Source organism: Leptinotarsa decemlineata, unplaced genomic scaffold, assembly GCF_025532065.1.
Source record: "Leptinotarsa decemlineata unplaced genomic scaffold, Ldec_3_MD MMD2_tig00026307_RagTag_RagTag, whole genome shotgun sequence".
NCBI lineage: Eukaryota > Metazoa > Arthropoda > Insecta > Coleoptera > Chrysomelidae > Leptinotarsa > Leptinotarsa decemlineata.
In genome coordinates this window covers 8836408-9268046 of record NW_027412681.1, presented here as the reverse complement: position 1 = coordinate 9268046, position 431639 = coordinate 8836408, and the positions used below count along the sequence as shown (strand labels likewise).

General features: G+C 35.4%; 5 protein-coding genes, 2 long non-coding RNA genes and 1 pseudogene across 11 annotated transcripts; 3 read left to right on the top strand and 5 right to left on the bottom strand.

Moving 5' to 3' along the window:
- Positions 1–5254: 5254 nt before the first annotated feature.
- Positions 5255–5746, bottom strand: LOC141485132 (uncharacterized). Its single transcript, XR_012467025.1, has 2 exons — positions 5639–5746; positions 5255–5451 (listed from the first exon to the last, which is right to left on the bottom strand). It is a non-coding gene; the product is annotated as an uncharacterized lncRNA (long non-coding RNA).
- Positions 5747–9075: 3329 nt separating this feature from the next.
- Positions 9076–304870, bottom strand: Wnt2 (Wnt oncogene analog 2). Its single transcript, XM_074180839.1, is given in 6 exon segments — positions 9076–13779; positions 17044–17401; positions 28877–29073; positions 29076–29147; positions 123511–123746; positions 304195–304870. Coding segments are annotated over 6 exon segments (1086 nt in total). The 5' UTR covers positions 304266–304870; the 3' UTR covers positions 9076–13627.
- Positions 145245–146486, bottom strand: LOC141485025 (uncharacterized). Its single transcript, XM_074180883.1, has 2 exons — positions 146173–146486; positions 145245–146107 (listed from the first exon to the last, which is right to left on the bottom strand). The coding sequence occupies exon 2, from the start codon at positions 146104–146106 to the stop codon at positions 145399–145401; it is 708 nt and encodes a 235-aa protein (XP_074036984.1). The 5' UTR covers position 146107; positions 146173–146486; the 3' UTR covers positions 145245–145398.
- On the top strand, positions 174034–175596 carry LOC141485050 (uncharacterized). Its single transcript, XM_074180980.1, has 2 exons — positions 174034–174670; positions 174734–175596. Exons 1-2 carry the CDS (start codon positions 174519–174521, stop codon positions 175443–175445), a joined length of 864 nt encoding a protein of 287 aa, XP_074037081.1. The 5' UTR covers positions 174034–174518; the 3' UTR covers positions 175446–175596.
- Positions 247193–248082, top strand: LOC111515110 (small ribosomal subunit protein uS5 pseudogene; annotated as a pseudogene).
- Positions 304871–374902: 70032 nt separating the features above from the next.
- Positions 374903–379182, bottom strand: LOC111507928 (ataxin-10). The gene is made up of 4 exons (XM_023163315.2): positions 378892–379182; positions 377865–378834; positions 377694–377757; positions 374903–375140 (listed from the first exon to the last, which is right to left on the bottom strand). The coding sequence occupies exons 1-4, from the start codon at positions 379074–379076 to the stop codon at positions 374950–374952; spliced, it is 1410 nt and encodes a 469-aa protein (XP_023019083.2). The 5' UTR covers positions 379077–379182; the 3' UTR covers positions 374903–374949.
- A 3033-nt stretch (positions 379183–382215) lies between these two features.
- Prosalpha5 (Proteasome alpha5 subunit) lies at positions 382216–409880 on the top strand. Of its 2 annotated transcripts, XM_023163316.2 has the most exons (5): positions 382216–382354; positions 382473–382744; positions 383529–383734; positions 387711–387940; positions 409643–409880. In XM_023163316.2, exons 2-5 carry the CDS (start codon positions 382473–382475, stop codon positions 409736–409738), a joined length of 804 nt encoding a protein of 267 aa, XP_023019084.1. In that variant the 5' UTR covers positions 382216–382354; the 3' UTR covers positions 409739–409880. The 2 variants fall into 2 exon arrangements, with proteins under 2 accessions (XP_023019084.1, XP_023019085.1); XM_023163317.2 differs by lacking the exon at positions 409643–409880 and having other exon boundaries at positions 387711–388082.
- Positions 388800–398028, bottom strand: LOC141485019 (uncharacterized). 4 transcript variants are annotated; one of them, XR_012466959.1, is made up of 3 exons: positions 397581–398028; positions 389400–389621; positions 388800–389344 (listed from the first exon to the last, which is right to left on the bottom strand). It is a non-coding gene; the product is annotated as an uncharacterized lncRNA (long non-coding RNA). The 4 variants fall into 4 exon arrangements; XR_012466956.1 differs by lacking the exon at positions 397581–398028 and adding an exon at positions 393363–393666; XR_012466957.1 differs by lacking the exon at positions 397581–398028 and adding an exon at positions 393367–393665.
- Positions 409881–431639: the final 21759 nt, after the last annotated feature.

The following is a 431639-nucleotide window of genomic DNA, read 5'->3' as shown; positions in this document are numbered from 1 at the left end:
ATGGAAAATGTTAACAGAGCCCTGTAGTGAGTCTGCTATAAGTAAAACAAGAGTTTAAGAGCGGTTCTAGAGTTTTCAAGATGGCCGTGAAGACGTTGAAGATGAGGATAGCTCCGGACTCCCCAGGTAATAGGTAAAATTTATGAAATCAATGAAATTATATGCAAATGATATATAGGATATAAGATGATATAAAACTTTTTTGTGATGATGAAACAGAAATTGGAAATCGCAAAAACAATGAAAGATCTCCTTTTCTATACATTCCTTTGAAAAAGGGTTTTTTACAACAACCAGTTGATTGAATATAGTGATACAACTGAATTCCTTGTCCTAATTAAAGATGGAAGTTGACATAGAAGCCAATTTGAAAGAATAATAAATAATTTTGGATTTATTTGGTTTTTTCTGTATATCTCCAGAACCAAAAGAATCAAAAGAGCTATATTCAATTCTTTCACATTGAATAGGTCTCTAAAATACGCAACTTTGCCACAATTTAACCGACACTCTATCTCTTATCGTTTACGAGATCCCCATGTACAGAAACCAATTTGAATAGCCCTGTATATTTCAAAAACTATACATCTCAAATTGAAAAAATATAAAACTAGACTTCTTCAGGCTGTAGGCGGAGAAAAAATCTATAAATTCAGTAGGAACTATTTTTCCACACAAAATAAAATCTTTTGAAAACTTTTTTTTTTCGATGTCACGAAACTTAGTTTCATGAAAAACTGTTTTTCATAATATTAGGTATTTAGTTTTGATGTTGAACTTGAAAATTGACTCATGAAAATAATAATTTCGTAGAAATAGAAATTTTTTCAAAACCAGCATTGATATTTTTTCACTAAAGCATATTCTAGGTGGTGTACAAAGAATAATTTGCCAGAAACGTTTTCTGATGAATATTACTTTGTTATGATACTTTTCTGTCACACCATTCGAAAGTGAATAATTCAACAACGAAATAGAACTAACTCTATTAACTAAAAAAAAAAAACGGTTTCTAGAACATAGAGTTCTCAGACTGAAAATGAATTATTTTTGGGTTTTAATCAAAATTGAATGTTATACTGAATAATTCAATAAAAAAAAAACAGAATAATTAAAATACAAAAAGGTGAGTGGAAAATATTGTGAAAAACAATTGATTTTTGTGGAAGAAAAAATTAGGATTCTTTACATTTTTCTCGAAAGATTTGTTATGTCAGAAAATTGTTTATGGAGAAGTTGTAGAACTTCCTTATTCTTAATGTAACACCCTGTATATTTTCACTTTTTTTAATACCTGGCACAACAATGTGGATTAATGCGTTTCACTGTGAACCAAAAATGAACCGTTCTTGAGATAAAACTTGTCAAAACTAGAAAGAGACTTGAGAATTCTCTCTCTCTCTCCCTCTCTCTCCCTCTCTCTATCCCCCTATCTCTCCCTCTCTGTCTCTCTCCCTCTCTGTCTCTCTCCCTCCCTGTCCCCCCCCTCTCTCTCTCTCTCTCTCTTTTCACATCATATACTTTTTTCAGCGATTGAAACGCAAGATGTCAAAAAATCAGTTGATGTGATACATCTTTATACTATGGTGATACCCGAAAAAAATAAGATCAGGTTGAACTTGTCGAAAAATACAGAATAAACTGGACTGACTGATCAATGAATCTGTATCGTCTGTGGAGTTGGAGTATCAAACGCAACGCTCACAGGACTCCCACGCAACCAGTAGCGTAGGAAGGTGGTTAAATCAACTTCCCCGCTGGCAATAGAGAAGAGGAAAATTCCATTGAGAATACAAAACATACAACATTACATTTCACTGCAATGAAATGTGGGAGCATTTATAAACATAAAGTGGAGCTGATGAGTCAAAATCAATTAATACTGCCATCAGCAAGGTCTCTGGATGAAGACTTGCACAGCTGTTTCAACACGAGAATTTCAATTTGTTTTACTAATATTTGAATATTGCTCATTTCATGCTTAAAATTATTCAGAGAATTATGCTACTTTGTTGTATTATTATGTTTCGGGTAAATTCAAATGATGAATTCAATCACCGAGTTGGATAATATTGAGAGTGAAACGGTGAATGTAAATAGTATAAAGGATGTTTCCTAACTACGGTACGGAACTTCAGAGGGTGATTCATCAGATTGTTTTGAGAAAGGACGTTCTCATGAGCATATGTCCGGAGTTGCTTCGTTTCTGAGATACAGGGGAGTAAATAATCTTGAAAAACGACACAAATTCCATTGTGTCGTTCTTGATAATTTTCAAACATGCATTTCGAGTATAAAAATATGAACTTACCATCTTGTGTCGTTTTTTACGGCATTGCGACGATCACTTTCTAGAAATGCTCGGCCTCGACTAATTTGTGTCGCCTTTCTTGCTAACATTATAGGTGGTTCCCACGAAATGAAAAACGACAAAACTGCTATCTAGCGTACAAAAATTACACTACCGCTTGTGACATTTTTCCAGCTAAATTCAGTGAGTCTTCTTAATCGTCAGGTGTTGATAAGTCTTGAAGGTCATAACTTTTGATATTTTTCAGATATCAAAGATATTTTTATGAAACATAATACCTATCCTTTATGCATCAAAAAACATTTTGCAAAATTTTCTTGCTACCGGTGTCCGTGTGACATTTGCACTTAATAATTCCAAAAAGAAAAATGTTGCACCACTGATTTTTGGAAACTCGTTATTGAGCAAATCTAATTACTCTTGATTTTTTTCGTGCGACATACAGTTTTTGCATAAAATATTACGCTGTTTCAAATCATCACAGCAAAGTTCTATTTTGAGTAAATCTACCAAATGTACCCCGAAAATTGCAATAGTAGCAGCCGATCCTGCTTCACGAAGACGCTCGTCCGCACTTCTCACCAATCATCGTTAGATAATCATTCAAATTGAGCGGCGAAGTTCTGCCTCACCCACCAGACTCTCCAGACCTCTCGCCAACCGACTACCATCTTTCAAAGCACTTTGATAACTTTCTCATCGGTAAAACCTTCGCCAATCAGAATCAGGCAGCAACGGCCTTCACCGACTTCATCATATCCCGAACTTATGGATGCTGATGAAATTATTCGACATTCATCGGAATTAGCTATAGCACAACCCCAAACTTCATGAATTTTTTCACACATTGTATCGTGCACAATGAATTTAACCCTTTCATGGACATGAGCGATCAGACGAAATTACGCTGTTACTGTTTATGTTATACTGTTTGGGATATTTTTAGGAATGCGAAACGGTAAAAATAATTTTCAAAAAACACACCCCCTACTTTTTTCAGAAGGTGGGAAGTATGTTTCCCACTGCCTAAATAAGTAATGTTGAAAACGAATGAATGCTTTTTTAAATTTATTGAAAGAAATACATTTTACTTTTCATGAAATGTTTTGAAGCATGGTTGTACACATAAAGGCACTTGGCACTTTGAACAAACGTATCTGGTGCGTTTTTCGTTTTCTCTAGAACTACATACCCTACATCTTCTATAATTATTTTCTTGATTGGGAAAATGTGTTCCAACTTTGGTAAGCCTCTCTTCTTCTGAAACAATTTTCTTGTTAGATAAGAAAGGAATTGGTTTCATTCTTCTTTTTCTTGAAGAGAACCCGCCTATCAATTGCCTGGCCAAGTTTAGTCTGTAAGACAACTGATCCACTTTTCTCTTCTTATCAATATTCATGAGAATATAGGAATTGACCATAGCCATATCCAACACATAGTAAACAATTCGATGCCACCATTTCGTAGATCTCCGTCCAATGTTATAACGTTCATGTAATTGGTCAAATTTATCGACACCGCCCATTCGGCGATTATATTCGTCTATAGCGACAGGACAGAAAAGTTGCTCTGTGGATCCATCTTTATTTTTTCTACTTATCTCACATGTGTCTTCTGCAGAAAAATGATTACTTATGACATAAACTGGCTTACTATCCATCCAAACTACGGCCGAGATTTCTCCTTTATTCTGGAACATTTTCTAGTAAAACAACGATAAAAATAAAATAAAAACAACAATAAAAATTAATTGGCGCTCCGGGGCGACTTCCTTGATTCCAGTGGCGCATTTGCTTTTTCAGCTGCAGGAAAACCCGGAAAAACCTGCAGCACCACATCATCTGAAGATCTTGATCTAACAATGTCCTCTCTCTGGAACATAAACTATCCCCTTCTCAAAATTTCATTGAGTTTTTTATTCTTGAATAGTTCTGAAAGGTTTTTTCTATCTGGACGTACTGTACCAACTGCATATATTCCATCTCCCAGTAGTTTTTCCATGAGAGCTACTGATGTAAAGCAACCAAGCAGTTTTAATTTTTCAGTTCAGCCGTGAAGCTGGTAACAACTTTTTCTCCCAGAAGATCTGTGGCTTGACCAGTATCTGATTTGCCTGTATAGATTTGTAGCCCGTAGTTGCATCTGCCAAACACCATACTTTGTATCCCCTTTTTACGGGTTTCATAGGTAAATACTGCTTCAGTGATGATCTTCCTTTGAAGGCGATCATTGATTCATCCACGGAAAGGAATGAAGAATGTTGGTGTGATCTAGAAAATGAAGAATTCAAATTGTTACAAAGTTGTCTTACTTTATGTAGCTTATCATGACCAAGCATACCCCTTCCTACTGCTATTGAATTATCATTTATATGAATATTTTCGATAAGTTTCTTGAATCTCTTCGAAGACATTACTTGCGATATTACGATATTACAGGAACACTTAATATAGGATCACTCGACCAATAATTTGCCAACGTGGGTAAAGAGTGAATTCCCATCAGTATTAGCATTCCGAAAAGGGCTTTCATATCTTCCGAGCTTTGGATGGTCCTGGTTGGTTATCACGTTTTCTAATCAAGTTTTGTTTTGCATACAAGTTCGTTTGATGTACTATGGACTTCATGATATTTTCATCAAAAACTCTCATAAAATAATATTTTTCTCTAAAGTACTTCGAAGATTCGGATGCAACTCAAGGATTCTCAGAAATTATTTTAGAATCAGTCACACGTTCTTTCTTATTTTCGTCAAGGTTAAGTGTTTTATGCATCCAAGGAGATTGATCTTTTTTTTGTTTTTATTTTATTTTTGTTGTTGTCAGCTTCATCTTGTTTTAATACACTTTGTACATCAGATTGTTTTATCTCACATTGTGGTACTTCGGGTAATTCAACCTCATTCTTTGGGGGTGGAATGGAGATCAAATCATATTCAGGAAATGTAAACGAATCTTCTCTATTTTCGGTTGTATCAAAATTACATACTGACAGAGAAGTATTTGTACAGCCAAGTATCTCCATTTCTTCTCGCGCTCCTTCGTCATACTCTTGTTCGGAGTCGTACTCATCATCAGGAAGACCATATAGATAATTCAGAGCCGCCTATGCTTGTGCTGGATCGTTCAGATCCCAAGAGTCTAGAAAAAAGTATATGAAACCGAGGGAAATATACTTCCCACCCCACAAATATTGAAAAACGCAGAGTGGGCAATGGGAAGTATATTTCCCACCTAACAAACTTGTTTTCATACGTTACCAAATGATCGAATCACCTAATATTGAAGTATTCTCATGAAAATTACTATATAATGTCTTAGCTCTTACCTGCCATTATATTTATTGGAAAAAAAACGACGAAAATCACTTTTACACGTCCCAAAACACCTATTAAATTGATCACAGTTACATTGGAATGTCGACTGTACACTAATTGTGGAGACTACTGAGTCAACTAAAATGTACGCTTATGCTATTGTGCGATAGATGGCACTTCTTTATTTGTTCAATAATATCATTGTATATAGACTATACAAAGATAATGTTTAGCGATTTCCCTTTATAATGTACTTTTGATGGTGAGAAAATACTTCCCTTTGCCGATGAAAGAGTTAAACAAACAGCTTTCTTCTGACGCAGTGGACTGCGGCATCTCTACAAAATTTGTTGAATTTCGATTTACAGATTTCCGTACGTGCACAAAGATTCACTTCACTTCTCAGTAAAATATGTTGAGGTTCAACGAAATTTATTCGATGAAGATACTCTCTCTCTCACTATGACGAAATAAAAAAATCGTAACGAATATCACTAATTCTAAAAATAAAAAGTAAAATATGAGTAGATTTCTGTAAATGCACAAATGTTTACTTTCGCTTATGGGTAAAAGATGGCGGTACAATTCAAATTTGTAAAATCATCTGTGAAAACAATAATAAACAAATACAAATATTATGTCATAAAGATGAAAAAATTCAGAGAAATGAATATCATTAATGATCTCAAATGAAATTGTCAAAAATTAGATCAGTTATGATACACACAGTGGGTTTATCTAGAGTCTTCCAACTCCTACTTTGAATCATTTCTTATGATATAAAAATATTCAAACTAGGTACATCTGCTAGTAACGTTTCAAACTAGAAGGATGTTTATGGAATATTCCTTCAGAAGTGTCTCTTAGTTCTTTCTATGTTTTTATACCACTTGTATGTGTAACTGATGTTAGGTATTGCAGTTTCGTCCTACAAGGGATCTTTCAAACGAAACTGCAGTAACGTTAGTTACAGATACAAGTGCTATAAAAACCTATGACGTTTCAATTCTCATTTTTCATGATGATCTCACACCACTTTCTAACGGTTACAACCATGTAGTATTGGGAAACCTCCTTCAATAGGTCTCTCAATTATCTATCCAATAGTGGTTTACTATTGGATATAGATCAGCCTCTCCAAATGGATCAGCCTTTTGAAAGAGTCTGCAAACTAATGCTGAATATCATAATTTCATTCAGTTCATCTCTCCAGTTCATCTCTACAAATGTCCAATATATGCGTTCTGAAAATGAAGTCTGTTTACGAATCATTTCTTGTATTGTGAAATATGTGTGACAGAATATCATTGATAACACCTCTTGTTCTACATACGACTTCTAAAACGTACACTCTAGATTCCATGTATCCCCTCAAGAAGGCGTTATATCAGGTAATCTAGCGGGCCAAGTTGGATCATTAACAAACCCATAAAAAAAATTCAGGACTGTGAGAGATTGCCAAATGACTTTGATTCATTTGCAGAAATCTGTGGCGATAGCTAGCTGTACCTACATTACGAGAAATGCCTCAAAATATCTTGTACCAGAAATACAAATCTCATTAATAGGAAATCATACAACTAAAACAATGAATGCAGTACGCAATTTAGGAGTGATAATGGATTCCATAATGATTTTTAAATCTTACGAAAAGAAAATCGTCAACATGTGTATCTAATTTTTTGAATGGATCCATTATTAGAAATACAATTCATTTCAGAAACGCAAAAACTCTGCTGGATCTATATTACTATTATATCTATAGTCCTCTGAACTTTGCATGTGTTATTTGTAGTCTGCAATTTACGATTTATCAACAGAAAATATTCTGTGTTATCTTTCATAGATGGAAGAAAAATGTCAGATATTTTAATGTTGTTCAAAATACTTAACAATCGTGTCCATTGTCCAAAGTTGATAACAAAAATGTCATTGAATATACCTTGCAGAGACCTGCGAAACCGATTCAGGTAAGAACCCTCCTTTATGCAGAGATTCAAAAACAATGTGGAATCTTTTTTTATCAATCTTTCATATTTGTTACTAGTGTAATATACTTGGCATTTATATATTGTTTACCCACTATCTTTCATATGTCAAATGAGAATATTTTTTTTATTTATTCTCTTTGTATCCCCAGTCGTACAATAAATAAATAAAAAATATGGTTTTACGTTTCAGTATAATATGGTTCGAGTGTGTGATTCGTAAAATCAGAATTAGGTATATGCATTTGAGAACTCATAGATAGGATACAACTATTGAAATTATGATGAGTATATTCAAAATGGTTGGATCACTTTCAATCACTAGACAATAAATACATTCATCTGTATTATTTTATAAGCACCTAGTCTGCATAAGAACTTCCCATATCAAGCAATTTTTCAAAAATGGTTATGCATATGACATTACGATTCTCCTGGATAGGAAGACTTAACAGATTGTCTCTGGCAATGAGGCTGCTGATTCTCTTGCAAAGGAGAATGCTGCAAGCAGCTTCATTGGACCAGAACCTGCCATTGGCATCGCTTTAGGCTTTGCCAAACAAAGATTGAACACCTTGATGGCAAGATGATTTATGGACTTCTGGCAGAATTTTCCAGGATTGGCTCACTCCAAGGCGTTTATTCACCCTTCGAAGCTTGATACTAAATAGTTATTGGACTACAGTAGTGATGAACTAAGATGTCTAACAGGCATTCCTACAGGTCACTGTCATTTGAATTATTATATGCAGAGACTCGGACTGTCGGAAGACAGTGTGTCGCCTCTGTTTGAAAAATGATGGAACAGCAGAGTACATTCTTTGTGCCTGCCCCGCTGGCGACCGAATCAGGTTTTTAGAGTTCGGCAGGGCCGTACTCTTACTATCTGACATGAAAGACCACTCATCATAGAAACGTATCGTCTTCGTTAAGAAGCTGAGTTCGGTCGATAGTCAAGCGGTTCGGCGTGGGTGCTTTGTTCACTCACTCGAATTGACTGCCGTGTTGGTCGGTGGTTCAAGCCCTAGTCTGAAAGATCGATCTTCACTTGCTATCGTCCAACCCGTGTTAAGAATCACTCGTTAATCCTTAGCTCGCACAAGTTTCGTCTTCTGAGGGTTGTCGTTCGTAAGGGTGCAACAGCTGGTTAATGGAAAAACAGATTTTTTAAACAGATTTGGTCGAGTGTGAATAGGTGTGAGCCACAATAAACCCTTGCGGGTTGCGGTGGAGGGTCGAATAGACCCACTCACTTTGCTTGGAGCAGTTTGATCTATTCATTCGTTGGATTTGTTTCGACCCAGAAGGAGGTCTGCTATTTATTACATTTTTCGGATTTTCAAATATTGTCAAAATTTGATTAGAAATTTTGGTGAATTTTGTTCTGAAAATCCACCAATGAGAGTGCTGTAAATGACAAGTAACATCAAGAATTACATAGATAAATAAAAATTTCACACTCTTCCTGATACAAAATTTTATTGCTATCATTACATACAATTTGATAATTCTATAACCTATATTAAAAGAGGAATAAATTACTTACATACTAATTTGTTAAGTATCTATGAAACAATGGGATGTGAGAGAGTATATAAAATGAAATTTCCAGTTTCACTGAAAACCAGATGAAGATTCTGATAAATCAATATGTTAAGACAGTTTTGACCCAGTTAGACATGCTTCTATTACGAATACTCTGGATACGGACACAGCATAATGTAACAGTGGGTTTTAGTGAAACATTCGAAAACTTGCTTTCGAAAAATAATAATAATTCTCGAGTTGATTTTATTCGGAAAAACGAAAATATTTGATAGTATCTATTCATGTGTCTGTTGATATTTCTTCGCTCTCCCAAAGTGAAGGGGTATCATATTGTCTTTTTGAATATTTCAACATTTAAAATTTTCGAAATGAAGTTATTGTCTCAATTATATTGTTACTGATGCACCCATATTCATCAATGGAAAAAGTATTCACTCATCGTCATTCCAGATGATTCTAGAGAAAGTAAAGCAGTTCTATATGCTTTTATCTGTACCCGTATCGAGAATTAAACTAATCACAACTCATCCAAAAAGTGTAACTCTGAAAAGTATGAAAATTGTAATAGAGAACTTTAAACACGTGTATTTAAAGTTTATATTTGAAGATTATTACAAAGACTCATTGATTGATAAATACTTACTCTACTGAAAAGTTGGACAAAAAAATCCAATATACTTCCAAAACCATTCTAATCATATGTAAATCGTGATCCGTGTGAACACAAAAATATTCTCAGGGTGTTTTGATAACAGTTAACTGGAGGTTTAATCCAAAAAATTCATTTCAGTTCAAAAATTCATATGATTCAATATTGAACTTATTGAAGTGATATGAAATAAGCTGTCTCACACTCTTCGGAGTTACAATAGGGAAGTATAACAGTTCAATTAACCATACTTTGAAAGTAACACAGAAATAATTTTTTGAAATCATTCATGCGAAACATTGTGCAGTATTTACAATAAATTTATTATTTCGATTACTGTACATATTTAACAAAATCCCGAAACACGTCAAATTTGAATTATAATTTGAAATAGTTCAACGGACAAAGGCTACCCCTACCTTCAACCCCCGTCGAATGACATTTTTTTTTAAAATAGGAAGTATAGGCTTGTGATATATCTTTTGAAAGGTATCTTCATTCTTAATTCAGAAATAATATCTTTTTTAAGTTTATTGCAAAAATTTTGAAATGAAATGGATTAAAATCATGTGGTTATAGAGATTCGATAAAATACACTCAAAACGTATTGCAATATAATCAAAACTTATTTCATGTTGAGTAAGAAAGTAACCAAAAACAATAGCAATGTTCTCTTTAGAGAACCGTGTCAGTATTTCAATTCAAGTTTAAAGTTCGTTAACTTCCAGTCTGACAAATGACTAGATTAACGGAAATGCAAAAAATTACAGTTTTCTAGATGATGGGTTACGGAGATAAAACCTGAACACAACAGGAAGTACCTTGCCTATTTCATGAGAAATTTCCCAATTTACCGCCCATATCTCAAAGAATGATAAGCAATATAGGGCAGCAGTTTCGCGAGCTTAGTCTATGGGGCAGATAAAAAAAACAGCTGCCAATGCGATTGAGTAATGAACTCAAATTAGTCCAGTAGACTAATCGAGTAGACAGGCATTCAATATATTCAATGTTAGCCATACATCGATAGTAAACATATTAAAATAAAATAAAATGCATCCCTATAAAATAGTACCTACTCCGGAGCTCATGGAAGACGATTTTGATGAAAGAACTTATTTTTGTGAGCAAATGATTGATATGTTGGATAACAATATCATCCAATCAGAAGACGTTATGTTTTCTGATGAGTGTACTTTGTCTCTTAACGGTCATGCAAGTCGGCAAAATTGCCGCTACTGGTTTACGGAAAATCCTCAACATATGAGAGAAGAACACACGCAATACCCTCCAAAGGTTAATGTTTGGGCAGGGATTATAGAAAACCGTATCATTGGTCACTTTACCATTGAGGGCAACTTGAGTTGCGATAATTATTTGGCACTTCTTCAAAATAGTATGTCATTCTAAGTTTAACAAATTTATATACTGATCCAGGAAACCCTCACTGAATACGATATGAATTCAGCAGGATGGAGCACCACCACATCACCAAGTTAATGTCCGGCAATACCTCGATACAACATTTCCCAATCGGTGGAAAGGGAGGCGACGATCGATTGAATGGCCAGCGCGATCACCTGATCTTTCATCATTAGATTTATTTTTATGTGGAAATGTGAAGAGCAATGTTTACAAAACTGAACCCCTAGATTCGAATTAATTGAAATAACGAATTACGCTTGCGATTAGGTCGGTCATGTCTGATATGTTAAGGCCGCCATACACTGCAATGTTGCCCGACAATTTTAACCGTGGCGAGTGAAATTGTGCGTGCAAAATTGTAGGGACGAAGCGTTCATATATTGTCAGGTCAAAAAGCCAGTTCGCAGGTAGTTTGGACAGCGACACGATGAAACGAACACATAAACTGGCAGTGGCAGCGGCATTAGTGATAAAAAGGCAAAATAGAAAAAAACGTCGCAGGTGGTCCAAAGATTGGCTGCTAAAAAGACAGCAATTTTCACATATTCATTTGTTAACTTTATTAAAGTTACAAAAAGACGTAATTTAGTTATTCTATTTTCAACATGTCGTTTAATTATTTCAGCAGTTTTCATTTTCAGCACTTCATTATTTCACAGTAATTTAATTTCATCTGTTTTAGCATAGAATTCATGCCTTTCCATTTTGGACAATGGAAGTCCTGAACATTTCTTCTTATACAGAAACATTGTCAAGCACCTTCAAACAATCTTAGTTTCAACGTTACCACATTGTTTAGCTTCGCTCTTTGTCTACAAAAACAATTCTGTCATTATACTTCTTTGAAATCACCTTATTTTCAGTTTACCATTTCAAATGTGCAACAATTTTACCGAGTACGGGTTGAAAATCTGAAAAAAGAAGTTAACACAGTTAACTTCTCCTGAGTGTAATTTTATAACATAAATATTAATATATTTTTTTTTTATCTCCAACATGTTCAAACTGTGAAAACCCAAATAACTGTTCAATTTGTTGGTATTACAATTAACAAATGAATATTTGGTTTCTTTCCAAAAAAATGAACAATTCCTTACATAACCAGAGAAAATACCCCATATATTTTTATTATCACCTGTTGTAAATGTTCCTATTCTGCTAGTTCCTGATCACTTTCAATATTGGATTGGCTCTGACGCGGAACTTCTTGGTCCTCTAAAAACTGGAAATGTGTAAAATATCACAAATGTGGCTCATATACTGCGTCACTTCCTACGCCGAATTTTTTTATATCTATTACTTTCTTCCTTTCTTTTTTTACTGATCCTCTCATGAAATCTATTTTTTTTTTAACAGTCTCCTTCGTCGAATCAAGGTCTACCTGCTGTACTTTCGTCACTAATTCCTGGTACGCTTTGTTTTTCATTATTTTGTACCTATATTCTTTGCAGTTTACATTCCACAAACAAGGGTGACTTCTATATAACTCAATAAACTCTATTACAAAATCTTTGCTCCAAGTTCTTGTATCCATGTTTTTGCAAGAAACACACTTTTTTTAAACGAGTTTTCGCCGTCGATGAATGACGGTTAAGATTGCTATGCCCACACACACGTCGACTTGCACGAACCTGTTGACACGTACGTGTAAAATTATGGTGGCGACCGTAATTCAAATTGCTGAATAAGATTGTCAGTACTACGCCACACACTGCAATTTTGCACGCACAATTTTACTCGCCACGGGTAAAATTGTCGGGCAACATTGCAGTGTATGGCGGCCTTTAAACAATGTTAGAAGACAGTTTTATTTGAGATAAGTATGTTGCCAAGACGTTCGCGGTGAACATTTTGAACATCTACGTCATTAACATCCATAGTTCTTTTTCGTATTCTACATTTCATTACGTTTTGCATCAGATACATTTTAGTTTTTGAGTGTATTTTATCGAATTTCGTTAACCACATTATTTTAATTTATTTTATCTTAATTTTTGCAATAAATTTGAAAGCGATAACATTTTTGAATAGAGAATGAAGAGGCCTTTCAAACGATATATCACAATTCTATACTTCCCATTTAAAAAATGGGAGGTTGTACCTGTCATTCGAAGGGAGTTGACGGTAGGGAAGGCTTTTTTGCGTTGAAGAATATCAAATTATATTTTACATTTGACGTATTTCGTTTTTTTTAATATGTACAATAACCGAAATAATGAATTTACTCCATTTGGCTTTTACACACTGTATATCTCAACTCTCTCGAAGTGTTCACGACAAAGGCAAACATTTTCTGAAAACTATGAATACTAGTGTTCTAATTGTTGGTGATAATCTGCGTCGAACTACCATCAGTAGAATTATTATTTTGTTATTGATTATTCCAGTTTTTATTTACACGTATATTCTTCAGTTCTTTCACTACAAGTATCGCAGTCAACTCGACAACACCAAAGGAATTTACAATTACATTGGAATGTTCTGGTGAACTGATGCGTGTTGTATCCCCTGCCGCAGCACATCAGGTCACAACCGTCCGTTCCTGCAACAAAAAGGAATGTTATCTGTATAAAAAAAACTAGTGTGACAAATAATTTCATGAATATCGCCGTTCAATGAGTATGTATATGCATAAAGGGGTCTGTTAAAAAATAAGGTGAATTTTAATTTTTCCCAAAACATATTTATTTTTATTTATTCATCAATTTTCATTTTCTCCTCTTCAGAGTAGTCCCTCTCAGATATAAAACATATAATACACTCGTGTCAGCGTATTTTTCAATCCTCAAAACAGTTCTGGCATGCACTTTTTGGTATGTACTTGAGGTATCTGAGCGATTCGCTTTTTATCTCCTCAACCGTCGCAGAACGCCGTCCTTTCATGGGTCTCTTCAATCTTGGGAACAGGAAGAAGGTCGCTGGGTGGCAAATCTGGTGAATACGGTGGATGCGTGATTACGGTGTTGTTTTCGTCCAAAAATTTCGAAACAGCAATGACGAGTAAGCAGGTGCATTATCGTGATGGTCTTGGCTCCTCCCGCTCTTCCACTGAGACGATTGGAGTTATGACCCTTTTATGCAAATCTGGATCGCCTTTGACATCATTCAACAATTTCTGAGTTAAGCTCATGCGACAGTTTCCTTGGTCAAAATTCCACAATATTGGAACTAACTTCGCTGCCACACGTTTCATGGCCAGAATTTCCGAAAAAATAGCAAGAGATAAGCCAACCAATATGCCGATATCCTCAGCAACTTTTCTAATAGTGATTTGACAATTTTCCATGACAATTTAATTTACTTTCTCAACATTTTCATTGGTTGTTGATGTGCAAGGGTGTTCAGGACTAGGGTCATTCACATTTTCTCGACCTTCTGTGAAAGTACCACTTGTAAACATTTTTCTGGCTCAAAGTACAATCACTGTATGTCACTGTCAACATTCCGAGTGTTTATGAGCATCGCATTCCATTTTTTACGAAAAAACTTATACAAATTCTTTGATTCAATTTTTTCCATAGCAGAAAATCTTCAAACACGCGAAACAAATCTAACTTTTATGCCTCCCACTAATAAACTGAACATACTGAACAGTTGCTGAAACTGTGAACCTATATTCGAGACGAGTGAACCATGCAAAATAAAGAAAAAAAAATCGCTAATACAATCTACTTAGCCTGCGAAATTTGAAGAGATCTTTTATATTCTATTGCATCATTTTGTTAATTATACAGGCAGATATTATGAAACATATACAAAAAATTACTTTTTGAACAATCAAATTCCATAAAATTTTCCGCAATTTTCTTCGCATGGATTTCAGTTCACGGATTTTCTGATAGCAAAAATTCCTCACGTATTTGCCCATCTTCGAATTACAAAAAATTCAAAAACTAAACCAAAGGTTCAGCCGATTGAACTGAACAGAACAGAATTTTATAGTATTTTTTTCAACAAAAACTTGACGTGATTTATTAAATTGGCATAACTTTTTGTATTTATGAACCTATTGTAATAATTCAACCCCTAAATGTTAAGTGAAGCTTACCACAATACTTTGATGAAAACTGCAGCTAAATTGGTAAAGCCGTTTCTGAAATTATCTCTTAGACAAAGTGATAAATGGACGGCAATTTCAGAAACCATTGTTTCGAGACCAATTGAGAAATAACCCCAATAATTCAATCGAATAACATTTCGTGAGTTTTCCACTGGACGGTTTACAAAACCGCTACACGTGTTTCATTACACGAGAGATAACTCAGACGTGCTCATATGCGCATAAGCACACCTATTGTAAAGTGAAAGACGTATTGTTTCGTGAACTGTTCAGTGAAAATCTCTCAAATCTCTTCCTAGATTTGACAAGATGAAAGTGTCGTAGGGCGTCCCACTTCAGAGTCGGTTTTCTGGGAAAGGCACCACCCACTATTCCTACATTAGAATCCACAATACCGCAAATCTGCCAAGTTTATTATAGAACAGTCGCTTTGCTATCAGTGATATCAAAAATCATGAAGAAAGTTGTAAACCACCATATCCTCAAATATTTGGAAGGCTTCAACATCTTGAGCGATCATCAATATGGCTTTCGGAAACAAAGATCAACAGGCAGCTTCTATCATATGTCACTCATATTTGGAATAACGGAATCAAGAAAGATGGAGAATCAAGAGCTGTTACGCTTGATATTTTTGAGGTCTTTGACCGTGTGTGGCATGAGAGTTTGCTGACCAAATTTCGATGCTATGGCTTGTTGAATCATTTCTGTGTATGGCTCCCCAGCGTCCTGAAAGAATCTTTCCTGCAAGTGGCTGTCGATGGATATCTCTCGAATACACATCGAAGGCACATCTTCACCGGCAACAGGGGGTGAAAGTAACCAGGTTCAATTCAACGTCACAAAAACCGAGGCATCGGTTTTCTCCAAGAAGATAAATGTCTCCGAACCCGATATAATAATGTCAAGTCAGACCAATTCAGTTTTCTGCTTCGATAAGTTTGTTGGAGGTTAATATGGACACCAATGTGTCTTGGCAAAATCATGTCGCTGGAACTGCAAAGGCTGCTTTCCAATAGCTTGAAACACTGTTCTCAACCAGAAAAATATACACACCTCAGTTACTGATGCTTCATAAAGCTCAGATCAGAACTGCTTTGGAGTATTGTTCTCATGTATGGAGCTCTGCCTCCAAACATACCCGGAAGCTGCTGGATTCCATCCAGAAAGAGCCAACCGCTTGATTGGCGACGCAAACCATGTGCAACTTTAATAGCCTGGAACACCGAAGAAAGGTTAGAGATTTGTCTCTCTTCTATAGATACTTTCTTGGGAGGTGTTCAAGTGATTTGGTACATTTTATTTCACGAAGAGCACTACATATCAGAAATACGCGATTGTGTCTGCTCATCGTTTTGAGGTTCTACTCAGCACACCACGAACTTCACTGTTTAAGAACTGTTTCATCTGGAGAACTGCGTTTATGTGGAATGAACTTCCTGAGAACGTTTTTCCAAAAGGATTCAATCTACAGCGATTCAAATCCAACGTGAATCGCTACTTTCGCACAGGCACCGCTCCAAGAGCGCCATAAGAATTTTTCTGTAGTGCTTGAGTTTTGTCCTGATAGTGTATCTGATAAAGAAAATACTAAGGAAAGGGTTAATCCTATCCTAACAGGGATTCTATGCTTTTTTTTTTTCGAACAAATTTCTGAAGAGATCTATTATTCATCCATAAAAATCTACCAATTCAAAAGAAGAAGTAGAAACATCACTGAAAGCTCAAAATTTTCTGGCTACTCACCCCTGGAAGTTCTATTACACTGTCTGCCAACAGTGCCCAACGACCCCGCAGAGAGGTCTTTTTCACAGTAGTTCGGCGACATCTGCAAATACACCAACTCTGACTTCTTTGGTAGCTTCTTCATGGGAACCTTTCCCTTGGTGAGTACCAGATGTTGCTTCTTCACTCTCCGGTGGTTCTCCAGAGCTCTGGGGAGCTGAGAGGTACTCGCCGCCACCGGCCTAGCTCTGTAGTATTTTTTCATCAAGCTGTCGCCTACTTGCCGAAATGTTGGGAGGGTTTTCCAGCAGGTTTTCATGGTGCAGCTCCCTGAGACGCCATGGCATTTACACTCGACTATGAGATTTGATTTGATAGCCTGGAAGAGGAGGAATTATTAATTGTCTGAAAACACTATCAGGATTGAAATATGTAATAAAGGAAGTATCGTTTCGGATTCGATTAATTTTCTGAAGATTTTTTTTGAATGCTGGATATTCCTGACTATGAAAAGTCAAATAATCGATGAACGAAAGAAGCACAAACATGTAGAGTAAAATGGGGATATTTTTCAGAAGAGATCAGTTTTTGGAAAAAAATTGCAAACTGAAAGAAAAAGCCACTTTCAAACATATGGCCATTGAGTTACACCATTTGTACGTCTAATATTCATTATCATAATTTATACTCATAATAGTAATGAAATTCTGAAGAGATGAAACTGTAAAGCTGTCAATAATGAAATGAGTGATTGAACTGAGAAAGTGATTTTTTGATATGGAAGATGATGATGGAAATGAAGAAACGTATAGGTATATGAATTGAATTTGTTTCAATAGTATGTTATGGTAGACCTAATATGTTATGGTAGTATACAAGATTTTCATTCAATTTAATTTTTCTTTCACGTGAAGAGATTTTACTACTCAAAATTATTCAACTTTCAAGGATACGAGTATAATCCGGATCATAAGATTTGTTTTGCATGTGCATATTTGCGTTTTCTCAAATATTCATTTGAATTTCTTATAATTTTAATGTTACCACGTGAATTTTTTTATCTTTCATCTACAGGGTGTTCCTTAAACACATGCTAATATTCAAGGAGGTAATTCTTAGACCCATTTTAGGAGAAAAACTTCCTATGGACGTATGTCCTAAACGCCTTAACTTTTGAGATACAGGGTGGCAAAGTTTTCAAAAATAATCAGTTTTTTGATAATAACTGAGATAATTTTGTAGACATCTTTGACATATTTGGTACATATGTTCCATGCCTCAAGGCGCATTTTCTGATGTACACAAATTTGTATTTTTTCAAACAGTGGCATCCCTACGGGTTTCGCATTGGATATTTTTGGGGAAAAAGTACTACGCCAATGCTTTCGTTTCAAAATAAAATAATTTTTAAAATCCTCATTTATTTTTGAGAAAATTTGATCACGTGGTATTTCTTTGTCCGACGCATGATTTTCACTCAAAAAAATAAAAATCGACAGAAAGAAAATTAAGAAATTAGATCAATTCTAAAATGAATGAGAATCTGAAAATTGCTTCATAACGCATTACCAATTCCCTAATAATATTTGAAAACATAATCTGCAAAAAAATACATTTTTCACAAAAACGAGTTTTATTTTATTTTGTGACCGTAAGTCTAAACGAATAGCACAAATTTGTTAATTAGTAATAATACCAAAACTGATTATAAAAATTGTTGGAAGTGGTCACCTGCACTTAGTATGCATGCTTCAGCCCTTCTACGCATGGAATTACGCACCCGTTCAAATATTCCCGGCGTATTTCGTATAGTTTCACACGAGGCAACTATTCGCTCTCTTAATCTTCTAAAGTATCAACAAGAGTTTTATACACAAGAGTTTTAAGGTGACCCCATAAAAAAATCTAAACTGTTGAGATCGGGGGATCTTGCTGGCCATTGCTGAGGTCCTCCGCGACCTATCCAACGATTAGGATAAACTGTATTTAAATAGTTTCGGACAATTACACTGAAATGAGCAGGGGCGCCATCGTGCATGTACCATATTCGATTCCTTAACGCAAGTGGCACATCTTCCAATAACCCAGGTAAGTCTTCTTCGAGAAAGTGTGAATAACAACGACCATCAAGCCGTCCTGGTAGAAAAAATGGGCCTATTAGATGATCACCTACAATTCCTGCCCATACATTAACCGAAAACTGGTGTTGGAAATGGGTTTCGGTTATTGCATGGGGATTTTCTTCAGCCCACACATGATTGTTATGGAAATTTTGAATAGCATTCCGAGAAAAATCTGCTTCGTCTATGAACAAAATTTGTATCTCAAACTGCGGATTTAGTGCTTTACTTTGTAGATACCACTGACTGAAGTTCACACGATGTGGAAAATCTCTGGGGATTAATGCCTGCACTCTTGAAATATGGTATGGGTATAACAAAAAATCAACCAAAATACGCCAAACAATTTGATGACAAATATCTAGAGTTCTAGCGATCTTCCTCGTACTCCTCTCAGGATGTTCCTCAATTTCTTGCAGCACCGCTTCCTCAATTTCAGGAGTTCTTACTACACGAGGTCTATCTTCCGGAGTCCCTTTCTTGAAACTACCAGTTTCCCCAAGTCGTCGATGAATATTTGAAAAGGTTCGGCTATCTGGTAAGGCACGATTAGGATATCTTTCCTGATAAAGGCGCCTGGCTTCTGTTGCATTACCATCGGCAAGGCCATATACGTATTGCATTTGCGCCATTTCCGCATTCTTATAATTTACCATATTTACTGATATTGCATTTGCGCCATTTCCGCATTCTTATAATTTACCATATTTACTGATATTCAGAAAAACAGCGGACTACCAAAATAACTTCAATAACACTTCAAAATCAATCAAAATGCGCTGTGATAGTTTTTAACACCAACACCTCACTTTGAACCAACATGAATATTAGCTACTGACGTTTGTAAATACAGAGAATTCGTTTTTTATTTGAAATTTAGTTGTTTCTGTAGTAAAAACCAAATGGATATTTTTTATTGGAATATTATAAACATCATTAATGAACATCAGTTACTATCAATAGATATGTCAAAAATCTTAGTTCATTCACCATAGGTGAATATAATTATTTAGAGAAATATTTACTTTACTATCTGTCCAAGGTAAGTGGTTTTTCCACCAACGATGCAAAGTTGATTGAATCAGAGCTCATTCAAATGAGGTTTGGCCTCTACTTCTCCATCTTTAGACAAAATTTGTGTGAAACTTTCCAAAGAAGAAAACACCAAAAAACTCTTCACAAAGGTATATGTAAACAGAGCATAGAAGTTGCATTTTTCAGGAAGATGAAGAAAACCTTTTTTCCGCTAAAACTAATCTCTCTAAAAAATGTATCACATTCAAATCAGAGATTTCAAAAAACTTAAAAGTTCGATTGGTTGTAGAGATATTCGAAATGAACCAAAATTCGACAATGATCAGAGAATACCGCGTTTCGATTACCAAGTCAGCATCAACAGAATGCATCATATAGTGCTAACTTGCTTAGCTTAGCGAGACAGTTCTATTCGATGGATCAGCAAATTTTACTTTTTTCAGCAAACAGTCCATTTTTTCAGTTCAACTGCAAATAATTGAACAAACAACCTAATATTTTTCTTTATATTCTTTGTTGAATAATCCCATTTTTTGAGTTGAAAAAAAATATTTCTCTCATTCGGCAGGTAATTAGGAGCATTAATAAAGAAGAATTTACTTTCTCTGGCTGATTTGTGAGATTTCCAACTCTGATCAAGTCATTTACTGATCTTACTGATCGGTTTATTATCACTATATTTGCATAAATGAATGCTCATATCTCAGGTGTCACTTTGGTCGATATTCTTCTAGATATGGTACCAATTTCAAAAGTGTTCCAATTGTAAAATTCAACTAAGAACTGAAAATTATTATTTTAGTTAGCAATGGAGTTATCCTATATTATTCAAGTACTCCTTTCAAGCTTCCTGAATGACTTGTTTTCGAATCATGAAACTTTCAATTTCATCTATAATGTGATATACAGGGTGGTTCATCGCGAACATTCCTAGCAAGGTTTTCCGTTTTGCATGTGAAAATGAGAAAATTCATAAACCTGTATACTTTTATTTTCTGAATGACATATTCACAAATTGATTTCTTTGATCAGTACTTACGTATTATCTTATTAAATGTTGGAATTTCCGTCATGCATCTTCATACAATAGTACAGCAAATCTGTTTGAAAAAAATCTATTTTTCCGTTAACCAGCTGTCGCACCCCTACGAACGACAACCCTCAGAAGTCAAAACTTGTGCGAGCTAAGGATTTACGAGGTCTTTTAATGTATGATTACTAACAAGACTTTTCGAAAAATATCAGAAAAAAAGTAAAAATGCCAGAAATAACATATTATTCTCATCTACTATTTAACTGAACATAAAATCTAATTGACGACTGATATTTGTTAGTTTAAAAACCGTTTTCTAATCTGAAACGTATGTATGCTCACACAAAAAGAAATAAACCAATCTGTATTGTTTTTGCTGGACCAGTCTGTATATCAACCACTTAGGAGTCCAAGGATTCGCACATACCATTTTGAAAATAATACATTCTCCATCGTGATGACAGGCTTACCCGAATAGAAAATAAATATCTGACAAGAAAAAGAACAACACCCAGGATCTATGACTCATGCATGATTCCTATAAAATTACGATCTGCTAAATTATGATCAACAATTCATCTTGGTAGTTCGAAAACAAAGCAAAAACGGTCGAAAACCTGGAGGCGACTTCAGTGTACGAGTACATAATCATTCTCGTTCGTAAAGTGCGTAATGATCTTTGATTCATATAATCAAACGGTGCTTCGCATACCTTATCCGAGAAATTACCTGTCGTTAATGATTAGTTCAGACGAACATGCTATATGCTTAGGGTGTTTCTTGAATTTGTAATGGCGAGTCAAATTATGGCTTTGTTGGAGGTTTCTCCTCGGAATATTTACGCAATTGATTAGGGTATTAACATTGAGTCTGTAAGAAATCATTCAAAAACGAAGACGATTCCCAGATAGACTTTTACTCAGAACTCATTTTCTGTTTCTTACAGCATTAGTCACATTGTCATAGAGTGTGGTAAAATCAAATGGAATATGGAACAAAAATCATTTTCCGAGAAAGACCTTCTTCAAGGACCTTTTTTGGGAGTTTCACCATTCATAAACTGATGAAAATCTAAATTGTAATTGAAAGCTGTATTGGTATAGAAAGAGCAAAGTTACTGCGTAAATTCGAAGTATGTTCCATTTATCAGTAACCTGTTGTATTTAATAATTTTGCTCCTAGGAAGAGATGAAAACTTATACTTATCTCAACATTTCGAAAGCTAAAATCTGCCTTCGTCTTCAGAATCGGAAAGAACTTTGACTGACCGGGAAGTCATCAAAAAAGTATTTCCAGCACCAGCAATTGGATGGACGTTTGAATCATCCCATCTAACAAAATATTCTGTAGAGGATGACATATTCCCAGCTCCAACAAAAAAAGTAATGAACAATATTTCACCCCTTCTCATAGTTTGGCGTGGGAAGACATCCTACACAACTTGTCGAAATATCCATATCTAGTTGGAAGTCTTTCTTAGCGGAAAAACTTGAAAGGTTATTGAATAGACCTATCAGACGCATTGTCTTTTGCTCATCCCCCCAAATAATCGACCAATCAGAATGCTAATCAAACTGGCGAATAGGTGAGTTTGGCATTACTTAATTATCTAGTGGAGAGAATCACGATAAGGAGATTTTGGTAGATATATTTACTGACACTCAATCAAGACGTATTTCTCGAAGCACTACTCAGATCTCGTCTGAAAAGGATATAGAATTCACCATAATAGCTGGATTTACGACATTTTCATAAACAGAACCACTACTACGGTTCTTTAAGATGAAGTCACCAGGTTCAAGGTCACTAATGCTTGCCTTTAGTCTGTCTGTAATCACTGCTGGTGACAATTTGTCGGAGGTCTTTGATAGCAGCTTACGCACACAACATGCATCTGTAGCTGGTGCCAGAGGAGCAAATGTCTGTCAACTCCGTAAAAATTGTAATAGTTTTCCGTACCACGAGTAAAAATTTGGATAATTCGTCTCCACTTTTCTTCAATGGTAGTGTTATTCCAAATACAATGAAAATGAAATATCTATGTATTATTCTTGAAGAAAAACCAACCTGGAGTACTCAAATATCATTCAATAAAAAGATTCCTGGATAACCAAGAGGTTTTGGCAAACTTGGCTCTTACCGAGCAATGTTTGAGTTGGTAGTACCACTCTGCCAAAAAAGATTATTTGCAATTCTCGAATTATTTCTGGTATTGATTCTTGGTCACTCTGGAGATATTGAAGCCATAAATTTTCTTGCAAGGAAGGACACCACATGCGGTTTTTTGGACCAGTACTTGCCACTGACATCGCTTCACACTCATCCATGTGAACACCTAATTGCCCATTTCAACACACATTTGGACATCATTCGAAGTAAACAATTGTTAGATTACAGCAGATATTTCTCACAATATCTTATCGGCTGAATCTCTGTTCAAAAGATGATGAAACATCAATTGAATATACTTTGGGCCTATCCCGCCGCAGACCAAATCACGTTTTCAGACTTTGGCAGATTTTCACTCTTGCCATTTGATGTGAAAAATGATTCAGCAAATGAATTAATTTGTTTCGTTGAGAAGCTGACTTCATTTGGTCGAGTTTTAATAGAAGTGACCCATAATAAACCATCGTGGGTCGTAGTGGAGGGTCGAATATATTTACCCAATTTGAATCTTCCTAGCTCACATCGTCAGGAATTCGTTTATTGAAATTACATGAAATTCATCATGAAACATTGTTAATTTCTGATACTTCTGAAAGCAAATATCATAATTTATGAAGGTTATAAAAGTGATTTATTGCTAGTAGTTTTTATGAACACAAATTATTTCCAAGTGTATAGTGAAATACCCTGTATACGATCATCCTCCCACCATCCTCAGTTGCGAATTCACACGACTTTTTCGTGACCGATGAGCATATAACCCGTCCGCGAAATCATTCCCCATTGTATCAGCCAGATGAGTGCATTTAAATCGTTATCAATGAGATTCGGCTAACAATCGCAGGAGGCTGGTCCATCATTCAGATCCTGTCAATTAGTGCCACGCACACTGAGAAAAAACCCATGGGAAACTGTGAACTGCTTTTGTTCCAGCGGTTTTGCGTATTTCATTTATATAGCCCAGGAAAATATTAGACGTATACAGGGTCGCCACCATCGCCGTGATTGTGTTCATATACCTACCCCTGCCGCTAGAGAAGATTATATCACTTGATCAGAAACACATAGTCATCTCATAATTAGGGTTCGGGGTTACAAATAATATAGATATAGATTTTTTTTAATGCAAAGATCATTACATTCATTGTATTTTATATTGTCTGTACCATAAGGAAGAGGAAGAGAAAAAACTTTGTTCAATACTGTACTTCGAACAGTGATAGAAGTGTTTTTCGGTTCTCCTACAACATTGCCTTTTTCTGTGGTAAACCCTGCCCAAAAATTTTAATTTTTTTTGTCAGGGACTAGTTATTTTGCGGAGGCAGAATCAAGTATAGTGTTCACCTGCCATCTAATATTCCAGTGCATTCAATCATAATTGAAAATTAATATTCGAGAAATTAAAACTCAAGAGACAATACAGAGACATAAAAAGTTTCAAGTGATAAAAATTAATCTTCGTGGACTGACCGTTAGTCGGCGAGCTGAAACATGATCTGTAACACCTGTACCTCGTCGATAACAACTAAAACGCCCGGTTTAATGTGTGGCGGCAGTCTACATCATTACCATGAAAAATGTGTTGGATTAACTAAGCAGATGCTTCATAACTTCCGCTTGCCGGGCGCGGTATGGATCTGTCCTTACTGCCGATCCTCAGCTGATCCTGGAAAACTCGTCTATAATTCCAAATGAAGAAGAACAGGAGGCATCACGAGCAAAAGATCCTTCACTCAGGTTGAAAATACTTCAGAACATACAACCCGAGATGCAAGATATAAAGAAACAACATGAAGATGTCATGATAGCCGTTCAGTTCTGCAGTGATCACATTTCGGATTTTGAAAGAATTATCAAACAGATAAATAGCAGAAGGGACAGCATGAAAAAATTGCTAAGGAAAACGCCTGCTTGAAAACAAATCCAGACACTGAGTAGCCGGGTAGAAGCCTTAGAGCAACAAAAGCCTGTTCTAAAAATTTGAAAATCCAAAGCGTTCCAGAAAAAACCGGCGAAAATTTACTGAGTATTGTTAGAAGAATCACTCACTCAGACATCGACCATATTTTCAGAGCAAACACACGTATACCAAACAAAATCAAACCTATCATCTTACAACTAGCACACAAAAAGAAAAAAGACGACATTTTAACAGCCATTACAAAAAACCGAGCGCAGCTTCGCTCGTCCGGTAACTCAGCCCCAGGACTAAAGATAGATAACATCTCCAACCAGTTATTCATCAACGAGCATTCAACAAACCACACCAAAACACTGTTGAAGAAATGCAAAGACGCGGCAAAAAATTTAATTTCAAATATGTCTGGGTACGAGAAGGACATATTCTTGTCAGAAAAAACGATACTAGCAGAGCTAGGGAAATTTATGATAGAGACGATATAAGGAAAATAAACTAGTCTCTAAATTAATCAAATGGTATTTACTATTTACTTTTCTTCTCTTGCTGAACTTATTCATTTTCCACCAGAACGTACGTGGCTTGAAATCAAAATTATCAGTTACTTTCAAAAATTCATTAAATCTCGAATATGACATAATATGTCTAACAGAGACGTGGTTGAATAGTTCTATCAACTCCTCCGAGGTATTATGTATACGTATAACGTTTTTGACGTGATAGGGAAGACATTGTGATGCATACTGCTTGTGACGGCGGCGGCGTGCTGATAGAAATGAATAGGAATGAATGACCCATGTGGAAGACCTATGGATCACGGTTAATCATACAAAAGCTAATACTAGTAAATTGAACCTGTGCAGTGTTTATATTCCTCCAGGTCCTAACTTCTCCGAATCACTAACTATTTTCTGCGCTAAGTTTGCTGACATTGTCAGTAATAAAGCCAATGACATTTTCGTTATTTGTGGGGATTTTAACCTTACGAATATCCCATGGCATCCCGACAATGTGAACAAAAATTGTATCCTTTTGAACGTTACTGATGTGAATTCTAACCTTTTCATTGACTCAGTATGTTATAATGGTCTTTCTCAATTCAGTTTCTATGTGAATTCGTCCAATAATATACTTATGATGCACTACTTGGAACCTTTGGTGTGGTAATGAATATTACTGGAGTTTTTTCCCAACACCAAATCGTTATTATCAACACCTCAACACGTGTTTCGATCACCAAGTGATCTTCTTCAAAGAGGAAGATTAAAATACAATTTTAATCTAACACAGTTTTAATCTGTTAAAAATAACGATTTGGTGTTGGGAAAAAACTCCAGTAATATTCGTCCAATAATACTCTAGATTCAGTTCTAAATAATAATTTTGCAATTAATAACCTGACTTCCTCCACTCGCCCCTGAGGATGAGAGACATGGGGCATTTGATAGGGATCGTGAATTATTTCGCCTAAACACTGAGGACAGTATTTCTAAAATATACTCTATCATAGATATAATTATAACATTCAAGCATAACCAGTTATGCTTGAAGAAGCTATTGTATAGCGAAACACGTGTCGCGGTTTTTGTAAAACCCTTATAGTGAAAATCATACAATAAATTCTATTGATTAGTTTTTTAATATGGATTTTCCAAATAACTACCGCCATATCTAGGCCAGGTACTTGTTATTTGTGAAATACTTTTTCATGTCAACTATTTTTTTCAAAAATTCACCCGAAGGGAAATTGTTGCGATTCTTTATGAAAAATGTGGGAACTAAAGTTCTTTCGTTATTCATAGCAATTTTGAGTTCTAACAATCTCGGAATTGTCAAAAGAAGAAACTAAATATATGAGGAATGCTGTTGACAATCTCATCTGAATTTTATTCATACTCACAAAACTTCCTGGATTTCATCTTTGGTCATTAAAATATTTCAAAATTCTCACTATACATTTTTTTGTGTTTCCTTCCAGGTACTAAGTTTTCAATAAATCTGTAAGTGGAACAACTCTGACATCACCTGAGGTCCTTAGATTACTTTAAGTACTACCGATCATGGCCACATATAATGCAACATCATTAAATCAAATTAAAACATGAAAATTTTACACTATGTTCCAGAATTGTCTCGGAAATTCGAGAATGTTGCAAAATACAGGATGTTGTTTTTAAAATTCAAAATCGAAGCTATATTCCGTGCAACCGAAAATTAAATTAAAAAAAAGATTCAATGACAAAAAAATTTAAATATTTTATGATTCTCACGATACATTTTTCTGCGTTTCATTACAGGTTTTGAATTTTCAATAAATGTGTAACCTATGAAGTGGAATATTTCTGACATCAGATAAGGTCCTTATATTAATTTACGACCGATCATGACCATAATTGTATCAGAAATTGAATAATGTTCAATTATACATGGTGTTGTACTTGAAATTCAAAAAATTACGTTCTGAAAAAGATAAAAAATTAATAGCAATATTTTATAAATGAGAGAGTAGGAGACAAAGTATAAATGAATATTTTCAATTATTGGGATGAAAAAATGAAGAACAAAATAGAACCGAAATCAAATATTTTTTTCATTTAGACATTTTATAAAAACTCGTATCTAATGAAAAAGGGTAATTTATCCATAATACTGATTTTGATTTCCATCAAAGTTCTGATAACAGTATGTAATAGAAATAGTTTTTTTCATCCAATGAGTGACAAATATTGTTATCATCCTTGAAAATGAAGTTTGTCGACTGCCGAAAGCGAGCATTTCCCAGGAGTAAAATACTTTTTTATTTTTTTATAACATATCGAAATATTTCAAAAATAGATTCATTTGAGAATAATATTATTTAAGAAGCAACTTGAAAAAGCATTCGAAAAATGTTTCCAATTTTGATTATTTCGAAAATTGAGTGAGTGGTTGAAAACCATTAAAAATTGCAGTTGATACGATTTGAACTGGGACCATTGATTTACAAACCCGGAGTTGAACAAACTCTAACTTTGCTAATGAGTGACAAAGTTTTGAAAAATACTGATTTTTACGCAATATTATGAATTTCCACTGGGGTACACTGTTTTTTCAAATTCATGTTTTCATTCTTGTTTCATTAGAAACTTAGTTTTTCGAAAGAAAATGTCAACTCAATTATCGAGTAGGTTATCACAGAAGAAATTAAAAGTAGGTGAATTTTACAGGCTCACAGGCTTGTGAATGTTGATCATTCAAATTCAACTGTAAAATAATGAAATTGCTTCAAAAGTAATTCTGTTCAAATGTATTTGTTACAAAAGTGTTGCGAAATGCAATAAATCATCGCATACTTGAAGAGCAAAAAACGGTCATATAATTGACGTCATAAAAAAATGAGGTTTATTCAACCTCTATGAAAAGTCACGAATGAAGCTTCAAAATGTTTGCTTCAAGTTTCAACACCCTACTTATAGGGCCACTTCAATAAAAATCAGTTGAGGTTCAAACAAATATTTTAGATATATCCTACTAACTGCGCCATGTTATGAAGTTTGAATTGACAACTGAATCACAAGCAAACCGTAAATAATACCTCACCTTCCGCCCAGCCTTATTATTATGCAAATTCATCAGACTCCTCTCATCTCCCTCCAACTCCCTGGCGTCCAGAAACTTTCTGGCGAATTTGACGCCGAAGTTGACGTCGACACTGCAACCACCCCACTTCCACCCGGAAGGCGCCGGTTCCCTCGGCCTGGGACCGGGATCGCAACCACATGCAGAAATATTCCCCGGGCGCACGCCGCTGTTACCGAATAGGCCACTCCGGCACTGCTAATGGCGTAAGTGAAAGCTGCTTCGCGGGAACCTGCAATTGAAATTAGGAAGAATTACAAGGATGTATTAAAAAATTATTACTCATATTACATTCACTTCTGAATTCAGAAGTATTTGCCCAATTAAATTGCATGAACTTTAAAGCGAGGCGTCCGAGACCCTAATGCACTTGCTATCAGCATGTCAAGCATATGCGGTTTTGGCCTTATCAATCGACATAACGCGGCCCTTAGAGTGCTAAATTACCATCTACGGCACTCTTACGGTATTGACGAGACACCGGTGTTACCCTACGCTCCGGGAAATATTGAATCAGTTGTGGGAAACGAAAAGTGCCGAATTTATTGGAACTATTCGTTCCCCACCCTCAGGCTCATACAAGCTAATAAGCCTGATGTAGCTCTTCTCGACCACCAGAGCAAAACGATATTGGTCGTGGAGTTTTCAGCTCTTGGCGAGACGAATATCGTCCGAAAAGAGGAGGAAAAACGGATAAAATATCGAGATCTCCTCTTCGAACTCCGCAGACTCTATCCAGACCACTCTGTCGAAATGGTTGTTGTGATTATTGAAGTCCTTGGTGGAATGATGTCCTCTTTACTCTCTAATCTTAAAATCATACCGGCTTGCCGCATTAAAGTAGAAATCTTAGCTGGACAGATGCAGATGCAGTCATTCTCGGTTAACTGCGCTTGCTGAAGGCACGTGATTATTGGGCCCAATGATCACTTACTGCACGGTGTGAGGAGTGGTCATTGGTTGATAATGCTGACGCGCCCTCCCGAATGTATCGGGGCTTCGGGGGATAGGGCCTGACCAGCGCACACTACGGTGAATAAAAAAAAAATAATAATAATAACTTTATTCGTCTTTTCGATCATATACATGATATAAGACATGTCATAAATGAAAATATGAAAATTATATAAAACAATAATAACGGTCCACAATATAACATAGATCTGACACTTGAAACAGGTACTTAACTATACAGAAATAAAAAGACAATCAACAGTGATGGTACCACGAAATAAGAAACATAAATAAAAATAATAATTTGTGAATCCCCCCTGAAGAGAGTTGATAAATAATCAAATTGAATTGATCTGTTGTTTATTAATTTATTCAGTGATCAAAAGTTGACATTACTGACTATCATAGATACAATTTTTATATTTGTATTTGAATTTCTTGATATTGAATTGCTCGGGCAATAAATTTAAGAGTTTTACAGCACCAAAAAAAAAGATCTCTGAAACTGTGCAGTGCGATGGCATAGTTAATTTGTTTTTATATCTAATGTTTTTTGAGTGAATATATTCACGCAGAATTGGTTTTTGTATTAAAAGGGGAGAATGGGGAAGGGTTTTCAATTTATAAACAAATCAAAGATGAATCATACGGTTATTCATATTCAGTCAGAGAGAGTTTTTAAAGGCTTAAGAAATTGAATCATACTTACGAAGTTCATAAAATAAGCGGCAACAAGAATTTTGTAGCCTTTGTTTTGTTTTTTTAATCTGAATCATATAACTATGGCCCATATATGAAGCCCCAGTAGTTGAAATGGCTTAGCACCAAACTATCACAGATCATTCTTTTTAGAGGTTGGCTCAAAATAAAACGATTAAAATATAACAGTTTTAATGACATATAAGCTTGTTTCATTGAATTTTTGAGATGAATAGTGAATCTAATATCAGTGTCAAGCATCACCCCTAAGTTTCTAGCTGTATTGACAGGAGTCAAGATAGTATGACCTAGTTCTAAATGGAAATTATTTTCTGCAAATTTACGATTCCCTTGCGATCCAAAATGCATCATCATTGTTTCATTAGGATTAATTTTCAAATCATGTTCACTTGATAGCCCATTGATCAAATGAAGATCAGTGTTGAAGAGATTTTGTGCCTCAGCATACTTATCGATTTCAAAGTGCATGTAAAATTTTATGTCAACAGCATACGCCTGTATTTTACATTTCTTGATGGACGGGATAATGTCAGTAGTATAAATGATGAACAATAAAGTGTAATAAACTCACTTCAGGTTCATTTATAAGGAACGGAATGAAACGACTTCGTAGAAAAACTTCCTCTATTCAGAATAACTCAAATTGATCTACCTTGTTTCAATTACATGATCCTCGTCGTAATCCTTCCCTATCTCAATGTTACATAATGTTTTAATAACATAAGATCGGCATACATCGAAAAGAGCTGTCCTGGCACGTATTAGGTGTTCTAATTAGAATATTGTTTATTTCTCAATTTGTTATTGTTCCACATTATTTGCTATACCAGTACAAAAGGTCCCAAAATGTAACCTTGTGGTACTCCTGATAGAATATCAAGAGGTAAGGAGTGATGACCATCAATAACAACTTTTTGAGATCGACCAAGTAAATAAGACCAAATGAGAAGGTAGCACTATCAAAACCATAATATTTGAGTTTCATGCAAAGCAGCTCATGATTCATGGTATCGTATGCTTTTGAAAAATCTAGTAGAAACAGAGTGCTAATATTTCCCTTATCTTCAACGTATTCTTATGGTTACTAAACTGTGGTATGTCTAATTGTATTTTCAGTTCAACGAATTCACACATGTTCCACAGTTTTTATTATACTGCAAAGTTCGCATCGCATATATATTTCAGGTTTCTAATTGATTTGTTAATTTCCATGGTTTTCAACAAGGAAGACGTGGAAGCCATGGAAATTAACTAATCAATTGAAAACCCGAAATATATACCCAACATGGAAGCCATGAAAGATCAACAAATCAAATGAAAATTCGAAATATATAACCCTAAACGAGCAACTCGATTTATGTAGTTCTCCACTCTTAAATTCATAAGTTTAACAACTGCTATAAACTTCAGTGTTGAATTTTATAGGGCACCCTTGTTTATTCAACTACCTCTCCTTCTAGCTTACCTAAAAACTCCCGATATATTCGAGTTTTCAGATTTGACATGTTAGTTTAATATTTGATAAGAGGGTGAAACCCGAAACCGGTTGTAAAAATAAAATAACTACTGGAAATTAGACAATAGTGTAATCCATGGTAACTATGGGTGAGCCACGTTATTACTTTTCATCTCAGAGCTAGTCTCCAATACACTTCCTATCTCAAATGAATCAATTATTTCAAAAATTTCTTCATGTCATCCGATGTAGCAGCTATTATTTCATATCAATTGACTTCTGAATTATTCCAGAACCATGTACTCCTATGTTTATAGATCGTATATTATCTGTTCCAAAAACTACACCTCACGATTTGATCTCCACAAACTTCATTTGAAAAATATATCATATGTTTCGTCAGCACAGTAGCCTTTTCAAGTGAACTGGTTTCCAGTTCAGATATTTTTCACAGATTTTTCAGACGATAATTTTATATATTTCAAACTTATTTCGTTTTTCAGGTGAATTCAAATTGATTTGGGCCCAACACTGTACCTTGAGGAATACAAAAATGATAGTCTTCCACTACTCAGTAGGCTGTTGATTGTGCTGTATGATATCCTGTATAGTATCACCTTCTTGAGACTTCCAAAGAGCAGGTAGGTGGGAAAAACATGAACACAGATCGTGATGAGTGAATGTGGGTACATAAAGTCACGCAACCACAGATTAATTGGCGATCTCCGTGCGATTTGAGTGACGGCTCGAGATTGTGGGAGGCGCTAAATCATTAGCGCCGGCTGATTTATTCTTATTCCGATCGCTGATAGATAACGATCTATCGATTATATAGGTTTCCTCGGGCGGTATTCCAAAATATATGGTGTTCATCATGTCTACAGCAATATAACTATACAACTCGGATTTTTTCAAACCTGTATCGAACAAGAAGTTTAAATGGTTGAGTGTAGAAAAAAAAATCGGGTTCTATCTCGAGAATTCATCAAAATAGCAGAAATGATGTTTTCCGAAGATAAGATTGAATATTAAAAAAAATAAAAAGCCCATAATGAGAAGTAAGTAGATATTATAAGGTGAGTTAAATGAAAGCAGGTGAGAAAAAAATCAGAGATAAATATGAAATAAAAACATGAAAATTATAATTATTGATGATATCATGAAGCAGAATAGTTGCAAGTTATACTAACATGAGATGAAGTACAAGAAATAGTGAAAAAGTAATAGTCTCGACTTCACACCCCGTATTTTGAGTTTCAATTAAAATAATTTTCATGTGATTCTTCTGAAATCCAAAATGAAAACGAAAGTTCCGAAAGGAGCTGTCAAGCCGACCAAGAGTGAACTTACTTTATTCTCAGAAACTCGTTGATTTGAAAATTCAGAAATGTGTATCGTTTTTTGTTTTCCTCTGCGAACTGTTGCGAGAAATGTCGCGCAGAAAAATGTTTCTCAGAATCTGAAATACTATGCCTAGTTCTTCTCTGATCGAGTTCTGTCAAATGAAAGTTTCTGGAACCATGGAGACACGGATCTGGACGACTTTTTGCAGCACCTTAACAACATAACATTTCTAATAACATTCACATTGAAGAAAGAAGTCACTGAATACAATTTTTTTACGTATTGGTGAAGAGCAACGACAACAATCGGAAAACATGTATGTACAAGCAACCACCAGCTTACACAAGACATTTCCTGAAATACGAATCCAACCACCACCAATCTACCAAGAGAGGAATTGTTGAAACTTCAACTGGCCGTGCATCAATCTCTGTAACACAAAATGGTTACTTCAAAAACCTGATAGGATAGACCGTGGCCATACGAACACAAGGAACCTGTGAGAAAGAGTAACCGCCACAAGTAGAGTCATCGCACTTCAAGTATATCATTTGTAGCAGCCTCACAAGAACCAAGTCATCAAATAGGTACAGACGAAAAACTTCAATACAGAATACCAAGAGGAAGCGGCAAGTCATATATTATATTGGTGAAACAAAGAGGCAATTGAAAGTCTGAATTGGAAAGCACAAGAAAAACATCACCGAGAATAAACCAGTGAATCGGAAAAAACACTTCATATTTCGATCATCCATAGGGCGAAACATCGGTTGGAAAACAAATTCGAAAGCTGTGTATATATTGAAAAACAATGCAGTCAGCCAAGCTAGTGTAAAGAGAATAAAAGTATGAAAAACTTGTGGTATGAAAAGTTCCTGACCTCACAAAGATAAAAGATTTTTTTCATTATCCAACATATTCTCCTTTCAACTCTACACACTTCTCCAATCTATGTAACCCAAATAGTACTCGAAGTTTTTCTCTGCAAAATAATTGTTCACAATAATTGTGATTACCTTTTCATTTGACGAACATATATGTCCTCCGAGTGCAGTTTTCAGATGAGGGAATAAAAAATCGCTTGGGAATAGATCTGGTGAGTAAGGCGGATGGTCAAGCAGTTCAAACCGTAATTTGTGGATTTTTGCACTGGCACCCGCTGACAAATAATCCAACTCATCTTTGTTTCACGTAGACTTATTGCCTTTCAAAAACAAATATTTAATGATATCTCGACACTCGATTTTGTCCATTTTCATAAAATCATTCACATCAACTCACTTAAAAGACTGTTATATAACAACTGCGCGTTCAAAATGGCCGAAACTCTGGTAAGTAACTGTCAACAGATGAAAATGAAATTCACTAGCCTTTATTTACTAGTGCTGCATTCTTGAGGTCGTAAATTTTTGGTACCACACTCTATGGTGCACTGAACCGAAAAAATGAAAGGAGAAAAGAAAGGGAAGTACCAGGACTAGGTGAGTTATCAACGAAAATGATAGTGGATACTATCAATTGAAAATTCGTGAAATAACTCAGTTTTCAAACCTTTTTCTTACTTTTCTCATTCTCGTCATCATTTATCTCTATTTCATTATATTTTTTTACATATAATCACTGGTTTATTTTATTCACTATTTGAGGGTGAAACTGATGATGAGAAGGTCGGAGATCATTATAAAGTCTTTCAATTCAACCCGACTTTTTGGTTCATCATTGAGTCACAATAATGAATGCATTTATAATCAGTTTGTAGATATGAAAATTTTACAATTGACGAGTTAAAATCTCAAAATTTAGCGTTTGAGTAATCCTTAAACCTGTAAAATTTCTGATGGACGTTAACTTAGTTCATTCTAGCTTTTATGAAAGATAACATATTCCCATCATTGATAGCCCAGAAGTCAGATTAATAAAGGGTAGATATCATTGAATTGAAATATATTTATGAGAAATGCTCGATTTGATACCCCAGTGACATGCATTCAGATTCTCTATGCCAAATCTGTCATCCACACTACAGCTACCCCTTTTTTATTCCTATCATTTCACGTGCAGTACTTAAGATTGAATTATCGGACAGAACTACTGTTATTTTACAAATCTAATTAATATTCCTCCTCAGAGCCATAATCCGATGATGACGTTTTGTTTCTCTTCAATTGCAAATTAATTGATACTGTACCTCTTTGGTGTTCGACAATTCGTCTCTTGAGATCACGTTTTGTTTGCGCTATGTACGTTGCATCACAATCCTGACATGATGTATCAGATTGCAATTCTGATGGAGTGACGGTTTTGAGGTTGGAAGTTACTTTCTGGATGGTGTTTTCATTTCCAAAAGTTATTTGTGTGTTTTCGTCTTCAGAAATATGGGCTTGTCTTTCCCACAGACGATTTATGTACGAGGTTTTGAATATTTTTTTTGATTTCCCTATCCATTGATTCAGTTATTGTCATTGTTTAATGTGTGTTCATTCAATTCGACAAATTTCGTTCTGACGTTTGACTGAATATCCGTTACGATACATTTATTTTTTGATGAAGTTTCTATTTTCGCCCCAATGTTTGGAGTCTGATAACAATATAACACTGATGGTCATGTTGGTAATGATCCTTATTTATTATATAATTGGACATCTCTGTATCTGTAGAGTAGGGAGAGGAAGTGTAGGCCCACAGCACTTAGGCCACATGTGACCCATTGTACATTCTCCCAAGGAGTTGTCCTCCTAGGTCATCGTCCATCCTGTCTTTTTCAGGAAGGTAGACAGGTATCTGGGAGACATCTCCTGTAGGCTAAGACTCACCGAACACACACTCTCTTATTGACGATAACTCCGGACATTCGCATAGGACATGCCTGACAGTTTCATCTTCCTGTTCACACATCCTGCATAGAGGTGTGTCCACTAGCCCCATATTGTGGAGGTGTTTCCTTAATTGACAATGGCCAGTCAGAAACCCCACAGTTGAGCGTAAATTTTTCCTGGTCATCGCCAGATATTTCTTCGGCGCCATCTTCCCAGGGTCGCCAAGAGTGATCCTGGCGAGATTGCATGCTTTGATTTCATCACATCTTTGTGATTGAGCATGGGTGTAACGTTTGGCTGGTTCCGCAATTGTAGAAGTCATCAGTCCGTAGATGCCACTGGGTCCTGAAATTCTCAGTCCAGCCGCTTCCTTGGCTAAAGTGTCGGCAATGCGATTACCTTTACTCTTGCCCTTTAATCCTCTTGCCCTTTTATCTACCGAGAATTTGGCTGAATCTTAGTTGGTGGCACTCCAGTACTAGCCCTGAAGTCCTGAAGTAACACGTTGTCTGTTCAAGACTAATGGGGCTTGTCTGCTATCAGTGCAGATTGTTATGTTTTTGCCAGAAATTCCTTTCCTGGTTATTTCTTTTGTGGCGATTGCGATACTAGCCAGTTCTGTTTGAACCACACTGGTATTTTTTCCCATTCCCCACTCAATTTTTAGGCTTAGTGATCTGGAGTACACTGCAGATCCTAAGCCTTCTTTGGTTTTTGAACCGTCTACATAAATGCGTATTGCATTTGTAGCACCTCACCTGCCTCTGTATTCTGTTTTATTTGTATTTTGTACGGTTTATTAAACACAAACCTGGGTTCAATTGCATCCCTGGTTGCCTGCAGCAGAGATTGAGCAGTAAGCGCTTCTCGCCATAGGCTCAGCCTCAATTGACCCATTCCTACTTCGAGGTTCACACCAGCCGTGTGCAATCGTAACATGGCCATTAACGCAACCTCTTAAACGTACATGTCCAGAGGGGTCAGACCAGTAATTGATTCCATTGCCAAGGTTGATGTTGTTCTCATGGCTCCTGTGGTGTTTAAACAAGCCAATCGCTGAATTTAATATAATTTTTGGATGGCCGTTGCTTGTAGAACTTTCGGTCCCCCATGTAATGGCTCCGTACGTTAACTGTCCTCCAACATTGCTCATAAGCCACATATGCTATGTCGAAGATAGTACCAAGGTATTTTACCTCTTCAGTTTAGTTTGCTTTTGAAGATTTCGGGAGGTTTTGAGCCCGATAAACTTCTTTTCCTGGTGAAAAACACCATCTCTGTCTTCTTGGGATTCATAATTGGACATTCACAGGTACAAGTACCGAAAAGGTACCTGTATCAGTATGTAGCTTTTTGGTTTATTTCTAACCCTATCTCCAACAGTGTTATCTTTGGAAATATAGAATTGAGTCATCAAAAACACTCAACAATTCGATTAAGTGTTCATTTTACAAATCAATTTATTTCCATTTCAGGTCACAACATCTTTATTTCCTCACAAACCAATGTTTTTGTACTTCTACAGTACAGACGCATTGTTCATTTCTTTGAATCTCATAATATCATTGCCTTTTTCACTATTGATTCATCCTAATATTTTTCTCTTATCAGTTCGACCATTTCATTCATCATTTTTTGAGGCAACGGAATACCGAACCGTCACCATTCTATAAAGAGTTCCTACTGCGAACAGAATTTTCAAACCGATCCTCGTAATTGAATATTGAAAAGTCCCAGCAATGTATCATATATAGAACCAGTTTGAATGAAAAAATCCTTCATAATGAATTCCCCTGTAGAGCTAGTGGCCTATAACCTTTCTTTTATATCGATTCAATTATGTATTATTGTAGACGGCAACTTTCTTAAACCCAGCTCGATGTCGATAATCTTGTTCTCAAAGGAGACATAATCAGCTCGACAAAATTTTACATGTCATTCTGATTGATACAAATGAGCTCATTAGCGAGATCATTATCCACTTCTTTACCTTGGATGAATACGTGATAATTAGACAGAATCCGAAGTGGTTGGTTATATTGTGCGAATAATCCTTACCTTTTGAGGTGTCCTATGAACTTCTAAAAGAGGATTTTCCAAGGATGGAATGGAACTGATGGATATACAGGAAATGAAGTATTACAGAAATATTTGGCTTGCTGGTTTCCATCAGTGCAGTGCAGAAAATTCGAAAGAATGCACAGTACTTAAACATTTCAAGAATAATAATTTGCAGCTATATCTGCATTATCTAGAATCTTCTCCAAAAAACTTCCCACTGAAGCCCCAAATATATGACTAGCCACTTTCAGTATTGTTCTGTAAATTTGCTTGCACCACCAATGATATTGAGAAAGTTTGAGAATTTTCAATGATCTGTAACGTTTCTTGCCTATCATTCGATCAAAAAAAAAACTTCTGCTTGAATTATGAGAAACTGGAAAAATAGCCGAATGATTTTCTTTGTGTACGGAATTTTTTTCACAGCAACATCGCTGTAAAGATAACTCACAAATGTGTTACTACCATTCTAAAAGTTGCGACAAAAACCATTCATTTTGTAGGTGACTCATCAAAGGGAGTCCCGCAGGAATAAATGTATACTACAAAGTTGCAGCTCTATGCAGCTACTGTGTTAAGCTATTTTTTCAGCACTTCTACCGAATATATCCATGAAACTCGATGAAAACACTCAATATGGACCAAATATAAGGTTGCTTTGATATGCACCATCAAAAAGTCTATATCTCATTATTAAATACTTTGGGAGCACTCAAAAAACAAACAAATTTCTAGGCGGTTTGGAATAGTATTCCAAGCTTTTGAGAAGCAGTCTTCGCAATTCCAGTGACATAATTGTGCCAAGACATATTGGTGTCCATTTCAACCCCCAACAAACTCACCGAAGCAGAAACCGGAATTGTCGGTCCTAACATTTTTATATCCGGCATCGGATGCCTGCTTCCACGCATCCCCGCTAGATACGGGAATGACAGAATCACTTGTGGTTCTGTTATTCCCTAACTAAATGGCTCAATCCTAAGTTGTGTGTATCCGTGCCAAGAGGATGAATGACACTGAATGTATCAGCTGTCTCTACGGAACCTTCGAGATACCGGCCGTCCTCTCGTAGAATCACCTTGTCACGGTAATGCGGGGCTTTGCCGTGATCGACCTTCTTTCCCTAGCTACTCGTGGGACTTTTATGGACAGAGTTAACTCAAAAACTCTCTCTGACGCTGAGTCTATAGAGGAGATGGATGTCGAGCTTACGACTCCAACAGACCTCCCTGTAAATTTAGATCACGAGCGAGTCTACAGAGGAGATGGATGTTGAGTTTACGACTCCAACTGACCTCCCCGTAAATTTAGTTCAGAAGCGAGAGCTTCTCAACTCCCCAACTCCTGATCCAATAAGTGAACCTAAAAAATAGGTTTGGTGGTGCAGTGGAATCTGTCTCAGGTGGAGGAACAAACCCCCCATGAGCAGGTTAGCAAACGTTTGCGCTCAAGTGATGATTCACCAAAGCCAGAGGCGAAAGATACCTGCACTGTTCAATCTAAGGCATCGTCAGGTGTAACTGATGTGCAAAAACCCTCATATGGAAAGGTTGTCGAGGGTATCAAGGTGGGAATCTTGCACCTTGACTATCCGCCTACCTGATTAACGATGAAAGAGCAGAGCATATACTTTGTGCCTGCCCCGCTGGGGACCCAATCAGGTTTTTAGAGTTCGACAGAACCGTACTCTTACCATCTGACCTGAAAGACCACTCGCCATACAAACTAATCGTCATCGTTAAGAAGCTGGGTTTATTTGGTCGAGTATCAATAGGTGTGAGCCACAATAAACCCTTGCGGGTTGCGGTGGAGGGTCGAATAGACCAACTCGCTTTGTACCTAACCGGTTCAAAAATATTCGTCTTTTTGTTGAAAACCGATGCCTGGTTGACAAATATTCATGCAAACGTGCTGTAATCTATAATTCAGAGTGAAGATGTTATAAGAAATGCTTAGGTCTGAGAAATCTAGGCGGTTGATATGTATTTTCAGAAATACTCATGAGATTCACTAAACAATCTGAATAGAGTTTGGCCAAGAGCCTATTTTATGTAGTTTGAACTGTGGTCAATACAAAAAAATGCAAGTGACTTTTCCTGAAGGCAGGAAATTTGGAGGTAGATATGTGCAGTAGTTTTATCAGTCTGGAAATGGATGATAGACATAAATTAATTTGCCCAAAATGTGTTACACGAATCTGTGATTTACTGAAAATCTTCGAAATAAAAACTGTCCTCATTTTGCAATGAAAATTCACGAGAAAACTTGAAACTCATATGATCTATTCACAGTACTAATTGAATATTGCATACTTCCATTCGTAAATGTTCTCTTCTTACATACAAAGAGGTTCTTGGAGGTTTTCCTGAACAACTTTTTTTTTTTGTTATTATCTTCAATTTGATAATTAACTTTGTTGAAGGGGTACGAATTGGAGTTCATACAAAGTAATAAAGTAGATACACAGTTGAAAGAATCCAATCGATCTACCTGAATGATTTTCCGTGTAGGAGAGTGGAAGTTCTAGATAATGTCAAGCCATGCAGTGATGTATTTACAACATGATTTGTGAGTGAAATGTAATAAAAGATGATACATTCTTCAAGTATCGCAAACTAATAAACCAAGTCAATAAAATCCAATACGCCCACATACTTTATCAGATCAACAATTGACAAATAAAGAAACAAAGGTGTGGTTCTGCTACGCAATCGTGAAAGATAAAGAATAATATGAACACCAGTTGGATTTTGAGTGTTTTTTGTTTTAAAAAAAATCAAAAAAAGGGTGAGAACACAGTGTACCATCACTTTCACAAATTCAAAAATAGAATTGAAACCTTCTCCATTTTTCCACACCAGAACAAAAATACTGACTCTCAAAGTGCGTTTCACTAAACAAGTTAACATCATCAGGAGATGCGGGCTATTGTAGTCCGCTACAAAGTCATTTCATTTGCTGGTCTTACATGCTTTCATAACGCCTACTGTTTTTACAAGATGCACGAGGAAAAGAGAAGAGTAAGTCCACTTACCACGAACTTGGATCCCATATGCAGATGATGCTTTTGCTATTGTCGACACGAATGGAAGTAAGGTATGGGAGTCTTGTCTCAAAAACAGATCCCTAAATATGAAGTTCACTTTGGAAATTGAAAATAACGAAGAGTCATCACTTCCAGATAGTCTTGTTTTGATTAAATGGCCAAGAATTTGAAATATGGGGTTTACTGTAAAAATATTAGCACTTTTAGATATATCGCTAACAGTTTCGACCATTGTTCACAACAGTTAAAATAAGTAATTACATTTTTTTATGTTGAATGGTTGCATTGAATAATGTACTGAAAACTAATAAATCATTCGGGAGGTCCTATGTAGCAGTCATCATACCACTCTCCCAAGCAATCTAAGGTTATCATTAGTTGAAAATATAATAAAATCGTTGGACGGAGCGTGACCTGAGTGAATATGTGAATACTACAATAACACAATGAGTTGGAAAGTATTCTTGATTGAATATATTGATTTGTCAAAATATATATAAAAATATCAACACAATCGTGAGATTAACTTACTTGGTTAGCAAAATGTGGTTTGATAGACAGAATTTCTATTTCAATGTGTTTTCAATAGACTAAAAATGATTATAAATGTAATTTTCCTTGGTACTGATTGAAATTCATAAAGATTTCTTAATAATATACCGGTAATGTTCATAGGAACTGAACAAAACTAGTCGAACTGATTCCAGATAGGTATCCTCTCATACATCCATGGAAAATAGGCTTTCACGACTGGAGTCATGATTGAAGAGAAAGAAATCTGGACAGATAAGCCGTAGTCAAATGGAACCTGAATGTTTCGTCAGCTACTGTGGCAGACATCATCAGAGGTATGTCCATTGACTATAAGGACGAAAGTTATATCTCGAAGTCTCAGTATTTTTCAAACAATATTTCAGAAAGTTTCCAGGCTCAGAACGAGGTATAGGAATATATGAAATCGTCGACATCTTAGACAGAACTATTGAATTATTCGAAATTAGTATGTAGCCAATAAAACAGTGTCTTGTAAAAAAAAGGTTATGGCTTTCTACCCCTACATTTTCGAACAAAGAAAGGTTTGAGTCAGAAAGTTACTCCTTTGCAGAAATATCACATCTATGTATAGAGTTTATTTTGAAATTGTCTACATTCTTCTTTCCATTGAAAAATTTACACATTTTTATGTATGAATATGGAGAAGTAGAAAACCAAAACCTTTCTTTCCTAATAATTAACAAAATTCCTATGCCTGGGATTGAATCAAATAAGTGAATGAATGTCAATACGTACTGTCATGACATGAGTAAATTTAACTCATTCATGACATGAAGTCATAATTTCATCAATAAGTTGTGTGCTTCGTCTTGTAATATTATCCAGATTGGTGCTAAAACGGCAATAAGATAAGTGTCTTACTTCGAAAGACCCCCTATCCACCATTGAGGATGACAGTGTTTCATTTAAGTGAAATTTTACCTCTTTCATATACTATATTGTGTAGCAATTCTGTGAATGATATCTGTTTTAATCCCATGACGGATGTTTGGAGTACAAATTGAATAGGAAAAACTGTTCTTCGTATAATCCAATGTTCATATGAGGGTAGTTGTTTCAAAAGTGTGTAATTCGATGTTTATATGAAAGTAGTTGTTTGAAGAGGGACTTTTTTTCACAGTTTTTATCTGGAATTAACTTATTTACATGAACTACACATATTATTATAGAGTTCATTCAAAAATTAATTGTTTTCTTTTTTTTTCTGTAAGATTCCCATATTTTTCGTATGAATATGGAGAAGTGAGAGTCAAAATATTTTATTTCTGAAAATAAACTCTTCTTAATATTTACCCCATCCAATTTGATATCAGGTGCTATTTAAAACATTCGAAGAATGACCATAGAATAAATGAAGAACACCTTGAAGACCGGCCATTGAATAAAGAAAAAAAGTTCTTTCTGAAAATCATTTTGATTATTTCCGAACTTTTTCGAACTTCTCACAATTTTTCACAAAATTTTCCCATATTTTTCATCACATAAGTTTTGTTTCTATGAGAATCTTTTCATTTAATTTGTATATATTTGATATTTTTTTTGCTCGTGTATTTTCGGAATCTTGTTGTGTTCTCCAAAGGAGTCTATTTTTTATGCAGACAGATATTTTCAGTCCATGTGTTATCCATTCATGTTTCACAAATGGTGATTTAGTCACTGTATCTAGCTTTGGATTGAATAATTTCTAGCAATAATTAAAGCGAAAGAATCCAATATTGAATAATTGATAAATTTCTTAAGCCTTCTATATATTAATAAAATATCTTCATCGTCAATAAATAATATCAAGGTGAGGTAGGTGGTTATATTTTTATTTGCTATAATTTGAATGAATTTATTATTCATGTTTCATTGTATTTTTGAGTAAATAAATTATTATTATATTTGTTAAATTAATATTTTTCATTTCCAATAACACCAGATGTTGCTAATGAAGTTGATTCAATTATAATAATCTGTTCAGCCGGACTGGTAAAAATATTTCTCTCTGCTCCATTACAACTGCTAATCAATTCATCGATTTTGTTTATGAGTTTCAACTCAGTCATCCATATAAATAACATTAAGAGCATCGATGAGAGATATACTTTTCCACTTGAATTCATTTAAGCTGTTCTGAGGGACGAGGTTTATAATTGATAGAGATGAGATTGCATCGGAACTGAAATTTGAATTGCTTTTAAAAGCACATGACTAGGTGAACGGTGTAAGAATATTTTTTATATCAGCGAAGAAGAAAAATCCGCACCATCAATGAAAAAGACAGGGAGGTGCAGCTAGTTTTTATGATAAGTACTCATTTTGTTTTTTCATAAACTACACTTCACGATTTGATACCCACAACCATTATGTTTGTCTCTTGCAATCGCATTGATGATGGACTCTGATTTGAAAATACGTTTTAATTAGTCGCGTTTTCAAATGCTTCGCTGAATCATTTAGAAAAGTGTCCATTATTCGATTTCATTATCTGGATTTGATTTCGACTCTGATATTCATAATGCTGTACGCAAAATTAATTTGACTTTTGAAAACATGGCTAAGTTTTTGAACATAAACAAACTGAAACTGAATACCACTAAAACGAAAGCTATGATATTGACAACACTATATAAATATAACAATTTTGATATCAACTTCATCAATATTGAGATCTACGGTGAAACTATTGAAATTGTGGAAGAATTCAAATACCTGGGCTTCATCGTTTAAAACAATTTGAACTTAAAAAACACTTCCAGTATATGTGTAATAAAATTTCTAAAAAACTGTTTTCCTTCACTAGAATTAGCAGACAACTAACATTTCAATATAATTTGACTATTTATAAAACAATAGTCCTACCACACTTTGATAACTGTGCTACTATTATTATAGAATTACCGTCTACATTACTAGACGGTAATTCTATCTCTACTCTACAAAAATTACAAAACAGAAAAATGCGCTTGTTATTAAAATGCCATAAATATACTCCTATATTATCAATGATTAATATTCTGAATTGGATGACAGTAAAAGATAGATTACAATATTTTTATATGACATTCATATCTAAAATACTCACTGAAAAAGCACCACATTACTTCAATGAGTTCATTACATATAACCATCAGATACACAAATACGATACAACAGGAAGAGATGACTTGGTTGTTCCACGAACTAACCTTGCAAGAACAATGAATTCTTTATTTCAAAGAGGACTCTTGGACTATAACAAAGTCCCTAATGAAATTAAACAAAGTAACACCTTCCAACTATTCAAACGCTCCTTATCGCAATATTCACGGGCACAATATTATTCCAATTGAGTTGTTCATCATTCTTCTCTCTATTAATCTCGTCATCATTCACTGCTGCTTTTTTTTACAGACTATATTCTATATAAGTCTTATATATTTCAGTTTTTTGTATTTTACTAAATAGTAACTGATATATTTGTATAAGATTTATGTATATTGGGATATATATTTCAAATAAATCTATTTCTATTCGAATATGGTAGATACTGGTGAAAGACATATTTTCGAACTTCTGAAACTCAAAAAAAAAATGTTGCGACTTCACGCAATGATTCATTTTGTTTGAATTTGCAGATTATATTCTATGGGTATTGGCGATTTTGAAAAATGCAAAGCAACTGACTTCCAAAAGTATCCACGAGGTAGAATAAGTATCTTGTTTCGTATCCTTACCCGAAGGTTAAAATGATTTCATTTTCTTTGAACACGGTATCTACTATCAGAAATTACTTCATGAATATGTTCAATACATGTTTTTTCCGTTAACCAGCTTTCGCACCCTTATCTTTTAACGTGTGATTCCTAACACTGGTAGGACGATAGCAAGTGGAAATCGAGCGTTCAGCCTGGGGCTTGAATGCTTCTCTTTCCGCATTCGTCCAATATTTATCGTTCGAACCACTGCGTATTGTGCCGATATTTATGATTGCTTTGTGATGCCTTCAGATGAACACGGACGCAGTATCCTGCTCAAGTTATGCATTCCATATAAACCATCTCTCGGTGAGCCTGGGAAAGCATACCACTTCTAAATCATCTGATGGGTATACTGGGTGACTGTAAGATTTGAACCTCAAGTTTTCCACACACCAGAACTGTGATAACACTTTTCTCGACATACTTATCAGATTATGATCTTCAATTTCTTTGATTCAACGTTCGCGCTAGAAGCAGGAGAGGATTATTTTCTACGGTCTTGGATCCGATATGTAGACGATGTATTTGCGATTTTTTCGACACAAAAAAATCTCAGATATTGTTTCAACCCTCAACAAGAGATACTCGGATAATAAGTCAGCATAGGACATTAAACACAAAAAAGAATCACCATTCTTGAATGCATTATTGATTCCAAATACCCAAAGCAACTGTATTCTTTGGAACGAAATATCTTGGTAATCCTCAACTCGCACAGGTTTCTACTGTTCTTTGGGAAGGAGGGGGGGAGGAAATCTGGGTAACGAAAAATATGTAATAGATAGGTTGGGAAACGTGAATTTGAGGAAAATCTTCATAAATCTTCGATTTTTCAAAAGACATGCATTCAAAGTTCATTGTAATCGTAAAAACAACATGTTGGGAAAGTCGGAGATATATGAAATGAACTGTGGGGACTGACAAAAAATACATATTGGTCAGACTGACAGAGCCATTGACACTCGTTTCAAAGAACACGTGTGTATCACAAGCCTATACTTCTCATTCAAAAAATTGGGGATTGTACCTATCATTCGACAAGGGGTTGAAGGTAGGAGTAGGCTTTTTCCGTTGAAGTATGTCAAATTTTAATTTGAATTTGACGTGTTTCGGGATTTTGTTAAAATATGTACAGTAACCAAAATAATGAATTTATTCCATTTGGCTTCTACACACTGTATACTCCTTTCATATTCCCTTTCTACGATGGTTTAGAAATACTTTGGTCTACGAAAATTATATTAATTATTTTTTGCGAATGCTGTGTTGATTTAGGTGCCCATCATTACATGCTATACATGCAATAAATGTTTTTCAGTTGAAGTATCACGTTTCCTCACAGAAAATTGAAATAACAACTTATATCATCGCCACTACCCAACAATTAGTGTTGCCATAAAAACCTCAATACTGCTCTGCTTCGTGAAACAAGTGACGAATGGCAGACTGATTGCCACATTACACATGTCCACCTTTAATTAGCCACCTCAGATTTATGGCTGATGGATCGATACGCCTGATTGAAGAACAATGGTAGACGAAGATTTTGAAGAACGTTCCGATCTCACGGTGTGTGACGAGAATGCGAAATGCGACTTTTGTGTCTCGTAGATATTCTAGGAAATATCAAATTGGTTGTCTTGGATGATGTAGTTTATTGCCCATTCATCCAATCCGCAGCCTTGATTTTCGTCTGGATGAAACGTTAGAAGAAACACCTTCATTTATCTCAAAAGAAAGTGGATATTGATTTGATAACTTGAATCTCTACTTTACTATATTTCACAAATTGTATTAATTGTGGTACACCTTTGGACCTCTATGAATCCCAGCCTTCAACTATCATTTTTTGTTTCATTCTGTGAGACCATTTTCAATAGAAATATAAGGTTACACTCTGGGTTTGGGTTTTTTATTATTTTTTCAACGTTCAAAGTTTTGAATGCTTAATAATCGCGAGATCTAAATTCAGGACCCTTAGTCAGCTGAGGTAAATTAAAAATAAATGAATGAAAAAAAATGGAACAAAATTATGGATCAGTTGAAAGAGATCAATAATAAAAAACATTAGGTATATCGTTTGAAAGGTCTCTTCATTCTCTATTCAAAAATGTTATTGCTTTCAAGTTTATTGCTACAATTGAAATAAAATGAATTAAAATCATGTGATTACCGAAATAAAATACACTCAAAACTTATTACAATATACTCAAAACTTATTTCATGTTGAGATATTGATAAGAAAGTAAGCAAAAACCATAGAAAAGTTCTTCTTACATGGTATTCTTTAAAAAACTGTAAATAATTTCCGTATGAACGTTAGTTTAAAATGCTTAGTCAACTTGTTTTGTATGTTACAACATTAGTTGTTGGTATTTTAATTTAAGTTTGAAGTTAGTTAACTTCAAGAAGCAAAATTCTTTTAAACTGTTTGTTCACTTTTAGACTCCTTTTTCAAGAGGAATTGATTCAATATTTAAATTCAAAAAGGTTTATCATTTATTTCATTTCATTTGGCAAACAAATGCTCTAGCATCATGTAGTATGGATTTTTTTCCAAAATTCGAACTTGATCTGGTAGCGAAATTTTTTTTATATTGTCTACTGGATGTATTCTTGAGTATTCAATTACATATTGGATTTTTTTTAATATTTCTAATGGAACTGAATAATATAATTTCAAGTAGATAAGCAATGAATATGTTCTTTAAATATCTTGATGAAATATAATCACGCATTCTATGAAATATTCCAATCAATGAAGAAATTTTTTCCCCGATTTATTCAAGTAGGTTTTCCATCGACAAGTAGGCCAAGAAATATTATGCTTCCTTATATTCAATTAGATTGTCATCGAGGAAATCATTCATAGAACATTCAATACCAATTGAATTTTCTGCAGAATAGATCACTGCTGTACCATTCGTTTTGAAATACATCCAGTTCTAATCATGAACAATGAATCTATTTGAATCAAAAACAACACAGGGCTCAGAATGGATTCTTGTTAATTTATTTATTCATTATCCACACAAGCTATTACAGCCTAATTACATGGTTGAAAAAAAATAAAGTTCATATAATCCTTGGAATACTTATGAATGTATAAAAATAATAAAATATGTACCAGAACTGCTTAAATACGTGAATTTAACATATTTTCCAAAATTTTTTTGCGGAATACTGATTGGGAAAGTGTCCAGTCGAAAACTATTGATATATTGAAACGATTAACTAACTTTAAAGTAAAGTAAAGATATTGGTGGTGCTTTCGTTGCGGTACTTACGGTTGGAATATTGAACATGAGCGAAAATCGGGTGGTACGAGGGGTACGTGAAATGGTAACATACTGCGAATTTCTGAAGAATCAATGTTGTTATTCAAGAGTTTGTGCATGAATATCATTGCTGATAATTGGCGTCGTTGTTTTAAAGATAATATTTTAAATTCATGTCGTAGATCCAAAGACCTTGTTGAGTTATAGTTTGGCCACCTGTGATACCGCCTAAAAAATAAATACCTAAAGAATTTGTTCTCTAATTCTTCTTTCATATAGGTTTGGTACTCCGCAAACCAAATAATGGAAGCACACTCCAATTTCGGTCTTACCAACGAAAAATAAAATAATTAATAATGTCTATACAGGTTGTAACTGAATTAGTGTAAAACATTTAAGGAGGTGATTCCTCATCGAAAAAAAGATAGGACTGAAAAAGTTACAATGTCGAAATTAACCTGACGTTTTGTACTACCAAAAAGACACTTAGCCAGTAATTTATTTGGTTTACCCCATGGTTGTAAGGGGTGAAAAACGCAACCCCTAAAATTTATTTCCAATGTAACTTTTTGTCTTATTATTTGTTTACCATTTATTTCCGACAGCCTGTTTCATTCTAAACAAAAAATGTGTCTTGGGTTTTTTGCCTAAAATAAACCAGTTCGCAGCAAAAAATCATTTTACGAACAACTACAGAGGATACATCATCATAAATACGAACTGGATTTATTGTTATTTTGTAGTTAGTACCTGCATTGAACGATCAAAGGGTAATAAACAAAACTAATTTATTGATAACAAAACACACAACATGTAGGAATCATAGTAAATGTTCAATATGTCTACCTTCAAACATTACGCATGCGTCTAGACGTCGGCGCATTGAGTCACGTATTCGTTCAAATATTCCTGGAGACTCTCTGATTACCTTGCACGCATCGATGATGCGGTTTCTTAAGTCTTCTACATCGCGAACAGGAGTATGATTAACCAAATGCTGTAAATGGCTCCAAATAGAAAAATCGAGAGGATTGAGATCCGGGGATCGAGCGGACCAGTTCTGTGGTCCTCTTCGACCTATCCACTGATTTGCATATGTTTTAGTTTTATGCTGACGTGCTACTCAACTAAAATGGGCATGAGCCCCATCATGCATAAAAAACATATCCCTTCTGACGCCCAAAGGAACTTCCTCCAGCAGTACTGGATGCACTCCTCTTAAAAATTCAACGTATGCCTCACCATTCAATCGAGGAGGTAGAAAATGAGGCCCAATTAAATCATCGGAAAGTCTCGCCTGTACTCGTTGTAGATGGTAAGGGTATAAAAGTTGTTCCTTCAAAATTCAAAATACCGTCATATGATCAACATTTAGGTGGAAAGCAATCTTTCTAGTACTGGTAGTAGTTTGTTCTTCAATCAAATTAAGAACTGCTTCCTTAAGCTGTGGTGTTCGTACTTCTCGATGGCGACCACAATCCTGCGTTCTTTTATCGAATGAAGCATATTCTCGTAATCGTTGATGAAGTCGAGCGAATATTCTATGTGAAGGATGCTGCCGTTGAGGATGAATTTCAGCATATCTTATTCTAGAAGCTTCTAACCCATTCCCTTGCGACAGACCGTAAACATAATGCATATCAGCCATTTCTTCATTTGTGTATGCCATTTTACTAACAAGTGAATTATTAAATATAGAACAGGACAACAAATTAGTATTAATTGAATTTCGAAAATTCACAAACTGAAAGCGTCATACCAATTTAAATGTCACTATCGCTAATAGCGACCTACTAAATAGATTAGTTTCGTATTTTCGCATTTATGACGATGTATCTCTCTAAAATGATTATTTGCTTAACTGGTTTATTTTGAGCAAAAAATCCAAGAGACATTTTTTGTTTAGAATAAAACAGGCTATCGAAAATAAATTTTTAAATGGTAAACAAATAATAAAACAAAAAGTTACATCGAAGATAAATTTTAGGGGTTGCGTTTTCCACCCCTTACAACCATGGGGTGAACCAAATGAATTTCTGGCTAAGTGTCTTTTTGGTAGTACAAAACGTCAGGTCAATTTCAATATTGTAACTTTTTCAGTGCTTGTGAAAAAAATTGTTATACAAATTTCATGTACCCCCTTTGAGGGGCTGTATCTTAACAAGGGATGCTCCAATGGAGTTTCTTCATATGAAAGATCCTATCTTTTTTTCGATGGGGAATCACCTCCTTGAATTTTTTACACTTATTTAGTTACACCTTGTATTAGAGGATACCAGATTTCATAATATCTCGTATATGATCAACAAATGAGAATTGTGTATTATACCTCAATCCAAGATATTTGGTATAAGTTTTTCTTTCAAGAACCACACCATCAATCTCATAACTGAATATGATTGTCTCCTTTATGCGAGTTATTGAGATGACTGAACATTTATTAAGATTGAAGTATAATTTATTCTTCAAACTCCAATCTGAGATGTTATTTATATCAATTTGCAGATATGTACAGTCTCGGACTGTTTGGAGTTATTTAAAGAGTTTCAAATCACCAGCAAAAAGAAGACAGTCCGAATATTTCAAAGTTGATGATAAATCATTGATGAAAATTAGTGGACCTACATTTGATCCTTGTGGTACACCTTTCCTAGCTGAAAATTCATCCGAAATTTTTCCATTATGTTTGACAATGAAAAACCGATTTTGAAGATAATTTTTCGTTAGTTCTAAAAAGTTTCTGGAAAATCCATGTTTACTAAGCATTTCCATCAGAATATCATGATGAACCTGATCAAAAGCTTTACGAAAATCAGTAAAAGCAAAGTCTAATTGAGTTTTATTATTCAAAACTTCGAAAGCTTTATTACTGAATTCAAATGAACATTTCCACTGAAGCATTTCTGATATCATTACATTGAAGAGTTGTTTGAAGAATGCACAGAAGTTCATTTGTTTTCATTTTTCACAAAACTCATCACAAAATATAACAAAGTCCAATGGATCAGTAGATAACTTGAAGTGAGTCGCTCTGTAAAAAATGTCAATCCAGGAGAAATTTGCACTGACCGATAACCTCTTTATATATTTGTACAAGAAAATTGAATTCCAACGCGACTGATAATAGCAACTATTGAAAATTTCACACAAAATGGTTGAGTATCTAGGCTAGATAGATAGATATTTATTGGCTACGTTATATACATGAAATATTTGTAGCAAGTCAAATAGGAACATATTCACACTCGTGTTCTTGAAAAATTCATATAAATATACCCACACACACATATATACACATATATACACATATACATACACATATACACACATATATACATGTATATAGAAACATACACTGTCGTAAAACAACTAAAACTAATACTTAAAAAATATACAAGTCATTTCAAAAGTTCAGTAGTTGGCGTACTCATATATTCGTCAATCGAATAAAAACAGTTTTGTATTAATAAATTTTTTATTGTCGCTTTAAAGTTTGCTGGTCCTACTTTCTTAATTTTCGCTGGTAGTTTATTATATATATCCAAATCGAGCGATTTTTTTTTTGATATTCCTAGTCTAAACCTCCTATTCAATAGAGAATCGCCATGCCTTGTGTTATAATTATGGTTTGAACTATTTGTGGAAAAAGTGTGGCAATTTTTATGGATCTCTAATAAACATTGAAATATAAATATAGAGGGAACTGTCATAATTCCTAATCTTATAAAATGAGATTTGCATGAATCTCTAGGACCCAATTCTACAATGATTCTGACCGCACGTTTCTGCATCACAAAAATCCTGGAAGTATGGATAGAGTTACCCCAAAGTAAAATTCGATAAGTCAGGTGGCTATGGACAAGAGAAAAGTAGGAAATCATGAGTATATCTGTGCTGACAGATCTTTTCAGTCTTCTCATGAGAAAGAGTTGACAAGCCAGCTTCTTCAATATGATGGGACCATTTAAGTGACTGGTCTAAAGTAATACCTAATAGCTTCACAGATTGATTACTGTTAGATGAAAAATTGGAAGAAAAAATCAATTTCTGTGTTTTTGATTGGTTTTGTGTCAGACCATTCGGTATTAACCATTCATCGATCTTTTCAATCAAGGTTTCATCCTTCTGTTTCAAATTGACAAGATTCGAGTCCGAGAAATAAAATGTAGCATCATCTGCATATAAAAGCCCCTTCACAAACTTAAGGTGATCAAATATATCATTGATATAAATAATGAACAGAAGTGGTCCTAGAACCGATCCTTGAGGTACACCACAAGTGATATCCCGAAATGAAGAGGGTACAGAGTTCAGATGAACTGTTTGACTACGCCCTGTGAGGTAAGATTTGAAAAATGTGTTTGTGACTCCTCTTACACCATAGTATTCAAGTTTGTCAAGTAAAACTTGATGTGATACGCAATCAAATGCCTTGCTCAAGTCACAAAAAGTAGATGCCGTGAATTTCCTTTCTTCAAAAGCATCCACAACATCATTCACCAATCTCGACACAGCATGTATAGTTGAGCGGTTTTTCCTAAATCCATATTGATGTTCATTCAAGTATTTGAATTTTTCAAAGTAGTCAGTTAATCTTTTCTTAGCTATGATTTCAATCACCTTGCCAATAATGGGAATAATCGATATTGGACGATAATTTTCCAACATGTCAATATCACCTTTTTTGAAAATTGGAATAAGTTTCGTTTTTTTGAAAATATCAAGAAAAAATCCTTGACTGAAACACAAATTGCACAGTATAGCAATGGGTTCAGAGATAATATACACTATTTCTTTCAACATCACACTATTCAGCTCATAAATATCGAAACAATTCGATTTTTTCATGTCATGCTAGCGCTTGTCATTTGAAGAAGTGAGAAACTAAATCAATATCAACTCTTAATTTTCATATAGAAATGTAGGATATTATCTTTGTAACAAACATAAAATTGTAAACTATAACAAACAATATCAACGAAAAATCTCCTGATAATCTACTCCTGTCAATGAATTTTTCCCAACATATAACGTCTATTTATAAAGCTAATCATAAAATTTCATTTGTCCTGGAATTGCAAATACTCGAAGAAATTGAAGAAATAACAAATGCCAAAAAAAAACGAAACGGGACCTCCCAGTTAGCCCAGAAGATCTGATTTTCAGACTGATTATCTATTCGACAAAGTCTCTACACCTACCGGTATCATAAAACACATTTTAGATCCAGGGGATAGTCTGCGAATAATGAGTATTCAAATGATGTGATAATCGTAGTCAAATTATAATAATGACTTCAATATTGTCAATTAAAGAGTTAGCACGTGGGCACCGAAGTTATTTGGGATTTTAGGTGGGTGTATAACTTGGATGGTGAAAAACAGTAGTACAGAAAACGAATGTTCTTAGCTTCAAGATGATTTCGTTTAGTCTATGAGAAAATACAAACTGCATTTTGAACTGATTATCAAATTTTCTCATTGACTTGGCCATTACTTGATGACAATCCATAGTAATTTATCGAACTACACCTAACGATTTGATCTTCACACACTTTATTTTCAAAAACATCACGAAAAAGCCAAGTTTGTGAACATCAAATCGTTAGTTGTAGTTTGTGATAATTGAAGTATGAACAATCTTTCGGAAACAACTTTCCCAGACCAGAACAGAAAACTGTCCTCAACGAGTGTTTCTCTACCCAAATTAGCATCGTCATCAAAACAGGTTTACTCTTCCCCTGATGATGTTAACTTGGTTAGTGAGCCGCGCGTCGAGGGACAGTATTTTCGCTCTGGCGTGAAAAAAATGTTTTCAATAATTTGTAGCTCCAAATCTACCTATACAAATGACTTTGACCGTGATATCCGGTTGGAGTACTGGGTTCGGCGCATCCTTAGGGAAAATGATAACGACGTGATCCGTCAAGCTTCGGAGGAAAAACTGAGGGGGTATATTAGGGCCTCCAATAAGGCTACGGGTGTTGATTCAATGAACAATTGGTTGTTGAAACAGCTCCCCAAAAAAATTCATCAGATATCTGTTGGATATAATTAACAGTTGAAGGAACCCTGTCTCCTGTCAGGGAAATCCGAGCTGGGGTGCTTCAGGGAGCTGTACTGTGGGCGTCTACATGCAAGGCACATTGGATGATCTCGAACGCTGGTACCTCGACTGAAAAATTCGGGTGAACCCAGAAAAAACTTAGGAGATAGATTTAGGGAGACGTAACGTTTCTCCAGACACAAGGGTCACGATCTCAGGCAGGGAGATCGAATGACAACCGCGAGTCAAGTACCTAGGTCTTTGGATAGATCGTCGACTCACCTGGGCAGATCACATTGATTACATCAAGAGCAAATTTCAGTTGAGGAGTGTTAACCTCTATCCTCTGGTCAACAGACACTCAAAGCTCAATCTTAGAAATAAGATTCTATTATACAACACGATGTTCAAGCCTGTCATCATATATGCTTCAGGTGCTTGGGTACAAACCGCCCCGTCAAATCTTTCCATTCTGGAATTATTACAAAACAAACTTCTCAGGATGCTGGTGAATGCTCCATGGTTCGTGCGGAATGAAGCCATCCGTCAGCGCGGTGCTGATGAGGCCAATAGCCAAAAACACGTGTCTGCGATTTGCCTCCATTTTTTGAGTGTTCTGTCCACAAATTTTCCCTTTTGCTTTATATCATACACACTCAATAACGTCTTCATTTCTCTATTTATATCCTGGACCCGGAAGTCACGCAAGTAGCTATAGCTGCCTACGTGGTGATGTTAGATGATGCCTAGGAATGCTAGGTCTTCTAATTGAAATCACAAATGTGCGGTTAGCTCCTGTTGGTGACACCGTGCATGTGTGAAGTTTTTAATTTTTGGTGACCAGTTGTTGTTCATCTTTGCAATTGGCTGCACCGCGCTGATGAGGCTAATAGCCAGAAACACGTGTCCGCGGTTTGCCTCCATTTGAGTGTTCTGTCCACAAATTTCCCCTTTTGATTTATATCATACACACTCAATAACATCTTATATATACATATATATATATATATATATATATATATATATATATATATATATATATATATATATAATTTATTGAGTTGTTGTTTTTTTTGCCATCGAAAAACATTACAATTCATACTTACAGTGAAAATGAGTTAAAAACAATAAATTGAACATATAAACTGACGGAGAAGGTTGAACAGGTATAAGATTATTTTAGTTTGACAAATGTCATTTAACTCATTTTTACTGTAAGTATGAATTGTAATGTTTTTCGATGGCAAAAAAAAAAAATAACAAAATAAGATTTCGTAGCGATGTACACATTCTAAATTTGAGGTTTAAAGGGTCACTTTCTCCTCCGCCCCATCAAACCACTCCGTATTAACGATCCTTCAGTTATAATATATATAGTTTGCGTAAATGAACTTGCACAAGTGTTTTGTCTGTGTGTGTATATATGTGTATGTATGTGTATATATGTGTGCATAATGTGTATATATTTGCGTGTATGCATGTGTATATGTGTACCTATATATAGTTTGTTTTTCTTTTTTTGGCCTAAGATGAAAAACAGAGGTTGCATCGAAAGATGCAACTGATCTTCAGCCTTTCCCGTTTCAGTAAATGTTCACATTTATTTATTGTCATTCTGGGAATAAAGATCTATTATTATTATTATTATTATTATAATGGGAAAACTTGTTATACAGGGTGTTTCTTAACAACGGTATGAAACTTCTTAGGGTGACTCGTTGAGTCGTTTTGAGAAAAAAGTTTCCGGAGTTGCTTCGTTTCTAAGATATAGGGCGTTGAATTTTAAATAAAAAAAGACGGTATTTATAAAATATCATAAATATCCTTGCACCAATTTGGTTGAAATTTGCTAGTTATTTAAAGTATTGAGGAGCTTATTCAACCCGAACTAGATTGAAATCATCAGGCCCAGTGGCATCGAGAAAAGAAGAAGAACGCCACTGACTTTTTGTGGTTTTTTTCAGATTGAGCAACTAAAAATACAATTTTTTCGTCGCCTGTGTTTTCTTCATATCAAGCTTCGTTTTCGAGAAAAAAATCACTTGTTAAAACTATCCATAGACAACATAAAATAAAAACCAAAAATAAATAATGAACAATTTCGACCTTGAAGTGAATAAGCAAAATGTCCACCTCCTGATGAAATACACGACTGCAATCGATTTGCCATTGATTGTCTGACAAGTTCAAAATACTTGGAGTATTCTTTATGACATTGCAATTGTCAATGATTCGACTCCTCAAGTTATTCACATCTAGTACAGGAGTTTCATGAAAAAGAGCCTTCAGATGACCACATTGATAGAAATCTAAAGGATTCATATCAGAAATGCGAGCTGGCAATGCGAAATGGTCTTTGTGAAAGTTCATTATAGCATCACATGAAAAATTTGCTCATTCCGTAAATACAATATTTGATAAAATATTATTAATTTGTGCCATCGTATGAATCAACCACCTGCCAAACATTAATCTTGGGTGGACATCTCGAGGCAGCAGAGCTTGGACCCGCTTTATGTGATATAGGTATAGAAGGTTCCTTTTCAGAACTGTCAATTCTGTTTTTGGGCTGACTTTCAGCTGAAGGATCTCATTTTATCGCATCAAGTATAGCTTCTTCTAGTACAGGCGTTGTTAAGGTTTTTGGTCTTTCACTACCTGCATTTCAATTAAAATTTCCAATTCCACAATATGTTGCATGTAGCGTTCTGAATGTTTTATCACATGGAATTACTCATTTGAGATATCTGTCCTGGTGAATTTTCCATGCTTCTTCTACATTTATAATTGCTAATCCATAGGTAAAGTGCATGTCAACCATTTCAGCGTTAAAAAAAGTATTCATGATGAAATCATTGTTAATTGACTACTCTGACTTTCGGTGATATGACAACACTATCACAGTCAGCTGGTTTCCAAAGCAGGTGTTCATAACATGCAAAGTGGCTTAAATTTTTTATCTGGAAAACAAAGATAGATATGAAGAAAACACAAGCAACGAAAAAGTTGTATTTCCAGTGAGAAACGAAACCAGCTAGTCAGTGGCGTACTTTTGTTTTTCCAATATTACTGGCTGTATTGCCCACTGAGACTCCGCTGGACCCAATAATTTCAATCTAGTGAGGGATAAATAAGCGCCTTATTACTTCAAATAACTATCAAATTTCAACCAAAACGGTGTGAGGATATTTATGATATTTTATAAATAACGTTTTTTTAAACTTCAACGTCCTGTATCTCAGAAATGAAGCAATACCGGCTAGTCTTAGGTCCTATGACACCCCATTCATTGAAAAAAATCGACTTTCAGAAATATAAATCGACTCATCGACAGGAATTTTCAGACAAGCACATCAGTTGAAAAATAATAAAGTTGTCTCGTAATTCAGTCGCTCACTGTGAAGGTTCTCAATGTTGAAGTGTATTTTTTCACCGAAGTGTTATAATCACTCCACTGAATATAATTGCAATTATTGAAGAGGATGAAGATGTCCGAGATAAATTACGAAATTTTCGAACTCGTAAAGAAGCCGTTGAAGCCCTAATGAAGTTGTTATCTGGGTACTTACTGCCAGTGAGCTCGTATGATAATTGTTGCAACTTAAATCACAAATCTCTTATCTCAATCGTATGGTAATTTAAACGATATGATAATTCAGACTATATATCGAATAGGAACGCCTCCTACTCGAATGCGGTGATGCATTTGTATTCATCGGATTAACGGATCAATTTTTATAGCATATAGATTTTTTAAGTTTATCTTAATTTTTTTGACGTAATGGGAGAATTATTAAGAAAACTGAACCGATAACGAGAATTTACAAAATTGATGGTCTGCTTTTTCAAAATACCTTCAGGGCAGCAAGTCATACAACGAAAAGGACGTTTGGGTTACAAAATTATTATTCAGAAGGTATTTATACGTTTATTTTTCATATTCAATCCCACAGAATTACTTATATAATTTATCAAAACCATACATGGTGGGATAATATGACAAAGATGGGAAAGAAAGTTTTTGGCTTTCTACTACTCCATCTTTATACAAAAAAGGATGAGGGAATTTCCCAAAAATAATCACTTCCAAAAATATAACCCCTTCAATTCAAATGACAAAGATAAAATGTCTGTCCACAAATCAAAACACAAAGTATTCATCTACTTTGACATTTCTACATGTATAATTATAACTCAACCCGAACTATAGATTCTACAGAGATGAAAAAGAGAAGTTGTGTAGACAGAAGGAGGGAATGTATGAGAACATTTATTTACAAGAGCAAAATGATAGGAAAATAGAAGAGGAGAAGACGAGAAGAAACGAATCTGAGTAACAACAATGTGAGAAGAGTGTAGAAGAGAAGAATGTCATCTGTTCTTGAAGAAAATAGCGAGTAACGATAGCGTGAAACGAAAAATAAAAATATGTTTCAATTTCCATTAATTAAAATGTAATCACTCCTAAAAATATAACCCCTTCAATTCAAATGAGATTCCTCTTGGCTGGGACTAAATCAAACAGGTGAATGAATGACATTACGATGTCATCGATGACATAAGCAGATCGAGCTTATTCCGTGACATTAAAAATCGTAATAATTCATGAATGAACTGTGTGTATTTTCTATAACGTTATCCAGTTTGGTACTGAAGAGCCTTGTGGCAAGTGTCTTAAGGCGAAACATCAGTGTATACCAGTGAGGGTGACAGTGTTCCATGTAAGTGCAATTTATTACCATTCATTTAAAGTAGAACTCATGTGAATGATATCCACAACGAATGTTTGAAATACAAACTGAGTAGAGAAAAGTATCTTCTGTATAATTCAGTGTTCATATAGAAGTATTTGTTTCGAAAGAATTTTTTCTTTCGTGTAATTCAATGTTTATATGAAAGTAGCTGTTTCAGGAGGACTTTCTTTCAGTTTGTGTCTGAAAGTTACTTCTTTGCATGATCTACACATCCATATATAGAGTTACTTATTTCAAAATTGATTACTTCCTTCCGTTCCTTGGAAGATTCCCTCATCCTTGTTTTTTGTATCAAGCTGGAGTAGTAGAAAGCCAAACACTTTTCTTCCCATTTTTTTCATGTTTTCATACAACTTGTTTTTTTTCCCAATCTACCGCTTGGAATGAGGCTGGACATAGCAGATCACCTCCAACAGCGAAAGCACTTCCTGTGGCGGGCGCAAGAGCTCCGCCTTGAATGAAGGGAAGCACCCGGCTGCCCCTGCGGGAAAGCTCCCTCACTTGTGCACCTCCACGGAGGGAACCCCAAGAAGGTTGAAGAAGCCGCGCAACGATAGTAATATCGCTGCACCTCCCAAAACCTTTGCGGAGGCCACCGTGAGACACCTCAAGGTTGCCAAAGAGACTGTGTGTTCGGCGAGTTTTGGCCTACACCTGCCAATATAAAATAGATGTCTCCTAGTGACCTGTTCACCTTCCTGGAAAGGACAGGATGGACGATGACCTAGGAGGACAACTCCTCGGGAAGATGTACAATGGGTCACATGTGGTCTGAGTGCTCAGGGTCTACTCCCTACTCTACAGATGCAGATATAGAGGATAAAGAAGAAAGATCAGGTGATCGCGCTGGCCATTTTTCCTATCCACGGATTCAGAAATGTTGTATCAAGGTATTTCCGGATATTAACTTGGTAATGTGGTGGTGTTCCATTCTGCTGAAACCATATCGTATTCACTGAAACTCAAGCGTTTCCTGGATCAGGATAAAAATTTGCTAAACTTGGAATGACATTATTTTGAAGTAGTGTCAAATAATTATCGCCATTTAAGTTGCCTCAATGAAAAAGAGACTAATGATGTCCAAACATTAACTTCTTGAGGGTATTGCGTATGTTGTTCTCTCATTCAGTGAGGATTTTCTGTTGACTAGTAGCGGCAATTTTGCCGATTAGCATGACTGTTAAGAGATAAAGTACACTCATCAGAAAACATAACGTCTTTTAATTGGATGATATTGTTATCCAACATGTCCATCATTTGCTCACAAAAACAAGTTCTATCAAAATCGTCTTTCTTGAGCTCTCGAGTATCTTTTATAGGGATATATTTTATTTTCTTTTAATATATTTACTATCGATGTATGGCTGACATTGAATGTAGTGGATGCATGTATACTCGATGTATTTGGGTTTTCCACAAACTCAAGCATCACATCTAATTTGAATTCATCACCCATTGCATTGGAAGCTGCTTTTTTCATTTGCCCCCACATGATCATAGTCGCAAAACTGCTTCTCTATTTTGCTTATTGTTCTCTGAGATATGGGCGGTAAACAAGGAAATTTCTTATGAAATAGGCGAGCTATTTTTATCTCCGTAATCAATCATTTGTAAAACTTTCAATTTATGCATTTTCGTTAATCTAACCATTTGTCAGACTTGAAGTTAACGAATTTTAAACTTTGATAAAATACTGACAACTAATGTTGACAAGGCGTTTCAAAATAACGTTGCCACGGAAATTATTTACAGTTTTTTAAAGGACACCATCTAAAAAGAACACTGCTATGGTTTTTGCTTACTTTCTTATCATCAATACGTCAACATGAAATACGTTTTGAGTATATTGCAATAAGGTTTCAGTGTATTTCATGAAATTTCGGTAACAACATGATTTTAATTCATTTTATTTTAATTTTTGCAATAAACTTGAAAACAATAACATTTTTCAATAGAGAAGGAAGAGATATTTCAAACAATATATGACAAGCTTATACTTCCTATTTAAAAAATTCGGGGTTGTACCTGTCATTCGACGGGAGTTGAAGGTAGGGGTAGCATTTTTTCGTTGAAGTATGTCAAATTATAATTTGAATTTGACGTGTTTCGTGATTTTGTTGAAATATGTGCCGCAATCGAAATAATGAATTTATTCCATTTGGCTTTTACACACTGTATACATAAGTTCCAGATACATAACGATGTTTTACGTGTTGCATATTTCCATTATATGAACTTTAGGATTTGATTTGTCGCATGCTGCTGTGACGCAGAAGCCACGACATTGTGTTATCCGCAGGCGGATTATATGTAAAAGTGACGTCACGACCAGTCCATATTACTGTATCTATGGTGGTAAACGGTAGATACTTGCTGAATCAGCTGCTGGATGAATTTGAAATCGTTCACAAAAGCACTTCATGCTGTATTCACTATAGCGCATTTTGCTGTTTCGTCATAGAAGCCAGCAATGTTGACGAATTTGATCCTTACACTTTCCACCGACAGATGTAGAAAATGGGGTTATTTTTTCAATACCGTCGAGAACAAAATGAAAATGAAACGGTGAAAACACCTCGGTTTTTTTGTATCTTGTTTTATTGTAACATCCATCTCGCTCACTTATCATGTGAACCAAAAATCTTATATCCCTCAATAACGCCCCCTGAAAAATGATGCTCCACCCAACATCCACGTCAAATGACTCAGAGGCAGATTTATTTGAGGCGTTTTCCCAATAATTGTGTTACCAATTGTACCCACGCCGCGCCGAATAAACGAGTTGAATGCAAATCGAAGACAACCGAGAAGAGAGCTAGCTCAGTTGCTTGAAAGAAGATACCGTCGGTTACCATTATCTTCCTCGAGTAATAACTCTGACCAATTATATTGTAGGCCCTTGGATTGCATGCAAATTTCCTACAGCAACATAAATTAGTCTCATTACCCACCGTATTTATTACATATGTCTTGTGAGATATTATTGTAACGTGTACCAGCCGACTGGGTATATGCTTATTATTTTCCGGGGCTGCGGTTGGTTGATAATTGACTGTTTCATGATGAAGGATTTGTGTTTAATATTGCCTGTCTTTCACTGAAAATAAAAGATCATAATGGACATATAAATTGGGAGGTTGAGTGGCATATGAGTATCACTTCAATTCTGAAATTTAATAATTTGAAAATAATTATAGAATCTATCATATGACGGAATTGGCTGATGAAAATTGATGACATATTCAAATTAGACTTCATCGTGGGATTTTCACTGAACAGTTTACAAAACCGCAACCTGTGTTTCACAAGATAATAGCTTCCCAAGGATGAATACACCTGAGGAAACTATTATGAGAAAATCTCACAATGAAATATCACTTGAATACGGAATCTAGTAGCGTATGCTCAGAAGTAGAAGTTCATATAAGCAATATTCCATCAAAATTGAATTCAAACTCTGTGAACCATTAAAAGTAACTAGGTTTTTAAAGCTTTCTGATTGAAAACAGTATTGAAATTTCTAAGAATCTGATTCAGCTATTTCATTTACTTGACGATGACCATTTTGGAAACCATTTAGGTCTGTTGAAAAATCAAGTACACTTACGCCACGACTACTTTCGATTTGCGAAGAAAAAACAAATGCTCATATCTGCGTCACATCGTGTGAGAGCAAATCGAAATGACGTCAGGAACGAGGTGTTATTAGGTTTTTACAAAAGTTCTATTCGTTATAATGTCATGTGTTTATGTAACTTCATATCTCAATACGAACACGAACTGAGAGAGGTTTATATCCACCATATTTCAAAATGTGTGTTGCTGAAACTTCAGCTGAAGTGGTTGTTGCAACTGCGGCAGAAAATATTCAAATATAGTTCTAAAGATTATCTAATCAGAATGAAAATCATGTCAGACACATTTTAAAACCTCATGACGTGAACACAACCGAAGATGATGATGAAATAAATCTCTGTCAGGGCTCTGTCTGAGTTGCTTTCGGAAAGCGGTTCCATGCAAGTTAACTAATAAGACAGTAGCAGCTTTCAGATATGCTCCAAAGGGGAATTTTCGAAGCTTCGCCGAGTTTTTTTCATTTGAACCAAGTCCGAAGTAGTGCAGTGTTCACAGACATTCCTGAAGAAAGCCAAGGCTGCTGACAACATAATTATAGAGTCTGTGAGTGATGAAGGTGAGGAAGGAGTTTAATAACGGTAAAAGCGATCTTTCATAGTATCCATTTTCGTTCCTCGATGTCATATACTTTCCAAAAAAACAGCTCAGCCAAGTAATCTAGTGCAAGATCTAAATTTCTAAACGAAGATCCTGCTAATCTGACTCTGGGATGAAGGTGTCAATACAGGTGTTCAGGTTCTGAACTATGAACATTGAACCAATACAGCTATAGCAAGGTGGATGCTTTCCTATTAATACTTTCGTATTTTTGGAACGGACGATTCATGGGATACTGTGGAGAACAGGATATACAGTATAGTGGCACACAAAAAAATACAGTCAAGAGTTATCATCAAGCAAAATGAAGTTCAGCTTCAATTGAAAAGTATGATAATGTCAGAATTGTAAAATCATGGTTTGAACGGAGTCTTTTGAGAACCATGATAGTTTGTTGCGCAGTGGGCGTAGAGTCGAATTTTCCCCGTACTTCGTAGACAATATATTACTTGCTGAATCTGATGGACCAGATAGATGATTGAAGCCTCTGAAGTAAGTCATTGGAAAACGACAATGGTTGAGGAGAAGGAGTCATTGATGACAACAATACTTGCAGTTTGTCGGAATGAAAACAATATTAGGAGTAGTCCAACAATTACTGCGATAGGTCAATTTTTGATAAAGTGATGAAATTTTCAAAATAACGCATTCTCCTGTTGATGTTTTGTTTTGTTATGGTTTTGTAGCATTGTCAATGCCTACAAATTTTCTACTATAATGCCTGTATTGAGCAATTACCAATAACAATCGTTGGGAAATATGCAGCGGGTGAAATTGAAACCACTATAAAAAAATAAGTTCTCCTACATTTCTGCAATGAACTGCTATATTTCAATAACTCAACTATAAACCCAAAAATAGTTTTCTTTGATTCGATTCTGATAGAAATTCATGATTTTTTTTGTGATTGCATGTATTGATTAGGGGCATGTATAATCATACATTTCTGGAGTCATCTTGGACTATTTAAAAAATGCTAAATATTTAATCAATTCGACGTTTGCAGTTGATAGTTGCATTATTAATGTGCAGAATTCCAATTTCATTCATTATAATTGTTCGATGATTGCGGGTTTATTAGCCGTGAACAGCAGATTTTCATCCCTGACGTTTCGTCTGCTACTGCGGCAGACATTATCAAAGGCGATGCGGCAAAGATCTCTATAACACAAAGAATATCACAATACTTGAAGAAGGGTCGGACCACACAGGTACAAGATCAGTCGCATTGCAGCAAGGTAGATAACTCCGATCGTTACCGCATCGCTTTTGATAATGTATGCCGCAGTAGCAGACGAAACGTCAGGTTCAAAAACCTGCAGCACACGGCTATTAAACCTGGATACATCGAACAGTTTGTTAGATATCGGCAATGAAAGCTTTTATACTAGACTATCAGTCTAATTTCGTTATAAAAATTAATTATTGTTAACTTCATCTCCTGACTGAATTTCATCAGTTCGGACTTCTATTGTCTGATATTATATAAAATGATTAGAAATCCCTGAAAGAGTAAAAAAATAAGAATTGAAAATGAATAGCTGAAAAAACAGTTATATTGAACAAAAAAAACCTGAAATGAAATAATAGAGATAAAAAATACAAGTAAAAGTAAAACAAATGAACGAAAATATAATAAAAAAGTTAGGAGATTCCAAGCTAAGTTACTTCACGACGTTTGGATTGTTAGTATTCACAATCGTTTTTGGGTGATGACTGGACTCATTCCTCCGACAGATGACTATGGGCCATTCGAGTACTTTCACTTATCTCCGCTTTCCTTTTTCCGCTTCACTGGTTTAGTGGGAAATGAACGGCTTTCAGATCTTTCAGGAGCTGAAAGAACGAATTTACCTGTAGAAGTAATTATGAAATTACTAGAATGCTGTGTATGAAACCGTTATTTCCAACTGAAGGACGAATTTTTCACACAAGATGAGGGACTGCCAATATGATCGCCACTTTCACCAGTCATAACCAATATATATATGGAGTGGTTTGAAACTCTGGCCATTGAAGAAGTCTACAAGAAACCTAGTGCCTGGTTGAGATTCGTTGACTACACCATAATAATATGGAATCATGGGAATACTGAGCTAGACGCCTTCCTGAAACACATTAAGAGCCACCTTCCATGACTTTCACAATGGAGGAGGAAGTCCACAACGAACTGCCATTCTTAGATGTATTGGTGAAGAGGACCGACAGTAAGTGAGAAACATGTGTATACCAAAAACCCCCTCACACGGGACAGTATCTGATCCACGAATTCAACCACCATCAATCGACTTGAAAGAGGAATTATCCAGACGCTATTAGACCGTGCTTTCGAACTCTGTAAGACGAAGGAACTAGACATCATCAAAAATGATCTTCAACGGAATGGTTACTCCAAAGCGATAGTAGAACAGACATTGGCTAAAAGATAGAGTCTCGCAGGGAAGAGATGCCGTCAGAACCAGTGCTTGCACTTCCCTACATCAGAGGGTAATCGGAAAGGATAAGAAGAATTGGTTCCAAGTACAACATCAGAACCTGCTTCAGATCCGGGAACACTATCCGTAGCAGCCTCACAAAAACCATTCCACCAAACGCGGACTGCGATCCAAGAATTACATTTACCGGATACCCTGCGGAAAATCCTATATCGGTGAAATTAAGAGGTCATTGAATGTTCGCATTGCTGAGCACGAGAAACACACAGCGAAGGGAACCAGCAAATTAGAAATAGCAGATCATGTTCAGACCTATCAACATAACATATATTGGTTTAGGAGGAAATTCAAAGACGCCGCACATATGTTGTCCAACAATGTATTCAGCCAAGCTATCGTAGAGATACGCAACATATGGAAATCTATAATCAAGCGAAAAATGGCCAGCTCCCGCCAAACGGTCATCTCCCACTAAACCAGTGGAGCAGGAAAAGGAAAGCAGAGATAAGTGAAAGTACTCGAATGGCCCATAAATAGTCATTTCTCGGAGGAATTAGTCCAGTTATCACCAGAAGACGATTGCGTATACTAACAATCGAAACGTTGTGAAGTAACTTGACTTGGAATCTCTTGAACTATTTTATTTTATATTTGTTCAATTGTTCCATTTTTACTTGTATTTTATTTCACTATCATTTCATATCATGTTTTTTTTGCTCAATATAACTGTTTTTTCAGCTATTCATTTTTAGTTCATCTTTTTTAGTTCTTTCTGGGATTTCAAATCATTTTATATAGTATCAGACAAAGGAAGTCCAAACTAATGAAATTCATCATGAAACATTGTCAATCACCTTCAAACAAATCAGTTGCTAGCTAATAGACGAGATTTACTTAAAATTTGTTAATTTCAAAATTCTGGTGAACTATCTGACTCACCAGCGTTCATATCGCTTTCAAATCAATGAACGTTTTGACAGGTGAGTTAGATCAATATTGTTAAATTGTGAAGCATGAAGTCGAGCCTTAATATGACGGCCAGTGTTGTTAAATAATTTTCATGCCCAGTAGATTATTTTGTAGATTGCTACGAAAATATATTTCCTAAATACATAGTACATCATATACGGCAACTCACACTATCAACTGTAATTCAATATTCATTATAGAAATTAAACAGTAGCTTGAGGTCTAAAACAGGATATCTACTACAAAAGCAGTAGACATGGCAACAACGAACACGGCGCTTCTCTCATGTGGTTTCTTCTTCATCTGCATTGGACTGAATTGCAATATTTCGCAGTCTGATTGCATTACAAACTCATTGTGGAAGATTCAATCTTCTCGCTCGCGGTATTGTAAATATAATTATGATAGATACTGCTGATGTTGCTTCTATCATGACATAACAATTATTCATGTGCGCACAATTGCAATTGTTACAACCTTGATTGTCTTCGTGCACACCTCAACTGAGACAAAATCCGGTCAGTAGGTCATGGTCATATGGAACGTCACTTCGAAATATAATTTTCGTCCTCTCAGTAAACGCACATACCAGTGATGATGTCTGTCGCAATAGCAGACGAAACGTTTGGTACTTTAGGTTCCATTCGACCATGGCTCTGTATTCGTGACTCCTGCAGCGAAGACCAATGTTTTCATATAGTTCATATAGGAGACGAATCCAGCAGATGAAAAATTGGGAAAATTTCTGCAGAGAATTTGCAACTGTTTGAGTTTTTTGCTATCTGGAATTTTCTTGAATAATCTAGAGACAAGAAGATTTTGCTTATTTTCGTTTCACTGAAATCGTGATCATAAATATAGGTGTTTGAATCATCAGCTGGGATTTTTTAGCCGACAGGGACAAAAAATTTCCATAGTTTTCTATGAATACTTCCAAATATTATACAGTGTGTATATTTCACAGCGCAATTATAAATTTTCCATGATATAATGTTTATATGATCAAGATTATATTCGAAATGACTTTAATTCAACTGGTTCTGATGGAAATGAAAACTTATGAAGCTCTCAATAAGTAGAAGAATTAAGAACGAAGAAGAGTGAAAGGAGAAAAAATCAGAATATTTTTCTCTCGATATCATAATTACAAAATTATTTAAATTGAAAGGGATATATTTTTATGAGAGATTAATTTTTGGCATTCTACTTCTCTCCATCTTCATATAAACAAATGTGGAAATCTTCCATCTTTGTATAGAGTTGATTTATTGAAATTATTTGCTTCCTTTCTTTCTTGGTTTCTTGGGAAAATTCCTGCATTTTTTTGTGTAAAAATGGAGTAGAAGAAGCAAAAACTTTTTTCCCAAATATTAATCTCTTCTAAAAATATACACCTATCAATTTGAACAAGATTCTATAGCTGCGATTCAATCAAATGAATGAATGAATGTCATAACGTACTGTCAACGTAATGTCGTAATGTTATGAATGAATTGATAGCTTCTTCTCATAATGCTATCCGGATTTGGTGCTGAAGATGGCAATAAGGCAAGTGTCTTACGCCGAAACTTCGGATGTCCACCAGTGAGGATGACAGTGTTCCATGTAAGTGAAATTTTGCCTTTTTCATTCACTATTGTGTACCAATCTTCAGAATGATATCTGATTCAATTCCATAATGAATGTTTGGGATACAAACTGAATAGAGAAAAGTGTATATAATTCAGTATTCATATAGAAGTATTTGGTTTGAAATAATTTGTCTTTTGTGTAATTCAATGTTTATATGAAAGTAGCTTTCTCTTCCAGTTTATGTCTGAATGTTACTTCTTTGCATAATCTACACATCTTTGTATAAAGTTAATTTTTTGAAACTGATTGGTTCCTTCCTATCTTCAGAAGAGTCCCACATTTTTGTATAAAGATGGAGAAGTAAAAATCCAAAACCAATCTTTCCCAAATATTTAATTATAATAATCTCACGGCGTCTCTGACATGCAAACCCAAGCGATGATTCAAATCGTGTAAATCCGTGGGTTGTTGAGGGATGCTAATATATTATTTAATTATTCTTCTCTTTCAGTAATGCCGCTGTCGCCAAAAGGTATCGCCTTGCCCCGCTTTTTATTTATATTTATTATTTTATTACAGCACGTTCATTCACACCTTGAAATAAAGGCTCACGTATCGCGACTATTTTTTATTTTCATTATGTGCATATCAAACCTGCGGACAGATAGCGAATTCAATCGGAGTAGTCACGCCCTCTAGGTTGGTCTAAATTATGAGTGCGGTGTTACGATTTTTTTCGGTGTAGAGTGCTTTGAACGTTCGATAAACAATAAAGCTTTTATATTCAATAGCAAATTTTTTATGGAATAAGCAAATTTTTCAATGAATGTCACTGACTTCTGGTTGAATGTTGACGGTTCAGACGTCCATTTTTTGAAAAAAGTGAATTTAGAAATATCAAACATGAGTTGATAAATGGTTATTGCTTAATTCAGCACTGAAACCGAGAGAACTGATATATTATTGGAATGAATTGTCTTAGAGAAGAGAAACGAAAGGAATCGAATGAAAATATTTTTTTTCAACACTGATGAAACAAAGTCCGTCGTGATTTACTTCTCATTTTTTCATTTTCTATCTACTCGAGACCTAATATTCTGAAATTTTAAACTTCTGAGAAACAGTTCCTAGTAAAAATTATATTATTATATTATAAGATCATCGGCGTGTAGCAGTTTTTGTTTGTTTATCATTTTAGTTGTCATTAATGAAAATTAAGAACAAAAGAGGTCCAAAATTCGAGCCTTGAGGCACCCCGGAACTGAAGGTATATGAAGCAGATTTGAAGCCTCCATACTCTACATACTGTTTTCTATCAACCAAATTTTGATAGACGCTTGAAAAGAATGAAGAAAACTATTTGATAAAAAACTCTTCGCATGAAATAATGCAACCTTAAATTTTCCATCATGAGCTTCAGAGACACATTGTGAAAGGCACGCAAGATGGGTTATGCACGACTTGTTTTGTACAAACCCAGGCTGATCATTTGATATGATATTTCGTAGACTGTCATTTTCAAGAAATCTGTAGTTTCCCCATTGCAAAATGGTGGTCTCAATCATGCCTATTCCACCCCTATATGTCTCATTCCTATTCTAGCCAAGCTGATAGAGAAACTGATAATAAGATTAACAATATTTTCTTTTTCCCGTGGGTTTACCAAGAATTGACTACACTAACAATAATCAAACTCAACTTTATTTCACTGTTAATGGAACAAAACATTTTAACTAAAACTCAGAACTGTAAGGTAGACACTCAACGAACAGTGTCACATGATATATTCAACATAAGAGAGTGTTCAGTTTTCTTTTTTCACAGGATATATTTGCCTGTCTTTGATCTATAATTTTATTTCAATACCGGCTCGTTTGATTCAATCCACACATTCAAAACGTCTCCTCCTACTATTCAAAACTCAGAATTTGTAATTTCCTCTTCAATATGTCTCTGGTTTCTAATTATTTTTTATTTGATTGCGCACACATCAAGAGCACCTGATTTTTTCTTGCTAGGGACCTTTGAACTGTCAAAAAGACTCGTAAATATATGTCCTCGGAGCTTTCGAAACAACTTGACGAAGTTGAGATATAGCTCGATACTTGATAGTGTCTTTTGATTATTTGACCTTCAGTTTTTTTTTGTTCCACGTCTAATTATTTCACTGAATGATCTGAATCTTTTCTTTTTGTAGAACCAATTTTTCTCCCAACGGATGATCTCAGCTTCGCAATATTTCATGTTGATTCACTTTGAAGGAAGAGGTTCTTTACTACTTCTTGTTTCATCTCAGTGAACGTTCATCTTGTATTGTTCTATCAAGGCATACAATGTAGTAATTTTTTCTGATCTACAATTTGTTGGGTGTTTAAATGAACTAGTAGACACTTTTTTGGTCAGCTTTCCAGAAACTGCGTTGCAGATCGAGGTTTACCCCAATAGATATTTGGAATGTTCATTCCGCATCAATATGCTGAATGCAATTTGGTTGTCTATGAGAAAAGAGCTGCTCACTTCATTGGAGTCATTACCATCATCTGACCAGCATAAATCATCTCATCTTTCGATTTTTTTTAGAATTGGCTTCTGAAGTATTTTCGGATCAGATCAGATCTGGTATCAATTTGAAATATTGAAGTTTCTTTCTTTTCACCTCGGAATTCAAGAGGACATATTCCGTATTGCTTTCTTCCCTCAGTGACTTACAATAGTCAATGTGGATTGGTATACGTTGACAGTATTTTTTTGGATCTACCGTTTTAAGGTTGCTGCATGAAATGTTTCACTACATTGATTTATTTGTCATGAATGACCATCTTGTCTGCATCATAGTACAGTTCATTATAGCCCAGAAAACATAGTAACTCGTCCATTACGAATTTCTCTAACAGAGTCGAATAGTTTTTCTGAACGCCAGTCTCAATACCTTGCCCTAATTGTGACCGCTTTTTCCAGGTTACAGAAATAAGGTGGTTCTAATCAGTCTTCATATTTTGAATATTTTTTCCGGAGCCAAACTTGCATTGAGGATTATCCACAATTTCTATAGTACTGGTTCTTTTCCTCTGTTATATTACTAATGCTTGAATGATGATTTCAAATAATTTCTCTCAAACTAATTATATAGAATATTCAGAGGGGGTGCGATCAAAAAAATCGAAGGCTCCACTTATTTCGTTGCTTATATAAGTTCTTCCAACAAATCACCATTAACGAATATAGCATTGAACAACATGTACCAATAATAAAATTCTTTTATCAAAATGGGTGTTGTATTCGGGCGACATAGATAGATAGATAGATAGATTTATTAAAGCTTTCAATTTAAACAATCAATAAAACTCAAGTCATAAAAATGATTACATTAACATTACAAATGTCACTCGATATTAATATAAATAAAAGCACGTGGGATTGGTATATACAATAGGTATATAAAAATGGCAGGAACAAATAAGTAAATATCACAGATAAAGATTGATGACTAGAATGTAATATGTAGTTACTAAGAAGCTTGAATTTGATACAGACTGAAAATGGTTATTTGTCCATGAATTCTTGTATTGAGTATGGCTCAATACAAGAATTCATTCAGTATTTTTGAAATTTTTCTTGTCCGATCTTCTTTGATACTCAAGGGTAAATGGTTGTAGAATTTAATTGATTCGTAATGCGGCCCATGCTCTGTCGGGTGGAATAATCATGTCTATATTTGTCATCTTCAAAATTCGATTTGTTTTCGTTTACAAAAAGTGCACAAACATGAATATATATATATATATATATATATATATATATATATATATATATATATATATATATATATATAGCATATACAGTAAGCATTTTGTTACCTTTGAAGGTACCACGACAAGTGTCTCTGTAATTTATATTGAACATTGTTTTCAATATACGTTTCTGTATTATTAAAATACGTTACAGTTGTGAACTCCCTCCCCATACTAATTTCAGCAGAGGATAAACAGTCCCATAATATGTCGTTTTCAGTGCATCGATTTTCAAGTGACGTCTCAACACTCGAATTGCATAACACTTATTTGCTAGTTTTTTTGCAACATAGTCAATATGTACCTCATAATTCAATTGATCATCTATATACATTCCTAACAGTTTTGTACTCGTTGAAATATCTAGTCTTTCACTACTGAGATGAAAATACTCCGGAATAGAAATATTTATGTGAACAGTTTTGAACAAAATGCAGTCTGTTTTAAATGTGTTTAACAATAACTTGTTGGTATTGAAATATGTGGATGCTATAGAAATGCTATTCGAAATTGATTTTTCCAAGTTAAGGTTCCTCAGCTTTTCGTAGACACGAATTTCGCGTCGTGACTTGAGCCTAAACTTTTACAAAATTCAACGAACCCAGGAACTGAAAGTAAGCGACCATAGACAACGACGTGTGTTCGCTAAATGGGCTCTGGAACAATTGGTGAGTGACTGTAATTTTGTGAATGAATGGGTACGTGTCCAGTGTATCCCGATAGTGTCACCGTTTCATGTATGAAAACGACATTGGCCAGGCCATCTTTGTCAACGGCGAGCTCTATAGGTCGATAATTACCAACTTCTTTTGGTCTGAATTGGATGATAGGTACACCAACGACATGTGGTTTCAACAGGACGGCGCTACATGTCACAGCTCATGCCACATTGGATATTCTACACGATCGATTTGAGCAGCGCCCGATCTAGGGGGGGCAAATCGGGCAACCCGGGCGGCAAAATTGAGGGAGGCGCGGCGTCGGCGGCGAAAATTTGAAAGATGGTTAAACAAAAAAAACACACCCTACACAAAAGTTATTAGAATATATTATATCACTATTGACATCACTGAAATTTCACATCATATTTTAGTAAATAACAAAAAAATGTGGTCACACTGCGTCCTTCAAGCTGTGCTGATGCTGGATTCGAATAAATATCTTGAAACGAAACTTATTTTGTGTCATTAATATCGACAGAAAAAAAATTGTCTTTCTATAGATTAAAATTACACCATCTATGGAATAACGCATTGGCGAAAGGCGGCAAATATTATCTTGCCCGGAGCGGCGAAATAGCTGGATCGGGCGCTGGATTTGTGCTGAACCACCGAGAGATTTGATCCTCAAAACTTTCGGTCAATTTCAGCTCTAATCTCCAACCTTTCTTCAATGTTTCAGACTATCAAGGTTGCAAGTAATGTTCGCGTCTCCAATCAGGCGGATGACTCTTTTCTGGATGGAATAGTAAGTATATACAGGGTGTAACTGAATAAGTGTAAAACATTTGAGGAGATGATTCCTCATCGAAAAAAAGATAGGATCTTTCATATAAAGAAACTTCATTGGAGCCTTCCTTGTTGAGATACAGCCCCTTGAAGGGGGTACATAAAATTTGTATAACAATTTTTTTCACGAGCACTGAAAAAGTTACAATATTGAAATTAACCTGACATTTCGTACTACCAAAAAGACACTCAGCCGGTAATGTCTTTGGTTCACTCCATGGTTGTAAGGGGTGGAAAACGCAACTCCTAAAATTCATTTTCAATGTAACTTTTTGTCTTATTATTTGTTTACCATTTTAAAATACATTTCCGATAGCCCGTTTCATTCTAAACAAAAATTGTCGATTGGATTTTTTGCCTAAAATAAACCAGTTCGCAGCAAAAAATTATTTTACGAACAACTACAGAGATACATCATCATAAATGCGAACTGGATTTATTGTTATTTTGTGGTTAATACCTGCATTAAACGATTAAAGGGTAATAAACAAAACTAATTTATCAATAACAAAACACACAACATGTAGGAATCATAGTAAATGTTCAATATGTCTATCTTCAGACATTACGCATGCGTCTAGATGTCGGCGCATTGAGCCACATATTCGCTCAAATATTCCTGGGGTCTCTCTGATTACCCTGCACGCATCGATGATGCGGTTTCTTAAGTCATCTACATCGCGAACGGGAGTAAGATAAACCAAATGCTGTAAATGGCCCCAAATAGAGAAATCGATAGGATTGACATCCGGGGATCGATCGGGCCAGTTCTGTGGTCCTCCTCGACCTATCCACTGATTTGCATATGTTTCAGTTGAATGCTGACGTGCTACTTGACTAAAATGGGCGGGAGCCCATCATGCATAAAAAACATATCCCTTCTGACGTCCAAGGGAACTTCCTCCAGCAGTACTGGATGCACTTCTCTTAAAAATTGAACGTATGCCTCACCATTTAATCGAGGAGGTAGAAAATGAGGCCCAATTAAATCATTCCCAATAACTCCGAGCCACACATTAAGAGAAAACTGTTCTTGATGGTTAGTTTCGACAATAGCGTGAGGGTTTTCATCAGCCCATATGTGGTAATTATGAAAATTAATAATCTTGTCCCGAGAAAAACTACATTCGTCTGTGAATTCTATCGTCTTCAGAAAGTCACAATTTCTTCTAATCATTTCCAGAATCCAATTGCAAAATTCAAGACGGTTCGGAAAGTCTCGCGGTAACAGTGCCTGTACTCGTTGCAGATGGTAGTGATATTAGAGTTGTTCCTTGAAAATTCGAAATACCATCATATGATCAACATTTAGCTGGAAAGCAATCTTTCTAGTACTGGTAGTAGGTTGTTCTTCAATCAAATTAAGTACTGCTTCCTCAAGCTGTGGTGTTCGTACTAGATGGCGGCCACAATCCTGCGTTCTTTTATCGAATGAACCATATTCTCGTAATCGTTGATGAAGTCGAGCAAATATTTTATGTGAAGGATGCTGCCGTTGAGGATACATTTCAGTATATATTCTAGAAGCTTCCAACCCATTCCCCTGCGACAGACCGTAAACGTAATGCATATCAGCCATTTCCTCATTTGTGTAGACACTTTTGCTAAGAATGAAACAGGCTATCGGAAATAAAATTAAAAATGGTAAACAAATGATAAGATAAAAAGTTACATTGGAAATAAATTTTAGGGGTTGCATTTTCCACCCCTTACAACCATTGGGTAAACCAAATACATTACCGGCTAAGTGTCTTTTTGTTAGTACAAAACGTCAGGTTGATTTCAATATTGTAACTTCCTTAGTGCTTGTGAAAAAATTGTTATACAAATTTTATGTACCCCCTTTAAGGGGCTGTATCTTAACAAGGGATGCTCCAATGAAAGTTCCTTATATGGAAGATCCTATCTTTTTTTCGATGAGGAATCACCTCCTCAAATGTTTTACACTCATTTAGTTACTTCCTGTATAGTATGGACTCCAGCATCTTCAGGTTATGCATAGGCTTCATGCATAAGAACAATACTCCAAAGAAAGTCTGACCTCAGCTTTATGAAGCATGAAAAGTTGCTGAGGTGTGTACAGTTTTCTAGTTCGGAACAGTGTTCCAAACTTTTGAGAAGCAGCCTTTGTTATTCCAGTAGCATGATCATGCCAAGTCATATTGGTGTCCATTTTAACCCCCAATAAACTTATCCAAGCAGAAAGCGGAATTGTCTGTCCTGATATTATTTAATATATACGGTTTTGTGACATTAAATTGAACATGGCTACTTTCACCCCAATTCGAAACCACTTCCAGATTCTCATTAACATATGCAACCTCCTACTGCCTGTGAAGATGTGTATATGCAGCCGATGTCCTGGAATCAATATGGACTTACGACATAAGTGTGCTGTCGTCAGCTGTGGTTTTTTAGTGAGTTAAATAAAGATAGGAAGCGCTAATTAAAATTCATTATATATCTCTTGGAATCCGTTTTGTTATGGAGCTCTAGGCAAATTGCACCCGCTGGTGATTTATCTTCCCTATAATAGTTACTTACCAAAGTTGCAATATATGCAGCTCAAAGTAAATACACAGGATGATTTAGTGGATCTTTTGAAACCGGACGATGATTTACCTTTCCCTATCCGGGAGATGTTCGCCTGATCGTAAATTAAATACTCGTATTAATTAATTATCTTTTATTGCTTATTACAAATGGCGAGTGTGGGTGAATTTACCATTTGCAGCTACCATTATTTACGAGGATAAATGCAATAAATCTCTATATTCATTAATCGGGGATTTTATTTTTATTACGTGCTCGCAAGAGTGCACTGGTGTGTTAATACAACTTGTTTCGTTACAAATAATTAATGTAATGCGTCGGATGATGTCTGAGAATCATACAGGGTGAATTATAAAGTAACCGGCCCTGTTTGTCGAATATGAAGTGTAGCTGTCAGCTTGCACGATACATTTGAAAAATTATTTTTTCGTGACTTCCAAGGACTTCCAAACTTCCAAGGACTTTTCGTATGTAGGGCCTAATAGGATTCCACTTATATACGGGGGTAATTTTAATATAGGTTCGACGTGGGTGCTTTGTTCACTCACTCGAATTGACTGTTGTGTTGGTCGGTGGTTCAAGCTCTAGTCTGAACGATCGATTTTCACTTGATTTCGTCCAACCCGTGTTAGGAATCACACGTTAAAAGGTAAAACCTTGTTAATCCTCAGCTCGCACAAGTTTCGACTTCTGATGATTGTCGTTCGTGGGGGTGGGACAGCTGGTTAACGGAAAAACAGATTTCAAACAGATTTTAAACATATTTTATTATAAAATATTCAGGAAACACTATATTTCTAGGACTTCATATTGATTAAATTTGAGCAAAATTCCGTATGGACTAAGGGTGGTTCACAAATGACACAACAAAGAATCGGTAAAAGTTTTATATTTTTCCAATTTTGAGTCTGTAGCTAGATATAGAATCATATTTTGGAAAAGCAATAGTAATATAAATGAAATATTTATAATTCAGAAAAAAGCAATCAGAAATAATGTGTAATTTGATGTTTAATCTATCGTGTAGATATATCTTCAAGAATAATGGGATAATGACGATATATGCTCTTTATATTTATGAATGCTCAATATTTGTATTAAAAAATAGGCATCTGTTCTTCAATAGTATTAATCAATATTCCTATGGAATAAGAAGAAATGATTTCGTGCTCCCTATAGATAACCATAACAGAAAAAACTCCTCATTACATGTCAATGAAGCTGTACAACAAATTATCTATTCGAATAAATGATTTGAGGAGCATACAGAAATCTGAGAAATAAATTTAAAAAAATTCAATAGGTTTAGAACCATATAGTATTAGGGACTATTTAAACCAAACTGGATTATAGAAATGTACACACATCGGAAAAGTCTAGGGATATTTTTATAACATACTGAATATCATAAAAATAAATGCATGAGGTCGTTTAATTTCGATTAAATTGGTACACTCGACCACCCTGTAGATTTCTATGGGTTGAACAAAGCCTGCAAAAACGGTAACTAATCTTTTATCAAGTTTTTCACAATCTGTAGGTTTTCGGCTAAAATGAATAATCTGAAAGTGTCGAGTTTGTACATTCTATGCAGTTCTTGCTCAACAATTAAACTGGAAATATTGTGCTTTAACATGGAACGCCATCACTTACCATTGGCTGAGATGAATAGAGCTGTAGGGCTTCTTCAAGGTGGCATGCGAAAAAATGATGTAGCTCTTCGTTTGGGGGTCTCCAAAAGTGTTATCAGTCGATTGTGGCGGCGTTTCCGTGAAACTGGCAGTTCAGCCGAACAACATCCAGGGCGAGGACGCGCTACAACTGCAGTTCAAGACCGATTTTTGGTCTTAACCGCAAGAAGACAACCGACAATCACAGTACCTGAGTTGGTTAACGTGTTGCAGCAGACGCACCAGGTAACCATTGGTCGTGATACTGTCAGAAATCGACTGCATGAAGCAGATCTCCACAACAGAAGGCCACTTAGATGTCCACCTTTGTCGAGAGGCAATTGCGGTAGAAGATTAGAGTGGTGTCAAGAACATCAAAACTGGGATGCAAATGATTGGGCCACAGTTTTCTTTACAGACGAATCCAGATTTGGATTTCATCCAGATTCTCGTCGAGTAAGACTGTGGAGATGACCTGGAAATAATGAACGTTCGAGACATGTCCAGGAAGTCCACACATACAGAGGTGGTACAGTAATGCTATGGGGCGGAATCATGATCGGCAGCAGAACCGATCTCGTTTTTTCAAATCGCTCCCTCACAGCTCGACAGTACCTCGACACCATTCTTCTACCTATCGTCCGTCCGTTTGCTGGTGCTGTTGGTGAAAACTTCCGCCTAATGCACGATAATGCTCGTCCACATGTCGCGCGTCTAGTGACTGACTGGCTCACCAACGAAGGAGTTGTTGTATTGCCATGGCCAGCACAATCACCGGACCTGAATCCCATCGAGCATGTGTGGGACATGCTTCAACGAAGAATTACTCTGCATATGGGGAACATTCACACAACGTTTCAATTGAGAGAGCTTTCAATCGCTGAATGGGCAAATGTACCTCAACAAGACATTGACAATCTCATTTTGTTGATGCACGATAGATGTAGGGCCGTAATAAACCAGCATGGAGGCCATACTTTGTACTGATTCCAATTTTTTTTGTATTATGATTTTTTTTTCGGGGTGCTAAAGAAGAGCCATATTTTTTTTTAGTTTTGTTTATATGCGCACTCAGTATTTTTGACCATTAAATAAATTTTGTTGTAAGTTACATTCGTTTAATAATCACCCGTCAACTTTTTTTCCCTAAAGCGATCTAAAAAAAAATTATTGCCATTTTTAAAATTATCCCTAGATTTTTCCGATGTGTGTATATATTTATGAGTATACGTAGTCTTTTTCTTTTTTTTTTTTGTTAACATTATCTTTCTATATGAAGGAGGAATAGTTCCAAGGAACGAAGCAGCATAGCCACGTTGAATAGCAATACTAATTATTTCTATCAAAACAGAGGCAGAACGGTGATCTTTCGTTGCTTGGCCTATTCTCCTTCCGAGTTTATGAACGAATAACAGACTCCGGGCCATAAACACCAAAAGTTTCAACCGCTATTGGATGGAACAGATAGTTGTTACCAAGATTTAGGTATTTCTTTTTTTTTCAATTTCTCGCCAGACCATGCTGCAGTTCCAGCAAACTTCGAACTTCCGGCTACATGGGAAGCCGCGACCGTGTCAACGCAAATGAAGTCCCATACCTCAGGTTTACCGTATTTCCATGGTATGAGAGACATACATCTGGTCGTTCACCATCATCTCGACTGATACGTAAGGGTTCCAGAATTGCAGGAACATCAACTGACAACATAGCTCTTTTCAATATGTCGTTCACTTGGTGATGTCGAGATGTACGTCCTGCACTTCTCCTACAACTCAAACCATGTGTACCTTTCGCATCAACTATACTACCGCAAACACAAGTATGAAGAACACAAATAGATGAACCCATACTAAGTCCTACTGCTATTCTGAAAGAATCATCGTCTAATAGTGTTCCAAGAGATGCAACAGGTAAAGCATTCAGCCAAGCACCCGATTCCTTGATCATTACAGATAGTTGTTACCAAGATTTAGGTATTTCTTTTTTTTTCAATTTCTCGCCAGATAATGCTGCAGTTCCAGCAAACTTCGAACTTCCGGCTGGATGGGAAGCCACGACCGTGTCAACGCAAATGAAGTCCCATACCACAGGTTTACCGTATTTCCTTGGTATGAAAGACATACATCTGGTCGTTCACCATCATCTCGACTTATACGTAAGGGTTCCAGAATTGCAGGAACATCAACTGACAACATAGCTCTTTTCAATATGTCGTTCACTTGGTGATGTCGAGATGTACGTCCTGCACTTCTCCTACAACTCAAACCATGTGTACCTTTCGCATCAACTATACTACCGCAAACACAAGTATGAAGAACACAAATAGATGAACCCATACTAAGTCCTACTGCTATTCTGAAAGAATCATCGTCTAATAGTGTTCCAAGAGATGCAACAGGTAAAGCATTCAGCCAAGCACCCGATTGCTTGATCATTACTGCTTTCAGACGAGCCTTATCGAATACACTTGTTAATTTCAGAAGTTTATCAGTTATATCATCAGTTATATATCATCATATTATATTATATTATATTAAATTATATTATATTAAATTATATTATATTATATTATATTATATTATATTATATTATATTATATTATATTATATTATATTATATTATATTATATTATATTATATTATATTATATTATATTATATTATATTATATTATATTATATTATATTTATATTATATCATATCATAAATTCTCAATGAAATTACATTTCTGGATTGCAGCTGTCCGAATCCGGGTTGGTTCGCTGGTAAAAATTATATAGGTCAGAAAAGTTGAACTTTGAAATCGAAAATAACAAAATACAAAAGTGAATGTAGGTTATTCAAACGTTTTTCTCCACCGAATCTACCGTATTTCATTTGAGATGATGGGAAATTGTCACATTCACATTCTGTGAATGATTCGATTTCTCGAGTGTTTTCAAAACTCCGCCGAAGAGAAGCAAATACCATAAAAAAAGAGAAGAAATAATGGTACTAGGTTCTATGTGAATAATAAATTGAGATTATCTCACACTTGCTCAACTGAGTAATACCCAATTCCAATAATTCACCATATTCCGCAATTCTCTCTAAGCATTTCCCTCATTTTCTCGGTAAATTTATTACCACGAACTACAATAAATATTTGCTGGATGTGTTAATTCGACCCTCCAATGATTTATTCTCTTATCTAAATCGAAGCCTTTCGTTTATTTCTCTGCAAATAAATAAATGTTCAATTGACTGCAAATTAAGATAAGCTTTAAATATGGCTTGTCAACTGTTTACGGAGAACACGAAATCTGTCCGTTCCCCATATACATGGGTATGAGCTGAATCCACAACTCTGAATCATGCGGCACAGATAAGTCTTAAGGAATTGAATTTTTTGAACTTTTCTGAAGTTCTACAATGGATACTAATTAGTACGTTATTAATATAATGGAAGTATCAAAATTTATTCTTCCACAAATTTCGTCTACAGCTAATTCGCAACACATGATAACAATGAAAGTGGACAAGTGGTTCAACTCTAATGCATTTTTTGCTGAAAAACATACCAAAGGTTTGAGAATTTCTGCCTGGCCAATACATACTCAGAAAAGATGATGGACTATGGAAAAACATTGTCAGTCAACCCAAAATGATAATCTATGTAATCAAATATGCACTAAATATGCAACAGAATGAGAAAAATTTTCATTGTTACTTTAAGAACCCTCATTACAATTTCGTCAGTACTATGTGTAGATATATGTTTCAACTCCAATAAATTTCTTGCTGTATCAACATTTTTGAAATTTCTGACTGGCTAATACGTTCCCAAAAAAACTGGAAGAACATGAAAGACATTTTTCAGTCACCCCAAAATAACAATTCATGAAATCAAAATACTAAATAAACACCAGAATGAAGAAAAACTTCGATAGTCACCTGCTCCTTCACCAATTATTCAAATCCAGTCATAATGTTTAGCTGAATGCCCGAATATTTATAAAATCCTGTACATTATACAGTTTCAATGGCTTCTATATTGAAGTTTTTTCATAATGCTTCTTGTTGAATCGCTGAAAGTGACATTACCGATGGCATTATACATTCATATGATGAGAATGGAGTAACTCTTTCAGTTTCACTTGACTATAGGAAAAAATTTGATACTATGACCCATGCTTTACTATGTGCAAAACTCAATTACTACGGATTCGATGAAAAAAGTCAATCTTTTTCAAACTTTTTCTGAGTAATAGAACACAGCGTGTTATTATCAATAATAACATATCATCAGAACTAAAAGTAATACATGATGCACTTCAGGGCTCTATATAACTGCACCTCTCCTATCTATTATTCACACCTCCGATTTTTTCAATGCACTGAATAATTTTTGAATGCATACCTATGCTGATGACACCAATCTAATTTTTTTCGCAAAAATTGATGATTTTTTATCCGTTGAACATTTTTTTAATTAGGATATGGATGACTTATTGAAAATATCAAGAAATCACTATTTGAATATCACCCCAAATAAATCATCAGCCATAATTTTTGGTAATAAGAGGGACCGGGATAGGGCCACAGATAATTTGTCAATTTTTGTCAATAATCTGAAACTAGAATATGGTGACAAAATAAAATGCTTGGGGTTAACAATAGATTGAAATTTGAGGTTCATTAGCAATATAAACTCTCTGATACCCAGAGCATATGGTCTACTCTCACAAACCTGCGTCCGATTGATATTTTCGCTGAAACGAAGAGATCATGTAACAACAATTTTGAACAATCTTGAGTTGCTGAACATGTTAAATAGAAGGAAACATCACCTTGTATGATTCTTTCACAAATTATTGAGGAACCAATGTCCAGATTACGGCTACTCCAAAATGAATCCACGTCAACAGCATTACTCTAGAAACCTTCGTATCTCATATCCTGACGAAAGTCATCCTCTTCGTTGAACATTGAATCTGCCTGAATTGAATTGAATTAAATCAAATCTAATTAAATTATTCAATAAATTTCACTTCATGATTTCATTATAATTATTTCATTCACATGTGCTTTTATTTCGTGATGTTAAAACCTACATGTCCAATTTTGAAGTTATGTTAGTATGCACACATGTATAAAAATATTGTTAGTTGACTGGTAGAATAGCGTTAGCTAAACTCCGCCAATATAAAAATGAAGACCATTTAATATTATTATCATTATTAAGTGACGCAAATTCTTTGATCCATTGTTTTCGATAGTAGAAAATCGACGAACACGGAAAACACGTCTAACTTTTATGACTCACACCAAGAAACTAAACATACTGAACAGCTGCTGAAACTGTGAACATATGTTCGAGACAAGTGAACCAACATAAAAAAACTGAAAATCTCTAAGCGGCTATACGTAGACCGCGGAATTTGAATATTCACCTTCGTTTTTGATCAGTCTACTAATATTTATTTGGCTTATGGCAAGGTACATTTTTCTTCACACTCAATAACAAGATCCTCCCGTAAAAAGTCATAATTTAGTCTTGTTTCTAACAGAGTTTATCGCTTCCATGTACGCATATCATTCGAATCTATTTTTGACATTCATAATTTTCATCACATAAAATCTGATAGATTTCCACAATGGTAATAAAGACATTAAGAACTGCCGTGGGAGGATCTATGCAGGCTGAACTGAATGCAAATGTTCGCAAACGTCAATAATAAATCCTTTGATTGTACATTGTGGGTTTTTGTAATTCTAAACCGAGTTTGAGAGTTACATCAATCTGACGCCTTCGTTCAGCTTTACCTCCAACTTGTACTTGCGAATATTATGAAGAAAAATATATGTGATCGCCTTTGTGGGTGGTCTGATGGAAAACCATCCAGGTTGTTCAGAAAGTCACAGGTATTGAAGGTAGTGATGCGATGAGATTGCGAGTTTTTTCTACAAACTGAAATCGTTATGGCAATTGTAACATAGAGTAAATAGATTATATTCTGTAATGGATTTTATAAACTCAAACACAGAAAACAACGAATAATCACTCGGTTGTGATCAAATGAACTTATGATTAAGACGTACCAAGTTTCTCGTCTTGGTTATTTTAATTTCAACTTCTTAAGTAGATAATACTGTTGCAAACTAGTATAGGATGGAAGAGTATTAGGAGAAGTTGAAAGAAACGTCAATAACAATTTACAATTTCCAATAAGTACTAACATTCAACTGGATAGTTGTTGGTTCACAGATGGATCAGAAAACCCTTCCGGTTCTGGTGCAGGTGTTTTCAGTCGCAGACCCAGGACAGAAATATCAACCTGCCTAGGAACCTATTCGACTGTATTTCAAGCGGAAATTTACTCTATTGAATTGTGTGCTGAGAGATCGGAAGAAACGAACCTCATACACAAGTCAATAAAAATATTTTCATCAAACGACGTTGGAAGCTCTTGGCTCTTACCGAGCAACGTCTAACTTCTAGCAAATGGTCAAAAACGACTCTCCTCGATAGAAACACTTAATCCTCCGTTAATGTGCCCAAATAATATAACACAGTAAGTGTACTGGGGTATGTCGTACCCCAAAGGAATGTCGACTCTGAATTACTAAAATATCAGAATTTGGTCATTTTGAAAACTGGGCATGTTTCTATCCGTATTTGAAAGTGTGTTGAAGCAAAAAGTCAGTTGAATATTACTTTCTGAAATATATAAACCACCATTTACAAAATATATATTTATTTTAACCTCAAAAAACACAGTCGAACTATATTCAACATAAAAAATTCCAATTGTGACATTGCATATAGAACCAAAAAAAAATTTCTAGAAAAATGTTTCACAAACAACACAACACAAAACTGGAAGTAATTACTTGACAAATAAAAGAGTTATGGGCCCTCGATATTGACACAATTTTCGCATGTCATCATTGCATGCTCCATACAAATTGGACTCTCACATCGTATAGATACATAGAATGTCTTTCTGTCCTTGTTTCTTGGACAGACAGAACATCTGCTGCTTGTCCGCCATCGCTTCGGTCCAGGTTCATGACGTTCAAACTCTTGGTTTTGCCGAAGTCCTCGGCGTAGACAGGGGTTTTTCCTACGTTGATTCCGAAATTCAGATATCAGTTGCATACCCAGTTCTTTCAAAAAATGTCGTCTCTTCAAATTGTGTTTCTGCGTATTTGCTTTGAATATAATTTGAGCATTTACTCCAGCGGAATTCATGAACGAAAAAAAAGTGTCAAAGGCCAACGGCGGCTGTTTCTCGAAACACTATAATTAGCAGATAACTCATCCAATGTGTCTACACCGCCCTTGGTGGAATTATAAAAGTGGATGATTTCAGGTAATTTTTTGTCACCAGATTCATCAATTATAGCATCATCATGATGTAATGTAGAGAAGAGGACGACTTTTTTGGCACATATGACACAGCTGTGATATTTTCCCCGAATGCAAATACAGAACTGCGAGGTTCTCTGGTTCTTATATTCAGAAAAACAGATGATATTTGTCGTTTGTTCTTTCTAACAGTTCCAACTGATGTAAGCTTATGCCTTTCGAGCAGATTCATCATGAGAGGGTAGCTGGTAAACCAGTTATCGAAAGTAATATTTCGTTTAGTTCCAGACACTGGTTCAATCAAACGTTCGACTATATCTTCCGGACTATTGCTTTGCCTGTAAGGCCCATCTGGCTGCGTGCCAACGTAAACCTCCATGTTCAAGCAATAATAAGGTTTTGCATCCACAAGTGCAAAAACTTTCAAACCATATTTTGCAGGTTTCTTAGGCATATACTGAAGGAATGACACTCGTCCCCTGAATGGCTCCAACTTCTCATCAACTGTTAGATATTCACTGGGTGAATAGTGTATTTTGCAGTTATCAACAAATTTTTCAAAAATTCCTCTGATGGGTGCCAATTTGTCAATTTCTTTTCGCTGTTCTCTATTATGTATATTGTCAAATCGCAAAGACTGCAACAGGATATAGAATCTTTGAAGGGACATTGTCGTTCGAAACAACTCAATACCACTTCCATCAGTATTCCAGAGATCTGACATGTTTTGTCGGTGTGCTTTATATAACCCTGTCAAATAAAGCAACCCCATAACTGCTTTTATTTCCATTTCGTCGGTCTCTTTTACCAAATACTGATGGCTCGTATTATATTTAGTTGCTTTATTTCCTAACTTGACGTTCGTATATCGAACTATGTCATCAAGCATATCTTCAGTAAAAAATAAAAGCCAACAGTCGATAGCGGTCTTTTTTTGTCGTGCAATTCCTTTCACGCCAGGTATATGAATGACGATGTTTTCAGATCTAGTTCTAACGTTTCTCCTGGTCGGAAACTTTGCCCATTTCGACTTGTTTTTATACAAAAAATACCTATTACCATCTCTATTTGAATCTGCACCATTTCGTGAATCATCTGTAGATGACTCCCTTTCTCTTTCTCCATATTCCGTATCCGAATCAGAAATAGCATTTTCCAATTCTTCTTCTGCATGTACTGTTCCTTCTTCAGCATATTCTGTTTCTTCTATTGGGTGTTCTCCACCTCTTCCAGCGATTCCGACTTCTTCTTGCATTCCATCCTCACCTTCAGAATTACTGCCAATGAATAAATCATCATCATCATCAGAACTGGCGCCAAACTCTTCCCATAAATGTTTGAGTCGTTTTTGTTCCTCTTCGTAAGACATTTTACAATAATTGATACTTCTGAAAAACTATTTACGAAAATTACCAATTATACTGTGCACACAATTATGGAATTTACCACAAATAGTTACACCAAAAGTGTTCCGGGTATAACGTACCCGAACTTCACTTGAAGAAGTCTCACGTATAACTGAGAATTCGGAGAGAGCTGGAAATGTGTCATCCCTGGAAGAATATGTTTCAACTACAGCTACTGAGCACTAGAGGTCTGCCATTTGGTTAGTTTTTGCTGAGGAGCTGTGATTTGTGGTTCTGGGGTATGACATACCCCTGAACACTAATGGAGGGTTAACAGATTGTCTCTGGTCTGGATTTCTGGCCATACTGGCATGGAAGGCAATGAGGCTGCTGACCCCCTTGTAAAGGGGGAGGCAGCTTCAACGGGCCAGAACCTGTCATTGGCATCGCTTTAGGCTTTGCCAAACAAACACTGAACATCTGGATGCCAATTAGATTTATGGACTTCTGGCAGAATCTTTCAGGATTGGCTCACTCCAAGGCATTTATTCACCCATCGAAGCTTGATACCAAACAGTTGTTGAACTACAGTGGGGATGAAGTACGATGTCTAACAGGCCTTTTTACAGGTCACTGTCATTTGAATCATCATATGCAGAGACTTGGACTGTCGGAAGACAGTGTGTTTCGCCTCTGTTTGGAAAATAATGAAACACCAGAGCACATACTCTGTGTTTGCCCCGCTGGCGAACGAATCAGATTTTTAGAGTTCAGCAGAGCCGTTCTCTTACCATCTGACTTGAAAGACCACTCACCATGCAAACTAATCGGCTTCGATAAAAAGCTGGCTTTATTTGGTCGAGTGTGAATCGGTGTGAGCCACAATAAACCCTTGCGGGTTGCGGTGCAGGGTCGAATAGACCAACTCACTGTGGACCTAACCCAACTTAATATTCAACTGCGTTAATTTATCTTCCAAACCCACATCGGTGTTGTCAAAACTGAATTTTATTTTTCCGTAATGAGTAAGTTTTCAAACATGATGTTTTAAACCACATCAAAAAGTCAAAAAGGTGCTGAAAATGTTTATTTTTCGTGATTAGCGGACAACAAGACATTTTTGTCTGATGCTCGCTTGAGCTGAAATAAACAATAATATCTAATAAAATATTATGTTTTATTTTATGACATTCTACGCTTTGTTCTGAATATAAAAATGACAATGAAAAGGTATTTTCATATGAATTATTTATTAAAATTCATTTAGGAACCGGATTCAATGAAAAAACGTTCATTCACTCCCCATCTCTAACGACATCACCCTATAGAGCGACAATTCCTCAACGGGGGGTGAAATATCGAAACATTCATTTTGCCCTCCTCGTTCCACCTTCATAAATAGTGTGAATTGTAAAGACAACTGTACCTACAGACATTATTATTATGTAAATAACTGGTAGTACATTTTCCGTTGCGAGTTATGTTCGAAATGAGTGAGTTTATGGTGAATTAAAGCATGCTTGTTACAATAGAGAGACTCTCAGATACGGCTTCTCAATAGTAGTAGTGATATTTATTACGCTCTCGAACAGACCCGTGGCTTTTCTCCATTAACGAGTCTACTGCGATGATATGTTAATAAATTTAAAAACTTCGGAGCGTGGAGCCAGTGTACAGGGTGGTGGCGTGTAACTCTGACATTTTATTCATTGGAATAGCATATCTGACTTTTACCCAAAGTAGTATAAAAAATAACAGAATACAGATACAAACAAAGTACCTTACTGTATCTCAAATCATAATTGCTATTGACTACTCGTTAAGGTATTGAGGTTTTCCTGGTTTCTCTTGTATTTGTTACAAGAGATAATGAACAATGGGTTATTTAGTATACTAGTTTCATCAACAGCTGGATATTTTTCGATCTCTGAACTTTGAGAGACATCAAGAGGCAGTTGTCAGAGAATCAGGAATGAACTGCTCGCCAATTCCAACGGATTTAGATCCTTCTGGTCGGTAGCTGAAGCTGTTGATTGAAACAAAATTCATAATTCCACCACTCAAAAAGTGTACTCAAAAAGTGCGCAAATGAACTTGCACCGGCCTTTTGCAGACTTTTCAACTGTCTCACAAGAATGGGGTTTTTCCTTCTGATTGGGAGATTGCTCGCGTTCAGCCTATTCCCAAAAAGAGACAGAAAAATCTTCTAAAACAAATATATACCAGACGTAATATCAAAAGTTATAGAGAAAGACGTAAACCACCATATCCTTAAATATTTGGAAGGCTTCAACATCTTGAGCGATCATCAATGTGACTTTCGGAAACAAAGATCAGAAGGCGACCTTCTATTGTATGTCATCTATATGTGGAATAATGTAATCCGAGAAACATGGCGAGTCAAGAGCTAGCGCCTTTGACCATGTGTAGCATGAGGGTTTGCTGACCATAATTCGATGATATGGCTTTTTGGATCATTTTTGTGTATGGATCTCCAGTTTTCTGAAAGAACGTTCCCTGGAAGTGGCCGTCCATGGATACCTCTTGAATACCCAGACATCGGTTTTTTCCAAAAAGATGTGTGCGAACCGGAAACACCAATATGACTTGGCACAATCACGTCGCTCAAATTGCAAAGGCTGGTTTTTAAAAGCTTGAAACGCTATTCCGAACCAGAAAACTGTACACACCCCAGCAACTTTCAATGCATTGGAAAGCTCAGATCAGACCTTCTTTGGAGTATTGTTTTCATGTATATGACGCTCCGCTCCTAAGCAAACCCTGCAGCGGCTGGATTCCATCCAGAAAAAAGCCATTCGCCCGATTGGAGACACGAACATCACTGGCAACCTTGATAGTCTGGAATATCGAAGAAATGTTGAAGATTTGTCTCTTTCTTACAGATACTTTCACGGGAGGTGTTCAAGTGACTTGGCACATTTGATTTTACCAAGAGCGGTACATATCAGAAATACACGACGAACTGTGGCTGCTCAAGAATTCTTCCATTTGTAGAACTGCGTTTATGTAAAATAAACTTCCTGAGAACGTTTTTCCAAATGAATTTAATCTCCAGCGGTTCAAATTCATCGTGACACCGTACAGACACCGCTCTTAAAGCGCCTTAAGGATTTCGATGTAGTGTAGTGTAGTGTAAAAAAAGCGGTACTTTCCTATAAACATTTCCTAAGGCATGTTCAGCGACTTGTTTTGTCTACAAAATCCAATATGTGTTCCATCATACGAGTTATTATACTTTGCTAAGTTGCACCAATATAATTTCCGACTCATTCCTCACAGCTTGTTTTGTAAATTCGCAAAATACCCTTTGAGCAGTTTTGAAAGCCATTAATGTTTCATTTTTCGAAAATTTGAACTAATCCATTGTCGTATTCGGGTTCAAATTCAAAAACTTCTTTGTCTTCCTGAAAAGATGTGAATTCACGAATAATTTTAATGTTTCTTGATGTCGTCTCTTCCTTTGCTTAGAGGTTATTTGACCAGCCGATGGACAGGAAAGTCCCGTTATTTTTTTTGCACAATAGCTATCAGGGGTATACATTATTCTTACTTCTCCCAATATACATAAAATGCTGAACAGTCTTTGGCTAGCACATCTAGGAATGATAGCTCTTCAATTTCATAAGTAAACATTATATTTCACATTGTTCTCTTTATGAATTGAAAATAAACACAAAATTTACTTTATCACCCCTATTCGAAAAAAAAATGAGCGAAAGTTTCATCGACGTATCTAATCCAAATCATTCATTTCAGATCTGTTTATGATCAATCATGATGCCATGAGGGAAAAGAGCAAATTTTCCATTGCCGTTACTTGAAGCAGTTGTTGAACTGGAAGCCATGTCATTCTATGCAAATTAGTTCGAGTTTGATGTACTTTTTGCTCTGCCCTCAACGCCCTGGTGAATGTTAAAATACCCCGGCCGGTTGAAGTGTCTTCCTTGAAGCTCCTGAATGATCCGTGCTGACATGATGTCTCTGAGCCTACTCAGTATCACTAACGAACTCTTTTAGATACCTGGCGTCCTTTCATCGCATAAAGCCCTGTCACCATAACTCGGACCTCGGCTCTGATGAAACTTTTTCCTTTACTCGCTCGTGAGACCTTCAAGTAATCAAAAATTCCACCCTGTGTCTACAGACAAGATAGGCTGACTGACCCAGTATGTTCCCCTTATAACCTCAAATCAAGAACAAGAGCTTCTTAGTTCTCCAAGTCTCAAACAAATCTAGGAAAATAGGTGGTGCATCTGGAAAGCAATTTATCACTTATTCAGAAGCGGAATACCTAACAAATCTGCCGCGTATCAAATACTTGAGCAGCCGAAGCAGTATATGCAAGGAGAGGATATTGGTATGAGCCACCAAGAATATATCTATTGTAAGTACTGGTAATTTTCCATTAGATTCTAGATCCTGGTTCCTTCTAATCACTGAGACATCCAAGAATGGATGTTGGATGTCGTTGATTTCAATTCCATATGTAAACTATACGTAAAGTCTGTTGTTGAGAGTTAAAACAAAGTACTCAGCCTTTGATTTCATACTGTGAAAAGTTGCAAATACATCGTTCAGATATCGATTCCAAGTCTGTGGAAAGTTATCTAACCCCTCTTCTGCTTCCCATTCAAATGTGCTGTACAACAGATACGATATAAAGGGAGATATCGGGTTTCCCATTGCCATTCTTCATCAACTTCAACAACTGCTTCATCTATCGAAGCAGTTGTTGAACTGGAAGTAATTCTGTTCCATGCCTTTCAAATTTAGAAATTACTCCACTTCATTTCCCGAAGACGTCAACGTCGTTGGTAAAAAGCGCGTCAAGTAGGGTATTGTATTTCTGGTGTTTAGGAAAAATGCTTGTTTTGGGTGTATTTCTGGCAAAAGTGCCAGAATCACCTTCCATTCAAAAGTATGATGGTATTTTCACCCAAAATCTTCCACCTGTTTCTTATGGAATAATCATAAGTCGTCAAAATAAATAACACCTCTTCACTCATTGAAATTACTGAAATACATATACACTTGCTCGTAAAATGTACTACAAAAAGGATAAACTTGATCGTTCATCAGCAGTGACTAATCACCATAAGAGGTATCGCTGCCTATTTCCGAGAATCGTCACGAACTCTGAGTGTGTTTTCATGTAAACCATCAAAAATTCTGAAAACGTTCGCGGGAAGCACCTTGTTTGGCGAATTTAATGACATGGACCTGACGGTAGCGACCGAGGGCGCTTATCTCGAAAGATCGGTAGCCGTGTTCTTGGTTCCCACATCCCACGCGATGCTCAAATATAAATATCTAAGCCTTTCCAATTTCGTGTTATGGTGTTAGTAAAAAATTATTGAAATGTAGGAACATTCGAATCATTGGCGTCGACATCACGAGGCTGAAAAATGTAAATAGTTCCGAAATGACTGGGTCTATCCGACACTATACTACGAGGGTTTATTGTGGCCTACACCTTTAACTCTAATGCATAAATTCATCTTCTCAACGAATTCGATTACTTTATTCAGCAAGTGATCTTTCAGGTCAGCTGGCAAGAGTAGGACTATGCCAAACACTGAAAACTTGATCCAGTCTTCGGAAGGGCAAGCGCAACTATGTGACTTACTAGCAGAGCCTCAGTTTTCATGTGGAGAATAATCCGCTACTAACTCAACAGACCATGGTACAATCTAATCAATACAGTGAAGAGCTGATTGGTGCTCAGTCTTTGACTACCTCAGTTAGATAGGCAGGCAATACAAACATATCAGGAAGTGGGTCTTCTATGACAGATTTCAGAGAGACGACTTTTCAGTATTCTAAGTGCATACACCAGTCAGGAAACTCCTTTCTGGTCCTCACAGGTAACTTGTAGCCATTCAAGCCTATATCTTCCATTGAGCACTTTCTACCTTCAAATTTAAATAAAACAAAGTGTGTGTAAGATATCATCAAAATTTTATATACGTTTGAAAGGCCTATTGATGCCATTATGTGTGGAATATAACATCATTCAAATGTCTGCAACGGCTTCTCCGGCAGAGGCGCATCTGAACCTTCCAATTTTCCATGACTCTAGCGCATAAATCAGCCTGAATTTGATCGATGGCGTGGGCTATATTGGTTTTGGGGACCGCTGTGGTTTGTAGCTGATTCGCATGCACTCAAATCGCTCGTGCAGAATATCCAATGTGGCATGAGCTGTGTGGCACCTAGCGCCTTTCTGTTGATATCACATGTCGTTGGTGTCCAGATAATCTAATTTAGGAAAAAAAAGTTGGTAATCATCGATCTACAGTGCTCGCCGTTGACAGTGATGGCCTTGCCAAATATGGACCGTTGACGCCGCTAGCTCAAAGTCCACACCAAATAATGACATTTTCGGGATGCATTGGATCTCATGTGAATAAGTTATCGTTTAAAATCCGACAAATTTGTTTGTTTACATACCTATTCTTCCAGAATGCCGAACTGCCCCAGAGCTCATTCAGCGAACACACGTCATTGTCTGTGGTCGTTTACCTTCAGTTCCTGGGTAAGTAACTCTATACAATAATTACTCCTAAAAATATAACCCCTTCAATTCCTCTTGGCTGGGATTAAATCAAACAGGTGAATGAATGTCATTACGATGTCATCGATGACATGAGCAGATCAAGCTTATTCCGTGACTATAAAAATCGTAATTCATGAATGAATTTGGGTGGAGACCCAAATCACGACGCAAAATTCGCTTTTCTCCCCTACATCCATGGAGTTAATGACAAAGTGAGCCGAATTCTGAAGAAACATAACGTAAAGACAGTATCCACAGCTAACAACAAAATCTCCACTATTTTAAGAACACTCAAGGACACGATACGCAATGAAGCACAGAACATATACGAAATACCGTGTTCTAAATGAGTGTTCGAACTGTCCCAGAGCTCACATCGGCCAGACCAACAGAAGAATTCCCAACAGAGCCTATCAACATGAACTGACTGTTCGCAACTCAGACCCAGCATAATCTCTCTACAAAACACCAACAGGAAACAGGCCACACGAAAACACCCAGACCATTGCTACGGAAAAAATCTTCAGGCTAGGATAATTCATGAAGCAATCGAAATTGGAAGACGTCCCATCTGCCTCAACAAACGAGATGATTCGCAGAGACTACCATGAGCATGGAGGTCATTGTTGTCACGCAAGATACCTGTAAATAACATAGGTACCCGGTCCGGCAGACCGGACACTTGTCCAGGAAACACCTGCAGGAAACACCTCACGGAGTTTCCTGCTTTCGGCAAACAAGTGTTACCCAACTTCACACTTGGCTGGACAGCACTGATGAGGCCAATAGCCAGAAACACGTGTCCGCGGTTTGCCCCCCATTTTGGAGTGTTATGTCCACTATTTGTTACATTTTTTATTTGTATCATACACACTCGATAAAATCTCTCTCTCTCTCTCTATATGGTGTATCTTCATCCCCGATGGGTATGAATTTCGCAACATTTCGACAAAATTACATTTGTCATCATCTGTGATTTGTCATTGCTGAGCACAGCAAGCATAGAGCTAGGAACGAGACTATATATACCGAAAGCTTGACATACAACAAAGAGTTTTCTTTGTAACAGCCCAGCTATTGACTGCAACCTCACGAACGAATCGAATATATATAAATATATATATATATATATATATATATATATATATATATATATATATATATATATATATATATATATATATATATATATATATATATATATACGCAACGGCTCTATGGTTATTACAAAAATTATAGGTAATACCGGCCTGTTGGCTTCGAACAGGTAGCAGATTATACAGTGTGTAAAAGCCAAATGGAATGATTTCATTATTTTGGTTGTGGTACATATTCCAACAAAATCCCGAATTACGTCAAATCTAAATTATAATTTGACATACTTCAACGGAAAAATTCTACCCCTACCTTCAACATCCACTGAATGACAGGTACAACTCCTAATTTTTCAATATATATGCTTATATGTATATTGTTTGGAAGGTCTCTTCATTTCCTCATTCAATAATGTTATCGCTTTCAAGTTCATTGCAACAGTTGAGATAAAATAAATTGAAATCATGTGATTACCGAACTTAGATAAAATACACTCCAAACTCATGGAAATAAAATAAAAACTTATTTCATGTTGAGGTATTGATTATAAGAAACTAAGCCAAAACAATGGCAATGTTCTTTTCAGTAGGTATTCAGTAGGTTCCGTGGCAACGTTAGTTAAAACGCCTAGTCAGTCAACTTGTTTTGTATGTTACAACATTAGTTGTCTGTATTTCAATTTAAGTTTGAAGTTCGTTAACTTCAAGTCTGACAAATGGTTAGATCACCGGAAAGGCATAAAATAACAGGAAATAGCTCTTCTATTTGATGAGAAATTTCCTAATTCACCGCCCACATCTCAAAGAACAATGAGCAAAATAGAGAATCAGTTTCGCGAGCTTGATCATGTGGAGCAGATAAAAAAAAGCAGCTGCCAATGCAATGAGACAGACATCCACTACATTCATTAGTGATAGTAATAATGTTTACTATCAAAAATAGAATAATACAGAAAGAAAAAAGGCTCTCCAACTGTGAAAATATACATGAAACATCGCTGAAGCTTTCAATGTTAGACATACATCGATAGTGAATATATTTGAAGAAAATAAAATGCATTCCGATAAAATGATACCTACTCAGGAGCTCATAGAAGATGATTTTGATAGAAAAACTTATTTTTGTGAGCAAATGATGGACGTGTTGGATAACAATATCTTCCAATTAGAAGACTTTATGTTATTTGATGAGTGTATTTTGTCTCTTAACGGTCATGCTAATCGGCAAAATTGCCGCTACTGGTCAACTGAAAATACTCACTGGATGAAACAAGAACACACGCAATACCCTCAAAAGGTTAATGTTTGGACAGGGTTTGTAGAAAACCATATCATTGGCCCCTTTTTCATTGAGGGCAACTTAAATGGCGATAATTATTTGGCACTACTCCAAAATTATGTCTTTCCAAGTTTAGCAAATTTATATCCTGATCAAGGAAACCCTTGAGTTCCAGTGAATACGACATGGTTTCAGCAAGATGGAGCACTACCACATTACCAAGGTGAAGTCCGGCAATACCTCGATACATTTCCCAATCGGTGGATAGGGAGGTGAGGATCGATTGAATGGCCAGCGCGATCACCTGATCTTTCATCAAATGATTTCTTTTTATGGGGATATGTGAAGAGCAATGTGTACAAAACTGAACCTTCAGATTTAAATGACTTAAAAGAACGAAGAACGCTTGCGATTAGGTCGGTCACGCCTGATATGTTAAATAATGGTTAATAATGTAAGACAATTTTATTTGAGATTAGGATGTTGCCAAGTCGTTCGCGTTGAACATTTTGAACATATGTTGCATTGAAAGCGTACTTCATATGTAAGAAAAGTTACACGACATTTTCATAATTATATAGATGTTTGTATTGAAAGTTGATCTTGCTAGACATCTGAAACAGTCCTCACCTTGAATGTACTCACATCAAAAGTAAAAGGGAAATATTGAAATATCAAAGCTTCTATCAAGAATTATTGAATAATGCAAATAATATAAGTCTAGGATCAGACTTTTATGAAACACTGAAATATGTAAAATGTTCCATTGATTGGTTCAAAATGAAAAATGTTAAAGCAATAATCTCAGTAAGAAATTCATTTCTTAAATCATTCCAAGAAGCTTATGTTAGTGGGTCGAAGTTTTCCATTACACGAAATTAATGATTTCAAGTGATCATTGGAAACATTTCTTCATGTACAATCAACTGAAACAGCATCCAATTACTGGCGAAAACCCTGGAAACAGAAATGCTTAACCACAAACCCACACTTAAATGTCGAGAACAAATCTTTAAGACGACTTCAATGGCCATATAATTGGTCAGCTGTCCGCAAATGACATGAATCAAAACAACTTAATAAAATGCAAATTTCTCAAGAATGAATAAGTTGAATTTTGTCAGAGACAGCGTTTGATTTTTTTCTCTCACCTATATGGTGCATATTGAAGTATTTCAAGAACATAAAAATTATCTTATGACTTTCATCATTTTGACAATGATGAAGAAATACTGAATATTGTTTTGAATATTTCATAACTGCTTTAGGAATAATTTTGATACTAGTTTTTCAGCGACACCGCAATGATGCTAATACAAAAATTGAAAACATTTGTCGAATGAAATATTTGCCAGTCGACATTTATAAAAAAGTGGGTGCCTCAGGCCGTCCGGTAAAAGTGATAACTTAAACTAATCTAAGTTGAACTATTAATATTGACATTGTTTAACGTGAGACAAGCTCAGGTTATTACTTAGATTTTATTTATGACAATGCAAGAAAAGGTTATTCAGTAATAAAATATTTTATTGATTATATTATGTATGAAAATATATTATAGTTTGCGTAAGTTGATTGTTACTTTTGTAGGATTAAGTAATGATACTGATAATGTACTTAAACAAAATTAGTATGACATTCTGAAAGAATATTACGTGTTGTTTTTCCGGGTGTTCATCCGTTGTGTACTATTCGATAGTCGACGTTTCGCCATCATCTCAGATGGCATTATCAAGACGAGTTACTGCTTCGCTTCGAGAGGTGTAACTGATGTTAGGTTCTTCTTGTGGTGTTTTTATCGAAGCGAAGCAGTAACTCGTCTTGATAATGCCATCTGAGATGATGGCGAAACGTTGACTATCGAATAGTGCACAACGGATGAACACCCGGAAAAACAACACATCATATTCTACCATCCGTGAAAACCTACATTGTAATATGTATATATATATATATATATATATATATATATATATATATATAATATATATCCACCGATTGGGAAATGTATCGAGGTATTGCCGGACATCATCATGGTAATGTGGTAGTGCTCCATCCTGCTGAAACCATATCGTAATCACTGGAACTCAAGGGTTTCCTGGATCAGGATATAAATTTACTGAACTTAGAATGACATCATTTTGAATTAGTGCCATTCAAGTTGCCCTAAATGAAAAAGGAACCAATGATATGGTTTACTACAAACCCTGCCCAAACATTAACCTTTTGAGGGTATTGCGTGTGTTGTTCTCTCATTCAGTGAGGATTTTCTGTTGACTAGTAGCGGCAATGTTGTCGATTAGCATGACCATTAAGAGACAAAATACACTCATCAAATAAAAAGAGAAACGATAATTTCTATGTTTTTTACCACTTTTATTTGTAACTACAGTAACGTTAGTTACAAATAAAAGTGGTAAAAAAACATAGAAATTTTCATTTCTCTCCTCATCATGATCTCCATTGGCGGATGCTTTTTTTATCTGCTCCGCATGACCAAGCTTGCGAAACTGCTTCTCTATCTTGTTTATTGTTCCTTGAGATATGGGCGGTAAATTAAGAAATTTCTTATCAAATAGAAAAGCGGCTTCCTGTTATTTTATGCATTTCCAGTGATCTAACCATTTGTCAGACTTAAAGTTAACGAACTTCAAACTTAAATTGAAATACAGACAACTAATGTTGTAATACACAAAACAAATTGACTAGGCGTTTTAAACTCACGTTGCCACAAAAATTATTCACAGGTTTTTTTAAGGATAGATCTGAAAAGAACATCGCCATGGTTTTTGCTTGGTTTCTTATAATCAATACCTCAACATGAAATGAGTTTTTAGTATATTGCAATACGTTTGGAGTGTATTTTATCTAATTTCGGTAACCACATGATTTCAATTTATTTTATCTCACTTGTTGCAATAAACTTGAAAGCGATAACATTTTTGAATGAGGAAACGAAGAGACCTTTCGAACAATATACAAGCATATACTTTCCATTTGAAAAATTAGGAGTTGTACCTGTCATTTAATGGGGGTTGAAGGTAAGGTTATAAATTTTCCGTGGAAGTATGTCAAATTATAATTTAAATTTGACGTAATTCGGGATTTTGTTAGAATATGTACCGCAACCAAAATAATGAATTCATTCCAGTTGGCTTTTACACACTGTATAATCTGCTACCTGTTCGAAGCCAACAGGTCATTATTACCTATAATTTCGACAATTCTATAACTATAATTCGAAAATGATTCATGTCACGTCATATCCTAGAAATACGAATCATAGTTTATGAATCGAAGAATTCTGAACGAGCGATGCAGTAAATTATAATTAATCATCTGTTGATGGCCACAAGCAACTGACTTGAACCAATTATATTGTCCCGGGAATTCTCATTAAACTCAACCACAATTCAATTAATTTATTGTATTTCTAAACGCCTAATCTAGCGGAAATACCCATATCGAAAAAATCATTCACAGAAATCGATTTCAGAATTGTTCTTTTGGTATTTTCCAATTAGGATGCTTTCAAAAAGATACGAGGTATCTACCAAAGTCATGTTTTGATATTTTGAATATTTAAAGCATACGTGATCGTCGAAAACTAACCATATGATCGTAATATTATCAACTGGTATTCACTTTTTCGAGTGAAAAATAACATATGTTCTTGTTTTTTGGCATGCTCAATTGTAAAATATAGCTGCTAATTGAATGGCTTATATAAGGTCTTCCAACAGGGACTGCCGAACTTAAACAGTTGTTGAAGCTACATCTGTAGAAGTAGTTTTGTTTAAAGGTGGTTGATAATGTTTCATAGTGCATTTCATTAGTTTAGACTTACATTGTTCTAATATGATATAAATTGATATGAAACCCCTGAAAGAATCAATAAAATTTAAAAAAATATGTTTTTTCGGTAACCAGCTGTCGCACTCCTACGAACGATAACCCTCAGAAGTCGAAACTTGTGCGAGCTAAGAATTAACGAGGTCTTACCTTTTAACGTGTAATTCCTAACACGGATTGGAGGATAGCAAGTGAAAATCGATCGTTCAGGCTAGGGCTTGAACCACCGACCAACACGGTAGTCAGTTCGAGTGAGTGAACAAAGCACCCACGTCGAACCGCCTGGCTACCGACTAACTAAAAAATAACAATTATAGTAAGCAAAAAAACAATGATATAAAATACAAGCAACAATTGAAAATTGAACAATCAACAAGAAATAAAAATTAAAAGATTTCACGACGTTTCGATTGTTAGTATTCACAATCATCTTCAGGTGACGACAGTAATCATATAATTGTTATTTTCCAGCTAATCTTTTTCATTTTTTTTATTTTTTCAGGGGTTTCGAATCATTTCATATCATATTTGACAATGGAAATTCGAAATAATGAAATGTCAAATTAGTTGTTATTTATTCAGTCTGTGTAGACAAATCACCATGGACGTATATAGCAATCAACAACACGTGCAAATGATAAAATTATTTTATCAAAATAGGTGGCCACGGTATATATCCAAAACAAAATAGACATTACCTACAAGGAATCCTGTCCGATGAGGATGGTTCAAACAGATGGCACAACCAATACATGGTGGTCCTCTTAACTGGAACACCTCAGGAAGACAGCGAGAACGACCTTTAACAAGGCAAAACGTACAAGACTCGAAGATGCCTGAAGTATATATCAAGCCAACCTCAAAGAGTTCAAAAAAGTCTGCAGACCAAAACAAAGAGAAGCCTGGAGAGCCTACTGTGAGGCAGTCGAAGACTTCCCCCACTAGCTTCTAGGCTACAGAAGGCACTCTCAAATGACCACCATAAGAGTATCGGGATCCTGACAAGGAAAAATGGTGACAAAGACGTCAACCTCCAAGAGAGTGTTGATATTCTTATGGAAACTCACTTCCCAGATTCTGTCTTTCCTGGAACGACAAACTGGATAGAAGTACCAACAACACCCTCACAATTCGACTGGCAATCTGCTAGTGCAGTAATTGATGAGGACAAGATAAGATGGACCATATCGGGCTATTCCCCCTTCAAGTCACCTGGACCTGACGATATAAGACCAGCTCTACTTCAATGGGGATTGGCTATTCTTATGCCGCACCTGGTTCAGAGCCTCTCTAGCTCTAAGGTATATTCACAGTAAGTGAAGAGAAGTACGAGTAGTATTTATACCCAAACCAGGTAGGATGGACTACATCTTACCAAAAGCATTCCGACCAATTAATCTCACATCGTTCTTTCTAAAAGGATATGGAGAGGATATGTGAGCGGTACATAAGAGATGAAGTACTATTTCATAACCCCTCTCCAACCAAATCAGCTTGCATATACTTCAGGAAGGTCTACCAATTCGGCGCTTCACCATGTGGTCGGCAGAATCGAAAGATCATTGGATCAACAAATTCAAACAATAAAATGATTTTTTTCCTGTCCATACGTCGTTCTCATCAACATCATGTTACTAGAAAGTTTGCCATATGATGTGATTTCAATTGTATAGTCTTTATCAGAAGTATTTTTTTATGTTTCAATCAGGTGTTTTTTATAATAAAGTGGACCTGATTGTGGCTCATTCAATCAACTTGAACAACCTCTACATATTTTATACTTCAACAAAGGTAGTAGATCAAAGGAAGTATAGAATTTATGAACAATCCAAACAATCAACTCAACAATGAATTGTTATTCCAAAATTATGAGTTCAGTGACTTGGTTGTCTAATAGTCAATTGTTTAGGTTGATGGTTATAAGAATGTAATTCGATATAAAATCACTATATTTCGTTCCTCACGTGAGTTCCCATGAAACCTCGCCATATAAGATAATTGTTTTGATTGATATGAAACATTCATATGTTCATTTATATCATTCATTAGATCCAATCCAAAAAAAGGATCGTTTCAGTTGCGCAAAAGCGAAGAAGAACAGACTCTGAAAGGTATCAATTTCTGTTGATCTTTCAAATCGTGAGGCACCTACTTTTAGAGCTCTTTCACCTTTCCAATATGATTCAAACCATCAAAACCCGCATGGGAGCAGTCGCCCAGTTCTTCCACCATCCCACGCACCCTTCGTCGTGAGTCAGTCTCCAACAGGGTTCTCAAATCCTCGTCTGTCCTAGATTACTCTAGGTAGACCAATTCGGTCCTCATTTTTGAGGTAAAAATCTCTAGAATGAAAATTCACAAACCAACGCCAAACAGTGCGTTCATTAACACGATCATTGCCAAATGCCTGGTTGATTTTTCGGGCTGTTTTGGCAGCGCTTTCGTTCAATTCTAATTTGTAGAGGAAAACTGGTCAAAAATCGCTTGGCGACATCATATAGTGATAACACGGTAAAAATCAACCAGTAAGTCCACTCCCACTATTTTCATTCATAAATTCACAAAGTTCTCGGTGACCTCGAAATGAAGTGCGGAGCCAATTTCGTTCTTTTACCATATAAAAACGAAGTTAAAGATGTTATAGAAGATTTTGTGGTAAGCTACTTTTAACCAACTACAGAACTAAAAACAATAATAACAACAGCGAATAAATTGAACACAATATTAGTTTCCGACAGTTTTTTATAACTAATCCGATGCTCTTGGGACCGTCGAATCCTTTGATACTACAGCACTCAACGCGTTGGACGAGAGTCTCATTCTAAGAGCGGTTGAAGGTCCCCGACAACTCGGGCGGATCATGTGGTAAGAGAATTTACTGGTTGAATCATTTTACTGTGGTAATACATTCAAATAAGGCAGATAAAATTAATTTGGAAAAAACTATAACAGCATTATCAGAATATACCACAACACAGTAAAATAAATATTTAGATATGGAGGTACAAATATACATAACAATAAAACTGACAGAATTTTTGAAACAACTCAATATATTCAGAAATAATAGGACTGAGGGCGAAAGAGAGCATTTTGAATTTCAAATCATTATGTTATGTTGACTTCGACATAAAATCAATATTGTAATAGCCCATAATGATCAATTTCACTTTCGGTTTTACTACGTTATTCAAAACACCTTCAGAATCCTGTAAAACTATGTCGGTTTGTTTACTATAATCAAGTCTATAGGGTTGAATTTCATTGAATTTTCGAGGAAAATTGCAGTGCCGAATCATTTGCCTATGCACCCAATAAGAAACAGTCATATAATTGACATTGTTTTGAAAACTCATAGAAAACATAATAGATTTTTGTCTCAGGATATATTTCCATGAAACAAAGTAGTTCTTAGTTAGAAAACTCTGCCTTAGGAAATTTCATCAACAATCAAGAAGTTAAGTCCAAATTATTCCAATTGAATTAAAGTGATCATGAGTTTTCACAAAATCAACAAGTCATCAATCACACATATCTTCAAAATTACTAATGTTGACATTGAGAAATGGTGATCTCAGAGCATTTTCAAATCTCAATTTGTCTTCCAAGAACATTATTCATTCTTAACAAATCACCCCCTCGAACCCTTTTACCGAAAGAACCAAAGAAATCATAGTGGCAAAAAAATCTCAGTATAAATAAAACATATCTCATGACTTAGTTGACAAAATGTCACATTTAAATAACATATATCAACTTCAAAACACAAACGCATTCTTAGAAATAATCCTGACACATTAAAATTCGAGATGTATGAATTATCGCTCTGGTGGATGATACAAACGGCGTCAAAGTTGAGGATTATCATGTTATCCTGCTTAATCCTGGACAGGCCATAAAGTACGGTATTAACCATCATAAACAAGACGGCTATGGTCGAAGCGCTCTTATAGTCCGGGTTGAAGGAAATTGTTTTTTTTTTTCAAAGGAACTCACACGAAATAATGACAAGAAGGTGAATGAATATTTGGAAAAGTTGTTTTTGTATGACTGGTGAAGTTTGCATCATGTAGGATTTTTTTATCAAAGCTTCATTTGAAACTTAACCTAACAAATCTAGACACGTGATTATCTGTATGTGATGGATCTCGTCAAAATGAACAATTTTTTCCTATAAAATGTTTATCGAAAAATCATTCGTTTTCGAAATACAAATAACTAAAATTGCAAAAAACTAATGACAAAAGCCAACCATGTTTTGAAAAATTTCAAGTATTTTGAAATGGTTGAAATGGTTGAATGGTTTTTCGATAAAAATAATATGCATCGATATAGAAAATTGTAATCATCTCGAAAACGATCACCTCCAGCGTTGTTGAAAAAGTGAACTTTTTGAACTTGGAAAAAGGTGTGTAAATTAGGTTTTTCCATGAAAAGTACCAAAAGTTCACTGTCAAAAAAGTTAAGGCGATTTGAAATAAATAATGAGAGCGTATGCATCGAAATTGTGGAAAAAAAATCTCGGGTACCAAGTTTAATTCAAATAGCAAATTTTTTTGCAAAAGTTATTTTGAAAAACCGAACAAAAAATATTCAATTTCAACACCCTATATCTCCGAAACAAAGCATTTCCGGACACAAGTTTATTAAGACTTTTTTTTTTTAATTGGCTCAGGAATACGTCAATTGAATATTTTCAAGTAGATATTTATGTTACCCCCTGTATAAAATTTGTATTGACTTCCACCCTGATATTCGAATAACCGCCTAGGTGAAAACTACATGTATAACAATTTCATTGTCAGTAGTTTCTTCAAAATCTTCCTACATTTTTCCTGTTCTTGCTGTGCATGCTATATTGGCAACTTATTTTTGTGGTCGATTTGATGACAAGTTGTGAAATTGAGAAGTATTTCATATTACGAAATGAAGACTATATATTTGGAATTTTGGGTAGTACTTATTGAATAGTTATGTCGTAGGACAATAGAAGTCACAGAGCAAGATCAACTAATCAGTGTCAAGTGTCAACGTGTAAAGCCTCTACACCAACGTTCCTGTCGAAGAAGCACTTCTAATCATACAGAGGAAGCTATCCGAAGATGGGGACCTGAAAGATAGAACAAACTTACCTATATAAGTAATCATGGAATTACTAGGATGCTTTGTACGAAACTGTTACTTCCAACTGAAGGACGAATTCTTTACGCAAGTTGAGATACTGCCAAAGTGATCGCCAATTTCACCGGTTATAGCCAACATATATATGGAGAAACCCTGCCAATGAAGAAGCCCACAAGAAGCCACGAGTCTAGTTGAGATATATTGACCACCCTTCCATAATATGGAACCATGAGAATGCAGAACTAGACACCTTCCTGAGGCACATCAACAACGTAAGTCCTTCCATCACTTCCACAATGGAGAAGGAAGTCCACAACGAATTGCCTTTCTTAGAAGTATTGGTGAAGAGGACCGACACTAAATGGGAAACATTTCTATTCTGTACCAAAAACTCACTCATACGAGAGAGTATCTGAACTAGGCATCATCAAAAATTACCTTCAACGAAATGGTTATTCCAAAGTAATGGTGGAACAGACTTTGGCTAGAATAAAACAAGAGCCTCACATGGAAGAGAAGCCGCCACAACCAGTACTTGTACTTTCCTGCATTAGAGGATTGTCGAAAAGGATAAGAAGAATAAGGTCCAAATATAACATCAAAACCTGCTTCAGATCTGGAAACACTATCCGTAGCAGCCTCACTGAAACCAGGCCAAGAAATGCATTAACCGGATACCCTGCAAGTGCGGAGAAATGTACATCGGTGAAACTGAGAGGCTATTGAAAGGCCACATCGCAGAGAACAAGAAACACACACAGCGAAGAGAAACCAGCAAATCAGGAATAGCATAGCATGTTTGGACTCATCAACATAACCTCAAGTGGTCTCAAGCTGAAATCATCCACAAGGAGAAAATTCAAAGAAGCCGCAAATATGTTGTCGAACAACGCATTTAGCCAAGCTAGTGTAGAGAAACGCAACATACCTATGGAAACCTATCAAGCGGAACACGATCAACTGCTGCCAAACGGTCAACTCCCGCTAAAACCGATGAAGCGAAGAGAGGGAAGATGGGATACGGAAAGCACTCGGATGGCCTATAAATAGTCCAGTCCAGACATCATTTTGGTAATAATTTTTAATTTTCAGCTCAAACATCGTGGCGTATTGAGGTATTGGAGAAATTTAGGTGTTACTTCCTGATGTATGAACCATTCTCGTAGAACTAACGAATAATATTGATTTCATCATTATTTTCCAAAAAGTTTGAAGATATCTGTCATCGCTGTATGACAATGACTTTATATTAGAAAATTCTGAAAGGAACCTTTGAATTGTATGAGTTTTGCTGTAATACATTTTTGAAAAATATAAATATTTTCGAAAACCATCTGAAAATCAAAGAGAAGGGGACTAGATTTACATGACAACTCCCGATCTCTGAAAGACATCAGGAGAAATATGTTTCAATGCCTGACTGTTGACTTTTCTCATCATATCATTGTGTTATAAGCTGTAAAAATATATAACTGAATATATTTTAAAAAACTGAATGGGAAAGTTGTGAACTGGTAAACTATACTAGTAAGTTCAACGGTAATAAATAAAATAAAGAGAAAAGTTGGATGTGTGGCAACAAACCATTTAATGAACCAAGGCCATAGTCACGCTTCAGAAATTAATCTAGAAAACATCTGATCTACGTGCCTGGCCTATTCCACATCTCAGCGGTGCTTTAACCTTTACCACCGTTGTTCATAAAATGTTGATTATTTCCATTAGTGTAGATGATTCGATTCAAAAAAGAATGAGGAGCTTTTCGTCCCTGATGATTTAATTGACTTCTTATTAAGAGTTTGGTCCCAGAGGAAGACGAAGTTCTATAAATAATGCTAGAGGCGTAGTGAAGAAAACCGATCGATATATGGAGGTTGGAATTTATTACGAAACAGTAATTATTGGTATAAAAAGTACGCCTGTTTTTTAAACATTCAATTAACTGAACACTAACAAGAAGCTGGTTACATATCGGTTACATAAACTTCTGATAAAGAAATTGTAAATGGAATTTTGACTCGATTACATTCACAATAATTGATTAATTGGTTATTAGTATTATCTCTCTTGCAACATATTCTATTTTCCCTAGCATGCATATGTATAGTGTCGTTCAAAGTGACGAATGAATTTATGAAATAACACTATTTGACAGTAAAATTTCATCACCACGATGTGATAGGCTTCTCTTCAAAAGTTTAGTGAAAGGAAGAAGAATTGTGTAATACTTCATCTTATCCATTTGGTCACATGATTGTGTTTTCAGTTCAGTTTATTATTCTTTGGAGAAAAAATGTTTTCTGGAAGTAAGTTCAGTTCTTCTCGAATTGATTGACTCCTGTAATCCAATCATCTGGTTCCTTTGTTACATTGTCTGCACTGTTTAGGTATAGCTTTGATTTCAGATAATTCCATAAAAATAATAGAGAGAAATCAAATTGAAAGAACCAGTTAAAACAAACAGTCTCTCTGATATTCTCAAGCTTTTATACCACAGTTCAATTAAGTCAGTAATTTCCTATGGTCTTGAACAGAGGGGCTTATCAGCTAAAGCTGATGAAATTTTTGTTATTCAGAAAAAATTCCTGAGCGATACTCATGCGACGGATTTTTTGGTAAAAATTGAACAATTTTGGAACGAACTTTGTTTCCTCACGCTCCATGACCAAAATTTAAGGAAAAATTATATGGCATGAGCCAATCGATATGTCGACATACTCAGCAACTTCTCTAATAGTGATTAGACGATTCCCCATGGAAATTTTCTTCATTTTCTCAGCATTTTCTTCGGTTGTTGATGTGATGGGACGTCCAGGACGATCGTCGTTATTCACATCTTCTCGACCTTCTGTGAAAAGCTTGTACCACTTGTAAACAGTTTTCTGACTCGGAGTACAATCACCATATGCCACTGTCAATATTTTGAGTACCGTATTCTATTTTTCAGAAAAAATATGAAGCAAATTCTACGACCCACTTTTTTCGATAACAGAAAATCGCCAGTCATCTACAAAATGAAGATGCTAAACAGCTGGAAAAGCCAATCGAATTGGAAATTGGAACATTCACCTTATTTTTTGAACAGACCTCGTATATACATATGTTAGTGATAGTAAATTACAATATTATGATAATGATTCAACTCCAGAATCACATTTCAATTGATCTTTGTGTACGTGTATTTTGTGTATTTTGAAGAAATAAGTATGGGACCCCTTTAAAAATCACTTGCAGATTTGTACGAAATGATTTGACGCATCTATACTCTATACTCGCTTCGAAAATATTTTGGTATTCACATTTCTAGTGGATTTCACTAGTTCGGACTTTCATTATCTAATATATAAAATAATTTCAAATCCCTGAAACTTTTTCACTTTGTTGTGAATGTTCAAGAGGTAGCGAAAACTTACGTGATTTTCTGAAACTTCATCTAGCTTTTCCTAATATGACTAATAACCAGTCCGTGCAAAGCTTATCGTCAATTCATCTGAAAATGGAATTTTTAACAGGTGATGATCGACTGTATTGCCAAACATGCGGCAAACTACCTGACTGTTATAAGGAATCAAGTATAGCTGAGGCACCAGTCAATTTAATAATAACACTGATGATCTTCAACAAGACTCAACCTCTGACGGAAGCATGAAACTCTTTGGAAGTTTCGAAATAGATGAACATTTCAATCTAGCAGACGAAACGGACTGGTTTGACGATAGTCGTGTCGTGAAGTGTTCTGGCGATGCATTGAATCTATTGGAGCCTCTGGAGACACTCTACATTTTGTTTTATAAGAAAGAGGATATTGGTAAATCAAGATCTTCAGATGATGTGGTGCTGCAGGTTTTTCCGGGTTTTCCTGCTGCTGAAAAAGCAAATGCGCCACCGGAATCAAGAAAGTCGCCCCGGAGCGCCAATACATTTTTATTCTCTTTCTCTTCTCTTTTATACTCTTTCAGTTGAATTGCCAATTGCATATGCAGGACATTTTCTGTGAAAATTCCTGCACTGACGCCTGTCGGATATAATCCAACGCCCTTCGTGGTATTAGCCAGAGGAGTAGTTGTTTTCTGATACGTGTCAGTCCATTAAACCTACTGTGTAGGTATATAGAGACTGGCTGGAACGTTTGAAGTTCCATTTACTTTAGATTTGTTTACGGCCAGTCTTCAAGCATAGCCCACTGACTAATAAGAAAGTACATTTTTATTGTTGTTTTCATTTTTAACGTTGTTTTAATAATTAATGGCTAACTAGAAAAGAAGAATCAAAAATAAATAGCTGTAAATAACAATTATATTAAGCAAATAAAAACTGAAATGGAATAATGGTGAAATAAAATACAAGTAAAAATAAAACAATTGAACAAGAAATAGAAATGAAGAAATACAAAATGGAAAAAAAGATGAAAATAAAAATAAGAAAGTTGAGAGATTTCAAGCCAAGTTAGTTCACGACGTTTCGATTGTTAGTACCCACAATCGTCTTCGGGTGATGACTGGACTGATTCCTCCAAGAGATGACTATTTATGGGTCGGAGGAATCTCTCTCTGGAGGAATCAGTCCACTCATCACCCGAAGACGATTGTGGATATTAACAATCGAAACGTCGTGAACTAACTTGGCTTGAAATCTCTTAATTTTTTTATTTTTATCTTTATTTCCATTTTGAATTCCTTTATTTTTATTTTTCGTTCAACTGTTTCATTTTTACTTGTATTTTATTTCACTATTATTTCATTTCAGTTTTTTGCCTAATATAATTGTTATTTACAGCTATTTATTTTTAATTCTTCTTTTTTAGTTGTTTCGGGGATTTCAAATCATTTTATATATTAGAAAATGGAAGTCCGAACTTGTGAAATTCATCATGAAACATTGTCAATCACCTTCAAACATACATTTATAGTGGTTCGATTTTCGCCGAATACTTAGAAGCTGTAGGGCTCTAAATATTTGATTTTTGAACTTGATTTCATATGAAAATATACTTGGACTATATAATTGAATATAGTTGAGACAATTTTCCATTCCTTCCATTAAATATTTAAAATCTTCAATATTCCCTGAAATAAAGGTCAAAACGAGTTTATGTTTCATTTAAAAAAATCATCACTTCTAATGGGATTTGGAAACGTCATTCGAATTTTCCGTAATTGCATAACAGAGATATATGGAATGGACTGTGAAAGACTGTGTCGAAAGTATATTGGCCAGACTGAAGTAGCTGTTGAAACTCTTTTCAAAGAACAGCCTGCACATATTCAACTCCAGAAACCAGACAAGTCTAGTTTGAAAACACGGAGAATGGACGTATAATGGATAACACTACATAATTGACATTATATACTTGTGGATGCTGTGAAATGTCCGAAAATAGCAGAATATCGCATGAGAACTATGGACAGTGACAAAGACCATCTTCTGAACGACACACTGTTCACTTTCACAAGAATCGCTCTGTTGAAAATCAGCAGAAAATTTCCAAAAAATTATTGTGTATGAATAAAAGTGAAAATATGGCACCATTCGATTCGTGCGTTGAGAAAATGCTGTTCTGATTTTTGAGAACAGTGTTTGTTTTGAAATAATTCCATGAGCCAATGAGGTTACTTGAGAAAGTGTTCGTCCCAACAAAACATTTCCTTCACTCATTGCTGAAGATATTGAAAAAGAAACTGACAACTATCAATTAATTATATCTCTAATCAGGATAATATAATAAATAATTCAAAATCAACGGCAGTATATATTTGAAAAATTTCAAATAAAAATAATTCATCAAAACTATCGTTGTCATTATACTTTTAACGCCATTAGCAAATCAGCATTTCATTTATTCAAGGCAGATAAATAATTGTCAATTAACATTATGGTAATTCGTCTGGAGGATATTAGTTAGACATGAAAAAGTGGACGTGATTTATTTCTATGCGATTAATTCAGCGTGACATAATGCGATCTTAATTTATGTTAAATTCTTAATGCGAACAGTAAAAACTCCAAATTGTTTCTGATTTGATTTAATTATAACTTTTTTGATGTTTGAACAAAATTTTAAGATGCGGAGGCAATATTTGTCTTTCGGGGGCGTATTATAAAACATTTATGTGTGAAAAGAGAAAAAAAACTCACTTCAAACCGCAGCTCAAAGTGAATCGCCTCTAGCGATTCTCTTGCTCTTGGAAGGCACCAATATTTATAAAATTTGTAACTACAGAATATCAGTTGAGTTGACATGTACAAATATGGATTAACATTTAAAAACATTTTTTTCCCTGACTTTATAAATTGAGTTTCTGTTTTTATGAGTCTATTCAAAACTTCAATACCTCAGTGAATATGTATTAATATTAATTAATTTCATTAGCATATAAAATTTGTTCTTGGGATTCGATGAAGTCGACGAAAGACGTTTTCGTCTGGTCCTGAGTGGCAAAGTTACTCGAGAAGTCTGAGGAATATCCTAGGTGCGGCATAATTTTGACGCCTAATTCGTTTAATATTCACTTTAATTTCATATCTTCATGGCGTTGGTAAAAGATCAAACGCGAGATCAAATTCATGATCTGAGACGGATGGCCTTTAAAAAAATTACCGAAACTGGATGAAAATCCATTAAATCATATTCAGAGATACTTCAATGTGAGATTTCCACTGAACAATTTACAAAATCGCAACTCTCTATAATGAAACATGTGTTAAGGTTTCGTAAAGTGTTGTGTGGAAATATTATTATATTGAAGTATTTTTGAATACGGTTGCTTATTGTGAACTGTATCACATCCAAATAAAAAAATTGTAATTATTACTGTGTTGTTACTAATGTGCAATAAATGAATTATTATCATTAATAAGGAATATATTCAAGAAATACCTCATTGTGAGATGATCACTAAACAGTTTTAAAAAAACGCAACTCGTCTTTTGCTATACAATTTTAGATGAGTATACTAGAGTATATACACGCCTGAAGAAGCTGTTGTATAGCGAAACACGTGTTGGGTTTTTGTAAGAGTCTCTATACTATAGTACAGACACGCCTGAAGAAACTACTGTCCAGCTAAACACGTGTTGTGAGGAGTGTTTGTACTCGAGTAAACTTCTCTATACTCAAGTATAAACACGCCAGAAGAACCCCATACAATAGATTCTTCAGGCGTGTATATACTCTGGTATTGACACGCGTAGATCTTCACTGAATAGTTCTACAAAAAAAACAAATCGTGTTTCGCTTAACAGTAGCTTTTTCAGGCGTGTCTATACTAGGGTATGAACCTGCCTGAAGAAACTATTGTATAGCGAAACACGTGTTACTATTTTGTAAGGCTGCCTATACTCTAGCATAGACACGCACAGCTGAACACGTGTTGCGTTTTTGTGAGGAGTGTCTATATCCGAGACTACTTCTTCAAGCGTGTCTATAATCAAGTATGAATACGCCTGAAGAACCTGTATACTCTAGTATAGACATGCCTGGGTATTTAAGAAACAGTTTTACAAAAACGCAACATGTGTTTCGCTATACAATACTTTTTTCAGGAGTGTTTATACCAGAGTATGGACATGCCAGAAGAAGCTGTTGTATAGCTGAACACGTGTTGCGTTTTGTTAAGGCTATCTATACTCTAGTACAGAAATGCCTGAAGGAGCTATTGTACAGCTGAACACGTGTTGCGTTTTTGTAAGGCTGTCTATACTTTAGTATAGAAACGCCCGAGGAAGATATTGTACAGACAGTGTTGCGTTTTTATAAAACTGTTTGATGAAAATATAGGCATGTCTGTACTAGAGTATAGACACGTTTGAAGGAACTGTTATATAGCGAAACACGTGTTGCGTTTTTGTAAGGCGAGTCTGAAAAACCCAATACAATAACTTTTTCAAGCGTGTCCATATTCTAGTATAGACACGACTGAAGAAGTTATAGTGCAACGCGTGTTGCGTTTTTGTAAAGCGTGACTATACTCCAGTATAGTTCATTGACTGATTGAGATGATAATCGAAGGGGGTTACTGTAGATACGATTTGAGCAACAATTCACCTGTCATATGTGTCGGCGTCCACATCACTAGCATTCCATCAAATCTTATAATCTTGCACACTTTGTAATAAAAAGTGATAACGATGTTTCTGAATTTGCAAACTTTTTCAAAAAACCAATTTTTCACGGTTTTTATCTTTAATTTTATGTCCGATTCCTTTCTACATTAATTTTCAGGAATTTTTAGGAAGCTAATGGTTATTAATGAAATTATCTATATATATTCAATATGATTTTTCAGTGGATATTCAAATTACCCCATCCTCTTCCATCACTGGCGTGAAGAACCCCAAGAAAAGGTGTATCCCGGCGTGAGTAATGTAAATGGCTCCATATCCATCATCCTTCCTGGTACTTACACCCACGCTGGTGTATATCACAGCGCACTAAGATGATCATTGGTAGTGAGAATCCACAGGTGTGTAGAAGCCACCTACGCGATCATGTTACGGACAGAAGAACAACGATGTAAACACAGTGACATAAGGCATTATGAGCATTTGCCAACGAACAGACTTAATGTTTTGTTTTGGGCGATTTATTCCGGTGCTTATCATTTTTTGCGTGTTTCGCGTCAACTTTTATTAAATTATAGAGGCAGATCGTTATCTTCGGGGATTTATTAATGTTTGAGATAATTTACAGCCGAAATGCATATCATATTATTTCATGTTTTTGACTTGCAGTACTCTGTCAACGCAAAAACCGAGTGGTATATACAAACCAAAATGTAGAAATGCAAAATTGGATCCTCTGGCCTAGAATGTATCCAACAAAACAATAGGACTGTTACATAATTTTTAAATCCCTCTGTGTCATAGAAATGTCCGTTATAAGGATATGATCTGGAATTGGAATTGGCCGCGGTGGTAGTGCGCCCGACTCACGATCGGAAGGCCGTGGGTTCGATTCCCGCCTCGACCAGATATTTTTTTCGAGAGAATTTATCTGGTTGAGGCACAAGTTTCTCAACTACTGAGGGTTGTCGTTCGTATGGTAGCGACAGCTGATTAACGGAAAAACAGATTTTAAACAGATTTTTAAACAGATCTGAACTGACACACTCAACACTGACCTGTAATATCATTTTCAGTTTCAGTGCTACAAATTCACAGGAAACTTTTCCATTATTTATTAGGTTGTTTCAAAAGTTTTGTCCGTTTACATTAGTCTACTTTGAACTGTAATATCTCACTGAATACTTATTCAATTCAATCGATATAAACACATTCAAATCACTGTACTTTTCCCAATGTAACACAAGTAAATTATTTCCGTCAGCATATGAAATATGTGCTTGGGATTCGATGAAGTCGACTGAGGCCGTTTTCACCTGGTCCTGATCGGCGAAGGTTTTACTTGTGAGAAAGTTATCGATGTGCTTGGAAAGACGGTAGTCGGTTGGCGAGAGGTCTGGGAAGTATGATGGGTGGAGCAGAATTTCGACCAAATCGTTCGATTTTCAGACGGTGATTTATGAAACGTGCAGACGTGCGTTGTCATGGAGCAGGATCGGACTGAGTGCTGACGCAATTTTTGGTACAAATCATTGATTTTTTGGTTCATTAGTATCTCCTGTTGTGGAAGAGGATCCACTTTTCCTCACACGGGACGATCCTATCCAAAAAAAGATTGTTTGGTTTCGCAAAAGATAAGAATCATTAACCTCAAAACGTGACAATTTCTGTCGATAGTTCAAATCGCGTGATACCCACTTTTCGAGATTTTTGACGTTTCCAATACGCTTTAAACCATCAAAAACTGAATTTGAGCTGCATCAATGTATAGAGTACAAAATTCTCTGTCTGTAGGTATATCTGTTCTGTTTTAAAATCTGTTTTAAAATCTGTTTTTCCGTTAACCAGCTGTCGCACCCCTACGAACGACAACCCTCAGAAGTCTAAACTTGTGCGAGCTAAGGATTAACGAGGTCTTACTTTTTAACGTGTGATTCCTAACACGGGTTGGACGGTAGCAAGTGAAGATCGATCGTTCAGACTAGGGCTTGAACCACCGACCAACACGGCAGTCAATTCGAGTGAGTGAACAAAGCACCCACGCCGAACCGCTTGGCTACCGACTGACCACGATACAGTGGAATAAATATTTATTGAGTTATGGAGCTACAAAAACACATGACATTGAAAAACATAACACTTTTAGAACAACCTAGCACATAACAAAAGTTCATGGAATCCTGAACAATGATTGTTTGCAATGGGAGCTTTGTCGTTGTTCATAGTTTCTATGACTCACTTCAACTCTCGACTTCATCCAGAATTTGTATCACAAGTTTTTGGCCCAACAATTTCGGGTATATTTTGTAATTCTAAGAAATTCTGATGCGACCTACTGGACATTATCTTCTACAACTAGTCATAATAATGAATTCATTGACATATCAAAATTACAATTTAAATCACGAATTATCCTGAAAACGAAGGTTTCTCTCGATAAGTGATCTAAACATAAACATAAATACCTGAAAATTGTCATTTGAAGTGCATTGAATCAAGCATACTAAATTCAGTTACAACTATAGACGATAAACATTTGTATATAGGAGTCGACATTTGAGAGGAAAAACTAAACCTAAATCTCAACCTGGAATATACGATGAAATCGGCCGATATTTGATGAAAATCCATAACTAACGTATTCTAAAAATACTTTATTGTGTGATTTTCACTAGACAGTTTTACAAAAACGCAACACGTGTTTCGCCATACAATGGCTTCCTCGGGCGTGTCTTAATGACACGCCCGACACGCTCAACCTGGAACATAATATGAAAACATTTTTCAGGTAGTAATAGTTTTACCAAAATCCCTTCATGAATTTGATGGACCAGAAATTACCTCAAAGTCTTTTTCAAAAGTTCTGCGAGAAATACGATTTCATTTTTCTAAGTGACTTCAGCGGACTCTATATTTGATGCGAATTGAACACCTACAGTTATTGAAATTCTAGATGCAAGTTTCTAGTACGAATAAACTATACAAAAAATCTATGGAAAATTCAGGAGAAGGGAAGTGAACAATTCAGTTTCAGATTAATTATTTACAAAGGTGTATAGACCATGCAAAGAAATTTCTTTCAGTTACAAACTGAACAAAAAATCCCATTGAAAACAACTGATTTCAGATATATAAACGCAGAATTATACAAAATTCATGTCTTCATATTCAGTTTGTAGTTCAAACATTTATTTTGGAATTGAAACAGATCATTCACAGGAACGCTACACAAAATAATATATGAAAGAGCATTGATATAAACTTCCACTTACATAGAAATTGTTTCTATATTCATAGTTCATAATGAAACTTGAAATATGTTTTGTTTATTGCTATTCGGTCGAAGAAAATCGTGTTAAAAATACTTTAACACGGTACTTTATAAACATCGTCTAATAATACTCATGACAACCATTAAAAATGTCACTTTCAATGATAGTTGTGTGTAATTCAATGTTCATATGTTGAAAAGTAATTGATTCGAACAGGCTTTTTCTTTCAAACTGATGAACTTCTGTATTTTTTGTATAAAGATACAGGAATAGAAATTTGGAAAGCTTTTTTCCCAAAAATATTTTTTCTAGAGAGATATCCTTCTCAATTCAAATACATGAACTAGTCTATTTTTTTAAACTATTGGACTATTTGAGAGAGATTCTCTCGCTATAGTTCAATATTTGTTAAATAATGTGTTCCTGAGCAATGAACACATCATTCAAGTTGCAAGTCAAACTCCTGGAGCAAATTCCATATCTTGGCTGATATAGGATCATAGGATCATAGGTGTTAGGAATAACACGTTAAAAGGTAAGACCTCGTTAGTCCTCAGCTCGCACAAATTTCTCAACTTCTGAGAGTGGTCGTTCGTATGGGGGCGACAGCTGATTAAAGTAAAAACAGATTTCAAACAGAGTTTTTCAAATAGGTAATCGGTTTTTATTCTACCGATCTATGTGTTTTTCATTATGAATTTGGGTAAATACAGTTGATGCTATGTTAAGACAAAGAAATCTAACGTGATATCTTGTTGGTTTCAGTCCATTCCTCAACTTATAAGAAACCCCATACATTATGCCTCAGACTCATCTGAAAATTTCTAGGGGTTGGGTTCGAGAATAAAATATGGTCCATCAATCATGACCAGAGAATTATTGTTTGCGTGAAAATAAAGTGTACTCATCTAAATCATTCATATAGATGGCTAAAAGTATTGGGCCCAGAATAGAACCCTGTGGCACATCTACATATTGAATAACAAAGACTTGACATATTGACGAAAATTGTTTCTATCAGTATTGATGTGGCTCCTATCGAACTCATGGAACACTTTTTTATCTTGCACTGTATCCGAAATGATGAAGTAAATCATTCTCTTCAATGATGAAGAACTTCAACAAAATATGTCGAAGTCTCCCACGCTTATGTTTTTCAGATTCGAGAACAACGTTGTAAACACATAAGACATTATGACCATTTGCCAACAAACTGACTTAATGACTTGTTTTCGAAGATTAATTTGGATACTTATCATTTTTTGCATGTTCTCAGTCACGACTTGTGGAGGCGGATTTTTATCTTCGGAAAATTTATTAATGCAGATGATAATTTACAAGCAAAAGAAGTAAGGGATCATTTGTAACGTTCAAGTGTGTTGGTTGATTTCAAAGGAATAACTTTCTGTTACAAGTATAACCGTTTATATAATAATTGTAGATCCATTACTCATCTTGTAATTTGAAAAATTAAAGTCTTGGCAGATATTTTGATGAAGAAAATTGATATAAATGTTGCACTGACAATATGTAATATAACTTCAATAACGCCCTATGCAGTTCATAATATCATTTTATTCAACTGTCAATTGTTCTCTGGATTTTTTTTTGGCACGACTGTTTTCTCAAACTCCCTTATGCAATATAGAAAACCTCTCATGACATAAAAGCAATATTCCTTGTAGATTATTTATTATTTCTATGGAAAATAGCAGTGTGCGTGCTTAGTTGAAAGACAACAGAACAGAACTTTCTGTTATACATATCCCAGCCTATAGACTATAGATAGTATAGCGAACAGATGCAACATTTTCACGAGGAATTGTCGATACGAACACCGAAAATTCAGAACACTGACTCATTCCATCGACTTTCTATCTATTCTCACCAGATAGTTTACTAAAAATTTCTTTTCCATTGGGAATTAAATCATAGAAAACCGTTTCTACTTCAAAAACGACTCATTTCAATCAAACTACTGTACTTATTATTCATTCCAATCGAAACTGAAAGACTGAATTCGTCACACTCCTTGTGTGTCTCTTTATAGGAAGAATGTTCATTCGTGAACGAACGATATTGTCGATAGCTTAAGAAAAATTATATCGGGAAAAAAATTAACAGGGGTCCAAGAATAAATCTCTGAGGAACTCCGTAGCTGATTTCAAATGCTGCACTCACGTCAGTGCTTGAGTAGATTATTGTCTATTACTTTCTTTAAGGTTGAATCTCTACCAAATACAACTGTATTTTTTAATATTATCTAATAGCACAGAATCACTAGATAGTGATTGAGTTGAGTTTTTAATTTGGATGGAAAACATCAGGAAATTCAAAAGAAAATTATCATTTTCCCATCAGCAGTTTGGGAGTTATTTGAATTCGACTGTGAAACAAGTGAAAAAGAAAATTCCACACTCGTTAAGAGTATGTTTCATTCAAAATTACAGACATTTCTATGAATGATGTGTGCTGGTTTGAACTGGATGTGGAGAAAAATCGAATAATTTGTAATAAAACTATGAACGAAAAACTTTGAAGTAACGAAGTGCTCATTTTTCCATCAATCACTTTCTTCGAAGCAGTTAAAAATCTTACTTTGGAATATTCTTGAGAAAGCTTCAACGGATTTGTTATTGATATGTTATTCAAAGAGGTTATCAAAAATTCATATTTTGTTTATGAAAACATGGAAAAATGTGTAACTTATGAGTTGTTTCTCCTCAAATAACATTTAAACAATTTTTCATTTGTTACCTATAGAAAAGTACAATAAGGGCACGAAATAATGTCACATATATAGTATATGGTCTACTCACATACGTAGGCTTGAATTTCAATCAGTAGCATACCCAAATATAATAGTAATAATATAATAGTAAAAAATTTAAAAAATTGGTTTGGTTGTACAGAGAAACAATGAGTTTTCTATAACTAAGTAAGGTACGATTGTAGCGGAATATAATATATTTTGAAAGAAAAAATCAACGAAGTTATTTATGAAACTACCTCTGACATTTTTCACTTCGAATAGAGAAAATCGATTTTCAAGGAAGATATGTCTTTGCAAATGTATGAAACGGTAATCTAATGACAATTTTGGACGAAAATGTCTCGGAAAAATATGAAAATTACAGGAAACTAGCTATAAATTTGGCCACTATGTTTGGTTCGACATACGTATGAAAAAAAATCAGTATAAAATCTGTTTTTCCGTTAATCAGCTGTCGCCCCCATACGAACGACAACTCTCAGAAGTTGAGAAACTTGTGCGAGCTGAGGACTAACGAGGTCTCACCTTTCAACATGTAATTCCTAACACGGATGTTAAACATCTTTCTCAAAGATGAATTTTTTGAAAAATATATATCGTTATTGATTAACGGACGCCCAATTGAAGACCCACTTCGAATTTGCTGTTCCTCTCGAGAACCAAAATGGCTGAAGACCGTCGGTGTAGTTTCTCACATTAATTTTAGGTCTTGTGTTCTATAATTCAGAATTTGATTTGATACCAAAATAATACCTCATTGTTATCATTTGTTTTTTTTTCCTGTACCTCATTGTATCCGGACCCCACCTAAAACTACTTACCTACCCCTGATCTAGATGGTGGTTACGTCAGCATTTTAGGTTTTGTGTCAATCCTGCTTGTGTGTACTCGTCAGCGAAAAGCTCATTTCGAGATTCCCCAAAACATCTGATATTTTAGCTACCTGACTGAATAACTACTCAAATAATAAATTAAACCAATTAGAAATAAACTCATTGAACTAGATACAGAATATATACAAAAACCAAATTTCTCAAAATAATTTCGCTATAAGATGTTGAATTTCTTCGAATAAGCAATACATTCGCATGAATAACAATGAAGAAACATAAATACATTCAAAAACATATAAATATCAATATTTGCGAGAGCACAGGAAGGGATGAGTTTTGCTTACTTTGGCTGTGAAGTGATATTTTAATGACCACTAAATGAATAACAAGAAAATGAGTCGAATAATTTTTCCAAAAATGGAAATTTCATCAGTTATTGATGTATTTCTCAAGAAAATGATTTCATCTGAGCATCCCTCAACTTGTAAGATAATATCTTTCTCACAAGGCATCATTCAGGAACTCAAGCATTACTTTGCTGAAATTAGAAAAACAACAATGCGAGTATCTTCAAGTTTTTCAAAGAATTGAAAAAGGGAACGGTGATTGTTTCCCTAATATAATCCAATGGAGGTATATATTCATATAAAAATCCTATTTCAGTTGAAAAAAATTATGAATATTGAAAATATTTATACATCTTTTCAGCATAATTATATATTAAAGTGCGCACCATATGGGAAACTTTTTTTTCGGAAAGTTTCAATGAATTAATGAATCGAAGAGGTTTTGTATTGAAGTGTATAATATTTTAAAATTCTTGCAAAGCGCTTTCGACTTTCGCAAGAATTTTAAAATATTATACACTTTAATACAAAACCTCTTCGATTCATTAATTCAAATAAGTGTATTCAGCTTTTCCAAATCCTTTTAGTTTCAATGAAGTTTAACTTCGGCACTTGTTTGTGCTTTAAATTTAACCTAAAATGATGCGGCCAACTGCGGCCCACTGACGTTCAGTGTTTGTCAAATTCAACTTTTTTTTTGAAAAAAATTGAAAAAGTGCATTTCTAGATCGAATTTATTAAAAAGTTACTTGAAAAAGTTGTGTCTACGGCAATTTTATATCCATATGCCAAATTTTATGCAACTAGGATAAAGTTAACGTTTTGCTTATTTTTGACAGATATCCCCTTTATTTCAAAAAACAAGTTCGGTTAATTGTCATCAATTCATGTGTACATAATAAACTCATCATGGAGTTTGACTTTTCTAATACATTTTTACTTATACGGACATTTTTACAGAGAAATTAAAAATTTGCTATAAACATTTTAACATGACTGGTGCAAAGTTTCAATCACTTGGCAATTTTCTTAAAAAAACCATTCATTTCGAAAAAGCAGAGGCAAATGAAAAATAATTTCGATAGAACTATTATTATTATTATGAATTTTAAACAACAATAATATTATAGAAAATACAAATGGGTACAAAAAATTATTTATTGATCTAAATGAGGTTGTCAAACACTTATAGCCTACATTTCAGTATGTCGTTCTCCACGTTCAATACAAATTATGGTCCTTCTACTGACATCTGTAACTGCATTTCTAATGAATCGGGGATTTATATTTGCACAGCACTCGCGAATGGTATTTTCCAGATGTTGTATGTCAGTAAATGGTCTACTTCGGTACACTTTTTGTTTCAGGTAACTCCACAAGAAAAAGTCTGAAGGCGTCAAGTCGGGTGATCTAGGTGGCCAATAATGTTCCCAGTTGCGTCCAATAACTCTTAACCTCTGAACATTTGTTGGAGGGACTGTCTTACAGCAACCGTGTGATGTATTGGTGCGCCTTCAAGCTGATAACATAGGTCGTATTCAATATTTAAAGGCATATTATCTAAAACTTCACTAACCTCGTTATTTAAAAGGTTGAGAAAACCGACGGATGATAAATTTTCCCTAAAGAAAAATGGTCCAATTATTTGTTTGTCAAGTATCCCACACCATACATTAGTTTTGAAGGAATAATGATCACCACATTCAACTGCGAAATTGGGATTTTCTTGGGCCCACCTTCGGCAATTTTGAGAACTAACCGTTCCATTTGAAGAGAACGTTGCCTCCCTCATCTGTCCATAAAATTTTGTACGGAAACTTTACATTTTCTTCTCTCTCTCTTTGAAACCAGAATGAAAACCCCAAACGGACATCAAAATCTCGTTCTTTTAATGTGTTGATAAATTTTGGCTTGTAAGGCCAAAATTTATTCTTTAATAAAGTTTTTCTAACACTTTCTCTCTTGTAATCGGTATTTTTTATAATATCGGTTATGCTAGTTTGCCCGTGTTCAATAACTTTTAAACAAATGTTAAGTTGGGCCTCCTCATCATATTCACTTGGAGTGTGCTTTTTCTTAAATTGATTTGCTAAGGATCCTGTTTCTCTGAATTTCGACATTATCCTTGACACAGTAGTATGTTGAACATTTTTTCCTGGATGCCGTTCATTAAAAATGTTAGCTATTTGCCGGTATGGTGTATTCTCACCACATATTGAAACTATTTCTATTCTCTCCTGAAGAGACAACATTATTGCAACAATAACTGTTAAAAAATTTGACAAGTAAATCAACAATTTGACACTACCATAGCATGCAATTTGTTTGTCAAGACCTACTTAAAAAGTTGATTCAACGTGATTGAGCATCCTTACCGTCCTAGTTAGTGTTTATAAATAATCTGTAAATACTGAATATTGGAATTTTAATGTAATTTCAACTCTAGTAATTTTATTAATACTTATTGCAATTTTTGGAGTTGTGTGTGATTGAAGTGATTGAAACTTTGCACCAGTCATGTTAAAATTTTTATAGCACATTTTTAATTTCTCTCTATATGTCCGTATGAGTAAAAATTTATCAGAAAAGTTAAACCCCATGATGAGTTTGTTATGTATACATGAATTGATGACAATTAACCGAACTAGTTTTTCAAAAAAGGGGATATCTCTCAAAAATGAGCAAAACGTTAACTTTATTCTAGTTGCATAAAATTTGGCATATGGATATGAAATTGCCGTAGACACAACTTTTTCAAGTAACTTATTGTTAAATTCGATCTAGAAATGCACTTTTTCAATATTTTTTTTTTAAGTTGAATTCGACAAACACTGAACGTCAGTGCGTCGTAGTTGGCCGCATCATTTTGAGTTAAATTAAAAGCACAAATAGGTGCCGAAGTTAAACTTCATTGAAACTTTTCGAAAGAAAAGTTTCCCATATGGTGCGCACTTTAATGGTGACACTGTATCACAATCAACATGCAATCTATACGTTATCAAAATGTTTGATGGATCAATTTGTTTTACTAATCTCTTCATATCAATTTCCATTTTTTTTTGTCCGCAAGGGGAAGGTAATTAACCAAAAATAATATTCAAATACCACATTCTATAAGCAATGTAGACAATAAGAAACTAGACATCGAATATTGAAAATTTCATTCTGCTACCCATGAACATATTACAAATACCAAAGTAACTTACCAACAACAACAACGTGTCCAAACGAAGAAGGATTCTCTATTCCTGAACAGTTCCACCTGTGATGTCTGAACTGGTATCGACATTCTTCGGTGGCTAGACGTATACCATCTCCAACAGCTACCATGGCATCTGGTGATGACCGACACATCTCTCTTTGGCGGTGGATCAATCCAGGACTCTTGGCGCAAACCACTTCTGCTCCAAAATCGATCACACTGATCACACCATATGCTACCCTGAAACGAAAAATCAAAATCAGAGTTGATGGATCTCCTTCGCTAGAAACGATTTCAAAATCACTGCTCATTATATAGTTTCCTGATCCGAATACTTTTGGAATCACCTGGATGGACAAGAACCTATAGTGAAGATCACAATAAAAATTAATTTAGATGGTCAACATATTTCCCTTGATGTTATTTTCCTCGATGTTATTTTCATCATCAAACCATATGTTCATCAAAAGAAAACGCATAGTGACATACACCCCCTTTATATGTCAAAAAATCATGCACGTATTGAAAATGACTAATGAACTGTCTCTGTGACAGAACAAAAGTGTTTTGCAATGAAGCGAAAAATGTTGATAAAGAAGTGTCATTGAAGGAGAATGCATGTCCAAATCCAGTTCGTAAACTATACAAACAGTCTGATACCAACCAGATGACTCTACAAACAGCAATACCAATCCAACATCCACCAACACAACCATCATTTCTTCACGAACCGTCACCTTTCATGTCATGTCATGTCATGTCAAATGTCATATCTCATGTTCCAGGACTATCTGAAAAAATTAAAAGAGTTGTGAATAAATACTTACTTTGTTCTTGTGAAAGAAGTTATATTCGTGAAAATTCAAGACCATCAAAGGGGCATGAAAATGAGCATCAAGACTATACATTGACAATATACAATTAACATGGTAAACATTGCTCGAACACGTGTCGAAATTCGTGATGATTACTGTAGCATCAGGAGTTCTTGGTCAATAGTCGTACGGTCAATAAAGGATATTATATTGAGTTCTGCATCTGTTTACGCGTCATTGCTTGTTAGTTAGTTTTCAGTCAAAAACAACACCTCAGTCACCGTATTCACCAGATTTGGACCTCTGCGACATCTCCATGTTCCCAAGTTTGAAGTGACCCATAAAGACACGGCGTTTTGCGACGACTGAGGATATGAAAACCGAATTGCTGAAAAAGATCAAGAACATACCAAAAAGTGCATATCATAACTAGTTCGAGGATTGGAAGAAACGCTGGCACAAGTGCATTTTGTCTGAATATTTTGAAGGGGACAAAATTGAGAAAAATTAAAATGCTCCTTATTTGTTGAACAGGCAGCTCACACCAAAAAATACTTCCCAAAAGCGTTCACACTCTCTTGTTCATCTATTGATACACGGTCACTATCTTTCAATATACCGGGGATTCAACTGGATCCTTTTCTATTACAAATAAAGCTCCTAAACTGATTCGGATCATCATTTTGATAGTTTCATAAGAGAAACATATTTTAAAAATGTACGAAAGTTTTGTCCTCAATTGTCCTGAATTAACAACAGCGCTAGTGAACCGTTGACGTAGAATACATCCAGTGCTGGTTTTCAGCAGCTCTACTGACATCGGTACAGTTTATTCCATACCATTCACAAACGTAATTGTGATATGAGCAAAAATCTGCTTTCCTAAAGTTGTGAGTGAGCCTGTTGAAATTGCAACCAAAATTAGGAATTTTTTTATTGTTACACAAAATAAAAGTTGCCATTTGAAGGTGGCGACGTTCATCAACGAAAGGGGCATAGTATAGGTTAGGTTAGGTCCAAAGTGAGTGGGTCTATTCGACCTTCCACCGCAACCCGCAAGGGTTTATTGTGGGCCACACCTATTCACACTCGATCAAATAAACCCAGCTTCTCAACGAAGTCGATTAGTTTGTATAGTGAGTGGTCTTTCAGGTCAGATGGTAAGAGTACGGCTCTGCCGAACTCTAAGAACCTGATTCAGTCCCCAGCGGGGCAGGCACAAAGTATGTGCTCCCCTGTTTCATCATTTTCCAAACAGAGGCGACACACACTGTCTTCCGTCAGTCCGAGTCTCTGCATATGATGATTCAAATGACAGTGACCTGTAAGAAGGCCTGTTAGACATCGTAGTTCATCCCTAATGTAGTCCAACAACTGTTTAGTATCAATCTTCGAAGGGTGAATAAACGTCTTGGAGTGAGCCAATCCTGGAATATTCTGCCAGAAGTCCATAAATTTCCTTGCCATCCAGATGTTCAATATTTGTTTGGCAAAGCCTCAAGCGATGCCAATGACAGGTTCTGGTCCGATGAAGCTGCTTGCAACACCCTCCTTTGCAAGTGAGTGAGGCCATACTGGCCTGGAGTCCAGGCCAGTATGGCCAGAGACAATTTGTTAAGTCTTCCTATCGAGGAGAGTCGTTCTTGGCAATTTTCTACCAATTTAGACGTTGCTCGGTAAGAGCCAAAAGCTTTCAATACCAGTTGACTGTCTAAGAATATTTTTATTGATTTTTGTATGAGGTTGGATTCTTCCAATCTCTCCGCACACAATTCAATAGCGTAAATTTTCGCTTGAAATACAGTCGCATAGGTTCCCAAGCAGACTGATATCTCTGTCCTGGGTCTGCGACTGAACACACCTGCAGCAGAACCGGAAGGTGTTTTCGATCCATCTGTGAACCAACAACAATCTGCTCTTTATTTCCTTCTCCGGAGGATCCAGTCCTCTACTCGGGAAGAGTACTTTAAAAGTTAGTTCGTAGTCGACAGTTGGACGCATAAAGTCAGAGGTCATTTCCAGAAAGCTGTGAGGCATATATAGAAATCTATTGTCACTGTCTTTATATTATGGATTTGCTTGAAGTCTAGTACTTTCATCGAAGTTTTGCAACATTTTACATTTACTGTCAATATCATCAACAACATCAACAACAAAACATTAAAATCACCTATTACAATCACATGTTTGTTATGTTAAGTAATAAAAAAAAGTACATTATCAAAGAAGATTTCAAAATCACATATGTTTATAGAAAGGGTAATTTGAAACAGCACATATGTATGCAATGCAAGAAGTTGCAAAAAAAATTCGTAATTGCCTTTCTCACTTTTTTTACACACTGTATATACCATCTAATGAACTAACTCTTGATATAGGTACACATGTTATGTATGAATAGATCTTATTTTGTCGATAGTAATAAGAAAAAATGGATATTGCTCTACCCCTGTATGGAGGCGTCACCCTGTAAAATCTGCATGGCAACAACAGGAATTCTGGTCAGCAACTCTATATAAAACTGATTTTCCCAGCATACAGATGCCATTCGCTAAGACTTACGATTTAATACAAAACAAGAATATCAGCTGAAGCTTTTATTATTCTTCTTCTTGTTCTGCTTTGTGCAGTTAGTAGGCATGCATTAATTGACATGAGATATCTGTTACTAATAAGACCGACTATTTCAAAGACCTGGCTGATTATCTTATTTATATTTCAACCATTAAAACCACCTACTTGCCGTGGCCAGAGGAATAAACATTTCGTTCAATGAAATAACAAGTAACAGTAAATTCGATGGCTGGATGGAATTTACCTTCGATTTCATTGCTGGGTTTTAATTGATGGCGGTTTTATTAGTTCCACCGTGACACTCAAATCGAGTGAGGTGATTTAAAACTACATTATCGATAAAAAAATATGGACAGTTAGATGCTATCAACGTAAATTGTGAACAAGTGGTATCAACTTAATGAACTTGAAAATATGCTCAATAATGTATGAATGAAGTTCAAATAAACGTTGCAATGAAGTTGGAAACACTTCATAATTATGAAAAAATGAGTCAGATCAAGTTTCATGCTGAAAAAAGAGGAATTACTGACACCAAATTCACCTGCGACATTTTGAATGGTTTGACCAATACCATCTCTATCAACAAATACAAATTACTTAATGAATTCCCCTCTGCATTTTAGTCTATCTATCAAATATTGAGGACATTGATATTTTTCCTAATCGCTTGGCCACCTTTGTATTCAAACTGAAGTAACTTCTTTTTTCCCTTTTCATTTCGGATGTGTAATTTGTGCCGTACTTTTACTATTATTTGCAATATTTATTTTTGTTCTCCAGAATAGCATTTGTAATAAATATCTGAGTAATGTATTTGGGTTCGTCCGTTCATATCCCTATAAAACTTAATAAATAAATGACTAAGTAAATATTAGATTCAATTTCGTTGTTTCGTTTGTTAGAACAACAAGCTGAGTTCTGGGTGCTCAAAAACTCCATAGATTCAATTATTGTGGTGATGCCTATGGATGGTGTATATTATATTTCGTACTTTTGAAATTGATTCAATTGATAACATTTCTGAAAAAATTACTGTCAATACTATATGGAAGCTCAGAAGGGCCATTTATTTTCATTATTTTTTTCTAGGAAATTAGGACTTTCAAACTTGAAATTTCGACTTTGATTTCGAAATCTGACCGTTGAACTCAACTCAAGTCGAAATTTTGATTAAAGGTCGAAATTTCGAAATGAAAGTCGAAATTTCAAGAGAAAAGTCAAAATTTCAAGATGAAAGTCAAGATTGAAGTCGAAAATTGTAATTTCAAATTCTAAGTTTCGAATTTGAAGTCGAAAATTTCTTTATTGAAGTGGTACCTTCGAAATTAAGGTCGAAATTTTTAAGTTTTGAAGTCGTAATTCCCATAAAACGAACAATAAAAATATGTGGCCCTTCTGTTCAGTATCTTACACCATAGAAAAAGGACGCAGTTTTGTTCAGCTGCAGAGTTTTCTAGCATTTTCTCCTAAATTAGAATAACTGAAAATAAACTGTGACAAATAACTTCTTTGCATTTTGTGTCTTGGTAGCATATAAATTTCTACCTATATGCTAATTTCAGAACGTCAACATCATCCTCTATCACCAAATTGATTTTTAGAAGTTTTACAAGTTTCCTTCTATCTACTCAATGTACTCGAGTCGAACCCTGATTTAACGGAAGTTCCGTTAATCATGGTTATTGACTGACGACTGAATAACATTTTCAGAAAATGTCATTGCTCTGTAGTTGTCAATATTCAGTACTTTCTTTGGAAGGCTATTGCGCAAGCTATCGATTGTTTTATAGGTAACTCTTTCCTTCAGTCTTGAAAAAGCTTCAATAATACCGCTTGATAAAAAAGAGGATTCTAGCAATATCAACTACCGACCATTTTTTTTTTCGCAATAATACGAAATTTTGTTGCAACGAGAGTGAAAGTTTATTTGGAACCATTCAATGAGATGAAGACAGTTGACCTGGCTCCACAAGCGGATTCTTGTTTTGTGGTTCGGTGACGGTTTTTTTTTACTTAACAAAGGCATTCGAAACACAGAAAAACTAGGTGATTTTGTGAAACTTTTGGCTTAGAATAAATCCAAAACAAGCACTTCCAAACACAAGAACTGCATCATCGACGTACGTTCTACCAACCAAGTCTAAGTAAGCAAGATGTGTAAACAAACATGATTGGTTGCTTTGGTTGTTCGGACGGCAGCTGGTTTGTTAGCAAGCGTGGTTTGTTTTTCCATCCAATTCGGGCTAAGTGAACTTTTGTTGAAATGCTCGCACAAGTTTCGACTACTGAGGGTCTCTTCGAAAATCTAGAAGACTAATAATGACGTTTTCCTTGAAATGTCCCCAGTTTCATTTATTCCAGTATCATCCTTATCAGCTTTCTCAGTTACTCCAGTATTCATGGATCTCCAATACATTCATCTTTTTTTTTGTGTCGAAGATATTTTTGAAGTCCATAAAAATTATAATAATGATAATAATAATAATAATAGGGGCGGACCGTTCTTATCCCCAAAAACGGAGATTTGTCGGTTCCTAAGAATTACAGACCGATAACATGCTTGAATTCGTGTTATAAGTTGTTTACAAGCATCTTATACACACGAATACTCACCGCAGTTGACCGAGTGTTCGAACGGATATATGAGCAGAGAGGGTCGAAGAGGGGAGTCGCTGGATGTGAAGAGAACCTGCTCATCGATAGATGTGTAACGCAGGACTCGATACAATATAAGCGTAACCTCTCTATGGCCTGGATCGATTACCGTAAGGCATTTGATACAATTTCGCATGAGCTCATCTTGCATTTGCTCAGATGCCTTGCGGTACCCGATAACATAGTGAGATGCATTGAACAACTGATACCACTTTGGCGAACTCGCTTCACCATAACATCTGGTCAAGCAAGAGTCCAAACAGGGTGGGTCACTTTCAGAAGGGGTGTATTTCAGGGTGATTCCCTCAGTCCCCTTCTCTTCTGCATCTCACTATTGCCATTATCCGTTGCGCTCAGAAATACTCGAGGGTATAACTGTGGCACCCCCGGAAACCGAAGGCACAAGGTCACCCATCTGTTTTATATGGATGATCTTAAACTTTATGCCTCTGGAGAGAAGGATCTCCATCAGTCCTTGAGGGTGGTGGAAGAGTACACGCATGCTATCGGTATGAAATTCGGGATAGACAAATGTGCAATGGTTCATGTCAAGAGAGGACGATGCGGGGACTACGGAGAGGATGTGCAGCTCGTAGATGGAAGCATCCTACATCATCTGGATGCCGGAGAGACGTATACTTACCTCGGGGTGGAACAACGCCTCTCACAAGAGATAACTGCAGTGAAAAACTCTCTCCGCGGCAAGTATCAGCACAAACTTCGACAGATCTGGTCATCGGAACTGTCGGGGAAGAACAAAGTAGCTGCAACAAATATGCTTGCCGTTCCAATCTTACTCTACTCGTTTGGAGTAGTGAAGTGGACTCGGGAGGAGCTGTATCAACTCGACGTAAGGACCCGAAAAATGATGCATCTCTATAGGAGTTTGCATCCCAAATCGTCCGTACCACGGTTGTACTTCCCCCGACAACAGGGAGGTCGTGGACTTTTGAGTTTGGAGTGTCTACATGACAGAATGGTACTGGATACAGCCTGTAAAGTCGTCAGGAGTTCGGATCCCCTTCTCTGCATGGTCCGTGACCATGAGAGAGCAGGAATTGGAGCATTTCTCCTTAGGGCAGCTGCTCGAGCAGCTGATGAACTCGGTATAGTATTCGATTCTGAACGAGGTGACTACAACTCTGTCACCGAGTTGGAACCCGTTCAGCAAAAAGCTCAGATAAAAGCCGCAGAGATCACCTTACTTCTGCGGAGACAGAAGGCCGCGAGGCGCCCGAGACCCTAATGCACTTGCTATCAGCATGTCCAGCATATGCGGTCTCGGCCTATATACATCGACATAACGCGGCCCTAAGAGTGCTATATTACCATCTACGGCACTCTTACGGTATTGACGAGACACCGGTGTTGCCCTACGCTCCGGGGGATATTGAATCCGTTGTGGGGAACGAGAAGTGCCGAATTTATTGGAACTATTCGTTCCCCACCCTCAGGCTCAAACAAGCTAATAAGCCTGATGTAGTCCTTCTCGACCACCAGACCAAAACGATATTTCTCGTGGAGTTTTCAGCTCCTGAAATAAAATATCGAGATTTTCTCTTCGAACTCCGCAGACTCTATCCAGATCACTCTGTCAAGATGGTCGTTCTGATTATTGGAGTCCTTGGTGGAATGATGTCTTCTCTACTCTCGAATCTCAAAATCATACCGGCTTGCCTCACTAAAGCAGAAATCTTAGCCGCACAGATGCAGAAGGTTGTCATTCTTGGCTCACTGCGTTTGCTCAGGGCACATGATTCTCGGACCCAATGATCACTTACCCCACGCGCCGTCCCGAATGTATCGGGGCTTCGGGGGATAGGGCCTGACCAGCGCACACTACGGATAATAATAATAAATGCTTTTATTGAAAGGTTACTCAGTACAAGAGATACTAATCTAACCTAACAAATGGCAGAATTCAACGTCTGCACATGACAAATCAAGGCAAAAATTGCTCTTCCATCCAACCAGTAAGAGATAACTTAGATTAATACACATTATTTGCTTGATGAAAAATAGAAAAAAATAGAAAAGAAGGGAGAGGAGCAGAAGAGAAAAAAAAAGAGAGGCAAAAAACGAATACATGATAATTTGATGTTTTATATGTGAAAAATCATGTCACAAACATAATGAACTAACTAACTATGAATATCTAGTGACCACTTGAGTAGTTGTTTACAGCTGATTCTCGGCCTCCCCCCACCACTATGACGTATTAATTGCTTTTTTTATTGGTTGTTGTTTGGTGAAGTTTTTTTGTTGTGCAGTGAAGTCAAGGCATTGTGACCTTGAAGTGTCTGGTGCATGGATCGTTCAGATTTTTTTTTTCATATGAGATTTTGTGTGTTTATGTGTGTGTGTAGGAGAATGCACGGTACAGGGTTTCATCATGTGCTTGTTTGTCTATGTACAAACATACGTCTGCATACTTCGAAGATCCTCCAAGTAATAAATGCTCCATCGGTGTTAGGGCACCAAGTTAGTAGTGGAGTGACGTCACAGCAATAACCGTTCAACGGCTAGAGAGCGACATGTTCACTCCACGACGTGTGGCAGAGTAATGCGTATTCTTCGGTCTGCCCTCACCTCTCCTGAAGCGATGAAGGTTCGCTCTAGCCCCGCTATCGATGGTGACACAACGGCAGCCGAGGACTGTTTGTCTAGCGTCTACCCTCTCCGAGACCGCAACGACCACTGCTTGCTCGTACCGGCAACTGTTATCGCATCAAGTTGGGAGATGGGCTTGGCTGTGACGTCAGGCATCTCTAGTGGATAGCAACTAGCAATGTGAATCTTTCACGGTTTCATGGTGGGGGTGACTCACACTGTTTAATATAAAAGAAATGCCTGGCACACTATGAAATCAGTAGACGAATATATCTGCAGCAGTTAGCAATTGGTAGAGTGTTATTCAGTTCGTAATAGAAGGAAGACGGTGAGTGTATTTGTCTGTTGGAAATTGTTTATATTTTCATATATATTTTCATCATGTCCGTTTCAAAAGTAGACTTGAATAAAATTAATAATTTGATTGTACAGGAGGTTGAAATACTAGAGCAAAAGGCCTTATCATCATTGCCAATTGATGAAGTGTACATAATTAAAAATATGTCAACTTATTCTACACGATTTGGTAAATCAATTTTATTAACTTTGCAAGATGTGAGCAATGATAAATTATTTAAAACATGGCTACCAAAACGTATTTCGTTGCAATTCAGTGATGACGATATATCTTGTATCAACTCATCAGGTGGTAAATATACGATGATGTATTTAGGACAGAGCCAACAAAGTTTTGCTGGCATGAAAACGCGATCTCTAGTCAAATTCAATATGATTGAATAATAGTAATAATTTATAGTGAATTTCTTTAGGTCATAGCTTACAAAGTTTTTTTTGGTGTGAAAACGATAACTCTAGTCAAATTCAATATGATTGAATAATAATAGTAATTATAATGAATTTCTTATTGTTTTATTAATATTCATATATTAGATGATAATTATATGGAAATATAAACATTACTAACTTAGTTGAATACACTCACTTTGTAACTACAAGTAAAATGGGAATGTGAGTATTATATCACTGAAAAATTGGAGGTTGCTTATTGTTTTTTTTTTGTTCGATTTCAGTTCCACCATTTAAAGATGTGGATGCAGTACGCAAGTCAAGATTGGGTCGATATTGTAGATCTCAAATCATCGGTTCAACATTTGTCGTCTAAATTGAAGGTGTTGGGTGATGGAGCCGAACATGCAAGCGTTTATGATATGAGTGTATGCTATGATGAAAAACAAATCGAATTATGCCTTCGTGATGCTGAGAACTATTGGAGTGGTGCAGAAGTTTGCAACAAATTTTTGGATAATGAATTGGAATTGTGGCAACTTTGTGAGGTTATGATTGAACTGAACCTAAGAAGATTCCTGTATAGCCTCCAACCATACTTGCCAGAATGGATTATTCATCACTTTGAATTGAATGATGAAAATCGAGAGGAAATTGAAGATGGTCGCGAAAATGATGATTATGAGGAAGAAGTTATTTTAGATAGTCTGTATGTTCCTGTGAATCATAAATAATGTCAAATAAAAAACTTTGTATTATTTTCATGTTTTATTTATTTAAATCTGATGAAATACAATAGAAAATGATTACAAAACAATAAATATGATATAAAATACAATACATGATATAAGTCAGTTACAAATAAAAAAAAAAGATCATAAAACAGTACATGATAGAGTGAAAAAAAAAGTGTCAATATCTGCTATGAACTGAACCATCCAATGCATTGTATGTTAAAACTGTATCATGCAAAATTAATGCATATACTTTAGTGTTGTCTGGAAACTTGGTCTTCCTCGTCTCAAACTCAATCTTTATATCAATAGTTGATGATTTTGTTGCATTCGGTTGATGGGAACAATCGATGACGAATAGTGGATTCTCTCTAAATTGTCCAATGTCCATCAGAGGTTCACTCATATCTTTATCATAATAACTTCGCTGGAAACTCTCAAAAGCATAATAAGCAGGAGCATCAAGTTTTTTATCGAAATTCAAATTCCAACGCTCATATGGATAAACTTCAGAATTCAAGTATACTCGAATACTATTGATATCAGCAGTTGTGAATTTTGTAATATCTTGTGTTCTATCTTCAGATGTGGTAGTACTTTGGAATGCGATGATGACAAAACGAGGAGTTTCCAATGCGTTAGTTGTTTTGATGGCCCATATGTCTGAAGAAGTCCCACGTAATGATGGTAGTTCATAGAGGTCCCACATACGATACGCCAACTTGATTTTGGCATTCAGACCGCTTTTGTTTATTCTACTCAAAAGTTTGAGCTTGTGTTTATCATCTGGTACAATATGCCTTATTTTCCATTCGATTTTATTTATTTCCAAATCAGCATCAACCTCACCTATATATGAGTTTTTGAATGATCGAGCGATAATCAAAATCAATTCCTGTTTGGCATTCAAGATACTTTTGTTGTAATCTTCAGCAAAACCCATCAAATATTTCAGTGGTAGTTTTCCACTAAAAACATGACTGTTTGTATCCAAGATATCTTGCTTCAATTGTGAAAGTCCCCAACCAGATGTCAATAATGTGTTAGCATGAGATTGTCCAAATGATATCATGGTTTTCATTGTAGATGTTATCCCAGGTTTTCTAACAACAGCCACTTGTTCACCTCCCATTTCATAACGAATTTCGTCAAAGAGAAATGCAATTGCATTATTCGAGAGATAGCATGTTTTCGCTACATCTTTGGGGGTGAATTTACCTTCTATGTAAATGAAGCTCTCGGCAATATCTAGTATAACATCTTGATTATTGATTGCAATTCTGATTTCATCCGAATTCCTGAATAGCGGTGATCCATAGGGCTTATATGTGTGCTCATGTAAACTTATGAGAGAATGATCGAGCACTGGTTCATTGAATATATTCAACTTTTCATTGTTTGTTTCGAGCACCATTGTTATTTTCTCACTTTCAATCCAATCGATTTCAAAAATTTAAGATCACTCACAGACAGAGCGTTATGTGCTAACTGTTTAGCATACACTTGTGGAATGAGCTTCTTTTTATGCACACCTTTCTTTTTGATAGTGCAACTCGTTTGGGATTGTTCAATGCGATTTTGTCTATTATAAATGAAACCCATAACAACAGTTATTCGATTTTCTTCAATTCCAAAATAATGAAAATCTCTTCTTCACTTCCAAAATCGATAAGGTTATTTTTTTCATCCAAAATACGCACTGTAATGTTGTGAATCAATTGACGACCTTCTGGACTGACAGGCATATATATAATACTGTGTGGTTCTTTAGTGAGATTGTAGCCAGGTTCAACATCAATATCGAATGAGAAAAGAATGTGGGATTCTTCACCATTTATATATGAACCAGATATTATATTGCAATCTAAGCGGATAAGTCTCACAGTTGTAATGTTTATTGGTAATGATGATTCATGTATCTGATTTGGTGGAAATATTTCATGAGCGAACCCCATCATTTCTGCTATTGAATTTGGATGTGTCAGATCAATTTCATATTTGGATCGCATTTCACATTTGAATGTATTATTATTGGCGTGTAGATAGAAAATATCATCTGCAACGACATCATTTGGTTTTTTATCATGAAACAATCTGAACATGATATGTTTCTGTATGACGGCATTGATCTCTTCTATTTCATAAGCACCACATGGAATTTCAATTGTCAACTTTTGGGGTATCGATGAGTTGTCATTACTGATTCTAAAACTAACTAAGTTATTAGCTTCAGTTATATTATTGATTGTATTGCACCCATAGAATCCCAAAAGTCCTAATCCATAACGACTGTTCCTATCCAATTCAATTGGTGGAAAAAAATCCGCACTCAAGACACTTGTCCCGACAGCTTGTAGCTCGAACTTTCGTGACATGACTGATGAATATTTTGAAACACATTTCAATTTATTATTGTACACAGCAACAGCACATTTGAGACAATTTACACTTTTTGGAAGGTGTTGTATTGTAATAAGTATCATTTTTATTGATACCAATATTCACATCCTCTATATTACAAATACAACACATAGATTTCCGAGGTATAGGACCGTCATTAACATCCGATTCTGAATTTTGATCGTGGTGGTGGTGCTCATAACAATATCTATGTTTCATTATATCGATGTCATCTTGCAGATGCTTAGGCAACTTTTCCCAAACATATGCAATCTCATGTGCAACACATGCAAGTATCACTTCCTTAGGCATATTTGCAAGCATCACTTTATCCATTTTTTTCAAGGTACCATATTTTGAAAACATTCTAAGTGAAAACCCCATTCCCTTGATAGCCTCCCGATCCAGTTTTGGTGTTGAATCCATTTTTATTTGGAAAATTATTTAGAGAGAAACTGCAAGCACAAGTGACCACAGAGAACTGTATTAAATTTCTGTTGTCGATCATAGTTATATTTGATTTTTACATTCGAACATTTTCGAAAGAATCGAGTCAATTCCAATGGTGGGGGTAGATCTCCAAAACTATCGAAATATGTGACTTCTTTCCCACATTTTTTATATGCCACCCAATGTGTTCCTGGTCCACTTATTCCATCTAAATTAACAATAGCTGTCTCGTTTTGTTTTGGACCTGAAGATGGTAATCTATCACGCATAAAAACACCACGAAAATGTGGAATTTTCATTTTTTGTGCATAATAACTGAGATCGAGATCAGTAAGAGGCCTCTGAGGTAGGGGTTCAATTAGTTTTTTGTTTTGTTTGTGGCTTTGTATGGTTTTAAATATAGTCCTAAACCTTTACGGTATGGTTTGAGATATATTCCACTTCCGCGTTTGCCTAATGCTACAGCCTCCATGGTTTTATTGTGACGATTGGCTTCCATTAAAGCCGCTCTGCTGGCTTTTGCCGAATTCACGGCCTTGGTAATACCAGCAGCAGCTCCCGCCAAACTTCCTAGTGCGGATAGTCCAGCAAAAATTGGTATCAATGGTAAAAGTCCACCGATCTTGGGAACAGGAATTATGCGTGGTGTGCGGATTTTCTTCTTTCCACCGGCAGCTTTAAGGTATTTACGTGCCGCCTGCAATGCCACAGTGATAGCTTTTTTGCTATTATTCGTCACAAATTGATTCCCACCAGCTTTCTTCAATACATTTCGCACTTTATGGACTATCCCAGCACCAAATGCAACTTTTTTAATTTTATTTTTCTTCGTTTGTTTCCTCTTACATTTTTTCTTATTGGTACTACAACCCATGCCCATATGTCTTTTCGCTTTCATAATGTTGGTGACAAGTAATGCAGCTGCTCTTTCCCCAATACTCGCGTCCTTCGATTTAACCCTATCCCAAGCGCTGTATTCAAGTTCTTTGTCGGCTAAATGTCTTGCTGCAAGATCGGATGGATGCTTAGAATATTGAATATCGTGTTTTTTGCATTCAATATCTAATTTATTGATTCCAGGGTCGTTACGAGCTAAACGTTGTTTCAATTTTGTACCCGGTCCACAGTATTGATAACCTCCGGTAGATGTAATTCGAAAGGAAGTTTGTTTATTAAATCATTAACAAAACCACAACCTCTTTTAATTTTACGATCACTTTCAATACGTCCGTATCGTTTGATGGTACACATTGAAATGAATAAGCTAATAACATTTATATAGTCTCCAACCACGGCACGATGCGCATTGTAAAACAGAAAGAAAAGTTTGCTGTAGATAATCTAGATGAGAAATTTGGTTGTGGATTGAATGGACAAAGGGTATTCAGACATGGTCCACTACTTCCATCATCAGTTCGAGGACTCATTATAGGACCTTCAAATTGTGGAAAGACGAATGCAATGATATCACTATTAACACATCCACAAGGACTGAGATTTAGAAATGTGTATCTCTATTCGAAATCACTCAATCAACCTAAATATCAGTACTTGCGAAGTGTTTTGGAACCTATAAAAGGATTAGGTTTTTATACATTCAGCAATAATGCAGAAATAGTGGAACCCTCCGACGCTAAGCCTAATTCTGTTTTCATTTTCGATGATGTGATATGTGAAAAGCAAGATATTATTAGATCATATTTCTGTATGGGACGTCATAAGGATGTTGATTGTTTTTATCTAGCACAGACATATTCACGGGTACCCAAACAGTTAGTGCGTGACAATACCAATTTCATTATAATGTTCAAACAAGATGAGACGAATTTACATCACATTTATTCAGATCATGTTTCACCCGATGTAACATTCAAACAATTCCAATTGATGTGTGTTAAATGCTGGGAGGACCAATATGGATTTCTAGTCATTGATAAGGATAGAAAAATAGATGAAGGTAGATATCGCAAAGGATTCGATAGTTTTATATACCCATGATCTTGTTTTTGGAACTTATTCGATCACTGAATATTGTAGTGGTCACTTCACCAACGAATTAAGCTTTAATTCAAAAAAAAGGGCATTATGAATACAAAAAAAGATCCTGAAAATAAAAACAATGAAATAAATTTGAAACGTCAACTAGTAGAGACAACAGAAGCTGTCAGGCAGAAATTCAACTCTATCAAGAATGATAATATTGAAAATCGTACGACACTTGAAAGATTGTATGAGCCCATAATGAAACCATTGAATGTTTTATCATCAAACGCTACTTCTAAATCACCAGTGTTATCACCAAATCATGGAACTGTTCAATCTACTTCAAATTATCCCATGAGTACTCCAATAGGAAGAAAACAATCTTTTGGTAGTGTATCATCTGTGAATAGTGACACGAGCACACTTCAAGACGATATGAGAACAACTCTATTCGAAACACCATCATCGTCCCACATCGATTCCTCGGATCCTGACATCTCACCTGTTATGAATGAAAGTGGTGAAGATGTTTTGATGAAACATTTGAATAATATAAAATCTAGAAATCCAGCATATGATGGAACATTTGGCGTACGTATGGATCCAATTACACAAAAGCTGAAAATGGGAAGTCTAGTGGTAAATTTCAAAGATGGAAACATTTCATTTTGGGATGCTAATAAAGTGAAAAAATATGAATGCGCAGGTAGTCCAGAATTGTATGATATGATTTTTTTGAAGAATCCACAAGATGTTGATAATGAAGAAACTCGTCAAGTATATTCCAAAATATTGAAAATAACGAATGCTCCATATAAACAATATCATCTGAAGAATGGTTTTAAAAATACAAATTCTAAAAAATTTCGTGAAGTTATCAAACCTCTATTAGACTCACGACAATATCCAATAAGAAGTAGAAGTAAAATTGGTGGAGCACTCAAACGAGTGAAAATGGAGAAAATATATAATTCTAAACCTGTGAATTATGTGTACTGGAATTCACCGAAAGAGTTAGTTGCTCGCCTACGACTATTGGTAGCTTCAAAGTCAGCCGGACATACCGGACATGATAATGAAATAATTTCAATAATTGAAGAATTACGTGAAGAAGGTATAATATATTAACATATTCACATGTAATGATCACTGTCACATCATCATTCAATGCAGTAACATTATCACCTTTTCTCTTTAATCATATTGAAATAGAATGACTAATGAAATAAGTGATGTCAAACGACAAGTTGTTAATGAATTACATAAACCTGCAAGACGTAATTTTCGTAGAAGAATAACCACCATCAAAGGTTTTGCAGATCTATGGCAAATAGATTTAGCTGAACTGCAACCTTATGCAAAAAGTAATGAAGGATACCGATATATACTTGTAGTGATAGATTGTTACTCCAAATATCTGTGGACTGTAGCAGTTAAAGATAAAACAGGTAGTACAGTAACTAATGCAATGAAACATGTACTGAAAGAAGCCAAATACTCCCCCAAACACATACAAAGCGATCAAGGGAAAGAATTTTTCAATAAAAGCTTCTCATCTCTCATGCGAGAATATAATATCAATCATTATTCAACATTTAGCACAAAGAAGGCAGCTATAGCAGAAAGAGTGATTCGTACAATAAAGGCATGGCTCTACAAGGAATTTTCGATGAGAGGTCACCACAAATGGCTTGATATTCTTCCAATTATAACTAGTAGATATAATAATAAAGTTCATCGTACAATAGGTATGGCACCCATCAATGTTGATTCAACAACAAAATTAAAATTCAAGGGTATCAATGGAATTGGAGGAAGACAAAGTAAACCCAAATTCCAATTAAATGATATTGTACGTATAAGTAAATACAAACATATTTTTGAAAAGTCTTACACTGCGAATTTTACCACGGAGCTATTCAAGATTGTTAAAATTAATAAAACCATCCCAACGACTTATAATCTTGAAGATATGAATGAACAGCCGATTAGAGGATGTTTTTACGAAGAAGAGTTATTACGAACCGAGAATCCTGACGTATATCTGATTGAGAAGGTGTTGAAGAGAAGAAAAAATAAAGTATATGTAAAGTGGTTAGGCCTTCCTAGCGAACAAAATTCTTGGATTGATGAATCAAATATGGTTTAAATGTATATAATAGTGACTTTTATGAATAAAGTAATATTAAAGTTCATTATTGTTTTCATTTCAATTATAAGTATGTGAACTGAAAAATATTGCAGCGGTAAACATTGCCCCAGCCATTCGCAATGTTCTGTGTATACCAAACCAAATTAATTGTATACTCCATTCCCGCTTATATTTTTCAACTCACGATATTGAAAACACATTATCATTCCCAAAACTAATCGCCGTCACTTTGAAATGCAGTATCCAACTCTTTTTGCCAATTATCTCTCACTGATAATGCTGTCTCATAAAGCTTAGTCGACTCCTCAAGCTCAGCCTGAGCTTGCATTCTCGAACGTTGATGGAATTGCTTATCTTTACCAATTTTTGAACGGAGTTCATCAGCATCTTTAGACATTCTAGCCAATTCAACCTTCGCTAATGCAATCTTGGCATCTAATGCTTCAAGAGTTTCATTATTAGCATTAATAGCTCGCTCACTCTTTTCAAGTTCAGCAATAGTCATCTGTGCCTTTACAAGACGGCATTTTGCTTTCCTTTTCATTTCCCCAAACCGATGGAGGGGGCTGAAAGAAGATAGCGGTTCAGCTTTCAAATCACTCTTCATTTCTTTAGGAGTACCTTTTGGCTTCCTCTTCGATCTGTCACTTTTCGTTGCGGGTTTTTTCTGTCGCACAACACTTTTGGATTCTTTCTTTTCTTTAAAGTCAGTGACAATCGATGAAGATGCCTTAGTAACCTTCCTCTTGATTGTTCTAGATTTCTTATCAACACCAAGAGGAAGGGTAGATGAAGAGTGTTTGAGTGATGATAATTGCGAAACGATCGGATTTTCAATAATAATTTGCTCATTTGGTTCTGGCACATCTGCAAAGTTAACGAAGTCGTTAATATCAAAATCATTTATCGAATCTTGACTCGATAAATGTAATACTGGAATATTTTCAAAATCAGTCTGATCGATATCAACAAGTGGTGAACCATCTTCAGCAATCAATAGCGGCATAGAGCTCATGATTATTAAGGTCTGAGGAATGATATGTGATAGCAATAGAATGTGGATAGGAAAGGTGATGATGTTACTGAGACCTCACCATTTATAGAAGAAAATAAACTAGCGCATGCGCTCTTTCATCAACTGGCACATGCGCTCTCTCACTAAACTATTCACGCATGTAACAATCTTTGTCATTTAAGAGGAAAACTTTGTGTTGCATGCATGTATTTTTAAATGTTAGAAAATAATACAAATAAATTCAAAATATATATATTTATTAATAATAGAGGACAATAACGATAATAAAAAATGAAAAATGTTAATATGTCTCTGTGGATGTGGAACGTTCTTTGACTCTATTCCTCAATAGTTGTTGCTCGTGCGTCAAACACCAACATTGAAAAAAATGGATTCTCCTATTGGGGTAGAGTTGACCAACCTTCTCACACAGATCCCAAGTACTTCTACATGCATTGCATACATGATTCCAACAATTCATGGAATATGTATCACAACGCAAACAACGTTGCAGTGGAGTTGGAACGGCAGCACAGGTACCACAAATATTTCTACAGATACCTATATTGTTAAATATTATAGGTTCGGAACACTTCAGACACTGTAACTGTTGTTGACGATAATCCGATTTTGTTCGCTTCGGTGGATGAGAAGGAGGCGATAGTTGAATCCGCAACACGCAATCACTACACATACCAGTACATGGATTGATTGAATCCTTAGGTCTACTTATTTGACAAAAGTAGCACACAATAGCCCCTGCAATCATCATTGGGTAGACACACACTTTTGGTTTTTCATTCCACTCTTTTGGAAACGGCATTTTACTAATTCGATTAGAAATATTAAGAGATGACTTACAGAAACTCTGAATGCTCTCTCCTATACCTACGATCTCTATTTATACGAATCAACATCATGTGGAAGTATAGTGGGATAACTTCTCCTACTATTCCACTCTAAACGAGTCAAGTGGGAGTCGCATCACCTCCTATATAAGTTGACTTGCAAACCTAGAGTTCATTCATTCACTCTCTACAACTGTGAGCAAACAACAACAAGATGAATTCTGCAAAAATAAATGCTGCATTAAATAGAATAGCTGCTGTTGATGAAAACAATTGGATAGACGAATCAGATGATGAGGATGTCAATGTTCCGCTAGAGGAAGTGATAGTTGAAGCAGAAGATGTTGGAGTCGATGAAGATGAGATAGACGAAGTTGAAAACGAGGCCAACCAAAGCGACGAAGATGATGACGTGATGGAGTTTGAGAGGGTCATGGATGAAGAAGGAGATGATGAAGGGATAGAAGCTGACACAACTGAAGGTGATGGTGCTATGAGGATCGGTATGCGAACACTCAATGTCAGTGAGACACTGGAAGATCCCTTGGATTTGTATTGTGCATTGGATGCATACGTATTGATCAGCACAATAGATGGAGAGAACAAAAAACTATGTTGGTGCTGCTTTCGGTTTTATTCGCATAGAAACAATAATGGAGGGTGGTATGCCCATGTCAACACCCACAACACTGTCTCAATTATGGAAATGGGACAGAATTGGTGTGAAGCTTGCGAGAGGCCACTAACAAACTTCACCCGAGTATCTACATGTATTATATGTAATAATGTCCAACCTGTGGCACAATAACCGTGGACCTACTGGTCAAAAAAAAAACAACAGCCCTTTTCAGGGCTACATTATTCACACAAACAGTAGTTAGTTGTATTAGTATTCATAGATTATGTGACAAATGAATACTTTGACTAATAAAAGTCTAAGTTGGAAATTTGTTAGTCTTTGAATATCTATACATTATATGACAAATAAATTACTACTTTGACTGAAAAGTCGAAATTTGGAATTTGATAGTCATTGAATATCTATGCATATGATGAGTACTACTTTAAATGAAAGTTGAAGTTGGCATTTGTCAATCATTCATATGCATATAATGATGAATACTTTCACATACATATATTTCGTTTGAGATTATAATGTTAACATAATGTTAACAATGGTATGAATCTGTTTCTGTTTGAAAGTATAATGGTAGCTCTGAAAAGAGCTATTTTTTTTATTGTTTCAGTCTTTAATTGTAGCCCTGAAAAGGGCTGTTATTTTTTTATTAATCCATGCAATGATATGGACTAACGCTCCTCATCATCAGAAACAATAATTATGGTATCGTCATCTGAATCAGATGATATACTAATGATATCATCCTCATAGTAGTCATCTGAATCAGATGATATACTCATGATGTCGTCGTCGTCATAATCATCTGAATCAGATGATATACTAATCACATCATCCGCATTATTATCGTCAACAGCATCTATGTCGTCCTGAATACCTTGTTCCACTCGTTCTGCGAAATCATCAGGAAGATCATAGATTCGCTGCAGAAATTGAGCGAAGGTTGTACTCAAATGATCAGACGTTGAATCTATTTCATGTACTTGGATGGGTCCTGTACTCGACATTGTGGAAGAATGATATAGAACTGGGATTGTTGCTATATTTATATTGGAAGAAATGAAATGGAGGGGGTGAAATGTAGAACAGTGTTTGAGATTCGAAAACATCAAGAATGAAACTCTGAGCGATTATTAGGAGAAATTCTTAGCGATTATTATGGAAAAAAAACTAATAAGAGGGGGAGGAAGGGAGAGGAAGGGAGGAAGACACTGCCCCAGCCTCGCAGTGCCTCGTGTACACCAACCAAAAAGTGTGTACTCCGTGGAAGGAAAGGAAAGGAAATGATGGACGAGTAGATGATTATATGTCATCATCGGAATTGAGGACATCATCATCGATCAGGATTGGGGATGGCGGAGGACTATCCTCGATGAGGATAGGGGATGGTGGAGGACGTCTAACGTCAAGCTCGTCATCAGCATCATCGCCAGAGTCGTCGTCGTCATCATCGTCGTCGTCGCTGCTCATTGGGACAATGTCATCATAAGCAGGGTCCCACCATCCGTCAGGATCTGGATATTCCGAATCGTCCAAGTGTCCTTCGTCACTGCCAGTGACATGTTGAACTTGCATCCTGATGTCGTGATCCTGGTATTCATATGGCGGACTGTGGGGTTCCGTGGTGGAAGAGACTACCTGTACCTGGCTGTTATCCCAGTAATTGAAGTTGTACCCCTGATCCGGGCAGCTATAGGGTTCGGAGGTTGAATCGGGTTCCATCTCGATGCTAGCTGATCAACTGAATGTTTCATCAGATGATTTCTACTTTTATACTTTCGAGAGGGAGTGGGAGAGGAGTGGGACATTGAGTAGGGGTAAATTGCAGTGAGACATAAGACATATTCAATGAGTAGGGGTAAATTGCAAAGTGACATAAGACATATTCAATGAAAGAGATACTTGAATGGATAAAATACAAATGAAATATACTTGTCGATTTCACTATGAAACATGTCTATTTTTTTATTTTTTAAATTTTCTTCACATGGAATTATTTACAAGTGATTAGAGAACACAAAAATTGATGTGAGGTATTTGTCTAGAAGAACTTGGAATTGAAATAAAAAAATAATAATAATAAGAGGAAGTGAAGAAAAATGCTCCAACCATCGCATTGTTCAATGTGTACCAAACCAAAAAACAGTGTACACCCTTTATTTCACTTCCTTTTCCTTTATTCAATATAAACTTAACAAATATAAACTTAAAACTACCATAATTAAATATTCCTAACTAACCTAAAACTAATCTTATATTTATACTTAATCTACAAAAAAGGGTCCATAGCTGTCCATAACCTTTTGTGTAGCTCTATCGAAGAGGTTGCCGCTTCACACCTTTCCTCCAGAGATGCAATGTCACGATCTAGTTCGGCCATTTCTTTCTCTATTTCCCTACGTCGCTTAACCTTTTCACCCTTTAGGCGGTTCATGTTAGTCAACGCGGCCTCACTAGATCGGGCAGCATGTTCTATTTCTTTGCATCTCTGTAGAAAAGTATTCATCTTTTCACTCACCTCTCCGATAGGCTGTCGCACTTGTGGCACCAACACCTCAGGATCCGCCGGTGTCGCTGGCAGCGGTGGTAGTCGCGTCACCAACGGCGACAATATCACCAACTCCGGAGAAGGACTCCTCGGAATTTCCACTGCTGCTGGTGCTGCTGCTGGTATGGAGGCCCTCTTACGAGAGGTCGAAAAACTACCTGCATAAGGATTAGTCCTATTGCAAGTAGCTCGGTACTTTGAAATAGGACCAACCCTTGCTGCAGGTCGTTGGCAAACCTTCTTCACAGCCCTGACTTCCTCCTCCTCCTCGAATAAGTCAGGGCTAGAAGATCTACACCTAACTCGCGAACGCGAAGTGGTTGCCTGGTCACCCGTCACCGCTCTCGAAGATGCTGCCTCCTCCTGGTCAGCGGACACCGGCAGAATAGACGCCACAGCATTATTCACCTCCTGTGTATTGGTTGCCATTCTGAAAAAGAAGAAATAATACAAAGTTAGTTGATATAAAAAAAATAACATTCTTAATTTACTTACTCAAATGTCAAGTTAGTCGTCGGAAGCTACTGCCTTGAAGTGGAGTGGACTGCTCTCGATGAGATGACTTCTCGAACTGAATGTTGTGTAGTGCTCTCCGGAGGGTATCGACTTCGATGCGTGAGTGGTGGGAAAATGGTGGGAGCGCACATGCGCGTTGAGGGTAGGGGTGTACATGCGCAAATGTTGGGAGTCGGGGGGGGCGGGGCTTCGGGGAGGGGAGGGGCGGGGCTTCGGAAAGGGGGCGGGGCTTCGAGAAGGGGCAAAAAACGCGCCCCGGATGCAAGTGGTGGATGTTGAGCGCTAAAATTCGGCCGCTCCGCGGCCGAGCGACCGCAAGCGACCGCTCGACCGCGGAGCGGCCGAATTTCAGCGCTCAACATCCACCACTTACATCCGGGCCGGATGCAAGTGGCGGATGTTGAGCGCCCCAGGCCGCGAAGCGGCCTGCTGAGCGATCGCTTCATGATCGCGAAGCGATCGCTTCGCGATCGCCTATTAACCTAATGTAAGTATGCAGCTAACCTAACGTAACTGTTAACCTAACCTAACGAGGGAATACTAACCTAACACCTAACCTAACGTAAGTATGCAGCTAACCTAACGTAGCTATTAACCTAACCTAACGAGGGAATACATTCACCATGTTGGTTCCATTAATACATCATCAGTTGGTTTTGGTTTTGGTTGTATTATTCTATGATTTGGATTAATGTTCAGTCCTGGATATCCCAGTCCACCTGATGATGATGGCCTGACTTTATAGTTTCTCTCCAAAACTTCTTTATGGTTTTTCTCCAATACTTCAACTCTCTGTTCCAGTACATCATACTTTTTCATTGTAGTCCCTGTTATGTTTGACATAGCATCAAATTTTTTATTTGTAGACGCTGTTATGTCAGACATTTTTATGTCTACATCACTTGTAAGTTTGTCAAATTTACGAGTGAAAGTTATCCGAGCCTCTGCAATTTTATCGTCAAATGCTTGCCGGGCGTCCCGAGCAATATTGCCTATTGTGGATTGTATTGCAGCTTGTAGGGCTAGAAGTATAACTTCCTTTGCTCCATTAATTTCCCCCTCAAGATATGATACAGTTACACAATCACTCTTGTCAATTGGTTCACTTGTATTTTTCAATATTTTCCTTTGCATGTCATAATGACCATCTTTTGTTAATTTAAAACCATTCCCAGGAGGACCTCGAATGACATTACCACCCCATTTTCTTTTTCTACCAAACTTATCGATTGTTTTAGACATTGTGCACTCTACGATGATTCTCTTCAAACTGATATTTCTGTCATTTACATTATACTATATATTGCAGTAATTGATTAGGGAAATAGAAATAATACAAATAAAATTTTAATCATTTTATATTCATTACAGTAATACATATACATACATACATAATACATTAATATCACATTACTTCTATCATATATTATTAATTATAAATGGCTACATAAATATCAATATTGAATTTTCCGGTTTTGAAGATATTGAATGATATTTCAATCATTGATCTCGGCAGATAATAAATTAATCAATTGATCCAATGGAGTCTCCTGAGATTGTGATTGTTGAATAATATTACTTATCCAACGAATGTTCTCATTTGGATCGTTTTCATAAAATTCAATATCATTATGACCCCAAGGAAGAGTGTGGGTAGTATTCGGAATGATAAATCGTTTATCATCGTGATATGATAATGCAACTTTATTTTTTAATTCAGTATACATATCATGTAACACGCTTCTAAATGAATTCATCTTTCTGAATATCATACCACCTTGTTCGACGATTTTTTGATAATCTTCGCATGTCAATTCATTCTTTATTACAGATCGTTTAACCCCTTTGGCTTTCTTAAATTCACCATCAACAGATTTCACATAATATGCTTTAGCACCTGTACCATAAAAACTCATGATTGGATCATTTGGAAATTCATCTTTGAAGTTACCCAAGACTGAACTTGTTACTGGAATATTGAATTGGTTAACTATACTGTAATTGGATGTATCAAATCTACTTATGTTAGTTTTTATGAATTCATAAAAATTTTCTGTGTTTACTTTAAGAATGAGCGAGTCGGTATCTGTGTAAAGTAAAGAGACATTTTCATCAAAGTGTTGTTTGATGCATCCATAGAAAAAGTCATACATGACTGTTTTAGATAATTCTAATATGGAAAATCCCAAATATAATGGTTTATCGTAATGAACCTTCACTCTACCCAATTGAATGGCAACGAAATTATCAGTGAAAATTGAACAATTTTTGAAATTTGGTTTGGCTATGAGAGTGCTGGCACCTATATTTTTCTTTATATTTTCCCAATGTGTAACGAGTCTAACATCAATTCGATTATCTACATTCTCCATTGTCTTTCCATACACCGCATTATTCATTAGTTTATAGAAATCTTTAACAGATTTGTTGTTAGACCTATTACGCATTTCAGTATTAAGATCTATATAGGGTTTCATCCAGCATGATTGTTTGAATTTCAATACTCTATGTGTATTCATTACAATCAATCCATTTTTGACAGCTTGCTGTAGATTCCTATAATGAACAATATATTTTCTTTTATCATTCAAATTTGGAATTAATTTGGGAATTTTCGATTGTGTACGAGGTGGTATTATTTTTTCGACTAAAAATGGAAGGTCAGAATGTTTATCATGCAACTCTTGTGGATAATGAATGTCCACTTCAAATACATACCCATACGGACTATCAGTACTCACATCCATCACATCAAGATTAAGAATTTCATTTGGTGTCAACCATGTAAATTCACTTGTTGGTAGAGGTTGTGACATACTGTGACCGTATAGATTGGTTGCATCTAAATATGTAATGAATGTGGAAGGTTCATTGGGATTATAATTGGGTAAAAATCTATTATTTGCTATATGTTTCCTCTCGCTACATTGACTAATTCCACCTCGTATACCTTTTTGAAAAAAGTGAATCATATCAATGTCAGTTAGTAATTCCAATTCAACATTAGTGAACTTCAACATGGCATCCCATGATAATCCAGGTGCAGTGTAATATTGTGCCGGATCTAAGTTATATATCTCTAAACTTGTGGTGCGGAAATTTTCAAAAATATCACATAGTAGCAATACATCCGACTTCAAATACAAATCAGAGTATTCCCCCAAATTCTGACACTCGAATAAATTCCAAACATTTCTAGCCCTATCATAATCAGTTTCCGATATATGTTCACAATTGAGTGTGTCATAAAACTGATTTTTTGTCGGAAGTAATGGATAATTCAATTTGTCAATGTCATCAACAAAACTATATGGAAATACACCTTTCTGTCTCATCAAATTGAATTTCTCAATTTGTGGGAAATGTTTGTGCATCTCCAAACATTGATCGGAGGTCAAGTTTGCACCCAACTTCTCCAACGAATTAGTCATAAATTTATAACTATCGATAAATCTCATTTTGAGATAATTCTTCCTAACCACACCATCTTTATCGGTATAGCTGTGTGTAAAGAGATGCTTCGTGAAAGATATATATTTCTCTTTAGTTTGCGGGATAACATCAACTTTCTCTTTATTCCTATACAATTCTTTTATGAATAAATGACAATCATAACCACTTAAATTATGAAAAATGATAGGTATGAAGTTTGGTATTTTGAAATTTAAATTACATTTCGAGTGAGCGGCATGTGATCTTTTCTTTCCTGTGACATGACAATGATCTCTTACTTTGACGTCACCATCAGTAAATGCTTTATTACATATACCACAAGTTCTGGCTGCAGCAAACTGTTCTTCTTCTTCGACAGTTTGTGTATCCATTGGTTTAGGGTTTCTGAGATGATTTTCATGTATCTCTTTCAAATCATCTTCAATGCTACTCACAAATTTCTGAGCTGCATCTACACCCCTATATGTAACAAATTTTGTCAAATCATCATTATATGAACACTTTATCAAATAAGCAAATGAATATGGGGCATGTTTGAATGTTTTAATCGTGTATGAACTTCCAGGATTTGGCTCATTCACATGAATCGGTTTAAGCACTGATTCAAAATCAGCATACACTACAAATGGCACCCTCATTTGCCTCTCAAAGTTTTCAAACATTAGTTTATTTTCCGCAACCATTCTACCATATTTATTGATCTTTAAATTAGTAGTTGGTGTTGTGGTACTAATGTGATTACAATCATACATATTATGACGTAAAAGCAATCTCTCATCAGAAAAATATATCAAACATCCGTCACAAAAATATTTTTTCTGTCTATGAGCTGATAGTTGATTAGAAACTAATCTTGAAAGATCTTTGATCCAACAATAGTGACCATTACCGGAGTCATCAGTTATAAACAACAAATTGACATGTCTCCGGAGTCTTCTCTGTGAGTATCGCAATGGACCAATCACTTCATACTTCATTTTACCCTTCTCAAATGTACTCTCTAAACCGTAAACATTAATTGAAATATCATTCCTATCTTCGAATATTTCGATACTCTTATTATTAACTTTAACCGGAAAATCCATACCTGTGACATCTAAAACAGTGGAAAAATGTGGATATGACGTAAGTTCGGACACTCGACTATCTGCAGGATATAATGCTGATGTTATAGCCCAAGCAAAACAATATTGATCTTCATTACGAACATTCACAACAGCTTTCTTCCATTGAATACATTGAGGCAGCTTCACATATGAACGTCCTTCCAGTGGACTGTATTTATTAATGTTGACCTCGAGAAACAATATTTTTTCACAAGTCCAACCTGAATTATAAAAAAAAAAATATTACTATTCAATCTTATTGAAATTTTTAAAAAATAAATACCTGAGTCACGATCCTGGAACTCAGTCGTTTGAGCCACAATTACATCACGGAATCCATCAAAAACAGCATTCAAATCTGATGATTGGTCCACTATTTTATTTTGGGAATTAAATGACTTCGTGTCCCTCGAATCATCAGTCTGAAGAATATAATTCCCAAAAACTTCCATATTCACCTTGATGCTTTTATGGATCCTGATGGCTGATTCCAGTAATTCAATGACCTTCTGCCTAATCTTATTGAAAAATGACATGTAGTCACTGGTTACAATCGAACTCTCCACCCTGTATGTAGCAATGCGGCAATTGAATGCATTCGTTATAATTTGAACACCGTCAGACAATTGAACACATGCATTATTTTTATGACTCATGGTTCTTCGGTGAGAATTCACTTGGCTCATAGGAATTGTCACATTACAACAATTGCACGTATACATAGGTGTTGCATTATCCACTCTCACCCGTTTCACTGCAGGCCCTCCTTGGCAACTCTGGAGCTGATGCCGACGAAGATTATCACTACGAGTGAAAGATTTACCACAGTCACAGGAATACATTTTATATAATAGTTCTCACTAACTCACTTGATGTAAACTGACATAGCCAACACTCGTACGCTTCTTAAATACACTCTGATAGGACCCGTCAAGACGTCATAGCCAACCCCACTTCTCAACTACATGCGCCAAGATTACCTCCCAACTGAATGCGATAACAGATGTCGATATACGAGCAAGCAGTGGTCGTTGCGGTCTCGGAGAGGGTAGACGCTAGGCAAACAGTCCTCGGCTGCCGTTGTGTCACCATCGATAGCGGGGCTAGAGCGAACCTTCATCGCTTCAGGAGAGGTGAGGGCAGACCGATGAATACGCATTACTCTGCCACACGTCGTGGAGTGAACATGTCGCTCTCTAGCCGTTGAACGGTTATTGCTGTGACGTCACTCCACTACTAACTTGGTGCCCTAACACCGATGGAGCATTTATTACTTGGAGGATCTTCGAAGTATGCAGACGTATGTTTGTACATAGACAAACAAGCACATGATGAAACCCTGTACCGTGCATTCTCCTACACACACACACACACACACACACACACACACACACACACACACATAAACACACAAAATCTCATATGAAAAAAAAATCTGAACGATCCATGCACCAGACACTTCAAGGTCACAACGCCTTGACTTCACTGCACAACAAAAAAACTTCACCAAACAACAACCAATAAAAAAAGCAATTAATACGTCATAGTGGTGGGGGGAGGCCGAGAATCAGCTGTAAACAACTACTCACTTGATCAGCACTTTATTTTTTTTTAATGTCTATGTATTAGTTCACGAGTATCTCAAGACATTATTGCATATTGTTAATTTTTTTTTTCTCAAATCAGGTATCTTGATTTTTTTTCGCTTATTCGCGGTCGTTTTCATCTTAATTTCTTGCAAGCACCTAGTTAGCACTTTATTACCACGCTTAGTTTATACCTGATAGAGCATTCGTCCTCGTTTTCGAGAGACCTGATTCATAGATCTGTTGTTTAGCGAAATAGGAAGCTTTTGTTTATTGATTAGAAAATTCTACGCTCCTCACCGTTTAGCACTCAATTAGCACCTAATAGTGTTCCCTTAATATTCATTATTTTATTATTATTTTCATTGCGTTGCATCAAATAATGCTAGCAACGCAACTTTGAGTATTGAATTGCGGTGTAAGTTACAGAGCACCTAATTTTTGACTCCGGTACCTAAAAAGCACCTAAAATGTACCTAATTTTGCCATTTTCTAAATGCGATTTCCGTACTTCGCGTTGCTGGCGTAACAGAGCTAGGCCCACCACTGATGATATCACCATGTAACGGTCTGTTTCTGCATTTAATTTTCTGTAGGATCTTTTTGTATCTGTGCTACACAAACCGTGGCAGCGAGGTTCAAAAGGATTTTCTTGACACCGTATTAGCCATAAGATCAAATACTACACATTCTTCTCGATACAATCCGAACCTGAACAGGAGTTGAAATCAAAATCGAAACTATTTGCGTCCACAATCACTGGCAATAAATGCGTTTATTTACTGGTAATAAATGGATTTATTTACTCTAGAACCGCATATTTCAATGAATAAGCAGTTTACGCATCCTGCGAGGCTTTATCTAAATGAAATCAGTAGCTGATGTGTTGAAAGGTGCAGTAATAAACCAAAAAGTTACACGGTCCAACAGCGTAGTGGAACCCACTCATTCCTCGCATCAGATAATTGAATCGAAGAGAGTGACTCGTGCATTCTCACTTTCAGAATGTGTTACAATGGAGTTCTTATCGTGTCATCATCGTCTAAGCTCATGTTGGCCCACTGTGGAAGGAATGCGTTTGATAACAGACTAATAACTCTCAGCCAATCCAGTTGGGAGTCTCATACAGTGAGAATTAAATTATTGCGCGTGATATGAATTTAAATCGAGTTTAGATGCTACGCCGTCTGTAATTTTCGAAGTTGTCATAGTTGGCTAGGTCGGAGATGATATATAGTCGAAAGAAATACACCATTCAAAACTTATCTTTGTTCATCATGAAATATGTGAATGAAACAGAAAAGGGTGTACGAGTAGTAGTTGTAGTCATACTATCATCATTGATACGTCAGGACAGTGGAGACACACTGGTCAAGGAAATGCTGTGGATATTTTTGTCAAGGTTTTTATGCAGCTGGGAAGCTGAAAAGTTATCTGTGGAAAGATATAAGTGGAAAATATTGTTATATTTACAATTTTTGTCTTATTTTGTTTCTTATATGTATTTTCGAATAGTCCTTTCTCCTCAACAAACGATTCACCAACAAATATAACGTCATCATCTAATGGACTAAACTAAACTGTCTCTCAGCTCATTCAAATCATGAAAAATGAGAAATGAAACTTTCTATGTTTTCATACCACTTGTATTTGTAACTATCGTTACTGCAGTTTTGTTTTATAAGGACATTTTCAAAGGAATAATATTGTTTTCGTTTGGAGCAGCGGTACCAGGTGGGACATCCATATGATGGCTTATTACTTTTGAAAGGAAGACTGTGAGAAAGTATGTCACACCCGAAAATCTTGCACTTTTCTTCAATTCTTCGTATATACGAATTATCATGAACTATGTGGACTGTTAAAAAAATAAGATGATTGTTCAAATTTCGCCGGCTACTCACATTCGATTAGCGATTATTTCATTTTTTTATGTTGGTTCACTTGTCTCGAACCCATGGTCATAGTTTCAGCTGTTTAGCATGTTCAGCTTGTTAATGAGAGGCATAAAAGTTAGAATATTTTTTTATTCACAAAATACCCGTATCTACCTTCAAGGTTATTAGCGGTTTGACATTATACAAAAGTTATTTACAATTGATATAATATCTTTATGTCGGTTGAAAATGAGATGAGTGGTTGTGTATAACAACTTTCCCCTGAGATGTCCTTGAGATTTTCGGCTAAATTATGCTCTAGCCTTTCCGCATAGTACATTGGACACTCTACTAATGTGTGTTTTGCTGAGAGGTCTGTCCCGCATATACAGGGTGTAACTGAATAAGTGTAAAATATTCAAGGAGGTGATTCCTCATCGAAAAAAAGATAGGATCTTTCATATAAAGAAACTTCATTGGTGCATCCCTTGTTAAGATACAGCCCCTTAAAACGGGTACATAAAATTTGTATAACAATTTTTTTCACAAGCACTGAGAAAGTTACAATATTGAAATTGACCTGACGTTTTGTACTGCCAAAAAGACACTTAGCCAGTAATTTATTTGATCCACCCCATGGTTGTAAGGGGTGGAAAACGCAACCCCTAAAATTCATTTCCAATGTAACTTTTTGTCTTATCATTTGTTTACTATTTAAAACTTTATTTCCGATAGCCTGTTTCATTCTGAACAAAAAATGTCTATTGGGTTGTTTGCCCAGAATAAACCAGTTCGCAGCAAAAAAATATTTTACGAACAACTACAGAGATAAATCGTCATAAATGCAAAAATACGAAACTAATCTATCTAGTAGGTCGCTGTTAGCGATCGTGACAATTAAATTGGTATGACGTTGTCAATTTGTCAATTTTCGAAATTGAATTAATACTGTGTGTTGTTGTTCTATTCTTAAGTTGTTACTTCAATAATTCACTTGTTATTAAAATGGCATACACAAATGAGGAAATGGCTGGTATGTATTACGTTTCTAGAAGATATGCTGAAATGTATCCTCAACGGCAGCATCCTCCACATAGAATATTTGCTTGACTTCATCCACGATTACGAGAATAAGGTTCATTCGACAAAAGAACGCAGGATTGTGATTGTCATCGAGAAGTACGAACACCACAGCTTGAGGAAGCAGTACTTAATTTGATTCAAGAACAACCTACTACCAGTACTGGAAAGATTGCTTTCCAGCTAAATGTTGATCATATGAGAGTATTTCGAATTTTATAGAAATAACTCTTATACCCTTACCATCTGCAACGAGTACAGGCACTGTTACCGCGATATTTTCCGAACTGTCTTGCGCAAACGTCTAGACGTCGGCGCATTGAGCCACGTATTCGCTCAAATATTCCTGGAGTCTCTCTGATTACCCTACCCGCATCGATGATGCGGTTTCTCAAGTCCTCTACATCGCAAAAAGGAGTACGATAAACCAAATGCTGTAAATGGCTCCAAATAGAGAAATCGAGAAGATTGAGCTCCGGGGATCAAGCGGGCCAGTTCTGTGGTCCTCCTCGACCTATCCACTGATTTGCACTTCTCTTAAAAATTGAACGTATGCCTCACCATTTAATCGAGGAGGTAGAAAATGAAGCCCAATTAAATCATTCCCAATAACTCCGAGCCACACGTTGAGAGAATAATGTTCTTGATGGTTAGTTTCGACAATAGCGTGAGGGTTTTCATCAGCCCATATGTGGTAATTATGAAAATTAATAATCTTGTCCCGAGAAAATCTACATTTGTCTGTGAATTATATCGTCTTCAGAAAGTCAGAATCTCTTCTAATCATTTCCAGCATCCACGGTTCGGAAAGTCTCGCGGTAACAGTGTCTGTACTCGTTGCAGATGATACGGGTATGAGAGTTGTTCCTTTAAAATTCGAGATACCGTCAGATGATCAACATTTAGCTGGAAAGCAATCTTTCTAGTACTGGTAGTAGGTTGATCTTCAATAAAATTAAGTACTGCTTCCTCAAGCTGTGGTGTTCGTACTTCTCGATGGTGACCACAATCCTGCGTTCTTTTGTCGAATGAACCATATTCTCGAAATCGTTGATGAAGTCGAGCAACTATTCAATATGAAGGATGCTGCCGTTGAGGATACATTTCAGCATATCTTCTAGAAGCTTCTAACCCATTCCCCCACGACAGACTGTAAATGTAATGCATATCAGCCATTTCCTCATTTGTGTATGCCATTTTAATAACAAGTGAATTATTGAAGTAACAAATTAAGAACAGAACAACAACACACAATTAGTATTAATTCAATTTAGAAAATTCACAAACTGACAGCGTCATACCAATTCTATTGTCACTATCGCTAATACCGACCTACTAGATAGATTAGTTTCGTATTTTCGCATTTATGACAATGTATATCTGTAGTTGTTCCTAAAATAATTTTTTGCTGCGAACTGGTCTATTGTGGGCAAAAAACCCAAGAGACATTTTTTGTTTAGAATGAAACAGTCTATCGGAAATACATTTTTAAATGGTGAACAATTGATAAGACAAAAAGTTTCATTGGAAATAAATTTTCGGGGTTGCGTTTTCCACCCCTTAAAACCATGAGGTAAACAAAATAAATTTCTGGCTGAGTATCTTTTTGGTAGTACAGAACGTCAGGTCAATTTCAATATTGTAACTTTTTTAGTGCTTGTGAAAAAAATTGTTATACAAATTTTATGTACCCGTTTCAAGGGGCTGTATCTTAACAAGGGATGCTCCAATGAAATTCCTCTACATGAAAGATCTTATCTTGTTTTCGATGAGGAATCACCTCCTTGAATGTTTTACACTCATTTAGTTACACCCTGTATTGCATGATGGTTTTTGTTTTCCAGTTATTAGATATTCATGAGGGAGCCTTGTATGGCCGAGGCGAAGTCTGGTGATAGCTATTTGATGGCTTCTGACTTTAGTTAAAGTTTTGTAAGGTGTTAAAATGATCTGTTTTATTTCAGCTAGTTTGGAGGATTGTTAGGACCATACGTGTTGCCACGTATCAAGCACTTTGTTTTCAATTAACACTATGAGGTCGCTGGGTGTTGTTCTTGTTTCTGCCATGGCATCTGCTTGTAGCGCAGCTTTTTTCGCATTTAGATCGGCTTTTTCGGTCCCACTAATGCCGATATGGGATGGAACCCATACTATAGCTACCTGCTTTTGTATTTGTTGTACTCGAAAGAGCTCACATTTGATAAGTTTAACGATGGGGTTATGGGTATATATTTTCCGTATGGACTGGATGAAGCTCAGAGAATCGGTTATTATAACGTATTTCGGGTAATCTGTTTGTTTCATATGAGTAAGAGCTTGAAGAATAGAATAAAGTTATCCAGTAAACACGCTTCAAATACTGGGGAGTTTATATTTCATGGACTGATGTTCTGATTCTTCATTCATTTTCGAAGAGTCGGTATATATTTATATTGTATATATGGATATTTTTCCATGATTACGGAAAAGTGTTTTTCAATCACAATGTTGTTTATTCCTGCTTTTTTGTTTGATGTGAGGTCACTGTTTATTGAAACGGATTGGCTTGTCATGAGAAAGATAATTTGGATTTGTTGTGGTTTATGATTCAGTTGGCATGAAATGAGGTTTCTTTAAGGGATGAAATATGTACAGCGTATGATAAACTCAATATCTTCCTTCCTGTTGTTAGCTAAGACCCTCCAGTTTCTGCGAGAAGACTCTGGATAGGGTTGTTATATATGCACCTGTGATTATGCGTAGGGCTCGTTATGGATGCTGTCAAGTGAAGAAAGTTAGAATTGTTCCGCGTGTTTGGCCATTTTCTGATATCAAAAAAAATGGATTGAAGAATTTGCATCAAATTTCGTGTGAAAATGGAGTTAAGAGCCCAAAAACACTTGAAATGATGACAGTGGCATACAGTGATGTTCACAAGTGGTTTCATACTTTCCACAGAAGGTCGAGAAGTTGTGAATAATGATGCACACCCCAGCACATCAACAATCGAAGAAAATGTGAGAGAGTATAGAAAATTGTTACGGAGAATCGTTAAATCACTATAAGAGCAGTTTCTGAGGATATCGGTATATTTTTTGGCTTATACCGTGCCATTTTTTCGCAAATTTTGGGCATGAAGCGTGTGGCAGCGAAACTCGTTCCAAAATTGCTGAATTTCGCCCAAAAACTCTCAGGAAATGTTGAATGACGTCAAGGGTAATAACTGGTGACGAATTATGAGTATATGATTATGACATCGAAACCAAAGTCCAATCGTCCCAATGGAAGAGCCCAGAAGAGCCAAGACCAAAAAAGTACGCCAAATTTGAGGTGTTGCTTACTATTTTCTTCCATTAACGTGGCGAAGTGCATCAGGAGTTCTTGCTACATGATCATACAGTCAATGGGGAGTAATATATTGAAGTTATGCACCTCTTGCGAGAAGTGAAATTAAGAAAATGTCCAGCATATCAGAAATAAAAAACAAAAAAATTGCAGGCTTTGATGAACTATCAATTGTAACAATCAAGAAAATAATACCTTCTATTATCGTACCTTCAACATACTCAATAAATCAATTTTTTATTCAAGGATACTTTCCAAAAGTTCTGAAAAAAACACTCGTTATATACCTGTACATAAAAAAGGAAATCTCACAGAAAGGGACAACTATAGGCAAATATCTTTGCTTTTCTCGATATCAAAATCATTTGAAATACATAGGCTGCTATGTATGTCTCAGCATGGTTTCAGGAAAAATAAATATATAGAGACAGCTTCCTATCATCTTCTGAATTGTATTCAAACAGAGATTGATAGGAAAAAATATGTGATCCCACTATTTTTCGACTTATCAAAAGCGTTTAATACAGTGTGCGCGGAATTTCTCATCAAAAAACTGTGATTGCTCGGGTTTTCACGATATATAATGAATTGGATACAATTCTATATGACAAACAGAGAAATGGTTGTAATCTGCAATGGAGGGACATCTAAGTCAAAGACGGTAAAACTCGGGGTGCCACAGGGCTCTGTTCTGGGACCTCTACTGTTTCTTCTCTATCTCAATGATCTTCCTCAACATATAAAAGGGGGCTTAATCACAATGTTTGCTGATGATACAACTCATCAGGGAGCTATCTAGACGCCAATCTGAATTGGGACAGGCAGGTGGACTATATACCGGGTGTCAACGAATCTATTAGACAAGTCATAATTTCTAGACTATTAGGAGAATTGAAATGAGATTTGGTATAGTTGAATGGTATGTGGAGAGGAATGTTTTCACATATTTTTCACTTTCCGGTCACTTCCGGTTTCAGCGGAAATGGCTCCGGTTCTGAATTTTTAAATGAAACACCCTGTATATTGTAACATTTTTGGATTTCTGAGACAATTCTGGATCAGAAACTGACATTTTCGGAAGTTTTTCAGCCTACTTGATTTTTTCAGAGTCACTTTCAAAATTACATCTAGGTGGCCATGATCGGACGTAAACTAATCTATGGACCTCAGGTGATATCAGAAAATTGCAATAGCGGAGTTTTACTGACTAGTGTGTTGAATATGAATGAGACAAGTTTACAAAATAACATTTTCGTGTCTAACTATTATTTTTCAAATGGCGACCATTTTTTGACAAGCAATTTCCGAAAAAAGGATTTTTTGACGAATCTAACGTTACTAATTTATTTGCGATTGGATCAACAAATTTAACAAATTTAACTAATAATTTCAGCGATGCACTTAGATTTTTTGCAATATCCTAAGTTCTTGAAAATTCCACTATAGTAAATTTTCAAAGTGCATCCCTCCTTGTTCAAGACACATTTCAGCTCGTTCAATTGTTTCTCTCAACACGTTTTGTAACATTTGAGGCGATATACTTCTAAATGCCTGTTGAATCCTTTCTTCTAAGGTTTCGAGAGTGGCTGGGGCTGTTGCATAGTAGACCCTTTTTTTACATATCCCCAAATGAAGAAATCTAACACAGTCAGATCCGGTGAGCGGGCAGACCACCGTACTGGACCGTTGGTTGCAATAACTCTATTATTGAAATGCTCTATTAAAAAATCAAGTACGTCTCTGCTATTATGGGGTGGTGCTTCATCTTGCTGGAAGTAAATTTGCCGTAAAACTTCTAAAGGCATATCATTAAGATGATCCTCGATTTCATTTTGAAGAAAACCCAAGTATCTAACCCCTGTTAACTGGCCTTGAAACAATATTGGACCAATTATTCTGTTTCCAACGATACCAGCCCAGACATTGATGCCAAACCTTTCTTGAAAATTGCCCTCTCTCATTGCATGTTGATTTTGTTGGGCCCAGTACCGACAATTCTGCTTATTAAACATGCCATTATTTGTAAACCGTGATTCGTCGGAAAATAGAATGAAGTTGATAAAATTTGGGTTAACTCTATGATTTTGAAGCAACCAATTACAAAATACTACTCTTCTATTGCCGTCGTCAGCATACAAATGTTGATGTAACTGATATTTAAATGCTCGATATCCGTGCTTTTTCAGTATTTTTCATGCTGATTCGTGACTTATCTGCATTTCTCTATTGATTTCTCTTAAAGAAACCGTTTTGTCAACTTCTACCATAGCAAGAACGTTAATCTCAGTCTCCTCATTTATGACAAACCTCTGTTCTGCGTCTCGATTTCCCTCTTGCCTAAAACGACTCTCAACATAGGGAAAATACTGATGAGATGCGTGTTGCCGATTGGGATATCTCTGAGCATACAACTCAGCAGCTTTCCTTGAATTTCTGTGGCATTCTCCAAACAATAACAACATATCCACTTTTTCACTTTGAGTATACATTATTTCGACGAAAAATTGAACTAAAATTAACGAAAATCAAGAGAAACTTCTACTTTCTGCTCATAAAGCTTATGTCACTGTCATAACCTAGGTGAGCGTTTTGTTCTCCAAAGTGGACTTGATGGAAATAACCGCAAAATATTATGCATCATTCCTATCCATGGCACCCTTGACAAAAGTAAATGAATTTGTATCGAGTATTTTCCTCAGTAATATTTAATTTATGTTCTTATTTGTAATCCAATCGCAAATAAATTAGTATCGTTAGATTTGTCAAAAAATCCTTTTTTCGGAAAGTGCTTGTCAAAAAATGGTCGCCATTTGAAAAATAATAGTTAGACACGAAAATGTTATTTTGTAAACTTGTCTCATTCATATTCAACACACTAGTCACTAAAACTCCGCTATTGCAATTTTCTGATATCACCTGAGGTCCATTGATTAGTTTACGTCCGATCATGGCCACCTAGATGCAATTTTAAAAGTGACTCTGAAAAAATCAAGTAGGCTGAAAAACTTCCGGAAATATCAGTTTCTGATCCAGAATTGTCTCAGAAATCCAAAAATGTTACAATATACAGGGTGTTCCATTTGAAAATTCAGAACCGGAGCCATTTCCGCTGAAACCGGAAGTGACCGGAAAGTGAAAAATATGTGAAAACTCTCCTCTCCACATACCATTTATCTGTACCAAATCTCGTTTTGATACACCTAATAGTCTAGAAGTTATGACTTGTCTAATAGATTCGTTGACACCCGGTATGTGCTAAGTTAAATAGATCATTCTATGCCATAAAAGGCATCATAAAGCTAATCTTCAATATGGATTTCCGGGATAGCTGCCGGTCCGTTTTTATAGACAAAAAAATATTGACAACCCTCTCCATCTTCATTCTTAAATGTATTTTATTTTTTAGGAAAAATTATATGATAAGACTGCTTCAGAACACAGTCATAATACAAGAAACGGTGATCTTCTGAAAATCCCACAGAATCTCATGATAAGTTATAAAAAATTCCCTCAGTATAATGACATTACGTGCTTCAATAAGCTGCCAAATGTAGTTGAAAAAATAAATCTTTTAGAAATATGCTATTACAGTTACCAAGATTTTTTAATTGACAATCTCACAAACAATAAAATTCACAGTGGACGTAATTTCATTTAGATTGAATTATGTGAATGGTGTGAAACGTTCACTTAATTTGTGGGCATATATGCTCATTTGTATATGTGTGTATATGTATATGTGAATATATGTGTATATATATATATATATATGAAGTAAATCTGTGCACAAACTCCTTCTCTTTTCATCTTTACTATCTTGTAGTACAACTGACTTACCTTATATACCCAAGTGTATCAAAAATGGTGAATAAATATTATTATTATTATTATTTTCATGCCGATAATGCACCTGCTCACTCGTCATTGCTTGTTCGTAATTTTTGGCCAAAAACAATACCGTAATCATTCCTCAGCCACCGTATTCACCAGATTCAACCACATGTGACTCTTTCCTGTTTCCGAAATTGAAGAGCCATGGAAGGACGTCGTTTCGCGATTGAGGAGGTCAAAACCGAATCGCTGAGAGAGTCAAGCACATACTAATAAGTGCATATCAATTTTTTTTCTATTGAAGTATATTGACTTTATTCAGCTTCAGAAAAAATATAATGGAATCGTACGAAGATCCACACATCCTTACAGATTCAGTTACACTTTACGTAGTTAATGAGTTACCATTCCTCAAACAACTTTTCCTCTTGTAATTTTTCACTCTTCAAATGGAAACACAACCCAAAGGATTACGTCAATCGTGAATATGCTGTGCTGAACTATTTCAATACACAGAATAAATCGTCGACACCCATAAGGCAGCAAGTCGCTTTTCTATTGGAAAAACGCATGTAATAAATGCAAATCCGCTACAATTATACCGTCCATTCTGCCTCGGATTAATGTCCACGCCTATAAAATTTATTTACGAGGATTTAATGCGACTCTGCGTGCTTGGTCAAGTGAAAATCACGAGGGCCACTAAGGAAATGCGTGCACGTTGTTGCCAATAAGGCACAAAATACTCATAATCTGCGTATTATTAGCTTTTTGTGCATGGGTGACGCTTTCTCGTTCTTGTGGATTTTTATACGCATTTTACACCCTGTAATTCTGTGTCAGCCAGGATTGAAAATCGCATAAGAAAATTGACCAAAAATTGTAGTCTGATCAAACTTTATATCTGTAATTTTCAAAAATCATTTTATGGTTTTCATTCGGATAATTTTGACCTTGACCGAAAAAAGTTATACCTACCTTTATCGTCATGATAATAATTTTCGAGTACTATTTTTTGAATCAGAAATACAAATTAGTTGAATTTTCTCCACGATCTATTTCAAGACTGCAGTGGTAGTTTGAGAAGATTTTTATTAACTATCAGCAACAGAACTTTTTTTTCGAAATGCATTATGAATTTTCGTGTAATTTGAGGAATAGGAGGTTTCTCCAAGATTCTTACCACACATTTTTTCATGAATTTATGTTTCACAGTATTTGGCCTGATTTTGCGAATTTATGACATTGATCTCACGTAAAACGATTTCATTAGAGTGGCAACACTGTGTGTGTGAGTTCACATTCCATTTTCCGATCCACGGGTATGTGGTTCTATCGTAAATAGCGTTACTTCTCATTCGTTTTTGTGGTCAATATAATAAATTCATAGAAATCTGGTGAATGCGCTTTGTAATGGCGAAATCAAGCAGGCGAGACGACTGCCGTGCCTTCTTGATAATAAAATTAACATTCAGTTTGCATCCAAGTTACTAGATGTTCATTCAGGTATAGGACAACTTTGGTATGTGACAGTTCTGAACATCTCGAGGGCGATACACTTAATTTTGAAAAATTTTGAAACGGAAAATTATTCAGGAAACTTTTGAAGCAGTCCTGTGAAAAATCGAGTGTGTTTAAAAAAACGTTCAGTGTACTATGACGTGTAAATTACGATTCTGAAAGAGACAATCAGCGCTCTCCCTTATTTCTATAATAACATCCCTTATTTCACCTTCTTTGGCACCTTTAAGTTTAACGATCAACATGTTTTCCATTAGAAACACCGTATAACAATGTATTCGTTTTCTGGTGACATCCCATCATTCTCAATGTTTTATGCCTACTAGTGACATTTCGGAAAAAGCGGTTGGTTACTGAAAATCAACTCCATGAATTCAAAATTTTTTTTCGTAGGAAACATGTTGATTATTGTACTGAAAAAATTCAGAGAAGGTGAAATGAGGTATGAAGGAATGAATGATTTTTGGGAAAAAAGTTTCTGACTTTCTACTACTCAATCTTGATAAAAAAAATGTGGGAATCTTCCAAAGAAAGTAAGGAAGTAATGAATTTTAAAATAAGCTACTCTATATATGGATATGTCGGTCGGTAGCCAAGCGGTTCGGCGTGGGTGCTTTGTTCACTCACTCGAATTGACTGCCGTGTTGGTCGGTGGTTCAAGCCCTAGTCTAAACGATCGATCTTCACTTGCTATCGTCCAACCCTTGTTAGAAATCACACGTTAAAAGGTAAGACCTCGTTAATCCTTAGCTCGCACAAGTTTCGACTTCTGAGAGTTGTCGTTCGTAGGGGTGCGACAACTGGTTAACGAAAAATCAGATTTTAAACAGATATGTGGCTCATGCAAAGAAGTAACTTTCAGACACAAACTGAAAAAAAAGCCTTCCCGAAACAGCTACTTTCACAAAGTCATTGAATTACACGAAAGATTTTTTTTCTTATAATGTTATCCATATTGGTACTGAAGAGCCTTAAGGCAAGTGTCTTACGGCGAAACATCGATGTCTACCAGTGAGAATAGCAGTGTTCCATGTAAGTGCAATTTTTTTACCATTCATCAAGTGTAGAATGATATCTGATTGTATTTCATAACGAATGTTTGGAATACAAACTGAGTAGAGAATAGTGTCTTCTGTATAATTATGTGTTCATATAAAAGTATTTGTTTCGAAAGAATTTTTCTTTCGTGCAATTCAATGTTTATGGTAGTTGTTTCAGGAGGACTCTTTCTACCAGTTTGTATCTGAAAGTTACTTTAATTGAAGGTAGTTGACAATGTTTCGTGGTGTATTTCATCAGTTCAGACTTCCATTGTCTAATATAAAAACTCCCTGTAAAAAAAATTTAAAAAGATTAACCGAAAATATAACGATTTTATTGAACAAAAAAATAAAATCACGAAGGAATAACATACAAGCAACAACAAAAAAAATTCAAATATTATTATAAGCTGAAAACTAAAAATTAAAAATTTTATAAACAAAGAATGAAAAATAAAAATTAAAAGATTAGATACCAAGTTACGTCACGACGTTTCGATTGTTAATATCCACAATCGTCTTCGAGTGATAACTGGACTTAATTCTTCGAGATCTGACTATTTGTAAGTCATTCTAGTGCTTTCACCTATCCCGTCTTCCCTCTCTACTCGTCATTGGTTTTAGCAATAGATGACCGTTTGGCAGGAGTTGGTCGTTTTTTGCTTGATTAGAGGTTTCCATATGTTTCGTATCTCTACACTAGCTTGGCTAAATACGTTGTTGAACAACATATACGCGGCTTCATTGAATTATCTTCTGAACCAGTGTTCCCCCTTGTGGATGATTTCAGCTTGAGCCCACTTGATATTATGTTGAGTCAAAACATGTTCTGCCATTCTGGATTTGCTGATTTCTCCTCGTTGTAGGAGTCCTGATGTTATACTTGGACCCAATCCTTCATATCCTTTCCGATAATCCTCTGATGTAGGGAAATACAAGTAGTGGTTGTGGCGGCTTCTTTTCCTTGTGCGAGCTTTTGCTGTCTTCTAGCTGAAGCCTTCTACCATCACTCTGGAGTAACTATTTCGTTGAAGGTCATTTTTAATGATGCCTGGTTCAGATACTGTTCTGTGTGAGATTCTTTCAGGGATTTCAAATCAATTTATATTATATTAGACAATGAAAGTCCGAACTGATGAAATGAAAGTTACTTCTTTGCATGATCTACAAATCCATGTATAGAGTTACTTACTTTAAAATTGATTACTTCGTTCCTTTCTTTGGAAGATTCCCACATTTTCTGTATAAAGATGGAATAGTAGAAAGCCAAAAACTCTCTTTCCCATATAATTGTACTTTACTATAGTTTGTAGTATGCAAAAAAGGCTGAAAAGTTGCAATTTTCGAAACTGTGGAAGGCTATTACTCTAAAAATGAGGGAAGCATAGATTTCTTCAGGATTTGTAATCTGCACGTCAAAATGGGGAAGTACATTAATTTTTTTCAAATTTGAAAGATACAACGTATTTGAAATTATATCTCAATGTTATTTAGGGTTATGGGCTGGACGTTTTGACTCCAACTGCATCATACATCGATGCGACAATGGTGAAATTCTTTTGACTTGTATAAAAGTTGATTAAAACGATCACAGGTTAAGGCAAGGTTTTCATAGTGAGTACAGGTTCATACAAGTATCGTAATTGAATTTTTTTTAAATGATCTTTCAATTAGTAGGCAAAATGTATGAATACGACAAGTTACTGACTAATTAGACTTTCCAGTAGTTTATATTATGCAGTAATTTTTCGAGTTGAACTTTTCAGTTTGCCCTTTACTATACTTAAGCAGATTCTCTATTGATTTATTTTTTATTCTTTCAGGTTATGGAATGTTATAAACCCAAAAAACAGTATGAAATATTGACTTCTCCACAAAAAGTATCGTTTGAAGAATATGAATATGAAGTGTTTAATGATAATAATGTGCTCCAAATCAGAAAAATGTAACAAAACATCAACATCCATTTCAGATTATCATCTCGACATTTTTAGGTGCAAATACAGGGTGTAACTGAATAAGTGTAAAACATTTAAGGATGTGATTCCTCATGGAAAAAAGATAGGATTTTTCATATAAAGAAATTTAACTGGAGCATCCCTTGTTAAGATACAGCCCCTTAAAAGGGGTACATAAAATTAGTATAACAATTTTTTTCACAAGCACTGAAAAAGTTACAATATTGAAATTAACCTGACGTTTTGTAATACCAAAATGACACTTAGTCAGTAATTTATTTGGTTTACTCCATGGTTGTATGGGGTGGAAAACGCAACCCCTAAAATGTATTTCCAATGTGACTTTTGTCACATTGGAAATACATATATATATATATATATATATATATATATATATATATATATATATATATATATATATATATATATATATATATATATATATATATATATATATATAATGTGGATCATCTATATTATATATATAGGCTCAGCCTCTATTGACGCATTCCTACTTTGAGGTTTACACCAGCCGTTCGCAATCGTAACATGGCCGTTAATGCAAATTTCTTAACGTACAGGTCCAGAGAGGTCAGACCAACAAAGTATGGCTTATTTATGTAGTGTTTGATTGTATCAATTATTGATTTCATTTTGTTTTGATTCGCCGATTTTCGCAAGTGTATTCAACAAAATTCATCCCCGAAGTAAAATAGTTCTTGAGATGTGTAGTTCGAGGTGTAATGAGTTGAACCCCAAAACAATAGACAGCTATAGTCCAAATCCCTCAAGTGCCTTCATATCATCTCTGATATCAGTAAGTGATGGGAATATCGATAGAGCAGTGATCAAAATAAATGATGTGCTGAAAAATATGGATAAATATTTGAAAATTAATAAATTGAAGTTAAATGTAAGTAAAAGTAAGGCAATGATAATTACTACAGCTTATAAATATAAACAAATGAATAGTAGTAACATTAACATAGAAATAAACAATGGAAAAATTTAAATTGTAAAGGAATTTAAATATCTGGGATTTATGTTGGATAATCATTTATTATTTAGTAGCCACTTTGAATATATCCAAAAAAAAATCTTGAAGAAACTGTATTTCTTTTCTAGAGTATCCCAAAACTTAAGTCTGAATTCCAGAATAACTGTGTAAAAGACTATAATTCAACCTCATTTTGAATATTGCTCTACATTACTATACTGCTTTGATCTGAAAATTATATCCCAATTACAAAAGCTACAAAATCGAGCAATGAGAATAGTATTGCGATGTAGTAGGCCAACTCTTATATCATTGATGCTGGAAACTTTACACTTATTTGCTGTGGAGCGAAACTGACTCACTTAACTATGATCTATATCTATAAAATGATACATGAACTGACTCCAACATACATGGGTGACTTTATTATGACTGTAAACCTAAGTAGTTGTTTACAGCTGATTCTCGGCCTCCCCCCACCACTATGACGTATTAATTGCTTTTTTTATTGGTTGTTGTTTGGTGAAGTTTTTTTTGTTGTGCAGTGAAGTCAAGGCGTTGTGACCTTGAAGTGTCTGGTGCATGGATCGTTCAGATTTTTTTTTCATATGAGATTTTGTGTGTTTATGTGTGTGTGTAGGAGAATGCACGGTACAGGGTTTCATCATGTGCTTGTTTGTCTATGTACAAACATACGTCTGCATACTTCGAAGATCCTCCAAGTAATAAATGCTCCATCGGTGTTAGGGCACCAAGTTAGTAGTGGAGTGACGTCACAGCAATAACCGTTCAACGGCTAGAGAGCGACATGTTCACTCCACGACGTGTGGCAGAGTAATGCGTATTCATCGGTCTGCCCTCACCTCTCCTGAAGCGATGAAGGTTCGCTCTAGCCCCGCTATCGATGGTGACACAACGGCAGCCGAGGACTGTTTGCCTAGCGTCTACCCTCTCCGAGACCGCAACGACCACTGCTTGCTCGTATATCGACATCTGTTATCGCATTCAGTTGGGAGGTAATCTTGGCGCATGTAGTTGAGAAGTGGGGTTGGCTATGACGTCTTGACGGGTCCTATCAGAGTGTATTTAAGAAGCGTACGAGTGTTGGCTATGTCAGTTTACATCAAGTGAGTTAGTGAGAACTATTATATAAAATGTATTCCTGTGACTGTGGTAAATCTTTCACTCGTAGTGATAATCTTCGTCGGCATCAGCTCCAGAGTTGCCAAGGAGGGCCTGCAGTGAAACGGGTGAGAGTGGATAATGCAACACCTATGTATACGTGCAATTGTTGTAATGTGACAATTCCTATGAGCCAAGTGAATTCTCACCGAAGAACCATGAGTCATAAAAATAATGCATGTGTTCAATTGTCTGACGGTGTTCAAATTATAACGAATGCATTCAATTGCCGCATTGCTACATACAGGGTGGAGAGTTCGATTGTAACCAGTGACTACATTTCATTTTTCAATAAGATTAGGCAGAAGGTCATTGAATTACTGGAATCAGCCATCAGGATCCATAAAAGCATCAAGGTGAATATGGAAGTTTTTGGGAATTATATTCTTCAGACTGATGATTCGAGGGACACGAAGTCATTTAATTCCCAAAATAAAATAGTGGACCAATCTTCAGATTTGAATGCTGTTTTTGATGGATTCCGTGATGTAATTGTGGCACAAACGACTGAGTTCCAGGATCGTGACTCAGGTATTTATTTTTTAAAAATTTCAATAAGATTGAATAGTAATATTTTTTTTTTTTATAATTCAGGTTGGACTTGTGAAAAAATATTGTTTCTCGAGGTCAACATTAATAAATACAGTCCACTGGAAGGACGTTCATATGTGAAGCTGCCTCAATGTATTCAATGGAAGAAAGCTGTTGTGAATGTTCGTAATGAAGATCAATATTGTTTTGCTTGGGCTATAACATCAGCATTATATCCTGCAGATAGTCGAGTGTCCGAACTTACGTCATATCCACATTTTTCCACTGTTTTAGATGTCACAGGTATGGATTTTCCGGTTAAAGTTAATAATAAGAGTATCGAAATATTCGAAGATAGGAATGATATTTCAATTAATGTTTACGGTTTAGAGAGTACATTTGAGAAGGGTAAAATGAAGTATGAAGTGATTGGTCCATTGCGATACTCACAGAGAAGACTCCGGAGACATGTCAATTTGTTGTTTATAACTGATGACTCCGGTAATGGTCACTATTGTTGGATCAAAGATCTTTCAAGATTAGTTTCTAATCAACTATCAGCTCATAGACAGAAAAAATATTTTTGTGACGGATGTTTGATATATTTTTCTGATGAGAGATTGCTTTTTACGTCATAATATGTATGATTGTAATCACATTAGTACCACAACACCAACTACTAATTTAAAGATCAATAAATATGGTAGAATGGTTGCGGAAAATAAACTAATGTTTGAAAACTTTGAGAGGCAAATGAGGGTGCCATTTGTAGTGTATGCTGATTTTGAATCAGTGCTTAAACCGATTCATGTGAATGAGCCAAATCCTGGAAGTTCATACACGATTAAAACATTCAAACATGCCCCATATTCATTTGCTTATTTGATAAAGTGTTCATATAATGATGATTTGACAAAATTTGTTACATATAGGGGTGTAGATGCAGCTCAGAAATTTGTGAGTAGCATTGAAGATGATTTGAAAGAGATACATGAAAATCATCTCAGAAACCCTAAACCAATGGATACACAAACTGTCGAAGAAGAAGAACAGTTTGTTGCAGCCAGAACTTGTGGTATATGTAATAAAGCATTTACTGATGGTGACGTCAAAGTAAGAGATCATTGTCATGTCACAGGAAAGAAAAGATCACATGCCGCTCACTCGAAATGTAATTTAAATTTCAAAATACCAAACTTCATACCTATCATTTTTCATAATTTAAGTGGTTATGATTGTCATTTATTCATAAAAGAATTGTATAGGAATAAAGAGAAAGTTGATGTTATCCCGCAAACTAAAGAGAAATATATATCTTTCACGAAGCATCTCTTTACACACAGCTATACCGATAAAGATGGTGTGGTTAGGAAGAATTATCTCAAAATGAGATTTATCGATAGTTATAAATTTATGACTAATTCGTTGGAGAAGTTGGGTGCAAACTTGACCTCCGATCAATGTTTGGAGATGCACAAACATTTCCCACAAATTGAGAAATTCAATTTGATGAGACAGAAAGGTGTATTTCCATATAGTTTTGTTGATGACATTGACAAATTGAATTATCCATTACTTCCGACAAAAAATCAGTTTTATGACACACTCAATTGTGAACATATATCGGAAACTGATTATGATAGGGCTAGAAAAGTTTGGAATTTATTCGAGTGTCAGAATTTGGGGAATACTCTGATTTGTATTTGAAGTCGGATGTATTGCTACTATGTGATATTTTTGAAAACTTCCGCACCACAAGTTTAGAGATATATAACTTAGATCCGGCACAATATTACACTGCACCTGGATTATCATGGGATGCCATGTTGAAGTTCACTAATGTTGAATTGGAATTACTAACTGACATTGATATGATTCACTTTTTTCAAAAAGGTATACGAGGTGGAATTAGTCAATGTAGCGAGAGGAAACATATAGCAAATAATAGATTTTTACCCAATTATAATCCCAACGAACCTTCCACATTCATTACATATTTAGATGCAACAAATCTATACGGTCACAGTATGTCACAACCTCTACCAACAAGTGAATTTACATGGTTGACACCAAATGAAATTCTTAATCTCGATGTGATGGATGTGAGTACTGATAGTCCGTATGGGTATGTATTTGAAGTGGACATTCATTATCCACAAGAGTTGCATGATAAACATTCTGACCTTCCATTTTTAGTCGAAAAAATAATACCACCTCGTACACAATCGAAAATTCCCAAATTAATTCCAAATTTGAATGATAAAAGAAAATATATTGTTCATTATAGGAATCTACAGCAAGCTGTCAAAAATGGATTGATTGTAATGAATACACATAGAGTATTGAAATTCAAACAATCATGCTGGATGAAACCCTATATAGATCTTAATACTGAAATGCGTAATAGGTCTAACAACAAATCTGTTAAAGATTTCTATAAACTAATGAATAATGCGGTGTATGGAAAGACAATGGAGAATGTAGATAATCGAATTGATGTTAGACTCGTTACACATTGGGAAAATATAAAGAAAAATATAGGTGCCAGCACTCTCATAGCCAAACCAAATTTCAAAAATTGTTCAATTTTCACTGATAATTTCGTTGCCATTCAATTGGGTAGAGTGAAGGTTCATTACGATAAACCATTATATTTGGGATTTTCCATATTAGAATTATCTAAAACAGTCATGTATGACTTTTTCTATGGATGCATCAAACAACACTTTGATGAAAATGTCTCTTTACTTTACACAGATACCGACTCGCTCATTCTTAAAGTAAACACAGAAAATTTTTATGAATTCATAAAAACTAACATAAGTAGATTTGATACATCCAATTACAGTATAGTTAACCAATTCAATATTCCAGTAACAAGTTCAGTCTTGGGTAACTTCAAAGATGAATTTCCAAATGATCCAATCATGAGTTTTTATGGTACAGGTGCTAAAGCATATTATGTGAAATCTGTTGATGGTGAATTTAAGAAAGCCAAAGGGGTTAAACGATCTGTAATAAAGAATGAATTGACATGCGAAGATTATCAAAAAATCGTCGAACAAGGTGGTATGATATTCAGAAAGATGAATTCATTTAGAAGCGTGTTACATGATATGTATACTGAATTAAAAAATAAAGTTGCATTATCATATCACGATGATAAACGATTTATCATTCCGAATACTACCCACACTCTTCCTTGGGGTCATAATGATATTGAATTTTATGAAAACGATCCAAATGAGAACATTCGTTGGATAAGTAATATTATTCAACAATCACAATCTCAGGAGACTCCATTGGATCAATTGATTAATTTATTATCTGCCGAGATCAATGATTGAAATATCATTCAATATCTTCAAAACCGGAAAATTCAATATTGATATTTATGTAGCCATTTATAATTAATAATATATGATAGAAGTAATGTGATATTAATGTATTATGTATGTATGTATATGTATTACTGTAATGAATATAAAATGATTAAAATTTTATTTGTATTATTTCTATTTCCCTAATCAATTACTGCAATATATAGTATAATGTAAATGACAGAAATATCAGTTTGAAGAGAATCATCGTAGAGTGCACAATGTCTAAAACAATCGATAAGTTTGGTAGAAAAAGAAAATGGGGTGGTAATGTCATTCGAGGTCCTCCTGGGAATGGTTTTAAATTAACAAAAGATGGTCATTATGACATGCAAAGGAAAATATTGAAAAATACAAGTGAACCAATTGACAAGAGTGATTGTGTAACTGTATCATATCTTGAGGGGGAAATTAATGGAGCAAAGGAAGTTATACTTCTAGCCCTACAAGCTGCAATACAATCCACAATAGGCAATATTGCTCGGGACGCCCGGCAAGCATTTAACGATAAAATTGCAGAGGCTCGGATAACTTTCACTCGTAAATTTGACAAACTTACAAGTGATGTAGACATAAAAATGTCTGACATAACAGCGTCTACAAATAAAAAATTTGATGCTATGTCAAACATAACAGGGACTACAATGAAAAAGTATGATGTACTGGAACAGAGAGTTGAAGTATTGGAGAAAAACCATAAAGAAGTTTTGGAGAGAAACTATAAAGTCAGGCCATCATCATCAGGTGGACTGGGATATCCAGGACTGAACATTAATCCAAATCATAGAATAATACAACCAAAACCAAAACCAACTGATGATGTATTAATGGAACCAACATGGTGAATGTATTCCCTCGTTAGGTTAGGTTAATAGCTACGTTAGGTTAGCTGCATACTTACGTTAGGTTAGGTGTTAGGTTAGTATTCCCTCGTTAGGTTAGGTTAATAGTTACTGTAGGTTAGTTAGGTTAGGTTAGGTTAGGTTAGGTTAGGTTAGGTTAGGTTAGGTGTTCGGTTGCATAGCGGTAGGTTAGCGTACTAGGTTAGGTTACGTTAATACATACGATAGGTTAGGTGTTCGGTTGCATAGCGGTAGGTTAGCGTACTAGGTTAGGTTACGTTAATACGTTAATACGTTAGGTTAGGTGTTCGGTTGCATATTATGTTACGAACGCGCGCGCGAAGAGGGCGTAGATGTCTCTCCAGATGTCCCGCCTACCTGGGGCCGGAGGCCCCACCCACCTGGGCGGAGCCCAGGCAGTGGGCGGGGCCCGTTAGGGCCACGCCCCCCCCCCCCCCCCCCCCCCCCCCCCCCCCCCCCGTCGCCACCAACTTTTCGGATACCCCGCCCCTTTCCGAAGCCCCGCCCCCTTTCCGAAGCCCCGCCCCTCCCCTCCCCGAAGCCCCGCCCCCCCGACTCCCAACATTTGCGCATGTACACCCCTACCCTCATCGCGCATGTGCGCTCCCACCATTTTCCCACCGCTCACGCATCGAAGTCGATACCCTCCGGAGAGCACTCCACAACATTCAGTTCGAGAAGTCATCTCATCGAGAGCAGTCCACTCCACAACAAGGCAGTACGTTCCAACGACCAACTTGATATTTGAGTAAGTAAATTAGGAATGTTATTTTTTATATCAACTAACTTTGTATTATTTCTTCTTTTTCAGAATGGCAACCAATACACAGGAGGTGAATAATGCTGTGGCGTCTATTCTGCCGGTGTCCGCTGACCAGGAGGAGGCAGCATCTTCGAGAGCGGTGACGGTTGACCAGCCAACCACTTCGCGTTCGCGAGTTAGGTGCAGATCTTCTAGCCCTGACTTATTCGAGGAGGAGGAGGAAGTCAGGGCTGTGAAGAAGGTTTGCCAACGACCTGCAGCAAAGGTTGGTCCTATTTCAAAGTACCGAGCTACTTGCAATAGGACTAATCCTTATGCAGGTAGTTTTTCGACCTCTCGTAAGAGGGCCTCCACACCAGCAGCAGCACCAGCAGCAGTGGAAATTCCGAGGAGTCCTTCTCCGGAGTTGGTGATATTGTCGCCGTTGGTGACGCGACTACCACCGCTGCCAGCGACACCGGCGGATCCTGAGGTGTTGGTGCCACAGCCTATCGGAGAGGTTAGTGAAAAGATGAGTGTTTTTCTGCAGAGATGCAAGAAAGCAGAACGAGCTGCCCGATCTAGCGAGGCCGAGTTGGTTACCATGAAGCGACAAATGGCTGAAATGGATAACCGACGGAGGGAACTCCAAAAGGAAATGGCCGAAATAGATCGGAATTATGCATCTCTGCAGGAAAGGTGTAAAGCAAAGACCTCTTCGATAGAGCTGTACAAAAAAGTAGTGACAGTTATGGACACTCTTTTTGTAGATGAAGTGTAAATGTAAGATTAGTTTTAGGTTAGTTAGGAGTATTTAATTATGGTAGTTTTAAGTTTATATTTGTTAAGTTTATATTGAATAAAGGAAAAGGAAGTGAAATAAAGGGTGTACACTGTTTTTTGGTTTGGTACACATTGAACAATGCGATGGTTGGAGCATTTTTCTTCACTTCCTCTTATTATCATTATTATTTTTTTATTTCAATTCCAAGTTCTTCTAGACAAATACCTCACATCAATTTTTGTGTTCTCTAATCACTTGTAAATAATTTCATGTGAAGAAAATTTAAAAAATAAAAAAATAGACATGTTTCATAGTGAAATCGACAAGTATATTTCATTTGTATTTTATCCATTCAAGTATCTCTTTCATTGAATATGTCTTATGTCACTTTGCAATTTACCCCTACTCATTGAATATGTCTTATGTCACACTACAATTTACCCCTACTCAATGTTCCACTCCTCTCCCACTCCCTCTCGAAAGTATAAAAGTAGAAATCATCTGATGAAACATTCAGTTGATCAGCTAGCATCGAGATGGAACCCGATTCAACCTCCGAACCCTATAGCTGCCCGGATCAGGGGTACAACTTCAATTACTGGGATAACAGCCAGGTACAGGTTGTCTCTTCCACCACGGAACCCCACAGTCCGCCATACGAATACCGGGATCACGACATCAGGATGCAAGTTCAGCATGTCACTGGCAGTGACGAAGGACACTTGGATGACTCGGAATATCCAGATCCTGACGGATGGTGGGACCCTGCTTATGATGACATTGTCCCAATGAGTAGCGACGACGACGATGATGACGACGACGACTCTGGTGATGATGCTGATGACGAGCTTGACGTTAGACGTCCTCCACCATCCCCTATCCTCATCGAGGATAGTCCTCCGCCATCCCCAATCCTAATCGATGATGATGTCCTCAATTCCGATGATGACATATAATCATCTACTCGTCCATCATTTCCTTTCCTTTCCTTCCACGGAGTACACACTTTTTGGTTGGTGTACACGAGGCACTGCGAGGCTGGGGCAGTGTCTTCCTCCCTTCCTCTCCCTCTTATTAGTTTTTTTTCCATAATAATCACTAGAATTTCTCCTAATAATCGCTCAGAGTTTCATTCTTGATGTTTTCGAATCTCAAACACTGTTCTACATTTCACCCCCTCCATTTCATTTCTTCCAATATAAATATAGCAACAATCCCAGTTCTATATCATTCTTCCACAATGTCGAGTACAGGACCCATCCAAGTACATGAAATAGATTCAACGTCTGATCATTTGAGTACAACCTTCGCTCAATTTCTGCAGCGAATCTATGATCTTCCTGATGATTTCGCAGAACGAGTGGAACAAGGTATTCAGGACGACATAGATGCTGTTGACGATAATAATGCGGATGATGTGATTAGTATATCATCTGATTCAGCTGATTATGACGACGACGACATCATGAGTATATCATCTGATTCAGATGACTACTATGAGGATGATATCATTAGTATATCATCTGATTCAGATGACGATACCATAATTATTGTTTCTGATGATGAGGAGCGTTAGTCCATATCATTGCATGGATTAATAAAAAAATAACAGCCCTTTTCAGGGCTACAATTAAAGACTGAAACAATAAAAAAAATAGCTCTTTTCAGAGCTACCATTATACTTTCAAACAGAAACAGATTCATACCATTGTTAACATTATGTTAACATTATAATCTCAAACGAAATATATGTATGTGAAAGTATTCATCATTATATGCATATGAATGATTGACAAATGCCAACTTCAACTTTCATTTAAAGTAGTACTCATCATATGCATAGATATTCAATGACTATCAAATTCCAAATTTCGACTTTTCAGTCAAAGTAGTAATTTATTTGTCATATAATGTATAGATATTCAAAGACTAACAAATTTCCAACTTAGACTTTTATTAATCAAAGTATTCATTTGTCACATAATCTATGAATACTAATACAACTAACTACTGTTTGTGTGAATAATGTAGCCCTGAAAAGGGCTGTTGTTTTTTTTTTGACCAGTAGGTCCACGGTTATTGTGCCACAGGTTGGACATTATTACATATAATACATGTAGATACTCGGGTGAAGTTTGTTAGTGGCCTCTCGCAAGCTTCACACCAATTCTGTCCCATTTCCATAATTGAGACAGTGTTGTGGGTGTTGACATGGGCATACCACCCTCCATTATTGTTTCTATGCGAATAAAACCGAAAGCAGCACCAACATAGTTTTTTGTTCTCTCCATCTATTGTGCTGATCAATACGTATGCATCCAATGCACAATACAAATCCAAGGGATCTTCCAGTGTCTCACTGACATTGAGTGTTCGCATACCGATCCTCATAGCACCATCACCTTCAGTTGTGTCAGCTTCTATCCCTTCATCATCTCCTTCTTCATCCATGACCCTCTCAAACTCCATCACGTCATCATCTTCGTCGCTTTGGTTGGCCTCGTTTTCAACTTCGTCTATCTCATCTTCATCGACTCCAACATCTTCTGCTTCAACTATTACTTCCTCTAGCGGAACATTGACATCCTCATCATCTGATTCGTCTATCCAATTGTTTTCATCAACAGCAGCTATTCTATTTAATGCAGCATTTATTTTTGCAGAATTCATCTTGTTGTTGTTTGCTCACAGTTGTAGAGAGTGAATGAATGAACTCTAGGTTTGCAAGTCAACTTATATAGGAGGTGATGCGACTCCCACTTGACTCGTTTAGAGTGGAATAGTAGGAGAAGTTATCCCACTATACTTCCACATGATGTTGATTTGTATAAATAGAGATCGTAGGTATAGGAGAGAGCATTCAGAGTTTCTGTAAGTCATCTCTTTATATTTCTAATCGAATTAGTAAAATGCCGTTTCCAAAAGAGTGGAATGAAAAACCAAAAGTGTGTGTCTACCCAATGATGATTGCAGGGGCTATTGTGTGCTACTTTTGTCAAATAAGTAGACCTAAGGATTCAATCAATCCATGTACTGGTATGTGTAGTGATTGCGTGTTGCGGATTCAACTATCGCCTCCTTCTCATCCACCGAAGCGAACAAAATCGGATTATCGTCAACAACAGTTACAGTGTCTGAAGTGTTCCGAACCTATAATATTTAACAATATAGGTATCTGTAGAAATATTTGTGGTATCTGTGCTGCCGTTCCAACTCCACTGCAACGTTGTTTGCGTTGTGATACATATTCCATGAATTGTTGGAATCATGTATGCAATGCATGTAGAAGTACTTGGGATCTGTGTGAGAAGGTTGGTCAACTCTACCCCAATAGGAGAATCCATTTTTTTCAATGTTGGTGTTTGACGCACGAGCAACAACTATTGAGGAATAGAGTCAAAGAACGTTCCACATCCACAGAGACATATTAACATTTTTCATTTTTTATTATCGTTATTGTCCTCTATTATTAATAAATATATATATATTTTGAATTTATTTGTATTATTTTCTAACATTTAAAAATACATGCATGCAACACAAAGTTTTCCTCTTAAATGACAAAGATTGTTACATGCGTGAATAGTTTAGTGAGAGAGCGCATGTGCCAGTTGATGAAAGAGCGCATGCGCTAGTTTATTTTCTTCTATAAATGGTGAGGTCTCAGTAACATCATCACCTTTCCTATCCACATTCTATTGCTATCACATATCATTCCTCAGACCTTAATAATCATGAGCTCTATGCCGCTATTGATTGCTGAAGATGGTTCACCACTTGTTGATATCGATCAGACTGATTTTGAAAATATTCCAGTATTACATTTATCGAGTCAAGATTCGATAAATGATTTTGATATTAACGACTTCGTTAACTTTGCAGATGTGCCAGAACCAAATGAGCAAATTATTATTGAAAATCCGATCGTTTCGCAATTATCATCACTCAAACACTCTTCATCTACCCTTCCTCTTGGTGTTGATAAGAAATCTAGAACAATCAAGAGGAAGGTTACTAAGGCATCTTCATCGATTGTCACTGACTTTAAAGAAAAGAAAGAATCCAAAAGTGTTGTGCGACAGAAAAAACCCGCAACGAAAAGTGACAGATCGAAGAGGAAGCCAAAAGGTACTCCTAAAGAAATGAAGAGTGATTTGAAAGCTGAACCGCTATCTTCTTTCAGCCCCCTCCATCGGTTTGGGGAAATGAAAAGGAAAGCAAAATGCCGTCTTGTAAAGGCACAGATGACTATTGCTGAACTTGAAAAGAGTGAGCGAGCTATTAATGCTAATAATGAAACTCTTGAAGCATTAGATGCCAAGATTGCATTAGCGAAGGTTGAATTGGCTAGAATGTCTAAAGATGCTGATGAACTCCGTTCAAAAATTGGTAAAGATAAGCAATTCCATCAACGTTCGAGAATGCAAGCTCAGGCTGAGCTTGAGGAGTCGACTAAGCTTTATGAGACAGCATTATCAGTGAGAGATAATTGGCAAAAAGAGTTGGATACTGCATTTCAAAGTGACGGCGATTAGTTTTGGGAATGATAATGTGTTTTCAATATCGTGAGTTGAAAAATATAAGCGGGAATGGAGTATACAATTAATTTGGTTTGGTATACACAGAACATTGCGAATGGCTGGGGCAATGTTTACCGCTGCAATATTTTTCAGTTCACATACTTATAATTGAAATGAAAACAATAATGAACTTTAATATTACTTTATTCATAAAAGTCACTATTATATACATTTAAACCATATTTGATTCATCAATCCAAGAATTTTGTTCGCTAGGAAGGCCTAACCACTTTACATATACTTTATTTTTTCTTCTCTTCAACACCTTCTCAATCAGATATACGTCAGGATTCTCGGTTCGTAATAACTCTTCTTCGTAAAAACATCCTCTAATCGGCTGTTCATTCATATCTTCAAGATTATAAGTCGTTGGGATGGTTTTATTAATTTTAACAATCTTGAATAGCTCCGTGGTAAAATTCGCAGTGTAAGACTTTTCAAAAATATGTTTGTATTTACTTATACGTACAATATCATTTAATTGGAATTTGGGTTTACTTTGTCTTCCTCCAATTCCATTGATACCCTTGAATTTTAATTTTGTTGTTGAATCAACATTGATGGGTGCCATACCTATTGTACGATGAACTTTATTATTATATCTACTAGTTATAATTGGAAGAATATCAAGCCATTTGTGGTGACCTCTCATCGAAAATTCCTTGTAGAGCCATGCCTTTATTGTACGAATCACTCTTTCTGCTATAGCTGCCTTCTTTGTGCTAAATGTTGAATAATGATTGATATTATATTCTCGCATGAGAGATGAGAAGCTTTTATTGAAAAATTCTTTCCCTTGATCGCTTTGTATGTGTTTGGGGGAGTATTTGGCTTCTTTCAGTACATGTTTCATTGCATTAGTTACTGTACTACCTGTTTTATCTTTAACTGCTACAGTCCACAGATATTTGGAGTAACAATCTATCACTACAAGTATATATCGGTATCCTTCATTACTTTTTGCATAAGGTTGCAGTTCAGCTAAATCTATTTGCCATAGATCTGCAAAACCTTTGATGGTGGTTATTCTTCTACGAAAATTACGTCTTGCAGGTTTATGTAATTCATTAACAACTTGTCGTTTGACATCACTTATTTCATTAGTCATTCTATTTCAATATGATTAAAGAGAAAAGGTGATAATGTTACTGCATTGAATGATGATGTGACAGTGATCATTACATGTGAATATGTTAATATATTATACCTTCTTCACGTAATTCTTCAATTATTGAAATTATTTCATTATCATGTCCGGTATGTCCGGCTGACTTTGAAGCTACCAATAGTCGTAGGCGAGCAACTAACTCTTTCGGTGAATTCCAGTACACATAATTCACAGGTTTAGAATTATATATTTTCTCCATTTTCACTCGTTTGAGTGCTCCACCAATTTTACTTCTACTTCTTATTGGATATTGTCGTGAGTCTAATAGAGGTTTGATAACTTCACGAAATTTTTTAGAATTTGTATTTTTAAAACCATTCTTCAGATGATATTGTTTATATGGAGCATTCGTTATTTTCAATATTTTGGAATATACTTGACGAGTTTCTTCATTATCAACATCTTGTGGATTCTTCAAAAAAATCATATCATACAATTCTGGACTACCTGCGCATTCATATTTTTTCACTTTATTAGCATCCCAAAATGAAATGTTTCCATCTTTGAAATTTACCACTAGACTTCCCATTTTCAGCTTTTGTGTAATTGGATCCATACGTACGCCAAATGTTCCATCATATGCTGGATTTCTAGATTTTATATTATTCAAATGTTTCATCAAAACATCTTCACCACTTTCATTCATAACAGGTGAGATGTCAGGATCCGAGGAATCGATGTGGGACGATGATGGTGTTTCGAATAGAGTTGTTCTCATATCGTCTTGAAGTGTGCTCGTGTCACTATTCACAGATGATACACTACCAAAAGATTGTTTTCTTCCTATTGGAGTACTCATGGGATAATTTGAAGTAGATTGAACAGTTCCATGATTTGGTGATAACACTGGTGATTTAGAAGTAGCGTTTGATGATAAAACATTCAATGGTTTCATTATGGGCTCATACAATCTTTCAAGTGTCGTACGATTTTCAATATTATCATTCTTGATAGAGTTGAATTTCTGCCTGACAGCTTCTGTTGTCTCTACTAGTTGACGTTTCAAATTTATTTCATTGTTTTTATTTTCAGGATCTTTTTTTGTATTCATAATGCCCTTTTTTTTGAATTAAAGCTTAATTCGTTGGTGAAGTGACCACTACAATATTCAGTGATCGAATAAGTTCCAAAAACAAGATCATGGGTATATAAAACTATCGAATCCTTTGCGATATCTACCTTCATCTATTTTTCTATCCTTATCAATGACTAGAAATCCATATTGGTCCTCCCAGCATTTAACACACATCAATTGGAATTGTTTGAATGTTACATCGGGTGAAACATGATCTGAATAAATGTGATGTAAATTCGTCTCATCTTGTTTGAACATTATAATGAAATTGGTATTGTCACGCACTAACTGTTTGGGTACCCGTGAATATGTCTGTGCTAGATAAAAACAATCAACATCCTTATGACGTCCCATACAGAAATATGATCTAATAATATCTTGCTTTTCACATATTACATCATCGAAAATGAAAACAGAATTAGGCTTAGCGTCGGAGGGTTCCACTATTTCTGCATTATTGCTGAATGTATAAAAACCTAATCCTTTTATAGGTTCCAAAACACTTCGCAAGTACTGATATTTAGGTTGATTGAGTGATTTCGAATAGAGATACACATTTCTAAATCTCAGTCCTTGTGGATGTGTTAATAGTGATATCATTGCATTCGTCTTTCCACAATTTGAAGGTCCTATAATGAGTCCTCGAACTGATGATGGAAGTAGTGGACCATGTCTGAATACCCTTTGTCCATTCAATCCACAACCAAATTTCTCATCTAGATTATCTACAGCAAACTTTTCTTTCTGTTTTACAATGCGCATCGTGCCGTGGTTGGAGACTATATAAATGTTATTAGCTTATTCATTTCAATGTGTACCATCAAACGATACGGACGTATTGAAAGTGATCGTAAAATTAAAAGAGGTTGTGGTTTTGTTAATGATTTAATAAACAAACTTCCTTTCGAATTACATCTACCGGAGGTTATCAATACTGTGGACCGGGTACAAAATTGAAACAACGTTTAGCTCGTAACGACCCTGGAATCAATAAATTAGATATTGAATGCAAAAAACACGATATTCAATATTCTAAGCATCCATCCGATCTTGCAGCAAGACATTTAGCCGACAAAGAACTTGAATACAGCGCTTGGGATAGGGTTAAATCGAAGGACGCGAGTATTGGGGAAAGAGCAGCTGCATTACTTGTCACCAACATTATGAAAGCGAAAAGACATATGGGCATGGGTTGTAGTACCAATAAGAAAAAATGTAAGAGGAAACAAACGAAGAAAAATAAAATTAAAAAAGTTGCATTTGGTGCTGGGATAGTCCATAAAGTGCGAAATGTATTGAAGAAAGCTGGTGGGAATCAATTTGTGACGAATAATAGCAAAAAAGCTATCACTGTGGCATTGCAGGCGGCACGTAAATACCTTAAAGCTGCCGGTGGAAAGAAGAAAATCCGCACACCACGCATAATTCCTGTTCCCAAGATCGGTGGACTTTTACCATTGATACCAATTTTTGCTGGACTATCCGCACTAGGAAGTTTGGCGGGAGCTGCTGCTGGTATTACCAAGGCCGTGAATTCGGCAAAAGCCAGCAGAGCGGCTTTAATGGAAGCCAATCGTCACAATAAAACCATGGAGGCTGTAGCATTAGGCAAACGCGGAAGTGGAATATATCTCAAACCATACCGTAAAGGTTTAGGACTATATTTAAAACCATACAAAGCCACAAACAAAACAAAAAACTAATTGAACCCCTACCTCAGAGGCCTCTTACTGATCTCGATCTCAGTTATTATGCACAAAAAATGAAAATTCCACATTTTCGTGGTGTTTTTATGCGTGATAGATTACCATCTTCAGGTCCAAAACAAAACGAGACAGCTATTGTTAATTTAGATGGAATAAGTGGACCAGGAACACATTGGGTGGCATATAAAAAATGTGGGAAAGAAGTCACATATTTCGATAGTTTTGGAGATCTACCCCCACCATTGGAATTGACTCGATTCTTTCGAAAATGTTCGAATGTAAAAATCAAATATAACTATGATCGACAACAGAAATTTAATACAGTTCTCTGTGGTCACTTGTGCTTGCAGTTTCTCTCTAAATAATTTTCCAAATAAAAATGGATTCAACACCAAAACTGGATCGGGAGGCTATCAAGGGAATGGGGTTTTCACTTAGAATGTTTTCAAAATATGGTACCTTGAAAAAAATGGATAAAGTGATGCTTGCAAATATGCCTAAGGAAGTGATACTTGCATGTGTTGCACATGAGATTGCATATGTTTGGGAAAAGTTGCCTAAGCATCTGCAAGATGACATCGATATAATGAAACATAGATATTGTTATGAGCACCACCACCACGATCAAAATTCAGAATCGGATGTTAATGACGGTCCTATACCTCGGAAATCTATGTGTTGTATTTGTAATATAGAGGATGTGAATATTGGTATCAATAAAAATGATACTTATTACAATACAACACCTTCCAAAAAGTGTAAATTGTCTCAAATGTGCTGTTGCTGTGTACAATAATAAATTGAAATGTGTTTCAAAATATTCATCAGTCATGTCACGAAAGTTCGAGCTACAAGCTGTCGGGACAAGTGTCTTGAGTGCGGATTTTTTTCCACCAATTGAATTGGATAGGAACAGTCGTTATGGAACACCTAACCTAACGTAAGTATGCAGCTAACCTAACGTAGCTATTAACCTAACCTAACGAGGGAATACATTCACCATGTTGGTTCCATTAATACATCATCAGTTGGTTTTGGTTTTGGTTGTATTATTCTATGATTTGGATTAATGTTCAGTCCTGGATATCCCAGTCCACCTGATGATGATGGCCTGACTTTATAGTTTCTCTCCAAAACTTCTTTATGGTTTTTCTCCAATACTTCAACTCTCTGTTCCAGTACATCATACTTTTTCATTGTAGTCCCTGTTATGTTTGACATAGCATCAAATTTTTTATTTGTAGACGCTGTTATGTCAGACATTTTTATGTCTACATCACTTGTAAGTTTGTCAAATTTACGAGTGAAAGTTATCCGAGCCTCTGCAATTTTATCGTTAAATGCTTGCCGGGCGTCCCGAGCAATATTGCCTATTGTGGATTGTATTGCAGCTTGTAGGGCTAGAAGTATAACTTCCTTTGCTCCATTAATTTCCCCCTCAAGATATGATACAGTTACACAATCACTCTTGTCAATTGGTTCACTTGTATTTTTCAATATTTTCCTTTGCATGTCATAATGACCATCTTTTGTTAATTTAAAACCATTCCCAGGAGGACCTCGAATGACATTACCACCCCATTTTCTTTTTCTACCAAACTTATCGATTGTTTTAGACATTGTGCACTCTACGATGATTCTCTTCAAACTGATATTTCTGTCATTTACATTATACTATATATTGCAGTAATTGATTAGGGAAATAGAAATAATACAAATAAAATTTTAATCATTTTATATTCATTACAGTAATACATATACATACATACATAATACATTAATATCACATTACTTCTATCATATATTATTAATTATAAATGGCTACATAAATATCAATATTGAATTTTCCGGTTTTGAAGATATTGAATGATATTTCAATCATTGATCTCGGCAGATAATAAATTAATCAATTGATCCAATGGAGTCTCCTGAGATTGTGATTGTTGAATAATATTACTTATCCAACGAATGTTCTCATTTGGATCGTTTTCATAAAATTCAATATCATTATGACCCCAAGGAAGAGTGTGGGTAGTATTCGGAATGATAAATCGTTTATCATCGTGATATGATAATGCAACTTTATTTTTTAATTCAGTATACATATCATGTAACACGCTTCTAAATGAATTCATCTTTCTGAATATCATACCACCTTGTTCGACGATTTTTTGATAATCTTCGCATGTCAATTCATTCTTTATTACAGATCGTTTAACCCCTTTGGCTTTCTTAAATTCACCATCAACAGATTTCACATAATATGCTTTAGCACCTGTACCATAAAAACTCATGATTGGATCATTTGGAAATTCATCTTTGAAGTTACCCAAGACTGAACTTGTTACTGGAATATTGAATTGGTTAACTATACTGTAATTGGATGTATCAAATCTACTTATGTTAGTTTTTATGAATTCATAAAAATTTTCTGTGTTTACTTTAAGAATGAGCGAGTCGGTATCTGTGTAAAGTAAAGAGACATTTTCATCAAAGTGTTGTTTGATGCATCCATAGAAAAAGTCATACATGACTGTTTTAGATAATTCTAATATGGAAAATCCCAAATATAATGGTTTATCGTAATGAACCTTCACTCTACCCAATTGAATGGCAACGAAATTATCAGTGAAAATTGAACAATTTTTGAAATTTGGTTTGGCTATGAGAGTGCTGGCACCTATATTTTTCTTTATATTTTCCCAATGTGTAACGAGTCTAACATCAATTCGATTATCTACATTCTCCATTGTCTTTCCATACACCGCATTATTCATTAGTTTATAGAAATCTTTAACAGATTTGTTGTTAGACCTATTACGCATTTCAGTATTAAGATCTATATAGGGTTTCATCCAGCATGATTGTTTGAATTTCAATACTCTATGTGTATTCATTACAATCAATCCATTTTTGACAGCTTGCTGTAGATTCCTATAATGAACAATATATTTTCTTTTATCATTCAAATTTGGAATTAATTTGGGAATTTTCGATTGTGTACGAGGTGGTATTATTTTTTCGACTAAAAATGGAAGGTCAGAATGTTTATCATGCAACTCTTGTGGATAATGAATGTCCACTTCAAATACATACCCATACGGACTATCAGTACTCACATCCATCACATCGAGATTAAGAATTTCATTTGGTGTCAACCATGTAAATTCACTTGTTGGTAGAGGTTGTGACATACTGTGACCGTATAGATTTGTTGCATCTAAATATGTAATGAATGTGGAAGGTTCGTTGGGATTATAATTGGGTAAAAATCTATTATTTGCTATATGTTTCCTCTCGCTACATTGACTAATTCCACCTCGTATACCTTTTTGAAAAAAGTGAATCATATCAATGTCAGTTAGTAATTCCAATTCAACATTAGTGAACTTCAACATGGCATCCCATGATAATCCAGGTGCAGTGTAATATTGTGCCGGATCTAAGTTATATATCTCTAAACTTGTGGTGCGGAAGTTTTCAAAAATATCACATAGTAGCAATACATCCGACTTCAAATACAAATCAGAGTATTCCCCCAAATTCTGACACTCGAATAAATTCCAAACTTTTCTAGCCCTATCATAATCAGTTTCCGATATATGTTCACAATTGAGTGTGTCATAAAACTGATTTTTTGTCGGAAGTAATGGATAATTCAATTTGTCAATGTCATCAACAAAACTATATGGAAATACACCTTTCTGTCTCATCAAATTGAATTTCTCAATTTGTGGGAAATGTTTGTGCATCTCCAAACATTGATCGGAGGTCAAGTTTGCACCCAACTTCTCCAACGAATTAGTCATAAATTTATAACTATCGATAAATCTCATTTTGAGATAATTCTTCCTAACCACACCATCTTTATCGGTATAGCTGTGTGTAAAGAGATGCTTCGTGAAAGATATATATTTCTCTTTAGTTTGCGGGATAACATCAACTTTCTCTTTATTCCTATACAATTCTTTTATGAATAAATGACAATCATAACCACTTAAATTATGAAAAATGATAGGTATGAAGTTTGGTATTTTGAAATTTAAATTACATTTCGAGTGAGCGGCATGTGATCTTTTCTTTCCTGTGACATGACAATGATCTCTTACTTTGACGTCACCATCAGTAAATGCTTTATTACATATACCACAAGTTCTGGCTGCAACAAACTGTTCTTCTTCTTCGACAGTTTGTGTATCCATTGGTTTAGGGTTTCTGAGATGATTTTCATGTATCTCTTTCAAATCATCTTCAATGCTACTCACAAATTTCTGAGCTGCATCTACACCCCTATATGTAACAAATTTTGTCAAATCATCATTATATGAACACTTTATCAAATAAGCAAATGAATATGGGGCATGTTTGAATGTTTTAATCGTGTATGAACTTCCAGGATTTGGCTCATTCACATGAATCGGTTTAAGCACTGATTCAAAATCAGCATACACTACAAATGGCACCCTCATTTGCCTCTCAAAGTTTTCAAACATTAGTTTATTTTCCGCAACCATTCTACCATATTTATTGATCTTTAAATTAGTAGTTGGTGTTGTGGTACTAATGTGATTACAATCATACATATTATGACGTAAAAGCAATCTCTCATCAGAAAAATATATCAAACATCCGTCACAAAAATATTTTTTCTGTCTATGAGCTGATAGTTGATTAGAAACTAATCTTGAAAGATCTTTGATCCAACAATAGTGACCATTACCGGAGTCATCAGTTATAAACAACAAATTGACATGTCTCCGGAGTCTTCTCTGTGAGTATCGCAATGGACCAATCACTTCATACTTCATTTTACCCTTCTCAAATGTACTCTCTAAACCGTAAACATTAATTGAAATATCATTCCTATCTTCGAATATTTCGATACTCTTATTATTAACTTTAACCGGAAAATCCATACCTGTGACATCTAAAACAGTGGAAAAATGTGGATATGACGTAAGTTCGGACACTCGACTATCTGCAGGATATAATGCTGATGTTATAGCCCAAGCAAAACAATATTGATCTTCATTACGAACATTCACAACAGCTTTCTTCCATTGAATACATTGAGGCAGCTTCACATATGAACGTCCTTCCAGTGGACTGTATTTATTAATGTTGACCTCGAGAAACAATATTTTTTCACAAGTCCAACCTGAATTATAAAAAAAAAAAAATATTACTATTCAATCTTATTGAAATTTTTAAAAAATAAATACCTGAGTCACGATCCTGGAACTCAGTCGTTTGTGCCACAATTACATCACGGAATCCATCAAAAACAGCATTCAAATCTGAAGATTGGTCCACTATTTTATTTTGGGAATTAAATGACTTCGTGTCCCTCGAATCATCAGTCTGAAGAATATAATTCCCAAAAACTTCCATATTCACCTTGATGCTTTTATGGATCCTGATGGCTGATTCCAGTAATTCAATGACCTTCTGCCTAATCTTATTGAAAAATGAAATGTAGTCACTGGTTACAATCGAACTCTCCACCCTGTATGTAGCAATGCGGCAATTGAATGCATTCGTTATAATTTGAACACCGTCAGACAATTGAACACATGCATTATTTTTATGACTCATGGTTCTTCGGTGAGAATTCACTTGGCTCATAGGAATTGTCACATTACAACAATTGCACGTATACATAGGTGTTGCATTATCCACTCTCACCCGTTTCACTGCAGGCCCTCCTTGGCAACTCTGGAGCTGATGCCGACGAAGATTATCACTACGAGTGAAAGATTTACCACAGTCACAGGAATACATTTTATATAATAGTTCTCACTAACTCACTTGATGTAAACTGACATAGCCAACACTCGTACGCTTCTTAAATACACTCTGATAGGACCCGTCAAGACGTCATAGCCAACCCCACTTCTCAACTACATGCGCCAAGATTACCTCCCAACTGAATGCGATAACAGATGTCGATATACGAGCAAGCAGTGGTCGTTGCGGTCTCGGAGAGGGTAGACGCTAGGCAAACAGTCCTCGGCTGCCGTTGTGTCACCATCGATAGCGGGGCTAGAGCGAACCTTCATCGCTTCAGGAGAGGTGAGGGCAGACCGATGAATACGCATTACTCTGCCACACGTCGTGGAGTGAACATGTCGCTCTCTAGCCGTTGAACGGTTATTGCTGTGACGTCACTCCACTACTAACTTGGTGCCCTAACACCGATGGAGCATTTATTACTTGGAGGATCTTCGAAGTATGCAGACGTATGTTTGTACATAGACAAACAAGCACATGATGAAACCCTGTACCGTGCATTCTCCTACACACACACATAAACACACAAAATCTCATATGAAAAAAAAATCTGAACGATCCATGCACCAGACACTTCAAGGTCACAACGCCTTGACTTCACTGCACAACAAAAAAAACTTCACCAAACAACAACCAATAAAAAAAGCAATTAATACGTCATAGTGGTGGGGGGAGGCCGAGAATCAGCTGTAAACAACTACTAACCTAATCCACACATACAATACTAGAGGCCAGAATCATTCATATTTAAACACCTCATATAATGTAAAACGTTTATTTTTTAAAGGATTCATTCAATACTTTATATGTATATGTGTATGCATATTTGTATGTATATATATATATATATATATATATATATATATATATATATATATATATATATATATATATATATATGTGTATATGTGTATATGTGTATTGATACTCAAATTTATTACATATCTTTATACTTACATTTATTATAAGTTATATTTATTGTAAAACAAGTATGTTCACTATTTTATTTTTTGTAAATTAGGATTGTCCTACTTGAATGAATAAATCAGTAAATCAGTAAATTCATGGAATTGGCCGCGGTGGTAGTGCGCCCGACCCACGATCCGAAGGCCGTGGGTTCGATTCCCGCCTCGACCAGATATTTTTCTCGAAAGAATTCATCTGGTTGTAGTTGGAATCGTTCTGCAACCGTGTCAGGAATCACACGTTAAAAGGTAAGACCTCAGAAGTTTCAACTTCTCAGAGTTGTCGTTCGTATGGGGGCGACAGCTGATTAACGGAAAAACATATTTCAAACAGATTTTTGAACAGATACCACTTTGATTCCATATGTTTCCAGAAAAATCCAATGTTAGCCTGTCGCACGTGAGCAGTATATTTTTGTTGATCGAAATGCGTATGATTGAAAAGTTGCAAATATAGTTATCTGCTATAAATAATACTGTCTACAGCAGGCCTATTATAAAACAAGGTCATCAAGAGAACTTTCAGTACTTGTCAGAGAATTACATATTTTAGTATTTATTTGAATCTGGTTAACGTGAACTGAAATGTGAAAAAACTCTAACCGGATGCAAATTGCTGTCGAGAGTGTCAATTAAAGACATTTTTTATTTAACAATAATTGTGATTAATGTTTTCTACAAGAAAATAAGACAGATTACAAAGTGTAATAGGTACTGGGAATACATTTATGTGAAATTGTACATTTCATGTTCATTCTAATTATATGAAATGTTTTTATTTACGTTCCATTTCATTGATTTCATTAGTCCTTCCAAAATGTGTTTTTCCAATTTCTCAAAATGAAAGTGAGTTTCAAGGAAGAAATGTATTGACTTTCTACTTCTCCATCCAAAATACTGTGGAAATCTTCTAAAGAAAGGAAGAAAGAAATCAACTTCAAAAATGTGAAAGATTCCCACATTTTTTTTAAATGAAGATGGAGAAATAGAAAGCCAAAACCTTTCTTTCCTGAATAACTCTTTCAAAAATATACCTCCTTTGATTTGAAATCAAGTTATTATTTATGTAAAAAAACATATCTTATTGAATATTTTGAAATGTCTGTTACCTGATGGACTACTTGATAACTTAAGGGAACATATAACGTTTTTTTTTTCATACCAATATGGATTTCTACCTGGCAAATCAACAGAAAATACAATTCACCATTTCCTAAGATTGTAGTAGATGAGAATGCTAGAGAAAGATTATCAACTGTTATATATTTTCGTCTAACGGGGACCTTTGATTCACGTCATTATAAAGTTGGCTGGGAGTACTCATCAGATTTTTCTGAGATTCGAAACAGATGGTCATATCAAGGATTCCTACTCGCGTAATAGGAATAATAACTCAGGTTTCCCCCAAGGATATATCATTGTAACCTCGTTATTTATATTATAAAATGATCGTCTGGAAATCGGACAGCAACAGTTCCCTTCCAATTTGCGGTTGATTCATATTGTCTCGAGGTTTGATAAAAACGGCATTCACTTGAATATTTGTGCAATACTAAAATCATATAAGAAATCATAGTAATCTGTACATTTTGCCACAAATTGTTGGTTAGGGAAGCTATGGATTATGCTGTAGACACCCTTCTCGATATAGAAGGCACCGTTAAAAGATGAACAATCATCCATCTCACCCCAGTCTTGTAGGGGTACATCGTGAAGGGCGGCACTGATGCCTGAGAACATTTATGTTGCCATCCCATCAGTCATGACCCATTTGTCCCTCTGACAAACATCAGTTGAAAGGGTAAGGGAGCCAGGCTCCAACCTGAACGAAACCAAGACGACTTTCCACTTTGCCACAAATATCTACTAAGTTCTTGGTAATGTGAATTATTGCCCGTTTATCTTCTCGAAATCAGGGTTCTAGAGCAGTTAATGAATTCATTGATATAAGCTGAGCTTTGTGCAAATTGAATGGTTCTGTTGATTTCGAAGTACTCGAAGTATTTCATTTCTCAGTCCATTTTAGTTCACTTCTCCAGTCAACCCAGTCCAGTCCAGTCAAACAGTTCAGAGAGGATTTCTCGGTAGCAAATAGAGTTTCTTGACATGAAAATGTATTGTGATGCAGTAACGTGCTGGCATTCGTGCAGTAACGTGCTGGCAACCCTGGAAAATAACAATTTGCCAGCATGGTCCTAGCTGAAGAATTGTTATATGACGATCCAGATCAAGATCCTAATTGCCTTATAAGAGTAGGGTCATAACTGGTGACGAATCATGGGTATATGGTCCAATTGAGCCTAGGAGATCTCAGAAAAAAAACAGATCAAGTTTGGTCAAATGTCAACGTCGTGCTCACTATTTTCTTAGATAAGAATTCTTGCCACATGGTCGTACAGTCAATGAGGAAGTTATGCGCCGCTTGCAAGGAACAATACGGAGAAAATGACAAGTATTGTGGAAAAACAAGTCATGGCTTTTGGATCACCATAATGCACTTGCTCACTCGTGCACTCGTGTTCGTGGTTTTTCGGTCACAAATAACACCGTAATCATACATCAGTCACCGTATTTACCAGACTTACCCCTCTGTGACTTTTTCCTGTTCTCAAGATTGAAGAGACCCATGAAAGGATGGCAGTTCGCGACGATTGAGGAGATAAAAACCGAATCAAGGACATACCAAAAATGCATATCAGGATTGGTCAAGGATTGGGAGAAACTCTGGCACAAGTGTATTATATCTTGAGGGACTACTTTGAAGAGGACAAAATGTTTTGAACAGACAGCGTACTCTCTTATTTCGGTGATCAGAACTGGCCCCCTTGATCGTGTGATTTAGCACCTTCAGATTTCTTTATATGAGCTTTCATGAAGTCAATGGTGTTTGTTAACAAGCCCTGCATCAGCTGGAAATGCAACGCTACGTCAACGAAATTCAACCACATTCATTCAAAGTATTCATGGAAAATTTCGACAAAAGAATGAGTATGTGCTAACGAAGGTGTTGGGACGATTTGCCCAATGTGTTAATTCATAAACAACATAATTCAATAAAAATAACAATGAAAATACTAAAAATTGTGTTTTCTTTTCCAATGAAATCTTGCTTTGATTCTGGGACACCATTTATTTAGAATGCCTAATAATAAAACAAAATTGGAAACAGTCATAGAACAATGCGCTCTTCAAACAAACTGAGAATGAGAATGGATCCATTTGAAGGGGGAACCGAATATAAAGCAGGCAAAGTATACAACTATCTACAAGACTATCATGAATTTTTCGGGAATGTCAGCTCAATTCATCTCAGAGAGTATTAATTGGAAAACGTTTTTATTGCATGGATGAATACATACAGCTCGAAATTGTATTTTTTACTATCGGGACTGGCGAAAGGTGAATTATTATTCAGCGTACTTAACGATAAAATTCATTAACGCAATACACAATGGCAACTGCAGGGTAACCTCAAGGAACTAAGGCGAAGTCTTTTCTGGAAGAGCGAGGACACTGTAGAGCGGGTTTGGTTTACGTCGGAAACCCCTGAATGAGCAATAGTTGCCCTCCGAAATCTCAGAACAGAATGAATGCCTTGGCTGAGAAATGTATTTCGAAATAACTTTTCCACTGACAAAAAATCGAGTCATAAATTAAGTCACAAAGGATCAACCACTTGGGCCCTCGTCTTGACTTATAAAAGTGTTAACAATGAGTACCTTCTCTAAATATCCCAAGTGACTTCGTTCTAAATATCCATATGTTTTTCGGTAATAAACGTTCGGTTCAAGAGACGAGAGCCTTTCAATGATATGCGATGAAAAAATACAAAAATTCTGAGTAAAAATTAAAATAAAAGAATTAACATAAAAAACCCAAGCAGATGGATATTTTGTACGACTGCTCGATAATAGAGTTATGAAAAGGTAATTTCCTAACAGGAATTTATAATACAAAAATAAAAATCAATAACGAAATGAAATGTTTCTAATCTAAATAGTTGTAGGAGAAACCCTACATTTACCTTCTATCTTTTTCCATTTTACTAAGTTTCTCTCCCAAACGTGCTGTGTGATGAGTAATCTGTAGTTTGTTATCAATTTTCATGTATGTTTGTAAACTGAACCCACTTGTATTCAAAGTCAATAAACATAATTAGTATTCACTCGTTAGCAATCTTATATTTTTGTCGCATGTGTACGACTCATAATGCTTCCAAAAAAAAACCATTTCTTCATTATTACGTTCATCTTCATTGACAAAAGGAATTTTATCACCAGGAAATAGTTGCACTTCTTTCACAATAACAAAGGAAGACCTTTTTCGAGACCACAAGTCTAAAACGGGACAAGGTGTGGATAAGTCCTTCAAAATTGTACAAAGAGGTGTTAAGTTGTGAGTGATACCTCTCCATTCAAGCACTGACTAAATGGCCATTGAATTGACTACAATATCTGTTGCAACAATGCCCAACCGATAGCCGACCCTTATTACCTAAAGATTTCAATAGTTTTTGTATGTTTTTGTGAGTTGGTAAACTTGGGTTATTATTTCGCACTGAAGTTAGGTTCTCACAGATATTCATTTCAAATTATTATGGAATGTTATCCCCGGAGAAATTGAAATAGTCATAATGTTCTTAAGATTTTTTTATTGCGAATTTGGAGGTTTTTAATGGTGTTTTTGATATTTATTTATTTCATTTTATTTATTTCATACAATATTCTACAGGATGAACCCAATTACAGAATAGGGAGTAACAGTGCCATTTACAAATATATACTTGGATATATAGATTTGTGAATCTATATCAAAAATTGTGAAAAATACTTTGATTTTTACGCAGTAACTTATCGGGGTAAACTTAAAAGTTTGCCCTTCTACCCTTGTATAAAGTTCTCCATTATAATTTTTATATTTTTCAGATTGTGGAAGGTAACAAATACCCAAAAAAGGTCAATGAAAAACTGATTTTTTCCTCCACAAAAAATGACTTTCGTTGAATATTCGATGATCTGTTACATCATTTTTTCACAATGCAGTTCTCTTCTCAGAATCACCCTCCTTGTTTATTTCAAAAAAATCAAAAGGCAAAAAATACCGTAAAATCTGCATTTTTTCTGTCATAAAGTGGTGATTTCACGTCCATTCACTGCGTACCTTAGATATATTATCCGCAGGTGTACTTTTATTTACTTTGCGGACCAGCATTATGCTAATACAGTAAGACAGGGTAATTTTCCAATTATGAATAATGCGTAAGTAGGCAATAAATTTTGCAAAACATGTAATTATGAAGTGATGATATCATCTATAATCTTGATACAAATCCTGAATTAACATGTGTTCAACCGCACACTGTTGTTATCATTCTATATTTCACTATTATCTTCCTACGCAATTCTGTGATGGGTTCCTATTGTTCCATAATTGCTACAATTCGCAACACTTGCTGACTGGAATGCTGTAGACCAACATCATATTGATAGGAGAGTATAATTTTTAATTTTTCTCAAATATCATGCTTGAATTTTTGTTGCTATGACATCCAAAAGCAACGTTTTTTTTTCGAGTCGACTTTTTTCACAACTGAGGTCAGCAGTTCTTTTTCTATTGGGCGAATTATTACTTTATATTTTTTGGTATATTTGTGGAATTATTGTTTGACTCTTCTTCTGGATTTTTTCACATTTTACAATCCGGAAAATATAACAATTGTAATTGAGAATTTCATATACTACCTGGGCTACCTGGCGCTAGTTTTATTGCATTCATCGCATTTTTAGTTAGTACTAACCTTCGAAAGGAATGGGGTGAAATTTCATGGTTTTCTACTCATAAGGTTGTGAGTTAATGTGCTAAGAGTGACACTACTTTTGTTATTTTCAGAACAATAGATCGAAAACAATTTCGTGTTTTAATTTTACACTACTTCTTGATGGGGAAAATACCTTTCATGGGAAGCAATGGCTTGAATAGTGTTATCAGGACTCTGCTGCATCAGAAATAACATTTGGTTTCCTGACTTCAAACATGGTTGTAGAGAACCGATTATGCAGAACGCAGTGGACGTTCAAATGGGACAGTTAGTTACACCAGAAAACATAAAAAGAATCCACAAAATCGCTTTGGATGGTCGAAACGTGAAGTTGCGTTAGTTAGCTGACATTTTGAAGATATCAAAGGAACGTGTTGGCTTTATATTGCATGAGCCTTTGACTATGAGAAAGCTCTGTTCAAAGTGAGTGTCGCGCTAGCTCACTATTGACCAAAAACAAGAACGTCTTGATGATTCTGAGCATTGTTTGACCATGTTTAAACAAAACAAAACGGAATTTTTCGTCGATATATGACAATGGATGAAAAATGGTTCCATCACTTGACTTCGCAATGAAAACGATCGTCATCTGAGTGAAGAGCAACTGGTAAACTTCGTCCGAAGCGCCCAAAACCACAACAATCGGCTGGAAAGGTTATGACCTTGGTATTTAGCGTGACGAATATTAAATAGCGTTATTGGAGCGTTTGAAGGCCGAAATTGTAAAGAACAAGTCGTTCCAAACAATGGCAAAACTACATGAATTGAACTTCGAATTGCTCATACATCCGCCGTATTCGCCAGATTTGGCCCCCAGCGACTACTGGCTGTACGCAGACCTTAAAAAATGCTCATCGGTAAGAAGCTTGCTGAAACTGACGCCTATTTTGAGGCAAAAGATAAATGGATTCAGGAAATTGGTATTGAAATGTTGAAGCGGTGCTGAAATGATTGTGTAACTCTTGATGGAGATTACGTTGATGAATTAAGTCAATGTTGAACAAATAAAAACGTGTTTTTTTCCTTAGGCCCAGTACTTTTCAGACCATGTGTGGCGTAGAAATGGCAAACTTTTTATTTCACCCCGATAAGTTTAACTCTGTAAATTCAAAGTATTTTCGCAAAGAAACATTTCCTTGTTATCAGTAACTTGCCGTATTCAATAAGTTTGGCTCTAACAAAAAGATTAGAAAATATACATATATTGAGTTAAATATTGCTTCCTTTCGAAAAATTATCAGGGCCGAAATGAGAAATTATAATTAACTCGATGATCATCAGATTCAGCTAAACAACAGGTCCATATTCAAATCTTCCAAGTTGACAACATCCTTTATAAAAATTCTATGATTATTGAAAGTTTATATAGCGGAGTATAAACATATTTCGAATATTTCTGCAGATAAAAATGATCTAAAAACAATATATTTTCGAAATTTACAGTTCCTCTCGTATATCTTGGAACCATAGAAAGCTGGAGCCGACATTTTGGTGAGACTTGAAACACTCTGAATAAGGTACCTCTGCTGAAATTTGACCTTCTCTCTATCTCTCCTCGTATTCATTCCAATGCATAGATTCGAATTTGAGGAGCCTTCTCCTGATATCTGGTATATGCGCAGTTCTAGGAGCATGTTGAATGCCAATTTTCTACATATACACATTGCGTGGCCACATTGCGTGGCGAATAACCAGTAACAAGAAGAACTTTGACATATTATATTACATTTTTTCCACTCAGAGGTAACGATCACTTTTCATTTTCTACTAATCAAAGTTTTCGAAAAGCTATTTTTCAAATATAATTTTCAGCAGAATTGGCGCAGTCAGTAGGATCATTTCAACCCCTTTGGAGCCTTAAGTAGCCTTACCAGCAGTGACAGTTTTGTTTTTTGCAAAAAAGTTACGAATATAACGAGTGAGCAGGTGTATTATCGTGATGCAAAAGCTATGAATTGTTTTTTCACAATACCGGACGTTATCTCCGTTTTGCTTTCCGCATGCGGCGCATAACTTCAAAAGAATACTCCTTATTGACCGTACTACTTTGAGGCAACTACTTCTGATGAACTACGCCACGGTAACATTTTTTTTGCTCTCCTTGGCTCTTCTATTGGGACAATTGAACTTTGGTTTGTTTGTCACGACCATACACCCATGCTTCTCAACCACTTTTGACCCTTTCAAGCGAATCTGGACTGCATTTGACGTCATTCAACAATTCCTGAGCTGAGCTCATGCGACGGACGGTTTTATTGGTCGAAAGTACGCAATATTGGAACCAACTTTACTGCCACACGCTTCAAGCCCAAAATTTCCGGAAACATTGCATGGTATGAGTCAACCTATATGCCGATATTCTCAGCAACTTTTCCAATAGTGATTCGACAATTCTCCATAACAATTTTCTTCACTTTTTTAACATTTTCATCGGTTGTTGATGTGCTGGGGCGTTCAGGCCGAGCGTGTTCGCGACCTTCTGTGAAAAGCTTAATAACACTTGTAAACATTTTTATGACTCAGAGTACAATCCCCGTATGCTACTGTCAACATATTGAATGTTTTTGAGCACTTAATTTCATTTTTCACAAAAATATGATGCAAATTATTTGATCCGAACTCGCAAAACTCTTCTGACTCTCATCAACAAACTGAACATGCTGAACAGCTGAATTTATGAACATGTTTTCGAGACGAGTGTACCGACATAAAGAAATCGCTAATCGAAAGTACGTAGCCCGCGAAATTTGAAAATTCACTTTTTATTTTTTGAACAGACCTCGTACACGTCTTGAATGGCGAAATATGGTTAGATACGAATAACCAGAAAGAAGTAAAACTGACATATTATACTCGTTTCGTATTTTTATAACTCAGAGGTAACTATCGTTTCTTATTTTTGAGTAATTAGAGTTTTCAGAAAATTATTTTTCGAAAGTGAATCATGACATGCCTATCTTTATAATACAAAATAGTAAAAATCACTATAACTAAAGTATGCTAAATTTATCTAGGATTTTGTACTTTCATCATGAAAAGTGTGGGCCACTTTTTTATCGCATAAGAAATCTGTTCTTATTCTTGTCCTCGTCAGAGCAAATACCATATCCTCGAGTATGTCCCGCTTGATTCGAGAACCGCCCAACGGCCTGCATACGAAAACATGCAAATCACCCCATTTAATAAACGTCGATACGAACTGATAACAAATGCGAACGCTGACGGCTCAATTACCATCACCGGCCACCTGATCTATCTGTTTGCTAATAATCGTAGCCACAGGGGTTCCGCAAGGTCCGGCGACGGGGGGCGAAAAGGGTGCCTTATTGCCGGACCACCCAGAATGGCTGTCAACGGGACGTTTTATGGAGATAGTTGCATTTGTTGCAGTTGTCATGCTCACAAAAGATGTCTTTGTTTCGCTTATTTTGTTTCTTTCAGAGCGCATGGTGATTGATTCCGATGATGATATAAATAAATGTCCGGAATGAATATCTCAGACAGGTACAAAGGAATTTGTGACTTCCTACGCGATGTTACGTTGTTTTTTACGGTTTCAAAGTCAGATCTTGAAAGATGACAGAGTATTTCTTAATCGAATTTATTCATAACTGCAAATCCACAATGTCTCTAAGCCTTCAAAAAATAATCTTACTCTGCCAGCTAGGCCATCACAACATCAAATATCTACTTCATTGGAATAAAAGTCATGACCTTTCAGACTTTTTTCCAATTGGGGAAATATGTGATAGTCAAACGCACCCAAAGCTGGTGAATGAAGGAAGTGTTCAGGTGATTTCTACGTCTTTTCTCTAAACTTTTTTCTTATAAAGAAGTCAGTAATGTCGAATGATAATTTGAACTACCCTTTTTCATACCTGAATGTCTACATTTCATAGTCCATTGATTTCTTTCTGGGTCGTAGAAATTCCCACACGTTTCAATCACAATAACAGCATAGTTAAGAACCCGCTTTCAGTCAACATTCAGCCATTTAGAGATCCATTTAGCAGAAACTCTTCTCATGTTCGACATGTACTGAATAAGGAACGTATCATGACGTAGACAAAAATTGATCTTCACAAATTGAGTGGGCATACTTGGAGACTGACTGTTAATCAAATTACCTATCTAAAAGAACAATTCGTTCAGGCTAGTATCAAATCACTACACTGTAGGTAAATGGACTGACACCTTTCAGAAAATAAATACTCTCCTCGCTAATACCACCGAGTGCGTTGGACTATATCAGACAGATGTCAGTGCAGAATTCTTCACTGAAGTTATTCCTGCATACCTATGCTACGTATACGAGGAATTGGGCAAATTTCGAACATGTGGTTGGTTACCTCGTTCACAGGCAGAGGGGGTGATGGCAAACTTGTTGTTTGTCGTTCACTTCAGCCTCGTTCGAAGAGTGATACTCTGAAGGAAATAGATTTCCAATTATCGGAAATCATCGTTTTTATATTGATAATACCTTGCACTGAAGAGTGGCCAAACAGCCCGAAACCGGTTTGCAAGTGTGTTTCAATAATTGAAAATCTATTGCGGCAGTTGTATCGCCAACAGCATATGCAAGAATAACTTCAGTGAAGAACCCTGCACTGACACCTGTTGGATTCAATCCAACGTCCTTCGTGGTATTTGCCAGGAGAGTAGTAGTTTTTTAATGGGTGTCAGTCCATTAATCTACAGTGTAGGTTATTTGAGACTGGCCTAAACGAATTGTTCTTTTAGATAATTTGAAAAATTGATCTTTCTGATTGGTCATCTCTAATGGAAAATTAACCTCTTTATGCTTACTATCCAAATGTTTATGGTCCAAAAAGAATATATTTGTAATTCTGCTTATCTTTACCCCTTTAAAATACCGAAACTTGATAATTATCCAAATTTTCAATTTTCATTGATTTCCAATCTGCATTGGATTTAGGTTCTACTTACCTTGTACTTCAAAGTTGACCCTTTGATCCTTTGTATAGGTACGGGGTTACTTTTACTCTGGGTGTGGATGCCAATATGAGCTTGTATAGGTGAATATATAGCAGTTAGGCCATGTTATATATTATAGATGTTAGTCTTTTTCTTTTCCATTATACTCTTTTCAATCTGAATGAGGCTAATATGGCTATGATCAAATCAAACAAGCAAATGAATGTCTTCACGCATTGCCATCGTGACTTGAATAGATTTTTCACATCCGTGACATGTTATGAATGAAATGAATGCTTCATTTTGTAGTGCCATCCATATGACAGGGTTACATGTATATATTTACTACATTTTGTAGCTTCCTTATGGATGATATCTGATTCAATTCTACAACGGAGGTTTGGTGTAATTCAATCTTCATATAAAAGTAATTGTATTGAGAGTACATTTTCTTTCGTAGAATGCTCATATGAAAGTATTCATTTTGACAGTACTTTTTCTTCCACTTTGTATCTGAAAATAACGTCCCATAATTTTTTGTATAACGAAGGGGAAGTTAAAGCACAAACGCTTCTTTACAAAGATCAAAACCACCTAAAAATACCTTTTTTTCGAGATTATATTCCGAGTGAACCAAGTTCAATCGGTGTATACAATCATAGTGTTCGAAATCTAAATGACATGAATGTTCAATAACTTGATTCAATCTCAAGACCTCAGGTTGAGCGATTTCATTTTGAATTTTTATATCTGTAGAGTAGGGAGGGTGAGTGTAAGCCCACGCACTTAGGCCACATGTGACCCATTGTACATCCTCCCGAGGAGTTGTCCTCCTAGGTCGTCGTCCATCCTGTCCTTTCCAGGAAGGTGGACAGGTCGCTGGGGGACATCTCCTTTATATCGGCAGGTGTAGGCCAAGACTCGCCGAACACACACTCTCTTATTGACGATAACTCCGGGCACTCGCACAGGACATGCCTGACAATCTCATCTTTCTGTTCACACATCCTGCATAGAGGTATGTCCACTAGCCCCATATTATGTAGGTGTTTCCTTAGCTGACAATGGCCAGTCACAAATCCTACTGTAAGGCGTAGATTTTTCCTGGTCATCGCCAGATATTTCTTCGGCGCCAGCTTCCCAGAGTCGCCCAAGGTGATCCTGGCAAGATAACATCCTTTGATTTCATCCCATCTTTTTAAAGATTGAGCATGGGTGTAACATTTGACTAGTTCCGCAATTGTCGAAGTCATCAGGCCGTGGGTGCCACTGGGTCCTAAAATTCGTAGTCCAGCCGCTTCCTTGGCTAAAGAGTCGGCAATGCGATTACCTTTACTCCTGTCGTGCCCTTTAACCCACCTCAGGATAATGTTATTATCTACCGAGGCTTTGGCTAAATCTTGGTGGCACTCTAGTGCTAGCCCTGAAGTAACACGCTGTCTGTTCAAGGCTAATAGTGCTTGTCTGCTATCAGTGCAGATTATTATGTTTTTGCCAGAAATTCTTTTCTTGGTTATTTTTTTTGTGGCGATTGAGATACCAGCCAGTTCTGTTTGTACCACGCTGGTATTTCTTCCCATTCCCCACTTAATCCTTAGGCTGTGATCTGGAGTACACTCCACATCCTGAGCCTTCTTTGGTTTTTGAGCCATCTGTATAAATCCGTATTGCATTTGTAGCATCTGACTCTGTGTTCTGCTCAATTTGTATTTTGTAGGGTTTATTAAACACAAACCTGGGTTCAATTGCATCACTTGTTGCCTGCAGCAGAGGTTGCGCAGTAAGCGCAAAGACATTTTTTTCAAAGAAAAATCATGAAATTGTAAGGTTGCTGCAATCCTGTCGGTTGATTCAATTTGGTGTGCGAGAGATGTATTAGGTTGTTTGAGAAGTTTTGTCCGTTTCAATGTCATGCGTTTTTGTAGCTTCATATTCAACAAATATTTATTGTACTGTGTCGTAGTGTATACTGATCGATAGAGAATTTTGTACAATTTTACTCTACGAATTCAAATTGAACCAAAGCGCTGCCGCAAGAAATCCCAAAAAATTAATCAGACATTCCGTTCCGGAGCTTTTAGTCTCGAAGGTGAGACCCGATGTGGTCAACCTACAGTTATCCAGTACGTGGATTTGAGGTCTCTGGTGGAGACTGACCCATCACGAATGGTGCTTGGGATCGCGGAGGAACTGGGCTTCAGCTCCCATGATGGTTTGAAATGTATTGGAAAGGTCCGGAAAGCTCGAAAAGTGGGTATCCCACTCAAACGATCGACAGAGGTGTGTGTGATGAAAAGTGGATCCTTTACGACAACAGGAAACGTTCAGGACAGTGGTTGGACACGGATGAGTCCAGAGAAAGACCCTGGTTACGGTATGGTGGTCAGCGGCCGGTACGATTCAATCTAATTTTCTGCAACCAGACCAAACCATCACTTTATATTTGATTGTAAGGAATTCGACTGAATGTACCAAAAATTGCGTCAGCAGTAGCCGGCATTGGTCAACAGAAGAGGTCTGATCCTGCTACATGACAACTCCCGTCCGCATGTTTCACAAATCACTGTCCAAAAATCGAACGATTTGAGCGTTGAAGTTCTGCCTCAACCAAAATAGTCTTCAAATCTCTCGCCAACTGGCCACCATCTTCTCAAGCATTTTGATAACTTTCTCATCGGTAGAAACTTCGCCAATCAGGACCAGGCAAAAACGGCCTTCGTCGTCTTCAACGAATCCTGATCCCACAATTTTTATGCTGATGGAATTGATCGACTTGTGTCGCTTATTTTGGTTGAATTGAATAAGTATTCTTATACATTACAGTTAGAAGTAAACTCAAAAGCAAAAAACTCCGTTTGAAAATACAAATAATAGGATTAACGTGATATTTCTCGAAATTACTGAATTTCTTAAACTCCAATTTCCTACTTGTCAAAAGTGCTGATGTTTTCAGCTTTTATCATGAGCACCTATTTAAGTTCATTTCAGTCTGTTAAACAGTCTGTGTGTTCAATCGCTGTTAAACTTTGTTGAAACAAACTAGTCTTCAACTGTCCATTGTTTTTATGCATTGAAGGAAATAATCAGGACACCATCTAAAAAACATAAAAACCGTTCGAGCTACACGTTTCCTTGCAAACATCAGAAAATTCATCAGAAAATATTTTAACCTCCTCCTCTTTTATGCGCAATATTTTTCCCACTTTTCGCTATATTTTTACAAAACCGGCATTTTCAATATTTCGTGAAAAATTTTTCCTCATATAAGAAAGCTTCAACTTCTGTACAAAATGATTCATGAACAAATATCAACTGATCACGATAGTGAATAGCGGAATCATATCAAGCCATTGCGTGGTAAGTGGAACGGCACATTAACGATATGCACAATATCAGTACCTCATTTTTCAGATTATCCTACGATAATGAAGACAATGAATGTCTGTATTAATATTGCAATGACCCAGATATGAATACGTAATGAGATATGATTAATTAATGTCGAACGTGTTGTGCATACAAGCATAGTCATGAATATCAAGATATCGGTTCCAGATTTCGATTGAAAGGTTTGCAATGGTAGAAATAAATAGCTACAGTTACTCTAAGTCAATACAACACTTGAAAGAGAATCATTAAATAAAACTTTCACTCATCCATGAATGCCCATTTCAAAAATATATAATTTTGAATGGAAAATTTATTGAGAGTTTATTGAGACTGACAATTGAATCTAACAATTGGCACTTTGAATATTTGAAATAATGTTTGAATTTAGAAGTAAATATTTTTCAGAAGTTAATTTGATGAAGTAAAGCTTTTTGGCTTTCAACTTTTCTATCGCTACTCAAAATATGTGAAAAATTTCTAAAGGAAAGGAGAGAGAGAAGAAATACCTGTAGATCATTCACATAAGTTTATTTCAAATGAAAATAGAAAAAAAGTTCATTCGAAACAAATACTTTGTAACATATTTTTTCAAGAACAAAACACAAGCACTACAGAAAAATCTTCGAGATGCGGATGGATCTTTTCTGAATCGAATCCAGCAGCTTCATGGTAGGTTTGAGGGTGGAGCCACATACATGAGAACAAAATTCCAAACAAGATCTGATCTGAGCTTCTTGAAGCATCAAAATTTGCTGAAATGTGTACAGTTTTCTGGTTCGGAACAGTGTTCCAAACTTTTGAGAAGCAGTCTCTGCAATTCCAGCGACATGATTGTTCCAAGACATATTGGTGTCTATTTTAACACCCTACAAACCTATCGAAGCAGAAAGCGGAGTTGTCAGTCCTGACATTATTATATCTGGTTCTTAGACTTTTATCTTGTCGAAGAAAATATGTGAACTTTGAATCACATGAAAATTACTTCTTCCAATTCAATTTGTTGTCTAAACATTCATAAGAATATTCATATTCATATTCATTTCTGGTATAGATATGTAGACGATATTCTCGCCTGTTTCAGAGGTACTACACGACAGCTGAACCAATTCATGACATTCATGAATAATCTCAATAGCAACATTCAGTTCCCACTCGAAACAGATATAGAGAAACAGATAAATTTCTTAGACCTGACCATTGCACCCAATCAGAATAAATTTGAGTTCAATGTTTTCGGAAAACCTAGCTATACAAACATTACCATGCCAAGCGATTCTTTCCATCCAGACAGTCATAAATTAGCAGCCTACCTGTTGCACAGATTATTCTCACTGCCTTTGTCTGCTAACAATCTAGCTAGGGAAATTGATATAATTACACAGATATGTTTTAATAATGGTTTCAACACAGATACTATCCAAAAGTTAGTCAGGAAACAAAGCCGGAAATTTACTTACATATTCATATACCCTCAGGTCAAACAAGTCAAACAACAATGGGTAACTCTAACATATTTTGGAAAAATAACAGAATTAATTGCGGGTTTCTTCAGAAAAAACAATGTGGAAGTGACTTTCAGACCGCATGCCAGGTTATCTCATTCCCTTTTCAATGCCAAAGATAAGGTGGACAAGTTGGAGAAATCTGGAGTTTGGAGTGTGATAGTGTTTATTTGGGACGTTTTCAAACCATTTCTTGGCATGCAACCACAAGTTTCCGAATCTAAACGATACGGAAATTGGCACATCCGCATTGTAAACTGTAAATTCAGGTACTCAATCAAGCCAAGTACCTCTGTTAGTACCTACAGGGGTGGTATATAAGGGCTAATGTAATGAACCATTGTTAGTTTGATGTATAAGTTTGAAAATTTCCGTATAGGACGAAACTGCAGTAACGTTAGTTACAAATTAAAGTGGTAAGAAACATAGAAAGTTTCATTTCTCTTTTCTTCATTATGATTTCCTACCACGTAGTAACGGCTACATCTATCAATTTATTGAAACAAGTATCATTCACAGAAAGGCTGCACTTTAGTATTTGGGATAACGCCCACCAGGAGGAGTGGCATATCAATCGAAAGGGGACGATTGACCTAACCTAACCTAACCTAACCCAACCCAACCTGACCTAACCTAACCTAATCTAACCTAACCTGACCTAACCCAAAGGACGGTTCGTCGATCAACAAACCGGTGCACACACTCAGACAATAGAAGGAAGTTGGAAATGGTTGAAACACGATTTGGAAGAGCGTGGTTACAGTGGTGATGACCTGGCCATGCACATGTGCGAATATCTCTGGCGTCGGGAAGTCCGTCACAATAAGTTGGATCCCTCCTTAGAACTCATTAAATGTATAAAAAGTCAGTTCAAACCAAAATATCTGTAATAGAATAATATGAATAAAAAATATTTTTTGTCATTTCCTCGCGATGAAACCCATACCATTGTGTTCCTCTCATCATCCCCTTTCGATTGATATGCCACTCCCCCTGGTGGGCGTTATCACAAATACTAAAGTCCTGCCCACAGAAACAATATTATGTATGGAAGACCATTAATAGAAAATTCAAGAATCCCCAGACAGACCTCGCAACAATAAAAGTAGAACTGCAGTTTGATTGGTTTGGAAAATAATATAAAAGTTCTGCGTTTTGCGTTTATGTATATTTCAAATATAACTGAAATGATCCAGGTTATGATTTATCAGTTCATTATTCAGTTATTGTCGTTTTTAAATAATCTTTGCACTATAACAGTTTGATTTGATGCATATAATCAAGAGGTGATTGCTCCTTACAAAATCTTCTTCTGCTTCGTCTCTTTCTTCGTAATAAACAATACCACATGAAACTCCAGTACACCTCGGTCTCTATTTGGTGTTTCATTCCAGATTGGTTATATTTTTAGTCCAGGAAATATCCAAATAATTGCATACAAACTGAATTATTGCCTCGAAAACAGTCGGAATCATTACGAAAAGAAGATAATGATGCTGATAAAATCATGACTTCTATAGTATAACACTAAATTTTCATGTTATGTTACAACTAGAATACAATTGTTTCTGTCTTTGTAGGATCATCAATATTTCCTAACTAGTCTTGAATGATGGAATTGTATTTTGTCAACTAAGACACTAGAATGAGTTGGACGGGAATACGACAACAATGAGTCACCCTTCAGCACAATAGTGTAACTAATGCATTGACTTATTCAATGAAATCACCAACTGAATAAACTGGTATCATCCGTTTCCTATATCAATCATAAAAGACCTTTCTGTCACCTCGAGAAATGTATTCCATGCTTTAATTATATCACTGGTAAAGGATTTCGAGTGCAAAGCAATCAAAGTAGCCATTTAGTGAACAGTAAGATTGACCATTTTGACTTCAGATCGCAGTTGGAAGCAATGTTCCTTTCAATGATGAACTTCTTTCAAAAAATTTCTGTTTTAGAGCCAGTCTCTTGGATCCCACACCTAGATAGAGCTTAAAAAATGTGACCCACCTTTACTGTCTTTCGAGTAATGGTAACAACCGGTGAGTCTGTTACAGAAATGCACACGTTATTACGTTATCAAACTACTCAACTCAAATGACTAAATAAACTGCAATAAATTATGCGGGTAATCCCTCTTGTGTCGCATCTCAAAGATCAAACGGATGAGGAAATCGTGGGCAATTAGAAAGTATTACTCATGCGTGATTATTATCATAAAATATTACATCCTCCGTTTGACGGAACTATATAGGTGTAATATTCAAAGGTGTTTTTGATTTGTGATCGATTAGATTACGTTGAAAAAGCGAGTAATCATGAAATTTAATGCTTTTTTTGTGCATAACTAAGAGGGTGTATTGAAATTTTTTTTGGCGTTTATGAAAAATGATATTTCACTTTATTATTTAAAATACTCTCCTCATCTTCTAAAGACGCTATCTAATGACGCTAATTTGGTTATCAAAACACTTTTGGAGATACAGAGCTTTAGTTAGTTTGTATCGTTTCCTTACTCATTTCTTGATCTATGATCTAGGCCAAGACAGCGGTACCTGTGGCCAGTATGAATGACTAGCTTGATTTGCAGAGGTAATGAGGAAGGTCGATTCATGACTTTTTATTTAAATTCAAGGGTTATCAGATTTGAAGCTCCTATTCGGATGCCATATACAGAAATTTTCCCTTTTCAATACTGTAGAACAAATTCATATCAATGAAACAGGTAATGCAATTTTCTTGAGAGTTTCAATAAGCTATTTCATCCTCAACGTGAAGATGAATGAAGAAATGAAAAATATCAGATAATCAGTATTGACTGTAAACTGTGACAACATAAAATCAGAGTGTCATTGTTCTAAAATTCTCTACTCTTTCCACTACTTCTCATTTGAATCCTTCATCCAGAAACCATGAAGAAAACTGAAGACTTTTGTTCACACTTCTCCAGCTATACTCCTCTGATTCTTGATATCCGGTACTCCAGCAGTCTTCAGCAGTAGCCACTTCGGACCATTGTATTACAATCCAGGAAGACACATCAAAGACGACCTCTTTCCCACATATAATCGATCCTCTGAATGTTCAATGTATCCCAAGTTCGTCGATTTTCCAATTCATTCTTGTTTTCATGTTTTCAATCGTTTTTATACTTTTGTTTGTTTTCAAACTTGTACGCTTTAATACTTTTACCTAGCCGAACTATAATACAAAAAAACTGTTGTGAAAAAACGTTGGAATTTATTCCCATGGATTAGGCGAATCCAAGGCACAGAAAGGCTCTCTGTAAAATGTTTCCTTCACACACATAATCGACATTGGTTCGAAGTGCAGGCAATACTATCACCTGTTATGACCATCCGTTCATACAGATTCTAGATATGACAATACCAAAAGTAGATATCTATGTCTGTATCTCTCTTCTCCCTCCACTTTGATTACTATAAAAAACAACTCTATGACTGAACAAAAAAAGAAGAGTACTTGCTGAATTATATTTGTATACCTGACAGTAAAAGTATTGAATTTCATTAGTTCGGACTTCCATTGTCTGATATTATAAATGATTTGAAATCCCTAAAAGAACTAAAAAAGAAGAAATCAAAAATTAAAGAAGAAAAATCAAAAAGAATAGCTGTGAAGAAAAAACAATTATATCAAGCAAAAAACTTGAAATGAAATAATGGTGAGAAAAAATACAAGTAAAAATGGAACAAATTGTGAATTAACTTGGCTTGGAATCTCTTAACTTTTTATTTTATTTTATTTATTTTTTGTTCAATTTGTTCCATTTTTACTCGCATTTTATTTCACTATCATTTCTTTCAGGTTTTTTGCTTAATATAATTGGTTTTTTTCCCAGCTATTCTTTCTTCTTCTTCTTCTTTAATTTTTAATTTCTCCATTTTTAGTTCTTTCGGAGATTTCAAATCATTTTATATAATATCAGACAATGGAAGTACGAACTAATGAAATTCATCATGAAACATTGTCAATCACCTTCAAACAAATGTAAAATTATCAATTCCATCAAAATAAACAATATGGACTGTGGACAGGTGTCAGCATTCTGATTGTGATATATTGGGAGAGGAATCCCAGATCTGTGAAAAGAGAAATTAGGAATTTTAAATAATTAATAATAATTATAATAATAACAGGTCTTTATTCATCGTAATAAAAATAAACAGTAGAAAGATATGATGAAACATAATATGATGAATGGGCGAGGTTCAGCTATTATAGCTGCTTTCAAACCTAACCTTTCAAACTAAAAAAAGAATGCATGGTATCGTAAATAAATAATAAATTATTATAAAATAAAATAACTATAAAAAAACACAAAATGATAAAATCGCGATATGGTAAAACAACATCTGGGAAATCGAAACCTATTTGATAAGCATGAGGACAGTATTGTGGTAACTTATTGACTCGTTGACATTAGAGCTTTGAGTCTTTTTTTAAAGTTCTTGAAAGGTAACTGTTTGAAGTCTACAGGTATGGCGTTATACAATTTAGCTGCCATGTATGAGAAACTACGTGTAAAAATAGCCAAATTATGATTGGATATAAACAAGAGGTGTTGATTGCGACTGTTATTGTTGAAAGATAGTGAAATGAGTTTATCACGCAGATAGGGTGGAGTTCCGGTTTGCAATATTTTATGAGTGAACGTGAGAAGGAGTTCTCTCAGGGCATTAAGTTTCAGCCAACCTGAATTCTCAAAGGATGAGCTTATGTGATCGTATTTACGGATAATTGGTATGTTACAATCCATAATTCAAAATTGGCAAAAGGGGTTTCTTTGTGTTCAGATTGTCTCATAAACAGTATGAGATTAGTAGTGAAAAAACGGAGTATTATGTAGAAAGGAATTCGTTTTTATCAGACTGTGTTATTCATATTACGGATAAATCATTAGTATGACTCAAGATCTACTATCATATAGAAATGTAGGCTTTTAAGGCTGGAGTTCAATGTTTTGGTTGATATCCAGGTTTTGCCGTGGTTTCCTTTGGTTAAAATTTTGAAACGTTTCAACTGCAACTGCGGCATTCATCTTCAGTGGTGTGGTCGAAGTAATCTTCTCGACGTTATCAACTGAAACTGTTGTTGATTCGAACCCATGTATAAGTCTAGTGTGTTTATAGAGATTCTGTGGTAAGTGATGCAGTCAAGTGTAATTAATGATCTCCTCGTTCCCAGAGGCTTGTAACGATGATTACGGCTATATTGAAAAGACAGAATAATTCAAATCCCAAAACACTTATGATGCACTGTTTGGAACCTTTGGTGTAGTAATTAATATTACTGGAGTTTTTTCCCAACACCAAATCGTTATTTCTAACACCTCGACACTTGTTTCGATCACCAAGTGGTCATCTTCAAGAGGAATATTAAACTCCTTTTGAAGATGATCACTTGGTGATCGAAACACGTGTCGAGGTGTTAAATATAATGATTTGGTGTTGGGAAAAAACTCCAGTAATACCAAAAACACTTAACAGAGTATTTCTTTCTCTTCTCAATAATAAGAAAACTCTTATATTCACCTCCTAATAACGTATACGGCAAATCCATCCAAGATGTGAGCACAACTCCCAAATTCAGCTCTGGCCATGTGCCTTGATGATAAAAAAAAGGATATCCTCCTTTCGAATTTATGTCAACTTGTCATTTGCCATCTAGTCATTTTTACTTCTCAATCCCATGAAATGGGTTCATTGTTACGGTTGTCTGGTCGTCATCTGCACTGACGTCACAGATGGTCTGTTTGGAGTAAAATAATCTCCAATGACATCACAGGTGAACCCTTTTGATCAAACCTTTCGATGATATACAATCAAGAAGTTCCACAGATTGCCAATATAACTCAACAGTGATCTAAAGTTTTACTTTGAAGAACTGAATATTGGAATGTTAGGTTATTTATTTCTCGTATTTGTATTTCACATGTATCTCAGAGAACATTTGAAGCACCAATGAATTACAAACAATAACTGATTGATGGTAAGTGATTGAATGATATCTAAATGAAACTTATAAGGAGCGTATTATTTTCAGGGTACCAAAACCTAGCACTATTTCGCACATGCCATTTATTTCCTTTTCCTATATTTTGATATAATAATAAATAACCAATAAATGAATAAACATCAATGTTGTATATGATTTTTATAGGTAATTTAACGAATATCATAAAAAGTAAATTAGGAATCACACGTTCAAAGGTAAGACCTCGTTAATCCTTAGCTCGCACAAGTGTCTTCTTCTGAAGGTTGTCGTTCATATGGATGCGATAGCTGGTTAACGGGAAAAACATATTTTAAACACTTTTTTTAAACACGTAACATGTCCTTGAGCAACAATCCTGAGTTAGCTAAGTTGATGAGATTTCCCCTCACGAAGACGCCATCTATAGGATCGACTGAGAACTAATACTCGAATATTAAAGATAAACTAGGCGTACCAGAGTGGACAGTTGCAAAGTAGAAAAGAACACTTTCAAAAGTTCAGTTATCGAGTGCAAATAGAAAAACGTATCAATTGACAATGTTGAATGATGTCTATTAGAGTGACTTAATATCGACATCTAGTTCGAGTTATAAATTATTGTTTCTTTCAATAAGCACATTAGCAACATAATAAATTAAATTCATTAATTTCAGATACTTCGTTTGCATTTGCTCTGACATATTAAGATTATGAATGCGCAAAGCTATTTATCATGAAAGGTAAGTGATTGATAAATTTGAGTGCACTTCGAATGTGAATAAATAACATTTTTAATTACTGGATTGAAATAATGAAATGTTCCATGTGGGAGGTTTTCCGTTTCAAGAAATTGATTCAAAATGGCTGATTTCATATGAAAAACAAACAAACAACTCTGTAGTGTTCTTGTGACGCGTCAAATTTGTAGAAAACAACTCTCTAAATGTATTTCCATTTCCATGATCACGAATACGGAATATCACTTTATGGTTTCAAAGCGGTAGGATAGGTGGAATAAGAAACTTGAGAAAGCGTTACTGAAATGTCTTCAATATTTCCACTTTCAAGCATAATTGAAATTCGAAATGTTGTGGAATATTCTCCAAATATTTCTCTTTAAAATAGTTTTTATATCGAAGTGAAGAAAGAATTCAAACCTGATTGAAAGAAAAATTTCAGCCATGAACACGTGGTCATGTGGAAATGTTCATATACTTTTGGATAAAGAGATGTTTCCATTTCTGCAGACAGAAAATCGTAAGTTTGCTACAGCTTTGAACAAGTAAAATTTGAAAATTAAAGAAAGTAAATAATCAGATAATTGAAAATGTGGTGCTTGACAGTTTCCAGGGTTCTTAATCTTTTTGATCAACGGCTGAAGCCGTTATTAAAAATCTCACCAAGTAATATATACCATTCTTTGTCGCATGATACATCTGGTATTATGATTGATGTGAATATTTCAGTGTATATGAATTCACTGTTGCTTTGAAAAAGCTGAAAGTACAACCACCAAACATTGGCGAAAACGGGATTTTTGTATTGTCCACCTCCTGCTATATCTACACAAAATTTCACGTTATTGACAAGAGAACAGAACACATCTAATGATAGCTGAGATTAATATTACTGAAGTTTGATCCCAACACCATACCGTTATTTTTTACACCTCGACACGTGTTTCAATCACCAAGTGATCATCCTCAAGAGGAGGATTAAACTAAATTGCATATAATATCTTCGTTATTTATACCCTAGATACCTTTGCTAGGCACCTGCGGCTTAATTGTTTCAAATTAATTTTACAAGTTGCCTTATTTACTAGTCTTGAATGAATTTCATAATATTGCCTTATCCAACAGTCAGAAAAATCTGATAATAAAATATTATTTCAACAAGCCATATAGTATGGCATTAGGTATTGGTCCACTATCGTTATTCATAATATTATTATGTTTACTTATTTCTACGTTCTCATAGGCATCTAGATGCCTATTGTTAACTTGTCTAACTAATATTACTGAACTAAAGTCTATGGGATACTTTTTCTGATATTTCATATTTTAGGTGAGCTAAGTGTTCCTTATATCTGATTTTGATAGATCTTTTAGTCTGTCCATGATATTTTGCATCACAGTCCATACATACAATTTCATAAATTCCAGACTTTTCCGAATTCCCGACTTTGTCCTTTGGATTTCCTTGTATGACTTGTTTTAAATACCACTTTCATACCCAGTTCCTGGAAAATCTTTCCAAAGTTTTTCGTATATTGGTGATATAGAACTGAGATATATTTGCTTTGATTTTCATCTTTTTTGAAAGTCGAGATAAGTTAAAAAATGAGGGACAAATTCCATGGAGAGTCAAGAGCTTTTATGCTTGATATTTCTGAGGCTTTTGACCCTGTGTGGCGTGAGGGTTTGCTGGCTAAACTCCGATGCTATGGCTTTTCGGATCACTTTCGTGGATGGCTCTTCCCGAATGAACGTTCCCTCCAAGTAGCCATCAATGGATACCTCTAAAAAACTTTCACCATCAATGCTGGTGTTCTCCAGGGATCCATATTGTCTCCAACCCTCTTTATATTGTATATCAACGACTTATTGGAAAAAAACAAAAATCCAATATATTGCTTTGCTGATGACAGCACACTTGTCTCGTCATTACATTTGGATTCTAGGACATCGGATATAAACTCCAGATTTCTCCAACTTGTTCACTTCATCTTTGGCATGAAAAGGAAATCGGAAAACCTGGCATGTGGTCTGAACGCCACTTCCACATTATTATTTTTTTCTGAAGAAACCCGCAGTTATCTCTGTTCTTTCACCAAAATATGTTAGAGTTAAATGATCAAATCGATTTAGTTCACTCACCGGTTTTCAAATTAGCATATCCAGATTGTCACTAGTAAACAAAATTCAGGTACTGAATCAAGCCGAGTACCTATATTATTACCTACAGTGGTGTTATATAAGGGCTAATGTAATCAATCATTGTTAGTTTAATTTATGAGTTTGAAAATGACTTTATAAGACGAAACTGCAGTAACGTTAGTTACAAATAAAAGTGGCAAAAAACATAAAAAGTTTAAATTCTCTTTTTTTCACCTGAAAATGTCATCAAAAATGTTGCATGAAGTCTTGAAGCTATCAGTTTGAATATAAATTTTCCAAACTCTCTAGTTTCATGAAAAACTCATGTCATAAATTATAAAGGCTCATTTTATTGTTATACCTACTTGATAAATTGTTCCACCCGAGTGTTTTGGGTTTTCATAGTCCAATACCGTATAGTAATTTTTGGAAAATGCGCGCTACGTTCACTAGTTTCATTTTGAATTTTTCAGTAATAATAATTTTCTATCGACCTTTTTTATATAAATTTACATTTGATACAAAACAAATAGATAATAATTTTGAATGAAACAAAAGTAAACATCATCCTTGCCTTGACCCAGTTCAAGCTCGACTAAGGCAAAGTTCATCATTGCCTTCATCTACAGAATCATCAATATGCCATAGTTTGAATTTCAACAAAAAAATTCTTGCTCGTCACAATCTAAAACGTGATTAATCAAAATTTATACGAAAGATTGCTCGGTATTTTTCAGCTCCCTTGCAGTAACTAGCAATCAACTATTTCATCGTCAAAATATTCCCGCTATTGAGGGAATCCATGAATGCGTTCATAATATATTGACCGAGATAGCATCATTACGCCTAAGAAAGTCTCAGATAATGAAATATGCCCCGTGGTAGGTCTGTTCTAATGGAATAAATTTCAATGTGACTCCTCGAAGACAGAAACGCATATAAATATCGAGCATAACCTAGAGGTGAAATTATTGAGGCAGCCCGAGTTGAACTATACATTTTATGTTTGCAAATAACTTCGGTGCTGGTTTTTATCTTGCACTAGATCTCTAGTCGCGGACGCGGATGGAAGAAAAGTGGTCTGCAGGAAATGCACAGTCGGCAGAGGAATTTATAATCCCTTTCCAATTGTTTTCACTTCAATTTCTTCGAAACTTTTTCCTTATTGAAATTTTGAATGTATACAAAAAGTCTTCTGTTCTTGTTGATCTACAGAGAGGGATATTGGAAACATACCGCAGAACTGCGAAGGAGAAAACAGTTGCCAAAAATATAGAACACAGAAGTTTGGTAGCAAGACAGTTGATCTAAAATTCCTTGCGAATCCTTCTAATCACTAAAGTATCATCCTCTAATTTTCTATTTCCCAACTACTCCAGAAAATGCGGAATTCCAATCGACTTTAAATGAGAGCTTATCGTATTTATATACATTTTGGAGACTAATTGCTTCAGAACAAATTCTAGTTTTGCTCGTTTTGAGTTTTTGTTTGTCAAAAATCAAGATAGACAAACATGTCTTCTAAACTGTGGTGAAATAATTTGAAATCCATCAAACTACCCAATTCCAGAAAGGATAGAAATGATTGAATTTCATTTTGTAAGTACCAGGTCTCAGAAGTGGCCATTAGAAGGCCTGAACTGGAGATGGCGGTAGTTGAAAAATATCACGGTGTTAGAAACTAAACAATGCATAAAGCGTAAGTTTCAAGTTTGAAGACGCTGCGTTGTTTAGTATTTGTTTGGCAGCTTATGTATTACAATATTTTCATTTGAAAGGCTTCCTCCCTACCAATATAAGAGCTGAACTGGACTCCACTTTGGGTGAGTCTGATCCTTCGTTTACAATAGTAAACTATTGGGTAGCAGATTTTGAACAAATGAGGTGGCGACTCCAGAAACGATGAAAAAAATCTTCAAAGCGGTATTGAATGATCGTCGACTGAAAGTGCGGGAGCCAGCAGACTTACTTTTTGGGAAAACTGCTTGCGAATTGGCAGTAAAATTTAACGGAAAGGTATTGAGTGAAAATGAGAAGAAGGTTTTCAAAAATCCAGAACTCGGCAAGTTTTCATCATGCGCGAGATCTCCAGTCGCAGACACGGATGGAAAAAATGGTCTGCAGGAAATGCACAATTGCTAGAGACATTGATTCTCCCATTTTTATTGTTTTCACTACGATTTCCGAAATTATTTTCCATTGAAATTATAAATGTACACAATTTCTCTACAGTTCCATGATTAATATGCAGAGTGAGATATTTCGCAGAACTGCCAAGGAAATAACCGTCGCCAAAAATATAAAAAACACGTGAAGTTTGTGAACACGACAGTTTGAAATCTTTGCAATCCCTCAAAACCACTAAAATATTCTCGCCGAATTGCCTATTTCTTCTCCAATGCTACAAAAGTTAAATCGATTTTGGATGAAAACCTATCGTTCTAACCTAAACGTTTCCTTTAAAATCAGAATTGTTCGAAAATGAAAATGAATGAAATACTGTAACAAATTACAATGCTAAGTATTATTGTTTGATGGTAGATTTAGAAAACCGCGACACGTGTTTCTCAAGCAAAACCGTACATTACTCCTGAATTTATAACAATCTTATTCTATCACCTACAATTCTATAAGATGATCAACTCTGGGCTGAATGCAACTTCTTGAAACGAGCGGATACAATACTCAATTCGAACGAAACGAATCCAACAACAGGGAGCTATTCAATGTTCAATAGATATGGGGAACTTTTGAAATTATCCATTTCCATACTTTTCAGAAGGTTGACTTATGAACCTTCCTAGTGGAAATGGTGAGTTTTGAATTCATAACTGAACACTATCAGGAGGGATGTTCTTTCGGGTGTGGTTCAAATGTCCTTTCAGTTTGGCCTATGTTTATCATCAAACATGAACCACTCTTTGTAATTTTCAATATGCATGCTGAAATTATTATTGTTTCAAACGCCACATTCACACCTTTATTTTTCAAAAGATTAGAATTCCTCATACTACATTGGCCAAAAAAAGTTAACGTTCTCTCATGCTTCTTCTTGACTCTTAGAATCGGAAACATTCCTGATGATGAATGATATTATCTGAGTATATCTGTTGGTTTAAGAAAAATAGTCCTGGTGGAGACTGACCATCACAAACGGTGCGTGGGATGGTGCTGCGTCAGCAGCGGAAGGGCACTGGTCAACAGAAAAGCTTAGATATTGCTACACGACAACGCCCGTCCGCACATTTCACAAATCACCGTCCAAAAATTAAACGAACGTCGAAGTTCTGCCTCATCCACCGTACTCTTCAGACCTCTCACCTCTCACTATAAAGTCGACGAAGGTATTACATATGTAGGGATCCATAAGTAATCCCTAACATACAATTTTAATGCTGACGAATTGTGTTACGTTGGTTAAAGTAAACTGATTCAAATGACGCTTTTATCGATTGAATTGAATGAGTGTACAGTGAGATATTAGGTACAGTTCAAAGTAGAATCATAAAAACGGAAAAAAAATTTGAAATAGTCAAATACATCACAAAAATTTGAAATGAAAATACATGAAAAATCTCAACTTTCTTCAGAGAACAGATCCCAGAATATTCTAATTTGAACAAATGTGTATACATGTTCTTGCCGCCATGTCCAATATTGATTGAAGTTCCAGTTACTTCCATGTAAGAAAAATCAAAGAATTCAATGTATTCGAAAACTGAATAGGCAATAAATTTCATTGATACTCAGATATGCTAATGGATTTCAAGAGTTATTCGAGAAAGGGATCTTTTTATACCATTATAATAAGCAATTATAAAGATTGGTATGCCGTCTTGTACTTTTCTTATAAATAAGATAATGGAAGTGTGTATGAACATAAAATTCAGTTGGTTTTCACATGCCGGGTACAAGGGTGTGAAAGCGATAAATTCAACAAAGTAATTTTCTAATTATCACTCGATATTTTATTACTATTTATTGATTTTCCTTATTTGTTTTGAAATCAGTTTTAATGGCTCCAACTTTGTCCAGTGGAATGAAATAACAAATTCTTTACACACTGTTTAAACATTTAGCATAAGGCTAAGCATAAGGAAGGTTTCAAATTTCCTTTCGATTATCAGTCAAGAAACTGAAACTTTCTTCGATAATTATACTAATGGGATCATTGTTTAATAAGTTTAGGTGCAATTATATCGTTTCCATATGTTCATCTTCATGTGTATGTAATATGTATATGATTGTTTCGTTACTGTTAGATTATAAATATATCTAGTATACTCCAAATTTGAAAAAAGTCAATGATTCAGCACTAGTATCTTCCATTCTGTCATTAAAAATCATTATCGATATTTAAAATTAAAGTGACTTTGATTTCATCAATATGAACAAATTCCATAAATCATTTCAAAAATAATGATGAAAATGATGAAATCAAAAAATAATATGGAAAAATGAATTCCACAATAATCTTGAAAGTTATATGAAAATCATCATAAGAAAAAATTACCTATAACTTAAAAAGCCATACCAGTAAAGAGAAAAGTATATTGATATTTTGATATTATTATCTAGGTTTACATGATTTTTTTCAGTTGTTGATTCACACAAAATGTAACAGAAATAATAATTAATTATAAAACAACTCAGTTTTTCAATCATTTTCGGCATCTTTTCAATATCAAAATTGATTCCCACGAGATTATAAATAAAAGATGAATGTATTTCATCTATCTGCTTGGGCAAAGGTCTATATTATTGATTTTTTGAAGAAGGTTGTTGCTGGTTTATGAAAAAGGGGTATCCTGAACGAATTATTACTTAGGGAAAATTTTCTTTTTCCATTTCTCCAACAGTACGCTATAAAAACTATTTGATAAAATATGCAGACAATCCATAGATGTCTCTTTCAGACACTGAAGAAGTTTACTTGAACATTTATCCTATCCGTATATTGAATTATACAGTGTGTAACAACGAAAACTTAACAGAGCCGTTTTTGAATATAAAAATCAAGATTTTTGAAAAAAGCTCGGACACGTCGATTTCTAATTAAAGGGGGACACCTTTCAGACTAATCAGATTTTTTGTAGTACGCACCCCTTCGGAGGGGTGCTTTTTATGACAACCTGCTAATACGTGTTCATTTGATTTCGTAAAAAAGTAAGAATTATTTGTTAATTACGAGGAGATTTTTTCGGGGGATGGGGTTGGTTACCACCCTTACATTTTAGGTAAATAAGGTGGCACTTCCTTATGAAGGTTGCCTTTTGACATGGATATTTTATACTTCTGAAAAAGTGAATCATACTAAAAACTTACCTACACAACGAATACAACCTGCTGATTTCCTTGAATGCTGATGACACAGAAAAGTTTAAAAAACTGTTTTAGGGTTAATAAATCCCAATAATTGTTTTCAAAGCACACACAAAAAAAGTAACACCTAATAAGGGTAACTCACATAGGAAATTTAGAGTAAATGTTCGAAATGTGCGCAATTTTGCTCCATGCAACAATAAAACTTTTGTTCGAATTTTGCTCTTACATTATTCAACATCTCAGGAGTTATAGCTCGTCATTCATCAATAACTCTACGACGTAATTCATCCAAATTGGCTGGATGTGTAGCATAAACTCTAGACTTTAAATATCACCACAAAAAATAGTCCAGTGGTGTTAAATCTGGTGATCGTGCTGGTCATTCAATTGAACCTCTTCTGCCAATCCATTGTCCTTCAAAATGATCATTCAAAAAATTTTGAACCTGCTGGGCATAATGGGGTGGTGCACCGTCTTGTTGAAAATGGATAAATTCATCTTGACATCTTGGATCCTGTTCAATTACTTCAACTATGATACGAAGTTGTATTGCCTCTTCAAGAAGTTGTAAATAAGAATCACCGGTTATTTTTCCATCAATGAAAAATGGACCTATAATATGATTGCCTATTATTCCGGCCCAAACATTCAACTTTTGGGAATGTTGGGTATGTATTTCTGCGTATTATCTTGGGTTTTCATCCGACCAATAACGGCAATTGTGACGGTTCACGCAACCATTTAAATAAAATGAGCTTTCTTCCGAAAAACAGATGTTATAAAGCAGCTCGGGATTTTGCATTAATCTCTCACTCATGCCCTCACAAAACTCCTGTCTGCGGTCAAAATCATCCTCATTGAGTTCATGAACAAGTTTAATTTTGTAAGGATGGAATTTGTGGTTTTTAAGGATTCTCCATGCGCTCATATGGCTTATTCCGGCTATTGCTGATAAACCTCTGGTACTTAACCTGGGATTGGCGATGACTTGATCAATCACCCCAATCGCATCATCGTCATTCACAACCCTTCTCTGAACATTTCTTTTCTTATTTAAAACCGAACCTGTCTCCCTGAATTTTGTGACCAAATCCAGAACGTGATTTCTGCTTAGGTGTTTACCAGGGTTTTGCTCGTTAAATAAAATTGATGTTCTATTAGCATTTTGGTCGTTGCCAAAAAATAAAGCAATAAATGAAACCCTTTCAGCAGTAGTATAAGGCATTTTTAAACAAATAACAATACACGACCCGTTTAAACAAAACAATCGAACGATGTACTAATGAAAACTGGAAGAAGAGGAGTGGGTAATGATTTTAAAAAAGGAATTTTATTTACCAAAAAACTGATAAGAAGAACTGCTCGAAATTTTTTTTATTTAGGCATAGGTACAAGTTACCGAGTGATCTGTCTAATGTATTATCAACATGGCAATTTTAACTTCAAATTATCTCAAAAACTAATCGTTACAAAAAATTTCTTTCAACAGAGTTGTAAAGGTATTCGAAAGACCTTTAAAACAAGGTGCCACTCGACCTACTTTCCCTATCTAAATAAGGGTCATCGGACGCACCCCTCCGAGGGGGTGCGTACTACAAAAAATCTGATTAGTCTGAAACGTGTCCCCCTTCAATTAGAAATCGACGTGTCCGAGCTTTTTTTAAAAATCTCACTTTTTATATTCAAAAACGGTTCTGTTAAGTTTTCGTTGTTACACACTGTATAGTAATCAGTAAGACTTTGGGTCCAATCAAAAGCTGTTGCGGTTGATATTTCTAAAGCTTTTGATCGTGTGTGGCGTAAGGGTTTGCTGGGCAAACTTCCGTGCTATGGCTTACCGGATAATTTTTGTGTATAGTTCTTCAGCTTCCTGAAAGAACATTATCTGCAAGCGGCTGTCGATGGATATTTCTCGAATACTTTCATCATCAACGCTGGTGTTTCCCAGGGATTCATATTGTCTCCAACCCTCTTTTTATTGTATATCAACGACTTTTGGAAAAAAACAAGAATCTAATATATTGCTTTGCTGACGACAGCACACTTGTTTCGTCATTCCCTTCGGATTCTAGGACATCGGCTACGGAGACACATCATCACCGGCAGCGGGAAGTTGCATATCTTAATGAGGATCTGGAAGTGATTTCGAATTGGGGTGAAAGTAACCAGGTTCAATTCAATAGCACAAAAACCCAGGCATCGGTTTTCTCCAAGAAGATAAATGTCTCCGAACTGGATATAATAATGTCAGGTCACACAATTCCGTTTTCGGGTACATTAATGTCGCTGGAATTGCAAAGACTACTTCTCAAAAGTTTGGGACACTGTTCTGAACCAGAACACTGTACGCACTTCAGCATCTTTTGATGCTTTATGAAGCTCAGATCAGACTTTCTTTGGAGTATTGTTCTTATATATGGAGCTCTGACCCCAAATATACCCTGAAGTTGCTGGATTCCATCCAGAAAAGAGCCATCCGTCTGATTGGAGACGCGAACATCACGTGCAACCTTGATAGCCTGGAATATCGAAGAAAGGTTGGAGATTTTTCTCTCTTCTGTAAATACTTTTACGGAAAATGTTCAAGTGACTTGGCACATTTGATTCCACCAAGAGCGGTACATATCATAAGTACGCGACGGGCTGTGGCTGCTCATCGTTTTGAGTTTCAACCCAGTACACCTCGAACTTGACTGTTTAAGAACTCTTTTATCTGGAGAACTGCGTCTATGTAAAATAAACTTCTTGAGAACGTTTTTTCAAATGGATTTAATCTTCAGCGATTCAAATCCAATGTGAATCGCTACCTTCGCATAGTCACCGCTCTAGGAGCGCCTTAAAGATTTTCCTGTAGTGCTTGTGTTTTGTTCTTGAAATATCTATCTATCTACGGCATTTTCGTGGGGAGAGATGCCATTGCCTTTACTTAGCCGGAGTGACCCTCTAAGGAGAGTTGAGCGCATCAATGAAGTCGTGATTCAACTCGACTGATGAACGCAAGAACCTAATTCATAACACTAATTGATTAAGATAAGAATCATTCACTTCATATACCAATTCAATGCAATCCTTAACATTCATCCATGAATAAACGAGGTTGAGCTCCAAATATTCTGTGAGAACTACACCCACATCATTCACTTTTCAGTAATTATCGCCTAATCCTAATGAATTGGCAGATCGGTTATTTCTAAAAATAACTGTGTTTTAATTTACTTTAATTGCCTCGTTTTTTTAATCGAAACTACTTACATTTCAATAATGAAAACTAATAATTTTTCGACAAAGTGTGGGCCACCAAAGAATCATCGTCGGACTTATATGGAAAGTTAACGATGTATTTAATTTTGATAATGCGACATCGAATGGCATTCAATTGAAATTTATGATTTGGTAACTAATGCAAGCCCGGTACCACTCTTTCATTAAATAGCTTCTATATGCAGGCTTCACTTGAATTATTTTTGAATGCTTCAGGTATTTTCGAATGGATGTGAAAATTTTATGGAGATGAAAATGCTCAACTGCAGTCGTTTCAGTATTGTTTCATTCAAAGAAATTAGGCTTTTAAATTTCATCCAATCAATATGGATAAAATCAACATGATGGTTTTTTCCATAAAACAAATGCTACTGGATCAGATAAGATATCAATCAAAATGATCAAAACCTGTATTCTTCCGCTAACTCCAGTTCTTACATATTTAGTCAACAAATGTCTAGAAACTAGTGTCTTTCGCTGAACTATGAAAACAATCTATTATGTTTTCTATAAACAAAATTTCCAAACCTCTCAAGGGAACTTGAGAATGGTTCAGTAAACCGAAACCGGCCGTCAAAAATAAAAATCTTGGTGAAAATTAAAAGAACGTTATTTTCTCTATTCTGTATTTGATACTAGGTCATCAATCGAATGAGAGACTAACTTGTACTACTCCGATGAAGTAAATTATCTTGTGGTTCACGAAACATTGCTTGATATTGTTATAAAAAATCTTGTCTAGATTTCCCAGCAACATTGTCTTAACCTCAATCCTAGTGAATCTTTAATGATTTTCTGGAAAGCCGAAGATGATGGAAAGGCCATAGATAATATCAATTTGCATATTGATGGAAATTCTGTGGAAATGATTAACAAAATAAAATTCTTAGGACTGCATATAGACTACAACCTCAAATTTGTTCATCAAGTTATTGCTTTCATTCAAAGGTCGTACGGTATACTATAACATCTGTATTCAAACAGGTCGCTTAAAATCACCATTTCAGACATACTGATTCTATTTTTGCTGAATTATTGCGATATCATCTATGGCCCTTGTCCAGATTCCACAACTTTTGCAATAATTTAAAAAGTACAAAATGCCTGCACTAGACTAATATTCACCCAGAGTTACAAATATCTTGTGACCTCTTCAATCAGTCATATTAATCAATTGAAAATGCAGAACAAGAGAATTGAATTTCGCTTATTCCATTCATAAACTGATACAAAAACAACTCATTTCAGTGAGTTGAACTTCTTCCCGAACATCAAATACATCCATGAAACCTCAGATGTGTTAATGATTTTGATATTTCGAATCACAACTGTACTGTCATAAAGCACGATCCCTCAAGTATCGTGCTGCAACAATGTAAAATTCTTTCAGTGGCCCTCTGGAAAATCATCATTACCGATTTTCAAAAGTAAACTAAAAACTAAATTGCTCAGTCAACAGTGATCTGAATATTACTGCAGTTTTTTCCCAACACCAAACCGTTATTTCAACACCTCGACACGTGTTTCGATCACCAAGTGATCATCTTCAAGAGGTAGATCAAACTTCTTTTCCATTATTACTGTTTTTATTGAATGAAGTTCGTCCAGGTTCAGGTCATCAAGCTGGATCCCTATTGATTTGGGTGGCTCTGGCTTCCCTTCATCCAAGTTTGGTAAGATGATTGGTTCACTATTGGTAACTTGGTGATCGTTGGTTATGATTTGGTTGTCACAGAATAACTGGCATCCAATTGGAATGTTGAATAGATAACTTGCAGGTAGTAGGTTCTCGATTTCGTTCTGGTACTGGTACTTGAGTTTGGTAGTTTGTTGAGCCAGTAGGAGGAAAACCCATTTGTTTCAGTTGTCTAGTTGTCTGATGGCTGGTCTCGATAAATGTATGACTGTCTCCTTACAAGTGGAATTGTTCTGGACATTGAGTAGCTGGATGTCGCATGGATTGTCTTCTGTCAGCTCTCTAATGTTAGTAGACGGGCAGATAGGTTCGATGGGAGATTTCCAAACAAGGATCGCTCAAGAATGCATATAATTTTTCGTTCCGTGACAAATATTTGTTTTGAGGTATAACAGCCTTAAACGGACCCTTAGTTGAAATCGGAATAGAAAATAGGTGATCGAAAAATAGTAATCGAAATTTGAGGAATAGGTTATTGGAATATGCAAGATATAGGTTATTCTGGAATTTGATATATAGCTTTTAAGGCTTATGATTTTTTCATGAAGCAAAGTATTCTCGAAACTTATTTCCATTGGTAGTTGATCTTTCTCAACAATTTTATTCAATTTTTGCAGTTCCTTGAGCAAATCTTTTGTTTTCATTATACTAGGATGAAAAATGTTCAGTTTGGAAAATTGTATTGAGTTTTCAACATCTTGCAAAATCGAATTTATGATTTCAAATGTGTTAATTATCTGATTCACGATGTCTTTGATGAACATAGAGTTTTCTTTATACGTTTGATTTTCAACAATTTTTGCTATTTGATTTACTTTTGATTCCAAAAGCCTTTCGTTATGTTTCACTTGCTGAACTGTACTATTGAACTGATCAATTATTGAGATTGAGAGTGAGTTTTGCTTCCTGACGTTCGTTACTAGATTATTTTGAAAATCTTGTGATTCTTTGATCAGACGGTCATATTTTTCACCATCGCTGGAATTTAAATTTCCTGTGATTAACTTGAAAATAGATCCAACGCCATTTATGAGACCGCGTTCTGTTCTGAGTGGATGTGGTAAAATATTGTTGAGTGTGTCAGTCACCGCTTTTTCCGAATTTCCTAAAATTGTGATACTTTTAAATAGTTAGATGTGTCGCATGAGTAGTCTTTGTGACCGCCTACAAATGTCCTTACATTTTTTGAGTGAGATTTCAGTTTATTTACCTCCATGATTATTGGATTTAAATCATAATAATGAATAAGTGTATATGCGTGCATTCGACTTTGGCTGTTCCAAGTTTGAGAGGAATAAGTCCTGGATTGTTCTTTAGGTTATGTTTAGATATATTTTCCTGGAGTCCGAGAGTTCCAGATAACATCAAGCATCCTTTATGAGGTAGACGACTGGTTCCTCGATTTTCGATTTCCAGAAAGACTTCCTTGCGAGACTGGACGATTCTGTTCCACTCCTCGATAATCTGCCTGTTGAGGGTAGCTAAAGGTTCACGATGGATTGGGTTTATTGAAGTTTGAAGAGCCACTGCTTCACAAACACCTCCACAAGACAAAACAACGAGTTCGATACCCGATGAATCGTTGGAACGAAAACTGCACATTCGATACGTTCAATTTCGAGTATCCTACCGACTGCGCCAAATATAACTTTCGGATGTCAAAGTCCTTTTTTTACAATTAAATTTTATCAACAAAAATGGGTGTTAACAGTGTGAGAGCAAAATTATGACTGAATTATAAAAGTATTCTTCCCATGAAGAAGAGATTGCTTGCACATCAGTTTCCCAGAATCGCGGGATTCTGCTTCAGCATGTTCAGCGGTTCACTTGGGAACGGGCGATATATTTCACGTAAACTTTTTTTATCAAAACGACCTAACGATTCACCCTCTGAAATTTGGTATCTTTGATACAAAACACCCTCTAGAGGGTGGTACCTTTTCAAATAGGCACACTGCATAACTATCGTACCAAAAAAACATGTATACAATGGTGAGATGAAGTCGCATATTATACTATCTAAAATGAGACCAAATTCAGGATCAGCTATTATTTCTGTAACTTCAGTTAAAGAATGCATAGTGCCCAATGTTAATGTAGTGTAGGTATAAGTAAAAGACGTTAACGACAGAGTTCCCAACATCGTCATTAATCTTTTCAACGAACTCGACGAACAGAAAAAAAGACGAGCAGACGACCACAGCAAAAACCAAACTGCGAAAACACTTGTCTGTTACGTATCGAAACAAATGAGACACCGGACGTGAAATAATCTAGATGGCTTCTTTAGCAGATTGTTAATATTGTATTATGATTTATAACTATCCCTGAGGCGCATTCAATTTACTAAACTGGCTCGTTTTTTACCTGGAAAGTTCATTAAAATGCCAGGCTAATTGTAAACCCTGCAGGTCGTTTACATTCATTGGCACTCGAAGTGAGCTCAAACGTTTCATCCGTTTTCAACTATTTAATATCATCATAATGTTCCAGTAGGGAATGCATCTCGATTACTAGTCACAGATTCAATTGACGCTCAGAGTTCTGTTGTGTTTCAGTTCAATATAATATTATACATTATTCACACAATTATAATCGAATATTACCGAAAAATTTCGAAACGTAAAATTTAATTTAATTTCTCAGTATGAAGTGAACGTCTACGAGCCAAAAACTACAACAAAAACTACAGGTCCGTATTTAAAAATTCAAAGATGGGGTGGCCCAAGTCAGATGACACCCTGTATAAAAGATTCATGGGTATATTCTGAGAGCCCAAAGCCAAAGGAGAGTGCCAAAATCAAAATGTGGACAGATTTTCAATATGTCTGCGTATAAAGAAGATATAGGCAAAAAATAGTTGTAGATTTTTTGGTTTTTCCTGTATATCTCCAGAACCAAAAGAGCTATATCCGATTTCTTTACATCATTGAATATGTCTCTAAAATACGCAACTTTGCCATAATTCAATCGACACTCTATATCTTATCGTTTATGAGAAATCCCCATGTACAGAAACGAGTTTGAATAGCCCTGTATAAGCAATTGTAAATATTTGTTCAATTAATCGAAAGAACTGGCCGATGATTGATGAAAATAAATGATAAAACTCATAAATACAGTTCATAAAGGGTTTTACAAAAACCGCAACACGTGTTTCGCTATACAATAGCTTTCTCTAGCATGAATTTGAACTGAAAGTTACTTCTAAATTACATCCATTTTACACTCTAAGCTATTACCTACACGTGAATGAATCTACCTGTAAAGGCAGGTATGAATTCATTAACTATATCATACATTTTTCCAAAGTACCGTAAATATACCTAACTATTTTTACCTGCAAATGAACAAATTCAATAAAACAGAATTATTCAATTCTCTCCCAATATCTTATGAACGATCAAACTGAATTGAATAATTCAGTTTGTTCAGAGTAATATAGTAAAAATCATACAATAAACTGTATTATTTTTTTTTTCAATTGCCTAGATCTAAGCCAATAGTAGCTGTATCTGTAGAGTAGACAGATACAGCTACTATTGGCCCACAGCACTCAGGCCACATGTGACCCATTGTCAGTGTACAATGGGTCGCTGGAAGACATCTCCTTCATATCGGCAGGTGTAGGCCAAGACTCGCCGAACACACACTCTCTTATTGAAGATAACTTCGGGCACTCGCATAGGATATGCCTGTCAGTCTCATCTTGCTGTTCACACATCCTGCATAGAGGTGTGTCCACTAGCCCCATATTATGAAGGTGTTTCCTCAGTTGACAGTGGCCAGTCAGAAATCCTACTGGTAAACGTAGATTTCTCCCGGTCATCGCCAGATATTTCTTCGGCGCCAGCTTCTGAGGGTCGCCCAGAGTGATCCTGGCAAGATTGCATCCTTTGATTCCATCCCATCTCTTTAGGGATTCAGCATGGGTGTAACATTTGGCTAGTTCCGCAATTGTCGTAGTCATCTGGCCGTAGGTGCCCTTGGGACCTAAAATTCTTAGTCCAGCCGCTTCCTTGTCTGAAGGGTCGGCAATGCGATTACCTTCACTCCTGTCGTGCCCTTTAACCCACCTCAGGATAATGTTATTATCTACCGAGGCTTTGGCTAAATCTTGGTGGCACTCTAGTACTAGCCTTGAGATAATACGTTGTCTATTCAAGGCTAATGCGGCTTGTCTGCTGTCAGTGCAGATTGTTATGATTTTGCCAGAAATTCCTTTTCTGGTTATTTCTTTTGTGGCGATTGAGATACCAGCCAGTTCTGTTTGGACCAGGCTAGTATTTTTTCCCATTCCCCACTTAATTCTTAGGCTTAGTGATCTGGAGTACACTCCACATCCTGAGCCTTCTTTCGTTTTTGAGCCGTCTGTATATATGCGTATTGCATTTGTAGTGTCACCTCACAAACCGCAAGAGGAGACTAAATCATCTGTCGGTAACAAATAAGACAGATGGGTATCCGCGGCTAAGCTAAACAGTGGAGACGGGAGTGGGTTAAACAACTTAGCAAATTTCAAATAGATCTTAATGGGCGCCAGGTAAATTTAATCCTCCAGACACCCTAAGTAACTCACAACATCAATAACTTACCAATTAATATTGGAAATAAAAGATAAAGATCCCCAATATGATTTATTCAGTAATCCTAACTTACATGGATTAACCAACAACGCTTCTGAGACAACAATGGGATATTCACACTACTACGCGATGTTCAAATGTCAATATAAGAACGCGATGTATATAACCACGAATTCAATCAGCCATAAATTACGGTAGTAACGACTCTCAAAAGAAAACTACAATACGTCGAGTGAAACTACCACGAAAATTGAGTAGGTGAAATCGTAAATACTAGTATTGGAAGGTGAGACAAACTCGTTTGCGTCGCGTGAGCTCAGGCGTAAGCGCATCGGTGTCAACAGGCAATCGTGAAAGGAAGAAAATACCTCAATTTCCGTTTCACAAATGCATCACTATATCAATCAGGTATAAATAAACAAACACTATATTAAACAGGTATCAATAAACATAAGGGCAAACAATTATTTAAATCACTCAGTATGTCACCAATATTCAAATAAATCAATTATAACTTGCGTGCTCCTTTTGGGCCACCCGGTATATGGTGTTAGGCTACCCCGTGGTCCGACGGAAGTGGATCACCCTGTAGCACCACCTAGATAGATCACCCTGTAGCACCACCAAGATAGATCACCCTGTAGGGCACAACAAGCTGGACCAGTAATGGATCACCAAATAAGATCCAGAAAGATAAATAAAAGAAGGAAAGAAGAAAAAAACCCTACGGAAGAAAATTCTCAATCAGAATCAGATAAAAACAAGGTGAGATTCAACCCCCATTCAATAGGGACTATTTGACTAATCAATACCCCTGGTATATTTTCATTAAGCAAAGTAGCAAGATAACAAGAGTATATTTTTGGGTGCCCTGTATAACCATATGACCCGTAAAAATCAAGACAATTGAATGAGTGTTGAAACCTCTCTTCAAAACTAATATTCACTTGAATGACAACGCTGGGAGCAAATAATACTAAAATCATTTAAAACACATTTAATGGTAAAATTCTTACCCTGGCCAAGGGGTTTTCTATACGTTTCTTCGTGTGCGGTGCTCAGCACGGAAGTCCTACTGGGACTTGATGAGTGACTGAGGGCCTTCTGTTTCTTATGAATCTAGAGACGAGAAACGAAGGTTGTAGAATTGAAGAGGTGATATCATAGCTAAGACCACATGAGAGATGCGACAGTGATTCAGACATACCTAATTTCAGAAATCCTTCCACCTGGCACGAGTTCGGTAACCACCACAAATCCTCAAAAGAGCTTAAGTTTCAGACTGCAAATATCCACACCAAAATGACCAATCAGTCTTCCACTATACAATCCTGACTTGTAGAAATAATCCCCGTGAAGGATGGCACAAATACAACCATATATATCCTACAATCAGTCTGATGGTACCCTTAAACTCCGAACCAAGCTTATCGAAGGCCAACTTCCGAATACTAAGACACTGCCACATCTGACAGCTAACCAGTTGTTGCCACAGTGCGTCCAATCTACACTACAAGCACCAAGGGGGCGCTGTGCACAACATCATACATATATCAATTCCTCCACAGCCACTTGAGACAATATCAACAAGTCCATGACCCATCAAAACTCCTTCTCAAAGCAATGCAACCCTAAAACAACCCTTGACAACTTGAGTAACCAATCAATCCTCCACCCGTGAACAACTGTAGAACTAGTTCGGTGTAGTTCGTCGGAACGACACTACGAAAGTTCGGCGGATGTCAACCAACAGCTGTCTGTTAACCTCGTATTAGAATTTTTACAAAAATATTGTTCCAACCTATTTTCAACTATTTACCAATCCTTATTTATGCGATGGAATAGAAACATATAAGGTAAGTCGCCACATCCTCCCCTTTCAGTATAAATATTTGAGCATTCATATTATGCAGAATATTTACCGAAAATATCAAACAGTATTCAGAAACCCAGAGCTAACTAATATTGTTTTTCAGGCGATATGGCTCTAATATGTAGTAACCCTTCTGGAAGTGATGAATAACAATTTATGCAAGAAATATTCTTGGAAAGGTATAGGGAATAAGGCAGACAACGGCTAAAAAAAATGATAGGTGAAGAAAACCGAGAAACAAACAATAACAACTATTTCAACCTAGGAATTTCGGATCTCCAACGTCGATTGGCAATAGGAGAATGCGTAAGTACTGGTCAAGCAGTTAGTCAGGGAGCATACATTTATTCTTGTACATTTCAGGTATGGTTTTCTATGGAACGGAAGATTCCCATTACTATGCTGTTAATTGAATAAAATCAACTTGTAACTGAATTACATTGTTAATATCCTTTGAATAAAAATTTTAAAAGGTAAGGTAGTGTTTTGAAAGGTCACATAGGAGCAGTATTGATCTAGTGCTAAATTGAAACGTAACAGTAGCATCTGACTCTGTGTTCTGTTTTATTTATATTTTATAGGGTTTATTAAACACACACCTGAGTTCAATTGCATCATTGGTTGCCTGCAGCAGAGGTTGCGCAGTAAGCGCTTCCCTTCATAGGCTCAGCCTGAATTGACCCATTCTTACTTCGAGGTGTACACCAGCCGTGCGCAATCGTAACATGGCCATTAACGCAACCTCCTTAACGTACAAAGTCGTACAAAGTAAAAAGAGGAAAATAAAAATATCTCGTGGTAACCTCACAAGATTGAGTCAATGATCAGAGTATCGACGTGTTTCAGTTTCAGAATATTCTCATCGAAGCTAATATCATCAATAGAAACGATTAGTTTGATTTTCTAAGTCTAAGCTTATATTATAATGAAGAACGCAGGACATACTTCTCGATTACTTCACATATATTGAGTCAACGATCAGATTTCTGTAGTGTTTCAGTTTGAAAATACTTTCATCTAATTTGGTATCATCAAGAGGAAATATTTGTTCATTTTTTGTATCTAAGATGATTGGGAAAGTAGAAAATACCTCGCGGTTACCTCACAGAGATTGAGTTAATGATCAGAGTTTCATCATATTTTTGTTTTAAAATATTTTCATCTAATTTAATATTATCAAGAAGAAAGATTTTTTCAATTTCTAATTCCAAACTAACATTATAGAGAGGAAAGTTGAAAATGCGTCTCTATTACTGCACACAGATTGAGTCAGGTTTTAGTATCAGAGTATTTCCATCTAAACTAATATCAACAAGTAAGATTTGTTCAATTGCATAAATCCTAATTGATATTATAAACCGGAAATTGTTGTTTCTTGGTTTGTTCGTAATGGATGAATTCAAATAGTACTGAACCGATTTAGAAAAGTTTGCACCAGAGTAAACTACATTATCAGCAAGTAACATAGGCCATATTTTCTTTTCCTAAATATTGCGAAAATCTACCCCCTTCGCTCGCGTGTTATTCGAACATCACGCTGTCACTCTGTTCCGTGTGAAGGGAGCGTAACAGAGGTGAATTTTCGTGTGAGCTTCAGAACGGAGGTCAGGTAGCGGAGGCGTAGATAGAAGTGTTGGGCTCCGCGAAAACTGAGGTGCAGGTGGGGGAGTGAAGAAAAACTGGAAAAGGATCGATAAATAACCATTTATTGAATAAAAAATACTAGTTGGTTATCTAAATTATTGACATTTTTGAAATTTGTACAACCTAAAAAATTGATGAATCAAGATTCTAGATTATAAAGAGCAAATCAAAAAGTTACAGCGCAAAATGAATTATATAACTAGTCGAATATCATAGGAGTTATTGAAATTAGCTGAGATACGCCTTTAGTACATAACATGCTACAAAAGTTGCTCATGTGAATGATATCTCAATAACGTTCGTCAAGAAATACCATAGAAGACACAGAAGTTTCACCCCTATAAACTGAAGATATTACATGAAATAAGTGAGGATGACCCCGACAGAAAAATGCAGTTTTCAGACTCCAGGAAATCGGTTGGTGGGAAAGATGATACATTGTTTCGAAACTGCAACTGCATGAACAATTGTTTGAGTTTAGTGGATAAGTAGGAAACACTCTCGTCCCCGTTCATCGTTAAAACCTCGTTCTTGAAATTCTTCGTCATGAACAACACTTGTGAAATGCTATTCATGTAACAAGTGTTTTCTAAATTATTCAATCCAATTTTTTTTCTCTAGACTTTCAGGAAAACTGTCTGCTGATCCGTAAGGAAGAACATGTTTCACAGAATCTGTATCAGAACCATTTCTCAAGCTGCAATTGATCCTTCCAAGTGATGAAAGGTTTCGTAGAGGGATCGATTCGGATCTTGCTTCAGGCAGTTCTTCCACTGGAAGGTAACCAGAATCACAAGGACTGCAGCTCATATTTGGGGGGGGGCAAGAATGACCTAAGTATATTGACCGCACACATATTTTGACTTGTGTCGAAGAGATTTCAGTTCCATAATGAAATAAAGACAATGCATGATCTCATCAAAATTATGTGAAGGAGGAATAGTTCCACGGACTTAAGCAGCATTACCACATTGAATACCAATACTGATTCTTTGTAACAAAAAAGAAGTAGAACGGTAATCTTTCATTGCTTGACCTATTCCCCCCCCTTCCTTCATAAAAATTCTTCGTTTTTTCAAAAGTTTCAAACGACTTTGAAATCTTGATCTGTTTGAAAGTTGAGAGAAGACTATTCACTGTATGTATGATTCTTTTTTCTATTGTTGATACTGTACTTCCTACAGTTCACCCTGTTCCTTTTAATTTTTTGTAACATATTATTATTTTATATATTTTGCAGGCTTGTCGAAAAAAAATAGCACTCCACCCAGTATAATCTGGTTGTGTACCTGAGGAACACCCATGAACCGGTAATAATTATTGTAAATATGGCGACGACATCAAAACAATCTTCTTGTTGCTATAAATTATGGGGGTACTCCCCTTTACTACTATTCGCAACTCGAAACAATCTAGGAGAACGTATAATCAGCTCTAACAGTGTAATTTCGATTTTTTTGTGCATAAATGTAGGTATTTGCATGGCATTAGTTTCTCTTTGCCTGTAGCTTTAACGACTATTATATGTTATGTCTGTTTCTCGTTCGCAGGGAATTTATTTCACAGATTAGGATTGAACGGTTTCTCAGCATAGCACGTGGATCCATTACTTCTAGGAGATAATTATGTTTGCTAACTGATTCCAAGCGTATAACCCACTTCATGGATGGAACTAAATTCTTCCTGATAGAAGAAGATTTTTCAACCGCTTCAAACTCTGCATTTTATTGGGGTTTCATAATTATAATTGTAAAAAATTGTGAGTTGTCACGGGACGCCTGGTAGATGTGAAACATCAATAATATTTTGTAACCACCTATGATGATTGTTGGGTACTGAAATAAAAAAAAATAAGTAATCTCGTATTATGACCTACGGAATAATTGCCTGGGGTGGTGCATATGAAAATTCATTAAAATATGTCAAGTCTATTCATAAATATGCAATAAATATAATTTTCAAAACATCTTTCAGATTTCCATCAAAAGTTTTATTCAGAAAATATTTCATTTTGAATCTCATACAAACATTCCATAAAATAATTATCATCTATATAAAAAACATTTTGCAAATACTGACATAATACAATATCAGTGTAATACAAAATTAAAGACTAATAAATGCTCTCAAATTGATGAGTGTAGTCTACATTTAATACAACAACACTGCATATGTATCGGTTTTAAAAAAATTACAATATAATTCCACTAGAAATTAAAAATTTGATAACAACAGCATTAAAGAAAATTACACAATCGGATATTAGATAATAGTGAAAAAATTGAAAATGTACTGACATTGAAATAATTCAGTTCAACAGATGGTTTATTTCACCCTCATTCATGATAAACTATTGTTGATACATTTTTTCATTTCAATTTATTTTTTCATGAAAAATATTTATTAACAGTTAACATAATCTTTACTTTTAAACTAACCCAATCAAACACAAGTGTTTACACTCAGCAGACTGTGATAAAATATTATGCATGTAGGTACTAACAATTTTTTAATATTTATAGACATTCATTTGATATTGTACATTTGTTAATGAATTTGATTTTTTTTAAAAATATACTTATAAATGTGAAAGACAATCACTCAACACTGACCCATTCATTTCTTCGATTGACGACTTTATTTCTTTATTGTTGACCGGTTTCGGCTATTACACCATTTTCAAAACTAACTGATCACATTTAAATCTGAGTAATTTATACCTATGTTGCTTATTCTATCATAAATGATTTGATATACCTGATATACCTGATACCCGGTACCTGCGTTTCATATACCTGTAAAATCCATGAACATAACAAAGCTTTCAATTTAATGTAGCTTTTGGGATCTGGATTATAGGTTCAGGAGAGGACTATTATTCAAATCAAGTTGTTCGTTGAGGACAATAGAATTGGGATTTTTCTTTGACCTGTTTATTTCCATAGATTCAAACAGATTCATCATTTTCCCTTTTTCGCATGTGTATAGGATCTTTAAATTATCTTTATCTATTTTATGTTTCGAATTTTGAATTAATCATTAATTATTAATGTACGAACATCTTCAAAATTCGAAACATAAAATAGATAAAGATAATTTGAAGATCCTACACACATGGAAAGAGGGAAAATAATGAATCTGTTGGAATCTATGGAAATAAACAGGTCAAAGAAAAATCCCAATTCTACTGTCCTCAACGAACAACTTGATTTAAATAATAGTCCTCTCCTGAACCTATAATCCAGATTCCAAAACCTACATTATATTGAAAGCTTTGTTATGTTCATGGATTTTACAGGTATATGAAACGCAGGTACCGGGTATCAGGTATATCAGGTATATCAAATCATTTATGATAGAATAAGCAACATAGGTATAAATTACTCAGATTTAAATGTAATCAGTTAGTTTTGAAAATGGTGTAATAGCCGAAACCGGTCAACAATAAAGAAATATAGTGGAAAATAGACAAAAGTGTGTTTTTAGTGTATCCTCAGTGACTCATTCATCTCTGTTTCTCGGTATTTTTGAGTTATATCTAGCTGATATTTGATACACAAGTACTTCTTAGGTCTTAGATGCGCTATAAGGAAAAAATTTCAAATATTCCAAATGGGGATCCCCTTCGGGGTAAAAGGGATGCGTTAACATATGAAAATTACTTTTTCATCACTATTTCTCGTACCACCATATTTTCGGAGGCTGAAATTTTCTATGTAGGTTCGTTTTATGTTGTAGTGTGCAACAAGAAAGAATTTTTAAATTTTCCAACTTGGGCGCCCCCCTAGAAATAAAAGGAGAGTATTTACATGTGAAAATTATATCTTCATCACTGTTTCTTCGTACCAACATATTTTCGGAGGCTAAAATTTTCTATGTAGTTTCATTTTACGTTATAGATGTGCAATAAGAAAGGATTTTTGAATATTTCAACTGCAGCGCTCCACTAAGAATAAGAGGAGAGTATTTACATATGGAAACTACATCTTTATCACTGTTTCTCCCTACCAAAATATTTTTGGAGACTGAAATTTTCTATGTAAGTTCGTTTTATGTTGCAGATGTGCAATAAGGAAGGATTTTTAAATTTTACAACTTGGGCGCCCCCCCTAGGAATAAAAGAGGAGTATTTACATATGAAAATTACATCTTTATCACTGTTTCTCCGTACCAACATATTTTCCGAGGCTGAAATTTTCTATATAGGTTCGTTTTATGTTGTAGATATGCAATAAAGAAGGATTTTTGAATATTCCAAATGGGGCGCCCCCCTAGGAATAAAAGGGGAGTATTTACATATGAAAATTAGATTTTCATCAATGTTTCTCCGTACCGCTATATTTGCGGAGGCTGAAATTTTCTATATAGGTTCGTTTCATGTGGTAGATGTGCAATAACAAAAGATTTTTGAATATTCCAACTGGGGCGCCATCCAGGAATAAAAAGGGAGTATATACATATGAAAATTATATCTTTATCCCTGTTTCTCCGTACCAACATATTTTCGAAGGCTGAAATTTTCTATATAGGTTTGTTTTATGTTATATATGTGCATTAAGAAAGAATTTCTGAATATTCCAACTGGAAAGCATGGCATCCGTGAGGAACCGGGGCGGGCCGCTATTTAAAATATACATGAAAAAATTTTAATGTGACTGTAATATTTTAGTAAATTCAAAAATCTCAGCTAGTTCTTGCAATATATTACTGAAGATCTTAAATTAGTAATATTGATGATGAATGTTTCAATTTAAATTTCACCATCATTAGAACATCAATTGATTGATCATTTTTTTATCAGCTGATTTTGAAATACAGTTTTGTCAGTTTTTATGAAATTATTTCTTCAAGCAAGTGTTTCGGTGCATTATATTTCATGAGAATGAAATCAAAATTAAAGAATAATCAATATGAAAATATTATAAACCGTGAAAACTGGGTAAATTTCAATCTATCAAGAGAGTAGATTTCACATTTACTGACCCTTGAGACAGACCAACTATACGCGGGTTTAATGCACCTATAAATGCACACTTTTAATAAAAAATATAAAATATAATTGATCCTACTGATGATTCGATAATCTGTCGTAGTGTGATTTTGTTGTTTCTGCAGGAGGCTGCCTACTTTCTAAATGTTCACTATCAGACATATTTTATTTTTAATTATTTTTAAAAATCATTTATTTAGTGAAACACACATTATGTATACTGTAGTTATCTGGTATATATAGGTATCTGAGCTGAATGTGGCGGGAGAAATGGCGTAACGCTGATCCAGTGGAAAAAGATTCGCACAGTCGCTTGCGCATTGCAACTCATCACCACGGCATGTGAGGACGACCTGCTTATCGATAATGAATGATGTAAGAAGTAATGGGTTATCTAGGACTCAATACCGTCAAAATGTTACTGACTAATTGAACTTTTCTGTAATTTATGCTACGCAGTAACTTTTCGAGTTGAACTTTTCGTTTTGCACTTCATCGGATTCTCTATTGATTCAGCTTTGTTTATTTTTCAAATTTTAGAAGGTTACATACACAAAAAAAATGAGAAGTATTTAAAAAAAAAAAAAATTTTTAAGTTTCATTTCAGTAGATCGAATATACTCGTACTTTCCATCACGTATGATCAGACTTCAATCATCCTATCTGGATTTTGTAAAAAACACACATTTAATATGGCGCTATATCGAAGGGATAAAACGTGTAGCCTATACATTATCTTATTTTGTAACAATATTGTAATTTGATAAAATAAGTATAAAAAATTATGTTGAAAAATGAAGACAATAATGATGTTGATAATGTACCGAAAACTGAAAAATAATTCAAAAGATGCTAGGTAGCAGTCAACACTAGACTCTCCTCAGCAATCTATGGTATTAATCAGATAAAGAAATCGTTTGTGGCAGTGTAACTTGAGTCAATATGTAAATACTACGCCCAACGATTTTATTATTTTTTATCTGATCAATACCGTTTATTGCTGAGGAGAGCGGTGTGATGACTACTACCAACGACTTTCCGAATTATTTTTTTGGGTTAAGTACATTATCTACATCATTATTATCTTTTTCTTCAATAAAACCTTTTAACATAAAAAAATATTTCATTTTCAAGTTATCAGTTTCTGATTTTGTTACTAAATTCTTCTCATTGTTATTTTTAATCTAGCTGAATGATATCTATGGTTGTGGTTTCATGAACCTTTTTACAGACGGCACTTTGTTATCAATTTCAGGAGAAAATATAGATACACTAGCTGATCAAATGAATAATGAAGTAAGAAATGTTTTCAAGTACATGAATAGCCTATACATTATCTTATTTTGTAACAATATTGTAATTTGATAAAATAAGTATAAAAATTATGTTGTAAAATGAAGACAATAATGATGTTGATAATATACCGAAAACTGAAAAATAATTCAAAAGATGCTAGGTAGCAGTCAACACAAGCTTATTCCGTGACATTCAAAATCGTAATCCATGAATGAAATGTGTGTATTTTCTATAATGTTATCCAATTTGGTACTGAAGAGCCTTAGGGCAAGTGTCTTAAGGCGAAACATCGGTGTATACCAGTGAGGCTGACAGTGTTCTATGTGAGTACAATTTATTACCATTTATTCAAAGTAGAACTCATGTGAATGATATCTGATTCTTATTTCACAACAAATGTTTGGAATACAAACTGAGTAGAGAAAAGTATCTTCTGTATAATTCAGTGTTCATATAGAAGTATTTGTTTCGAAAGAATTATTTTCTTTCGTGTAATTCAATGTTTATATGAAAGTAGCTGTTTCAGGAGGACTTTCTTTCAGTTTGTATCTGAAAGTTACTTCTTTGCATGATCTATACATTCATGTATAGAGTTTCAAATTGATTATTTCCTTGCTTTCTTTGGAAGATTCTCTCATCCCTTTTTTTGTATCAGATGGAGTAGTAGAAAGCCAAAAACTTTCTTTCCAAAAAAAAAATGAATAGCAATAAACTAAAACTCAACACCTTCAGAACAAAATATATGATCTTATCGACTGGTTATAAGCTATCACTCATCAACAAACACAACATAAGATTACAAATTGCAGGTGATGTAATAGAGTTCGTAAATGAATTAAAATACTTAGGTTTCAAGGTGGATAATCGTTTATCCCTTCATGCTCATTTTGATTATATATACAAAATAGTTACTAAAAAAATATATTTTTTCTTATTTGACGAAAATGAAGTACCTATCGGCTTTACAAAAATTACAGAATCGTGGAATGAGGACTATTTTACAAGTAAATAGGTATACTAGTACATACTAGCCGTGTTAGGAATCACACGTTAGGTAAGACCTCGTTAAGACACGAGGTAAGACCTCGTTAGTCCTTAGCTTGCACAAGTTTCTCAACTTCTGAGAGTTGTCGTTCTTATGGGGGCGACAGCTGATTAACGGAAAAACAGATTTTAAAACAGAAACAGAACAGATGAAACATGTTAAGTACATTGCAGTGGATGACTGTTTCCCAGAGATTGTATGAGTTAGCAATGATATTCATTTTCAAACTAACACATAACTTGCTTTCAACTTATTTTGAAGAATTCAGTATATATGAAGATCAAATCCATAACCGCTTAAAAAGAGCGAGTAGCTCCCAAAAATTCCACCTTCCTTGAACTAATTTGACTAGTACGATATAGTATTTATTTTATAACGGTTCAAATGAGTATAACAAACTCCCACTTTCGTTGAAAGATTCAATAAATGTTTTCAAATTAAAAAAAAACAAATGAACTATAAAAAATATCATCCCTGATTTTCTTTTTTCTGTTTTGTAATATATTTGTTATGTATATCCTTATGTTGAAACCATTCTGGAATCATTGAAAAATGCGTTTCTTTTTCTTCTTCTATCATTCATCATTTTTGTTATTTATATATTATTTATTTATATATTTTTAAAATAATGTATTTATATTAGGATGTCCTAAAGAAATCAATAAATATTATTATTATTTAGTGCCTCAGTATTACAAGGTAATATGTAATAAGCCATTTTGTAGCTTCGATCATCTTCAATTTGCATCTTTATCAAAGTGTACTACTATTCTACTAGTTAAGTCCTGTCACTTGTTACCCATGTTGAGGTAGTTGTGGCAAAATATATAATCTGTCATTTTGTAGCTGGGGTCATCTTGGATTTACAATGATATAAAATTCATTAAATTGTATTGTCATCAAAATTAAATGTATGTATCAAATATCAGATAAATCTGTCAACAGGAAGGGGGCCAAACTTCATTTACTAAATTAGACACAAACAAACAGGGCAAGCTGAATGAAACCGTTTAAAAATATCCAAAATCACCTCGTGGAGCAGAAATCATTCATATGGGTTAGAAATTGCATTTATAATTTTTTTTATATTTCAATATTTTGAATATTACCTCAATTACGATGCTTTATTGTAAAAAATTAGTTACTTATTTCATTTTTGATTTCAATTTGAAATTTGAGGAATAATGCAAATCACTTCACTACTATTTTTCCGTTATTTTTCATCTCGATCGAAGTTAAGGTCAAGCTAGAAATGAAAAAATTTCATGTGATGCCGACTTTTCTTCTCTCACTGTATTAAAAATCTCACAAATTTCTGCACATCTGTTTGTCTTCTCACAGAACGAATCAATTTTTCTCTTATTCCAAATCATCATTTTAGACATTTCGAAATTACAAAGTAACACTCCATCAGTATCTGAAAAAAACGCTTCGAAAGCACCATCAAGTGGTCTCCGATAAATCTACTTTCATAAAATTATGACTCGATCACAATACCTGAATTTTATTTTCAGGGGAATAAATATGTGAAACGAAAGCATTCTGTCCTGCTGTCTCGCTTGAGAACCAGTTGTGTTGAGTCCGAGTTGACTTTTTGTTGGAGATTCTTTGACATCTTTGAATATATTCATTCTAGAAACGTATTGAAAGAAATGTACTATGGACGTTGGCACGACAAGCATAAAAAACTGAAATCATTATATTTGTGAGGCAGAATACATGATATAGTACAGTCAATTTAGTGCAGCTAGACGAGTTATTGTTTGTTTTTAATTTTTACCCAAATGTGATTTTGAGGTATCACGAAACATCAATTTGTGATGGCCATTCCCCAGGTCTTGTCATGAGTTCTGTCTAAGATTTCAATCTGTCTACTCCTTAGATTGATGGGAGCCGAAACGTCGAATACAAAACTACAGACACGATTCAACCCAAACTCACAGTCACAGTTGCCATACCCCTCGGAAATAGCTAGGCCGATTTTCATAAAATTTTATAGGTATATTCGGTAGGTCTGAGAATAGATTTTATTCTACTTTCCATACCCCTGAGTTATAAGGGTGTTCAACCCCATTTTTTTTTACAAACTGTTTTGATTTTATTATTTTATGATGTGACATTAAAAAATACATATACATCTCAATTTTCACCCTTCTATCACTAACTCCTATTTTTTTAAAGCAATTTTAGTAATTTAATCATTTTTAATCCTGATCCTAGATCACTTATTCCCGCCAGGGGTCTATCGATGTCACTTCTCACTCAGCACGGAGTCGGGATGGGAAAGAAGCCGGTCTCAATAAGCATTCCCTCACTTCCTACACAGTTTTCGGCCACTATCATTATTTATTCATCGAGCGTAGACAAAGCTGTCAAATATCTAACAGTGTTTTTGAACTCATTGAATTTGCTAGGCATGCCACAACATACAACTTAAGGTTGGATCGCTTCGTAAATTGAATCCACCACGGCTGTGCAACAACACGCGATTAGTCATTGGAAAATTGATGATGAACGTTGTCAAAGCCAGCATTTTGAATGGCAAGTTCCGAGGTGGAAATATATTAATACCACGAATCCCTATTATATCCTATTATGCTAATTCATTTCAAACGTGAGCAATTTCTAATTGAGTTGGCATTTGAAATGACTAATAATGAGTCCCAAGGCCAAGCAATGCCTGTTTGTGGGTTGGATACGGGCACACAAATAATTATACGTGGCGTGCTCTAGAGTGGGCAAACCATCCAATTTGTTCGTGTTACCTGAACATGGACTAACAGAAATACTCACCCTATAGCATCAAAGGATTAACATTATTTGTGACTGTTATTGTTCTGATAGAATTGCCGATTACGTTATTATCGATGCTACGAATTCAATTGAATGGGCAAACTAGTAGAATTTTAATGGCCTTCTCCATGCCGAAAACAAACAAAAATCGAAAGTGTCGTTTTCAAAATATTTCATAAAAAAATATTTAAAACACTTCCAAAATACAAATCGTGAAATTATTTATTCCAGTGGCGCATTTGCTTTTTCAGCTGCAAGAAAACCCGTAAAAACCTGCAGCACCACATCATCTGAAGATCTTGATCTGCCAATGTCCTCTCTCTCATGAAACAAAATGTAGGGTGTCTCCAGAGGCTCCAATAAATTCAATACTTCGCCAGAGCACTTAGTGACACGACTATCATCAAACTTAAACCAGTCCATTTCGTTTTTGACCAAGGCGTAATAATGACCAGATTCAACGTCAGAATCACAGTGAACAATGACTGCATGAAGATTATAACTGTGGTCTGCTGAACTGAAGCGTTCATCTACTTCGAACCTTCGTAACATTTTGGTGCTTCCATCAGAGGTTGAGTCATATTTGAAGATCATCAGTGTTATTTTTAGATTGACTCGTGCCTCAGCTATAGTTGCTTTCTTATAACAGTCAGTTTGGCGCATGTTTGGCAATACAGTCGATCATCACCTGTTAAAAGTCCCATTTTGAGATGACTTAACAATTAGCTTTGCTCGGACTGGTTATTAGTCATATTAGGAAACGCTAGTTGAAGTTCCAGAAATTCACATACGTATTTGCTACTTCTTGAACATTTACTGCAAAGTAAACAAGTGAGGAATTTTCCAGCAAAAGATTCACAAACACAAGACGAAATAGACTGTACGGAATTATTCAGTCCAGAGCGATCAGGAATATTGATTCTGCTATTCTTTTGCTCACGAAGAGTATTCAACAAGAACCCCAATAATTCGGAGCAATCCTCTTGTTGTCCTAACTAATATTTAGTGGACTTCAAGGACTCCAGGAAATCGGTTGGAGGGAAAGATGATACATACTTACGAAACTGCAGCTGCATGAACAGGTGTTTGCGTTTGATGATATTTTTTAAATAGAACACCCTATATTTTATTATGCATTTAGATTTGTAAAAACATTCTCAACAACAAAGCTCATATCACTTTTTTATCAGTAATTCATTTTGAGAAATTTTGTTGATGATCCTGTCATCGTGAAAATGGTTTAATAAATATCTCTTCTTGATCACATCCAATTGCGTTCTGACGTCATTAACGATGAATCTTCCAAATTCTCATCATGATTCGGTGATTATTTAGTTGAGAAGTTCTAGAGTCGAATGTGGTCTGAACAATTTGAAAAAACTTTATGTTCATGTCCGTCGATTTAATCCCTGAATAATGTTGAATACCTTCCCAAATAATCATGTTGTAAAACCAGTATATGTTACGAATATTGGTGCTCAAGCTTAGTCGATGTGACACTTTATGAATATCATCACAATTCGTCGTTTTATTTCAATACATCATTCTCAGTCATTAATGAGAGAGAAAATATTATTTCTAATCAATTTATAGAGTTCAGTAGTCGAGTAAACCCAATCTTTTCAGCGATTTTTCTCTTCTTTTAATGGTATATTCGAGATATATTCAAATTTTTCACAAAGGATAAATAAAATTTTTTTCGACTTTGAAGGGGCCTGTTTTGAGATCATCTATTCGTTATCGAATTTAAAGCCAGCATTAGGCTCAGAAAAAGTAAATGCTATAAATTTATCTGTCTACAAAGTGGGCATAATTTTTTGAAATGAGGATGGAGGTCGAATAACATCTCATTCAAAAATAGTATATTATGCAACGATCATGTAATGATGGTTATTAAGACACGAGCATTAACCGGGATACGAAACAAGCCGAAGGCGAGTTTTGTATGGTATATGCGAGTGTATTAATAACCATTACATGAGAGTTGCATACGCTATTTTTTCTAAACCCGATAAATAATGAAAAACTATAAATATTATATTTGTATTGAACACATTTACAGTAATTAACTCATATTTAAAAAAAAACACAAACTTAATGGTATTATCATGGATATATGAAAACTATAAAGATTCTAATTATATTTATATTGAATATAACAACTGTAATTAATCTGATCTTTTAAAAATATTGGAGTTGAAGGTATTCCTTCTATATCTCTGTTTTCAGACATTTTGATAATATAGGTAGGTAATATGAAAACTGATTTTGACAAATAAAGCAATCAGTTACTTAGGTTAGAATCTAAGACAAACAAAGGAACAGGATTCTTGATTGAAAAATTATGGGTTTCTATTGGTTGATAATCTGTATCGTTATGAAAAATCTGTATCATAATGGATATCATTATGAAACGGATTATGGTCATATAAGTGTATTGTTAGAGTACGGGTGTAGAAAAAAATATTTTTCGTTTATTGCTGCTTTCTTTGTGGAAATCGATCTACTTGTTGAGAAGATATGAAGCTTCAAGATGCCAATAATACTGTCATATTCCATTTCTCCACTTCTCATTTTATACTGTTTGCGAGACAAGTTGGATACAAAAATATTTTTGCCAATTTTCAATTGTAGATTGTAACATACCAATCATTTCAGTTTTTTATTTTCACATATCTGGGATTCTTTCGAGCAGTTTGCAGTAGTACTCCAAATAAATCATAATCAGAATGATGATACCATGTAATGTCATACTAAGAATCGGTTTGTATGTCTGAAGGGATTAATAGATGTAGCAGGAGATAGCACTGCCTGAACTTTGAACTGATACCGATTCAATGTGTGAAGGATGAAATTTTGGAAGGGTTTTTTCTGTGTCTGGCTTCAGATAGAGCACACGTAGTGGTGATTTAGGTTGAATTTTTTGAGAATCATCTAAAAGAATATATCACATGTTTTGAGTTATGCCAGGCAAAATAATAGAAAGAAAAATTATAGAAAGAAAAGCGTAGAAAATCATCAAAAGAGTACAAAGTCATAAAAAGCATCCGAACTCAAAAATAAAATATCGAAGTATACGATGGCATGAAAACTGGAATATATTGGACATAACGAGCAGATTATTGTTTCGGAGGTGTCTGGCACTGTAAAACATAAGTCTAAGGTGGCTACTGCTGGAGACTGCTAGAATAGGAAATAGGATTCCGATCAGAAGTTGTGAGGTTTAGTGCACTAAACCCTAGGGTGAGATCCCAAAGTTTGTTATATTTCCTTTTGAAGTCACAATTAAAAAGAGTAGAACCTTGACACTCTGATTTTCTCATCCAGTGACAATTTATGTTCGAGAGGATTAATTCAGTGTTTCAATTTATTCATTTCAAAGATTGGAGATGCAAAACCCTATTCGTTCGACAGCAGTGTTGGACAATGGCGGAGGCAGCTTCCGCCGGTGGTCGTGGCAGTTTCCATGGTGGATTCGGTGGTGGCGGTAGAGGACGTGGCCGAGGGAGCCCCAGAATGAAGGCCGTGGTCTCGGAAAGAAAGACCGAAGAATGGGTGCCTGTATCTGAGTTAGGACGATTGGAGAATATCTTTGGAGAAGATCTACCTGTTTTCTTTGCCAATCAAGGAGTTAGAAATCCTCGATTCCTCCATTGGGTCAGAAGTAAATGATGAGGTTTTGAAGATCATGCCTGTTCAGAAACTGTCTCGCGCTGGTCAACGTACTCGTTTCAAGGCTATCGGTGATAGCAAAGGTCACATCAGTTTGGGAGTGAAGTGCAGCAAACAAGTTGCTACTGCTATCCGTGGAGCCATCATCCTAGCCAAGCTTTCTGTCGTACCAGTCCGTAGATATTACTGGGGTAACAAAATTGGTCAACCACACACAATGCCTTGCAAAGTCACCGAAAAATGCGGGTCTCTAACTGTACGTCTCATCCCCGTGGTACTGCTATCGTTTCTGCCCCTGTTCCTAAGGAACTACTGCAGATGGCAGATATTGAAGACTGCTATACAACAGTCATGGCTCCACTGGTACGCTGAGTAATTTCGCCAAGGCAACTTATGCAGCAATTGTCAAGACTTATGCATACCTAACGCCAGATTTGTGGAAGAAGATGCCTCTTACCAAGACACCCTACCAGGAGTTTGCGGATTCCCTTCACAAAAATCACCGCAATGAATCTGCCGCAGCACGCACTGAAACCGCTCAGCTCGTGTTTAACAGCAATATTGAAATGAAAGCATTACATTCCCAAGTAAACCGTATTCCTGGTTTTATTGGTATGCTTGAAATGAATCCAATCCCAGTATAACTCAGTTGGTCCACAGTGAGAGGTGTTGAAAAAGAGTAGCGCATTTCTAGGAACTTCTGTAGGTTAGAATTTGGTAACCTTTTTCAGCTCATAGTTGAATTTCGATGAAAAATTAAGAACGGAATAGCGCCCTTGCCTCCGAAAATCATGAGCCAGTCTTTCCAACTGTGCACATATACCGCTTTCCTGCTCCAGATCAAGAAACGAGTAGGGAAATGGAAAATTCAAGAACCAATTGTACCTTTTTCTTGTGATGCACTGTTTGGGACCTTTGGTGTAATAATGAAAATTACTGGAGTTTTTTCCCAACACCAAACCGTTATTTTAACACCTCGACACGTGTTTCGATAATCAAGTGATCATCTTCAAGAGGAGTTTGATCTTCCTCTTGAAGATGATCACTTGGTGATCGAAACACGTGTCGCGATGTTGAAATAACGGTTTGGTGTTGGGAAAAAAGTCCAGCAATATACCTTTTTCTCATAAAACTTGCTGAAAATGTTGTTTACCACGTACCATACAATTACTAAAAATATAACTTTTTTCGGTAATTTCATACAACCTTAATATTTTGTCCTGTTCAAAAGTCGAGAGAGAAGTTACTTTTCACATTTGCACTATATAATTCGTTTTTTTGTTAGTTGTCGCCACTGTCATGTAAAAAACAAGATGGTACTCTTACAGGTATGTCAAAACTAACAAACTGAAACTTCCAGGCAATAATAATCAACTTGGTCAACAAAATATCTAAGTGAAACAATGAATAATGAATAAATATCACAAATTCTTCAACTTCTCAATCCACAAATGATAACAATGAGAAATCAGTGAGTTCCACGATGTTATCGATTTTGTAATCAATCACAACGATTCATTACCTTTTCAAATTTGAAACAATCTGTATTGATTCAAAACACCTAATAACATTCAACAAGCATGGAAATAACCGCATCAGCTTATTTCCTCAATACATTTTTCATAAATTTTAGATTACGGGTATATAGTCATTCATATCATCATATACACTCTTGAGATAACATGTTAATTCTAAACCGATCAATTTCGAAATTGATGACAATAGAACAATTTGAGTTTCCAACGCTAGTTATTTGATAATGGCAGGACAGAACAAAAAACAGAACCATTCATCTAGATGCGAACCAATCGTTAAAAACAACAGATTTCTTGGTTGTTTTACGAGAGGCCACTGTCAAATACGATTGTCTTTTTTATTTCCAAATCCTTATCAGTTGGATAACGATAAGTGCCTGATGAGGTTTAACACCCTTAAAGCTATAAATTAGTGAAAAGGGACAACCGCCGCTGAGATCGATAGAACACCCCTTTCTTCTACGAACTCTACATGGATTTTTATTCCACAACGACATTTTGGACTGATTTTAACTTTATATTTGTATTCAAATCAGTATTCAAACACTGAATGAAAATTTAAAAATGAAAATATCACTTCTCCGTCTTTCATTTTTCGATCTTCATTAAAAAACATTGTGAAAAACTTTAGAAGGAAAGAAGAAAGCTATTCAAAAATGCCTATATCATGCATGGAAGTTACTCGAAGTAGAAGCATTTTGAAATAACCACTTTCGAACATTGAATTAGGTACACGAAAGAAAAAACTTTCGAAACAAATGGAGATTGAGTTATATAGAAATCACTTTTTCCTTTTCAGTTTGTATGAAATTTGTTATGAACTGAAACATATATTCTCTATGGGAACGCTACACAATATAATAATACATTTATGAATGAGTTACGATATAAAATTTGACTAAGTCGGTTTCTACGTAATTATGAATGGAAAATCTTGGAACAATTTTTTATATGGAAATACACTTTCTCAATGAAAATCATTCAACTGCCCAAGTATAATCCGTCTCCAAAGAACTGTATTCTAAAAACACTTTATTGTGAGTTTTCCACTGAACAATTTTACAAAAACGCAACACGTGTCTCGCCATACAATGGCTTCTTCGGGGGTGTCTTCACTAACTAATTCAACACATTCAATGCTATATATAACTCATTCTACAATTTGAAGTACCTACATTTCAAGTACCTGATTTTTACCTAAGTTTGTAATGAATTAAATTAACTGAGCTTTTGTCCCATTTTCCAGATTTGAAAAAATATACAGCAACGGAGAGTTATTCAATTCTAATTGATCATTCAGTAAATCACCCGAATTCCTGAAGCTATTTATTTCTAAACATTCTAGAAGATTGAGTTTCAAACTCTTCTCTTCTGAATGTAACACCTCGTATTCATGATTGAACTCATTTCCTTCTGCTAAAAGGTGGTTTACAAAACTACTTCTATGTTCTTTAATTCTTTGGGAAAATGTTCTCCCTGTTTGGCCAATATACAGTTTTGGACAAGACCCACAAGTCAGTTTATATACTTCTGATCTATTCGACACCGAAGTTTTGTCTTTATCGTTTTTAATACATTCACTTAGATTATTATTCATTCTGTAAGCTATACGTTTACGCATTCTTTCTTCAAAAAACGAGCAATATCATTGGGTGGTTCACCCAAATATGGCAATGTCCTATAACTGACGTTATCATATCTTGAATTTGGGTATACCAGGTCCATGGCTTGATTTTGTAGTTATAGCCTATAATATATACCTTATAACCGTTGTTAACCGCGATTTGTTTGATCACAAAAATGTTAAATTATTAAAATGTTTCCTTAATTTAATCACGTTTGTATTGCAATTCAGAACTAAATAGGTAAAGAAAGGTTTTGGCTCTGTATCTCCCCAAAACCTTTCAAACTGAGATAGGTAAATACAACATATTCAAAAAAACATAAATTTGTGTGGTGGAATTAATGCAGATCAATTATATTTTCTTTTTCAGAGTTCATTCTGGAAATGAGGTAATAAGAAACAAAAATAATTCTGAAAACATGTACGTGTACACAGAAGGTACTAGATCAGACAGTCAGTCATAAAAAAATGACTCACTGAGAAAACATAAAAATTATATCTACGAACACTTATGAGAGAAACGTTAAAGAAGTACTGTCTGCTTCAACTGAGCACGGATTGACTCAGAGCAATTACAGCCCTCCAGGACTACTCATTAGGAAGACACTTGAAGAAAACATGGCTGTACTACTGACACATGAGCTGCAGATGGCAATATTGACGAAATGGGTAGCCCATGACAGCACTCATTGTGCGTATTGCAGTCACAAGAAGAAAAAAAATGTATGTATTCCAAAAATGATTCCAATGAATTGATGGAAAGTAGTTTTTTTTATTTTCACACACTAAACAATTTTTTGAAAAAGTGGTCATATTCGTGGCACTAGTTCAATTAAAACTTAATGATTGAATTTATTTACTGTGAAGGAGAATAATTATTGGAATATTGTTTCTTCAATATGGTGAAATATTTAAAGAATCTATTATTGCGCGGTATTTTTCTACAAAGTGATACTTCACATATATCCAGAACAATTAGAGGTAATCAGATCCATTACTCATTACAGTCCACTTTTATCTGAGGGAAATCTGTTGTTTCAGTAATATTATCAATAGATACGGTGGCGATGTGATTTTCAACAAGGATCAACATTTTAGCAAAATATTCATTCGTCGCATTTGTAAAAATGAAGTACCTACTTCAATCGTGTAGCTGATTCCTGCTGATAACTCCGCATATTTTTGCAACAAAGTAAGAACTAGAATCAGTTCGAGCTGGTAATTGCTATATAGATGACAAGATATATAAAATGATTTCCACAGATTGTAATTACAGCCATTGAATTTTGCTTCTTAATTAAGAACTGATTCTACCGTCATTAATTTTTTTGAATTGGGAATTACGTGTCTTTGTAACATTTTCATGGAAACATACATTGTAAAATTATATGTGGAATTTGGATAATTCGCATCAGGTGATTGATTTTCATGTTAACTGAATAACATGTGATTGTTATTTCCACGTTATAATTGGTCTGTTATTATACAGGAATTCCAGATTGGAATTTCATCCAATTATGACACATCATCATCTTAATAATTTGCTTCACTAACAATTGTATTTTCACTCACCTTCGAAATGAATCATAGACATCAGCTCATTTTTTATTTGTATAAGAAATTCGCACTGAGTTTTGTGATACTCATGTCTCAAACTCAAACCTGAATGAAAAAATGTTGGGTATTTTCAAAATTTTTGCCAAGGCAAAAAATCTAGATATTTTGTACACAAAAAGTATCCTTATGATTTGTGATTATGATATTTCTAAAAGAAACTTTTGTGAAAAAATCATCAATTGAAACAGATCAGCAATTCAAAATTCTGTAACGGAAAGAGTATTTATTTTCTTTTACCTTTCCTGAAAGGTTTTAAATCATCTGCATGCTTTCTTCATCGTTATCTCCCTCTTATACGAGATGAAAGCATTTAAAATTCTAAAAATTTCAATGATGAATTCATTTGAAAAAACAGTCAGACAATTTTCATTGTTGGTCAATTAAGTATTTTATCATAATTTTTTTAACCTGGTCGGGCCCTATTCCCTGAAGCCACGATACATTCATGAAGGCGCGCCAGCATTATATTATCAACCAGTGGGGTAAGTGATAATTGCGTGTTATTATCACTATTATTATTATTATTTTCAACCTAAGTTTGCGTTGGTCAGGCCCCATCCCCCGAAGCCCCGATTCATTCAGGAGGGCGCGCCAGCATTATCAACCAACGACCACTCCCCACACCGTGGGGTAAGTGATCATTGGGTCCGAGAATCATGTGCCCTGAGCAAGCGCAGTGAGCCAAGAATGACGGCCTTCTGTCTTGATGCGGCAAGCCTCCAATAATCTAAATAATCATCCTGAAAGGGTCGTCTAGATAAAGTCTGCGGAGTTCAAAGAAAAAATCTAAATAAATAGCGTTCTGCTCTGGTGGTCGAGAAGGTCTACATCAGGCTTATTAGCTCGTATGAGTCTGAGGATGGGAAACGAATAGTTCAAATAAATTCAGCATTTCACGTTCCCCACAACGAATTCAATATCCCGGAGCGTAGGGCAATACCGGTGTCTCGTCAATACCGTAGAAGTGCCGGATTATTATATTTGTCATTATCATTTTCTGTTTTCATCACATGAAATGCATACGACTTCAAAATTGAATGAAATCATCGATTTATGACATTTTAAGAATCATTTCCTTTGGTGGTGAAAGCCTACGTTCTTATATTATTCTTGGAAAACATTGAATTGGGACTTCATAATGTCAACATTTCTTCCAAATGGCAATTCTGACTTTAAATTCGAAATTTGGCCATGTAGATCGTCTAGGAAAATACTTTTTATAATAACAAACATATTTTGGAGCTTGACTTTGTTTTATTTTCCTTCAGTAATAAGGAAGGTGAATTTAGAATATTCGTTATATTCGTAAATTAAGGTTTATTTTTATATTTTTTTTTATAGGTAAAAGAAGAATGGATAAGTTGAAAATTTTGACAGAAACATGCAATATTTGTATTTGATTGTCAACATCTGTCATTTATTATTATTAGGGTAATGATAACTGAAAAGCCCTATCTAATTCATCTAATTCATTATTAAGAGATGCATCAATAATTATAACTTGGCAAAGTGAGAGTCCCGAAAGTTTTGGAAAAATGATTAATTCCAAAGTTTGTCCATATCAGTTTTCAGCTTTTGAATAACTAGATAGACTAAATATTCATGGAAATAAAATATGAATTGTGTGGTGTTTTGATTTTCAGAGACCTTTAAATATATTATTGAAGATCTATGATACTCATTGAATATTGCTGAATTCCTGTGATCAGGATCATCTTTTGGGTGAGGTAAATTTTGTAAAGAAAAAGTTTGTTGCTTTGAACAGTATTGTAATCATCGTATGACTCACATTGTTATTTCGTCCGATTTTTTTTTGGAGAAGTGGGACTTTTTGATGTAAAACATCTATAACCGCACGTAAAACCGATTGCTAGAGGGGCAACGCATGTAGTGAAGATGAGTTGCCATGCGCAAGAAACTATGCGATTCTCTTTCCACTGGTTCGGCGTTTCGCCACACTGAGCTCGGCTACTAAAGTGTATGAAATATTGTTTACCACAGTATAAATAACCTGTGTTTTATGAAACAAATTTTTGAAAATAATCAAAAATAAAATATGTCTGACAGTGACAATTTAGAAAGTGAAATTGAGTAGTCTCCTGCAAAGAAAGCAAAATCACACTGAGACGCACAATCAAGCCATCAGTAAGTTAATTATACAGTGTGTAAAAGCAAAATGGAATACATACATTCTTTCGGTTATGATACACATTTCAACATAATCCCGAAACACGAATTATATCGCCCGTTCCCATGTGAACCGCTGACCATGCTGAAGCAGAATCTCGCGATTCTGGGAAACTGATGTGCAAGCATTCTTATCTTCATGGGAAGAATACTTTTGTAATTCAGTTATAATTATGCTCTCATACTGTTAACATCAATTTTTGTTAATAAAATTAATTTTTAAAAAGGGACTTTGACATCCGAAAGTTATATTTGGCGCAGTCGGTAGGATACTCGAAATTGAACGTATCGAACGTGCAGTTTTCGTTTCAACGATTTATCGGGTATCGAACTTGTTGTTTTGCCTTGTGGAGGTGTTTGTGAAGGAGTGGCTCTTCAAACCTCAAGAAACCCAATCCATCGTGGACCTTTAGCTACCCTCAACAGGCAGATCATCGGGGAGTGGAACAGAATCGTCCAGTCTCGCAAGGAAGTCTTTCTGGAAATCAAAAATCGAGGAACCAGTCGTCTACCTTATAAAGGATGCTCAAAGTTCTTACAATTTTAATGTAAGTCGTAATTTTTAAATGTCTATTGATAACTTATCTCAAATTCTTGGAAAGTTAAATTTGAATAACGAAAACCCTTCAGCTGACTCTTCAGTTTCTTTGCCTAATTCTTCTAGTAGTTCAAATATAATAATGGCTAATCAATTCAACTCAGAATACCTTAGGTGTGTGCCCGAATTCGACGGCAACCCTAATGATTTAAATAGATATCTAGCAGTTTGTGATTCAATAATTAATACTTTTTATAATGTGGCTGAGCCGACAAGCTTTCAAAATGTTTATTTGCTGAACTGTCTCATTTCAAAATTATCAGGCAATGCTAAAGTAGTAGCCAATATACAGAATGTTTCAAATTGGAGAGAACTCAAAGATACATTAACCAGAAACTTTGCCGATCAAAGGGATGAAACTTGCCTAAACAGAGACATGGTTATGCTTAGGCAATCCCCTAATGAAAAGCCTCAACAGTTCTATGATAGGTGTTTAAATATATTGAACCTATTGTGCAATTATATCGACGTTCACGAAATCACACAAGAATCTAAAAGGTGTAAAAGAGATTTATATAGCAATTTGGCATTGAAAACCTTTCTTTCTGGGCTCAAGGAACCCTTGGGTACTACAATACGTTGTATGCAACCCAAATCTCTCAGTGAAGCATTGCAGTTTGTTTTACAGGAAGACAATGTACATTACTTCCAAAATTTCTCAAATAAGAATACATTTAGACCAAACTTTCAACCTTCTAGAACACCAATTCAGATCAGACAGCCAAATTCTTCTCCTGTCAATAATTATAGTACACCAAATAACTTTTTCAGACAGCAAAATCAATTTCCTTCACAACCAATACCAATTCAGCCACGAGCACCAAGCCAACCCCAAAAATTCTTTACCAACGCGCAAGTTTTTAGACAACCATTTCAAAACAGAAATGTTTTCAGGCCCAATCAGAATCAGAACTTCACAAAACCTACACCCATGAGTGTATCCACCAGAAATACATATCAAACAAATAAACCAGTACCAATGAGTGTTTCGACAAGAAACGCCCCTAATTATCGATCAGGTCCCTCAAACTCATTTCAAAACCAACCCCAAAGAAATTTTATATCAGAGGAATTATTTAATACGGTAGTTAGTGACACTCAAAATGAACCAAATTATAGCGAACACGAATATTACGCTGAAGAAGATTATAACGAACATTATGACGAATTTCTATACTGCGAAAATGAAAATCAGGAAAGTAACTTTGACAATTCCGAGGTAAATTTTCAGGAAATGCCAACCACGAACAATCAAACCTAGTTCCGCAAATCATTTCTTTCAATAATTCTAGTTCTAGCGAATTATCATATATAACATTTCCGGAATATGACGCAAAATTTCTCATTGATTCAGGCTCCACGAAATCTTTTATAGATCCAGAAATTGCTCAAAAACTGTTTCCAAATCTAATTAAATACGACCCGTTTATTGTTTCCACAGTTTTCCAAAAATCAGCTCATAAATATAGCGCATCTATGCCCGCTTCAAAATTATTCAATTTGCCACAACAAAAACATTTAAAATTTTTCCTTTTCAAATTTCATGACATTTTCAAAGGATTAATTGGTCTTGACAATTTAAAACTTTTACAAGCTAACCTAGATTTTGGTAATGGCTATCTTATCACTCCTTATGCGAAAATAAAACTGAAGTTTCAAAAAACAAAAAGCGATCTCAATTTAATTACGATTGCTCCAAGATCTGAGCAAGTGATACAGGTCAAAACATCAATTCAGAATGGTGAAATAATAATACCTCACCAACGCTTTCATAATTGTGAATTGCCAGAGTGTCTTACTGTTGCAAATAAAGGTAGAGCTCTCACTACTATCTTGAACAACACCACCAAACCAGTAACCCTGAATTTTTCAGAACCAATCGCTGTTGAAAAGTTTGATAAGAACGAAATTCAAAAAATCGATTTTCACAATTTTGATGATTCCCCTAAGCAAAATTTAGATTTTTCAAAAATTCGATGTGACCATTTGAATGACGAGGAAAGATCTAAGATACTTTCGCTGTGCAAAGAATTCTCTGACATATTTTATTATGAAAATACCCCGCTGACTTTTACGAGCCGTGTAAAGCACCAAATTAGAACATCTGATGAAATACCGGTGTATACAAAATCATACCGGTACCCATTCATACACAAGCAAGAAGTCGAAAATCAGATCAAAAAAATGCTCGACCAGAAAATTATTCGGCCAAGCAATTCTCCTTGGTCATCGCCTATTTGGGTGGTACCTAAAAAGGTCGATGCTTCTGGGAAGCAAAAATGGAGGGTTGTTGTTGACTATCGCAAGCTCAATGAGAAAACGATAGATGACAAATACCCTTTACCTAACATCACAGATCTTCTGGACAAACTGGGAAAATGCCAGTATTTCACAACACTCGACCTGGCCAGTGGCTTCCATCAAATTGAAATGGAAGAGGACGATATTGAAAAAACAGCTTTCAATACGGAACATGGCCATTATGAGTACCTGAGAATGCCATTTGGTTTGAAAAACGCGCCAGCTACCTTTCAGCGCGTAATGGATAATATCCTTCGTGGTATCCAGAACGAAAAGTGCTTGGTATACCTCGACGATATTATTATCTTCTCGACTTCCCTCCAAGAACACCTTGAGAGCCTTAAATCTGTCTTCAACAGGCTGAGAAGCTCAAACTTCAAAATTCAGCTGGATAAATCGGAATTCCTACGAAAGGAAGTAGCCTATCTGGGACACGTCGTGACTCCCGAAGGTGTCAAGCCGAATCCAGATAAAATCACAGCCATCAAAAATTTCCCCGTCCCAAAAACCACCAAACAGATCAAAGGATTCTTGGGTTTGTTAGGTTACTATCGACGCTTTATCAATAATTTCGCTAGACTAACGAAACCATTAACCAAATGCCTGAAGAAAGGCGCAAAAATTGAACATAATGCAGAGTTTTTGGAATGTTTCAATACCTGCAAAAATCTGTTAATCAATGATCCGATTTTACAGTACCCCGACTTTTCTAAACCTTTTAATCTCACCACGGACGCAAGTAAATTCGCCCTAGGAGCTGTCCTTTCTCAAGGCCCTATAGGCCAAGACCTTCCAGTTGCATACGCATCTCGGACCCTGAATGACTCTGAGCAAAATTACTCAGTCATTGAGAAAGAGCTTCTCGCGATCGTATGGGCTACCAAATACTTCCGCCCATATCTCTTTGGACGAAAGTTCAATATAGTCACTGACCACAAACCCCTTCAGTGGTTATTCTCTCTGAAGGACCCCAACTCAAAATTGCTGAGATGGCGGATCAAACTAGAGGAATACGATTATACCATAATCTACAAAAAAGGCAAGTTGAACACCAACGCCGATGCTTTATCCCGTGTCGAAATCCACACTAAGGACACCAAAACCTTTTGGGAGGAATTGGATGACATACTAGACGAATCACAACGTCTAACAAATCAAGGTGTCACTTTCAGTGGTCAAGGAAACCCAGTAAGTCGTTGCCTTGAAACCCCGGATTATCAACCCTCTTCCGATATTTTGATGATTGGAGAACCCAATCTGGACACTGAATATTCCCCCATCATGATTCCTCCTAACGAAATGCATGTAAACAATACGAACAACGAGTTACCTCCGAAAAGTCACACAGAAAATGACAATCTTTCTTTACAAGTTCAACCTGATACCGAACGTACAGGAGATGAACCCCTACCAGAACCCAGAATACACGAAGACAATGGATTACCTTCCACAGGTAATGGAAGAAATGACATTTCTTCACCATTGCAACCTAATATCGAACAAATAGAAGATGAACCCCTACCAGAACGCGAAAACCTTGAAGATGACACCATTCACTCAAATGCTGAACAGAACCCTGTTGTAACAATTCCAATAGCGCAGTGTGCCGTGAACCTAGGGCTCAATCAGTTGATTATAAGCTCAGTTCTCCATTCTCCGGCCAAACCTAAAACTACCATTCTGTTCGAGAAAAAGATGAGAATTCATGTACAAATATCGCAAAATAATACAGAAAACGATATTTTGAATTTTATCAAAGAATATGTCGCCCCAGGAGTGCAGTACCATGTCTATTTTGAAAACCCCGAACTTTATGAACCATTTTCGGCAACAATTCAAAAATATTTCAAGTGGCCCTCTATAAAATTCAAAAGGTGTACCAAAAAGCTTCTGGACGTTACAAAAAAAGAAGACGTTCAAGAAATTATCAAAAACCACCATGAAGGTAAGTCAAACCACCGCGGTGTTGACGAAACTTTCGCAAGAATTAAGGAAAAACATTACTGGCCGAACATAAAAGAAACCATTCAAACATATATTAATCAATGCCTTATTTGCCAACAAAGCAAATATGAGCGAAACCCCATCAAAATGAAGCTCAACATCACCCCTACAGCAACCAAACCTTTCGAAATCGTACATATGGATACATTCACTATCGAAAGTAGAAAATTCCTCACAATCATAGACAGTTTTTCAAAGTACGCACAGGCATACCTAGTCAACTCCTTGACAGGTACGGAAATAGCCGACAACCTCATTCAATTTTTTTCTCATCATGGTATCCCCAAACGAATTATCGTTGACAACGGTACCGAATTCAATAACTTTCTCATTTCGGAACTCCTGGCTTTACACAAAGTCGAAGTTCATTTCACATCACCACACCATCCTCAATCCAATGGAATGATAGAACGGTTCCATTCTACCATTCTAGAACACATTCGTCTACTCAACACTAGAGGATTTTTGAAAACCCCTCCAAAAATGAAAATGTTGTACGCAATTTTGGCATACAACCACTCTATACATTCGGTCACAAAACTCAAGCCAATTGACATCATAAGTGGTCACATTTCAACCAATGATCCTTTCAATATTGATATTGATCGGAAATTACTAAATGATTACACCAATGATCACAAGGAACGATCGAAACTCCTCTATTCCAAAATAAACTCGGATCTAATAAAGCAAAAGGAAAAGATAGTAGAACGAGAAAATAAAAAACGCGATGATCCCATTGTATTCAAAACCAAACAAAAAGTTTACGTAAAAAAACATATTAGGCAGAAGGATGCAAATAAATTTCAAAAACCAACTCAAATCAAAACGGTCGATCATACAATGAAAACAGTTTCTACAGAAAACCAACAAAAAATTCACATGGACAATTTAAAACGTCCCCTCAAAAAATACCCATCTCCCATTAAAAATTGATTAATTTTTCAGATTATCTGGAACTCTCGGACTCCAGGAAAATATATCTAAACAAAACCTAAAGAACAATCCAGGACTTATTCCTCTCAAACTTGGAACAGCCAAAGTCGAAACGCACGCATATTCACTTATTCATTTTTATGATTTAAATCCAATAATCGTGGAGGTAAATAAACTGAAATTCCATTCAAAAAATGTAAGGACACTTGTAGGCAGTCACAAAGACTACTCATGGGACACATCTAACTATTTAAAAATATTAGAATTTTCGGAAAAGGAGGTGACTGACAGACTCAACAATATTTTACCACATCCACTTAGAACAAAGCGCGGTCTTATAAACGGAATTGGATCCATTTTCAAGTCGATCACAGGAAATTTAGATTCCAACGATGGTGAAAAATATGACCGCCTGATCAAAGAATTACAAGATAATCAAAATAATCTAGTAACGAATATCAAGAAGCAAAACTCACTCTCAATCTCATTAATTGATCAGTTCAATAGTACAGTTCAGCAAGTGAAACATAACGAAAGGCTTTTGGAATCAAAAATCAATCAAATAGCAAAAATTGTTGAAAATCAAACGTATAAAGAAAACTCTATGTTTATTAAAGACATCTTGAATCAGATAATCAATACATTTGAAATCATAAATTCAATTTTGCAAGATGTTGAAAACTCAATACAATTTTCTAGACTGAACATTCTTCATCCTAGTATTATAAAAACAAAAGATTTGTTCAAAGAACTGCAAAAATTGAATAAAATTGTTGAGAAAGACCAACTACCAATTGAAATAAGTTTCGAGAATACTTTGCTTTATGAAAAAATTATTAGCCTCAAAAGCTATATATCAAATTTCAGAATAACCTATATCTTGCATATTCCAATTACCCATCCATCAAATTTCGATTACTATCACCTATTTTCTATTCCGATATTAACTAAGGGTCAGTTTAAGGCTGTTATACCTCAAAACAAATATTTGTCAAAAAACGAAAAATTGTATGCATTCTTGAGCGATCCTTGTTTGGAGATCTCCCATCGAACCTATATCTGCCCATCCACCAACATCAGAGAGCTGACAGAAGACAATCCATGCGAAATCCAGCTACTCAATGTCCAGAACACCTCCACTTGTAAGCAGACTGTCATACATTTATCGAGACCAGCCATTAGACAACTAGACAACTCAAACAAATGGGTTGTCCTCCTACCGGCTCAACAAACTACCAAACTCAAGTGCCAGAACCAGAACGAAATCGAGAACCTACTACCTGGAAGTTATCTATTCGACATTCCAATTGGATGCCAGTTATCCTGTGGCAACCAAATCATAACCAACGATCACCAAGTTACCAATAGTGAACCAATCATCTTACCAGACTTGGAAGAAGGGAAGCCAGAGCCACCCAAATCAATAGGGATCCAACTTGATGACCTGAACCTGGACGAACTTCATTCAATAAAAACCGCAATAATGGAAAACGAACCGATTATATCTTTCAAAGACGTAGCACATATCCCAAGTTTTTGGACGATGTTTATCTACTTGGTCCTAGTATCAATCTGTTTGTACCTACTGCACAAGAAGATTGGCTTCAGAGGGTGCAAAACCAATGGACCATCCAAACCAAGTCAAGATATCGAGATGTCTAGGGTTCAACTTCCTCGCTGACCCTCCTACGTTGAATCTTCGGGGGGAGGAATTATATCGCCCGTTCCCATGTGAACCGCTGACCATGCTGAAGCAGAATCTCGCGATTCTGGGAAACTGATGTGCAAGCATTCTTATCTTCATGGGAAGAATACTTTTGTAATTCAGTTATAATTATGCTCTCATACTGTTAACATCAATTTTTGTTAATAAAATTAATTTTTAAAAAGGGACTTTGACATCCGAAAGTTATATTTCACGTCAAATTTAAATTATAATTTGACATACTTCAACGGAAAAATGCTACCCCTACTTTCCGTAAACCTATTTCATGTTGAGGTATTGATGATAAGAAAGTAAGCAAAAACCATAGCAATGTTCTTTTTAGATGGTATCTTTTGAAACACTGTAAATAATTTCCGTGGCAACGTTAGTTTAAAACGCATTTTCAATTTGTTTTGTATGTTACAACATTAGTTGTCAGTATTTTAATTTAGGTTCAAAATGCGTTAACTTCAAGTCTGACAAATGGTTAGATTAACGGAAATACATAAAATAACAGTTTTATAAATGATTGGTTACGGAGATAAAACCCGAAAACAACAGAAAGTAGATCGCCTATTTCATGAGAAATTTCCTAATTTACCACTCATATCTCAAGGAACAATGAGCAAAATAGAGAAGCAGTTTCGCGAGCTCGGTCATGTGGTCATGTGGTCATGTGGCATGTGGTCATGTGGGTCAGATAAAAAAGCAGCTGCCAATGCAATGAGTGATGAACTTGAATAAGAAGTGATGCTTGAGTTTGAGGAAAACCCACATACATCGAGAAGACTGGCATCCACTACATTCAATGTTAGCCATACATCGATAGTAAACCTATTAAAAGAAAATAAAATGCATCCCTTTAAGATGATACCTAATCAGGAGCTCATGGAAGACGATTTTGATGGAAGAACTTATTTTTGTGAGCAAATGATGGACATGGACATAACGAAGTAGATGTTTGAACATCTACTTCGTTATGTCCATGTAGAAGTAGATGTTTGGACATCTACTTCGTTAACAGCCATAGTCTTTAATCGTATTCTACATTTCATTACGTTTTGTATTACATTTTAGTTTTTGAGTGAGTTTCATCGAATTTTGATAACCACATGATTTTAATTTATTTTATCCTAATTGTTGCAATAAATTTGAAAGCGAAAATATTTTTAAACAGAGAATGAAGAGACCTTTCAAACGAGATATCATAAACCTATTCTTCCCATTTAAAGAATTGGGAGTTGTACCTATCATTCAGAGGGGGTTGAAGGTAGGGATGACATTTTTACGTTGAAGAATGTCAAATTATAATTTACATTTGACGTGTTTCAGGATTTTTTTAAAGTATGTACAGTTACCGAAATAATGAATTTATTCCATTTGGCTTTTACACGCTATATTTTTATATTTCATAATTGAAGTGTGCATTTATCTGTGCATTAAGCCCTCGTATTTCTGGTCTGTTTCAAGGGTCAGGAAATATAAAATCTACTCTTTTGGCAGATTAATATTTACACAATTTTCATAGCACTTTCATATCTTTCATTTGGAGAACTGTGTTTATATGGAATAAACTTTCTGGGAAGGTGTTTCCAAATGGATTCAATCTCCAGCAATTCAAATACAATGTGAATCGCGGACAAACACCGCTCTCAGAACACTTTAAGGATCTTTTTGGAAGTACTTGTTTTTGTCCTTAAAAAAATAGTACATAATATTTTCAAATTGATTATTAATTGATTTTAATTTCATTCTTATGAAAAATACTGCACTAAAATGTTTGCTTGAAAACTAAATTTCATGAAGAAATTATTTTTCAAAATCAGCTGATAATGAATAGCGCATGATTATTTTTCTTATTTATTATTAACAGGAACATCGAACAATCAAATTATCGATTAATTTTCGAGTGATGGTGAAATTCATTTAGAAACATTGCAATAACTAGCTAAGATTCTTAAATCTATCAGTATATTAAAGACACATTGAAATGTTTTTATATATATTTCAATTATAAATTTTTTATAAACATTTCAGTTCCGAACAATCATCACGGGGGTCACAAAATACTATTATTGATGTTTCAATTTTGCCCGTTGCTCCGTGACGGCTCACTTTTTTTTCTAAAACAATGCGTTTAATTAAATATTTTTGTCCAGAAAAATACGTTTTCCTGGAGAAATATTATACATGACCTGATTCACGAAATTATTTTTTGATTTTACTTACCATCCCTTGTGAAATAAAATGAGTTCCAAGATACTCTCAACAAAACAAATCAACAACATCTGCCTGTGTTTCAGTCTCATCTACCTGTCCGAGAATTTTTTATAATATATTTTTCATGGAGTAACGGATTCTATTCCATTATAGAATTCCACTCTGTATATCAAATTGATCATATTGGATTTCTTGAAAGAGCAAATCAGTTGCAATTAAACAATACACACCCAATGCAGACAACATAAACAATTTTTTTAACTCTCTCACAGAGAAAGCACAACCATTTCGAGAACAAATCTTCTATTAACTATCTTAGCAGGTAGTGCTCTCAGCAATATCATAAATAGCCTTAATTGCCTTATCTCTGAAGAAGGCACTTAGACAAACCAGTATCCAACGTTCGAATGCATTGCGGGGGTGGTTGTTCGCCACTGACCCAGACAAGAGACGTAAATAAAGAATGATATTGATACATTGAAAAATTGCTTAATATCTCTCGAGATTAAAATAAACAAAATTTGTATAATGAACACAGCGTCGTGGCGTATGAAAGGGGTTTAAGATGCACTGAGATGAAGGTGAATGAGAACTGAGTTACATACTGGATATTATTAACTCCATTATTTCCAAACCAACCAAAATTTCATCCAACTTCAAGGAACGATTGAGCATTATAGAATAATGCCTCACTTCAGTGAACCCACCAACAATATTGCGGTTTGAAAAAAAGAAAGACTTAGGCTCGTAGATCAAACAATAATTCAAAAAATTTTATTGAAAATGGTAAAAATTAAACTTCTGTTTCAGATAGATTAAAATTATACAGTGCACTTCTTTAATGTCCCCCCTTTAATTTTTTGAACGGGTCAACTCGAAAAACTGAAATTTGAGATAATGAAATATTATTATTTTGAAGAAATTATATTATTTTGAAGTGGCGCCATCTGCCCCTTTGCATTTAATTTCAGCCTGCGGCTTGAACCATCGACTCACACATCGGCCGATTGACTAAGTGAACCGACGTCGAACCGCCCGGCTACCGACCGACCGCTACTGATCATAAAGTAGTCACGAAACCTTGTGATTCGTTTTTTTTCCAGGATATACTTAACTCATGGGGAATCACATTTTCATGTAACATGAGATTACTTGTCATGTAAATTATAACGTTAATGAATAACTCACCTAGGGCCACACTTCTCCTTTGTATTGTCATGTAATTGTTATTATGGGTAATGATTATTTTTTTTGTTATATCGGAAATTCAGAATGGTCTTCACCGAATGGAAAACACATGTCATGTTAATTATAACGTTAATGAATACCTCACCTAGGGCCACACTTTTCTTTAGTATTGCCATGTAATTATGATTCTTGGGTTATGATTATTTTTTTATAATATAGGAAATTCAGAATGCTCTTCACCGAATTGAAAATACATTATTCTTCTCATGTTACGAGCTTGTTTGTCCTTTTCTTCGTATGAGTCACAGAATCAGAAAATGTATTTTATTTTTTGTTTGAAGGTGGTTGACAATGTTTCGTGGTGTATTTCATCAGTACGGACTTCCATTGTCTAATATAATATAAATTGATTTGAAATCACTGAAAAAAACAAACGATTAACCGAAAATAACAATTCTATTAAAACAAAAAACTGAAATTACAAGGAAATAACATACAAACAACCAGAAAAAAAATAAATATTAATAAAAGCTGAAAATTAAAAAAATATTATTAACAAAAATGAACAATAAAAATTAAAAGATTCCAAACCAAGTTACGTCACTTGATTTGGAACCTTTCAATTTTTATTTTTATTTTTCATTTTTGTTGATAATATTTTTCAATTTTAAGCTTTTATTATTATTTCAATTTTTCATTTTCTGGTTGTAGCTTGTATGTTATTTTCTTGTAATTTAAGTTTTTTGTTTTGATAAAATTGTTATTTTCGGTTAATCTTTTATTTTTTTCAGGGATTTCAAATCAATTTATATTATATTAGACAATGGAAGTCCGAACTGATGAAATACATTTTATTTGTTGTCCAGATAATTCCCATAACTTTGCATATTAGTCATGAAGGGCAAGTCCAATTCTGAATTTGAACTCTTTATATAAAGTGAAAACATTTATGCTAGTGTATGGAAAATTTCGATTACCTTTACACACATCTGGAGACAAAATGGATATTCAAAATTATAGAGGTATATCAATTATGTCTTCACTAGTGAATTTATTCGAACAAATGATTTCCAATAAACTCAGTAAATACATCAACAAATATGTAGTACCTTAACAGCTTAGTAAATATAGAATTTCAAAAACTTTTTGAAACTGTCATTGTTGAAAAATTTCAGAGATAGTTTCAACTAGGTCCGGTGTACCACAAGGATCGAATTTAGAACCACATCTGTACATCATTTTCGTCTATGATCCACCGTGTGGTTCTTGGTTTGGAATATAATGCACAATTTTCATTTCTTATTCATATACGAGATAATATGGAATCTTGTAATCGAATGTTGGGTTTTGTAACCAAACATTCTTTTTCTCTAATATTAATATTATTATTTTGGGAAAGGAAGTTTTTGGCTTTCTACTACTCCATCTGATACAAAAAAATGGATGAGAGAATCTTCCCAAAAAATTAATCACTCCTAAAAATATAACCCTTTCAAATCTAATATTATTATATAACCCAACTTTTGTTAGTGAGTCATCATCAATGTCAAAGAATTGAAGAAAATTAAAAAAGAATTGTTGAGATATTCATTCATTATAGTTTGGTCATTACAAGTGACCAAACTATAACTCAACAAGATCTTTGAATCTACGATATGATTTCACATTATGTTCAGAACATCGATGCCAATCATTTTCAAAGATATTCATGCATAAACTCTTGAAAAACAATATTAGTTCCTCAGAAAATCTTAGTATGTTACCCATCCTGGTACCTCCTCGACGAATCCGATTTTCGCTCATGTTCACTATTCCAACCATTCGTTCCGCAACAAAAGCACTACTAATATCTTTATGCAAATTAGTCATTGAATACATTTATATATCTTGACTAGACACTGTCCCTATCAGTTTTCTGCAGATGAATTTTGTAGCATAAGTTTGATTTAACTACTTGAGTAATTTATCTGAATTTCAAATTTTTTATCCATGTAATTAGGATGTAATAGGAGGTTCAGATGAAAAATAAATGAATAAACACGTGGACTTAAGGCTTGGATTTTCCCAGATTTTGAACCACTTCTGTATGAATCGTTACAGAACTGTTTCAACCAACCAAATAATTGAAGACAAAAAATCACGCCTTGTAATTCGTGCAACCCAATCTTTACTGAGATTTCGAAATGTTACCTTCGGCCTCACAGTCAACTAATACACTACTGAAGATGTCTGTCACAATAATAAGACGAAATGTTCGGTACTGCAAGAATCATTTGCCAGAACAGTATGTATACATACGATGACAGTACGTATACATATCCACAGATGGATCAAAAACACCTTCCGGTTCTGGTGCATGTGTTTTCAGTCGCAGACCCAGGACAGAGATATCAACCTGCCTAGGAACCAATGCGATTTTATTTCAAGCGAAAATTTAAGCTACTGAATTGTGTGCGGAGAGATTGGAAGAATCCAACCTCATATACAAGTGAATAAAAATATTATCGGATAGTGAAGCGGCGTTGAAAGCTCTTAGCTCCTACCGAGCAACGTCTATATTGGTAGCGAATTGCCAAAAACGACTCTACTCGATAGGAAAACTTAACAGATTGTCTATGGTCTGGATTCCTGGCCATACTAGCCTGGAAGGCAATAAGGCTGCCGACTCCCTTGCAAAAGAGGGTGCTGCAAGCAGCTTTATCGGACCAGAACATGTCATTGGCATCGCTTTAGGATTTTCCAAACAAAGATTGAACACATGGATGGCAAAAAGATCAATGGACTTCTGGCAGAATCTTCCAGGATTGGCTCACTCTGAAGCGTTTATTCATCCTTCGAAGCTTGATACCGAACAGTTATTGGACTACAGTAGGGATGAACTATGATGTCGAACAGGCCTTCTTACAGGTCACTGTCACTTTAATCATCATATGCAAAGACTCGGACTATCGGAAGACAGTGTGTCGCCTCTGTTTGGAAAATGATCAAACAGCAGAACACATACTTTGTGTCTACCCCGCTGGGGACCGAATTAGGTTTTTAGAGTTAGGCAGAGCCTTACTCTTTTCATCTGACCACAAAGACCACTCACCATACAAACTAATTGGCTTCGTTAAGAAGCTGAGTTTATTTGGTCGAGTGTGAATAGGTATGAGCCACAATAAATTCTTGCGAGTTGTGGTGAACGTCGAATAGACCCACTCACATACAGTTAACGTATTCAAGAAACACTTTGGGCGTGTCTTACACGCCTGAAGTGTTTTTGTATGGCGAAACAAGTGTTGCGTTTTTGTAAAATTGTTTAGTGAAAATCTCACAATGAACTGTTTTTTGAATACGTTATTTATGGATTTTCATCAAGTATCGGCAAATTCCATCATATTTCATATAGTTAGCCATTGGAATTTTATTTGAATTGAAAAAGGAGAGATCAGTATTTTGGTGACAAGAGCCTCTTTTGATGACATGAAGTCGTAATTGTATGAAACGAATGAGTACTTCGTCTTTCAATGTTTTCCAAACCGGAGCTGACGAGAGGTCTTGTCCGGGAACATCGAAGTGTTCCATGTTTTTTTTTTCAAGAGTTTAAATTGACCGCGTGTCTGTTGACCAATTTTTTTTCACTATAAAGAACCTCTTCATTTATCTATATAATAAATATAATAATATATATGTGGTCGGTCGGTAGCCAAGCGGTTCGGCGTGGGTGCTTTGTTCACTCACTCGAATTGACTGCCGTGTTGGTCGGTGGTTCAAGCCCTAGTCTGAACGATCAATCTTCACTTGCTATCGTCCAACCCGTGTTAGGAATCACACGTTAAAAGATAAGACCTCGTTGATCCTTAGCTCGCACAAGTTTCGACTTCTGAGGGTTGTCTTTCGTAGGGGTGTGACAGCTGGTTAACGGAAAAAAACAGATTTTGAACCGATTTTAAACTACATAGTATAAATATGTCCTATATCTTTTTGAAAATCTATCTATGCAATTAGACTCTATCATGAACCACCTACTTCTTCTAAGTGTTAACAAACCCTGTTGAATCTTATGTTATTGACATTTTTTATCAATACTTTTCTATATATCACATTGTGTAGCGTTCTTATCTGTGATTTCTGTTGCAGTTCCATAACGATTTTTGTAGTACTCGTATCAGTAAACTGAATGAGAAAAAGTGATTTTCGTAAAATTTAATGTTCATAAAGAAATAGTTGTTTTCAAAGGGCCTTCACTTTCAGTTTATATCTCAAATGTATTGTATTGTATGTAGTTATTTTTTTATTTCTTCCTGTGGAAGTTTCGCCAATTTTTTATTTAATACCGGAGACGTAAAAACCAACTTTCCAAAAAAACTGATTAATTAAAAATTACCCCTCATATATTATGTTATAGAAAACGTTTGATCATCACAACGGAACTTGATATTTACAAACTCTCCATTAAAATAGAAGAAACTACGAAAAAGTTTGCATTTTTCAGAATCCATTAAAATTTTTTTAGGGATAAAACACAAGGAATACAAGAAAATCCTGAAGGCTCTCTCAGAGCGGTGCCTGTGCGAAAGTAGTGATTCAAATTGGATTTGAATGGCTGAAAAACGTTCTCAGGAAGTTTATGTCGCATAAACGCAGTTCCCCAGATGAAAGAGTTCTCAAACAGTGAAGTTCGAGGGGTACTGAGTTGAACCTCAAAACGATGAGCAGCCCCAAGCCGTCGCGTATTTTTGACATGTACCGCTCTTGGTGGAATAGAATGTGCCAAGTCACTTGAACACCTCCCGTGGAAGTATCTATAGAAGAGAGACGACAAATCTCCAACCTTTCTTCGATAGCTAGCAAGGTTGCACGTGATGTTTGCGTCTCCAATCGGGCGGATGGCTCTTTTCTGGATGGAATCCAGCAACTTCAGGGTAAGTTTGGGTGCAGAGCTCCATACATGAGAACAATACTCCAAAGAAGATCTGATCAAAAGCATCAAAAGTTGCTGAGGTGTGTACAGTTTTCTGGTTCGGAACAGTGTTTCAAGCTTTTGAGAAACAGCCTTTGCAATTATAGCGACATGACTGTGCCAAGACATATTGGTGTCCATTTTAACTCCCAACAAACTTATCGAAGCAAAAGGCGGAATTGACTGACTTGACATTATTATATCTAGTTCGGAGACATTTATCTTTTTGGAGAAAACTGAAACCTGGGTTTTTGTGGCATTGAATTGAGCCTGGTTACTTTCACCCCAATTCGAAATTACTTCTAGATTCTCATAAAGACATGCAACCTCCTACTGCCGGTGAAGATGTGCCTCCGTAGCCGATATCCTGGAATACAAATGTAATGACGAGACAAGTGTGCTGTCGTCAGCAAAGAAATATATTGGATTCTTAGTTTTTTCCAATAAGTCGTTGATATACAATAAAAAGAAGGTTGGGAACAATATAGATCCCTGGGGAACACCAGCGTTGATGGTGAAAGTAATTAAGAGATATCCATCGACGGCTACTTGCAGGAAACGTTCTTACAGGAAGCTGATGAGACATACACAGAAATGTTTCGACAAGCCATAGCATCGAAGTTTGGCCAGTAAACCCTCATGTCACACACGGTCAAAGGCCATATTGCCAACATGAATTAAAAAATAGACGTACTCAAAATTTTAAAGTCGGAAGACATCCTGTATGAAAGTTTCATGAGCATATTTTGTTAGTTTTCGAATGTTCTAATGGCACGTGCAAATATATTCTCAAAGTCTCTCAGAATGAATAAGAAGTAGGCAGAAATTTAATTTCGAATTTTCAGAAAAACTGGATTTCATTTCATTGGTATTGTTAAATTAAATACTCAGAAATATATAACTATTAATTTGAATGAAGTATAAACATGTGGATGACGAAATACATTTTTTCTGAATCACCAACAAAAGCTCAAGTTTAAAATTAATGATTGAATAATTATAGAGGCAAAAAATATAATCACTGATTCAGAAGTCAAGATGAAAATCCCATTCCAATTTTCGAGGATTCGTAAGGAGTTCCATTCCATTTCATTCATGTTTATTGAAACATGCACAAACTTTTTTTTTATTATTCGGTGGTAATTTGTCTGGATTAAAAAGATATAAACTGAATGTGTTCGCGCCAAGTTGGGAGAGTTGTTGATTATGTTTTCCAAAATCTGACATTTATTATTTGGTTATTATTTTTAATGGCATGATTTAGCAAATCGAATTATCATATTTTTGATACGAGTTGACTTGTGCGGGAGTATGTATTATTCATGAACATAAAATTATTGAAAAATATATTGCGGGTATCATAAATATCATAAAAGGAAGGTCATGGAAAAGAGAGGATGTTTCTTCGAGAATAGGATTGATAACTTGAGGTGGATCTGAATAAAACCAATCGGTTGGGTATACTAGCAAAACAATTGGCAGATGAATAATATGCCTTACTTTATTTTATTTGTGATTGAAGCTTTTACAAAATAACATCATATACGCAGCTCATTGTAATGTGCATAGTGTAATATTACAAATTCTTCAACTTGACCATGTGAATTTTGATTCATTTAACAGAAAAAATAATGAACTGTGCAGATGGTTCTTCATCTATCAATGGATAACTGAAATAAACAGAATTCACCAAGAGCACCTTCTTCATTCAAAAATACAGAATCTACTGAGATTCTGTCCAAATCATTGTAGTCTATATGTCAATTATGAAGGTAAACAATGGGATATAGTTTTCGTACAGTCAGGGGTTCCCCAAGGATCTAATTTGGGGCCGCTGTTATTTTTACTACCTATAGAAAACATATGCGCTTTGATACAATCAACAAAGCTGATTTTGCTGATGATTTGAAGCTTTGAAAAGAAATACGTCATTCATCTGATTGTATGCTGCTCCAGAGGGATTTGAACTCACTGCAAAGGAGGTGTAGTGAAAACAAACTTTTTCTCAGGTTGGAAAATGTGAAATTATGACTTAGGGTCGAATATCAAATCTGTACCAGTTCAATTATACAATTGATAAAATTGACTTCTGAGTCAACGGGATTTGTTATAAGAAATCGCAGAGTTTTGATTATTTGAATGTATTCTGTCGGTTCACTACAGTTTGGTACGCAGTAAACTAGAGTATTGCAGTTCTATCTGAAATCCCTCAAGTTTGCGTATCATAAGAAACATAAAAACTATCCGGTTCAAAATTATGAATACATTTGTTTCTGAATGGAAATAATTTTGTAACATTGCGAAAAAAAACAAGAAACTGCAGGTATAATTTTCATCTATAAACTGGCCAATGGTCCATGGACTCACCAACTCTATTGCCCCAAATCAATTATAATATCCCTCGATATACGTCCAGATCAAATATCTCATTTCGCATTAATGTATACACTTTTTAGCACAATTTTGACAGTTCAGTAACTTCTATGTGCCGAAGTTTCAATAAATACTCTATTGATTTTTTTTCCTACCTTTAATCAGTTCAGAAATAGTTTGTATTGATTATACAGGGTGTAAGTTTGAAAACTTCCCACTCATAATTTCCTCCTTCCAGTAAACAATATGAGGGATCGAAAAAATAGGTCAACTTTACTGTGAATAGGGACACTTACAAGGACTATTTGTAGCCCTTGTGGTTCAACCCCCTAGGAGGGGAAGATATTACCCTTAGAATTTTAAGTAGGAAGGAGGGCCAAGTGGCATATCACTGTGATTGGCGTTCAATTCTGCTTTCAATTGTAACTAGACCTTTTTTTTATGAGCATTTTCCGAAAAATAGCGTTCTCAACTAACAGAAGTGATTATCGGTACGCCTATACTGAGATGCATGGTTTGACCAGAATTGATGAAAATATTAGGTGGTACCGTTCAAACCCTTTATTAGGGGTAACATTAGCCATTAGCTCCAATTATTTCACATCAAAAAGTAGTCGAATTGTAAAACGTAGATGGTAGTAAACTTGAGTTCAGTAAATTCTGAATATTTACAGTACAGATAGCTGTCCTTTTTTGTTACTTCTGCTACTTCTGTCTTTTTAACGAAAGATATCCAAATTTTTTGGGAAAGAAAGTTTTTATCTTTCTACTACTCCATCTGATACAAAGAAAAAAAAAGGGATGAGAGAATCTTCCAAAGAAAGGAAGGAAGTAATCAATTTGAAACTCTATACAGGAGGACTTTCTTTCAGTTTGTATGTGAAAGTTACTTCTTTGCATGATCAACACATTCATGTATAGAGTTTCAAATTGATTACTTCCTTCCTTTCTTTGGAAGATTCTCTCATCCCTTTTTTTTGTATCAGATGGAGTAGTAGAAAGCCAAAAACTTTCTTTCCCAAAAAATAATCACTCCTAAAAATATAACCCCTTCAATTCAAATAAGATTCCTCTTGGCTGGGATTAAATCAAATAGGTGAATGAATGTCATTACGATGTCATCGATGACATAAGCAGATCAAGCTTATTCCGTGATATTCAAAATCGTATTTCATGAATGAAGTGTTTGTATTTTCTATAATGTTATCCAATTTGGTACTGAAGAGCCTTAGGGCAAGTGTCTTAAGGCGAAACATCGGTGTATACCAGTGAGGGTGACAGTGTTCTATGTGAGTACAATTTATTACCATTCATTCAAAGTAGAACTCATGTGAATGATATCTGATTCTTATTCCACAACAAATGTTTGAAATACAAACTGAGTAGAGAAAAGTATCTTCTGTATAATTCAGTTTTCATATGGAAGTATTTGTTTCGAAAGAATTATTTTTCTTTCGTGTAATTCAATGTTTATATGAAAGTAGCTGTTTCAGGAGGACTTTCTTTCAGTTTGTATGTGAAAGTTACTTCTTTGCATGATCTACACATTCATGTATAGAGTTTCAAATTGATTACTTCCTTCCTTTCTTTGGAAGATTCTCTCATCCCTTTTTTTTGTATCAGATGGAGTCTGTACAATCTGTACTTTGAAACGCTTGAAGAGACTAACGATCCTCCTATAACTCAATAACTAAAAACTCCAATGGATGCAAAAGGTTATGAACTTTGGCAGGATGATCTGTTGCATGTCCAGCAGGACGGTGTTCCACCTCATTATTTACTTCCCGTCCGACAATGGTTAAACGAGGGATAGATGAATTGGCAGAATGGGAGCAGTTGAATGACCTCCAAGATCACCGGATTTAACATCCTTAGATTTCTTTCTTTGGGAGCATTATTAATCCGTTGTTTATAAAACACAACCTTCCAATATTGAAGAATTCAAAAGACGAATTACAGCAGCATGCCAGTCAATTCCTAGTGAAGGTCTCCGTAATGTTAGATAGGAGTTCAAAAACAGACTTTATTACTATTTCGAGCAGAATGGGCGACATTTCAAACAGTGTATAAGACAAGCGTAAGTAGATTTTATGTTTGAAATTAAATTCCATAACTAATAACCAACAAATAAAAAATCCCACATTTATTCCTGCTATTCCAGGATTGGAACGATGTCACCTATACTTGTCTAACTATTAAAAGTAACCAATACAATAATGCATCTCAGAACAGGCGAATTATATTTACATGTGTAAGTTTAGAACGCTATTTTTCGGAAAATGCTCGTCAAAAAATAATTAGTCACGATACCATTGAACGCCAATCAAAATAATATGCCACTTGACCTCCCTTCCCATTTTAAATTCTAAGAGTAACCTCTGCACCTCCAAATAGTCCTTGAGAGTGTCCTCCTTGACACTGGATACTTGGTACTGGAAGGAAGATATTAAGGGTGGGAAGTTTTCAAATTGACACCCAGTATAGTTCTTGTGATATACTGTTTGGAACCTTTGGTGTAGTAATGAATATTACTGGAGTTTTCTCCCAACACCAAATCGTTATTTTTACACCTCGACACGTGTTTCGATCACCAAGTGTTCATCTTCAAGAGGAAGATGAAACTCTTCCTCTTGAAGGTGATCACTTGGTGATCGAAACACGTGTCGAGGTGTAAAAATAACGATTTGGTGTTGGGAAAAAACTCCAGTAATACCAAGTATAGTTCTTAACTGATGAATATCAAAATGTTCACTTATACTTCCATTTATCTGGAAATAGTTACCTGCTCTATTAATGTATACTCCTTTCAATGGGACTAAGCCTTATAATAATAAATGGATGAGTGAAATTCTGAACAACTACATTTGATCTGAAAGATTTTCTGGATCATATTAGGATTCACTTTCACCAATATGTAAAATCTCCTCTACTCTAATGATGAGTCACACGGTGTCAAAACCAAACATCACTATTAAATCCCTCCCAATTACCTTCGATTTATATGCAGCATTCAAAACCATCAATTCTCATTACCGTCATCTTGAACATAAATCAAAAATTGAATCATCAAGCAGGCGATCAACGCATATGCCACTTATGTTTGTAAATAAACACTCGTAATGTGTGTACTCTGTTCGGATTTGGCTGAAAACCATTCATTGAATATTTATGAGAGGTGAAATTCGATATTGAGATATACTCGTACTGCGTTTGGAAAATAAATATTCACGGTTGAATTTGGAGAATCACAACTTTGTAACTGTTTGTTTTGGATTAAGCGTGGCTTATCAATTCCGCTTCTGTGGAGGCCTACTGTCGAAATCTCTAAATAACTGTTAATCGAAAAATCCGAAAAGAATTTATCATTTCTGTACGCCCCAAGTTGTTAGGTATAAGAAAAAGTAGGTACCTACACCAAACAAGACTAATGAAATCTAATATATAAAAATGGATGTTTGTTGGTTGGTTGGTTGGTAAGTGATAAACTTCTTAATCGTTCAATCGATCATGATGAAACTTGACATGTGTAAGTAATTTTTCATAGAGAAGGTTTTTAGGCTATCAATTTTTCTGTAACTCACCACTAGAGGGCGCTGTAGAACATTTTTTTGAAAGCACTGATCTATAACGCAGCGCACTCGTAAGTTCGTTGATTTTGATTCTGATTCTGGAACAGCAGCGATACAGCAACATAATACCCAATAGTACTAGAACTACCAAATTTCACGCGGGCAAAGCCGCGGGCAATAACTAGTAGTTTATAAAGGCCTAATACAGTGAAACAGATATGACTCAAAAACATTGTTTGTACCTGTTGTTTTACAGGCCAGCAGTGACTATGCAACATCCCAGCATAATTTTTATAGATGGTAAATACTTCGAATCCTTAGGTATAGTATGTGTGAATTTAATAACAATTTCAACAAATAAATCAACCATAATTGGCTTATAATTCTCATCTTTTCCAAAACGTCTTCACGAAATTTTCAGAAAAAATTCATGAATTGTCTCAATTGACATTTATTTATTAACAATATTCTGTTGGATTGTTGTTGGGATTCTTCATATTGAATTGAAAGAAATATGCTGCTCTGAGTCTTTTATACTTCAAGTCATTTCCAAGTGGATTTTTCAGCCAAAAAAATGAAATCATTTTCCAAATCTGGTGCAATTAAGTCTTAATCCAAAAAAAAAATGAGTGCATTTTTGTTGTTATTGCCTCATTTAGGTGTTCCACAAACGATGTATTCTTTGACCTTTGGTCCCTTTGATAATTTTAGTTTAGAGCTGAAAAATCGCTAGTCAAAACGTGAATGTTCAAAGAGGTAACAAAAACGTATTAATTTTTGTTATTGATTTATAATATCATGATTTGTATTACTTTCTTCTTCACTATCATAGTAAACGACATAATGGACGACTAGATAGCAAATAACTGAATGGTCTTTCAACAGGGACTTCCGAAATTTCACAATTGATAACGGTCATCTTCTTGAAACTATACCTATCTGTCAAATTAGTTGTCATTTATTCAGCCTGTTTAGCTGAATCACCACGTGCGAATAATAAAGTTGATTTATCAAAATGGGTGTTCTTTTTCGTGCAACGTATCGCGCGCTTCTTCCATTTTACATTCGCCAAAATCGTTCCACCGAGAGAACTATAAGCAATGTGGTGGATAAATTTATTTGAGTTCACTGATTCAGTAAACGATCGACCAACACCCGTACTTCAACGAAACGCAAGATCTGACGAAAACATCGCCGAGTATGCAAGAGATTCCGAGGCAGTTGATTTCGCGTAGCTCACAAGAACTCAGTCTTATGCAGACCACAACTTGGCGAATTTGGCATCGTGATTTAGGCCTGCACTCATACAAAATTCAATCGACCCAGGAACTGAAGGCAAACGACCAAAGACAACGACGTGTGTCCGCTGAATGGGTTCTAAAGCAGTTGGTTACTGACCCTAATTTTGATCGAAAAATCATCTTCAGCATTGAGGCCCATTTCTGAATAGATGGGTACGTCACTATACAATATTGTCGAATTTTCAACGAAATGCATCCCCAAAAAGTCGCTGATTGGTGTGGATTTTGAGCTGCCGGTGGCATCGGTCCATATTTCTTTGAGAATGACGTTGGCCAGGCCGTCATTGTCAATGGCGAGCACTATAGGTAGATGACTACCAACTTCTTTTGGCATGAATTGAATGATCGGTACACCAACGATATGTGGTTTCAACATGACGACGCTACGTGCTACCCAGATCACGCCACATTGGATACTCTACACGGGCGATTTGAGGGCATTATCATCTGACGTGGAGGTGCTGTGAATTGGCCCACGAGATCGTGCGATTTGACTCCGTTTGACTTTTTCTAAAAGTAAGCCATGAACCATAGCGGTCCTCAAAGTCAACATAACCCATGCTGTTGGTCAAATTCAGCTTGATTCATGCTCCATAGTCATGGAAAATTGGACGTTTCGGATGCGAGTGCGCTCCACCCAAAGAAGCCGTGGCGGACAGTTGAACGATGTTATATTCCACACATCAGTAGGTCTTTCATATCTCACACAAATCTTGTTTTATTTAAATTTAAGATTTTCATTTTCAGATGATCATGTTCCAAAATTTGTGAACTTTTTGTAATTTTATCAGTTTTTTCAAGTTGGTACAAACTTTCTCATTATCTCATTGTCATAATTTTTCATTTCTGAATGGGGACAAATTTCGTAGATACACAATTTAACGTTTCAGAAACCAAAATCTGCCACCGTCTTCAGAATCTCTTACCTCATTTTCAATATTACTAATGCACCTCAAATGCCTAAAAAATTAATTGAATCCAAAAAACAAGGCATCGAGATGATCTAGAAGTTTCCTCTTTCCATATCTGTATAAAATACTTTGAAATTTTCACTTATTTCTTTTTGTAATCGATAGTGGCAATTCCCTAAATGGTTGAAAATGCACTCCCAATTTCTTCACAAAATATGACTGTAATGTTGTTGAGCATGCTATATGTTATTTCAATTCGACATGTAACTATGTATATAATGGTATTAGATTTACATAATCACATCGCCATCCAGACTCCCTATACCATCAATAGTTTCATCACCAGTAGTAGCAACATCAACAACAGCAATGTTGCAATCTAAATACGCAACCGTATATAGAGTTCCACCATAATTCAGTGTTCCATATCGAACTTCAAAAACACTACAAGAATCTATGTTTGATAATAATATTGGGTTGATGGAATCAGTACCAATCGAAGTCACAAATGACCGCTTAATATCCAATTCTTTATACCTATAGAAACAGTTGTACAGTTTATACCTAAAGAAACAGTTCTACAGAAAATAATGATATGAACGAACCAATATCATTACTAACTTTACTAACTTCAAGCGCCTTCAACTGGATTTTAGAGGAGGATAAAAGCGATAACGAGAGAATGAAAGAAATAATTATTATAATGACTAATAGAAGATCGTGTGAATTTTTTTTATGTTTTCTGGTGTTACAGTGCATTCTGCATCATCGGTGTCTCTACGACCACGTTTGATGTCAGCAAACCAACGTTTAATTGTTGTTTCTGATAGAGCGGAGTCCTTATAACACTTTTCAAGCCATTGCTTCACTTGAACGGTATTTTTCTCATCAAGAAGTAATGTACGAATCAAACACGATATTTTTTTTGATCCATTGTTTTGAAAATAACAAAAGTAGTGTCATTCTTAGAGTAGAATATGAGTAGAATATCATGAAATTTCAACAGATTTCCATTGAAGGTTGGTAGTAACAGAAAAAGCAGTGAATCCAGCCCAGGTAGTATGAAATATGTGCTGACGTGAAAATCAAAATGAAGCAATATATTTGTGATATTTATGTTCAGTCAAAATGAATTTTTTTTCTATGCTTTTTAGTCATGAGATTGAAATTGTGATAGCTCCAAATAGAATAAAATGTAACTTTATTCTTCTATTGTAATTAGATTAGAATTAGAATTATTGATGATAGTTAGATAAATGAATATTGAGAAGCCACTAACAATTTTGTTTCATCTGAATTATATGTCGAACTGCTTTTTTGAGCTATTCGATCAACATACAAGTAATCACAACCTTACCATATTTCCGCTGGTTACTGTGAACCTCTCAAAAATACTGTGGAGCTTGAAAGTTATAGAAGTGACTAACTTCTCGAAGATCGCCATTGTTTTCATTTCGGAAATCCATAGATGTGTTCAGATTTTCTATTTTAACTTTCAATATAGATTGAAAATCAGAAACCTAATACAATCTATAACAATCTTTCATTCTATTTCATCATTCCCACGGTGTACCGAAACAAGTTTATTCATCATCATCATTAACTATTGATGATATTATGCAAATTGTAAAACATCAATTTTGGGCGTTTTTATGAGCACCAATTTGCAATAATTCAAATCAAATTGTTGTTATTAATGGTACAACGTTCGTTCTGTCATCACCAAAATAAAAACCCAAATAACAGATTGCTAATTTATTTAAACATGAGAAACTTACAAGTTCTATTTATAAAAATCACGATTTTGCAAACTGGTCTTCTTCTCTCGATAAGAGCATTAGCAGAGAACGAATCAGCCACATCTCATAGGCGTGACAGAGCGGTCCAAAAATATGCTCATATAGGGAAGAAGACTAACGACGAAAACTGATTGGACGAAAAATGATAACATACTGACCCGTATAGTGCATAGTTTCGTTGGGATATTTCGATTTCATCATGTATTTGCACCACAGAGATTCTAGTGAATAGTTCCTCAAATATCCCTAGGGCATTAAAACAGTGTTCCTGTAGTTTTACAGGACAACCTACATTACTTATTTCCACCTCGGACCAAGAAAGATGCCAATTACACATCTTCGAGAATTGCCCGTGTATTCTTCGAGATAATACGCAGCACCAGAGTAAATCTATTGAACTTGAATACGCATTTAAAATAACTTGACAGTGATGTTTTGAAAATATAGTGAATTATTTTGCTTCAGCAATCCATTTTGAATCACCAGAAATCAATATCAATTTGCAAAATAATATCACTGACCAAGAACTTTAAAAAATTTCTTTCATGAAACCCAGAATATCTCAGGTATATTCTAATCATAAATAGACAACTGATTCCATGTGTGTAAATTCATAACAAACTGCTTCAAATCGACAGTTATTTTGATTTGATTTGATTCTACTTTCAGAAGTCAAGACGTCATTGAATACTAAACTCAACGAAAACAAGTCTGTACTGTGCTAGAGAACAATATCCACCACACCACACCGAAACGAGATGATTGGTATCTCTTTCCAAGTCACAATAAAATCGTTAAAGCGTAATCAGATATTGAAGAAATAATGATGTGAATTAAAGAATATCTTGAGGACATGGTCATGTGTCCCCATTTTATCCTTAATCGCATTCACGGGATATCATGCATGTACAGCTAAAATGATCTCAGGCATCATCTAATGAAATCCATGTTTTGTCGTTTTGACTAGTACTAAAAAATGTTCTCAAGCTTTCACAAATCGACCCCTAAAATATTTCTGATAGCTCTCGTAGTATTTTGATAACATTCACAGGACACTGTTGCACTGATACCCTGCAATTGATTCCAAAATGGCCTTCGTGCTATCTGAGGATCAATAGGTCGAATGTAAGAGGTGATGGAAATGTTTTAGATACCACGGTATTGATATAAATGATAATTTTATCTACAAAAGATGACAGCAAAAAAGGTTTGTCCTGTTCCTTGTTGAATGTAACATATGAGTATTGGAACTCGTAGTGTTTACGAACGAAAGTATCCAACATTTATTGTTGAAATTACAAAGATATCCGGTCAGAAAGTCAAGATCTTCTCCATTTCCATTTCGAAAAATTGGTATTGCTGATTATCATCGTCATCAATGTCAGTCGAAACGTTTAGTAAAACTTGAAAATCTCACCATTTCTTTACAATTTTCGGATGGTTCGTCTCGTGTTAGTTCTCTGGGAATATTTTTTGAGTCTCAGAATTTAAATTATGGTGATGCAGAGACCAATGTTTTGAATAAACGGAAAGTTGCTGATATAGATCATCAATTCGTGTTCAATCTTGATCCAACGTATCTTCGAAGTATTCATGCCATGAAACAGCACTGTCTGGTATTGAATGCTATTTTTTGAGGTCTGGTTTCATCTAATTGCTTTGCAGTGAAAGTTGCAGAGAATGATAAAACTATTTGTCGTATGGCGGTCAATGTCAATGTACGGCTTTGCAACAGATCATCGTAAAGACACTCTTTCAAGTTGGACGAATGAAGTTCAAGGTTTCGTCAGCCTCATAGATTGACGTCTTTGCCTTGCAGCGGAAAGTGGCGTTAAGATTCCTCCTACCTCCTACATGACAGATCTGCCTTGCATCAGGAGAGCAAACAAACTCTTTCTGAGCAGATCAGCCAACCAGAGGCCTTAAAACACTGTATGGCTAAATCTCATGTATCTTCAAGTATAGCTGAATCACAGATACCCTCATTGGGAAGGTTGTCATGGTAATTAGCATTGCACCTTGCACCCTGAATATCCAACAACTTCAATATCCACCAATGACTGAAATATCTTCAGTACGCCATTATGTATGTCGTAGAGGATATTTCAGAAGACGGTCCACAGGTACGATTCCAGAGCTGCATAGTCTATCCTATATGGCTACAGGTTTTCTGGCTGGTGGATCCAATTATTACTCTGCAGCCATGGGACGGTATCTCCCTGAAATTCATCACAGGATACCTGCTTCCCAACCTGACGCAGACTGGCTGCCGATTAGATTCTCACAAGGTTGAAGAAGATGAATCATAGCATGTTAACCTCATCGCAAGCTGCAGTATTTTGCAGTGTCTCATTCTTATAAACAGACCTGAAACATCAGTTACCAACTAAAATAAAATGTATAGTCCAACTACCTATACTCAAATTTGTACTTCAATAGCAGTGGTTCAGTCTAGTACAACTGACGGGAAATAAGATTGGTTAAAACAATGCTGTTCGGTGTTGGATCAAAAGAATTTGTTTTTGGGCACCTTGAAGGAATATCATGAGATCCAGCTTGGACTCATCCATGTGGTATGTATCAGTGGTGATCATTATGATTCTGGACAGAATGTCGAACAGACAAATTGTCAATTGTAAACCAGAATTGTTTCTGTTCTGAAAGTTTTGAGGGCAACATGGTGGAACAAATAATTTTCATCAAGTGTCGAATATTTAAAACAATTTTTGCGTGTCAATCGTAGTAGTGGTAGCGAACGCAGATGATTTAAAATAGCTACAAGTGGAATCCCATATCGCATTACAAAACCACTATATTAGGGCACCTGTCGCCGGCCTTACACATAACATGAAGTTCAGAAATAATGGAGAGGTCATAGCACATACAATTGTTGTCTTACAGTAGTTTTTCTACAACAATAAGTAATTGAAAATCTGACTGCAAATCTTACTGGTACTCTCAACACACAACAACACACAACAAACACAGAAAGGTCGGAGATTTACGAAATCAGTTGTCAAGATTACAACAGCAAATGCATCGGCCAGAGCCGACGAGCGATTAAAACCCGCTTCAAGGAGCATTGTGTACACATGAAATACGGAAGGATAAAAAAATCCAGTGTCGCCCAACACGCTCTAGACAAGGACCACAGAATTGGTGAAAACAATATGAAACTGATTAAGCATGTGCATGACACCAGGCTACTCGATGCATGTGAGAGTCTAGAAAAAGCAAAATGTAAGAACAGCATGAATGGCGATAAGGGACCCATCCCGTTTAGCACGCTTTTTAATCTTCTGTTAGGAAGAGAATAATTACTAAAAACTTGCAGGTAGTTAATTACCGAGAAATTCCATATTGGACTTCAGGTATACAACCACAGGTGACAAATTTTAGTATATAAGGCTTAACCAGACTAGACTAGGTATCAATTTTCTTCTCCTGAGGATGCTAACTTTGTTGGCGAAACGCGCGTCGAGTGCAAAAATATCAGTTTGGTGTTAGGGCAATTATACACAAAAACCAATATTTGCATATCCAAATATAATACAATTTATTACCGAATGTGGATGAGTCCCGATATTATCTGTTAAAAAAAACCACTTATGAAAACGTTGTCGACTATTTGAATTCAAATCCAACCGTTTAGTTATACAGAATACTATTTTCTCTCAAAAAGTCAGATTCGTTATTTAATTGGCTATCATTCAATCTCATCCTCAACTATTTCATTATCTTATGACACATCTGAGGATTTTTCCTCATTCAATTTATTCGAACACTCACTAACAGAAAATCTTCTGAATAATTCAAATTCTGCGACAAGAAACTGCTGGCTGGTATCATAAATCTTCTTGATAGATTACTTGCATAATCGATTGATAATCTAGCCATGCTTGAAATATTCGTATTTCCGTCAGAAATCTGAATAATGTTTTTGCTGTGAGCGAAGAAATATTGACATTTTCTATCATTGCCTGATTAGTCCTGATAATTCGTATTTCAAGTATTTTTGAAGGATAAATATAATTGGAAATCAATGGTTATATTTCGAATGTATCAAGATCAATCGGTTGAAATATGAACAATTCCATGATCTTTGAAACTGCGCTAAACAAATTCATAATAGTTTGGCAAAATCTCATGACTGTAGGTCGTATTTTAATCAATTGAATTTGGAATACGGAGTATATATGTTGTATATATTTCCAGAAAAAAAACGATAATATAAACTCAGGAACTAAGTTCAAGAAAACAAATTCTTGCGATTTATGTCGAATATCTCGAAATTATCAAGTTCTGAACAGTTTCATCACCTACTAATGTAAACTTACCACCAATATTTGTCTCAAAAACGAGTTTGTTGGTATAGTTTCTTTGAATGACACATTATGTAGTGGTTCCGACAGAATTCCATCATCTTTCCTGAAAATATGCTTATATTCATTGTCTAGCGGCAGACAAGACGATATAAAAATTATCGGTATGTTATTGTATCACCTGTACTTCACTACATAATTTGGAGAGCCATAAGTCAAGTTCCTTCGATACCTTGTGTCTGGCAAAGGCACGCAACCCCTTCCAAAGGAGATAGTTTCTAGTAGGATTAACTTTACAGACGTTTCATGCGTAGGACTGCTAGGACCCAGGCGTCCCTCAACGACCTCCTCTAGGGTAACATCAAGGAGAAGAAGCCAATTACATGGAACGACAACACGGAAGCTGCTTTCACTGCCTGCAAGGACACCCTCGCCAACGCAACACTCCTTGCCCATCCAAAGCTCGACGCCAAGCTCTCCTTGGTCTGTAACGCGTCGAACCTCACTGTTGGAGAAGCCCTAGCTAGTAAACAATGAATCGAAACCTCTGCCAAATACTCTGTCTACGACCGAGAACTTCTGGCCATCTACAAGGCCGTCAAGTACTTCCGACACATGGTTGAAGGACGCCACTTCACCGTCCTGACCGACCTTAAGCCGCTGACCTCCGCTTTCCGCCAGAAGGCTGACCAGTGTTCTTCGCGCCAGTTCCGCCATCTTGATTTCATCGGACAATTCACTACCGATATCCAGCACATCTCTGGTGAGAATAATATTGTCGCGGATGCTCTCTTCCGAGTCAATGCCATCACTACGCCACTCGACTTCGAGGCCTTCGCAGCGTCTCAACAACAGGACCAGCAGCTCCAGGAACTCCGTCAAAAAAAATGAGTTGGCCTAATCCTGCGCCAAGTGACCATTCCTGGATCCAACGCTGCCATCTTTTGCGACGTCTTCACGACGACGGCGTGGCCCTTCCTGACACCGTCTTCCGGAGACCAGCTTTCGATGCCATCCACGGACTGTCGCCTCCTGGTGCCAGAGTGACCATCAAGCTCGTCAGACAGCCTTACGTCTGGCCCTCCATCGACGGAGATTGTCGCGCTTGGACCCGCGCCTGCATCCAGTGCCAGCAGTCCAAGGTCTCATACATGTATCAACACCCATTAGCAACTTTTCAGCACCTTCTAGACGGTTCAAGACCTCTCCAAGAGCAGAAAGCCGAGACCGTTGCCAGGGCGTTCTATTCCACCTGGGTCGCACGTTACGGCGGTCCACTCCGCCTGACCAAAGACCACTTGTTCCGTTGCCTCAAAAAGCTAATGTTTAGTTCAATTTTCGTCTTGAAGATGATCACTTGGTGATCGAAACACGTCTCGAGGTGTTGAACTAATGGTTTGGTGTTGGGAAAAATTTCCAGTATTGAATTAAACTTAACTGTTTACTTTAATCTTCCTCTTGAAGATGATCACTTGGTGATCGAAACACTTGTTGAGGTGTAAAAATAACGGTTTGGTGTTGGAAAAAAACTCCAGTAATATTCGAGAAATAACGGCTTATTCATAAAGCGAATTTAGGTAATACAGCGTTGAACTCATCATATTAGGTAGCTTCAATACATTGTGTATTTAATATAGATCATTAGCGCCCTCTACAGCATGTAATTTAAATGAATATTTTCGAAGAGCGGTTGCGGCGGTAACGGCCGGGGATCTGACGGGGCATGCCACTTTATGATTAGCAGCGATCGCACGCTTTTATATGTATATTTTACATCAGCATTGCACACGTGAGGAGCCGGGGCTGGTCAATAGTTCTCAGTTATTTTAAAATCTTCTAATTCTATATCTTTCATAGTCTTTGAAAAATATCATCACAATATCATACAATACAATACAATTAATACAATTTATTCACCAAATATACAAGTAGAGTTTGAATACGACTATTACTAACAGTAAATGGTGGTAAATAAATACGAAGCGCCCAAAAGATGGTTTCCCTTGTGCATGGGGGAAAGTATTTTAGGTTGATGAGTAGTTTATAGCATTATAGGATTATAGAATATATGCATAGATATTACAAGAAGATAGATAGAAAAGATAACAAAAAAATAGCATAACATCAACAGCTTGATTTTGTCATTGGAAGATCAACAGCAACAAATCTTTCACTCTATCAAAATCACATACCTATGGCAATTGGAGAAAGGCTTCAAGTGGTCTTAGTCTACACTAACCTCAGTAACGCCTTAGACAGAGAGTATCGCGTGCTCCAGTTGATAAGCTTTCATCTTTAGGGTTTCCTCCATGAATACAAACAGCTCACAGATAGGGCACAACTTGTTTAAATGAAAAATCACAAATCTGTTTTCAAATCAGGTTACTTCAGGAGTCCTCCACGGATCTCACTTAGGTCCACTTCTATTCAACCTATTCATCAATGACACTGGTCATAACTTCTATTATTTTGATTTTCTGCGGATCTGAAAATCTCTCTTGAGATGTAAAGTGAATCTGGCTGCGAAAAACTTAGTGTGCTATTTAATAACTTGACTTTCATTGATCACATTCAGTCAGTTATAAGTGAAAAATCGCAAATGCTTGATTTTTTTTAGGTGTTCTGAGGTGTATTGCACAAAATGAGTTTCTAATGCGTACTTATGTCTTTAAAGATAGGGTTTTTTATGGTGAATACACATATGATCGCATACTAAATGAGCTAGCTACAACTGAACACACTGGAGGTGAACAGAATGATTGCAATCTATTGAAAACACTCTCCCAATAGATCCATTTTACGTCAGACGTTCCAAATACTGACTATCAAGAAAAATTGCAAATCTGATTATTTTGTTCAATTCAATAAATATTGTTATAAACTGTTCAAATTTCAAAATATATAGTATCCAGACACGAAATATTGATCTGTTTCTAACATCATCACGGTATACATAGATAGCACACTCCTTTAACCGGACTAGGCAATGAAATTATTGAATGTGATAGATGCCTAATGTGATAGATGCCTAATGGGATAGATGCCTAACCAGTGTGAATTGGAATCTTTCAAACAATCACTGCTTTATACCTTAAAGTATGGTTTCTTTACTTTCTTTACTATTTGTCATTCAATCTGCCTATATATCTACTGTTTTTACACCTAAATTCTGCCAGTTTCAGAAGTATTTTCCCGTGTAGTGAATTAAAAATTAACACACTTTTTGACAGTGCATGTCACGAATATTAACTACCCGATTCAGGTTCATTTAATTTTCATGACTAAATGAAAGATGGATTTTTTTATTCACATCTTTGGTATGAATAGCATCCAGGTTTCTCATTGAATTGTTTGCCTAATAATATTTGGGCTGACAAGTTCGTAGGCTAACAAAGAGATTTTTATTCGATATAGTTCGATTTTATTATCCAATAGAAATCACACGTTGAAAGGTAAGACCTCTTTAGTCCTCAGCTCGCACAAGTTTCTCAACTTCTGAGAGTTATCGTTCGTATGGGGGCGACATCTGATCAACGGAAAAACAGATTTAACCAGAGAATATACTTGCTTTCGAGGGTGATACACAAATTATACCAGTCATACAATTTTTTGATACCATTTTTATTGTACGATTTGTCTGTAGTTCAAAATAGGCTGCTTCAGTTTCGACAATAACCTCTTCATAGGCGCTGAATTTTTTCCAGCGAGCACTCTCTTGGAATCTAAGAAAAACTCGCTGGGGGCCAAATCTGGAGAATACGGTGGATGCGAAAGCAATTCGAAGTCCATTCCATGCAATTTCGCCATTGTTTTCATCGATTTGAGACATGGGGCATTGTCTTGATGAAACAGCAGTTTCTTTAACTTCAAATGAAGCCGTTTCTCCGCGATTTTGTTCTGCAAACGCTCCAATAAAGCTATGTAATAGTCTCTGCTGATGGTTTTCTATTTTCAAGATAACTGATGAATATTATACCATGCGTATCCCAAAACGAATACCATAACCTTGCTAGCAGACTGTTGCATCTATAGGCACTTTGGAGTCGGTTAACCACGTGCAGTCCACTCAGATGACGATTGTTTTGATTCTGGGGTGAAATGATGTAGTCATGTTTCATCCATTGTCACATATCGATGCATGAATTCGAGTTTTTTGGAGTGAAACAGCTTCAAACGCTGCTCAGAATCATCAACTCGTTGTTGTTTCTGGTCGATTGTGAGCTCGCGCAGCACTCACTTTGAAAAGAGCTTTCGCACACCCAAATATTCATATGCGATATTTCCAATATGTTTCTTTGATATGTTAATAACTTAAGCTATCTCCATCAACTTCACTTTACGGTCATCCAAAACTAATAGTCCGACTGATTAGGTCAGGGTTAATTGATAATCATATGAATTCAATACTAGTAGCGCCATCTGTGTGTTGTCATACAAACCTTTCAGCCCATCTAGTACAGTCCAAAGTAAAGTGATAACTCAATAATCTCCTTTCAGAACCATACTTGATAATAGTTCCTCCATTGATATCTTCTCATTGTCGTCATTGAGAAGTATAGTATTTCAATACCTGGAACTCAAGACAGTAACAGCCCTTAGTTGAGTTATTTTCTCGATTGAAAAAATTACACTTTTGTTACTAGTGGAATAATATCTAATTCCATGGAAAAAAAAGTTTTTTGCTTTCTACTTCTTCATCTTGATAAAAAAGTGGGAATTTCCCAAAGAAAGAAAGGAAGCAATAAATTTCAATAATTAACTCTATACAAATATGTGTAGATCATGCAAAGAGATAACTTTCAGATACAAACTGAAAGAAATACCCCCTCGAAACAGCTTCTTTCATCCAAACATTGAATTACTTGACAGTAAAATCCTTGCGAAACACATACGCTGAGTTATGCAAAAAACACTTTATTATTATTATTACATATAAAGGCTGAGGACAAAGTCCTATGTAAGCCTAAAAACGAAGAATATCAAGTTAATACAATGCATGCAAAAAGAAAAGAAAAATAATTATTATATGCATAGAGGCGATTAAGCAAATAAGCAAATGTCTATTTTGTTTTTGAAACTGTTCACTGAGTCAGAATTCATAACATCGTTGGGTAAGTTATTCCATGTTTCGAAAATACGATTCCCAAAAAAATATTGTCTCTGCCTCGTTGCGAATTTTTCCTTTTTTAATTTGGATGTGTGATCACGTAACCGCGAATCATTGTTGAAAACAAACAGTTCTTTCTGATTAGCATAGTTATACTTAGCTATACGGAAAGATATGATGAGGTCCCAATGGAGTTGACATTGGTCAAAAGCTAGCAGTTGTGCCATCCTCAGTCTTTCAGGATAGGTTGGACGCACTTCACCAAACGTCATACGTGTGACTCGACGCTGTACATTTTCCAACGAGTCCCTATCGCGCACCAGAACAGGACACCACACTGGACCTGCATACTCCATGATTGGACGAACGTAGGTTTTGTGGAGTTTTATGGAACTTGAATATGATAGATGGAGGAACGTTTTGCGGATGATGTAAAACAGTGTGTTTGCGCGTTTGCATGTGGATATTATATGTTCGGACCAAGTTAAGTCAGTATTAATAGTCACTCCCAAGTCTACATTTTTATTCCAAACATTCGTGTCATCATCACTGCTAGACATCCGAATCAATAATACCCAATACTGATTTCCTCCACAAAAAGTTGCATTATCATAATTATTCAGCAAATTGGAGCATGGAACAACAAAGTAACATCTCGACATACTAGAAAAACCAACTTCTAAAAGTCTATACTGTATTGTTCATGAACTAAGCTAAACTCATTTCAGATAAAAACGACCCCACATTTCTAATTGACAGCACATCAAACTTTTTCTGATAGATCTATTGGCAACCGGTGACTTGCAAATTACAGCTACGCTTCGTACACACGATTATCGACCTCACCCATTGTTTTATATCGACAGTTCATTGATTTATCTGCGGTCATAACCATTACCCAAGAAGAGGAGTCTTTCACTTTCAGACGTTTTCTCATTGTTAGCTCCGTCCAAGTCATGTTATTACATAAGAACAAAGTTTCTATCTGGATGGCACATGAAACAATGAATGAGTAGGAGTATAAACTGAGGAATACTCAAGGGCTTATGCCCCAATAATTTTATTCGCAATAAGAAAACTGAGGACTTCACGAATTTCGACAATTCAATATTGTGGTGTGGCAACATCATAACATATGGTACGTACACAGCTTTTTCTCCGTTATCATATTGCATCCACTATTTTTCATCACACACTAGTAAGTTTTGGTAAGTTTTTGGTAAGTTTTTACCAGATTTTTTAAAAAGTTTTCGAATAAAAATTACTTTTTCGAACAACTAATCACAACTGGAGGCCCCTTCTGCGTATTTCATATCATTCTGATTCACAATCTACTGGTAAAACAACTACTGCTAGAAAAATATGATCACAATACAGGATGTAACTGAATAAGTGTAAAACATTCAAGGAGGTAATTCCTCATCGAAAATAAGATAGGATCTTTCATAAAAAGAAATTTCATTGGAGCATCCTTGTTAAGATACAGCCCCTTAAAAGGGGTACATAAAATTTGTATAACAATTTTTTTCACAAGCACTAAAGAAGTTGCAATATTGAAATTACCCTGACGTTTTGTACTACCAAAAAGACACTTAGCCAGAAATTTATTTGGTTTACCCCATGGTTATAAGGGGTGGAAAATGCAACCCCTAAAATGTACTTTTTGTCTTATTATTTGTTTACCATTTAAAAATGCATTTTCAATAGCCTGTTTCATTTTAAACAAAAAATGTCTCTTGGGTTTTTTGCCCAAAATGAACCAATTCGCCGCAAAAAATTATTTTAGGAACAACTATAGAGATACATCGTCATAAATGCGAAAATACGAAACTAATCTATCTAGTAGGTCGCTATTAGCGATAGTGACAATTAAATTGGTATGACGCTGTCAGTTTGTGAATTTTCGAAATTGAATTAATACTAATTGTGTGTTGTTGTTCTGTTCTTAACTTGTTACTTTAATATTTCACTTGTTATTAAAATGGCATACACAAATGAGGAAATAGCTGATATGCATTAAGTTTACGGTCTGTCGCAGGGGAATGGGTTAGAAGCTTCTAGAAGATATGCTGAAATGTATCCTCGACGGCAGCATCCTTCACATAGAATATTTGCTCGACTTCATCAACGATCACGAGAATATGGTTCATTCGACAAAAGAACGCAGGATTGTGGTCGCCATCGAGAAGTACGAACACCACAGCTTGAGGAAGCAGAAATTAATTTAATTGAAGAATAACCTACTACCAGAACTAGAAAGATTGCTTTCCAGCTAAATGTTGATCATATGACGGTATTTCGAATTTTAAAGGACAACTCTTGTACCCTTACCATCTGCAACGAATACAGGCACTGCTACCGCGAGACTTTCCGAACCGTCTTGAATTTTGCAATTGGATGCTGGAAATGATTAGAAGAAATTGTGACTTTCTGAAGACGATAGAATTTACAGACGAATGTAGTTTTTCTCTGGACAAGATTATTAATTTTCATAATTACCACATATGGGCTGATGAAAACCCTCACGCTATTGTCGAACCTAACCATCAAGAACAGTTTTCTCCTAACGTGTGGCTCGGAGTTATTGGGGATGAATTAATTGGGCCTCATTTTCTACCTCCTCGATTTCTCTATTTGGGGTAATTTACAGCGTTTGGTTTATCGTTTTCCTGTTCGCGATGTAGAGTACTTAAGAAACCGCATCATCGATGTGTGCAGGGTAATCAGAGAGACTCCAGGAATATTTGAGCGAATACGTGGCTCAATGCGCCGACGTCTAGACGCATGCGTAATGTCTGAAGGTAGACATATTGAACATTTACTATGATTTCTACATGTTGTGTGTTTTGCAGGTAGTAAACAAATAATAAGACAAAAAATTACATTGTAAATACATTTTAGGTGTTGCGTTTTCCACCCCTTACAACCATGGGGTAAACCAAATAAATTACTAGCTAGATGTCTTTTTGGTAGTACAAAACGTCAGGTTAATTTCAATATTGTAACTTCTTCAGTGCTTGTGAAAAAAATTGTTATTCAAATTTTATGTACCCCCTTTAGGGGGCTGTACGGGATGCTCCAATGAAGTTTCTTTATATGAAAGATCCTATCTTTTTTTCGATGAGGAATCACCTCCTTAAATGTTTTACACTTATTCAGTTACACCCTGTATATTAGTGTGAATACAATAAAAAGGAGAGTAATAGCTAATCACTTCATAGATTATTTTTTCAAAATTGAAGAGAATTTGACAGGAAACAAATTGAATCATTATCTCAATTCGTTTTATATGGAAGAAACAAATAAATTCGAAGTAGTACATGTTATCGTTAATTTGATGAATGTATATGATGAAATAACTTCTGGAGTTGTGAGATTGTTCGAAGATCTCACATGAGAACATTCAGTTAATTAAATAAATATGATTTTTCATACTGAAATATACCCTGACCTCTGTGCTCAAATATGCAATCAATACAATATTATCCAGAGTTTTATACTTGATAATGGGATCAAACTCGAAACCGGTCGTTTAAATAAAATCTACCACTGGTATTTAGAAAAAAGTGGTTTTATTCTTTTAATTTAAGTGATCATGAATTTCCATAAAGTAAACAAGTCATCAATCATCACGTATTAGCTCAAAGTATAATATGGAGGATGAAGGGAAATTGAAAAGAGAGCTGAAGAAAATGAAGATGGGTTATGAAGGAATAACCAAAATTGATGAAAAATGAAGAATTTCATTAGTTTGGACTTTCATTGTCTGATATGATATAAATTGATTTGAAATTCGTGAAAGAATCTATAGAAAATAAAAAAAAAATTGCTGAGAACTAACAATTTTTTTGAGGAAAAAACTGAAATTACAATGAAATAACATACAAGCAACAATAAAAAAAAATTTACGATTACCACGAGCGGAAGTTAAAAAAGTTATAATAACAAGAAATTAAAATTGAGAATTTAAAGATTCCAAACCAAGTTACTTCACGACGTTTCAATTGTTGGTATCCACAATCGTCTTCGGGTGATAACTGTTGTTGGTTGTTGCTTGTCTATTATTTCATTGTAATTTCAGTTTTTTCCTCAATGAAATTGTTATTTTTACAGATTCTTTCAAATCAATTTATATTATATTAGACAATGGAAGTCCGAACTAATGAAAGGCTCCACAAAACATTGTAAATCACCTTCAAACAAAAAAATGAAGACTCATATGCTAAATAGATATGGTATACTATTGATAGGAGGTGAAATGTATGAATGTTTCTACATATGAAAGAACGAAAAGACAATTCATATTAATATTACCGAAGAGCAACCACAAAATTAAATTGTCATATGTGAAAATGAAATCAAAATACTAGTAGGGGAGCCCAAGAGGGGATTTTAGGATTTACTAGAGGATTTACTACAGATAAACATAGAAGGGGATACCGTGCATTCTGATGAAGCCATTTACCACATATGAACCCTCAATTGAGAGCCGGGCAAGTAGGGCAGCCCTTCAGATTTATGAAAAATGCCTCATCAGAAATATTCCAATGCGTCAGATTAAGGTATAGTGGTTTAATTTCGAGGTAAAAAAAGGACATTTATCAAAATCTGACGATTTGTGCATGACGTAGAGGAGTAGAGGAGTGGTGGCTCAATTTCAAGGTAAACAGAGTACATTTTCCAAAATCTGACGATTTGAGCATGACGTAGGGTTGCGTTTTCCCTGAATATCAACCAGTTATATATCATGTATTCAATTTCACACACCACGTATCATTAAGTTTCGTTACAGCTCATTTTTTTCAAGAAACTCATGACCTTGACTCCGAAATAATACCCTTCACATCACAATTTTTGTAAAAGAAATCGTGCTTCGAAATTATGGTCTTGGTCAAGGTCATTCTCATCTAATTATATTTATCACGCAAACTTTTAATACCAAGCCGTTTATTGGGAGATTTATAGACTACGACAGTGAAGTTCTTGCTATTACAAAACAGCAGGGGTGTTTGTTTTCAATTTTACTGGACTCGAGAAACAATTAACTAATCCAATTACAGTTGATTGATCTAGATGAATTTGGATTATACAAATCATTGGAATATTTGGACTCGTTTCCTTGGCACAAAGGAGACAAAAAATCAGGAAAGCTTCTGATGGCCATTGCTTCTTGTGTTCATTGTTGAAGAGTCTTGCAATGGAAAAATTACACATATCCTTCAAACCATAAATGATGAGCCAGGCTATGAATACTTTATCTTCTCAGGCCAGGGTAAATATAGGGTATTTCACTGGCTTTGAGGACCGCTGTGATTTGTGGCTCATTCGCATACACCTGCGACCTAACAAGACCCCGCAATGAAAAGTCTAACAGGGTCGGTTATGTCCTGGCCAATCCACAGTAAATAATGACTTTTTCGGGATCCATTGGACGCTCTGGGATTTCACGTGGATAAGTTCAAAATCCAACAAATTTGTTTGTTCACGTACCCATTCATCCGTAAATGGGCTTCATCGCTGAAGATGATTTTTTGATGGAAATTAGGGTCAATTGCCATTCAGCGAACAGACGTGGTTGTGGTCGTTTATCTTCAGTTCCTGGGTCAGCTGTACAGGTGCAGGCCCAAGTCACGACACAAAATTCGACAAGTTTTGGTCTGAGAAAGGCCAAGTTCTTGTGAGCGACTGCCTCGGATACTCCTGCATACTCTCACAGACAGCGGCGATGTTTTCTGCAGATTGGTCGATCGTTTACTAAACCAGTGAGTCGTGAATTTTCAGTAGAACCATATGGAAAACATAATTCCTTATGAATGAAAACTTTGTTATTTGCTCAAAAATATTAATATTTATTTTTAATTGAAAAAAGTCAAGTTCCAGTCGTTTGTACTCTTTCATTGTGAATTTTCTTCTCTTTCCGATTTTTTTATCTCTTACGTATCAATAGTTTTTGAGTTATCAATTTCTCATTACACGTCATTCTGAAACTAACTTTCAGAAGCCATATGAACACGAATTTCAAATTGTGCTGTCCCTGTACAGCAAATATAGTATCAGGTGTGTTGCATATAGATGGCTTGCATCTTTTTGTAAAATCAGAAATGATATGTGTTGATTATTTCAACCACTGTAAATGATTTCAAACAAGTCTCCTCTGACAAGTCTGTCGGTGACAATGGGACTACCGCAGGGTTCCTTTTCGAGATCAGTAATATCAATTATGTATATCAATGCTCTCAGTTCATTTTTCGAAAAAACCGAGCGTGCTTATTTTCGCTTATATTTCTCAGCTTATATCTGACACAAATCAACAAGTTCTCATGGCAACGTGTTCTTAAACATTATCTAACAATTTATTTTTTCTTTATATTTCAGATCTGGACTTGAATACAACCAAAATCAAAATAATTAGATTTCATAACTCCCAAAATACAAATACGTCAGGTTTTTCATTCAAATCCAGTTAAATTTTCGGGCCCATATATTGATGAGTCAACGAATTTCAGGAATCACTGCGGAACGTACACTTCAAAATTATACAGTTTTGGAAATATTTTCAAGAATATGGGGCAGGTGTTACAGAAGCATCAAAAGATTAAAGTATATCATGCTCAAGTTGTTGGTCGCTTAAGACGTGACATATGTTTCAACGGCAGTCCATTCAGTTTTTATTGCAAAAAAACATTTTTTTTTCGAAATATATGATATTTTAACCTTCAATAGTCTATTTATACGAATGCAGACTTGATTCAAAAAATATAACAAGAGCTCTGAACAATTCGCTGTCAGAAGTCAAATAGGTATTTTGAGATTTTTTTTTATTAACTGCTAGTGGGTACAAACGAACTTAATATGAAAGCCCGAAAATTTCATTTGAAAAATTTGAACGGGACGCCAAAAAAGTTTTTCGTATAAAATTTCAGGAATTATAATCCATTTAGTATACAGCCGCCTGGTCAAATATGTTTACACTGACTCCAATACAAACTCACAATGCATATTTTTTTGCCTAGTTTCTAGACGTCAGTGAAATTTTCCGCTTTCTCGTTTAGCACTAATTAATTATTCTTTAGTGCTCGTTCCAATTCGGCCATAAACATAAAAATTGTTTTAAACCTTTAAATATTATGTACATATTTGAGAATCTCCGTGTTTGTTCAATATTACATCAAATGAAAGATAAATATTTGTCTAATTTTGTTTAACAAATTGAAAAGTATTCTGATTTTACAAATTTACAGTTCCTGCATTGAATAAACTCAAGTAATTGTGCAAGGTTTTCCCGTTTCAAGGCTAAAATTTAAGTTGAAATGAACCATAATAACGATCGATGTACTTTTGTTCGATCTACGCTGGAATATGCATCTGTTGTTAGGAGTCCCAACTATCAGGTTCATAATAATCAACTAGAAACCCTACAGAGGCGTAAATATTATTCATCTAAGGTCATTAACAATATCATTTCCTGCTCTCAATTGTTACATAATGTTGAATTTTTGGGTTACTAGACGATCATCTAGAAATCTTCCATTTATACAATGTGTGATACCTCTAATTCTGTTAGTCATGTCCTAGACATATTCAACTGCCAGATTATACAAATCAAAAGACATTTCTTAGCTAACTGACAGTTCTTTTTTTAATCTTTTTTATATAAATTCACAAATTATATCATGTAAGTATATATTTGTAAATGCCACTATTTCTCCCTATTCTGTAATTGGGTTCATTCTGTAAAATAGTGTATGAAATAAATTTAAAAAAATAAATTTTGGAAGAAACTTTGAAAGTTTTTCGAAATACATGTTTTCACATAGTAGCCATAATTCGGGCTCCCCAAAATGCACCGCGAATTTTTAAGTCTAACTGGACCTTCAAATGCTCTGGGTGAAAGGGTTTATCGAAAGATCTCAAAATCTTATCAACAAATTTTAATTTTTGAAAAAACTTTGTCATTCAACAATGCCATAAAAAAAGCCAGCTGGATGCTAGTTTGTGATAGTGCTCAAAAATAACAAAGTTTGAATTTGAAAAATTAACATTTATCCAAAGAAGTTTTCGAATCACCTGAGTAACGAGAAATTTCAACAAAAAAATTTTTTTTTTGAAAGTGCAATTATTATAGATACAATAATCGAATATATGAACATAGTACGTAAATGAATGAACTTGTGTTTTCCAACAACGGGATTTCATTGTTAATATTTATCGTGCCTTGACATGGGACCGCAGAGCCGGTACCCGAGTCACCGGATTGACTTGGCGCGGCTTAATGCATTAAGTGTCCGTCGCGTATTTTTTTCGATTTCAATATAACTGTAAGTACTCTAACCCGTTCTTTGATGAAAATCAATAACCACATCCATGATAATAATCACAGAATTTTCACAATAAATTTCATTCAAAACACGTTTTGCTACACGGTAGCTATCTATAATGATTCCGAGATATTTCGTTTAATTTTTTTCTACTATCGCCGTATCTTTGTCTATTTCCAAAGATCCTAGATCAGGTAAGTGGTTGGAGTAAATTGTGAACGGTAAGTGATAAATGTTTTCGCCATTTAATGTGAGTTTGTTATATTTAAACCAATAACATTATTTTGAAAGTCAATTTGGGCCTCAATTTTCAGGTCGGATCAGGATTCCCCCTTGGGGACAGAATGACTGTATCATCCGCAAAACTGAAGAGAGTTCCCGTCGATCGGATTTTCATCAAGGTATTCAAATAAACGGTAAATTGAACTGGTCCTAGAACAGTACCCTGCGGCACTCCATATGTCACGACTCTCGAGTGGCTAGAAACCCCGTCAATACTCACCATTTGTTTCCGATCATTCACAAGATTGATTTCTCTGTTTTCAAAAAACTTTTGATATATCCAAGTACCAACTATCGTTTCTTTATAATAACTTCGTTATATTATATCTCATTTCACTCTGCTACAAAAATTAATGTTCCAAACATGAATTATATATAAATGTAACTTTATATACGGCGATAATAACAAATTTCAATCTAATGCTGTCCGGAATGTTCAATATTTGTAGTTCGTTACGTGACAACTGCAGTAATAATTAGAGATTCCACAAATGAATTTTGGTATGTGTTCTCCTTACAAACGGTTCCAGTAATATACTGACAGGTTTTCAAAAAATCTTCAACTTTATACATCCGCATACTTGAAAATTGATTTACAATATACCGAGAAATATATTCATAGAGACTAAAAAAATATTCCATAATCATCAATCTATTATTTGCCTTCATAGTTTAAGCTTCGAAACGGTAACCTGAAAAAAATATATTCTTTTTGAAGGACATGAAACTGATAATTCAACAATTACTGGAGCGATTTTGAAAAGTGAACCCCCATTCCAAGTTCGTACTCTACACTTACATGAATCCAGGTTTCTGGATTGCTCTTCAATTGAAAATTCCAACACTGTTACAGAATAGAAGGGATATTCAATTTGATTTTGAGAAAAGATGGTTTATGCAATTCAATATTCGATAAAAAAGTAGTTTCTGTAGTTTCTTTTTCATCTGTTACGCAATAGGAAGGTTTTTACTGATATCCGTTATATTTTCTTATTCTTTATATGAAAACAAAAATTTAAAATATCAAAAAACTACAATCACTACCACTACATAGTATAAAACAAAGTCGCTTTCCGTTGTCTGTCCCTATGTATGCTTAGATCTTCAAAACTACGCAACCGATTATGATGCGGGTGTTTCAATAGGTAGAATGTTTCAAGAGGAAGGTTAATATGTATATAACATGCCTAATATACACTAATAATTTTAGAGGTTTCTAATGTGATGTTGTAAATTAACCCACAATAACCATTTTCATCCTCGAGGATTTTAAGCAATAGGTACAGCATTAATCCTTATTCAATTAAGTACCTAAAATACATAGTGCATTCAATATAGATCAATATGTCCGTTTTGAATGTAATTCAAATTAATATTTTCAAGGGTTGCGGCGGTACCGGCCAGGGGGCCGGCGGCGCGTGCCTATAAATTGCGCGTCGAAGGTCGCGCTTCGCCTTATAGCACTTCATGATTTACAGCGATCGCACGCGTTTATTAATTAATAATAATAATATTAATGGTTTTTATTGATGGTTCCATACAATTACAACCAATCAAATGGCAGGATTCAATATCTGCGGATGATAAATCATTACAGAGATTGCCCTTACAGACAACCGTAAGAACAACAGAGTGCAACAGTATATACAACGGAATTGAAATACATATATTTTTCTGAACTTGGATTAGTTGAATCTATTTATTGTAAGAAGATATTTTTTATCTTTCGTTTGAAGATTTCTAATGGCAGAGGTTTATATTTAATGGGTATCCGATTATATGAGTAGGCAATATGGTAAGAGAAAGATCTGCGAAATAGAGAAGTTTTGTGGTATTGTTAAATGTGTCCTGAATCTCTGGGATTTTTTGTTTTGAGGAGTTTTCGAAAAAATGTTGCAGAATGAAATGTTCGTCTGGATTCCATATTCAACCAACCGAAAACCCCGAACAGATGTGAAATTATTCTCGTTTCCTCGTACCCGTAATGAGCCTAATGCATGCATTCTGGAGCTTTTGGATTCTAAAACTATCACTCTTCAAAATTCCCGAACCATACACCACGTAATAACATATCGAGATCTGTATTAATTTGCCATAGGGCCTCGTTAATTGAATTCTCGTCGAATTCCATGTACAGCTGAGTACCGTCGGCATAACAATGCATGGTTGCATATTGCAGTGACCTATAAAATTGAGATGTGTATAAAACTAACAAGGGAAGGCCCAATTTTAAACCTTGAGGAACACCGTTTTTAATTTGTATCGAATCAGATTTCTCGTTATTATACACAACTCTTTGATAACGACTGTAACTTTTCAGTAGGGCTACAGCATGTATTGAAAGCCCTAGGTAGCCCAAAATAGCAAAGAGGAGTTCATGGTGTATGCGATCGAACGCCTTAGTCCAATAATATCAGAAGCCAGAGTTCGTTAGCGAGTCGCTAGTAGAAAATAAACCAAGATCTGAACAAGTTTATATTTTTACATTTCTCGTCTGCATGTTATCACAGTAATTTCATAGTTTAGTTGATTTCAACTGCCATTTTTCACCTGTTGAAGAACTCAGTTGATTCTTCTGAGTGAATGATATAAAATAATGAGCCATTCAATAAACCTACAAATGGGCCCCAATTCGAAACATTCACGGGTGGTAGCCATTAGTAGTGGAATTACAGTACAATATAAACATTATTAATTTTATTGGTTTAGCCTCAGAGTACTTTCCTCTATAAAATTATTACGATAAGTATATCTATAAAATCAGAATTTATGTGTCGATACGGCAACATTTACAACCTAATATCATAACAGTAACCGTTTATTCTGTTTGAAATGATACAAGATGATCGTTCTGCTAATTATTCGTGAAAAGTTTTCTGCCAAAATGGAAATATTGCAGGAAATATCCTCCAAATGTTATTGGAAGGGTTCTTGAAAGTTTTCATATCAAAATATTGAAGGTAATTTTTCGAATTTGTTCAGAAAAGTTACTTTTATTGAATGAGATACAGAAATACAAAAATTATTTCTTCGTATATGCTACTTTTTTTTTCAAGGACTAAACACAAGCACTACAAGAAAATCCTTAAGGCGCTCTCAGAGCGGTGCCGGTGCCTGTGCGAAAGTAGCGATTCGCATTGGATTTGAATCGCTGGAGATTAAATCCATTTGGAAAAACATTGTCAGGAAGTTTATTCCAGATGAACGCAGTTTTCCAGATGGAAAAGATTTTAAACAGTGAAGTCCAAGGTGTACTGAGTTGAACCTAAAACGATAAGCAGCCACAGTCCTTCGCGTATTTCTGATATGTACCACTCTTGGCGAAATCGGATGTGCCAAGTCACTTGAACACCTCCCGTGAAAGTATCTACAGAAGGAAAAAAAATTTCCAATCTTCTTTGGATGTTCCAGGCTATCAAGGTTGCACGTTATGTTATTGTCTCCAATCTAGCGGATGGAATCCAGCAACTTCAGGGTATGTTTGGGGGCAGAGCTCTATACATGGGAACAATACTACAAAGAAGGTCTGGCATGAGCTTTATAAAGTATCAAAAGTTGATGACGTGTGTACAGTATTCTAGTTCGGAACAGTGTTCCAAGCTTTTGAAAAGCAGCCTTTGCAATTTCAGCGACATGATTGTTCCAAGACATATTGGTGTCCATTTTAACTCCCAACAAACTTATTGAAGCAGAAAGCGGAATTGTCTGACCTGACATTATTATATCCGATTCGGAGACATTTATCTTCTTGGAAAAAACCAATGCCTGGGTTTTTGTGGCATTGAATTGAACCTGGATACTTTCACCCCAATTCGAAATCACTTCTAGATCCCTATTAAGATATGCTACCTCCTGCTGCCGGTGAATATGTGCTTTCGTAGCCGATGTCCTGGAATCCAAATGGAATGACGAGACAAGTGTGCTGTTGGCAGCAAAGCAATATATTGGATTCTTGGTTTTTTCCAATAAGTCGTTGATATACAATAAAAAGAGGGTTGGAGACAATATGGATCCCTGTGAAACACCGGCGTTGATAGTGAAAGTATTTGATAGATAGGTATCCATCGACGACCACTTGCAGGGAACCGTCATGCCACACACGGTCGAAGGCCTTAGAAATATCAAGCGCAGAAGCTATTGATTCTCCATGTTTCTCGATTGCGTTATTCCAAATATGGGTGACATACGATAGGAAGTCGCTTGTTGAAGATGTTGAAGCCTTCCAAATGTTTGGGGATATTTCCGAATTCAATAATCTTTAAAACTTTAATTTTCTCAGTTTCAGTATGTTACATCTCTGTTTCATTTCTCAAGTCGTTACCAAGTGTGACACTGAACCCTAAATTGTCTTTGACATAAATGACACAAAAGTATCGAGTATCTTCTGAACTGACCTCAAGCTTATCACCTCATATTATGTAGTTGAATATCAATGTATCTAGGCAATTATTAAAAGCTCCGCCATTTTGTAGTAGTTGAAGATATGACCATTATATTCTAGGGTTGTAAAGTGTTCGTCAGGATCTTTGAAATGATGACGCCTAATCGCCATCTTGGAAGTTTCAACTGTCAATTTCACTTCAAAATGAAGTATTCATGCATTAATTTCATTATCCCAAATTTAAGTTTTTTGAGTCGATCCGTTCAAAAACTAAAAGGGGGGCATTAAAGAAATGCACTGTATACTAAGTCACATAGTCATATATAATTTTCCGTTATATCCGCACAATCATAAAGAAGTAGTATTCTAGTATTTTATTGAAAATTCCATATTCATAGTAATTTTTAATGAGAATTCAAGAATTGAGAATTGAGTTTAATGAAGCAAATTGCTATCGGCAATGGTTGCACTCTAAATATGATTGTGTTCAATGTACCTAACTTAAAGCTTAAAAAATATATGTCAATGTCATATAACAGTAACCTTCTCCAACGCTACTAGAAAGTAACCTATTATAATCCAAAATAATGATAATAAAATCAGTTTCAGATATATTAAAATTAAAAAGAATGACTTTTTGGGAAAACATTTTTTGGCTTTCTAATTCTTCCTCATCAATCTGATAACGTGGAATTCATTCAAAGGAAAGGAGAAAGAAGGAAGTGTCCCACATTTTCACGTTAGAAGGTAAGACCTCGTTAGTCCTTAGCTCGAACAAGTTTCTCAACTTCTGAGAGTTGTCGTTCGTATGGGGGCGACAGCTGATTACCGGAAAAACAGATTTTATGTGAGATGATGGAGAAGTAGAAATCCAAACTTTTTTCCCAAAAACTAATATCTAATAAAAAAATAATCCCTTTTCAATTTATAGTTTGACTCGTTCCAACTGTTATGTTTACCAAACTTTTGGAACTATTTTGAAAAAAGTTAAAGAGCATCAAAGTGGTTTTTCAAATGAGGACACCAATTGAACATTTGCGAATAATCTTTTGATGTAGGTACTTGATGTACTTGAGCTCAATCTTGACTTTGATGCTTCACATTGAGGAGAAAAAGGTGTCCTTAGAATTATTTAAATTATTTCCAAAAGTACCTCAGAATTTTGTTCTTGAATTATTTATTAAAATCAATATTTGAAGTGAAAATCATTATAATTCCAGATATTCCTTGTAAGCAGCACTATGTTTAGAGCAGTATTAGACGTGCCTGAAGAAACTTTTGTATAGTGAAACACGTGAGAACTATTATGTGGAAAATCTCACAAGAACGCGTTAGTAATTAGGTATATTTTATGGATTTTCCTCAAATATCGGCAAACTGTAACAGAAGCCACTTATTTTCATTAGAGATACTGAAAAAATAGTGACTATGGAGTAGTTGAAAAAAAATATCGGTAAAGTTGAAAACAAGACTTTTTTCCATTTCGGATGTAAGGAATGAAAATTCATATAAAAAATGAAAATTATCAGTTACCTGACACAGCACAGAGCCAAAATCCACACCAGAAGCGCAAACCTCCCCCTGCTGAATCGGCTAAGGTACATGCTGATCGCTCAGCCAAAATTTGATACCGGATTCACAAAACATCACTAAAAACACCGCGTGAAAAAAATCAGTAAAATCCTCGACACGACGAACTTTCAGTGTCTTCACACACCTTTTCCACGAGAAGTCCTCACATTTCAAACAATTATGACGGTAAAACACTCTTATTTGAAATGCCATAAACCATTGTTTGACTTGGTAATAACTCTTCTAGAAGAACGATAAATATACCCATAACAGTTTATAAATATTTCGAGTGTAACAAAAATAAACGCCGATCGATGTCTTTATTGAAGACTAATCGATTTTTGGGCGAAGTATTTCGCGATGACGAAGATGCACGCGAAGGTAGAATACCCATGGACCGATCCGTGGTCAATGATGCTGTGTTTTGATGTCTGTCTCACCTGCTTACCATACCTGAGATGTGGGCCAATCGAGGCACGAGAAACCCCTCCCCGTCGTCGATATGTAGGTGATAATTGCGGCAACTGATCTATTATAATAGACAGAGTCAATCATAGTTGGCTATTTCGCCGGCCAGGACTGATGGTCAGACAGGTAATGACAGAGATACCGATCAGACTGACGTTGACGCTGTTGCATTTTAATTCTGTTTGAATGTGGTGCTTGTTAGTAGTTTGTTTTGCTTATCAGATTTTTGACGCGGTTTGTGCAAACGTGCACGTGAAATTTTATCGAAATTAGAGCAAGGATTTTTTTAGGTGTACGAGAATCTGGTAGCTGTCGATTTCCTTTTGGGTTCGAAGAAGAGTATGAAAAATGACGAAAAATAGTTTTCCAAACGTTCTCTCATTTCGTTCAATTGATACATGATGGATCAATGAAAATTAAGCAATAGTTTTCCAATTTCTCATGAGACTTTGAATAAAAATCACTTAGATACAAGCCTCATTTGAAAGGTTATGGATTTTTGTAAATTTGATGCAGCCTAGATATTGAAAAAAATAGTTGTGAAGAAATTATATCAAAAAGAAAACATTAGGTTTTTTTTTAATTTTAAGACAACATTTCCATAATGTGGTGTTTAATATTTTCATTGCCAATTGGTTTCCTTCCTTGTTTATAACTCAGCACTTGATATCAAATCAATAATCGTAATGGAAACAAAATAAACGTAGTTTTTGCTATTGAAACCACCAGTGGCGTAACTACAGGGTGGCAAGTCGGCAAAATGCCTCGGGCCCCCAGCCGGAAGGGGCCCAGGTCAGAGGAGAATCTCAACCCAAATGCGGTTTATGTCCAATGTACTGCTCATAATTTGAATTTGGCATTAAATGATGCAGTAAAAGAGGTCATAGAAATACAAACATCATTCGAAACTGTGCAACAAATTTATAATTTTTTGGGCCATAGTGTTAAACGATGGAATGTATTATCTAGTTTTATATCTAATAATAAAGAAGAGACCGTGGTATCATCAATCTCAGTAACATTAAAAACAATGGATCCATCTAGATGAGCAGGATGCTTTGATGCCATGTTTGCTTTAAAAGTTCGGTTTGTTGATGTTCAAAAATTGCTTACAAAAACTGTTTTATTAAATTCCAAAACATTTTTATTATGTTGTTGGGTTTCCATTGCAAAGTCTTACAAACTATAGACGCGGCTTCTAAAGCACTTCAGTTTAAGCCATTGATCTTTCAAATGCTTCAAAGTTTTTGCAAATCTGTCTAGAACATCTTGAGAAGTATCGACATGAATTTGAAGACTTAAAAAATGGAAGCAAATAGTATTGCAGTGAAGTGTTCTATAAATCCTGAATTTCCTTAAACTCGTCAGAGGAAAGGGAAACGTCATCTTGATGAAATTTGTGAGGATGAACCTCTCCAAGATCCTGAAAGCTTGTTTGAAGTGAACGTACTCTATCGTATATGAGACATAATCATTAATCAACTGAAATCGCGTTTCCTTGAAATGAATGAAATTGTTTTCAATTTCAGTGTCTTGCAACCTGCCACTTTGCAAAATTTGAACTATACTGATTTATTGGAAAAGGCTTTAGCATTTGTCCATCTATATGAAGAAGATATATCCATCTCGTTTTCCAAGGAAATTCTCAGTTTTCGATTCACTTTTAGACATGAAATAGAAACTTCATCTTCTATAACTTGCTGACTTATTGATAATAAAAAATCATTCTATGTCTTCAAGCTTTCCTGAAGTGTGCACTATATTTCTATTATTCCTCACCATTCCTGTGACTACGGCTAATGCCGAGCGATTATTTTCAAAACTGAAATTGATAAAAACTTATTTGAGAAATTCTATGGGACAAGACAGGTTAAGCAACTTGGCTATTCTATCCATCGAAAATTCTACTGATGTCATTACCACTTTTGCTGAACAGAAAGTCGGAAGGAAGGAATTTTAATCATCATATTGTTGTAAGCACCTTGTGTGCGTATATTGAATTGCTTTTTTGTTTTTCAAATCATTCTGACTACTCTATGTGCCCATATCAATTGAACGCTGACTGTAATTTAAATTACTTCGTAATTATACCTAAGTATAATTACGAAGTTTGTATGTACCTACTTGACGTAGTGATTTATAAATGTACTCTTACAAGTAAAAGTGTATAAATAAGTATTATAAAATAAAAAATTAGTATTATTGTTGGTTCAGCTTCTTTATGTTGGGGGAAGGGGGCCCATCCGATGAATTTGCCACGGGCCTCGAACGGTATAGTTACGCCACTGGAAACCACTAACACGAAATGGATCTAATATGTGAGTGAATTCATGAGAAGTGGACTGTATTTATGAAATATATAAGCATATATTTCGCAAATAAAAATATTCACCTATGCTCACCTTGGTGGTTGACTTCCATGTTTGCTGGCGAAAATCTGTAAGCTAGAACTGAAGCACTATTTCGCATCGGTGTTCCGCTAACCATGTTAGCATTATCAGAAGGTGACTAAAGTGATAAGAAGTCTTAACTCAGTTGAGAGAAATTACGATGGCTAATCGTTCATACAAATGTGCCTATATGAAAGTCTTTCACTAATGTGTTATGATTCAGATTTAGTAATTTCTTGATAATGCAAACTTGGTGAACAAAATGTACTTTGAAAGAGTTTTTGTTAATTTTCGATGAGTAGATGTGAATAGTTTATATTCCATTCACCTACATTTAGAAGTTTATAGTATTTTGACCGAGAATAATTGTTTTGACTCACAATGACTTATCAACTACATAACGAGTATTTATAATTGAACTTCATTATGAAAATGGTATGTGCCCTAGTATTACAGCACTGTTGCCTAATGGAAAAAATCTGAATAGGCATGGTAATGGAAAAGATGTTAAAAATATGATAGGACTGATCGATCGACCCGATGAAAATCCTTTATAACTTATTCAAAAAAAACACAGTATTGTAATGCTGTGGTATAGCGAAATGAGTGTTGCGGTTTCGTAAATCTCACATTGAAGTGTGTTTTTTGAATGCACCGAAAACATCTTACCGAAAGTGTTACCAAATTAAAGTAGACAAAATCGTTGGCAAACAAAAAAATTATTTTTCCAAACAGAAAATAGGAAAAAAAAGCTCCAGAAAATGCTGTTTTGAACCACATTTGTATCAAATCTTATACAATAGTAACCACTTTGTTAAATATTAGTACAATTTTAAAAAAATTTTGAAATAAATAATTCATTGAGAAAAAAATTCAAATTTATACCTTTTTTTCTGAATGACTACATTGTGCTAATGCTATTCTTTCTCTCTCTCTATCTCTCTCTCTCTCTATAGATTTTCTTGTGCTTTTCTTTCGAAAGCTGATTTTGGTTATGTTAAACTGGGTTGCTCCAACATCAAAAAATTGCTTCTATGCTCCTTCATTTTTTTGAAGAAGGTCTACAGGTTCAGATTGACAGCAGTTGGCAATAAGATACCAAAAGGCTACTGATATATTCGACGTTTAAGTTTTGTCTTCATTATGATCAATGACTCTGTTCAAATTATTTTCGTCAATGGGTCGATATATTATGTCGTTTGCCTCGGATAAACCTAGTTAATAGCTTTTTTTCTGTTGTTATCTAGAAATAATAAACTAAATTATATTTCCATAATAACGGTGGTTGATATCACTCTGTTTTATGAATATTGGAAACATGAAAAACCTAATGATACTGGAGTTTTTTCCAATACCAAGCCGTTATTTCAACACCTCGATACGTGTTTCGATCACCAAGTGATCATCTTCAAGAGGAAGATTAAACTACATCTATAAAGTTCAGGTTAAGAATGGAAGAAATCTCGACTTTTAAAAACGACTGAAACCAAGATGAATATATCTCAGTTCCATACCACCAATACACGAAGAACTTTGAAAATGTTAGAAAAGTTACTAGGTATGATTGTGGTTTTTGTAACAAGTCATTCACTACAGATCCTTTTAGAAAATTCAAAAGACGAAGGCGAGAATTCGGAAAAGTCTGGAATTTACGAAATTAAATAAGGACTGCGTTGCAAAATATTATGGACAGACAAAAAGATCTCATCAAATAAGATATAAGGAATACTTAGAACTAAAATATGGAAGATCAGCAAAATCAGCAGTCGTTCGTCATATTTTGCAGCAAACTCATTCCCTTGACTTTAGTTCATTAAGATTAGTTAGACATATTAACAACAACAGGTATCTAGATGCCCATGAGACTATTCAAATGAGTGAACATAATAATATTATGAATAACGATGGTGAATCAATACCTAACAGTATACTATATAGCTCGTTGAAATAATATTTTAATTATTAGTTTTACCTGACTATTACATAACGACAATTCAATTTGAGACAAATTAATTTAAGACTGGTAGATAAGTCAATATTGTGAAGGTAATTTAAGACACGCAGGTACTTAGAAGAGGTATATATCTATGATATATATATAAGTATATTTAGTTTAATGTTTCTCTTGAAGATGGTCACTTGGTGATGGAAACACATGTCGAGATGTTATAATAACGATTTGGTGTTGGGGAAAAACTCCAGTAATGTTCATTACTACACCAAAGGTTCCAAACAGTGCATCACAAAAGAAAAACCTTGATTTTTCAAACTTGGAATCTACGATATTCTCATGACAAAACAACATTCATTTGACGTTTGTGTACTTTTTGGGGTGAATCTTCGAAATTGCCCTCATTTGCACTTGCGCAGAATTTTTGTTGTAGATTTATTTTATTTTAAAATCGTGATAACTTCAAAAAAAGTCTGTATTCGACCAAATTTCATTGCTCTTTCGTAAAAACACGATGTCTAGAAGGTTGGATATATTCAATATTATGTATCAACTCCCATTTCAGTTTTAGAAGATTCACCCAAAGTTGTTAAAAAGGCGAAGGAAATGGTGCCAGTTAGATGAAAATTAAGTAGGCCTGTTAAAAAAATCTGCTATATTTAGTTTCGATTCTCTCGTTTCCAGATATTACAGAGAAGAAACTCAATTTTTCAACGCACTTTACTATGGCAATGGAGAGCATCAGAATAGCTGAGCAAATGTATGATACCTACTCATATACTCAATGTGATAATTATTCCAGTACATAGAGAAATTACACTTATTCTGCAATGGAAGTTTTAGGTTATTCTATCTTCCATTCTCTTTCATCACATATCCCTTCGAATGAGATGTTCAAATAATTTTGAATGTATGCATGCATGTATAATGATAATTTGAAAATATTTAGATCAGAAGTGAATTCTGCGCAACAAAAAGTTGAGTAAATATAAGTCATACATTGAAAGGAAAAATTGAACCATCGTGGGGATAAACGCTTTTGTGTTTGTCCGCCACTACTTTGAAATTATTGTGAAAATGAGTTGGGAACAATAGAATTTTTAATATTTATTTGCTCTTTGCGACATTTATTATTTGTTTTCAAGTTTTATTAGGCGTTAACTCTAGCGCTGATTTCCTAATGTTGAATCAACTGAAGTTTCGATTTCCATTTGTTTGTAAATCGTTAACGGAACACTTGATATAAGTGTGAAACATCTACCTGATGTGCTCAGAAGCAAACAAAAATGTGCTAAAACTTACGTTGGGTATCCAAACAACAGTCACGTATTCAATATGTTTCCTGTAACACTGTAATAAGGGTAGGGAAACATGGTAATCAGGGAACGGGAGAGAAAAACTTCTTTGGCAGTGCAGAATATACTTTTTGAATTGATCGAAATCAAAAACGTACGGAGAGGGATTACCTATTCAGTTTTTTACTCCATACATTTGTTTTGGAATTGAATCAGATATCATTCACAGGATTGCTCCACAATATAGTACATGAAAAATTTCACTTATCTGTAATATTGTCACCCTTAATGGCTGACATCCGATGTTTTGGAATAAGGCACTTGCTTTTTTGCCTCTTCAGCACCAATTTGAATAATATTACATGATGTAGCACTCAATTCTTTCATTAAATTACGACTTTATGTCACGAATGAGATGAATCTAGTCATCGCATCGCATTCTTTAATTTGTTTTTCAAAAGATTCACCACTATGCAAGTCTTCGATATTTTGAGGTAATGTATTGAATAGTATTGTACTATCATATGCAAGAGATACTTTGAATGTCACAGTTTTATGTTTTGGAATAGTTGATAAATACTTCCTTCCTTCGAGAGGAAGATTATTCTTTCTCTTGAAGATGGTCACTTGGTGATCGAAACACATGTCGAGGTGTTAAAATAACGATTTGGTGTTGGGAAAAACTTCAATAATATTCATTAGTTGATAAATTTTTGCCTCGTGTCGTGTCTTCGAATGTCAATGTTTTATTTTTTGGAATAGTTGTTAGATGTTTACCTCGTGTTGCATAGTTATGAACAATTCATTGATGGCTTAAATTAGGTACATTATATTCAACATGGTCAACATATATGAGTATAAATATATAGTCACAAGATGAGTTAATTTTTGGGAAAGAAAGTTTTTGGCTTTCTACTACTCCATCTTGATACAAAAAAAAATGTGGGAATCTTCCAAAGAAAGGAAGGAAGTAATCAATCTGAAAATAAGTAACTAGGTCATGCAAAGAAGCAACTTTCAGACACAAACTGGAAGAAAGACCTCCTGAAACAGCTACTTCCATATAAACATTGAATTACACGAAAGAAAAAAATTCTTTCGAAACAAATTCTTTCAGTTTGTGTCTGAAAGTTGCTTCTTTCTACACATCCATATATAGTTACTTATTTTCAAATTGATTACTTCCTTTCTTTCTTTGGAAGATACCCACAGTTTTTTTGTATCAAGATGGAGTAGTAGAAAGCCAAAAACTTTCTTTCCCAAAAATGAATCACTCCTAAAAATATAACCCCTTCATTCCGAATGAAATTAATATTTTGTTGTCACACAAAGCAGGTCTACCGCCATACCTGTAAATGAAATATCTCGGCGTTATGGGATTCCTTCCAGAACTTTAAGAAGACGATTTGAAAAACAAGATACGCAAAAAATAACATTAGGTACTTACTTACTAAGTAATTTTTATAATTGTAAATTGAATATAGGTTATATTTAACATATAGTATGTAACGGGAATTAAAGCGAATCATGCATTTCATTACCTTATTTTTGCTTGACGTTTCTTTTTATTTTTAGGAAAACACCCAATTTTGGATTTCGCGACAATGAAAAGCGGCTCGTCACTCACATTCGAAAGTTAGAGGCAGCGGGGTTTCCAGTAACTCGTGATATGTTACGAAGACTAGCTTTTGAATTTGCTGAAAAACTTGGCATTAAACATCATTTTGACCAAGAAAGTCGCAGAGCTGGACATCATTGACTACGCTCTTTTATGGAACGGCACACAGGACTAAGCGTTCGACAAGCTGAAGGCTTATCCCTTGCTCGAGCTCAGGGACTCAATCGTGAAGAAGTAAACAAGATGTTTGAGCTTCTGCTCCATATTTTGACAGAACGTATATTTAATATAGACGAGACTGGTGTCCAGTTAAATAATAACCCTGGAAAAGTCATTGCTACAAAAGGTGCAAAATCAGTTCACTCTGTAACGTTTGGAGAAAAGGGTGAAACGATGTCGGTAATAGCTTATTGTAATGCCGCTGGAAATTTCCTTTCTCCGGTTGTTATTATAATAGGAGTAATTAGAAAGCCAGAATTCCAAGATGGACTTCCTCCTGGATCAGATGTTTATATGAACAAAAAGTCTGCTTATGTTAACGCGGAGTTATTCCAGAAATGGCTGATGCATCATTTTGTTCCTCGAAAGCCTCAAGGTAAAGTCCTTTTGCTTCTAGGTGGACATTCTTCTCACACAAATTCTGCAGATATGTTAGAGACTGCAGACAAGAATGATATAATTCTTTTTTGTTTGCCAAGTCACAGTACACAAGCCTTACAGCCTTTGGACCGCAGCTTTTTCAGACCCTTCAAAACATTTTTCGCAGCAGAGACTCGAAACTGGATGCTTGCAAATAAAGACAGAAAAATAAATCGTGCAGTTGCTGGTAAACTGATTGGTAATGCATGGATACGAGCGGCAACACCCTCTAATGCTGTTTCTGGGCTGTTCCAGACAGCTTCTTTGCGATCTCTGATTTGTCTTCAAATTCCCAACCCCATAATGATCAGGAAAATGATTCCACTGTTGGGCGTGCCATATTACAATTACCTGGTCCTTCATATAGTAATCAAGCTTTGCCTGCTCTCTCACGTACTAGTGAGCCTTTGCATGTTCTCTCATGTAGTAATCAGCCTTCGGCATGTTTGGATGACGAAATTCGTATGAGCCCAACATTGTCTCAAATGCGAAGTTCTCCGCCACCAGATCAAGTTATAAATAATGAGACTACTGTTAGCCTGACAGAGAATCAAGATCCTACCAATTCGCCATCTTTGCTTGATCAAATGTCTAGCGCAGAGTTACATATGGAGACGCCAAGCAAGTTTTTACAAGAATTTTCTCCCGTGCCTATAATTCCGGTACCTTTATACAAAAGAGGAAAGCAATCAGCTGCAGTATTGACTACCAAGGAGAATATTATTTCTAAAAAAAGTAAAATTCAAGCTTCTCCTAATATCCCACGCAAAATCATCAAACCACCTAAAAAATTGTCAAAAAAGAGGACTAGAACAGATTCAGAAGACACAGAGGGCAGTTTGACCTGTGCTTGGAGAAGAAAAAGAAACTGATCCTATTAACAAAAAAACTAAAGGAAAAGCTACTCCAAACATACCATGCAAAAGTAGCACAAAAACTAGGCAATGATATATACAGAAGTTTGGATGATTCAGTCAAAGAAAATGAGCCTAATGTTGACCAAAGAGCTGAAATAAATAGAAATAAAGAGAGAGATCAGACTAAGAGGAGTAGCAGAACTCCTGTCCTGTTAGCAAAGCTCAAAAACAAATTTTTAAAGATTTCAACACGAGCAGTCTTGCATCAGATTCTTCTTCGGATGAGTCAAATGAATGTGGAATGTGGAGTGTTTTGAAGATTTCAAGAAGACAAAGTCAAAGGTAGACTGGATACAGTGTGTCATGTGTTGCACGAAACCTGCACCATGTACGGAGATTATTGTAATCAATGTCAGCGTTTGAAATTGCAACATGAAAAAAAAAATTTAATAAACAATAAGTATTTTTGGTAGCTCGAAGTGCTGAGGAAAACATTCAACACGCTCAAAGATGAAAAAATAATATTTTTAAAGTTTTAATACCTGAAACGATCGTACCATTGATTAAAATTAAAGGAATGTAGAATTATTATACTCAAAGAACACATTTTAATTTAGTACTTACCAAAGATGATTGTGCCATTTGATTGAAATCGATTAAAGTTTTAAAAAATAAATTATACTTTCATTACTCCCTTAGGGCAACTATCTCCCAGGCCATATTCTCGTTTCGGCATCTAACCCACACATTAGGCATCTATCCTCATTCATGAGACTTTTTTTCTTCATTACAAAACCAATAAAGAAGATAATATGAAATAATCTCATTTATTTTTTTCATCTATAAATACACTAAACATAACAATAGTACTATATTTTTAAATAGTTATCTATTTTGCTCAACAAGCACATTTGTAGAGGTTGGGCATCTATCCCACATTTACCCTAATAGTTGTACATGTTTAATTACATTTACAATTGAATATGTTCGTAGTCGAATACCTTTATATTCATTCTATGTTTCTGTTTAACTACTTCAATGTATCTATGTATGTATATGCCCATTCACACCGAATTTGTATCTCGAAACAAGTATTCACTAACTTATCGAGCATCTCGTTATTTATTTGAACTTTCAATTTATACTTCTCATTTGTATTTGTATTTGGATCTTAAATAAATAACATATATTATTTTTATTATTAATACGAAGCCAACACGTTCTTTTGATATCTTTACAATATCAGCTGACTCACCCAACTCCACTTTTTGATCATTCAAAACAATTTTGTGTTTTTTTTTAATGTTTTCTGGTGTTACTGCCTCATTTGGACGTCCACTGCGTTCTGCCTCATCGGTGTCTCCACGACCACGTTTAAAGTCAGCAAACCAACGTTCAATTGTTGTTTCTGATGAAGCGGAGTTCTAATAACACTTTTTCAAGGCATTGCTTCGTTTGAACAGTATTTTTCCCATCAAGAAGCAGTGTAAAATTGAAACATGAAATTGTTTCTGGTCCATTGTTTTAAAAATAACAAAAGTAGTGTCACTCTTAGCACAATAACTCACGAATTTATGAGTAGAATATCATGAAATTTCAAAAACTTTTTTTTGAAAGTTAGTACTAACTGAAAAATCGGTGAAGGCAATAAGACTAGCGCCATCTATCTGTTAGACCCATTACTTTTCAGCCCATGTAGTAATTATGTATGACTATTTCTTGTATAAATAATTCTCTGTATAAACCATTGTAATTTCTTGAGAAATGAATGAATTAATGAATAATCTATAAATATACCAAAAAAGTTAGCTGTTTCAGATAGTTGGGTGTTATTGAGTTCTACTGTCTTCCTCAACGAGAAGCATAAATGCACCGTTTGTTATTTTACATTTTTTTGAAAAGTTCTTTCTCTGACAATTATACTTTACGATATGTTCACTCTGTATATTATTTTCAACATCAAACTGTTTGCATAACCATTCTTACAATATATTTTCCTGTCAGTGAAAATCAATATTGAAATCCATTGTTGATTAGTATATTCCTTCTCAGTAGGTAGTTACTCACTATCAATATTTTGACAGGCAAGTTATGCTAATGAATCGTCTAACGTAGAAACATTAATCAAGCTAATGACTGTCTATTTCTCCCGATTTTGCGTAAAATTAAAATATGTTATGTTATTACTGACGGAACATAAATCGAAACTAATTTATTACACTCTATAAATATCCCTTTTGTTGCGTTTCTTACTTTGTGAATACACCATTAGCAATTCCATTGAAGATGAAGATACGATATATTCGAGATTTTATGAAGTTTCTTTCAATATGAACGGTCAAACAGGACCGGCTTCAACCTTCCAGTAATCAAGCCCAGAAGTACAGAATCGGTGAAACTCAATTCTTGGAAATTTCAGCGCTATTGACTCATGATTGCATACAGAGGAAAAATTTGTAATATAAATAGTAATGAAGGAAATAAAATGATGCGCTCATTTCGGAAAACTTTAAATATGATCCAATGTACGAAGAATGAAATGAAATGAATTTTGGGAGTGGAAACAGTTTGTCATGATTTCCTCTGAAACTAAACCTTTCATTGGAGAAGTTGAATACAAAAGTCGTAGAAAATATAAAGGTCTACAACTTTTGTTCAAGTCACTTTTCCACATAACCTGATTTTTTTTTAGAAAAGTTGAAAAAATCAGACTTTCATTGATTTTGATCATTCCACAGTATTTCGTGGAACCTTTTGTGTTCATATCATGCTATAATTTTTTTAGGTGAAATTAAAAAAGTGATGATGCGATAGGATCACGACGTTTCGATTGTTAGTATCCACAATCGTCTTCGGGTGATAACTGGACTTATTCCTCCGAGAACTGACTATTTATAGGTCATTCGAGTGCTTTCACTTATCCCCTCTCCACTCTTTCCCCTTCATTGGTTTTATCGGGAGATGACCGTTTGGCGGGAATTGGTCGTTTTTCGCTTGATTAGAGGTTTCCAAATGTTCCGTATCTCTATGCTAGCTTGACTAAATGCGTTGTTGGACAACATATACGCGGCTTCTTTGAATTTTCTCCTAAACCAGTGTTCCTCTTTGTGGATTATTTCAGCTTGAGCCCACTTGATGTTATGGTGATGAGTCCAAACATGCTCTGCTATTCCGGATTTGCTGGTTTATCCTCGCTGTGTGTGTTTTTTGTGCCCAGTAATGCAAACTTTCAAAGACCTCTTAGTTTCACCGATGTATGATTCTCCGCACTCGCAGGGTATCCGGTAAATGCAATTCTTGGAATCGCAGTCCGCGTTTGGTGGCCTGGTTTTTGTGAGGCTGCTACGGATAGTGTTCCCAGAACTGACTGAATCAAATTGATTACTTCCTTCCTTTCTTTGGAAGATTCTCACATTTTTTTTGTATCAAGATGGAGTAGTAGAAAGCCAAAAACTTTCTTTCCCAAAAGTTAACTTCATCTGGTAACTATACAGGGTGTTCCTTAAACACATGCTAATATTTAAGTAGGTATTTCTTAGACCCATTTTAAGGAAAAAACGTCCTATGGACATATATCCTAAACGCCTTAACTTTTGAGATACAGGGTGGCAAAGTTTTCAAAAATAATCAGTTTTTTAATAATAACTGAGATAATTTTGTAGACATCTTTGACATATTTGGTACATATGTTCCATGCCTCAAGGCGCATTTTCTGATGTACAATTTTCTTAATTTTCTCTGCCAGTGGCGTACGTACGAGTTTTGAAATGTATATTTTTGGCGAAAAAAATACTACGCCACTGCTTTATCTTGAATTAAAAATTATTTTTAAAATCTCCATACATTTTTGAGCACATTTGATTTGCTGGGTTTTCTTTGTCCGACGCATGGTTTTCGCTCAAAAATTAAAAATCGCTTTACTTAAGGATACATTCCTTAAAAATCTGATGTGGTATCGTGCATCGACTGAAAGCAAACTAAGAGATCAGATTTGTTGCAGAATAATTGAGGATCTGAAAGGTATTTGTTTGAATTTCACTAGTTCGGACTTCCATTGTCTACTATATAAAATGATTTGAAATCCCTGAAACGAGTAAAAAAGAATAATTGAAAAAGAATAGTTGAAAATAACAATTATATTAAGCAACAATAAACCTGAAATGAAATGATAGTGAAATAACCTACAAGTAAAAATATAATAATTGAATAAATAAAAATTAAAGGAATGAAAAAAAAAATAATAAAAAAATAAAAAGTGTAGAGATTCCAAGTCACGTTAGTTCACGACGTTTCGATTGTTGGTATCTACAATCGTCTTCGGGTGATGACTGGACTGAATCCTCCGAGAGATGACTATTTTATAGGTCGTTGAATTACTTTCACTTTCTCTACTTTCCATTTTCCGCTTCACTGATTCCGTGAGAGATGACCCAAACCCCCCAGGCCCAGACTTAAGGAACCTAACATTTTACATATTTACAAAAATTTTAACTTGACATACTTGAAAGGTGAAAAATGTAATAACACATCATTGAATGAAGTGATGACAAATTATTGTAGTATATACAATTCCACAAGAATCATGCGAACATCATCTGTTTTTTAGTATTGAATATTATTGAAATAAGACTGCAATATTTTTCGAAAGTGATTCCACAAGACCTCAAAATTTTATCGATATGTATACTAGAGTGCCACCAAGATTTACCCAAACCCTCGTTAGATAATAACATTATCCTTAGGTGGGTTAAAAGCCACGACAGGAGTAAAGGTAATCGCATTGCCGACCCTTTATCCAAGGAAATGGTTGGACTAAGAATTTTAGGACCCAGTAACACCTTCGGCCTGATGACTTCGTCAATTGCGGAACCAGCCAAATTTTACACTCATGCTCAATCCCTAAAGAGGTTGATCCTGGCAAGATTGCCGGGACCCTGTGTGACCCTGAGAAGCTAACGCCGAAGAAATATCTGGCGATGACCAGGAAAAATCTACGCATAACAGTAGGATTTCTGAAACAAAATATCAATTCTCGAAATGAATCAATTTCAACATCTGAATAATAAGAAGTTTCAACAACACAATATTTGAATGCATCAACAAATGACGTATCTAATTAAACTCGTATTTTTCAACAATCAATAAGATGTCTTTCATTGTTGAAATCTATTGTATTTTGACATGAGACCGCAGAGCCGGTACCCGAGTCACCCGACTTATTTGATGTGGCTAGATGCATTAACTGTATGTCACGTATTTTTTTCGATTTCAATGAAATAACTTATGTTCAGAAAATGTTTCGAGTCAAATCAAGAGTGTCTTAGTTCACCAATAAGTTCCATATATGAAAATATATCATATATGAATGTATAGTTATAAATGCGATGGTCACTCACCTAACACTCACTCATTCATCTCTGTTTCTCCGTACTGTTAAGTGATAGAAAGCTAAAATTTGGTATATAGGACATATGTGCTCGGATCTTAGATGCGCACTAAGAAAGTGCTTTCAAATATTCCAACTGGGTAGTCCCCCGTGGGGGTAAAACGGGCGTTTTCACATATGAAATATAAAATATATATAAATAAAGTTAACTTTTCATTACTGTCTCTCCATACCGGTAAATTTCGGAGGCTGAAATTTTGTATGTGGGTAGGTTCCTTTAATATAGCATATGTGCAATAAGAAAGGATTTTTGAATACCGACAAAAGTCGCTTCCATAAAACAAAATCACTTATTTGTCACTGTTTCTCCATACCTGCATATTTTTGAAGGCTGAAATTTTGTAGGTAGGTTCGTTTTATGTTCCAGATGTGCAAAAAAAAGGATTTTCAAATATTCCAAGTCAGACACTAGCCGCGGAAAAGAAATCAGCATTGCACCCGTGCGGAGCTAGACGAGTCGTCAATTGTTGCTATTCATTGTATTTGATATTTTGATTTTGATATTCTCCAGCTCTTTTATTATAATATTATCATCCATTATCATAAGAACAGAAATTTCGCTCTACCGCCTCACTTGCACAACACCAGCAGAAAAAGTGATCATGTTAATACTCAGACACAAAAATCAATTTTCCAACACTCTTATACTTACCTGGCTCTGAAACTGTATAATACTACGCCTGAGGAGATTCGTTATTTCCGAATAATTCACTTGTTTAAAAAAAATAAGACTATTCATTTTTTCTCAACCTAGGATAGTAGTTTTCGATTTTGTTGACAGAAAAAATACTTCAAAGCAATGTACATGATTAGGTTCTATCATTTCAATTAGGAAACTACACACTACATCGTTTTATTTATATTAGGTATATATTTTATTGTGTTCCAATTATTCTGCCATTTTCTTTCACTAATATATAGGTATGTATTATTCTTTCCATTATTTAAAAGTTTTACTTTTATTTACATTGTATAACTGAAATGACCACGAACGATAGTTATATCTTGAACTCTTATATGTCCTTTTTACTATCATTGATGTTTTAGGTTTAACTTTATATCTATATATTATATCTGTGTTTTAATAAATTCTTGAAATTGTATTTTACCTTTTATACAAAGCAAATGCTTTTGCACAATTCGTCATTTTTCTTTATTCAACCATTACTATTATTACTATATTGAGTGAAACCTTTCACATTAGTCTACTTGAGATGTCTTAGTAGAGTTTGGGTCCAGTTACTGTCATAAACATAATATCAATGTTTTAATATTTACTCACAATCATATCTGAATATTTGATTTCAGTAGTTCAATTTGTGGGAATGATGCATAGCTAGGATTCTCCTCTTTTTATCTAAGGAATAGTATCTCAAAACTAAAACATCTCACATAAAAAAAACATAGAACAAACCGGTAGACTCCAAAAAGACAGAATCACAGCACAAAAAATTGATTTGAAAAAATGAGTATAGTTTTGAAAATTATTCTGTAACAAATCTAATGTTTTTTACAATGTTTTCAACATTTTTCAACAACCTTCAGCAATTACAAAAATTCAACCTCAACCTTCCAGAAGAAGAGCCAATAAAGTCCTGAAAGCTTAAACAGAAAAAATAGTTCTCATTTTCTTGTCACAGTCACAATAAACCTCATCGTAGAGTGGCTTGATTTCAAATATTTTTTCAATAATTTCCCTCATGTTTTTTTCATCTTCGTTAGACAAATAAGGGCTTACAAATATTGCATAGCGCCGTATTTCAAAAGTATCACCATGTCGATGCCACAAAGTGCAGTATGATATACCTACAAAAGATTTTGAAGCAACACGACGTAATTTCAAAAAGTAATCAGTTGGTTCATTACAGAAAATCATTTCAATGCAGATAGGATTTATGATAATTATGTAACAAGTAAAAACAAATCCATTCCTGTCAGTCACAGAGGACACTGAGTTATTCATTTACACTAGAAAAATTAAGTTGTATCGAATAACAATGCTGGTGTGCATCATATACGAACTTGTGTCAACCAATCAGAAACGTTTGGATGTGACATGAAATTCAAATTGATTAACGAGTAGGATTTTATACTAAAGCAGATTTTCTTTAGAAGAAACAATTGCGAGACCTATTGAAAAAACTACGAGATTCCAAAAACATAGAATGGATCTCATCAGTGGTACCAGGCTAAACCACGAATGAATTTCTGGTCTCCACTTTCATGAAGGTACAAGCCTGAGAATGTAGAGGCAATAGAATATCTCCTTATACCAGTATGAGATCAACAATCCACGAATATTAAAGATAAACGCAGTATTATGTATCAAAAATCATCCGGTTCTGGTTCAGGATTTTTTCGGTTCTACATTCTTCACTAACCATCGTCTTCTCCACCAAAAGCATTTTTTTCACCATTTTACTACTAGATCAATGCTGAATACATTTCGTGTATCAAAATCATTTCCACTATTTGCTTCCCCACCAACTCTACTGTTGATTTCAGTCCAATATTTTTTACTATTTCTTTTCAGTTTCAAACCAGTATGATTCAAATAGATATATGATGGAATCGGCCGATACTTGATGAAAATCCATAACTAACGTATTCCAAAAACACTTTATTGTGAGATTTTCACTAAATTGTTTTACAAAAACGCAACACGTGTTTCGCCATACAATGGCTTCATCTGGGGTGTCTTTCACGCGTGTCTTTCAACTGAGTTGAAAGACACGCCAGATGAAGCCATTGTATGGCGAAACACGTGTTGCGTTTTTGTAAAACAATTCAGTGAAAATCTCACAATAAAGTGTTTTTGGAATACGTTGATTCAAATAGAAAAATTAACAGCTGAAATCCCAAAGATACGAAATTGCAAACAGTAACAGTATTTTTCTTCCTCACATTTCCAAATGTGACTGAAGGCGATAACATCCCTTACGAAAATGTCGGCTATTGGATAGATAGAACACTCAACACGCGAATATACGAATTTCAAAGATAAAGAAAGCTCCCCAAGACGGTCAGTTAGAAAGCCAAACTTTTACAACGTCCACCGGATGACATGCCTCTCCTGCATTTCTCTGCAGCTTTCATTACTTTCATTTTCCGTTTTGAATATTACCTTTATATGGCGTCATATGAATATTATCTTTATATAACAATTATTTTCAAGATTCATTGTATTTCTCCTACATATCCAGGAAGAACTATAAACACTCAAACACAAGTAATACGCCATCTGGTGTTTTGAATCAGGATACAGATTTATGACACAACTCTTTTATGTATAATCAATATATCCCACTTTCCCCGTGTTCTCTCTTATTTAATTGGCATTAAATCACTTCCAAACAATGCTACAACAACAGATGATTGATTTTAACCTACGCAAATGAAAAAATAAATAAAATTGACAAATTTCTCCTACATTCATAAGTTTGTCCAAAGAACAAATATTGTAAACCTGATTTTATTCAGTTCAAAAACGATATATTTCACGTAATCGTTGTGATTTCTCGAATTTTACATACAGTGTGTAACAACCAAATGGAATAAATTCATTATTTCGGTTACTGTACATATTTGTCGGTTACTGTACATATTTGAAAAATTCGAAACATGTCGGATGTAAATTATAATTTGAATTTTCTCAACTTTAAAATGCCACCCCTGCCTTCAAACTCTTTCTAATGACAGGTACAACCCCTAATTTTTCAAATGAGAAGTATAGGTTTGTGATATATCGTTTGAAAGGTCTCTTCATTCTCTGTTCAAAAATGTTATCGCTTTCAAGTTTATTGCAAAAATAAAATAAATTAAAATCATGTGGTTACCGAAATTCGATAAAACACACTCAAAAACTAAAATGTAATGCAAAACGTAATGAAATGTAGAATACAAAACCTATGGATGATAACGAAGTAGATGTTCAAAATGTTCACCGCGAACATCTTGGCAACATCTTAATCTCAACTAACATTATTTAACATATCAGGCGTGACGGACCTAATCGCAAACGTTATTCGTTGTTTCAAGTCATTGAAATCTGAATATTTGATTTTGTACACATTGCTCTTTATATATCCTCATAAGAATAAATCTGATGATGAAAGATCAGGTGATCGCGCTGGCCATTCAATCGATCCTCGCCTCCCTATCCACCGATTGGGAAATGTTATATCAAGGTATTGCCGGACATTGACTTGGTTGTGTGGTGGTGGTCCATCCTGCTGAAACCATATCTTATTCACTGGAATTCGAGGGTTTCCTGGATCAGGATATAAATTTGCTAAACTTTTTGACTTTCTTCTTTTCCATCTTGTTACAAAAAATGTGGGAACCTTCCAAAGAAAGGAAGGAAGCAATCAATTTCAAGAGTCAACTCTATACAAAGATGTTCAGATCATGGATAGCAGTAACTTCAAGACACAAAATTATCTTGTTCTGGAATGTTTCACAATGACCTGGAATGTTCCAGTTTATACCCAAATATTCGAGAAAGGTTCTCCTAATGATTTCAAATGTTCTAGACTGTTCTAGAAATATATGGAAGGCAAAACTCCATGCTCTTTCATATTCAAAAGAATATTCAAAAACCATATTCTAGGACTAGCGATAGGGGGCTAAACACAGCATATAACTTCCTGGTTCTTCTACAATGATATTGGTTGTTCAGGGGATGTTCTGGAAAGTTGTGGAATGTTCGAGAATTCATTCGTTTGCTCTGGACTGCTGGACCTTATATCTTCAATAGCACACCTTTCAGGTAATACGAGAATATTTTTCATGGATGTGAGATAGAAGGCTACCATAGTTGATAGTTCCTCAATGGTCAGGTATGTTTTGATTATTAGCAAAAAATCCACTACATTTTCTAATGGTCCAGGATGCTCTAAAATTTCAAACGTCGAGGAATAGGTACTGTCAAACGCTCACATGTTCTAAACTATTCTAGTATTTTCTATAGAGGGAACTTCTAGACTCTATATCTCCAAAACCATTCCTTTCAGGTGAAAATTGGAACCATCTTCATGGGCAAACTAATGCAACACTATTAGAGAAAAATAAAAATAGGCTACCCGTGCGAAACCAAGTCGAGTAGCCAGTATAAAATAAATTGTATGAAGTTGTATATAATTATTGAATGATTTATTTTAATAAATAAGATTTTATTGAAACAACCATAAAAATAAAATAAAAACTACATTAAAAATTAATTGGCGCTCCGGGGCGACTTCGTTGATTCCAGTGGCGCATTTGCTTTTTCAGCTGCAGGAAAACCCAAAAAAACCTACAGCACCATATCATCTGAAGATCTTGATCTAACAATGGCCTCTCTCTTATAAAACAAAATGTAGGGTGTCTCCAGAGGCTCCAATAAATTCAATTATTTCAATTAATTTATTTAGGGCATATAAATGAAAATTTGTATTTTAAAATGGTTTTCATTATTCACTTATTTTTTAGTTAGTGCTAGATATGTTCCTTAGTTTGTTCATTTCATTTGTTTCTCAATCGGTGGCATATTCAGGTTGCCATAGTAGCTTTGGAGAAAATGTTATTCATGTAGTTATTTCAGGTCAGTTTTTGGTCCGAAATTATTCCTATTGGAAAAGATAAACTGAGCTCCACTTGGAGTTGGAGCTTCGTCTCCTTGTAAATGGATCTAGTACCGTTTCGACAAGAGTGAGTACGATCTTTGTACTTCCGTCGTGTATCAAATTGAGGTTAGTTAGCAACAGTTCTGAGAGGATCCCAAATAGTTGTATTGCCTATCACCCGAAACTAGCTGATATAAATTTGCTTCTCGGCATAGACTTTATCAAGCTTTATACTAACGATCAATCGACTGATTTGTTAAAGTTTCTTCAAAATCCCCCTCTTCATCAATTCATGAATTCTTCTGTCGATGTCGGGTCTTTTCAATACCTTCCGAGAAATACTGTGATCGTTAATTGAAACCAAAAACTATAAACAAAGCATTCATAATTCAACACCAGATAGCACTGTCCGACCCGCTATAAGCTTCATCAGAGGTGCTAGGCTAAGTCATGAATACATTGTTGAACTCTACCCACGAATATCAATGATAAATTGGGCAGTCTGTTGTGATTCCAAGCTTTGATATTGACTATTATTTTACTTTATCTGCTGCTTCAACTGCAAGACTACTAGTTGAAACCAGATCCCAAAAACAAAACATTCGTGATCCAACAGTATATGTCTCATTGATGATGTTTCTTTTTTTTAAGAACAAAACACAAGCACTACAGGAAAATCCTCAAGGCGCTCTGAGATCGGTGCAGGTGCGAAAGTTGCGATTCACAATGGATTTGAATTGCTGGAGACCAAATCTATTTGGAAAAACGTTCTCAGGAAGTTCATTCCACATGACCGCATTTTTCCAAATGAAAGAGTTCTTGAACAGTGAAGTTCGTGGTGTAGTGAGTTGAACCTAAAAACTATGAGCAACCAAAATCCGTCGCGTATTTCTGATATGTACCAAACTATCAAGGTTGCAAGTGATGTTCGTGTCTCTAATCAGGCGAATGTCACGAATTACTCTCACCTGGTTTTTTCACGAACTTTCTCCAAGGGGTTCTGGACAACTCTGACATTAGCTTGCATACACTAAAATCAGATAGGAATATCGAAATCGCAACGCAAGGAGAACTCTTGTGTGAGCTTCGGCAGGAAACGAGAACATAGACGGAGGCTGAAGTGAGCTGAAGATAGCCAACCGCCAACACCAACAGCAGCCGGGGCGTCTCCCACTGTCCAATCGTGGGACTGTGTGGTGGTGTGTCTTGCTTCCTGGGCATAGCAGTATAGTCATCGTCCTGTCAATATTTATATGCCTATCCTCCTCCCCTGATTCCCTGATTCCCGTATGGGAGTGAATGTTTCTGTATATATCGTAAATAGATTTCACTAGTGGCATAAGAAAACTAGGAAATGAAGAGATTTTGATTTTGAATCAGGCGAATGGCTCTTTTCTGGGTATGCTTCAGGGTATGCTTAAAGGCGGTTCTCCATAAATGAGAACAATACTCCAAAAAAGATCTGATCTGTGCTTCATAAAGCATCAAAAGTTGCCATGGTGTGTTCAGTTTTCTGTTTTGAAACACTGTTCCAAGTTTTTGAGAAACAGTCTTTACAATTCCAGCGACATGATTGTGCCAAAACACATTGTTGTCCATTTTAATCCACAACAAACTTATCTGACCTGACATTATTATTTCCGGTTCGCCGACATTTATCTTCCTGGAGGAAACCGATGCCTGGGTTTTTGTGGCATTGAGTTGAACCTGGATACCCTCACCCCAATTTGAAATCACCTCTAGATCCCCATGAAGATGCAACCTCCTGCTGCCGGTGAAGACGTGCATCCGTAGTCGATGCCCTGGAATCTAAATGGAATGACGACACAACTGTGTTGTCATCAGCAAAGCAAAATATTGCATTCTTGATTTTTTTACCAATGAGTCGTTGATGTACAATAATGAAAGGGATGGCTGAAACAAAATTATTGTTGAACGAAACGATTATGACCCTCACGAAGACTTCACTTATGGGGTCAACAGAAAACTCAAGCTTGGCTTTACAGTGGACCGCCTTGAGGAGCCTCGTTCATTCAATTGAGTCTTCTACCAATTACATAGATGGCATGCTCCTAGGAAGAGCTACTTTACTTCAATAAGAGAAACTGATTCCATTCTATTTCAGAACCCTCCAGGGGAGTAATTCTAGCTTAGAGCTTATGTTGTTTAGATAGAAATAACGCTCAATTTCACGGTAGAAATTCCATTCTTTTGTTTTCGCTAATAACGTAGTGATTACTTTCTTTGAAAATTAATTTGGTGTAGGACCATTTATTTTGCATACTGTGTAATTGCAACAATCTCCACCAAAAAAAGTCTACCACACAATTCAGCAGACAGCGTTTATTGTAATCAGTCTATTTGAATATGTCCATGATAAATTATAAAGGAATTCATTCGAATGAGAAGAGATGGGCCGCAGTTCCGTTGTTTTGTGATCCATCGGAAGTAGTAGTACTAATTATTTTTTATTGCGTTGTCCTTTCAGTTCTATTCATGAAACGTTCAATGTCTGTTCTCAAATCGACATTGTTTGTAGTTCAAAATCATCAAATATTACACTTTTTGAAATACTACATTACTACATCATTTGCAGTATAATTGTCGGGAAAGAAAGGTTTTGGAAGGTCCGTTGAATAAGAATATTTGAAAATTCACTGGATGCAATTTTTTCAGCAGATGATGCAAATTCAAATCCAAGATAGAGTGGATGTAAACATTGACATGCCCTACGCACGTGATATTGAAAATCCCAAGAATTGGCCAGGGTCGTATTCAGAACCAACATCTTGTTGATCGCAAATGCTATATCATACTTAGAAAAACTTTTTTATAATAACGAGTGGATTGCACAAGTTTTGCAGTTTAACGGGAAAAATACAGATAATATGTGTAATATAAAAAGATTTTCATTGGATTTTTCACAGCGCACTCAAGCATTATATGAAAAGAGACGTAATTATTTCTTTATTGATAATTTTTATTTTATGTAAAATCAAAAGGAATATAATTCAAAATTATTCAACTGGATGAATTTGTCTCTTTATCAGTAGTGTCATCTCCACCAATCTGAATTATCAGTGGCTCGATTTGTGCCTCTATTATGTTATCAAGCTTCTACATATTTGTCTCGACTTCCGATATCACATGCCGAACACACTTCTCCCATTTCTCCGCTGTGACTCTTTTCAAAGCCTCATCAGAATGTACTTTGAGATCTGCAAATTTGAACGTGGTGTTATGGCTGAGCTACAAAATTCTTCACATCCGCCCATATTAACTCGATGGGATTGAGCTCGCAGTGGTATGAAGGCAGGCGAAGGACAACTTTGTTTTGGCCTGCTGCCATCTCATCAATTATATATTTTTGGTATTCAAGCTTGTGCTCCTTGACAATTTTTAGTAGCTGTACTCTTAGCATTGAGTCTTCAAAGCTGATATTCTTTGATCGCAGCCAATTTTGGAATTCAACCTTCTTTGAAAACGTAGTCGGAATCTCCTCTAACCGTCGCGAATGATAAGGTGCATTGTCCATTAAAATCACAGCATTATCCTCCAGATGGGGTAGAACTTTGGAAAACCACTGTTCGAAAGATTCACCGTTCATTTCTTCGTAATAATCTCCAGTTTTCTTCGACTCGAAACACCACAGCCCTTCAGCAACAAACCCATTCTCATTGCCGATGTCACAAATAATAAGCCGTTTTCCTTTACCTAAAATTATGAAGAGGTATGTAAGTAAATAAAACAAATACGAGGGTTACTTTTTATATATTGAGATTGAGGCAGGTCTTGAAATAAATATAAGTTTATCTGATGGATTTGTTAATCCGGTGGATAGTCCATCTAGAAAGGCCCTCCTAGATGAGGTCACACTTTCATCGACCCATACTTTAGGGGTAGTATGACCAGCATTAACCCAGGTTTCATCCATATGATAAATTGTTCTCTGTTGTTCCCTATAATATTTAATTTTGATCAAATACTCTCTCCTCCATAACACAATTTCCTCTCTATCCAATAATAAACTATTGCGCCCTCGTTTTTTCCATACAAAATTCAAATGTTCCAATACTTTATGGAATGTTGGCCGCTTAAAACTTTGCATTCATATCTGTGAGTACTTTGTCGTGGGTATTTCATTTCTGAAAAAGTACTCATGCACTTTCCTCCTGATTGCATGTTTATCAGCATCATCTATTGATTTTATAATAGTTTGACGATTCTGATTTGTATTCGGTTTGGAAAATGTATGATTTTGTTTATATTCCCGTAAAACATTGTAAATCGAAGCGCAACACACTCCAATTTTATCGGAAACTTTCGATACGACTTCGTCGACAGTCGATGTCTCAATTTCTTCCATCTCTTACTTGAACACATTTAAAATCACTTCCTTCATATCAACACCCAAATGTCTTTTTTTGGATCGTTTCCTGGCTGGACTCAGAGGATAGCTCACAGAGTCATCAGCAGTGTGTGTACTGGACATCTTGGAAAACAATTTTAAACAATATACTATAACGCACGCCACACAAACACGCAAACGACTGATGACAACCCTGTGCTGGTACCGAACTCGTACCAAGAAGGCGAATTCACCAATGAACGCTGCCCTTTCCATCTGACACTGGGCGATCACGTGAACATTATACTTCGGTTTTGTTTTGTTTTACTCTATCTTGGATTTGGATAGACTTTAGTTCTGTGATGACATGGTTTCGTTTCATGTAGTGGAACTTTTCATTCTTCACCATTTCTGAATATCCATCCCTACACTGGTATTGTTTATTTCTCTCAAAGTGAAACAAATGTCAATTTTTACTTCCATTAAGTTACAACAATAACAAGAAATTTGAAAAAATATTGGATTCTACTTTCACATCCATTCGTACGCTAACAAAACAGCTTTTCACTAATCATTAAAACATTTTCGATGTTAATCACTCTTCAGTTTACATCTCTCAATTGAACTATGGACAACTGCTTTAATTTATTTTCGTTGGACGTATTTCACATCGGTGAAGGATCAATACGAACTGTTCTACTGATTCAGTGAATATGATGATGCAATGCTTGACGAAACGTTCACTTTGAAGTGCTAATCTGGTTTTTCTCGAACCACCTAGATATGAACCTATATATTTTCTTTTCTGCAGAAAAGTCAGAGTATTTCAAAACCACTGCTAAGCTGCCAAGGAGAATGTACAAAAATGTAAGAAATAGGCCCCAAACAAAAAATTAAATATGGTTCATCGACCTGATACCACCGAAGGAGATTTGCTTACTGTATTTCATAAGTTGTGTCCTGAAAGTTATGTCAGTTCATCTATTTTGTCTTCAAATTTTTATTATTGAATCGAATTAAATCATAATGGAATTTTTTAATAACGGTACCTAATGTCTTGTTCGGATTAATTTAGCCACAGCGAAAATCTATCGAATGTGGAAAGAATTTGACATTCTATGAAAATTCGATTTCGAATTAATTCTTTTGAATAAAAATTTTCGCAAACTGAAGTTTTTAATAAATATTTCATAAATTTTTCGAGATTGAAAGTGATTTTTCTTTCGTACACCTGCAAGAGAATGAACCTATGATGGTAGCTGCTTTCAGAAGGGTCCAAAGAAGTTCATAAAAATAGTAACAAACATTATAAGAATGACAAAATATCACAATACTGCTTTCAGAAATTATAGTGACAAGGAAATCATTGTACACAGCGCCATTCAGTTGTTTGAAAGACAAAAATTCAAAATTTTAAAGAAAGATATAGATATTCAAAACTGATATTTCTAACATTGAAAATCTTTCTCGGTTTAAACGGAAATGAACCCAAGTCAGGAATTTTGAAAAGAATTCGGTATATTTTTATCAAAACATTTGATGGGACTTATTTTATCAATAATGGCGAGGGAGCTATTTTCTCAACATTCAATATGGCAACAAACACTAATGTTATATAGGAAAATATCGTCAAACAACTTGATGTAGGGCGAAACAAAAGAAGAAGTTTACTTGCTTTAAAAAAAAAGATTTGAATTTTGCTCCAATTCTATTTTGAAATACCGTTATGCACATCATCCAACTTGAAAATCTCAATAGAAAGTGGTATTTGTCATGGGTCATTTGTGACAGTGAAAAAATAAAGTTCTGAAACTGCTCTATCTTAATGTGAGGTAATAACTGCAGGGTCTTCCAACAGGGACACCCGAACTTTGACAATTGATAACGGCCATCTTATTGAAGCTGCTTCTGTCAAATTTGTTGTCATTTATTCAGTCTATTTTGCCAAATCACCATAGACGGATATAGCATTCAACAATACTTGCAAATAATAAAATTATCTTATCAGAATGGGCGTTCTGTTCGAACAACGTACCGCGCGCTTCGCCCATTTTATAGTCAACATAACCGTCCTACCGAAAGGACTATTTCCAATGTGGTGGATGAATGTGAGTCCACTGGTTGAGTAAAGGATCGATCAACACTTGTGCGTCAACGAAAGGCAAGTTTTGCCGAAAACATCAACGCTGTCTGTGAGAGTGTGCAGGAGAATCCGAGGCAGTCGATTTCGCGTCGCTCACATGAACTCGGCGTTTCGTAGACCACAACTTCGCATATTTTGCGTCGCGACTTAGGCCTGCACCCGTACAAAATTTAAGTGATCCACGAACTGAAGATAAACGACCATGGACGACGACGACATGTGTTCACTGGATGGGCTCTGGAGTAATTGGCAACTGACGCTAATTTTCATCGAAAAACAATCTTCAATGATGCAGGCCACTTCTGGATGAATGGGTAGGTGAACAAACAAAATCGTTGAATTTGGGACCATATCAATCCACATGAGATCCAAGAGTGTCCAATGCATTCCAAAAAGTCACTGTTCTGTATGGATTTCGGGCTGACGGCGTCATCGATCCATATTTTTTGAGAATAACATTGTCCAGTCGAGCACTATAGGTCGATGATTACCAACTTCTTTTGGCCTGAATTGGAGGATCTGCACCAACGACATGTTGTTTCAACTGCACGAGCGATTTGAGGGCATGGCCATCTCACGTGGAGGTGATGTGAACTCGCCTCCGAGATTGTGCGATTTGACCCCGTTAGACTTTTTCTTGTGTGGTTTTCACAGGTGTATGCGAATGAGCCACGAACCACAGCGGTCTTCAAAGGCAAAATAACCCGTGGACGTTCCGGACGCGCTCCACCCAGAGAAACCGTGGCGGACATTTGAACATAATAGCATCAATAAGCCTTTCAAATGAATGAAAAATTGCGATGATATCTTATACACATTTTGTTTTATTTGAAACAAAGTGTACTTCTAACTATTTCATAGTCACAGAAAAATGAACCGCATAGTATTTTTGATATTGTTGTAGCAAAAGAAAGTACACTTTGATGTTGAAGTTCGAAACATATCACTTTCTATTAAGTTTTTCGAGATGAATGAAGTACAAAATAGTATTGAAATAATAAATGAAAACTACGTGAATTAGTGTCACAATTCAGTTCTTGAATTTTTTCTCAAAAACTAAGTCTCTTGTTTCTCACTAAATCAATTTGTTCGACGATATTTCCATAAATGAGGTCATATTGCCGCTAAATTGAGTTTAAAGAAATGGCTCGAATTTGAAAAAAATGCAATATCCTATCAAATGGTCTAAAAATATACAGACTTCTAAGAATGTGAGATGACTGTGTCAAAACAATTTTCCAGTTTCCTTAGCCGTGGTCCGCAGGTTTTCATGTCTGACGTTTCATCTACTACTGCGGTAGACATTATCAAAGGCGATGAGGTAACAGTCGTTACGCTCGAGTTGGTGTTCGAGTTGTTGTTCCCGTTATTCTCAACGCAGAAACTACAATGTTCCCCCCATGTCCCCGGGGTTGACTGCCCTGAGATAGAATCTTCCCCACACGGTTACTGTGTCCAGAAGCTAGAATCTCATCCATCCACTTCACTAATTCCTGGGTGGACCTCAACCTGCTGATGGGCACTTCAACAAAATTGAAATCTGACCTCCAGCCGTCGAAAGTCAGCCTTTAGGTGCCTTCTCTCTCGTGGTCTGTTGATTTTGGTTTGTCGTGATTTTACTGTATGTAATGTTTGCATAGGGATCTCCTCAACCAAAGCGGAGACAAGTGTCTGTTGATCGAGAACTAAGTATGTGTGTGAGTGTGTATCTTTAAGAAAGTATCCCCCATATACCCCCGGGGCTGAGTGCCTTGATATAGAATCTTCTCCACACGGTGACTGTGTGCAGAAGCTGGAATCTCGTCCATCTACCCCGTTAATTCCTGGGTAGACCTCAACCTGCTGATGGGCACTTCAGCAAGATTGACATCTAACCTCCTGCGGTCGAAAGTCAGCCTTTAGGTGCTTTCACTCTCGCGGTCTGTTGATTTTGTTTTGGCTTGATTTTGCTGTTTACAATGTTTGCATTTAGGTCCCCTCAACCAAACCGGAGACAAGTGTCTGTTGATAGAAAACTAAGTGTGTGTGAGTGTGTATCTGTAAGAAAGTATCCCCCATATACCCCTGGGGTTGAGTGCCCTGAGATAGAATCTTCTCTACACGGTGACTGTGTGCAGAAGCTGGAATCTCGTCCATCTATTACGCTCATTCCTGGGTTGACTTCAACCTGCTGATGGGCACTTCAGCAAGATTGACATCTGACCTCCTGCGGTCGAAAGTCAGCCTTTAGGTGCTTTGACTCTCGCGGTCTGTTGATTTTGGTTTGGCTTGATTTTGTTGCATATAATGTTTGCATAGAGGTCCCCTCAACCAAACCGGAGACAAGTGTCTGGAGATCGAAAAATAAGTGTGTGTGAGTGTGTAAGAGAGTATCCCCCATATACCCCCGCGGTTGAGTGCTCTGATATAGAATCTTCTCCACATGGTGACTGTGTGCAGAAGCTGGAATCTCGTCCATTCACCCCACTCATTCCTGGGTAGACCCCAACCTGCTGATGAGCATTTCAGTAAATATGACATCTGACCTTCTGCCTTCGAAAGTCAGCCTTTAGGTGCTGTGCTCTCGTTGTCTGTTGATATTGATTTGTCGTGATTTTACTGTATGTAATGTTTGCATGGAGGTCCCCTTAAGCTAACCGAAGACAAGTGTCTGTTGATCGCGAACTGAGTGTGTGTGTGTGTCTGTGAGAAAGTGTCCCTCATGCACCCCCGGGGTTGAGTACCCTGATATAGAATCTTCCCCACACGATCACTGTGTGCAGAAGCTGGAATCTCGTCCATTGACCCCACTTATTCCTGGGTGGACCTCAACCTGTTGATGAGCACTTCAGCAAGATTGGCATCTGACCTCCTGCGGTCGAAAGTCAGCCTTTAGGTGCTTTCACTCTCACGGTCTGTTGATTTTGGTTTGGCTTGATTTTGCTGTTTATAATGTTTGCATTGGGGTCCCCTCAACCAAACCGGAGACAAGTGTCTGTTGATAGAAAACTATGTGTGTGTGAGTGTGTATCTGTAAGAAAGTATCCCCCATATACCCCTGGGGTTGAGTACCCTGATATAGAATCTTCCCCACACGATCACTGTGTGCAGAAGCTGGAATCTCGTCCATTGACCCCACTTATTCCTGGGTGGACCTCAACCTGCTGATGAGCACTTCAGCAAGATTGACATCTGACCTCCTGCGGTCGAAAGTATGTATGTGTATCTGTAAGAAAATGTGCATTAGTAACCTAATACATAAAAATGGACGTCTGTTGGTTGGTTGGTTCGTTGGTTGGTTGGTTGGTAAGTGATAAACTTCTACATCGCTCAACCGATCGTGATGAAACTTGACATGTATAAGTAATTTTTCATGGAGAAGGTTTTCAGGCTATCAATTTTTCTGTAACTCGCCATTAGATGTCTCCGGTTTTATATAATCATAAGTGAGCGTGACTTGGTTTCTCTTAATTGGATTACCTGTCCTTGCTCGTGTGTAATGAAGGATAGGTAGCCATATTTTATCAACGTTCATTGCCTCTTCTTTTCTATTGAAATTATCCCGGTGTTTTTGAATTTTTTTTGGCCCTCTATATACTATTGGATAGTAATTTTGAGTTTCCTTGGGTATTACTGTATCTTCAGATGAGATAAAATGTGAGTGCTTCCTTTTCTGGTGGCATACTGGGCTACATCTGATCTTTCGGTTTGTCCGAGGCGACAATTTCGACCGTTACCTCATCGCCTTTGATAATGTCTACCGCAGTAGTAGAAAAAACGTCAGGCAAAAAACAGTAGAACAATCGGCTTCAATGAACTCTACTTCCGTTCTTACTCCCCAAACAACTGAATGGCGGTGTATAAAATGAATTCTTTGTCACCCGATATATGCACTATTTATTGCAAAGATTAAGTGTCATTAATGGCATTGATATGTGAGAATATCTAAAACTCATTCCTCATCTGAAGAAAAATCGCCTTTACAGGCCTAAAAACTCAAAACCATTTCACAAACAGTGAATTATTCGATTTCTGTCTGAAGATACTGATAAAAACATGATGAACTATAAAATGCAAGTGAAGGATATTAATCATTCAAGAGCTGCGTTATTAGTACATGTCACAAATACGAAAACGAGAAGACCAATATTGTTTACTGCCACAGGCGATGATTATTTATTTAGTCCTTTACTGGAAGTTTATTACTTCTTCACCCTCCCAATATGGCTGAAACAAGATTTTTTTTTGAATACTTGAATGGAAGCTGCCTTAAATAAGTTGTAGGAATTGAAAAACTAGCATCTACTGCAAAAAAAGACACTCATTTAAACTTACCGGATACAAAAGCCTGCAATGACCTCCATCTAAGGAGGATATCAGTTACATTACTTGTGAGTGCCAGGACTGATTTAACGGCCTGACTTAACGGTATGATTTAACAGTCTGAAAAATGTACGGAGGATGGCAGTCGTCTACTGTAGCTAAAAGCTACATAGACAACTCAGTCAGCAATGAGTCAGAAACGTCTTATAGATCTCTCATCTTGATACATCAAGTAGTAAAGGTTGGCGTGAATAGTTCATTTCACTCATTCAATCATTCAACATGTGAATATTGGTTCGAGTTCAAATGTAAGGTTTTGGATCATCACTGCTTACCCGTGCTAGGAATCGTACGTTGAAAGGCGAGACCTCGTTGATCCCTATATCCCACAAGTTTCGATTTGTAGGCGCTGTATATCGCAAGAAAGTGCGAGCTGGTTGATGGAAAAACATTTCAAACGATTTTCCAGCAAATATCCAAACTGATAGGTTGTTGAAAACGATCCTATAAAGTTCAACAGTAGCTGTGGATATGTCTACATTGGAACCATGTAAAGAAATAATAAGAACGTAAGTCGCTGAACTTAAAGGACCTTGTCACCTGGAACATACCGATAAATCAACAGTAACGAAACATGCATAAACAGTTTATGCTTGAGGGAGCTATTGTATAGCGAAACATGTGTCGCGGTTTTTTTAAAACCCTTTTTGTAGTGAAAATCATACAATAAACTGTATTGATTAGTTTTTAATATGGATTTTCAAGTATCGGCCAGCTCTATTCAAATATATGCTGTTCTTTAAATTTGTTGCTGTAACTCTCTGACACATGGTGATAGATTGGATGCCTCAAACGATGTAACTTGTTTCTTGAAAGACTCCATGTCATCTACCACTCCGTAATGTCTTTCAAATATCCGAACTCTCGCTTCAGTCTTGAGACTTTGGATAACTTATTTTTAGTTGTTCCATATATACGGCACACAAATTCTTCGATTATTGGTGCAGTGTCGGCAACCAAAGAAGGATTCGCCAAGTCTGCAAAAGGTTTTTCAAACTTTTCATTGCCCATTAAAATTGACAAGAAAACAACGGCAGACGGTAAAACGTTGGTCAAAGTTATTACTTTTTTTCTGCAAATCAAAAAATAATTTTCAGTTGTAAAATTGGCCGTGGTGGTAGTGCGCCCGACTCACGATCAGAAGGCCGTGGGTTCGATTCCCGCCTCGACCAGATATTTTTCTCGAGAGAATTTATCTGGTTGAAGCTGGGATGATTCTGCACCCGTGTTAGGAATCACACGTTAAAAAGTAAGACTTTGTTAGTCAGCGACAGCTGATTAACGGAAAAACAAATTTTTGAACAGATAAACACGATCTATTCGTCTGCCGGTTGACAATTTGTCTACCTAATACTGATATATATATTGCAAGTAAACAATAGCAGACGTTAAAATGTCGGTAAAAGTCATTACTCTCTTTAACAAATTCTAAAATATTTTTCAGTTGTATAAACACGGTCTATTCGTCTGCCAATAATTTTTCTCTGTATTTTTAATACTGAAGTTTATATCTTACCAAGTTTCATACGGTAAAAAATGGTTCAGAGACACTGTAAAAAAATTGTTAATTAACTAATGCCTTCAAATTATTAATACGCCTTGAGATAATTCGTTCATATCATGCTACTGTTAGTATACGCTGTGCTTGGCAGACGGTAAAAAATTGATTTTAGTCAACCATTTTTTTGGTTTGATAAAAATTTGATGCTTCACCTAGAACACCATGTAACCGTCTGCCAATCATTTTTTTGTGGGTTGCGTAACCTAGCCTTTCGGTCGCATGAACAGCAGACGGTAAAATGGTGGTTAAAGAAGCTTTTTTTTTATGCAAACTAGAGTTGATGTTTAAGCATGTGTAATATGGAAAAAAAATTGTTTAACGCATAATATTGTTGTTTGTGGCTGTAAATATGTCCTCTGAAGAAGGCAGACGGTAAAAAATGGAGTCAAAATTTCTGTCACGCGCTCCCAGTCTATAACAGTTGCTTCAAAAATTACATACTTGCAATCCAACGTCCAGAGAACAGAGCGAAAAAATATTCCCTAACGCTAAAGCTCCATCTTGTAAATACCACATCATATGGTGCGTTATTCCTAAAACATTTTCCAAGTATTCTGATTGATCATTTTGTGAGAACTGTTAGTAATTTGCACCATTCAAATTATTTCAAGAAATACGGGTCGTATTATTAAAGTATTATCCACAATGCCTACCCAATCATTGACTTTGAAGGTCTTTTGGTGTTGAGTCACTTTTTTGCGTAAAGGTTTTCTTCTACCCATATTCGTGCCTTATGGTGATTCGTAATGTGATTTTTATTGATTTATTATTGGTTAATAAATTATGATCAATGCAATTAACATTTCGATTGTTTTCCGTTAAGAACCAGTATCAAAATCCCATTCTTTTGAGATAATAATCTACTTATTCTTAAACGATTCTTGAGTGATGGAGATGAAGGGACTGTTTCTTTAATCTTCTCTAAACCATCACGTGACCAACATCTTATTGAGCAGCTATTATCCTTGTGCTTCCAGGGTTTTTCAGGCGAATTCTGAAATATCTTTCTTGTTTGTATTCCTTTCTAGACGACCACTATTACCAGCAACTTGCGGTCGCAAAGTATCCGTTTGCTGTTAACGACGCGACGATCAATGGAAAGACATAATTGTCTGTTTCCTGCATTCCGATTTTGATATTTTTCCGCATAACGCCTTGAAGTTGATGCACTATTCCCTTTGCATTCACCTGTGATTATCGGAATTACAGATAATTACCTGACACCCTGTTTTAGCCTTACCAAACTTTCCTAGGATTGAATGCATATCTGCCATTTCTGCAAACGTATACCTAAACAATTGTAACAGAAAGTTTAATTTTTCTCAACACATTCAAAATGCGCAATAATCGGAAGCTTAAATTGACAGTATGTAATTATTGAAGCAAATTTTTTAATTATCTATAGGAACCAGAAGTTATATGATGGAATTGGCCGATACTTCATGAAAATCCATAACTAACGTATTCAAAAAAATACTTTATTGTGGGATTTTCACTAAACGATTTTACAAACACGTGTTGCGTTTTTGTAAAACGCAACGCATACTAACTAATTCTACTTATTCAATGCTGAATATTCTACAATTTGAAGTATCTACATTTCAAGTACTTGAGTTTTACCTGAGTTTGTGAATAATCAAATTACAGGAGCTCATGTCCAAGTTTCTACATTTGAAAAATTATTTAGTAATTCAATTAATTACTCGAATTCCTGAATCTATTGATTTCTAAACATTCTAGAAGATTGAGTTTCGAACTCTCCTGAATGTAACACATCGTATTCGTGATTGAACTTCTGCTAAAAGGTGGTTTGCAAATGTGGAATATTTTAGACGAAGCGGCATTGTCGCTTCTACTATAAGGTAGCGGCTTCTTTAATTTTTCAAATGGAACACCCCGTATATAATATCATATTATGATTCATTATCACTTTGTCCACAAATTCATATACTATTTCCCTATACCTATCTATTACCGTTTGGAAGATATAAATTAATTTCGATATTTTTTTTACCAAACATGAACTTTTATAAATGCTGATAATCTTGAACTCTCTTGCACTAAAACGATCAACTTTGAAATGAAGTGGAGTGATACTATGAGAATCTTCACTCCGAGTCATATTTTCATTTGCCTCATACAGGGTCTTCAAAAAATGCAGATACTTTGATCTCATGAAAAAATGAGTGGAACTCAATTTTTTCAAATGGAACACCCTGTATATTTCAACATTTTTGAGCTCTACATCCAATTTTAAATTAACTTTGTTCAGATAATACGATTTCTATTTTGAACCGTTTTCGAGATGAACTGTTTCAAACGGAAATTGACATGGTTTCCTTGTTCATCACTCATTTTTGTAAAACAGATTTCGTTTGATGTTTCTCAATTAGTCACAGATAATACAATGAAAAGATAATTATTAAAATACTCCTCAACCATCGAATGAACCTTCTCTTCAAACAATAGTTTTATTAACGCTGAAACATGAATTTAATCGTCATTGTATTTCAGAATATGTTCGAACACATCTCCACCTCTACTTAAACAAACATGTAATCTCTTCAAAAGATTGTCATGTGTAGCGCTTCTGATCAAGTCTGGAGTCAAACTATTGAAAGCACTTGTAACTCTCGATTTTATATCTTCCATTGTTGTTATTGGGATAGAGTAAACCATATTTTTAATGAAACCCCACACGAAATAATCTAATGGATTGCCATCTGGTGTTCTAGGAGGCCAACGAAAAGGTCCATTATTACCAATCCATCTGTCTTCGAAGATTTCGGTTGAAGCTTCGCAGACTGAATGAGAATTATGGGGTGGAGCACCATCCATTTGGTACCATACACGTTCTCTTCCTGGTCTATTATTTAAAATCATTTGAATTCCATTCCTCAGTAAATCTTCATATTTTGATGCATTCGAATTATCATCATAAAACTCTATATAAAAAATTGACTCATTCTTTATGGCACAAAATCCATTGAATTGCCATCTTTCTTGAAAACCCCTTTGGCGGACAACATGGGTATTTTCTGGCGCCCAATAATGACTGTTGTGTCTATTGAAAACTCCATTTTTTGTTAGCTTGGCCTCATCTGTCCATATGATATTGCCAAGGAAATGTTCATCCTCTTGAGTCTTGACAAGTAACCATTCAAAGAATTCCACTCTACGTGGTAAATCAGTATCTTTCAAATGTTGGACACAGTAGAACTTATAGGGATGCCATTTATGCTTATTAAGAATTTGACAAATTGTCACGTAGGGTATACCTATCTCCCTTTCAGCCTCGTGCAGAAAAGCATTTGGAAATGCATGAAAGTATCCTAAAACTGTTATACCATTGTCATCATCATCCACTTTAGTCTTCTTACGAATGATTTTTGGACGGAAGGTTCCATTCAACCTACAGTTTTTTAGTAGTCGATTTATCACATTATTATTCGGCTTCGGAAGTTGTGGATATTTTTCATGAAATACTCGGCATGTTCTACTTGCAATTCTATTGCACTCACCATAAATTATTGATAAATTCAAGAAATCTTCATTACTGTAACCTAATCTTGACATTATTCTATTATAATTGGTAGCTATCACAATCAGTCAAAACCACCAACGAAAGTCTGACGTTAAATAATTGGTTTATTTATTTTTCCAAAGCACACTATTAAAAAATATTAATGTGTACTGTTGTACGTTAGAGACCAATACCTCAATGTATACAAATTGTAACTTTTTCTAAGGTAGATACATACCAATTTCGAATTGACGGATCGGAGACAGTTAAAAAACTGGATCAAAAAGAAATATTACTAAGTATAAAAAAAATGTTGAATATCCATAATAAGTGATGAATTCAAAAAAACGAGCAGGAAAACCACGTCAGTTTCCGTTTGAAACAGTTTATCTCGAAAACGGTTCAAAATAGAAATAGTATTATCTGAACGAAGTTAATCTAAAATTGGATGTAGAGCTCAAAAATGTTGAAATATACAGGGTGTTCCATTTGAAAAATTTGAGTTCCACTCATTTTTTCATGAGATCAAAGTATCTGCATTTTTTGAAGACCCTGTATGAGACAAATGAAAATATGACTCGGAGTGAAGATCCTCATAATATCACTCCACTCCATTTCAAATTTGATCGTTTTAGTGCAAGAGAGTTCAAGATTATCAGCATTTATAAAAGTTCATGTTTGGTAAAAAAAATATAAAAATTAATTTATATCTTCTGAACGGTAATAGATAGGTATAGGGAAACAGTATATGAATTTGTTGACAAAGTGATAATGAATCATAATATGATATTATATACGGGGTGTTCCATTTGAAAAATCAAAGAAGCCGCTACTTTATAGTAGAAGCGACAACGCCGCTTCGTCTGAAATATTTTAGGCGTGTAGGTCATATTGATTTATGCATACTGTGAAATTTTCAGGTTGATCCGTTAAATAGTTTGTCAGAAACGGCTAATTAACCCTCATCATGAAAAGCCCTGTAATCGACACCCAAGTTCTGTCTTTATTGTTTTTGATAAATTTACCACAAGTGTTGAAGAGCCAACTAATGCATTTTTAAAAGTGCTACAAGGTGAAAAAAATCATAAATGATGTATTAAACCGAGGATGTCACGATATTGCATTGCACGGATGCACTACATATCTCTATAAAGAGTTTTTATTGTAGTCATTTTTGCTTCCTTCGATTGTAAGTTTACCACAATTTTCTGTGATGGAGAAGTAGAAAGGCAAAAACTTCTTCCCAAAATAATTTTTTCGAGAGTGGAAGTGCAGCCAATTTGAACTTCGATAATACTTTAAAGGAAGAATACATATAACTGCTGTGAGCAATAGACAGTCAGGGTCAAACACACATTATTAGATGAAACAAGACATTGACATTACCTCAACAATCTGTTCTCTAGTGAGTCTTCTCCGTTAGTTTTTTAGATAAGATAATTCTTTATTGGCCTTTGTTGAAGATGACACTGAGATAGGCCAGTCAAAATTTCACGTACCAAGAATCAACAATGTGTAGTACAAACTACGTAATAAAAGTATGGTGGGAAAGTAAAGAAGTCTCGATTGTTAAGATAATGAATGAAGGAAGAGCAGTCTTAAGTACACACGGAACTTTAAACGATGAAAGTGACTGGTGTAACTAAGTATTATGATTTTCATCATGGTTCTAGAGAAATAATATATTTTTGCTCCTATTTCTTATTTTCATTTATTTTGCTGGTATTTTCTAAACTTCTATTCGAGTATTTTCACTGAAAGTCACGTTTCTGGTATCAATAATTCAATTCAATTTTTTTCAATCAAACCACATCAAAGGTAGATTCTAAAAGAATGTCACAATAACTCTGAAGAACAATGATATATCATTAGTGACACTCCATTGGTCAATTTTTTCCATATTATCTAGAGATCATAACCTCTCCAGGATTATTCAAAATAGACCGTGTGTCACAATAATGCTGGCAGTTTGATCTATATGGAAACGGAAGTGAAATTTCATTCAAATATTCTTTTTAATTGAAATTCAAGAAGTATCATTAATGTAATGACTATTGGTAGAAGGGATTAATTTGCAATGAACCATTCTAGATTGGGGATTACATAGTAGCATAAGATTCGAGAGTTCGATTCAAGTGGTGTTTACAAGGTCCAAGTACAGTCTATACAAAAAATTGAAAACTTTCATTATTTGTTCTTTTCTGAAGTTTCCAACTCCAATATTTTCTTTACAATTCAAGTAAAATATACAATATTAGTAGTACAAAGATGTGAGATAATTAGCAAAATGAAATTATCTGAAGGAACACTCCCTACACTGTAGAATAATGTACAGACACCTATCAGAAAACAAATACTCCCCTGGCTACTACCACGAAGGGCGTTGGAAGTTGAGACTGTCCTGAACGAATTGTTCTTTCAGATGATTTGTTTTAGAGCCAGTCTTCAAATATGCCCACTGACTATATGTGAAAAATTAGCAAAATAATGGTATGTAAGTACAAGCAGTGGCTGGAGAAGTTACCATCTATCATAGCAATGATGAATTTTTCAAAATTTGATATTTTAATAAATATATAATAATACTTTTGCATGTAATGCGCTGTTTGGAACCTTTGGTGCAGTAATGAATATTACTGGAGTTTTTTCCCAACACCAAATCGTTATATTTAACACTTCGAAACGTGTTTCGATCACCAAGTGATCATCTTCAAGAGGAAGATGAAACTTGAAGAGGATCACTTGGTGATCGAAACACGTTTCGAAGTGTTAAAAATAACGATTTGGTGTTGGGAAAAAACTCAATCAACAATATGTTGTGGCAGGAAATAATGTTTTTTTTCAAGATAATTCGAATTGAAAGAAAGCGGAACACGTTGAAACGGGTCATTCAACAATATTTTCTACTTCAAATGAAAATCAACATAAAAATTGTTTTTTTTTACGAATGCTCAGCAGTTTTGTGAAGAACAATCATTGACAGATCATCATGTACATATTAGGTGGTTTCGACATTAAACAGAACTCATGAATGACTGGTAAAAAATATAAGTTGTGAAAAATCCACAAAATTGGTTTTCAATATACAAAATTCCAGAATAATACCCATGGAGAATCAGCCCATCAGTCTATATGGATGGATTTTTCGGAAACATGCCAGTACTAAAAAAAAGATTGCTGTGTAATTCACACATTCTCACTGGAATAGGTGATACTTTGCAATAACAACAACCAAGGGATCATATATTATTTTTCCCAATGTCAGTACTAGTTCGCAATCCAACATCAACCATTGACGACTGACATGAAATAAATTTCAGAAACTACAAAAAAATGGGCTGTGGGGAAACGAATTTTCAAATAACATTTTTTTTTCTTTCTAATGTCAATATAAGTTGGCAATTCAATGACACAATTGACGACTGACATGAAATGAATTACGAAAAAAACAAAAACTGGTCTTCAAAGAAAGTCATTTCCAATTCATAATCAGAAGTGTTGTGGTAAATAACAACCCTCTATATAAGAACAATTAAATGAAAAAATTGTCATTATCGTTATCAATATCAATAAGATACTTTTTAATTGGAAAGGTCGTGATGGTTTCATATCATCCAGCCCAGAATCCCATTGAGCTGGTTTGAGCTGAAACGTTTTCTCCAAAATTACTTTCCAATGAATACAGTATAAACAGCAATTGAACACAAGTTTGAATGAAGCAATTGTTATGACAAATAAATTTCAATTCTTCACAGAGTTTTCAGTGTCATTATATTTTTTTTCAATACATTTTTCATTTTAAAAAGTTAACCCTTAACACTTTTGGTGGTGAAATGCTTTTTTGATAATTTCCACTCAGAAATTCAAGATTTGGTTGAACCTACTTACCACATCCAGAGAAGTCGAAATTCCATGATTTTCCAATTATCAACATCAAAATAAAAGTTCTTCGTTTTGCCTCTCACTCACATAATGTCAACTTTTTAGGATTTCCATCATGAATAATTTCCTGATTAACATCTTTTTACGTTGGTCACTTCACTCCACGTAATAGGGTGGGAAAATATTTTTGACAGAAATATTCAGATCGATCTAAAAGTATTTGAATTGCGAAAGTTTCTTTAAACCACCTCGTATTAACGATTTATGATCTCGATAAAATTTTATCATTACTAACTCATCACATTGAAGTCATCATTCAAATTATTCACGAAAAAATGTTCATTTATCACTTTGAAACAAACTCCCATCTTCCATAATGAAGCCATCAACTATTAACGATACAGGGTGTTTATTAACCATACAGCAAAAATTAAGGAACTATTCCTTGGAATATTCTAAGGATATTTTGTTCTTTGATAATAATTTTTGATTTCGGCAATAACAATTTTGGTAATTTTAAAATTATTAACGTAACCGAAATAAAAGTATAGCGTACCACACTGGACCTACCAAATAATAAAAAATCTAACAATTTTGTTGGTACCTATCAACAACATACCGATTACTACCAACGGATGTACCATTGGTTACAAGAAATGGAATGTGGTTTATGCACGATGGTGCACCAACGCATTTCAGCATATTGGCTCGAGAGTTTTTAACAGTGACATACGGAGATCGCTGGATTGGTCGAGGTGGTCCTCACTTAAGCCCTGCTCGATCACCTGACTTAAACCCCATGAATTATTTCCTATGGGACCACCTGAAGTCATTAGTTTATACTACTTCAGTGGAAGATGTGAATGATTTGAGAAATCGGATGATTACTAGGTGTAACGCAATCAGAAACGATCCTGGTGTTTTTGAAAGAGTTCGGAAATCGATGAGGAGAAGATTGGATTCTTGCAACCGAGCGGGGGGTAGTCATTTCCAACAGTTCTTGTAGATTAAAAAACATTACATGTAATTTTAGATAATAAATTGTTATTGTAGATTTTTTTTCGCTCGGTAACTTCGAAACAAATCGCCCTATCAAAAATCATCAAAGGACAAAATATCCTTAGAATAGACCAAGGAATGTTCAATAAACACCCTGTATAATGTTTTAAAAATTCCTGTATAAACATGGTTTGTTTATTGGCAAAAAAATCACGACTGTTATGAGGAAAATTTCAATATAACCACTCAGTCAAGAAGAGGGGTTATTAGATAATTTTTTATGGAAAACTTGAATGTCTGGGCATGATATAGGGTGAAAAAAAAGACAGAGATAGCACTTTTACTAGTCAACGATGATGAAAGCAGATACAATGGTTTTGAAATGTACAAGGAGAGAAGAAGCTAAAGTCGGTCGTTTAGATTTTGAAAGACTCACAACTTTTGCCAACTTGATTTTCACCCTTTGCTCTTACTTATTTTGTAATATACAATTTTTTTGTACATTCACCCATGGAAGGACTTCAAAAAGTAGTATATTTTCACTCGTTAGGAAGAAGTTGACAGGGCAGAAAACTTTCATTGGATTCATATAATTTATTTTATTAATTATTTTGACTTAGTCTTTTCCATCTATTAACCTTTCGATCGATACATAATGGTGGCCAAACCCACGGTTTGTAGGACAAAGATGAAATAATGCACTGCTATTAGAATCATTGTATTATGTTTCTGAACTCTCAAATACAACTTTCATGGGTATCATCATCTATTATGCATGGATCTATTCAATTTTGATTATAATGAGTGTTGAGGAGCATTCCATAGCACCTTTAAATGATGTTTATCGATATTTATATCGACAATTTACTGATATATAGGTATATATATATATACGTTCCGTAAATTATCAAAAAATTTAAGATAAATGATATGATGATAAGATGATATGGAGATGTTGAGGAATACCCACCAGGTATAAGAATTATATTAACTTGGAGCAACACAACAAAACGTCTTTTGAAAAATCTTCCACCTACACTGGACGGTTTTTTACAAGTTGTCACAAGAAATTAAAAAAAATATCTCTTTGACAAGCCGTTTCACTGACAAAGTTGATTTTTCAGTTTCCATTTTCTTACCGTTTCAAATATTTCAGATCTTTTTTCCTTTCCGTTTTTGTTCTTCAATTCAACTTTTTTCAACTGACCTATTCCATATATTGTGAATAATCGATTAGGTATAATAAAACATATCCATCTATTCATCTATCTATCTTTCTGAGATATGCTAAAAACAAAGCATACCTACGTGATCCAACACCAGACAGCGCTGTTTGGATCCACCATTGATGGTACCGGACTGAACCACGAATGCTTTGTTGGACGACGGGTACTCAATTCACCATTATAAATGATAAATGAGGCTCCTGAAGGCGGTGAGGCTCGTCCGACGGCTCATCCTATTTCGTCCAGCAATGCCTTCATAGTTGAGTCCACACAGCATTGCTCGGTGTTATTAGTTGCCTTGCGGTGAAAAAGAAAGATTCAACCAGGAATGTTTTGTTGGACACAGCGGAACGGCGAAGACTGAATTCACTGATATAAATGAAACATGAGGTTACTGGAGAAAGTGAGGTTCATTCTATTTCGTCCAGCAATGTCTTCATAATTGAGTCCACACAGCATTATGTGGTGTTAGTTGCCTTGCGTTGAAAAAGAAAGATTGAATCACGAATGTTTTGTTGGACCCAGCGGAACGATGAAGACTAAATTCACTGATATAAATGATAAGTAAGGTTCCTGGAGGAAGTGGGGCTCATCCTATTTCGTCCAGAAACGCCTTAATAGTCGAGTCCACATAGCGTTGTATGGTGTTAGTTGCCTTGCGGTGAAAAAGAAAGATTGAACCACGAATGCTTTGTTGGACTCAGCGAAAACGACAAAAAATAAATTCTCTAATATAAATGATGAATAAGGCTCCTGGAGGACGTGAGGCTTGTCCTACTTCGTCCAGCAATGCCTTGATTTTTTTTTTATTTTCTTTCTTCATTCATTTATTTTATTTTTATTTTGTTTTTATTTATTCAATTGTTATATTTTAACTTGTAGTTTATTTCACTATTATTTCATTTCAGGTTTATTTTGCTTAATATAATTGTTATTTTCAGCTATTCATTTTTATTTATTCTTTTTTAGTTGTTTCAGGGATTTCAAATCATCAAACAAATGCCTTGATAGTTCAGTCCAGAGAGCTCTGTATGGTGTTAATTGCCTTGCGGTGAAAGAGAAAGGCAACGGCTGAATCTTGTTCAGCAGAAAATGTAAAGCAGAGCCAAATAGATGCAAAATTTGTATTTGTATATTACCATTTTTGGGAGAGTTATTCGGTGTTTAGGTCGCCTTTTCTCACTCACTATTCTTCAATGACAGCTTAGTCCAGCCAGCAATGCATTCCTAGTTCAGCCTAGCACCACTGATGGTGATGGATCACTAATGATGTACTTTTGGGCTCTGGTTTCGACTAGATCCCTTTCAGTGGAAATATTAGAAAGAGACAAAAAAAGAATTTCGTTTGGCTAAATTGAACCTTGGCTTTGCAAGTAATGGCTTTTGGGAGCCTCGTTCGACATTAATACTCGTGGATTGTGTCTTCTGTCGATCCCACAGTGGAATTATTCTGGTTAGGAAGCTGAATCTACTTCACTTTCTTCTTGTGATAATGTGAGAGGCAGAAATGAACAAATTCAGAATGAAAATTTTCAGAAGTACGAAATGAAAATACTGATTGGAATTTTTTACATGCTCACAGACCACGTGACATCGAAGTACACGTTCAACATATACTTTACGATTGAAGTCTGAAACAGAAGAACGTAACAGTTGTGCCGGGAACACAATTGGCAAACAGTTGTCATACAGAAGGGTAAAAAAACATGAAATTTTCATATAATATATGCTACGCGGGAAGAAACTTACATTACAGCAATCCGCTCGGTCGATAGACATTCCACTTCATTTGGTGAACCAGCTGTGGGGGTACTAAAGTCATTGGTAGAATACCAGGTCACAACAAAAATTTCAGGGAAAACTTCCACAAGGTAACCATCTGAGGAAAGAACTAAAGATCTGTTTTAAAAAATCAGAAATCGGCTCAGAATAATTTCAGGACTCTTACTGGGCATTGTAGATTTAGAGACCATTTGAATGAAATAAGGCCTCATTACGGGACATGAGCTAGAAATGTACAAATAAGTACACGGTTGTTATGGAAAAATAGAAAAAAAATACCATAGGATCTTAAGGCTACAGATTTTTTTGGAAACTTGGGTTCACAAGCGTGAAAAAATATTTGATTGTCTTAATATTATTTCAAAAATGGTAATTGATGAAAATGTGACTCTTTTACTGATTCATTTTCTAGTCGAAGCATATGAAGGTAAAGTGAAATTAAATTGTTTTTTCTATGTAGCTTTTGGTAACGAAGAAAATATATAAATATTCAAGACAAAAGATTTCTATTGCCTAAAAAATAACCAAATGATTTATTTCTAATAATAAATAACGTTTTCAATCATCCACACATTTTTCCTAACTGCATTATACTCTACACTTCCCGTTACCTTGCAAAATGGCTAATTTTCAATTCATAGCTTATCAGATGCACGAAATGCAATTTTGTTTTGTTACACAACATTCTAAACACAATATTGCACAAATTACTAGGTTTTCATTCAGGCTAGGTAATGGTAGCTTTTGATAGGAACTCTTTTGAATTACTATAATGATATCATTCCCTCAATGAGTAATGCTGAGCTCATCATTAATACTTTAATGAAAATATTTACATTAATTCACCAGATTCAACCGAATTGTGATTTCGAGTGGTAAGCTAAATATACTTTGTGGCAATACCGATACAGTGCTGTACAAAATATTCTTTTATTTTACTTTACGATATTTTGAATGTATTTCAAAGAATAACAAAAAATTATCAAAACTCATGATACATTACATTTAAGCGTTTGTTTGAAGGTGATTGACAATATTTCGTGGTGAATTTCATTAGTTCAGACTTCCATTGTCAAAATGAAATGATTTGAAATCCCTGAAAAAATCAATGAAATCAAAATGAATAGCTGAAAATAACAATTATATTAAGCAAGAATAAATCCTGAAATAAAATTACAATAAAATAAAATACAAGCAACAATTGAAAATTGAACAATAAAAAAGAAATAAAAATTAAAAGATTTCAAACAAAGTTAATTCACGAAGTTTCCATTGTTATTATCCACAACCGTCTTCGGGTGATAATTTTATTGATTCTTTCAAATCATTCTGTATCATGTAATACATTGGAAGTCCGAACTAATGAAATTCATTACATTTTACATTATGCATTGAAGGCTGACCGAAGATTTTTTTAGTCAGATTTCTGAAAATAAAAGGGAAAGTTAAAAACGTAAGAAATTATTAATTGACCAAAATTGAACAAGCTTTCTCTTTTTTTCCAACTTCTCAGTGTGATGAATATCAACATATTTTTCAATTTGCAAAGTGTAATCTGTTTGAAAGCTGTGGAAGCTATCTGAAATCTATTTTTTCGTTAACCAGCTGTCGTCCCTCTACGAACGACAACCCTCAGGAGTCTAACCTTGTGCGAGGTGAGGAATAACGAGGTTTCACCTTTCAACGTGCGATTTCTAGCACGGGTGAGACGATAGGCAGTGAACATAGATCATCCGGCCACACGGCTCGAACCATCGTTTCACCTGACGGTCGATTGCAAAACCGGCTGCTGCCTCACCGTGAATAACCCAATAAAACATGGAAACTCATAACTTCTTGTAGAAAACTATGCGTCAATTGCAGATATTGGTTTGAGAAATAAACTCACACAGCGTGCGTGTCAGTCAAATTTAACTGTGTTGATTTTCTGAGAACTTGTACACGTAAATAGATATCTACTAATAATTAGGCCTTAGAAAATAAAATTATCTGCTTTCACATTCAAATATTTCAGCTTGTATTTTCTTAAGTCTTATCTCAATTTTATTATGCTTTCGATAGATTCAATGTGACGGGCGTGAAAACACGCCCGAAGAAGCCATTGTATGGCGAAACACGTGTTACGTTTTTGTTAAATTGTTTAGTGAAAATCTCATAATAAAGTGTTTTTAGAATACGTTAATTTCATGATTGTTCTTCAAATTAAAAAAAAAAAAATACCTCAACACTGGTTGTGATTTTCCCTTTATTTCCGTTACAGATAGAAAATATGGATACCCAATGAAGAATGATCAAATAATTTGCAAGCTTGTAGACAAGGTCGAATTCAAAGTCATCATCAGATGTCCAAGAATTTTCTTTCACTACTCTACTTATTCGAGTAATTCAGCCGTATCTGTTTTTTCGGAGTGCCCTGTATGTACTCTCGTTCAGGATCCAAAATGTATAAATTATTATCAATAAAAAACACAACTGAGTTTTGAAAATACGTTTGCAATTTCTATATCGGTGATTGAAAATATTGAATTAGTCAACCGCTTGTTATTTTTTAGATCTACATTGCCTTTTTTATTTATTTTTTGGTAATTTGTAACAATTGATGTGAAATATTCAACATTATAATTGATATGTCTCTATGATATCTATGATGTAATTTGATTTTGAAATTCTACAAACTGAAAGAAAAAATCGGAAACAACTACTTTCAAATAAATATTACTGGAATTGTATACCAACACCAAACCATTATTTTCAACACCTCGATACGTGTTTCAATCACCAAGTTATCATCTTCAAGAGGAAGATGAAACTGTTGAGTACTCACGATTGAGTACATGATGCCTCTAATTGTCAACTACGAACTGTCTTATAAAGTACTGTTCCCGAGTAGAGAGAACTTGATCCTCCGGGAGAAGAAAACATTATGAGCAGATAGTTGTTAGTTAGAAATGAAAAGAGAAATGAAAATTTTTATGTTTCTTACTACTTTTATTTGTAACTAACGTTACTGCAATTTCGTCCTATATGGACATAGAAATTTTCATTTCTCTTTTCATTATGATCTCCTACCACGTAGCAACGGCTACATCCATCAATTTGTTGTGAGTTCCAAAAGGATCAAAAACACTTTCCGGTTCTAGTGCAGATGTTTTCAGTCGCAGACCTCGGACAGAGATATCAACTTGCCTAGAAACCTAAGAGACTGTATTTCAAGTGGAAATTTACACTATTGAATTGTTTGCTGAGAGTTAGGAATCACACTTCAAAAGGTAAGACCTCGTTAATCCTTAGCTCACACAAGTTTAGACTTCTGAGGATTGTCGTTCGTAGAGGTGCGACAGCTGGTTAACGGAAAAACAGAATTTTTAAACAGATTGGAAGAATCCAACCTCATACACAAGTCAAGACTCAACAGATTGTCTCCGGTTTGGATTCCTAGCCATTCTGGCCTGAAAGGCAAAGAGGCTGCTGTCCCCCTTACAAAAGAGGGTGCTGCAAGCAACTTCATCGGACCAGAACCTGTCATTGGTATCGCTTTAAGCTTTGCCAAACAAAGATTGAACACCTGGATGGCAAGAAGATTTATGGACTTCTGGCAGAATCTTCCAGGATTGGCTCACTCCAAGTCATTCGAAGCTTGACACCAAAGAGTTGTTGGACTACAGTAAGGATAAGCTACGATGTCTAACAGGCCTTCTCTCTCACAGGTCACTGTCATTTGAATCATCATATTTAGAGACTCGGACTGTCGGAAGACAGTGTGTGTCGCCTTTGTTTGGAAAATGATGAAACAACAGAGCACATACTTTGTTCCTGTCCCGCTGGGGACCGAATCAGGTTTTTAGAGATCGGCAAAGCCGTACTTTTACATCCTGACCTGAAAGACCACTCATCATACAAACTTATCGGCTCCGTTAAGGAGCTGAGTTTATTTGATCGAGTGTGAATAAGTGTGAGCCACACTAAACCCTTGCGAGTTACGGTGGAGGGTCAAATAGACCCACTCACTTTGGACCTAACTCACGATACAGATTCAGTTCCGTTGACCTGGATGTCATTATGTACTTGCGATGCACTCTTTGGAACCTTTGGTGTAGTAATGAATACTATTGGAGTTCTATACCGTTATTTTCAACTGGTTCAATATTCCTCTTGGCGATTGAAACACGTGTCGAGGTGTTGAAAATATCGGTTTGGTGTTGGGATAGAACTCCAGTAAGATTCATTACAACACCAAAGGTTGCAAACAGTGCATCACAAGTACTTTCAAATATAGTTTTCAAAATTTAATTACACAGAAACCATGTATTTCTTTTCAGTTTACTTTAATAAATTGTAATAGAATTGGAACAGAATTGGAACATTCACATCAACGCTACATATCGCAATATATGAAAGAGTAATGATATAAAATTTAACTTGTATGAAAATCTTCCAACCTCTAGATTTACTTTGGAGTTATTGTCACAAGAACAAATGTTGTTCCGATGACCAAGTCGTAATTTTCTGCTAGTACTGAGTGTGGTTTCTTTTCAAAATTATCCAAAAAAAGTCTTCAAAATCTTCATCATACGCCAAGGGACTTTTAATTTTCTCTGAAATTATATATCAATAAGTACTATTTCATATATTACTTTCTGTAGAATGTTTGGAGGGAACACTGGGTGGGAAATAGTGAAAATATTTCATATACACTGAGTTTCAAAAAGTTTGCACCATAGTACTACTTACAGATTTGTATTATTTAATTGTTTAGCATTATTTGATTTAGTTAATTATTTCTTTTCATTAAATCATACTGATAGTTATTATAGACATACATACAGAGTGAAATATCAATTTTGCACCAAAAAGCTAGTAAAAATTCAAACTATTTTCAACAAACATCGATATATTAGTTCGAATGATAAATTGGACTAAATTTCGCATTGAAATATTATTATAGTAATATGAGGGAGGTGCCTAAGGTATATATGAGATATTAGTACTCTGTATGAGGCTAGAATCATAAGAAAATTTATTTTTTCTGTCACTTAGGTGGGTGTGATTTCAAATCTAAACATTATTTTGAAATTTAAACAACTTTTTTGAATAAAGTTTTTCAATAATGTCGAAAATGAGGGTGGTTCACTCTAGATCAAAATTTCTATTTTTTGTGCTCCTCTGTACACCTTTCGGAAATTTAGAATTTTGACAACTCAAATCCGAGTTTCCCGCAATGCACCAATTTCTATCTAGAATAAAATTTTCTGACAAATGGATAATAAAAAAGCTTCCCATATGGTGCAAACTTTTTGAAACTCACTGTACATATGTTGTACAAGTTTCGACTTTTGAAAGTTGTCGTTCGAAGGAGGGGCGACAGCTGGTTATAGTATTGAAAAAACAGATTTGCCTACTTTCGATTCACGTATATCGGTTCACGAAATATAAATCTATTCAATCACAGTTTCAGCCTAATCAACTGCATAGTATTTTTATAGTGCTTTTTTCCAGTCAATATTTTCACTTGATATCCTGATTTGATATAAATTTTGTATTTATTAATAAATAATTTATACCAAAAATGTTTGGTGAAAATTATCACTATACGTTAGTGAAAACTGCACCATAAATGGTTGATCTGTTTTCGACATTAGCACGCACAGACAAACAGATGGACAGGCAAAAATACAGCGATCGGTTATACTTGAATTATATATTTTGATTTGTTCAATTCTCAGATTGTTATAACATTACTCGCATTAGTTTTAATGTTTTCTTGAATTTTTTTTTTATTTTGTATTGTTATCTTGATTTTTTTTCAAATAATTTCAAAGTTCTCTGGTTGTGGAACCTTTCATAAAATAAAAGACTATCTAACTGTCGTTCACATTTTGGTAAAACGGAAATCCAAATTCAAAACAATCAGTCCATTCTCTTCAACATACTCTCTATTATCAACACATTATTTTCGCAATAAATATTTTCTCACCCTATGTAAAAACTTGACGAATAAACCTTCATCTAACAACCACTGACATTTATTATGAAACACACTCGAGTTTGTTTATAAACAATACCACGTGATAGACACCTAATTTGAATTGTCGCATCGCCACTTTTGTTCCGAAACGTTCGCATTTAGGCTACTGCCGAAAATTACACCTGATTCTGCCGTTTGATATGACGGAAAACCAGGATGTCGTAAACTACGCGCGCTTATCAACCCCCTTCTCTTAGAAAATCTCAGTGGCGCGACGAATGCATGTGAGAAAATTTGTTGAGGAGTATTCAAAACCTGGGGGGCTGAGTATCAATTGAGACAATCAAATTTGAATTTTTTCAATTAACTGGGTAAGTGATCCAATAATTTTTTTTCAATTAAAAAAATTGTTTTCTTGCCATAGCTTTTCGAACTTAATTAAATTCTTTTCCAGATCTCGAAAAGGAGCTTCTCCATGTTGAAAATGAAGGGCTTTTCCTACAACTATATACTTTAGAAACATTTTATTTCGTGATTGACTTTTATTTTTGTATTATAAATCGTTATATTCGTAAAATTAACGTTTCATAACTCTATTATCGAGCAGTCGTACAAAATATCCATCTGCTTGGGGTTTTTTTATTTTTACTTATCATTTTTGTATTTTATCATGAAATGCTCTCTTCTCTCGAACCGAAAGTTTATTGCCGAAAAAACATATGAATATTTAGAACAGGGATGTTTCGAGTAGGTACTCATTGTTAACACTTTTATGAATTAAGACAAGAGACCAAGTGGTTGACCTTTCTTGACTGAATTTATGACTCGATCTTTTGTCAGTGAGAAAATTACTTTCAACAGATTTTCTTAAGGTTACACTGTTATTTTCTGTTTGTTCATTTGTTGGTGTTTTTAATAAATTTTATTGTTTGTAAACGCTGTGTCTGTCTAATTAATAATTCACCTATCGCCAATCTCGACAAAAATATGACTATTTCAAAATAATCAGATATATTAGACACGTAATAAAAATGAAAAACACTAAAATAAATACAAACGTTTGTTTCATGCCTTTGTTAAGTGTTGTTGTCTAGAAATCTTTGAAATTTTATTATTTAAGTGTTTTTTATTTTTATTATGTATCTAATATGTCTGAATATATTATAATAGTCGAAGAAACTTCTTTTTGAGACCTGAAACGTTGGCAAGAAAAAAATTATTTTTATGAAAAAACTGTTCCAAGCTAGACCTAAAAGAGATATGTTCCTACTGTTGTTCTTTCAGGTGCTTTTGAAGCTCAATGATGGCTCTGGTATTTACAGTACCTACTTTCGAATTACTTAATGAAATTTAATAACAGTATCCGTGATGATAACTATACAATTTCCTCACTATGAAATCTATTCTACGGTGAAAATTGCCTTTCACTAACGCGTCAGTTTTATCAGTTGAACTATTCTACAATGTCTTTTATATACTCTTAATAGTAGGTAGTTACAAAACTCAATTATATAAATGATTGAATTGAATGTGGTAGGTATATTTCTAGGAGAGATTTATTTTTGGGGAAGAAAGGTTTTATCTCTCTACTTTTCCATCGCTATACAAAAAAAATTTGGGAATCTTTCACAGATTGAACTCTATATAAATATGTATAGATAAATATTCATATACTTTATTGTCCAAGAAAATGCAATCTTACTGACAAAGCTTGTTAAAAAATCTGGTATGTATAGCACTTCAAAGAATAAAAGAAAAGAAACAATTCAAAAACACAAATATCCAGAAACACAACTAGAGCAGAACTAAGTTCACATATCCAATAGATAAAATATAATAAAAACTAAAATTTAACAACGTGTGTAGACAAAATAGTTTGTATAGTCCCTTTCAAAAAACAAATATATACAATTTGAACATAAGTTCACATGTCATGACAATAAAATAAGGTATATCACTGTATAAAATATAATTTAAAGTATAGGTATCAATATAAACAACAAAATGAACACATATGTTGAATCACAGCGAAGTTCCATTGTAATATTCATCAAGAGTGTAGTACGCTTTTGTTGCAAGGGTATCTTCAACAATTTAATAGCTTTTTTCCTTCCTAATTTCGTAAGGTATGTGATTATACAGTTTTTCACCTTCATAAATCGAAGAATACTTTGTCTAACTTGTTTTTGGAACAGGAATATGTATTTTATTTTCTGTTACTTGCTGGGTTATGTAATTTATATGTTGCGGGAGGTCCCACCATATTAAGTTTTTTATAAATCAGGCAAACAGTTTCCAGTATGAAAATACAAGTAACAGTGAAAATGTTTTCTCTCAAAAATAACGGTCTGCATGATTCACGCACTCCCACCTTGCATAAGTATCTAACCGCTCGCTTTTGCAAAACAAACACTGAATGAAAAAGTTGTTGACTGCAAAATCCCCAGACAGCAACACCATATCTCATGACATCATGCAAAGAAGTAACTGAAAATAGTGAATTACAAGAAAGAAAAAAGACTTTCGAAACTACTACTTTTATATGAGCACTGAACTATATAAAAAACACTTTTCTCTATTCTGTTTGAATTCCAAACGTTCGTTTTGGAATTGAATCAGATATCAATCCCAGAGTTGCAACACAGTGAAAGAGGTAAAAGTTCACCTACATGGAACACTGTCATCCTCACTGGTGGGCAATCGATGTTTCGGAATAATACACTTGCCTTATTCAGCACAAATCTATATAACATCATGAGATGAAGCCTCAATTCATTCGTAAAATTACGACATTATGTCACGAATATGTTGAACCTACTCATATCATCGTATGAAAGTACGTAATGACATTCATTCGCTTATTTGATCAAATCCCAGCCATAGGAATCTTGTTCAAATTGAAAGGGGTATATTTTTAGAAGAGAATAATTTTTGGGAAAGAAAGGTTTCGGCTTTTTACTTCTCCATCTCCATACAAAAAAAGTTGACAATGACAGTGTTCCATGTAAGTGAACATTTACCTTTTTCATTTAGGTACTTCATAGTGTAGCAATCCTGGGAAATTCCATGATGAATGTTTGGAATACAAACTGAATAGAGAAGTGTTTTTTGTATTGTTCAGTGTTCATTTAAAAATAGTTGTTTCGAAATAATTTTTTCTTTCGTGTAATTCAATGTTTATATGAAAGTAGCTGTTTCGAGAAAGCTTTTTTTCAGTTTGTGTCCTTTCTTCGAAAGATTCCCACATTTTTTTGTTTAAAGATGTAGAAGTAGAAAGCCAAAACTATTCTTTCCCAATGAATGATTGATTCTGAATTTGAAAATTAGCATCTAGGACTCTTTGATACTCTTAAGATTGTTCCATTGCGATACTATTCACAGGCCAGCTCTACAACAAACTGTTGCTTTGCTCATGCTAACTCTTCATCTGTATATTTCAAACAGGTACCTCTCCTAATCTCAAAGCTCAGTCATCAAAATGTTTGTGTTGTCCGAACCATAAAAAAGTTGACCTTATGTTCTATCAGTTTCTCAACTGCGAAAATTTCATACCAAGTGAAATTCTCAACAGCCAATTGAATTGACATTTATATAATTATATGTGATTCTTAAGTGTTTTCTACGAGGATTCGAGAAAGACAAAAGATGTTGTTTCCGGAAGCTTATTCGAACGAAGCATATTTTCATTCAAAATTCATATAGTTTTGGTATTTTGAAATATAAATGCCTCATTTTTTAATAACAAGTGTTACTGACAAGTTAGATGAATCACTATCTGAATTTTCATTAAACGCAGTAGCACTTCTGGGCAGAATAAACATTTTATTTTTCGTATTTGATATATTTCAGAGTCTAGGAAAGAGAAATCCAAATATTTGTTGTAGCTCCCCAAATAACATTGAGACAATATTCACAACTGTGTTTAGTTCGCACTAGTATTTCTTAAACTCGGGACGGTTGTTTGTAGGAAAGTATTCAACGTGAAGTACCCATAACGATTTCTGACACCGTCTCATTAGATTAGTTCTGTAAAAATATCAAGTTTTTCAATTACCCAAAACCATTTAAAAATGGTTCGTGCTAGGCGAACCCTAGCACGAATCAGACGATACGCAGTGAACACCTGTCGTTAACTTTTCATTAATTGACATTTTTGAGATTGATACTGACAGTGACAAACATTGATCATTGCAATTGACATTTATGTTCCGTTGAGAGTTACACTGAAGGAACTGAACAAGATCACCATTATAATGAGAATCATTTGACATTGAAACTGTCATTGATATTGCGTTGGAAGTAGATATGATGGATCATTAAAATTTTATTTTGTTTGAAAGTGGTTGACAATATTTTATGGTGGATTTTACTAGCTTGGGCTTCCATTCTCTAATATGTTCCGAAATTTGTTAAAGAACAAATGAAATTAGAATGAATAGCTGATATATCAATATATCAAGCAATAAAAGGTGAAATGAAAATACAATAAAACGAATAAAATAATCAAGATCAGAAATGAAAATGACCACTGAGTAAAGAGAAATAAAAAATGGAATGAAATGAAAATGGAAAAACAATCAAAATGACTAATAATTTTTTTATTTCAAATCAAGTTACTTTACGATGTTTCGATTGTTAGTATCCACAATCATCCTCGTTAGTATCCACAATCGTATCTACAATCGAAAACGATTGTGGATATTGACGTCGTGAAATAACTTGGTTTGAAATCTTTTTTTATATTTTTTGATCTTTTCTATTTCTATTCTTCTTGTATTTCTTTTAATTCTGTGGTCATTTTCATTTTTGTCTTGATTGTCATATTCGTTTAATTGTATTTTCATTTCACGTTTCATCTGTTTAAAATCTGTTTTTCCGTTAACCAGCTGTCGCACCCCTACGAACGACAACCCTCAGAAGTCAAAACTTGTGCGAGCTAAGACTTAACGAGGTCTTACCTTTCAACGTGTGATGTCACGTTGTATTATTTGATATAATTAATATTTAAGCTATTAATTCAATTTTTTTTGTTCTTTCATAGATTTCGAATCATATTATGATCATATTAGATAATGAAAGTCCTAACTAGTAAAACTCAACATTTGAATTGACACTGATATTCCATTAAAAGTAGATGTAGATTCGTTTGACATTTCTGCCACTGACAATACTGACAAATTTTTTCTTGAACATAATCGCCGTTACAGTTAGAATTAGTTGAATAGAAATTAACATTTACATATATACCGTTATAAGAAGATGTGGATTTTTTCCTTTATATTAATCTAGAAGTTTTCATAATCAAAATCTAACACCTTTTATATGGAGTTCATCGAATATATTCTCTGAATAATTTTCGATATTTCCATTTGTTTTCGAGATAATAAAATCTTCATAAATTTGCGATTTCTCAAACAGTTCCTGGTGTACTTACTTCACGAAATAATCATAATAACAATCTTTATAGACCCACTTAGATCAATGAAAACATATTCTAATCTTATTTCAGCATTTTTTTAAATATTCGAAGAACATTCCATGTTTTCGGAACATTCGTATTTTTCTTCCATTCCAGTGATGAAAAAACTTTTTTTCGAATGATTCCTTATATTTTCTGAATCATTCACTTCCCTGAAAAAATTATCCAAAACCATAGTCTCCTCATATTTTCATTGGTTTCTGAGTGATTTTGAATTTTTTTTCGTAATTTCGGTTTTTGCCAAATTCATTCATGACAGACAGCTGTTTTTTAGTGATTTTCCATAATAAACATGAAACATAAAAATAATCGTCACGTTTCTGGCCACGCCACTGCAATTTTGATTATACTTACTGATGCAACCGAATGTTGCCTCTCATTATCATCTCATTAATCTCACGTTAAACAAAGTAATTGCGTTTTGATACCGGAGTTGGTGGAAGAACTTGGGGAACTTTACACTGGCTACATCTCGCCCGGCCAACTTTTCGATTCTAATTGAAATCTGATCATCGCTGCAGTTGTTACAAGCATCCACTTTCGAATGATTTATATTTCTTAATTAACACTGGTGGGGTATTTTTATCAAAAAATATAATTACAAAGCAAACTAAATGAGATTATCCATCCCGTAAAATATACAGTGCATCAGTAAAATAATTATGAGTTAAATACACATAATTCAGATAATTCCCGAAACAGATGAAATTTTTATTTTGATCTACTTGTTTTTCAATAATTCAAATTCATCACTATTGTTTTCAAATGGAACATTTCATTTTATCAATTTCCAAAGTAACATAACTAAATCACCTAAAAGAACATTTCATTCAGGCCAGTCTCAACTCCCTACACTGTAGGTTAATAGACTGACATCTATCAGAAAACAACTACTCCCCTGGCTAATATCAAGAAGGGCGTTGGATTATATCCGACATAACTAATAGCAGGGGAGCCCACGATGCAAAATGGGGATTTACTCGAGCGTCATTGATACATATTAGGTTGCAAAGCTTAGATGATAAGAAGAAAAAATGTTATATAATATATACCTTTTCATCGGTGGAGAAAGCGGCTATAGATTTTTTAATTTGTAAGAAAATACTGGTGAATGGACATACTCGAGCGCGTCAGATATTGATAGCATCAATGTCCTACGTATTTTTAATAATATTGGTATGTTAATCTGATCGTTTGCATGATGTGGGTGGTTGTACGTAAGCGTTAAAAGTGAAAAGAAAAAAAATTTAATCGAGCGTGTCAGATTTTCTAAGGGGGTGTCTAGTGCAACAAAAAAAAGCTCTCATTCAATAATCTGACGATTTCGATCTGACGCAAACTCACGGCCATTATTATGATGTGCAAAAAAATTCGCCATTTTGAAATACTCAAGCGCGTCAGATTAAGATATATATGGTTCATCTTTATGTTTTAGACGTGCTGTCTCATAATCTGACAATTATCTAGAGGGATTCGCTCAATCTGACAAAAACAATATTTTTTTTATTTTATTTTTTTCAATTCATTGAACTTAATCAATTGAAGCTCAGGAAATAGCATGGAAATAAAAAAGTGTATGGTTTTTAAGTACAATACTTGTATTTATAAGAAAATAATTTTAAAAAAATGCTCAAAAAAATTCAATTTTTCATAATCAATTGATTAATTGATGAAGAAAAGAGAAATGAAGCTTTCTATGTTTTTTACCACTTTTATTTGTAACTAACGTTATAACTAACTAACAATATGTAAGGACATTTTCAAACTTATACAATATATAAGTTTGAAAATGTCCTTATAGGACGAAACTGCAGTAACGTTAGTTACAAATAAAAGTGGTTAAAAACATAGAAAGTTTCATTTCTCTTTTCTTCATTATGATTTCCTACCACGTAGTAACGGCTACATCCATCAATTAATTGATTAATTAATCATCATCTTCATCTTCATCACGAACGAGTCTCTGTGATCAGCTGTGATGGCGTCATGGCAACAGAATTCAGAGTGGGGACGGAGTGGGAGAGTAATAGATAGAGAAAAAGTGAATAGAGAATAGAGGAATAGAAACTCAAAGATAGAAATATAGGTATCACACAGCTGCACGCATCAAACTTTATCGACGAATTTTTGTTATATCGGCTTGCGGAAATCGTCAGATATTTTTCGTTATCTTTGAATTATTTCCTTCAAAATAAAAAAAATTAGCTACCCTCGAGAATGTCAAAATTACGTTATTCTCTCACAACTTTGCTGCCCTCCCCTTTCTTTACGTCACTCTCAAATTGTCAGATTACTGGAATATACACTTTTTAGCAGGTAATTAACTCACCCTACCTTAATCTCACGCGCTCGAGAAATTCTTATGATCAATTTTTTTTTACTAATCTGATCCTTTATCCCTCACAGGCGGCCTTATATATGGGGCTCATATTTGGTGGAGGTACTTAACCGGGTACAAGGTATCCCCCTGTATATTAATCTGCCGCGCTTTGTATTATAAGCTAATTCCAAAACGGTTTCACAAGCTGTTTTCGACAGATACAGACTGGGCAACGACATGAAAGTTAAATTTCGGAAAAAAGCTTTTCAAACTGTCACTTTTCCATCTTTATAAGTTACGAACAAGATTTCTATGACTGTAAATAAGTCAAATGAATATTTTTCCGTACTGTCATCGTGGCATCAGTATTAGATTTGTCTCATCCGTGACATTAATGCCCGTATTCGCCGTTTTCTCTGTAAAGCGAAGCTTGCCTAAGCCCGCTTAAAACTCAAGCCAAGCTTGAATGTTTGTGGTATGCACCACAGAATAATAAACGTAGCTTAGCCAAGCGCGAAAATAACTTGGCAACGTTGTATCTTTTCGGGGATTATTACTGTTTACGTGTCAATTCTCAAATAACGGGAACCGAATGTAAGGTGAATTTAATAAAAATTGGTGTATAGACGGTTTACTTTTACCTTGTTGTCAAAAAGTATCAGAATCAGACAAAAGAATATACTTAAAAATTTAACTAACCACCTATAGAAAGAGAAATGTTCTACTTAGGACTACCTTCATTTCGGCCGATGGCCAGCTTTGCTGAACAATAATAATACTATAAAACAACTTAATAAATTTCTTATTTTACATTTGGCCAGTTATATCCTTATGTGATTGTATTAAAAGAAAGTAAAAACAATTGAATGTTTTTTTTACAAAACGTTTTCGAATTCTGAAGTATTTTCTTTGAGCTCCAGCACTATAGTGTTGTCAGCTTGGTCATTACGAATCTTCTATAAAAGGCCATATCATCCATCTCCTCGAAATAGTTGGGCCTCCTAAATATTCTTCGTGGATATCCAACATCAATGACGTGTAAGATGCCATTATCGTCTTCCAGCATGATTTCATCTAGTTCCATCATTCTGCATCAACTGATTTTAATTTCACAAGCCCGTTTACTAATATATTTCAGCAAAACGACACTTACATAATTTCCAAACCTAAAGAATAAAAAGTGAAGTTCTGATGCCTACATAAGCTTGGCTTCACATATAAAGCCACCAAATTTAAGCGAACTTAAAGGCGTTTGTGGATACGGTGCATAAAAAATTGAAGCGTTAAGCGAGCTTACCACATAAGCTTCGCTTACTGGTATACGGCGAATACGGGCATAAGTGGAATGAGTACTTTATTTCGTAATATTATTCAGGAAAGTTAATTTGAAGGTGGTTGACAATGGTTCGTGATGTATTTCATTAGTTCGGACTTCCATTGTATAATATGATATAAATTGATTTGAATTCCGTGAAAGAATCTATAAAAAATTAAAAAGATTACCTGAAAAATAACATTTATAGTAAGCAAAGAAAACTGAAATTACAATTGAATTAAATACAAGCAACAATCAAAAATTGAAATATTAACACGAGTTGAAAAATAAGGGAAATGCTACTGTTGTGATGAATAGCGATCTCTACGAACAGAAGATTGAAGAGGTGCTTCAGAAAGGAGAATACACGAAGATCGTACGGGACCCTACTGCATCAATTGAAAGGAAGTTGTACCAGACTTTGAAAAAACACCAAGTCTATTTTTCGAAAAAAAGAGATATCATCGCTAACACCGCACCACAGTAAGCCCCCTCACTTGTATGGACTACCCAAAATCCACAAGAAGGATGTTCTGATCAGACCGATCATTAGCTCCAGATTCAGCTACTCAAAACTTGTCCAGATTTTTACCACCAATAATAAAACCACTGCAAGGAAAAACATCATCTTTTGTGAATAATTCAGAGAATTTTGTCGAACTTCTAGAAGCAATCGAAGTCACAGAGAAGGATCAAGTAATCAGTTTCAACGTGGAAAACCTCCACACCAACATTCCTGTCGAAGAAGCACTTAAAATCATACAGAGGAAGCTATCCGAAGATGGGGACCTGAAAGGTAAAATAGACTTACCGATACAAGTAATCATGGAATTACTAGGATGATGTGTACGAAACTGCTACTTCCAACTGAAGGACAAATTCTTTACGCAAGATGAGGGACTGCCAAAGGGATCGCTACTTTCACCTCAGTCATTACTCGAAGACGATTGTGGATACTAACAATTGAAACGTCGTGTCTGGTATGGTATAGTCTGGTATGGTATCTGTAGAGTGGGGAGGATGAGTGTAGACTCTCAGCAATCAGGCCATATATGACCCATTGTACATCCTCCCGAGGAGTTTTCCTCCCAGGTCATCGTCCATCCTGTCCTTTCCAGGAAGGTGAACAGGTCACTAGGAGACATCTCCTTAATACTGGCAGGTGTAGGCCAAGACTCGCCGAACACACACTCTCTTTGGCAACCTTGAGGTGTCTCACGGTGGCCTCCGCGAAGGTTTTGGAAGATGCAGCGATATTACTGTCGTTGAGGAGCTTCTTCAACCTTCTTGGGGTTCCTTCCGTGGAGGTGCACAAGTGAGGGAGCTTTCCTGCAGGGGCAGCTGGCTCCTTTTATTCAAGGCGGAGCTCTTGGCGCTCGCCGTAGGAAGTGTCCTCGCTGTTGGAGGTGATCTGCTATGTCCAGCCTATCTGGAATCTTTTAATTTTTAACTTCAATTCCTTGTTAATAATTTTTAATTTTTCATCTCGTGTTAATATTTCAATTTTTGATTGTTGCTTGTATTTTATATCATTGTAATTTCAGTTTTCTTTGCTTAATATAGATTCGTTCGTGGATTTCAAATCAATTTATATTATATTCGACAATGGGAGTCTGAACTAATGAAATTCAGGAAGGTACTGAAGAGGCAATAGGACAAGTATATCATTCCGGAACTTCGAAGTTCGCCATTGAGGATGATAATGTTCCACGTAAAGGAGATTTTATATCGTTTCTCTTTCATATAATAAATTGTGTAGCGTTCTTGTGAATGATATATGATTCAATTCTATAACGAAAATTTGGAGTTCAAACTAAGCAGGAAAAAGTGATTTCGTATACTTCAATGTCCATATGAAAGTAGTTTTTTGGAAAGTATTTTTATTTCTTGTAGGTAATTCAACGTTCATGTGAAATTAGTTATTTCGAGAGGGCTTCTCCTCCAGTTTTTATCTGAAAGTAACTTCTCTATGATTGATGTGTGAATAGTTCATTTCGAATATAATTGCTCTCTTTCCTTTTATGGACATTTCTCGCGTTATTTTGTATAGAGATGAAGAAGTGAAAGCCAAAACGTATTTTCACCAAAAAATAATCTCTCCTTAAAATACACCCCTTTGAATTTGAATAAAATTACATTTCATCAAGAAAATAATGAATACAGAATAGAAAATTGAAATGAAATGATATATCACGTATTGATAAAACTATCTTATTGAAGAAATAAAAAGCATGCAGTATATTATTAGCATCACGGTAAACATTGTATTTTTTTTAACGTTTGTTTGAAGGTGATTGACAATGTTTCATGATGAATTTCACTAGCTCGGACTTCCATTGTCTACTATATAAAATGATTTGAAATCCCTGAAAGAACTAAAAAAGAAGAATTGAAAATGAATAGCTGAAAATAACAATTATATTAACCAAAATTAACCTGAAATGAAATGATAGTAAAATAAAATACAAGTAAAAATAGAACAATTGAATAAATAAAAATAAAGAAATGAAAAAAAAAGAAAATAAAACTAAAAAATGGAGAGATTCCATGTCACGTTAGTTCACGATATTTCGATTGTTAGTATCTACAATCGTCTTCGGGTGATGACTGGACTGATTCCTCCGAGAGATGACTATTTATAGGTCGTTCGAGAACTTTCACTTATCCCCACTTTCCATTTTCCGCTTCACTGGTTCCGTGGGAGATGACCGTTTTGGCGGGAGTTGGCCATTTTTCGCCTGATGTTGGGTTTCCATATGTTGCGTATTTCTACGCTGGCTTGGCTGAATACGTTGTTGGACAACATGTATGCGGCTTCCTCGAATTTTCTCCTAAACCAATGTTCCTCTCTGTGCAAGATCTCAGCTTGGGACCACTCGATGTTGTGTTGATGGGTCCAAACATGGTCTGCTATTCCTGATTTGCTGGTTTCCCCTCGCTGTGTGTGTTCCTTGTGCTCGGCAATGCGAAAATTCAATGGCCTCTTAGTTTCACCAATATAGGATTTTCCGCACTCACAAGGTATCCGGTAAATGCAATTCTTGGAATCACAGTCCGCGTTTGGTGGCCTGGTTTTCGTGAGACTGCTACAGATAGTGTTACCGGATCTGAAGCAGGTTCTGATGTTGTACTTGGAACCAATTCTTCTTATCCTCTCCGATAATCCTCTGATGTAGGGAAGTGCAAGCACTGGTTGTGACGGCTTCTCTTCCTTGCGAGGCTCCTGCTGTCTTCTAGCCAAAGTCTTTTCTACCATCGTTTTGGAGTAGCCATTCCGTTGAAGATCATTTTTGATGATGTCTAGTTCCTTCTCGAGACCTTCCTTCGTATTACAGAGCCCGAAGCACGGTCTAATAGAGTCTTGATGATTCCTCTTTTAGTCGATTGATGGTGTTTGGATTCGTGGTTCAGATACTGTCCAGTATGAGTGGGTTTTCGGTATACAGATGTTTCCCACTTAGTGTCGGTTAGTATCCCACTTAGTGTCCGTTTTGGTGTTTCCCTTCAATGAAGAGAAACAATTGAAATCTAGTTGATCATTGAGCAATAATCCCAAATTTTTGAATATATTGATTGCTGAGCATTCCAAGAGTTGCTTCTATGCTCTTTTATTCTTTTGGAGAAAGTTCTCCGGTTTGGCCACAATTGAATTTCACTTGCTAATATGTTCACTAGTCAACCTTTGTGGACTGTACATGACTGAATCTTACGAACATTATTTTTGAGAACACATAAAATATCTAAACAAAACATGTGCAAGCGCCAAAGCGTTGACAGAAATCTATACCTGAATATGTGAGTCGAAAATTAAAGAATGATACAGTTGTTCCTAGAGAAAAGGTAATCCAAGAAGTAACCATCATTGATTGATTTTTCGAAAAGTGTAGAACAAGGGAATCGCCATTGGATGGATTCTACAAGAAAAAACTATGGAGAAACGTCCCTGCACACAAGTCGCATATTGTTATGAGAATAACGTGTGGTTTAGGATTTGAGTCACTCGAACATCCTCAATCACCAGATCTAACTCTGTTCGCCCATCATGTCTTTCCCAAATGAAAGAAAGTTTCAAAAGTCATTAATTTCCTTCTAAAAAGTAGGTGATAGAAGTTGTGAAGCCAAACATTTTTTTGAATGTCTTGGAATTGTTGCAAGTTTTCAGTAATAAATGTGTCTAATTTAGAGAGGAATGTATTGAATCACAAAATATTTTGACTTTCAAATTCAGTTTACTTCTATAGTAGGCTTGAAAGTTTTCAATACATCCTTGTATCTGGTTGAAATATACTCAAAAAGAAACAAGAGACAAGCTCACTGACCCTGATTTCACTTCATAAGCTCTTCTACAAGCATATGTTTTCTAAAAAGAATATCTAACTTTCTATCGGACACTGTATATAACAAAACGCTCGAGGGACTACCTTCTATATTTTACAGTGAATGTTAATATTTCTTACAATATATCTGGTCGCATCTGCCGCATATTATATTACGTTTGCGAAACGTCATAAAAAGGTGGATTTGTTGCAAATTAGCAGAGATAGGGACACGATCTGGGTTGACCTCATTTTGATTCGAGTCATATGAGATTCTGTGGCAATACATAATAAATATGTTCCCTCAGTGAAATTTGAAACTTTTGTGTAGGTATCGACACGCTCTGTGAAACCGACTTTCGGTATTTCCGTATTTTTGTAATACGAGAACAAACAGATGAATAGATACATGCATGGCTACTTTGGGAATTTTATTACAGTATGTAGCTTGGATTCTGAGCTAAAAAAGGTTTGTTTAACTGGAGTGAAAGTCTGCACAGCGTTTCGAAAAAAAAAAAGATTTCTTGAGAGGCTTTTCAATAAAATTGGATCAGTAGAATAATATAAATGAAAGTGATGTTTCACAGGATGTCCTAGAACTCAGTTAACAAGGGATATTTTCGTTATTTGAAAAGCTAAAATTAAACAAATACGGTTCGGTTAGGATAGGTCGAAAGTGAGTGGGTCTATTCAACCTTCCTTCGCAACCCGCAAGGGTTTATTGCGGCTCACACCTATTCACACTCGACCAAATCAACCAGCCAAATTCTTAACGAAGCCGATTGGTTTTCATGGTGAGTGGTCTTTCAGGTGAGATGCTAATAGTACAGCTCTCCCAAACTCTGAAAACCTTATTTGGTCCCCAGCGGGGCAGGCACAAAGTATGTGCTCTGCTGTTTCATCTTTTCCCAAAGAGAAGCGACACATACTGTCGCTTTTTTGGCTATTGTACCGGGCTTATTGTTTTTTCCACAGACGGCTCAGGCGTGGCCGCTCGTTTTTGGGGTATACTTTCTTCCATGATTTCTTCATCCTCTGAAGGTATGCTGTCGAAATCCGGATCTTCTATATCGTTTTCGTAGCTTGGCAAAGCTTCGAAAAGCTGGTAATATTTTGGCTTGCGATTCTGCTTGTTATTTTCCATGACTTTCTCAAAATATTTATATGACTTCGCCAGCTCTAAGCTGGAAACGTCATATCTTTCTAATATTGCAGCTACTAGCGCAAGTACTGCGTCTCTTGAGTTGTTTCTTCGGAAGTCCAAGTGACACTGACAGTCCAAGTCTCTGCATAAAATGACAGTGTCCTGTAGGAAGGCCTGTTAGACATCGTAGTTCATCCCTACTGTAGTCCAACAACTGTTTGGTATCAAGCTTCGAAGGGTGTATAAACCCATTGGAGTGAGCCAATCCTGGAAGATTCTGTCAGAAGTCAATAAATCTCCTTGCCATCCAGGTGTTCAGTGTTTCTTTGGCAAAGCCTAAAGCGATGCCAGTGACAGGTTCTGGTCCGATGACGCAGCACCCTCCTTCGCAAGGGAGCCTGCAGCCTCATTGCCTTCCAGGCCAGTATGGCCAGGAATCCGGACCAGAGACAATCTGTTTAGTCTTCCTATCAGGAGAGTCGTTTTTGGCAATTTGCTACCAATTTAGACTTTGCTCGTTAGGAGCCAAGTGCTTCCAACGCCGCTTGACTGTCCGAGAATATTTTATTGACTTGTGTATAAGGTTGGATTCTTCCACACACAATTCAATAGCATAAATTTCCGTTTGAAATACAGTCTCATAGGTTCCTGGGCAGGTTGATATATCTGTCCTGGATTGACGTGAAGTTATCCACAGATTTCTGGCCACACATGCTGACGTAGAGGAAAATAAAAATCTGTGGTTGGGGTACGAAATTATTAGCACCCGTACTAATATCTGTGGCTGGAAATACCTAACTTTTTTATAGAATCTTGAGAAGATTGACGCGTTGATAATCGTTTTCTCATCAACAATACAAATTTAGGGAAAAGTAAAATTGGAAATATTAGACTTACTTTCCAATACCCCATATAGAAATGATATCCGATGATGTGCGTCCATCAAAATCACACAACTTCCATAGTTTCTTAAGTAGATTAACTTGGAGATGACACTTTTCTTGTCATCTAAACAGATTTCAAAAAAGAAATTGTTGAAACAATCACTCATTTTTTGAGATTCCTTGTATTCATGAAAATCACATAACTCTTATAGAATCTTGGGTCGATCGATATAGTGAAAACTGTTTTCTTTTCGAGAATGAAATTGTTGAAACGATCAGACTAACTTTTTAAAACACCTTGTACAATTGGAACCAGAAGATGTGCGTTCATGAAAATCACACAACTGTTATAGAATCTTGGGTAGATCGATATAGTGAAAACCGTTTTCTTGTCACCCATACAGATTTCGAGAAAAAATTTGTTGCAACAATCAGACTCACTTTTTAAAACACCTTGTAGAATTGGAACCATATGATGTGCGTTCATGAAAATTACAAAACTCTTATAGAATCTTGGGTAGATCCATATAGTGAAAACCGTTTTCTTGTCACCCATACAGATTTCGATACAAAAATTGTTGCAACAATCAGACTCACTTTTTAAACACCTTTTAGAATTGGAACCAGAAGATGTGCGGTCATGAAAATCACATAACTGTTATAGAATCTTGGGTAGATCGATATAGTGAAAAACGTTTTCTTGTCACCCATACAGATTTCAATAAAAAAATTGTTGCAACAATCAGAGTCATTTTTTGAGATTCCTTGTAGAATTGGAACCAGAAGATGTGCGTTCATGAAAATTACACAACTGTTATAGAATCTTGGGTAGATCGATATAGTGAAAATCGTTTTCTTGTCACCCATACAGATTTCGATAAAAAAATTGTTGCAACAATCAGACTCATTTTTTGAGATTCCTTGTAGAATTGGAAAAAAAATTTTATCGCAAATCTGTATGGGTGACAGGAAAACAGTTTTCACTTTATTCTATAAGAGTTGTGTGATTTTCATGGTTCCAATTCTACAAGGTGTTTTAAAAAGTGACTCTGATTGTTGCAACAATTTTTTCTCGAAATCTGTATGGGTGACAAGAAAACGGTTTTCACTTTATCGATATACCCAAGTTTCTATAAGATTTTTGTGATTTTCATGAACGCACATCTTCTGGTTTCAATTCTACAAAGAATCTCAAGAAATGAGTCTGATGGTTGCAACAATTTTTTTATCGAAATCTGTATGGGTGACAAAAAAACCGTTTTCACTATGTCGATCCACCCAAGATTCTATAAGAATTGTGTGATTTTCATGAACGCACATCATATGGTTCCAAATCTACAAGGTGTTTCAAAAAGTGAGTCTGATTGTTGCAACAATTTTATTCTCGAAATCTGTATGGGTGACAAGAAAACGGTTTTCACTGTGTTTATCTATCCAAGATTCTATGAGAGTTATGTGATTTTCATGAACGCACATCTTCTGGTTACAATTCTACAAGGAATCTCAAAAAATGAGTCTGATTGTTGCAACAATTTTTTTCTCGAAATCTGTATGGGTGACGAGAAAACGGTTTTCACTTTATCGATATACCCAAGATTCTATAACAGTTGGGTAATTTCCATGAACGCACATCTTCTGGTTCCAATTGTACAACGAATCTCAAAAAATGAGTCTGATTGTTGTAACAATTTTTTTATTGAAATCTGTAAGGGTGACAAGAAAACGGTTTTCACTATATCGATATACCCAAGATTCTATAAGAGTTGTGTGATTTTCATGAGCGCACATCTTCTGGTTTCAATTCTACAAAGAATCTCAAAAAATTAGTCTGATTGTTGCAACAATTTTTTTCTCGAAATCTGTATGGGTGACGAGAAAACGGTTTTCACTTTATCGATATACCCAAGATTCTATAACAGTTGGGTAATTTCCATGAACGCACATCTTCTGGTTCCAATTCTACAAGGAATCTCAAAAAATTAGTCTGATTGTTGCAACAATTTTTTTATCGAAATCTGTTTGGGTGACAAGAAAACAGTTTTCACTTCATCGATCTACCCAAGATTCTATAAGAGTTGAAAGATTTTCATGAATACAAGGAATCTCAAAAGATGAGTCTGATTGTTTCAACAATTTCTTTTTCGAAATCTGTTTAGATGACAAGAAAACTGTCATCACAAAGTTAATCTACTCAAGAAACTATGAAAGTTGTGTGATTTTGATGGACGCACATCATCGGATATTATTTTTATATGGGGTATTGGAAAGTAAGTCTAATATTTCCAATTTTATTTTTCCCTAAATTTGTATTGTTGATGAGAAAACGATTATCAACGCGTCAATCTACTCAAGATTCTATAAAAAAGTTAAACACCAAATAGTCTTAATAATCCCAAGTTCAACCTATAGTGAATAGGTATTTCCAGCCACAGGTATTAGTACGGATGCTAATAATCTCGTATCCCAACCACAGATTTTTATTTTCCTCTACGTTAGCATGTGTGGCCAGAAGTCTGTGGATAACTTCACGCCAATCTGTCCTGGGTCTGACGTACTGAAAGACAAAAAATGCCATTCTGAGATCATCTTTGTGACCATTGCTAGACATTTACTTCATTTTGAAACGTTAACCATGAGAAGAGAAGATGGAAGACAAATAAATATATCGTCTACAATGAGTATTGAATACCTTGATGTATACAGGGTTCTGGGCAGTTTATCTCACTATTTAATAATTTGAAAAGGAAACTCAAGTTCATAGAAATTCTCCTATCTTCCAATGATTTCATATTTATTTTTGTTAAGAGTTGACTGTACTCATATTCATTTCATTGAATACCAAAGTGAAAAGCACAATTCCTTAAGAATTTCTTTTGAACATTCTCAATCAAATAGATATTCACATTATAGTATGGGTCCCATATAACCGAACAATATTCAAGAATGAATCTTACGAAAGCACAATATAAAATCTTTTTTGTTTTAATTGAAAAATCATTAGATATTCCCAACACAAAACCTAGCATTTTGAGACTTTTTGCGAATAAATGTTTCTCTTTTAAGAGCTACACTATTCAATTTATATTCGAAGAATACTGCACTTCTAATTTTAGCGAACGTAAATATTTGACATTTATCGATGTTTACCTTTAACAAATTATTTCTTCACCACATGGAAAAAGCTTCGAGATCTTTTTGAACTAATTCACCATCTTTCCGGCAAGTGATTGCTGGATAAAGTTTGAGATCATCCGCAAACATAAGAAACTCTGAATATTTGAAAACAAACTCTATGTCCGATACAAACAAGTTGAAAAGCAGTGGGCCCATATGGGATCCATGCGGTACCCCTGATGGAACCTGAATGGGCGTAGATGTTGTATCTCCGTATTTTACAGGCAGAGTTCTACCAGTTAAGAAGCTACTGATTACTTGCAAATCATTCCCGCCTATACCAAGCGCTTGAATTATAGATATAAGTGGCCGTGGTTGACTCTATCAAAGGCTTTGAAAAAGTCAGTATAGATAGAATCAACCTGTAGCTTCCTCTCAAGATTTTCAGTTAAGTAGTTTATGTAAAGAGCAAGGTTGGTAAAAGTGGATTTACCTTCTGAGAAACCGTGTTCTTGGTAATTGAGTAAAGACTTACAATTTCTTTGTAAGCATAGAATCAAACATCTTAGCCATCTCTGACTGATTGCAAACTGCTCTATAATTCCTAATATTTTTCTTATTTCCTCGTTTATGTATTGGTTTCAGGAAGTTATGTTTCCAATAATCTGGAAAAGTGCCTAGAGAAAAAACTTGATTGAAGATGTTTCGTAATGAGAATGCTAAATTGTATACTTAGACATTTGTGTATAAAAATAGAGATATACCATTAGGTCCCATTGTGAGCTTAGGTGAAACAGAGAAAACGTAATCTTTTATATCCGTAGCAGTGAGGTAATACTGTAATTGTTGATATAGACTTTATTTTCAAAATTATATTCAAGGGTAAAATTCACTGTCTGGTTATTATATGCAGTTGAGAAATAAGAGTCAAACAAATTGACAATCTCAGAAGTATTATTACAGACTTCATTTTCATAAAACATGGCTGAAGGTAACTTATAATCCTTCCTTTTACCCTGAATATAACCCCAAAAGGCCTTTGGATTATCAGAAATATTCTGTTCTGTTCTGTTTAAAATATGTTTTTCCGTTAATCAGCTGTCGCCCCCATACGAACGACAACTTTCAGAAGTTGAGAAACTTGGCCGAGCTAAGGACTAACGAGGTCTTACTTTTTAACGTGTGATTCCTAACACATATTATCTTCAATGTTATCAATATGAAATTATTTTGTGAAAGTTTTGTTAATTTGATCGTGAAGTTGTGGAATCTGAAATATTTCCAACAGTGTCAGAAAAGCATAACGCGAAGTTTGAGATATGTCTTCGCAAATTAAAAAAAAAATTGAAGCTTGAGAAAATGTGACTTGACCTCAATCCGCCTACACGACAGATTTCGATTCTTGATCCATATTCCAACGTCGAGTGTTTTTGACAAAACAAAACCGAATTGGTGAAAACACCAGGGTTCCTATGCATTTGTCTTAATCCTATCCTGTGTGGACATCTGCCGCTTGGTAGTGTTAATCGTCAACAGTGAAGAGAACGTCATTGCATAGTTTCTTACGATTTCCTTGTTCATACGGCGGAATGACGAGTTCGTCCTCGATCTCATAGATGGCGTTTGATATAATTCAACTTCAAGAAATATACTAAATCTTGTCCTGCAAGGTTTAGTATATTCTTAAGACAATAAAAGAAACATACGTAAATCTATGCATGTTCTGTACATCTTTGTACAGAATTTATTATGAAATTTTTGTTTTCTCCCTTCTTTGGAAAGTTTCCTAAAAACTAATCCCTCCTGGAAAAAATACCCTTTTCAATTAATTATATTTTATATCCCATTTTTCAACTGTAATATCTGACAATTCCCAATTGGAGGTTAAAATTTATAGTTACATATAAAATTTTCTTCCAGTGTGCCTACAAGTTGATCAGATATTAAAACAACTATTTATGTAGTATAAAAGAATTGAGAACGTCATCAATTCGTAAAAAATATCCCATCTCAATGTACTTCAGTTGAAATAAATCCAATTTTTAAATCAAATTTTTATATTCAAATAAGAAATGAAAATCATATACTATTTTCTTAGCGACTCCAGGTTTACGATTTTGAGTTGGTTTTTACCATCAGTATGCAAAGCGATTCCCATTTCATCCAGTACTTCATTGCTAACAGTGCCCTCTTGATGTAAACTTGCAATCACTTTCTGGTTCTCAATATTATTTTCACACAAATTCCTTATAGCAAGAATACACCATTGCATAATAACTGTTCATAGTCAAGGAAAATCTATTAAATATAATAAATATCATGATTGTATTATTCCTACATGATAAAAAAAGATAGAAAATGTGAAACCTGATCTAAAAGATCTTCAATCAGATGTACTTAGACTACGGTGCACCACAGTGATAGGTATGTAGGCATTCGTTTCCTATAAGTTAAGCAACGATATTTAGGTTACTTGGTTTACCTTTAGTTGAACCTTTTTTTTATGCAATCTATTATATGTAATGAAAATATTAATTGTAGAAAAGAGCTGCATGCAAAATGATTGATTCTGAACATCACAAAAACTATTTACTTCTGTGAGATTTCATGGAATTCAATTCAGGTTCACATGAATTCAAATGAGAAGTTCGTTAACAGATATCAATCAATTGACTCCATTCCAAAAATCTATCTGATAAATGGCATCAGTTCGAAACTCCTAGTAATAACATTTTACTTTTAAATCAATTAACTCTTAATTTGTGATATCAGAGCAATAGAAAGAGATGTGAGTAAAGTTTCATGGATTGATTCTGATGTAATGCCTCTACTTTTTGTAAATAAAACAAACTGTTTCAAAAATAAACTTACAAGCTGAAGTTGAAATATAGATAAATTGCGAAATTTCCTCTAAAGAATATGTCAGCCAGATAGTTAATATATAGCATGCAAGCAATGGGCCCACAACAGACCCCTGTAGAACACCTCATTTCATTTCTAAAATGTGTTCAATACTCAGCACAAATTGTTTATTCATGAAAAATCTAAGCAATGATAAAGTCAAACCTCCATATTAGGAATTTTATTTTATAACTTGGTGGACTCACATTTGGGGTTTATTCTAACATGAGCAGCTGTACTAGGGCGTAGCTGTACTAGAGATGGCGGTAGTTGTTTGAGAAATATTACTGTATTAGAAAGTACAAAATCTATAAAACGTATGTTTCAAGTTTCAAGACGTTGCGTTGTTTAGTATTTGTTTGGCAGCCATTAAAGTGAATGTTATCGGTGAGTTGGTGAAAATGGAGAAAATTGGTCATCGTTATGTTATACAATACTTTGATTTGTGAAGCCTCAGCATAACGAAAAAAAGAGCTGAACTGGATTCAACTCTGGGCGAGTCTCCTCCTTCAATTACAACAGTAAAATTGGGGTGGTAGAGTTCAAACGAGGCTGTGCGAGCTGCCAAAACGAGCATCGTAATGGTCGACCAAATGAGGTGACGACTCCAGAAACGATGAATAAAATCCACAAAACGATACTGAAAGTTCGCGAGCAAACAGTCCTAGTGGGAATTCTAAAAAGTACGGTACATCGTATGTTATCTGAAAATTTGGACACCAGACATGTGTGCAAGATGGGTGACGTGTTTGCTCACACTCGAACAAAAACAGTGTCATGAAAATGTTTCAATTGAGTGTTTAGCGAAGTTTCACAGCAACAAAGCAGAATTCTTGTGTCGTTTCATAACCATGGATATATAAAACATTGGTCCATTACTTTACACCCGATACAAAACAACAATGAAAACAGTGGACTCAAAAGGAAGAACCGGTTTCAAAGAAGGCGAAGACCGTTTCATCCGCAGGCAAGGTCGTGGTATTGGTTTTTGTTGAGATACTCATGAGATTATTTTCGTTGACTATATTAAAAAAGGTGAAACTATCAAAGGCAAGTATTATATGAACTTATTGCAACGTTTGAGTGAAGAAATCAAGCAAAAACGCCGCTTGTTGGTAAGTTGCAGTGGAAAGTAAGTATGCTAGTTTTATTGATATTAAATGATAACTTATTGCAGTCACACCAATCTTTGATTTTGTTGATGTCAGCTGAGATGGCATCTTGAAGGGTAGGAATGTCCTTGTTGTGCCATAATAAAGTGGTGTCATCAGCAAAGAGAGTAATTGTGGCCGTTATATCTATAAAAGCTAAGTCATTTATGTAGATAAGAAACAAAATTGGGCCAAGGATCGATCCTTGTGGTACACCACATTTGATAGTTTGAGCATAGGAACACTCGGTTGTTTTAACTACCTGTTTGCGACCTGATAAGTACGAATGAAACCAGTGGAGAGTGTTGCCTCTGAAGCCATACTGTTGCAACCTATTAAGAAGGATCTCATGGTTGACACAGTCGAAAGCTTTCGATAGATCACAAAAAATAGCAGCGACTGCTTCTTTAGCGTTATATTCGGAGTATATCATTAGAAACTCAAAATTTCATATGAGTCAATTCATCACCATAAGAGAAATAAATATGGAAAAGTGAAAGCTACAAAATATGGAAAATTTCATGTCATGAATTTATCAATTATCAAATTCTTCCAATGGTATATAAGATTTGTCAATAGCAATAGCAAACTACCTTCATTTTTGACAATATTTTTTTGTAACCTGCCGTCACTCCCATATGAACGACAATTATCAAAAGTTGAAATTTGTGCAAACTAAGGATTAATAATGTCTTACCTTCCAATGTATGATTCTTAGCACATAATACTTGAGTGTTTCATCAAGTGTTTAAACATTTTTTACTGAAAAAAAGGATACATGGATTTTTAGCATCAATGTTGCATGAATCAAGAATCACAGGTATTATTTCTGCTGTTCGTGCCTAGAAGAAGCAATATCACGAAAATCATCAATCATTAATAAAAATAATTTATCATTTGTATATAGTTACAATTTGAAATTTAAATAGTGCGATTAATTTTCACTCACCAAGTTTTGAAGATCAAAATTTTTCCAACACATATTACCTATGAGCCTGACCAAATCTGTTTTGAAGCCAAACACAGGATCAATATTGAGCTCACTATTCTCGCTTCCGTTTTCGAATATTTTTTGAATCGGAGTAAAAGAATTGTTGGATACTTTCCCCAATCTATGAATATTGATAAGCAGGGCCCCAGCATTCACCAAAACATCTTTATTGGTTTGCAACTTTTTCAGATATTCTTCCTTACTGGAAAGTGAAGACAATATTTCCAATGATGAAGATATTTCATAAACCTCTAATGAATTTCTTCCATTGATTTGCAAAAGTACCTCTCCACATTCTAGAAACTTCTGTATCAAAATCTCCAATCCTATGTCAGGTAAGACCTGTAACCGATTTTCTATTTGCATTTCTTTGAGAAAATCCAAGATTTTCAATCGATTTTCTAACTTCAAATTGATATAATTCGTCCACAATCCACTGCTGGAAATACTATTTTCTAGGAAAAAGCATAAGAATTCATTATGCTCTTCACTTCCATATAAATCTAATATTTTTTCTACAGTTTCTTGATCACCAATGGATATGAAGAGGGATATGTTATACAACAGTGCAGAACACTCATATAAACATACATTTTTTTGAAAACTTTTTCTTATGTCATCATAAAATAGTTCTTTTATTCTTTGAGTGACTTTCCTATTGGAAGTTGTCAGATTCATCAGGAACTGTAACATTATCTTTGTACAGGTTTGACTCCAATCCAAACTCTGAAACAGTTCTTTGCAGGCGTTTAAAATCCTGGTTTTCTCATTAATAAAATTCTGTATTGAAGCGTTGGATGAACTATTTCTCAAGGATCTAAAAATTTCAGTAAGTAAAGAATATTGTGAGTCCGAAAAGTTTTCAGGTGGGAGAAATGTTATCAACTTATCCTCCAGAAACTTGATGACTTCCTCTGAAACCAGGAACCTGTGAAAGGATATTTGCTTTCCAATATGAAAAAATTAATGTTTAGGTTTACTTTACATTTTGGGACTGCCATCATCAAGCCTTTCAATTTCAAATATATTCTTAAGAATACTAATTAAATTTTCATTGCTGAAGTCTCCGATATCACTCAATCCTCTCATTACTGGAAGAATGTCGATATTTTTGGAACCGCTTTCACCTTCATAACAAATAAAAGGACACTTCTTTTCAAAATGTTTCATGTTTTTAAACTCTAGCTAAAAATAAATATTGAAGTACATGAAGATTAAGAAGTCAAGTTAGATGTTAGGTTTAGGTTAAGTTGACTTTCAATCACAGATCAAATTAGTAGTATTTTCCACAAAACACTTTAGAGAAAGTGGTTTGCAGTGATGCCAACAGCTCCAAATCTTTTCCCCTAAGCCTATTTTAAAACCCCCTAAATTCAAACCAAGATACTCCAAATTTTTTTAGTAAATGAAAAATCTAATTAAATATTCAAAGTTACTATAACATTCAACAATTAACAAGTTAATAGAATAACTTACCTTCATATTCTTATTATAACGAAGTTTTAAATATAAAGGTTATTGAAAAATGTTACATAAGATTTTTAAAACATGGTAACTTTATGTGAGTACGTCAGTACACAACATCAACTAATAAATAAAAAATAAATACATCAAATGGAAAATGAACACACATATATGGGCATGAATACTTATACTGTAATAATTCCTAGTTCATTAATAATTTCGAAAAACTCATCAGCTTCCTGTTCTTCATTTCTGTCGATATCAGTTATTAATTTTCCCCCTAAAAATACCCTAAAAAATATTTTACATTGGAAAGAAGTTCAAGTGATCAAATTGAAAAAATTATATGCATCGTGCTTGGAATATAACATTTAATTCCAATAATAGCAAGAGTGACATACATATATATGTTTCAAAAAATTATTAGACGATGTATTCAAGTAACATATTCAGGATGTACAAAGTACCAATAGAAACACTCCCAATATCAAAACAATAAATTAAAACAATTTTCAGAGTGAGTAATATTCATTGAAAGAATACACATTTTTGTCAATTGAAATAGTTTTGAATCATGCCTCAACTTCATCAGCGTTGAAGTAGATAATTTGTTGTTCTAAAGCCTGAGTTGACACAGATGTGTATAGAGGAACGTTAAAGTCCTGACTATGTCTTTTGTTGAATCTATGTTCGAATGAATCCAAGATCTCTGTAGGCCTATTATTGAAAATGTGTACACATAATCCGATAACAGACTTATCATTTATTTCAATAATATTTCTTTATATTGGAACATTGGCTGTGATGTAAAAAATATTCTTTCAAGCAACAATAACAGCAGGTGCCTGAGCAGATGCCCCCATAAACACGATTCAATTTGCGCATGATAGAACTGTATTATTCAAATTAAGGAGTTTCCTGTAGTGCTTGTATTTTGTCCTTAAAAAAATGAATTTACTTCCATGGCTATCAAATTGCAATGATTATTCTAGTCGAGACATTCATCAATGAAAACCCCCCAAAATTTTGTTAACTCGACATTTTCAAATGAGGTTGTGTCAAATTTCATTTCAAATTCACTGCATATTATCGGATGATTATAAAAACTTATATGTATTTTCGAACTATTGAGATACAAAGATTATGTGTTAAACCATGTAGACAGAATACTACGACCATGACATATTGTATATTTTAGCAACCACTCTTTTAATATTCCGTAATAAAAGACGAACTGTACTTTCTGTTGTACCATAGCTAATGTAATAATGAAGCAACTTATTGAAATATTTCATTCAGAAAAAGTGAGAAACCAACATATACGCCCATTAACAGAACACGCCGAAAGGCCGAAACAAAGAACGACTACAACTATACTGCAAATACAGAAACGACGCAGTACTGCAAATACATTTTTGACATCTATAATACAGAACAACATTTTAAGAAACAAGATCATAAAGTATGGGCAAAATTGTATTCAATTCAACACTTTCATCTTCAACGGAAAAATCTCCCGAAACTGATTGAGGTCCAATTGCATAGGTGAAAAATTATTTTAGCTGCTTTTATGATTTTGCAGATATCAGAATAATCTTTAATATCATTATTGTATTATTTTAGGAACAATAATCATTAAGTTTAGATGGAACTAGTGAAAAAATTTGAATTATAAATATTACTGGAGTTTTTTTCCAACAAACTCAGTTTTGGATCTTGCTCCTGAAGATAATCACTTGATGATCGAAACACGTGTCGAGGTGTTATAAAAATGGTTTGCTGTTGGGAAAAAACTCCAGTGATATTCATTACTACACCAAAGGTTCCAAACAGGGTAAATTTTCGTTATGTGGACACCCGGCGATTTTGAAAAAAATTTTGACTGTACTTACGTATTTTGATGCGTAGATTACGAATCCGAAAGAAAAAAGCGGCGCTCTCTCTTATTTAAAAAGTTACGGCCCTTCAAAGTTCAGAAAACGGCAACTTTTCAGCCTTCTTTGTCACTAAATAAACTATTTAAAAACACAAGCATTTATTCACTAGGTCACCTTTACACCTTATTCCTCCTTCTTTAACACTTTTCACTTCAATAATCAACATTTTTCTTATAAAAATGTTAAAAAATGTACGGAGCTGCTTTTTGGTTACATATCACTGTATTTTACGTTTTTAAGGTTAATGATATGGTTGGTACGACTGATGCAGTCCATATTCCTGAAGTAATTCAAATGTTTTTTACCTTCATTCTTTAGATCGTAAATTGGTTTTTGGTGGTGTATTACGAATTTGAAATAGTAGGCGACGGCAAATACCAACCGCTTTTTTCTGAAATGTCACTAGTAACTAACCTAAAAATAGAATAATGTCACCAGGAGAAGCATTCGTTTTTAAATTAAGTTTTTCATAAGAAAAATGTTGATTATTGAAATGAAAAGTGTTAAAGAAGGAGGAATAAGGTGTAAAGGTGACTTAGTGAATAAATGCTTGTGTTTTTGAATAGTTCATTTAGTGAAAAAGAAGGCTGAAAAGTTGCCCTTTTCTGAACTTTGAAGGGCCGTAACTTTTTAAATAAGGGAGAGCGCCGCTTTTTTCTTTCGGATTCGTAATCTACGCATCAAAATACGTAAGTACAGTCAAAAATTTTTTCAAAATCGCCGGGTGTCCAGATAACGAAAATTTACCCCAAACAGTACATCACAAGTTGAATTATAAAACAAATTCAGAAAAATGAATCCATAATCTATATTATTTCTTCTTAGATTCCAAACATTCCAGAATAATACCGTTTTTTTTTTTGTCCAAAGACATTGCAACTACGCACCAACCTGATTGTCATTTGACATTTGTCAATACAGTATTACAGTGTCTGAGTGACTTGTCATTTTTTGTTTCTAATGTTCTAACCCGTCGTCGGTTGCACTTTTAGGGTTATTTTATAAGAGTTCTTGATTTCATACATATTATACCTTATTTTAATTGAAGTGAGTACCACCGAAAAAACGAAGTTTCTTATAATTTCAGTGAAGTTTTATTCTTGAAAGTTCAATATACAAAATATAATGGCTGTGTCATGAAGCTAACCCTAATCTCTAATTTCAGATGTTCCTAACAAGAAGTGAATATGACCGAGGGGTTAATACGTTCTCTCCTGAAGGACGTTTATTCCAAGTGGAATATGCTATTGAAGCCATTAAATTGGGTTCTACAGCTATTGGAATATGCACCAGCGAAGGAGTCGTTTTAGCTGTTGAGAAACGTATAACATCCCCGTTGATGGAACCCACTACAATCGAGAAAATAGTCGAAGTCGACAAGCACATCGGTTGCGCAGTGTCTGGCCTTATGGCAGATTCTCGAACAATGATAGACAGGTTTGTGCAGATATTACTCTTGAATGTATTACCCTGCATAATACTGATGTTGATAGTAAATTCATCTTTCAGATCAGTACTTACTCTTTCTACTATAAGAATGCAATCAACAACTATTGTTGTTAAACCACTGCAAAATTAAAAGTAATGACCTGATGAAATATTATAAAGAAATCCAAATAGGACAACCTTTTGATCTGATTCCCACTAACATGATAGATATAAAAGAATGCTTTGTGTTTTAGACCACAGTTGAATGAAATTTGTAGTACCAAACATTTCATAAGCTACTGAGGTAGACATCATCGGTGGTATATATCTAGAAATCTACAAGTGTCATTCTACTGTGGCATAAGCCCTGCATTTTGTTCTCTCTAATCCTTTGTGAATGGTTTGCTTTCAATGTCACTCTTTTTCCGTTTAGATGAAGTGTATGTATATGCTGAAATATATACATATGTGCATATCTGTTTTATATTCCATGTAAAAGCTATTTTCAATATTGTTATTATATACCTATTTGAACAACAGTAATGACTAGTGTTGTATATGAAGAACTTTATCAACTTTATTAACAACACCTCTGGTGCTTTGGGCATATTATTATTATAGTTTCAAAAACTACACCTCACGATTTGATACTGTACTAGCGAAATATGTTGTGATATATTTTTCTAATAAATTTTCTGGTGATCAAATCGTGAGGTGTAGTTTTTGACATTACTATGGATCTTCATCAAGTAACGGCCAAATCAATCAGAAAATCATAATTATTAATTTTCAGAGCCCGTGTAGAATGCCAGAACCATTGGTTTGTCTACAATGAGAACATGAGTGTAGAGTCATGCGCCCAAGGTGTGTCCAACTTGGCTATTCAGTTTGGGGATTCTGATGATGACGGAGCGGCTATGTCTAGACCATTTGGTGTTGCCATTTTATTCGCTGGTATTGATGAGAAGGGACCTCAGCTGTACCACATGGACCCATCTGGTAAGTACAAGAGCTATATCAAACTATTTTGACACAAATTATGAAATATCAGGAGACTATGTGGAAGATTTATACAAATTTATAACTTCTGTCATATTTGAGAAAAGTAGGAGGTCATCAAAAGTTCACTATTTCAATTTCGTTTTGAATTATGAGGGTAATATTTGTGTGTCAGACATATTTTTTAATTATTTGCATTGGCACCATTACATCGTAGTGGATGAGTTTATTATTAAAGGAAATTCATTGTTTCCTTGATAACTTGAAAAAATTCTCATTAGTTTTTTGAAAGAAGGAAATAAGTTTTTATTAACTCCTTTAAAAATTTCTATTAATTTGATCACTGCACATTTTATGTTTGGTAGAGCAAGAAATATTAGTTATACAATACTCTTTTAAACTTTTCATTTGATTAATCCAATTTTTTAATAAGTGAACATTTTGGTTTCATTAATAACAATATTTTTAAGCTAAGGCTTCTGAGCTTTTTAAAATTGTGTACATGAATGTTTTTACATTTGGTAAACAAAAAATTTGGAAAGTTTAAAAGTACACTATCCAGATGTTAGTGTACTTTGATAATGTAAGAGAAAAACGTAATATATGAAATACTCTTTCATATATTACGTTGTGTATCGTTCCTATGAATAATATTTGTTATAATTTCATAACAAATGTGTGGAGTTTAAACTGAATAGGAAAAATTGATTTTCTTGTAATTCAATGTTCATATGAAAGTAGTGTTTTCAAAAGACCTTTTTCTTTTTGTATGTTCGAGTGAAAGTAGTTGTTTCAATTGGGTTATTTTTTCCAGTTTCTATATGAAACTTCTGTGCATGATCTTTTTTCATTTCTTTTGAAGTGTCCCAGATTTTTTGTTTTATGATGGAGAAGCAGAAAGCCGAAAAGTTTTTTTTCTAAGAAAGAATACATATGTCATCAATTTGTGCATTCGATGTAGTTTAGCAAACTAATGACAACGAATCATTGTGGCTACTCCTCCGAACTACCTAGCATTTTGAAGAAGAATTGCTTTTATTTTTGAAGTTCTCTAGCAGTTAAAACTCCGTGTTACAATTTTTTCAATTTCATAAAATTCATCAGCAATTTACTAATTATGTAAAAACATAGTATTTTATTTTTCAATTCTGATATCTGATAATTTAGTTTTTCTAGTATTAGACAGAACAATTCGCAATTCGAGGTAAACATTTAGAATTTTGAATTAAAATTATTTAGTGTAAATTATGAAATGCCCACAGTTTATTGAATGTGAAAACAACTATTTGTATAGTGCGATTGAATTGAAACCGTAGAATGTTTTAAATAAACAACTTGTAAACAATGAGGTTTTATAATGAGAGAGAAATGGTAAAGAGTTGTCATGTAATACCCTCAAAACTTTATTTTGATGGAAGATACACTCTATTGATATGGTTGAATTTTCAAGTTTCATTTACTTTCCGAACTATCGATGCTCGTGTTTTGAGTATACATAGGTACGAAAGTATATCTATAATATGACTCTTCATAAATCATATGTGGGGTGTATAGCAATATTTATTGGGGAAGAACACCAAAGGACACAATTCCATGTTGAAATAATATTTGATTTTTTTTCTCCTTCCCTTTCTACGATTCAATTCTGTAATAGATAATTTTCAGTGAGGAATGCATTCGGAATGAGTAACTAAAATGTTACATTGAATTAGAACACATCTCTGCTTTTGGGTTAAGTGGAAGAATATTTTTGATGGTGTTAAACACTTCACAAAAATAAACTTCACGCTTTTTTTTTTTTTTCACCGTTAGTGTGCGCTGGTCAGGCCCTATCCCCCGAAGCCTCGATACATTCGGTAGGGCGTGCCAGCATTATCAACCCATGACCACTCCCCACACTGTGTGGTAAGTGTTCATTGGGTTCGAGAATCATGTGCCCTGAGCAAGCGCAGTGAGCCAAGAATGACAGCCTTCTGCATCTGTGCAGCTAAGATTTCTGCCTTAGTGGGGCAAGCCGGTATGATTTTAAGATTCGAGAGTAGAGAGGGCATCATTCCACCAAGTACTCCAATAATCAGAACAACCATCTTCACAGAGTTATCTGGATAAAATCTGCGGAGTTCGAAGAGAATATCTTGATATTTTATCCGTTTTTCCTCCTCTTTTCGGACATTTGTCTCGCCAGGAGCTGAAAACTCCACGACAAATATCGTTTTGCTCTGGTGGTCGAGAAGGACTACATCAGGCTTATTAGCTTGTATGAGCCTGAGGGTGGGGAACGAATAGTTTCAATAAATTCGGTACTTCTCGTTCCCCACAACGGATTCAATATCCCCCGGAGCGTAAGGCAACACCGGTGTATCGACAATACCGTAGGAGTGCTGTAGATGGTAATATAGGACTCTTAGGGCCGCGTTATGTCGATGGATATAGGCCGAGACCGCAAATGCTGGACATGCTGATAGCAAGTGCATTAGGGTCTCGGGCGCCTCGCGGCAGGCCCTGCACCTTGTGTCCGGAACCTCTATACCCATCACGCAACTGCGGTAGACTAAGGTGTTGAAGACACCATCCTGGCAAGCCATGATGAACCCCTCAGTTTCCGACTTCAGCCTACTCGACCTGAGAAAAGCGAACGTCAGGCGCTTTGATAAACCAAGGTCTACAATGTTATTGAAGAAGACCCCATGCATTGGCTTATCCTTGTGTCTCCGCAAAAGTAAGGTGATCTCTGCGGCTTTTATCTGAGCTTTTTGCTGAACAGGTTCCAACTCGGTGACAGAGTTGTGGCCACCTCATTCAGAGTCGAAAACTATACCGAGTACATCAGCTGCTCAGGCAACTGCCCTAAGGAGAAATGCTCCAATTCCTGCTCTCTCATGGTCACGGACCATGCACAAAAGGGGATCCGAACTCCTGACGACTTTACAGGCTGCATCCAGTACCATTCTGTCATGTGGACACTCCAAACTCAAAAGTCCACGGCCTCCCTGTTGTCGGGGGAAGTACAACCGTGGAACGGACGATTTGGGATTCAAACTCCTATAGAGATGCATCATTTTTCGGGTCTTTACGTGTAGTTGATACAGCTCCTCTCAAGTCCACTTCTTTACTCCAAACGAGTAGAGTAAGATTGGAACGGCTGCTGTTACCTCTTGTGAGTGGCGTTGTTCCACCCCGATGCTTCCATCTACGAGCTACGAGCTTCCATCTTCGTAGTCCCCGCATCGTCCTCTTTTGAGATGAACCATTGCACATTTGTCTATCCCGAATTTCATACCGATAGCATGCGTGTACTCTTCCACCACCCTCAAGGACTGATGGAGATACTTCTCTCCAGAGGCATAATGTTTAAGATCATTCATATAAAACAGATGGGTGACCTTGTGCCTCCGGTTTCCGGGGGTACCACAGTTATACCCTCTAGTTTTTCTGAGCGCAACGGATAATGGCAATAGTGAGATGCAGAAGAGAAGGGGACTGAGGGAATCACCCTGAAATACACCCTTTCTGAAAGTGACCCACCTTGTTTGGACTCTTGCTTGACCAGATGTTATGGTGAAGCGAGTTCGCCAAAGTGGTATCCGTTGTTCAACTTACCACACTGCACTGTTATCATGATATGACATTTATTCACAAACTACTGTCAGGTGAAGTCGATTGTCCTTATCTTTTAGAAATTATTAACTTCAATGTAAAATCTTACGATGCAATAAATCCCCCTCTTTTTTTCATAAAAAATCATAGTACTTACTGTGATTACAACACACCAATGTCCAGAATGATAGTATTGCATCATCAATCGGTTTCAAAATATAAGAATTTTCTGGTGAGTCACATTTGTATGACCATTTCTCTCCAACACAAAAATTAACTGTTTAGTTTTTTTTTTTTTTTTTTTCATTTCGGGGAGTCAAGGATGCTATATGAAAGTATGTGTTTTCTCACATATTTTATTGATGACTTTTATTTTCAGGCACATTTGTCCAATTCGATGCAAAAGCCATTGGTTCTGGCTCCGAGGGGGCTCAGCAGAGTCTGCAAGAAGTGTATCACCGCAGTATGACACTGGAAGAAGCTATGACTGCAGCCTTGACAATTCTCAAACAAGTTATGGAAGAAAAGTTGAACGCTTCGAATGTTGAAGTTGCCACGATGACTTCAAAAGATTTATTCCACATGTTCACGAAAGAGCAAGTGGAAGAGGTAATTGCAAAATTGTCTTAAATCGAATCATAAAGTGGAAATGACTATTTTTAAGTAATTATGGATGTTTAATTGAGTTTTACATTACTTTTTTTGTTTATTATACACCAAGTAATAAAATCGGAAGAAAGGATGAATAAAATCCAAACCATTTTTCCCAAAACTCCCATCTCAAACTCGGTAAGTTGGAATATTGAACTACATTAATAAGATTTCATAAGGCAATTAGAAAATCTCATCAGCCTGATTATACAGGATGGCCCAAACGGAGAGGTCCAAAATTATTTTCTAAATAGGACATCTTAAGATCTATCAGTCAGCGATTCACGAGAACTTTCGGCCGGACTGGCTTAAATATATTTATTTTTATCTTCCTCTTGAAGATGATCACTTGGTGATCGAAACACGTGTCGAGGTGTTGAAAATAACGATTCTTCCTCTTGAAGATGATCACTTGGTGATTGAAACACGTGTCGAGGTGTTGAAAATAACGATTTGGTGATAGGAAAAACTCCAGCAATATTCAATAAATCCATGTTTGAACAAAGCAGAATTGGGCTTTTAATTTATAATTGAAAATATTGAAAAATATTCCTTATTTTAAAATTAGTTTTAAAAACTTTGTGGAACACAGAACTTTCAGAATGACATGAAAACAAGGACAAATGATAAACTGTCGTTTGTTAAGAGTTCGTGTTTCCTCAACAGATTTTTGTCATTATTTTCATTCTTTCTCTTTATTTTTCAATAATTCACTTAGTTTAACGGGGAATGTTCCTCTTTTACGAAAATCAAGTAGTTTTCATGAAAGAGCTCTAAAACAACGCATTTGAAACTTATCATTTCAACCATTCAAGATTTAAAGGGATTAGTTTCTATTTCACCATTTGGCAACATCGGTTATAGCTAATAAAAGACAATGACAAACAAAGATGACATATTTCAGAGGCGTCCTGTTCTGTTTATTTATGTTCCGAGTTCCGAGACATTCTGTGACATGACATTTTGTGTACCTAACCTATCTTCCTCTATATAAATAAATAACAAAAAAACTGTTGTTTATGTGGCTTGTGGAGGTGGTATTGAACTATAATTTATATTTTGCCTTAATTGTTGATTTATAAAGATAATTTTCTTTTTTTAAAGTAGAATATCCAGGTACATATAAATTATTTCAATTCTATGTAGGCGCTGTTGCCAATATGTGAATTAGAAACAAATCCCTTTAAAAATTAAAACCCAACATTTGAAACGTCAATTTGAATACTTTTCGAAGTGAATTTGAAAAACTCATGAATTATACTCAACTTTATTTTGTTCAAACTTGCATTTGCTGTAATAACCCAAATTGAGGAACATTCCCCATTACCAAGTCATGGCTCTTCTAACCTCTGCATTGTAGTCCTGCAACAAGAGTAAATTTCAGAAAAGCATATAAATTTGTAACGAGTAAACTTACGTTATAAATGTATAAATTAGTGTAGACTGGAGACTCCACCATGTTTCGTTGCTCTAAATCCTGTTTTGTGTTTGTGTTAAATATTTTATTTCTTGTGGTGAAGGTTGGCGAAGCTTCTCGGTTGATACTCTTATCATGTACATATAGAAATTAGTTTTCCAAATTAATTTTTCGGAGAATCTTGAAATAATTTGTATCTTCTAACTAACAGTATTCTATCACCTGAAATCAATAGGATGTAATTGAAAATTCGAATATAAAATCGAATTTCAACCTGTACCTGTCAATACTTGAAATTAATTAATTTTTTATTCACTCACTCTACGGAGTGTTCTATGGAAGCCATTTCTTCCATTCCAAAAAAACATTATAAAAAAGTCCTTAACGTTTCCGGGAGATGAAGGGAACAGAGAGAGAGAGAGAGAAAAGGGGTGATCTTTTCTATCTGATTGAAATTTTTCTAAACGCATTTTCGCAAATTTTCTCACAAATATATCGCCAATCTTTGTGGAAAATGGGTATTTGGTTTAGTTTCCGTACTCGCAATTGTTGTGGATATAATCTCCAAGATTACTGATATACAATGTTAAGTCAAGTTTCGACTTAACCTCTACGAGACCACCCTACATCGAAGGTATGTCCCATACTTTCAATAATTTAGGCCTTTTTTTGTTATGTCCATCCTAAAATCACTTTCCATACACCTTGGCTTGCTAATTTTGGTTGGCTCAGCTAGTCATTGCATGGTAGATTGTAGTGTTTGTAGTATCATGAGTATATCTCACATCTGGAGTCACAAGTCTGGATTTTTTGGTGTCGAACCCAAGAACCTGGTTGCAGGCACAGAGGATATCACCACCAAATATGTCTTATCCCTCCTGCTTATTCATATGGACAATAAACGAGGAAACACCTACAAACTAGAATCAGATAAGCTTAGTTGTAGTTTGCATGCTTGCTTTTGTTTGCTCACTCATATTCCAGATTTCAGTGATGATTCAATTGAAGAGTTTTATTCTGTCTGTTCACATAATTCCTTTCATTATCTGAGGTAGCGTTAGGAGTGTTCTGTCTGTTCACATAATTCCTTTTATTGTCTGAGCTAGCGTTGGGAGTGATCAAACCGTTTATTTTTGAGTGTCAACGGCATCAACCGCTTGGTCATTAATTTTTTGTTCTGGGTGTGCACTGTTGAGAACTCTTCGATCCACCTAGGGAGCTTCATGGCTATTCGCTGTCTGTCAGCCTTGCAACATTGTAGAATCATCCCAGCTCCCACAAGATAAACTCTCTTGAGAAAAATTTGGTATTGATATTATTTTCAAAACAAATTACCGTGTCTGACAATTTTCACTGTCAAACGAGATTCGTCCCCAATCTTCCACAAGTCTCACCAGTGATGTTAGGCTGAACCACGAATGCATTAGTGAATACACCTGCCCATAAAGACATAGGACAAACCTGCGTAAGTAGAGCGATGAAATCTCCCTTATGAAGACGGCACCTATGGGAACGAAATCTGGTTTGGTGGAGAGCCTCGTTCATCTTAGACGAAAAAGATGCCATATATGGCATTTTCATAAGGGAAGATACAGTTGAGTCTAACAAAGCATTCGCGGTTAGTCAATAAATTCAAACAATGGCAAAAGGGTTATTTCGTAACAATCAATATATTAAATATTTCAGAGATCAATGATGGAATGAATACTAATTCCTGTATAATTTTTCACATTACATTTATCTCCTGTTTCATAAAAGGCTTTAATACAGATGTTTTTTTCAAAACATGAACCACATCACAGCAGTATTCAACACCCGTTGGTATACCAACTGGAGTTCTAACATCCATCGTCTGGGAAGTATTTACTGGATGAATAAGATAGCAGTTTATTTATTTATTTATAAACGGATTTCACCTTTTTTTACATATGAAAATACAGATACATACTCAAACTAAATGTGTACTAAAAACGAACAATTTAGCAGTACTGCAGTAATAGACGCACACACACCTATACTACTAATCTTTTTAAGTTGGTTTTGAATGTATTTAATGTTTGTCGATTAAAATCTAAACCTCTTGCAATATTCATTACCTAATCTTACAAAACGTGACAAAGCACGTTTGTGCGATGGTAGGGAACTTAGAATAATTCACAGTTACGAGTAGGTCTGTTTGGAACTTTAAAATAAATCGAGTGGAGCAATGAAGGACAATCAATCTCCCCTGTTAGTATCTTATACAGAGTTATCAAGTCAGTTCTTGTTCTACTACCTCCCAAGCTGGTAATATTCAGATTTTGCATAACTTGCGTGTAATCGTAATCACCATATTGTAGATTCATTTTAAAAGCTATACACCTCAAAAATTTTTTATGTACTCTTTCTATTCGATCGATGTGAGTTTGATAATATGGTGACCACACTGGTGAGGCGTGTTGAATAACCCAATAAACCAATGTTAGATATAACGTTCTAAAAGCCAATACTGATAGTTTTTTAGCATTTCTAGAAATGAAACCCAATACTTTAAAAGATTTACTGACTGCGGAGTCAATATGATGTGCAAAATTTAATTGATGATCAAATATGACTCCTAAATCGCGAATTTCAAAAACGCGTTTGAGACTGTTTTCAATTTGATAATCAAATTGAATAGGATTATTGGACCTAGAAAATGAAATACAATAGCACTTATCAACATTCAGAGACATTCCATTATTTTGTGACTAGTTGATCAATTCGTTCAGATCAAATTGAAGACATTTACAGTCTAGGTTGGTTTTGATTGGCATATAAATTGTGAGGTCATCAGCGAAGAGAAGATATTTACAGTGGCGAAAGTTTAGAGCTATATCATTAATAAAAATATTAAAGAGAAGTGTACCCAGATGTGATCCCTGCGGGACGCCTGATATGACCTGAATATCACTGGAAATGTAGTTTTGAATTTTTACCAGCTGTTTCCTATCAGATAAATAACTGTTTAACCAACATGTGAACCAAGTTGGAAAACCTGTTACCTGAAGTTTACTAATCAACAAACTGTGGTTGACTTTATCAAAGGCCTTACTAAAATCAGTGTAAATTGTATCAATTTGAAGGCTTTTTTCTAGGGCCTTGGTGATGTCTTGTTGATATACCAATAAATTTGATGTTGTTGATCTACCTGCAGCAAATCCATGTTGATTTTCATTTAGCATATTTTTGCAATGCCACGAAAGATAGTGCACAAGTAAAGATTTGAAAAGTTTTGAAATAGCTGAAAGTTTGCTGATTGAACGATAGTTTTTTATGTCTTCCTTTTTGCCACTTTTGAAAATGGGGGTGACATAACTATTCTTCCACTGGCAGGGAAATATTCCAAGCTTCAATGATGAGTTGAATATTATGCACAATGGCTTAGTTAGTGAGTAGACACATCTTTTAAGGAAATAGGCAGGGATCCCGTTCGGTCCACAACTCAAATTTCCTTTTAATGAGTTCAACCCTTCGAATACTTCTACATTACTAAATTTTATAAACGGAATGTCAACCGCTGCCGCAACTGCTTCGTTCATGACATTATCTAAATCCAATGCTTTTCTAGTATAGACCCTTGTTTAGCTGGATATCTGATGATCGGCCAACCTTGCAGTCGGATATTGCCATTTGGTGCATTACAAGAAGCACACAATGATAGGGTGGTCCAATTAGGATATTTTCATTGATAAATAAAGTTGTTTCATTCAGTGGCTTATTGCAGCAGTGTGTACAGTGAAATACTTTTTTCTGAAGCTGGCTTTATTTATGAAGACGAGCGAACCCACTTGCTACTTCTCAATGCAGAGAAATTAGTATTCATTCATCATCATTTGCCCTTTGTGTAGTATGAGTACTAATTCATTTTTCGAATTATAGAATTATTGTGTGATTACTGGTTGTATTTCTTAAGTGAACTAACTAAATAAAGCAACTAATTACCTACAGATATTTTTTCAAATCCGGTATTCAGCCGGATAGGTGCTAGTTATCCAGTATTAGGCGGGATAGTATTTAGGCTGCCGGATACCAGATAGTTACTGGATATCCGTTTCATCTCTAGTAATGAGTGATTTTTTTTTGCTGGTATCTTTTTGGCAACACTGTTTTTGACAGATCACGCGTGAATCGTGTCTTGTGTCATTGTCAAACTTGTTCAGTTTGGTCTATAATTTGACCTTGAATCAACTTACAAATGAACAACGCTTGCAAATTATTGAATTTAATTATCAAAATTCATGCTCGATGAAGAAAGTGCATCGTGCACTTCTTCCAATTTACGGGCAGTTTCGTCGGCCTACTGAGGGAGCTATTCGCAAGCTTGTGCAAGGACGGATCCAGAGGGGGGCGATCGCCCCCCCCCCCCGAGACATCACTCGTTCACCACCCAAAATACCCTAAAATAATTAATTAATTTGTCGTTTGTTGAGTTTCGTAGACAGGTAAACAGGTATAAAACCGTATGCGTAAAGCCACACCCTCATCCCTCCTCCACCAACACCAACCTATTTAGTGTTGAATTCTACTATCACAAACTATCGCAGGTAGGTAATTTACAGAAGTCATTAACAGTACTCAGGTAGAAAAACAGGTAACAAATCCCTAATCCCTATAATTTACTCAAGTGACACCATCTAAACACATCACAAGAGTATCCTAACATCAGTTACACCTCTCGAAGAAGATGCAGTACATGTCCGGATAATGCCATCTATATATATATATATATATATATATATATATATATATATATATATATATATATATATATATATATATATATATATATATATATATATATATATATATATATCGCCCCCCCCCCTCCGAGAAAAGCTTTGGATCCGTCCATGAGCCTGTGACTATATTTCGAACCCAGTTTACATTATTGGACATTAAACCACCAATACGCATACGTAGAGTGAGGACCGAAGAAAATATTGCGGCTGTATCCGCCAGAGTTCGTGAAATGTCGATTCGCCGCCGTTTGCAGCAATGGGGAATATTCCTCAATTTGGCAAGTTTGAACTTGCCAACAACACCTATATCAAGTTGAAATAATTTATACGTACATAGATATTCTACTTTAAAAAAGGATAATTATTTTTATAAATCAACAATTAAGGCAAAATATAAATTATAGTTCAATACCACCTCCGCAAGACACATAAACAACAGTTGTTTTGTTATTTATTTATATAGAGGAAGATAGGTTAGGTGCATAAAATGTCATATATCACAGAATGTCTCGGAACTCGGAACATAAGTAAACAGAACAGCACGTCTCTGAAATATGTCATTTTTGTTTGCCTCGTACAGGCAACAGATTCATTGTCCTTTATTAGCTATAACTGATGTTGGCAAATGGTGAAATAGAAACGAATCCCTTTAAATATTGAATGCATTATTTCATTCTTTTTTTTTAAGTATTTAAATAATTTTTTAAAGAAAAAGGTTGAAATGATAAGTTTAAAATGCGTTGTTTTAGAGCTCTTTTATGAAAACTACTTGATTTTCGTCAGGAGGAACATTCCCCATTGTCCTGTGTTACTCCACTACGTGGAAAATTTTGCTAAATGGGTGTAAAACCCTATAAGATACAGCTGGTGCAAGAATTGAAGCCACACGACCTCCCACAACGTATAACATTTGGTGAATGGGTGCTGGCAAAGTTGGAGGAAGATCCACATTTTTATCGAAAAATTGTGTTCAGCGGCGAGGCTCATTTCTGGTTGAATGAATACGTTAACAAGCAAAATTGCCACATCCGGAGTGAAGACCAGCCACAAGCATTGCAAGAGCTACCGATGCATCCCGAAAAAGTCACTGTTTGGTGTGAATTATGGGTCGGTGGCATCATCGGGCAGTACTTCTTGAAAGACGACAATGGCCGAAACGTTATTGTGAATGGCGAGCACTACCGTGTGATGATTGACGACTTTTTGTTGCCCAAAATGGAAGAATTGGACATGCCGGACATGCGGATTCAACAAGACGGTGCCAGATGCCACACGGCACGCGAAACAATGGCCCAATTAAGAGCCGCCTTTGGTGAACAGTTTATCTCGCGTTTGGGACCCGTCAATTGGCCGCCTAGATCGTGTGATTTAACGCCTTTAGATTATTTCTTGAGGGGTCATGTAAGGCTCATGTCTACAGGGATAAACCAGCAACGACTGACGCTCTGGAAGCCAATATTGAAGCATTTATACGTGAAATACCGGTCGATATGTTAGAGAGAGTGTGCCAAAATTGGACCTTGCGCCTGGGCCATCTAAAGCGGAGCCGCGGACATTTGCATATCCTATACCTCTTAAAAAATCACCCGTTATTTTCATCGATCAAGCATAGCTACACCTCTATCTTTATGAAACTCGTCCAAGTAGAACATACTTGACTAACTGTTCGTAAGTTAGGCATTCATACTATTGGACTGTTGAACTTGTTTCCTATAAAACGGAAAACTTTAAAGAAATCCTTTTGTGATGACAGAAAACAATTTCATTCCGAGATCACATTATTTTTACGTACGTATTAGAGACGCCCTATATTCAGGGAAAAATGAAAATGCAGCTACCCCAGAATTCCTATACTGTTTATGAAATGAAATCAAAACTTCTTATAGCCATTTCTTGCATACGATTTACTGAATGTGTGATCAACCGAATCCTTGTTCCATCTATTTCCATCCACCACTCGCCTTTTTTCTATCAAGCCAAGCAGGCATCAAGGTTTTATTCCTTTTGAATAGGCATCATTTCAGAAGATAATATACTTTCTGAGACATCACGAAATTTTCACCTCGCTAAATTATTACACCGTTTACCTATAATAAATGACCAGCGGCTATTGTGAATTATTGAAAATTATTACTGGATAATTCGAAGCAAAAGGAGTCACTCATCAAATTGTTAAAGCACTAACGTTGATTGGCTTGAATCATTTCGAATAAAAACCCCACAGATTGTTTCGAAAATACCATCAAATACGACAAATGAATAAATTTATAGAAACCGCGCAAAACTCAACATTTGGGTGCATCAATGAATTTGAATTATTAACATTTATGTTAGACAACCCACTCTCCAATCCCATGCTATGCGGGTAGCATGTTTTTCGAATCTGTTTCTGTTTAAAATCTGTTTTTCCGGTAATTAGCTGTCGTCCCCATACGAACGACAACTCTCAGAAGTTGAGAAACTTGTGCGAGCTAAGGACTAACGAGGTCTTACCTTTTAACGTGTGATTCCTAATATACCAACTTTTAGCTGGCATGGTTTTACTAAATAATAACAGCGGCAGAGACAGTGTAATCGAAAAATTATTAATGCAATCGCATCATTTAATACAGAAGATAAAACAGAAAAATTGAAATTTATTATTATATTATTCCGAAAAGTTGATGAATGGGAGAAGAGTTAGATACAAAAGTATCACCTATTCAAATTATTCACCATGCTCCCCGGCGTTGAGAGCCCTGAAATAAATTATTCCTTACATGGTTACTGTGTGCAGAAGTTACAGTCTCTTCCATCCACCCCAACCCACTTTCGGGTGATCCCCAACCTGCTGACCTTTTGTGGTCGGAAGTCAGCCTCTGGTGCTTACACTCCCTCATATCGAATAATTTGTAACACCTGACTTTACTGTGTGTAGTGTGCACATGGTGGTACCCTGCACCTAGCTGGAGATGTCGCGAACTAATTTGTATGTGTTTGACCCAGCAAAAATACTCATCAGCAAAAACACAAATCTCAACGTATCACGTTATAAGAATGTCTCAAAAACTCTAGCCTCTGCCAAAGAACTTCACACAGACCAACATATAACTTGAAAACTCAGAGAGAACGTAATATTGAAGTAACAACTTTACACAGGAGTTAAGTGAAACCTATTATACCATATTGACGTAAGTTTTTACGTATTGGTTTCGACATATTCACATACATTATGTAAATATGGGGTAAAAGTATCTTTGAAATGTAATGAAGTATTTATATAAATGTATTACATAAACATGTTCCTTTATTTTTATGTCATATTTACGTAAATGTAACAAGTGTATTTGCTTGGTAGTGCAACCGATTCAGATGTTTCACTCGAAATATAGGGTGCGCCATCTATTACCAAAATATTTCATGAATGTTTATTGAAACTTACCTGTTCCTAGGTCCGATTCGGTAGAACATTTCAGCCATTTTGAATCTATAAACATATTCAGTTTTCAAATTTGTTTGAAAAATCACATACAGTGGGACATGTGGTATATTTCCTTGAGAGATTTTATATGTTCCATTCAATAAATAGGAACTGACTCGTTGTTTAATATCAGAGCTGTCATCTATCTTCTATAATTGGAGACGTTCCTCTTAAAAGTTCATAAGAAGTAGTTCGAAACCCCGGTAGATGGCGGAACAGTACACGATAAATGTTTTTTCCCACAAATGTTACTTGTAATGTAGATATTTATTTCCATAATTTTTAAATCTCTCCAATAATAGTCTTTAAATTTTTTGGGATAGAGAGTTTCTGGCCTTCTACTTCTCCATCTTGATACAAAAAATATGGGAATCTTCCGAAGACAGGCACTGGAAGAAAGCAATCAATTTTAAAAACTTAACTCTATACAAAGATGTGTAGATCATGCAAAGAAGTAACTTTCAGACACAAACTGAAAGAAAGTCCTTACGAAACACATATTTTCATATAAACATTGAATTACACGAAAAAAAAAAACTTTCGAAACAAGTACTTTTATATGGACGCTGAATTATACGAAAAACACTTTTCTCTATTCCGTTTGAATTCCAAACATTCGCTCACCGGTACGGAGAAACAGAAATGAATGAGTGAGTGATGGGTAAGTGACTTTCGCATTTATAAGTATAGAAGAGTATTTGACTATGAGAAAGCTCTGTTCAAAGTTGGTTCCTCGCGAGATCACTGTTGACCAAAAACAAAAACGTCTTGATTATTCTAAGCAGTGTTTGGCCATGTTTAAACGTAAGAAACCGGAATTTTTGCGTCGATATAATGGATGAAACATGGATCCATTACTTCACTCCGGAATCAAAACGATCGTCATATGAGTGGAGAGCAACCAGTGAACCTTTTCTAAAGCGAACGAAAGCACAACAATCGGCTGGAAAAGTAATGGCCTCGGTATTTTGGGATGTGCGTAGTCTAGTATTCATCGTCTATCTTGAGAAGGGAAATACCATCAACCGTGAATATTATATAGCGTTATTGGAGCGTTTGAAGGCCAAGATTGCGGAAAAACGATCCTATTTGAAGAAAAGTAAGTTCTGCTTCAACAAGACAATGCACAGTTTCACAAATCAATGAAAATTATGGCAAAACTACATGAATTGAACTTCGACTTGCTCTCATGTCCACCGTATTCTCCAGATTTGGTTCCCAGTGCTGGGATGATTGTGTAACTCTGGATGCATAAAGCCAATTTAAAAAAACTGGTTATATATGTTTTTTATAAATAAGTATTTGTAATTATTTTTATAGGTACCTATGTGAGTATAGTCGAAGTAACCTTTATTGTGAATACTTAAAGCTATCGGCATCTCAAAGGCCAAAAAAACCAATACATAGAAATAATGCCGCTGCGAACTAGTCCACGTGGACTGAAGAATTGGCGGTTCGTATTGGATAATTTTTACTAACCGGATTTTATGATTGGCTGAAGAGTCATAAAATTAAATTTGAAGTCATGTTACGGTGACGAATAGAATGTGGGGTAAGTATCGACGTTGTGTCGTCAATGTTCAGTTCAGGACTGATCGCGATTTGAGTGTTGAAATTTGATATTGGTGCAGTTATAATTACTTGAAATTTTTGTTATGTGGCGTCCTTGGACAAGTACTTATAGTAATAACGAGTGTAATAACAACGCAGACTTTTTCCTGTGTAGTGATTCCAATAGCGATGGTAAACAATGCGAAAAAGAGATACCAGTGAATAAGATTCGGATTCATTTGAATATTGATACACAAAGAGTATGTTTCAATGTATATAAGAATCTACATCTCAAGTTTGGTTTCGAGGAAAACAAACTATTACAAGCAACATCAGATTTGACCAAGATTCCTTTCTCAACTGTACGTAAAATAGTCAAAAACGAACCTTATGAACGCAAGACGCAATGTGATACGGGTTTACCAGAACCTTCAAATAGGTATTCATCTAATAAAATCATTGAAAAAAACAATATACGACTGTAGCAAAATCAATGAGATTCCTACAACTGAAATCATAAGGAAGAAATTGAATCAATTCGGCTAAAACGTGAGCTGCTGTGATGAAACTCTTCAGAATTGTATCAAGAAACTACGATTTAGATTTGAAATAATCAAAAAACGTCAGGCAGTTATGGAAAGCAGAGGAATAGTGGAATTGCGTAAAAATACTTAGAACAAATAAATAATTATATACAAGAACAATGGCAAATTTTCTATTTGGACGAAACTTGGTATGACACTCACGACTCAGTTACGAAAGGGTGGACTGATGGTTCGAGAATGTGTACGCCTAACATGCCTGCAAACAAAGGATCGCGATTAATCATTGTGCATTGCAGAGGAAGTAAAGGATGGGCTCCGAATTCTTTGAAATTATGTGGAAAAAAATTTGAGGACTGCAATGTTGACTATCATAAGAACATGGAAGTTAATATTTTTGAGGAATGGTTTGAAAACACATTGATCCCAAATTTGGATGCGAATAGTGTAATAGTTCTTGACAACGCCTCCTATCATTCGCGACAGCTCATCAAAGTACAGAATAAAAATTCGAGGAAAGATGAAATACAAAGTTTTTTAATGGATAACAATTTGTATTTTGAAGATAACTATACCAAAAATCAACTACTTCAAGTTTTACAGACAAAAACATTCGAAAAAGTGTATGCCCTTGAGAGTATTGCTGATAAGTATGGACACTCCATACTGAGACTTCCCCCCTATTTTTGTGTTTTCAATCCCATCGAGTTCATTTGGGAAAAATTGAAACAAAGCATCAGACGTTAAAGATAATTTTCCAAAATTTGATGAGAAGGTAATAGAGCTAGTTAAAGAAGAAATATCTAACATTACCGAAGACCGAAGACTGGCAGAATAGGATTGAAAAAGTTATTTTAGTTGAATAGACATGGAGATTGGACACTTCCATATTAATGGTGGAAATAAATTCATTATAGATTTAAATGACGACAGTGATAGTGAAACAGAGAATGTGGAAGAGGAATTACCAGGAACTGTTGGAATGTAGGTTGCACTATATCGTTTACGTGAACTATAATAATAATAATGTTTATTTTAAAAAATAGGAAAATACAAAAAAAGGCTATCCAACTTTGAAAATAGACATGAAACATCACTGAAGCTTTACCTAAAGCTTGTGCGTGATATAGATGATAATATTTATATAGTATAGGATACAACAGTAATACATTAACAGTAATATTAGAACAACAATTATATATTTAAATATTTACACAGGTACTATTAAAGTAATTTCATAATTTTTTGTTTTTTTTATTATTATTGTCAAGGTAGGGTTTTGGTGTCTTATTTGGGTTGTCATAGTCCGGTATATGTCGTATTTGGGTGATTTGGAGTATAAATGTTTATTGTAAAAACTTTAGGTTTATAAGGTTATTAAATATGTTTCTATCTGTAGTGTTCATCCATTGTTTTACATGGTATTTAAAATAGGTATAACATTTGATATATTTGAGGTTTTGTGGCAGTAAATTGTATATTCTTGGTGCAAGATATTCTGCTGAGCGTTGACCGGTTGTTTTTTCGCAGATTGGAACTTTCATGTTTTTATTTTTTATTCGAGTTTCATAACGGTGGTCGATGGTTGTTGACTTGATTTTATTTTTACGGATATACATTAGAATTCGTTGACAAAATATTTGTCTTATATCAAGAACAATGGTCTCTGAAAATAGCTTGTCACTGGGATATTTTATCTTCTTCTTCAACATTATTCTCAGAATCCATTTTTGTACGATACTCATATATACCTATGAATATATGAATATATGTGTTTGTTACGTTTGTAACCCATTGGTAACCATCAAATGTTGCGGCAGAGTTTTCAACCAACACCAACTAATTCGCCCCTTCAACTTCTCACAATTTGCAACTATCCGCTGCCTGATGTGTCCATGACAAAAAATTAATAATACCACCATCAAAACAGCCCCCGTGGCGTTCTTTTATTGAATCTTCTTATTTAGTATTGTAATGCCAGTACTTGAAGAAACGATACACCATCGGAGCCATCTGTTTCCTGCTCTTTTGTTTTTTCCTGACCCGCACACTCACACACAAACACCATAAAAATGCTATCGTCAATTGTAGAATGGTTTTTTAATCGGTGCTACACGGTTAAATCATTGCCACCTTGATTATTATAGCTCGCTCAGTGAATTACGACATTTTTGCGAAAAAACCCGAGCGCGTGCCCATTATACCAAAAAAAAAACATGGCGCGCGTATAAGGAATAGCGCCCCCATGGTTTTAAATTTGAATAAAAGTTTATGCGTTGCTTGCCACGCGTCCTGCTAACCTATTTTCAGCGGTGCCGGTCAGACAGGTTTACCTTGAGGAATACCAGAGGTTTTCACAAAGAACTTATCCGGGGCATGTGCTGCTTGTATCGCTCGAGGGTATAGTACCAAAGTTTACCGAATACTATAAGTTGGTTCACTCCAAGGAATTCGTTTGTCGGTACGGCTCAGGATTGCATTTTTTGCGATTCCCATAAATCATATCGCCGACAGACGATGTCTGGAAGCCGCCGGCCGCATGACAGTTATACGAGGGCAGTTCCTATTCGCGATATCTACAGGGGACGTTCCGAAGTTGAAACTTCGCTTGCTCGGTTGTATCAGACAGATAAACAAAGATACGAAAGTAGTTGTTTGTCGATCAACTTCTAGAAACATGATAGATAAACTCATGAATAAATGATCTAAGAAACAGATCAGAGTGATTTACTGATGAAATGATAAACATACATTCAGAAAAACATGTTTTATTAACAAAAATAATACAATTATATAATGTTATATGTTTATATACGATTTAAAATATTCAATTTTACATTGCATGATTTATGTTTCCTAACAATCTTCATGTCCTGGTTCATGAATTTTAAAGTAAAGTATATCCGAACTCTTGTATATAAAGATATATAATAATCGAAGAGGAATTTTTGACATGGATGTGAGAAAAGAATTTTCGAATATTTTGTTTTCAAATACTGTCCAATTCCCTTCTCACTGCCGATTTTATCAAAATTTTCAATGAATATGTTTTCCATCTCTATTACATGGTCAACAATATCTCTTGATGGGAACTTGGGAAGCCAACGTGACTTTCATTTTTTGAAAATTATTTCGATAAATGTGGTCATTATTAAGTTTAAGAGCCAATTTATATTGTTTAGTTCTATCATAATTATACATTGTTTCTATGTAATGTTTTCTTGTTTCTCCACCCTGAAGTAAAAACTGATAGGAAAACAAATTGTTTCGTGTCGACTTCAGTAAGTGCGGGATATCAAACAAATATACAAGTTTATGATCGTCTATCAGAAATATGGGATTTTCGTCTGTAACATTCAAAGTTTTCACCAACTTCTGAAAATTTGAACCCTGATCGGAAACCACCCCCATGACATTTAGGCCTATACTTTTGCATCTTCGTACCGTTTTGAACAAAATATCTTTCAAATTATCAGAAGTTGCTGATGTCTTATAGAAAAAGTATGCAAGTGATATTTTCCAATTGCTTGCCAAACCTCTGACCATTACTGTTAGAGCACTACTTGCTATGTCAGTAGAGGTCCCATTCAAACTCGTTTGGAAACCTACTATTTTGTCTCTGGAAATATCATAATAAAGATGAGATTTCAAAGATATTTCGTCTAGGCATAAAATACAATCTCTTTCTTTCTCCTTCATGAGCCCAATCCTGAATTCAATAACACGAAAAATAAAATCGTTGAAGCCTGGTTCAACAATCCAATTTTTCGTGAAACGATGAAGTGTACTTTTTGACGGTAATCTACAAATTGTTGAAAATTTTTTGTACGCTTTCGGACCAAGAAAATAAACAGTCAATGCAAACTGTTTGAATTCGTCACTATACCTGGACCCTTTTGGTGCTTTATTTATCAAAGAAAGCTGTGCTTTCAAGAGCTTACAATATTGCTCAGGATATTTTCGATCCAGAAACTTGAAAACATCATCCAGAGTAATTCCGGTTTCGTCCAGTGCTCTTTTCGATGTTGAAGCTACTGTTTTCTCAAGTGATACAATTTTTTTTCGTAATGCCACTTTTCTTGGAGTTCCCGAAGAAAGTTTAGCAGATGTTTGGCTGCATTCATCGAAAAGAAAGATGTACGTACTTTCAATAATTGTTTTCTTGTCATCGTTTTTGTTTCCGAAGCATATAAAAATAGATCAGGTAAGTATATAATATAACGAAAAGATATTTCACCTCGTGATCCTAATTGATCCGTTTGAACCTGAGCATCAATGTAAATAAAATCCTTGCTAGTACCGGCAATGTCATCATCATCTGGAAGGTTTAAACAACAAAATTGATATTGTAAATTTCATATGTTAAAAAGTGGAATAAGATTTTTTCATCATTTGAATCTATAAACTTCACTGAACCAACCTTTCTGAGAACCATCTTGAGGCAGACGCAATGAAGGAACAGCATAGCTATGAATACGAGAATTCACAATATCATCGGCTCTAAAATGTAAGCTGCAAATTTTAATTCTATTGTGACTCTGCTCTGGGGTAAGATTAGCATATCTATGATTCCCAATGAAGCCTAATACATTTTTCCAACGTTGACACCTAAAAAAAAATTCAAGTATATCAATCGATAAACTGAACATTTTGAAAAAAGATTGAAATGAGTTTGGATTGGCAAATGCCGGCGGTATATTTCGATATGAATAATTTTATACAACAAAACCATAAAAGGTATAGATAGGTAAAATAAAAATTAATGGTGAATATATTGAATGCATACCTTTCACTGTACTTTGGGCAGCGGAAAAACGAAATACCTGGGCTCCCCACCGTACTCAGACAACCATCCACTGAGCAATACGTCGACATTTTCACAAAATAAATATTTCGAACTCCGAACGAACACAACACAATCACAATACCAAAGTTTACCGATTCTGTAGTCTTTGACAATACCAAACAATACGGACAACCTTTATATCTCGTGTGCGACGAGAACTGGTAACTTCAAGCGACACACTGTACTACCTCGGCTGGTAATTACCCGCTGTCGCTAGCGGGCGGCGAGATTTCTCAGATGTCGAAAAATGAGCGAGTGACACGTCTTATAGTATTCTGTAGTCTTTGATAGTACACATATTAATAATGACTAGCTGAAAAGTGTCTTTTTTCTCAAGGGAAAAGCTGATCTTCGTTAACATAGACCTATTTGAGTATATCCTAGAAGACGTGATAGAGTTTCAATTTTTTTGTGTCACCGCATCGACTGCTAATTTTGCTAAAATTTTATTTCACCTTTTTTAACAATTTTCAGTTATCGCAGGCCAACGATGAAAAAAATTGTTTACTTAAAACACCTTATTATTTTGTTTTTTAGCGTGCTAAATCCAAATATGACACTCATTAAGCCGTACACCTACCATTTTTTCACATATGCACATCAATATATTAATTTTTTTTTATTTATTACAGAATTTAACAGCTTTTATATACTACAAATAAAATTGTAAAATAATTTGTGCTGGATGTAGAAGAGTTGGCAGCACTGCTGAAACACATTTACTGTCCAGAGAAAGGGGAATTATAGTGTTCTGTTCACAGCTGATGTTTTGTTTTCTGTCAATCTAACCTTACTTTCTGGTTTCCAGTACATGTTCTCATTAAAACGTCTAATCGCGGTTGTAAGAACTCTGCTGATAGTTTTTGTTGTATTCATGGTGAGTTTCTTATTAAAAAACATCAAAGAAACATTACAGACTTTGTGAAAAAGTTTTATTTCTCATATTTTGGTAATAAACTTGGTGATCAGGATAAATCTTGGGCCCCGCAAATGGTATGTTATGTTTGTGTTGAAGATCTTAGAAAATGGTCAAAAAAGGAGAAAAAAGCCTTTAAGTACGCAGTTCCTATGGTATGGAGGGAACCTAGAAACCACACTGATGATTGCTACTTTTGTAGTATTGATATTACTGGCCATAACTCGAAAGACAAGAAGGTAATAAGCTACCATAACCTAATTTTCGCCATCCGACCAGTAGGGCACGATGTAGATTTGCCGTTTCCAGAACCTCCAGATGATTTGAATTTTGTTCAAACTGAAATGTTTTCTGATGTACTGCAGATATAGATGAGCAATATGATGAAGTGTTCCAATGCGCTACAGCAAATATAGAGTCTAAACTGTTTACTCAGATTGAACTTAACAACTTAGTTAGGGATCTTGGGTTAACCAAAGAAAATGCTGAATTTCTTGGTTGTAGACTAAAAGAAAAGAACTTGTTGGCAGTTGAAACTAGCATATATGTGTATAGGAAGAGAGAGCAGCAGTTTTCGTAAGTTTTTGAACAAGGTATTTAGTGTACTGCTCAGACATTCCAGGTCTGATCAAAGCGTTTGGTGTTGAATACAAAAAAGGAGACTGGAGGCTGTTTATTGATTCTCGCAAAACTAGTTTAAAAGCTGTTTTACACTTATGCATCTATACCTGTTGGCCATTCTGTACATATAAATAGTCTTAAATAAAATTGGCTAAATTGGCTATTCAGCTCATGATTGGATGATATGTGGTGACTTGAAAGTAACATGCATGCTTCTTTGTCAGCAAGGCGGTTTTACCAAATTTCCGTTTTTTTTTGTGCGAATGGGACAGTAGAGCAAGGGATCAACATTGGTGCAGAAAGAACTGGCCTGTGAGGGAGTCTTTCAAAACCCGGCGAGAAGAACATTCTCCGCTAAAACCTTGTGGATCCTAAAAACATTCTCTTACCACCGCTACATATAAAGTTAGGCCTCATGAAATAGTTTGTAAAAGCATTGCCTAAAGATGGACCTTGTTTCAAATATCTCTGTCGGAAATTTCCAAACCTTTCAGAGGTTAAACTTAAAGAATGCGTCTTTGTAGGATCCAACATTCGAAAAATGATGTTCGACGTAAACTTTGAAACCACAATGACCATACATGAGAAAGAAGCATGGGTATCATTCAAGCAAGTTATTACAAAATTCTTAGGAAATGCAAAAGACCCAGTCATCTTGATTACTTCCCGGAAAATTTGGGAGATTTTAGTGAGGAGCAGGGTGAGCGTTTTCACCAAGATATTGAATTGATGGAAAAACGTTACCAGTGCCGCTGGAACATCAACATGATGGGAGACTACTGTTGGTCACCTCACCGTGAAGCTCAACAAGCGACTCATCGCAGGAAAAGCTACACAAGAAACTTCAAAGAAAAAAGAGAAAGGAAGTATAAACCAATTCCATCTGACTAGTGAAACCTACATTACAACACTGTATAATTATTTCAAGTAACCTACTGTAAATATAAACCATGATAGTGATTTAACATAGTGTTTCATTAATTTTACCATATACCGTACATATTTTAAATTATATAAAAAAAGTCAATTTCTCAAAAACTATGGGTGATACAATAAAACTAAGACCATATTTGGATTCAGCACACAGAAATCTATAAAAATCAGCTATTAAAATAAACAAAGTTTTTGAAAAACATTTTTTTGTTGGCCTGTATAATCAACAGTTCTTCTATAGAAAACTTTATTTCGAAATGTCACTAGTGTGATGAGTCCAAACATGCTCTGCTATCTCCGATTTGCTGGTTTCTCCTCGGAATACTGAACTAGATACATTTCTGAAGTACATAAACAACGTAAAACCTTCCATTAACTTCGGAATGGGGAAGGAAATCTACAACGAATTGCTTTTCATAGACGTATTGGTGAAGAGGGTCAACACTAAGTGGGAAACATCTGCATACCTAAAAACCACTTAACGACAGTATCTGAACCACGAATCCAGCCACCAACAATCTATCAAAAAAGGAATCATCAAGAATCTAGTGGATAGTGCTTTTGGGCTCTGCAATACAAAGGAAGGTGTCGAGAAGAAACTACTACATGGATCAATAAGTCCCGAGACTAACCCAGAGATGGCGCCCTTAGTAAACCAGTAACCACGTCTTTCTAGAGTACTAACCTTTGCTTGAAACGTGTCGAAATTTTAAGTCGATCGGACCAGAAACAGCTGAGTTATCGAGGTTAGAGTAAAGTCGTTTTGTAGTTTATTTAAAAAATGGAAAAAACCGAGTTTCGTGTTCTGATAAAACATTGTTTTTTAATGGGTAAAAACACCGTGCAAGCGAAAGAATGGATTGAAAAATGTTACCCGGACTCTTCTCCATCAAAAGCAACGATTTGTCGGTGGTTTGCCGAGTTTAAAGGTGGTCGTACCGACACAAATGACGCAGAACGCTCGGGTAGACCTGTGGAAGCTGTTACACCGGAAAATGTGAGTGAAGTGACAAAAATTGTAATGAAAGATCGTAAAGTGAAGCTCCGTGAGATTGCTGAGATGACACAGATATCATATGGAAGTGTATTTACTATCCTTCATGAAAAATTGAGCATGAAAAAGGTTTTTTCTAAGTGGGTGCCGCGATTGCTTTCGATGGAACAAAAACAGCAACGAGTCGATGATTCAGAAAGCTGTTTATCGCTATTTACTCGCAACAAAAAAGATTTCTTGCGTCGTTACGTGACCATGGACGAAACATGGATACATCACTACACTCCAGAGTCAAAGCGGCAGTCATCTGAGTGGCGCACAGCTGGCGAAAGCCGTCCGAAACGTCCGAAAACGCAGCAGTCAGCTGGCAAAGTGATGGCGTCAGTTTTTTGGGATGCGCATGGCGTGATTTTCATTGACTACCTCGAAAAAGGTAAATCGATCAACAGTGATTATTATATTGACTTACTGGTACGTTTGAAGGAGGAAATCGCAAAAAACGACCGAACAGGCAGAGAAAAAAAATCCTTTTTCACCAAGACAATGCACCTTGCCACAGGTCGATGAAAACAATGGCAAAATTAAACGAATTGGGCTTTGATCTGCTTCCCCACCCCCATACTCACCAGATTTAGCCCCCAGTGACTACTGGCTCTTTGCTGATCTTAAAAAAATGCTCCAGGGAAAAAGATTTGGCTCAAATGAGGAGGTCATCGCTGAAACTGAAACTTATTTTGAAGCGAAAGATACATTTTTTTATAAACATGGTATTGAAAAATTGGAAAAGCGTTGGAACCATTGTATCACCCTAAAAGGAGATTATGTTGATGAATAAAAAAAAAATTGTAAAAAAAATGTTTTCATTGTTAGTCTCGGGACTTATTGATCCATGTGTTAGGCATAATAAAATAAGATCTTCAACGGATTGGGTACTCCAAAGTGACGGTGGAACAGACTTTGACTAGAAGACAGCAAGAGCCTCGCAAGGAAGAGATGCTGTCACAACCAGTGCTTATACTCCCCTACGTCAGAGGATTATCGAAAAGAATGAGAATAATTGGGTTCCAGTACAACATCAGAACCTGCTTCAGATCCGGAAACACCATTCGTAGCATCCTCACGAAAACCAGGCCACTAAACGCGGACTACGTTTCCAAGAATTGCATTCACCGAATACCATGCGAGTGCGGCAAATCCCATATCGGTGAAACCATTTAAGAGATGTGCAATTAACATTCTATCATGATGCAATGTGAATGTTGATTAGTGTTTGAATATTGTTTTGAAATTTGGTATAGCTCCATTTGAGAGGGTGCCCAGTCTAATGGTAATTTTAAATTTTTCTTAAAAAAATCGCTAAAACGATTTCTTGTATTTTAACCAAGGCAGCAAGCAGGCCTTGGTTTTTGTAGAAAAAAAAATTATATTTGGTCCCAAAGTACATCATTAAGCATCATTATTGCAATGTGATTTGTGGTCAGAGTGACCTGAACTACCAAATATCGGGTTTTTTGTAAAAGAAAAACTGAATTACTTGAAGCGGTTCATATTTTTGTATGAATCTAGAAAACCTATTTTGAGTTGAAACGTACAAAATATCGTTCAAATTGATTGTTTCAGGTGCTGAAATGTATGGAGAGGAATGAACCAGAGCATCATCACATCGGGGGTATGGAGGCGGCTTCTGGTAAACGTAATACTCCCACAATGTCATAATACCTTAGATTCATAATCGTTCTATCACATATGTCTGTTTATGTTTGTTTTCAGTTTAGTTTCCAGTTGAGTATACTTAGATTTTATATTCAGTTTGTTTTGATTATCGACAATGTATGTGAAATAAAATACCTTTTCAGTGCTTTTATCGTTTTTATAAATATGAGATCGTCTGCGAATCATAACTGCGGTACTCGTTGAGAATTTATTGTACTTGAAGTACAACAGAAGATGAAACACTTGCCGCGGCATGCAGCGTTTCTCTATCCCGTAAACCATTGAATGTACAAATAACATCTAACTACTGAAGCCTCCGCTTCATTACCTTTCGATATACGGGCGCCAGAAACACTCCCATGTTGAGTTGGAAATCAGCGAGGAAAAAAGACCTTCCTTTTTCATTAAGTTATACCAATATTTACCAAAATATCTCAATTTTCTAATCGTACTTCCAATCCCTTCAAAATTCAAAAGTAATATTACATAATTTGTTTGAAAACAATAAAACAAAGGAAAATAAAAAGTCCAAGAAATAAATCATTAGCCTCGAAATGGGCCAAAATTAATCGACTTAATTTTATCATATTCATAAGTATGAATATGATTAATTCTCATCTGATTCGTCAAGGACAGGCTGAGATAGAGCCATTAAAGCAACCCTTCTTCATCGTCAACAACACAATCAGCTTTCTCTTTCACAAATTTACACTCCATCTACTGCTCGTTTTTTCTTCAATTGTACTGATCCTATCTCGTCCACTTCTCGTCTCAATCTCCCTCTCCGTTTCACCCACCGCGTCGCTACCTGACCCTGTCCAAATCTGAACAGATACTCCGTAAAGTTATTGTGCTCCGTTACCAGTTGTACTGTCTTCCATGGCAGAGCTAACCTATTTTTAACCTACCTGTACCGTCCATAGGTAACCCTACCTTTCTCATAATGTCGTTTTCTTTCATTTGTTTTGCTGTATGTCAGGTGGGAGAACCCACAGCTCCTTCATTTAGTCCTCTTCTTCATGCACTTTCTCATTTCCTTCATTCATTCGTCTCCATTCAATACACTTAGCATCATCTCGACTCCTAAGTGTTTCGGCGAGATTGGGCGCTCTAGCCGCCGTTTGTTACTTTTCCTTTTTTGAAAGACGCTGATCAACCTCATTCGTTTTGGCAATTGTCCTCAATTACCCTCTTTATAGCTCCCAGTTCCAGGTCATTTTTTTCAGGCCATTCCCTCCACTCTTATACTACACACTTTCCATTATTAGTAGGCCCAGGCTACACTCATTCTTTCGTCATCCTTCCTACCAGCGTCCACCTATACCTCGATCATATCCTCCGTTTCTTCCAGTAACCTACTTCGCATTCACTTCTGGCACGCCGATACTCTTCCACTCTTGATATCTGGCCGCGAATTCCAGGGGTAAGGAGGAATCGCGGGAATACAGTCGAAGTCGCGCTAGCGATTTTTCGGTACGACCCACAACAGAAAAAGCTCCTGCGCGGTTAACACCTGTTTTGCCATTCTCGTTTCGTTCGTTCTTACCTTCCACCACTTGTACACCATACAATATCGCAGGCTTTATAACTACCATACAATTATCTACTGACATACTATTTCTTCTTAGTCTGCCAGCGACTGTGGTCATTCGCTTCTGCTCCTATTTCATGAGGTTGATAAAAAGTAACTTCACAACTCGACCACGATTTTGGGGTACATTTAACTCGATCACTCTACTCCTCATAGTGAGCACAGGTGGTCTATCCATCTGCCTTGCTCTCATTGTAAAATACCCATCCTTTGTCTTCCAAGGTCTGGCATTTGGCCGAACATAGTACCACTTTCGCTCTAACTCTTTCTAACCTTCCCTCTACGATCAACAGGTCGCATGTTTGCAAACTCATGCGACCCCTTCTCTCATCATTCTATGTCCATTCCGTACCTCATTCTCGCTTTCATTCAGCCTCCCAACCTGTCTTAATTATTTGTAAACATTTCCTATTCATCTCTGCGACCCTTCCACTCATGATCAACCTCCTGCGTATGAAGTTCATACACATCTTCCCTATATTAACAGATATATCCATTCTTTTCATATACTTTTTGATGCGTGGCGGGTTATAAGCATTTGACAAACTGATTGGTCTGAGTTGCTCCCGGTTGCTTTGCCATTCTCTATACTCCAGCTATCCTTCTAAGCCGTTATCTGGTCTCCGAGTCGCGACCCTCATCGTTGCGAGGGAAGTAGTAAGACAGCAGATATTTGCCAGTCTCCTCACTCCCATCCGTGAAGGTGTCGTCGTTTCTTTTCACTGACGTGGGCACCTCCTCAGCTTTCTTATCCTTCAGAAGCTGATACGCTCTATTCCATGGGTTCTCCCCCTGCAACTGCTTTATTCTCTTCTTACCCACTTAATTATTGTCTCTTTTACACCGCGCTTCTCTCTCTTCTCCCCTGGCCTGGTATTTCTTTTGAGTCTTCGAACTCACCTTCTCGTCTTCTCTAAATTCTCATTCAACCATTCAATTTTTCTTCCTCTATTTAAGTTTTCCGAAGTATTGATTTTTTACATGCTTCCACTAATATTCCCTGCATACACTCTGCTTGTGCTTTTATCACTTCCTCGTCTTTCATTTTGCCCAGTCGAAAGGTTGTCACAATAAATCCTTGCAGTGGAGGGTATAATAGACCCACCCACTTTGAATGTAAATTCATAATATAATCAAGTACTGGTGATGGTATTCAAGTACTTACGAAAGTACTGATACTAGATGGGTTGAAATAGGCCTTTTCATTAAAACAGCTATCGTCCCCATGCGAGCGACAACTGTCAAGAGTCGAAACTAGTGTGAGCTGAGAATTAACGAGATCTTAACTCTCGATGTGCGTTCACTAGCATGCATCAAACGGAATACTTGAGTACTTGCTTTCGGTATTTCGATGTAAGTTCGAGAAGAGTATCCTCACTACAGCCTTATGTTCACAGACTCCTTTATAGACTAATTTACCCATTTTGCATTTTGAAATAACAGGGAGACAAAAGTGGGTCATTTAAGACTGGAATATGCACTGAGCTACAAGAGATCTCGAAAATTGGAAGAACGTAATATGTAGAGAGATAAACGTCAAACATGTTTCAAGATCAACTGTGAAGAATCATTGATGAAGAGCCATCCCGAAAATAAGCTTGATAAAAACACTTGGTATGCAGGTCGAAAACCAAACATACTGTGTGGGAAGTATGTTACAGTTACCGCTTGGTCAATACACATCCTTCTTTCGGTGGAAGGGAATATAATCTTGCAATTCCTAAGGAATATTGATGTGAGGTCTCAAGGAAATGAGCGGACCAATATTCTTGCAGATAGCCAAACCGCTCTTGGATAATTTATAAAGTCAATTGTAACATTGGGACAGGTCTGGAAATACTTTCAACAACTGACATCGGTTTGATGATTAGGTTGGGATTAGGTAGGAACACCTGTTTTTATATTGGCCAGAGCATCTGCAAGATGGACTGTGTGAAACGACTGAGGTCTAACTTCATCGCAAAGGGATCAACTAAACAAAGATGAGGAACGGTGTGCTCCTACATAAAAGAGAAGTAGGTCATCTCATAAATTCGAAGAGAGACAAACACTCACCAGCATTCGACAGCAGACACAGTTTGCCAACACCAAAAAGGTCGCCAAATCCGAGAGAAGATATAGATGTTCAAAACGAATCCTGTTAACGAAAGATGTAAAGAATTGGTAAACCTGAAAAGAGACGAAATTCGGCCACCGATACCTGTTGTAACTGTGCCCGATTCTTTGGCACATGGAGTTGTACCTGATTGGCAGTTAGTACCCAAGGCTTTTTAGACTCATTAGAATTTCCTCTACGATGATACCCTAAAGAAAGACATATTTTGAATCACTTTTGGCGGCCAACGTTGAAGCTTGCCTTTGTTGTAACGGACTGCCGTTGAGAGCCCCAGCCTGACATTAGTGTTTCAAGTCTTACATGGATCCCATAGATGCCTTTTCGAGAGGATAGATGTCAATACTTACTTCTACTTTTCATTACATTCAACTTTCGTTCTATATGGATCCCTATCAGGATAGCGTGGCGAATCCAGCAAAATTGCAAAAAAAATACATCAATTTGTAGCTAACTAGTTGCTAATTAGTTGCCAAAACAACGATTTTGTTGCTCGTGCCGATCCCTAGAAATCGCAAATAATGCTATCGTGATATAAAGGTAGCAAGGTAACTCAATATATTATATAATTTTTATTTGATCTTTACAGAAGATTTAGTTACTGTTTAGTTGCTAAACCTTGGATATAGCGAAAAAATTTTAAATATTTTTTTTCTGATCTTGCTATCTTGAAACTGGTTATTCCTGGAATTGAAGATGTTCTAAATTTGTTGCTCACCAGGAGTAAACTCAAATACAGCTTGAGTATCAGCAACAAAATAGTTGAAACCGATCGGCCGATTTTATTTTTTTATTTTCCTCATTCTTGCTATGTTTAAATTGGGTTTCTTTGGAATGGAAAGTGTTTAAAATTTGTTGCTCATCAGGAAGGTACTCAAATAAACTCCGAGAATCACCAACAAAATAGTTGGCTTTGATTGGCCGATTTTTAATATTTTTTTAAATTCTTTCTGTTCTTGCTATCTTGAAACCGGTTTTTTCTGGTTTACAGAGTATTCTGAATTTTTTGCTCACCAGGAGCATACTCAAATACACCTTGATTATCAGCAACAAAATAGTTGATACCGATCGGACGATTTTTTAATTTTTTTTTCATTTTCCTCATTCTTGCTATCTTGAAACTGGTTTCCTTGGAATGAAAAGTGTTTTAAATTTGTTGGCCTTGATCGGCCGATTTTTATTTTTTTTTCAAATTCTCTCTGTTCTTGCTATCTTGAAACCGGTTTTTTCTGGAAAACAAAGTATTCTTGATTTGTTGCTCATTAGAAGAATACTCAAATACCCCTGGAGGATGAGCAACAGAATAGTTGAAACCGATCAGCCGATTTTTAATTTTTTTTCATTTTCGACTGTTTGCTGTCATTTAAAAATCGAAAATGAAATAATATTTTATATTAAACGATAACAGTCTGGTAGCAAAGTAATATCAAGATAAAAAATATTGAATTGAAGATTGAATTAGCACTTGTCAATATACGTTTGTCATTACAAATGAAAAAATGTCGCTAACATCAGAAAATTTCCAAAAAAGGTTTTACTAGTTGAGGCATTACAAAAGTAATAACAGATGAATCAACACATTTAAAAATTTCTAAAAATATAACAGTATAATTTACAATAATTGTTTTATTAAAACCGTTAATTCCTAATTAACTTTGTTTTTCACGATTCATACGTTTGATGAAATAGAAAGTAAATAATCCCTTGATTGATTATGATCTTTGCCCCTAATTGACTTATTAGTCAAGAGACACGGAGTACATTACAAATACTCACGACTAATACAGTTAACTATTTTTGAATAGCCAAAACTATCTGACAAGACGACGAACTGACTAGCGTAATTTCCATCAGAAAAAAATCAGAGTTAATCCCTTGTCACGCCTGAAGGAGTTTTACTTCGAATATTTTAAAAATCAGCCGATCGGTTTCAACCATTTTGTTGCTGATTCTCCAGGTGTATTCAAGTATTCTCCTGGAAAGCGAAACAATTTAGAACACCTTTAATTCCAGGGAAAACCAGTTTCATGATAGCAATTACGAGTAAAATGAAAAAAAAAAAAATTTAAATCGGCCGATCGATTTCAACTATTTTGTTGCTCATTTTCCAGGGGTATTTGAGTATTTTTCTAATGAGCAACAAATCAAGAATACTTTCTATTCCAGAAAAAACCGGTTTCAAGATAGCACCAACAGAGAGAATTCAAAAAAATATTAAAAATCGGCCGATCAAAGCTAACTATTTTGTTGCTGGTTCTCGGAGTGTATTTGAGTACCCTTCTGATGAGCAACAAATTCAAAACACTTTTCATTCCAAAGAAAACCAGTTTCAAGATAGCAAAATCGGCCCATCGTTTTCAACTATTTTGTTGCTGATACTCAAGTTGTATTTGAGTATAATCCTGGTGAGCAACAAATTTGAAACACTTTTTATTCTAAGGAAAACCAGTTTCAAGATAGCAAAAAAATTAAAATCGGCCGATCGGTTTCAACTATTTTGTTGCTGATACTCAAGGTGTATTTGAGTATTTTTTTTTATTGTAAGGAAAATCAGTTTCAAGGTAGCAAGAACGAGAAAAATTTAAAAAAGAATTTTAAAATCGGCCGATCGGTTTCCACTATTGTGTTGCTGATACTCAAGGTGTATTTAAGCTTATTCTTGGTGAGCAACAAATTCAGAACATCTTTAATCCCAGGAAAACCCAGTTTCAAGACTGCAAGATCAGAAAAAATTCAAAAAAATTTGAAAAAATTTTTCGCTATATCCAAGGTTTAGCAACTAAATAGTAACTAAATCTTCTGTAAAGATCAAAGGAAAAGTATATAATTTATTGAGTTACCTTGCTACCTTTATATCACGATATCATTATTAGCGATTTCTAGGGATCGGCACGAACAACAAAATTGTTGTTTTGGCAACTAATTAGCAACTATTTAGCTACAAATTGATGTATGTTTTTGCAATTTTGCTGGATTCGCCATGCTAGCCTGAAAGGGCTTCTATATGGTCAATTCGTTAGCCTGGATACTGTGTACTCCTGCAAAAATTTGGCTTTGTTCACATGCAAAACCCCACCATGTACTGATTATCAGTACCAGCCTAAATTGTTGTTAGATGCAACAGCAAAATGTTCTTTCAAAAAGACAGTAGGCGTATCTGGGTTAATCATCAGTTTAATAAACTGAACGGATAAAGATGATCGGTACACGAAGTCTCCGATGTACATAATTTATAGAGACTGGTACCTTAATTTATCGTGTTAAAATCCCTGTAAAGGCAATCAACACGACCATTCATCACCCTGATGTCAGTGCTCGAGAATTGGATGTTATAATAAAAGTGAAAGTTATGTAATTCCTCTTCCTGCATCAACATACATTCGCGATGAAATATCTGGGTTATGCGTTTCTTTATTTTCCTTTCATGACTGCAGAATCTAAACTGCTATCGGTTTTGAAATAGAATACTGTTGTTTAGCGAGTGTCAGTGAGAATTATGAGGGTGTTTTTGTATGCCATATTTATGTAGAAGTAGATGAAAAGTATTCCCTTCTATTATTGATTACTTTCAGGTTTGTTTGAGACTAGTATATAAGGCAATATTATAAAATTAATTTAAGAATTTAAGACCCAGGTACCTAGAACAGGTATCTATGGTATAAATAAGGATAGCTTTGTAAGTATGGTTAGTTTACTCTTCCTCTTAAAGATGATCACTTGGTGATAATAAAATATTGATTTGTAATATAGTGAGATACAACTTACGATTCAACAACGATACTTTATGAACATTCATTATAACGTATTCAGAAAATCACTTAAATGTGAAATTTTCCCTTGAAAGTTTACAAAATCACGACACATATTTGGCTATACAATAGCATCATTGTCCATTTTGAGCCTAATGACTCATTTCTTGGCCTTTTTTTTTGTTTTATTCCATCTAAAGAAATGAACTTTAAATGTTCAAGCCAGTCTTGGATATACCTACACAGTAGGTAGAATGGACTGACGCCTATCAGAAAACAACTACTCCACTGGCTAATACCACGAACGGCGTTGAATTATATCCGACAGGCGTCAGTGCAGGAATTTTCACAGAAAATTTCCTGCATATGCAATTGGCAATACAACTGAAAGAGTCGACCTTCAATTTTGGAACGTGCACACTTGCAGACCGGTTTCAGGCTTATTAGCCACTCATCAGTGCAAGATAGTGACCATCATCGACCTAAAGTCAATGATATTCCATAATTGAAAATCGAAATTCTTTCAGAGTATTCAATTCCTCGTCTTTAGTTGGAGCGAACAACAAAAATGTCACTCCATCTAGTGAACGAGGTACTAACCAACTGCATATCCGAAATTTGCTCGATTCCTCTGAATAAGGAAGAAAAACTTTCTTATCAGTCAATGGGCTATGCTTGAAGACTGGCAGAAACAAATCTAAAGAAATTAAAGAAATATACCTATTGTTTTCAAACATAATGTTTTCACAAATTCTGTTTCATGCCTTTATTATTTGGATCATAATGACTATTACTGCCTGATAAATTTCTACATGACAGTTTAGGTAATGAATTTATCATAAAGAAATTTATCGGGCAAGGATAGACATTATGATTCGAATTACTACAGAAGCATGACACATCATTTGTTTTACCAGTATTGTGACGTCCGTATAGGGAAACACGTGTTGCGGTTTTGTAAACTTTTAAGTTTACAAAACCGTTTAGTGTTTTTCTGAATACGTTTTAATATAGTGTTTTACTTCTTTGCTTGAAGTCGTTTTCTAAAATTGTTTTATATCAGGTAGGGATTCGAAAAAATTATGGAATTGATCGAGAATACGTACATACCACAACCACCCAACACTTTTCCCAAGTAACGTTATAATCCAGTCATTCAAGCTTAAATTAGGTAAGAATCTCAGAATTCGAGATACCCAGTTGTAAGTCTGTAAATACTTGTATATTGACACCCTAAAAGTTGTCTCAAAACCTACATATGGTAGGGTGTAAGCAACTATTAAATTTCAAGGTCAAAGGTCACAAAAATCGGTTTTTTGCGCTTTTTTTGGAAATATCTCACTTCCTATGGGTTTTTTGCTATTTGTATTCATTATCAATATTGTAGAATACAAAATTCTCTACAAATTTTGTTTAAAACAATTTTTTATACGGTGAACTGTTTTCGAGATAGAGGGCGGAGAGTCAACCGGTGCCTCCGGTCGAAAACGCGCCATATATAGTTGATGAACTATCGATAAATCAATGATTATAAATATTTGTCCATTTTCATTAACTATCATATTATATTTTATCATTTTCTTCATGCATTAAATCTATATCTATTCAATAATACTGATAACCGTTTACTAAAATTATAAAATAATTAAGAGAAAAACATTAAGTGGCTGTGACACAACTTCTGCGCTTTTTAAAAAGGAAAAAAAATCATTTTTAAAAGTTTTTGAGAAACTGACAAAATTGGATGAACTAGCTGCAGCATTTGAGGAAGAAAATTGTTCGGCCCAGAGATTATAATTAGAGAGTGGAACTCAAACCTTATTGGCAGTCTATAATGCTCCGAAATCTGTGAAAAGTCTCGATCATCTTCGTTATATGCATTACGTCAAGTCTACAAAACTTAATAAACCTGTGCAGCTTTCAAATATTACACCAACAAGTGCAGCTGCTCATCAACATTTCAACCGTGTATATTATCAAGTTCAAACTTGGTTAGGACATGATTTGGAACCCCAGGTATGGGGTTGGGCAATGCGAAACGATTTTCTGGAGCCTATCATGACAATTTTACTACCTGCTCCAGAAGATTTGCTAAATACAATTTTCTGCAACTGCAAGAGTGGTTGTGGTTCGCGATGCGGATGCAGGAAAGCGGGCTTGCAATGCTCTTTAGCTTGTGGCCAATGTAATGGGCAAGCTTGTCTCAATGCTCTACCATATCAGAGCGACATTAACGAAGATGGAACCTTTGACCCCGAAATCATGGAAGAACTTGAGACAAATGTCGTTGAAGACGATAATGAAGACCAGTTTGAAATTTACCAGCAGCCAGAAGACGACGATGAAGAGGAAGAAGATGATTAAAATTATGAATTGTAGTTTTTGGTTCCCTTTATTCCATTTCTTTACTTTCAATAAAAATAAATGTATTCAATGATATTTTTTAATAAAAAGATTAATTCATAATTTATTTGTTTTTTTTTTCATCATGTAAGAAGTTATAAATATTAATTAGGTTAAAATTCAAATATAATTCCTATATTTTCATTAACAATTCTGCAATTACATGGGCAGGTGAGTGTTGTTAAATAAATTAATACTGAATAAAAAGTGGATAAGTTAGGAAAAAAATGATAAAATATAATATAATAGTTTATAAAAATTGACAAATATTTATAATCATTGATTTATCGATAGTTCATCAACTATATATGGCGCGTTTTCGACCGGAGGCAGCGGTTGACCTGAAGTGATGCTGTGACCGCGTGCTCTCCACCTTCTATCTCGAAAACGGTTCACCGTATAAAAAAAATTTTTAAACGAAATTTGTAGAGAATTTTGTATTCTACAATATTGATAATAAATACAAATAGCAAAAAACCCATAGGAAATGAGATATTTTCAAAAAAAGCGCAAAAAACCGATTTTTGTGACCTTTGACCTTGAAATTTAATAGTTGCTTACACCCTACCATATGTAGGTTTCGAGACAACTCTTAGGGTGTCAATATACAAGTATTTACAGACTTACAGCTGGGTATCTCGAATTCCGAGGTGAACTTACTATAATGACTGGACTATTATACCTTACATTCCAAGACTATCTAAAAAGGTAAGATGAATTGGAGAAAGTTATAATGTTGAAACTTTTTACAAAACAACAAATACACTGAGATATAGGAGTATACTCTCACATACAAAACACAGAAGAAAAAACAAAAAATTACATTTATGAGAAGTGTATTTCGAGCAGCTTCTCAGAAATGGATCATACTTGGCTACCCGTCTTAAAAAATACGGATGGAGGTGAAATATCAGAGAACACCATGTTCAACATCGAATGTTTCAGGAGTCAATCAACAATATTGACATATTTCACACTTCACAACTCCTTCGACATCTGTCGATGTCGATAAAAACTGATTTTCCTCAGCAAAAAATCACTTTTGTTCAGTATAATATTTATATTTATATATTTATATTTATATTATAGTTATTATTTCAATCTTACTTTTCGTCAATTTGACCAAAACATTTATACAACTTGTGCATTTTGTATAGGTAGAATTTAGTGAAAGAGCTACACAATTCTAATACATGTTCATTTGAAGTTGTTTCTCGACATGACCTAATGAATAATTCTCATAAAATTGAGAAAAACCTAGACTACTTGATACTGAGACCGATTTGAAATGATCACAACGCGTCAACGAAAATTTCTCTTCGAGAAAATGACAATGGGATTATTCGGAACTGTCGAAGTTTCACAGAGGGAGAGAGAAGAGGACGAAAGGAAGGATCAAGGCAGTTTAGCTCTAATGAGTGATTTAGGAGCACAAAAGGTCGTCTCTGGAGAATTTCTATCAGGAGGATACAGACACAGCGCATCGAAGCGCCATAGCGGCACGTTTCCGATGTAGAATATGAGGGTAATTTTGGGGTCGATAATCAAGAGAACATGGTAGCAAAATGATAATAATAATCTTCATTCAATTAAAATTTATTACACATAAATTTATAGGAGAATATTTATCTCGTGTGGTTCATGAACGTAATAATTGATCTCTTGAAGCAAAAAAAAAATATCAAAAGTTGAAGCTGCTATCTAAATTTCATAACTTCAAAATAACTAAGAAAGAAAACAAAAGCGGTGATCAAAAGAGAAAATTGAAAATATATGGAAAATTTAGAAAAAAATATCTCGAGAGGTATTAACCAATTTTAGAATAATAATAATAATAATAATAATGAAAGAAACAATGAGGCAAACTTGGATGATTTCATCTATAAAGAAATATGGTCTTATCAGTTGGAACTGCCGAAACTTTCAACGATAATATAGACCTTTCCAATGATACATTACAATTACACTCAATGAATGAGAATCATTACAATGAAAAGTTGGGTCGAGGTGGGTTTTGGGGTGGACGAGGGTAGGGTGGCCTAGGTTGGGTCAATTTGGGGTGGACTTTGGATTGGTGACTTGTTGGGTTGTTTAGGTTGGGCGAGGTTAGGTTGACTTGTTGGGTTAGCTCTTTTGGAGTGGATTTTGAGGTTAGGTTGGAGACTCGGAGCGGAAAAAACAAGATAATTGTTAAAAAATTCATTTTTCCATATACAACAGAAAGTGTGCGTTTTGGGTTGTTTTCCAAAAGTAAAAATTTTAATAAAATCATAATTTCGATTCAACAATAGAAATGACAACAAAAAACTCCGTTTTTTATCATCAGAAAGGGGTTGTGGAGGTTGGGGTGGTGATTTGTTGGGTTAGGTTGGACGGCGAGATATTTAAGAAAAAAAATGTGTTTTTTTTTGGAAAAATGTTGCGGGTTAGTTCTTAGAAATGTGATTATTTAGAATTTCGACGATAAATTAAAAAAACATTTTTCGATATGCAACACTAGAAAGTGTGCGTTTTGTTTTGTGTTTAATAGCAAACATTTTAACAAAATTGTAATTTCCATTCGAAAATAGAAATGACAACAAAAAACCTCGTTTTTCATCATCAGAAAGGGGTTGTGGGTTAGCTCATTTGGTGTAGATGGACTCTGAGGTTGGGATGGTAATTTGTTGGGTGAGGTTGGACGACGAGAAATTTGAGAAAAAAATTGTGTTTTTTTTTGGAAAAATGTTGCGGGTTAGTTCTTAGAAATGTGATTATTTAGAATTTCGACGGTAAATTAAAAAAACATTTTTCGATATGCAACACCAGAAAGTGTGCCTTTTTTTGTGTTTAATAGCAAACATTTTAACAAAATTGTAATTTCCATTCGAAAATAGAAATGACAACAAAAAACCTCGTTTTTCATCATCAGAAAGGGGTTGTGGGTTAGCTCATTTGGTGTAGATGGACTCTGAGGTTGGGATGGTAATTTGTTGGGTGAGGTTGGACGACGAGAAATTTGAGAAAAAAATTGTGTTTTTTTTTTGGAAAAATGTTGCGGGTTAGTTCTTAGAAATGTGATTATTTAGAATTTCGACGGTAAATTAAAAAAACATTTTTCGATATGCAACACCAGAAAGTGTGCCTTTTTTTGTGTTTAATAGCAAACATTTTAACAAAATTGTAATTTCCATTCGAAAATAGAAATGACAACAAAAAACCTCGTTTTTCATCATCAGAAAGGGGTTGTGGGTTAGCTCATTTGGTGTAGATGGACTCTGAGGTTGGGGTGGTAATTTGTTGGGTGAGGTTGGACGACGAGAAATTTGAGAAAAAAATTGTGTTTTTTTTTGGAAAAATGTTGCGGGTTAGTTCTTAGAAATGTGATTATTTAGAATTTCGACGGTAAATTAAAAAAACATTTTTCGATATGCAACACCAGAAAGTGTGCTTTTTTTTGTGTTTAATAGCAAACATTTTAACAAAATTGTAATTTCCATTCGAAAATAGAAATGACAACAAAAAACCTCGTTTTTCATCATCAGAAAGGGGTTGTGGGTTAGCTCATTTGGTGTAGATGGACTCTGAGGTTGGGGTGGTAATTTGTTGGGTGAGGTTGGACGACGAGAAATTTGAGAAAAAAATTGTGTTTTTTTTTGGAAAAATGTTGCGGGTTAGTCGTTGAAAATGTGATTATTTAGGATTTCGACGAGAATTTTTTCAATATACAACAACAGAACGTGTGCGTTTTGTTTTGTTTTCAATAGCAAAAATTTCAATAAAATTATAATTTTCATTAGACAGCAGAAATGACAACAAGAAATCTCTTTTTTCATCATCAGAAAGGGGTTGTCAAAACTCAACCCAAAAAGGCAGCAGGTATGGACGGAAATACCACCTATGTTCTAAAAGGGTGCTATGAATGGCTGAAAATATCTTCAATTTATATCTATAATTTGATAATTTGTTCCGGTTGCTATCCTGCGTTATGGAAAACTTCTATAACTACCCCAATTTTCAAATCTTACAGAAAATTCAATTTAGGAAATAACAGAGCTATTCTCTTTTGTGTGCGCACCATCTAATTATTTGCAAACTATCTGTACAAAATTGTACAATTTCAAAGTAAAATGCATAGTTTTGCAGAAACACGAAATTATTCCACAGAAATCTACCAACACTAAGGATATGTGCGTTGACTGCAAGGACGAAGGTTTTGTCTCTACCAGCCTGGACTTCATTTCTTCAATCATGCCCCGGCAGTAAAAGCCTTTGTTCTTATGAAACATCATTAAATACGGTATTTACTAATTTTAATAAAGACTTTGACCAAGTTAGTCATATTTTATTGGCGAAACTGAGCTGATGTTGGTTGTCAAAAAACTTCAAAGACAACAAATAACTCAGTTCACCAGACAGAATAATTTCTAGATCTACTGTACTAACACGATGTTCACTACACGAGTTCCTCGATGTTAATGCTCTCTCGCCCCATTCCGCCGGCTGATCTACTGGGCATCCTGTATTCAGAGGTACAGACTTGCCAGCCGTACAAAAGTAAGTTATCACTTACAATTTCTTTTTTTGATATTTTTGTTGTTTTTCACTGAGGACTTCCACTGCTTTTCGTTTCACCATACAGGAAAATACATACGTTGCAATTTTTGCACCATTGAGTGTATTTCATGTTTGCAAAGCACCAAATTATCATATCGTGTTGTGTAACATGCAGCTTTGAAAATGTTTACGAAACATCGCCAACGTTTTCACCACCCGGTTGAAAAACTACTTTTCCGAATTTGAATTTTTTTATAAAAATGAATTTCATGTCTTTCGCACTAATGATAACGTTTTTTTGGGGAGGGAATCCATACCTCTACGATTATTCATAAATAAATTTTAATGATAGAAACTGTATAAACGGATGAATGGAGAAAGAAAATGAATGTAAAATGTAATGTACCTACCTAGGCATACGCGGACTGTTGAAAAATAAGGTAAATGTACATTCTATCAGTAACAGATGTTCACACTTTCAGCTGTTTGGCAAGTTAAATTTGTTGGTGAAAGTTATAAGAGTTAGAAGTGTTTTTTGGTTCGGCAATATTCTGCTTTTCAAAAAAATACGGATCAAATAATTTACGTAAAATTTCGTGTAAAAATGGAATTGAGTGGTCGAAAACACTTGAAAAGTTGACAGTGGCATACGGTAATTGTACTCTGGGTTAGAAAAATGTTAACAAGTGCTACGAGTTTTTCACAGAAAATGGAGAAGATGTCAAAAAAGACGCCCCAGCACATCGACAACCAATGAAAATGTTGAGAAAGTGAAAAATATTGTTATGGAGAATCGTCGAGTCATTATCAGAGAAGTTGCTGAGGATGTCGAGAAATCGGTTGGCTCATGCCATGCAATTTGGAAATTTTGGGCATGGAGTAGGTATATGGCAGCAAAGTTCGTTACAAAATTGCTGAAATTTGTCCAACAAAAACGTTTCATGAGCATCGCTCAGGAATTGTATATGGGTATATGGTTATGACATGGAAATCAAAGTCCAATCGTCCTCATAGATGAGCTCAAGACAGCCAAGACAAAAAAAAAGCACGCCAAATGCCAAATTCGATCAAATGTCACGGTTCTGCTCAGTGTTTTCTTCGATTCAGTATCGTAGTGCTTCAGAAATTTTTGCCACATGGTTGTACGGTCAATAGGAAGTAACATCTTGAAGTTATGCACCGCTTGCGAGAATCAGTACAAAAAATGCTCAGTATTATGAAAAAACAATTTTTGACTTTTGCACGACAATACTGCACCTGTTCACTTGTCATTGCTTGGTCGCAACTTTCTGACCAAAAACTACACCATAATCATGCTTCAGCCACCGTATTCACCAGATTCAGCTCTCTGCGACTTTTTCCCGTTTCCAAGATTGAAGAGACCAATGAAATGACGACGTTTTGCAACAGCTACAAAAAGTTAGAACATACACTGTAGTTTAATGTCGAAATTTTGTATCAACATGGTTGTGTACAGATTTGTTTAAGAATATTATCAACACTTGTATAAAATACATATAAACATATATACTGATATTTAATATTACATAAATCAACACACCCATTGCTCCAGACAAACAACCATTTATATCCAAACAAGAATATAAACAAAAATCTCATATAACCTGAATTCAAATATAACATTTTGTCACGTAAATTTTTCATTATAGAACTCATGCAAATTATAATAGGGTCTATCAGCAAAAAATGTTTTTACTCTTATTCTAAACATTTTGTTGGTCTCTGTCTGTCTTATATCTGAGGAAAAGTGATTAAACATCTCTACCCCATAGTAATAAATATAATTCTTAACCAAATTTGTTAAAGGAATCGGCAATTTCAACGCGGTGGAACGGGTGCTATAAGAATGGCATGAAGCCTCGAATAGGGATATATTTTTGTAAATGAGGCAAACCGATTCCAAAATGAATAAAGCAATCATAAATGTTAAAATCTTTTGCTCAGCGAATTTGTGTCTGCATGAATCACGAGGTTTAATCTTACACATATACCTGATAGCCCGTTTCTGTACTAATACAGACACAAGTGCTAATGAATTGCATACACCCCAAAATGGTATTCCATATCGTAGGTGGGATTCAACGAGGGCGTAATACACCGTTCTGGCAGTTTTGATTCCCAAATTTATTGAAGTTACTCATACTCTCACTGCATAACATCCAGAACAAATTTTACTTTTAATTTGTTTGATATGTTCAATAAATTTGAGCTTATTGTCAATGTGAGTACCTAGAAATTTAGATTGAGTTTCGTTATCCATCACTAAGTGACATCTGAATGATAAAATGTTTGTTTAAATGATATTGAAAGATAGCAAATTAGCATCACAACACTCATTGATTTTTTTCATATCAGTAGATATTGCATTGTGTGAATCACACACAATGCAAGTACTTGTTGTTCCACAATTTCGTCGTGTCATCAGCGAAAAGAGTGAAATTTCCGGAAATGCTCAAATTTGCATTGTCATTGATATATAATAAGAATATGATGGGTACTAAAACGAATCCTTGTGGAACACCACAAAAAAATTGCCCTTATTTTCTGAAAGTCTTGCTGTTCTCACCATTCGATTCCTTCCTGAAAGGTACATTCCTGTACATAAAAAGGAAATATTCAAAAGATCTTTATCCTATAATATCTCCTCCACAATAAATTATCTCCATAAATGGAAAAATAATCATTTTAACATGTCAGAAACTGTTTTTAAAAGTAGGTTTTTAAACAGCATCTGTTCAGCATTTAGAATAACTATAGTTTCATGGCAAGAATCCTGAAAAAGGTTGTAGCTATTCATATATCTATATATTTATACCTTCTCTTTTCTTCTTTTTCTCTTTCTTCTTTTCTTCTCTTCAAACTCTCATTTATTTATTTTTATACATTTTCGGCATTGGTGCAAGAGCAGATGCGAATGCAAATTCGCGATCTGAACCAACAGCCATTTGCAATTAAATACAAAGTGTTTTTACTTTTCTCTCTCTTTTATTTTGTTTTCTGTTATTATCTTGTTATTTTGATGGGCAATAAACCTATTATTATTATTTCACTGGCTTTCACTTTAGATATTGTGGTGTTATAGGAAAACCGTCAGACGTATTTTCACAAGTTTTTCGATAACTTTGGATAACGATAACGACAGATTGACTGTAGTGTATAGTTGGAATGAGAGAGATCGGCTAAAGATTCGCGGGATCATCTTAATCTCCACCATGGAAGGACAAAGGATGTTTTCAGAAAATCAGGAAAAATTTCATTGTTGGTTAGAGATTAGAGGTGTTGATTAGAGATACCAGTAGTCGATGAATATTACATATACCACGAATCTCCCAAAATACCGAGACCATAACCTATTGTTGTGCTTTTGGGCACTTCGGAAGAGGTTCACCAGTTGCTTTTCACTCAGATGACGATCGTTTTGATTCCGGAGTGAAGTGATGGATCCATGTTTCATCCATTGTCACATATCGATGCAAAAATCCCATTTTGTTATATTGAAACATGGCCAAACACTGCTCAGAATCATCAAAGAGTTTTTGTTTTTGATATATTTACAATGTCAACTAACTCACACAACTTCACTTTTCGATCATTAAAAACGATTTTGTGGATTTTTTCTGGTGTTACTGCCTCATTTGGACGTCCACTGCGTTTTTCATCATCGGCGTCTCTACGATCACGTTTGAGGTCAACAAACCAACGTTTAATTGTTGTTTCTGATGGAGTGGTGTCCTTATAACACTTTTCAAGGCATTTCTTCGCTTGAACGGTATTTTTTCCATCCCGAAGCAGTGTAAAATTAAAACACGAAATTGTTTTTGATCCATTGTTTTGAAAACAACAAAAGTAGTGTTACATGCAGCACAATAACTCACAAACTTCTTAGTAGAATTTAATGAAATTTTCTTTTTCTTGAAGGTTAGTACGAGTACTAACTGAAAACGCGATTAATGCAATAAGACTAGCGCCGTCTACTAAGACTAACGCCATCGGACTAGCGCCCGAGACTTTTTAGCCCATGTAGACCCAATGGAGACCCATATTGTATCTACCCTATATTCTAACCCCAGAGGTCAAGCTAATATAGTCGACCTGTAGATTCTTTATCGAATGGCTACTTGAAGGAAAAGGTAGGAACTCCATAACAAACTCTTTAATTTTATTTATTATTTTTTCATTTATTATCAGCATTACCACTAATGTTGATGAGGCTCCATTTCACAATATCATTCAAGGAATCGCAGCCCATTATTTGGCAAATAAATTTAGTAATTTCGACGAAAAAACCAACCTAAATCTCACCCATTCAATGTATGTAAATGAGCTTACTTTCGCCCACCATTACTTCTTCCAGAAGCCAAAACAGTTGTTAAGTCTGAACTGCATCTAAATATCCAAATTTTCAATTCGGTAATGAGCTTTATACTCATTTAATCGCCGCTAACCAGTGAGGTCTCAGATATTTCACATATTAACACACTGGTAGCTTACTTAAATCGAATAATTATGAAGGTCCAGATAACGGAGGCCATAAAGAGTAAGCAAATGTGTTCCTCAAATTGAAAATAAATTGCGGTGTAGTCTCTTAATGAAACGAATGTGGTAGGTAAGAGAGAAATATAACGTTCGGCTCATGCGGGAAATTTATATTAAGCGTAAGTTTATGTTCACCTGCATTTACATTTGATTACTGAATTTGTCTTGGTGAAATATTAGTAGCCTCCCTCTGTAGATAGGTTGTCCTACTGCAACAAACTGAGCAGAAATGTATATGATAACATATTTTTTCACTTCTATACCAGGTGTCGGTGGAATTATGAAATGAACCACAACTTAGAGATTTTCCAGACTGAAATGAAAGTTTTGAATGCCAAGGAATCTTGTATAACATGTGAACAATTCGAACTTCACTGCTTAAGAACTCTTCCTTTGTTAAAAGAGAGGGTTTCTTTCAAAGTGTGATCTAGTATGTTGTAAAATTTAGGCCCGAAATAGAAAATTGTTCTTTGTGAGTTTTTTTCGAATGGGAATCATTATATTTAAATTTTCGATAGATTTAGTATTTTTTATACAGGGTGTAACTAAATAAGTGTAAAACATTTAAGGAGGTGATTCCTCATCGAAAAAAAGATAGGATCTTTCATATAAAGAAATTTCATTGGAGCATCCCTTGTTAAGATACAGCCCCTTAAAGGGGCTGTAAAATTTGTATAACAATTTTTTTCACAAGCACTAAAAAAGTTACAATATTGAAATTAACCTAACGTTTTGTACTACCAAAAAGACACTTAGCCAGAACTTTATTTGGTTTGCCTCATGGTTGTAAGGGGTGGAAAACGCAACCCCTAAAATTTATTTCCAATGTAACTTTTTGTCTTATTATTTGTTTACCATTCAAAAATTTATTTCCGATAGCCTGTTTCATTTTAAACAAAGAATGTTTCTTGGGTTTTTTGCACAAAATGAACCAGTTCGCAGCAAAAAATTATTTTACGAACAACTACAGAGATACATCGTCATAAATGCGAAAATACGAAACTAATCTATCTAGTAGGTATTATAATATATAGAGTATTTGACTGGAGTAGAGGCTGGTATGGGTAATCTTAAGACGTTAGTTTGACGAAGGACATAATAACTGGAGTAACCGCTAAATATCAATTTATGTTTGTTAATTAAACATACTGTTTCCAAAATAAACATTTCAAAAACTGTCAAAATTTTATGTAATTCAAATAGGGGTTTGCAGGAGTCTCGACTTTCGACATTGCACACGAATCTTATAGCCCTTTTCCGAATAATAAACACCTTCTGCATTTGAGTTTTGCAACATACTCCCCAGAAAGAACATGCGTACCTCAAATGCGACTCAACAAGTGAGAAATATGCCGATTTAGCGGCAGACAAAATGATCGGCGAATCTGAGTTTATTGTCAATTATTATCTACCCCCAAAAATTTAGTACCTACTAGGTAGTACTCATTACCAAAACTGTCAATAAAAGTCTTGAATAATTGAATACAGCTGGCTGATACATGATGAAAATCAATATTAAAACTCATTGATATGATTTTCACTATAAGGGGTTTTACAAAAACCGCGACACGTGTTTCGCTATACAATAGCTTCCTCAAGTGTAAATAACGCTTATTAACGCTTGAGAAAGCTATTGTATATCGAAACACGTGTCGTCTGCTTTTGATCATGAAGTACAAAAAACATCATCAGACCAATTGCAGAAGTATCTAGTACACATTCATGTGAGGACTTCTTTAAAAAATTTGATGCAGTGATTCGGCCTGTTAATCTTTGAACTTTATTTTTCATTCAAATGAATTATAGCTAAGTGCAAGGTTAGGCAACACTTGGATCACAAATGCACGGAGTGATCAACAGAAGCCAGCCGCACTTTGTGGTTTCGGTCAGGTCATCTTGACTTAGCGATAACACTAAAGTTATGCACATTTACAGGTGGCGACACTCTCAAAGGCCAAAAAACCAATACATAGAAATGAACCGGCAGCGAACTACTAAGCGAGTTTTATCACTGGCTGAAGAGTCAGAAAATTAAATTTGAAGTCATGTTATAATTACTTGAAATTTTTGTTATCTGCTTAAAATATGGCGTCCTTGGACAAGTACTAATAGTAATAACGAGTGTGATAACAACGCAGCCGTTTACCGGTGTAGTGATTCCAATAGCGATGGTGAACATTTCGAAAAAAAGATACCAGTGAATAAGATTCGGATGCATTTGAATATTGAAACACAGGGAGTATGTTTCAATGTATATAAGAATCTACATCTCAAGTTTGGATTCGAGGGAAACACACTATTACAAGCAACATCAGATTTGACCGAAATTCCTTTCTTAACTGTACGTAAAATAATCAAAAACAAACCTTATGAACACAAGACGCGATGTGATACAGGATTACCAAAAACTTTAGATGTTCATCTAATAAAATCATGGAGAAAAACAATATGCGACTGTTACAAAAGCAATGAGATTCCTACAACTGAAATCATAAGGAAGAAATTGAATACTTCCGGCCATAATATGAGAAACTAGGGTTTGGATTTAAAATAATAAAAAAACGTCAATCAGTTTTGAAAAGCAGAAGAATAGTGGAACTGCTTAACAAATACTTAGAACAAATAACTAAATATAGACAAGAACAACGGCAAATTTTCTATTTAGACAAAACTAGGTATAACACTCACGACACAGTTAGAAAGTGTGGATTGATGGTTCGAGAATGAGTACACGTAACATACCTGCAAACAAAGGATCGCGACTAATCATTGTTGCATTGCGAAGAAAGTAAAGGATGGATTCCGAATTCTTTAAAATTTTGTGGAAAAAAACTTGAGGACTGCAATGTTGAGTATCATTAGAACATTGAAGCTAATATTTTCGAGGAATGGTTTGAAAACACATTGATCCCAAATTTGGATGCGAATAGTGTGATAGTTTTTAACAACGCTTTC

Coding starts and splice junctions, on each gene's coding strand:
- LOC141485025 (XM_074180883.1), bottom strand. CDS start 146,106: ATGGCAACCAATACACAGGAGGTGAATAATGCTGTGGCGTCTATTCTG.
- LOC141485050 (XM_074180980.1), top strand. CDS start 174,519: ATGTGCGCTCCCACCATTTTCCCACCGCTCACGCATCGAAGTCGATAC. Junction 174,671..174,733: donor ACGACCAACTTGATATTTGA/GTAAGTAAATTA, acceptor CTTCTTTTTCAG/AATGGCAACCAATACACAGG.
- LOC111507928 (XM_023163315.2), bottom strand. CDS start 379,076: ATGAAACATTTTGAAAAGAAGTGTCCTTTTATTTGTTATGAAGGTGAA. Junction 378,835..378,891: donor GATGATGGCAGTCCCAAAAT/GTAAAGTAAACC, acceptor ATCCTTTCACAG/GTTCCTGGTTTCAGAGGAAG. Junction 377,758..377,864: donor ATTTTGATCTTCAAAACTTG/GTGAGTGAAAAT, acceptor TGCTTCTTCTAG/GCACGAACAGCAGAAATAAT.
- Prosalpha5 (XM_023163316.2), top strand. CDS start 382,473: ATGTTCCTAACAAGAAGTGAATATGACCGAGGGGTTAATACGTTCTCT. Junction 383,735..387,710: donor GTACCACATGGACCCATCTG/GTAAGTACAAGA, acceptor TTTTATTTTCAG/GCACATTTGTCCAATTCGAT. Junction 387,941..409,642: donor CGAAAGAGCAAGTGGAAGAG/GTAATTGCAAAA, acceptor TGATTGTTTCAG/GTGCTGAAATGTATGGAGAG.